Source organism: Motacilla alba, chromosome 10 (assembly GCF_015832195.1).
Source record: "Motacilla alba alba isolate MOTALB_02 chromosome 10, Motacilla_alba_V1.0_pri, whole genome shotgun sequence".
Taxonomy (NCBI): domain Eukaryota; kingdom Metazoa; phylum Chordata; class Aves; order Passeriformes; family Motacillidae; genus Motacilla; species Motacilla alba.
This window is the reverse complement of record NC_052025.1, coordinates 11,301,886-11,843,960: the sequence shown is the minus strand read 5'-3', so window position 1 is coordinate 11,843,960 and position 542,075 is coordinate 11,301,886. Positions and strand designations below refer to the sequence as shown.

General features: G+C 40.0%; 7 protein-coding genes and 1 long non-coding RNA gene across 25 annotated transcripts; 4 read left to right on the top strand and 4 right to left on the bottom strand.

Moving 5' to 3' along the window:
- Positions 1–28,928: 28,928 nt before the first annotated feature.
- On the top strand, positions 28,929–33,060 carry LOC119705059. 2 transcript variants are annotated; one of them, XR_005258122.1, is made up of 3 exons: positions 28,929–29,067; positions 29,281–29,373; positions 30,831–33,060. It is a non-coding gene; the product is annotated as an uncharacterized LOC119705059 (long non-coding RNA). The 2 variants fall into 2 exon arrangements; XR_005258123.1 differs by lacking the exon at positions 28,929–29,067 and adding an exon at positions 29,102–29,163.
- Positions 33,061–142,776: 109,716 nt separating this feature from the next.
- On the bottom strand, positions 142,777–146,899 carry MEX3B (mex-3 RNA binding family member B). The gene is given in 3 exon segments (XM_038147463.1): positions 142,777–144,013; positions 144,015–144,657; positions 145,644–146,899. Coding segments are annotated over 3 exon segments (1,674 nt in total). The 5' UTR covers positions 145,903–146,899; the 3' UTR covers positions 142,777–143,241.
- A 38,181-nt stretch (positions 146,900–185,080) lies between these two features.
- Positions 185,081–248,348, bottom strand: EFL1 (elongation factor like GTPase 1). Its single transcript, XM_038147070.1, has 20 exons — positions 248,286–248,348; positions 247,834–247,936; positions 247,145–247,212; positions 246,867–246,951; positions 246,230–246,363; positions 245,522–245,659; positions 244,599–244,813; positions 242,647–242,770; positions 241,739–241,815; positions 241,467–241,603; positions 240,565–240,687; positions 239,064–239,163; positions 230,194–230,345; positions 229,328–229,506; positions 228,529–228,664; positions 205,759–205,890; positions 203,137–203,284; positions 198,496–199,499; positions 195,771–195,955; positions 185,081–185,636 (listed from the first exon to the last, which is right to left on the bottom strand). The coding sequence occupies exons 2-20, from the start codon at positions 247,922–247,924 to the stop codon at positions 185,448–185,450; spliced, it is 3,417 nt and encodes a 1,138-aa protein (XP_038002998.1). The 5' UTR covers positions 247,925–247,936; positions 248,286–248,348; the 3' UTR covers positions 185,081–185,447.
- Positions 248,349–248,367: 19 nt separating this feature from the next.
- Positions 248,368–256,465, top strand: SAXO2 (stabilizer of axonemal microtubules 2). The gene is made up of 4 exons (XM_038147077.1): positions 248,368–248,485; positions 253,064–253,243; positions 254,498–254,700; positions 255,458–256,465. The coding sequence occupies exons 1-4, from the start codon at positions 248,445–248,447 to the stop codon at positions 256,429–256,431; spliced, it is 1,398 nt and encodes a 465-aa protein (XP_038003005.1). The 5' UTR covers positions 248,368–248,444; the 3' UTR covers positions 256,432–256,465.
- ADAMTSL3 (ADAMTS like 3) lies at positions 249,658–430,702 on the bottom strand. 8 transcript variants are annotated; one of them, XM_038147068.1, is made up of 31 exons: positions 430,479–430,702; positions 428,444–428,535; positions 400,293–400,412; positions 354,971–355,098; positions 352,525–352,570; positions 345,385–345,621; positions 332,328–332,454; positions 323,763–323,837; positions 318,375–318,532; positions 317,306–317,417; positions 314,552–314,690; positions 312,943–312,993; positions 308,679–308,883; positions 307,697–307,844; positions 306,949–307,033; positions 300,034–300,320; positions 293,155–293,284; positions 291,901–292,093; positions 291,211–291,390; positions 290,300–290,453; positions 284,969–286,049; positions 282,829–282,956; positions 282,353–282,481; positions 271,604–271,786; positions 269,469–269,588; positions 268,610–268,822; positions 266,381–266,564; positions 263,753–263,945; positions 262,723–262,832; positions 261,953–262,167; positions 249,658–252,453 (listed from the first exon to the last, which is right to left on the bottom strand). In XM_038147068.1, exons 2-31 carry the CDS (start codon positions 428,522–428,524, stop codon positions 252,422–252,424), a joined length of 5,244 nt encoding a protein of 1,747 aa, XP_038002996.1. In that variant the 5' UTR covers positions 428,525–428,535; positions 430,479–430,702; the 3' UTR covers positions 249,658–252,421. The 8 variants fall into 8 exon arrangements, 7 of the variants coding, with proteins under 7 accessions (XP_038002996.1, XP_038002993.1, XP_038002991.1 ...); XM_038147065.1 differs by lacking the exon at positions 249,658–252,453 and adding an exon at positions 257,908–257,960 and having other exon boundaries at positions 428,444–428,538; XM_038147063.1 differs by lacking the exon at positions 249,658–252,453 and adding an exon at positions 257,908–257,960.
- Positions 430,703–437,712: 7,010 nt separating this feature from the next.
- On the top strand, positions 437,713–453,281 carry LOC119705090 (lamin-L(III)-like). Of its 6 annotated transcripts, XR_005258136.1 has the most exons (13): positions 438,078–438,683; positions 442,701–442,857; positions 443,582–443,707; positions 444,607–444,777; positions 445,690–445,815; positions 445,939–446,159; positions 446,855–447,080; positions 447,878–447,985; positions 448,840–448,956; positions 449,050–449,154; positions 449,288–449,358; positions 450,628–450,659; positions 451,201–451,241. XR_005258136.1 is itself a non-coding variant. In XM_038147075.1 (12 exons), exons 1-11 carry the CDS (start codon positions 437,925–437,927, stop codon positions 449,327–449,329), a joined length of 1,494 nt encoding a protein of 497 aa, XP_038003003.1. In that variant the 5' UTR covers positions 437,713–437,924; the 3' UTR covers positions 449,330–449,358; positions 451,201–453,281. The 6 variants fall into 6 exon arrangements, 5 of the variants coding, with proteins under 5 accessions (XP_038003003.1, XP_038002999.1, XP_038003000.1 ...); XM_038147075.1 differs by lacking the exons at positions 438,078–438,683; positions 450,628–450,659 and adding an exon at positions 437,713–438,019 and having other exon boundaries at positions 451,201–453,281; XM_038147071.1 differs by lacking the exon at positions 450,628–450,659 and having other exon boundaries at positions 451,201–453,274.
- A 42-nt stretch (positions 453,282–453,323) lies between these two features.
- On the bottom strand, positions 453,324–509,023 carry SH3GL3 (SH3 domain containing GRB2 like 3, endophilin A3). 5 transcript variants are annotated; one of them, XM_038147081.1, is made up of 13 exons: positions 508,943–509,005; positions 501,003–501,092; positions 500,633–500,746; positions 499,504–499,589; positions 496,939–497,011; positions 467,924–467,992; positions 467,221–467,293; positions 466,584–466,727; positions 465,781–465,914; positions 464,237–464,395; positions 461,367–461,470; positions 460,029–460,156; positions 453,572–454,370 (listed from the first exon to the last, which is right to left on the bottom strand). In XM_038147081.1, exons 6-13 carry the CDS (start codon positions 467,930–467,932, stop codon positions 454,165–454,167), a joined length of 957 nt encoding a protein of 318 aa, XP_038003009.1. In that variant the 5' UTR covers positions 467,933–467,992; positions 496,939–497,011; positions 499,504–499,589; positions 500,633–500,746; positions 501,003–501,092; positions 508,943–509,005; the 3' UTR covers positions 453,572–454,164. The 5 variants fall into 5 exon arrangements, with proteins under 5 accessions (XP_038003007.1, XP_038003008.1, XP_038003009.1 ...); XM_038147079.1 differs by lacking the exons at positions 496,939–497,011; positions 499,504–499,589; positions 500,633–500,746; positions 501,003–501,092; positions 508,943–509,005 and adding exons at positions 453,324–453,412; positions 495,974–496,127 and having other exon boundaries at positions 454,244–454,370; XM_038147080.1 differs by lacking the exons at positions 496,939–497,011; positions 499,504–499,589; positions 500,633–500,746; positions 501,003–501,092; positions 508,943–509,005 and adding exons at positions 453,391–453,409; positions 495,974–496,127 and having other exon boundaries at positions 454,244–454,370.
- LOC119705158 (collagen alpha-1(I) chain-like) lies at positions 496,017–541,638 on the top strand. Its single transcript, XM_038147256.1, has 2 exons — positions 496,017–496,697; positions 540,889–541,638. Exons 1-2 carry the CDS (start codon positions 496,017–496,019, stop codon positions 541,636–541,638), a joined length of 1,431 nt encoding a protein of 476 aa, XP_038003184.1.
- The last annotated feature ends 437 nt before the right edge of the window (positions 541,639–542,075 follow it).

The window sequence follows — 542,075 nt, the reverse complement described above, 5'->3', positions numbered from 1 at the left end:
ACTAGTGAGGAAGAGTGAGCATTAAAAGATCAGTGTGAAAAATCTTAGTTTATGGAAAACACAAGCACACAAAATGGAACCCTGTTTGTAAGTTCAACACCAAAACATTAGTTAGATGTTATTTACAAGGCAATATGACACTTAGTCGAGCTGGAGAATTCAACTTCAGATAAACTTATATCATTATCCTACCTTCCTGTATGTGCTCAGCATACTGGAGAACATGTAACAAAAGGCAGCTGATTACAAACAAAGGTCTATCACACTCATATTTACCAGGATTCCATGAGAATAAACAGAGCTGTTGGCAGCAGCAGGGAACTATTATCCTAGGCTGAAAACAAAAAAAGAAAGACAAAAACCTAAGTAAGCACTGGGAGGCAAGGTGACTGAACTCAGCTCCTTGAGACAGCAAAGAACATCTGGTTTGTCTCCATGGGTACAAGAACCAAGTGGGTCTGCCAGAGTGACTGCCTCAATGAGCTCAGACTTTGGGAGCCACAGGTATTACTTTTCAGATGGTGGCTACAGAGTATTATTAACAATCAAAAGCTCCAGAATCAGGGCTATAGGGCACACAAGCTCTGAAATCATTTCTCCCAGAGTGATCTGTGAGGAGTCAGGAGGCAGGTCTGTGATACATCCATCCCTGTTATTGGCCCTGTGAAGTCCCCTAGGCATTCAATCCCTGAGCAGCCAGCTCTGACACTCTGGCAGTGTCACAGTTTCTGGCTTTTACTGCTGAAGATACAGTTAGGTCTCATGACAACATTTTTATTGTATAAAAAGAAGCAACAGAAAGGAAGTTGAGATTATCACCATCACACATCTGAGATTGAACAGAATTTAAGGCAAAAAAGAAATACCATTGTCACAGCCTTAGGGCTTTCCTCCGCTGACTTCCAAAGGCTGGAGATACACACAGCTGAGATGCTGAGCTTCTCCAGATATTGCAAAAATCCCTCCTAATGGAAGAAGTCTATTCAGAGAGGTCACTGTCCCTTGAGCCTCTGGCCTTGTCCCCATCTCCTAAGTTTTAAAATCCTATCTGGCCCCCTAAGAGGTAAAGAGTCTTACTCTTGCTTTGCTACACAGTATTTCTGGAAATTTCCACCATCCATCTCCCCAAAAAAAGTCACTGACTGGCACAGCAAGAGCTGGATCTAGCAGTGATTCCCAAAAGCACTCTTCTCACTGCTTTTTCCAGGGGAGCCAAGAAATGCATTACAAGTCACTTCCAGTTCCAGTCACTTCCAGTTCCCACTGTACCCTTTAGACAGTCTGTAATTTAGGGTGCATCATTAAACAAAACCCTGGAGATGACAAGATCGAAGTGAGATTCTGAACTTTAAAACATGGGTTTGTCTGGGTTTGCACTCACTTCTTCTTCTTCTTTGCATTGTTAAAGCACAGGGTGATGTGGGAGGGAAAGTTGTGAAAACGTTAAGGGGAACGCAGAGGAAAAGGCACAGCTGACAGTAAAATGACAGAGCTTAATTCTGCCAGATTGTCTGTAGGTGCAAGAGATTTTGTTCAGCTCTGGGGGAGCCTGGGTTTTGAATTGTTTTTATTAACTCCTTCCTCAGCCTATCAGGGCAGAAAAGCATTTGGAGGCCAAATGATTAATTTATGTTTTTGTTTTTTTTTTTACCAAAGCAAACGAATCAGACTTCCAAAAGTATAGGATGATGGATCCTGCAGACACAAAAAATCAATTTTTCTTCCCATTATTGGTCATCTCTGCCAAGTTACGATTCATTACAGATTTTATACATCTGCATTTTAAATCCTCAGACAGAAGTGCTCACATTGCAAAGCAGCAGACCTCAGAGCTGCAGAGTGGGACAAAGAGCTACAGCCAATTTGTTGTGAGCAACAAGGCGCAGATCTTTGTTAGCAGCACAATCTCCTGTGCAATCTCCCCGTTTCACTCTGCAGCAGGGCAGGCGCCGGTCTCCCAGCCAGGAGCTGAGTTCTTCCCTTCACCTGTATTTTCTCAACTCCTCGCTAAAGCAGCGAACCAGATGAAGCCGGTTTGCGCTGCCTATGACAGGATATCAGCTATTGAGAGGCTGCATACATTAACTGCCAGAACAGATGAGTGCTTTAACACTTACAAATCACGGGAGGGGAAGAATAGAGCAAGAAGAGATCATTCACGTGCTCCTAGCTTAGATACGCTGATATCTTATCAGTTCAACGCCAGATGTGGAGGTGAAGGGAATTCAAGTACAAAAAAAACCTCAACCTGTCTGCAAGCATGTACAGCAGGGGTGCAAACCAGAGCACTCTCAGAGGTGTTTAGATCCAGCTCTACAGAAATTCGAGCTGTCAAAAACCTCAATCATGTATGGAAATTGAAATTCACCCCCCCGGTGAAAAAACATTGGAGGGTCAGGGCAGGCACAACTTCCTTGATTCAGGGCAGGCAGAGAGCTTGCCCTGTTACTCACATTCCTTAATGGCAATCTATTACTGGGGAAATTACATGAATTCTGTTTAATCCCCATATTGCTATTTGCTCACACGGGAATTTCCATTTGTTTCAGCTCTTCACAAGGTTATTCAAGGGACAGCACAAAATCTTAAAGGAAGGCTAAGAGATCATTCTTCCAGAAGCTCCTCTATAGTAGGAGAAAATAAAATATCTGTTGCCTTTATGGACTAGATAAAGGCTGAGGTTTCCCATATACACATAATGTTTGTTTAAATGAGTACAGTAACTTTACATTTGAGGAAACACATTTATTTCTGTATATAAACAGAATGATGAAAGATTAAGGACAGCTGTGCATCTGTTTATCCCTAACATATACACTATTATCTGACTCGAGGCTAACAGACATTTTAACCTCCCCTTCAGCACCTGATCCATCATTTCTTTCATACTTAAATGCCTTCCTGTGGCTGCTCACAGACTGTAGAGCTGCTTGGGGGGATGGTGGGGAATGGCACTGCTCACATCACACGCAGGCATCTGGGGGAAGGAAGGGGGGAAGCTCTTTACTCCATCTCACTCCATACCAGTTTGTTTCTTTCACTTCATGGAGTCCCTGCTTCAAGTGCTGAAGCACTTGTGCATAGTGCAAAAAAAAACCCAAAAAAATTAAGAATGGACTCAAATTTCTTTAAAGCAAATGGAAAGACTCAGAATTTTAACTGCAAATCCCACAGTGATTCAATTCATTCATTACAAAAACACAGCTCTCAGAGCCACCATGGCTTTTTGGAAGCAGTCAGAACCTGGCAGTTTTCACCTGACTTCTCTAGTCCTGTTCTGGTGTCCTTGGGGTATCTGAAGAGTGGGGAGCTGTCAGACTCAGCTGAGGGCACCTGGATCTGTTTCTCCAGGGCTGGAACACGTCTGCCAGCAGCCAGTGGCAGTGGGAGCAGGCAGGTACAGGGAGCAGGACAGAGCCAGCCAAGCACTCCAAAAGCTCATTCATTCCATGAGGACAGCAGAGGCTCAGAAAGGTGACCATGGAGCACAATTAAACACACAGAAACTTCAGAGGTGCCAGCAGCTGGGGCTGCCCTGATATCACCTCCCTCAAGGGCTCATCCACGAGATGTTTGGGCATTTTACAGCATAAGCACCAGAATAATTCACAACTTTCTGAATCACTGCAGTCAAGAGGAATATTCAGTGCCAGGGGAAGGATGAATTGCTCCACTTCAATTCTTTCTCATATAAGATTTCAGGCTTCACCAAAAGAAAAGGGTTACTTTTAAGTATTAAAAGGACTAATGAAAACTGGAACAAACCATTTGCCTTCAGATAAGGGTTGTTTAAAGTTTAATGGTTTCGGATTTCTTTAAGTTTTAGCTCAATCAAAAGTAAGATGACTTTTTTTGCAGTCAAATATTAGCACATTCTAATAGCTGAGTTGATGCAAAAATGGGGCCTAAATCAGCCCTTACAGGGTAAAGAATGACAGTATGTCCCTCTCACAAGGATGTGGAAAAAGTAGTCCTAGAAATCTCTAAATAGGGAGAAGGAAGGCAATTAATTTCACATTTTCCAAAACATTTTTTGAGAGTGTTGGTTGGGCTATTAAAAACACAGTTATTTATAGAAACCTCTATGACTTGTGTGAAAGGAGACCTTGTTAGGAGAAGTGGTAGTCATTTTGGACTGGCCAAGTATAATGTGTGCAGTGCTTTTATACCTGCAGGGCATTTCCTCAGGGCAGAACCAACATTAGAATGCAGATTTTTGCAGTATACCATCTCCCTCTCCCATATTTCTACAGGTTAGTCTTCCCTAGGGAGGAAAGAAATAACAAAGATGCCTCCAAAGAACCAAAACATGGAGGCACTGACTGGCTATTTCCCTTTCAAAAGGGGAGATAAATACATACACACACCTGATTACATGTATTATAAGCAATAACATTCCTTCTCTGCTTGAAGAGACAGATCACACACATGTGGGACCCTTGAGTTTTTGTCTCACTGGGTTTTCTCCCATTTGTTCCATTTGTTTTGGTACCTGGCATTGTTTCTTTTGGCTATTTAAACTTCAACGTCATTTTTCCCCCTAAAGAAATTTAAAGACAGAAAAAAACATACCAGGCTACATTTCTACAAAATATGTGCATGCTCCCAAGAGCTGTTACCTGAATTTGCAGGTCTAAACTTGTGAAATGTGTGTGCTTGCAGTTTTGGTAGCTGACACCCTGTAAAGCCCAACTCAACAGAGAAGGACCAAGCTCAAAATTCTGTCTTTATTTTGTCAGCAAGACAAACCTTTCCACCAAGCATCAGAGAGAAAGAGCAGCTTGTCTTTGTTCACTTGTCTTTACAGTGCTGCCAACAAGAACAGATGCAGATAAAGCCCAAGGATGCTGGGGGACACCTCTGGGAGCAGGAAAACCTGCTCCAAGCAGAGAGGGCAGGGATGGCTGTCCCAGCCAACAAGGAACCTGCACCTGCCTTGCTTTCACCCAAGAGAGGATTTCTTGTTTCTCAAGGCACTGAAACCTCTACACCTCTGAAAAGTCCATGCAGTTAGCTAGCTGATATCAGCTTGGAGATTTATGTAAATTTTCTATTTGGATTACTTCCAGTACTTCCGTTATCTAACTACTCTGTTTGGGCCTACAGAAAAGCTGAGCAGCTTCCTGTATCCAAGACATTCTTAAAAACTCAGGATAAAAAGCTGATTCTTATTTGGAACAGGAAATGTGCTAAACAGTGTCAACATGACATTAGTGGAGTGGACTAATGCAACAAGGACTCCTGTCCTAGTCAAAAACCATTTTTAAGTCTGGATGTCAGTCACTGCAGTGTAGAGCCTTTTCTTTTTTCTGGTTGTTGATGCCTGATCTCACAATTTTATGCTCAATACTCCTTCCTCTTCCACCATTTTTCTCTCCTACTCTTTGCTAAGAGAATAAAGATACAGGCTGCTCTAATTTCTTCCTTACTTGGCCACCACATTACACAAAGCTCATGGAAGCCCATCGTCATGATGTCCTTTACACATCTGTTCAGTCTGATTAAAATTAGCCAGTAAGTGAGGTAGGATGTGGGACAAGGAACTAGCAGTTGGAAGAAAAAAATCCCAAGTTATTTCCATAAAAAAACCAAACAAAAATACCCCACAACATTTGTAATAAAATCAGGAAAACAGGAAGCAGAGTCTGGGCCTGTCGTAGTTCTCACAGACCACTTGGCTGCTTTTACTTGAACTGCTTAATTGATTCTCAGTCAGGTGTGTACCCGTTAGAAATGGGAACTTTTCAGGAAGGGATAAAGAACTAAAAATAACACGGTCACAATCCTGAACAGATTGAATCCTTAACAGCAGATGCAAATCAGAATAAGTGCTTTACTGCACATAGCATTCCTAAAAATCCCAACTATCAGCCAAGGAAGCCATACCCCAGGTGTTAGCAGGCGCCCTCAACAAGGTCTTCTCATGCAGCCCTGCATAATTATTGATGCCCAGAACCTTCAGGCTCAGGAAGAAAATCGTCACTGAACAATTGGCACACAGAGTCTCCAAATACATTTACACTGTTACAGCCACGTGGTGTGTTACACCATTACTTTTAGCCACTTGATCTCCTGCATAACTTTTTTCCTCTTAGCAATTAATAATGCCAATAATTACTATACGAAGTTATAGTTCTTTAAAATCATAATTGCAATTTCCACTCCCAGCTAACACAAGGTAACAATCATTTGTGTCATGAACCTTGGCATTCAATGGTGACATTAATGAACTTGGAGCAGAAATAAAGAGAGCAAATGACATATAGTGCAAGGAAACACTTGCACTATGGACTTAAACACCAAATCACAAAGTTATTTTCTTCTTCTGTCTGAGAACATACAATTATTTAGTATTCATATTACAGTGCAGTCCCATCTCAAGCTGATTTAAAGCCTACATTATAATTGCTAATGATTACTCATGAAAAAGAGACTATTATATGTAAAAACTGCAATCAACGCTAATCTATTCACCTATCCATTTTATACTGATACATTTTCTAAACAAAGCTCTGCCTGAATTGCTCATAATTAGCTTCTATTCTTACATTTTTAATTGCTCCTCTCCCCCTCCCATTTTCAAACTGAACATTTTACATATCTTCAGACTTTTTTTTTGAAGATTTGGACTGAATTTTTATGAGTGAAAACCTGACACTGTAGAATTTGGAGTTTTAAAATAACCCCTCTGTTGTCAAATAATAAATGCCTAAGCAGTGTTTCAGGAAATAAATATTTTAAAACAAGATCAAAATTTCAGGCACAGCATCCATGCAGTCTGAGAGCATCTAAGACAGAAGAGGTGCCTTAGCTACCATTTGATTTATTTTTTTTTCAAAAGCCAAGTGCATTCTGCCCCTCATCTGCAGGCTGTCAAGAGCCTGGTAATCAAGAGACATTTGGCACTCCAGCTGGGAAAAACACTGCATTTAAGGGTTTCTGTCTGCTGAGACTCTAGTGCTGCTCCCCAGCTTTCATATACACAGTATTGAAGTTGCTCCTTTTAGTCCACTGTCTTTCAGACACCCAAGCATCATTTCACAGAAAGATGTGCTGGTTTTGGCTGGGACAGAGTTAATTTTCTTTGCAGTAGCTGGGATGGAGCTGTGGTTTTGGATTTGTGCTGATAGCAGTATTGATGGCACAGGGATGTTTCTGATACTGCTGGGCAGAGCTTGCACAGGGCCTGTTCTGCTCCTCAGCCCACCCCAGCTGTGAGGAGACTGGGGCTGCACCAGCACTGGGGAGGGGACACAGCCGACCCCAGCTGAGCCCAGGGCACAAAACGCTCACCTCATGAAGCTGGGGGAAGAAGGAAGGAGAGGGAGGGATTCAGAGTGATTGTGTTTGCCTTCCCAAGTAACCATTAGGTGTGAAGGAGCCCAGCTCCCACCCTGGAGGTGGTGAACACCTGCCTGCCCACAGGATGTGGTGAATGAATTCCTTGCTTTGCTTTGATTGCATGCACAGCTTTTGCTTTACCCATTAAACTGTCTTTATCTCAGCCCACGAGTTCTCACTTTTACACTCATGATTTTTCTCCCCCATCCCAGCGCAGGGGGAGGGAGAGAATGGCTGTGTAGTGCTTAGTCACTGGTGGGGGTAAGCCACAACAAAAGACAACTGGAACAGCGCACATGTGAGAGCCAACAAAGCATCTTCTGCACTGCACAGCTTAAGTTCTCCTAGTTATTAGGTAGTACTCCTACATATGAGATGATGTGTCTTTCTTAAGAGCAGCCCCCTGTCAAAGTAACACTTGGAGAAAATGGAATTCAAATCGTAACTCCCATTCAGGTATTTTCTTCTTCTCATTCTGTGAAAATCAATCCCAGCTTATATTCAGAATAATATCTCTGGTCCTCAGAGGGCAAGGAGGAATACATCTGGCTTCAGCTACAGACAGAAGAGAGCGGCTTGTTGCTGAGTGTTCTCTGCCCAATCTCTTCCCCACACAAAGTTATGTAAAAGCAGACAAAATTATCCTGTTTCAGTGCATTCAACTTGTGGAAAAAAACCCTCTGATTTTAATGAACTGTTCCTCTGCTAAAGCACTTAAAAGTGGCATTTGCTAAAGCTCATCTTTACATCAAATTCAGTGGTTGTTGGATCAGACTCTCAATCTGCAAGAGTCCTCCACAACCAGTTTCATGCAATTTCCAAAGTGTTGCACTAATCAGTAGATGCTTTAATCTTCATAAATGCAGGAGAGCTCTTAGGGACTAGTGTTACAGTGACTGTAGAAACTCATTCCAAAACATTTTAATCCGTTCAGAAGCCTTGCATTTTCAAGCTCAACAAAAAATCAGAGTGCATAACCTGCGTGAGTTCGCATAAGGAAATATTCAGAGCTAAAAATGACCAAATTCACTAAGTGAATAATAAGTCTACTTGCCAGCAAAATTTGTGAATGAAATTCATGGATGAATTTCTAGTAAAGCCAGACAGCACCTTGAACCAGTTTAATTTGCATCTGTATTTCCAAACTTTCAACACCAGAGCTGTGGCTGTTGCTGAGCAGCTCACACGGCAGCAGGGCTTTCCCTCCAACCTCAGCTCCTCTTCCCAAAGACCAGAAAGCAGTTCCAGTCCCAGAGGATGGAAAGGCAGGCACAGCTTGGGCAGCTGACCCAGACTGAGCAGAGATGTGATATTCAGCAATAAAAATCTGAGGGGTGGGAGCATGGGGAAATTTGTGTTTAAGGCACATGTCTTCCAAAGCAGCCATTACACATACTGGGGCCCTGCTTCCCAGGAAGTGACTGGACATCTGCCTGGTGATGGGAAGTAGAGAATAAATAACCTCCTTTTTGCTTTGGTTTTCTATGCAGCCTTCACTTTTCCCATTAGACTGCTTTTATTTCAACCCTTCAACTTTGTCCATCTTTTATCTTCCTGACCCACGGAGGAAGTGAATCAAGAGAACAACTGGGTCTGGCAGCCAGCTGAGGTCACCACACCATCATATCTATTTTTGAGCAAAAATTGCCATTGCCTGTTTCAAAGCAATGTTGAGTTCTGGTGTTGCTATGAACTTGCACATTAGATTGCCTTGAGGCTCACAGTCATGCTGGCACAACAGCAGCCCCAGAACATCAACATCACACTCACATTCATGATTTAATAAAACATAAAAACTCCACCAATTTTAAAACTTCTCATCTTTCTCTGGAAGCCAAATAAGTCATATTTAACAGTCAGTATGTAAAGCTACTATGCTGTTTTGTGGCAGTAGCTTCTCTAAAAGGATGTAAGTTTCCCCCAAGATGAAAACCTTAGGGGGAAAAAAAAAAAAAAGAAGAAAAAACCCAAACCCTGTACAGCCCATCTATGCTTTTAGCCACCTGAGCAATAAGATTCTCTCTAGCTGGACCTGTATCACCTTGTTTTTGTTGCTCTCTCCAAGGAAAAGAAGATTGCAAGTGTCTCATGTGCCCAGAGATATCACAAGCAAAATAATTACTCATTCTATTGTTTTATCCTTGTGTCAAGAACATGACCATCTTTTATGAGGCTTGATTTGAATCAAAACTGCTGTGTTTTGAACAGAGCTGTCAATGGTACTTAGGACTTACACAAGCCTTTCCCAAGACTTACAAAATAAAATCAAAATCATTTAATTATCTGCCATTCATATGTGCTTGACAAGTTGAAGACAGCTAACTTTCAATCCTTTACAAAGAAATAAAAGCATTCTTTTACAAATTCTGACTCTAGCTAAAGACACAATGTCAGCTTGGAACAGTGGAGATATAGAGTTCCTCTGCCCACTTCATACAGCAGACCCCTACAAGTAAAGACCTCCATTTTGAAAGCACTGCCAAAAAGTGCCTGAAATTTTAACCCCAACTGAACAGGCATTGATTACATTGACACAACAGAACCCTCAACATTGCTGGGTCCTGGGAGCAGCTATTAGTGTTCAGCTTCCACAGAGCCACACTGCAAGAAGGAAGAGTTTGGAAACCAGCTTTAAGGCAGAGCTCCTCAGTGTTGTGTGATCCCAGCTGGCACAGAATCCTGAGGTACAGACCAGGGAAACAAGCTGAAGCTGCAGTTTCTTACTTGGGAGATGAAGTGACTAAATTGCTCTAGATTTGCAAGAAATGCAGATCTTTTCCTCTTAAAAAAGTCATCCTCCTTGCTGAGGCACTGCCCGTGAAGCCATGTCTCCTCCAAAGTATCCTTACTTTCCCTCATGCTGCACACCAGTCACACCTTTACCAACTCTGGCTGAACTCTGCTTTGGCCCCAGCTGTACACACTTTGATTTTCTGCATTATTTCTTTCTACTCCCAATGTTTTTCAGCTCAGACTTCAAAACCCTCTCTTCTTTCTGTGTCTTTATTTGGCTCATGATATGTCACAGCAGGCTTTGCAGTATGTGCTAGGTCAGCTGTTGTCTACCTCTCATGTTCCAGGCCATCCTTGGCTTTAGCTGCACGTAAGTCCTAACACATAAGAAAGATCTGAAGACGGCAACTGGTGAGAAAAGAATCTGCTACATCTAAGAGCTTGTGAAAGGTTTTTTCCCAATTTTTGTATCCCAGGTACTTCCTAGTTTGGGAAGTTCACAATCATTTCTACTTCAGGGAAAGCACACTTGGCGCACCTACATGAATATAAATTGTATGGACTCCTTTACTCAATTAGTTAGTAATATTTTGGTTCACTTTAAAAAAAAATCTAACAAGGGCTAATCTAAGTTAAAATAAATTGCCTTTCCCTCTGACATTTTCCCCAAGCTGTTAACCATTATCATTAAGGGAAACAAACTTGTACAACACCCTTATGTTGTGGAGGCAAGCTGCTGATGTCAGCATTGGCTGGCATGATGTTAGATCTATAGGCAAAATTCATAAGCATACTTTACATTTTCCCACCTGCTGTTTAATTTTCATTTCAAAAATGAGGGGTTCACTAGTCTTTTTGCTGTAGTTCAGAATCAGAGCAGTCTTAAGGTAGGCGAGAAAAAAAAAAAATAGAAAACAACTCCTGGCTGGCATATGACAGATCAGTCATAAACCTACAGATTTTCATCACTGCAATCAAAACTAACCAAGAGGGGCTCTCAGAGTGCCTTACCTCATTTTTGTATGACACAGCATTGTCTGGTTGTCCATTGAGGGGATGCCCCCTCCCCTGGAAGCATTCTTGATCAGGAGCTTTGAGCAACCTGCTCTAGTGAAAGGTGGCCCTGCCCATGGCAAGGAGGTTGAATTAAATGCTCTTTTAGGGCCCATCCAATCCAAAGCCTTCAATGAGTGACAGCTGCACTGCCTCAGTACCTTTTGAAGAGCACTGATGATACAATTACTTTTATTGGCTATCAGTAAAGCAGCATATATTTTTTTCTCCTGCAGAAATTTTACACGCATTTGCTGCAGTAAATGAGGATGTTATGGCCATGTGAAAGACCTAAAAGAAAACTCTATGGAGCCTGCAGGAATTAAAACAATAGTGCATCTCCTAAACACTGATTATGACATGATAGTGCACTGACACTTATGAGGGGAAAAACTACTTGGCAAAATACACATACTTCTCTGCAGTTGGTGCTTTTCTATGCCAAAACCTGCTTACAAATGAAGCAGTGATTTGGGTATCTGAAATAAATAAGTGACAGATTCCAAGGCTCCAAGTTGCTTCATACCACATGGGGCAGCTGCTGAGACATCTCAGCAACAAAAAAGCTCTTGCAAAGCCAAGTGTGGCGTTAGACAGCCACAGAACATCCCAACAGCTCAACTGCTGGCAGACTTCTGGTTTGATACTGAAATGAATTTGTTAACCCAACAATCATCTATGGACAAGAAAGCAGCTCTGGGCTGCATATTTTTACAAGCATTCTGTAGTTTCCCCTGTGTTGCTGCAGCATAATGACTTTTCATACTGACAGCAGAATAAACCAGTGTTTTAATTTTGGATGTGTCATTACTCATGTGTCCAATCCTCATGAATTAGTTTAAGTAGAAGACATAAATGAATGCTGAAGCTGTGCATTTTCCTTCAGATTTATTCTTCTTTCATACGATGACTACAAAATGTAAAATGTATTTCTGTTCTGCCTGTAACAAGTTTAACTGAATGGCACCCAAAATTTACAGATGCAAATTCTGAACTAAGCGTGTCTAACTACATATTTTTATATTTTCAGCTTTCATCAAATTACAAACTTAACTAGAAATGACATAAAGTAATTCATCACATGAATAGTTAACACTTCCTGGTGTGTCACAATCAGTCCTGAAATTCAGAAACAATTTCAGATTGCAAACAATTAACTTGATTTTTAGAAATCTTACTGAAGTTCTTTTTAGGAGTCCATAGCATGAACTAAGTAGTAGTTCATACACTAAAAACAATTTCCGTCTCAGGTCGGGCAACATTCACATACAAAACAGCTGAAACTCAAGTACCCAGCAGGACAAAATAATAGAAACTTGAAAATTATTAAAAACAAGACAGGAGTCCATGTTTAAAAGAGCATGATCCAGCTCACTATTTCCAAAGGAATTGTTTTCACTATACTTATACTCAGATAAACAAAGATGTACTAGAGAGACAGATAAAGATGATTAAATGTTATAAAGAAAATGTTTCACAAATGTTTCATGGTTCCTTAAGCAGAAATCATGAACAAGACCAAGTAGTGCAATTTTAAAGCAGGATTTGCTAACATAACACACAACATAGTAAGTGGGAAGCAACATTTAGCTACATTACTGTGCCACAAGTTCTACTTTTGAAGAATAAATATAAGCTTCTGTAAGGAAAAAATAAGATTTTATTCCTATTTCTGTCTGTGAATTTACATAAAAACTTTTAAAAGCAAAATACCCCAAAGACCTACTAAAAATTCTTGTAATGTTATCCAAACTGACTTATTTACCTCCTTTTTGTTTTCCAGTCCTTGTTCAAGCTGATGGTGAATGCTGTATATCTAATCATAATCCTGCTGTTATCACAGCTGTTATGTGCTTTATTTTTGATGACTTAAAGACAGATGTTCCAAAATTGCCCTAGATTCCTGCCAGCCTTTTCAATTGCATTATACAAACAATTAAACTTTCCTGACCCTATTCCTGTCTCTAGATAAAATTCAGACGTTGCCACTTCAAGAAGGAAATCATGTATGTAAATTGGTTCTAATGACAGCTATTGATGTGTATTCATATGCAAATAGAGTATTATCAAACATTAAAATGTCCAGGAGCAGTAGCTAGATGGATGTAGTCAAGAAAAATTAACTAGAAGACACATATTCCAGATACTTCCCACAGTATGTAATGCAATTAAAGAGAAGCAAAGGGAAATTCACACCAGAAACGGCCTCTCTCCTGCCATGCCTATTTATTCCCCATCATCTGTTATTATTGTTGAGAATCTTCACATTGTGTCCCAATTAAGCAAATCTCTCAGAATTAATAAGGGTTCACCTTCTCTATCACCACATCTTTAATGTTTGGAACTGAAAACATTGGCACCTCATGCTGTATGTGAGTGTGAGCAGTTAGAATAATAACAATTTTAAGATGTGCTTGCCAAAAAATGATTACAAGTCAAGCTTTATTGCAAGGGTGTCTTGTTTAGGAGGATTTAGCACAATTGGATGGGGTAACAGCAGTTGTCAGGCATTGATACTAAGCATAATAACTATTAAAAAGACAACTCACTTATTGAATATTCAGGGTGCTACACCATTGTTTGGGCATGGTTGGAATACAGATTATTTTGCTATGGTTTGTTAGTTTTATAATGAAGATTTTAAAAACATTACAGCAAACAAGTTCTTTTTGCTTGATATTCTACCCAGTGGGTTTCCTCGAACCCAATGATAAAAAGATGACAGCATGCAACATTTCCTGGGAGTGTGACTAAATTGACTTATCCAAAGCATTTCTTGATTCTAATTTGTAAGTCACTTGTGAGATTTCAAGGATTCTGATGCATTTTTCTGTATGTTTCAGTAGCATCAATCTTAGCATTGTATCTTTTACTTTGTGTTTTCAAGCCACTTCTCCTGCCTTTATGCCATTTCCTTTCAGAAAAATATTGGGAAAGGATATTAAAAAAATGTTCCTTATCAAAGAACTCTAAGGTTTATTTCTACCTCCCAATCTAGGGCAAGCTGATAAGTTTAAGAACTATGAAAGACCCTCCAGTGTTTTCCCTGCAATCTGAGTCCCCCCCCTTTAAGTATAGAATCCTCCCAACAAACATCAACAACCATTTCAAAAATATTTTGTCTTTTATAGTCATCCCTGGTTAAAATATCTTGAATATGATTTCGTTTTGGAATTTCTAGTCTAATATGCTGGTTCAGCACAGCTCTGCTTTACTCTTTTTGCCTCTTCTTTCGTTCTCTCACTTTCTGCACCCACCTTCATTCTGCTGGAGGAGACCGCATGATATTCAGAGAGAGTTAATGCTGGGGATATTTGTGTGACACCCCGCAGACACAGTGGTGATCCACAGCCACTCGAGGTAGCTGCCACCTCCACATTCAGGCTGCTAATGTTGCACGCAGCACACTAATATTTATCACAGCCAAAGTTAAAGGAAAGCAAGGATCCACTTTTCCTCTACACATTATTTCACAGAGTGGAAAATGGCAGATATGGCATTTGTGAAAAAAAAAAAAAAAGTGCAGTGAAAGAAGCACTCTGCAACCAGAGGGAAAAAACTCTCCCAGGAAAAAGAAAAAAAAATCACAGGACAGACTCAAACTCAGCCCAATTTGCCTCCTCTTTTTCCACTCTAGTCTGGTATTGTACATAAATTCAGGCCAATATCCTACTTTATGTTCACCTTTGTAAGGCAGAAGCAGACAGGAAAATTCAATACTATTATTTAGCATTTTAAAGCTAAACCACTCCAATTCTAACCTGACTTTTTCACAGGATAATTTGTACCTTCATGAAGAGTGAAGCACAGGAAGGGAACTTGGCCTTGATTAAACACCAGCTCAGTAAACTGGATTTTCCTGTTTCTCTTTCATGAATGCACTGGAAGCACATGAAGATGTAAAGCTACATTTATCCACATTCTCCATTTTCTTCTTCCCCTGCATTGCTCTCCTTTCCCAAGGAATAGCACAAGTAGAGATTGATTTTTAGTGCCAGGCAAGTTACCAGTTCCTTGTGTCCAGAGAAGGAGAAAGAGCTCCCAGACACGTTACACAGCTTCCCCAGGAGCCCTGGCAAATGCTTGAAGTTTAATGGGGATTTATTAATCAGGAGAAAAAGTCTTCAGTCACATGGAAAGAACTAAAACTGGGAGACTGTGACAGTCACAAAGTACCCTAGTACAGAATCACTGAATATGATTTGCTCTTCAGTTAGTCATACTTCATCATTTTTCCTGGTCTGAGGGGTGACAGGGATGCATAAACATTGCTTATTTGCCAACAAATACAGCATCTTTTCTGGCTCACTGAAATCAAAATAGATGCCCATCTCATCCATAGACAGCACAACACTAAAATCACCTCTTCAGCTCTCATGGCACAAAACAGAACCAAAGGGAACAGAACCAAAGGGAAAATAAATTCACAAGGAAATCTTTCATAGTGTACCTGCTATAAATACACATAAGGAGGACAACACAGACATGGCTTGTTTTTGTTTCAGAACAAATGTGTTCCAGTCAAATTCCTTTGCTTAAGACATTAGGTGGTATTCTCGTGGGAGATTTTTGACTGGTTTTTACATACATTAAATATAGTTTTTTTTCATGAAGTACTTCTTCAAGGGTCACCCTTTCCAACTGGGAAGCTACATTAGAAAGTAACATTAGATCCAAGGCCAGCTGCTGCATTTAGGAACCTTGCAAGGATGAAACAACCACTGATGAGGACACAGGACATTTTCCACTGCCAGTCTTCCCCCTCCCCTCAAGTGTTGTAACCACTTGAGAAATTTTAGCCACAGCCCTAGAGCCATGCAAGCCAGACTCTTTTGGGAACACAATTTCCTTGTTCTGTCTTAGGCTGAGGCCCACTGGGCCCAGATTTCACTCCAGTCTCTCCTCCTTACCTCATCATAGGAAATACGAGAGAGAGGATAGGGATTTTGGTGAAATTGAGGTGAATAAAGTGGGCCATAAAACACAACTCAGCAGATTTCCAAGCTAGAACTTAGATCTGAATTTAAGTTGATACTTAATTGCTGGAAAAAGACAATTCTCCTATTAGGTCTATCATAAAGGTATGCACAATTATCTAAGAGACTGGAAAAGGTTTTACATTTAATCTAACAAGCACTTTTAGCCAAACAAATTTAAATCTTACTTCTAACAAAGCACATCACTTTTCTAACACAGCCTTTATGAGTTCAACTTTGTTTCTTCTTTCTCTGCCCTACTAAAGGCAGAGAAAAGGATCCAAACTAAGCCAAAAAATTCCCCCAAAATCCATGTCTTCTGTGTCTGTTGTGGTCAGAGACAGCTGTGCACATGACACAGTCAGACACATCTATCCTGTGTCAGCAAACAGGCTGGATCAATCCTCAGCTTCAGCATTTGGGACCACAAATCTGGCCTGCAGTCATATTTGCTTCCTTCACCTTTCCTCAGTATCCACCATCTGTTACACATTTTAATTATCAGGAACCTTTTAACTGAATTAGCAGACTTCAGGTCAGGCCTTTGCTGAATGCTTTTTTCTGCTGAGATTCAGGGAGCTCAGACTTGCAGCTCTTGCTCCTCCCACTGTTCTTTCAGGTGGACCTGCATGAAGAGCTCTCTTCTTTCTCTACAGATTACTACATAGTTTATTTTGAACTACCACAATATTGAATTATCACAAAAGATCTTTCATCCACAGAACCATTCATTTTTTAACTCCTGCCACATTTTTGGAAGAACCCTTCTTACTCTCAAACTTATTAAACATTTGCCACAAAGACAAGATCACTAAAATATCTATATTGTTAAAAAGCTTGAAGTCCTCGCATCTTAGTGAAATAATGTGCAAAAAAGACATTGGAAGGACATAAACAAGACACTTCAATGAGTAATGACAATGTACATAAGTGTTTTCACATTCTAAACCACATCTTTGATGTTGTGTATAGCAGTTGTAAAAGAAAGCTATTCTTAAGATTAAAATAATTACTTCAAAATAGTAAGGAATGCCAGCTCTATGATCCATTAGGCCTCCTGAATAGCCAGGTACAACAAAAGCACACATCAGAAGTACACTCAGGAAAAGCAGTGTGGGTGTATCTTCAACCCAGAGCAAATCAGATCTCAGGCATACACAAACCACATAGCAAGTAATTCCAATCATGTTTTGTTTTTTAAAGACTCTCCATACAGTTTTACATAGGCATAAACTGGTTGAATGAGACCTTCCTTAAGAAAACGAGGTAACTATTCATCTGTGTTTATGATGAGTTGATATTTGACATCAACATGTTTATTGCACCATTCCTTAGGTATATTACCCTTAATAAGGGCCTCCTACCTAAATTACAAAGGCTTTGCAAAGACTTAATGCATATTAAGATAATTCTAGAGCTCTTCCAAGGAGCAGCCTACTCTGATCTACATGTGCTGTTCTTCAGGACAGACCCCATCTGAGTCCTGTTTGATCAGAACTCTTTCATGGAATCTGAAAGTAGGGAATGTCTTCCCAAGGGTCAGAAAAATTCTCATTAAAATGTGGACTTTGGGCACAATTCTCTCACAGGGCTTTAATTTCTCACTGCATGACCACTGTTCCACATGTCATCTCATTTCAGTTTGAAACACTTCCTAATTATCTTTTTATCTTGTTAAAGGGTGAAAATTTTCCAAGTAGTACTTTCCTCTGGAGATTTGTTTCCACCAGAGAGGCTCTCTTAATATGTACAGTCTGCTATGCCATGCTCTTGAATTGATCTTGGTCTAAGGCTATTCCTTTGCCACAATCAAACAGGTAGGCTAGCTATAAAATAGCATAATTCCAATATCTTCCTTTCTTCTTTTCAAATCTGTAGCATTTAAAGTTTATTCCCCCTTGCATACCTCTTCCTTCTTTACAATTGCAGTATCTCACTGAAGCTTTACACACACACTTGTACATGCTACTACTTTCATACCAGAGTTTTCGCTATCAGACAAGGAAGTTTTCAGGTTGAAAAAAAATGAAGGAAACATCTAATATGTGTTTTATGAGCACTAACAGTCATCTGGTAGACTTCATAGGGTCTCTGCCAGAATGCTCAAGATACACAGTTCTTCAAACTGAGAAACAGCAAAAGATGTAATTTGCCTTCAAGATATGAACTATATCTTGATTTTCAAAACACAAGTTTAAATCAGTACCTACAGTTCAACCCCTGGTAAGTCTGTGTATCACAAGTCTCAATACTGAGAGAAATGTATTTTTTTAAAGATATACCAGATTGAGTAACATGAAGGAATTATTCAAACCCTTGCTGAGATCTCAATACAAAGTACTGAACAAATAAGCACTACAGCCTTAAGTCTCAAGATAACCCCTCCATTCTGTGGAAGAACCTACCCACCAATTTGTCATCAAGCACTTTGGAAACTTTTTCTTAGTACTACACTTGCATGAAACATCTACATTGCCAAAACAAGCCTTACACCATGGTAGAGCTTTTTGCCTAGCAACTGGCAGACCTCCTGCCAATGCTGTGGACTCTGTGGCTTCCAGAGACCAATTTGTGTGTGATCTATTGAGATTCATCCTTCGTTCTGAAACTCCAGTGTACAGTTCAATTTTATATTTATGAGCACTACTCAAAACAAGCAAAAGGCCTCCTGCTGCTTTCTGCAGAATGAAAGCATGTGTCTGACAGGAAGCAAAGAAAGCTATTTCAGGATTATCCATGTGGCTCAAAGTTAAACGGGATTTCAAGATGAACACGTAGCAGATCTGTAAAATAACATAACACCTTTATGTTTTTTCAGGAACATTTAATACACAAAACCATAAATCCATATAATTTGTTAGCTAAAAAACAGAAAGGCAAAAATACATCAGTTTGAGATCTTTGGTAACAGAGGCCTCATTTCTTTAAAAGAAAGGACTTTCTGTAGAAGACAAGGATCCAGGTTAACAAAAGGTTAATATCTGTCACCTGACAGAGATCAGTATCTCCCCATTCCAGGGGCTAACGTTTCAGAGGCTACAACAATTAAACTATAAGAAAGCCATGACCAGTGCAATGTAATCGTTGTATTAGTCAGGCAGATCATTTTACATCGCTGGCGATTCTGAAAGATCCCATGAGGATTCCAGATGTAAATTCTTGACGAGAAAGGAAATGATAGCAGTGTCTCAAAGATTTATTTTTACTTTCTGTACAGCACAGTGAGCACATGGTAGAATAACGAGTCCATTCATTCATAATTGCAGATGTTTTACACATCTTGCTGAAACATGTGCATTAATGTGTTATATGGAGCTCTCTCTTCTGTTTCCAAAGTGTTAGGGTAATTATTCTTTGATTTGCATGTTTGAAGTGTATACATATATGCATAAACACTTCTGAGCTCCTGTTCCAGCTATCGCTGTTACAGCTTGTGTCAATCACAAATCAAATCATTCCCTCACTGGAAGGTGGGGATGCTGCACAGTTATTGATTCACAACTACACAGTTCACACCCCAGAAGGTTCTGGCAAGGCAAGGCACCAGTTCCTGTGGGCTGCACAGCATGAACCTCCTCACCCGTGTTAGCTGATAAGGCACCTCATATAACATGGATATTTATGCCACCACTGGAAGATTACTTCCAGTCCTCCTGGGAATCCCATGAGCTAGCTGGTTACTGCAAACAAACCTTTCATGGTATTCAAAGATACTATCACAGAGACTATTTCAAACAAAGCAGAAAACTGCTAAGCAGTGAGAGAAAAGGGGTTTTGTTTTGTTTTTTTTTAATCAATACTTAAACTCTTCAGAATAATTTCTTTCAGTTCCACAGATTTTTGGTTTTTTCCTTTTGCATCTCACTTCCTCTCCTGTTCTTTCTCCTTCCTTGTCCTCCACACCAAGAAGGTGGTTTCCCTATAAAATGCTGTGTTCTCTCCAGGTTTATTATCAATGCTTTGTTATCCTGATATGTTTTACAGGCATTTCACCTCTAACCACATTGTGCAAAAGACTAATTTTTGCATCTATTTCAGTGCTGCCAACTTTCTCTACCCAAAGGTTCTTTGCTAATGTATTTGTTTATTAGTAACAATAATATCTCCATTCATGGGATGACTGCATCCCATTTCCCTAACTTCTTGAGATCTTTTCACACAGAGATAACTTGTTTAAAAAAGTTCAACCAACACTTTTTAAACTCAAGCACATCTGACAAGTCACTAAAGTAGAGATGTAAAAAGAACAGGAGCTGCCTAATTTTCAGAAGTCCCAAGCCCATCAGCCTCTCTTGACTGCAATGTACATTCTGCCCCTTCAGCTGCTGAAACCAGATTCTACTCCAGACTCAAGTGCTCAACCAAAATGCAAGCTGGATCACATCAGTCATCTGGGACTACAAAAATATTTTATCAACCAAAGATCACCAGTATATAGAGTTTCATGGTAGAAGAGATTAACAAAAGTAGCAGCAACCCCAGGACCATTTGCAAGGCCAAGACCAAAATACATACACTGAACAGGGTGAAAATAAGTTACTGAACTAGTGATGACCAGAAAGTGAAATGACAGAAATCATAGAATATGCTGAGCTTGAAAGGACCCCTCAGGATCACCCAGTCCAACTCCTGGCCCTGCACAGAACCCACCAGCAGTCATACAATGTGCCTGAAAGTGTCATCCAAACCCTTCTGGATCTCAGGCAGGCTCCTGACTAGTTTTTGGGTTATTTTAAAGGAATAACACTTCATACCTACAAACCATTTCCAACTTCATTGTTTCAAAAACAGTATTTTGCCTTTGATTTTTTTTTATGTTACCACTCTCATCATAGCATAAAGCCTGACACATTAGGAATGACTGGAACTATGTGTTATTTGAAGAACTTTGCATAACTTGCTCCAGGAATAAGAGCCTGATACGCAGCATGACAGCCCCCATAGTTACATTATCACAAAAGCACAAGGAGAAGGACTTAAAAAGCTACAAAAGGGCTGGGACTTTTTCTCCTAAGACATGTGTTTATCAGGATGGGAGGGGGGAATAGATCACTGAGATAGCAATACAGAGAAACTCTTGAACATTATGTGGAACATTGTCAACCTGATCTTCTTCATGAGAACATCCTGGTTGTGTTTGGCAACACCACAGCAGAGACACAAAGGTCACTTGCTGTACAACAGCCTCTTTCCTCTCATGCTGGTTAAGCTACTTGTTGGATTAAAAACTTATCATTATGAAAAATGCAGTTCAAAATTTTCATTATTTAGCCCAAAAACTACCTCAGAGGAGCTGAGCTGGCAGTCTCAGTCCACAGAACCTGCTTGGACAAAGCTACCACATGACAACAGCAGTGGACACCAACCTGAAAGCAGACAAAACCTTTCTTGCCATGTTCTGTTTCACACAAAACCATTTTAAACTCTTGAAGTACTTAAAATGTTTGCTCTCCACTTTCTTAAAGAAACAATGAAAATAAAACCCCACATGGTTTCTTTCAGCACAAGAGAGGTGCTGCCTGATACTCAGGGTGCATCTCAGCCCCCACGCACATCCTCAGCCAGAGGGGAAGGGAGCATGAACAGAAGGAGCAGTGTCCTCAGTTTCCCACCCATGGCCACAGCTCTGATGATTAATTCCTGCAGCACAAATGGATGTGACAGTGTTTGGGGAAGGCAGGTGAAGCTGTACACTGATGGGTAACAGAGCTCTTAAGAACAGTGTAGCAGTCTATAACAAGAGTATTCTGGTGTGTTTTGACTACACTGACAAGAACTTCGCTGTGTGGACTGCACTTGAGGTCTTTCCTTTTCAGGGAATATTAAACATATTTCTTGGTACTTTCTGAGTATTCCTTTTCCTTTAAAGACCCCCAAAACAAACAAACATACAAACCCAAAAAACCCCACCACCCTCACCTGTAGATATCTCCCTTATCTTTCAAATAGATATCTGCCTTTGGCACACCTCATGGACCACTTTAAGATTCCAATTTACTTGAATGCATGATTCCTCTTAGTTTAACCAGTCAGAGCAAACATAACTGGGTTTTTGCACAGACACAGAATTCTTTTCCCCATGCCACGGAGTTTACCTGCAGCCAGCCTCAAAGATGACTTATAGCAGGGATGACTTATGTTTGGGGTTATTTGACTAGAAAGGAACATACTTAGATACTGACATCCCAACTTCCCCAGGAAAGGAGTAATAATTTTATTTTGAAGTGTTCACACCAAACAAGTTGGCCCAGTCTGTACCAAAACACTGCACAAAGCAATTTTGAACTTGAAGTATTTTCTAGCACATTCTACCTCAACTGTGGAGCTCACATGTATTTTTGGTATAGTTTACAGCTATGCACAAGTCATCACTGGAGAAAATTCCTATTAGTAATGGGTGCATGCTGACATTCTCATTCATAAATGCTGCATTATTATTCCTGCTGGAACACAGGTAAAGTTTATTTGTACCCTGTAATTTCTACCTAGTCAGAATGAGTTAAGAGGCTTGCACTTATAAAGTATACAGGATACAATATGAATTATAAGCATGTCAAAGTATGAAAGGGAATTAGTGATGATGGCTGAATCTCAGAAGAGCTTCAAGTTAAATTCACAAAGGACCTTATTTGAGCTTTATACGAAACCACATGAATCTGAAATTGGGGTGAATTGGTCAGTCTCAACCCTACTCTTAGCATTCCATCCAGGTGAGAAATACTAGGAATCTCATTTAGATTTTTTGATATTTCTTCTTCTAATCACTGCTGAAGCTGGAAACTGCAGTGTAAGACCCAGGGGAGAAAAAGAATAAAGAAAGTCACAGAAAGATTTTGGATTGGAATAGAGAAGCCATGTGCTAATTTCACGCTCAACATCCCAGGGTTTATTTACCTAAAACACATAACTGTAGTAAGCAATGGTCCCTGCAAAGAATGAGAACCCAGCCATAGACTGGGGGACTCAAAGGGCTGGAGGGTTGACATGGAGAGTAAATCATGAGGCAAAAATATCCCACAAATCCACATTTTTGGATAATTAAGCTATTGTAGATTTTCATATGGATGAATACTCTTGGACACCTGATATGAGCTATTAGTTGGAGCAGTGCAAAATTTAATTTACACAAAGAGTAAAGATCTTTTTCTAACAATTTTTTTTGTGACTAAAGAGGGTGGAGTACAAGAAGCACATTTGCCATGAAAAGTCATTTTTCACCCATGTGAAAGAGCCAAATTTTCCCAAGATGGCGATTAAGCAAAAATGAATGATTTTGCCTGGAGGATGCATTATTTTCACTGTCATTAAAAAAAATCAGCTATTGAGCTTACAGCAGGTTTTGTGTGGACAGATAATTTTTTTCTGGATTAGAAATTATAAAAAACCCCACTATCAAACCCTTGAATACATACTTTTTTATACAAATGGTGATAACATGAAACATGAAAACTGAAAGGGTTTAGTATTTCAGGGTTTGAGAGGAGTTGAGTTCTATATGCTTTGTATATCACATTTATATTTAAAAAATAAACATTATTACACAAAACCTAAGTTATTCTGCACAAGACATTGCACTAGGCAGGCTTTGATTTTTTTTTTTTTTCTTGAATACTAAAATCTTGTGTGTTGCAGACACTAAAGCAATGAAACAGCATCTACAGAAGAAAATGGAATTATATAGCCTTAAGCATTATGGAGTCTGCATGCTGTTCTTTGTTAAACAAGCACCATACTCCCTTGTCTGTCAGGGCTTCCATTTTCAGCAGTGCTTCAGCACTGCCTCTCTAAATGACACGTAGCAAGGACAATAAGGTTTTCAATGAAGCCTCACACAATCAAAATGTTAAATATTTCACATACTATTCTGATGTCTGCAGGAGGTAAAGCTTCACAGGGAGCTAACTTATCCTCCACAGCCAAAGGAAATGAAGCCGTTTCAGCCATCAGATAGCTTTACCTCAGCACATGTTCCAAAGAGATTCACAGGCTTTGCTCTCATATGAAAAATTATTTAGAAAAAGAGGCTGATGGAGGCCATACGACAAAGAGAACAGTTCAGTCTCATTTGACAGGCAGTAACCATGGGTCAGACTGTACAATTGATTTTTCAGAACACTACTTTGATTTCTATAGGGAGTTTAGCTTAAAAATTTGATGAGACAATATGTCCTTATTAAAGCAACCATTTTAGGAAAAAAACCCCTCACCTGTTTAAATTAAACTCTTGTTCCCACTGAAGACTGACAAAAGCATCTGTTACAGTAGAACAACATCCCTTCAAGCCCAAATTTTTTAGGAATTCTTAGCTACAAAATTTAGTTTGCAGAATAGGATAAATACAACTGTCTACAAATGAAGTTGGGCAAGTTCCTAAGAGCTTGTAGGATTGGAACCCAAATTGTTGGTTGGGTTTTTAGTGTCACTTTTCTCTACCTGCCTCCTTAAAGCTACAAGGAGTAGGTTAAGTGTAACAGAAGCAAAGCATACACAGAGATGCAGAATTGGTGAGGACACTAACTTCCTATCAGGGAAATGATACAAATTGTGCAGCACCTTTATAACTTGGTGCTGTGGGGTGTGATGTGAGCAGGATGCCTGCCCAGGACAGCGGGCAGTGGCCCCCATTCCCGGGAAGGTGCCACCCCCAAGGAGCCACAGGAGGGCTGCACCAGCGCTGCCAGCCCGGCACCAAACGGGGCTGGTTCCGGCTGGAAATGACACAGCAACCTGAGCAAGGGGGTTCAAACAGCACACAAAAGCTCCGTTGAGAAAGGGTTTTAAAGTTTTCACTGCAGTGAATCACAGAAGCAACTTATTGAAGTATTTCACATGTGACACTAACTGGTTCCTCAGTTTTTAAACACGGCAAAGATCAGTGTCCTTGCCTGCCTTTACCTACAACTGCCCACAAAAGCAAGGTGACATTTCCCCTTTAGATGTCATCCAGGAGATTTTCTGAGCACAGCACCAAGGCTGATGTCAAAGAGCAATTCTGCTTTGCAATTATTACACATTGTTTATAACCGAACAGCATTTAAGTCTGCACTCAGTCCAAGTCCACCCTCTGCCCTCAGCTGCACACAAACATTACACACTTTTCTCCCATGAAGTCCAACAACAGAGATAAGGCAAGATATGAAACATACTGAATTCACGAGGGTCAGAGAGTTGGAAAGTTAATAACATGACAGCCCCACATGCAGCAAAATGTTCCAGATGCATAATGCCTTCTCTGGAGGAAAAGAAAATAAACCAAACAAACCAAGCACATGTCTTTGACTTTTCAAACCAATTTGCAAATTTACACAGTCATTTTCATACATAAAAAGAAATAGGGTTCAGGGATAAGATGGTGGGGAGACACACACACATTTTGGAAACACCTGGTATGACAACCACAGTTTACAGTCCAGGTGTTTAGGCTCCTTCCCCAAAAAGCTGAATAATCTTGGTTTACAATTACCATCAGCTTAATCCAGGCCCTTGCTACAAAGAACAACAGGGATTCAAGGGATATTCCACTGAAATCCTCAAGGTTTCACTCAGACAACAGCACTCAAGTTTCCCCACTTACTTTTCCAGCCCTGGTTTTCTACACCTTTTTTAAACATGCTCAAAGCCAAGCATTTAATTTTATTCCAGATAAGAGGTGTTTTTCAGGGTTTCTGCCAGAATGGCAGAGTCAGCAGGATTTTGACAAAGTGCAGCAGGAATTTAAAGAGTAAAGGCAAAGTAGCCCATCACCTGGGAAGTGCTGATAATGACAGCAACCAAGCTGGAGAACCACTTGGAATATTTAATCAGGCTGTGGTACAGATTAATTTTATACTGTCTTTAAAGTGCTTTGAAGATGAAAAGCATAACTTAATTGTTTTATCTTCAGCCTCATCACCACCACTGTGCCTCATCCCACCTAACGGTGCAAGGCAGCTGGTGAACTTCTGCTGTCCCACTGGGCTGTGACAAGGGAGAGCTGGCTCCAGCAGCACCCCAACCCCTTTATCTGCTCTCAAGCAAGTAACAATTGATTGCTGGGTAGATATTTGTAAAAACGTTCTACTCTTCATTCACATCAGCCCAGCTGTGCAACCCCTAATGTATTCTGGCTAAAAGTTATATCAGTATCTAATGAAAATAAATTTTAAAAACCATTAACAGTAATAGTGATTTTCCCTTTCAAAGCATCCCTGACAGCACCCAAGCAATTAACAGGTTTCTTTGGCTTTATGAGGTTTCATATACAAACACTGTAACTCCTACAGCAGTTTAGGTAGATTAGAGGACACTGTGATCCAAAGGCTGTTTAACACTTCCCTTTGAAAATTATTTCTACCAAAAGAGTGTGAGAACAACACAGAGAAACTATTTTACTTATCTATCACTGTTAGACCAAATTTGGGCAACAGTACAAATACATAGCAAGTGGTATCTTCAGTCTTCAATGAATTCTTAAAAAAGCAGAGTTCACTTAAAGGGATGACAGGAGAGAAAGATTCGAACATTCTGTGTCTGACTGCACATTCATTGATCAGGAAACGTGGTACAATTATACTGCATTTTAAAAAAATGCATGATTTTTCTTCATTCAGATGCTATCACCTCTGGCTTCTAACTACATACGCTAAGACAAAAGGATAGGAAAATTCAACTCAGTTCTGCAGTGCATCAAAATGCCCCGATACTCAAGACAAGTCCAGCACACAGAACTGCCAGGGCTGTGCACCTTTCTGCACTTTCTGACGAAGTGAGCATTTTGCACTGGTGACCATAACACTTATCTTATATACACCAAAAAATGGGCCTGCTGTTTTTTTATGCTGGTTAAAAATACATCCCTCAAGCTTTGGGGATTTTTTGTGCCTCTCTCTTTGGTGGGTGGGCATGGGAAGGTGTTGGTGATGATTTGGGGGAGAAGGACACCTTGCCATAAGCATGCAATACAGAGAACTGCACAAAGAAAAGTAGGATTCTGTCAGCAACAGAAAAACTTGCGGATAAAAGCAAATGTAGGGAAAGAGACTGGAACTGCCAGGGTACCCCCACAGCAGACATCCTGTGCAAATACAACACCTGGCAAACGTTTGAACCACCACCTGTGGTAACAGGGAGAACACACCTGAGGAACCTCACAGTCTGGAACAACTCCTAAGCACACATTTAAACAACTAAGGTATCAATCAAAAAGTGTATTTGTAAAAATTTGACATATTAAGAATGAGTCAGAGCTGACTTACTTTCTTGCTTTTCTCAGACAAAAGAATCACGTCACCTTCTCAATCCTTTTTATTTTCCATTTTTTAATTTGGCTTTTCCTCATAAAAACCAACTCTTAAATAAAAAATAATAATAAAAAAACCACCAACAAAAAAAATAAAACCACACAGCTACCATGGAAGATTTTAAAGGGAATAGCACACTTTCCTTGGAGAAACAAGGTGCAGCAGTAGGAGCACACTAGCTAGCACACTGGAGCCAGAGTAAAGAATTACAAAGTTCTTCAGTACTCTTGTCATAAATGCTTTCAGGCATCCTCTTATTTTATCCTTCACATAGGGATAACATAGGCCTTTATTAATTCATCCTCCTGTTGAAAGGACAGCATCCTACAGCAAAGCTCTGTGACATAAGACACAGAGAATGCACAGTAACTCAGAAATTCATTTGATTTCTATCCAAACAAATTGAATCAAGCAGATCACAGATTAATTACAATTCTCTTAGTCAAAGAAAAATTCTGCAGCCTTTTCCCAGAATCTGCTTTGTGACTATCTTAAGAAAATGCTAGAGGATTTGCCACTGCAGTTTACGTGCTTTTTTTAAAGTGGCTTATTTCATCAGCTGTCTTAGAGCTGAGGGACCACATGAGTGTGTACTTCATCCCCTCTGGGCAACAGCCCCTCCAAAATTATTGATTTCACAAGGTTGGTAATTCAGCTGGAGTGTCAACCTCAAAATCCATGAGAGAGGCCTAAACATAAAAGACGTGCCAAAGATAATTCTGCCTGGCAAAAGCTGCAAGGTTTTCCATGCCTGGGAAGTCCTTCCATTTCAAAACACAGGAACTTCTCAGTGGAATATCAGCAAGGGCGTTATGGCACTGGTGAAGCAATAGAACCCTTGAACCCTCACCACCAGCTTTTACATAGAGTGTTCTATACATCAACTGAGAGAGACTTCCATGGAAATGTTTGCATCTCAACACAAGTCTCCTTGGTGAGTGATCTAGCTTGTCTCTAAGATCAAAGAGATGTGCATTAACATCTTCTGGCTTGCAGAGGAAAACACACAGAACCCACCCATAACTCAAAGTGTAGTGAGCTACAGAAAAGCAGCCAGGGAAAACAAGAGGAAACAGAATGGATAAACCAGATTATCCTCCAGAAGCAAGACTAAATACAGATGCAGATTAGCCTGGCAAACAAAACGTTTCTAGGAAGTGCTGATATGTCACTGTATTGCCAAAATTAGAAAAACTGTGTAGGAAGCAATTAGCTACTGTAGCTTTTCCCTACTTAAAATGATTGTTCAAGGCTATATTGTAATATGTGGTTGGTCATACCAATTCAGCATGTAAATGCTGGCATGAAAAATGCCATTTATTCAATCTCAACTTCAAAAAAAATCAAATTGAGTTGAGAGAAATAACAGTTCTTTTGTTGACCATTCTGCATTTACACTTCAATTCTATTCCCAACACGCAGCTTCGCTGTGCACATTGTATGTGTGTCCTCCATAATTAAAGCTTTATTTGAACCTCCCCCTTCTTTCCACAACTCTCTTGGTTAGATCAAAACAGTAGAGACAAAAACTGAAACATGCCTGGGGTGCAGGAGAGAACAAGAAAGACTATTTAGTGAAGTAGGCTAATGGTGTTGCAGAGGAAAGGGGCTGATTTTCACATCTCAGAACTGTTAAGCCTGCAAATATTACTGAAATCACATCTGGGAACAAAGCTCTGCTTTAAGTAAGTTCACCCATGAGTGTTGCTAAGCAATGGAGAAAAGATGAGGGAAAGGGAGGGTGCCTGACTTTAGGATTAGGAGGATGGATAGAAGATAAAGTAAGGCTTCTTCATAGCTTTATTTGTAAAAACTTTCAAGCCCTTTGTTTTTATTGCCTGTCTTCCAAACTACTTGTACCATGATTAATCAGGTCTCATTCATTATCTACCCCAAAGCACACCCAGCACAAAGAGAGGTGCTGCATCCTGGAGCACGGGCACAAGCATTTGAGCACCAGAACTGCCAACATCTGTCTCTGGATTTAACAGGTAAGAACAGCAGAAGCTTTCCTGATGCAAATGCTACAGAATCCAATGTCTGTGTTTTAGAGAAATACTGCAGGTATTTGTTTTTATGTAACTTTAACTATGCAGTGTATGGGAAATAAAATGCTTGTGATGGCTAGAGCTTGCTCTAACTCTATTCTTATGCTGATATTACAGAAAAGTGAAGTATTTTATCTTATAAGACCAATAAATGTCATATATTCATCTTGCTTAAATGGAGTTTTTCTGTCCACTTTCTACTGGCATCTTGATATTGTAAAAGTTTCTTGTTCTGCTTTAGCAAGATTGCTTCCAATCCTTAGGAAAGCAACTACACATTTTCAGCTGTAGACAAATACATTGCCTCATATTATTTCCCAGAAAACATTTGTTGCCTTGTTCAGCTAAATGCCTTCATAAACTATAGCATGTACATTTGTAAAGCATGCATTGTTGGAACAGTAAATTGAATTCTTTGATTCATTTTTACATGGCAGCAGTATTATTCTTTTTTTTTTTTAATCATCATAAATACTCCGGAATGCTCATCTCTTTATTACTCAGCATTATATTCCATATGCTAAGGCATTTGCAGCCTCACAGGTCATTTCATAGGCATTAAACTTTTACTGTATACCTGTCTTTTTAACATTTGCTAATAACTCATCTGGAAAGAGAGTGACATTTGTTGCTGAGTAACAGATGTCTGCACACACAGCATGAACTAGGAGCACTTCTCAGCCTGAGATCCTAGATTATGATTAACTACCTAGTCAGTATTCTAGTTAGAGATATTATGAAGGCCTTTCCCAAAACTCAAGATATTCAAAACCTATCACTTGTGCAGCACTCCAGCAGTGCTCCCTGCACATGGGATGCATTTCCCTGACAGGCAAATGGCATTTAACAGACTAAACAATAGAAACTAATTAAGAAGATTGAGTGTTGTAATCACATTTTTATTTTATGCACCTTTAATGTTTTCAGAAGCAGAGACTCTGAACCAAACATTTTAAGCTCAGAGAAGCGTGGACACTGCACAAAGGCAAATTAAGCCATATGCTGAAAAACAACCTACAAGTTTTCCTCTGAAGGGTGATAAATTAATTACTGAGACTGGGAAGTTTCCCATGCCTAACACATAAAATAGGTCACCTCTTGTGCTATATTTTATTTACATACACAGTCAGAAGCAAATCTCTGGGCAGTTGCTTTAGAGCTGAACAGACACACTCATATCATTTGTCATCCTACAAGAACTCATCCAGGCAGTCCAAAACAAAGTCATCAAGTGGAAATATAGACCAGGATGGAAGAAAGATGCTTTGGATTGCCCAGCAGCTACAAGTTTGATATAGCAAACCTCTTGAAATGGATGACATGTAGAAAATGCACTGAGATCCATCATGTTGCATTGCCTAATTGACTTTTTTCCCCTTTTGCTTTTTCTTAATGAAAAGCAAGGAATGAGAGAAGAAGAAATCTTCCCTATCAGCAGCAGCAGGGGTTGCTGCAGCAAGATGATAATTCCCTCCTGCTACTCTGCTGACAAGCACCAAGCTGCACAGGAAGAGCAAAGCATTTTAATCACTGGATTGAAAAATGCAGCAGTTCCTAAAGCTTCACCTTACCTGGGCTGATTTACATTCATTTAGGATCAACTGGCTTTCAGAGGAATAATGCTATCTATGCAAGATAACAGAGGAGGGAAAATTTGGTGGAACTTTTAGTTTCCCTGTGCATAACATGCAAAGATCTATGTATATAAACAGTTTTGGAGCATCTTAGATAAGCAAGGACTATTGAATTCCTTAAAAGCACAGTGCAAACTTGAGGGCTCCCTAATTCCATACGAAATGTTTTTTAAGTGCCACACTTTCAAATACACACCATTAAAAGGATAAAAAATACATTAGCAACTGGCAAGTCGGGGTCCAATCCAGCGTCCATTGGACCCATCAGAAATCCTGTAACCGAGGCCTCAAGGTTTTGGCTCTGGCTCTTTCATCAGATTATCATTTATAACAAAGGCACTCCATAAGGAGCTGCTAAGACAAATGCAAATCTTGTGTCAAAGACAGACAGACACCCCCCAAAATTAAAAATTTGAGCACACAGCAGCTTACAGGCAGCAGCTTTGGGCATGTGGCACAACATCTGCTACAAAAACACTAGAAAGCAGACCTGCAGCAAACTGGAGCAGTGCCAGCTCTCAGATTATCCCCCCTCCAAGGCTGCCAAGGCAATGGACAGATGGCAGCCAATGCACTCACAGGATAGTTAGCTCAGTTAACAATCAAGTATGCTAAATGATTTCAGATTCACTCTGCACCAAGCATTGTACTTTCCAGTGAACCATTAACACTGTGTCCTAATAGAAATATGGTTTGGTATGAAGGAACTGGCAGATCCTGTATTTTACAAGACAGTTTCTCTGGAACAATTTGTCAGGGAACATTAGATCTGCCTTCATGAATAAAGTGAGAATCTGCCAAGTTTGCCAGGCGGGTTTGTTCATAATTTTAATTCTGCAGTGTTTGAAGAGTGAGGGTGGAAACAAACAGGAAGATGCAGGTCAGTTATCCCCACAAGCTGCTCCCAGGGATGCACTCAGTGGAAAGGAGGAGGGGTGTTAGGAGCACACAGTATCTCACATCACAGCAGCTGTGCCCCTGCAGTGCTGCCTGCCTGCTGTAGGGCATCACACAGCTCTCCTGGACTGGGCAGCTATCACAAGCAGCCTGCTGGGTGACACACTTGTGACCTGAGTGCACAGATGTGACAACTCATCCCAGAAAAGCTAATGGTTCTTGGGTTTACATGGGTAAAATCTGTAGAGAAAATCTGGCCCTCATTCATCAAAGGGGGCAAATAACTCAGTACTGAGCTCTAGCACATATAGATGGGCTTTTGGCCTCAGCATTACAAGATACATCTTTAAATTCTTCCTCCTAATCCTCCTTAGATATGATTGCCTTAAAGGACATTTTTAGATCTAGAGACAAATTTATTCTATTGACTTACTTTTCCATAAATCAGCAGGGCAAGAATAGTATTTGAAAAAAACTGTTGGTTTCTTCTCCCACCTCCACCCTCTGCTCCTGTTGTGTATCCCTTTTATCTGTCCACCCAAAATCCCAGGTAGCTAAATAGCTGGTCAAAAGTGCAATAGAATTTATTTATTACATATTTGGCCCCCATGACCATTTTATTCATCATTGTTGCACCTAATAAATACCCTGAGAAAATACACACCCCCAGGTCTTTTCTGCCTGCATTGGAAAAAATCCTTCAGCAGAAAGCAGGGGAGAAATCCAAGAAAAACAAGTGGAAAAATAGAAGGACAAGGAAGAGAGAGAACTTAGTTAGCTCTGTTGAAGGAGGTAGGAGTTGTGCCATGGATACCAGAAAAGCAGCACCTCACACTTCTTATCTGTTCTCTCAGTTCCAAAGAGTAGGACTGAAGCAAACCCTACAGCATTTCTAGTGGGCAATCAACAGATGAGTTCCCTACACAATCAGGTAAGTTCAGCTGGAAAGCAGCAGCCAGCTGGAAAGCAGCAGCTTCTGACCAGTGCAGTGGAGTCTTGTGCTTTGGACTCGCACTCAGAGATGTCCCAGAGCTCATTCTGTGGCAGGTGCTGAGTCCAGAGCAGCTGCATTGCATGGTGCAGGAACCCCCAACAATGCTGTGCCTGCCTTGCTCAGTGACAGAGTCACACAGGAGCTCATCTCTGCCCAGAGCAGCTGCATTGCATGGTGCAGGAACCCCCAACAATGCTGTGCCTGCCTTGCTCAGTGACAGAGTCACACAGGTGCCCATCACTGCCCAGAGCAGCTGCATTGCATGGTGCAGGGCTGCAGGAACCCCCCCAACAATGCTGTGCCTGCCTTGCTCAGTGAGAGGGCATCACACAGCTCTGCTCACTCTCCCTTTCTGCTCTGACACCAGTTTTCTTCAGAAATGTTCCCAGGGCATTGCCATAGTTATACCAGGAAAATCAGCAACAGCAGACAAGAACTTCTATTCCCTGCTCTTCCCATTCCAACTTGGAAAGGTGCCACAAAAATATCAGAGCAGGAGCAAGATCTCTGCCACAGCATCGAGCTCCTCAGCCGTCCTCCCTGCAGCTTTGCTCTCTTGAGGAGGCAATGTTGTGACCCCAGTGTGTGATCACCAGAGCAGGGAGTCAGAGATGCAATTTTAAAAAATAAAGAGCAAACTGGTCAAAAATGGAGACACAAGCAACCTCATTTTCTGGCTCAACTTTATGAAGATCTGATTAGACCTCAGTGAAATTTAATCTTTGCCTTCCAGACCTTCTGAGACAACAATAAAGATCTCCTGAGCTCATAAAGTACCCAGAGAGGAGAGATACCACCCAACTGTAGGAAAATAGCTGAGAAAAATTATTTTTCTTGGCACTTATCACCAGGTAAATCTGAAAAAAAAAGTCATTAAAAAGTAAATTATAAAAAGCTACATGTGACTATTTTCAAATACAATAATACCTTTTATCTGACAAAGTAATAAAATAATATGAAAAAGACATGACAAATTAGCTACAGCAATAATTAGGAATGCCAGACATTCAGAGAAGAGTATTTGTTCAAATTGCTAAGATAGTCAAGAGACAGAAAATTTGACTCCCAGCGGTCCCACAGTGCTGAAATTTCTTTTTCTTTTTTTTCCTACTAGAAATTTACAGCAAAAACAAACCAACCTACCAGACATATTTTTATATTATCAGCCCTTCCCCAGAACAATTCTGCTTCAAAACCACTCATTAAGCTGGAACTGGCAAAACCCAAAGTTCCAGTCTTTTATTCTCAGCCAGAGGATCCACATTTCTCCATGTCCTTGTAGCAGCTGTTCCTACATTGCCCCATGAGACAAAGAAATATGGGATTTTTTTGACTTTCCTTGAAACATTTGTACTTTCATGGACAGATAATACACGGGGTCATTAGCCCACAAGAGGCCACACTAAATACTGCTTCCTGGATGTGCTCAGCACACATCTACAGAAAGCTCTCACTGCAGGAAGTGAGAGCTGATTGTTGGGTGACATTCCCCTCTGCCAGCTCAGCGGTGGCAATGGCACCAAAAGAAGCCTTTTTGAGCATCTGTGGAGGAATATTTGCCAAGGGTTTGATCTTAGCCCCTTGGTTTGTGCCTACAGTGCCCAGGATTCCCAGGGGGTCTCACAGCCAAACCTTTCCTACTTGGGGGTTGCTGAGCCCACCACAAGCCATGTTTTGCTGTCACAGTGTAAAACCAGAAAATCCTACAACACTGATGTTTCTTGGATTCTTCCAATGCTCTGCTCATAGTCCAACAAGATCACCTTTTGCAGCTTGCAGGAAAGAGAGCAAGCAATGCTTACCAAAATACAATCTGAGAAATTAAAAACGAAAAGGAAAAACCAGATACGAATGGGTGGTAAAATCGTATTTCCAATCTTCTCCTCTAATAACATAGTACAGCAGCCATCTCCAACCAACTCATCATACCAGACAAAGTGATATGTGCAGGAAATGTTAAATATTAAAGAAACAAACAGATGCTAAAAAAATCCTAAACTATGGGTGTACAGAGCCAAAGTAATTGAGAACAATGTGCATGTACTAAGTAGAGTTAAAAACTAGAGGATGGTAGATATATATATGTGTGCATATACATATATAGATCTATCAGTCATCTAGGAACTCAATTTAATTTTTGCATGCACTGATTCCCCCATGTCCTTATTGTTGCTTATAGAATCCTTCACTTACTAATTCCATGTCTCATACAGCCATGCAACAACAACATGGTTATGTTGTATACAGTTACCCAGCAGAATGACTGTGGAATAAAGTTTGCTGATTAAAATCCTATTTTAATCATGCAATTAAAAAGTCTACAGTAATATTGCAATTACATTACTTTTAAAAGGCATCTGTGCAGAAAGCTAGAAGACTGGAATGAATATAGTATTCTGATCTCTCACTGTACAAATGTACAATAATTCTCAATCTGTTCTTGCCTGGGCAAGTCAGAGTGTGTGCAACATTCAAGATTAATTAGAAGGAACACGTGTTCCTCATGAACGATGCCATGTCTAGTAGTATATGTAAATTAATTCATGTCAGCATGGGCCATGTTTTGTCATGATTTTTCCTTTTTTTTTGGAAAAGGATGTACAATTTTTTTACTGCAACTACTATAGATTGTTGATTTTACAATAGCTGTAGAGAGATCTTATAAAAATAAAACTTTGGGCAATATGAAAGCTGGTTTTCTGCTAGGTTTTTTGTTGTTTTTTGTTTGATCTTTGCCAGCTAACTGGGATAAGAGAATTCATAAGGTATGAATACATTATATTCTGTTTGGGCATCTCTAACATGAACAGAGTGGTTATCACAAAGACTCCACAGCAGCCACCTCTTCCCAGCTTATCGCCTTGAGGAAACGGCGCTGCCTCCAACACCAAACACAAAATAACATCACATTACACATGCAGAATCCAAGGTCTCAGCCTTAACTGTCCTTTGATCTCCCATAACTGAAGGAAGTGTAAACCAAGATCAGGTTTATTAACTACACATCAAAGTGCAGCCTAGTTCTTCCCTTTCCAACAGCAATTAAAGACTGGAGGTAAATTTCTAGAGAAAATTATTTTGAGATATATAGGTTATTTTTGCAATCACTGAATGTGCCATTCCAATTTAAAAACATAACTTCAGGGCACTATGACCCATATTTCTCCCAACTCTTACCTGTTCCTCCTCTGGCATTAGGGTGTTTGTTAATTGGGAGAGTGGACACATAGCACCATGTTAAGAGCTAACAGAACTACTGCAGTAATACAGTAAAAACTTAGAGGTGCAATCATTTTAAAATGCATTTTCTCCTCAAAATACATTCTTCCAACTGATTCAGCTGTACTGAGAGATTGGCGGTACAGGTTATTTGAAAACTCATTGAGTATAAAAAACCAAATATATTTCTCCAGCCTTGGAAATTGCCTTCTGTTCCCAGTATCATGTGAATTCATCACTTAAGTGCACTGCAAAACAAAAAGCTATACTGCTCTTGGATTTCACTTTTAGGAGCAGTTTAGTCACCTTTTATAACCCAAGAATTGCAATTCTTTACCATAGCAGCAGCTTCAAAAACATTATAGTGTCTAATCTTTTTGAAACGTAATTGTAGAATGCTCTTAATATGGCCTTTAAAATAAAACATAATCTAAGCACCATAAAAGCCTTGCAGCTTCTTACACAATTAAATTCTTTGAATGAAATGACTTGCAGCTTTGCAAGTCAAAGCAGCAGATGTATATGCTAAAGCAAACTCAGAGTAAGCAGATGCCATTAATGATTGAGACTTATGACTGAACATTTTTTGCAAATATAAAGCAATATGAAACCAAGATGTCTGTGAATTACACGCTTTTTGAGGGCATTCATACAGACATATCAGTCTTGAAACGGGAGAAATGTTTTCATTACAAGTTTGATCATTCCCATAGCAGTCAGCAGGAGGTTTGGGGTACAGTTTGGGGTACAGGTGTCAGAAGCATAAGACTGGTTCTTGTAAAGCATCACCACCCTCGGCTTCCACCATGCTAAGTCAGCCCACCTAAAACAACATGTCCTAAAGTAGATTTTATCTCTTAAAATACCAGTTGAGAGACAAGTGATAACAGCTAAAACTGAGACTACCTTCTTTATTAAAAATAACACAGCCCTGTCTCTTCAAATTAATACTTTCACCCCCTCTTCTCCAGCTCATCTCCTGTACCCTCTGTTACATTCCAGTGCCACCAGACCCTCACATCAGTGGCTGGATTGCATCCAGGGTTCATCATCTTTCAGCTGCTTTCAAAACCACAAGGTAAAATAGCATTTACCCTTACAGATGCCCAGCAACCATCACCATACTATATTCAGCTCTCCTTATATTGGCAAGTACTGCTCAGTATAAAGAGTTGGGTTTTTAAAAAAAAAAAAGCCATTCTAAAACTACAGCCAATACTGACACGTTTCCTTATATTCCCAAATTAGTTGCATAATGCTGCTGCCCTTTTGTAAAGATAGATCACACTGGCACTTCAGAAATGGCTGCAGTTTCCAAGTGATGACAGAATTTCACATCCCCGCCCTATTCCCACCGAGTGCCAGGATCCTTTCCAACGCCTGCAGCAATGCTTTGATGTAGGTGCAAATGCAGCAAATGCAAAAGATTAAAGGATTCTGGAGTTCATGGAAAGAGGTGCAGAGCTCAGTATCACCAGAAAGATTCAGCTAAACATTTTAAATTTTTATTTAAAGAACTTCATCATGAGAGGAGTTACACCATAGTACCTTTCCTCAGGATATATTTTACATAACTGTCTATGCTGCCTGTGACTAAATCCTTAGATGCATAGAAATGGACACATGTTCAGCCTTCCACCATCCCAGCAGATCTCACACACAGATAACAGCATACCAAGAGCTGAAAGGTTAAAAAACGTTCAAAATAGACAGCAATATTACCTCAACATTTTCTTTTTTAAGCAGCTTTCACACAGAATGTTTAAAGGAGAAGTTTCACATTTAAAACATCCTCCTACAGGGGGAAGCTGCAATATTTCTGACAGACATTTTCATTTTTGTTCGGCATTACACTTACTCAGTATCCTGTCAGTTTAGGAACTGGGAATCAGGGCTTTCAAAAATCAGCTGATGACATGAGTCCCAGTCACTGTCTGTCCCTCCAAAGGTGGCTTACCAAGCATTATTCCTTTTAAGGCAGGGGAAAAGGAAAAGTGGGGTTCATGGTGATTTTTTTTTTTATTATTATTAATCCTTCAAATCACAACTGTTATCCAAGTCCAAGTTGAATATTCAAGTAAAAAATGTTTCCACCTCAGTCACTGCTACTGAATGTCCTGGGGTGGGCCAGTAGCAAAACCTGCATACCCACAGAGTATCACAAAATCTGTTCACTAAGACATTCTGACATCAGCTTCCATAAGAAGCAGTATAACAGAGAGTGCTGCAAATTTAGGTATCTTTTAAAGGAATAACAGCTCATAAAAGACTCCCTAAAACTTTCTGATGAGTATACAAACAGTGGGAAATTAGGTCCACCAGCTACAGTGGTATTTTATTTTTGTTTTGTCTAGAGATAAGTATGACAGACCTGGAAACAGAACTGGTCTTAGATTAAAGGCCATAAATTGAGCAGAGAAGCAGAAGTGCCCTGTGTTCCTATTCAACTCCAGGGCTATCTGCCCAAACCTCGTCCTCAAATTTTGAGCTCCAGCCTCTTCCTTTCCCAGATGACATATCTCACTTTCCCCAATCAGGGCCTCAACACCACATCCCTTTTCCTCTGTTCCTAACACCACAGGCCTATTCTCCCAGCCCACCACAGTCTTTCACTTGCTGCCCATCCATGCTCTTTCCTTGCTCTCTGCCCTGACTGCAGACCCCAGCACTGCCGCGGTGATGCAGAGCAAGCAGCAGCAGTGTGTGCAACAGCAGCATGGTGGAAATATCCTGCAAGAGCTGAGCCACAGTAACCACAGCAAGAGGCTTTTATATTTACTGAGCCCTTGGATCCACAGTTCCCAGGAGCCTCCATGGAAGGCACTTGAGTTGTGCTGGCACTCTCCATCTTAGAGCTGACCCAAATAAGCACTAGTTAGACTTCTGTTACTGATGCTCTTTCATTTTAGAATCAACACAAATTGTGTAAATACATTTAACAGAGGTTGAGTTTTTATCCCTCCCCCCTCGTGGACTGAACTGAAGAAATAATTTACACATGGGCATTACCAACCTCACTATCCTTGTGTAAGACCTCTTCCTTTTCCATCTGTTTCCCATTGCTTTATTAAAATTTAAGAAAGAGAGGAAGACTGGGAAAAAGGAGGAAATGAGGGAGTGTTAGTTACATAGTTTGAACACTTAGAACTGCTGCAAGGCGGAGAACACAGTAGAACTAGTAGAAATGTTTGTAAAGATAAGTTTAAAGGCCTAGCACATAAACAGTGCTCTGAGTTGCAGTGCTTTATGCTTAACAGAGTCAGCATGAGAGCCCTAAGGCTACAGTAAACTTAATAAGCATGAACAACAGAATTGCCAACACCAGGACACAGTTTATACGTATCCTGTGCACATGCTTTGTCAAATGTAACTAATTTTTACTGAAGATAAATAGGAATACTAATGACTATCTTAGCCTGTGGCACAGGGTTGGCAAGGTACCATACACAATGAGAAAGCACAACAAATTTAAGATCTTCTAAAAATATATTAGCAGTAATAGCAATTTTTAGCTTCTTGCTGGTTTGTCTTATATTTTCAGTGAGACCTAGTGAAGTCATCAGACTTATGCAATGATTTTATTTTCTTCACTTGTGTAGAGCAAGTCTGGCTTTTCTAAGAGGGTCAGTGCCAAGATACTGATATTTGACCTATCCTCTTTCCCAGCTGGAAGACCATTTGCTCTCCCCTAAGCCCTGTATCACACGAGGGTGGAACACTACCCTAAACTACAACATCCTCAAACCTCCTCTGGGCTTCGGAGCTAAAGTTATCATTTTTCACCAATACAGTCACACCTAGAGGCCCTGAGGAGTGAACAGCTAACACTGTTTAATCTAGTCTGCCCCCCACTCCTTCTCAACAAGTCCTTTAATAACCCAAAGGTGTGAAGAGATGAAAGCAATACAGCAAAAGCCAACAACTCAAAATACTAAATAACTCTATTCCCTGACTTGTGACTTCTAAGTTTCCTTGGCCAGTCCTCAAAGGTTCTTCCTGGAGACCAGGAGGCCTTATCTGATGGAATTCAACATCAGTAACTTCAAAGTCATGCTCTGCAGGCATGGTGGGGAAATCAATCCAACTGTGATACACAGTTATTAGATCAGCTATTGCCACTCAGAAAAGAAACCTGTGAACCCACCCGTGGAAGTGCCAGCTCAGTGTTCATCAACAAAGGAAAAAACGAGTCAGAGGAACAATCCTCCAAGGAAAAGAGAGTGAAATCTAACACACCTTCATGTGTCTGTCGCTGCAAACTTGGATGGTGGAATTCAAGTTTTGTTTCACTTTTCTAAACTGTATTCAGCTTTGCTTCTTATCCCAAAAGAACACAGGGGACAAGAACATTCTAGAAAAAAATTACAATTATGGATAGAAAATGTCATCAACACTGAAAGAGACTAGAAATATGATACTCTTTCAGACTGGAAAATAAAGGATTTAGATGGGAATAAACCATCACAACACAGTTTTGGATTTTAAAACATTTGTCAGTGCTAGAACATTTCTTCAAAGCACAACTCTGAAGACCCAATTCAGATCCAGATTGCTATGGGCAAATCCCTCAGAGCCCCCAGCCAAAAGGTCATTTGAAGTGGCACACAGCAGTAGAGAATTATACAGTATTTTCACCACCACCTCAGCCAGAGGACAGGACCAGCCCAGGCTGATTCAGAGCTCCTACCAGATGGTGTGTGCCAAGAGGCTACCACAGAGCACTGGCTAGAAGCTAAAGCTGCCCCCAAGATAACCTGCAATCTGAATTGGGAGATTGTGCTAAGACGCCACCTGCTCCCCCCTGCAATGTAAGCAAGCCTCTGGATGGCAGCCAGTCCCAGGGGTATAGAATTCTGCTGCTTGTTCACACATACATGCACAAGAGATTGAATGTGTTTTTTCCCAGTGCAGAATTCTTATTCCAGAAAACATAGGGCTGTTGGGTATTTTCTCACTCCCCTCCTCTGTAGATGCCATGTAGTCTGAAGAGAGGAGAATGAGAAAAATCTAACCTCTTTTTGAATTAATTTAACTCCTTCCACTGCCTTAGGCAGAAGATTCAACCTGAGATGAGCACGTGTTTTCATACTTTGAAGCAAGTCTCATCAAGACCAGGCTTACAAATGCAGCCCAGAAGTAACACAATCAATATTTCCCAATAATATGGCCTAACCCATTGTAGAAGGCTTTCATATAAGAAAGTTGATGGAAAGAGCCTCCTCATTCTTTGAAATTTAAAACCAAGAATTTCTGCCAGAAACTGTCCAATATTTTCCACCAAAAATGAGATTTGGCTTCCCAACCACACCAGCTCCTGATACAAGCAGCTGTGCTCACCCCTCCACAGCTCTAGTACAACACCAAACCTTTTGTTTTAATCCAGCGCTTTTCTGTGTGACTGTGTTTGGGCATGGTGATCACAGCCTTTCTCCAGGCCTTTGTATCACAAAGTTATTGCAGACAGAGACCAAAGCCTGTGTGCACCGGTGTAAGAGCTCTGACCATGAAGGAGGCACACAGCCCATCAGAACTAAACTGATACTGAATTGAATGCTCTGCTCTCTTACAAAGAAAAGAAGCAGAGCATGTTGTTGCCTTTCCCCCAGCCTGGAAATGAAACTTGAGATAATTTCAGTAAGGAGGTTATATAAGAGGGGATCTTTATTTGAAGGCCTTCAAGAGGCAACCATGGAAAGATGTCTACAAAAGCCTACACACACACCCCCCCCCCCCGCCCTCCCCATGGTGAGTACATTTTTATAGGCTTCAGGAAATTAGCATAATTGATAAAAAGCACCAATTAGGGGGACAACTGGTGATGCAATTCCCTCCCAGGGCAAGCCCCTTCTCTGGAGTCCTCCCCTTGACACTGGCTGTACTTTGTTCATGAGAATGTTCTGGAAGAGTTGTTCTCAGCCTTGGTTCCCAGGGAGAACCAAGACAGCACAGAGCTTGTACCTCCTGGGGCTTGGAGCTCTGGAATTTGTTTTGTCTTTCTGCTTAAGGAAAGGCCATGGAAAAGTACTGGGTAAACTAGTCACTAATACAATAGACTGCAGAGAATATATGTGTGAAGAATACAGAGAACGTAAAAAAAAAAAAAGGCAAAAGCTAAATGACATCAGCGTGAGCATGGCAATTGTTATCTGAGATCCAGTTCAGGGGAGAATCAGCTCTAAGACTCTGTATTGTAATATACCAGTCCAAAGAAAATGGAAAGGAAATACTTCAAATCCTGGTAGACCATTTATTTTCTAATTCAGGCACTAAGGAAGATAGCCCAAAGGTTGTTTGACATTACCAGCCCATTGCTCCAGGACTGGTCCTGCAGATCAAACCTCAGCATAAGCTGAGTTGTCCCTAAGGCGACCTATGCTGTATACCTCGGTTTTGTATGTCTGACCTCTTCCAGGAGTCACCAGCTGCCCTGCCTTGGATAACAATGGGCTATCAAAGGTTTCCACTAGTGACGACATTTAATAAATTTGGGGTTTGCATTGTGGGGGGGAGACGGAATTGCTGGGATGAAGATGAGGGGAACAGTGGGAAGAGGCTCGTAGGTGACTGAAGCAGTGGGTCAGCTTTGCTCTCCTGGCTGGCAGCCTCCCAAGCCACGGACCTCCCAAAGAGTCAGTGAGGTGTCTGTCACAGGGTTTTCCCTCTGCAGTTTCACACCCCATTAACATGCCCGGCAAAGTCTACTGTCTGCACAGGAGGAAGCATCACCTCTTGAATCTTTACACCACTCACTACTGTTTTGACAGTGCTTGATTATAACCTATGGTGTAAAAAAATCAAATGCATTTGCCTGCCTGCATTGCAGAGTGGAGATATTTAGCAGATACATGGTATAACCTTTCAAAGTTATATCCAGATATTAAATTGCAAACAGATATTCTGTTGACTGCTTCTAGCAGAAACACCGAGAGAATTATTTTAACAGTCTCAAAACTATTCATTGCTGTGGTAGAAACCAAAAACAGGCATATCTGGAAGAGAGCAAGATCCAACAATACAGAAATACAAACTCATGACATGGAGGACAGCTGTGGAAAACAAAATTAGCAATGCTTTCACTGGTCAGAGCACATACTGAAATGATAACCAGAAACCCAGAGTGATATTATTATGCTTTTGTTATATGACCTTGTCAGAACTTCACTTGGCTGGAGAAAGTCTTGTAGTTTTGTTCTTTCATTTCACCCCTAGAGCCAAGTATCACTTAGATACATTTATTTTCTCAGCATGCCATTGTAGGAAGTTGTAATTTTACTCAATATACACAAAGTCATTTCTCTATTCACACACACACAAAAAAACAAAAAAAAAAAAAAAAAAAGAAGCACCTCTATCCAAACTTGTGCATTGTGCATCTAAACAGTAAGGAAAATCATTGCATTAAGAAAGCACTTCATTACCAACCATTCAGACCACATCTTTGTTGAAAAATTGAAAATTGTAATGAATGAATAGCACATTTATACTACAGGCTTCCTTATGTTCTAAACTATGCTTTGACCACTATACCCACACTCAGAAACCTTCCTGTCCGCTCTTGCATATCCCACAATTGTTAGAGTCAAATTCCTATTTTGCTTTCAACTAAAATTTCTAAACATACACATTTGCAGTGTAAGTCCTGCTAAAGTGCTGGTAGACAGAGCCTATACATTAGCTTTTACTGCATCCATGTGGTCTATGCTGCTTTCTACTCCCCTGGTTAACAGCCCCCTCATTCCTGCTACGAAAGCAGCTGTGTTAAGCTGACCAATGCCTGGCATTTCCCCAATATCCTTCAGTTGCCCAGTTGCCAAAGGAAAAACCTAAAACTGTGGATAAAACTGATCATGCCCCTGTGTTCATTAGATGTCCTGAGCCATGCTCAAAAGGCACTGGAACAGTAACACCTACAAGAGGTCAATAGAATAAGGGTCAATTATAAATAAGAGAGCAAAAAGGCTTGAGCCAGATGACCTCTGAAGGTACCTGAACCATTCCTGTTTCCAGGCCATTATTAGCAAATTCAGTAACAGCAACATAGCTGATACAGGATCAGACTTCCTTTATCATCACTTTGGTCTTGCAACTATGTGCACTACCTGTCTAACAACTAATTAAACCTTCTCCTGCTAAACACCATATTGTCAGGCCACATCATGAGCCATTGCATGACAATGTAAGTCCTCAGAAGGAACAAAGAAGAAGATCATGTCCAATAGATCAGCTCCTATTTGCTGCCTTTCTCAGCAGGGGCTCATTGCTCATTGATTTTAGTCAGCAAACACCCATAGAATGGTGACCAGCTTTTATAGACTTCAGATACGCACACACACCTTGTAGCAAATGAATTTTGGGAATCAAAGTACCGCTGCAAGCTTGAGTAGGGCTTGGGCAGCCTGTCCTTTCCAAGGCAAGTATCCAGTTACCCTGAGCACATTCACCAGCCATTAAAATATATATAAACCAACTTCAACTGTCCATGACACTCCTGGGCTGACATCTCCCAGGTAACGCCAAGTTTTTATCACAGGCTTCCTGACCCTTATCAGAAAAAGCCAACCACACACAGAATTTCACATCCCCTGCACTGACTTTAGTCTGTCATGCCAGCCATATGTCACCGACTCCACACACCTGCTTCAAGGGCAACAAGCTAGACTGTGACTTTTACCAAATGCCTTCATCCTGCCAGGAATTAATTTCTCCCTAAAGCCCTCCTGACATTTCTGTGCATCAGAAACTGTTAATTAAACACTTGCAGTCATGTCCTTTCTCCTGGTTTGCATCCTGAATGCAACCCCAGTGCAGCTGCAAGCAAGAACCGTTCATCTGCCTCGCTTCCAGCTGGATTTAACTACAGCAAGGAGCAGAGCTGAACTCATCCATTTGTCCCCACAACCCTTCTCTGGAGCCGTAATGGACAAGGGAACCCTAGCATTAACCTAGTGCAGTAATCATGAAGTAATTAAATCCTTGAGGAGCACACAGAGAACCCAGTACCCTCCAACTGCAGCTGTATTGCCATGGGTACACAGCCATCAGCCATGCAGCTCTCCCCTTGGAACTGTGCAGCTGTGCTTTGTGTTCAACTGGCACACAGGGAGCCTGAGAGCTGCTGCAGATGCCTTGAACCAACACATGGAAAAAGTTTCCAGCTTAATTTCAAGATGATATTTTTTCTGACAGATTTTTATCTTACATATACCAAAAAATTTGCACTCCTGGAGGTTTTTTCCAAAACCTGTTTCCGTGGAATTTTGCCTACATGCACTGGAGAAATACTTTAAACAAACCTGCTCCTTTAACTGTTTGCTTTAGTGGATGCTATTGCAATGAATTATCTTTCTTTAGCCACAGCTGCCTCCCAATGGATTTCCTCTGTTTCTTACAGGGAATTTAACAGCAGTCTCTCCAACCCAGCAGAACTGACAAACTGCTTTAGTTTAGTGAGGCTCCATGCTGGGCGAGTCCCAGAACCTCCTATTCTTTACAAACAGCATTTCTTTTAAAAAGGTGCAGAGAGTTTGTTTCCATATGCTCAGGATTTCTCAATACTGCTGTTCTTCCAAACTAGTAAATGAATGCCTCCAGCTAGCAGTAACATTTCTATCAATGTAACAGCCCAGCCCACAGGGATCTAATTTACTGAAACTGGTTAAGTGCTACACAAACATCATCTAGAGAGATTAATTGGCTGTTAAAGTTTGATTGCTTTGCAATCCCTTGGTGATGGTTGGAAAATGAAAAAGTGATCTTTTGTCATTACGTAAATACCTTAAGGTACAGTATATATGCAGGGCTTTGTGTACATTTTATAAACACAGCAAGTCTTCAGTGGGTAGGAGAGCCATGACCCATTTATTTATACTGAAGTTTATTTAGTATATTCATTATGGATGACATTTTCCTGAAGTTTATTTAGGAGCAAAGTCTTCCCAGGCTGTAATTAATCCAAATTAAAACACATTTATGCTGATCATTAAAGCAATTTGTTGCAGACAAGTTTCCATTTGATCATTTCCCAAAGTCTGTGTTACTGTATTTTGAATCTTCCATTTCCTAAGTGCAACTTTTCATTTCTTCTTCTAAAAAAAATTAAAAAATAGCATAAACCAGATACCCCTGGCTTCTGGAATTTTTCCACTCAGAGATTCCCTGAAGTTATAGGGCAATTTGGTGTCAGTCTTCTATTACTCAGTTTTCTCCATTTCTGGTTTTTAAAACTCTTGCTTAACCAAGAGTTTTATAACCCTGGTTTTCTCAGGGGGAGAACCCTAATCAGATGTGAGGAAGGGTGCACAGAGCAGCTCAAAGCTCTGCTCACTGACCACGCTACAAGATCCTGTGAGGAGTCAGGACTAGAGACCAGCCAAGTGAGCTGTCAGTGTGATCATTCCAAGCAACTTCAGCAATTAAAATTGCTGATTTACACAGTGCAGTCCCATGGATATAAGAAACTACTTTTTCCTGAGAAATTGTCATAATTTTTTCACAAGCTACTTCATTAACAGCACTTATCTCCAATACCTACAGGCATGCTCAGAGGGATAGATCCCCCTCATTATTATTTGTATCAACGTTTAGGATGGTGCAGCAAGGATCAGAAATCTATAGACAACAGAGTAAGAACAAGTGCTGTTAAGATCAGAGTGGAATTACTGAAATCACTGCTAGCACGTGAATGAGAAAATAAATGTTTTTCAGATTCAGGGGAATTTGAATCTCTTGCATAGTAGGAAAAATCCTTTTTATTCTTAGGCTCAGGAAAATCTGATGAAGAATCAGCAATACAAAATCCTCAGCATCCCACATTCAATTGCTCTTCCACTGATATATGACTAAATACCCATAATAGTTCAGCATCTGGGTTGCATGTAAAGCTGTAATACAGAGGGTGGGGGAAAATGAAGAACCATAGCACAGACTTCATATTAAACAGTCTTAAAATAGAATTTCCAAAGGCAGGGCATGAAGAATTTAAACAATTTGCAGATAGTGATACGTTTGTAGTCTGGATATAGGAACAAAAAACCACTTTGTTGTGTGCTGTACGAGTGTGACAGCCCATTTATTAAGGAATTTGCACAGTTCTGAAAGAGAGAAAACTGAATAAACCATCTCCTCCAGCTGGGGTGTAGGGCAGGGGGTGGGAGTTAAATCTTTAGTGAAGTCCACAGCTGGTACAGGAAAATAGGTAATGGCCTTTTGGGAAAAGTAGTGGAAAAATCCATGATAGGAGTGTCTGTTAATGCAGACAAAGTTACCATTGCAGAACAAAGTTCTCACACACCATGGTGATGAGCATGTTACAAAACAGAGTACCAGTTTGCACAGGAAAGGGTTCTAGCAGACCTCTCCATTAAATGGGCCTGGACCTAGCTTGTTTAAAGAAACAAAAAGAACCAAAAAACACCAAAACACACCAACACAGCCCCAGGGAAGGCACAGAAGGTGCCTAGCTCAGTCCTTCAGAGCACCTTATCTGCCTTGTTAATTAGAGCTTTCAACTTGCCTTTGGCCATTTCATCAGATCTTGGGCCAGCAGAGGGGAGGGAGGAGTCTGAAGCTTGGACACCAATTTCTTCCAGGCTAAATGCAGATGTGAGCTCTGCCAGTCTTTTCAAAAGCTGGTGTACACGTCCTGTCCTTCCCCTTCCCACCCACCTTCTCTTCCACCGCCTTTCTGTGAAGCCAGGAGAGCCATGCACTACCCAGGAGCACTTAATCCAAGAGATGCCACTTGCATCCAAAAGATTATCACTGGATTTGGCAAGTGAGGTATGCTGGAGGCCAAGATTTGCAGGGAAAGAGGGGAGGCACTGTTTGGAGCTGTTAATTATCGTCTACCAAGAAAATCTTTTGCCACTGAAGCCTGAATTTACACTCTGCACCAGGGGTGAACACACCAAACTTTACTTTAACTTATTAAATACTATCATGCAGCTGGCTTGGATCGTGTTTATGTAAAATAGCTGACTCAAAACCTCAGATTGCTTATCCTGTTCAGATTACATTCCCTCACTCATTCTTGTATTTAAATGAAACGGTTTCAAAACAGGCACCTATATCACTTAGGAAAGAAATACACTTTAAAAGAAGTAATAAAACTGTCTCCTTTCTGCAGTGAAAAGGATCCTAATTGCCTTACCCTTACTAACACCTCCCAGATTTATGGTGCCAGTTGGATTCATCTCCCTCATATCCCATTAAGAGCGGCCATTTCCTGTCAAAGATACACTGAGCAGACCCTGTGCTTGTGCTCTAATCTGCAGATAACGAGGGTGGCAGCTCCCTTATTTACACTGCAGTCCTGGGGCAGGAGCACTGTTTGCCTTTCTAATGCAGCTGTGCATGTTGGGATCAGCACTTCAAGGATTTTTATGTTCACTTGAAAGTGTCTTTCCTGAGCAGCACACTCTGGAATCTCACCATTATATACAACACTTTAAACTGGCTCCCACCTTTTATAGCTTCCTAACTGACTGTTCTGCAATTTATGGGCAGAAACTCAAATGATCTGAATCTCCTGTATCTAATTGCAGCAAGGGAGGCTGCAGCATTTGTTGTGCCTGTTCATTGATTTCCAGCCTCGAAGTCCTTGCTTTGTACAGCATTGTCAGAGGCAGTTATGATACACGTGTAAAGCCTGGATTCCACCATAGATCCTAAAATCTCACACTAGAGAGACCCTTCAGAACCTGTAAGGCTTACTGATGGTTCCAATTTCCTTTCTGAAGTTGGCCCCAACTCCTTTTCCTCCTCCTCTTCCCACCAGGTATGTTGAGTTCTTCAGTTTGGGGAGTTTGTTTTGTTGTTTGTTTGTTTTGGGTTTTGTTTGTTTTTTTAATGAAACCAATATTCCATTTTCTTAATATCTTTAAAGACTCTGGGCATGTTCAATATAGAATTTTCGTCATCTGGCATCTATTGAGAGCAGCAAGACACTGATAACAGAAGAGCTGCCAGCACTTTGTAATGCCCAGCATCACCTCTACACAACTGTCCTCAGAGATTTCAGGATTCTGGAAGGATCTCCTTGGCTTTTCATACTGGTTTGCATCCTGCCAACGGGACTGGTTTGGAATTCAGGTGGTAAAGAGTTAATCATATGACATCTTTTCCAAGTGTTTTCTCATTTGGGCCATTAAAATTCATTTAAACTTTAAAACAGCTTCTAAGACTTTCCACTTGAATGACATCAAACAGTGCAGTCTAAAGTTTTCCAGTATGTTACTTGACCCCTCAAATGCAGGCTTTACATGTTAGTCACATTCTAGACCTCAGGAATCTCTTAAACTTCAAGGCTTTATTTATTTGTTTTAAAGTCTGCTTAAAGCTTTTAATCTCCATTTCCCCATCCAATACTGGTAGATATAAGGTATGTTTGCCACATACTAGTTACCATTTCCATTACCTTAAAACAATTCCTGTGTTGCTTTTCTGGTAGAAACGTATCTGAATGATGACTAAAAAGACATCTTTGCACTTCTAGCATACAATTACTGCACCTGAAAATCTTTCATCATAAGTCTGAATGATTTTCCCATATTTTTCAAACAGTGCTTTCTCACTGAAGGAGTTATTAGAGTGCCTTTTAGTATTAGTTAGGATTTTTAAATCTAAAGTAACCAGAATGTTTTTTTGACTTCCATAGATAGCCCAGTGAAGGACTCCCTTAGTGCCACAATCTAATAGCATTCACAGCTTATATTAGATTGTTTTAGCAGTGATTAGATTGAAACCATATACTGAATGCTTTTTTCAGCTCTGTTATAGGAAAAATTTTCCCTAAGTTTTGTTTATTTTATAAAGTTGAAAAAATAAAATATTTAAAGTCAGACATCACAAGAGCTTGTGGATATTTACTTTTACAGATCCTAACTTGGTATACTACTTTTCTTCTATCAGCCTAATGCTTCCATTCATGCTATCACAGACATAAACTTGAAATATCATCAAACCTCTGCTCACCCAACAATTTGGCCTTTAATTCATAAGATATCACATCCAAATGTGAAAGAGCTTAATAGTGTTCCAGTATTTTACTGAAAAGTACAAAAAAGTAACACTACACTTGCCATTTTCCACTGAGCTGCGCTTTTAGATCTCTTTGGCAAAGGGAGCATTGCCCACTTTTTAAAGCAACAGAGGGTTTGAATTATGAGAGGCTGATTTTTAAGTTCTCTGCTCAAGTGAGAGAATACCACAGATAAATAATTATTGGAGGAGATGGATAAAAGAATAGGTAAAGCCAAGCACTGCACAGATTCTCCATTTTCAGTTTTATTAAAAGCAGCATACAGAGGGGTAATTTACACCAATTTAGCCTGGGGATAAAGGTGTGGGACCGAAGGGCTGAACTACTGACCACATTTTCTCTATTAATTCCTGTGTTTTTCAACACAACACAGACCCACAGATACCGGTTGGGTTGTGCCACAGTACCCTAGAAAGGAATAATGCTCTGTACACTTGCAAACAGAGAACTAGATCAGAGCACTCATGTCAGTGTCAGTAAAGGGACAAATCAGTTCTGTTTCTATTAGACATAAAATAATGACAACACTTATCCCCAGTTCTTTCCCACCCAATTCTCCTTATGACTTTTCAAGCAAGAGCAGTAACCTCATTCGCCAGAATAAGCACAAAGAGTGTTGTTACAGCCTATTTTGTTCATTTATTCTTATTAAGTTCTGACACATAAAGGCCAAACCCAAACAAAATATGCACGTTCTACAGTGTCAGTCATTGAAGACCTGCCTTACCCTAGCCAGCATCTGTGTCTAAATATCATTAAATGTTACACAACCAGTCAATATCAACATATTGACTGCCTGCAAAAAGGAGCTTCCTCCACTTTCAGGTCAACCCCCACCCAAAAAACCCCCCACATTTAGAGTAAGGCCATTCTCAGGTTGATCCTTTGCAGAATAAAACTTTCAAGATAGTTCAAATTAATGAATTCTGTGTATTCCTATTAACATTTAGAAACAAGTTTTCTAAACATAGCCCTGACAGCAATGCTGGGATTATAATTCCATGAGTTTACATAGACACTAATCAGCCCCTAAAACCAACAGCCCTGGCATTTTTGTTAAAATACAATAGCTTTCCCTGCAAGAATTCATCTCTTAGCACTGCCTCAGAATTACAGCATTTCTTGTCATTCCTGAAGGAATTGCTCTAATATCCTTGACACTGTGTTTGTGAGGCAGATACAGGAGCACAGAGCACAAATACAGACTTCCAGGAAATTTCACCTGTGCCTTTATTGTCTTGTTTTCACTAGACAATTGCAGATATCTGGCTCTGGAATTATAATGTCTAATTTATTCTTATTAACCTTACTGAAAACTACTACTCTACTGATGTGTCCCCCTGGAGAATCCATGGCTCCAGTTGCCCAAGGTACTTTTCAGCTGTCTGTTTACTGAAGCAATACTTAAAACAGGAAAAAACAACCAGAAGACAGGAAAAAAAAAAAAAAGAAAACCAAAACACAGACAAATGCACGAGTTCTCAGGAGACTGAATTTAACAGCATTTGTAGACCATAATGTGAAGACCCACCCCCCTCAAGTGATTGCTGTAATTTCTTCAAGAGAATTACAAATAGCATTTAAATTTATTTAAAATAAGGTTAATTAAACTGGAATGCCTAACTACAATTTCTTTCCCTTGCCTTCGGAATAAAAAAAAAAAAAATACCCCAAACTTTGAAAAGCATCAAAAATTTTGAAGATTAGTTTGTTCAAAACATTTGTTCACAGCTCAGGTTACAAGGGAAATCTTTGCATCATTTTCCCTCATATGGGAATATTATGAGGGCATATTAATATTCTCTTTAAGTTTCTCAATACTTGAAGCTGAATATCACAGCCCTTTCAAATTACATAAAGAACAACTTGGCATGAAATTAATGTGGATGTGGGGCTTTGGTTATTTTTAACAAGTATTTCAAGCACTTTTTTCACTCTTGCCATGCAGCAAGAACTAAGAACATTTCAGTCAAAGTTTAAAAAGGCATTTGACTAAAAATTGGAAGTGGTTAACATCCTGATGCAATTTTAACTGCCACGTGAATATCTAATTGGGCAATCTCTTGCCTTAATGGACTGTTTCAAAGTGCTCTGTCCTCACAGCTAATGACTGATTCACTTTTTACAGCAGAACTAACTCAGATTACACTTCTTATCAATTTTAATTCATATGATCCTATGAGTTCCTTCAGAAAGTGTAGCCATCTGCCAGACTCCTGTAAGTAGATATTCCTCACACATTACCAGGGGGAGGGCTTGGGGGAAGGGGTGTGTGATGTGGTGTGTGATAGAAGACCTCCTTAAAGCATTAGGTGTTAGGAAATTTAAATAACATTTAGGTAGAGCAACTTCTCCCCGACACCCCAATTTTATGTTTTTTAAAATACTCAGCCAAGCAACTGCTAGTTAAATACCACTAAATGGCCATGATACTACACAAACTGTAGCATACCCCATAAATCTCACTGCATATGCACTCATCACTCATATTCAATAGTGATGGGTATATTTTAAATTTCACATAATCCCATTATCTAGCAACACCAAATGCAGACAACTGCATAATTTCCAAAGACAGCTTCTTGGCATATAAACAAAAGTTATCTCCTTACTAATAAATTAAACAACTTTCATTGTGAACCAAAGAAAAAAAATACTGCTCTATGCCAAGATTATGCATAAATTTATGGGCTTCAAGAAATTAAGGAACTGTTATCTTTTCAGAAAGAAGTCTCTGCACAAAGAATAACTCCATTCATTTTCATGATCAGCCTTTTGTTCCAGTCTCCTCATGAACATCTACAGCTTCTTCCACCTTTGGTTCCTAAATGTAACTTTTTTTTATAAATAAGGAATAAATACAGACCCAATGTCAGTGAGTTCACCTAGCTTTGGCTCTGACCATTGATATTTCTGAAGAATTCCAAGCAGATGGACATGTACAGCAGCTCTATGTCCCCTGCACTGGGGGCAGGCAGTCAGGAGATGAGTGAGGACCTTTAAATGAAGGTTATGGGGAAGAGAGACCCAGTGCCAGACTGGGCTGGCCAGAGAACCTTCTCAGGAACCAACCCTGATCACTCAACTCAGCACAAGATCATTCTCTTCACTGCTTTGCTGAACAAGATCTGGAGCCTGGCACATGAGTGAAGAGGCCTGTAAATGTACACAGATCAAACTGTGTATTTGCTACAGATTCAAACTTATGTTCTACCAGGAGTGTTGCAGCCCAAAATAAATGACAAAATAAGTCACTTGTTTCTAATGGCTTTGATGTGACTGTAGAAAAAGCTTCTTCTCTCAGCAAGATGTTTCATATTCTATGAAGTGACCTGACCTATCTTTTAAAAATTCATTAAAAGCTACCAGCAGTTATGAAGTAGAAGGACAAAGGAAAGGCCAACAATTAACTAAGGTCTGACCAAACTGAAGGCACTACAGGGATTACCTTGTGCTGATGTTTAGGAGGAAATTCAAATCTTTAGGTTTTTAGTAGGGTTTTTATTGGTCATTTTTCTCTAGGTTTAGGAATCAGGGTCAAAGTGGAATTATCTGTTTGTTCTGAGCCATGACAGTGTATTCTTGCTTTAACTCCTCCTGTGGAATGCTAGATAAAGCCCATTGAAAAATAATATTTTGGGGTTTTTATATTCAATCAGATACTCATACCTGCACCAACACAAGTTTCACATTTCTTATGCAACTGCCACCTTCGTGTGAGCTGAGGCTGCCACTGCTGGTCCCAACACCCCAAACCAGGGAAATGGCAGCAGAGCCCATGAGGAGCTGCAGTCATGAACAATTTAAGTAGGCACAGACTAAGCATCTGCAGGACCATTACACTCCAAGCTTCAGTGGTTTGCTTTTTCTTTGCACTGGTGCTTGCATTTTTACTATGTGGTAAAAATATCTAGAGGCGTAGGCTGAAGGGTTTTTAATCTATGACTTGTTTAACTTCAAAACAATAAATAAAAAATAAAAATCAATTAGAACAGCCAGGAAAAGAGAGCTGCTTTTGTTGGCTTCAAATGAAGGAGTCTAATATATCCTTTCATAAACAAACCTCCTCTCTACTAAGGTTTCTTGTAAGAACAAGGCAGGCTTCAAAAGAGGTTCAGAGATTCAGTGAGGATAGGAACCCAAAAGTTCAGAAAACTCATTTGTCTGCAAAGCAGAGCTGGAAGTCCCAAGGGAACAGCTTGAGTGAGACTTTCTAGTACTTACCAGGTCTGCTCAAGCACAAAGGGCACTGTAAAAACAACCTCTCAGGGTGCTTTTCAGGAAACTAGACATTTTCTGCTGAACCAGCCAGAACCCATTAATTTCAATGTATAAAATGATGAACAGCGAAGCTGGCTGCCCTCAAAGGTAAACAGAGGTCAAGGTGGAGCTTGGCAAGCAGCTAGTTTTTGGTTAAAATACCACCCCCAAAAAAAATTGTTTCATGCAAAACCGCTCAAATTAAAGGAAGTAATCTACATAAAGATTTTATAAACTATTTTGTTCATCTTCCAGGAATAATGCAGTTGATGAGTTTAATGGCAGAAACATTATCAGATCAGAACACTTCTAGGGAAAAACAAAAAAAGCCATGATTTTTATGTCTTATAAAGTGAAACCATAATATTCCATTGAATATTATGGTTTCAATGACCAACTAACTGTGTATATACCTGTCCAAACAAGAGAAGCCTACAAGTCTCTATAGATTTTATTTAGCATCAAAAAAATTGCAAGTTATTCTGCAGTCATCAACAAGAAAAGGTTAAAACTCCATAAATAATTTCCTGCTTATTCTTCTTTGGATGTTGATAATTTTATCAAAATTGGCTGTTACTTCTTGAACCACAGTGCTAGATCTCTGCAGTTGTCACAGCCTGCCAGACACCCAGGAGAGGGCCCAGGTTGCAAAGGAAAACTGACCAACAATATATTCTTTTAAAATATCTTTATGCTCTTCCAAGTAGACAGGAGCCTTGACTGACAAGCCTTCACAGTCCTCAATTAGTTACCCACTGAACAGCACAGGTGCTCAAAAGTAGGATCTGCAAGGTTCCTGCCTTTTGAGTGTAGAGAGGGAGTTAATAAAAACACCAAAACTGAGGTCAAGAGAACAGTTTTGCTCTTTCTTTTCCACTTTCCAGATAATCCCACTTTAATTTCTGCCTAACCCCACATACAACTTCACTCCTCTTCTGGTGTTTAGTTTTGTCTTCTCCAGACCCCTTTTAGCCCTACGGCAAGACAGAGAAGGTGAGGACTGTCAGAGAAAGGAAAGGAAGAGTGGGAGGGAATGCCCTTCCCTTGCAGCCTGGGACTCAGCAAAACAGGTTTTCAGAAATTCCCCACTTTCTCATCTCAGGCAGTGCCAGAGAAAATAACTGTGGAAAGCAGTCACCTGAACCCATGGCCAGACTCTCACTTACACACCCCACTGGCCTCTGCTTGCCAGCAGATGTGATCAAACATGTCCATAGCTCCAGGGATCCCAAACTGACAAATTTAATACATCAGCCTTCCACAAAAATAGAAGGAAATCAATCACAAGGGTTACTCATCACACAGTCTTAAGAATCAGCTGCTCGTGATGCCACTGGCTTGCGGGTAGATACAGGAAGGAGACTGGAGGTGCATTTTAATTTCATCACCCAAGAGATAACTATCTGCCATCTTTATGGAGTAGAATCTGTTTAGCGGAGTCTACCTTCACCCATGGCCAAAAAAAGCTTTGCAACAATGCAAATCAAAATGTCCTTGCCTTAGGAAAACATTACAAACTGATGTTTTGCTTGCACTTAGAAATAAGACTCATGTTCTGACCCAAGCAAGTCCAGGCTAGGTTGCCCCTGACCTTGACTAATCTTTTCTTGGCATGTTTTCCATGTGTATCATCTCCCTAGAGCACAGCACACAGAGATCTTCCAGTTACTAAAGCAGCTCCTCTTTCCTGAGTATGCCCAGATGATGAGATGGAATCTAAATTTTCCATGAAACTTATTGTCATAGGACCTTTAAGGGCAAGGGAAGACTAAAGGATTGAAATGAAGACATTTAGAACAAAACAAAGGATAAAAGAGAAGAGGGGAAAATTGAGATTTGGGTTCCAAAGGAGAATGGATAAATTCTTAGAGGGGGACTAAAACAAGGAAGAGTGGCAATGCTAGGGAGAATAGGATAGAAAATAAGAAAGCATTATTATTATTTCACCCCCAGGAGAAACCCTGCATCCTAGGATTAAGTGAAAGAGGGTTTCCACAGGAAAAAAGGGGCTATGGCACCATCATTCAGCAATATTTGCTTCTGGCTCTGCACCATCCTGCAAGGGCACTTGGAATCAGGGGTTTGGAACGGCTTTGAGTATTATACCCCATTTTATATAACATTTAGTCTTTTTTAGTCAAGACCACAATACTCATTCTCACAAAAAATCTAAATTAGCTGTCACTGAAAGGGCATCCCTTAAGCTATCACAATGACATGTGCCCAAGGAAGTGCCTGTCACACAGCAGGACAAAGCACATAGATCACCCAGGTCAGTTAATCAGCAAGGATATACAGTGCTCTAGTGCCTACAGAAGGGGTGTAATAAGCTGCCTTAGCCAAAAACCCTCATCCCTGCCCTAGAGCTATGGCTTATCAGATAACTTCATTCACATTCATACAGCAACGTTTATCCTATGATCCCAAAACCACTTTATAGGCCATGCATCCAGCATAATTTACCTATTCAAACATACTCTCCTGCAGATGTAGCCACACCAAAGTCAGAAGTAATATTTCATTTTCACCAAGAGGTGAGGATGAAGCGTTTTCCTAAACCAGATTCCTCCTGCTAACCAGAGAAACACTCATGCTAAGTAATAGAATTTTCCTAATACTGGAATAAGACTCTAATTATTCCCTAATTTTGCCAGCTCCTATGAATCATGAGGAAGAGATTAAGGCAAAAGTAAATATTGGTTTCTAGTCCTATTTACAGTAATCATCTCAAACAATGAAGCTACTTGAGTCACTTACATTATTAGAAGGTGTATGTGGTTATATTTTCATCATTAAATTTGCAGATGACTCCCTTCAAACCAAGTGTTACTCTGGAGAATTACTGAAGTCTAAGCAGCAGCTGTGCCCATCCTACCAATACAATGCAAATTTTCTGAAAATTTAAATGTAATCTGCTCCCAGGCATGAGCAGAGTAGCAGCGGAGAGCTGAGTATTGCAAAGCAGCAGCAGACTCTAAACCTTACAGAGATCAACAGCCTTACATTTATCAGCAGCTAAAGATTTTCAAGGGGTGGTGAATAAAAAAACTTCCACCACTGCTCAGCCCCCCTTTAAAACACACCTCTCCTCAAAACTGGCTACTAAATTAATTTTCCAGGAGAGCCTTAAGTATCTCGAGCAAATAACACTGTACTACATCCTTCTGGCATTCCTCTCATCCCAGAGAACACTGCACACATCACTTAAATCAAATACTTGTGTTTTCACTCCTGTTTAGTCAATGACCAGATGTTTGAGCAGTACCATCAGTGGTTAGAGGAGTCAGAGAAGCATGATGAATAGCACGAGGATGAGTGGGCACCACTTCAAAAAGTCTGCGCTTTAAATCTGTTAGAATTTAAGAGGTTTAAGTGCCACGATGCTCAATTCATTTTATCACGACGATTTAAATAGCCTGTTCTGCAACTGTAAGTCAGATAATCAAGGCATGAACATTTTAGTCATAAAAGCTTGAACAGCTACAACACTGGTTGATAATTATAGGTGCACAATTTTATGGCAATAATGATCTCTTTAAACTGAAAGCCCAGATTTTTCTTCCTATAGTCTGGCAATTTTATTTACAGAAAATGAAAGTAAGACATGCTGTTTCCTAAAAATAAAATTTCAGTTACAATAATGCTTCACCAAAAGACACCCAAGTCCTACTTGTGCTGGCCTTTGAAACAAAAGCCTCCATTCAAGAGAAAGAAAAGCAAAACTGTTCACACACAAATACACTTGACAGTACAAGTCTTTCAAGAAACATTGGAATAACAAATACACAAAAGTATTTTGGTGTAATCTCTCTGTCCTTCTGATCTGAATGTCATAAAGAAAAAGCAAAAAGTTAAAGTTCAAATCTGGCTTACTTAAAGTGTAAGTAAAAACATATCTTTGACACACTTCATTATACACACTTCAAAGCTCTTTACTGGTTTTCTGTATAAATTCCATTTCAGCCTTTGCCTAGAAGAAACCAACTCTCCAATGGAATACGCAGCCTTTTAAGGGCAAGTACTTTACTCTGTTGGGGAATGAATATTGGAGGAATATGTCTGAATGCCATGTTCAACCAGACCAATGAAGGAAAATTATCACCGTCTTGGAGTTCAGGTACATTGAGGGCTTGCTCAACTCTCCTCTTAAAGGGAAAAAAAAGCCAAATCAAGTCTCTTGAGTTCAGAATAAAGGACAAAGGATGATTTTTCATCTGTGAAATGCCAGCAAGAGACAGCCCTGCCATAAGTGCAATGCAGGGACACTGCCTTGCTCTCCAGTGTGGGGAAAACATCACAGGCTGGAGACAGCCATAGAGCACACTTTGTGTCTGTGGCAATCTGTTTTGCACCCAGGGGGCTCCTGAGCAAAAGAAAAAAGTAGAAAGAAGTCAAAACACACACACAAAAAGAAATGAGTCAAAGCACAAAAATAATTGTAGACTGAGCATGAAAATGGAGAGGAACATGCTTCAGTTCTGTCAGATCCCAAGGGTTTTAAGCCAGAAGTATTACCAGTATGATCCACCATCCAGTCCAAAATTCCCTGACAACATGACAAGCTGGCTTGACAACACTGCTTGCAAAAGATAACACTCACAGAAAAAAACATGGACACATTTTCACAAAGGGTCACACAAAGAAAGAACAAGCAATGCAACATTTTTCCATGTCATCAGCACGAAACTCCACCAAAAAGCAAGACTGCATTTTAAAGTGACAATATTAAAAAAAAGTTTTCTGGCTGTTTCCTACATTTCAAAGCAAGCAACAGAATCTGAGTTGCACTAAGTTCTCCCCACCACATTCTAATCCTTCAAAAGCCATTCCTCTTATGCCTGAGGCTTGGCTGAGGGATCCCTGCTCTATGCACAAGCTCCTCACTCTTAAGTGCCCTCTTCTGCCACTCCTTACCCACCATGTACCACATCCAAAAACCTCTCCTGTGACTGCACTCAGAAGATTATTTTTCCCCCTCCTTCCAGATTATCTGTCCTTTCATTCCTTAGAGAAAGCATCCCAAGCCAAAGTCAAGCAGCTGTCCATCACAGCTAGAAAAGGCACCTTGAAATCAGAACAGCTACTTTGACCTCCTGCCTTCTGTGGTCTCAGAGAGGCCACTGGAGAAAAGACAGCCTTCCTCTTACCCAAGGGGTTGCTATTTTTTTAATTTACTTGAAGTTCAGCACTGGCATTCAAATTCTTTACCTATAATGCAAGGGAGACCATACAGCAAAGAGTCTTACCACAGATGTTGTTTCTGCATTACCTTATTTTCCAGAAAATGTGGTTATCTTGCATGGCACATACTAATGTCATATAGTTCCCATTTCCTGAGTAAGACTTATAAATCAAGACAGATTTTCATCTCCATTCTAAATCTCAGATTTCTTTTGAATTAATTATTTGCTCCCAAAGTTTAATGTTTCAAAGCAGCCTTTTCAACCATCAACAATAAATAGTAGTAATAATACGACCCCAATCATGACCACTTTTGTACCAAAAATCTCTAGTTACCTAGTTTTATCATATTCAAGTAATTAAAAGGAATGTTTCTCTAAACAATTTCCTTGGATAAGTCACATTCTTAAATGCCTGTACAATGGTTTTTAAATGACTACCAAGTTAAAGAGAAAATGGTGTTCTGAGAATCACTGGGAATGGTTATCCTTAATTCCTTCTCAATTTTTTAAAAAGTAATTTATAACATTACTAAAAAAACCTACTGGCAGAAACAACACACAGTTGCCAAAGATCTTTGATCTTTGTCAGTAACTGCCACACCATGTTTAGTGAAGTGATTTATGATCAGACAAAATTCACAACTCTACATATTCCAGTCACAGGCTCTCTCTAAGGCAATTGGCACGACCATGCGTGGCATGCGATAGAAAATATTTTCTAAGAAACCTTGAAAAATAAGACAAAGCCCCTCAGTGAGCAATAATGAACCTCAGACATCTCAACTTGCTAGACAGTTTTTTCAACCCTATCTTTGCTCCTGAATACTTTGCAGCCTTAAGTAGCTTGTTGTCTGCACATACTCAGCGCCTCTCAGCACCATCCTCTTTCCATATTCCGACACCATGAAAGCTGAATTACATCAACTTCCTGCTCCCAACAGAGGTCTAGACCCTGTGACCAGTTCATCCTGTCTTCTAATTAACTTCTCAGGTGCAAGGGGTTGCTGCTGTCATAATCAGCCCTTTCAAGCTTTCATGATGAGACTTTAAATCTCTTCAGCGCACAACAGCTTAGACTGGTTAAGAGTCAATTGAATCTTTTTAATAAAAACAACTACCTTCCACTGATCTGTGCAAATTTTATTTGCTTAATGGAACTGATCAAACTCTAGAATCAATTGTTAGCAAGTGCTTTCAATGATACAAGCATGGCTTGTGCTCTTTGTTACTAATTGGTAAGGTGGTGATGGGGTATTTGAAGGATTTCCTCACCAGAACAGTTCTACAGATATCAGTATGCCACAAAATGCAGGATTTATTTAAAGTTAACTTCAAATGGCTTGAAAAAAAGTTAACTTTAAATGGTTTAAAAAGTCATACGCTGCGAGCCAAGTGAAAAGGCATCCGCCACAAAAGGTGGATAGCAGAAGAGAACATTTAGCAAGTAGTTAATGATGAAAATAAACAAAACATGCTTGTGACTAAAGCAGTGAGCAGCAGCTATGAGAGTGGCAAATTTATTTGCGATTGAAAAATAAAAGGACAGTATTTTCCAGCTCTGCTCCCAAGCAGTATCATCTTTGATTGAAACTTGTTCAAAATGTCACCTAAGCTTATTTTGAATTTAAGTGTGTTACTACATCATCCATAATAAAACATCTAAATAGTATCAGTGCTCCATTCGCAGCCAACTATAATATAAAATAATAGTAATTCCCACTATTTTTTTTCTGCTGAGCATACAGTTTTACAAGAAGGGTTCACACACATCCTTAATCTGTCTATTCCAGGCTACTAGTCCAGTGCTACTCCTAATTAGGCAAAGACAAAAGTTTGTGATAACTCAGTCCTTAACTGGATTTAGGCTACTTTCTGCTTTTCCATCCGAGCCTGGGCATGCCTGTGTTTTAATGTAGCAGCATCCTACTCGCAGACCCACTAATGAATCTGCAGGAGCCCATCAATCCAAGTAAAACTCGGTAAAACTCATTTGACATCGATTTAAACCTTTCCCTCTTAGCCCTCCAAGCCCCTTTTTCTCCAAGACGTTGTTTGAGTTGTTTCTTTCCAGCATCACTTGATTGGGTCCAGACACTGCATTGCATTTCAAAGTGAGATGTGGAGTGTCTGCCCGGGGCAGACAGGGTGCTGATCACTGGCATAAACATTAGGAGATAAAATATCCAGTGACACCTCCTCAGCAGATCAACTCCCAGATGTGCTCAGAAAAGAACAGGAAAGAACCAGGCCATTGCTCAGAAGGTGAGCACTGAGCACACGAATTGCACACTGCAAATTGACAAAGGAGAATCTGACAATTCAAAATACTTTAAAATACTTGTTTCCTCAACAATAAATGCCAAAGGAAAAAATAAGCCAAAACACACTTTTCTTTTTTGTTGCAGGCAAGGACCAAGCCACAGGCTTCATAGAGTTAACACACCCAGCAGACAACTGCAGTGAAATAAAGGAGCACAGACTGACTCTCTTATGCAAGGAATATTATCAATATTTGCACTGAGGTAAAACCAGATAACAGGATGAGGAATGCCAGCCAAACATTAAAGTCATAAAGATGGGGAAAATTACATCTTGAATTCATCAGTCTGTTATTACATCAGTCTTTGGCCACTAACGACCAATTTATCTGGAAATGGCAGATTTTCACTGTTGGTGTATGCATGCCTGGACAGAGAGGCAGAATGTGATATAGTTTTGTTTTAGAGAGTGTTTTGTTGAGGATTTTTTTAAAGCACAAGTATTCTCTACTGTAATCCTAAGGAATGAAGCCTGTTGTGAAGAAAAAACTGCTCTGCACTTCTTAAAATACAGCCCACCAGATACTTATCCTAAAAATAAGTTTTGACAGAACAAAGGTGAAAAGATTAATTAACTCTTTATCTTGTCCAGAGATTGTTGTATTTCAGTCAGTAACTTGTGTCAGTTATATTCTCTGCTCCAGTCTGTTCTTATAGACTGGAGCAGCATGAACAAAATAATGATTAATGGTCACCACTGCTCTGCTCTTCCTTTACCTGCCTGGAAATATAATTCTTTAAAAATAAGTAAATAAGCTCCTGAGGTATGTTTCTCAATTTCAGTAACCCATTGGCTGCTTTACAAGATGCCTTACATGGCCCCACGAGGGACAAGGACCACACTGTCCTAAGTACTGTGCAAGCACACCAGAAAAGACAATTCCTGCCCCAAAGTACCTTCCTGTAAGCAAAAAAGAATCTGACTGACAAAATCAAGTTGGAACAGACTCCTGCCTATAGGCCAAACAAAAGGAAGATTTCACTGGGTCAAAAGGTCTTCAGCAAACTCTCTGCTCTAGGATAAGTTTCTCTCTAACATAGCTAATCTGAGGTAAATACTGAATAATGGATGCTGTTGTGGATAAAATATGCTCATAAAATTATTAGAAAAAGCAGCCTCTCATTTCATGTAATGAAAGCCACTACACAAAGTTAAAAATACAAATTTAAACACACAGCTTTAATGCTGTAGTAGCCCATTTTTCCATTGCAGACACCACCTATGTTGCACAAGAAAATCAGAGAGAGTTGGTACTAATGATCTCCCATCTGCAGCATAACAGAGGGTTTCCAGTGCTGCCAGCAGCATTGATTAGGACAAAGAGATGTCCCTGGACATCATGTTCAGCTCTTTAAGGTGTTCTGTGACATCTCAGGATGTGCATTAAAAACCATGCCCTCCTCTGGGCCCTGGGTGCTCCAAGGTGCCCTCCTACCTGAAGATCTATTCAAGACCTTCAGAATGTCCCCAGCTGAGCAAGGGACACTGGTCCAGAGTCCTGTGTCCACATCAGAGCTGGTTTGGAGGCCTCAAGTCAGCAGCTATGGCAGATGTCCTGGAAATAACTGCATTCTTTGGAAAGAATGGAGTAACACATTTACTGGGAGCACTCCTCTCACTGTTAGATTCAAAAATCTATTATTGCATTGAACTTGACACTTCTGTAGATGACAGAAACTGTCATTTAATCCTTCAATGGACCTCCCCTGAGGTCATCTTGTGTTGGTGAGAGATGACCAGCCAAGGGAGTCAGCACTGGCAAAGATGATAGATGGGCAAGTGATTCCTCCTTCCACATTTCATGTCTTCAGCCCATGAGGGGGAGATTGTTTGTTTTTTTTGAATTTAGAATAACCTGCCTTTAGATTAACATAGCATCAACATGCTTTAACCTTCAGTATCTCCAGTGCAACCAGAACCCCAGATGGAGGCACACAGTTGCCTATAACTACTCACGCAATTTCCTCAAAACTAAAATATTAAAAAGTTGTAAGCTGGCTGTTTTTTAAAAAGAAAATAACATAGTCCACAAGTCAAGTAAAGGGCACTTTAATCTTTTTTCTGCCTTTTTATTAAAAGATTCATTGCCACCACTACAGAGACCAGAAGAAAAATTATCTTCAAAAATCACAGATCTGACTGCAGAAATAAGCAGGGAAACAGGTTTCTCTCATTTGTGAAGTGCCAAAATCTTGATAGAGAGGTGGAAAACTCAGTGAGAATGAAACATGAGGTCAAGTATTCAGAATGCAAATAATCCACCCAGACCTAGGAGTTTATATCCAGAGTAACCACATTGAGCTGTCTGCCAAAGTTCTCTAGAAGCTCAAATTTCAAGAGGGGTGGGGGGGGGGGGACCAAAAAAATAAAAAGCACAACAGAAGACATCCATTTAGACTTGAACAGGGCAGTTCTAAAGCATGCAAGAACAACAAAACTTTAGTACTAAACCCCAAATTTTCTTTAGTAATGCACATCTTCCCATGAATAACAGAAGAGTATACCCAATGTTTTATGAGGTATAGCTTAGTCTTGAAGGCTGTCTGCAGGACTTGCTTATACTGATACTTTAGCATTAAAGAGATCAGTAATATTCAGCTAACTAATAAAGGGCAACTACAAGCTACAATGACAGCCTCGAAAAGCAAAAATCAACAGGGTCATTCTAAAAAGTGGATTTGGAGCAACAAAATACTTCTTTATTTCTTCACATCACTGCAGTATCCAGGAACCCAGACCCCACCTTGGTAGATGCTACTGTACAGCCAATTTATGAACCAGACATGCTTCTCAATGAGTAAAAGAATGTACATGCTAATAATGTTATAACGGCATCAGTGCAGCATTATCTTAGACAATGAAAAGTGTGGAAGTTTTATATGCTATCTTTATTGTTATTAAAAGTAGCACTGTTACCTTGGCAACTGCTGAATCACTTGGGAATTTGTTAAAGAAACCCAAATGTTACTTATACTTGCACATTTGCAATCAATTTAGGGAAAACAATTGGGGTTTTGTTTGGTGTACTTTTTTTAAACAAATCACACATTTTTTCCTTATGACTATGACCCTGCAAATTTCAGCATTTTTGGGGTTTCTTTTAAATAAATCAGTTCTTGGGATTTAATTAAGGCAGTTCATGTCTCATTTGCACACAAAGTAATCTGCACTTTCTTACACAACAAATTCTAATAATTCATCTTGGATGTCAGTCAGAAATAGAAGCACAGACACTCTGCAGTGCACACAAAAATTCCCATCAGCTTCCCACCTCCTGTGCAGGTACTGGGAATGGGGACAGGCATTTTCCTTGGGGGACTTTGGAGAGGGGACAGGAATCCCAAACCCCACTTTTGCAAGGGCTCAGACCACACTCCCAGGTATAGGAGCACAGAAATGAGAAAAGGTAGTTGCACAGTTTCCTAAAACACCAGGCTGCCAAACCTGAACTTGCCTGTCTTAGCTTCCAGGTGTTGGCATCCTCGTGGTTTCCAGGGTTTTTTTTCACCCTTCCTCAGCAATATCTGTCTGCTTTTAATGTAAGAACTGGGTGCATGAAGATAATGGGAAACTGCAGGAGGATCAGTTTGTGAGATGTGATGATTGTGTGGGATGCCTCTTTTCTTTCTAGTTTTCATGAACATATTATTCCCCAAGTACAGGCCAACAGCATTGAAAAGCAGAATACTGGCAACTCTCAGTTTTTCTGTCAAGGAACCTCATGCAACTCAATTAGGCTGTAAAAGAGAGGCTGATTTTGCATAATCTCAATCTTTTAAACTGAAATTGCCACACAGAATCAGTGTGTGAGTGTAGCCCAAGTAAAATGTACATAGTCCTTCAAATAAACACAGCCAAATGCACATCAGACTCCTTCAGACTGTCACCTCTAAGGTGTGTAGAGCCAACCAGATTAAAAGTCAAGGATTACATACAAATTCTCCTAACCCACAGTGGCAGGATAAAAGGAGTCTCAGGGATAGCCTTACCTCTCCCTATACCTGAAAGGAGGTTGTGGGGTTTTGTCTTCTCCATTAATTCTTTATCATATTGCTCTTGGAGGCTCAACTTACACCACAGCCAGAGGAACTGCTGTGCTAAATACTTATTTAACATCTTTGGTGAGAGAATGTAACTGAAACCCACCCTCCAGAAAACATGAACACTCGTGAGACTAAGACCAGAATTCAGCTATAATTAAACAGAACTTATTTCAATAGGAATATTGAACAGTTAGAGTTCCTGTGATACTCATTGCATTAGAAACTACATTGGCAAGAGGATAAATACAGGGCTATTGGCACCTGCACCACAGGGCTATGTTACAATAATAAATATTGGCCCTAGAGGTGTTTTTGCCTTTAAGAACTGAATGGTTAAATTGCTCAGAGCATTCGAACCTTAAACACACTGTATTCCACACCTACTTGCATGTATATAGGCCTGAGACAATGACTCAGCCAGATACAACCTTAACTCTCAATTTCCTTTCATTTAAGCCTCTAATGAGATGATAACAGAAGGGCCTTAGGGCTTTCTTTTACAAGGTTGTGATAGGACTTTATAGCAACTAAAGACTTTTTGCACCTGAGTTTGTTCCGGGGATAAAGGAGGGCAGGACATGGAAACTTTTTCTTCAAAAGGTACAGCAGAGAGCACCTCTGTAAGAGTGTGTTTGTCTCCCAGATCACTCTTTAAGAAGTGGCTCACATTAAAAAGAACCAGCACAGATCAGAGTGTTTATTCACACACACATTCCAATCCCCAGACTCCCCAGACGTGTTTCAGCAGGAAAACACCGAGTTCAGGCTCTGTGCAGAGACGTGCATGCTCCAGCCATGTTTAAAGCTCCATGTTTCTCCCCTACCAACCTCTCAGATCTGTCAGTCCTCACTCTGGGTGAGCCTCCTGCCTGTGCTATTCCATGTGCTGGGGCTGTAAAGACCACAGGGCCTGGACCTGAGTTTGCAGGCTGTTGGTGTCACCTACATGCAACACCAGCCAAATCCAACCCCTCTCCCAACCAGAACTGCAGTGTGTAGTAGGAAGATTAGCTTTGAAAGTGTGACCTCATGGGGGATGTGCCTTTTAAAAGTGCCCTGTTTCAGAGAGAGCCAGCAAAAGCTGGAGAGAAAGAAAAGATATCACTGGGACAGCTGTGCTGGGGTACAGAGCAGTGAGACACACACACACACACCAAACTGGCACAGACTTGAATTACTTTCAGATTCATTTTCAGACCCAAGTGACATGAATCCTAGCGAAAAGAAATACTGTGTAACACAAAGCCGCCAAAGATTTAAAAAATAAAAATACAGACAGCAAGACCTGTTTTGACAATTCAAAATGTTTCAAATTTGGTACTGATACCATGTCCCAGAGAGGATATAGGTAAGAAGCTGTAGTGAAGGAGGGAGGAACAAAGCAAAGCCTCACTGCTGTCTGTGGATTCAAACTTGTCACTTTGGTCTTGGTGGAATGTTTAGGGTCAAGTTCTGATGCAGTCTCCTGCAAGCTGCAGTCCCAAGCCAGCTGCTCAGTGGCCCCAAGGGCTGTCACAGTCCCCCTGCCTCACATTGCTGCAAATAAACCTGAAAACAGCAGGAAGTTTGTGTACTGTTCCCTAGGTATGGAAAAGAGCCATGGCTTGCCACCTGTACAAGTCTGCTCTCAGAACCACCTCCTGAGAGAATTGTCAGCACTCACCTCCAGCACATTTTGGGAGCCCCAAGAGGAAGAGCAGCTGCCATTTCCTCCTGACCCCTCAAGGAAATGGGAAGGCAAACAGGACAAGGGGGCTACCAGGGACACCCTCCTCAGAGCACTGAGCAACAAGGCAGAGGTGAAAAGACAGAGTGGAAGAATTAGAAAGTTGCCATGAATGCATTCTTCTTGTGTTTTAATTATTCATACTAACTTCAGTCCTATTAGGCTAGTTTGTGTTTACCCAGTTTCACATGGTCCTACTACAGCACCCAAGGCAATTACCTGTGATTACAGGACCTAATGACTGAATAGCATCAGCACACAATGCCTGGTCTCAGAGCTGCCATACATTCCAAGATCACCTCCAAAAAATGGCCAAGCTGGGCATTTAATTCTGTTTCCCTGAGGGGAGAAGCTACCTTTAAAAATACACCACCATCACGGGGAAGGAAATAATTACAGACTTCCATACCAGAGAGAATAGCTCTTTCTTTCTGCCCCTTCCCCACTGTCCCTTTCTGTACCCCTCCAAAGAAATGGCAGGGAGAAGGTCACAGGCAAAAGCACTCACGCAGCAAGATTCTGCAGAAAGGTGTTGTACTTGTCCACTCTCCCCTGTGTCACCACATTTCCTACACAGCAGGATGCACAACAGCAGCTCCATTTCTTCTCCAGCTTTCCTGACCCTCCTGCTTAAATTGCTTGTCATTTGACATTGCTACCTGCTACTCTACTTTTTCCTACTCCACAGCCTCACAAGAGAGGCCATGAATCCACACATCAGCCAAGACTGCCTAGCAGAAAAGGAGCCCCTTGATTAAGGACCCCCCTGATTAAGGAACAGGACAAAATTCTTTCTCACATTTAAAAATAAATGAAAACAGGACAAAGAATAGAAGCAAAAGTGTTTTGCTGCATCTTCTTACAAAAATATCCTTTAAGCTGTAGCTGCTTATGTGCAAAGCAATTCACAGCAGTAAAAAGACAGGAGAGAGCTCTTGCTAAGCAGTGAATAGAAGCAATTAGCCAGAGAGAAGAGCATAAGCAACTTGCACTATGCCTTCATACAGCTTATCAGGTTTATTCTGCCCTGTTACATCTGTGTAATTTATATTAAAAAGCCAGCAGCTATTTGGCAAGATTTACATCTAGAAACAGCAATTTAATCACATATGAAAGATCAGTAGAAGTGGATGCCTCAGGACATTGCAAACTTCTCACCTCCTACTAACCTGCCTGAAACTTGCCCTTGTCATATTAAATGTTCACTAAAAATAACTTTTAAATCTGTTTCATTATTAGGCTCATCTCTCTAAACAGAAACGAAATTTATTAAGTTATCATGCAAAATATTGAATGCTTGCACAGCAGAAACAAGTAGCTTGCAAGTTCAGCAATCTTCCCTCGGCAGTGATGTAACTACTCTAACATAGCAGAATTCCTAGCAAGTTCTTGGCCAGGCAGAAACAAGTTGAATGGCAGATGTTAGAGATTCATCATGAAAAGAACCCTCCAGAAGCAAAACTGTCAAACAGGATGTTACTCCCTAAAAGAATAAAAGGAAGGGATTCACATGTAGCCTATATGAAGTAGGTAATCCCATCAAGTCCAGGGTACCCTGTCCTGTTGTTTCATTATTACATTTCTGACATTTCAACACTGAACAGCAGTTATATTTACAAAATGCTTCACCTTTAAAGTCTGACCTCAAAGTGTCCTAAAGTTTCAAACGCCAGCACCATGACTAGTTAAGAGACTAATTTTAGGCAGTCCTGTATTTATTGCTGTTATACAAAGAACAGAGCTCTTAATCAACCAAGGCTTCTCAGAAGCCTCATTTCTTTCTTCTTTATAAACCTCTTTATGGGCAACAATCAGACAAGACCAGAAGTTGTTTACTTGCTGATTGGTGCTCAGAATTTTTTCTAAATGTGTGTGTGCCTGCACTGCAAACACAGTTGTTGCAACAGGTACCTTCCATGAACTCTTAAGAATTGGGGTCAAGAACAGAAGGGGTTTTAAATTAGCATTGGTTTGCCAGACATGGCACTAATCACTCCCAAAGCAAAGCTTATGGAAAGCATGGACAGCCTGCTGAGATGTACTTGATCTGTGAGTAACCCCTCTCACTTTATCAATATTCCACTTCAGAGGATGGAATTTCATTGTTGAAAAAAGGAAAATAACTTAAGTGTCCAACATATAAGCAAAGCTCTGCCCCGTAGGCAAAAAAATGACAATTCTGCCACTTAATTGGAACCCTAATTAGAAAGCAAAAATACATTTCATGCACAAAGTGCTACCCTTCATTAAACCCCCTCTTCAGAAAAGAAGAATCTCTTCAGGAGCTGTAGCCTGGGGGATTTTTTTGTTTGTTTGGGGGTTTTTGTTTATTTTTTTTCAACAGTCATTTATCTGCTTCTTGTAAAATACAAACAAGACCGGCACAGAGGAGAACGTCTATTGAGTCCATGAAAAAATATCAAGTGCAGAAGTTAATGTACATGTTGATGCTCAGAATGGTGGGGCTTTATACAATTTCATCATCTGATATCTGTGCCAAGGCCAAGCCTCACTTCCTGCTGTGTTCAGCTGTTTGCCAAACGTGACATTATCTCACCAGCACCAAACCCATGGGACTCCAAAACCCCCAGTTCCCAATGCCTGCCTAGGCCTTTGAACGTGCTCCTTAGCCCACATTTGTAATCAGACTTTTCTTGAAGAAAAGTAATTGATACAATAGGTTTCAGTCCCATCTAGGAGAGAGTAAGAAGTAGATATTCAGACTAAATTGGGAGCTCAATAATCAGTGTCCTGATTAAGGTAAGCTGGAAGTAATTGAGCAAGCAAAAGACTTTTACACCATGAGTATGCTATATTCCACACCTAACAAACAACTCAGTCCATCTATTTTTCCAGCAGCTCAGGCAATAAGTACTACTGGGATTTTAACTGATAATTCTACAAAAAGTAATCATGGAAACAATCTTTTTTCCACAAGCATCACTGAAATCTTAGAGCAGAGATTCTATATGGCAATCTTCTGTTATTATTTTTTTTAAATCATGCCTCAACTGACTCTTCACTTATTTTCTTTCATCTCTGAAACACAAAAGGATTCTTGCACTCATCCTATTTAAAAACAAATCTGATTTAAAACAACAGTTGTAAACATTAATAGGTTTAAACAATAATGATGATGGCTTGCCTGCCGTTCCATCTGTAGCCAAATCTGTGTTAATTCACAGTAGATTTTCTAACTAATTTGTGTGATGCCACAAGAAACAGAGCTGTGCTCAATTAGCCTGACCAGTGAACTATCAAGATAAGGGAAAAATACATTTCTATATAAACATAGCCTTTTATTATAGCAAAAAATACATGCCTAAAATTAATTTACCCACTAAAAGGCTGTCATTTTTTGTAATTTAGGATATTTGGACTCAGATGCATTCCAAGATAAGGATGCTAAAGAAAAATCCTTTCTTACTACAAGGCTGCTGTTTCACATGGAGTGAAACAGTGACAGAGTCCCTTCTCAGCCTGAAAGGCTGCCAGTCCAAGCTTTAAGGGACACTCCCAAAAAAAAAAAAAAAAAATAAAGCCGATATTCCTTGCCATCTTAGACATGTTTATCAATTTCTGGATTTATGTTTTGGTTTGGTTTTTTTTTTCCAAATCCTTATGTGCAAAAACATTTTAAATTCTTAATCATTATCTGCAGGAACATTCAGAAAATCTAAGTCCCAAAGGCAAAGTACACACAACAGGACAAAGCTGTTCCACACTGACCTACTGGGACAAGTGTACATGTAATGTACACATTATATGTAAATGTAGCAGCTAACATCACCCTTCTGCAGCCAGCTAAAAACTGTAACATGATAAATCAGATTTTTTTTTTTTGTGAAAATGGAAAATATAAGGATTTTATAACCTAGGAGACTAACGTGCATCTTATAAATCTATGAGAAATTGTATAATATGTAAAATTCTCCTATCCTTCTGGATAATTCTCAAATTACTTTCCATACACATGGGTTTTTTTGCAATTTCCAAAAGATGTCAGTAATAACAGCAATATTTAATTCAGTAATGAATTAAAAAAAAACAAGTGTTTTTTAAAGATACACTTCAGTTCTGCAAACTTTGTTGTGCAGGTTTTCTGTCAAAAGAGTTTTCAGGTTCACAGGCAAATCTGAAAAGGTTATTAATGGAAAATAAAGAAAAGCTGGACCATGCTTTTCTGCATGTGTAACTAACAGCAGTTTGGGGAGGAAAACAATAAATATGATCTTTCCAAAGGATGCAGACATGCAGTGTACACTTGTTCTGAAAGACACCACATTTACACTCAAGATTATGATATAATCATCCATGTGATCTAAATAGGGAATTAACAGCTCTTCCCTCTTCCACAGAGGGACCAGCTGATGAATGAGAAGGTAAAAATTATAGGTTTCAGAGACCTGTGAACAAAAGTCATTTAATCCACAGGAAATTAAGATCATATCTGAACAGAGTCCTGTATTTGAACTGGGAATAAAACTCTTCATAAGATTTTTCCGTTGTTTCTCTGAGTTATTCATCCTTTCTACTGGTTAGGAAAAAATAAAAAATATCCAACCAAAAATGCAGCCCTACAATGCACGTGCCTGTAACAAGTTAGGAACAAGCATAAACAGAGAAAATTTTGCAAACCAAGTATATTTTAGAATTACTTTTTAACATTCCTTCTGCATTGAGGGAGAAGTAATGCCTTCTCCCTCCACCCCCATTTATTTCATATGTAGATCATCCAAAACGCTTGCATAGTCTACCAAAGATCATTTTCTGCAATAAATGCATTAAAATACAAAGAATGCAAAACTACAGTTCTCTCCTAAGAAAGCTATTTCAATGTGAAATATGCAGCAGTCTAATAATTTCCTTACATTTTTTCTGCCTAATAAGTTTCAGTCTTATAGGAATTATACCACACATTATATGAAATGTTGAAAGACACCAAGCAATTATAGGTCTGATTATTTTTTAAAGTACTAATTTAGAACTCAAATCTGTGTTTTCTGGGTTTATTTTCAAATTCATCTTGGTAATTTACCACAGTTCTTTCTAAACCTGGCCTCTAGTTAATAAGGCTTCTACACATATGGTCTGACTTTCTAAAGGGCCTATTAGGAAAGAAAGAAGAAAAAAGAAAAGAAATTCCATTACTGTTTTCATGCTTTTTCATTGAACCATCACCACATTCACTTGCAATAACTCTAAAGCAGGATTATAAAAGTGCTTTCCCAGAATGTGTACTAAAAGGAAAGGAGCTCCAAAACTGGTGAGTGTCTGAAAGGGGCCTCTTGTGAAGTGAATTCTCCCATGCAGTCCTTTGAAACCCTTTGCCTGGTGGAGCTGCTGGGCCTCTAAATGCAATTAGCTATTACTGCAGTTGATCCCAAATACTTTCACCAGCCCATCACAGCAGTGATTAGGGAAACCCTTATTGCACGTGTGTAATGGATCCATTAGCAGCATCCTACTTCACCTGAGAACAAGCTGAAACAATTTTCACTTCCTTAACACATCTTCACTGCATGGGGGCTTTTGAAGAGCCACATGTTAGTTACTTCTCTGCTCTTCACCTTAAAGATTCTCTCCAGATATCCAGGTTTTAGTGATCAGAGTTTTATTTGCAGTCCTGCTTTGACAAATATTAAATGTTTTCAGCTTGTTAACAGCGTGCATGTAAAGAAAAGCTCTGTTAAAAATCATTAATTTTATACACTAGGAGAAGTAAAAATAAAGCAAACAACCATCTGTACTCTTCACTGGTAGGCAACATTTGTTATCCTCTTATTGATGTGATCTCAAACTGACTGGGTAAAACCAATATTTTGGATAGACATACAGGGCAGATGGAATTAGCTGCACTGTGGGGTAGAAGTCTTTCTGCTCCCAAGACAGCAATTCAGCAAGTCTCTCTTTCTCTACATATGATCCCAAGTACATCATCCCCTTTGATAGTATTTATCTTTATGAGCATGTCCCAGCCACCCCATTACTGGTGTTTTCCTTGAACACAATAGCTGCATATCACCATCTACCCATGCTATGGAAAATCCCAAATCTTTTTATCCACTTATTCATACAAGGGAATAAAGTGAAAAAAGACAGGAAACACTGTCAAATATCCAAGTAGTCCTATGAATTAAATTTTAAAGAGAAGGGAACAAGGGAGCAAGGTCCCTGCACTTCTTCCGTTTTTGAACCAAAACCTTAAGGAATGCCACAATACACCTTAAACCATATTACTTCAGGGAAGAAAAAAAAATAAAGCTGCACACTTTGACAATTGTACTGCATCTAAAAAGCAGAACTGGAAAATCCACAGAGGCTGAAGAAGTGCCAAGGGAAACAGTGGAATTTGCTAGAAGCTTTGAATTGCAAATGCAAGGGGAAATCCTCTTCTGGAAAATATATTCAAACTCTATATACAGAGCAGATGAATGCCAAGAGAAATCTGATACCTTTCTCTCCCTTTTCACCTTTTGTATTTCAACCTTTTTTTTCCGTGTCTCAATACTTCACCTTTCCTTATCTCTTTTTGTTCCCCGTATTAGCTGTGCTTTGTCACTGCTGTTACTTTCTTACAGAGACAAGAAATCTCAATGTTTATTCTGCGGATCATCTCAAAAAAAGGGCTCCGTTTTTTCCTGGGGTACACGAGAAGTCCCTCAAGATCACCCATATCAGCAGTTCTTCCCTCATATTCATCTCTGGTGTTTATTTGTCCAGTGCATGAGGTTCCATTTTCCCCCAGGTCATCCACCTCACCCCTGCAGTGGAAGGAGCATTCACAGAACAGCACCACAGCACAGAGCAGCGCTGCTGGGACACACCACCACCCTCTGCTTTGCTCCCCAGCCCTAAGTGCCAGATGCAGATGGTTGGAAAACTCCTGGAATGAGAGAGAATCTGCAGTACAAGCCCCAGAAACCCAGATTCAAGCTATGAACATAGATATAAATAAATGATGAATGAACCACTTATTTAGGTTAACATCAAGAGCTAATCTTACTGTCCAGCAGAACTTAAAATCAAGCAGCAGACAAGGTTCTTTCCTCAGCAATGGAAGCAAGTGCCATGCTAAGCTCACTGGTTTTGTAATTAGGGTCTGATACTGTACTAGAGAAGTCACTGATAGCATTCAAATGAACAAAACTAATGCAAAAGCCATGGGTTCACAACTAGACATTCCAAAATTGCCATCCAACACAACTGCGTGTGCTTCCCATTTATGTCACCTTTTCACTGTGAAAACAGATTTGCAAGTTCTGGCCATGCTTAGGAGAGGAGGAGCAGCAGAGCTTTTATTGCTGCATGGACAGGACAAGCAGTTCAGTTCACCAAGCATTTTGGGAGCTATATTGCTCTTGTAGATACACAATTCATTAAATCCTGTTGTGGTGTCATTTCCCCTTGGAATGGGAAATGCTACACAAAACTTCAGTTATGTAAGTTTAAAGCAAGTAACTAGTACAGAATTTGGCACGTGCCTTCTCATTAAATCAGAGTACAAATGCCAGACATTCCAATATCAGTAACCAGCAGGCTGCTTCTGGGAGATAGTAAAGGTTTTCCTAATTACAATTTATAACCAGAAAGGCACCCAAAAATCTGTTCTTCATTTGCCCAAGCACATTAAGAAATTAAAAAAAAAAAACAAGCCAACAATGAAAAACAAAACAGAATTTCAATTTTGCCTTAGCAATTGGATCTAAATATCAAAAAAATATCCAAGACTTATATCACATACAAAGCTGGTGGACAACTCATAGGTTGTAGCAGTCAAACCTGGATTAATTAGACAGGAACAGACACTGAGAGGTTACACATCATGCAACACACATGTAGCAAAGCAAAAAGCAGGTCATAGTGTATTGGGGGTGCAATACTAATTAAAAATAATAAGGCAGCACCATGCTTTCACTTTCTCTGTTCGGCTGCTGAGAAGTGTGAAAATCAGACTTCGTGTTTCTGTGAACCACTCTCTTCCTGGTTTCCTCACCTCTAAGATTTCCCTTTTTTGAAACACTGGATTTCTGAGCTAAACATGTATCTGTGTGCAAAACTCTTGTAAGCAAAGTATGCACCCACCTGGGATGGCCTGAATGGCATCTTTCAAGAAAGCATGAGCGCTGTACAACACAGCAGCAGAAGACTTTAGGATGAGCATAACACAGCCAAGTGAAACTGCTAGGGTAGGGCACCTTAAGATGGGGATACAGATGACACCTGGGCTGATCTAACAAGGCACTGCTACCAAAAGGGTTAACCCTTTCCCTCTCTGCCCAGCAGCGTGGTCCAGCCCCCTTCCTGCACTCAGCCCTGGTGTCTCAGCCCAGAGCCAGTTCAGCTGCCTCAGCCTGCGGCCAGCCCTTGTCCCACCTTGCTGTGCCAGTTCTAGCAGCAGTGCCCTGCTCAGGGCCTGGGCCATTCAATGAAACAGCCTCAAACTCCTCAGGCTTTCTGAGATATACTTGTTAGGTAGCACCAGATGATTACCAGTTGTCAAGCTAATTGTCATTGTGTCCTCTAGAAAAGTTCTATCTTTTCAGTCTTTGCCATTTCCCTGCACACACCCAGGTGTAACTCACATGTAATGTGTCTTTTTGCTTTGCCACCACATGGGGCAGGATGCAGGTGTGGAACGGGATTTCAAACCAGCCTTTCTACTGCTGTGGTGCACCCCAGTTTTTTATTTTGTGTGTGTCTCTGTCAGCAGGCTGACTACACTGAGTGGCAAGTGCAACCCATACACTGTGCTGCTGTGCTATAGAAACTTCATTTCACTTTGGTTGTTCTTGTGCACCGCTGTAAATGATGGGAGATGCAGAGTCCAACCAGCCCCAATGCTCAGACTGCAGAGTTCTGTGTTTTCTTCAGATTTCCCCTTTCAGAAGGTGGTTTACTTGGACAAAGAGGTGTCTTTGTCTCACCCTCGATTATGAAATTCAAATGACAGCCCTTTGCCTTAGGTGCTGCTTCTGCTTTTCCTCTCTGCTTCTTTCATTTCTCCTCCCTGCTGCTACACTGGAGTGAATAATGCATTTTTTAGCTAATTTCCGTGGATTAGGCTTCCAATTAATTCAAGCCAGTTTTACAGACTGCCAATTCAGGTTGCTAAAATTCAGTTGGAGTTATTGGGGTAGGGTGAGGGGGTTTCCCATAAATTTTTCCCAGATTAACTACAAGAATTCAGTGGAAACAAATTAGTCATTTTTACACGTGAGTATATACCATCAGTGTCTGCAGGATTTGTTTCAGCCCTAACTGAAAGCACAAATTACACTCTTCCTTTCTAAAAGGCCCAAACATGGTTTCACACCAACTGACAGTGGTAGTAATTAATGTGAAGGATCCCTGGGGTCTTTTAACCTCCTTTCTTAGCTTTTGATGGCTGAGACAGCACAACCTGTGTGCCATTTCACCATCTATAAAACTGAGGGGGGAAAAGCATTTAAACACGACATTGAGTTTTCTTTAAACTCTCTAATGAGCTCTAGATAAAGCAGAGAGGTTTTTACTGTGGATTTTAAGAAACACTTTTTCCCCCTCAATTGTTCTCCCTAGGGCAGAGCATTTGTGTCTCCTCGTAGGCAGATGAAATCCAGGAACAGCTCCCACAAAATCCAAGAGCACTGATTGTGTGGAACAGGATCGCACACAGTAAAAATCTGTTGTAGGACCATTTTACCCATTTCATCAGCTTGGTGCAGTTTGCCCTGTCTCTTTTGAGATGTAAAATTGTGACAACTGTATTTCCTTTGTTTCTTTCTTTGCTGCAGATTTGCCAGCTACTCCAGGGTGGTTCAGAATTATTAGCTCATTCAAATAATGCAGCTTTATGACACTTTACTTAAATCAACTAATCCCTGAGAGAGATAGCAAGGACTATCAGTTGAACCTGGGCTTGGAAGCTAAATTTTGCCACCAAACTGTGATATTGGACAAATCAGTCAACCTTCTCAAACCTAAATCTGTGTAATACCTCAGAAAGGCAGCATCCCCCTGGCAAAGTACTTCAATATCCTCTAACAATGGAGCTTGTTCTAAGTGTAGAAGATATTAAAGGACCAGGGAGAATTAGCTTTTAGATTGATTTCCAGTTCAGGGATTGCAAGTTAACAGCACAGGAGCTGCTCCTTGCTAAATATTCCAATACTTTGTACAGTAAATTACGAAATAACCTTTCCAAAATACATACCAAAAGAGAGACTGCAGATGCAAAAGGAAGCACTCACATGCTTGAATTAGGGCTGCCAATATCCAAGCTCTGCCGGACAGAGTCCTGAGAAGGCCACCAGCAGCTGAGCCCTGCCCTGCCCACCTCGAGGCACACAGCAGGAGCAGATCAGCTTTTCCAGAGCTGACATTTCAGCAGGAGCTGCCAAAGCAAACGGGATGCCCTGGGACTGAGGCTGAGCCCCAGGCAGCAGGGGAGTCCCTCCCTGCAGGGCCAAGGAGCCCCAGGGAGGGCAGAAGGGGCAGCAGGAAGCAAACAGCTAAGGATGCTGCTGCTGCTGCCACCCAAGTTTGTTCAGCAGAGCCCTGAGCTCCCCACCTGGGGCTCTGCTCTGCAGGACCAGACCCAGATCAGATCCCCATTCCCAGGAACTGGGGAACTGCTTCGGATGGAGCACTTCCACTTCACTTCTCTCCACGTTTGTCAAGCGTCTGAAATTCTTGGTTTGGGCTGGAAGTACAAGCAGAGCACAGGAATCCTTTTAAAATATAGCAGAATCTGCTGGTAATGAGAACAGTGAAGCAGTTATGGTCTGAGCTTTATTCCTTTTATTTATGTAATGCTTTGACTTACCAAAACTGCTTTACAGAAAATTTTGACACAGCCTTACCCTGTTGAAAATTAGAATTTAGGATCTGACATCTGAAATTAATTAAACATATGAGAAACAGCAAGTGAATAAACCAATTTTCCTATTTTGGGTTTAGAAAAAAAAAAGAAATCGGGGAAAAATTGATCCTGCTGGCTGTTTGGAAGAAATAGGAAGGACACAGCAGAAAGTTTGTGAAATCACTGAACTTACATTCCTTCACAATAGCTTCCTGGTCAAGGCAGGAATTGATATCTCTTGTGTTAATACACAGACATCCCAGTCTCTTTTAGGTGATATTAGATAATATTAATAATATAATCCACCAATGGTGGATTGCAAGTAAACCACTGTTATCAGGGTTATAGTAAACCCTTGCAGCAAACATATCAACAAGAGTTTTACTTGGTAGAGAGATTGCAAAACCAAATACTGTAGCTGAGACAAAGAAAATGCCAGCACTCCAATGGGAAATTGTTCTTTTCCTATAAACGTTCTTTTAAGAGTTAACATAGTAACTATGAATTCAGCTTAGGATTTTTAATATGACCTCATACAGTGGTGTCTTGGCCTGGAACAAACTGTGATGTCATACACAAACTATTCATTACAAATCCACTAATTGAAAACTTAACAAAATCCTTTGGAGCCATATGCTAATAATGTCAACATTTCTGCAAGCAAAGAGTAAAGACGAAAAGAAGTTGTCATTCATCTCCCAGCCCAAACATTTCTGTCCCAGCCCAGTCTAGCACAGAAGGAAGATGATTTTTTAAGACATTAGAGAAGTTTGCAGAAGTCTGCAAAATTACCAGCTGAAATCCTGATGTAAATCTGAGATCCAATGGGTGAGACATCACAGACATTTTAGCTGCATCCAAAATTTCCAGTCTAGACCTAAAGGGACACTCCATGGTGGGTATTGCTGTAACACAGCCCTGATGTTCAGGTGGTGCCCTGGGAACCCCCAGATCAGTGGGGAGCAGAGTGCAGCAGTCAGGCTGCAGAGGAAACAACCTCTGACAGTTCAGCAATCCAAGGAGTTTGATTATGGCTCAGCATGCAAACCATGAAAGCCTCATGCTGCTGAATACCTAAACTCCATCTTCTACGATGTGTAAAAACTGATCACAGAGGCCCAGACTGGTCTGAAAGGACCACAGCGGGTCATCTGCTCCAACCTTCCTGCTCAGAAGAGAAAAAAATGCCACTTGAGGGCACATCTCTTTTTTATTTCACAGCCTGTGGGACTGTGGAACAAAAGGGATGGAAGCCATGTAAATGCTGAAAATCCACAACAGTTCTTTTATTTTGGTAGATCTCACCTCTTGTCATCGGTAAATGGAGGAGTCAAAACCCAACCTGAAAGACAGAATTAGAGAGTGTTTAAAATATAGTCAGAATTTAACAGATTTTCTCATTAAAACTTCATTTTTTTCCTCCTTTGGAAACTTCTAAGGAGTGCTCCACAGGTAGAAAAAAGGCTGTCTGAATAATTTTTTTTTCTTTATTCAGGGTAGGTTAAGCATCTGGTCCTTCACGATGACCCATCTCCTTGCAAAGAAGCCAGCACCAGGCCTAGATATCACTTAAGTATTATTGTAAGAAATTCAGTACTGAACAAGCTCAGAAAAATCTCGAACACTGATTTCCCTCAGAGTTTTACTGTTTCAGAAGATAAATTCTCAGGCATTAAAAAAGACATTTTGTGACATTTAAAAGAAACAACACCCAGAAAAATTGAAGGAAGCAAAAATCTCCCTGTGTCAAGATTTGATCTGACTTCAAGTCTTAAGTCTGGCTTTGTCAAACAGCTGCCATTACTTCAACCATTTGCAAGAGAGTAGCCTTCCATAAAATTTGGGCAAATCAAAATTAAATATAAGCTATCCTTCATTCCCTGGGGAGCAGATAGGTCTGTGCTGTGAGGTGACACACTAATTTTTTATAATAATTTAAATTGTGCTCAATACCAGGCAATCATACAATTTGTATAGTGATTTCTGTAATTAGTTTGTGCCATTTCAAGTAGAAGCCAAGCTTTTCTTCTGTCGTGCTGGATAAAACATGAAAATACAACCGTTTAAGGCCAATGGCCATCTCTTTCCAAAGACATCTCTGGGGCAGAGGGTGGAGGGAGAAAAGAGGGAAGTGGAAAAGGTACCTCCAGAAGGATTATGAATGAATTTAAAGAGTTTTGCAGTTCTGTGTGCCAGGACCAGAAGACTTCATGGCTTCCTGTGGAGTGTCATGTCACCTTCCAGAGCCACGTATTTCTCCAAGTGTGTGCTGGAGGCAACTCCAGTTTGGGGTGGCCGGAAGGAATATTTCAGCTAAGGCTTTAATATCAGCCATGAGAAACTTGGGTTCTTTCCTAAGTGTTTGTGAAAACATGAGCAAGTGGTCTTGAGAGTATTCCAAGTTCAAGTTTATTTACTTTACTGATTAGAATTAGATGTGCAGAGAATGGTTCTCGCATGACAGGGGTGGGGCCATGGTGTAATGAAACAGAGCAGCTTTTTAGAATTTACAGATCAAACATGAGGGCTGAACCCATAACAAGCCTCTCTAAATTCCTAAAACCAACCTTTGGTCAGCCTGTAGTATTCCAAATTTCCAGCTTGTGCTCTCAGCTTAAGTAATTGATCAATACTAACTATGAAGTCTCCAATTATTCCAAATACACTTTTTTTCTTGACAAGAAATCCATCATGTGATGATTACAGGTTCTCATGTTAGAAAACTGTACATTTCTGAGATTTCAACACTTATAATTCTAACTGGGCCTAGAGATAGACCAGAGTTGGGGGCTGGGCAACAGTGGTCTGAAAAACCTGTGTAGTCAGTGATGACTGGGGTGGGTGCTTGTCCCTGGAGAAAATTTAATGCAGTGTTTTGGGCAGACTGTTTAAACAATGAAAAGCAGAGGAGAAAAGGGGCTTTTTAAGAAGTTGCTAGCAGGAGACTCTACTTAGGACTGCATCTCATGACCTAGTTCACAGCTGAAGAGATGCAGATGTTGATGAAACCTTCATAAACACGAAAAATTTAAAATACTGGAGTAAGATGTATTGTCTGAATGACTGGGATCATGGTTTTCATGAGCTTTCCAAGGTTTTAGGGAAACAATTGTGTCAATCTCCTTCCTGTGTGGAAGGAAGCATCAATTCATTTCCCTCTGTCTGACAGATAATCAGTAAGATGAGAAGATCTATATGTTACCACTGAGAGGTGGCAAATGACAGAATGTGCCTATATGCTAGACCAGTACACAAAGTGCAGCATTAATAATTGTTAAAAGTAAAGGTGATGGTATTAACCAGGAGACAAGGGCACGGAAGCTCTGACAGAAAGGACTGCATTGTTGAAAATGTGAGTTCAGTGTGAGAGATGCAGGTGAAGCATCTGCAGAAAATCTCACTTCTTTCTGAAGAGGGAGGGTTCTGATTAAAAATTAATGTCTCGCTGATGCAAATCCTAAGAGATACTAATTCTGGCCTTGTTTTAAAACCAGAAGGTCAAAACCAGAGAATTTTCCAGAAGATGTGGACCTGAAAAAGTAAAGCAAATTAAAATTTTCACTTATTTATACATTTTACTTATTTCTCGTGGTATTTTTGTACATTTCCCTTGCCTTACAAACTTGAGGGAAAGGTGCAATTTTATGGTAATTATATGACTGACTTACTTACTAATTTGGAAATTCATGCACTGCACACAACACATCAGCCAGTCACCTTAGGAAGGTGGATGTGTTCCAGAGGTAGTATGAATAAATTGTTACCTGCAGTTGCCCTGGTAACTCCTAATTTGTCACTGCATAACAGATTTGTGTTTAAATAGCTAGAAAACTTTCCTTGAGGCTGCTGCAAAAACACACAAATGTCATTTGCTTTTACTTTTCAAATTGCATACACGTCCATGCATGTACATATGGACATATTTAATAGGAAAAATTCTTTCCCAGCTTAATTTTACCTTTCCTACAGCTATGTAGCTTCAGGCTGTCATCATGGAAAGAAAGCATCTTCTCAAGGCAAAGGAAAGAAGTCCTTGTTGCTCTGGAAGAAAAGTCCTTCAGAACTAGCTGTTCTCCTCTTCAAACACCAGCTTTGTAACGACAGTCTTTAAGATTCCACTTTACTGGTCTCCTTTAAATGTTAGGAAAAAGATATAAAGCAAACGTAAGATTTTTTAAAAATCTTATTTATCCCAGTTCTGATAGAAAATCAGAATGATTCAACGCAGCTATTGAATGAAGTCAATGGTTTGATACTTATCACTCACTGACAGTGAATAAGACTTTTTTAAACGTTTGTTTCATGGTTTAAAATAAACAAGAACAGATAAGACTCATTTAAAATACATATACACCTCCTTATTAAAAAAAAAATCCACCACCTTTAAAGTTGCCTATTTCAATGCTTCTTAACAGAAGAAACCCAAAACTGAGAAAATGTTTTCATCAAATTTAACAAATAAAAAAGAACCTAATTTTAATCCAGTGACAATCTCAAAGTCTAACAATGAGGTAAAGCATCCATAATTCTATTTAACTCTGCTTGATGTGAAGGTTTTATTTTGTGATCATTTTAGCGCATAAACCCTGATGAATAATGGAATTTTAGAAAAAGAACCCCTATTGAGCCAAGCTTCATTGACATCTGACTGGTAGTCTAAGGGCCTGCAGAGAGGGTCCAAAGCAATGCATCACAGCCTCCCAGCAGGTCATTAAGGCATTACCCAATTAGAAAGCAAGGCTACAGAGCGACATTGTTCACAGCAGAGCAAACATAATTGATTTTTATTTCAACAGGGGGGAGAACCTCCTTACTAAAGAGCTTTAGCATAATTTCTTATTTAGGAGAGGTTTAAAGAGATTTGTGCTGGAGTATTTAATTCCAAACCCTGGGACAGTCTCTAGCAATGTGTATAAATTAAGGGGCAGTTGACTTCACTCATTCATATTCAAAGTAGAGACTTGCTTGTTGCTCAAAAGTAGCATGAAGATTTCTGAGCACTGGCATCCAACACCAGCTGTGCAGGGGCACAGTGCTTGGACCTTCCAAACCTTTATCCAGTTCATGTAACTATCAGCAAGCCAGTTTCCTGCTTTAAGGCTCCTCTCCAGGGCACTTTAACATGCTAATACACTGTATGGAGTCCACAGCTCTTTAAGAGCACCGTGCAGATGGAATTTGCTCCCAAGACATCTTCATCATCCTCCATCTCCTTCTCATCCTATTGTTTCCCCACTGGTTATTTTTAATCCCAATGTTCACAGGCACCACTGGATGGGAATGTTCAGTGACAGCCTGTAGCAAGAAAGGCTCCTAATGAACAACAGCTCGGATTTTCCCAGTTTACACCATTACAGAAACACAGGGGAAAACGTTAGCCCTGTTATCTCCCATCTCCTTTTATAAGTGAGTAACTTGATGCCTCTTTTCATTGCAAGCCATGCAAGTTAAAAAAAATTAAAAGGTCCTATTGCAAGCACCACACTCCATCTTTAAAAGCAATCAAATAATAAATTCTACAAAGAATGTTTGTTTTAATTTATTAACACTCAGTGCTTCAATGGCAACAAATAACTTTTGAAGAGAGATGGTTTTTCCCAGTCTTTGCATTTCAGGTCCACTGGAGAGCAGATAGCTGGAAAATGTGATAAAATCCTCACTTTTTATGAGGCCCAAAGCAACACAACTGAAGTTCTTATTGGAAATATTCGTAGATCACTATCTCCAAACTATGTATACAGTAGACTTGAAAAAAATTGTTTTCCTCTATTAGTTTTACTTCAGTGTGCCAAATGAAACACTTAAAAAAACTCAAAGGACTTCTTAGCTGCAGTGGCAGAACTCCATTCCCAACTTCATACTCTGGGTCTGTACCTAAGAATCATGTGACTCATCAGTCTCTAACTTTCTATTCTCCAGCATGTTTCTGACAAAAACAATAATTTTCTACTTGACTTATACCTTAGACATACTTTAAAAAAAAATTATTTAAAGAAAAACAGGGGAAAAAATTTACACGGCATTCAGCTGCAAAGCCTGCCAGCAACACAGTGACAATTTTATTCCACTTGGCTGCTCACAAGCCCACTTCTCTGTCTCGTGGAAGTACTCTCCTGAAATACAAGGGAAGCAAAGATATGGAGTAAATAATTTTTATAAACACTTACATACTCAGATATATCACAAACCTAGCAGCAGCAAGGGCAATTTAGCAGTTGTTTGTCTTACCGTGGCACTTAGGAGCCCCAGGCACAGATTGCCACCCCTTAGTGTTCCTCACAACACACATCAAAGCAGCAATCCCTGTCCTGAAAAATCCTCCTCTAAAAATTTATATCCAAGACCAGCTGTTTATGAGTTCATCCATATATTTGCAATTCTGCGTCCCTTTTTTAATGTTAGGATGAAAATCAATTTTTTCCTGTTGTGCAGATCAACACAGGTATAAAATTTCAGTAGCAGCATCCCTATATTTACTGTGCACTGCTGCTCAGTCAGGTACCAGCAGAGTTAGGAAGTTTTTCTGGGGCTGCCAAGGCACACCCAGTGCCCACTTCACAAAACACCAGCATTCTCTCTTCCTCTTGAATCAGGAGGACTATGACTAGAATCTTCTTCCATGGACATTTTACCAGAGATAAATTTACTGTCAGTTGGCATTCAGTTATTCAAATCTACCCACACAAAACTGACTAAAAGATCATTGCTTCCACGACATCAATGCTTGAAAAAAACTTTTAAATTCATTGTGAAAAAAAAATAAGCGCACACAGCAGTGTGGTTGTTTTTGTTAGTTACTACTACAGACAAATCTCCTACATCCCAAGCTCTTTTAGCTGGAGCTAAAATTCCTGGGAAATTATCTTAACTCACTAAGACATTCCCACAACAGACCTGGTAAAAACGTGCAAAAAGCCATCATTAAATACAGAAATTAGCTAGATCCACAAACACACAAAAGGATTAAGCTGGTCCTCACTTGGAAAACAAATCATTTGAGCCAGGGGTTCTCTACCCTTCTCCATTTGTGAACATCTAAATGTTTTCTAGCTGTAACACAGACCCAGTACCATACAGCAATAATAACCTCTCTTTTTCTTAGGCTTGTTACAACTGTCATGAATGTCTTGAAAACAGTCAGCGACAAAGAGGGGATTTTAGCCCCAGGGTGGGCTATCACCACTCAGAGAGTATATTTGAAGTAGGGAGAGATATTAACAAAATATCTTGAAAGCATGTTGGAGTGAGGTAAAAGCTTTGAGCTGTCTGAGCTCCTCACACACAGCCGCGCCTTTCCTCTGCACAGGCTGCGCAAGTGAAGCCTCAAAGCTTCAGGGCTGCACTGTGCAGCCAGGAAATGGGGAAGAATGGGATCACAAGCTGAAAGCCAGACACGGGCAGAGGAAAATGCCCTTTCCAGCTTTAAGAAGGATAAGTGGAATGGCTTACATCTGGAATTAATAGGTCTCTTGACTTAATGAAAATAGGCAATGCCTGTTTTGCATGCTAGGTTAGAGTGTTTTGATTTGTAATGAGGAAAGAAAGTGTAGAATATACTGCACACATTCTCCCACAGGTGTGTGATGTGTGGGCTGGAAAAAATGGGCTAATTTTAGAACTTTCACCTTGTTAAATGTTTCTGGAGTTTAACTTTGTAATAGGAGACATGCTGATATTACGGTCCTTGAGCATTCCTCACCAGTGAGAAAACAGAGGGAAATAGTCTGAAAATTCAGTACTTAAAATGATAACTATAAATTATACTGTAACTTCAGTCCTTTGAAAATGTTTATTTTACTGGGGGATGTTGACCAAGGCTGTGTTTTTCTCTAAGGAAGAAATGCTGCAGTTCACCACAGTAAACCTGCATGCTGGCACTTAAGTACATGAACAACCATTACTTAGTCTATAAAATTCTTCTGTAGCATTCAGTAAATTGTGTGCTGTTGAGATCTTAAAAATAAATCTTGGAAAACTATTCAAATTATTTGATTTTATATAGCATCCTTTAGTTCACCTCCTGTAACCTTCATTTACATGCTCACTGGCTAACTGCATGTTCAATGCTGAACATGAATGTACACTGCATGTACTGTGTTTGTATCTATACTAATTGAGAGACTAATTTTCAGAGAGAAAAGAGCATGAGCAGTCACTTGAACATAAATAAGCTGTAAGGACATCAATAATGGGGCAACACAGAAAATATCTGCCAAACAGAAGCTTAGTTCTTCTTTAGTGTCCTTCAAAATATAAAACCAAAATATCAAATGAACCAGCAAGGTAATTGACACAAAAAAATTAAGTCACAAGGTTTCAGGTCATGGGCCTTATCAATGTTACATACACCAACTCAATGTTTTGGGTTCAAGCATTTATCCAGCCCTGTGACAGCTGCATTCACAAATACTTGTGAAAAGATACCCAGAGGTTCATTCACCCTTTCAGTATTTTGTGGCTAAAATCTTGGTGCTGAACTGCTCAAACTCCACAAATTTACAAGATGCAAAGTGTCCAGTAGTTTTATACAGGGCAAGAAACACAAAGCAACATTGACTATTTAACTCCACGTTAAGAAAGGGGGCAGATAACGAGGTGCAGTCACACAACGTGAGCAGTAATGAAGTGGAAAAGGATACTATGTAAAATGGAATATCTTTTCTTTAGCTCAGTACAGTAGAATCAAAGAGGAGATCTATGTCACAAGCATCACTTCTGATCATGCAGTCGAGTCCCTTTAAATGGTGCAATAAGGTCTGTCCTGCAGCCCCATGGAAAGCAGATGGCACAGTAATGACCCAGGGCCCACGAGCGTTTGAACCTGCAGTGCCATGTCCAGAGTTCACTGATGTCACATCTGTCATGTGCCCCGGCACTAAACCAGGCCCATAAAAAACATCAAGCATGAAAGTGGTCCGCAGTCAGATGGGGCCTTTCCTGTGAATGAGGATAGTCAAGAATAGATTTGCCTAAAATTGTTTCAAGCCTAAAGAGTTCGTGGGAAAAGGCCAGACTTTACCAGAGCATTTTTCAGGAAATGGTGCACCACTCTGAGCATCTAACTCATAACTAATATATTTCTCTAATATATTACATATTACAGAAAATTTTATCTAAAAGACGAAGACAGAGAAAGTAAGGCAGAAAACATAATTTTTCCAAATTTCTGACTCTTGCTAATTTTTACATTACAGTTTTGCAACTTTTTCTTTCAAATGGTTGCATTAACTATATAAATTATGTAAACATTTTAATCATTTACCACTGTAAAGAGGTGGTCATAAACAATCATTTTGATTTGCACAACATTTTTATTTTATGCTTTCCATAAGCCCCCAGGAGTTTCAGGAGTACACATGGGACAATATTTGAGGGGAATAAATTTTAACCAACTAAGAGCTGTGAAGAATATTACACACTTTTTGACTTTTAGGACCAGGAAGCGAGTTATGCCCATCTGCTGAGAAATCCACCATATCCCAGAGAAGTTTCTCATTTACACCCCAAGAAGTGTTGAAAAAATATCTTTAATCTAAAAATACCTACAAAGACATTCAGAAAACTTGCTACTGTGTCTGGGCAATTTACTGCTCATATATTTCAATAAATTATTCATCAGGATTTATTTTCCATAGCTAAGTATCACACATAAATTACTGATAAATGCTAGTGAAATCTGACAGCTGAAAACATCTGTCCTCCCATGCTTGTACATCTTAATTTTCTTTCAGCTTGCCTTTATTTCTCAAAACTAACTATGCCAAACGGCTTAAGGATAGAGTATATTTGATTGATGTCATGCAAACCAGAGCTGCATGGCACACTGCACACTTAGAAAGGATACAGAACATCGTTCCCAAGGCTGGAATCATCTCACTAAGAACACCAGCTCTTTATGCCTATGGCTAACAAATTTATCTTCTGAAATAAATGTATCTTTTGGACTTGGATCAATGCATGCCTTAATTAAAACCATGTTTCTGTATAAGCATCTAGCAAGAACACATGAAGGCCCTATTTAAATTGGAAGAGAACAGTATAAACCAGTATGGCTTTTAAAACTAACTGCTTCCAGGTGCAGAGAGAGTGGAAGTTTAGTGCTGTTTCCAACTTGATGCTTGGATGCCTTTGTTCTTGAAAGTGTAAGGTTTCTCTCATTCTCAGTTTTATGACTGCAGGTTTCTATGTTGCATAACACCCAATAATAGAGCACCAAAGGGCTTAGTTTTATTGTTTTGTTTCACTTTATTGACTGCATGTTTTATTCAGCTAATATGTGCCATGGAGGCAGGCAGTAACATCTCAATTACCACGCCAGGGCTCTTCCTTCTCTGTAAATGACCAGCTTCAATCTGCACTTTATTATATTCACATGCAGGTGTTAAAACGAGAGGGAGGAGGGGTGAGGGAAGATGGAGTTGAAACAGACCCTTTAAAGCATTGCAACTGGAAAGACTTTTTTTCCCAGGTAATCCTCTAAAGCTAAACACATTTCAATATATGATATTCAGGCTGTGGCAAGCCACCAAGCACCAGCCACTATTGCACAGCAATGGGTGTGAGAAAGTTCAAATCTAAATAAAAACTCCTCCAGAGTTTGATCAGAGCTGGATCTGGCATTTCACTTTACTCATTTCTACTATTGTGCATCCCTGCTGGAGAGCCAAAGAGACTTTGGCAATGCAACAAGTATACAAGCAAGAATTTGGCACTTCCTACAGCTTATTCAATGTCCTGAATATTAAAGCTTGTTTTACTAAGAAGGGGAATGCTGAACAGGATGACATTAGGAGTCTTCATGGTTCCTTTTTTAATGCCACTGGATTTTTTCATTCCCACAAGATTCCCACAAGGGCAAAGAGACAGACTAGCTTAACATTAGAGACAGATAAAATCTTTTCCTGTTAATCAAAACGATGCTGAGCTGGCAGGGCAGTGGGTGGGAGGCTGAGGGAACAGAGGGGAGAAAATGAGAAAAAAGTAATCTGGAACTTCATTAATAATAGAGAAACAGGGCTGTTCTTTGCAGGTGGAGATGTAACTGAAGTTAATAAAAAAAATCTCCCTTATTTTACCTGAAGTACACCAATTCTAATAGTGCAGCAGCCTCAATCAGTTCAGCACATGAGCCCAAGTCCTGCTAATGGACTTGAAAGTTTAATGTCTGTTTTTCTGGCCATTGATAAATAAGATACCAAAAGATACCAACAACTATCACAAATCACCATCCCTAGAAGCAGCAGACACTGAATACTGAATGCTGTGAGGAACAGCCCTTTGCCTTCCCATAGGAAGTGCCTGAGCCAGGAATGGATTGCTCCTGTGAAGGCAGATACTGTGGCATTTTGTAGCTTCAGACAAGGAAAAATCTTTACAGTGTTTCAGAGATTATTAATAAATACTTTACTTCAGTTGAATTGTTTATACTGCATTGTGAGCCTTCTGGAAAATCATGATAATTTCATCTTGTGTTTATAAAGAACTCAAATATTCAATATCTAACTCAGTTAAAGGCAACTGGAAACAGCTAGATGTATTCACAGGGATACTTTGGCCAATTTGACAACAATGAGAAAGAATGATTTCTTTTTAGCCTGGTATAAAGGGTAGCTTATTGCACAGACCTTTCCCTGTCTTCAAAGGGCAAAACCCTGGCTCAGCTTTTTCACATTTCTCCCACATCCTGATTTTAGTATTAAAAGCAAAGCCATACAGCTCAGACCAATGCCAACATTAATTCTCTACATAAGGCACTTGAACACGGTTGCTCCACTCACTGACTACATCCAGAGAATTTACTGGGTGGGGAAACACTTTGCAGACCAATCCTGCAAGATGTGTGTGTTTCCTGCAAGGTGCTACCATCCTATGGTGACACCAGGTATCAACGTTTGGGCTGACACCTCACAGGAGCAGAGTATCCCCTGGTGCTTTTACCCTGGCTCACCAAACAGCCCAGGGCTGATCCTTAAGTCTGTGTGGAAACTAGGTGGGAAGCTTTCCTGACTCCTAACAGCTCCAGCTTGTTGTGTCATACTGAGCTCACCTTCCAATTCCTCATTTCTTTAGTTCATATCAAGTATTTGGACAAGTACCTGTGGTGGCAGCTCCGTGATCAAAAACCATCCAGCTTCAGGTGCAGAATAAGCTGCCTGACCCCAGAAAGGATGATTAAAAATTGCTTTCAGCAGCAGGCCAAAAGCCACTCCTTCTTTCCTTTAGGATGCAGATTCTAAATCTGTCAGAGAAAAGAAAAAGGGAGCAGGCTGCAGAGTTGTGATAGGACCAGGCACGGGCCAGCAGCTGCTCTGGTGGTCCATGGGCAGAATGTGCAGGCTAAGCAGCCAGGAGAGGTGCAGCAGCACTGGGACCCAGCACGGGGTGGGTCTCATCCCCCAAGCCCTGTCCAAGACAGCTGCACAGCTCCTGTTAGACTTTATTGCTATTTATGATTATCTATTGAGCATCATCAGCAAGCCTGGGACTGTACAAGGGACAAACAGAGAGAATCCCTTCCCAAAAATGGAAACAATCAGGCTCTGTGTGGGAACCTTGAAATCCACCCAAATTAAAAGGCTTCAGTCTCCAGGCTGTTAATTTAGCACGTATCAGGAGCAGTAAATTCACTCCGAAAAAGTTCCAGAAATCAGTGACATTTTGGTCTCTGACAGTTTGCTCTGAACTAGAAGTTAGAAGTCAAAGATTAAAAAGTAAATACATTTTACCTGCAATCCTCCAGTTTCCATTTTTGCCAAAATATATTAAAATACAGTCAATACCTTTGATGTGCTGATATGATTTCTTCCATTACTTTTATGGCCACATAAAGATAGTGTCTTTGACAGCTGGGCTCAATGCTTTCCTGACATAAATCAGTGTCACAACACTAAAGCCAATGTAACTGCATAGAGTGAAACCACAGAATGATATGAAACTCTATGTGTAATTATTGTCTAAATGGGGAACAGGATAGGAGAACAGGGCTTAATGATCCAACACGATTATTTCCTGTTGAAAGAAAAAAAACTATCATTCTGATTGCACACAGTACATATTAAATTATTGTTATTGAACTTCCATGTTAAATCCCCAGTAATCTGAGTTCTGCTCTGTAGTGAAAACTGTATTGCAGCTCTGCTACTGATAACATCATAAATACAGCATTATAATAACTAATGCTGCCCTCCAATGACACACTGCAAATTAAGAACATTATTAACAAAACCTGAAGTGGATGCATATTTCAAGTCTTGCTAGATGAAAATATATTTTCTCCCTGGTTCACTCCCTTGACTACATCACAAAAACACCATTTTTCTGCTCTGTACTACCGTACTTTTAATGGTAGTACAGACCAGAATGGTATACTTTTAATATTATACTAAGTGAAAACCTGTTGTCTGTGGTGGTTGACTCTGGACCCTGGGTGCCCACTAAAGCCACGCTGTCACTCCTCTCCTCAGTAGCGCAGGAGAGACAAAATACAACTAAAGGCTCCTGGGCTGACACAAGAACAAGGAGATCACTCAGCAATTACCATCATGACCAAGATGGACTCAACTTGAGGAAAAAATTAGTTAATTTATTACCAATCAAATCAGAGTAGTTATGAGAAATAAAACAAAATCATAAAGTCACCTTCCCCCACCCCTCCTTTCTGGCTGAGGCCACTCCTGTAGCCCTCCCACCAGACTCAAAACATTCCACCCCTCATCTCTGTAAAATATTGAGAATTACCACTCAAATCTACATTCATCCACAATCTTCTCTCAAATCAACAAAAAACAATTTCCTACACCACAATCAAAATGATATAGCACAGAATGAAAGTGGGCAAGTGACACACAACTCATCCCTCCACCACAATTAGAACCCCAACAACTCCCCATAACCTTTCTGCTCTTTAACACTGTGTGCTGCAGGTTTTGCCTCTCATCTCTCCCAGTTATTGCCCTTATCTTGGTCCATGAGCTTTCTGCTCTATTTTCTCTCCCCTGTCCAGCTGAGGAGGGGAGTGATAGAGCAGCTCTGGTGGGTACCTGCCATCCAGCCAGGGCCAACTCACCACATGCATCCTTTGTTGCTGCTAAACATTTCTTTTTCTCTTTACTGGCTAATTCTACTTCCATAATGAGCAACAACTCTGTGAGTAACCAGCCAAGAGATCCCCAGAGCTCCCAGGTTCTAGCAGCAGAGGTTGTTCTGCTCCCGCTCAACTGTGCTTTATTTTCTTCTAGTGAATTCTTTTGTTTTCCTTCCCTCCTCATGAGACCTTGATGGCTGAAAAGCCCCCCTGGCAGCCCCTGCAGCAGGCAGGCAAGCATGGTGGAGTTCTATGAAGCTCTTTGCTATCAGAGTAGAGTTTGAATCAAAATAATAAACTTCCTCAGGTACTCTCCTCCTCCCTCTCATTCCAAAAATTACATTTTTTTTATGTTTCCATACATTTTTTACTTTACTAATGAGGTCAGTTCTTTTCTGAATGAAGCCCCAGCAAGCAAGAAGTGATGGGGCTGGGGAGTTGCTTTTTTAAGTGACTATCAGAGAAATTTAAACTTGTCTAGCTGGGAGGTAACTATCTTTGGGGGGGAGAGGTACCAGTCTGGGCCCATAGACTCCCTGCCCCTCCTGGTTAAGGTGGTCCCAGGGTCAGTTAATCCTTGTGACTAATGCTGGAGCAGAAACCTGATGGAGCCGATTCTAAGCCTTCCGTTGGCCCAACAAAAAGAGATACAGGCTGAGAGGAGGTTTTCCTCTCTTACCAGAGGGATATTACACCAGACACAGGCTGGTACCAGGAGTACCTGTTGCCTGAAAGAAATATGCACACGGAGCCATCAACTCCCCCTTTACTATGAGTTGCACGTGCCCTTGAGTAGTTGGGAAAACAGCAGTGCAGCGAAGAGCATGCAAATGCATCATGTGAATATCTGGAGCTGTGAGCTTAAGAAAAGTTCTTTACTAGCACAAAGCATAGCTTATAACATTGTGTTCAAAGTATTTCTCCATGAACTCTTTGGGTGAATTCCTGGTCCCACCAAAGCCAGTGGGAGTTTCACCCTTCGCTTCAGTGGGATGTATTTCATCTTTTGTGTTTAATTGCCAGTTGTTAGGGAAAGGAATAAATTACACTCTGCTAAATCCAGGCACAGTAATAATCAACAAGTCCCTTTTTAAAAAAATAAATGCTACCAGGAGAGCCCTTTATATCTAGCTGAAGTCTTAGAGAGTCCTTTTTAAGTGTTCTGAAAGTTATTTTCTGATACTTTTTTGTATTCCTGGATGGTTTCACTGCATTTGCATCAAACCAACTGGATCAACAAGAAAAAACAAACAGGAAAAAGTCATTAATGGACAATAGACAAGATTTAAAAACCTTTCACAACCATCCACTTAAAAGACTGCACTGTTTAGCTAGCTTGTCCAAATTTACAGTGTAGCAAGAGCAATAATCTCTGTCAGTGCTGCTTACAGCCCCTGCCAAGCTGAAAGCAATGTTCCTATTGACTTCTGTATGCAGCTCAGATCCTGGAAAAGAGGAGCTCTGTGCCAGAGTAGGAACAATTAGACAAATGAATGTACACGAGATGGAGATATCCCTTCTCAGAGTTAAATTATTTTGCCATGAACAGGACATTTCAAGTTTGTATTGAGATGACCCATCTGTGTTTTAAAGCAGATTAGAGTGCGTTGGGAAGCAAATGACAGGCTGCATTATTCAAGCCAAATGTTCAAAATTCCATTTGCTATTGGTGCAAGCTACACACACTGAATCCTCAGTCATGTGTCTGAACACAGTCCTGGTGAGCTTGAGCAGAGTAAAGTTAATTGAATTAGCCTATGGAATCTCTACCACACCACTGCAACCAGACATTGTGATTTCTATTTTAGCAGCATTTCAGTAATTTTCATCAAGATTCAAGATCCTCTGATTTCTCATCTTCTTCTCTGCGCTGCCTGTAAGGATTCCACTGTACTGGTTCACCACAGTGTCTTTACCTTCATTTAGACATCTTCATTTTATCATTGACCTTTACAGCATTAAAAAATATTTCTGTTCTACTATCACAGTGTTATGAAACCTGTCTGTGCTGGCGCAGCATTCACCAATTTAATACACAAAAATACAAGTACAAAATATTGATCTCATCCATTCTTCCCAGTTGCCTCTCCACTACCTCTTTTCAAGAGTCTCACCATCCAGGAAGCAATTATGAAGAGCTGCCAGAGGTTTCCTTGCCATCCAGCCCTTGAACATTCCTGCTGCTGCTTATGGCTTTCTCCAGGCAACTTGAGAGCCAGTTTTCTAGAGTCTACAGATTTTATTGGTGAAAGCAACATATGCCATCAGCTAGAGAGAGGCTGGGAACGTGGCACTACCTCATCAGTCAGTACTGCTGCTTAGGATAATCATTCAACGTGTTATTCATGTTTAACACATCAGTTCATTGAGCTGGCACTCTCATCCCACTTACAAAGGTAAATGAAGGCTAGAAGGGGCCTGTGAAACTGTAGCTAATGAAAACGATACAGCTGGCTCCAAACTGTAATTCTGGCTCTGAGGTGCAAGATCTTGGCACCATCTGCTCCTTCCAGAGCTAATATTAATGAAGAACTCATCACACCCCTGCTGAGCGAGGGAACACCAGCGTGCAGACCCCATGGATGCACACAGCTCTCAGCCATATTTTAGCACTGCTGATGCACAGTCCTGCCAGCTTTCTGTGATATGGAAATCTGAGCCATAGCATCTGTGTGAGTTCAGGCTGGAAGGCATGGGCTGCAGACCCTCTAACCAAGACGTCCTGGGGAGGAGCAGGTCCAGGTGCCCTGGGCAGAGCAGGCTCAGCCAGATGGATCTCCAGGCCATGTAGGGCTGCCTGGGCAGACAGTCCATGCAAGGATCTCCAGGATTCCCAGATGCTTAAAACCTTCAAAAATCACCCAAGTCTTCAAATTCCAGACTAAATTTTCAGGTAAAAAAAGAAGGGCCAGCAGCTCAGGTGGATGGTAGTCCTTTGTGGACTATGAAAGAATAAATCAATTTTAATCCAGGCTTCTCACTCAAAAAAACCCCAAATGTGTGTGATCCTTTTTCTGCCCCACACCCCTCTTGGTTCTATCCAAATGATGTCTTGTGGCCCCATTAGCCTACACATACCCATCAGCCTGCCCTTTTTTAAGAAACACAACACCCAGAAAGACTCGAGAGCCTGCTAAACACAAAATAATCCTTCTGTGCATTCCAAACACCCAATTACCCTGCACTAGCATTAACACATGGACAGGCAACATGGTTTGTAGCAACATCCAAAAATATAGAGGCAAAAAATTCCCACAATCCAGGGTTTCCCACCAATGCTTTTTCCCACTTAAAAAATTTTACGGTGTGTATTGTATTCTGCATGCCACTGAAACCAACAGCATTTTACTATTTTACTCAAAAAAAAAAAAAAGTTTGCATGCTTGGTGTATTTTGAAACTCTGTGTAACCAGACTGCCCAGCTATTTGCTTAGTTGCATAAGAGATCTCATGCTGCTAAACCCTCCAGAGTTATCTTGCCCCCACCCTACTGCTCAGAAGAGACTTCCAAAATAAAATAAATCATTGATCCACTGTCAGGAAAACTGCCTTCCCAGTGTTATCCAGTCCCAGAGTATTCTCTGTAGGACTGTTTCCTACAGATAGTAGGGATAACCCTGAGGCATTTTATGGATCCATGCACTTTAAATTTTACACACAGCCTTTGGCACTGACATCCTTCTTATTGAAGATATAGGATCCCATGCCCATTGGCATTCCCAACAGACTGACAGTAACAAAATCGTGTGGAAAAAAATTTCTGCAGTATGAGAATCTAATTTAAGATATGTGCAGTTGATGCTTAAATTGCCCAATTTAAAAATATATACTTTGCACAAGAAAACTACCCAGTAAGAACATTAAGGTTGCAAAGTAAAGTACTCACAATTTCAGAGATGTTAGAATTAGGATTTCTTGGCACATAGTTTATCCACTTTCTGCATATCCCTTCAATAAGGTATAACCCCTGGAGGGCTGACTTCAGCTCAGTCCAGAGTGTGGCTGAAATTGGTTCTGGTTTTAGCTGCTAAGTACACCAAAGCTGTCCCTATGCAACACGTGCAAATTATAAGTTAAGGAAATGCCTACAACTTAACCAAATGTTCATAGATTAGAAATGGCAAGAAAAATATCCCTGAGTCAAGAGACAGACAATTTCAGATCCTTGCTTCAAAGCACTGAGATATTTTACCTTTTCAAAGTTCACCCCATTGGTTTTTTTTGCCAGTGTATTGTTCTCTTCATCTATTGTCAGGCATAAGTTTGGATTAAATCTTCCTAAAGAGTTTAGGGAGTTACTTAGCACAGAAAATTCCCTTAGAATTTTGTTCAAAAGGGTTCAAGCCTAGGAAAGCAAATGCCAATCAAACCAGGGGCTTGTTACACAATCTTCACAGTAAGAGACACCAGCAGCTCCGCCTGTAATATTTTTGCCACTTACAATTAATAGTCTGGAAAAAGACATCTTGAGAAAGTAAAATAAGTGGCACAAAGAGGAGGAGGGTTTCCAAGCAACTGCTTCATTTTCATTTTAAGCCCATGCTGCAGGAGTGTTAGCAGCAACTTAAGGGGATAGTCTCATCCCCAGCCTGCAGGAGAGTGAGGAAACTAGGTTAGAAACAGTAATTTCTTGCATATAACCTCAGATTAACATACAACAGGAGGGATCAAAAGGAACAGGATTTTAAATTATTGTGCCCACAGTTAATTTCTAGATGCAATACACCCTGCAGTCAGCAAATGTATTTGTACGGCCAAGTTGCATTCCCACTGTTTTTTTGCAAATCCTCTGCTCCCCAGATCTTAAAATAATAGGGAAGAGAATTATAAAGAAAAAGCAAGCATAAGTGTTGCCTTTTCTTAGCAAGCACCTCCTGAAGAGCTCCCTTCCCAGCCCTGTTCCCACTGGTGCTGGCTCAGCATGCCAACCTCACGCTGCCCAAGCTGCCCTCGCTCAGTCACCACTTACTGTTTCTTGGCCTTTTTGCTAAACTGCACCTTGGAATTATCACAAGCCCAGTCCCATATTTCAAAATCAGGCACCTAAAGAAGTCCTCTGATTTTCCAGGAGCTGCTGTGCATTGTCAGCAAAGCGGGAGGACTTGCAGGCACCCTGAATGCCCTGGAAATCAGGACACTTTAGGCTGAGCTCCTGCTCTCAGCTTTTTCAGTTTTTCCTCCACCCAGTGGCCACTAACAGAAACAAATCACCTAATAAAATACACTGTACCACCACTCTGTTCACTGGAATACTCTATTAGCATGGCAGTAGTCTATTGTTCTCTGGACTGCTACTTACAGAACATCACTGTGTTCCTCTGTTACAGCATCAGTAGAGGATTACATTAAGGAAAATGTTGGTATGACATGCAGGTGACAGAAAGAGAGAAAACCACACTGGTTTTGGGGATGGACACAGGACCAGAAGAAAATACCATATCCCTACAAGGTCTAGTGATATAGATACAGTCAAAAACAGTAGTTGCTAACATTGACAGAAGCAGAAAAAAAGTCAAAATGGATTCAAAACTATTGCCATGATCTAAGGCACAGAAATCTGCATTCATTCATATAAATCAAGCAGCTGATGAAATCTCCTGACCAGTTTCCTGCTGGTACTGCAAAAACACAGATTTCTTGACAGCTGTCTGCCCCACCTGAGCAGATGTGATGAGCTGCAGATCTGGGCTCCAGAACAGAGCTCCTGCAGGACACACAGTGGGGAGGAGCTCTCTTTGGTCTGGCTACAGACTGCCATCAAACCCTTTGGTAATTATAGTCTAATTTTGGATTTTAATATTCAGCCAGAGAATTGAAAAATGCTGTGCTTCTGTAGATGATGAGAGTATGTTACCTGAGCCAGCTGGCAAAAATGTGAAGTTGCATTTATGTTTCATTACTAATAGCTACTGAATTGACTCTGTAATTGAACTTTAAGGGTATTTGCAAGACATATTCCATACAGTATGCTAAAAAGCAGTTTTGCTAGCCATTAGCAGGGCTGCACAGAAATGCAAACACATATATGCAGATTTACCTGCATGTTTACAAACATTGACACCCCTATACTTATATGCTGGATAAACATCTCCAGGAGGATTCAGGACTAGAGAAGGAGCAACCAGCTCACATAATTTACAGCTTAAGACAAAAAATGCCAGGCAGACTGGTACAAAAGTACAGTATGTTACCACTTACTGATTGAAAAGTACAAATTTAATGATTTTTAAATTGATTCAAGGTTTGGTCTGCACCCATTTGACCATATCACTGGTGCAGGGCCACTGATGCCGGTGAGCTGCTCCCCTTTGCACACCAGGTGCTTGCTCTTCGGAGTCAGCCCCTTATTTCACTTTTTGACCAAAGAGAATGTTTCAGCTGGGCACTCGAGCACAACACACAAGAGCCCACTTTGCTCAGCACCATGAGGCAGTCCACTTCCACAGCTTGCAGCACTGCTCACTGCTGCCAGGACCTTTGAAGGCTCCATTTGCTCAAGGCTCTCTTGTTGGAAACCCCACTGCTACAGAGCACGAAGAGCAAATAAGGGTTGGAAATACAATACCACAGATTAAACCTCTCTCTGTTTGAAAGAATGATTGAGACTTGCCAGAGTATTTGCCCTGCTCTGCCCATAAAGATTTAACCTTGTTTGCTATTTCTCCCTCACCTTGAGTCTGTAGTTTATGGCAAGCAGGCATGGTAGGAAGGGTGGGGGTAGCATAGTATCTCCATGGTCCTCAGAGTGCTTTAAGGCAACATCATAAAAGGGATCAGGGACAGAGCTCTTAGCCATGACCCCTCTCTGCAAACAAAGCAGGAATTACTGAGCAATAGTGTCATTCACAGTATTTTCCCCTTGAAAGTACCTCTGCAAGAGCCACCCCACTTGGGCAGCAGCAGGCAGCTGTGTCCTCCAAGCAAGGGAGCAGAGCCACGGGCTCACAGGGCTCCATGGCTGACCTGGCACTCCCTCCTGCCCCACGGGGCTGCAGACCTGCCACAAAGCTCCATGAATTATGTTGATTGAGCAATTTTCAGTATTTCTCTGGCTGACAGCAGCAGTGGTGCTCTGTCTGCCAGCTCTTGGCTAGACAAAGCAGATTTAGTGTCCCCCATCTGGTAGTTGAACTCTGTGTGCAATCTGCATGCAGCCACAGCCAGCACTCAAACTGGGACCTCGTGGGGCCCTGGCAGGGCTGGTACCAGGTAAGCCAACACAAGGGATGCTGAGGCAAACCCATCTCTCTGGGAAGCAACTCTGCACCTGTGAGGAGCAGCAGTGGTGACAGAAATATAACCCTAAAATGTAGCTAGCCAGCATTGCAGAAAAGGAGTTTTAACAGCCATGCAGATTAGAAAAAAAACCACAGATCTGGCAGTGCTTCTGGGACTTGTTTACACTTAATAGTAAATGCTGGTTACTAGTAATATCTTGTTTAAAATACAAGGCTATTTAAGAGGCAGCTATTGATAGTTTCCTGTGCTAAAATGAAGGCATTATTGCCAGAATTTTGCATTTAAATAAGCCATCATGCCCTATAAAAATCCCGGCTATTGCCTCTAGGCTGTACCTTTGAATCTGGCTCAAATCAGTAATGACCAAAAGCAGTCGCTGTGTGAGGATGCCCAGTGACATGAACACCCTGAGGTCACAGGTACAGCCTCTCTGGGGCTTGAACACCTTACCACAGGGCTGATGTCCATCTCTGCAGCTGTCCCCACAGAATCTGTGTCTTTCCACCACCTCAGCACCCAGGACACACACCTGTTATCCTGTTGTCACCCTCACCCCCCCGCTATGCTTGAGTCTGAAATTACTTGAAGCTAGTTTCTTCAAAGAAGTCCCACTTCTCCCCCCAGCTTCCCCCAGGGGTCAGTTTGTTCTGTTCATCCTCCTCTGCTGTACTTTGTGCATGGCATGTCCCAGCTGGGCACTGCTGGAGATGCACACCAACATCAACAAGTGTCACCTGCCCATGCCCTGCCAGCAGGGTCTCTCCAGGACCCATCTTCACTTATTCCTTACACTAGATGCTATCCTGACATGGAAGTAAACCTAAATTTGGACGCTTTCTCCAACAAAACCATTGCAAAATACTGAATCTGAAGTACACCTCAGAAAACTGCCTCCCTATTCCCACATTGGCCAAGTAAAACCACTGTAGCAGGGTTCTTCCCCAGTCATCCGAAGGCAGTCTGAACCCCCACGGGTGTTTCTGCCCCTGCACTGCACCTCTGGGCTCCTGAGGCTCAGTGCATGCTGCATCTTTCCCTGTTCATGTTCTCAGGGCAGTGAGATGTGCAGCTTCCCTGCACAAGGGAGCTACCTGCCAGCTGCTCATCCTTTATCACTGCTCCATTCAGGCCTTCTCAGGGAGCACAGGTAACCTGCAGGTACTCACAAAGAACACCTGATCTCATTTCACCTCAATTTCAGATTTTCTAATTAATTTCAATTAATTCATTATTTTTCTTAAACTCATCACATGTTCTACTTGGACACCCTATCAGATCAACACAGGGTAGGTATAGTAATAGAGCAATGTGCTGTTCTCCCTGATCAGAACAGGGATGAGCACAGCCAAGGCCAGGCTTACAGGAAGCCAAGGCTGAGAGCTTACGCACAGCAGCAGCAGCCTCTGGAATCCTCTGACCTGACTGTACAGTGAAATCCTCCTGCATCTTCAGGGGTTCCTTCAGAGTCAATGACAGCCTGAAGTTTAAACACATCCATAAAAGCAAACCATTAGCACCTTGGGCCTCCCAGTGACTGGATCGGGCCTCCCAGTGACTGGATCCTCACCATCCAGGAGTTCAGTTGCATGTCCAAACCCTTGCTGTCACCTGCTTAACTCTTCCCCATGCTAAGTTTAAAGCAGCGGGAGATTCTTACGAGGTTTGCATGTACGGGCACATGAATTGCAGAACACACCACTGAATTTGCTGCTCTTCCAGCTGAGAGCAGCTCTTCCTTTACCTACAAGAAGGTGTTTTTCAGAGGCCAAGGCCTGCACGAGCTGGGAAGGGGCCCCTGCTGCCAGGCAGCTGGGCTGTGCTGTGGCTGTGCCAGCGCGCTGGGACCAGGCTGTCATCAGCGCAGCCAGAGCGCCAGGCACTGCAAATCCATCATGCCAGTTAATTCTCTGTGAGGGACCAGCAGCTCAGCCTGCACTGGAGCAAGCCCACCAGACAGGCAGGCAGAGAAGGAGGCAGCACTAGATCTTCTACCCCGTCTTATCCCTAATTAGCTGGTGGATGATGGCTGCTCTGTCTCTGCTGGTGCTCTTCAGGATTTAAATAGATGCTGTCTGCCTGCCATGCCTGCATGATTTTAGGCCAGCAATAATTGCAGGTATGAAAAATATCCCAAGGAAAATCTGTGTGAGATTCATAATAATAGCAAAAAATTAAAACCAAAATGGCAAGTATTCTACAGTAAGCACTTGTTCCTTAATGTGAAACAATCAAACATTTAAAATATGCAGGGACACACACACAATTTGTATGTATAAACATACATTATTTAGATCAGCTGAATTCTCAAGAGCTGCAAATAGTCCATGAATTATTCTGTAATTTATCCTTCCCCCATCTGAGAATATGCTTCCACCAAAAGATTTTTTTTTTTCAATTAAAATTCATTATGTTAGCATCCCAACCAGGCAGCCAAAAGAACACAGAGGGACTGCCACGTATGACCCACGGGCTTTGTGTGTCAGTCTGCTCCCAGACATCATTTTCTCCATCAGTCCCTCAAGGCATAAGCAGAAAGCAGGCTCGGAGCCAGCTGAGCATTTCTGTTCACACGCACCTCCCAGGCAGCACCTTTTCAGCAGGCACCTCAACCCCTGCTGCAGACTGGGACCAGCAAGAGCCTCCTGTGCAAAGAGTAACTCCTCCAAACCAAGGAGTAACTGGGATCAGCTGCTCCTCACTGCTGTGAGACTTGGAGACAACAAATGGCTTTCACTTCTCCAAATTTGCATGTTGAGCCACCACTTAGAGCTGATTTTAAATGTAAAGTTCCTGCTGCACATAAACATCCAAGTTACCTTTGCTCTGTCATCACACAGTGATGGTTTCCTCCTGTGGCATGGCTAGCCAGGACTGGATCCTTCACAACACCAGGGTCGTAGCTTGGGAAGACATAAATATCTGTATTTACTCTGGAGGTTGTGGATTTTCTGCTCGTTTCACTTTTGCTCTTAACCTAGAGCTTCTGGAGGCTTCTCTTAATAATCACATTTTTTAAAAAAATAATTTGTTTTTTCTCTTATCTGTGATGCATAAAAAAAACTTGTGAGGGAAAAAAATAAATTATAGAGGAGGGAAAATATTTTTATATTAAGTTAATAATTTGTCTATCTTAAAAAAAAAACAAACCCAAACCTATGAAAACTCATGCAATTATAGCTGCAAAAGAAGATGAAAGAAGAAATGTCAAGCCAGGCTGGTCCAGGTCCAATATCCTGCTTTTTGCACTAACACCTGTTGAATCCAAATGCTTAGAAAAAAAAAATCTTCTAAAAATTAAATGCCTCTGAATCGCTGAGCCATGTTTCACTTTTCTGTCCTTGAAATCCCCAAGGAGTTGTCTAGGGAAAAAGGGGGAGGGGAAGAGCAACAGCAGACCTAGTGTTATTTTTAAATATAACCCAAAAATCTCCAAGTAGAAATCTGGGAATATTCAAAGCTTCCCAGACCTTTGTACAACATTTTAAAACCCAAAGGGAAAAGCAAAACAAAAAGGAGTGGTAGAAGCTAATTTTAAAGTTTCCTTAACAGGTCGCCTTTGAGATGAAGTCACAGATTTCCTCGACATAATATGGTTTGAAAAAATACATTATTATGATATTGATGGTTTCCTTTCAAACCAGCAGTGCCAGAAATTAAATTAGGGCCGAAGCACCCATCCAAAGTCTTGCTTTCTTGTAAAAAATTATGAACAAAATAAAAAGTCCTGTCCCAAATACAAGGGGTTCTACCTCTTGGAATAAAATACAGCTATTGCTCTTCATCCTGCAGAGACCCTTCCTATCAGCACACATCCAGTGGTACCACAGTCCTCTGCATGGCATTTTTGGCTACTACTTCTTGTAAGTAGCCTGATGCATTTTGTGTAGCAGGAGCCCCACAAAGATACATTTAAAAAGCAATTTGAAGGATTCACTCAGAAATATTGTTCTTAACTTCGTATTTAAAGCCTCAGTTGAGGATTTGTTTAGAGTTTCAGGTTCATTTAAAGAAAAAAAATTCAGTAACTCACATGGAGCAGCACAGTTACGCTGAAAGTAGCTTCAAAATCTTGCTGAATGGTTTGCAGTATGACAATCTTTTTGCTTTTGCACTCTTACAAACTTACAGCCTGTGTTGGCCCTCAAACTGACAAGTCCACTTGGCCCCACTTCCACACTGGAACAAAATCCAAACTATTCAGACCCCACACAGCTCAACTCCTGTCCCTGTGCCCCTTACAAAGCCAAAGACACCTTTCAGGTGTCCCAGTGCACCTGCCCACCCATGAGCTGATTTTCCAGCCCTGCATCAGATAATTGCTTGGCTGCACCTCCTGTGCATCATGACAAGCATTTCTAAACCAAATCAACCACTGTATTTGAAAATTATGTGGAAGGGTTTTGGTGTTGTTTTTGTTTTAGCTCGGGCAATCAAAGTCGGTTAGTGTACAACTTGCATCATCAGGCTGTTGGGTGAGAACTTGAATGAGATAACTGAAAGCAATGCTTTACATTGTTCAAAACCATGATCTCCCATAATTTATAGGAGAAATAGTCAGCCAGACTATGAAGGGGGTCTGTATGCAAACCCTAAATTTTCCAGTTCTTCCCTTTGTTCCACATTCCTATGCTGCCTTCTGAGCAAAGCAGCCTGACAGGCTAAAGGCAGTTTAGATTCCCAGCAAGGACTAGGACCCGAAGTGGGAATAGAAAACACATCAATCATAGGCACCCCTAGAAATTATTTATCTATTTATATCTTTACTCTTTATGAGATTAGACATGGAATCATCTTCAAAAGAGAGGTAGTGCAGAATCCTCCCCTCCCAAAAAATAAAGAAAGGACTTCAGCTCACAGCCTGAACATCTCCCTTTTATTGTGTTCTGCTGCTCCCTGAGATGGCCAGCAATGCCCAGCTGATCACATCTGATCTGAATAAAGCACCATCTTTACCTGACACTGTTTTGTCTGAGGGGAGCTCTCTAAATTTATTCCACAGGCTCTGAGCTTTGACAGTTCTTTTTTGATCTTCTCTGCTGCTTCTCCACGCTTTCAGGGATGCTTAAACCCAGTCAGAACAGTTCAGAATGAATGGCAACTCTTCTGATAATACTGTCCCTATTGCTGTGGGCACTGAGTTCCCCTTACACAACAGCCACAGGTAAATCAGGGCATCACACTGCCAAAATTAGGAGCACTGCAAGTTTGGGGGTTTTTTTTCCCCCACTTCTTTTCTATGCCAGTCTGGAAGACATTGTGAGGCTGTGTGCCACTAAGCCAGCTCTCTGCAGCCTTTCCTTAAGCAGGAGGGCAGACCTGCAGGGCAAGCACCACAGGGGCGTGAGACAGAGCTCTGGTTGCCAGAACCACCCAGCACCCACCGCCCCTCTGGGGCAGGAGAGGTGGCAGCACAAAGCCCATGGTGACAGAGCCCTTCTCGTGCCTGGGTGGCTTTGCTGTTCACAGCACTGATCTAGAAAGCATGCATTCAAAAAACAAAAATATAACTTTGCCATTGTTGCGTCCACATATTTTCTCTCCCTACCCCGAAAAAAACTTTTATATTTTCAAGAAAACATCTCATTCACAGAAATTAGCATATAGCCATATTTCAGATATTCAAAATAAAAATAGCTGTTTCATCCAGGTAATCCTGGCCACACCACCAAATATTTCTCCGTGAATTAGACCTATCTCCTGTGGGAAAGGCGTGAAATAGATTTTCCTGATTTTCCTGTTCTCTCTTGGTTCAGGATTGGGTTTTGTCTCATTTCAGACCCCCTTGAGGATTCATTAGGTTGTGGGTGGGAAGCACACAGTGCTTAAAAGGAAAGCATTTTCCTGCTAAGGCTAATAGCCAGCATTTCTAAACTTGGGCCAGCCAGATCACAGCAGGTGATTACAGAAAATCCATGACATGCTAGAGCAGGAGCTGAAGAAGTTCAGTTTAGCTGAATTTCACACCATGTCAGAGTCCTATTTGCAGCTTAGAAAATGAATTTAATAAAGCTTTTCTGCTGTAACATGGAGTGTCAGCTAGCAGATTCTCTGACACCTGCTGCTCTTTGAGTCTGATACCATATTGCAGCATAATGTGGTCTAAAATTAGACTTCACACAACACACCAGGTTTCAATCTTTCAGAAAATAATTCTGTTCAGCACCTTTCATTCCCTAACAGGGCTTTGGGACACACGTCCTTTCTTTCGTGCCCCCTCCTGGATTAGCACTTGGAATTTTTTAAACAAAGGTTTGAACCATTCGTAAAAAAGAAAAATAAAAACAAACCAAAACTGAAATAGTTTCATTTTCACTTGATTGCAAACTATACCATGAAGAAATCTACTTGCCAACTTATACAGTTGCTTCCTACCTGCACCCCCACAGACCAGAGATAGCATAAAGCTGGAAGGCTTTCAACTTTGGGTGCAGAGAATTATTGTCTGAGAAGGAAAAATATTCCAAGCTGAAATGACAGACGGGTGTTTAAATATCTATTTCAAGACTGAGAAGCAGCTACAGGAAGAAGCCAATGACAGCTCCACAGGATAATGCAATTTTTTCTGTATAAATTTCTCTCATTACCAAAGAAAAGAATTAACCTGAACTATTTCTTTTCTAATCAAGAAACATTTTTGTATCTTCTTGTATAATTGTATTTAAATGCAATTAAGTGGTAGTTCATTCCTTTTATAGAGAACTCACTGCAATTAATGCTACCGTTTATTCTAAATACTAATTAGATTTTTTTAAAGTGTGCCTAGCCTTTAAATGCTAAGTTGGCTCCAAAACCTAGAGCTCAGCTAAAATCACATAGGAAGCTTCTTTCACAAGACAAATGCCTGTCTTGTCTTTCCCAGCTACCTGCAAAATCTTTAAGACAACGTGGAGCTTATGTACACAGCATGGATAGCATTTCACTGCCAAGAAATCTAGCACTGATTGGTGTGCTCCAACAGAGACATCAGTATTTTTCAAAGAATTTTTAAGAGGCAGAAATAAATTTAAAAAACCTGAGCATAAGGCGTAGACCTTAAAATATATGGAATTTACTGTGGCAAAAAGGTACAGCTTTTCACTACCAAGAAATGGCTCTGAGATATCCAATAGAATTAGTGACCTTGTTCTCATCCTGGGAATTACAATCGATCTACTTTTTGTATCAAAATTAAATTGCTTCCCAAGTTAGAATGCAGCGTCCTGTGTCAGCTTGCAAATGAGCTGGAGTGAGAAAGTAAACAGATCACAAACACTTAACTTTACCAATATAAATAGCATGCAGATTGAAGCAAATAAGATGTCCAGTGGGGGAAAAAAAAAATCTAACTTCCCCCGTTTCAACTGAATGTCCAGAATATTGTTTTGTACAGGACACCACCCATAGGAGTAAAACTGAATCTGATTGACTGCCTTGGCCAATTCATAAAGCCTTCCTTCACCAAATGTGCTGGAGAAGTGAACCTCCCTCCGTGGCAGCAGCAGGAGGGAGGGCAGGGAAGAGCTGCACTCAGACCCTGTGTGGCACCTGGAGCAGCACAGGGAGCTCTGGCCTTCCACCTGTGCCCCAGAGCAGTGCCACTGGCTGACAAACAAAGCCAAACCAAAGGTTCCAAATCAAAATACACCCTTCAAACTATCATCTCCTCACACCTCTCACTAAATATATTTTTGTCAGATATTGCTGTTTCCATTCAAAACGTGGGTGAAGACTGAAATTTTCTTCAGCAGCAATGTGCTGTAATGCCTGCAAACTACGAACCCCTTCCTGAAAAATTATGTGGGGCTGAGCAGAAGCTGGCAAGAAAGGAGAGCATAAAGCATCTCTACATCTCATTTTGTTTAAACTAGCTGGACATCTTCTTCAAAATGCAATCTACTGAATTAGAATACTGCAGAATACTGAAACAAAGGAACCATCCTAATGGGCACATTACAATAACTGCTCCTCCCATCAATCTCCATTCACACCCATCCATATGGAGAAAATACTTGATAATCTCAACAGAGAGAAGCTTCTCCAAACATTCTTGGAGTATTCTCAGGCTATTCAGATGATGAAATTTACACTTATGAACATACCCATACCATTTTAGAGATAATATTCATTAGGCTCATCAAAACTATTCAGTCTCGTTTTGTGTTGGAGGTACAGATGCTTATTTACAGCTCAATTAAACTTTAAAAAAAAATCCAACAATTTTAAATGGCTATGACCTGCCTGTCTCAGAGGTATTCTCCAAGTACTGAAAATGCTGGTCCCAAAGCCTTTCAGAAATACCAATAATCCAAAATCTGTGTGTTTGGTAACCTGGGCTGTAGCCAAGCCAGAGTCAGTCCTCCTCCCTGTTTTGCATGACCTTTTGTTCCCCTGATGTATCTCTCTATAAACCAAGGGTATGACTAACCAGGCATGTAGGTGGCTTGTGAGAATTGTTCATTAATAAAAACTTACATTTGCAAAATAATGAACACTTTCAGTACCCTGTAAATCTTCAGATTCATATAAATGAAGCTATTTTAAACTTTGAAACTTCACACATAAAAATTCTAAGATAAGATGGTCTAAGAAAGGCATATGAAACATCCTGTCATTTGGGACAGGTTTGGGGCCTGGAGAGGAGAACCTGTCTGCACTAATTCCTGAAGTTTGGGCAGTAGCTCATTAGTGTTGGTTTATGGCCATCCAAAGCTGATGAGAGACTTACTCATAAATTATTTATCTTTTATTTTAATGTTATTTCATGAAAACCATCTATTACATTCTGCTTACTTATGGCGCTAGTTTGCATTTTAATCTGTTTTAACAATTTCAAACACTGTGATAAAGAGAGAAGTAAATTAAGAGGGTAGACCAGGACAGGCACAGCCCTGTCATACAAACCCTTAACTGATCCCAGGCTGAAATCATCCTCATGGACCAAATAACCCCAGAGCAGTGAGAAAGATCTCACTGTCCTGAGGCACCAAATATTTCCACTCACCCCTCCCTCTGCCAGCCTGCAGCTCAGGCTGTGCTGGGTGATTCCCTGGGACACACAGTGGTGTGAAGGAGTGGCTGGTGCTGGAGGACACGGCCAACGCAAAAGGCTGCTCAGCATCCCTGCAGAAAGGCACAGGAGACACGGAGTACGAGGGGGTGGTGAGGAGAGGAAATTGTGAAAGCTATTCAGAGGCATTGCCAGTGCAGAATATTTTTGTATCTCTCTCAGCTTTGAAACAAGTGATATATTGCTTCATGTATGTTCAATGTTGCCAGACCCAGAAGGACCTGAGAGCCAGCCCTGAAAGAGAGAAACCTGCCTGGAGCTTAAGGCAGCAGTAGTGAAATCTTGCCCAAAAAATGCAGCAGAATGCCTTCAAAGCAAGCCCACAGCAGTGGCCTCCAGGACAGGCTTCATCCACACAAACTCTTTCAGCTGTGGTGAAGGGGAAACCAGAGGCACTGCCCCAGAGGGACTTGTGGGGTTAAATTGGCCCCTTTCCTGTATTTGATCTTGACAAATCATGACATGCACATGGCTGCAGAGAACTTGGTCCAGCACAAAAACCAAGACCTCACCTACCTGAAAGCAATCACAGGCAAACTCCTACAGTTTAGCTCTGTATGACCCTTTTCCTGCTTCAATATTCTGGCTGGATTCACAAGCAATGGGCAAACTCCAGTCTAACTCCCATGCAGACAGTTTGGATGAACACTGCTCTGCTACCTGAGTAGTAGATGAGAAGGGCTGCTGGTAATTCCAGGTGATAAAACCACACAGGTTGGAGAAGCTGGGCACAGAAAATAGCTTTAACTGCAGACTCTGTGGTGTACACACAAACAATAAATGGGCCATCAGGGGCTTACAACATCATAAGAAAGCTTTTTAGTTTTCAGTTTTGATGGACATACAGTTCTATACCCATTGTTGATCCAGACTAACTTAAATGAAATCTTTCTTCAGAAACTGGATGAAGTTATGGTTATTGAAAGAAACAGAGATTGTGTCACAAAGGCTCTGTACCAGTACAGCAGTGTAGGATAAAGCTGCAATTGGTTTTCTAAAAAAATGCTTTAACAGTTACCATTGCTACTGACACAGCAACCAGTTCCCATGGCATAAGGACAACTTAAGCCAATAATAACTTTCTTCTCTGCTTGGGAATATACCAGGTCACAGTCAGGTCCCATGGTAGAGTGAGAAAACATTGGCATTACTAAGCACCTCAGAGCAGAACTGAGCATTTCAGACTCTGCATTCCAAGCCAGAATGAGCTACTAGTTCCACAGGGGCAGCTGAAGGACTGCAGTAAAGCTGAGCAAAACCTTGCTGGTTTGCAGTGACGACTCCCATCAGAGGTCCCTGTGGGTTGCCCAGCCTGAGGGATGCTCTAGGAATGCAACACACAGAAGGGTTCTGACCCCATGCCAAGGCTCCCTTCAGGAGAGAGAACGGTGTGTCCAGCATTAGAACAAGTGGGAAAACCTGAACAAGCCACACACTGCTTTTCCAAGAAAGACTCCTGTCTAACTGTGGCATATGCAGTCTAAGATTTGCCTATTCCATCAAATGTGAGCAGGAGCAATGGGAGTTCAAAGCTTCCATCCACCCAGAGGTATGATGTATGACAGGCAATAGATCTGTGACATACCGAAGAGCTTCTTACTGGATCCACAGCAAGTTTCCCCTCACTCGCTGTTGCTAGGAAGTTAATCAAGATGTAGACTAAAAAAAGTTAAATTATTTGTTAGTTCATAGTTATTGGCTAAAATGTGTTTTCAGTAACCTGGCTATTTGCCTGGTCCATGATTTTTTTCCCCGAGATTCAGTCTATCAGGCAGTAATGAAGCCAAGATTCAGAAGAGACGTCCTCCTGTTTTAGCAGGGGAGGAGGAACTCACTTCCCTGCTCCCCCTCACCGTAACTCCCAATTACCTCAACTTGCAGAAGGTTGATCCAGATGGTGAACACAAGACTGCAGGCAAGCATGCCTCGGATGAATTCTCAGTGTGGAAGGGTGGAATAAGCCATATGTTTTCACAAATTAGGGGTGACTCTCCAACGCCTGAATGATGAAGCAGATCCAAGAGTAAGTTATGCATGATCCTCCCCGATGAGTGAAGAGAAATGTTTTATTCAGTGCCTCATGCTGTGAGCTATATTTATACCAAATGTATCTTTGTACATTTTAAAATATTATCTATTAGGGGATACTGCAACTGCAACACAGGATTATGTACAGCACCACTTAAAACCCAACAGCTACGGGAGGGCTGTAAGTGGCCTTGACACCATCCAGCTGTGAAGTTACTTGTCCAGGTAACTCAGGCTAAAGACCTTAAAATCCAGCCAGCAAACTGCCTTGAAGAAAGCCTTTTCCCTCAGTGCACAAGCTACAAAGCCTATGAAATCATCTGACCAGACAAATACACAACCAGCACCTTGATTCCTTTGTTATGGTAACTAGCCAATAGCACAACACTTGAGACTTTTATTTTTTTTTAAATCCCCGCCTTTTGGATTCCTTGGACTATGTTACCTCTTTTCTTTTGCTTAAAACCTCTTTAAGAGAGAAAATTATACATCAAAAATAAATTAACATTCTTCTAATCTCAGAGTCTTTGCAGGGACTTTGCAAGCCTCCAGCAGCAGGGAAGGCTGCTCAGGCAGAGCAATAGAAGGGAGGCAGCCCTTTGCTTGCCCCGCTGCCCCTGGAAGCAGCATCCAGAGGGAGCACAACTACACGGGGGAACCCACCCACCTCCTCGGGGACTGCCCTGCTGCCTCCAGAGGCCACTTGCAGCAGAGGGGAGATGCAGCCCAACAGTGCTTTTGCAGCAAGACTGTATTTCAGCTGGAAAGAGAATAATACTAAAAATAAAAGCAAAGATTATTCTGACTGAAAATCCATAGCTTCACTTAAACATAATAATGACAATAGCATTTGTTGACCAAGTAAACAGAGTTAAGGCCCACAGGCAAGGTCATCAGCTAAGATGAATCGCCACGGCACCATTAACTTCACTCTTCCATGCTTGATCTCGCCCACTGTGCCCCCAAAATGGCCATGATCTTTTTTCTACTTTTATTGTACAAAAACACCAACCATTTTTAAAAGTACATTTGCTGCACAGCTTACATTTCACTTATTTTACACCTCACTCTAATTCATTCCTCAGCCTAATGTGTATCTAAACACATGCAGCAATGCAGTCTACCAGCATCCCATTTATGAAATTCATGAAGCTAAGAGGCCATAGGAATATTTTTGAACCCATCTCCTGACCTTTTAATCAGTTTGTACCTTCTATAAACTGAATTTCTCAAAGCTCGGCTGCTCTGAATCCTTGCCCGTCTCATGTAATGAGCAGATGTGGCAAAGTAAGGATTTGAAACATGATGAAAGTTATGATGACAGGTCTTTCTCTGCCAGATTTTTATGTTTTTACAGCCTAACACTGAACTGCAGCACTTTTTTTTTACATTCAGCTTCTGACAAGAACATATAAAAAGCATATCAAAGGCAACAATAAATTCACTAAAATAGTTCTCTCGATTCAAACAGATCTGCACTTTACAGGACCGTGCAGATCATGCTCTGTTTGAATTTACTCATAAATACCGACCCCAGCATCTCACGGTGCCCTGCACGTCCCTTCTCCCACCTAAAAATAACCCTGTGTGCTGCTTGGTGAGGGAAATCAGGATGGTGATAAGGAGCAATGTTTAAGTGACAGAAGAAGGCACCACCCTAGCGCAGCGCCGAGGACAATGATGAGAGGGAAGCAGCGCTGTGCCTCCCCTGGGCACGAGGCAATTACGGCGCCGAGCCTGTTATTGCTGCTGAAGTGCTAGCTCTCTCCATGATTATCACAAATGCCTCCACTGGGAGGAGGCAAGTGGGAGGATTTACCAAGCAGCAAATCCTCGATTTCCCTCCCCCCATTCCCAGTGATTCCTGCTGAAGTGGGCTCTGACAGCAGAGAGGTGCAGCCTCAGGCAGCTCCAGCAGGTTTGCACCCCTGTCCCAGCAGAGCCAGACCAGGGCAGGGTGGCTGTGGTGACATCAGCATCAACCATCAGCTTACCAGCCTCATCCTGAGCTAGTGAGGAACTTCTAGTGTCCTACAAGGCCTCTGGCTCAAAGCTGGGTCATCTTTAATGCCTTGAGAGGCTACCTAGAACAGAGCCTACACAGAGTAAAGAAATGAAGAAGGTATTATTAAAAAGGCCTTCAAAGGATACACCTTGGGCAGCGCAAGAGCCTGGCCAAGGATACACCCAAGATCACATGTAAGGTCACATGTTTTCACATTTTTATAAGTTTTGGTCCATTTACGTACTGGGGTTAATTGTCCAATTACAGCTTCAGGTAATGAAGTCCCATTCTCCCAGTTTGCTCCCCACAATTTGCTGTTGTTTGTACTTTCTTGGGTCTGAAGCTGCTGTGAGGACCTTGGTTCTCAGGCTGGAAAAGGATTGTTTTGTCTAACTAAACTGTGAAGAGAACTTGCTAACACTCTTTCATAATGCAGTAGAGAATCTGAAAAATATGGAAGCTAAAACTGAAGGCACCATCTTGGTATCCTTTCCAATACCTTTAAGCATGACCTTTTTAAACATGAACTTGTATCCCTTTTGCATTTAACTCAGGACAATTCAAAAAACATTTATGAAATTAAAATTTCAAATTTTTTCTTCCCAAAAAAATAAACAACTAAATGCTTCATCTTGGTGTCAATATCTCTAAGTGTCTTTACACGCCTAAAACTTTGCTCAAAATTTTTTGATGATAATAAGACAGAACTGGTTAGAGTGAAATAAAACATGGTGAGAACATCTCTCTGGATCTAAAAGAAAAAAACCATTTAAAGATCAGAGTTTCCATCTAGCTGCAAAACCAAGCAATTCTGCTGACACCTGGCAGATCCCTCTAAATCAGGCTGATCGCTGCAAGGCTGCTCCCTCCATGAAGTGGGCTGATCACTCTGTGGAGCTGCTGGGAATGCTGCTGAAGAGCTCTGCAGCTCTTCACAGACTGACAAAAACTTGCTCAGCCAGTGAACCAAAACAATGTAATCCAAAATGCAATAAAGCTTGGCAGGATGCTGAGCCCAAGTCAAGATATTTCACCACTTTGGCCAGGTTTGAGAGCAGGGCTATCCCCACACCACAACTGCTGCCCCATGAGGGGTATGACAGATAACTCCTGAGTGCCTGCTCTGAAAAATACTCCAGAGGCATTCTTCTAAATATATTGTAGACATTTAGAGACTAACAATGAGACTCACAAAGCTTGAAACACGTCACTATCCCTAGGACTACTTCCTGTAGAAGTTAAATGTAGTATTAGTGGGCTAGGAGGGGAAATGGTCTGCATTGTCTCAGCAATACCTGGTTCATTAAGGGAAAAATCTGCCTACTGCCTGAGCATTTTCCTGGCTAACCCAACATATGGTTCATTATTATTGTGCGTTGGGATAGCCCCCAAGGAGCCCAGCTCTACCAGGGCCTCAGCCTGTTAAGCACTTGTACAAACACAGGAAAGGAGCCCCTCCTCTGAAGAGCTTGCTGTCTAAACAGAGGAGACAGACAAAGGGCTGCGACGCTGCGCGGAGGCTCGCAAAACTCATCTGGCATTCAGAGGGTTCTTTCCTCCAGTTGGTTTTGCTTTTTGATGAAAAGAGGATTTTAGTTTTCAAGAGACAAAGGAAAATGAAAGGAGGGGCATAAAAAAGGCTGAGAACAGGGAGGTTAATGAGAAGAAACTGATATGAATAAGTACATACAATTTTTACGTTTCCAAAAGGAAGGGGAGCATCTTGCCACCACATGTGCAGCAGATAAAACAAAGAGTAATGGGCTCATACTGTAGAAAAACGTTAGATATTATAGAAATAAGCTTTATGGACATAAGGATGGGAAGCTCAGGAACAGGATGCTGGGAAAGCTGGAGTAAAACCAACATTGGATGGCTTTAAAAACACATTGAACCTTCATTAGGCCTTAGACAGAAGTGACTCTGGTTGGAGCTGGGGGCTGAGCTCCTTGCCCTTGAAACTGCTCTCCCATTCTTCTGATTCTGGGAGTGTCACCTCTATCTCAGTTTTGGGTGGGATCACTGCTCTTCCACAACGCCTGGAGGTACAAAATGAGCATGTTTAAACTCACTGAGAAATACAGTCAGAAATGAAACCACCTCTTTCCCCATGTCCTCACTCATTTTTATAATGATACCTCTCTAAGGTCCTCAGTGAAGAGGGATCACAGACACAATGAAATGTGCCCCAAAGAGGGGACAAAATCAATTTTTCCAGCTTCATGTAAAGAGCCAAGCAGTTGCAGAAGTCCAAATTGAATTTCCTGGGAAATTCCAAAGATGCCACAAGTCCACATCAGATCACGCAGCCCACAAGCAGAGACAGCAGAAGAGACAGCTCTCCAAAGGGATGGCAGGCAGAAGGGACACGGGATGACAGCAGCATCAGTGGGAGGAAAAGCTAAGCCCTGGAACAGACCTGTGACACATTAGGCAGGGCTGATGTCCCTCACAATCCCCTTCTTGGTGAAGGGACCCTTTACTTCCCTGAGGACAAAGTGAGCACATGAGATAACCAGAGCTAGAAACACTGCGAGTTTATGGTGTGGGGAGAGAAAAAAAGAAATATTGCTGACCCTCCAAGTGTCTCCCTTGCCTGGTGAAGCAGCAGTGATATCTAATAGCAGGAGAGAGCCCATCTGATACCTCCTGTTCTCTGCTTCCACTGCACGAGATAATTTTTCCTTTCCTCCAGGAAGAAGTGGGATGCCTTCTCCCTGATTCACATTCTAGATGATGCAAAAAAACCCTGCCAACTCCCTCTGCTCTCTCTTGTTGAAGGGGACAGACCAAGTGACTCAGACAAAAATGTGAAGCAGTATCCACTTATCCACCACTCCCCACAATCACGAACAAAAGCAAATTTAAGTAAGGTCCTAAAGGGTGTGGAGGATGATGCACTGCTTGCATTTTGGGCTTGCAAAGGATAATGCCATGTTTCTGTACTTCTATTGACTTTCCCACAGGAGAGTCACATCCTTCAGATGTGCTTATCTGAAATACCTTTTTTCTCCTGCAATGGTCTATTTTGACAGCGTGTTCTCCCCTCCTTTCAAAACCTGTTGAGAAAAACACCATTATCCTGAATGGGGAAAAGGGTCACGTGAAACCTCTTCTAGTCTTTAGTGGGAGTCTTCCCACAGTCAAGACCAGCCTCCTGCAGAAATAGCAGAAGAGCCCTCTGTATCTGCCTTCAGCATCACAGATGCTATTGTTCACAAAGCAGCACTTGGAAGGAGTGAAGTGCTCCAGAAACACTTATCTTTATGACCTGCCTCCAGCAGAGAAACCAGCTCATTAATATAATAATATTTTAGGGAAACAATAAAGTGTAATAATACTGTTTCATTGTTTCTATTGCAAGACCTTCGGTCTCAGAAATTTCTTGTTGGATCAACCACACACGTAGAAAAAGGCAGTCTACATTTTACTGGGTATAGGGTAATTTCCGAGTTGCAGAGCTCTAGTGGTTCAGTTCTGCAGACTGAAGGATGTGGCCACAAAGACCATCCTCTGACAAACCCAACTCTCCCCTCTCCATCACCTCCCCACCCCCACCAGCCTCAGCATTTAAGGAGAAATGGAAAAAACCCAAAACAAAACAAACATCCCAAATCAACAGACTGAAGCTTGTAACCTGAAATCCTTATTCTGTGCATTTTTCCTTCACTGGTTCATCTGCCTGTAGGGAATTCAGTCAGTTACATTTCTAGCTTAAAAACCCTGAAGCTGTCCTTGAAATGAATGGCTCCATTCATTTAAGTGGGAGTGTGTTCTGGTTTTATTACCTGATCCCATATTTCTACCACAGAATCACAAGGCAAGTAAGTAAAACAACCTGCTCTCAACTGTGGCTGCCTGGTTACGTCCTCCTGTTACATTCTTTTCTGTTATTTTTCCAGGATTAGTTCAGTGCACTAGGAAAGGATAGTATCTCCCACCTCTCCCTGAAAACAGTGTTTAAATATCTTCTGAATGATTTAGTGCCACTCAGCCCATCGGATTTCTGTCTCACCAATTAAAAAGAAGACCAAGAGAATTAATTTATAAACCAAGAGAAAAGTCTTCTAAACTAACCATTAGCAAAGCTCACTTGATGCAACATTAGCCATCCCTTCATCTTCAGTGGACTTTACATCAGATCCAAACTGCTGGCATTTCTTTCAAATAAAATAGAGCTGTTAAACAGCAACCCAGAAAAACCCCAGCAGCATTCACACAGCTGAGTGCTGCTTTCCCCAACCTTTTCATCATTCTTTTGCAAGCTTTTCAGGAGTGCATCTCCAGGAATGCCCCTTCCCAAAAGCACTCCACGAGGCATTACCTCTCAGGTGTGTCAGCGACTGCACCCAGCCTTCAGCCCTGCTGCTCAAGCACCCCTGAACCCCCAGCTCAGGGCACCTCAGGGCAGGGCTCACCTGGGATGGGCAGAGCTGGGCATGGGCACCCCCAGTGCCCCCACTCAGCACCCCCAGGGCAGCACCCCTGGGTGCTCCAGTCCCTCCAACACACAGAAATAATCACATTCACAGTGGTGACCTGATAGGCAAATAGATCTTTGACCATTACCCAGCTCTGAAACAGATAAATACACCTTTTGGACTAAATCATTATCTAACTGCCTTTTTCTAAAGGGAGCTGGGCAATTATTTTTAAACCCTGCTATGAGGAATAATAGTCTGCTTCACAGGGCTGGCTGGGAATAGGCCATAACACTTGGGGAAAGTCCAGGCTGAAATGCTCTGTAGTTTAATGACATGTTACATAGGGAGAAAAATGCATTTGGAAGGAAATACCATTAAAAGAGGTAAGAAATGAAATGCTGTACTGTGAAATGCTTATAAGAGAGGGAAAATATTATCTGACTATTCAATTTTCAAAAGATTTCAGAGCTTGTCTGCCTGGACTGTGATGAGTAAACTACAGAAAAATGCCCTGGTTATGGATTGAGTCAAAGGTGACCTTACAGGACCTTTTTTGTTCTCAGAGACAAACTAAGGAAGGTGAAACAGGTGCCATTGTTAAGAAAGGGATATTCAGCCCTGGGATGATTATGATTCTTCAAGCTGTAGAAATGCAGTCAGAAAAATCTGCAGCAGCTTTAACATCTATTAATAATACAGAAGCATGTTCTGGCATTAAAATAATGAGGAATGCTAATTCCAGATCCCTTTTGATCCCATCTCTCTCTCTCTCTTTTTAATGACATATCTATTCTTTTCAGTTTAATGTTTCTGATTATTCAGGAGATAATTATTCATAATTTGTTTCCAGTAAAACCTGTTTAATAACCTATTTTCATTTAGCATCCCCAAGCAACACCAAATTACTAATTGCTTACATCAGTGATCACCTCTCAAAGATCACTGAGACCTCCCAGAGAAGAAACCTTATTGCAAATGTCCTTCCCAGGCTTGAAAGTCAAAACCAGCCTATTCCACACATGTGATTCCTACAGAACCCATTTGGTGGCCATAAGCCATAGAATGCTGGCATTTCCCAAGAACTCTGATTAGATACCCATTTCCTATCCTTAAAGGAGAATTTTGCAGCTGAAAAATTAAAATTCTTTTAAAAATCCTAACTGAGTAATTGATGCTTTTTTAAAAGGAGATAACAGACATTTTGCCTGCAAGTAGAAAGGTCACATGAATAGATAACAGAGCACTAAGAGCTCTTTCAAACAGTTTGAAAAGTCTTAATCAGCAATTCATGCATCAAGAGACCCATGAAACAATACAGAGCTGTGATGTATATTCAGTAGCTCCTGTAAAACACAGGCTCGAGATCCCACTGCAGCCAGCACCCTATACATGAACAGAAGAAAGAAGCTCCAGCCCCAGAAAGCTCATTTCAGATGAGCAAGATGTAGCAAATACCATTTTATCTTGTAAACCCTTCCAAACTGCACTATTGCTGTCTTTACAGCACAGAGGAAAACTGATCCATGTGTGGGGTGTATAGGCAGTACCAAAAAAGAGGGAAAATTTAAAAATAAATAAATATATGATTTTTCTTTTCTTAAAAAATTATTGTAAGTACATATCAAACAAAGAAAAAGCAGTATAAAAAGAAAAATGGACCAGTAAATCTAATTTGTTTGGAGAGGCAGTCTTGGTGATCTGGCTACTAACCACTCACCAAATGTGATTTAAACAAGAAACAACAACAACAAAAAAATTAAAAAAAAAAATTTAAAAAATTCTTAATGGGAGTTCCTCTCCAGGGATTTTTTTCCAGGCATTTCCGAAGAGGAAAGCGGAGGATGACAGCCCAACAGCTGGTGCAGGGAGGGAGCTGCACTCACTGGCGTGGCTGCTCCCTCCTCCCGCTGCCTCAGCAGAGCGGAGCGCGGAGCTCAGCTCCCTCCTCGGGCACTCAGCAGTGCCAATCTCTGTCTCCCTGATGGTGACCTCATGGAATCCATGCTAATGGAAGAGCATGTGTCACTGAGCGGAGTGTGGCATGTCCCCTTTTGTGACCCAGGCTAGCAGAAGGATTTACAGCGCACGTGTGAACATCAGCTCGCAGCAGACAGGTAAATCAGGACAAAAAATCTCCTCTGCTGCAAGGAGCTCACAGCACAAAGGTACTCAGTACAATGGAAGAGGATGGCAGTGCTTGAAACCAGTGTTTGGAGCTGGAGGGGAGCCCTTGTGCAAGCAGCAAGGTGGGAAGTTCAGTACAGCATCAGGCAAAATATTCTTAACCATTTCTCTGTGGGGAAATGGGCTGAAGGAGACCAGAGAATAAAAAAAAAAAAAAAAAAATTTAAAATGCAGCTTGAACAGAAGAAAGTGATCACTGATGGGGTGACAAGATGAGGGAAAACATTGCTGACTAGATGCAGTCATGAAGGAAGTTGAAGGGCAAAGATAAAGAACTGGCTACACTGATTATCCTCTACTCACCACATACGCACCACCATCCCTTGGGCAGACATGGACAACCTCTTATTGACCAAAAACACACACAGAATACCCAGCTGTGGTAAAGACACCTCCAGGTAGAGATTCTGCTGTTTCCTGGTGGCTGCTTCCCTAGAAAGATAAAAGGCATCTCTTCTTTGGCTCAGCAAAGGTCTGCCAAGTTCCACCTGGAAACAAGGTGTGTTCCTATCCACCTGGCTCAGGGACAGCCTGATGGAACTGGTCTCCAAGGCCTCTCAGGTTTACTGGAAGACACCCTGGGACAGGGCATGCATCAGAGGGAATTTCAAAAGCTTAATGTGGAAGAGACCATAGCAACAGTGGGAATAACCAAAAGATGTAGATCACTGGTACCTGTCAACCAAAGTCCCAAATTTTAGCCTGGTTCACCAGCCAAAGACCTGCCAGAGACCAAAGCTGTTCTCAGCAAGGACCAGCCCTAAACAGAGCCCAGCAGCCTCTAACAGAGAGCATTCAGCTGAGTGTGACCCCGTAGAACACCCTCTGCCCCAGTGCAGTGTGGCACTTTATTAGTCATTGCAATTCTTTGTTAGCAGGTACTGTAAGGAAAAGTGTGTTTCCAGTTTAGTGAAGCAAGTGCATAATGCTTTTAACTTACCCTCTAAAGTGCTGTCTCCTGTCAAAATCTCCTCCCCAAGCCACGATAGCTCACATCAGAAGCACTGCAGATGCAGACTCACTGCCTCATGGCAAAGGGCTGACATTTCTGGTGAGGACCCACAGCCCTCTGCTGCTGCAACAGCAACATCCTGCCAGAAAAATCACTACAGCCTCTCTTTGAGGAAAAAAATTCCTGGAGATAAGAATAAAGAGCAACTAAAAAGCACATCCTCAGAGGAATACTGCAGCCTGGATAAAGGCAGAAAGAACATGGCAAATTGCTTTTAAACCCAGCTGAACCATACAGCCCGGCAAGGAAGGAAGAAGAAAATGAAAGGAGGTGGGGGAGGAAAGAAGAAGGGAAAATAACCCCACCCCACACCTCTACCCCTCACCCAGCAAGCACTCAGGCTTCTAGGGGTCCCTGTACAGGCTCATCCCGCAGCTGAAGCACATCAAACCATGATCTAGAGATCACCTTCAGCTGCCCCTTGATATCCAGCTGCATAGAAATGTAATTAGAGTCAAACCTGAGCACTCTGTGATATCGAACTAATTCTGAAAAATAGCATAAATAGTTTTTTTATTCATTACCACCAGGCTAAAGTTGTCTGCAAGCCTACAAGTCTTTTTTAACTAGGTAATTGAGCTATTTAACTAGGTAATTGAAGCTATTTGACTGACTGCTGGCTAGAGAAGCCAAAACACAACGTGGCCAACACCTCCTTCCTCCAGCTCTGCTCTCACAGCTCAGGTGACAGCAGAAAAAATACATGCCTTAGTCATGGTGTGGGCATTCAGGCACAGCTGGTAACAGCTTAGCAAGGTGCAAGAACTGCACACCCAGCTGCCCCTGATGTCATCCCAGCCAGCCCTGAGCCCAATGGTGGCAGCTCCACAACAGGCAAGTTTTCAGCCAGCTCCTTGAGGAGGTTTTACAGTTACAGTGAACTCACCAAAATATCTAATCAAGCTCATGAATTTGTGTCTGAGGCACAGGCCCACCCCTTGGTCACACTGAAATCACTCACCAGGAGCTGGTCTCTGCTATTCACCTCCACAGAAAATTCATGAAGGTCTCTCAATCCATCACAACTCATTAGCAACCCAGGACACTGACAGCTCTATTATTTTATTTTTACCAAAACTGGCAGGGACAGTGTCTCTTTGTTCCAGTGTTTGATGTGTCTGTATCTTTCCTCTCCTTTCCATATGCCAGCTGTTCTTCCAGGATGGATTGTGATTGAGCCCATGTGGCACAGGGAACCAGCATGCTCTGAGCCCAGGCCCACCAACTGCTGAGGACAGTCTGGGTATTTTGCCACTGAAATAAAAGTACTATACTTTATCAACTGATTCTTCTTGGGGCTCAAGCAGCAGCCCTGAAGAAGGGCTTGTGTACCTACATCTGTGACCATGGCCAGTCCAAGAGAAGATCATCACCTTTTGTGCAAAATGTGTCTTTCTGAAAGAATATTCACTCAACCTCTGTTAACCACTGGTACAGGGTGCTCAAAAAGGAGCCTTTCAGGGTCAAATTCTCACGTGTGTGGTACAATCATTGTCACCTGCATTACTATTCATCCCATTGGTTTCTGCCTCTAGTATATCACTGCCTGAAGAGCTATTTTAGGAGGTAGCGTGTTTGTGGCTAACACTTTTCAAGTGTTATTGTAGGTCTACTTCAGAACTGAGTGCTATTTAGGGTGAACAACAATATCAGATTGGGTCAGATGCTGATATTTGTGATATGTGACACCATTCCCAGAGATATTAAAGGAGATTCTCTGAAAAATAACATGAGAAATGGATCCTCCATTTTCTTCCTCTTCTGGTTTTTGATCCACTGCACAGCACCGGTGTGTTAGAAATCACTTGTGGAAACAGGATAATCAGGAAATTTGTTCTTTGCCCGACAAAGATATAAGGGTTTGAGAAGTAAAAAAAGCTTATGGAACCACAGAAACCTTTTGAATTAAAAAAAAATAATGATTTTGTGCTTTTAGTAATAGGACCTGTTCTTTCTGCTGCTTTTTGGTTTTTTTTCTGGTATTCTTCATGTGCAGGACACTCCAAAAACCAGTGAATACCCATATGCACAAGGGACAACTGACCTGCACATACCTCAGCCTCTCTGTTTTTGAAAACCTGTCACACTTACCTCTTTTCCAGCAATCCTTCCCTCGCATGGAGGACACTCCACTGAGCTTTTGCACCTGAGCCTAGAAGAACTGGAATCTGAAAAGCTAAAATAAATTCCTCTGAGCATTACTGCTGACTACAGATCTCCTTAGCATTTTTACTCGTATTGCTATAGAATATATATTAATGGTGTTATCTGGATGCTTTGCAAAATTTCAGTAAGGATGAGGTTGTTACAGAAGGCAGCAGTGACTTGGGGACAGGAAGACAGCAGAGAGCAGGATGCCATTTGCTAGCTGTGATGTAGAATAATGTGAATTTGCAGGAATGTCCTGATCAGCCTTCCAGGCTTAGGCATTGCCTCCCTCTGTGCAACTGCTGGCAAATTCTCCTTGCACATTAGCATATCAAAGCATCTACCGACAATAAAATTAACAAAACACAAGACTGAAGGAGACACGCTGAAGCTGAATTGAAAAGGCAGCAAATAAGCACACCTGCCAGCATTTCCACTCGGGTGCACTTCCAGCTGAACAGAAGCTGCCCTGCAGAAGCAAAATTGGGCCCGATTCTGCCTTGTGGAGCTTTTGCAATTCCACAGGTGACAGAGCAAGTGTGTAAGAGAACATCCACCTGCACAAAGATTTATTGCTGTCGCAATTTTCAAGACTGTCTTCCACTCCCAGCATGAGTGAGTTTTGGTCATCCTGCAGAGCTTGGGAGGCAGGCTGGGAGCAGTTTACATATATTAATCAATTTAATTCTGTAAGTGTGCTCAATATCTTGGCTAAATAACAATCTAATTACTACTTACAGTGGGATTATCCAAACAGTGATGGGTATCAAAATTCTAGGAATGTCAAAATGATGTTTATAAAGTTTTTTCAGATTTCTCGTATCTTGATTTACTGAACCTGCTTTCTATCAAAGCCCAATTTTATGTGATAAAATTTATCTCTGTGATATCAAAGCAAGAACTAGTGCTCTATTAGAGAATCCTCTATCATCTTACATCTTTCTAACCCTATAGGCAAATAAATATGCTAGTAATGAAGGCATTTTTTAGTTTGAAATAGAATTGTACCCTGTACATTTCTCTTCATTTAATCCAAATGAAATCCCTGAAAGGCCTATTCACCCCTCACAAAGGTTAACAAAAGGATGGAAAAAAAATCTGCTGTATGAAAATAATTATATAAAACATTAGTCTCAGAAGAAAAGGCTGGGATCACAAAACCCATTCAGCTTTCAGATGTAATCTTTTTAATATGTGGCTAGATTAAACAATGTGAAGTGAAAGGGGTTAAGTATAAATCCATATAGATGCCCAAAGTATTTACAGTGTGCATTAAATAAATCATTTCATGTGAAAGGACAGTTATTGTTACTGGAAAGGTTTCCTAATTCACTTTCAGATAAAAATAAAGAGGGCTGCATCAGGAAGCTTTGTACACTTTTTCCCTCCTGACAGCTTTCAAGTGGCAGCATATTATTTGGTCGCTGCTACATACAGAGTGTCTTAATTAAAGGTTGTCTAAAAATACAGAACATTTTCACAACCACATCTGCCATTAACTCTTCTGACACGCTGGTGGCACGAAGCACCAGAACGTTCTCCTCTCCCAGGGCTCTGCCCCACTCCACAGCCCTTCTCCAGCACAGGCAAAGGGCTCTTCTGCCCCAGCCCAGGCTCTGCTCCCAGCAGAGAGACACCACTCCCTGCTGGGCCTGAGACCTGGGACACGGAGCCTGCCTGGCAGCTCTGCACCATGGCCTGACAAGGAGCAGCTTGGCACTGTCTGGGTTTGTCACTGCCTTTGCTCAGCACGCAGAGCCTGTGGCCGGATCCCAAAGCCAGCCCAGCGTGGCTGGAGTTTCCCTGCTGGGCTGTACCCTGCCCACAGCAGGGACGGTGACCCTGAGCTGCCCCCAGGCAGCCCTGCCACCAACCCATCCCTCAGCCACACTCCAGGAGAAGAGCTGTGCCCACATCCCAGCCTGGCTGCCTCGGGGAGTGGGATGCACAGGGAGACTTCTCCACCTCATACTGAAGATAAAATCGATGCCAAAGAGCCCGAAGCTGAGGCAATCCAGGAATTCTGAGAGGGGGCTGCTGATGATACAGCCAGGCTATTTATCCCAAGGGGACATAATGAGAAATAAAATCACCGAGGTTAGACCGTAAGAGAAAAATCAAACCACGGCCCTTTTATGCAAGGGGTTCATTCCACAGGCACCACTTCAGAAATCTGCTTTTTGTTCAGTTGTGCCACGTGTGTGCATTGGATCCTCAGGTGTCTAATAATCAACTGAGCAATCTCTGCACTGTGTTCCCTAAAGGAAGCACTGATTTGTTTTCCCTCTGCTGGACTGCTTCTCCTTATGAAATCTGGAGGACTGCAATATCCTTCAGCCCTTCATCTCACAGTCAAATTTGATTCAAATCAATGTTTCTCCACCAAGTTATATCACAGAGGAGAAGCCCCAGCATTGACCAGGGAAGTGGGAGCATATACTTCATTTCCTCAAGAAGTTTGGCTAAAGCAGGACTAGTTTAACTCGTTTAACATCAGGTACATTTAAACTCGAGGGAAATACACACTGCCCACAGAATTCCTCTCTCATTCTGACTACTTAGTCAAGCACTGTGGATTGCTACACATAAGCCATATTTGCAATTATCTGCAGTAAATACAGTTCATGGTTTAAGGAAAAGACCAACTCCCCTATGAAATTAGGGAGTACACTTCCAAGTGCCTTGTCTGTCCCCCATTGCAATGCTGAGAAAAGGATCCAAAGATTTTTCTAACTCGGAAGACATTTTACTCCCTTCAGACTCAGCTCTGTCTGATGCCCAAGCACAGTGACTTTTTACACAAGAACTATGCTGCTCTCTAGCAAATGCTACACCCCTAAGACACATCCACTGGAAGAGAGATTAATTTATTAAACATCATGCAGGCAGTTTGTTGTTATTCAGTCTTCTATTTTGTCGGTTTGTTTTGCCTTTTCTTTTTCCTTAAAACCTAGAATGCTTAAGCCACTTGTATTGATTTTTTCAAAGGTTAAAATACCTCTAGTGGATGTGCCCTAATGGAGCATTCGAGCTCAAAGAACAAGCTGAGTGACTCACCAGCTGTTAAGCAACCTTTAATGCACATGATTCTGAGAACTGCAAGGAATATAACACTACAAAGTAGCCCAGGCTCCCTGGGAAGAGCCTGATAATAAAAACTACATTCTCACATTATTCCACTAGACAGAGATGTTGATTGGTGGGATATCAGGCATCTTTGGGGAAAAGGTGTTCCATGCAAGTGGAACATCAAACTGCATGATTCTTTTATCATTCTGAAGGGGTTTTGAGGTAATTTATTCTAGTGTGAAAAGTCACTGGAAAATTATTGTAAAGCTTACTTATGTTACAGACCTTCAGAGGCAGCACTTGGCTCCTCTCTGTCATTGTACAGCACCTGAAACGAGACCCACCCAGCTCTCATTAGGAGTTTTCAAGTAGGTGTGCTAAAACTGACCTCTCATCCCCTTACCATTCAATTTATTCATTCACTGTCTCCTCCTGGGAAACAGCACCAAGCAGGAAAACAGAAATCTGCTTTGATTTTTATTGACAATGATTCAGAGCTCCAAGATGTTGAACAATTCTGAACAGCCTGATTGGCAGAGAATTAGCAACCCAGTGTGGAATTACAGCAGATAAGATGCAATTCATACAGAGGGCATGTGAAAGGCACAGTGGCATGATTTGCCATGTTATGTGCTTACAGGCAGGCATGGCAGAGGGAGAATTTTCAATGGGAAGAAGGAGACTGGGATCAAAGCCTCAAGGTGGGAAAGTTCAGGCTGAGGAGTTCCAGTTTGCTGTGCCTGTGCTGCAAATGCCTCCTGAAGATGTTCAGGGTAAAAACTGCTCCAAGAAATCGTTGTTTGACCCACCCTTGTTGTTTGGAAAAGGATGCTTGGTGAAGGAAGGTTCCCTCATGTCCTTCAGCCCTTCCAAAGGAATGTTCCTGTTATGGTTTCAGGGGGCTGGCACCCTGCTCCTAATGCTCTGCAGACTGGCAGAGCAGCAGAAGCAGGGGCATGTTCCATGTGAGTTCATTATTTTAAAAAGCAGGGAAGGGAGGGAGGAACGCCTATACCTCTGCATCTCCTTGCTCTGTTATTAATGCTTTTCAGCTGTTTTAAATTAAGATAAATGTCTGAAATACAATGGCATTATGTTTGAACTCTATTCAGTTCAATATAAGTAGATTTTAAACAGGAAACTGATGGTCCTTTTGAATGTGAAACTCTGTATTAGAACCAAATGTAGCTCTTTAATCTCATTTGGTACATATACTAAAATCATTATTACTTTATGAAACCTTTTTAAAGATTTATACATTCCATTGACTTGGGCTTATATGGCAACAGCTTTTTCTTTTAGGTTTAAAATTAAAACAGGAAAAAATCTTCAACATTCTCAGAACTGTTTTATTTCTTTCTTGGCACAGAAAGCTGTTAAATGAAGTCATTTTCTCCATTGTGCAGCAAAGCTACAGCTACTTGTCTGTCAGTCAAAATACACTTTACCCAGAAAGCTCATAGCTGCTTTGTTACAGTAAAACTGAGGTTAGTCTCATTGTTCCAGTCACACAGTAACCAGATATAACCTCTGAAAGGGAAAAATAAAGTGCATACAATTGCTGTTAACCAGGTTCTCTTACTCATGCTGGAAGTCTGGCAATCACAGTGGCACTGAGTGTGGAATAACGTGGCTGTCACAGCCTGAGCAGAGGGTCCAAATCCAGCCAGCAGGAGAAGGCATTTCATCCTGAGAGAGGGAAGACTACTGCAAGAATTTTAATACATTCAGTGCCTGAAGTAGGTATTTGTAAAGGCTAAAATTATTACAGGAGAAACAACATGAATAAAGGCATTATACATCTGACTACTCAGAACCATGCCCTGATTTCTAAGAAAACCATAATGTCATAAATAAGCTAAATAAATGTTCCTAGAGGTAAAGAGTGAATCAAACAAAGAACACATCATAATCAAATCCAATGAAGAGAGAAAGCTCACAGGCATATTGTCTGAGTACTTGTTTCTGAGTCAGTTAACTGATTGTCTGTGTTACTATTACTAGCGACTGCACAGACCTCAAGCAAGATCAGATCCCTGTCAGGCTGGGCAGCCCTTACACAAAGAGCAGCCCTGCCCCAAAGGATGGGCGGCAGAAAGCTGTGGGACCAAGCAGGAGCACTGCTCCCTCTGCTTGGCCAGACCAGGAAGGCAGACACGGAGGCATTAAGTGACCCTCCTAAAATTACAGACCATGGCTGCAGCAGATCTGGGACCTGAAATCAGCTCTGCCACAGCCCAATTAATGCCTGGCCCAGAAACCACACTGTTACTGGCTTTTCACTTCTACTTTCCTCGTGTGATTTTGTACAGCTTCAGTTGTGCCAGGGCCCAGTGGACTCCCAGGTCAGTCAGCTTATCTGGGAGGAAGAGGAAAAATGGCAAAAGCTGAACCATATGGAGAGCTCCTCTGCCAGCAACCAGGTCTGGCACAGAGAAAGGATAGCAGGGTCAGCCTCTTTCCTGGCACCATTCACAGTTAATTGAGGGATTTTGAAAGAAAGGTGATTTCTAGAGAGCCAGTGTGGGCAGCAAGGGTGAAAAACTCCCAGTGGGGAAACCCGAGCAAGGAGGTTTGCACAGATGCCAGTGCTGCCTCACTCCAATGGGAGGAGGGACAGGCATTCTCCAGAGAGGGAAAGTTACATTTATCACAAAGAAAATGAAAACACAACTGAATCAATTCAAATCTCTTATTTGGATGATTTCTTTTCACTTCAAAGAGAGCAGAAAATGAGGTTTAAACATCAGCTTATCTATAGATTAATAGGTGAGCCTACTTTGTACTTACAGAATCCATTTTCATCCAGCATGGCTAAAAACTTCACTGATGCCATGTAGAGTCCCAAGAACAGGCAGAACAGCTCCACTGGAACAAGATACTCCTCAGCAGACAGCTGGAAGGAGCTGTCTTCCCACAGCTCAGTTATTGTCACCAAAGATCACTGTATGTTCTGGGCAAAAAAACCAATTTGGAAGCCAATACCACCCTGAACAACATATGGCTGAGATCTGCTCTAACAATGTCTGCAGTTGTTTCTTGTGACATGGAGATGAGGAAAGCAAGAGAAAGGAGTCACCAGGAGTCCTCCCCAGCTCTCAGCTAACAAAAGAAAAGACTGGCAGCTCCAAGCAGGTGGGTCCATGGCCACGATTTCCCCTTTTCCTCTGCAGGTTTGTACAAGAGCAGCCATGTGACAAAAACACACCTGGGTAAGCTCTCCTAGGAGAAACTGTAGGGAGAGATTTCTCTTGCAGTTGTTTTGGGGAGGACTGCTCCAACCCTGTGTTAAACATCTTTTAACCCAATGATATACAGAATTATTTGACCAAAGATGCACAACAGAAGACTGTGAGGCCTCTTCAGCTACTCCTATTGGTAATGAGCATGAACCCCATGGGAAGTACCTTGGGTGCAATTCCAGAGCAGCCCCTTTCTCTGAGGAGCCCACCAGGCCCTGGTGCAGCAGGCGGTGATCACAGCAGCTCACGCTCCTGTCAGATCCTGACTGAGGGGAGAAACCACAGGCAAAGCTGGCACCAGGGACACCCTCAGGGAGGTTAAAATGCTGTACCAATATTTCCAGGTTCTCTATTTGTTTCAATTTGTCTTTCACACACAAAGGAGATGTACCCCTCCTCACACAAATACTAAAATTGGGGAAAACCACTGAAAAATAGTGGTCTGCTTTTATAGCAGTGATATTTCCTTATCCCACAAAACATGGATTACCCTTTCCAGTGATCAAATTAAAGTGGACCCATTTATAACAAGGAAATTAGCCTCTCCAATCCTTTGCCACTTCACAATTGAACCCACTTAAAGACAGCTCTTGATTAAACACCACTTATCCATCATCTTTACTTTTAATGTCTTTCAGTCTTTGAGGGAATAAAGACTAACATGCTGGGCTCAGTGATCCCACATGGGATATCCAATCCCTCAACTCTGGGCCCCTTTTGGAGCCAGAGCTTTCTTGGAGGAGACACAGAGGGAAGAAGGAGCTGGGTAGAGCAATCTTTTAACACCCATTTGGAAATCAGCAGAGACTTTAACAGCTGGCTCCAGGGAATGCAACCAGCATTGATAAATACTCAGATATTAACCTGCCATTGCAGGGGAGCTCATTCTTCTCCAGCTTGCTGTACCTGCAGGAAACATCTGCAGGTAGCTTTTCAGAATTCCAGCTTGCATAAAGTTCTCTAAAAAAGCATCACTATTAAGATGCAATCTGAGGCTCTGCACACACACACAGAGCACCTGCCAGGCTGCCCCTCAATGTGCTGAGCTCAGCCTGGTGTCACCCAAGCCCCTGCTTAGGTCTAGAAAATTGAACCTCAGGGAGCTGTGCTGGTGACCTAAAGAGAAGCTAAATCTGCTTTTATAGTATTACACAAGATTGTGACCACTGGATGGAGAGCACTGAGCCAATGCAAATGCACTTGGCCTTTGCAAACTTCTTTTAAAAATTTTTATTGGGGTGACTGTACTGGAAGACTTTACACCAGATCAGCTGCTAACCTTGCCTGGCTCACTGTCAGCTGTCCTCCCACAGCAGGCATAAAACTGATCTGAAAACATAAAGTTGCATAAACTTTGCATCATTCATCCAGGCTAATTTGACAGAAGTGTGATTGTGCTGCCTCTTGATTCAGATCACATTTATCTCACCAGGTGATAACCTGTATCATGAGCAGCCCCTCATTAGTGAGCAGAACACCTGTGAAAATGCATCTTGGCTGTGCCCCAGCAGTGCATCACATCCCTTCTCTTGAAATTCTAAGGAATTTCCTGGAGTCTAATCAAATTTTATGCTAAGAAAAAAAAAAGGCAAATTAAATTTACAGCACGGAAACTGCCTCGTTTTGTGCCATCTAATGCACCAACTGATCTGATAGAGAATTTCCCATTCATTTCCAATAATGAAGCAGCTTTTAGAGGGCAGTGCTGGTGGTCCTCAGTGCAGTCACCACAATGATGTGAATTCTCCAAGGAAGACTTTTTACCCAACACTTATCTTTTCCAGTCTTACTTCCCTTTCCCCCCTTTTCCTCTGTCTGTTACATTTGTACTTCTAAACAAGGCTTTCCTTCTCCCATTTGCATGCAGAAGAGTGGCTCCAGACTGGTTTGTACCAGTGGGTTTTCCCTCAAAATTAAACTCTTTGAATTGAGGAGGTTTAGCAACACCTGTTTAGATAGGTAGCAGCAAATTATTCAGGTGATTGCAAATGCTCATTTCTCTGAAACAAAACACATCTCACTGTGTGACTGGAAGGTCTGGATTCTAAAGTTTTATTCCAGTTCTCTTCCCTGACTTTCACTTCCCACTTTGTGCCTGCAAGTGCTCAACACACTCAGGTAGCTGCTTGCCAGGTCTGGGAAAGTTTTGCTATATCTTTGTGAGTCAGGAAGGAAAAAAGGAAAGGCTGTGGAATCTTCAAAGTTTTCATCAGAAAAGCAGAAAAGATAATCCAGAAAGACAACTCATGCAGATAAATGGGTTGGAAACAGTGGTTTCCAGTACCAACACCATGGTTTTCCATGCTGATATAAGAGAATAGAAAGAGCAAGGCAACATGAGAAAAACATGACTGACCATTTCCAAGTCCAGGTGTATACCTAAAGATAGTATAGAGGAAATGAATAAATAACCAAGCTTTTAATAAGTGCATCAGTGCACCTGGCGGTGTCTGATGCAAAGAGGAGCCATTGTGAGACAGGCTGGCTTCTGCTCCAGAGCCAAAAAATCCAGTAACACATTGAAATTAAAATCTGCAACCCCCAGCAAGCCCAAAGCCAGACTCTAACTGCCTGAATGATTGCAGCAAGAGGAGGGTGGGGGAAAGAGATGAATAAAAAAAATGTAAATAGTGGTGTATCACATTGAAGAGAGACAGAAGAGAAACTGGAGGAGTTTCTTCAAAGGGCACAAACCCCCTTTTCTCTTCCAGCTCATGATATTATACACAGATAACCTATATAGCCCTCAGAGCAGGAAAAGCATGTTTCTGACAGAGGCAACACGTGTTGCCTGCATTCTCAGCCACACACAACATACCTGCTCCATGTATCCCCATGTGTCCTTGCTGTCCAGGCAGCAAATGTAAATGGCAGGAAAACCCTGGATCCACTGAGATCAGGGAGAAAGCATGTCTTGGCTCAGGTAGCTTGGGGTGACTTTTGATACTCCAAGAGTTTCAACGCAGCAGGGCAAACCCTCGCTGTGTCTCTGCACAGCCCACCTGCTGCAGCTCATGTGTACACAACCCTGAGCTGAGAGGAGAAGGGCAAGAGAGAGGCTGGATAAAACACCATGCAGGAGCTGAACAAGTGTTACCTGTGAAAACACACACACACAAATAAAAACTGTATTATCTGATAGAAATGGTCATCCCACATGACAGTAGGTCTGAGAGTCAGCATAGAGAGTCCACTGGTAAATATTACTGAAAATGACACCAGTCAAGTTACACAACTTTGCAACAACTCAGCATGCAAGACATGTTTATTTGGCACAAAGTGTTGTGCATTTTTCCAGACATACAGAAGAACATCCCTGGGTGCTGTTGGTATTCAGCACAGGCTGTTGACACCAGGAAAGCAATCCTGGAGTGATGGGTATGTCTCCTAATACAAAGCCATGTAGCTATTCAGCTCCTGGAATTCAGCTTTATGTGATTCAATCAGGTCTAACAAGAAGAAATAGTAACACATTAAGCAAAGTTCTGAGAACACAACAAATCAAAATGCTGTTTCACTGCAGCCTCCATCAGCCCAGCTGTGTCACATTTCTTACTGGATCTGTTTTTCTGCCCCAGCACAGAGAAATTATTGCTGAATTCTAGGATAAACGATGGTGCTAATTCCACAGCATCTAACATAACAAGATGCTTCACATTTCTATTGAGATCTCCAATCCAGAATTTTAAACATGTTTTAATGGCAGTTAACTTATCTTCACAGGAACCTAATACATCAAACCAAGACTGTCTAAGAGCTAAATCAAACTCCCCAAGGATCATTTTTAGACTCCGTTGCCCCATCAGTGCATTAAAATGGTTTGAGCTGCTCCAGGAATGGTTGAAGTGGACATTGGAGTGCTGAAGGAACACCACACATCTTATTATTTCAGTCTGTTTTACACTATTGAAACAAAAGAAGCTCTTTTTTTCTGTAAGAGCTGGTGCATACCTCATTAAAAATCCTATTTAGGTTGCAGTGCTAAGCTGGTCAGATTCAGCTCTCATTTACAGCAGCATCAGGATAGGGATAGCTCCTATCATTTTTATGAATTTACTCTGCTTTCAGAGATTCTCTCTCCAAAGAATCTGACCAAACTGGTCTGATTTTCTCTCAAATACACTGACTCCTGATATTTGCAATTACAGCAATGTCACCGGTGTTAACTGTGATTTACACTTGCCTAACATAATCAAAATTAGAAGCAGTGCACTTTTAAGGAGACAAGAGAGATTTAACAATAAAATACAAGGGGTCAACTCTTCTCTTGCAAATCACAGGTTTCACAAATTTCCATTCACTGGTGAAAACATAATCACCATGCTTTTGCAGGTGTTAACTAGAAGATTCACCGGTTTTCCTGATTTGCAATTATTTTACTGCCACTACATCCATTACTATCCTAGCCTCAGATGTCAAGTCTTTCTGAGCTTACTGCCTAGTTTTCTGCAAGAGATAATGAATTTTTATTTATTGCTCATGAAATTTTAGCAACTACACTGCCATTTCCATCTCTAATGAAACTACCTTCCAAAACCAACACAGGGCTCTGATGATTACTAGGCTTTGATGTTTACAGAAAAATAGAGCAGAATTTGTAGAATTATACAGAAAACAGTAAACTGATATTAGCTACATATTCCTGCACAGCAACACAGCAATCATCTCTCAGATAATTCCCTCTATTTCTGGAGTACTTAAGACTCTGAACCATACAAAAAACATCCAGTTGTCAAGAGGAGAGGTGATGGAGAAGCAAAGGAGGGTATCTTTTGTGGAAGAGGGTAACTTCTCTCTGAGTTAATTCCATAGCTACAGGAATCTCAGCATGTGTAAGGAAAGAGCTGCTCATGACCAGCAAGACACAGATTTCCTGCACACCCACTGGGACAAGAACCAACCCTTCTGGTGAGAGCAGAGAGAAGGTTTTGGGGAGTGAGTTTAACTCATGTCCCAGGAAATCAACAGAACCAAGCCCTGATACGTGAAACCCTAAGTTTAACTAAGTTTTTTCATGTGAACAGCAGTTAGTTGGTTTTTAATCCCTCTAAGTGAAAGGATACTCTCAGATGCTGCTGTTGATTTATCAGGGAAGGACTAAATCAGCACAGCTCCCTCGTCTGAAGAGATGGTTCTACTATTTACTGTAATTAGCAGCTGCCTTGTGGAGGAACTGATAACAGCCAGCCAACATAAACCACCAGCTGCTGAGAACTGGTCTTGGCACTTTGGGCTGCAACTGGAACCTCTTATTTCTGGGAGAAAAGAGAACAAAGTGCTTTTTGGTGGTGTCATATTTTTTTTTCCTCTCCACACAAAAAGTCACACCAAGCATCTTAAAACCAGGTTTTACCAGCTTAGTCTTTAATGTATGCTAGTGTTAACTGATACTTTAAAAGAAGGAAAACTTTCTAAAGGGCAATAATGCATGAAGGGAGATGTGTGCAAAGAAAGACAATCTTATACTAAATACTAAAAATAAATGTAGCTTTAAAAGAGCCTTTAAAAACAGCTGTTGACGTTAGAGATTCAATTAAAATGTAATTAGTTATACATTCTCCTTTGAAATGAACAAGCATATTACAGCCTTCATCTACAATGAATTGTGTTTTACATTCATACCTTGCTTTCGCCTGTAAAAAAGGCAGGCTTTTAGAGGAAGCATAAAGATAGGGTAGTTCTACCTAAAATTTTTGCAGTCAAAGAAAACATAAAATGATTTTTTTTTAACCTATGGGTACAAAGCCATCTTCATTTTGCTTGCAGTGTTCATAAGATACTTCACAAGTGTTCTTAAATGCACAAAATAGAAGAAAAGATAGAGATAAATGGTTGAGGAATGGTGCTTACCATAAATTAGGAGTCTGAATTAGATCACTAAATCAATCTGACTCCTTAATTGTCATTTACCTGAAAGAGAAATGCACCATAAACTGCCCACCCTGCACAGATTCATACAGGCAACAAGAAACCAAGAGCTTTCCCTGGGGCTAATGCTATATGGAAGCACCATTGACCTGGTTTTCTATGGAAACTACACGGATGTTTTCAATTCCAGTGTGGAGCTGCAGCCTCGGTCATAGCCATCAAACTCCACATTAGACATTCATGCAGCATTAGGCATCCCCTAGCTGCCAAGGGCCACACAATGAGGCATTGTCTGACCCAAAAGTCATGTAATTAGGCTGATGGGAACAACACCAGTGGATGGTGCATTGAGCATATCCTAATTTTGGATAGGCCATTCTTTGGCTGCCTGACTACCAGTTAGCTGGGGAAGAAGTGAAGCCTGCTATTATCAACAGACAACTTTGCTGCTAAGCCAGAGCAATGATGAAAGGGGTGTTTGGCTTGAGAATCACCACTGGGGAGAGGAAGGGCAGCCACAGAGCTGAGACGCTCTCAGAAACAAACAGGAGACCCCACTTTTAAGTACTACTTGTTTTTGCAGAGTGGGTGACCCTACCTTCTGGAAGCCATGTCCCCGTGCTACAGCTCCAGCATGTGGCTGCACTGGCTCAGTGATGGCCCAGCACTCATTATAACATCTAATTCCAAAGGTTTCGGAGGCAGCAGCCAGCAGGATGAGCACAGAGCTTGAGGCAGAGGGGAGAAGTGTGAAATTCCTCTCATTAGCAGCACTGCACATTTGTGCACAGACTCTCTCCTTAAAAGTCTGACCTCCTGCACAGCCAAGGAAGAGCTTTCCAAGAACCATGTGACTCCAAAGATTGAGGACATGTTCTGCCAGAGTGGGGTTTTAATTTAAATTAGTCATAGAAAATTTCATTTTTGTGGCCTGAAAACATCTTCAACTGTGTCAAACATGAAGCAGTTTCATAATTGCACGTGATAGACTCTTCTCTTTAAAGAAGTGACATAAGTAGAAAGAAATACAAATGTTTGTGAAACTTTAAACCTCCCTGCCTGTACTTGTGTAACAGTTACAAATAACTAAAAAAAAAAAAATCTTGTGACTTCAATTTCCAGCAAGAAGTGTATCAAGACACTTAGGAATGTGACTGATCTCTGGAAATTGATACAGGCAGCAACTGCATTCACCTCTTTTGTCAACTATGTACTCAAAATTGTGAGAATTTAGGTACATGTTTCATACTGCTTAATTAGACCAATCCTCAGACAAATTCAATTGTTTCCAGCTCTTTTTAAAAATTATTTTTCCATTTTTAAACATGTAGTGTAAGACCTGCGCAGATATAGCCCTATCTTTATGGAAACAGCAGCCCAGCCATGAGAAGTAAGAATGGACTTTGTTATCCACATAAATTGTGAACAATTTCACAACATCAATTCCCTTCTGACATTTCCTAGCGTACAACATCACTCCTCCAACCCACCTTCACCTGCAGGGAACATCCAGCCCCCGCTGGGACTCTGGGCCCCCTTGGATGATCCTGGTAACACTAACATTTTCATCCCCATTTTAAAGGGCAGCGTGTTTAAAGTGTTACTAATGTTACACCAGAGGAGGCAAGAAAATCCCAGGCTGAAGTTGCCTTTCTGTATCCGCAGTAAAGCCTGCCAGGGTGATACATGTATCACTGGGATCACCTGTTTCTTCTGAATCTCACTTCCAAGTGCCCCGGGAGGATGGGAGGTTCTTACAATCACCAAAAGAAGGTGGATCAAATAACATTTAAAATCAGAAATCTGGGGGGAAAAAAACCACCCACAGATTGTAAATATAATCCAGGGTTTGTTTGCTCTAGACCAATGTGATTCCACATGCTGGATTGTGGACTGATTAATTAGGAAGCATCAGTAATAGTACTTTGTACTTACATCAGTACTTCCACCTCAGGATACTTCAATAATGTCAATTCATTAATCTTCACAATACTGCCTGTAAGTAGGTGTCATTAGTTCATTCACAGATGGAAATCCTGAAGCATAGAAAAGGTGAAATTAATTAGCCGAGATGATACAATGAGTCAGTTAACAGAACTAAAGATCCTGAAAAACACTCCTTTTTCTAACTCTTAGAGGGAGGTGATTTACTTGCCCTTTGCAGTTAAATCATGGAAATAATTTCCAAATGTGTAACAGAAACTTTTGTGACTCTTACAAAACCACTGTTTACAGGTCATGCTCTCATTGAAATTTTCTTTTGATTAAAATGGCTTCTACTGTTTTGTACACCCATCAAAATATAAAGAACATCAAAATGAAATAAAACTGCCACTAGATCTATAATGAACTGGAGCACTGCTCCTGTTGTCTGAGGTCTAAATTAAAGCTCTTTTGTAGAGGGTAAAAGTGAATAAAACATAAAGACAAAGGACAAAATAAGAGATGACAGACTATTCACCCATTAATGGCCATCACATTTACAAGGCAATTGCCATTCATACTAATACAAAGTGGACCACACAATTCTACCAGGTATGAAAGGCAGAAGAGCCCTTGTACATAAGAGGAAAAAGCACTTTACTGTATTTTATCTCCATCACAAGTGGAAAACCAGTAATGAGGAACATCAAAAATCTCTTTCCATTCTGTATTGAAAACTAACAAAGCAGTTTTCTTGGTGCAATCTTATCAAAGGTTATAAATTTCTCAAGACAGCTAATCAATCACATTTGCCATGGCAGAGGTGTAAGATGCACTTAATATGAAAGTATTTAACTGACTGATTTTCTTAAACAATAATCATCTAAACAGTGGGGAGCTATAAGTTGTTACAAAAGACAGGGCAAAAAAAATCCCCAACAAAAAGAACCACAAAACCCACATTAGGGAGAAATGCTACCTGTGTGCCCTGGATAAGTGTATATATGCAAACAAACCCTTACTTGCCAGTTTACTTTGTGAGGGGAATTAAATCCTACTATTTCACAGAGCCCTAAACTCAGAAAGATGCAACCCAGGGTGGATACTCATGGCTTCTGTAGCCACACCCCCACCTGATATTCCTTAAGGCCACAAATTCAATTTCTCATGAGAGATGCTATTTCCCAAGACTGCACAAATCTTGAAAGATCAGGGCTCTGTGGTGCTCCCAGTATTGTACATGTATGCATGTATACACCTGGGGCACAGTCAGAGCTGCACGAGCTCTATGTGCACAGATAACATTAAAGAATAATCCATACACCAAGTGCCTGGATAGTTTTGATACAGCTTCATCACAGGAGAAGCACATCATGATAGAACCTATCTCACTAATACCAAATAAGCTTTTTACTTTTTAATCAAAGTTAAAACTTAGATGAGATATAATTATTTCATATATCCAACTGCGAAAGCTTCATTAAAAACCTTACTATTAAGTAATAAAACTGCAATATGAGTTTTTCCATAATTAAAGCAAGTTTCTGTTAACACCAATGCACTAAAAAGGGAAAGATTTTCTAACTGATGATTTCTCTGGATGATTCTATGCAATCAGTTGTGTACACAAGTACATATTGGATATATAATCACATTTATATATAACTCTCTATGTTTCCTGAGTGTGAAGCAAGAGAGCACAGGAGTTGGGAGTGCCTTCCCACATCACTCACTGTTCAGCAGAGTGCATATTCACCGGCAAACTCGGGCCCTTTGGCACTTGCAGGTAGACTGTCATAAACAGGTAAACCCGAAATGCAAATGATTATACAGACTGAAGCCTCCCTTGCCTACCTTAGATTTAAAATAGTCTTTGTTCTCTCATTAAATCATCTCTACTTGAGAGACAACTCGAGTTACAGGAAACACAAATAAGCAGAGGCAGGGTGAAAAATTCCTTTTTGCTATTTCTAGATCAATTAAATGCAATACTCACCTGCATGCTCTTCCAGCAGCAGAACCCACACTCACTTCAGTGACAGCAAAGCACCATTTCAACTTCCAAAATGGCAAGACAAGGGGAATGGAGGAAAAAAAGATGGGTGAGGGGGTAGGCAGAGAGGAGTGAGAAATATCAAACAAAAAGCAATTTAAATACCTTACTGTGTTAGATTATTATTGCTAAATTTAAAGTTTGCTTTTAACTCTCATTTCAATGCATTCGCAGGGAAAAAAAATCTAAAGAGTAAATTTAGGTTTAATTGATCATTATAATTTATTTTATTTAAATAATATAGCGGAAAGACCTTTCTTCCAGTAAAGGGTTCTGGCTTTGATGTCTGATTGTTATGCAAATTCTGTGAAGTACAAGATACGGACAGAGGAATAATTAAACTTAGGACTTGGTCTATAATAATTCTTACATACGTAAATGTACTCTGGTTTGAGATAATGATGTGTACATGCACTGGGAACCATACAAATTGCTGGGAAAGCCAGGAAACTCCCACAAACGTGCAGGTCCTCACCAGTGGCTCCAAGCAGGGGCTGGGCCAGCAGGGCCAGGCTGCTGGCACGTGCCAGGGGCACCCACACCCCCAGCAGCCCCAAAACACCGAGGGGCTCTGAGCTGGACACCCCCAGCAACAGCTCCCAGCACCGACACACAAACACTGGGCAAACAGAGTGAGCTTTGTTCTGGAAGATAAACATTGACCATATACATCTATATATTTCAAAGCACTCAATTAGAAACTGAACTTTGCCCCTTTCTCAGGCTTTGAAATATTCTGGCCCCGAACACAGGCCTTTATTCTCCTTCAGTGTGGGCATCCCTCTTCCTCTCCACCATATGGCTCCCGACCCTGGGACAAATTCTGCACTGATTTATGGCCTCTGCACTCTGAGGGACTGACCCACAGCATAAATCCGGGGGCAGAGCACATGGGCAGCCTGCACGTTCCTCCCCACACCGTCCCTGCTCCCGTGAGCTCGTCTCTGCCAGCCGAGGATGGGGGATTTACACCCCACACTGGCAGCAGATCTGGACTCAGGGCACACCAGGGCAACCCAGCAAGCAAAGAGACCCTTCTGGTTTGTGCCAGCACACCCTGAAACACCCTCCAACAGAGAGAGGGGGATGCACCAGCCCTGCCAGAAGTGGAGGGTCCAGACAGTGGAAGTGCTTCGGGTGGGTGAATGCTGCTGTGCCCCCTGGCTCCGCCACCATCACAGGGCATCACGTTTGGAAGGCTGAGAAAAAGGCAATCATTGGATGACAAAGCAAGAGTAATCCAGACTGGTCCCTCTGCAGGCAAAATAATTCCCAAAGAAGAGTGAACACAACCAGTTTTTAAGGCACTACAGCCCACCTTTCCATCTCGAGACAACATGCACATTGAGCATGTAAAGAGGCTGGAACGGCCTGCAGAGGCTGAAAAGGCAGCCAGAGCTGTGGACCAAGAGGGGATTGCCTTTGTTTCTGCCACAGTCTGGTAAAGAAACAGCAAGTCCTGCAAGATGACCATAGACAATGAGGCCAGTTGGACCTACTGACAGGCTGGGCAGCCCAGGGCAGGGCATTCCCGAGCTGCTGGCTAGGCTCTCCAGAGGCTGCTCACAGCCATCCATAACACCATTGCCAACACTGGGGACACAGTAGGATTGTACATCGCGGGGAAGAAAAGGAGGAGACCTTTTTTCACATTTTGTTCATCTTATTTACCTTTTGGTTTCACGAAGCTGGAAAACCAAACTAAGTGATCAAATTCACTTTTTTATTTATAGTCATTTTCACAACTTCTCCCTGAAAACTGCATAGGATGTTTACACAGACATGAGAAATTGACTGACGCATCTTGAGAGCATTTCCTAAACACCCCTCATCACATAAATATACACATGGACTTAAACTTTCTGATCGCTAAAATTACTGATTTTGCCAAGGGTTTTTTCAGTGTCTGTACCACTTTTGTATTTAAACACATCTTCTCTGCCACTAACCAGATTCTTTTCCACAGCCTTGGGGTGGGGGGTTTCTGCCCCCCAATCCAAACCTCCAAGATTCCTGAGATAGATGCAACACTCAGTGAGGGATTTTAGCTCTATAAATCAGATGATACCACAACCACAGTTCAATGAAAGAAGCAAAAATCAAATCAAACAAAGAGATCCCATCATCCCCTGCCGCATCCTCCCTCCTCCCCCTTCCCACCCAACCAGCAGCTCTGGAGTCCATAAAGGAGATCGGAGCAGAGCAGCTCTGCCCATACACTGCTAAGCACAAAGTAAAGTATGCTACGCACTCTGCATTGCCTTTGTTGTTTTCCCTCACCCACTGAAAAGGGCAGTGGAAGCTCTAAGAGAAACATTTAGGGATGGCAGCACCTTGTGCAATCTGCTCTTACACGCATCAACCCTGTTCCCATGGGCTCCCCCGAGCAGCACAAGGCAAGCCCCGGTGCGTCCGTGGGCTCGGCTGAGTGTCCCTCGCCCCATCGCCACTGTGGGCACCAGCAACGCCAAACCAACCTAACGGGGCAATAAACGTTTTATTCAAATAAGCTTGTCAACACCAATTACCCCGGCCACAACTGCCAAGTACCACTGTCAAGGGCTCAGGAAGGCTACCGCAGCCCTCGCTCCACTCCAGAAGCACCAAGTCTGGGATGTGGTCCTGAGGTGCCCGGCAGAGCCGGAGCCTCCATCAGCACAGTGCAACAAAGGAGCCTCCCCTGCTCCCTCCTTCAGCTCCTTTTCAGTTCCCTACTTCCTATGCTTCGTCTGGCAAAAGTAACAATTCACACAAACCCAAGTACTTTTCATGACTAGAGATTATTAAAAAAACATAGTACTTTGTGCTGTGGAAAATCCCAGCAATATAACACATATTTTAAAAACTCAAATTTTTTTCATTAAAAACATGTTATAAGGTATGATAGCTGGCAGGATTATTCTGGAAGCCTGCACAAGTTCCAGCAACATTAGCATGACACAGTTTAAACTCCCAACATGTTTCACTGGTACAAGCAGGAAACAAAAATTCCAGAAAAAACTCTCAGCACATGAAATCAAATCACCACACAGAGTACCTTTTTTTTTCTGTAATATTTTATTTTATTTATATAGAAATACTTAAAAAAACATGAAGTAGCACCATTACTTAAGTTTTACTTTTATTATGTAGAACTTTAAATGTCAGAAAAATAAAACTCTTGATACAATTTCAAATCTTGTCTCAGCAAATATAATATTAGTATTTGACCATGAGGTTAAAGGCCCTTTATCATAAAATAAAATATACTTTGTTTTTAAACTTTGCTCAGTAAAGTACATTTAAGCTCAAGTAACGTCACCTACATATACATAAACAAGTGGTAAACAAATGTATTAAAATAGAAATACTAAAACTATAGTGGTGCAACAGAATTTTTGTAATTTCCACTGAATTCTATTTATACAAATGTTAGAAAGCTTCAACAGTTCCTTTTGACATATGTTTATACATTTCCATTTTTGTAATAATATAGAATAAAATATGCTTTATATCACTGAATAGAAAATATGCTGGGTGAAGCAGATTTAAAAGATTTTTTTCTGAACCTATAAAATCTCCATCCCAACAGAATACTGTTCAAAGCATTACACATTTTATGGTTTGTAATTCCGTTCACAATTGTGTGATATTAAAATAATACAGTGTTCTTTGCCATAAGGCCATACTAAAATAAAAAAGATTTAACCCAGCTACAAAAAGTTCACTGAACTTAAATTAAAATACTTGTAAACATCTTTGCAATATGAAATATAATTTTTCAAGTCAAAAAAGAATAAAATACTTCAATCTGTATTAATGCAATTTATCTTTAAAACCTTTAAACGTTTTTAATATATATAAGAGATATGTTACAGTTTTGTTGGTTTTTTTTTTCTTTTTTTCTTTTTAAAAGTCTGATAAAGCTGCAGTATCATGGTTTTTTCACAGGAACTTCTTGCCCTTTCAAGAACATTCAGAAAAGTATCCACCCATAGATTTAATTATTTTGTAATAAGCATCCTAGAACTACCAGCACGTTTTACTAACAGTCCACACACCATTGTCATCATCATAAGCATCTTCTACTTTCAAATTTTTTTTCTGTTTTTTTTTTTTTTTTTCTGTTCGTTTGTTTGTTTATAAAAAAGGGGAGTTTTGGAAGCTTCGTATTAAAGTACAGTGTAAAAACTAGCCTAGCACTAGAATGGAGTCGCCCGTTATTATTTATAGCATGCACCCGCTGTCACACCACCCCCCAGCCCTCCCTCGGCCGCAGCCCGCACCCCTCGGCGGGCGGCGGCCCCGGCCCCGCCGGCCCCCCCGGTTCGTGTCCCCCCGGCCCGCGGCGCTCAGGAGAAGATGCGGATGGCCTGGGTGACGGCGCTGTGGCACACGGGGCACTGCGGCTCCGTCTTCTCGCAGATGCGGTTGGCGCACTCCATGCAGAAGAGGTTGTGGCCGCAGGGCACCAGCGCCGCGATCACCTCGCTCTCGAAGCACACCGAGCAGTCGCGGCTGCCCTTCCGCCGCACGCCAGAGGAGGAGCAGGAGGAGCTGGACGAGGAGCTGGACGAGGAGGAGGAGGAGGCGGAGGAGTCGGAGGGCAGCCCGGGCAGGTGGGCGCCCAGCCCGTTGGCGTACAGCGGGTAGGAGGCGGCCAGCAGCCGCCCGCCGGGGTCGCTGCGCACCCGCCGCGCCAGCGGGTGCTCGGTGCCGGCCGCGCTGCCGTGCAGGGGCGGGGAGAGCCGCGCCGGGGGCGGGGCGGCGCCGCGCCGGGGGCCGCTCACCAGCAGCGCCAGGTTGGCATTGGCGGGCGCGGCGCCCGGGAAGGCGGCGGCGGCGGCGGGCGAGGGCGCGGGCGAGGGCGGCGCGGCGGGGCCGCGCTCGAACTGCGGCCAGAGGAGGGCGGCCCCGGGCGGCGGGGCGGGCGCCAGGTCGAAGCCGGGCGGCGAGTCGAAGGGCAGCTCGGAGCAGCAGTCCGGGGAGGAGAGGACGTCGCCGCCGCCCCCGCCGTACACGTAGCCGTTGGCGCTGTTGTTGTTGTTGTTGCCGTTGTGCGAGAAGCTCAGCGCCGGGCTCGGGGGGCTGTAGTCGGCCAGGCGGGCGCTGCCGCCCCCCCCCGGTGCCGCCCCCGAAGTAGGAGTCGGTGGAGGCGCTGCCCAGCGAGCTGGAGCTGTCGTTGCGGTAGTTGCAGAAGGGCTTGCGGCCCGGGGTGGGGGTGATGCTGGGCGGCGTGGGCTTGCTCCAGAGGCTGCCCGTGCCGTTCAGCTCGAAGCCCACGTCCGTGCCGTTGGCGTGGAAGTCGTTCTCGTCCGTCAGCTCGATGATGCCGCCCGTGCGCATGGCGATGTGTGCCTCGATCTCCTCCCGGGCCCGGTCCACGTTCTCTGGCATGCCTGTCACCTCAAAGACCGGCTCCTTGTCCCGGCTCGGGGTCACGATGTACGTGTGCGTCTGCTGCTGGATGCGCTTGATGGTCGCCCCCTTGGGCCCCACGACCAAGCCCACCACGCGATAAGGCACCCGCACCTGGATGGTGGTTTGGCCGGGCAGGTTCGGGGGGCCGGGAACGGTGCCGTTCAGGGCTGTGTTCTTGTTCCGCGAGGCTCGGATCATGGAGAAATGCTCGGCCGCAGAGATGATCTCCCTGCGGGCCATGGCCACATCTTCCTTTCTGCCCGTCACAACAAAGAGCGGCTCCTCCCCGCGAACCGGGGTCTTGATGTAGGTGTTGGTCTTTGCCCGCAGAGCTTTGATTTTACAACCTGGGAACGAGATGCGGAGATGGAGGGCGAAGGGGAGGGGGAGGAAGGGGAGGTGGTAGGGGAGAACCGATTACAACCCATTGTTTGGGTGCAGCTAGGGAGGGGAAAAAAAAAATACACACCCACCCGAAACACATTGCCCCCAACCCTAGGTGATCGCTGGCATCTCGTCCGGGAGCCTCGGTCACGGTGTAAAGTAATGTCAGCCCACAGCCCTGGCACACGCCCAAAGGCATCGCAAGTGGCCACCGACACATCTGCCATGCAAACTGCCCCTAAACTACCGACGTGCAGTTCACAGGGTCGGTAACAGAGGGGAGGAAAAAAAAATAAAAAGGGGAGCGACAAAAAAAAAAAAAAAAAAAAAAAAAAAAAAAAAAAAAAAACAAACGTGCAGGAAAACTGCACATCCAGAAAGAAAAAATAAAATAAAATGCAAGCAGCCCTCACAAATCAACACACCCGCCAGTCCACATTCCTGCTCAGCACTTTCCTTTTGGAAAAATAAAATCAGTTCTTAAGGTGAGGAGCAGAGGCTGTACCGAATGAGCCATATTCCCCACTGCGGATGCTTTATTCCAGCCCCATTGTTCCACTTCTCCACTCCATTTCTCTTCCTTAAAAATAATCCACGATTTCTAACTTTGGGGTGGTGGAGGGGGGAAAGCACCGAGGCTCCCATTTTCCTCCCGTTTCCTCTTGCCAATCTTAACTTTTGCAGCCGGAGGAAAGGACAGATTTTTATTATTTTCGTGATTTTTCTCCCCAACCCGGCAGCTGAAAGTGCATCTCGAAACTGATGCATAACACTCCTCGGAAACATCACGTCTGCCGCTGCACTTTCTTTGTCTGGGGGAAGCCGGCACTGGCCACCACCGCACGGCTGCAGCGTTCCTGGGAATGGCCAGTGTCGCATCTGAGCCGCCCGCCCGACAGCGCGGAGGGGAGACCCGCGCCCCCACACCCCCTCGCATGCAGGCACCCACCTTGTCTCCCCACTATCTCAGCGACATGTTCCGAGCTGGGCACCGGGACGCATTCAGTCATGTTCACGCTCTTTTTCCGAGGCTCGTTGTCGTAAATGGAGCCCGTCTCGTCGTTGTCCAGCCCCAGCAGGGAGAGCTGATCCAGGGCGATCTGAAGGGCTCTTTGGTCATCCAGGGTCTCTCCCCCGCCACCACCACCACCACCGCCGCCGCCGCCGCTCCCGTTCCTCTCCATGTCTGCAAAAAGCGAGCTGGGCATAGTCCCTGTGTGTGGTGCACCCTCCGCCTGCGCTCGGCTCAGTAGTAAGAGATCAGACACAAAGGAGAACCCAAGGCAGATGGCCAGCAGGAGAGAAGGGAAGGGAGGGTGGGCGACTGCTGGAGACCGGGGAATTGTTGCCTTTTGCTTGTATATTTTGTATCTTTTTTGCTTTTTTTTTCCTCCTCTCAGTGCAATCCGGTTTATAAGATGTTCTCAGGACCCCCCCCACGACTCCCCCCCGAGGTTTTTTCGGTTGGCTTTTTTTTTTTTTCCTTTTTTTTTTTTTTGTCGGCTGGGGGTGGGGTGGGGGGGGTGGGAAGAGGATAAGCGAGAGGAGCTCCGATGGCTTCCCCCCCTCGAGTTCCTCGCCGGCCACAATGCCAAGCGGCGGCAGCGTTTCTTTAAGGAGCCCCTCCCAGGCTCCACTCCACTCACTCAGCGTTTTTTTTTTCCTCCTCTCCCCTCCTCTGTCTGAGGCTCTGCTGCAGCCAGACGGCTCTGGAGAGGCGGGCGGGCGCGGGGCGGGGAGCGGGGGCCGCGCCGGGCGCCGCAGCGTAAGCGCCGCTCGCTGTCACCGCGCGCCGCCGCCGCGCGCCGCGATTGGCCGGGGCGGCGCGGAGGGGCCGGCGCTGCCCCCCCGGCCCGGCCCGGCCCCGCTCTTTGTTGTCGGCTGCCGAACAATGCCGGGCCCCGGCCCGCCGGCCGCCGCTCCCCCCCCCCACCCCCCCACCGCCCCGCGCCCCCGAGCGCCCGCCGCCAGCCCCACCTGAGCGCCGGCGGAGGGGGCCGCGCTTGGGGTGCGTTTTTGCGGCGGGGGGGTTGGTTCGGGGCGTGGGGGGGTGCCCTTTGTGCGCCGTCGGGTTCGGGAGCGGCAGCGCCGCCGCTCGCCGGCAGCGCCGCAGAGCCCCCGGCACCGCCCCCGCACCGGCCCCGGCCCCGCGCCGGCAGCGCCGCCGCCCCTTCACCGGCCCCGCGGGCGGCGGCCGCGGGCGCGCGGAACCCCCCGCCGGCTCCCGCGCGGCCCCGCCCGGCGCGCGCCCCGCGCCTGCGCGCCCCTCCCTCCCCCCCTCCCTCCCTCTCCCGGCGCGCGCAGTGCGCCCGCGCGGGGCCGCGGCCGGGGCGGGCCGGGCCCTCAGCCCGCTCCCTCAGCCCGCTCAGCCCGCTCCTTCAGCCCTCTCTCTCTGCCCGCTCCCTCAGCCCGCTCCCTCAGCCCGCTCCCTCAGCCCGCTCCTTCAGCCCTCTCTCTCTGCCCGCTCCCTCAGCCCGCTCCGCCCGGGCCGGCCCCGCGGCCGCTGCAGCCCCGGCGGGCGCGGGGTCAGAGCCGGTGGGAGCCGCGGCCCCGCCCAGCCCGGCTCGGCGCGCCCCGGGCGCGGGGTGACGGCCGTGCCCCGAGCGCGGCCGTGTCCCGGTGCCGGCCTGCGGCCCCGGCAGTGCCTGCCGGCCGGAGAGCCGCGACACCTCGGTCCCAGCTCCCCGCGTTTCCGCTCGCAAAGAGCCCGAAGAGTGGGAACGCCTCCCGCACAGCTGCTCCAGCGTAGTGTCACCGGCATCTTACACCGCCTGGCTAAATCCCTGGAAAATAAATCACCTCTGCCTGTTCCTTGGACCTTGTATGACCAAATGACTTTCTTTCACCTCTACCACCACAGGACCCTTCAACCAGCAAAAGTGGTTTCTTTGACAAGTACTCTGTCAAAAAGACCTCCCTTGATGGGAGGATCAGACACGAAAGCTCCCTCACCGTTGTCATAAAAACACCATCATCACATTTGATTTCTCTGGCTCTTTTCCATCTGTAAGCATCTATACCAAGTCCTTGCCAGCTGTCAGGTACAAAACCCTGATTTTTTCAGAGTAATCATATAACCAGCAATTGTTTTCCAGTATCAGGTGTGACAGGGACAGACGTTTACAAGTGCACCCAGATCTGTTTAGCCAGCTGCCTGTACAAACAAGTGTAGCAAGTCACAGGTAATTGTTTACATGCAGTGTTTATTGCAAATTACTGTCACTTCGCCAGGATGTTTGACTGTTGTATAACAAAGCTCCAGTGGATTGTTTTCTAGCAAGGGTACACACTGGTGATGTGCTTTCCTAAGTGCTGAGCTTGTCCCATCAACTAAGGAAACTGAAGTTTAAAAGATTTTAAAAGAAATTTAAAAGATTACTTATTCTACAGATTTACTTGCATAGGCAGCAATGCTGGTTTCCATAGGGTAAACAAGGGGTCACTTATAAGTGCTCAAAGATCCATGAAACTTACAACAACAAAATAATACTCTTTGTTATTAAATATTTTTTAAAGTTTGATTCCTTGCAATCTTTTCAGTTCAATGAATCTAAAATCTGTGAGACAGAACATCACTGTACCCATTTACCAGACAGGGGAGGACAGAGATGAGGGAAAGACACATCAGTGTAGGGAATGAGTGTTGTTGGAGTCCAACAGTGAGAGTCATAAGTAATGAAATGCAAGGATATGAGGAGAGTGGTTGGGTTGTCCTTGGATTTCACCTGTCCTTTGTTTTGTTTCTTCACCTGATTTGTCCATTTTTTTCTTCCTTCCCCTTCCTACCCCATCTGCTTAAACAGGTCACTGTACCGTACTGAACAAGGAGAAAAAGGGAAGCAAGTTATCCTCAGGTTTATGTTCCTCTGTAGAAAAATTTCACAAAGCAAGATTCCAGGCAGAGGTGGCTTTATTTCTAATGTTAAGCTAGAAGCTCCAATTAAAAATGCTTCAAATGCACTTCAGAATGAGCACGATACTTCCAGGGAGCAGGGGGAGAAGAAGATGCATTTCTGGGAGACTAAGCCTGCACTGGTGTTCCAAGAGCCCCATGAATCCTGTGGAATGCTCCAACATCTCAAACACTATTACTTTTTTACTATTTTGGAAGACATTTAAGAGCAAACTAGAGGGAATAATAACAATTAAAAAGTTATACTGGTGTACCTTAAAACCCCCATGCACCAAGAGCGCAGCCCTGGGGAGCACAGCAGCTATGCAGCAGTATGTTCATATAGCAACAAGCAACGTGCACCAGATTCATACAAATCCACTCCCTCCACAAAAGTATTGCTTCGGAATAACTTAATCAGGTCTAAATTAAAGTGTTATCTATCTCCAGAACGCCTTTCGTTCCATAAAACCTTGAAACATGCACAGAATTAAACTCTATCTCTGGGGGAGAGACCAACCATCTACCTAGTAATTTACAGCAACTTAACAAAAGCAGGAAGGGAGGATATATTACAGGCAAATACAGGACTCGGTGCAGGAGGAGTGTAATTCTCAGTCCTTTAGTTTCTCTCTGTTATCATTTCCCATTTGTGACAGAAGTAATAAAACTTCCTTCCTCCAACCTTTATTTAATTAAAGTGTAAGGTCTTTGGGGCAGTGAGCTTACTGTGTGTATACATACAGCACCTAGCATGAAGAGGTCATGAATTCATCTCAGCCCTTTAAATAATCCTCTAAATACAAAGCATTAACAATAATAAGAATAGGATATAATTTTCATTTAGAATAGATGAGTCTTCTGTTTTCAATTATCACAAAGAATAAATTACATGCATCTCAGGGAATAATTAAATTAAGGGTTAAGGGAAAGTATTTCATACCAGAGACTTGTAACTCTGCTTTTTTTGCACTTAAAGACACTGCTGCCCAGTCTTACAGCATTTACTCAAAATTCTTATTTGCCATAATATTACACAATAATGTCCCAAATCCCACAGGCCAGCTCATCAGTTAGTGTAGGGGTATGGTTTAATCTGAGGCAGTGCATGTGATTACTGTGATAACATACCCAAATTAACCTTTTGCATGTGCAATAAACTGCAATTAGCAATCTGCAGACAAATGACAAGTTCCTTCATTTCCTGTAATATGCAGCAATACACAAGCCAGATTTCCTATTGAATCCCATATTAACCTACATTCGGTGGCAGTGAAATCTCAGAGCACTGTGTCAGAATTTATCATCTTTCAATGATGTCAGCTCCACCTCTTGACAGTTCTAGACGAGATGTTTATAAACAACTCATCCGTAATCTGACCAATTTCAGCTGAAAATGTTTATCATGTTTTCACCAGTTGTTCCAGCCACTTTGAAGGCTTTTACTAAGGGATGGGCCGAGCTCTCACAACAGCATGGTTGTGTTAATAAACGACAAGAAATGAAATGGAGATTGAGTAGTGAGTGGCTTTGTGATGCCTCTGTGAGCTGGTAGGAGGCTCAGGGGTAGGGAAGCTGCAGAAGTGCCTCTTTCCCTCATGATAAGGAATGTCACATCAAAAACTACAAAACGGGAAGATGATGTTTCCACAAGCACTTTCATTCCCATAATTCCACACCTCTCCCTGCTACAGAATTCATTTGCAAAATATTTTTTTAAAAACAAAGATCTTCTGGAACAGGTTGTGAAAAGCAATTTTGCTGCAAATCAGAAAAGGTCTTGCACCTTTAACAGTTACCATCAGTCTCTGAAAATGTTGATAGAGTACCATAAACCAGAACCAGTTCCTAGCAGCTTTACTGAAGGGCTTGTTTCCAATATAACAAAACAAAAAAGATTTTTATAATAGGCATCACATAACTGTACTTCCTTCATCTGCCTTTGTTGGTAGTGTGACATGAGCGATGAGCGTGCGCATGCATGGAGGGGATGAAGTGCCTTATAAGAATGCAGTTTTGTTTAACATGAGTGATGGAAGGGAATTCAAAAAGCATAAAGATGCCTTTGTAATAAATCAGAACTAACCAGCCAGATCACCTGCCCACTTTAAGGCTCTCCACCAGGGTTGCGAGCGGCCTCTTTCAGTTATTGTTCCGCCCTGCCTCTCGCTCGTGAAGCAGGGTTACCGCACCGTGTATCTGAATGGAGTGGTGTTTAACAACCGTGCCAAACGGAGTTCGAAATGAAAGTCCCTTCTGCCTCTCCTTTGCTGTCACACGACGTGTTTGGAGCCCGTCCTTCCCGCCCGCTCCCGCAGCAGCTCTCGCTCTCCCTGTCTCCCAGTGGAGCGCTCTCCGCTGCGCGGCTGCGGGATTGGAGCTCTTTGTTACCAGGGCCCGTGGGCCAGCTCTGCGGCTGCGATGCAGCGCCGGCGTCTCCGGGCTGCGAGGCACCCGCCGCACTCGTGGGCACTGCCTGTGCAGCTGGGCTGGGTTAAAAAGGGAAAAAAAAATCAAAAAGAAAGATTTATATCTGTGTGTTTAGACTGAGCTAGATAACTCATAGATCTGTGAGGTACCTCATAACCTTGAGTCTTTTTTAATCACTTTGAATCTCTGAAATAGTAAATTATAATTAAAATTTAATATAATTTTAATCTCTCAAATAGTTAATTATAATTATGGTCATAAAACATGTACAACCTTTGCTTCCTTTCTCCTCCATCCCTCACCTCCTACTCAGAGCTACTACATGAAGAAAGAGAAAATAATTGTCCCTTTAATAGAAATTGTTTATAAACTCCTTTTCACAGAGACTATGTTTATATACAATGCCTAGGCAAAAACGAGGCACAAACACAATACTCATAATAAATGAGTGAATAATACATCCCTGACCATAATTCCAGTGCCCTCCGACAAAAGAATGTCTAATTCCTGTCACAGAATTGCCTTGTAGGTTGAAGTTCAGCATATAAATACACATGGGAAACAGATTAGATTTTAATTGATAAGTATTAATCATCATTCACTCCTGTCTCTGCAGGAAGCCCTGTGTTAAAACATCTAGTTAATATACAGTATAATGGATAACCTTGAGGCAGAAGCTCTTGCATCTGTCTCTATCCAAGAAAAAATGTCAACATCAGCCTTTGTTGTAGCAAAATACCCTGACATCTGAATGGAGTTGCTGCTGCTGGAAAATTCTCTGTCCCCAGTGCAATCCTTCCTAACATGGGTCCAGTGCTTAACCTAGAGATGAGGCCAAATTAAAAATCATTATCTGTGCACACCTGTCCTTAGGAATATTTGAAATCTGGTCTGGGTCAGAACGCTGTGTTTGTGGTGCATCTCCTCCTCTCTGAACAAACACATTTCTCATGTGATGCTCTCACTGCAACCACAAAGCATTAGCACTCACAAGAGCATCATTGAAGATACTCAGGCTGTTCATTGAGAACAAAGCCATTAATGATTAATACCATGGTAGGAGAAAATGTAGCAGTATTTCTTGGCAGCTGAAATGTGGCAATGTCTGTCCTACGTGCAAAAGACTCACAAATACCTTCAGCTCTTCTTACATAAAATCAGTCTTATTAACTCTGTGGGAAAGGGAATCAAACAAATCCCCTGAACTGAAGAGAAGGAGATTTTCACATGTAGAACTGGATATATACAATACATCTCTCTCTGACTGACCCAGCAGATGCAGAGATGCATTTACGTATCACAGGCATTACTGTCCCAGCAGATGCTATAAAGTTGTCACTGACACAGACGCTTACTGTCCCCACAGATCTGTATTTTGGGAGGGAATTTTCGTACCACAGACACTACTGTCCCTACAGAACCACATCTGCTGGCCGAGTTATTGTCTGACATACTCTTTTGCCTCCAGCAGATGTGAGAGACTGCCAGGACAGCAGGCATTTCTGTCACAGCAAATCTCCATCTACAGGGAATTAAACTGCAGCTTAAACTACTGCACTCCCTGAGCCCTTTCTGTGAACAACACTGACAGGGAGGAGGCAGCATAAACACATGAAAATGTAATGTCGGGCACCTAGAACATCACCATTAACTCTGCCTAAATATGGCTGTGTTTGGGGATATGTCAGGAGAAGAGAGAGAATTACCTGCATCCTTCTCCCACCCCTCCTTTAACAAATATTCCTTCAGAGAAACATTCAAAGGAAAAAGTGTCTGACACCAGTTTCATATAATAGATCCAAAAAGGCAGAAGTCACACATGACTACAAAGTTGACAACCTTAATGCCCTGTAACAGTGACCAAGTGCTAGCTCACTTCCTTCTTGCTTTTGAACTGAAAATTTTCTGAGTTTCTGACTTATTAACACCAGAAGATTTGATCCCCAATTCTAGAGGTGCAGAAATAAAGGGAAGGGCTTTGCTTTCAATCCCTTTAATTTGGGCCTTCATCTTTTGAGATTCTGCATGACCTCCTCTCAGACTCAGGGTCCAATGGCAGCAGCAGCCATGGGATGCTTTGCTCCTGTGCAGCTGTGCTGCCAAGCAGAAACTCTCCAGACATGAGGAAGAAAATCCTGGGCCTGTGCTAAGACATGACTATGGCTAGACTCTCCCTCTGGAGTGAACTCAGCCTAAGGCCCATACCAACACAAGTACCTACATATAAATAATATGTATGGTATGTGAGCCTGCACTTGGGAGCTGTCTTGGGCCTTTTTTTGCCTGAGTAGATCTGGTACCAGAGAGAAAAACCCTCCCCTGGTAATCTGCAGTAATGTAAACCCTACTTGAAGACACACCATCCAACTTTGGAATTCCCCTGTGGGGAGTCCGGGCATTTATCTTTATCTGAAGCATCAAGAGCTGTCCATTGGCAAAGGCAGGACACACAAATTCCCAGGGTAATAATCTGATACAGCACAGCAAAACCTATATCCTTGGAGCAGATTGTGGGAAAGCATCAAGATTTCGGCTGCCCTGCCAAAGCAAACAAGATGTTTCAAGCCCCATCATCTGCTCTGCAGTTCACACCCTTCCAGTGCTATCTTTTTCAGATGCCACGCCACACTGGTTAGTGGCAATGCTGTTGTCATGTGTGACTCATTCCATTTTACTGGAAATTAGAAAACCACATGCTGCACTGAAGAACTGCTTATTTATGTAGTCATATAATCCCAGAGAGAACTCATCCTGCCATTATTTGTATGCAGATTATTTTAGAATTTTGGAAATGGAGGTTTTTAGCAGGGTTCATCCAGAGGACAGATAAATCAATAGCACATTGCTCTTTCCAGGGTCTGTTGTGCCCTTCATACTTTCCAGTATGCCCCCCTGGAAAAGCAAATGGTATTTTAGAACAGAGCACCTTCGTCATTCCAGGATGTGTGGGAAGCAAAACAGAACACAGGGAGCAGTGGAATTGGAGGTGCCTTAGCACAAGAGTCTGTCACGTATTTATTTCAGCTTTAGGCAGGTGAATTTCACCCACGAGGAACAACACAATCTACTTGGTCTTGTTTGTTTCTTTTTTAATGGTGTGCCTTTCTAAAGCCTCCTCAAATATTTCCTGAACACATCACAATGCTACATTTAGTGATTAATGCTCAGTATCAGTGAGATGAACTGGCATATTCAGGACAACAAAAAATGGCAGGGAGGTCAACAGTGCATTCTTTCTGTGGATTAAGAATTACTGGATAAAAACATTAATGCTTTTAACCAACATTTTATGGTGACAACAAATCAAACTGGATAATTCTGAGTTCTGAAGCACAGGTCTGGAATTACACGTGATTCAAAGAACAATTTCCTATATAATGAGTTTTTCTAGTCTATATAAAATTGGTGCTGCTAAAGCAGCTGCGCTAGGATCAAAAGTTAGATTTGATTGTGTGTTGACAGGCAAAGGTTCTAGAAATTCCTAAACTAAGAGATTGCATTACCTTTTACAGGTGGAGATAAACCCAGTCTTATCTTTAGATGAAGAAACTGTTAAGAAGTTTCAGGCACCGGACATTTATGAAGAAAGAAAATAGAAATGTGAGCCATTCTTTTTTAAAGGTTAGCATAGCTTAAACATTCCTGAAAATATTTATTATCATAACAGACTAGACCTGCTGAAATGTTCTCACTTAGGATTTGGTCTTTGACATTCTCAGAAATTCTGTTCACTTCATCAAATGGTTGCCATGAAAAGCAGAATTTAGCAACAAAAAGGAAGACACAAAGTAGTTAAAGGCCATTTGGAAAAAGACATTTGCTTTTAATGTTACTGACTACCCCTCAGGACCCAGATTAGAGTTCTGTTATGTTTTAAAGCATAGCTTTCAAGCTTGCTGGTAGTGTCAGACAATTTAAATAGATCTCCATTTTAATTTCCAATCTAGCAATATGGAACAGCTGCCATAACTTTATGCAATGTGGCAAATTGGACATTCTCATCCCTCAAATGACAATCATCAAGAAGGGACTCTGAAAAAAAGCATAATATGCTTCCATTTTTACTGTCTTTTAGTAATTCCTAGTCAAAATTGTACTTTAGATAAAGGACCCAAACCCTCAATTGTACCTTTAACTTGCACTGTCTACACCAGGAAGCAAAGGTCCTAGGTGAAAGTTGATGGGATTTCTAGATCTATTTTTTTTTTCCAGCCAGTGAGCTGGAGGTTTGTTCACATCCTTCTGCCTTGCACATCACCACCAGTGTTGAAGGCTCCCCAGTCAGGATTTTCCCCACAGCTGTAGAGGGAAGTTGTAATGGAACAAGTCCCAGTTCAGCCTCACCACATCTGCCTTGTCAAAGCCCCCAGCTTCTACAGCTCTTGCAGCTGGAGTGAGAGTGCGACCTGAAGTGTGTCATCCTCATGCTTTTCCTGCTTCCTAGCAGAAAGAAAACGTTGAAAAGAAGATGGAAATAACAATTCTCAAGGTCTTTGTTTCTGTTTTTTTCAGACCACATTAACTCAAGAGGGAAAACTGAATCCAAAGAGAAAGCACTTTGAGAGTTAGATGAAATTCCTTTGCACGGGGCCCAGACTGGGACTGTCTAGAGCAGGACAAAGTTCAGCCACAGTCAAGGGAATTTGTGTGTTTGGGATATGGTACATCTCTAAGCACAAGCCCATGTTACATGTACTTTGAGAAGGATTATCTCTTTAGAGTACTGAAGCATGGATGTGTTGGTCTTATTACAGGAACAACATCCCATCTAGCCCTCATTCTGTATTCATTCACAGATTATATACTGTGTGCACTTAGGTAAAGCTGCCTCCCACTGCTCTCCTTCATTCCAAATAGAAAACTCAAAGGAGTTTTGGGACTTACCAGCACACACGGTGCTGTCACCAGTGCACCCAGTAAGAAGACACAGAAATATTCAGGGTCCAGAGACCCTGTTGCTCCAGGATGGACTGTTTCCATAAAAATAAAACACAATTCAAAAGTCTCTGGCATGTCTGATTTCAGTTACTAAATTAACATCTCTATTCTTGTTTCTGCAACACTTCTCTACTACCGAGTTTGTGGTTTCTTGCCTTCCACCCGATACAACCAGCTTCCGACCCTGAGATTTCCTCCCTTCAATCTACATTTCTCATGAAACTCAATCTCCAAGCATGAAACCAACTCTCACTAATCTGTTTTCTGTTATCACTTTACTCACAGGTATATTTATAAAAGGACATACATGTGGGTAGTATGCATGTCTCTCACTCGAGTTTGCCTCTGGCAATTGCCATTTAAACCACAGAAAGCAGAACAGAAATATTAAGCTCAGCATTTTCCAAATGGGCTCCAGCTTTGGATGGCTTACTTGCTATCATTCACTTCCAGTCAATAAAAATTATTTCTTCACAAAACCAGATTTTATCCCACCTTTTACACAATCAACTTAAATCTCAAGGGAGCAGGTTAAGAACAGTTAACACAGAAAGGCAAACGGGGCAGGTTAACTACATTTCACCTGTGTCCTAGAGTGGTTGTGCATGGCTGCTTGGGACTGGAAGCAGGCTGCAAGTTTGTGTGACCACCTCCAACACCTATTCTATCACTTTCATTACTGGAGATAAGCATTACTTTGAGACAAAAAAAAATTACATAAAGAAGTAAATATAAAACAAGCCATAGTAAAGTGGAACCAGGACTCATTTAGAGGTGGAAGCTTTCTGATTTGGAGGTTTGACCACGAGTATGCCCAAGCCTTCTTCTACATGCAGGACAGCCATAGCTCCCTAAGCTCAGTGGGGATCTGTTTCACCTCAGACAGAGATCTCGTCTGCACAGCTGCTCTGGGATCACCAGTCCTGCTCCTGGGAAGGGCCAAGTACTGATCCATTCCTTACATTCACTGCAATTCCTGCCAGTGCAGCTCATGGACACTGGTGGCACAAACACAGTAACTTCACCTGGCAGTGAGCAGTTCTCTCTCAGCCTGAGTGCATGCCAAGAACAGCCTAATCTGCTCAAGAAATTATAAGCCATGCAGCTATTTGCACTGAAACCCCTGCAGAAACAGCCCTCCCCCACTTCCTTCTCTGCTAGCTTGTTCTAACAGCAGGCAGACATAAGTGAAAGGAAAAACAATGAGAAAGGAAACTTGGGAGGGACAGGTTAGAAGCAGAAGGAAGAAGCAAAAGGTCTGACTCTGCAGACCGTATTCATGATGAAAAGCATTTGCACAAATAACCTAATTGCATTCTGTGGGACTGCCGGGCTGAGTAAAAGGGCTGCAAGTGCAAGCAACAATTGCAGAGGCAGGAAACAAGTAGGAAAAGAAAGAAAAAGGAAGCCTCACATGAATCAGACACCTGCATAGAGGAGAGCAGTCTCACACACCCCAGGAAAAACAAATCAACCAAAACACTCACTGCCTTTGAGTTACTGCAGAAATATTTATAGCGCCTTTCCCGACCTCTGCCTTGCTTCCTGGCAGGCAACACCACAGAAAGAATCTTTACCACTGGCATCCCCTTCTTCTGCCAAACAAGAAAGCAGTCCCTTCCCAGAGCTCTGCAAAGGCAGGAAAAGAGAGCAGGCAGGCTGCAGGAGTGGCCTGGTCTTCACCTGGGGAAGGACCAGCGTCAGCCCAGGCACAACTCACAGGAGGGAGCGTGAGCATCTCTTCCTGTGTGATGAAATGGGGCAACAGCAATGATTTTGTATTGATTACTCTATCAAGGAATAACACAGGAGCCAAGGAAATGATGGGTTCCAACAAAACCCCTCATCTTTTCTAAATGGTCACTTCTTTCCTTTCCCTACAAAGCATGATGAGGCACTGAAAAGAATCTGATGTCCAGTAACTGAATTGCTCCTTTTCCAGCGAGCTCTTCCAGGAATTCTCAAGACACCTTCTATGACAGAGCAATTCTAAGATTATAAATCACTGAAATAATGCATTTATTTATCAAAACCTTTTCTCCTAAAATGAAACACTAGAGAGCAATCCAGTCATTCCAATGAAGACATGCATTTGAATTCTCCGGGCTCACACTAATTGGCAGTTTTCAAAATGTTTCCAGTTAGGTTTGTCCATAAGTGTAAAAAGGAAAATCAAAATATGTCTCTCTGAGATGGGCTGATGTTTGTGAAACAGAGCTATCAAATCAGGGAAACCAGGGACTAAATTCAAAGCAATGATGGTTTGAGATCATACATTAAAGATGACAGGATCTTTCTAAGTCACCTCAAACATGAAACACTTGCAGTACTAAGTCACAAACTTATCTGAAAAACACACACTACCACCTACTGGCAATTATTCATATATGTTATTTACATACTGATAAGTGGCAATAATGCATGCACATTTAATTTGCATGAACTTTGCTAGAACAAAGATCATTCTTCATCTTTACAATTACTAGACTTGAACAAAAATATATTCCTGTGGATGTAGTTCCCACAGCATGTGACTAGTTATTGTTTGCTTTTCAATAAGAACTTAAACCAGAATAGTTGTTTAGTGAAACACTTCCCATTTAAGGTGGTTGTTTTTGCCAGTAATGTAAGATGGGGGTTTTTTTGGCTCATCCATAAGTTGGTAACATGGTCCCACCAGGCTTACAGATTTCACACCCACTGTCCTGGAAATGGGGCATAAATTATTACAGTGGTGGCATGGGACCAGGGAAGAAACCTGGGGCAAGTGCTGCTCCTGGATACAACCACTCTTCTGCCCCAGTCACACAGCAGCCTGGGAAAAGGAGGACCATGGCTGATTGAGGAGCTAACACAAAGGAAAAATGACACTCTGAAACATCTTTTCCTCAGGTGATTCCCTGTCTTTTGCTGCTGTTCTCACCTTCTTGCCCTAAGGTTCACAGTAATGCCAAAGAAACATCCTGGAGGTACAAGTGCTGTGATTTATATGCCAGATTTATATGTTAGTTAAAGGCCCTTGTGTGCACACCACACACATCACCCTGGCTGAGCTGAGGTGACATTTTTCACCTCCATGCTCTCAGTGGAGATCTCTGCATGATTGCTGAGGTGGTGCTGCTGTGGATGATGCCTAATTTTGGACATCATTCAGAATATAAAGCTGATGCTGAGACTATGTCAATGTGCAGCCTGACTGAGCCCTCATCTCACCAAAAAGAAAATGTGCCAGGAAAGCCAGGCCTGCCTCCACTGAGTCACGCTCTGACCTGCTGTGCACTTGATCTCAGTCCTGCTGCTGTCATTTCTTGCATGAGATCAGCTTCCAGGGAGGATTTTGGTACGTGGGTGGCAATGTCAGAAAGACTGGCTGGCCCTGATGGCTCCCTGAAGGCCAAAGATGGAGATTGAGAAGAATTGTCCCTGCAGTTCTAAGGGCACCTGCCCACACGACACGGGGTTAAACCCCAGACAATGCCTACTCAGAAGTTAAACCAGCAACAGGAGAAGCTCATCACCAGCTGTTGCAGCTCTGCAGGAAAACCACCTTTTCAGCATCTTAAAAATAAACCATTCCATGCAAGAATGGCATTTCAAAATTAATAAACTTTTATACATTTATGATTAATACAATTTATAGTTTAATTAGATTTTTTTTTTTAACCTGAGTTGATTTTCAAATCATTTTTTTCTGTTAGCTGAATCCTAATTATACACCAGGTTTCCTGCTGGCAAGTATCAGACTAGCTCAAGACAGGCCTTCAGATATGCTGTGCTAATGCCTGACACTCAGAACAGACACTTTTCGTTCTCTTCAATATATGCATTGCAAGTAGTATTTTAATTGGGCTCCCAATTCAGAAGGCTGGAATGAGCTCGTGAGTCATTTTTACAAGTTGACTCACATGCTAGAGAATTGAAGAATTTGGCGCAGGGGAAAAGAAAAAGCAGAGGCAGGGTTGGTGGATTTCTACACATCCCTGTGGTGGGGAAAAGGGTGAGTTTGTCCCCAGCACCCAGCTGCAGCAGCACAGGGGTTCAGCAAGTGCATTGCTCAGATGAGGCTTTTTCACCTGTTAACTGTTGAAGGAAGGATGTTCTTGGGAGGCTTTTGTTTCATGAAAGCTGTGATCAAGAGATTATATAAAGTATTATAATTTTGAGATCATTTTCCTCTTGGAGAAGGCACCAGTCCCAGCATCACAGGATGCCTGGTTTCAGGGTGTTTCAGTGATTGCATTTCAGCAGTTCCATTTCAAGACTGGGCAACATAGAGACAACAGGGAGAGAGCCCCTCCTCCCCCTTAGATGCCAACCCTGCAGCTTCAATCTCAAATTGGAGACAGAGTTGGATTAAGTTCTTTTCTCCCTGCACATGTGAAAACCCTGATGTCTTCCCACTGCACTGCCTGCATTGCTTGTGTAACCTCAGAGCCTCAAACCATCTGCATGGGTGCAAGGGGTGGGAACTCAGTCAGAACAAGACAAGTGGAATCAAACCTATCCTTTTTGCTGTTACCTCAAAAAGGGGTAAATCCCGCATTTATTCACTGAAGCAAGAAAGTGTGAATTGCAATACACAGAAACTGCAAGCAAATCCTTTTCCTTATACTGAGGAAAGGCTTTCTTGACCTGTCACTTTGCCTGTCATAACCACATTTCAACATTTTTCTTTCCTTATCCTTAGAGGAATCTATACAATACACAAATGAAAGGCAAATTCAGAGAAGGCAGAAAATGCCAGGGTGTTTTTCATTGTCATGAGGACAAATGCCAGAGCCCTTCTGGGACATTCAGAACATCTACTCACTGTATCTTATTCAAGGGAAAAGCCATCTGTCAACAAACTAATCACTGGACAGATTCAGAGACAAGTGAAAATAAAAAGCCAACACAAACATGCAGATGAGGTTCCAGTCAGCAACTAGCCACAGAAAACAAACAAATCCCATCCACAAAGCCTGGCATTTGGGTCCAGCCATTTTTCACTGAAGTCAAAACTGGGGAGGGAATAATGCAAAGTGATCTCCAAACAGGAACTTTCAAATTAATCAATATGACTGTGGAAAGATGGGCATGAACCGAACCTGGATCCACACCCTACCTACATAAGCCAGTAACAGCAGCAGAACAGAGTATGAACATAACAACTGAGCTCCTACCACATTATTAACAGCATTAAAAGCCCTAATACTTAATATTCAAACATTCAATGGTACTGAACAATTAGAGTCTAAGCTCGTGGCTGACTGCAGCCTTCATTTTTGATCAGAAACACACTACCCCAAGGGAAGGGCTCCAAGTGACTAATGTTCCTAGTGGCCAGGATTCTATCACCAGTGCAAAGTGAAGCATCTGCCCCACTGTGGGTCCAACTCTCATATTTTTTTCATGAGTGTCTTCTATGACAAGGGACTTCATGATATGTGGACTGAGATCTTTGCTAGTCTTCCTCTTGAAAAATGAAAGCCCTCTCCTGGGTCCCCACAAGTACCCTTTCCTCAAGCACAAAGGCACAAAGAGCACTCTGCAAAGGAGTTCCTTGATGTTAAGGCCCTGTTGTTTTTTTATTTTCTAAGCCTCATTTCAGGGTTTGCAAATGGCAAAAGGACATAATTGTTTTAATTCTGCAGCAAGTCTGCTCTTATATTGGTGAAAAAGATTGAACACCACAGGAAAACTGGGATATTTCAGATCATTAGTGTGTGCCACGTTAAATAAACAACTGAGTTTGACTTCAGCTTCAGCAACATGAAACATGAAAGAAGTTCAGCTTAGCACTAGCTGAAATCAACCTGAAGGAGTCCGAACTTCTGAGAGCTAAAATCATAATTGCTTCCTTAAAGGCATCACTTGAATAAAATTAAATGCATTTCTCCAAAAGCTTCACTAGCATAGCAACTGATTGGCCCTTGAGGATTCCTATAGATACTTGTCATTCAGCATGAAATCAGGTCAGCAGCTAAAATTAAACACCCACCTCTCCCCTGCACCGCATGTGGAGTCATCGCTTTTAGTATTGCTCAGCTCTGCCTCCCCAAATGGGCTCATTCTTACCACAAGCTTAAAGGCTGTCTTATCAAGGAGCACTGATGGATACAGTCATTCCTGCTCCCAGATGAAACTGTTGGGAATCAGGCTGGCAGTCCCTTTGACTCCATCTGCATTGATTAGCTCTCGGGCAGCCTGCCAAGGCACTGTGCTGCCTCTCACCCTCGCCACTGTTAATCTGCCTCAGCGAGGCCTGCAAGCCCTACATAAACTGCAATTTCTCTTCATTAGTGTGATTCTGCCTGCATGAATCTGATAACATATGGGATATTATCATAAAACAGCCTATTTCACCAATTCATTTTCTCCTTTATGAAGATTATGAATGTACTGCAAGTGCATAGGCAGGATAGAACAGAGGAGTCTACTGTACAGTATAGCTTTGATTCAGTTTCTAAAATGCAGATAGCCTTCCTTTTAAATTCACATTTCCCAATAATCCCGTGCTAATATACTACAAAAACTGCTGACTCTCTCTCCCTGACTCTCTCTAGTTCATTATGGCTGATCCACACTCCGTGTCACTTGCCTGGATTGAGACTTTAACGATGAACAGAGCTAGCAGATGCCACACAATGGAAAAAATGGGAGCTACAGTAACTGTTTAGTCAACCCTAATCACTGCCACAGTCTGACTAAGCATGAACATGAAACATGATCACAGTTTGACTACGGATTATGTAATTTCAAACATATGCTTTATGCCCCCTCACTTCCTGCCTGTTTCAGATAACACCAGTCTGTTGGAACGGGCAGTTTCTGCACAGCTGAATGAGCACTTTGTCTGGGAACGACACAGATGCAGGTAGATTCCTACCTGCTTCTGAGATTTATTAATTAGCACGTGTCTCCATTTAATGAAGTCTGCGTGCCCTCTGCTGGTACATGCATGCACTCCTAGGAACACCAGCACTCAGACATAGAGAGCTGCTGTTGCCCCTTGGACAGTGTGTGCCTGTCCTGGTGTGCTTACACATGCAATGTGGAGTAAAATGAAATTAAGATGCCCTTTTCTTCTAAACAACACAGCTGTTTTTCCCTTCAAACAGTTAAGTTGCTTTGTGCCTCTGTTTTGAGGGCATTTTCTGCTCAAAGGTACCATTCCAACTGCACAGTGCATGGCTCCTGCAGAGATTTTGTATGCACTGATCCCTCAGGGAGTGGGTCTAAGGGGATGTTGCAGAGGACAGAGAACATAGAAGCCTGCAGCAACCACAGACTTGTTCTGAGCTGCCCCCAAGAAAAAAAAAATAATTCAGCTTTCCAGGATTAATCCATTATAAAATGCTACACTAACTCCTGGCTAATCTGTATCAATTACTGAGTACAGACACATGCAGTAAAGGTCATTGTAATAAGCAGTTCACTCCCTAAATTGCTTCCTCTGCCAAACCGAGTCAAGATTGCTAGGGATCATTACTGGGGGATCATTAGCTTAACTCCTCTGACAACCTCTTCTGCAGACCCTTCTGACTCTTTCTACTGCCAAGCAACAGCAACAGCAGAACCCCCAAGACTCTGGAATGGCTTTTCTTCTCAAGGAAACAAACAAAAACCACAGGATGGGCAGGGCGCAAGTGGCATCAAATGAAGATAAATACGTCCATAAACTACCAGCTGGCACCAGTGCCCAGAGAGGTACTGACAGTTCCCTTCTGTTGGATGGTTCCAGGAGAAATGGGACATACCCATGCACCATTCATACGTGTCTGTAGAGCAGAGGGGAAAAAAACCATCTGCCTGCACCCTAAACCATGATAAATCCCATGAAAGAAAACCTTGAGAAAAAGTATTTTTGTGCCTCACTAATGGCAATTAAAACAGTACCAACAAGGAAAAAGTAAACAGCTGAGTGCATGGCTGACTTCTTGCCCTGGGAAGTGCCAGCAGATCTGCTCCTGGCAGTGCCCAGCAGCACTGGCACAGGGGGCACTGTGAGACTCTGTCACAAGGGTTAACCACTGCATATCAAAGAGAAGGGGCAGGCATGAATATCATTGGAAATTGGCTGGCTCAGGGCAGAGGAAAAGCTGTGTAAATTTTAAATGCTGCTCATGTTCAAGACCCAACACTGAGTGTGGACTAGTGACCTGTGCCAGGGAGGTTTGCCAGCTATTGCTTAGATGCATATCAAGGACTCCTATCTATTCTTTCCTTTCCTTTTAAACTGAGCAGTAGCTATTGCACAAATGTGTGAGTACAGACCAGCCTAACTGCTGCAGGAGACAGAAATGTCAAACAGGCTGTCAGGAATAGGAATCAGAGTTATATTCAGTCCTGCCCAGATGAAAGCCTAGCACAAAAATTACCTACAGTGGCATCTTCTCTATCTTCCTGTAATTTCACTTCATTATTAAATTCCATTCTCACTGCGGTCTCATCCAGACTAGAAGAGGTCACAACCAAACATGGAAGCAAACACAGCATTAAACCCAATTTTATGCCCAGTGTACTGCTATTTCAGCTGTGTTAAAAGTACTGTGATCTGCCTGAGAAAGGAGGGGAGCCAAGAGACAGGTGTAGGCAGAGATTTTTCAAAAGTGCTAAAAAGCATGAGTTTCAAAGCAGAACACAGCTGGAAAGGAGAGAGGAGGCTCATTAACCCACAGGTACCAATACATTTTGAAACATGACCCATTTTACAGAGTCAGAGTACAGAAAATGTCCACACTGTGGCTCTAATAAAGCCTGTGACAGTAATAAGGGACACTGAACAGGTACTGAACAAGAATCTGTATGTGTAGGTGAGCAGGAGATGGAGCCAGGCCAAACTTCCTGCCATAAACACACACACATGTTATTTTTCTAAATCCAGACACAAGCTTATTTATTCCTATTTCATGCATGTACACACTGTACTAGAGATATATTCTCAGTAAAAAATATCTGTCCCAATATGGTCAAACTAACTCCCTACAGCTACTTCTGCTGGCTGGTGATGTCTCTGTTAAAGCTGTGTCACCACCAGTGCTGGCAGCTCCCCACAGCAACAACCCAAACTTCATAAAAAACTCATCCATGGCTAAAAACCTCCTTCTGGTTGTATATCCTCATTTAGTACTTGGTTGGACTGGAAGGTGAGAAGGAAGACCTTGCCCTTTCCTTCTCCTAAGAAGATACAAAAGAGACACAAGAGCTAGGAAACTGACTCTCTTTTTATATTTTTTTAAATATCTTTTAATATATATTTATATGTATAGAAATAATGGGCAGATGGGAAAATTCTGCCTGACTCCAGGAACTGTTCATATACATATATATAAATATGTAGTATGTATATAAGTGGTTGTCCTCCATCAGAAACAAGATGCTGGTCCAGGCAGACCTGTGGCAGTCCCAGTACAGCTGGGCTGGTGGAGCAGAGGGCTGTGAGCAGCCTGAGTCTCTGGCTCTCCTCCCACACTGCCTGCAGGCACAGCTGCTTGCCCTGCTGGAAGGTGCCTTTCCCACTGGGTGTTCGCAGCACAAGTGTCACACCAGGTTTCTGAACCAAACAGGTCAGCTGCCAGAGCCAGGGCATTCATTTTCCCATCTGGCCAGAGTTTAAAACATGTTCGCTGGGTTTCCTGATTTCCTCCTTCCACACTTGAAGCTGAGTGCAAAGGAAGAGGAAGGGAAGCAAACAGCATCTTTAGAGTGAGGTTAGATAATAAATACAGAAACACGATTACAACTTTCAGCCTGTGAGGACATAAGCAAAGATCTTCAAAGAATAAGATGCTGAGGTGCATTTGTGCAGGAGACTGAGCAGGATGGTAGTGGGAGCCCAAGAGGCCTTTCTAGTTTGTGGCTACCTTAGCTCCTCACTACTAATGCCATACTCTGCCTAGTAATGGGTGAACAGCAAGACCTTGGTGAATAGAAATAACCACACTTCAGTTTTAAAGCAGGAAGATACTTATCAGTTTCCTGGATCCAGTTCACATCTGGGCATTCAACTCTTAAGATTAATGTTCATAAGGCTGCCTGCCAGGTCTATCTTCATTTCTCCTACATGTCTTCATCAAGGAACAAAGAGTTCTGTAGGACTGGATTTTATTCTCTTAGTCAAAACATGTATAGAGAAAAGTTCTTCATTTCCTGTGAACAGATCTGGCTCATTTACTGTCTTCTCATGTCTTAATCCCTAAGATTACAGTGGCCTTAAAGTTTGGCAGTTGTTTTTGCATGTATCCTTACTACCAACAACCAGCAGCAACCACAGCATCCACTGCAGAATCAAAGCAAGGAAAAGGCTTCTCTCATTGGTATTTTAAAAAAAGGAAATAGACTGTTTTGAGATTTTAAGAGCAATTTCTGTAGTCAGAGAGATCTTAAAGTTGAAGTGAACTGGCAGTACTCACTAACAGAGACCCATTGACAAGCCCAGAGAATGAAGTCCTGTTCCCATCCAAAGAGCAGATACCCTGCACAGTACAAGTTCTCCCACTTCCACCTCAATCTTGTTCTGACGTCATGTCTAGAACTGAGAAAGTTGCTCAGTCTCCACAGCCATTCAATCATACTATTCTTGGAATTACATTTGTGCCTTCAGGCCTCAACCTATTCAAGATTCAGTTGTATGAAGCATTCAGAACACGAGACAGTCCCTGCCCCAAAGAGCTTTCCATATAAATAGCACTTTCTGCAAGCAAGGAGCTCAGGGTGAAGCTTTGCATTTCTGCACCAGCCCGTCTGTAAGGATGCTAATTACTGCCAGGATAACTCTGGGTTTGTGACGCGAAAATCTCATCCACTGGGAATCAAGGCTCATATCCAGCAAAGCAGCCATCAGATGATAGTAACTATTTTTAGGCTACTTCTGACCTTTCACAAAGTAAGGACTCTTCAAAAGATGATTAAAATACTATGTGAATTATGCAGAGAGTTGAATAGTCTGAAGAAAATGAAACTTCATTTAGTCTTGCATAATGCCTTTGGTAACACGGTTAGATTCTTCTGGCCCACAAGAGTCTGATTTTCCACTGAAGTGTCAGGAAGTCAGTTGGGCTGGTTATTGAGTAATAGAGAGGGCCCTCTTATTTGTGCAAACTTCCTAACCTTCAAGAGAACAAAGATTAATCAACAACATTGAAGAGGATGTTGTCATGAGACCCAGTCATAAGATTTGTAGGGACTCCTGTAGGGGTTGCAATCCCTAAAACTGTTTTGGAATAAAGTCTGAGAGATGGGAGCACATACAGAAAACATTTTTGAAATAAAATCCAATACAGTTATTAATGATGGAATCAAGGAAGTTCTACCATTGCAGTAAAGACCTGAAGAGCAGAGTTCCAGCACATGAAGAAGATATTGTGAGGCCAAAATAATTGCAGAGGCAGCCACCAGGTTCTGAGTTTGGTATCTAAAGGACCCACTGGCTTTCAAAAATAAGTACTCCTCCTTTTGAAAATTACTTCTGAAATCATTGCCAGTGCACCTTTACACTGGCTTCTTGTGCTTCAGCCTATTTTTGTGCTAACATGGAAGTGACATAAAGGGAAATCTCTGCACCTTAAAGCAAGGTACCTCAGGGATTCACAGCTGCGTGGCCAAAACAAGCATCCAGAAGTACCTGCAGCTGGTGTGATTCCAAGAAATCAGGGGCAAGATTTCCAAAACTTCGAGATTGCTGACTTAACATACTCAACACATGCTGAGCAAGCTCTTGAGAATGGCCTCCCAGGGTATTTGGGAGGATTTGAAGAGAGATGGGCTCTGTGGTTCACATGCTGTCTTTGCCTGAGGCCGCATGGAGCTGCTCGTGACAACTGCAGCTGAAGAGAACTTAGCAAAACTCCCTAATTAAAGATGAGTTTCTGAAATTCCTTAATAAGGAAAGAAGCCCCCTCTCCTGGCTTGTCACACAAGGCAGCCTGAGATAGGGCAGGGGTAACTTTTCAGATCACCTTCTTCAGAGCTGCAAGATGCCTTTAAATGCGGTTTACAGCAAAATGCTCAACACTACCTAGGGGTGGTGCAAGCTGAGGAACTGGGCAAGTACCAAGCCATGCCCATGTTAGAAGATGCCCCCTCACCTCCCTACAAAATCATTACCTACCTACCAGGTAAAATCCTCAGTCATCTGAGTGTTGAAATATCTGAGGCTTTGCTGCCAGACCTCTCAAAACAAGGGACAAAAGGAACAAATAGCCAGAGGGAATCATAAAAACAAAGCAGCTGAACTTAAAGAGAGGGATTAGCTGTCTAGATAACCTGGGGTGAAAATGAGAACCAGGGAAAGCTGGAAACAGTTGGACCAGTCTTGTACAGCTGATTGAAGAGCAAGTTCCTGGTGAGGAACCAGTGGAAGCAGTCACAAGACTAAAAGGCTGGGCTAGATACAGCAGAAATGCTGTTCCAGCTGGCCTCTGCTGCAGCAAGAGCAGGTAGGTCTAGACCTACATGTTGTCTGAAAGCAGATCAGCCAAAGCCTGAAAGTCCTGGTTTCTCAACTATCCCCAGTAAAAATGAGCATGGCACAGGGAAGGATGGTAAAGGCAAGCAAGTGGTCTGTGTGGAATGTTTGCTGCGTTTTCCATGGGCTGTCAGCAGCTCTTTGAGCACTTCAGAGCAGCCATAAAAACAAAAACCAGCAAAAAAGGGAGGAAACCAAAAACCACGGGCCAAGCTGAAGGCAAAGCAGTGAGGGCTGAGCACAACAGCCTGCAAAGGGTGCCCCTGAATAGCTGCAAATCAGAAAAAATGAAGTGTGAAGAATCAAGGCTTGCCTTTGCAGGATCCAGTGGCTGGGGACACAAGGTGTGCAGGGAGGAAGGGAAGCAGAACCCAGGCTCTGTGCCAACACAGATAACCAAGGGGACCAGAGGAAGGAAACCACAAAGCTCTGCAGTAAACACAGGGATTAGGAGAGGGGGTAGATGAGCTAGTCAGACAAAATAACTGACCCAAAACTCTCTTCTCAAAACTCAGATGAGATTTGTGTTTTAAAAATATACAGTGCTTTCCTCTCCTCCCACTTCCTATATATATATATGTATTTTATTTTTTTAAACACTTTCTGGTTTTGGCCAGGAATGGGTAAGAAAGTGCCAGGATACTGCTAGAAAATCTGTCTGTTCTCACAGTGTTTCTGGACCAATCAGGAGTAGGAGGGAGCTGGACTCCCAAGAGAGAGTCTGTTTCCATTTAATTTCCAGGCCAGTTTTGCAGACTTACAAGGTTAGAGTAAGGTGCCAGACTTCTGGGTGCTGCTGAAAAAAAACCTTGAGCCCTTGGAAACTTTTCTTCTCAGCAGTCAGGAGAAATATTGTTAACACAGAGGGAAGAGATTTGAGGAAACAATGATGTCATAATAGGAAACATGGAAGTTTAGAGCCTCCCATGCCACCATAACCACCTCTTTTATTCTTTCCAAGGCTAGGTATTTTTTTAAGAAAAGCTATATAAGCCTATTTAAAGCATTAAGTTAAAGACAACATGAGTTGCACAGTACAAAGCGGAGTTTAAATACAAATTATTTCATTAATTGTTTAGTGTTTCTTCCACTTCTGTATTTTACACTTAAAAAAGAAAACAAATGGAGGAACACTTATTGTGAGTAGGGAGATGTAGGTAACATCTGGTTTAAATGCCAGAGGGTTTGCCTGGCAAGGGGCCCTTGCAGGCTGCTCTCTTACTTGCTAGAATCCCCTGGGGTAGCTGGGGGTGTTTTGGAGAGGCCAGAGAGGAAGAATGTTCAGAGCCTGACGACTGAAAGGCAGGAAAAGGCTCCCTGAGAGCAAGCAGAAGCACAAGCAAAGCCTTGTGGGAGCTGCTGGCATAGATGTAACTTGTCAGAGGCTTGGCTTTTCCCCTCCTCCTGTGGCAGCAGAGCCTGAATCAGGGTGTTCTGACTCCAGCTCAGGCAGGCTCTGCTCTGGCTGCTCCTCAGAACAGCCCTGGAAAAAGCCCAAAGAGCCTTGTGATGGCTCTGGTGTCACTGAGCAAACGGTGCTGAACCTGCCACTCCAAGGGCTGTGGAGTCAGCACAGGAATCTGTCTGGCTTTTCTTTAGCACTTCCCTGGGGTTAAAGTCTCAGCCCTTTTGAATGTATTTGTTTTCTTTCAGCATACCAAAGAAACCACGCATTTAAAAATATTTGCTTTAAAAAAAACCTTGACCCATCCATTTTTCAAAGACAAATCATATTTTCTTGAATTCTGGGGAGGGAAGGAAGGAGGAAGGATCCATACTTTGGAGTTTAAAAGAAAGTTACCTTACCTCTAGATGCAGTTCAGTCTTTTATTTTCAGATTTTTATTCTAATGAAAAGAAGTTACTTCAGCCCAACTCTTTCGCTGCTGCCAGCACCACTTTCAATCCAGAGGAAGCTACACCTATCCCCACTGTCTGTTTACACAACTGGCACATCCAAAGCAGAAGGACTGCAGCAAGATGGCCCATACCAAGCACAGAGCTAGCAAGAGACAGAAAAACAGGATATAAAAGCAGCTGCTTGACTTAAGGTAAGTGATGGCCACACATGACACATAAAACCCAAATGCTGAGAACTCCAAAATACTTCTCAGCAAAAGCAAATTCAGAATAAGCTCACACTGACCTTATCAAAAGACATTGGATAGGAATAGTTGTCATTTCTCCTAATATTATTTCTAGAGCACAATTAAGAAGCAAATATCACACTTCCCACCTCTGACTCCAGCAGATACAGAAATTTCTGAATTCAACTGCATGTTTCAGAGACTGTCCAAGGTCCGAGAATTCTTGTTAACAGGAAAAACTTCTTTGAAGGTACAACCAGACCTAAGATATGTTCACACTAGCACCTGCTTTCCTCACTTTCCTCCCTACATGCATTTTTTTCTCATGTTTATTTAGGAATTCTGCCCCCTTCCAACCGTCAGTTAGGACAAGCATCCAGGACTCTCTGTGGTCCAGCAGGTCTTACAAAGCCTCTCTGGAGAAATCTCCCTTCTGAAGGATTTTGGCCTGTCTGGCAAGGGCATAAATGCAAGTGCACTGGAGAGATCCTCGCAGGGATTCCAAACCCAGCTGTGGATGGTCCTGCCGTGGGCAGCCTGAGCAGGGGTTGGACAAGGTCACATCCAGAGCTCCCTTCCAGCCACAACCACTCTCTGATCCTCTGGGTATGAGCCCAGGACTGTGGGTGACAGAGGACAGCAGACATGGAAACAATGCATTTTACCCACACTGACACTTTTTCACACTCTCCTGTCCTCATTTGCTTCTGCACAATCCTGTACCTCCTTTCCCCAGTGTTCCCTGCTCTGGTGTTTACCATGTAGGTGAACCCTGAAGCCAACTTTGCAACAATTCATCAGGAAAGCAAAGAAAAATCAGTTGGAGCTTTGTCACTCAAGACATTTTGAAGATATCCATGGGGAGGCTGACAGGAAGGAAACACTGAAAAGCCAGCAAGAGACATGCTGCTTAAAATCCGTGTACCTCTCCCAAACCTGGACTTGCTTTCTTAGAAGACATCCCATATTTATTTTTTAAGAATCTAGGAAAGTTGTGAAAAAGAAGCTCATCAAGGCAAGAGACAAGGTGCAACCTTGCCTGTGAAACAGCTACAAGATTTCCAGTTGCCAGCTATGCTACAGCATCTCCCCAGTCTTTTTTTGAATCACACAAAAAACCCTTATATTAAAAATTAACAAATATTATACATATGCCTGATGTATGTACATAACTATTCTAATCAGAAACAAAGAAAAAGGAAAGGCTAAACATTCATAAATGTTACAGGTAATGGGAATGTGGGCTGTTAATCTGCAACACTGCACAGATGGTAGGAAAAAAGGGCTCCAATGGATATCCAAAAAACAGCATAAATGACATTTAAGCTTAATAAACGTATTATAATGTTAAAGTAGTCATAATATGCATGAATGCTAAAAGGTGGCCCAGAGCTAGGGGAAGAACCAAGGATGAAACATCTGATGGTATTCATTATATAAGGTGTCATCTACTATCTCAAAACAAAGGATTTTAAAAACCTCCAAAGATACAGAGTATGTTCTAAAAACAACTTTTCAACATCAGCATCTTGGTTTTAAGACTATTCAAACAGCAATAGCATCTTTCACCCACTTACTTCTGGCAAGAAGGGCAACTACACATTATGATAGATAAAAGTACATGATCTCTTTTATGTTATATGCTACCAAATAATTATCAGAATCACAAAGCTAGCTTAATGCTAAAATTATTTGGTTGTGTTCAAGCATTGTGGGTTTTAACATTGGCAGAAATGCTCAAGGCCTCCAACCACCAAAAACCTGTAAATGAACACTGTGAATGTTATTTGGTTACCCCATAAATTCTTTAGCACTGTAATACTTTCTTTAGTACACTGAGCCTTGACCTAATGACTACCCTTAGTGACTCAAGAGCGGGGTTTATGTTTGTAAGTGCTGAACTTTAGGGATTCTTTGAGCAAAAACCGTAAGATAGATAGATAATGCATCTAACATTATCCCCATAACTGGGAAGCTCAACAGAAACACTACTTCTTTAGCCAGTCATGCAGCTGTAGGCTCCAGCAGATGTAAGGAAATACCCTAATTATTAAACTGCCTATTCTTCCCAATAATTTTAAATCACAGAGTGAATAACCACTTGGGCTGGTTCAGTAATGACATTTACCTGTCTAGGAAGAGAAGAGTTAATGGACACAGCAGATGATGGACTTTCCCTGGCCCTCCTGGAACCCCAGGGCTGGCAGGCCCCTGCCAGCAGCAGCTGCAGCCTTGCTCAGCTGCCACATTTCATGTCAGGACACATGTCCCAGCACAGGAACCTCTCCTGCCCAGCAGCTGTCTCTTGTCCTGGACTGCCCAGTGCACTGTTCCAGACAGCAGCAATTTCCTTCTCCCTGCTCAAACTCTCCCTGCACACACTGGTGCTGTTTATGGTGCCAGTGTGCCCTGGGCATGGAGGGATAGTCCTGTTCCAGACCAGGTGAGAAACCAGAGTAATTTTGTTCTGGCATTCAGGCTGGAGACCAGGTAATACTGTGAGTGAGCTGAACTGGTCACAATGAGGAGCTTTCAGAGAGATCATTTATAATTTCATAACAAACCTCAAAATCGATATGGTAAGCACGTGCCCAAGTCAAAGACTGCTCTCAGAAGGATTGCACAGATAGCCATCTTCCTAAGTAGATTTTTACTTCCTTTAGTGGAAGCAAAATAGGGTGGATAAGTGCTGGGACATGTTTCTGAGCGAATTCACATTCAGAAGGGAGGCTCTTATCTCTGCCATCTCCTCGCTGCGATAGGAACAGGGTAAGCAAAGCCAAGGTTAGATCCTGTTCAGCTCACAATAGCAGCATGTGGTGCCTTTCAGAGCATGAATGCCAGTTTTTTACTGCAGGTGCTCTTGTGGTGTGGCCACGGGAGGAAAGCGATAACTGACATCCTTTTCCATTCAATTTACAGTCAAAAGAGTGTTTGTAATTTAGCAGTTGACTGGCTGAAGCTCAGCCCATATGGTAGCTGTTGTTCAGCAAAGGGGAAAAAAAAATGTACAGTACTTAAACCGGAAAGAACAGGCAGTCTGTGCATCAACTCCAGGCTTCAAGGGGGTTCTGGCCCACTTTCATTCATATTTAAATGTGCACCTTCACACTGGGGACAGGGACACCGAGCCTCATTTCCCAATACTGCAAATCACTGCTTTACTTTAGGGTCTTGTGCTGTTATACACAAAGAGGGGAAAAACGTGAATGCAGATTTGCATCAGTGTCCCATGAGGAATACTGAACGTTAGAAGCAAAACCAGCTGGAAAGTACATAAAGAGCACAACAGACTCCAGTCTGGTTCCTTTTTCAGGATATTTCTCTCCCATTTGCCTTCTGATTGCAGCTCAAAGAGGCCCTGAAGTCACTGTCTACATCTACAGCACTTAATTCTGAACACAAAGAAAACAAACTTCCCAGATCATTTTAAATATATCTATGAGGCAAAATGTAATTCTGAACAGAAATGTTGACTTATGAGGAAGAAAAAAAAAATAAGTTTCTTTCAGTCTTTTTAGACAAAGATAGGCTGTTATCAGTATTTCCTTAAAAAACATTAAAAGAAGTGCAAAGTGGCAAATATGTCCCACAGAACAAACAGAAAGAATGACATTAAAAATAAGAATGGTAGAATGATGATTTCAGGTTAGTTTTAGCTTGGGGAGAGTACTGAACAGAAATCAATACAGTGTACCCTGGCACATGCAATCTTGCTGGTCTTTTGACTTATATTCTACAGCTGTGGAGCTTCCCAAGAAAACAAGGAACAAAGGAGGATGGGCAAAGAGGCAAAGAGGAAAAGAGGAAGGGAAGGGGAAAAGGAAGAGACAAAACCTCATCTCTTTCACTTGGATTTCACTACTCCAGTCAAGTTTTTTAAAACATTTATGATACCACTGGGGACCTGGAGATGACACATGACTCAAAGGGGAGATGCAGTTATTAAAATTGTGATTAGCAATTACAAGTGCAGGGCTTGTGAAATTATGCTTTTCCTGTGCAAACACATCCCAGAGATAGGAGCTTCACAGAAATTCTATTTGCACATCACGGTACACATTGACAGCTACTGCCAAGCAGCATCAACTTCTGTCCATTAGTCCTTTAGTTTAGGATAGGACACTGACCACATTAACAAGCCAAAAAGGACATGTGCCAGCCTAAAATAAAATAAACACCGGTAAAAAGTAATTTCTGCATCCTTCCAACTAGCTCCTTAACTATCTAGTGTGTGTACTTTGCAATCCTATCTTCTTAGGAACTTTTCTTCTTGCCTGGGAAAAGCCACACAAACATAACAGGAAACTGTCCCAACATGCAGGAGAAATAGTGAAAGTCACCGTACACAAATTGATCTCAGACACACGAATCAGGTGAAAACCTGATTTTTAATGCCATTATATGAGGCATTAAAAATTAATACCAGTAACACAGAAGACCTGGATTGCTCCAAAGGTAAAATGCACAAAAATCAACACATGGAAGAGCTGACAAAGGAAAGAGGCTTTCTCTGCTTCAATCCAGCCATAAACCACAGCAAGAATATTCAATTCTTCAGCCTCTTTGCAGCTCCCACAATCTTGCACCCCCTGCAGCACCCTGGATGCCAACATGAAGGTATTTACTGGAGAAACTGATATGCATCATTCTGAGGTATTCTGAAAGCAATTTTGCATTCACTAAAACCCTGCTGTGTTAAATGAGAAAATTGTCTTTGTTGGTTCATGTGAAATTGGCCTTTTCTATGAATTAAGGTCATTTTGCTGTGGCTAAAGTGGTATGTCTATTTTTTACAGTGTTTCTGCAATTTAAAAGTTGGTCACTGTGGAAAAGTGTTTCCCTTTGCTGTTGTGTTTCAAGCGAATTAATAAAGGTATTTAGATCTCAGAATTAAAAGAAAACACTGAAGTTACATCTGAGGTAGATGCACATGTGCATACTACATGGGTTGGCATACCTCAGACATGTTAGGAACAAAAAATGATTACTCAAGGTTATATATTCAAGTTTATCTCTAATTATCCAAGTTTACTACCTTTAAAAAGTAGTTTTGAGCAGCTAAAAGCTAGCTACACATCCCACAATATCAATATAAGCATTCTGTTATTCCATACTGTATTTCTGCAGGTTTCATTAGCAAGGTCAGGAGTCAACATTACTGATTTACAGTCTGCAGAAAGGATGATGTCACTGAAATATGAAGAAGGTCAGAATCCCCAAAGAGAAATTATCGTAACAACAGAGTGAGATCATTGCTTGCACTTATCTGCTCCAAGGGGCAATAATCAAACAGACCTACATGTAAAGCCTAAGCTGAGCATTAGATAAAAGCTACAGAGGCAGTACTTTCCCAAGGTAATACAGCAGAGTGCTGTAGATTTTGTTCTGAGCTTCACTCATGAAAAAGCTTACTCTGCAAGGGTCTCAATCCCTGTTTCCTTCCCTAAAACATTACATAGAAAATTTTATACACACATGTGAATAAAAAACCTGGTTCCATTTCAAATACAAGCACAGAACTAAATAAAGGGGCTCATTAAAAAAGGAGTTTGTCTTTGACCTTTCATGTAAGGTTTAATACACAGCTCTTCTCTGCACTGAAATTCTACAGGCTGCCCAAGATCCCAATCTGCACCAAGAATAAAATCCCCCTAAGATCCTCAACCAGAATAAACAGTTAAACTTCCCTGATCTGTAAGAGCTGCAACACTGGCTAACTAATGTTAGCTCCCAAGACAAGAAAATTACACAAGTTTATACTATCTGAAAAAACATCCACATTTTTATTGTTTTACCTTCTGCAACACTTTCCTGTGGATATGCTGGGTATAACTTACTGTGCTGTGGTAAAAAGAAAATCTGTCTTTACAGAACAGAGAGTGCTGCTAATCATCTGCAATAGGAAAGAGCAATTCATCAAAAATTAAGTAAGCTTAAAATGAATTTGTAACCAAGGTCTCCTCTTATTTAGAAGTGGTGTCAAGCTGTTAGCTCACCTCTTTCATCTCAAATAAATATAAATTGCCAAAGTTCAGTGCTTCTGAAGAGAAGATGTCCTATCAGTACATTTAAGGAAGAATTGCAATTGTGCTCCCACATGAGAGAAGCAGCTTCCTGGACGTGGGTGTTTCATTTAAACTTTTAAGAGGACATCAAAACACATTTACATGAATATAGATCAGTGCTTCCGCTGGGTGATTTAAATGAATCTTACAGCTGTGGAGAAGGAGTTTCTCAGTATTCAAAACATCCTTCTAGAAAAGAGGAATTATTAACTTATTTCTTTCTTTTTATACACATCAATAAAATCAGCCCCACCTCTGAAACCCCATGTTTTCTTAGCAGCAACCCTCATGCTCCTTCTGTTTGCCCTGTCCCAGAACTCCAACACTTCTGCCTGGCAAACATTCCACGGCACACTGAGCTCAGTGGGAACGCTCACTGCCAGACACACTTCACACCCAAGCCCACCTGAAGCCATCACACATCCCAGCACAGAAATCCTGAGTTTGTAAAACTAAGTCTTTCCACTACTAATATGGGTGTGCTGGAAAAACAACCATCATGAGGCAACCATCATCTACAAAACCTGCTGATTCCTGGTGTGTCTTCTAGAACACCAGGATAAGTGGCCACATTTCTCTTCACAGAGAAAAGCAAGGCACAACTTCCCAAGGTTATCTTCTGGGATTCACATTTTCTGAACCTCAGAGAAAGAAAAAACAATTCTTACCTCAATTGCTGCTCCTCTTGTTGTTCACAAGTGGCATGCATTGTGGAAGATTGTTTACCTGAAAGGAACTGGCAATTGGGTTCTGGTATGAATGTTTTGATTCACTGACCAACTGAATCCATGTGTGTGTCGGGACTGTGGGCTGACAGTCAGGAGATTCTGTGCAGTGGAGTTGGGTGCTTGTGCAGATTCAGTGTAATACAGTATAGAATAATGTATTATAATAAAGTAATTAATTAGCCTTTTGATATCAATGGAGTCAGATGCATCATTTCTCCCCTTCATTGGGGTTGCCCTGCTTTTCTGATACAGATAATTTATTTTTATTTTCTTTTAAACAAACAAAAAAACCCGAAGGTTGTTTTTTTAGCTGAAATGTGAGTGTAGAAAATCAGTTTGGGACTTCTTCCCTGGGTAGTTCAATGTGAGCTCACGCTGCAGCTCATCTGTGTGGGTGAGGGCAGTGCTGCAGCCCTATCAGCTGATCTCGGGAATGTGATCCATTAGAGAACCATCCTGCCCTGAGGGACCAAACAGAGAGAATGTATGGAAGGCTGCATGAATTAATGCTGCACAGACCGGTAATGACTTCTGATTAGATAATGTAATACATCCCTGAGCAATCAGCACACAGAAAACACCCCAGATTCTGCCACCAGCTCCTCCACTGCTACACCAGTCACAAATCATGCACTTCCCCCAAGTACACTTTTCGTTTTTTAAACATTGTACAGCAAAATATGTAGTGTTCACAAAGATATTCATCAGGGCAGAATGAGAAAATACACTTTTTACTGACTCGGTGAGTTGCTGGGATGTTCTCCCTTGTTTTTATATCTCCAGAGAAAGCAGCATGCTCTTTTGAAGTGTCACTGGAAGTCAGTGATGACTATCATCACCAAGAAGTTTGACACAGCACCATCAGAAAAGGAAACTGCACAACAGAGGAAGCCCCCATCTTTGCCTTGAAAATATATCTATAATTAATAAGATTTGGTTAAATCCATGGAGTAAAAGAGATAGAAAATAAACCAGCTCCCCTTACTCTGCTGTAATGCCAACAAGAATCTTTCCAGAGTATAACAACGTAAAACCAACATAGCTCAAAGTCATGGAAAATATCTTTTGATTTCAAAATTAACAAATGTTGCAAAATTTCAATCTCTTAAGTATCACATAATCATTATTTCTGCTAACCTCCTCTGCAACAACTCCATTAACCTTTCCAAAATAATGTTGCTTGTAGCAAAAAGGCCTTTGAACTTACCAAATTCTTATTTTCTCTTCTATAATCTTACCTCTGGTTGCACAACTCTCAAAAGTGAAGTTTGCCCATTTTTCCAGTAATCATGTTTCTCTCTTCAGCCCTGATAACTGCTTCATCTGCAACAGCATTTATTTGTCAACAAAAGCAGAGTGAAAAGCTTATTCAATGACTTTTTTTGCCCTTTCATTACTTATTCAGGATGATTAAATCTGATCTGGAGTAATTTCGAATTGATTTTTACATCTGAAATATCAAACACAACAACTTGCCATTTTTCTCCCTTTTGTTGGAGCGCTGAATAATTATGTTGTGCAAGACTTAAACATTTTATCTTTCTCTCTGTGAGAAGAAGAATGGTCAATTCACAGGACTGGGTGAGAGGAGGAGAGCTCCAGTTCAGTGTGCAGTGCCCAGACCCACAGAGATTCAGCCCGAGCACTTGAAGGAAGTGATGACTTGAGACTTCTCCAGTAAAGCACAGCAGACACACACACTGGTTTGCTGAGTCAGACTGGGGGCTAAGGGAGAAGGCTGTATCATGAGAAAATCTTCAAAAAGTGAAATCCAAGGTCTAAAAATGAAAATAGAACAAATTTGTTCTTAAACATTTACCCTGATGAAAAGCAGGGGTAACTCAGCACACATTGAGCAAAGAGGGAAGAATCAAGGCTGGCACTTCCCTCCACAACAGCTCGATATTTTAGCAGATTTACTGTCAGCCTCCAGCCCTTCTGCTTTCGATCATGCAGACTCAGACCAAGAATCAGATCTAGGGAAAAAGGCATCTGTTCAGGGACTATTAGCAGCTCTTTGTTTTATGAAGTGACCAGTGTTTCCAAAGGATGCAACATCTTTTCTTTTTCAGTAAGGATTTTGCAAGAAGCTTATCTGCAATGAAAAAAACACCACCACTTTATAAAAAGTATTACAAAAGTCATTTTTACAGTTACAGTAAAAGACCACAACACAGACATTAAGAGTCTGTCCCTCAAAACCACAGGTCTTTCATTTACTTGATGGTTTGGGATTTTTGTTTATTGTTTTTAAAGTAAAATACTATATTTGGGGTTCTTGTATGCATTTGTTTTTTCTGCCATCATTGTGAAGCTACAAACATTTTCATGTTTTTCTCTAATTTGGTGCCAACATCAAACTGGAAACTTTTTTTTTAAAATGAAAACCAAGATTCTGATGAAATACAAGACCTGTGGTTTTTAGGAAAAACAAAGTATCACAAGATTTGTCATAAAAACACAGGGCTGGCAACAGTAACAATCTTATGTACAGTAGCCTGCTATTTATAGGTGCACTCACAAGTCTGCAGACATATTTCTGCTCTCCAGTAACAAACTCAGGAGGAAAAAGGGCTCAGCAACAATTATCACAGACACCTGTCACCTTTTAAGTCAAGAAAATGAAAGCGACACAAAACCCAGATTATCATCTGGCAGAAATCAAACAGGATTCAACTGCAGACACATAAACACATTACTCAAAATGAGATTCTGGTCCTAAAACTCTGTAATAGTCCTAAAACATCCTAAAGTTGGAAGAACCAAAGGCTCTGCTGTATTACAAAGGGCACTTCCATGGAATGGGCAGCAAAGGGAGGGATATACATTCCTTTGTGTATCCATCTGCCACACCAGCCCTGCCTCACTGAGGGGTGTCTCTGACACTGTACATGTGACTTTCATACTCTGCACTGACTCTGTCAACTGCTCAGTGGCTTCCTCCACTGAACATCTCCTTTGTTCCTTACAAGCTGAGGCTGAAGTTAATATCCACCTCCAGCTCTTCTGGCCCCTGTGTTCCTGTGGCTGCCTGCCCACAGGACACCCTCTGGGGGTTAGCACAACCCCACAGCATGGACTGGGCAACGTGGCTCTTTTTTGATTGTCTCAGAGTCATTCACACCTAATATGACAACAACATTGCACAAGTCCTAACTCCTAATACTAAAACTGTTTATACACAAAAGCAAGGAAACCTTTCAGACATATTTAGAAGATGCAGCTGTTTGACTTTTTTTTAGTTACCTATGAAGAAATGCAAAGCTTAATTCTTTCTGACCAGAGAAATGTGTTGCCTGCAAGCTCCAGAGGAAAAGTAGAGCTCAGCCTGTCAGCCACCAACTCTTTGTCTGCACAGTCAAGTAACTGACACAGTGATGCTCATCAGAGTTTTAGTATTTTCTCTTAGGAAGAAATAATGCTGATAAGCTCAAATACAAGTGACAGCTATCAGAGAGCAGGATGGTTACTGTATTTCCATTTTCTACAGCCCAAACTCTGTCAGCCCATGTTAACAGAGGCTTCTTCATGTGCTCTGGGGTGCTCAACCAAGAATCACAAGACCAAAAGAATAATTAAAGAATTTCCCTCACAATATTCCTTTACTTGAGAAAGAGTAAGCTCTGTAATTTCATGATGTTGGGCCTCCCACCTTCAGGCAGTCTCAGAACTGCACCCTCAGTGGATTTCAGAACACCAGCCCTGCAAAATATCCTTCCATTCAGTTCTTCAATCTCCACCTGTCCCAGCAACAAGATTCAACAGAAGCCATGATTCAGAGGGAGGTCCTGGCAGAAATGGGATTAAAAAGGTTATTTAGAGCTGCTTTCTGTATTCAGTGTACTGGTAGCTGGGGAATTGCTGCTGCTGGGAATGCACAGCTCCTTTCCAACAAGCTCCCAAAACGATGAGCCTGCCACAGTCTTTTTATTGAAATTACAGGACAGCAAAGGAGACAGAGGCTTGTTTCTTCACACAGTCCTTTGCAGAAGCAAGGCTGCACAGAAGGGCTGCTCTGACTGGTAATACACTCCGCCTGCCAAGGCAGCCTATCTTCCATGGAGCACATTTGCACATTATCTATTATTGACCACTTCTAGAGCACAAAGCAATCCCATTATGCAATGAAAACAGTTCCTATAAAGGCATCTATGCAAGTGTGATGGGTTTTTTTCCACAACATTTTTACATTACTCTTCCAGCCTTCCCCTTTCACACCAGCTGCAGTCGAACTACTCGCTGGCCTTGATGCTCACAATGTTGGATGTGATAGGAACAGACTAGACATTGTTTTAACACAGGAAGGTTAATTTAAAATAACCTTCCTAAGCTGTTCATACTGCAAGACAGCAACATTACAAGGAGAAGACATGGATTCATAAATAGGATCAGCTTTCAATGCTCAGAGCAGCGGCAGCAGCACTTGTCATGAACACTGTGTGCCGAGTCTCCGGGGAAGCGCTGCCTCAGCTGCTGCTTACACAGCTCCTGCTGTCACTCACTCACAGCACCAGTGCCAGCCTCTCCTACTCAGGAGCCTTGCTCTTGATCTCCTAAAGGTAAATGCTACCACAAGAACAAGAGATGAAAGGCAGAAAATGCTCCATAGCATGCCTGCTACTGTATTTCAGCACCAGTTGGCTTTTGATCTATCTGCATCCCCCAGCAAATGAACCAGCCTTTGAAATTAGGCTGATTGTTATAAAATCATCATTTAAAGGAGCCTTAGAAAGATTTAAGAAAAAACTCCAGGACTTACAGTCACACACATGTATTAGAGGCAACCAAAAACCACTACTAAAAACTACTACTACAAGTCCTGCCATAAAAATTTCCTGAGGGATTTTTGTCATCTTAGTCTCTACTCCCACATGACTGACCTTGACTTTGCATCCTCCACTTGGAACAAAGCAGGAATAATATCTCAGAGTGCTCAGGAGATAAGTCTAGCCAAAAAGATACACTGCCTTCAGATGCAGCAAAGGATTAGAATTCCTGAAGCTGTCATGGACTTTTCAAGGCCTTTTTAAGCATAATTACATCTGCCTCTTCCTCATGATCAACCTTCTTACAGGTCCACAAAGACAGCATTTAGGCAGCCTTGCATGATGGCCACTCCAAACTATTTCCTTGAATCCCACAATGAAAAGACCATTGGATGTTGTTTTCCAAATGCCATAAAAATATCACACTGAGTTAAAAAGGCCAGGGATTATTTTGCATTACTCCTCTGAAAAGCCTGTTGGTTACTCCACAGGCACCTTTTCAGATAAACAGTGTGGGCTTTTTCTTCTATTTTAAGGAAGTTATAATCCAGAATTACTGTTTTCATGAAAATATGGCAGAGGGGACAATGAACCATATAACTGGCATGGAATCATCACTAAAGCCCAGAAATTTCTTAAGGATTGTCTCTGAGGCCTCTGCTATAACAAAAAAAAAAGGGACAAAATACTCCAGGGTAGAAGTTCACACTGGCATAAATCATGCTGAAAGCAGTGATATAACAGTGATTTATTCATTACCTTACTTATTACAGTGTAAAAGAACCATATGAAAAAATCTGGAAAGAGCTCTCCACAGATGGGAAAAAGCCAGCACCGAACTGGTGATGATGAACAATCTGCCTTCCATTTGTAATTCCACCTGAGAAGATGCAGATTTTAGCTGTGCTCAGTGGCCACTTCACAAAACAAATCTTGTAACAGTACTGAATTCCCCTCCTCCTCAGGGGGTAGCAAACCTGTGTGAGCATGTAGGAAATGCAGGGCTTCTGACTAAAGTTTTATTTATGCTGCCTGGGAAAATTATTATTTATTGTTACCCTTTTACAGCAGCAGCTTTTCTGGGAGAAAAAATGCATCCAGATGTCTCACTGGAGATCAGTGAGACATGTCACTTTCTAAGGGTGAAGGACAAGGCTTTTACAAGGCCATGAAAATGCTAACAGGAAAACACTACTGAATTTTACTTCTTTTTTTTTTTGGTTCAAATTCCAGAATCAGCAAGTCTTTACAAAGACAAGCAGTTTCAGTAAAAAGAAGTTAAGATGATAATAAAATATTCCTCTAAAGAACCAGTGGGGTGTTATACAGTTGGATCTTTGCTAAAAGATGAAATTAAGGATGAGGGATGAGGGGAAGAAAGGATAAATTAACAAACAAACAAATAGATAAATAAATAATAAAGCTCCTGTAGGAAAACAGCATCTGTTGAAATAGAAATATCTGTCAAACAGCCCAAACCACACTATTTCATGGTATCTATTTTTTCCTCCTGTTAGTCATGGTTTGCAGGAGTTTTATGACCATGGAATGATGCAGCTGTAAAAAAACAAAACCTCTTCCATTTATTAATAGACGGTATAAAAATAAATACTAATTTTTATCTTATCTACTTTTGAGTAGATCCAAAGCAGCACAAAACAAATCAAAAAAGCACACACTCGCAACAGAGGATATGACTAAGCTACATCAAGTAGACAGGAGCTCAAACTTCAGACACACTGCTAAATCAAATTGGTATTTACATGTAAATATTTTATCTTGCATGTAAACTATTTGTCTCAACACCAGTAAGATCAGTAAAGCCTACACAGACAACTCATGTTAGCGCTGGAAGTGTTTTCCTTCTCAGGGCTGAAGCAGCACATCACAGATACTGCAGATTTGAGAAGTAAAACTGGTGAAGAATAACACAATATGAAAAGTATACACTTTCTATCACTATCCCAACAGATCTATGTATGGTTTAAAATAAGAGGTTCTACTCCAAGGACCAATTTCAAAACATTTTATGAATACCAAAGGACAACGTGCCAATGTTACAACAGGTACTAAAAAGCCCTTATGCCTGTTTTCATGACTGTCCCTCTCCTATATATGATGCAACAAAGAAAACTACACTCTCTTGCCTAGTTTCAACTCTTGGGTTTTCACAGGCAGTCTGGTATGAACAAGAACCAAAATGAATCAGAAGCCATGTGAGAACTCAAATTATGCATTAAAAAAAATGGTGCTGACAAAATAGTCCAGCTCATTCACATCCCCTCCTCCACGTGCTCTTCTGTTTCTGCTTCCAAAGGAAACTAGAGAAGCATAGAAAAATTCACACAGCATTCTGAACCAAACTGAAGTTCCAAAGGAGAAAGCCTAATAGAAGAAGCAAAACTATCAGATACCTTCCCTGAAGAATTTAGGTTGATATGATCAGGGCCAGGAGAAAAGTCACTTGAGCTCCCCATTTGAGTTCTGCTGCCAAGTCACACTGTGGGAGGTTTTAAGCAGACCTGCAAGCTTCTAGTTCCATCTGTAAATGGCACTTGTCTGGCACTAGGTTAAAATATGAAAAAACATTTCAGACAGATATATTTGAGGAAGCCCTCTCTAATCAAGAGTGCTGTTTTACCTCCAGAGTTTTCAAGTACAATGTATTTTACTTCCTGCATAAAGTATGGGAAGAAAATTCATGTCCAGTTTCTCATTTATATTGGAGATGCTCAGTCCCCTCACCTAGTCTGTGGAAACTGAAGTTTTGAATAAGGTGTGCTCTAAGGAGGGAAGACAAGACAAATCTTGCTCAGCTTTTTGCAGTGCTGTCTTCCACATATGCTATTTTTGCCCTCTGATTTAAAGAAGATATATTACTGCTTACATGAGGAATGGAGTAAAACAAATAGTTTAGAAAGTCCTAACAGGCTTACCTCTATTTACATACAGGTAACTATGAAAGGTATGGGTAAGAAACAAATACATTACAGAAATTAATTTAAAAAACAGTCAAAACCATTAAAGAGCTAAATTCAGTGCATGGTTTATTTGCAAGAAGCTAGCTAACCAGCTCTTTCTGTAACTACATGAGACAAATCAGAAGGAAACAAATTGAATTGGGAGTTCCTAATTCTTGTGACAGGACGTTCAATAGGGTATTAAATTTTAAAAATTGAGACCAATTGCAGTGAATATGCTTCTGTTTTATTTCAATAAATAAACTATTTTCTCTGTACAAAAGTTGGAAAGGCTTAAGTTTATTAAAACATAAGCCACAAAGCATGTAAGAAAAATGGTATCAAAGAACAAAGTCCAGATGAAATTTTGCATCTGCTGCATATAAAACACTCCACCCACACTTAGCTGTGTCAGGAGAGGAAGGGGGCAGACACAGCTACTTATTTCTGCTCAGAGTTCTTTGCTTCTCAGCGTGCTCCACGATTTTTTCTTCCACATAGAGCCCCTTTCTCTTTCTCACTGCATTCATGTACTTGCGGGCCTGGTTCTCCGAGTCTGCCTTCTCCCCAAAGTGCAAATATTCCTCCTCAGTCGTTGGGACCCAGAACGGGTCACTTGAAATGATCTACAAAAGGAAACAAACAAAAAAAAGGTGAAGTAGTAGAAAAGTTTATTAGCATATTTCAAGTCATCAGCTGCTGAAGTAGACAAACCAAAGCAGAGCAGATCAAGCTGTCTGGAACGCCTGCAATCAGCTATGGAAGCAGAAAACAGGAGTTAAGACACACTTGCAGCTCTTGCCCTAAGAAGCCCACAATAACTTTTCAAATTCAGCTGCAATTATCTGCACAAGTTTTTCTGCCCATCAGCAAACAGTGCTAAATAATGTTCAGAAAATTCTCAACTTTCAAGAGAGAACTCCTTATTTAGAATATTATCACACAACAATTGTATTAGAATTTATCAGAACTGAAGATTTCTGCTCATTTCTGTGCCCTACGTTTTCCAATTCCAAGCCTGAGTTGGACAGATGGTTTAAAAATCTCTGTTTCTGGTTCTAACATATTTAGCAGAGCTTGTTCTTGCAGCTTTGCAGCCCTCCTCTAGAAGAGATTTTAGATCTAACATGATCAGAGAATAACTGGACATGCCTTTACTTCCAGTTCATCCTATATACCCCACACTTGTGAACTACCATAGAGGGTATTACAGAGAACCCTAAATATGAACACTGGGAAGGGATGGGATTGACCATATAGTGTTACACAGGTTCTACTGCAGATTTCAAAAATACTAATTTTTCTTGATTGTAGATTTCCTCACAAGAGGCAGTTACAGGTAATATATTTTTTCTAAAAAAATCCAAAGGTAATAACGTACTCATTTCTTAAACAAAATCCTCATGGAAAAAGCAGTCCAGACAAGTATCAGCTACTGCAAGAACCACAGTGGTTGTAACCATTGTAACCTCTATAATAATTTTTGAAATATTAGCACTAACACTAATAACTGACAAGGAGAGAACAAATTTTCCTAAATTACCAATTTTAGCTTAATGCTATAAGCCTTTTTCTACTATTGCAAACTTTTTCTTCTGACAAATCCATTCAATTGCTATATGGCACTTCAACCTAAGCAAAATAACCCTAAGCTCAGGTTACACAAACAAGCAAGAAGAGGAATTAAAAAATGATGACTGAAGATGGATGATTTTCCCCAGAAACATCAACAATTGTGGAGTCCTAATTTAATACCTCATGTTAAATAACTCCCAATACAACCACACAAATTACACTTTATGGGGAGCTAGGAGAATGACTATGGCAGCCTAATTTGTACTAAGCAATACTGTAGGTTCAATCTTGCAAAAATGGGATGTAAAGCTAAACCAACAGACACAGTTCTAGCTTGCTACAGTTAAGCACATGCATAGACTAAATTAAGTGGGTATTACTCGTGCTGAAAGTGACAGCCAATCTCAATTATTTACATGGGAAATGACTATGCACGGGGTGTCTGGCTGAAAACCAAAAGCAAGCAGAGCTCAGAAATAAACAGTCTGAAATTCAGCTTTCTAAATTTTTCTGTGTTTATTTTTCACCATAAACGTAAGGACTGTCTAACCACAGAAGAATCTGTTTGAGTCATACCCACTCTGATGTCTTGCACAGGGCCTTCTAACCAATGCACAGAAACTTAGAAGTAATTCCTTGACAGCTTACATCCATAAAAAAAGAATGGTCCCCCCTCTATGAGAGTTTGAAAGTTTCACCATTACTTTATGCACTAGAAATACAGAGAAAGAGCAGTGAAGATTGCATGCTGACTTGAAGCTGCTGTGATGCTCATCCTGAACATCTTAATGATGTAAAGCTACAAGGGACTTCCCCCTTTCATGATCTGCCTAAAGAGCTGAACAAACAACAATTTCCAAGGTTAAGAACACATGAAGAAGAAAAGGTGATTGATGCTCAATGGATTTGCTTCAGACTGTACTACTGAGGGAGGTTCTACAGCTACAAACTGGTAAGTTACAGACTGTTGCTATGCCCTTTGATGCCTTTTTTTAATTGGCAAGAAATGTAACATGCCGAAATTATGCCCAGAGAGAAGCAGTGAGAGCAAGTTCTTGAAGAATGAATATAACAGAGGAGTCCAAAAGTATACAAAATTGAACTTACAGATCTAATCTACCAGTAAATATTTAGATACTGTAGTGATGGATGTTTAAGAAAATCCCCAGGTTTGACAGACTGGCTCATTCAATAATTGATGAAAGACTTGCTCTACTGAATTCTGCACTGGATATTTCTTCCACTGACAAGAATTCTTTATGCTTCAACAGGTCTAAGGGAAGTCAGCATACCAGCAGGTTTAAATGTACTATTCAGTATTTATTAGCCAGCAAGGGTAAAGCTATTTCAGCCCAGGGTTACAGAATCCTGAGTGAACCTTGTACTGCTACATGATGCAGAGCAGTGCAGTAAAGAGGTTAATTACGTTTCAAAGAACTACCTCAGGAGTGGCTTGGCTTATCAACCTTTCTAAATAATTCAACCACTACACACGGCTTCTAGAGCAAGATCTGGTGGCATCAGAAAATTTCTGTTAGAGGACTACACCTACCTAAATGGTGCAGATACACTATAAATGATGAAATAATCAGCAGATGTGTTACCATGCCGTGGTAAGCAATGCAAAAGAGGAACCTAAGCCATCATCTTAAAGAAGTCACTGTAACCCTATTATGATACAAAGGGGTGTTATTGACACAGTGACCCAACCAAAAAAGTAAGAAGTTTTTCTTTTTTAAAAGTTCTGATTCTGTGAGTGAAGGCAAAGGCACAAACCAGACTGTTCCTCTTTATTCATATCACATTAATGCATCAAGGCAAATGTTCAGAGCAGGTGGAATCCATCATTTCCCTGCTCTGTTAATACAGTGCAAGCATGCAAAAGGAGAATGGTCCCAAAGCATTGTCATCAATTTCCTTACAATGGGAACTGTCAGAATGGTAGGTCTGGGTTTCCTGGAATCAGAGCTAAGAAGCTTTTTAGGTCCTGAGCTATTGTTTGTATTCATGGGAACCACACAGGGATGGTTCTGGAATTTGTAACAGGAATTGAGTTTTTGTCTGGATGGAGCCCTCAGTGATGAATTAGATTCCAAATGGACCATTCCTTCTGGAATATGGTATAGTAATTTCACAGAGGGCATTTACTTTGAATCCTGAAAAATTCACAGGCTCAAAGCAGAACAGACGCCCAGAAACATTATTTATTTTATGTTGCATGCCACTTTTAATTTAAAATCATTTAAATGTTTCCATATACTCATTTTTTCAGTACAAAACTGAAACATAAAGCCTAAGACTCCCCTTAAAATCAGAAACGTGATAGCATCTTGACAACACTTTTACAAGAAGTTACATTCCTCAACAAAACCTTCAATCAAAAGAGAACTGGACATTGAAAATAATATGCCTTGCACAGATGAAAAATCTTCTAAGGGACTGAAGCAATTCAGTCAACCTTCTATTAAAGGTCTGCCTCTCTCTCTCTGCCAGTGTATTGTGTGTCTGGGAACCACTGAGCAGGGAGGAAAAGAAAATTATCACAGCCAAACCTTATGTCCCAAGTTTAACAGACAGAAGACGTCAAGAGGCACTAACATTAGCAATAAGAATCTGTAAAACCAATGACATAATGGTATTGTTAGCATCATGATAAAGTTCATTTTCAAATACCACCATACTGTGCATGACTTGGTAACTGGAAAATTCAGCACACCTTTTCTCCAGGAATTTTTCTAGGACTTGGGAATTTTTTTTTTTAACAGCATGAACTAGCCAGTGGCCTGTGCTTATTTATTACTCAACATCAGAATTCTCTGACAGGGACAACATCAGCCTTAACTGCAAACAGCCCAGCACATACATGATTACTCCTCCAAGTGTACACAACAAAGTGCTTCCTCCTTAACAAAACTGAGTATTTCTATACAACTGCAAGGCTCTTCTCAAAGAGTTTTGTTTTAAAAAGTGAACTATAAATTGAGATCCATGCAGTGGATCACTGGAGCAGCATTTATTCCATTAGAAAACAAGCATTTTCTGTAAATGAGCCCACATAAAATACAACACAGGAAAATGAATCAGTGTGCAGCAGCTGATACAGTTCTTACATCTGTTATTGCAAACACAATGTTTAAGTGATGGAAATCTTCCTATTAAAGGAGCATTGAAATTAAGAAACATTTTAAATTAATCTCCACTGATTTATTTTCTAGAAGTCTTGAGTGATAAAATTTGTTTAAAGTATGACTATAAGCACACCTGCAGAATTCCATTATGTTTTACTGAAAAATAAAAACTCCCAGTCAAATACATGAAGAGTGCCCCATCACTCACTGCAGAACCCACTCTAGGTATAAATAAAACTGTTTATAATGTAGTCAGCTGGGATTAGGTATTTCAAAAGAAGTGAATAGATTACTTCAAATATTGTAAGCAAAGAGTATTCTTTAGAAGAAGAAACCGTTCTAAAGCAAGATGTTCCATTAAATGTAACAACTATTCAAACCAACACACCCAAACAATGAAGTCTCCTAAGACTTGTTTAGTGGGAGCATGCAGAGTAGCACAGGCAAAACAGATGTCACTCTCTTTTAGCTTAACAACACCACATTAATTATTCAAGATATAAATGCTTGTATCTCTGTGAGAGACATAATCTGAATACCTGTAATAATAATCAATAAAAATAGAAATACTATGAGCACACTATGTCAATACTGATAAATGACAGAGTGTGTACTAATCCTGCAAATGATTATGTAAGCTAATCAAGCTTTTCAGTAAGACGTGAGTTAGAGCAGACCACTTGCAATTCAAGAGGACTTGGAATTTTAAGGCTTAATTTGAGGATGATTTATTATTTGCATTTCAGTGTCACCCAGATGGCTCCAATAGTGATCCTGGTCCCATTGTCTAGTGTATTTCACAAAATGATGGCAAGAAACAGTTTCTGCCTAAGGCAGCCTAATTATGCAAAACAAGGTTGAGAGAAGCACCAGAAGCAAACAGAAGGGATCTGCCCTAGTTCATCCAAAAGGTCAGGCAGATTTGGGAACACAGCCATGCTCCTGGTAGCATTTCTCCTACTGGTCCTTACTGTCTGATGAAGATAGAAAATTTCTTTTGAGCCAAATATCATCAATGTGGAAAATGCCCTAGCTGGGCCATGAATAGAAAGAGCAATCTTGCACTGCCTGATGGAGATTTTAATTCCAGCAAGCAACATTAAGGCCTTTGTGAACTGCTCAGTAAGAAATCCCAAGAAACACTAAATTCAGTGTGACTGGGCACAGCAGCCATCAGCAAGCCAGGACAAACATTATGCCAGAAGTTCTTTCTTTTGTTTAAAAAAAAAAAGTCAAAATATTATTATGCAAAATTTCAAAGATGATATGGGTTCCAGTGGATCAGAATCCTTTCTACCTTTGAAAATTTGATGGCAGAAAGGTATTTCAAGAGCATTTACAGTTCCAGTGGTGTCCACCACCTAGTAATAGACACAGGCTATGCAACTGAGAAAGGTACAGCTGATAGGCGTGTCTGACATGTCTGAAGTAGCCCTGAGAAACAAAGAATACAGAGGTGTGTGTGAACAGTTACCTACTGTTTTTCAAGAAAACCCCATGTAATATGCTGGGTAATGCTGCACAAGTGGTTCTGCACTGAGCACAAGCAAATTCAAGCCACTTGGGTACTGGCAGTGTGCTTCCAGAACAGAGAATACTCTACATGAGTGTACTGGGTGTGTGGATACCCTGCAAATAAAAGAAGCATCCAAAACTATCCCATAATTCAGAGCTTCAACTCACAATATAATGGGGACTACCAAGGTCTGGAAATGCCTGGTTAGATACAAGAACTTCTCTTCCAAGAAATATTGTCATAATGAACATTTACACAGTAAGCTATAAAATAAACTCATACAAGTTTATTTTGGCTCAAGAGCATCATCCTTGTTTGTGTCTCAAACAGTGACAGCTAAGATTTACCCTTGACTTCAGCCAGGAGCTGTTAATGGGAATTTGGTAACTGGAAATAAAAAAAGGAGATGTGTGGCTCTACTGCTGCCTTTTTTCCTATTACTTAAGAAACATGTATTGAGAAAGAGAATTAAAGCCACACCCCTACCACTCTTATTTACTGTTTCAATTGGCTTCAGATGTTCCTGCCAAAACAATGAGCTTTTTATATTTGAAAGGTTCCAGGTTACTCCTCGAATTCATTTCTGTGCCCAAACTGTCACTGGTGCAATAATGTATGTAAAATTACAGTTCAAACCTAGAATAGATTCTCTCTCATTACCTCAGCCTGCTTCCTGTTTAATGCAAGCCTAACAATCTCATCCAGCAACTTCTATATTAAGCCTCATCTTCTGAGCTGTAAAATGACTTATAATTCGAAAGGCCTGAATTAAAATTCAGAATATAAAACTTCCACATTCAGAAGTCTCCTATTCCTAGCAATTATTACACACAGCCCATCATCTCTTACCTTTCTCCAGAGCCCTGAGGCACGTTCTAGGCACTATTCTACTTAGAAGGGACAATGACAAAGAATTCTGATTAAATGTGTTTACAGTTCACTCAAGGCCCCTCAAGAAGAAAAGTACGTTTAATAGTTAATCTTCATGCAATTGAAAAGATGTGATTTAACAGGAACACTATACATTTCACAACTTTACGACTAGTAGATGTCTGACAATTCTTGCTGAAAATTCAATCAGCATCTGAATAGAGCCACATGCATTATTTTTTTACTTTTAACACAGATTTCCCAAATGGGATGAGAGTTCCATTATTCTAAGGATTGTGCAATCACAAATACCTTCTTGTTCAAAACCCTATGATTAAGATAAAATAACATGACTGAGTAAAAGACTTAACTGCAAAGAACTGAGAACAAAAGAAACAGGCTCAAACAAAAACATACATTAACTGAAGGTGTATTATTAATTCAAAGTTTAAAAAAATACAACTAGTTCATAATTATCCCAAAGTTAAGTACTTTAAACTAACAATTAAATATGAGAGTTTATACTGAAATCAAAGACAGTACTGCCAAGTAAACCCAACACCACCTAACATTTGCCTAACTTTTAAAATTAAGTTTTTTTAAGCTGGGACTAAACTGAAAGCTCCCATTAATGGTTCCTTGGTGTTGTCCTTTACAGGCAGGAATAAATTGTATAAGCATGCCAGAAGACATTAATAAAAAAGGAGTACCTGACAAGACAGACCTCAATATATGGACTGCTCCATCCCTTGGGGCTGGAGCAATCCCAACTACACAAAATCCATTCATTAACTGAATTTAAAAAAAAATGGCAATATCATTTCCACAAAGACCAAAATAGCTTCATTTAAATGTAGGCTCTATAACTGACTTACCTGTGTTTAGAGTCTACAAATCATGGCAAGGAAATATAATAAAAGAGTGAACTCAATTTAAACATACTCTATGCATGTGATTTCCATGAGACAAAGCATTTGAAAGTTTAAAAATCCCTCAAACTGTCTATTCCCCTTTGTGTAAAATGGGGTTAACAACACATTAGAAGGAATTTGTGTAGACAAATACATGTTCCAGGTACTCAGCTAATGAGCTGAGCACACTGAGAAAACAGCAGCAGAGAGTTCATTCAGAATGCCATGGAAGGGTTTGGAGAGTGTGCAATTAAAGCAGCAGCCACACTCTCAGTAACACAGTTTTAACAGTAAGGAAAAAACAGTTTAAGATTACACAAAGTTCACATCATATTGTCTTACACAATGATGCATTAAATAGTAGGGATTCAAATAAAATGCTGGAGTGATAATGTCAAAGTCACGCCCAACACCTGAAGCAACTTTGTGCAGAATTCAAAGAGAGGAAGAAACAGGAGCTCAGATACAAAGATTTTCTCATGGCTTCTCTGTCATGCTAACACTAGAGATTCTGAAAATTGTATTTATTTAGAAATTGTCTTGATGGTGTGAGTGTAACATGCACTCCTTCTGCCATCACTGCAGAGAGATACCATTACTAGTAGTACAGTAAAAGGCTTATTTGATCACAAAATATGTGAGCATGGCTTTCATGGAGACAAAAAACCCAACCCTCCCCCTCTGACAGATTCCCAGGAGAAAAGGTGACTGCTTACACAGTAATTTTTCCTACCAGCAATTCATTTAACATACTAGCTGCAATTACAATCCCTCTCAGAGGTCAGTTTTAGAATATGCTGCCAGTTGTTCAACTCCCTCTGTCCTATGAATATCTATAGTCATGTGTGAATATTTTCTTATGTGAAATTCATAACATCTGAGATTGAATGCACACACCAAGGCTTGGGGATAGAAGGGGAGACCTGAGAGCCACAGGGTTCATGTTTTTGCTTAGTGCAGGAGCACAGGAGCTACAAATCCTAAAGAAAGTGGCAGAGAACAATGGTTAGCTGGAATTGACGTCCTACTGGCTGATATCCCTTCAGGGCACTGATGTCAGAGGTTCAGACAAAAGACCACTAAAGCCACAAAACCTCACCAGCTGCACTTCAGAGGAGACCATTCAGAACTGCCAAGATTACTGTATGCAGTACAGCCAACACTCACTGGTTTGAGGTACCTGATCTGTAACTGGCTGTGACCAAAACCTCTATACTTAAAAGATGGAGCTTATCTATTTTTTGTGTGTGTAGATCATGTGTGAAGGGTCTTTTTTTTTCCTTTCTGCATTTTGTGCAGCTGTTTTTCCTTTCGTGGTTCTATGTGAAGGTGGACTTAGTTACAGGAAGATTAAATTAATCAACATAAAGGAGGAGAGCCAAGTCCTTGGTGCCTGCATTTACTAACACCAGTAAGGCACCACTGCCAAGCAAGACATAATGTGCTTTTCCAAGTGAACTGTTTCAAGTACTCTTCCAAACACTCTTCCCAACTCTTTTGCTAGCATGTGGCCAGTTTGCAGAGGTCCTCCTTTTCCATTATTATCCACATCAAACTCCTGACACGGTTACCACAGTTACTAACAAGGAAATGCAGTTAGTGGAGTATTTTACAGATAGGGGGACAACTTAGCTGTGGATGAAGAATCCACACCATGTGAAAAATCAGCACATACTTCAGAGAAACGTTGGGAAGCAGCCCATAGCTGGTAACTGCAGGGAGTGTCACTGACCTCAAAATCTACAATTGGTTGTACTCAGAGACTTGACATTTAAGGTGACAAAATAAATCAAGGATCAAACAAACAAAGAAAGATTTTTTTTCATCCATTTACAAAAGATTCTCTTGTTTTCTAACACCAAATAAAGGAAGGCTTGACCAAAACCAACAAACACCTCCAACCAAACCCCGAAAAACCTAGCTTTGAAGTTATTTTAAAAATCTAAGGTGAAAAGTTTATACCCACTGACTTTTGCCCTTGAAGCCATTTTTAGCTTCTTCAGGGGAGTCTTCTGAGGAGCCTGACAATGCAGGTGTGTTTCTCTTGAACAAGGAGCTCTGATTTACAGCCTTTTCTTTTTCCCCTTGAATATCTACTCTTCACATCACAGGAACAAACTACACTGCACTTTCAGCTGATGACACTCCTGACTGGTTTTCCCATTTGATTTACACCTTCAACTCTTCATTTCTTTAAGTGACAAGGATGACCAAAAGGAATCATTTTGAGAGCACCACTACTTACTATCAATAGATTTAATTTTGAAAGAATGAAATCTATTTGATTTGCCTTTTAAGCATGAAAATTTATGTTGGCTTGGAATATGGAAGGTGCCTGCTAGACCTTAAGAGGTTAACTTCCATATGCATTAGATTTGCTGATACATTTATTTTCTGTTAGTGGTAAGTTGGGGCTGTTTTGTGGTTTTGGTTTTTTTCCCATTCCCCAAACAAGTTTACCAGAGAACTCATGAAAAAGGGCACATAAATACAGGAAAACACATCTATAAAGAAGCAGTTTCATTTATGAAAGTCTTACTTGCTATTGAAATAAAAAACCATCCCATCTAAACAAAATATAAATACATTTCTGAACAGCAGATATACAAAAAGAAATAATAGAAGGCTTTTTTCCTCATTTCAAAAAGGAATTAATCAAATGTCTTGACCAAAACTTAACCTTTTCTGCTTATTATTCCAGTCTGCCACATCTACAGGAAATAGATCACCAAAACAGATGGAATGAATAGATATTTTTACCTCCCAGTGGCTGAACACCAGCTGTGGACTGGCCAGGCCACTGGTTCTCTTCCTGATTTCATCAGCAAAGCCAAAGCTTTCTGCTACTGGCAGGACTGCCTTAATAATAAACACATCCGTCCCCTCTTTCATCTCCTCCTGCAGGACTCTGCCTTCCCTTTTGGACAGCACAGCATACACACGACCTGCAGAGACAAAATTCTCATCAGCTCACCAACATATTCACATCCTGAATACACCACGAAGAGAAATGCAGCAATATTTGTTCAGGAAGGCTCAGCTTTAAGCAAAATGCATAATTTTTTTTGGCTAAAACTCTTTTTTATAAGTCAATCAATTAAATGGACACACTAAATCCAAACAACATATTCTGCCATACTATGTGCAGAGCCATCTGAGTAACATCTAATACATTATTACTACTGAATGAATCCATCCATGTCCATTTCATACAATAACATGACTGTTTTAGAAAGGCACTTTGCCAGATTATGTGCCTAACTTGCTTTTTTTCTTATAACCAAATATTTGAGAATCATTACTAAGAAATATTATTGTGTTTCAGGAATTGTATTTAAGCTACTGGTAGAAATTTGCTTGGTTCACCACACCCCTACATGGTACTTGCCCCAGATAGTGCAGAGATATTCTAATCCCAAAAAACTAGTTTATCTGAAATATTACATATTTATTATATTTAATGAGTTCAACTGGTTTGTTAATAAATTCAGTCTTAAGTTAGTCATGGACAAATTCAATTTTCTTTCCCAAGTTAGTATTCAATCTATTGAAATACTGTGTATATGTCACAGAAGTAGCTGTGAAAATGCCCATATTTGACTTCATAGTAGGTATCATGTTTTTGGAAGTATTTTACAGACAAAAACTAACAAATATATTTGTGTTGATCAAAGTAGTAAGCACTCAAGGAAAACACTTAAAAACACTGTGTCCCCCTTTCCCTGCTCCTCTCCTCAGGTTCAATTTGAATTATTGTCAGAAAAGTTCGATGGAAAAAGTTTTATATTCTGAGAACACAGAAGACTTCACTTTTGCAGAAGCTACCATGTTAGAAAGAAGCAAGTCAATATTAAACTTCCCAGGTTATCAATGTATGGAATGCCAAAGGGAAGAATAAAGATACAAAAGTCAGTGGTTTGACATGTGTCAACTGCCAAGCCTGACTGCACTGAAGGCCTGCTTTTCACTCCTCCTAATGAGGATGCAATTTATTAGCTGAAGTTTCCACAATAAATACTAAACCCATGAATTTGTAATGAACTAAGTGCATGTCCATGGCTATTACAACACAATTCACATTCATTAGACTGTACTAATTTGTTTGCATGTCTGAGTCCTAAATTACTCTCATTAAATATATATATATATGCATTAAAAAGCCATGTTTCCATTTGGGTTTATGGCACAATAGATGAGCCAACGCATGTTTATTACTTCAGAGTAAACAATCATGCCTTTTGGGTACTGAGTAGCTTGGAAAATAGCAATTTATACAGTGTTCTTGAGGTTTAAAAATTGGTACCTTGCTTATAGCTTGATATAGAGACTCAGAAGTAACATGCCCAAGTGCTTCTGGAACAGCAACATGGAACAATACACAGTCCAGTTCTGACAGCTATTAGTAATCTCACAGATTAGAAAAGAGTTTGAAATGCCAAAGTTCCCTGCCATAGTAGGGGATGTTTAGGGTAATGTGCCCTTAAGCCCATGGCAGCACAGCCTTTACCAGTCCTACTACAGGGTACTCCCAGCAAAGAGCAGGATCATGCATCTGCACAAAACAGTTCCTCACTCAAAGGCATTTATTTTCATTACAACAACTGTAATTTTTGGTCTTTGGACTGCTATCAATATGACTGTGTGCACAACAGCTGAGATTGTTTTACAAGTAATTAAGTATTTAATTATTGTATGTGGGATATGCTGCAATTTGTGCCATGGTTAGTACAGTCAAAGTAAAATCGCTGATAGCTTAAATTCATTGGAAGTTAATTTTAAAGAAAATCTCAGTGCTTCGGATCAGATTCGGCGTACAAGCAACTCCCATGGAAAACTCCAAGAACAAATACAGTTAAGTGGTGTCATAAGTAGGTCATAAAAACAAGTTTAAGTAGGTGCAAATGGTAAGGTAATATCAGTGACACCATTTGGCATACACTGCGTTGAGAAACTTGCATACCAGAAGGATACAGATGCTACTTAAAAATACAAATTTACCAACTGGACTGCAACAATATTTTAATATTCCTCTCCCTGCATTTATTTTTGTATTATTATATTAAAATATCTTGATATGGTATTTGCTAAGATCTTGCACTCTCTTAATAAACAGGAGAGGCTTCCCTTCTCTTCACGGAGCTTATGCTTAATTACGAGGCACGGTGTTAATATTCACGGTTACTGAAGCTGGTCTTACAAAAACCTCAGAGAAAGGCAACATTTTGTGTCTTGCATTTCACAAAGGTGTAGCATTGTTCTTTATGCCTATGGTTCAGATAAGCAACAAGAATGCTGAACTCTCATTCAGAATAGTGTAAATATTACAGGCATTAGAAAGTCATTGAAGAATCTACTGGAGAACTATAAAGGACTCCTGACAAAACCTTTGATGAAGTTATACCTTCTGATTCAGTCTCATTTATAAAACCTCACCTTAGAAATCAGAAGGCAAATTCTTGGCAAAGGTTTATTTTCCCAGCCTTACCTAAAACTTCCGCAGTAGCCATGATTTCACACGTGTACATTGCTGCCATGAGTCTCTGTGGCTTTGCCTGCAAAGCGTAACGACAGGCTTCCTTCATGGTGGCAATCAGCTGTCCAGAGAAAGGGCCATAACAATCTGCAAGCAGTAATTCTCCCTTGTGTTTACTCATTTTCTCAGGTGAGTCTGTGCCACTTTGGTTCCTGTCCTGGTGTTCATTTGCACTGGGACCTTCATCAGTGCAACTGCTTGCTGGAGTATTATCTTCATTTTGCTGATGTTCTGTGGCATCAAGTTCCCCTGAATCCTGCCTGCTATTTGACAGAGTATCTCCAGCTTTACTTATTTCCCATTTTTCCACTGAAAAACAAACACCCATGAGAGGTTCTTCACACATGGGACCTGAAAGTGTAGCCAGCTGAAATCCACTCACTATGCTGTTGTCGAAGTCTCTGTATTTACCTAGCTCTTTCACAGAGTTCCCAAGGCACTGCCACACAGATCTTTTATAGCCCCCAAAATTATGTAACAAAATATTAGGCCCACACTTCCGTGGTCCAAATGACCAGATCTGATCAACAGCATTTCTCCACTTTCTTCCCTGAAGACTTTTCTCCAACTTTTGTTTGAATTCTTTGATTCTATCAAGAGTCTTCTGATTTATCTCATGTGTTTTTTTATCTTCATTCAGAGATGTGTTGAGTTGCTCCATAGTTCGAATTAAGTCACTGTTTTCTTCAAGAAGTCGAGTTACCTCCTCAGGGAGTGGCATTGCTCTCACACTGAGAGTAGCTTGTTTATTTGGAGTATTAATTGTAACAAGCCCATCTGAATCAACCTGAATTCCTTCGGGAATTTTATTTTGGTCCTCTTTTGTTTGGTGTATGACAGCAACTTTCTGCTGTTTTCCTATTTCTTCGTTCACCATATCGACTTTGGGAGGTCTTGTTATGGTCTCTCGGAAGGGTATAATAGGAGCAGAAACGCTGATCTGCACCTTTGCAAACCTGCAAAACAAAGTTTAAGAATTAGTTTAAAATCTTGAAAATAGTTTTAAACTTGGGGGTGGGAGGTAGGGCAATGGCCTTAACACGGAACAGATGTTCATGAAGAAATCTGATTGCAACATAGATTACTAGGTAATGCATTTCAAACTCAAATTTTATGTACTTCAGAAAAGAAGCACGGCCTTTTATGTCTTCAGAAATATTTGGAAAGGAACTCAAGAAAATAAAAGCAAAAGCATTGCTATGCCTCTGCATAAATCACTGGTTCACCCACATCTTGGAAACTATGTGCTGTTCTCTGCCCTCAAACGAAACAGAACTAGGAAAAATCTGAGAATAAAGATGATCAAAGGAACTCAAGGACAAGAAGCCTTCAGATGTTCCAAGGGTGCAACAGAGACCTACAAAACCACATGGGGTATGGGAAAGGCTGACGAGGATTAACTGACAACCAAACCACAAAGGGCCCTGGACTGAAAATGACAGAGGCCTGGGAAAGCATCACAGTTACTCCAATTTTACTGCTCCTATCCCTGCTGTTGGCCACACTGCTCAGACATGGTACAGAGATGGACACTTGGTGTGAGCCAGCACAACTGCTCACACAGGGAGATGCCCAGAGAAGATGAAGCACTGGGAAAGCTTAACAGAGCTTTGTCTGATAATCACAATTATAAAAGCTTAATGCTATAAAGTGATGCTTTAAAGTCAGGTGCAACATTTTAGTTATGTCAAATGTTGTGAATGACATCAAGAAAAAAGGAGGAATTATTTATTATCTGACAGACTCAAAGATGAGAGCTGTGTACCATCCATGAGTTCTGAGCAGGTTCATTAAATGACAACAGAAGAATTAACCAAAATTTCCTATATTCCAGTAAATTTTGGCAGTGATGAAGAAAAGCAAATACAACTGTAGGATTTATTTCCGTGGGAGTCAGAACCAGGAGATTTATGCCTTTTGCAGTTCTTTCAAGAATTTGCATTATACCAAAAAACCAAACACAAACCTGCCCATATGTCACCATTACCTTAATTCTCTTTGCTTCTCATTCTGAAAAGGGTAACTTAATCCCCTCATGCTTAGTATTTGCAATGCTCCTGGGAAAGAAATTTCTAAAAATTTCTATTGTACAATGCAGAAAATAAAACGTTGAAAGTTACAAGCTCAAATTTCTTACTCCATTCAAAAAGAACTAATTTGGAACAAAAAAAATATAAATTTGGTGAAATCAAGCAGAACATCCGTATTTAATCATTTAGATGAACACAGATGACTAATCTTTTAGTTGTTTCCATGTCTCTCCACATCTCTGACAATAAGTGTCACTTGAACATAATTTTCTAAATACACAGTGGGAAAGCTAAAATTAAATATGCGCCTTCAAAAACGTCTGAATAAAATCTTGACAATGCAATGTAGTTTGAATTCAGCAGAACCTTCCCAACTGCTGGAATGAGTCCAAAAGCATCAAATCTGCAAAACCCAGTTGATGCAATTGTAGTAGATGCCAATATCAGGATCCTGCCCTCTTACTTCAAATGTGACTCAAGCATTTTGAATAACCTTTGCCAATATTTTGGAGGAAAAACTTGTGGGTCACATTTTAAGGTTATTATATGTTGTCTTGATCCCCAGTTCACCATTTGCTTATGTGCACTTAGAAGAAGTTAAACATTTATACAGAAACAAAGAACAGATTTCAGAGCATAACTTCTCTTCACACTTTAATAGTTAAGTAGTGCCAGTTTACCACTGTCAGAATTAACACAGAATCCATGGGGAATGGAGCAAGACAAGAATCCCATTCTGGAGTTTTTCTTCTACAAATTAGGGAGAGAAGGAAGGGTCAATTATTGTCCCACTGATGCCTTACATTTTAGCTTTCATATTTTCCAGATTCTGTACTGCATTAGTATATAACTCTGAACTTCATATGAAGTGTCAGTAAGTTCTCTTCGCAGTTTAGTCAGACAAAACAATCCTTTTCCAGCCTGAGAACCAAGGACACCACTACAGCTTCAGGCCCAAAAAGTGCAAACAACAGTGAATTGAGGAGAGCAATCTGGGAGGATGGGACGTCATAACCTGAAGCTGCAATTGGATAATTAACCCCAATATGGAAATGGACCAAAACTTGCGAAAGTGTGAAAACTCATGACTCAGAGTCCATCTTGGGTGTAGCCCTGGCCAGGCTCTTGTACTGCCCAAGGTGTATCCTTTGAAGACCTTTTTAATAAATACCTGCTTTATTTCTTTACTTTGTCTAGCCTCAGTTCTAGGTAGCCTCTCAAGGTATCACCACGAGCTGGTGTGTGAGGGATTGCAACTAAAATATGCCAAATTCTGAGAGATTCAGAAGGAGCACAAGCTCTATAGTGAACACACCTGCCCCCAACTCCTTTTGGGAGCCAGTACCCAACTGAGAAATCATGGACCACAGTCAGGCAGGACAATGGTGGGAGCCCAGCTCGTCTGTGCCTCCAGGTGTTTCTTGTTTCTGCTCACAATGCCATAAGCACAGGGGTACAAAATGGTCACTTTTGACAGGCTATCATTCTCTTAACAAAAGACAAATTAGATGACAACTCATAAAAACCTCCAAAATCATGTACATGAAACAGAAGTTTAGGGATGAAAAAAATACATAAATGTCTGTAAGTAAGTCCTACTAGCTGCTCACTATAATCCTATTACCCTGTCATGGAGTATTATTTTAACTTTCTTTTTTTCCAATTTGGACCATTACCAATAATACAATCCTGCTATGCAAACTGCAGCTAAAGACAGGCACAACCAGTTTTGCTTAAACACATTACATTTGAGCAAAATGTATCAATAAATAATACTACATTTTTAGAAGCAGTAAAAAATTGTTGCACTAAATTGTCATGAGAATAACCATTAAAACATACATGCAGTTTTACAAGTGATCCAGTCTAATCTTCATAAGAAACTACAGTTCTCTGATATTCAGTAAAATGAGTATGGGTACAGTAAGACAACATTCAACCACTCATCAGGTTTGCTCTTTGGTTTAGGAAGAAAATGCCAGTAAATGTATGTGGCAGAAGTATCAGAAATGTTTTAGTAAATAAAGTTACAGGAAGGGATTGTTACGGACATCTGTTCTTCTGCCATTTGAAGAAACATTAGAGGATACTAAATATATGCATGTGTGCTTGCAAAAAGTACTACTTATGAATGAGAACAGATTAACCTTTGAAAAAAATATCAGTGAGAAAAGGCACAGGATAGAGTGTGCACATACAATTCTGGTCTTGGTGCTTTATGATTTTTTAGGGTTCATTTATTGCACATGAGTCTCCTCAGTTTTTATTTTGTACAAATGCCACATTACATTCTTAATTAGACTCTTGAAAGTACTACAATTTGTAATTTCTATAAAGTGCCCCAAGTCTGTGTTAGATGTACAGAACTAATGAACTAGTGGCTTCTGCCAAACTGCAGATAATTTTATAGCTCCAAAAAGCTATATTTATGACTCAATGGTAAAAACTGTTCGTGGATCAAGCTCTATTTTACCAGAATATAAATCAAAGATATCCATCTGACAGAGAAATACAACAGACACCTACTGAACTAAAAATATTTCTTCCTCCTTGCCCCTCTAACCTTTCTTTCAGGTCATCCAAGCAGCGCTGAAGATGAACTTCTCCTGCTGTCACCAGCACATGTTCTCCTGTCTCCTGGATTAAAACTTGCACACATGGATCAGCTTGGTTTAAAAGTTTCATCCCTCTGACCAGCTGAGGCATATCACCTGGCAAAACAGGGTATTATTAACAAAGGAATACTGGGAAAGAAATACTCAAAATAGGATAGACTTAAACTGAGAAATAGTAACACTCATTTTTATGGAAGCCTGAACACAAATAGGTATTTTAGGAATACACAGAAACTTTCAGTGGGCAATTTTCTGCTTATGAGTCACACAGAGCAGTGTGGTTTAAGAGCAGCAACTGAAAACATAAGCTGCACTCAGAATTTGTCACCAACAATTTATGTACTGATGACAAAATTCACATCATACAAATATAACCATTTAACACCACACTTCAATGGACTGCACATTTCTTGTTTACACAGCTTTACAGCAGGTTCAGCAGAACAAGTCACCTATTAACTATGACTGTGCTATGTTGCTTCCTATACACAGTTAACTTCAGATACAGCTTATGAACAGCTCACACCCAATAAAACCCCTAAATTTTATTGAAATTAAGTGATTAAAAAATTCAGGACTTCACTCCTCATTTTCACAAATTATCGAATTATAACCTTTCTTATCTATTACAACTTTTTGCAGAAAGTCATCTTTCTGCAAATAATTTCATTTCCTTGCAATCTTTTATAACTAAGTCTAGCAACTTCTAAATTGCTAATGCTTAAAATGCTCCAAATAAATAAATAACAATATTAACTTTACTAAAATAAAAGTAAAAGTAACAGTATGGATTACTTAGAAGGTGTAACTTCAAATAAAGCACAGGAAAGATTCTGAAGTAGCTGTAAGCCACTAGAAAGCTTTAAAGTAATTAAAATCTGAAAAGAGGAAAAATCAGGAATGTGAGAGAGCTTTTCAGTGAAACAAATCACAGCTGTCCCTAAAATGAAGGTGTTTAAAATGAGCTGTCTTAAAGTTAATGGAGAATGAACAAGCACAGCTGAGTCAAATTTGGCTAGATTACATCAAAGCTATGCATAAACACCCCATGTCAGCAGCCTTTCATAATGAACACAACTTAAAGAAATTAATTATGAATTCTTTTTTTATTTTACACAGGCAGTAGAGAATACCCCAGGGGTTTCCAGGAATGTATGTTCATATTCAGAAGGAAGAGTGACATTAAAGTTGTCATTCACTTGGAGACTATTAAAAGAGATATGGTATTGTTTATTTACTGCTGAGCTTGTAAGGGTGTAATAGAAAAATAACCTTGAAAAACAAAAAATAAATGAAAAGTGGAAAAAACTGCAGTGTTATTTCACATGGCAAACAGAGTTGAACACAGATTTTCAACTTTGTCTCTGCATTTAAGCTCACAGAGTGATGAGTACTTTTTTTTTTTCTGTTGGAGCTTATGGCAATCATACAGGAAGATTTTGACATGAGTGTGAAGACATGCAGTAATTCTGTAAAATGTACATAGGGAAATAATTTATGTGAGTCATTTTTCAACATGAGCAGATGTAGTTTTGAAGCAGGTCTCATGTGGCAGTGCAATGCACACGTGTGACAATGTGTGAGGGCCATCTCAAGACTACACACAGCTCTCTGGGCAACTGCAATGGCCTCATTTTGCTTGTCTTCCTGTTATTGCAAGCAACAGTGAATTTTCAGGAAACTTCTGCACATAAAACTACTTTCAGGATTTTGTCCCCCTAAAAAATTTAGTTCAGATCATAAACTCAGAGGCTACTGAGAAGGAGAAACTAAGTAATGGTTCAAGAATTATCCAGCTTCATTTCTTAAGGAACAAAAATTACCCCCAGACTGGTCAGTAGTTCTAGAATTACCTTCCTTTAATATTTTGAACTTAATACTACAGTCAGCAGAACTAGTAATTTCCAATACTTTCAAAACTGCTTTAACAAATGTAGGATGTACAATATATGATTATCTGTTACTCAAACACACGAAACAAAGAGCTGCCAAGCTGTCCAATGGCTCTCTAAAAAAACATGTAATCTCAGTGTCAGAGTATTTTGCAACTGAACATAAAGCCAGTTATTTTGGCTCTACCAATGCTGCAACAACAAATGGAAATTGGGCTGAAATTCAAATAAAGCCAGAGGTTCCCACTCTGTTTTGCAGGAAGTGGGGTGGGGGCATCAAGAAGAAGCAGTACTGCAAATCTGCAGTAGCACAAGCTTACTGACACCCATAAAAGAATGGCAGCAGACAGAACCCACAGATCTGCTCACCTTCACAGTAAAGGAACACTGGACTGTCAGCCCATGCAGTGTCTGACTTGTGAACAGCTGTCACAAAAGGACACAAAAGCACAAAAGCTGGCACAACAACTTCTCCTGTGTCTCCTCACCTACCAAGACAGGAGCAAGGAAGCTGGAACAACCCACACTGCCCTCCAGGCAACCTGAAGGTGTATTTTATATTGGGCAAGTGTCTGATTCAGTGGCTAGCTCATAAACTAGGCAAATCACTGAGGGCTGGAAGCTGCACTCCAGCCACGCTGAGCTGGTGTTACCATCCCCATTCCTCTTGAAGCTTACTTGGATGCTTGGGTTCAACTGCTACTCGCACGATCGGCGTGGCTTCGAAGTTGAGAGGTGTAAATGGTGGACAAGCAGGTGATGTTGACAGTGTTGCAGACTTCAGTACAAAATCTTGCAGGCCTCCTATTCCTAACAGAAATTGGGGGAAAAAAAGGCAAAACAACAACAACAACAAAAGATCACCAACTGTCATATTAAATGAGACTAACAACATGACCATCAAGTTAAGAAAAGGTGAAATCATTCTAATTACAAAAGGAGGATTCAAGAATTCCTCACTGTTCATATAAAGTTAAGATACTTGTCCATAAACTGGGTTCTTAAGTCTCTGGTGTGACATTTGATATTTAGTCTCACAGTTCCCATTGCATTCCCTCAGTATTTTAAAAGGCATGTTTATAGCTATGAAGAACAGAAAGGACATGAGGAATTTTTTCCCTTCTAATATGTCCAAGCCTTTGTACAGCTCAGATTTAATTCTGGTGGTTTAAATTTAGAAAAATTCGATTGCATGAGGCCTACAATGGTCATCCAGTCCAACATCCAGGCCAAAGCAGGGTGAACTTCACAATTAGATCAAGTTGCTCAGGACCTTCTTCTGAAGGTTTAAAAACTTTTCACAGTAGAGACTGCACAGCCTCTGCTGGCAACCTCCTCCAGTGCTTCATTATTATTATTGTGAAGAATGCCTTTTTTTTTTTCTTCCCACCCCCTCATGCCCATTTGGGATTCACTTTTTGTCCAACTTGATTCTTGTAAAAATGAATTCATCCCATTGTAAGCTATTAATTCTCATTCTATTCTATATTTTAAAGCTGACAAGTTGAAGAAAAGTCAGATTAAATTGTAGTGATAAGAGAAAATACAGAAAAAAATATTAGCTATAAATCTGCAAAATAGCTGCTGTAAATGCATACTGAGTTTTGGCTGGCTGGCACATTTAAGAGAATGTGAAATTATTGCCTTCAAATTCCCAACCAACTGCACATCATTCATAATTTAGCAAAGCTATTAAAACACAACTAGAAGTGTGTGAATAATAAAGACAACAAATAAAGCTGATATCCATTTATACAATCACTTTTCCTGATGCTCCTTCAATCATAAGCAATGAGCTTTGCAGTTCTAATGGAGCATAAATTAAATGAGCATGTAACTTGTAATGCTATGAGAAAACGGAAACCTTCACCTCATAATCTGTATCTGCTTAAAAATTAAATTCACATTGTAGACTGCAGTATATTTGTGCTCCTTCCTCCTTATTCTCTCCTACATGCCCAAGGAGTTCTTCACCCCAACTTCCCATTATCACCCTAATACTTTTCCAGGTTTTTTTTTATTTTTTTGGCTTAGCTTTCTTCATTTGAGGCCAGAAACAAAGAGGGTCAGCTTCCACCCTATGAGATCATGCAAGAGTTTGAGTTCTGGAGTTTGAGTTCTGCTGCAGATTCAGCCTGTTCCTCCAGCTCTGCAGGCTGGATGCCTGGCTAGCAGGGTAATCCAAAACCCAAAATGTCATTATATAAGAAAACCTGCCCCAAAATAACTGGAAGCAGAACAACATTCAATGGCTTTAAATGCAGGATTGCAGATGCAACAAAGAAAATAAATCTGTATAAACTCTGTGTTGCACCTGACCTATGACCAGCATGTATTTCCTCTTTTTCACTTATTCAACATGTGGTTTGAATGAAAAACAAATGCTGGATCATCATCACCATCAGGGACTGAGAAAAGGGATGGGTCCATTTTATTCTGATCTTCTCCAGCTGCTAAAATGAAAATGATTTAGAATGGGAGGTGAACAGCTTCTTTGCACAGTGTAATGTGAACCAGAGAAATAAAGTTACCAAATCTTACTTCAGATAGACTCACTCTTTTCTTAACACGTTCCTGTACTTTTACTGTCATAAAGAAAAATTGAAGCTTTTTGCTCTTCTGTTTCACATTTGAAGGCAAAAATACATGAAATATAAGTGTCTGGCACCAGTAACACACTAAAAATAAAAACCTGTCAGTTTTCATCAAAATCTGTTAGGCTTACAACCTGAGTGTTTTAATTGCTAAAGTGTGTGAGCTAGCAGAGAGCTGTGCCTAGCCATGTTGAATCTATTCAATTTAAAAATTCTTATTAACAAATGTTGGAAAAAAATCCATAAAGATTCTTGGATACTCTTTTTGCCTAATGTGATTACTAAGTAACTGCTAATGTGTTTTCTGAATAATTTTAGAGGAAGAGGTAACTTAACTAATTCTAAAGTACCACACATGTCATCAATGCAAGAACTCCACTAATTATGACCATACATAAATCTTAAAGTTATTGCCCAGACCACTGAAATTTGCACATACTACTTGAGATCACAGATCCCAAATGTGTATCAATATGCTACTTGAAAGATCTTAGAAAAATCACTCAAAAATTAAGCCTTAAAAAAAGCCTGTGAGATAATGGTAAGCAAGACCTTCAGAGGTTGGTGGTTTGTGCTTTTAAAAGTAGACCAAATGATTGTTCAGGGAGAATTATTACAGAGGTGGTGAAATATGAGATTTACAAAAGTTCTTCTTTTATTGAGTCCCTTCTCTGACTTGCCCTAGAAGATAAGACTACTAAATCAAGTATATACCTGTATCACCAGATATTAGCATAAGATAGAAGCTAAATGATAAAAAGAGATAAGAACATCATGACTGAAATTTTCAAAATGAGTAGGAGTTTTGAGACAAGTCTCAATTTACTTTTCACTTCTGTGTCTTGCTGGTAACCACTACACCTTACACAATAATTTTGCTGCCTTTAAAGTATGCTTTTCCAGCTCAATTCAGCTATAGAGATCTGAACACATAAAAGATCAACTTCAAGGTATCTGTAATTAGTTTCTCTTGATGTAGAAAGATTTAGGCATTTAACGTTCTTTCAAGCTGCAAAAAAAAATGAAGCAGACACCAACACCACGCTACTAAAGTTTTTCAATCAGATAAGGGAATAATTTAGTTTGCAGTGTGAAAAATCAAACAAAGAAGAATGAAAGCTGTTTAAATTTTAACTTCTGCCACATTGTTACTAGCCTCAGCACATTAGTTCGGTCGATCTTTATCTTCTCTCACTGATGATATCACCACTTAAGAATCCCGAGCTGCTTTGGAATGGAGACTTGTCAGGCTTTGGACTAACACCGTAAGGAACTAAGCAAAGCAGAGAGCTGATGTTAATCTTCCCAGCAAGGCTCTGTCTCCACTGAAATCTGTCATTTCTTATCAATGATACCTCCTTAGAAAGATTAGGGCCTTACAATATGTAAAGCCTCCTAGTTTAAATGCTCCATGCACTACACTATGGATCAGCGAAGACCATGCAAGCTCCTCCATAATTCATGTGAATTATGTAGGTGTGAGGCAAACTTTTGTAAATCTACACAATCTGGAATCAGTTAATATAAAATCATCATCACAAAAGTGAGCATGGGCCTGTTGTTGCAACGGAATTGTACAAGCACAATGATACCTCTCTAATTTTCTTTGAGCAGTAATACAAATAATTTTATTGTGCCCTGTGAGAGTCATTTTAAAAGAAACATCTTTAAAAGGTGATGTAAAAAATATGCATGAGAAAACAAATTCAAAAAACCACCTTAAAAGTATGATTGGCTCTAGATGTTTCCAGTTCATTCTTAAGGTAAATAGGCTAAAGGCCAAACAAAACAAACAGCAGAACAAACTATATTTGCCAAATAATATTAAAATAATAAAAAAATAAGGAATATGCTTCCATATCAATCATCACTCTTCCTCAAATCTATGCAAATCAGTTTCCTTCTCCCAGTATCTAGATGAAGACTACAAAACATCATACCATTAGCACACTGTCACCGACTGGGTGACTAACATTGGTTCACCGTAGCCAGATAAACTTTAAGCATCGGCCTCCAGCCTTTCTGTCTCTGACTGAAAAAAAAAAAATGAAAGGAGGGATTTTGAAAGGAAAAAGTGGCTTTTGGTAGGATTAAACTCAGTTACAATAGTATGCCTTTTATATTTGAGGACTCTTAAAAGGTTTTACTAATCACTGAGATTATACGATTAACTGCAGGGACAGGGACAAGTAGCTACTATGGCTTAAGAATAACTTGTATTATACATTTATCACCTCAGATTTTAAGCATGTTTCTCTTGTGTCTCATGAGCACTGCAGAGAGACATCTGAGGGCAGAATTTGACCTTTCTATATTAGAAACTGTTTCTAGAAGAGAAGGGAATGTAAGTCAAGACACAGACCACATTCTAGTTGAGACTTCATCAACTTTTTCCATAATACACACCACATGTTAGCACAGATTGCTGGTGAGCCTCCTCTTCTCATCTCTAATTGTGCACTTCCCCCTCAATTCTTATTTGTTTCTAGGCAAGTGAAATTGTTTGTATGGAAAAAATAATATTGTAAGGTAGATGCATGGTTTTGGCTGCTCTCAGTTCCAATTGTTTCCCAGAAAAGTTAATTAAACATTTTCTTTTCCTGCTTTCCCAATTTTTTTTCTTGAGCTGAATCTCTAAAAATCACCAGTATCCTACAGACTGTGGAACCATTTGCCCCAGTTTCTTCCTGAGTTCCAAAAACACAAGTTCTACCTGAGTATGCACTGGAGATTAACATGAACTCAGTTTCTCAATATCAATGTGTTCAGGTGTAATTTTATTATAAAATTTTCCTTTTCGGTTCGCAGCAAGTGAGGGGAAATTGAGCCTAACTTTCTGATCAGATGAGAGAAAACTCAGTCATATTACAAATAATGCTACAACGAAACTCCCTCTCCCCAAGGGGCACACTTGTGCTAAGACACTGAATGCAATAAGCAGCTTTTGACACAAGAAGCAACTGAGTACTTTACTACCGAATCCTCAGGAAGTGAAAGATGAAACAGTGCTGGAGCACCCCACTGAGTTCTTTCAGGAAAAAACCAGCAGTTCAAAGAACAAAGCTGTCTGCTTTCAGAGCTGCAAGGAGAGCAAGAATACAGTCTAACAGCACGTTCCACTAAAATGCCCTGTTACTAGATTATAGCTTCTAGAAGGATTGCAAACACACGTAATGAGTAAACAAGAATCATTTATCTTCTGCTGAGTATCTCTGGGAAAAAATACCATATATTTCATTAGGTCCTTAGACTGCACGATAGCCCACGTTTCCCTATGTGTTGATTGAGCTGACAATTCTAATTATGAACATTCCTATACTTCTACAGATGAGCCTATGAGCAATTTCAAGGAAACTCTAAAAAAATCCTTTACAATAAACAGTAACATCTTTAAAATGTTACAGTGAATGGCTTGAGATCTACCTGCAATCAGTCTGTGTGACAAAGCTGACATCAAAGCTGAGTGAGAAATTTGCTTGCTAAAATACAAAATAAACAGAATTAAACAAAAATCTGTTAACATTCCAAATCTGGCTTCTGGATTTACAAATTGTTGTAGTCAAGATGAAATATTGGTTTGCTTAAGCTGCTTAATGAGACCAATAACTACAGAAAATGAAAGTATTTCAAATAATCATGTTTTTTTTTATGGTACACAATTATTTCATTTATCATGCCATACTAATTTTTGAAGCTTAGACTGAAGAAAATTATTCCAATTTTTCAACATTTATGTTTAAGTGTCATTTTAGCACAGAAACCTAGGAATTTTGTACTTAGAACTGTAAGGCCTGCATTCATCTTTACGTATTATGAAATCAATGCACTTGTAGCTCCAAAGAAAAAAAAAGAAAAAAAGGAAAAAAATCTTTATTCCAATTAAAACTACTTTAACCTTTTAACTGTAAAGCATTCTTGACAAAGGCACTGAACAGCACCTTTTGTGGTTTTATAAAATGGTCACTAGCTGTCCTCAGCAGTGTATATGTAATATATTTTGCCTTAGCCCACACATTAAAATTCCTTTCCACACACCAGCTCAATTTGACATCACTTGAAAGCAGCAATCCTGAACAACTGTAAATATGTGGCCAGATCTCTGTGCAATGTGACCACATAGGCACTGGAGCTCACTTCAGTTACAGCCTGTATGTCAAATTAATGCTTCCATCACTGCATGTGGGAAGCATTTAGTGCCATACAAAACTCTGCAAGGGTTTCTGAAACACAAACCAAATTTTAGATTTATAACTACTTGAAATAGATTATTTTAATTTGACCTGACAGCAACACATCTGAATTTACTTAATTTTTAAAAAAATTATTACCAGAACTTCATCACTAGTTGAGAATGGTTTCTGTCCCAAACACATGGAATTTAGGAATAGTTGTTCAACATATTTACTTTGATAATCTACGAGTCTTTTGAAATGCTGATTTGTTGTTGAGGCTTTTTATTTAGTAATATTAAATGTGCTTTTATAAATAAACAAATGAAATTGCATGTTGTACTGGAAAACAGATCAGCTGAATTCCTATGAAGCATCCTATGCACGGGAAAAAGTTGCCCAGCAATCCTCTAAGGAAAAAGAAAGTCTTCTAGTCAACATAGCTTTAACTTCACCCTCTGAAGTCTCTATGTATCTTTCTGTGAAGATGAGAAATGTTTCAGGTGTAGCTCTGGAGGCCTCCCTGCATTGTTCACACAATCCACTGCTAGTTCCTACTGGTAAAATGAGAAAACTATTAAACAAAAAAATCCCCAAAACACCAAAACCCCCAACAACAACACCCTCATCCATCAACAAAACTCGAGAAAACATTGAAGTGTTTGGTAAAATACTTCAGGACTTAGGCTTGATATGAATATCTAAGTTTGTAAAAGGAACATATACCAAAAGATCCAAATTTCTTCCCTAAAGCTAGCAGAAGAAAAAGACAAATCTCCAGCAATCATCTAGCAAAGACACATTTGATTGACTATTTGGACTTTATAATGGAGAGAAAGTTATTTAAAACCAACTTCTCTGGCTAGTTACATTAGAAAAAAGTACAACAATCTTTTGCAGGACACCATCAAAACGTTAGCTGTGCACACATACTTGGTTCCAGAAATCTATTAAAAGAGGATCACGTGTTATAGGATCATGAAGAGAATAGATATCAGAAGTATTAATCAAAACAATCACTTCTCAATTTATTTCAATTTTTTTTTCAAATATTTCACCTGCACTGGAAGGTATGGCTGTTGAGAAGGCAGAGGAGAGGGAGGCAGCAGCCTGAGGCTGGGAAGGGAAGCATGGAATCACTTGTGCTCTATCTGGCTGAGCATGAAAACAGTTTAACATTAAAAGAAAGGAGATGGAGGCAAAGCCTTTCCACTTGAACATGCAGCAAAGTTCAATATTTATTTCTAAGTAGACAATGGCAAGACATAAACCCCCACACAGTATTTTACTATTTTTATGAGACCACTAGAGGCAAGATGCAAATGAACAAAGATCTAAAATTCATTAGGGGTTTCAGCACAATAGAAAACTTAATTCTTTCTAATTTCTTGATCAAATGCTTCCCGTAACAGAGCAAAATAACTAATCTCTGCTAATAGATCAATAATATCAAATGATTTCTTCATAAATCAGACTAGTTATAGCATAGTCTGCAAACCACCCAAAGAGCAAATGCCGTTTTAGGCTTTATTCAGTTCTAGTAATGCCTCCTGAAAATGGGCAGACTTCATGTATATACTGTTTTCTTAAACAGAAGATTTAAGAAGATGGGAAAATATAACTAACATCTGTTACTTCCCAGAATCAATTATAAGATGTTAAAATTAATTAAGCCTTCAGGCACTGATCTTGCAAAGAATTAATTTTAATCTGTAGAAGTCTTGGAAGTTTTGTCATGTTTGCCTAGGAAAAGCTACATGAACATATTCCTACAAATTCTGCATTACATATCCCAGGAACACGGGGAATTCAGAATCTACTACTGGAAGTGTCCATTACAAAGGACAATGGCAGTTAGTTCAAAAGCTCATTAACTTTTGTCCATCCATGTGCTGATTTATGTTTAACTGTAGAATCCCAATATACGTGATTTATATTTCATTACTTACAGAAAGAACATAAGGCCTTTATCATCCAATACATCAGATAAATGCAAATACAGACTAACCAGTTGTGAGGATATTCCAGATAGCACAGGCAGGAGCAGCACACTGACTACCAAATGTGTACAATATCCTGTGGGAAATGCCTGACACATTGACCACTTATCCTGTTAACTTGTAAGACATGCAAGTAACTAATTAAAATTCAATTTTCCAAGACCTGACCCAATGCCTAATGTTCTCTTTTAAAGGCAGCCTCCCCACCCCCAACACATCTGTCTATAAGTGATTTATGCTGCCTGATTTTGCTGCCTTGGGAAATATGGCTTAGAGTCTCCCAAAGCACCATGAATAATGGACTGCTTCAGCCTGCATTATATAGAAATTGATGTTTACTTTAAATACAGTAATTTTCAAGATGGATAAAGAAGAATTTAAAATTTCACTTCAAGCTAAAAGAAACCTGTAAGTAGCTCATTTGTAGTTACACAAGCAATAATATTTTGGGAAATAATTAATCAGAAGGATTCTAACCAAATAAAGCAACTTTCAAATGTCTCAGATTTGGACTATTTGACATAACGAGTGCAAAACAGATGGCATTACAGGGAACAGGGATGTCTTAAATACACTTGTTATATCAGCAGCCTAGGAAGTTATTGATAATGAGTTATTTATCACAGGCTCCAGTTTAATAGCTAAACCAATTAAAAAATAAACAGAAAATGCAATCAAATTGTAAAAAAAAGAATGAAAAAAGTTGCTGCCACATGAAAACCTGTTATGGGGTTATTAATACTGACCTCAGAGTGAAGATAATTCTTATTTTTTCACAAAATTATATTTAAATTATAGATCTTAAAAGCCAGCTTCACCTTAAGTAGTACTGCCAGTCTGCCTCTGAGTAAACTAAGCATACCAAAATCAAGTATATTTAAAATGTAAAAAAGGCCTAAAAGTTAGGAATGCTATTTATCCTCCTTATCCCTCCAAACCTTTTTCCCCCAAAGGAAAGAAGACTGTAATTTTTGCCCTAATTTCTGATTACTTCAGTTACTGCATCATTGAGAGTTATTACTGTAATTTGCAGTCTGCATAATTTTGACTTCCTAAGATATTGCAACATATTAACTTCCATTAGCTCTAGGACAAGAAAAAAATGGGAAAGAAACAGAGATCATTCCTAAGGTATGAGAATTCTTAGGGCTAGTGCAGAGGACCACATTATTAAACTGAGCTTCAAAACACTACTTTAAAATGAAGATATTAAATAGAACTAATCTTGATTTTTAATGCCTTGTTGTTAAAAAAAAACCCAAACCCCAAAAAAACAACAAATAAGATTTAATTTTATTTACATCACATGAGCCTACATGCATTGAGAACATCCCCAACACTGCTGTCTTCATTTGCTACAAACAGGCATGAGCCTCACAGTGACAAAAGATACCAGGGAGGGAGCTTGGAGCTTTAACACCACAACATCTGGAAAATCCTGTGTTTTAATTCCCTGTCTTACAGGAGTATCACCAGTCCCTGATCAATTCATTTGCATTCAAGGATAAAAGGAAAAGAGACCCCGACCCAAAAGGCACCATCTGAGAACACCATCCCAAATACTGCTGGGATGACCCACAGCCAGCTGTCCCCTAAAACACCAAGCCTGTCCCCACTTCTGGCTCCTCAGCACCAGCATTTGTCACACTCTGGGTGAGACAATTCAGGATACTAAATAAACAGAGTAAAACTAATCTAATAAAAAGCAATTTTCCCTCTCACCCAATTTGCACTCCCTCAACTATCAATGCATTAAGAGGCTGCTTCTGACATTTTGTCCAAGAACAGGCAACTCAGCATAGTAATCCTAGTGAAACCCCAATGGCACGATGACACCAACCACAACACCAGGTTAAACAACCAGCATCTCCAAAAACTAGCTGGGAGACCTTTTCCCATCTACACAGAGGGAGCAGCTAACACCTCTAGGTTGTGAAAAAAGTTCATTTGTGTCCATGCCCCACCTCTGTGCCCTCCCAAAGGAGGCCAGGCTGGCTGACATTGTGCTGCCTAAGCAGCAGAGCCCACAGATGAGGTATTCATTGTCACCCACAGGCAACAGCAGTGGCTCGGCTGCTGCTTCAAGACAAAGCAAAACCTTAAAACACACAGGAAAAAAAAAGTCAGCTGCTTTTCTGAACAGAAGAAACATGGCCATTTGCCACTGCTCTTTATCAGCTTTAAACACTTTGGAAGAGTTCCAGATAGATAAACCTTTTTTACTAAAAATGAGAGGCATTTCTGCTAAAAATGCCTGAGCACTGAAATGACTCTTTTTGGTTGAGAGGCAAGGCTTTCAACAGAGTATGTCATGCTTCCTGATGGCACTGTGGACACAAAAGAATCTGTTAAAAATTCAGTATGTTTTTAGTCCCATTTCCAAAGTAAACTCAACTCCTGTAATCACACAGGCTCCCCTCAACAACTTTTAAACATGTTGTCAACTTCCACTAAGTTCACCAGTGAGAGAGAGCAGAGGGTTCAGGTGTAATTAAGTTTCCACAAGTTATGTAAAATCATTGGCTAAGTACTAAAGGGAGACCAAAATTGGTGATCTCACTGAAGAAAGGGCAGGCAAAACACGATCATTATATGTCCCGCCTGGAGCAGCTGCCTGGCGACCAGCACGCGCATCCCGGCGGCCAACTGGGACACAACTGCAGCAGAGAGGGGAGCTGAGGATTTTAAGGACATCAGTCCACAGGAATCCAGGCTTTGTTAGTAACACTGCGCAGAGAACTTTCTTTTTGAACATCACAAAACAATTATTCTTTTGTGCAAAAGCTCTGAAAAATGTAACCATCAGGATTCCAGACATTTTACATCCCATTCTGAGAGCTTCTCCATCATGTGTGCTTTCAACTGCCTGGTCCTCATCAGCTCCAGCAGGCTAAAAACTGGGGAATGGGCATTAATGTCTTTGTGTCAGTGCAAAAACTGATGGAACAAGAACTACCAGCAGATTGCATTTTCATTTACAGTAACGGGTTCACAGCCATGCAGCTCACACCAGTTGGTGACCCAATACTTCAATATTCTACAAATCTTAACATATGACACTTGGAAAACATCAAGCCTTTGGATGAGTATTAGTTGCTCAATATTATGTTTCAGAAATGCAGTTAGTCACTGAAACAGACTTGTATCAAAGCTGGCATTTCATTGAAGCTTCAAATGTCAGTAACAGATAGACTGACTAATGTCCCATACATTAACTTAACTGTAAAACTTCACACTCAGAGTGGAGTTTTTCCATTTTCCCACCAGTACATTGTCTCAGCACAGGTCTGGCTACATTCAAGTCAATAATAAGTGTACTTAAACCAACATCAGGAGTCTTAGAAAAACTTCCCAACTTCAAATTTATTGGGATGACAGAAATTACCTCTATTCTGTCGGAAAAACTTTGACTCATATCACAGCTGGGGTCCTTATACTCCCTGCAGTTTTCCTACTGCAATCTCACTGTTTTCACACAGATAGGACCAGAAGCAAAGACTGCAATATTAAATTCTCTCCACCAAATTAGGTGAATTATCTACCAAAACATGCATGCAAAAGGAAGGTTATCAAATGTAAAACCCCACGAAAAACCATTAGCTACAGTCCATGACAATCACAATAGAGGAGCAGCCTTGGAAAATGGAAATTCCAATTTTTAAAAATCACTCTTAAATACTGCCCCTATACATAACAGACCTTACTAGAGGGAATTAGGTAGCAAAAAGTAAGAAAGTTTAGAAAAGAACCCAACTTCTTGTAGTCTTAATTAGATGCAAAAAGTATCTAAATTTGGTCCCAGGCATTAATGACAGAATTTTAAATACAATTAAGTAAGGTGAGCAGGTGTTCTGCATCTTAAGACATAAACTCAATGTTACCAGCCCTTCAAACATTACTTCTTGTCTATGACTGGAATTTACCAATTCTTTATACATCATGTTCTTACCCATTCAGATTCTGAAACATGTAAAACTAGAAGTACTATCTAGGCTTGCTCTTTTTAAATCATACCATTTTGACCATGAAATTACAATAGTTTTTACTAGCTAAATATAAATAGAGTTGCAACTTATACTGCTTGGTTTGCAGAATACTTCTGCTAAATATCAGCTTTTCCAATTATTTACTAAATCAAAAAGCACTACAAAAACAATCCAAACTTTGAGCCTAAACTATCCAGTGCTGCCCCTTTAACAGTGTTGTTTAGCAGTGCTCCACAGTTTGACATCAGTTGATAATCCTAAATATAGCTGTGCCTTAAGTCCCCCCCACAGTTCACAGCCCAGACAAAGCCAGCTCCATGACTCACAGCCTGACACAGGCCAAACAACCCTCACAACACTTCTGCAATTTCATCTGAGACACCAACAACATCCAAATCTGGGATAATATTTAGAAAATAAGTCATTGAAACACAGCCTTTGTTAACAGTCTCTTGACTTTTTAACCTCGCTGTTTGTTACACAGGATTGTGATTCTCTGGGAATCATGTCCCTTCAGTGGGGTTATGTGCTAAAGTGACTCCAAACTGGTCTTCCCCACTCTGACTCCATGCCCTCAGTGCAACCCCCCACTCCTTTTTCTGAACTCCTTGAAGAAGCTTTGCTAAGAACAGACAATGCAAGCAGAGCAGAAACATGCAAAGGAATAAATGAAGGCTTCTGTGGCTAGTCCCAATGTAGAAGTAGAGGCATTTCACAGCCACAGATGGAATTTATTTATTGTAAGGATGCTGTGTATTACAGGCACCAGGGCTACTGCATAGTAAGATGAACACTTCTCCACACCAGGGGGGAAAGCAGGAATCCTGGTCCTCTCCCCCTTACACTTCACAGGTTAGGAAGTGCTCCAGCAGGAATTTAGAACACATTCAAGTAAATTTCCCTCACAGATTAGTGGTTTTGCATAAACAGTGCCATTAAAAGGAGAGCTTTTCCGTTTGCTTAGGCTGTGGTTAACTACAATATTCTCACATAGTGTTACTTTATTGACATGGGATAACTAAGGTACTACAAATTAGAGGTAGAATAACAAACAGAAATACAGAGAGAAAGGTGGAATAGAAAGGGAAAACAAGAGGTTAAAAGTAAGATTTGGGCTGGGGAGCTTAGGGGAAAAGGGTCAATTTCAGAGCCACATTAACACTCCAAAAACAGCTGAGGGAGGTCCAGCCTAATTTCCACAGTCCCACTATTACTCTGAGCAGAAAGCAATTAGTGTAGCCATGAAAGTTAAAGAAACATTCAGAGAGGAGCTCCTTTTCTATAAAACTGTAGCTTTTCTCAGGACAAAGAAAGTGTCAAAAAAAAAAGAAGCTGAACAAGACAGTTTTCATGGCACTGGCTTTACTTAACACTACACTGCCTCTGAAACCTGTACATTTCCAAGTTGAGCTAAGAAGTAGGAACCATGCTGATTGTAGATTTTTGGCTCTCAGACTACTCGGTGAGATTAATTTAATTTAGAGTCAAAACATTTGCAGATTTTCTGCATGAAGGACTGTACATTAAAAACTATAATCCAAAGTTTCCACTACACTGACAGTACTGTGAATCCATATGAGACCTTCATCCAAAGTTGAAATAGCAGAACTTTTCATATTGTACGAAAAACAGTGCCCTCTGGCTTCACATTAAACGGGAGTAAGAAAACAGTTTAAGAATAAAACAAGTTAACTGGTTCCTATAGCCAGTTCTTTAAAAAACATGGGAAATTACAAGACAATCCTCTAATTACCCTATTTTGTCAAGGAATCATAGTAACTCAGATGCCCTGAATATTGAGATATTTAATATACAAATTAAAATATAATCCTTATCAGACAGTTGTACATATGTTTCAAGAAACTGATACTGAGTGAAAAACAGGACAACACTAAATTTGTTATCTAGGACTGCTTTGTGCACAGGATACTTGTTTAAAGTATAAAGATGGGGAAAAGCCTTATTCAATCAAATCCACATAAAGGAGTTTCAAATTTGCAGAACTTTAGAAAAGATTTTATACAGAAACAGAGAAGATTAGATATTCAAGAGAACTGTAAATCTTTTATTGCAAAACACATATACAGAGAGCAACTTCCTGGTGTACTAAAGGTGAAAATGGAAACATTTAAAAGAAAGTACTCAGACGTGAACAACTATACAAAAGTAGTGACAAACTAGATGCAACTAACAAAGCCTACACTGCCCAGAGAAACCATGCTTATTTATCCATCACTTCAGGGCACAGAGAGGATAACATTTTGAGACAACTAAACTAACTTCTAGATCCAAGTTTCTCCTCCCCTGCCTGAAGTGTTACACATGGTAAATTTCAGCAGTATAAACACCAGGAATGAGACTATTTTCTATCATTAATACAATTACTTGAGTTATTTAGGTTGTGTTGGGAAAAGCACAGTGCTTGAGACTGCAAAGAATAAAGAAGCAGGACTGTATTTGAGGCCTAGCAAGAGAGAAGTTGTGTTAGCAACAGAGGTGCACACACATCTGAAATACATCTCTATGATACAGAAAGCAATGATTATCCACATGGATAACTTTATGATTTAATGTCATTTTTTACAGCCTTCTGTATTTTTGCAACTGCACACTTGAATAAAAGTCCAGCCTAAATGACACCTACAAGGCAGTATTCCAGTTATAATTTTATTTAGTTACCTGCCCCCAAGTACACCATGACTTGATCCTGACAGACATCTGCATTTCACAACTACCTTTTAGTACATGAACTGACTACCTGTGCAATGAAGCTGCAACTTAATTCATCTGATAGAAATTAAACTTTATCTGCCAAAAACAGAGACAGGAATAGCCAGATGATAAAAGTACACGCATCTTTTCAAAGATGTCAGGATTTGATTCATGTACACCATCACAGTAGCAAGAGAGATGTATTTTCCATAAATAACACTGCAAAACCCCAAATCCTTTTAGTGTAGAACTTCTTTTCTGCATTGGTAATTGGACACATTCCTAAAGAGATTTGATTTATGGTGTCTTTTTCATGTCTGAATGACTATACATGAATTTACATGCAGAAAGGCATGTATTTTCAAACCCATTTGTGCTTAAAGCAATTATTTTGCACCTATTTCTGAAATGACACTGAATACTCTGTTTGAATTTTAGAAAACCCATGGTCACATTAAGTAAAATTAAAAACAGGTTTCTGAAAGTTTGAGTTCTACAGTAACAACCTCTAAAAAGGCAATTCTCTAGCATATTTAATTCAGAAGGAAGAAAACCCTAATGCCATTTTGTACAGGGGGATAAATTTTCAATTATATAGTCTAAATACAGAGCCTTGTTAGATCAGATAATTTACACCTCTGTTTAAAAACTGAGCCTCAAACACTAACTCCTCAAGTGAGGTCTGTTTGCTGAATCTCTCAGGCATTGACTCTGATGCCCTGATGTCCCAAACTGATGTTTCCCACTCTTGATCCAGCATTTCATAGCTGCACTAACAGGCAGAAAAATGGAATGCTTAGAAATGGAATGCTATTAACTTTGAGAACAAAACTGAAGCCACTGTGGTTCCTCTATGATAGATCCTCATTTAGTAATGGATACTAAAGTCTCTTTAGAGATTTTCCACCAATCAAGGCAAGTTAGATGGTTTCCCTTAGAGCCACATCAGAGGAAAGGAGGGAGCAAACAGCTACACTACAGACACCTACTAAAAATGCTGACATTCTAGTTTTAAAGAGGATACTGGCTTTAAAAAAATACACCAAAGAAAAAAAAGCATGTTCCAAGCAATTTTTATAAGCAGACTAAGGGGCATAGCATTCAGGCTCTTCAAATGAAAACATGAGGTCATTTCCCCAAGTGATCACTGACGCATCTCAGTGTGCTGTAAAAAATCCCAAATGCAACATTGCAGACGTGAGCTGAGCAAATAATCTCAAAACTTCACCTCTTACCATTTTACACTGATCATAATTTGCATTAACTACTGTAACTTCTTCTCTTCATACAGTGTTGGAAATAGGTTCATTAGCCAAGTAATAAATATGGATATTTCTGTAGGTAACTGTTCTCCCTCTACTTTTACATGCACTTTCACAGAGGAAGAGACTGAAAATAGTACACTGATGCTGACTTAAAGACAGTAAGGTGTGAAATACTGGGGGAAATCCCTGTCTTTTCATTTTAAAGAGACTTGCAAAATTACACCCATCCAACCACTAAGAGAAGATTTGGAGATAAGCCAGGTAGTACCTGTGACCTAAAGCAACAGCTAGCTACTGAAAGGCTGAGTAACACCTGCCCAGGGCACTGACTACAGAGGTCCACTCTGACACAGGAGGAGTAAGGCCCCTCTACCACTGGCCCTGAATTCTGAACAATGAATAGCAGTGTGGTAACAGGCGCTGGACAAATTTGAAGTCTCGTGATCAAGAATCATTTATTTTTTGCAGTAAACTCTGGGGTGATAACCAGACAACTGCATGCACCTCAGAGCCTGTGCCCACTCTATTTCTAGATGTTTATACTAAGGAGCTGCAGAACATGTGCCTGCTGCTGTGCTCTGAGCTCCTTCAAGCAGCAGTGCTAGGAAATTGTCTCAATTCTTGTCAGCCTCACTGCTGCCCACAGGCACACAAGCAGCAACAACCAACACCGACAAGTCCAGGCAGTTTTCCTTCTGGTATTATTTGGGAAACCTCAAGCAGCAGCAAGTAGCTGTGTGCATACAAACCCCAAAGAATCAGGAGTGCTTGCCTCACATTTGAGAAATTATATAGAAATCTAATTTCCATTCACACAAAAGCTCAGTTTTTACAGATTATAAAAATTAAAAGTTGCTATAAAACTGACAGAATGTTTCACTGCATTCTCCCCTTCCTCAAAAATGTAATCATTTGCATTTTTTGACATTATAATCCAGCAGGGGTCAAGAGCAAATTTACAGGCATTGTTATAGATGAATGTATTATGACTTTAGCTTAGTCTTACACAGTTCAAATTTTAAACTATGATTTAAAAACCCCTTGTATTTTAGTGGCAAGACTAAAAACATTTGTAAGATCTCATAATCAACTCCTGAAAATTAGAGCAGAGAACATTCCAGAAGCACTAGAGAATTTAGAAGTGTTTCTCCTCAGAAAGGATTACTACACTTATGATTTCCTTTTATAGTCTTAACAAGCTTCAGTCAGAAAAACAGAAAAAATACAGATACTCAAAAAGCAATTTAAATTCTCAAAAAATACCCAACCAAAAAGACCCACCAAAAAACACTAAACAAAAAGGGCTTTATAAGGAAACTATTAACCATTCAAAGTATGCTTCCAAAAAAAATTTAGCTGAGTTAATAAAGACATATGTCAGTGCTATAACTCTGACCTAAGACATGGCACATTTTTTTCCTCTCAAGTGATATCCTGATATTGATTTGAAAAAAAAAAAAAAAAAAGTTTGTCAAGTCAAAGCCCTCAAAATAAACCACATGAAATGATAAGGCAAACAGGGCAAAGGAATCTCAGCAAATGATCAGCAAAATACACTTCTAATTTCATTTGGTGCTAGTTCATTAGCTGTGCACTATGTCATGCTATGTTGTTCTCTAAGCAATACAAATTTCTCAGCCTGCCTTGTTAGAAGCACACACAGCAAAGAGCAGGAACTGCAAAGGGACTGAATCCACTACAGCAAAAATAGTTAAAGAAAATGGTTTCAGTTTCCAGCTCTGAAAGAGGCCAAGCAACAGATTAACTACTATGTCTTTAGCTCAAAGAAACAACTTGAACATATTCAATTTTTTCAACAATTTAACTATTAATAAACACATTAACTGAGTAGGAAATTAATATAAACACTATGGTGTCAGGTAAACGCAACAGCCCATGGAGATCAAATGTCATTCAGCAACAAAATCTATTCAATTATATACCTTTTCCTTAACAGGGCTGGATTACTAAAAGCAAGTTAAAAATGCTATTTTTAGCCTTAGAAGGCTATTTTATAGATATTAGAAGATGGCAGTTAGAGATAAAAACTGTAAGCATTCCAAAACGGAAGACAAAGATTTGAGTTTTCTTTGTTTCATTCAGTAGTTTGGGCTAAGTTCAGTAATATTCTGGAGGAAGACTGCCCTCCTGTGTTCACCCAGCACAGCAGGCTGGGCTGAGACAGCCCCTGCAGCTGGAATCACTTCAAGCTGGCGATTTTATTTATTTAATTTTTTTTTTTTTAAATAATCACATTACTGATTCAGAGAGTGAAATTAGCCCACCAAATGTTTGCACAGAAATACAAGGCTGGTGAACAGCAGGCCTGTTCCTAGTGCTCTCACAGAAGGTGGCAATGCCTGCTAGCTGGCATCAGGCCTAGAAAGCCATTCTGGGCCTTTAAAATGGCATTGCTGCGTGCAGCTGCTCTTTGCTCTTTACAGAGGCTGCTTATTAAAAGCTTCTAAATTGTTCAATGAAGTCCTACAGGAATAAAATGCTTGTTAGACACCTTGTAATGAGGTTAGCTGTACTCCTTCACACCAGCTCCGCATGCTACTGCAGTTCTATGGCACCTATCTTCAGAAAGGTACCAAAAAATCCAGAGGAATGAATCCATCATCACCCACATTTCCTGCACCACATTGTTCCCATGTCAAGAATCCTGTGAGTGCTTTATAAATAATTAAAACATGAAAGAACACTGTATGGGGAAACTAGCATTTTCGAAATGGAAACACCAAGGTACACAACAGTGTGTCATGTAGGAAGTCTGACAGTGAGCTGGCAAGAGGAGGGACTTCCAGATTGCTGCTTTTAACAATGTCATTTGGTAAGTTAAAAAACAAAATGCTCCTAATTTGGCAGAACTCTTGATATTCACATAGCTAACTGCATTTGAGAACATTCAGGAAATCATCTAGCCTCTTATGAGCCCTAAACTAAAGCACTACAAATCTAGTGGCAAGGGAAAAACTTTGCTTTTAACAGTATTCAACAAGACACAAAAAGCACTACAATAGTCATATAGGCAGCTTGGAGAAAAATCTAGGTTTTGTACACTGGCAAACACAAGACCATTGTTAGGGTACTTGTGGATAAAAGGCAGCACACAGATCAATAATTTCAGATGCATGTAATTCTGAACTCGTGTGTGTGCATGCAAAACATGCCTTGAGATAAACTGTACTCCAGTTAACAAAAATGTATCACTGAATGATCCTTCAGTATTCACTTACACAAATATCTACACCAGTGTTTTCAAATATGTGTTGTTTTTATATCAGCACTTGTTTACATTTCTTAGAAATGGTAATCAATATCCAGTATGAGAATCCTAAGCCCTTGATGTGTGCATGATATGATCACAAAAAAAACTCCACTGCCTCTTTTCCCTATTTTTCAAATACTTCTTTACACTACCTCCAACAACCCTTTTTTTGCAGAGAACAGAAAAGGTATTTTGTTTCCTATTATAGGACAGAAACAACAAAAATTTGAAAAAAGGGAGGGAGAAAAAAAGAAGCTATTATTCTGTGCATCTGAAGGGCATGCACTTGTTAAATCTTTACTTAGGAGCCCAAATTACTTTTTCCTCACATAGTGCCTCATGATTATTCACTTTGGGGATCACTCAGTTCTTTTTACAGTCTTCAACCACAAGAATTTCACAACAATTGTTGCAAAGTGATGCTTTTCCTGTAATTGTACTTTTTCTTTGACTGGTTCAAGCAAATAAATAAAGTAAATAAATAATGTATTTATGTACATAAAGGGAAGAGATTCTTACATGGGAACAAGCAAATCAACCATCCCATCTTCTTGCATTCCCCGTAATTCAGACTATTAATAGTTCAAGACACTTACTGGTGTGAGACAGAGTTTTAATTTAGACTAATATTCTTAACATAGAAATATAATAGAAATTATTTAAAACTTGCATATAATAATCTCCTTTGTGGAGTTTTCAATACTGTTTCAATTTAAGTTATTGTTTTGCCTCCTGGTAAAGAAGCAACGGTTTTTCCTTCATGAAAAGACCTAATAAGTGCTGCTTCTCCACAACCTTCATTAATATAAAAAATGAAAAAGAAAAATTGTTTATGGTAGTGTTAATTCTTCTATTTGTGTAACTGCATTATCAGTCTGTACAGCTTGTTAAACAATACCTAACACTACTTAGCAAACAGCAGTTCTCACATACAACATCCAAACTAAATCAATTAATGCATTCTAACTAACCATTTCTAATTTTCCTTTTCAGAAGAGAAACCAAGCACTAGCAAGGACAGCTATGGTAATCAAATTAGAGAGCAGTGGATTTCAGGCTACAGCCAGGGCTCACCTCCTGTCAAACACCCCCTGTGGAGATGTCTGCATGGCAGCAGGAACCTCCAGTGCCACTGATATTCCCAAGGGAAGTGTCCCATCAGCTACTGTAACCCTCACTAAACTAAAGAAGCTAAACCCTCTGGATAGCCAGATGATTGTCTACATCAAGCTCCTTTCTCTGTTATATTTTTGCTGCAGAAAAGAAGGACAAGCCTTTAAGGAGCATGGGACAGTTCGAATGGCTTGCTATTTGCACAGATGATATGATGGAAGCAAAGGCCAGTGTTAGTGTCTGTAAGACAAACACACTATGCTTCATTGCCCTTTCTGCTTGGGGTGTTTTGCAACCTCAGATTTTTATCAATTAAAAGGAGAGTAGTATTTTAAGCAAATATTAGTATTACTCTCCTTTCAACTGAGCAGAAGGAATAAGGGATTCCATCTTCCCATCTTCAGTAAAATGACCTCTGTATCAAGCTTTGTCTTTGATCACTAAACCTTTCCATAAGCCAGTATAAAGGATGAAAAGGCCACTTCCTAGAATCAAGCAGATCCTTCCTTGTAAGAAACAACAAATAAATAATAGCAAAAACCCCCAAACCCTGATGAAAAAAACCTATATCATGAGCCCTAAAGTGGAAATAGGCAGTCATGATTAACTGTGTATTCCTTATGGCAATAACTTAATTATACAGAGTGAAACCACAGAGCTTTCAGAAAAGCTTCCTTAATTTACTGGATAATCCACAAGCAATTTCCTTATATGGCTGGAGAGAAATCACTGCTGTGTGCACTAAAGCTGCAAGACAAATGGCCTTACAAATAGAAATCACTGTTGCTAACTGGAATAATAAAAGTCTTGCATCACCATTGTTGCACATTCCTTTCATATAAATGCATGGCATATTCTTCTGAGTGTGATAAATCATCATCAAATCATTAAACAGCTTACTGAATTTATGTAAATTAACAGTGCAGCCTTACAGGGAAATGGGAGAAATAAAGGAAAGGCATTTAGGATTTTTAGTCTAAAAAAAAAAAATCTTTAAAATTACATTAGGTTTAAAAACTCAACATACAGATTCGAGCTAATCTGCACCAGGTAAAAATGAAAACTTGCTTTGTGTGATCACTTGATGATGTGATGGTAAAAGATGAAATACCAAACATAGTCTGGCTAAGATTGACTGTGAATGCTGATCTTAAAATTCCAATGAATTCTTCTAAATATGACCATTTAGAACTCTTACTACTCAAGCAAACTGCTTTTCTTTATGGAAAAGTTAAACCTCACTGAAGAGCAGCCTTCAGCACTGGACTACCAACAAATTCTAGTGGAATCTGATGGTTACAGAAACCTTTCTTAAAATTTGGTCCAACTCTCAACACCAAAGACATAAAAAAAATCCTCATAATATATTTTCTCTCTGCTGGAGGCAGCTCCAAGGGTATTTACTGTTTGCTATGCACAAAGACCACATCCTTTTATCTTTACCACAAAGTGTTTTGGGATGGGTTTCTCTATATTTTTCCAAACTCTTAATAATTTTTGAAGTAAACAAACCATGCACTTAATATATTTTCTCACATTCGCACTCAGACACACTCACTCACTGTTTTCATACTGCAAATGGTCAACTAGAATCACACTACAGTCAGGCATAATTCAGAATTTTAAAATATTAAGCTTCCAAATAAAACTAATTCACGTGCTGCTTATGTTCTGAATGCTAGACCCATGATAAAAGAGACAAAGCATGGTTAGCCGCCTAAATTAAAATATTTCAACCCTTACAGAGTACACCTATTTTTCATTTTCTGTATATATACACCATAAATTTCTAAAAATTAGGCAGTACTCATTCTAGAGCAAAGCAGCTCAGAATCTGGCACAAAAGAGCATAACTCAATGATTAGGTTGACTTTTACAACTTTGTCCGTAGAGAAAGTGAAAAAATTGCCACAGCCATAAAAGAAGTAATTTTTAGCACCAGGGTTCAAATAGACCCATAAATAAAACTATCCGCCATCCACATCAATAGTAAAGTCACATTAAAGAATTTCCACTGTTGAGAAAATATTATAAATAATCCTTGCAATCTATGAAATATGGAAATTTACTACTGCCTTTGGCAATTCCTGGCAGCAATGCTTACCTGGCAATCATCCAACCTGAAGATAACAGGCTAAAGTAATCTGTACTTTTCTCCTATTCAAAGTGTACAGAAATCCCAATTTAATTAGATTGCCTTCCCTTTTTGCACATACAACATGCTTAGAAATATTCATGGATTTAAGGTTTCTTATTTATTAATCATATTAAACCAACTTCAGTGCATCTTGGATGACATAAGGATTCAGGCTCTAGGAAATTAAATCCTAGTTCTTACCCAGAACATTTCCTGCAGGCACTTCCTCGAGATCTTCAAGCTCTCTTCCCATAAGTAAGTAGAGGTTCTCCAAAGTGCAGCACGTCATGTGAGGGACTGCTGGCAGATCATCAGTGGCAGAGCACTGGGATGAAATCTACACAGAGCACAAAACCAGCATTTGGACATTCATCACTTAGCTCTGATAAAAACTTCTTCCACAAAACCTCCTCGCATTCCAAAGCTTAAAAATACAATCCAAAGCATTTTCATCTCAAACCTCAAATGTTGGAAACCAACATACAGTCCCAAAAGTCCAGACTTGAGGCAAACACGTGAATGGTACCAAGATGATAAAAAATAATGCTTTCTTTGGCAAATTTTAGGTGTGTACTGCTTCTACCTCACTTATATTATCACTGAAAAAACAAATGTTTTGAAGTAAATTCAAAGGTAATGAACTTCTTTGATCAGAATCTTAAAACACTAACCACCATATTTTTTCAATACTATTGTGGACCTTCTCTTAAAAAATTCCTTTTTCTTTCACATTTTTTTTCAAAAACAAAATAAACACATACTGGATTCATCATTAGCTAATACAACACTGTACTTAAAACTATTTCGGAAACATTACAGTTTATAATGAGTTCACAGACACAATCAGCTATTAGCACAACTACCTAAATTACTTTGATACTTTTTGGAATTATTAATTTCAACTTTTTTTCTGTCTTTTGAGTGAGACGCGTAAGAAGTTAAGTCATCTGTTTTTCAAAAGAATCCCAAGTTACTGCAACAGTTCACAGTCAGCTCTTACCTTATGCAAAGACTCAGCAGGATCATATTTTGGTCCTAAAACAAAGATTTTTTGCCCTCTTTTCACCACACCACTGAACACTCTGGCAAAAGCAATGAAATACTCCTTGGTGTCTGCTTCCTGTTTCACTGCCTTTGAGGTCACATTGTCTCCTTCACCAGGGAGCTGCTGCTCTTCACCTAACCAGTCAGAAAAAATATATTAAGTATAAAAACACTGTCTGCCTCATCATCTGAAGGAAAAAAAAAAACAACAAACCCATATATATTATATTGTCACACGTGGCAGATCCCAGAATTGTTCCCATTAAAACAGACCTTTAAGATCCTGAAGTCCAACCCAGCACTGCCAAGTCCACAACAAACCCATATTCTTAGTGTGACATGTTTTAAATATCTTCAGGGACAGTGACTCAGCGACTTCCCTGGGCAGCCCCTTCTAATGTTTTATACTTCTGGCCAAGAAATTTCTCCTCTAAACCTTCTATGGCACAACCCGAGTACATTTCCTCAACCCCCACAGCTGTTACCCATAATGCAGTCCTGCTGTTCACACCCTGCTTTTGTACCAATTTTGGCGTTGAAAATAACTCAGTTTTAGGCAGAGCATCTCCTTGAAGCATCATCTCCCTCCAATGACTCAAAGTACTGAGATCAAGCACATTCTCAGGCTAAGGAACATCAAGCTATGGCACTATTTCACCGTTTATGACTTGTCAGCTTTCTTACAAATCCCTCCCCACTCTTGGTTCAGCTCCAAGTATTGCACTTTAGACTGGATGATTCACAATGTGGATTTGCAAGATGCCCCTTGGCAACACTATTAAACATTTTCCTAGAAGATCAGGTATTCAGGGTACCACACACCTTTTGTATCACCAGTGCTCCCAGTTACTTCAGGTGAATTTTCAGTTGGGGTTTTTTCTGACAGCTCCTTCCCTTGACTTGCGGCCAATTTTTCTGCATGCCTTCGTTTGGCAAGTTCCCGCCGATGCGCAATTTCTTCTTGAGTTAATGGCCTACATTGTATTTTAAAACATTAGTATTTGGTAATGTCATTTATTTTAAAATAAATTCAATAACACTAATTAGAATACTATATTTGACATAAGTAAAAACTCATGCAGAATGCCTTTTGTCCCCCAGTACAATAATTTTAAGTCAGCTAAAATTAGCAAACTCTTCCTCTACCATATTTAGACTTTCATTTTTCTTCCAAATACAGAGATCAAATACTGTCATTTTTAATTACTCGTGTTACCTTTATTACTTTAAGGTAATCTTTACAGAAAGTGCTCAAATGCAGGGAAGAGTCTTTGCTTGTTGAAGCTCCCTTTCATAAAGTGAATAAGCCCATTAAGGCAAAAGATTTAAAACAGACAACAACAACAAAAAATAATTTTAATAGGCTGATGCATCCATCTACTCACTGGTACATCCTGCCTTAAAGCAAAGTGCTTCAAAGTATGATTTAGAGCAATAAATAATAAAAGATAAAGAATATTATCAACACTCTTACGTAAGGCAATATAAAGAGACTTGTTTGTCAGTGCAAGCATTTTAAACAGCAAAGTGATATTCATTACACACATATGAAATCTAACAGCATTGCCCAAAACTGTCCATTTGATTTTTAAATCTGGTCCTAAATAAAAATGTTATATAATATTACCTTCTATTTGATGATTTTAAAGACTGAAAATAAACTCAGACACTAGTCATCTTCTCTTTTCCGTTATTACTCTGTTTCCATTAATTTCCCATGTAAATGAGGGGAACTTAATCATTACAGATACTTCTATGAATAACCTGTTCTGTTTACTAACTTCAGTATCAACAAATTCTCAAGTAATGTGTTGTTATGTGCCTACGTTAAAAAATAATCTTTAGTGCTGTAACTTAAAAGCAGAAGAAATAATGAAGCTATGTCTAGACAATTCTTTAATGGAACCAGAATGCTGTCAATGTTGATTTTGTCTAGTTTTTTTCCCCTACTGGGAGCAATGAACATATATATTGCTTTCCAGCATTAATAAATTTCCAAAATAAAAACCAATTTATTTTTTATATTATATGAGTATTCTTACTGAAACGCTAACTCCAGAGAAGGAACAGAAGTCTTTCTACCATAAAAGATGCATTTCTACAACCCTCCTGGACAAACCAATCCCAAGTCTTGCACCATGACTTCAGCTGAAGAAGGTGAACACAATCCCACAGCAAAACCTCACCTACACAATTTGTCCTGGATTTGCTCACATGATGGAAACAAAACCAACAGTCTTTAGTATTTATATGGTTTAGGATTTTTTCAGTCAACTGCATCAAGCACACAGCATTAAAACAAGAAGGGCCCCATTAGTAGTTTTAGCTTGTTGAGCAGCCTTGGACAAGTTACTTCCCCTCTTCAGCCTCCACACTTACAAACACAGGTCAAGATTTCCTGAAGAACAACAGCAGCAATGAATGATAAGGGGAAGAAAACCACAGGAAGCACTACAGCAGTAATTTTTGTTTACATAAAAACCATATAAATATGATCTCAACTGAAAAAAAAAGCACAAAAAAATGGACTCACTTTGCTGTATCAACTATTGCACACTTTGAAAAAGGGAAAAACCCTATTAAGCACAGGTCAAAGGTTTTATGTGCAGTCAGTAGCAAGAGTTACTAGACACCTACTCTGCTCTTAACTGGATTAATTAGGGGCAGGAAGTCTTGAACAGATTACATGGCTGAGACTAACTCACTGTCAGTAAGGTTTTTATTTATATCGTAATCAGGATGGTTTTCTGCATGTAACACCTTCTGCAAGAGACTCAATTTAAAAAATGAGACACTTCATTAATCAAAATTCTTCATAGAACTTGAAGAAATCACTTCGAACAGTTATCATGCTTATCTTGAACCCAAATGATCAATTTGAAAGAGTAAGGAAACCATACAGAAGTTTAAAATCTCTCTAAAAATTACCTAAGAGAGGCCCCAGGATAAAATGTCAGAATTTGAAGCACAGACTTTCAGAACTCAGAATCTGGGACAGACATATTGAATATTATGGAAAAGGAGAATGCAGGAAAATCATCACCACTGCAAACTTCTTAGCAACTTAGTTTTTTCTTTATTAAAAAAAAAAAAAAAAAAAAAAAACAAAAAACTGTCTCTTAAACAGTCATGACAGAATTAAGAATATGTATCTCTAAAATTTCAAATACTGTGGTATTTCTGCTAGGCTTGTTTATTTTACTGCTGAAGAGAGCAAGGCTTAACAATACAAAATCCAAAGCAGATGGTGGAGAAGAAAACTTTTTTATGATTTTTTTTTTCCCTGAAGGCAGCCGTTCAAAGTTATTTAAAGGTTTGGAATGTCAGAAAAATTTCTAGAGGAGATAGATTGATAGGGAAAGTACAGATCAGACCGCCAACGGTGACATAAACATATTTTATATAGGATGGCATAGTATACATACAGGGACTATGTATGCATTCCAAGATATCTGATTGTCCAAAAATACATTTTATTTTTGTAAATAATCCTGAGAGTAAATGAAAAAAGTTTCTTTGCTTTTTTCCACTTTATATGTTATTTTTCAATATCAGTATATTTAGGTGTTAAGTAGCCCTAACTACAAATATCAAAGGTTCCTTAAGATTCTGAATGCACTTGTCGAAGTTGCAATATATATAAATACACAGTAATACTCTCATTTTGATAAAAAAGCAGATTGAGCGTGGGTGGGACTTTTACTGCAGGTACAACCTAGACTTCTATCCTGGCTTCTGTCACCATCAATTTCTATAAAATTAGTCACTCCCAGTAGTATCATTAGAAATAACAAAAAGATAATGTTGTCAAATAAATCCTTATATAGAGTTGTAACACAATCAAGCAGAACATAGAACAAGATTAATGCACATAAAGCCCTGGATCTGCAACAAAACCAGTTTCAAATTATACCCTGAATTATTCAACTTCTCCAGTTGGCAAAACCAATCAGAAGTCATATCAGAAGTAAATTTTGAACAAAAGCTGCCCACACCAAAAGAAAGCTTGGTTCTTCTTCCCCCCTTCCCCTTTTTTGTTCCATTAGAAAGGAACAACAGCCTCATAATACTGGAAGAAAGAAAAATGGCAAGATGCAGTCACACAAAAACCAGAAAATAAAAATTCTGTAGAAGAGAAAGAGAGATTCCCTGACTCCAGAGAAATGCTACAGCACCCAGACATGGGAGCCTGGAACAAGTAATGAAATGGAGCTGGCACAGAAGGGTGACCACACCACTACCAACTCATCCTAAACTCAAACATGTGGTAAACAAATGCTATGGAAATAATAATACCGGAAAGGGTATCATATACATGCTACTGACATTTAATAGATTGCTGATTAAAGGCATTAGATTTCAGGGAATGTAAGCAAGTTCCTGCTGACTTCTCTGATTCCCACATTCCCCCAGGATAACACATTTAGTTCAAACTGAATGACAACTAAACTTCCTTATGCAATCAATCCTCTGAACATGACAGCTTTTCTACTCTTTCACATTATTAAAGACAGACTCCAAAAATTCACTCAAAAATAGTGAATAATCAGAACAAAACTGCCCAAGATAAATTTGTCTTTGATTATTGAAGTGTTATGTTTATGTTTTTAACCTCCAGACCATTTTAAAAAGGAAACACCACAGTCAAAACATCAACTGCTTTCTAAAAGACTAATAGTACTGCCAACAAATGTCTGTGATACATCTCTCATGCCATGAACAATGGTTTCCAAGTTCTGAGAATGCCTTCTCTCCATACAGCTTTTTCCAGTTCAGACTGCAGGAGCTCATGGACAGATGTATGACTTCACAAGGTGTGGATGGAGTAATTTCTGATAACATCTTTAAATCCATGTAATTACTAGAGAATCCTATTCATGACTCTGCTCTTCAGAATTAAGCTCTAGTGAAATCATTGGCTGCTGCTCTGCTCACCTGGCACTCAAAGAACGCTGTCAGCAACATCCCTAAGGACAGCTGGGTCAAGGGCAGTTTGCTATATTTCAGTACAGTGTATGTCCAGTGGTCTCCCATATCCTTTAGAAGCTCATTAATTTCTGGATTAAACTACTTAATGTCTACGGAACAATTTCCATTCACAAACTAATGTACATCTACTCAGGCCATTTACTGTCAGTTCTACTGCAATGAGACTGGTACACAATTCACAGGAGAAATAAATGTGTTAACACAAAAGGAACAACTGAAAATTATCCAAATCACAACTTACACAAAATTTCATACAACAGTCTTACAGGACTCTTTCAACAGGGACTACTCAACTGTTTGTATTAAATTATACAGCAGTTATCATTCATTCTGAGACAAGCAATGAAATAAGGTATCAATCCCAAGCTGTCACACTGCCTGGAAAAACACTCCAGACTGATAGAGCGACCTCTGATTTATCTCACATGCTGAGTGTGCAAAAAAGAAAAAAGAAACTTGAAGCAAAACTCTTCCACAATGCTACAAGCTTTACTCACTTAAGCTCACCATTACACAAACTACAGTATGTCCAGAGATTCAAATTTCAACCATTACTCAATATTTCTTTCTTGGATCAGCTGCCAAGGTCTTAGCCAGATTCAAATGTATACTATTACTGAAGTCTATTTCATGACAACCACAATAGGGGTTTTAATTTTTGAAAAGCATTTATTAGTTATGCAACTGGATGCAAAATTCAGATGCTAACCTGTAAATCTGACAGCCCATTCAGATGATACATGTTCTATTCATTTCTAGTGCACAAATTACAAGTTAGAACAAACTACTAACAAAAACAGAAGATGATGGGTTCTGATCACACTGAAGCTGCTGCAAGTCATATTGCCTTAAACACAGAAATTAATTTACTTGCAAGAAGATAGTAATTTCTTACAGAGCTTGGAGCTTTATACAGGTTCTCATTTTGATCAATGTCATTTCAGCTGAAGATCTGGCAAAAACCACAGGATTTTTTTCTCTATAGACTTTTGTAAAACCTTAGAAAGAATACAAATGAAGCACACTACAATCTGTTTGTTTAAGAGATGCTAACAAGCTGCACCACAAAACAAAGAAACAACTATCACTGTAGAATTGTATGGAGAAGTGTCTTTCAGGGTGACCTCTAAGAAAAAAAAACAGTTCTGATTTCAAGCTGACTGACGAGAAAGAACCACCTTTCAAATTATCTGGAGGAAAATAATAGAGGTATTATAGGTTTTATACCTCCCAGGCAGTAATGAAATATAATTTTAGTGCACTAGCTTATCTGTTCAATAGATTTTTCTTTATTACCACTGGAAAGTAGAAATCGAATTTCTTCAGTACACTTTATTTATTTACATTATTCAGGATTATAAGATGGATTTGAGGTAACATAAAAGGTTTGCTTCCTATTGCTCACATGGCATTATATCACTGCAGATTTACACATAAAGCTTTACTAAGTAAGTAGATGATTTCATCACAACAAACATACGATATTCAGTTCATATTTTCTTAACATTTTACATTAAATATCCCTAGTAATTAGTCGAAAGTAATTCAATTAACTACAAAATATTTATATTTTACACTGAGTTATATGAAGACAGAACTCTGAATCTCAAGAAAAGCAAACTCTTACATTTATATACCCTGTACCTAAATGCCAAGCTTGGCTTTTATTCCTACACCTACACTCGAGCATTCTGTCTTAGACTGGGGTTCAAAGTCACACACCAGTAGAAAACAGAGAGAGGAACAGCATATGCTAAATGAACACCTCATGTTGCACAAAGCAGTAGTTCAGAATAAATAACCACAGGCACCATTAAATAACCATTACAACATAAGCAACCATAAAGCAACTGGAGGAGGGGCCCTAATCTGTTCATCTTCCCTGCCCAACCAACAATTTACATTTTTGCCTGACTTGGTGGGAATTAGCAAATAATTTCAGAAGATCAGAAAGAAGAAACTGAAAGACAAAACACTTGCAATTCTCATTTCTTTACAAAACCTGGTAAAAACTAATGACATAGTGGTACCATACAAAAGTCAATTTACAAATCTTTCCAAGGAAAAATAAATAGAAGCTGACAACCTGCTTCAACTTGACAACTAACAATTTTACCATGTATTCTGGTATTTAAACAGTAAAAGCAAAATCATACCAGCTTTAGCATAGAATCTATTAATTTTAAAGTGACCTTCAAGGAGATATTAGTTGCCAACAGCAGCCTCAAAGGAGGTTGTTTTAATTAAAAATCCATCCTTTGTTATCATTTACTGTACACCCTGGACTTAGAAGAGCTTTTTGCTTTTCCCAACTTATGCTTAATAAGTATTACAAGCAGATGGCAGAAATAAGGCAAACTATCAAAAAGGACAAAGTCAGTTTGAATGTTCCAACAAAGTTACGAAAGGTAACCTTATCCAATACTGCCTCACAAAAGCAAAAAAGAGACACCAGCATAGATCTACATTTCTTCACTCTGGAAGTAGAAGACAAATCTTGAAAAAAAAAAATCTGAAGAACACTGAGATTTTTTACATGCTTAAAATCAGTCCTTCCCACTCCCAAGGGATGCAAATAATCTTAGGTCAGTCTAGCAGTCAAACATCAAGATACACAAGAGCACAGCTATGGTTCTTCAAAATGAACATGTAAGTGGAACGCACAACATGGATTAACGTTCTTCAATAGGAAAATGTGAAACAATTGGTAACAGACATAGTGTAGATATTCTGTTTCTCCCCATGTTCAGACATTCTTATGCAGCACCCTCATGGAATGCCAGTTTAAATACTGGATCTCACATGCTGCACTCAATCATCACGCAATTCCTATTAAGCACGATCTTCACTGAGTAAATGTAAATAGCACACAATGACCAATACAATTAAAAATATGCTCAAGAACCACTGGTACATAATGCTGTGTTTTTAAAACATTTGAATTCTTGAGAGTGCTTTCCTTCATTAGAACTAACCTCCTTTTCCAATTTCTTCAAGAACTGCTTACCTGTAGAATCTTAACAAATCAAGTATTGAGTAATACACGTTTAGCTCGATTTCTGTTTTTCAATTAATGGAAGCCAACTGTCACTTCAAAACACATCTTAGACATTACCTAATCAGGAAAAATCACACAGTACTAATAATGACTGAATCTCTCCAAGAAAAACACACATGTGATTTCATTTTAATGTTAGCTAATTAGTAAGTAATTGAATTATTTAATACAAAGGCCAGCAAGAGATACTTTTCACACCAACTACAGAGCAAGATACTCAAATTTTCAATGCACTGAATAAACAGGGAGAAAGGAGAGTAACTACAATACTGAAAATTTCTGTCAGGCGTATGTAAAAGCCACCTTTGCCCCTACTTCACATACTCATCACCTCAAAGACTCCTGATTCTCACAACAAATAAAAAACCAGGTCATTATCAGTGACAGAACAGCCAAAAAGGGATGGCCTCAGTGCAGTAGCCTCTGATAACTGGAGCCCATCCCCAGGAAAGGAGACAAAGCAGGAATGGCGCTGCTGTGCCACACCTGAGCGAGAGCTCCTGTGCCAGAGACACTTCAGGCAGCACTCGCAGCAAAACTGCACCATCTAGTGTCTGCTCAGCCCCTGCACACGGAGCATCTCCGAGGGCTAACAGGGCAAGGAAGATTCTCTGGCTGGAAAACTCATGGTAGATAACCTCGGTGAGAAAAAAACTGAAATAAATCTAGCAAGTGCAAGAAAAAGCTAAGGTAGTAGCAAATATTTCAAATATTACTACAGTAGCAGAACTGCTTTTTACACGAAGATGTAACACTGCTTTTAACACAGTCTAATTTAGCAGGGAAACTATCATTTTCTGTATTACTTTGCTTTACAGTGACAATCCCCCCAAAAACACAGAATGGCCAGTTAACATAGAAGTGCCTACTGAAAATACTCCAGAGGCTTGGAGGGAGGAAAGGTTAAGATGAACCTTATTCTTGTAAAGTCATTAGAAAAGTAAATTTCATTCTAGTAAAGTCATCAACATTTCTTCTGCACGAAAAGCTGGTGATTAAAGTAGTACACTTAAGTGTGCCAAGAAAATGAGATCTAGAAGGACCTACTCCTCAAAGATAATAGGATGGCTATTAAAAAACAAAAGGCTGTAACAAAAAAAATCTTCCAAACCTCCCAGAAAAAAAATCTTTGGAAGAGCATTAATGCCCTTCAGATCACTGTAAAAAGTTAGTCAAGATTTGGACTACTTGAATCAACCCATTTTATTTTTGCTGTTGCAATGGACAGGATGATCACTGAGCTGTTATCCCCAGTTTGATGGGAGTATTCCTTGGTACAAACACAAGCTGCTGTAAGCATGCCAATACAACCTTGCTGAAAAACCAAGAAAGTTTTACAACTCCATCATTTCTACCAGACATCCTGAAACTGCTTTACACTGCATGCATTAGGATGATATCTTTGGACAACAGCACTCTTCTCCAGCAGACCTGCTGTATCTTGTAAAACTACTGTGATTAAACAAATCACCTCCTGAACTCATTCAGAAAATCTTTACTAGCAGAAAAGACTTGACTGCATTTCAAGAATTCATCAATTATTTTCTCAGGTCTAAACCAACTTATCCATGCCTTCAACATAGTTATTTCTGTGAGGAAAAAAAAAATAACACGGATCAGAAAGCAAAATGTTACATTTTCCTACCTTGGTTTATTCTGTGGCAATGCTTTTGCATCAACAGGAAACATTTTGGAAACAAAGACAATAACTGGGGCTGTTCCTTCACTACTGCATTTCATAAAAGCTGAAACAAAACATAAACACAAGTTATTTTCATTTTTTTCCCTAAAAGTATGGACAAAGCTATGACTTTACATTAATTTTGTAGGTATTACTGTTTATTTCCAGTTTAAATAGATATTATGCTAAGGACAAACCAACAGGAAAAAGTAGAAAATTCCTCTGGTCTACTAATTTGATAACACTGTCTGCATCTTCAAGTGTTTCGCAATAAAATGAGCAAGACTTCAAAAATAGAACTCTTGATAAAAAACTACATATACCCCAATTAAACAAAGTTTACAGGCTAATTTAGATCACAATGGATACCAGAGAGCAGCACAGGACTAAGACTGAACACTATTTATTCAGTGCCTCAAAGTATTCTCCTTCCTTTCAAACTAAAAGAGGAAGTCCTGCAAATGTCCAGATGCTCAGAAAATCCTAACACCTTCACTGCAAGAACAGATACTCCTCAAAAGGTGAAAGATTCACACAACGCTCAGTCAATACATAGGAAATTCCCATTAACCATTTTTCCATCCAACTCAAAACATAAAATTCAAACCAGACAGTACTATCCAAAACTTCTAACATAGAAACTGAATCATCTTCTCCTACACGTCTCCCTTTTATCTGAAATATGAAAAGATCACAGAGCTAAGGCAAACAAAAGCACAAGACTACTACTATAAATTAGCAAAATACTCTGTGTGGAAGTCCACTACTTGCTCATAACCAAGAGCAGTAAGATCTAAGTTTACAGAGGCAAATTTCTTCCAATTAACTCACACTAACACAGTGTTGAATACTGTCTGGAGAATACCATGTTTTTAAATGTTCAATAAAGGATGAAAACCCAGTTTTGTTACCCCTGGGAAACAATTCCTAACAGCCTGTCAATTGGATGTTCATATCTCATTTTTAATTGACATTTGATATCTCATCCTCTTACATTTCTTGAAGCTCTCCTCAAAACACTGTGCTATGATTAATAATTAATTACTAAAATCTAATCAATACACTTGCAAAAATTAAATCCAAATTCAAACCACTGCTGGCTAAAAATTAATGATTTTAATACACAAGTTAGCAAAATATTCAATTCTCAATTACATAATGACTTCTACAGCTCAGAACTAAAAGCAAGTATTAACCTTGTATTCTTGTATTACTCCCAGTTTCAGAGTCCTGGACTTTACATCATCTGCAGCTTAAGTTGTCTAAAACCCAGGAATATATGGGATGGAAGAAAAATGCATGGCCATAAAACTGTGACACACCAATGACAAACATCAACAAAGTTACTGGAAGTGGAATATTTATAAATTTGCATATAGATTACTATACATCTTACAATCCAAAGACAAACAAAACCACCAGGACAGAAAAAAACCTTCATGTTAATGGGAGAACACCTACTCACCACTTTTCAGTTCCTGAGTTTCTGGTGGCAAAGAATCAAATGTTCTTGCTCCAACACACATCAGCTTTTCCACTCTCTCTGCCGTGATGTCCAGAGGACTGGGAATCTTATTGCACACCATAGCTAAAACACATCATGTAAAGGATACATATTTGTATTTTCTTACTGAACGCAACCAACAACACAAATGCTTTCAATGCTTCTTTAATTGAGCCCCATGTACTAACTGCCAGCAGCAGATCCAAAATCCAGCTCTGTTGTCACAGTGCATTCAGGTCCCTCTCAGGTCAGCCACAATTTTTTGTCATTTATCAAGGGCAAAGCTAAGGAGGGGTGGCTCACCCTAAGTGCAGCTGGGAAGCTGAAAACAGCACAACTGGGGCAAGATTTACAGAAGCAGCTAGTATTCATACATCAAAATTTGTGCACATCTACCATAATATAAGATAGATCTTATTATAAACAATGGGCACAGCTGACAAACAGCAAAGGCTGATTTTATATTAATATATTTTATGCCTGAAACATAACACCAGACATCATCATGGATGGAAGACCTGTATCACTGCTATAAACAGGAGATCAGCTTCTACCTCAGGAAAACAACTAAAACTTGAATTTAAAACTACATAAAGGTGTACTGCTGAATTACCTCCAGTTTCATAACTTTTTCTCCTAAAAATAAGATGTGCAAAAGCAAAAAGTTGGCAGAAATGCAAAAATAATGATAGATATGTAATTTGTCATGTTATAAGCAAGAAGATAGGTCCAGCTAGCTTAGGCACAGACATTAAAAAAAAACAAAACTAAATTATATCAAATCACACAGTGAAATATGTGAGCACACTCGGAAGTCTGAGAACTGCCAATAGAAAAAAAAATTGTATTTTTTTTAAGGATACAGAGGACTGCATCAGATATTGGTAGCCACTGACTACAAATGGCATTTAGATGAACTTTTGGGTCTGCATGCCGTGACTCCCGGGCACCAATTCTCAGTCCCAAAGAGGTAACTATCTTCTCTATTTTTTCTTTGTCTCTGTAAGGAAAATAATAAATAGATTAAAAATCCAGCGAAGCACTAGATAACCAGCACCTGTTATTTTTGAGTATTTTAAAAAATCACCAAAGCACATGGAAAGAGATGCCATAAAAACTTTACAGATGTTCTCACCTTTTCATAACAGCCTCATACAGACTCCAAATGTTGTCCAGCACCAGCTGCACAAACAAAGGTTTCTTTCCTTTTGACTGGTAGAAGACAAAAACAGCTCATTACCAGCAATTCCTCACTTTTTCAGTAGGCTTATGACTGCACTTTTCATTAGGAACATGTAAAACCTTCATTCAAAACCAAAAATCTCTTATAAGAGGAGGTATAAGGCACAAAATAAACATCAAATTTAAAAGTGGAGGACAAGGGTTTCAGTTTCAGAAAAAGAACCTGATAAATATGGCACGTGGCTACCCTGAGCCTGCTTATCACCCCTTTTATAACTATTAATCATCACCTATGTAAACAGCAAAAAAAATCATGATTACATGAAAACAGGGAAACTACTCTCTTCTCCCTTAACTTTTAATGGTGGAAATGTTTCATGCTAGAGAAGTGCAGTTTTCAGACCAGGGCTTCAGTACAGCATTCAATGGAAACTCCCTATGGTAAAAAAGCTTTTTCCAATCCTAAATGCCAAGATAAATGTGAATATCCTAAACCATTAGCTGTGGAAGAGCTCTTCAGAGACGACAGAGACCCAGTCACTACTCTTGCTTCTACACTGTTAATCTTCCTTTCATCTTGTGTGCTTCACTCGATGCTGAAACCTTGAATCTGCCCTGTCCCTTATTTAGTTAGCACTGGTACATGAGATTTCCTCCAAGCAGCATTTGAGTGGTCAAGTTTGGAATGTTCTGTGCTCCAAGAGGTGTTGCAAGGCTGTCCTGGTGACTTTACACCTCCAGTAACACTGAGTCAACAGGCACTGAGGTCAAGTTTCAGAATACACTATGAGGAACAGAATTAGGGGAAAAAAGGTGAACTCCAAAATAAAAAACAGGTTGTATTTTTGACACCCTCCATACCTGATCACCTTTCATTATCTTCTTTGCTTTAGTATTTAGATAATAATCTCCCCATAAAGTCTTCAGAAGTACTGCAGGCTTGATTCCAATTTTTTGGCTATATAGTTTGGCAAAATGTTCAATTCTGAAAGCAAAGAGAACATATTTTGATGGAAGTGTAATGTTTTTTACAGCAACAGCTTATGTGAAAATCAGACAAATTCTCAAATCCTTGATTTACTCCCACTTTTCCAATTGTCTTTACTTCAGTTCACATTGTTTAACATTTACACCTGCAAAAATATTTAGTCATAACAGATCAAAAACATCAACACTATTGGAACTGCTTTGTTTTGTTTCAAGTCAGCTTCAAGGCTTTACTTGAAATAAACATTTGTGTACCATCCCCTCAGCAAAAACTAAAAAGTATAACACAAACCTTATAAATACATTAGTGATGACTCTAGAACTTTGAAAGACTTCCTATGACACATTTAACTATGATCTGGGACCAGAATAGAAGATGTTAAAGAAGATGTTTTGAGTCACACTTCAGCCATAAGATGGTGCTAATTATTTTTAATTAACCACTTATGAAAATTCTTGTGGTTTGAATCATTACTTTAATAATGAGTAAACCCAAGAAAATTATACAGAACTGTAATGCCATAACTATGTTGTAAAGCCAATTGTGTTGTTCAGCAGTCCCCCTGAGTTAACAAAAGCAGCCCACTCAGCCCAGAGAGGGAGTCCTGAACATGCTATGGTTTCCTCGCTGAAAATGTTCTATGAGCAGTAATAAAAAATATTTCCACATATTTGCTCCCTGTGCATGCAGAAAAAAAATACATGTAACAATCCTGTTTACATAACAGTGCTATTTGATAAACTTTTCTTTGAAATTCAGAATTACTAAGTTTTTACACAGCTAAGAAAAGGACCTGTCCATGTCAGCAATACATAAGCTGTGAGTTCTGAACTAAGCCCAGAGATTTCTTTTTCAGAAACTACCTAAGCTCTCAATTCAGAGAGAACTGTCAAGATTCTTGTGCCAGCAGCTCCTGCATATACATTAATGGCATTTTTCAACACTTGAGAATTATGAGAAAAGCATATGTACTTACCACATTGGATAAGGTGGCACTGCCTAATAAGTTAATTTTTTTCTGCTAATACCTTCAGGAAAAGAACCCACAACCAAAAAACAGCAGTCAAAACTTTCCATAATTAAGAAAAAGCTCCACTGATCCATATTTCAGTACACAGTACTGTAGCTAGCAGTCCAAAAGAACCTCTTTATAGTAATTAAGAAAAATATTCTTTTTTACCCTCTCCATTATATGATTTATCAGAGCCAGAGCCTGACAGTTCATCAGAAGAAACAGAACAGTCCTGAAATATAATTAACCTAAAATAGCCCATTTTATTTTCCCTTCCCTCTGAAGGGAAAAGAGCTGTTTGTGTTGGACAACAAACTATGCGTGGCACCTTATTTACAGCCTGACTTGCATTTAAAAATCCTGGAGATCATTTTCTGTAGATGATTTTCTGCAAGGGCTCTGCAGTACAAGACATTCCCTATGTCACACCGAGCTATCCCTGTAATTTCAATTTCGGGATGAAGACAACGCCTCCACCTCGTGGCCAGCGACCAGAACAGGGGCAGTGCTCACACGCCTGCTGCCCTCCCCACCAAAGAGAGCACCCTGAACCAGCTCCTGGCCTTGTCTGCTGGTCTGTGCAGTAGCAGCAAGTAAGAAAATAATGTTCACCAGGCTGGACCCCACTGTGGGCTCAGAAGCTCTTGTGTGAGTAAAACAGGGATCCCTGTCACTCAGATAATTTATACACAGCTGCATATCACGGAAAAATCTAACAAACATCTTTAGAAACATGATGCACCTGAAATACTTTAAGATTAACAGCAGTAATCAATTTCACAAAAAAGGTCAGTAATTAAATCTCAAACTTACCCAAAACCCCAGCCATCAATTGCACTGGCAAAAACCACATTTCCATGTTCTGGTGAAAAATAGAGATGTGAATCATCAGTGTCTTCCAATCCAGTACTCCAGTCATAAATTTGATCTCCTGGTGATGTGTCTGAAAGGGTTTCACTTTCTGTTTCTTTTTCAGCTCTTTCTTCTAACACTTTGGAGGTAAAAAGTGTTCCAGTGACTGCATTGATCTAGAGAAAGATATGTAAAAACACCCTCAGATTCATTCACTCTTTCACAACCCTTGCAATTAAAATGTAATTTTCCCACCCTCGAAAACATAAAAAGAGAAGCTGTGTGAACAAGCGACCCTGCCTGTGATTCATTTGGTAATTAGAACACACCTAATTCTACACATTTGAAGACCACAGGAGTTTATGTTTTGACATAAACACCCTGAAGTTTCCAAGTCATCCACACCAGGACAGAATCAAAGTATCACATGCAAGACACTTTGTCTCTCAGAACAAAGAATGGTGAAATAGGAACTTGTTTCTGCCAACAAAGTAAACAACAGAGGGCAAAGGGAAACCAGGCAGATAAATGCTCCCAAGTGAGCCTGGGTGGGAAAGAAGTTTTGAGGGCAACTTAAAATACAATTCTACAGATGAAACAACATTATTCCTATATAAATCCATCAATATCAGGATCAGCCTACCTCCACTAGGTTTAAGCAATTTAAGAAAAGAACAAAACATTCAGAATATTACCTCTAAAAATGAACACTTTTTCCTGATCAGCTGTCAAAAGTAATTTACTACCCTTTTCTCCATCACAGGCATTCTGAATAAACCTCCAAACCAACCAGGAACAAGAACATCTCAACATTAAAAATCAGACTGGATGCTACACAGTGCCACAAAATCTGCAGTGTGAAATGACACCTCAGCACCATATACCTGTTCTAAGATATTCTTAAGGTGCAAATATGCTTCCTGAGGGGTGAGCTTCAGCTCCACAATCAAGCGGTCGATTTTGTTGATCACCAGGACGGGACGGATATTTTCCAGCCATGCCTGCCGCAGGACTGCCTGAGTCTGAGAAGGAAAGAGTTTTAAAAACACCCATTACAGAAAGCCTGACAGCACCAAAAAAGACAGAACATTAAAAAAAAATCAAATATAATTCTAAAATTTAATAAACATAGTAAAGGACAGGTTGACACTCAAACTAGAACTTGGTTCCCACGGTGTTAGTTATTGAAGAATTCTGCAAAATGGTGGGGATTTCATGGCAAAAACACCCAAAATAACAAACTACTTAGAAAAGTAAGCCATGAAAAAAAGCAGCCTTATTATGTTGTGTATTCTCTTCTAAACGCTGAAAGCCCACATAAATATATCCAATTATTTCTCTATCACAGTATTTCATTACACCTGAGAAATGGCATACCCACTGTTTCAACCCTGCTTCTCTACACCCATTCACCAGCACTGTTCAGTTTTTTTAGCACAACTATGATTTTTACTACTCACTTTCACAGCTCAACTGTATTGTCATTTATTAAAAAATTTGTAAAGCTTAGACAGCTCATCTTATATTTCTACATAACCCACTTCATACTTTGCTTACTCCCCTCTTTCTCTACTTAATACACTTTATTTCACCTGTGGACAGACTCCTTCAACAGCATCCACCACTATGATGCAACCATCACAGAGTCGGACAGCAGTAGATACTTCTGAAGAAAAATCCACGTGCCCTGGGGAGTCTATTAAATTAATCAGATACTCCTGATCACCTAGGATCAAACAATAAATTAATATTTCAGAACAGTTTTCAAAGGTATTTCTTCCAGCCACCCAGTTATGTTGCTTCAGCTATTATTTTTTAATGCCCTGACACTAACTACACTATAAAAACCCTTACAGCACACTGTAACAGGTATCTCAACAAAGAAGTAAGACTGCACTAAAACTTGAGCCTTTTTGAAAAGTCTTGCCTTTAAGTGATTCAAAACTTAAGATCAAAATGTACGTGATTATATCTAAAATAAAAGATGAGGCAACTACTCTCAAGGCATCCACTCGGAGAGATGATTGAAGATGTTCTTCCTGACCCCGAGATGGAACTCAATTATCTTGGCTGACTTACTTGCCTAAGTCTCTGCAGAATTACAGCCTAACACTGAGAAACACAAAAGTCAAAGTTGCACACAAACATCACAACAGCAACAACGAAGAGACGGGGGAAATTAACAGAAATGTATATTAAAATTTATACAAGCTAGCATCAACAACTTACCTTTCACGAAGTGCAGTGAAATTGCACTAGATTTCATTGTTATTCCTCGGATCTGCTCATCTTCCCTACTGTCGAGGTACCTCAGCTGAGTACAGAAACAAAATAAAAAATAATAAGTTTGTAGAAACATCTTCACAATTTACTTATCAACTGTCAGAGTATGATGGTGAGAAAACGAGGTTTAGCAAGACTATAGATGGAATTTCCTTAATGATCAGAATTTACAATCCCAGCACGTACAGACCAGAATTCTGTTAAAAATGACAGTGTAACTCTACCTTTCCTGCCAAGCGGCTGGAGATTATTCCATTGCTAGATATAAGGCAATCAGCTAGAGTGGTTTTGCCTGAAAAGAAAAATAAATTACTTAAACTAAATGAATACAAAAGATGGCAAACTAGGATATCAACATTAATAAAGACTATAAAATGTCATGAAAAGTACAAATTAACTTTCAAAAAACAAATCAAATTACTCCTGTTGCATGCACACAAATTTATTTCTGAAGAGTGGATGCAAATTTACCTGTCATGACCAGAAGAGCAGTTGAAATAACAAATAGTACATCAGGACCTCATTATAACATGCGTGTTGTAATGTTTGTGTGCTAAAAGAAATGCTTACTATTTCTACCTACATAACAAACTTCTTCTATCAAAAAAACATAGAAAAATATTATCCTGCCTCTCAAACATATATTAATTTCACGTCAATATCACCATCAAAGCAAACATTCAATTTCAACTATTCATTCAATTTCAAATTGTTATAGTGTGATGCTCTTTTACGTAAGACAAGCTCAATCAGGCCAAGAAAAAGGTGCATAAAGCACATTTACTTTCCTGAATCATATTCGAGACAGTTTAAAGCTAAATGCACAAAATCCTACTACTTTAGAACAGTGAACAAAGTATCTCAGCACCATTCAGACACACACAAGAGGAGCAGACACCGACCCCTGCCTTACCGTGATCCACGTGGGCCAATATACAGATATTCCTGATGCCGGACGCCTTCTTCTGGAGGCCAACCATCTTCCCCACGCTCGTGAGCACCATGGCTGGCTAATTCTGCGAACGGAGCAAAGTGTTTTACCGGGCTGTCAGCTTGAGGGAAGGCTTTGGTTTTTAACGACGCAAACTGCGACCAGAGCTGCGGGAAGCCCCGCGACACGCGGAGCGCGTCCCGAACCCTCCCCGCCGCGGGGACACCTGAAAGAAACCACGGGCCGCGTCCGCCCTTTGAACGCGCCTCAGCAGCGCGGCCGGGCTCACGGTTCCCCCGGCCCCGGTTCGCCTTCCCCTCCCGCCGCTCCGAGCGGGCACGGCCGCGCTGCCCCGGGGCCACCCCAGGCGGGCACAGCGCTGCCCTCCGGCTCGGCCCCGCTGCCCGGGCCCTGCCGGCGCGGGGCACACGCACCTGCGCCCGCTGCGCCGCCGCTCCCGGAAAGCCGCGCCCGCCGCGCTCGGCCGCTGCCGAGCCCGCCCCGTGACGCCGGACGGAAGCCGGGCCGGGCGCCGCCGGTGCCCCGCGCGGCGGCGTCCCTGGTTACCGGCCGAGCGGCCGAGCGGGCCGGGCATGGGGCCGCCGCGCTGCATCTGCGAGATCTGCTCCTGCGGGTGAGTGAGGCGGGCACCGAGCGAGCCAGCGCCGCCCTCCCTCGGCAAAACTCGGCCGCCACACCGAGCTGGTTGGTGGCAGCATCGGTCTGCGGCAGGGTAGGAAGGCTCTGCTGAGGGACCTGGACAGGCTGGACCCATGGAATGATGCCGGTGGTAAAAGGCTCAACAAGGCCAAGGGCCGGGTGCTGCCCTTGGGTCACAAGAACCCCACACAGCTTTACCGGCTGGGGAACAGGGGCCGGACAGTGCCCAGCAGAGAAGGAACCGGGTGCTGGGGAGCAGCAGCTGAACGTGAGGCAGCGTGTGCCAGGAGTGCCAATGGCACCGCCTGTGGCAGGAGCAGGGGGGCAGGGCCGGGGCTGCGGCCAAACCCCTGCACTCAGCACGGGGGAGGCCACGGCTCGAGGGCTGTGCCCAGTTCTGGGCTTCTCAGCTCAGGATGGTCAGTGAGGTGCTGGAGCTTGTCCAGAGAAGGTAAAACGGTCAGTCAGGGTCTAGGGAAGGGTCTGGAGCACAAGTGTGACAAGGAGCAGCTGACAGAGCCAGGGCTGGGAGGCTCCTTCACTCTCCAGGTCATAGCCGGGAGGGGATCAGCCTCTTCTCCCAGACAACCAGTGACAGGATGAGAGCACACAGTCTCAAGCTGCACCAGAAGAGCTTTAGGTTCGACATTAGAAAGAATGTCTTCACAGAAAGGGTGGTTGGGCATTGGAATGGGCTGCCCATGTCCCTTGGGGTGTTTTAGGAGAGACTGGATGTGGCACTCAGTGCCGTGATCTGGTTGTCATGGTGGTGTTTGGTCACAGGTTGGACTTGATAATCTCAGAGGCCTTTTCCAACCTCAGTGATAACATGAGCAGCACCCCAGGCCACTGGGGAGTAAGACCCAAGCATGAGCATGTTCTCAGTAGAAGTGAAGTAGTGTATTTACATTTAAATCAGGTAAGGGTAAAAGAAGGTCTTAAATAGACTAAAATAGACCAGAATTGAGACAGTCTTTAAAAGCCACCCAGACTAAATCAGAATCAGGCTTTTCCAGAAACCAGAGCCACCTCCCATTGAAGGACTGCACCAAAGAACCTTTGGAAGAGTTCTGGCAACCTTGTCAGAAACCTGTGCAAGCACTGCAGCCCTTGAAAGAGATTTAATCTATCTGCCCTTCTGCCATCACATCCAGTAGCACTCACCACTTTGCTTTATGTTCCATGATCCCATAGAGAGACAAACAGCTCATCATTGTCCTGTAGCCTCTTTGACCCAAGGAGGCTGGCACAAGAGGGTACAGCAGGAAATTTTTTATGGAAAATTACTATTATAGGTCTATAAGCAATATTATCAATACCATAGGTGAAAGAAAAGTGCACAAATCAGGTGTCCCAAAATAATAAGGGACTTGGACTTTTCAAAATTCATATATCAATTTAAAGGTTGGAGTCACAACTGTTAATATTTTCAATTTCTTCTCTGTCTACTTTTTAAAAAATTCACAAAAATAATCACCCTAGGATTCAAAAATTCACTTCATACTAAAAAAAAAAAATCTAACAACTACATACAAGAACATTGATCATAAGATCACAGAGGTGTGCTCAGTGTTTTATGGAAGTAAAGAGCAAACCCTATGGTTGCAGTTTCATATCAAGGTCTGCAGAGCCGGCCCCCTCTATGTGTTCCTGTGTGGGGAGTCTGTCTGTCTGTTCATCAGCCACTTTTTTTGTCTTCTGTAGACAGAGGTGTGAGGCAGGCACTGAGTAAAGCTCCTCGTGTTCTTTTTGGCCAAGCTTGTGGTGAATTTTACCCCATAAATTTGCTTCTTAAGTCCTAGATTAATGAAGAGTTGGAACACATTGTTTTCATAACGAGATAACAAAACTGTCTCGGGCTCAAGTACAAAGATGGTGAGATAACACAATGAGACAGCACAAAATGAGCTTCAACTCAACCAAAAATTCTCAGTCCAAAAACTGAATTCAATAATATGAATAATTGAATTAAATATGCATAAAGCTTGTGGTTTAAAATAAACCTCCCTGAAGTTTTTACAGTCAATAAAATCTGAAGCCATTATTGGTTTAGGCAGCACATTGTGTTTGCTTCAGTGTACAGAGTTTCTGTTTTCAGGGAAAGGCTGCTTGGTCACTTGGCAGTGTTACCTGGACATTGGAATGCATGCACAACTTAGCAGAGACTTCAAAGCAACTATAAATATCTAATGTTTTGGAGACATTATCATTTAGCTATCTGCAGGAAATTTTATAGAGGTATAATTAGTGCTTAATTCTAAATAATAAAATAGAAGGAAATAATCTCCCCTATCAACAGAATTTTAAAAACACTGAAAAAACTTACAGGAGAGCAAAGCCAGTAAGACAGAACTTCATTTTGCTTTCTCAAATACAGGATGTTAAATCTGGCTTCCAAAGAAGAATACAGCCTATGTGGTAGATGAACTTTTTGCACTCGAGAATAGTATTAGTCTGCTACAAAAGATAATCACAGCCTACAAAGCATAAAAGTTGTTTTGAGACACAAAACTAAACTACTGCTTTATTATCTTCTCAGTCTGTCAGCCTTCCCCCATTTCTTGCCCTTTTGTTATCATTATCATAAAAAAATCTTTATTCCTGAATAAATGTAGATTCAAAGGAAAGGTTTCTCTAAAATATGGGCTACTTAAGCCATCACACTGACCACATATAAATACAAACCCAGTAAAAACTACCAGTTCTCCTGTCAAGAAGGGGAAAGTAGATGACTCTCAAAAACAGTGTCTGTCCATCATTTCTGTCTTCCAGACCATAGTGTGTGCACTGGCAAAATTAAAAAGAAATTAAAAATAAAAGCTTTGAGCTGTCTTTGTGAGGCAGTAAGTTTGCAGATGAGTAGTGTTTGTTTCCAACTCCTTTGAATTGTGTGCCAAAAAATCCACGAAGAACATTATAAACTGATAAGCTGTATTTCAACCAGCTTTCAAACCATCCATTCAATGTCTTTTGTTTCTGCTTAGCTGTTACTTTTAGATGGTACATGACACAGCATGTGCTCTTTGTACTTGCTGAAAAAAGCATTACTAAGGTGAAAGTGAATTTCATGACAAATGTAATGACAGGCAAACACTGTAGTGAGAAATAGCACACACTTACCTCCTTGTTTTCCTACCTTTCCTGTTCTTTCCCTCTTCTTCTTTTTTTCTTTCCTGCTATGTTTTGAAAAGGTCTCTCAATTGTTAATTTACTTGATTGAAAAGGAGTAAACACCTGAGACTTTGAAAGGATCTGAGTTCTTAGACAGGAATACTTTATTCCTCATTTTTTAACTACTGAGCTGGCAAAATCAGGGAGCACAAACTAATACCAGCTTTAGGATCTCCAGTCTCCAAGAACTTCTTTCAGTGTTTTTTTAATTTTCATTTTTTTTTCATTTTCCCAGCAGGAGTCCTTCATGTCTGTTTCTGTATTCTATTTTACCTTGCTTTAATTTATTATTTTCCTTTATGGTATTCAATGCTAGCTAAAATTCTCTGCAGACCTTTGAAATTTTCTTTGGATATCCAGCTTTCTGAAACTTAAATTTGTTTGTATTTACTAAGAGCTGTACAATTTTCCCCTTCTTGGGGTTTGGATAATTAGCTTTTCATCACAGAATTTTACAATACTTGTTCATTTGAAAAAAATATTTATTGCTTTTTCCCTTTGCATTGCAAGTTCTCAGCCGTTACTAGGAGGAAAACCTGTCATTATATATATTTCCTTGAGGTCAGGCAGAGATATGCACTGTGCAAATTAGAACTAATACAAGATTTTCAAAACAGTAACATTTAAATTTTAATTTTATGGCTCATTAATTGAAAACAACAAAGCATAAATAAGGAATTGTCATTATATACCTCCCATTATACCTCCCTTTTTGCACAATGGTGTATTGATAGAAGCATCAACGAGAAGCAGGAGGAATTGAAATAAAACCTATTAAGAAAAAGAGATATCATTACTTTCAAATAAACATGTGTTTTGGATAGAGAATTTAGTCAGTTGTGGAGGAAAAAAAGAGTTGAAAAGTCATAAATGGCCTGCAGAGCACTGGAAGGGCACATGAGATTTCACACCATAAAATTTTAATCAAAAAATGTTAATCAGTAGTGATGAAAATAGGTGAGAAGTACAGAAATAAAAAGACAAGTGATAAAGTAATAACAGTAAAAAAGAGACGCTGTGAGACAGGAAATGAAGCATAGTTAGTTACTTTTCCAAACAAAAGGAGTAATATCATGAAACATTACAGATAAAAAGAAAGTGCATCTTGGTGGTAGCACCGTTTAGAGAACTGAGATCAACTCTGTCCATGCTTTGTATTCTGCACCAAGGACTAAGTCCCAGCTGATAGTGCTTTTGTTACTGTATTAGTGTGATGTGCTCTGGGACCTGTGCCATCAGCACAATATTTTGTGATTTTAAACAAAAACTACTGACATTGTTCAACCTTCCCCATTTGTTATTCACTCCCAGTAGACAGAGTATGGGTTTTCCTCTTCTATGAAACGATTCATAATTCTCTGCTCTGATGTGTTTGACGCAGACGCCACCGCTGCTGCCACAAGCCCACAAAGATCTATGATGATGGAGTGAAGCCGAGCCACAAAACTGAGTATGTGGAGAACTACCCTGGCTATGGCACCATCTGCCCTCCCGAGAGCTGTAAGCCAAAACCAGAGCTCCAAGAGGATCGGGCGAGAATGGATGGCACCACTACGTTCAAGTAAATATTTTCAAACATTGTTTTATATTAGTCTGTCAAGTTTTTCATTCCTTGTTTCTTAAGTGGGGGCTTGACATTGTATTGCAATCTTCTCAAAATGCAGTCATTGCATCCTTTGTACTTTTTGCATATTTAAACTATAACTGTTGAGTATAGAAATACAGTTACCACGAAAAAGGTTGAAAAAAATAGCAAAGCATGCATCCAGAAAGATCTGCATTCTCTGCAGCAGCCTTTAACCTGTAAAGAGAATCAAAAATTTTGGTTGTCTTGTTTTCAAATTGTCTTGTTTTCAGCCTGTTAGGAAATTTAGGTCACCAGGAAGACCTGGTGAGCTGGGGAATTTTCTGTAATACATATGTAGAATCCAAGATAGTGGGAAAATGAAATCTTAAGAAAAAAGAAAAGGAATTTTAAATTGATTTTTTAAATTCAGATTATTAATTTTAAGAAAATTATTAGCTTTAAGAAAGCAAACTTTAAAGGGGTTCAGTATATCTGTCCTGTCTGTGCATTGACTCTGATTTTAAGCTTACAGGATTAAAGAGCATCTCTCAAGAATTAGAAAAAAATACCACCCATTCATTGTTCGTGATGTGACAGCAGCATCAAGTTTTAATTTTTCCATTATTGTTGTTTTTCTTTTAAGCTGTGAGAAATTTCTTTGTTTATTAAAAAAAAAAAGAAAAGAAAAAGAGAGACATAAATAGAAAGACCAGATGCTATTCTGCCAGACTGGTCACGTGCTTGTACAGTCTATTTAAACACCCACATATGTAATATACATCCTTTTAATGTAATGTGCCCATACAAAAACAGTGAAATGCTGTTTCTGATTATATTCCATTCTCCTCATGCAATCAGTAAGTGCTACCACTTGTAGTAATCTGAGCTTTGCTCTGCTTCTGCTTTCTGATAATTTCTTAGCAAAATTATAGCAACTTTGTAAGTCTCCTTTCAGACACTTTAAATAATATTGTTAAAGCACGAATGGGACTCGGAGTATTAAAAAACCATCTACCTTTGAGTAAAGACTGTATAATTCATCAGAGACCCTAGATTTATGTACTTTTTTTTTTTATACTCTTATATATGTGGTTTTCTCTCCTTTGTGCTATCCCTCCAACATACGGTGTCTGATAGATTTTTCAGAGTAAACATTTTGTTATTTTTCCAAATCGTGGAAAAAATACAGAAGTGGCTTCAGAAGGAGGAAAATATTTTTTGACCAGTGTTTTTTTTTCCCCAATCCAGATCTGATTATTTACCGTATGAAATTGTTACAAGACCTTTTCGGGTACAAGCAGAATACAGACCAAAGTCGGGGAAGATTGACCTGGGAACCATTTACCAGAGAGATTACAATCCTCATAAAGTAGGACCAGTGATGTTAGCAAGGCCTCGAGAGAGGAAACACACTTCAGATGCCAAAGTGGATACCGTCCCAACCTACCGAGGTAATAAAAGGTGCCCCCTACAGAAAGAGAAATAACCAAGATGAAGGTAGCATTGGAATTACCTATGTTAGGAACTGGATTTATTGGTTTGGGACAGGGAATGAAACATACTAGGAAGCAGGTGATGATGCCCTAAAACATTCAGCACTCCCATTGTTGAGGGGAGATCTTTTAGCTTCTAAGCTAAAAGCCCTCTCCGAGATTTGCTTGTCTTCAAGGAAATGCACTTGGTTGGGCTATCCAGGCAAAACTGGATGGAAATTAAGGTGCAGTGTATTTTTCGGGTAATTTTAGTTCATGTCACTCATTTTTCCACAGAGTAGGTCAAAAGTGGAGTTTAGGCTTCTGCTTGTGTATGGTATAGCTTACATATACATCATCCCAGTAATGATCAGTCTTGACGCAAATTATTCTATTACCATGGTCAGTGCAAAGGTGCTAAATCTTTTAAATAAAATGGAAGATGTTGTATTTAAAGCATGTATAGGGCTATTTTCTGTATAGTTTCTGTTGAGCAAAGAGTCAAAATAGGGCATCAGGTACAATTTTGGGGGTCTGTTTTTGTCACTATAAATCACACCATAAGAGAAGACAGTTTTGTCAGATCACAAACCTGCAGATAAAATTACCATTTTCACTTACATCCATTTTCTTTGTTTTTCAAGATTTAATACCAGAAGACTTTGTCTTCATTTTAAAGGACTGGCTTTAAGTAATAATAACACCTGTGTGGTGGAATTTTGGTTTTGCCTTACAGATCACTATAGGTTATGGAAAAGTCAAAGAACAGAATCCTGTAAGGTGGAGCGTGACTACGAGCCACCTTCGGAGAGGTTTGGAAATCCTTCCACGTTTCAAGATGACTACCTCCCTAAGCAGCCCAATCCCCCCCCAAGCTGCAAACCTTGTGACAGCAAGCTGCCAGAGGGGCCTTTCGATGGCAACACCATCCATCGCACAGCGTACGTTGTCCATGAGATGGGGCCCTTGTTCGTAAGGCCAAGGGAAGAGTACAAGCCGAGCGACCAGCCCTTTGAAGATCTCACAACTCACCAGAGAGATTTTAAAGGGATGCCTGGGGAACAAGCAAAAAGCTGCAAGCCTGAAAGTAGAAAACATGGATCTGACGATCCTTTTAAAGGAACCACTGAATTCCAGGATCGCTATCAGCCTTATTTGGTCACCATGCCCGAGTTCCACAAACCAAGAGAGTACGTTCCACCCACAGACAAAATGGACCTCAAGTCCTCAAACAGCCTTGATTACATTAAACACAAGGTTGCTCCTAGAGCCCCCATAAAACCAGCTCCTGGAAGAAAAAGCACTGGCCCTTTTCAAGGGAAGACTACTACAAAAGAAGACTATCAACCCTGGAGAGTTTGTCCACAAGGGCCTATTAAGAAAGAAGAGGAAATTCAAAAGCCCACAGGAAAATTTGCTAGTTTAACTACATTCAGGTCCCATTACATACCGCATCAGGCCAATCCACCTCAAAGTTTCAAACCTGTACAAGCTGTACCTACTGGAGTTCCTTTTAAAGATGAAACGTTGTATCGCACTGAATATACACCAAAGAAGCCAGAGGTCTGCCCAGGACTTAATCCAGATGCTGTGGGTTATGTCTATGTAAGCACAGATTCTCAGGGTCACAGATTCTACCGCCAGCTGTCCCCAGAACGTTCTGGGTCCGACTGCAGTCCTGTTCCAGAGGAAGTACCTGCTGTGTCATAATACTTACATGCAATATTTCAAGCACCTTAGTTAAATAATTGGAAACCACCTTGTTCCTTTTCCCTTTAACACTGAAAGCAAGTTAAATACTGCAAATTTTGCTTTTAGAAATTTGAAGAAAACCAAAGCCAAACCAAAGTTTACGAGACTAATAAAGATTTGCCAAATGCTGAAGGAGCATTACTCCCTACATGGCATCTGTGCTTTTTCTGATTGTGCATTCTAGTTTCCTTGACTCCCCAGATTTCATCACGCTCCATCTCAAGCATCTTTATAACATATTTAGTTCTTTGATATTTCCTGCAATCAAATTATTGTATTTGCAAAATAAGTGCCTTTTGCTGATAAAAGATTTTACACAGTAAGCAAATAATGCTATTTACATTAATATAAGAAATCAGTTATAATCTCAGTAATCTGTAAGATTTTTTTTCTTTGTATTTTGCTGCCCAGATCACAAGATAGCATGCCATGACACCTAGGCATTTCTAAAAACCTGGTTTTAGCTTTAGTCATCACTACTTTAACTTCATTCAGATCTGAAGTGAGTATAAAGGTCCCACTGTAATTTCTAGCAAATTAACAGGTGGTAACCTCACTCTTTTTCTGTTCATGTAGTTGAAACCACTCAACCACCAAAAGCCTGTCATTAGACTGTTTCCTAATTTCCCTGATCATGTTTTTTCAGCCTTACTTCCAAAGGAAACAAAACTGATGCACCTTGGACACACTGACACACTTAGTGCATATGTCCTCCCTATCTGAATCATCTTTAGACCCAATTGCCAATTCAGTCAAATCTCATGATGAGACTGCATAGATTTACAGAAAAGAGAGTAAACTCAGGTAAAAAAAGAAATACCAGCTGAGATGCAAAAATCTGTGGGCAGCCTGGCTTCAGTCTGTCTGCTCTTCAAAGAATTGCTTGTTCCAAATGCACAGACACCTTTTTTTTACAGAAACTTTGTATGAAATTGCTTCTGTATGAAATATTTTGTATTTTACCTATTCATCTTTAGCTGATTTTGAAAAATGCAAATGAATAAATTTTAATTTTATTACACTCATGATTTAAGCAAGTCCCAATTAATAGCTCTGTAATTAACTGTATTGTCATGCTCTACCACACTACTCCAGTATGATTTTTTTCTTAGTATTGCATATCTTGTACCCATTGGTGTAGAGCAGTATTTGGGTTCTGCAGAATCATGTGGCTATACTTTATAAACCAAGTCTCTTACTAAAAGGCTAAGATTATTGATGGGAATATTTTTAAAGCAGGAACTTGGTTATATGAAAGCAAGAAGGCTGAACTGAGCAAATCAGCTGTGCACAAAAGCATTGCATGAGATGCATCCAGATATTATTAGAGCATTAGTCACTTTTACAGAACTTTTGTCTTTGTACTGTGATTTTGAAATATCACTTACTCTGTTAATGACATGGCAAATCAGTTTTACTTTTCTGTCTGAAAATTATTCACCTCCCTCAGATTGTGAATGAACAAGGATGATGTAAATCTGTGAGTCCTAAAAGCAGGACAGGAAAAAGTTCAATTGTTGTCATCTTTCTATGCCACAAAAGAAAAAATACACTCTATTGACTCATTCTCTGTCATGCCACAACTGAGGAAACAAAGCCAAAACTTTGCACAGTCACACCTACCCAGGTCCACATGCTATACACAGTCTGGTACCTCTGGAGCCATTTACAGAAGCTCCCAATGCCCTCCAGCTCTCCTCTCTAGGGAGGGAGAAATGCAGTCTGAATCCATGAAGTTAATGTGCCTGCATATTCTGTTCAAAATGGCTCTTCTGCTGGGTCCGTGAGGAAGCACAGATACATTTTAAAATTTTCACAGCTGCTTTTTCAGTTCTGAAGTCACTTCCCTCCCTTAACTTATGGAAAGTCATTTGCTGCCACCTACCAGCATGGTACAAACATTTTGAGAGGAAGGGAAGTGGAAAGCATATTCAGATACATTTAACAGTTCCTCTGCAGATGTGTTTGAAGGCTTTTTTAGGGTGGAGGGGCATATTTCCTTTCATTTTGTCCATATTTTCCCCCCCTAAGTTTAATAGTGAAAGAGAGAAGCCTTTATTACTTCACAATTGAAAAAGCCCCAACGCACTGATTGTGCTTCCAGGAAAAGCATCAAATGATATTATAAACCTTCAGACACTATTCAATACCTGACATCAACCTTTTCATAAGCAACAAATTACTGAAATGCAGACCAAGTGAAGAGACGGCTGGAAAACTAATATTTTTCCAAAATAACAGCTTTTAAAAAAGCATTTTATGATGTCATGCTAAACCAAGATGTAAAAGCAGAAAAGTTATTCATGGATTCAGCTGCTATTCTGAGAGTACTTTCTGTGCACTCTGCCATCCAGCAGCAGGCTCCACAGCACTGCTGTACAGAGCCTTTGCTTTTTTTAAAGACTGCACAAATGGAATTCCAAAGAAAAATTAAGTCTTTGCCAATATTGTTATATAGGATACCTCTGAAACACCACCATTAAATTGTTATACATTTATTTTCTATTTAATAAAAAAAATTAAGGCTTTTACTGTTCATATGATTTCTTAGACTATTCTTTCTAAAGACTATTTACACATAGTGGATATATACAATTTCTTTTTCATGGAGGTATTCCCGTCACTCACTAAATACAAAACATGGAGCTGTTCTGTCAAATCTAAATGAACTCTGCTTGGTGAAAGCCCAGAAAAGGAATCCGATTTTATTTCATCTTTTAAAGAATGCTGATTCCAGATTTCAGTGAATCAGAGCTGACATTGGATCTTGGCAAATTATCTTCCCACTTTTTCAGTCAGGTTACATCTATGTTGTCTCTTAATAGCAGTGCAAAGCAGACTGCAGTGAAGTTGACAATATAGATAGACTGTTAAAAATAAGAACTAATCTGAGGCTTTGAAAAAACCTCAGAATTATGGACAAAGTAATTTGAAAAAATAACGAAGAACGAAAGCACGGTTACCATGCAAATCATGGTAATAAACAATCTCAGGGTAATCCCAGTGGTGAATAATCAAACTATACTTTATTTCAGAAAAACCAAAACTACGTTCAAGAAGCTAAAACCTTCAGGTACCGGAGAAGCAATAAAATAATCCACAGAGGAATGCCATGCCAGTTGCAATCACAAACATTTACAGCACTGCTTCGGTATAGCATGCATACTTAACCAAAGTTAATGCAACAAAAAATGCTATGTGTTAACATTTGAAAACTTTAAATATAAAGGGAAAACATGAATAAGAAATTTTGGTAATAAGAAAAAATATATGTCCAAAAATCTTTATTAAACACTGTACAAAAAAAATATTGCACTTTTAAATCAAACAATAAATATCTACAAAAGTATCTTACAAATGTTTAATTTAAAAAACTGCTTAAACAATCAAGACCCATTGCTGATGAAAAAGGTAATGATCAGGAATATCCTCTCCTTGCAGTCAGCCTTGGACATGATAGTCCACCCTAAACATTTTCTATACAGTAGTGCTACCCTAATTCTCAGTGATGCAAACCCTCTGTGCAGGATGCTGTGTCTGAGCTGCCCCCACAGCCCTCCCAGCCCTCTGCCCGTCACACAGGTCAGAGATGGAACCCCAGAGCCAAGTCAAAGTGAGCATTCAGGCCTCCAATATGAGCAGTAGTTTGGAAACTACAAAAGGAAAAAAAAATCTATTTTCTGTCTCCTGTGGGGTCCTGTCTGCTTAAAGCCCATGTCAGAAAATCTGCAATATGGAAGATAATTTACCCAGGAATACTCTGGTAAGAATTTATCAACTTGCAAACGACTCAGATGGTTAATGGTCATGATGGAAAAATCATCTTGATGAAAATCTGCTCAAAATAGATTTCTTGCACTTGTCTATCTTCACAATTAATAATTCTTCCTTGGACATCTTCCCCATTAATGAAGAAAAATAGAATCATTATTCAAGACAAGGAATCTGACAGCTATTTTGGCCAGTTACTGGCTCTTCATTTGACTTGATGTGCAAGGGAACAGTGCTCACAAGTGTTTGTTCTTCACAACTCTGACAAGGAAGCTTCTGTCTCATTTAATATCAGTACAAAAGTATAACCATGCCAGAACTTTGATTGTACTTCAGAGACTGGAATTAGAATAGAAACAATAAAAAATAACACCTCATTTATTCAGAAGAGATCTATTGCTGCTTTGAAAATTGTATTAGGATCTATAGTGTCTTACTGCATACACAGAAATATAAGCAGGAAAAATTCAATGTACTTCTGTGTATCCATCTGAGAGCTAGTATCCATAAAGCGTATCCTGTGAGATCACCCCTTAAGCTCAAGCTGTTTATGAAAATGAAGCTGCTGCCAAAATTTTACAGCTACAAGCCACAGCTTCTGTAAATTTAAAAATGGTGTTAAATATGATGAAAAAAAAACCCCAAACCAAAATCCTGGGAATCAATAGTTGCTGCATTTCCAATTTTTTTTTGAAGTATTTTTGTGACTCTTCCTCATAAATTAAGGACAGTAACCGCTATTTGTTGCTTTTACGTAATGGTTTTTTCACAGATAAAATTATAAATGATAGCCTGCAAAATTTTACAGATGATATGCCATAATATTATCTTGCTAATCCATATGTGTTTAAAACATAAGAAGTTCCATTGCAAAGAATGAAAAAATGAAAGCTCCCAGGAACAATACCTTATCAGCACATCAATCCACAATACTGTGTTTTCATTAGCCCCGTTGCCATTTCACTGTTACAACTAATGTCTCATTTATAAGAATATCCTTCAGGCAGGTTAGTTTAATGAACTGCTCTTCTTGTCTCTTCACTGCAGCATCATGAACTTGCCATAGAGGACTTACATTTCTTGGCATGATTGACAACATCTTTGTTTGTAGGTGTCTATCAAGCATAAATTTAGTTGCTTTACAAATGTACAGTAGTGAGTTGTATCCTTGCATTCACCTTCTGGAAAATATGCTTAAACATTACAAGGCTTTATAATGAGCAAAAGAGAAATAGCAGAGCTTGCCAGAGTAATTGTAAACAACTGATGGGTTCCTGTTAGCTTTGTAATTATTTTAGTGTGCATTTCTGGCAGCCGTGGATTCAAAGCTAAACAAGGTCACAAGGAAGAGGTGTGATCTCACTGCATTCATTTACTCATTGTCTGTTTCAGAAATCAACCCCGTCTCGGAGGCATTAACAGCTCGCTCGGAGACTTCTGAGTCACAACTGGCACAGTCATGTAGGGAAGTTTGCAAAAAACTTCCTAAATATCCTGTTTCTAAAAGTGCTTTTGAGGCTTTAATATCAAACTGGCCTACTTAGAGAAAAGAAACCCCAGATCACGAAGTGCTCCTTGGAGAGGATAGTTTTACCTTTGATGTACAATCAAATGCTTGTAGAATCAATAGTGTACAACTGTGAGTCATTTTCTAATATAACTGCTACAAACTATTACTATGCTCATATTTAAATAAACATTTACATACTGCCACAGGATGTGACATTGCAGTGCTGCCAGGTCACTGGTCTCTTCCTCCCTCTGCAGAAGTGCTCAGCCACGGGTTTGTTGCTCTGCCTGTGCACGCAGGACACTCGTCTGGACTGGAACCCATTCCCACAGCCCACACTGCAGGGCCTCCAGGGGCCTGGCCGCCAGTACACATCACAGCCCTCTGAAGAACAGTTCCTTCTGGCAGGAGGGCTGTGCAGGGAAATAAATGGCAGTGAAATGTTTGCTTTTGTCTAAACCCTTATTCACGCAACAGTAGAACTGATCAGCCCCCACCCCCCTGCTCACAGCACAGCCAACTAGACCAGAATCTCAAGATTGTCTCTGTGTTTTGAATATCTCCAAAGATGGAGACACCACAACTTTCTGGGTAACCTGTTCCATTTTTTTATACATTTAAGTTGAATTCCCTTTATTTAATTTTGTGCTCACTCATCATGCCTTCTCACTCATGAGAAAACATGAGTTTCTTTAAATCAGTTTCTTAACTCTGGAATAGAAAAGGTATTTTATCTTTAAGAAAACTTAACTGACTCTGAAACATTCTATACTGGATGCTGTGTGTTCTTCAGGCATAACCTCTCCTGGGTTCCTGAATTCATCCAGTGTCCACAAAGGGATGACTGCCTCTGCCTCCTTTTCTTTGCTTGACACAAAAGAATTTGCCTACTTTTACTGCAGTGACAATCCTGTACCTTCAATTTGATCATCTAAAGAATCTAACTTGTAACTTCTTCCACTGTTTACCTCTTGCTTTCATCACAAGAAGAGTTTGGCACTGAGGATCCATTCTGGAGCTGACATATAGACTCACGGTGCTGTGAACCTGCAGGGCGGCCAGTGCAGCGGCCAGAGCACTGGCAATCGAGAGAAAAGGGTGAGGGGAGAGAAAAAGAACCAGCCAAGTTAGTAACAAGAGAATTATCCTCCTGGAGTTACCCAGCTACACAGCCCAGCCATGATTTTTTGCATCTTGCCTTCTTCAGCCCTGTCACACCTCAGTTTGGATAAAGCCTACATATTTTGGTTCTCTCTGTGCAATTTTGCCAAGACACTGACTTCCCTGCCTGTTCCTAAAGCTAAATCTATCATCTTCTCTCAACGCACCGCATCCCTCCTGCTACAGACTTTCTGTAGCTCTGCCCATTACAAACTTGCCTTGCTAAAACCTGTATTGGGAATGCAGCAATAGCAATTCTAATTAATTACTTTGCACATTGAGCAGTAAATACAAACCTTACCAAGATGAACACAAGTCTGCTGCATGAAGGAAGGAACAGAAAATGTAGGAAAACAGATTTCTGTGCATTCTGTGAATTGAACAACTTCTTCAATGTGCTGTTGAAGTACATTCATATATCTTTTTTGGGGACTTCACAAGTACAGCTAGGCAAACTGTGTACTAACATGACTGCAATAAAAGCAATAAACTAGCTTGAGAAATGGAATGCATCTTAATGGCTTAGCTTGTAAAATACACTGCAGCTAATACTCTGGTGTCAGGTCATGTCTTCAACACAAAAAAAAAAAAAAGTTGATCAGAGAGCATAAAATGAAAAAACAAGATTTCTAATTGGCTGGTCTGAAAGCTAATTCCAGCCACAGAGCTCCTGCCTTGTGCAAGAGGACAGATGTTGAGGCACAAGAGGACAGATGTTGAGGCACAAGAGGACAGATGCTCAGGCACAAGAGGAGAGATGCTCAGGCAGTTCATCAGACAATGGCACTGTCCCACTTCCATAAAACAAGGAGGTTGCAGACAAAGGCTGTCACTCACCTGTGCTGGCCCCAGGGGACAGGGGAGCCCCAGGCAGGGCGTCCTTGCTGCAGGTCGCTCCCTGGCTGGGCAGGCCCCTGGCAGCAGGGCCAGGGTGCTGCCATTGGCTGTGGCCTGGTGACAGGACAGCTGTCGGTGCCGAAATCCACTGCCACAGGATGCAGAGCACTCGGACCACGGCCCAGCTACCCACCTGCAGGATGCACAGACACATTTACAGCAATTATTGCTGTCCTGATGGTAGCTGGCAGCAACTGTTTGCAAAGAAAATGCTAAAGTACCTGTCCTTGCAAATTTTAGATGTGAGAATAGTTAGAATCAGCTTCTTCTTTGCTTGAGCAAGGTCTTCTTAACTTGGTTAACTGATGACAGTCTATTTGCTAACAGTTACAATGTTTGTTACCAGAATGTGTTACTAGGTGAACCCTACAGACCCTGCTGGATGTGACATTCCAGGAGGAAGGAGAGTGTACTTTTCCATTACTTATAAAATGGATGGTAACAATTTAGTTGGTACAAAAGTGACAGCGGCCATAACTCATCGAAATTTATTGCATTGAGATCTCACCAGACAACGACTCAAGCAGAACATGTTATTTATTGATTAGAAGTTGCAAATATTTAGTCAATCTTGGCAGCTAGGAACAATACTGGGGAGGCAGCAGGTGGTAATACAATCAAGTTGACTTGCTCTTTGCATAAATCCAGGCTAGAAATATAAAATGGTCTTTATGTGTACCACAACAGTGATAACAGGAAAAAATTATATTTTCTTCAGCAATTATTTCATTCTTTTACACTCAAACAGCTTATATCCATTCAAGGAAGATTAATCTTTTACAGTCTGCACCCTTGTCATCTTCTCCCTTTTAAAGCTGAAGTACTTTTGCAAACATTTGGTGCAGTGCATGCACAGCAAAGCACAAGGTAAGCAGATACTCAAGGCCTTATATTTGCTTAACTGTAGCTCTCCACTGTGACAGAGAGAAGTGACTAAACACTTGCAAAACTCTTTGAATAATTCAGGTCCTGTGCCACTGACCATCCATCTAAAGCCTTTATAATTCTATGGATGCTTTCTAAACAGCTGCCTTGAGATGAGAAGGTTATGCAGAAATCATTAAGTGGGAAAATGGAATGGACATTTTGCACTTCCCTCCCAGGTCAGCAATCACAGGGAAGGAGAGAGGCTGAAGGCACCAAGAGACATACACAGGGCTGTTTTCCAGGCATCTGGGATGCTCTTTCTGTATAGAAAGCATGGAATATTCCGTAAAAGAAAACCAATTAATATTTTAGCATACAAGTATGGCTGGAGGCAGAGTTAATTATGTTAGTATACACACAATTGCCTTCCATTGGTGATTACATGAAGGCAAATTAAAAGCAGAACAAATCTAAGCATATAAAAAGACAATTCAGTTCCCATTCTCTTTAGCTATATGAAAGAACCAGGTTGTTTATGTTGTGAATACTCCAAGGCCAGTGATAATCAGATTATTTTGTCATGCCCTGCAATCCACTGAAAGGCATGACCTTGCTCAGAGGAGCCCCAGGACCTCTTGCACCCTTCCTGTCATCTGCTCCAAATGCTGGAGCTTAAGAGGGAAATCTGCGGCTGAAGCTGTGTTTCAAACTAATAGTTTGATTTCAGTATTTTTCTACTGGAAAAATGTTAGCTTTCTCTGGGCTGGCTGGAGTTCAGTATCACAATTTAAGATAATCTGTTTTTTGGCTGCTAATAATGAAATATAAACAACTTCTCCTGATACATATCTGTGGCTAGGTTTTCTGCATTTAGAACAGAATTTAGAACATACTGGCAAGATGCACTCTCACAATGTCAGCTAAGGTCTTAACACTTCCCTGCCAGCATTTTCCAGTGAGGACAACTCTAAAGTGTGTGTATCCCTCACAGCGTTTTGCTGTTGGTGATGGCCAATTCTTTAAAGCAACAAAAAGCACTTATTTTGAGGATCCTGTGTGGTTTCCTGTTGAAAACCTGGAGAAACACCCTGTTGAGCTGGAGTGCTCAGTGCAACTCAAATAGTCTAGAGGTACAGTTTTGGCCCTTGGAATCAGATGTTGGGATACACTTGTCTGTGATATGAATATTTTCAGCCCCATGATCCCCAGTTGATCCAGTGAGAAAACTGGCAGGGAAGGACATTCAAGGAGCACTGTGGTGACAGGTATTAGAGAGAAAAGAGGCATTCCTCAGAAAACATCTTACTGAGAGCTCTGCTGGCACAAAGGAGAGCGGGTGAACACAGAGTTACCCTGGCCACTCTAAACACAAGTTTTCCCTCTCGGGTGGCACAGATTCCACAAAACTGCACATCCCAGTGTCTCAGGGAGCTCTCCAGCTTAGCTTTTGAGGTGTGGTGTGGTAGCAGCAAGACTTGCTGCAGCAGCATGGAGACACACTCAGCTCTTATTTATGCAGCTGAATCAAGCATTTCCCTACTTGCTTGTGATCCATTTCCACATCTCTCATACTTTAAGGTTCCTGATGAAATAAACCCCACATTCCACACTCAGAGCACGAACACAGAAACAATTTCAGGAGGTAGTGAGTGCATTTTGATACACAAAAAGCTCATAGAAACAGAGCAGAAGGGAGTTTACCTGGGAGGGCAGTCCTCTCTGTTGCAGGGCTGGTAAGCAACCCCTGGTTTTTGCAGCTCTCTGCACTGAGACTCATTTACTTTCTGTTTCTGTGTGTTCATGCACTGCAGGCTCCTGGAGCGGGTTCCTGAATGCCCACAGGTGGCAGAGCAAGGACTCCACTCAGCATATTCCCAGGTGTAACCTAAGAAATACAATTGGAAGCCATGTGAGAGAGGCACTGTACATTGGAACTGTGTCACACTTTGATTGATTTGGCAGCACGCTCTGTAGGCTGGATAGACACCACATCCTCTGAAGAAAAGCAAATATTTCAGCACTGTGAAAAGGGACCATGGGCCAAAGTAGAATTTAGTTCTGCTCAGCTTCCCCTCAAGTTCAGCCCTTACCTACGAGCATGAAGCCCTCTAGAAGGCAAATGAGATCAACACATGAAGGGCAAAACCTGGCTCACAGTAGGAACTGATGAGCTTCCTTTAAAACTTTCATAACATTTTTATACAATGAGCATTAAAAAGAGGAAATTGTAAATCAGGCTCTCTAGGTTTCCTGCTGTTCTACAGCGAGTTTGTCCTGAACAAAACTCATCTTACTCCAGGCACCTCACATAATTTTAGGATTTAAGAAAATCCTGTACTAAACTACAGAGAAGTATTTAATGTAAAAATAATTTGCCACTGAGGCATCTGGCAAGATGAAAAAGGAATTTGTTCTAAAGAGCGTTTTATATTAAAAACCGATCACCTCTAACAATTACTACCTTTATATTTAGTCAAAATTCCACACTTACCCCTTCCTCCACAATTTTTTTTGACACTTGGTAAAAGATGAAGTACTATGCAATGTTGACAGATTTTTATGTGATCACAGAAGGAGTCAGGTTTTTCTATAATAACCAAGAATAATTGATAGCTACCAGCTGTGTCCACAGACTCACTCTTGCAGCACATAATGAATTCTTTAACTTATTGTTTTTCAATGTTTCCTTATTACTTCTGGATTTCTTAAAATAATACAAAAGGGCCTTTTTCAAAGTAGAAATAGTTAAATTTACTGACTGCAGCTATGATGGAGTGACTGTATTGTTTGTTTAACTAGGATGACACTGCTCAGAAGTGCCCTCAAAATGCCTACTGTGCAAAAACCACCAAGGGGGTTTTACAGCCCCACAAATGCATGGGTATGGCAGTGATGAAACATTTACTAAAGTGTCAATCACAGTTAAAGCTCAGAACTAGAAAAAGGAATCACCCCAAAATACTGCCCCACATGACTGGAAAGGGGATTGGGCAACCAAAAGGCAGACCAGCTGAAGACTGCAGGTGGACAGTTCAATAATTGGCAGAAAATCTAACTGTAATGACATCTAGATTAGGATCTAGGGCTGGACCTAGTTTTTGAAAAATTCTATTAGGGTTTTTTTTGATTTACATTTGATTTTTAAAAGTGTTTTGATCGTAGATGTGCCTCAGTAAGATTGCTTTGCAAATGCAACTTCCTTCATAACCTCAGGCATTCCAGAGCCCTCCTCACCCATGAACAGTCACTGAGAACATCCTCATAGAGCCCAGGGGATCTGATCCTACTGCTTGAGTGCCTTGCAGATCAGTCATAAGCCAAATCAAACTCATATGTGAAGAGATAAAACATATAGAAAAGCTTACAGCAGATTATGCTGGGGAACCTTACAAGACATTCTTGAGAATTTCTCATGGAAATCTATGAGTGTGCAGTGTGCTCTAGTATGCTGATATGATTAAGGGTGTCTGCAGTAAGATCACTACCATATTAATTGTGATGGTCCTGGAATATGACAATTGCATCAAAATTATTTTTTATTATAATGAAGATATTTCCAAAGATGACCTCAAAGTCAGTTTTGTTTCAGTTTGGTGGGCTACCCTGGAGAACTTTGTTGATGGGGAAGTTGATAAAACCTGTCTGATTTAGAAATGTTTAAGCAAAGAGTCATTCTCTCAGCTTCTCAGATACACAGGCAAGCAGAAAGAGCCCCCACAGGAGATTTGGATACACATTTACTACCACATCCAACTGTGAGTATGAGCATTGTCTACTGACTTAAATAAAACCATTCCCATATATTCCCATATATTCCCGTATTGCTGAATTACTTTCAACAGAAAAGAAGGTTAGTTATAAGGAAAGTCTTTACAGAGCAAAAGAAGATATTTTAAAATTCAAGAATTTGTCATATAATTTTCAACAAACCTTCCTTCTTGACATTTACCCAAACTGACATTAGTTTTGCACCAGCTGAAGTCCGACATTGGAAGTGTCCAGCAAATTGACCAGAGTTGGTGTTCACCTCTAGGATACGACCCCCAACCAGGGTTCTGTATTCCAAGGTCTGAACTTCCTCAACTGGGCTGTCTCCAAAGAGCCACTGGACTGTATTCCTGTGACTGGGCAGCACTGGGCAACCTAGAAATCAACAGCATTTTAGCAGGTTTTTCTCAGCACATTGAAACGTTTGTGAACAAGTATGTACAAGTGTGTGATTCTGCATAAAGGACATTACCATCCTAAATAAAAACTAGAATATGCATAAATCCACTGCAGTCCAAGCTATAGCCTAAAATCCTGACTGGACCTTGAGGGGTATGAGCTCTGTAAGCTGATGTGTACTTACCACACTTCTTCATAATTTCCCTTTCAGTAAGTTGTTATAAACTTAACTTCTACAGGAACAAAGTGGAAGGGGAGAGCAATGATTTAAATGGAAGATTTCATCCCAGACACTACAATATGCAAATAAGTCTGCAATTAAAGACCTTCTATCTGTTTGGGAAAGGAGTCATAAATGCATTCAATGAAATTGCTGCGTTTTCACTCCACAGGGCACAGGCAGGGGTGGACACAAAGGCATTCATTTAGACAAAAAAACCCACAAACATAGAGCCCAGCTGAATCCCTTCCATTTTTTCAAGTGAAGCTCAAAGAGCAATTGCACAGCTTTAGGGTCAGGGTGATTCACCTCACAACTGCACTCACTGTTTTCCATGGGGCCCTCTCTATTTTAATAAAATAAATAAATAATATTAATGAAAAAGCAGAAAAGACAACGCACCTATCCTTAGTGGATCACCAGGTGCCACACTGACATTTGTACCAATCGCAGATGCCATCAGGACACGCTTCCTTCTGCTTCCCTTCAATAACTGAGTGTTATTCTCTGTAAGTCTTTGTTCTGTAACACAGTGCATAAGATCTCTTCTGAGCAAGAATTAAATCATGATGCCAAAAAACATTTCCTATCAAAATATCCAGCATGCTAGTTATAAAGCTGAAAGATAATAGCAGTTTGGAGCCCTTTAGGATCAACTTCATTTATGCAGTTAAATTATTGGTCTAAGAAATAAACTACATGAGTACAGGGAAACAGAAATTATGTATGTTTGTACAAGTTTCTGAATAATTCAATAAATCAATGCATTTATTGAATTTGTTAGAAAAACCAGCCTGTAACAGTGTAAAAACAAGGCTTACAGGATGCATTTCCTGGTTTTCACAACAACATTATTTATTATTTCATTGCATGCAGAAATTGTAAGAAAAATATTTCTCTCAGTGGAATCTGGCCAATTCCTCCGTTCCATTCGGTAGAATTATGGCAAAATGTTATAATAGAAAAAAGAACATCTTTTAAAATCTCATTATACATAGAGATAGCATAATGAATGCAGAGTCAAATGCCCATCACTATAGCAACTCCTCCTTTTTCTCATATGCTGGCAGAATAACTGCCAAAAATGTGGGCAATCTGTCAGTAACACACAGTTCTTACCACTTAGTCAACATTTCTGCTTTAATGAATGTACATAACATCTATGTCTCTCCCTCCAGAAGGGTTTAAATCTTTTGCTATATTCTAACTTCTCTGGGTCATTTTACATTGGCTCAACATTTTTCCTCAGTGTGTGATTTCTGTACAAAGCCTCCTGCCTGTCTGTAAACACCAGGACAAAAAAAAGTCTCCACAAAACCACAGTGAGGCCAGTCCCACAGGCAAAGGACTGGTTGCCTTGTCAGCCCCTAGGGAATTTTATTGGAAAGGCTGCACAGACTTTGTGCTACTGCTGGACTTCCCCTGATCAGGCAAACAAGTCCTGTAGCCAAGCCAAAAATCTGATGGCATGTTTCAGACAGCACTGAGCCACTGCAATCTGTAAGTCCTGACAGCAGAAGTCCTCCCATTTCACTGCAGTCTTGCACAGCCAAAAACATGCAGAATTTGGACCTCTCCTATCCACCCCAGATTTATTTAAACTAATGTCACATGACCAGGAATTGAAACAAAATTTAGACTCTTGTGAGCAATATTCCAGTCACGTCATTATAATAATATTCCTCTCTGGAACATCCGAAGTTTTGATGTACTCCAGGAAAACTGAAAGCAGGAAGGCAGCTTCAGTCTACACTCATCCTCACACAGAGGCTCCTATTCTGTCTCTAGAACATCCTCTCCTGCCAACAGACCCAAACATCCACAGCCTGCCCTAGGTGTGTGCCCAAGAAAGGGATCTTTGTAGCAGGACTGGTCACAGGGAGCTGTGCTGCCCTTTGCACAGCAAAGGGGTGGGACAGTTCATCTCTAGAGCCAAATGATCCAGTGACTGCAGGGACTTGCAAGGCATGATTGCATTATACAGAATTGCATTATTAATCTACTTACAATAGAGGTATTTACATGCAATTTTTTCTTTACATTTTCTGTTCTGGGAGTTCAGGGCTCATAATCAGTTATTTTTCTTTTCCACTCCTCTACATTATATTAGCCTCTATAATTTAAAAAAATGAACACCAAACCCCTAAAACCAGCCGTTGCTTTCATTTCCCTGTGTTTCCCTGAAGATTTTCTGAATACTCAAGCCTGCCCTGTGTCTCTAGTTAGAAGCACTGGGCTCACTGTAACGTGGAGTGGATTTAGTTCCTAATGTGTCAGGTGGCTTTAAGGGAAGGTCTGATTATTTGTCACCTGGAAGCAAGAAGATGGAACAACCTTGAAGTCACAAGTCAAACCATCTGTACCTAGATCCACCTTACAGGAAACACAAAATACAGAACAGATCCAAGGGAATCAGATGCAATCAAAAAGTTCAAATTTCCAATAAAGTGTTAAATATGCCCCCAACTATTTTATGGTTTTTGATTATAAATTGGCTGACTTTTGTTATCAGTAAGGAATTTTCATTTAGCACTCACCAGTTATGTGGAGAACAGATGCAGCCTCAGCTTTTCCGAGAGCATTAGCTGCTCTGCAAGTGTATGTTCCTGCATCTTGGTAGGAAACATTGCTCAGAAATAGCGAGCCATTCAAAACCAAGGAAGGATTGGTTTGTAAAACATCCTTCTTCTTCAGCCATGTTACATTTGGTTTGGGAACACCTTTAAAATGAAAATAATTAAAATATTTATTGTGAGAGATAAGCCATAAAGTTTGTGTTGCTAACTGCTACCATAGCATTCAAGAATCCTGAATTCAAGATTTCCTCTGGGATTTCACAGAGTGTGAAAACCTAGGTAACAACATTGCAGTAAAACAAGCAGTTTTCACACTCACAAGAAAACGTCTCCATTGTGAGCCCTATTAATAATTCAGCATGCCACTAAAAATAAAGCTGAAAGGTTAAATACTGCAAGCTCAGCTCAAAGACAGCTTTACAGACTGCTACCAGTTCTACAAAAGCAATGTGCTCACATACCTCACTCAAAGGTGTGATACCAGTAAACCCAGTCAGGACCAGCTGATGGAAAGATCTGAACAGTACCTACTCATTCAGCCTGCCTCCCCCAAGGAAGGAAGGACAGAAGGAAGGAAGGAAGGTTGAATTTTTTATCAAAAATTAGGAAAAAAATTGGAGTAACAATATTTGTCTTGAAGGAAAAAAATAGATTAGAAAATACATGTGGCCAATTTATGCCAAAAAACTTGAGACAACTTCTCCAAGTTGCAGATGTGATCTGAACAGCTTGTAATGACAGAGGGTGGAGGGAAGGGAACAGAAAGAGCTGTTAGTAATGAAAAGAGGGGTTCTCTTGTTAAGCAATCTCAGTTACTGTGGTACAGAAGCTGAAAGAGCTGTTAATAATGAAAAGAGGAGTTCTCTTGTTAAGCAATCTCAGTTACTGTGGTACAGAAGCTGAAGGTCTATCATCATTGCTGCTATAGTGCTTGAACTCTGAGAGTCTTAGTTTTGCAGATAACTTGTCATTTTCAATTTTAATCAATAAATTACCTTGAACAATTATTTTTAATAAAACTATTTTTCCACTGGCACACTACCTGTGGGAAGACTTCAACTGTTTTATTTTCCTCAAACACTTGCCTTTAAAAAGAGATTTTGCAAGTTGGCAAATCAGACACCTCATTGATGTGCTCTGGTTGAGCTGCTGCAACAGAAATGCTCTTTCCAAGCTCCAAAATCCTGGGGAGGTCACTGGGTAAGCTGGCACATGTGGCACACTGAGCAGCCACAGATGGGCACAAAAGTGTGGGGATGGGACAAGTCACAGATGGAAAACATCTCTCACCTGAACACTTTTTTTCACTAAATAAATGGGTCAGTGCTCACAGAAGACTCCTCAGCTAGGTTCTGCTGCAGGAGCTGACCCGAATGTGGGACATTTGGAAGCTCCAGCCATCCTGAATGCTAATTCAGTCTCCTCTCCTCACAGATCATTGTGCAGTATTACTTTACAGATGATGTCTTCATGATGTGGAATGGCCTTTAGGAACAACTTTAACATTTCAATCACTGGCTTAGCACTTCCAATGCACACCTCAAGTTTTTCCTTTGCTGTAATAGGAACCAGACATATTTTTTGGAACCTGCTATTTCACTGAAGGAAAAAGCTCCCCCCGCCATTTTGTCTAGAAAGGCAGTGAAGAGAAACACTCTCAGGGTAATCACAGATTTTATTCTAGACAATTTAGCAGCTGTTCCATGCTTTTAAACTCATGTAGAATTGTGTTTTACTGAATAAAGCTGATTAAAACAAGATCTGCAGAGTGCACAGCGGTCCGAAAACCAGGTTGTTTTTCAAGTTTCTAGAAGAAGCTTTATGCCACTTTGAAAAATCCATCTGGAATTAGGATGAGGTCTTGGTTTAAGGGTCTTTTTTCCATTTTACCCAGATTTCTGGCTAAAGTGTATAATTCTCAGACATTTTTCCTTTACAGTGTACTTTCCACATCCATTCAGGCATATGTACTCACTCTGCAGATGGGCTGAGGAGGTGGTGTGAGGATCTGAGCTGTTTTACTCTAAGACCTAGAGGTTTGCAGCCAGACTACCCTCACTGGCACCAAAACCCAGCAGGCCAATCAGAGCCAAAAAGAAGCCAGAAGCAGCACAGCTGAGACAGGACTGAAGTAAAAAGGTTTAAAGTCAAATTCCACAAAACACAAAAACGTTTGGAATGATTCAAATTTAAACTTTTAACCTGAGCCTCTATCAAACATCAGTGCACTATCACCTCATGATAGTCCTCCCTCTGCTCTCATGACAGCATTCAGATGTGTAGCTCATTCCCAGGATTTTACTAAAGTCAAACATTTTTCTTCCAAACGGTTTATATCCTTGAGCTGTCCCAGAAAAATTGCCATGTCTCTATTCTTCTACATGTGCCTCATTCAGAGACATGTAGAGCCCTTTAAGATGTGAACTGGAGTTCAGTTTGCAGAAGACATCTGCAGAATAGCTTTGCCACTCATTTTAAGTTCAAAACTGGGTATCTGTCACACACCTTAAACTCAAGTTATAGCAAATGATTCCTCTTTCTTTCTCCAAAGAGCTGTATTTGTTTCTCTTTAGGGAAAACAAGTGAGTAATACCACACACACAAGTAAATCAGGCCATTACTCAAGTGAATAATGTGAGCACACAAACATAAATTGTAGGTCTGAGGAGAAGTGCAGACAGAGCCCTGCACCCCAGGCCAGCAGCCAGTCCAGCTGTCATGCACCAGGAATCCACCCAAGCCATCCTAGGGGCGCTGGCAGTAAGAGATAGAGAGTGTGTGAGGGGGAATCCATGGAAAACAAGCAGTTAATTGGATCACATTGAAAGCACCACCTTTGCACACTGCTGTTTTCCAGCAGCTGATGTGACATGGACACCCTCGGGCTGCACCCATTAAGGAGCTGTTTGAGCTCAAAACAGCAATGGCAATAACCACAACACCCCTGCACTGTGTGTTACCCCAAACTATCAAGGAGTAAGATTTTCATCTAGGAGTTAATTACTGTTGAGTTAATATGTGAACTGTGTGCTGAGTGCCTCTGAGGCCTCTTCACTACCATTTTGAGGACCCTTCAAGATTTTGCATTTCATGGTTCCATTTCTTTTCCCATCTCTGTATTACATGGAAACCAATTCACTGTCTGAGAGTGAGACTGGAAAATATCGGACTAAGTGCTTAAGAACAACTGGTATTTGTAATCAAGCTCCTTCTCTGACCTCCTCACTGGCTTTTGGTTAGGTTGCCATTAACAGAATTAAGGCATATGCTCAGACTGAGTCCTGAACTAAGGCAAAAAAAAGATTACTTTAGAGAATTCAAGGACTATTACAGACTGCAGTAGAGCAAGAGAGGAGAAGAGAGGAGGACAGGACACAGCTCTGTGCCAGAAATCAGGGGCCTCTAACCCTGCCTTTCAGGGGAACCCAAAACTGTGATAAAATGCTTTCAGAGTTGGGCATCCAGGGAGACACAGTAGAGAAACCACTCAGAAAAAAAGGCTGATATCTCCTAATAGATACCCTAGGAAGAGATTAAAGAAACAAAGCTGGAGAAAAAGACATCCCTATAGTCCAGCTCCTTCACATTCTTGGGCAAAGCAGCACATGCATTTCAAGCTCTTCTGGACAGCTTCACTTTATCTGTATGTTCCTTTGGCCAGTGAAAAATCCTTTTCTGCTATATGTCTCATGAGAGACAGAGTTCTTGTTTATATTTTCATTTCTGAAATTCCTATCAGGAGAAACTCCTACTGTTAGAGGACACTTAGAAAAACTAGTTTTAGGTGTGCATTTAGTTTTTTTGCTTAGGAGTACCTTGCATGAAACTCCATCACAACCCCAGCATGCAGCCAGCCTTAGCGCATTTCAGGTGCAAAGCCCTCCATTGTGCAGATTTTCAGTGCTTCTCCTTTAGAAATCAGATTCCATATTTACTGCTCCTGAGATAAGATTTCCCTTCCCTACTGGTATGCAGCTCTGCACACTGAGCTGAGTCTCAGCTAGGAGCTCTTGGGAAAGAGCAGGCAAAGTACACAGTTCCTACATTCCTCTTGTGACAAGGCTCTTCCAGTTGCACTGTGAAAAGCACCAATTTTCCTACAGAGGAACTTCAGAGCTCAAGCATGCCATCAAAACCAAGAAAAAGTTCAATTTTTTTTCCTAGGCAAGCAGGTAAGGCCTAAAACCTCTGGGTAAAAGATTCTTTAGAACTCATGTAAATAAAAAACTAAGAGTTTTAAACAGTTTTCTCATCCAAGTAGAAACGAAACTAGCAAAAATATGCCAAAACCAAATTGCTTTTTTTCCCCCCCCTTCCCCTAAAGGGGCTGAAATTACTCTTCAGCTTTGGGACATATTTGTGGGGCTTCACGGAGGATTTTATCCTGTGCACAAGGTTGAATTTTACTGCAGATGCTTGACTCTCGCTTACTTAAAGATTGATTTACACAGGGACTTTAAATAAACAAAAATAACTTCCACACTGTCTTCAGGAGCCTTTTTTCATTACAGAATTGTAGCAAGAACCGTTACAAGCTGAATAATTCCTGGTTTGATCCCCAGAGAGCATGAAAAGGGAAGGAGGAAGAGGGAAGAGATGGCCTGTAGCCACCTTTGTTTCCTTCCTACCCCATCTCCATGCAGATGCAGCTGAGGATGAGCCCAAAGACTCAACTCCTCCAGACTGCCAAAGGCCCAGAATCCCTGAGTGCACTGAAGATCCCGGGGATGCAAATGGGAGATCCATCACTGGATCCAGAGTGTAGCAGAATCCAACAATTATATCCTACAGCTCCAAGTCAGGAAATCACTTAAGCATGAGACTAAATCCATCCCTATCAGGGAATACAATTAAACACATACTTAAAATTCAGGATGGCTGCAATTGTCCTTCATGAACAAAGATGCATTCCTGAATTCAGGCCTTCTCAGTCTTAGAAAAACCTTGAAAATGCAAATCTTACTCTTGCAAGGGATCTAAATCCTCTTAAAAAGTTCTTCTATAGACCTAAGTGGCTATAAAACTTTAAAATTAGTTTAATCTATTTTTCTGACCTCAAACACAGGTTATTTTCCACTAGCACTGGAGCAGTTCTACAATGCTCAATGTTCCATGAAAAAAGTCATTTTCCACCATGAGTGGCCCTGGGACAGCAAATGTTATGGAAAAAAACTCTAGCTCCGGATGGGACTGCAAAACACGTGTTTAAAAAAAGAGAAAAAAAAGGAATCTGCACTATAGGGTGCCCTTAAAATATTCAGTGTTCAAAAACAAATTTCCTCCAACCTTGAAAGCCCTGTGAAATATTACACACCATAAAAACCTTGGCCTACTAACTACCTGCTCTAAAACACTGGATACGTCTTCAGAAATTTCTCCCCCAGCTACGTAAAATCCCATAAAGTTTTCTGAGTTTCCCATTCAAGAGCAAGGCAGAACTGTGCTGGCACAAAGCACATTTTGCTGCACTTCACTAGAAGTTTACCTTATTTCAGAGGCTAAATTTGCATGTCTGCCTTTCAGAGGAATCAGTTCTGGGTCAGCTATACCCACACAACGAATGTCACCTGATTATTATTTACCCTACACCCACTAACACCTCCAGTGCACTGAGCATAACCTGCACAGCAATTGCTTCCACTGCTACACCTTCCTGTTTTCTCCAGCAGAATTCTCAAACTGCCTTTACATTCATCTGAGTTATGCCTGGGCAATCAACTTCCAGTGAACCCTAAAAAGCCTAAACCTGCTGCTACTGAAATTACCTGTATGAATCTTGCCAGCTTCACTGGGAATAAACCAGCATGGGACATTTTGGCACCCAGTGTTATCCCCAGCCTGCCCTCTGACACTGCCCCTTCTCTGGCAATCTTTCAAAGCCTTGTCCCTCCTGCTTCCTACCAGCCTTGCAGCAGCCCCTCTTCCTAGGTGGTAGCAGCATCTGGCAGGATTTAGGTGTTCTTACCAACATCTGGAGACCTCCTTAGATGGGTTCCCAAAGCAAGACCCCTTCCCACCCCACTCTTCCATGGCTCAGTCAGGTTCTGTTTAGCTCTCTGGCTGTCAAAGAGAACTTAATCTTTTTTCCAGCTGTAGAAGTTTAAGGCTAATATTTTTCAAAATCAGGCATTTAAAATAAGGCAACTATATTTAGCAACTAATGACTGCTAGAGTGAATTCTGCAGTGAACCCCCAACAAAGACTCAGTTGGTGTGCATTAGGGCACCTCCACAATTCAGCACTGTGAGCAGAGACTGCTTTACCCAGCTGGTGTAATTATATAATTATGCTTTCACTCCACTGAATAACAGTGCTGCATCAGCACTAAAGTGGGATCACACTTTATCATCAGATGTTTATCACTATAAAGCAGATACATACACATGAACTTCAAAAATATTATTTTATCAGAAATCAAAGCACTATACAAGAATTGCTATCCTTAGACATGAAGTCGACTTAACTCTGCATTTTCTGTCCAACAATGGGCACCTGGGGATGTGTAGGCAGAGTCTCCACAACCATGGCACTTAGTGAATAACCCTTCCTCAACATACCTTCCTACCTTCTAAGGGACCAGAAGCAGCCCTTAGATCATGCCTGTTTCCTCTACTGCTCTCCTCTCTACCTCTTCCTGCTCTACTTTATAATTTTTGAGATGAGGTCAGCGAGTTGCAAACAGGATTCAGCACAGCTTTAAAGAATGGCACATTTATATTTTCTATTATTTCATCCATTCCTCTACCATTAGTTTTGGTTTGGACAGCACCCAGCAAGCATGCTGGTGTTCCGTGGAGCTGAGAACCATCACTGCACAGACCTTTCTCTGACTGCCAGTCCTTCAGGGACAGCCACATGCACTTGTCTGCCTTCAAGGTTATTTGTTCTATATGTGAATTTATTCTGCAAATATCAGCTTTGAACACCCTTTGAGCTCATCTAGCTTTTAAATGTTACTTGTGTGATCATCCTGCTGCAACTCTTTGCAGGGAGTTTTAGAGAAATTAGCCTTTATAAATCTTTATTCTTCACAGTTTTAGTCAACAAACTGATCACATTCCTCCTGAGAACTTTTATAAAAATGTTGAACATCACAGACCCCAAAACAGAGTTTAGGGCACCCCACTCTCTCTTCACTGTAAATTTAACCACTTGTTCCTCTCAGTCATTTAAGCAGGTGCTAAGCACTGAGGCAACCTCTTTCTTTTTGTGATTAGAATTTGTTAAATTTGGCCTTGGCAACTTCTCAACAGCTTTTTGCAGACTGAAGTAGGAAGTATTTGAAATTTTACTTTCCTCTAACACAATTCATCTTAACCCTTCTTGAACTAGAAATTTAAAGGAAATTTCTTTTCAAATTAGCAAAGCTGTGAGAGGAAAAAAAAAAAATCAGTGCTGTAAACAATTTCAATTTATGGATTTCCCCCACCTCCCCGAGGCTCTATCTGCCTCAGAAAGTAGTGGAAGGCCTCGGGAATGTGTTCTTATAGAGACCTGGTAGGTACCAATATCCCAAAAGACACCCAGTGTGTGTTTGCATGAGGGTTTCTTTGGACTATGCATAAATACTGTCATTCCTTCCTCATAAAATAAATCTGTACACACTCATTTAAACTTTTGAAATCTAGTAATAATATCCTTCAGAACATACAAAAAAAAAAACCTAAAATAAATGAGGAGCCCAAATCCTATGTATTAAACTCCTATATTTCCTCTGATGTCTTCTAGAAGGGTTAAGCATAGAAGACAAAGAACAGCATCACAGTTACATTTGGAATAGTGTGGGTAAATGAAGCAACAGATGGAAAAATCAAAATCTTGATTTTTCTGGACCTGTTTCAAGTTCCAACACTGACACCAAATACTTGGTCCACCTTTGTGAAAATTCTGTGCAAAAAGATACAACAGGCTTTGTGTATTTCTCACAATTTTTTATCAGTATGTTATTATGAGAGAGCCAAAATGTATTCATAGGAATGCAGAATTTGGATGAAGGTGCAGATTCTACTTTTCAAGGCCTGTGTGCCAAGATCTTTCAGAGCTGCAAAGAGAAGTGTAAACAACCTCAGCTCAGTGTGTGTCACTTCCCTGCTCTCACCAGCAAGCGGCAGACAACGCACATTTTATTCATATTTCCACTCTTCCTTCTATTCTACTTCAACTTAGAACTTTCAAAGCTTTCACAATAAATGGAGTCTGACAGTTTCAGTTTATTTTAGCAATAATCACAAGAAGGTTTTTTCTGCAAATACAATAAATGTTATCCAAGAGCAATTTGGAGCAATCAGTATTGATATTCATACCATGTGTGTTGATTGAAAAGCTCTTGGCTGTAAGAATGGAATATGAATCTACCCAGAATGTATGAATATCTTCTAATGTATGCTCGTGTGGGAGCTATAAAAGGGAGTTTATTATAATTAGTGGAAAAATAGCCTCGTTATAAACTAAAAAGAGAAAAGAGAAACCATCAGTTTGTACAGTTCAGCTAACTTTTCTTATTCTACTCTTTGATGTTCTTCTGTTCACTAGGACACACTGGTCTTCTGCAATTCAAAGAGCTTTTTTCAATCTCAGTATGATTTTTGGAGTGTGAGAGAAAGGCTTTCAAAAGGATAAAATAACCAAATTTGAAAAAAAAAAACTTGTACCCAAAAGGCAAACACTGCACAAAATATCAAAGTTTGTATCTTCAATAGGTCAATTTCTTTGCAGAAGAAACTATGGATTGAACAACTCTAAAAGCGTCCTTTGGGTTATTAATTCTACAGAAAAAAAACCCTCAGAGGTCACTGCAGCCAAGAAATTTAAAAGTAATAATTCTACTACTGACATGGCACTAATACTCTTCACGCACACAGACACTTTATTCATTAGATGGCTCTTCTTGTGGAGAACTATTCTGGGGGCTAGCAGGAGTCCCAAAGACCAGATGGGACACCAGTGAGAAATCTGCATGAGTAATGTCTGCGTAGAAGGATCCTGAATAAACCCCTGGCAGAACATGGAGAACACAAAGGCTCATCCCGTGATGTTTCACTCAGTGAAACTCCCAGGGCAAGCCCATCCTCTGCAGAGCAGTCAGGAGGAAGGGCAGCAAGGAAGAGGTGCTGCAGATCCAGCCAAGTTCTCCCTGACTCCACAAGATGGGCTCTCTTATCATTACTTTTGCAGGTCTGATCATTCACATCGTGTTTTATCAGCATTCACAATGAAGTTCTCATCCTTCTACACTGCAAATGGACACGTTTTTGGGTCCCACCCATCAGACAAACGTATCAGCATAAGGTGCTATTAAATTCAATCTTCTGAAGTCAGTGGTTTATTACTTTCCATTAAGGAAAGAAGAAGAGGAAAACTGCTTACATCATTGCAAAAGTTTTTCTGCTTCCAGACTTAGTGACATTTTAAGACATTCAAGCTCTATTTTATTCACAAACAGTAATACTTACTTCCTTGGCAGTGACAGGAAATAAAGCAATTAGATAAATCATTTTCTAAGTCAACACTGGTGTCTCAGCATAACTGAAGTTTGGCTCACCAATATATACAATCCTAAAGCATTTGGAAATCTACAGTCCCATGTGAAAATATTAATTTATATTTAAATTGCTAACTGCTTACCCATCCTAACAATATTAATATTAACAGTGTGACATGAACTCTCTGCTGAATTTGAGATGTAGGTCAGTTATACACCGAGTTGCCAAACTATAGTTGGAAAATATTACTTCATCAAAGAATTAGCCTTGGTACAACGGTGAATAGCAGAGCCACATGTCCTAATATATGTCAGCCTGGCGCCACTATTGTATGCAGAGCTATTTGCATATATATATTTCTATCACTACCCTGGTTCAGTATCAACACCCCCTGATATGCATTTCCCAGCACATAAATGTGAGCAGCACACTGGCTGCTCTGAGGTCGTTCTTTGCGCTCACTCGCAATGTTCGTGGTTATTTGCACTTTCACACATCATCTTCACAAAAGGCTGAGCTCAGCTTATTAAATGTTTGACACAATATTGCTGCTGTGACTGACATATTACACTTTAAACCTCACAGACAGCAGTGGTAAGATTAAAAAGAAAATAGGTACCTTTCCAGCAAAAGGGTTAGAAAGTAAAATGCAGCAGTGAACTGCTTAATGCATGTTAATTCTGATTGATTTTATTCTTCCTCCACAGATGTTGAGCTAGAAAATATCTGTATTCTCTCACAGCTCGGCACTTTCCTTTGTTTCCTCACTGCAGCTGCAGACTGATGGATCTAAAAGGTGAGTTTACTTCACCAGCAGGTTTAAAGTTCTATTAGGCTACGGCTGGAGATTTCATTTTCAGTTTAACAATAGTCTAGACAGATGTGCATCTCCAACAGGGGTAAGGAAAGTTTGTTGATGAGCAAGTCATCTGGCCATGCTCACCACTGCAGCAAGAGAACCCCTCACCCTGGTGGGCTTTAAGCTCTGTAGTGGACCCCTAGACCACTTCTTGGAAAAAAAGCCCATTTTAGGGAAACCTTGAACCTATAGATGTGTATGTAAATTGAAGTGACAGGCAGAAAATAAATAGGACTGGTGTCATGACATGCCTAATAAAAAAACACTAATGATCAATGATTTTCAGGCTTCAATGGTAATTTATTTCAAGATATAAGGTAAATTTCTGATTTCAACATTACAAGCAATATCAGTGCAGTTCTTACTTACCTTTCACTGGACATTCAATCAAAATATTTGCTCCGATTCTTGCCACGATTGTACCTCCAACAACTGTTGAGAAACTGCTGGCTTCCAGATTTGTCATATTTAACACAGAGGACAAGATGACAGGCACCTCTTTGAAATGAAAGGGATAGTAAAGCTTTATTTAACTTCTAAACATAGATTGTATTTAAAGTCGTCATGTTTGCAACAGAATTCAGTCTGCAAAGCAGCAGCCAGAAAAGACAGGTGGGACAGATGCAGGCAGACTGAGTTCACACCTGTTGTGGTTTTAGGGCAACCATCTTACTGCTGCATATTAAATCAGGCAGAGTTTCAATAAAAGAAACTATTTCACATTGCAGTGGGCATGGGTGTTTACATGCATTTATTTATACACATATATATGTGTATGTGTATACATGACTGTGTGTGTGTGTCTGTCTGTAAAAGCCTGGTTTTGTGGAATGCCACTGTTTTACCTGCACGCAACAGCAGTGATGTTTCCATGTCAAAACCAGAGTCATTAACAACCAGGCATCCATAGGTACCGAGGTCCTTTTGAGTAGGATTCCGAATCTGCACTTTTCCAGTGGTGTCCAGGATCACCCTGCACAATAACCAAGGAAACACAAGGGTTACTACCCTGGGACAAACAAACCCAGCTGAATCCCCTTGCAAGAGTTACAGATAGAGCAGCAAAGCTCCTTTTTAGGAGTTTGCAGATCCAGAGCAGCTCAGGCGGTCGTAGCTCTGCCTCCTCTCTGTTGGCAGGAGGGGAGCCCTCAGGGATGCACACAGGGAGGATTCCTACTTGCAGCCCTTTGAAGGGCAGTGCATTTGCTACCACAAACCAGGATCCCCTGGGCACAAAAGTGTGAATAAATCAGAATACCACAATTAAAAGTATTAGGCTTGGCAAGAAATCGATCTCTCTGGAGCAAGCTTGGTTTTCAGCAGGATTGGGGAATTCACAAATCTATGGCCTGATCTGACTTCCAAATTACTATGGGGTTGGGGTTGTTGGGGCTTTTAAAAAATGTCATAATTGCAGCTAAAAGCTTCTACCAAAACCTCACAGGTGTCTTGAGTACCTTGCCTGTTCTCTGAGGAGGATCCCAGCCCGGGGAAGAGGCTGAACACAACAACTTTTCTCCTCTGTTACGTTTCTCAGCACTAAGTTACATGACTTGCCTTACACTCAGCACATCCCAAAAACCTGCAGCTGGTGTTTTCCCACACTGAGTACATTTACATAATAGATTAACAAAAAAATAATATTAAAAATACTTGTGTCTTGATGAAACAAGCCAACTCATGCATGGCTCAAGTATATCCTTTTTTACAAACCTGACAGATAAAGACCATTTACCTCCTCACCCTCTTTCACATGCAATGCTGTTAACATCACTTTTGGGTCCACACACATATATGTAGATTTGTATAAGAAATCTTACTGTGAAAAAAATTAGGAAATAAACCTACTTTGCTAATATATGCCTTAAGTGCAAGAATATCAGTCTGGGCTAAAATTAGGAAGCAAACATACTCGTGAATAAACAAAACAACACCATGTCCACAAAAACTGAAGTATCACTCGCTACAAATTAATGGAAAATTATGCACATTTCACAAAATAAACATAACTGGTGGGAGCTACATGATTCCAAAAACATTTTCACTTTTTAAAATGGCTTCGTTTGGGTGTCTTTGCTTTAATTGATAGCCCTGCAGAAGTATATTTTTCTTGGCAGTGCATTTAATCAGGTAAATATGTTGAGAAATATCCAAAAGCGTCTTTATCATTTCAGAACCAGTTTTTTCATTACTCAAGAGCTCGCTATAAATCCAAGAGGCTCACACACAAAGTTAATGTTAATATTACCAGGTGAGCTTCTAATTTATCAGCACTGAAGCAGAAGTATTTGCCCAGTCTTGAGCAAATATCTGATTGTAACAGCTTGCTGTACTCATTTGTCACCTCTCAAATGTGATGGTAATACAGGTTCTTTGTTATTCTGAATTTCACTGTCCTCAACAGAAATATTTCAAAGTATTGAAAAACATCCATAAAAGCTCATATTTTTCTTTTTCAATTGAAGTTATGCAGCTCCAGTAATACCTAAATAGTGTGTTGAAGAATGGTGTGGGTATCACTGATATTTTCCCTTCTTAAAACGAGTAAGAGCTAAGGCTTCTTTTCATCTATACCATGGCAGATGTTTTTAATGTGTTCCCACTGTATTTAGTATCTGAATGAATCCAACAGCCTCTCTAATTTGAAGGTAAACCTGCTCTTTTTCTGACACAACTGAAATGATTAAAGCAGATCAAAAAATACAGCTAGAACATCCAAAACACTTCACCTTATAAAAATAGTAAATCATCCTATATAGTATCCTCGAAATGGCCAAACACTTGGATGTCAGTAAAGCCAAATGACGTGACAGACACTTGAAAGGAAAAAAAAACATGACTTAACTAGAAAGATGGAAGGCCCAGTGGCCATGCTTATCTCATTTTTACAACAGTATGCTCTAATATTGCACAGCAGGGTGGATTTTTTCCGTCGACAGCGACATAGTAAGTCATTCAAAAGTAAAAGAGAAGCTGTTTACTTACTTTGCAGAGGCTTTTAATGTCTCGCCATCTTTTGTCCAAGTATATTTCACTTCACTCATACCAGCTGTTTCACACAGTAGATTGACAGCATGAGTATTTTTGGTCAGAAAAACTGTATTTCCAATTCGTACAGTTACTGTTTTGTTGAAGGAAACTTGAGGAATTTCCTTTTGCCTCATAATAACTGGAACCTTCTGGTCAAACATTAACTTATCGACCGTTTTTGTGCTGAAACGTTCAGATTCGTTTGGCAATTTGCTTGGGAGTTTCGAGGAAACTTTCTCATCCTGGGCCCCCTTCCATTTTTCAGCAGTTGGTTGTGGATGCCTGGATAATTCAGCAATCAACTGGTAGATGAGCTGGGACGCCAGGTCATCGCTGACTTCTCCAGTTTCAATGAGCTGGCTCATGTTCCTGATGAGCTCCTCGAACTGAGCAGTGTCCATGCTGTAGGCACCCTGGAGAACTGCAGCCTCCAGGCGCTTGTTCCTGAACTCTCGAGAGCTGAAGTCTTCTGCTGAATTGCTCCCGAAGCTCCCAAGGTTCCGCAGGGACGGCTGATCATTGACTTGCCGGTCACCCAGGTAGAGCTCGTTCTTCTTGCTCCACATTTGCCACATTTTGCTCATCTTGTGCCATTTGGCCCCAAGGCTGTTGGCCTCGTTGTGATCGGGCTGGCTGGTCTGGCTGGGCTGCTTTTGGGGGGGCGGGGGCTCGATGAGCCTGTTGTCAGTCCCGATGAGCTTGAGCACAAAGGTTTCGTGCACAGAGCCTGCAACACACCGGTACACACCGATATCCGTAGCTTCCAGGGAGTGGATTTTCAGCGAGCCTGACTTAGTGATGCCAAGCCTTTTGGAGTTTTCTAAGTGCTGTCCATCTTTCTCCCAGCGGATAAGGGACTTCTGGAACCTTCGCACGGGGCACTTAATTACCACAGATGTTTTTGGGAGTAAGTAGGCTCGGCTTCCTATGGTAAAATTAATGCGCTTCTCTGGCCGTGTCTGAATATAAACTCGGCGAATGCTGACAATCTGAGGTCCATGGGCAGAAAACTTCGCTGGAAGCTTGGGCTTGATCTCTGCAAGAAAACAAAGTGTTGAAAAGCATCTAGTCATTGGCAGTCATGCTTACAAAATCTGCTTTTCACAGAATGCTTGAAAGAGCTTTTCCTGACTTTGTTCAAGTCAGACTGCAACACACAGAGCTTTTGTGTGAGTCACAAAAATGCAAAAATATGAACAACATGAAACCATAACATTCCCTTGCTTTGGCCAAAAATTCTATTGCTTCTTCCCCAAATCTCCTAACAATAAAAGGATCCAAGCAACATATACCTATGTGAAGGACGTAGATAGTGCACACATATATGAAAGGATATGTACAAGTATTATATATTACTCCAAATCTATGTTCCTATTACAGTTATATTTCCTACTGCTGCCTCAGAAAGGCTAGGCGTGATGGAAATGAAAAAACTGAATTAAAAAAATGTGAACACATTATCACTTTCCCCACATTTGAGCACTGTTGAGTGCAGAATGACCTAAATAAAACAAAATCTATCCAAAATGTAAGGCTCCCCTTGACTCTTATTTAAAATGTTGGCTGGCTGTGCTGGTTGCCTGAGTCAAGCCAAACTGATAGCAGTGCAGGAGGTGAAAGAAACAGTCAGTGAAGACACAGCACATGCAACAGGCAAAGCCACTCTGTAATCATAGGGTGAGGGTAATTCATTAGGGTTGAAAGATGAGTTGCTGACAGTGTTGTGCCAAGAAAGTAGGGAGGGAAAGGAGGAAAGAGAGAAATAAGGCAGAATTTTGAGAGGCTGAATATAGTGATCAGATGAATTACAAAAGCAGGCAAGAACAGCATAAAGCTTCATGCAGGCTGGGTATAGAGACACTGGGTATTATGAAGCTCCTCCTGCACTGAACTGCAGGCACCTGGATGCTGGAAGGTTTCTAGGGATCTGCCTAGATGAAGATGCTGGAAGGTTTCAAGGGATCTGCCTAGATGAAGATGCTGGAAGTTTTCTAGGGAGCTGCCTGGATGAACAGCACCATGGGCAGGCTTTCCCAGCAGAGCTGGGAGGCACAGGGCACTGCAGAGTTCTGGATGCCGCCGTGCTGATTCACTGCTGGCAGCAGCGTGCCCGCTTGGCTCAGCAGAGCGAGTCTGGCTGAGAGCACCGGGCAGGGAGAGACAAAGCCCTGCAGGAGCAGGGGCAGGCACCCCCAGCCCTTCCAGGCAGGGTCAAATCGGCCACATGGGAAGAGTCGGGAAACAAATATGCTGGTGCTAGAAAGCAGCCCCGTTGTGTTCGGTGACCCAGCACTATGGTATGTGATGGAGAGAAAGCTCAGAGCCCGCAGAAGGAGCTGATGGGCCAGGAAATGGACACAGGGATCAAAACACTTCTCAGCTCGTCTGAATCTGAAATCAGCACTGCTTTTCCACTTGGGAGGTACCTAAATAAAAAGACAACTACACTGATGGCACAGAAATGATACCCGAAAAGCTGCGTATGCATGTGCTCCAAATATGCTGTGAAGAAATAGGTGAAAAGCTAAATGCTTCGAGCATTCAATAAGTGTGTACACTACAGGAACTACACCCTGGAGTGCGTTCTTATGCTTATAAAACAAAATGGTTATTTTCAATGTTTTGGGTAATGAGTTCAGACCTGTGGGGATATCATGGTTTCATAATTACACAGCTTTTAAATCGGCATTTGTTATCCAGACGCAAGGCTCCCTCAACCGTTTCACATGGTACAACAATTAAATTGTTTTAGGCACTCAGTTTACTAAAATTATTAAAGTAGCGTCCTGTTTTTAATAAGTTATTGGGCCCCAAATATTTATTTTCAGGGAAGCGGTCCAGTATTAAATATTCTATTTCCAAACTCCAACTTACAGACACAGTAAGTGTAACTTTAAACACACAAATTAAAATACTTCAGGCTGTGGTCTGTTTACACTAGTTATTCCAGCTTAGAATTAAACCCAGTGCATACTTATAAATATGTTAACAAGTCTCATCCATTTCATTTCTTTAAAAAAGACAGACCACTAACTCTCATTAGCAGCTCAACACTAAAGGGTGTGTGTATTTTTACTGGTGACTGGTGAGCAAGGCTGAGAGTGAAACAAAGTTCAGAGCTGTGGATGGCAGGCCATATAAATATATAAGGTCATATGAATGTATGAGGCCACATAACTTATCATTCTCTAGGTCCTTTCTGTCATTCAATCTTGCAGCTGCTGAGGTAATGGACTGTTTGGGAGGGTAAAGGTAAATCTTGAGGAATATGTGCTGGAGCCTTTGGACCTCATTATCACCTGATACAAATCCATCTGCATCTGTGACCTGTAATGATCCTGAACAGCTTCAGCTGGGTTTCAGATCCTGGTGACCTCAGGGCTAGACTGGTGTTATTTCCTATTTCTCAGAACCCAGAGTCACGAATGTTTCTACTTAATAAGCACTACTAAGTCAGAAAACAGCTACAATTACCAGTCTCAGGGTAAAAGATTAAGTCTAAAATGACTCAGCATTGTCATGAGACAGTAAAAAAAGGCACTCATGTGAGCCACAGAAGCATCATCTCGAGGAGGGAGATTTAGAAACTGCTCTCCAAGGCAAGAAACCCCAACAGCACTCACACCACACTGCTCCTCACCCACCCACATCATTCCTTGTCCTACAGAGGAGATGCAGATGCAGAGGAGATGTCTCCTGCATGTTCCTGGGACTCCAAAGCCTGCTGCTGTCCCAGCCCTGGCTCCTTCTTCAAGACCCAAGCAGGAACTACAGGTGTGGAGCAGCCTCCCACCTTCCCCCACCTTCCTGCTGCACTGAGCGAGAATCACCCGGCAGATCTGAGCTGCAGAGGCTCCCTTGCTCCACAGGGTGGTGGAAATGGAGGAAGAGGACAGTGATTCTCTTTATGGCTTTGATTTGCACCCATTCTGGCCGATGTTGCTCCCTCTGCAGCCCCGTGTGCTGCTCTCTAGGCACTGTGCTGGAAGCTGACATGGTAACATTAATATCAGTCTGAACTAAGCAATTTGCAAACCAGCTCCACTGTCATTCAACTATCCACAATTAATTAAATTCAGATAGATATGCAACTCAAAATATTTTATTAAACCTTATGCCAAGGACATTCCTGAAAGTCCACAGGGCTTTATTTAAGTGGAGTTTTGAACCTCAGGATTTTGGCATGTTAATCTGAAATGCAGGCCAGGAAAAGAAGTTTCATATTATGTATGAATCAGTAATTATTCTATTTCTTATGTTGTTTTGTGAATAATTTTTAAAGCAAAGCTTCAAAATGTATAAAGTAGCTATTTCTTCACAACACTGTGAGTTGAGTCAAAACATGGCTATGTCTGACCTGTGATCAGAACCAGGCCACTGATAAAGGCTTTTTGTTTTCCCTCAGATCAAAACCAAAAGCTCTTTTTTTATTTCCCCTGTCTTCTCAGCACCCTGCTCCCCAAATCTGCAAACCAATACTCTCCATTATAAAGGAGAGGGAGCACAGGTTCAGACATAAGGAGCCTGCATTTAGAACTGCCTATTCTAAATTAGCAGATGTAATTGAACACACTCTGTATCACAGAGGGTTTTCCATCCCTGTTAAACTCACAATTAGTGCAACTACTATCAGTATCAAAACCCAATTGTGCCCAAAATGTACAATTTCCATAGACAACCCTTCTGAAAAGATTCTTATACAGACAGTAATAAAACATCAGATTTTCAAAGAATGTCTGTACTGTCACCACTCCCTGTGCACCTAATGAGGCCAGGATTGTAATTTTTACAAGGAAAGATAGAAATTACACCTAAAATTATCACTGGCACGGAGTTTCAGGTTTTGAATTCCAACATGTTAAGCAAAATGTCCAGTGTAATACAAATGTACAGAGAAAAGACAAGGCAGAACAGGATTCTTATCTTTTCTAAGGTCCTTTATAATTTATGTTAAATTTATTAATTTTTCTTTTTTTTTCCAGTTGGAATGGTATAAATGATAAAGGAAAAATCAGATAAAATTGTGCATAAGAGTGAGAGTGAGAGGTATGTACCATAATATATACTTAAAAACTACTTCTTGAGGTAATAACCTTTGTTTTTGAGTGGTAGAAATAAAAATAAAAGCAATCCTGTTATTACTGGTACAGTAATCATGACACTCAGTTTGTGCCAAGTTATGTTGTGATAGTATAGGGAGATGAGTGAATTAATGTGCATACAGATTTCTCTTTATAAATAGATCATTCCAAATCAGCAAGGAACCAGATAAATTCACATACTTACTGTTGCAGGCATTCATCTGACAAGACCTTACAAGCAGTGAAGGAGACAGAGCACTACACATTGATCCATTTAATGTGACATATTGGCCCTTTGCTGTTAGGTTTTGGCAGGCAAGTTTCCTTCTCTGGATTCCAACACCACAGCTTACTGAGCACTGTGAAAGGAAGGATGCAGTCAAGCTAAACTTGGTGTTCCACACCACACATGCTAATTTTAAACTTGTTTGTTTGGTGGTTTTCTTTTAATATTTTTAATTTTTTTTTTTTTAGTTCTGAAAGAGTACACACACTTTACTTCATAGGAATCCTTGTGTTATCTAGTTATTAGACTCTAATATTAGTTATTAAACTCTCACCACTTTTCTAGGCAATAAGAATATAAAAGAGACAGTTTTTCCAGCAAGCAAGTAATGAATTAAAGTAACATGAGAGTATTTATGGCAAGCCATGGGCAAAACAGAGCAATGAGATCTGGTACCTGAGAGAAACAACTCAGCAGGTTCTAAACAGTCTCTGGCAAGTCTCTCAACCCTCTCTGAAACTGTAATTGCAGCTTCTAAATTCAATTTTCTAAATTGTTTTTAATGGGGAGTGGTAGCAAGTTTGCATTAAACAGAAAAAGAGGAGGATGTATTCCAGAATAATGCAAAGATTTGCTTTCTGGAAGCTGTACCATGAAATTATTGATAGCTAAACATGTCTGGTAGAAAGCATGCCATGTCCTCCCTCCTCCATGAAGGGGGCTGTGATCAGTCTGGCTGCAGGCAGGCATGCACAGTTTCCTTCAGGACAGGCCTTGTGGCAGCTTCAGCTGCCCTGGCAGCTCCAAACAGCTCGTTCACCCAGGCAGAAACCTTCAGAGCTTTTGTTGCAATGGAGGGTTTTGGTTCACCATTACTGAGGTTTGCTCACCTTGGACCATTCTCCAAAGACCAGCTGAGGAGGACAATCAACTTTTGCACATGCTTTACTAGTTGGCAATTTGGGTTCCTGGCAGGTGTCATCAGGGTGTTTCAGGAAACTTCCATCTGTCAGCAGCTGCTTACAGGACACTCTGCGGGTCTGAATCCCTCCCCCACAGGTACGTGAACACTAAGGAACAGAAGAATCAAATATAGCATTTACACTTGCATGGACATCTGTGCTCTTGAAAAATGACATCTACTTTCAATGAGAAACCAAGCAGCACGGAAAATTCAATGTTAAAATATTTAATATATTGGAGACGAGAACTGGAGTTCAAATGTCAAATGTACTACCTGAATGCATGGAACTAGTAGAAATCTTAGAGAAAAACATGCATCTTATGCATAAATCTATGTCACTGACATGTTAATGCATAAAAAAAGAAGAGTTATTGTGTTCAGAGAGCACAGGGAGAGAGATGATGTATGGAATAACAAGTATCCAGCCTTCTGAAATCCTAACAAGGAGTTCCACCTCATCCAGTGACTACCCATCAGCACAGGAGTCTAAAGCAGTGCTTTTGGGTCAGTTTGTTCTAATGATGGAAGTTGAAACACACACAGACGGTCAGGAGCTGCCTTCCATGCTGAAGAGTTCCAAGTCCCCTTTTAGACTCTTTCTGTCACCCAGCCATACCTGTTGCCATTCCTCAGCGTGCCAAGCAGGGGGACAGTCAATCTGGTTGCAGGCTTGCAGAGAATGAGGCTTTGGGTCCTTGCACTGGTGGGCAGCAGGAGCAGAAGCCCCGGGCTGCTGGCAGGACACGGCGCGGCTCTGGATCCCCACCCCACAGCTCGCCGAGCAGCGGCTCCAGGGGCCGCTCTGCCACCTGTCCCAAAACACAGCCAAAACTCTCCTTTAGCAACCCACCTCGCACTGGGGAAGGAACAGCAGGGCCCAGACAGAGCCCAGCAAAAAGCACAGCTGCAGGCACAGTTATTGATCAGTGGCTAAAATGCCCCTTTGGTTTGGCTGGAGCACAAAAGTATAAATTGGATTTATAAACCTTGCAGGTAACAAGCAAATGCAGAATTTATTAACAATAAAGTAATAAGGGGTCATTTTCAGACACATTTTATTCCAGTATTTACCTTTAGAGTGCTTTTCTTAAAAACAGCCTGTTGGCAACCTGCTGATGTTTACATTGATAAATGTAAATATGTAAATAGATCTTTCTTATATTTAGAAAATTTCCTTTAAATGCATATATGTTTTCTATAAAACATCCTGTTCCTGTTAACTTCTTCCCCACATTTCGCAAGGGCAGCTCTCTGCAAGCACATAGAAACAATTTGCAAAAGATCTGGGATGTCATTTCAGAGATCAGAAATGGGTAAACAAGTCAGCACACATAAAAAATTTCACTTATGGCCCTTTCAAGTGATCAAATGACCTAGAGGTATTCTAGGATTTAGACTGGGTTTGTTCTTTACCCAGAATCTCCAAATAAACATACATGGGGCTACTAAAGAAGCATTAAATTGAGGTGCATTTAAATAATAATTTCATTCTTTTTTCAGTAAAGATAAAAAGTGAATTTTTATCTTTATCACTCAGCTTTTCTTCTGTGAAATATCCTCAAAATTTTCCTTCTACTACTAGGAGAGTTAAGGCTCTTTTTCCAACTCTGGCAGATATTCAACATAGAAGAGATTTATTGCAGAAAATGTCCCCTATTTCATCAGTGAGATATGAAGAGTGGAAAAGGAGTGAACAAGACCAAAAAAACACCCCAATCCCAAAACCTTGCTGAAAACGGAAGTAGTGAAATTCCATCCCAAAAGCATGACCACAGTCCTGCAATCTGAACCCTTTCTGAGAAAGCCAATGTTTATTTAAGTACCATTAACCCTTCCTTTGCCACCACATAATTCCATTATTTCAGGGTACCTCGGGGGGCAGAGCTTCGTGTTGCAGGTCCGAGTCATCGGGGGTGGCCTCTTGGAATTGTCACACAGGGTTTCACTGACACCTTGTTTTGTGTCCACGTGCAGACACATGGCAATGGCTTCCTGTGTGCCTGCATTTGAAAGGACAACAGTCATGAAACACTGAAGATGGAGGAGATTTCTGTAAAGCTTGCTCTTGAATAATAATCAGTAAAAAAGCATTGGATTAGATAGCAGGCTTAAAAGTGACATCTCAAGCAAAAAGGAATGCAGAGTCTGTTTATATACTTAATACTCAGAAGATATTTCCAATTATATCTTAACTTTACTTCTGTGATATTTAAAAGTCTTGATTTGACATTCTGAAAACCAATAAAAACCCAGGTTTTCCTGTCAAGCTTCTCGCAGAGGCAGCATCCGCTGGTTCTGTAGTGATCCTAAACCAGCTGCTACCTCCATTGCCAAAATTGAGGTGAAAGTGATTCCTTCTCACTTACCTTGCCTTTAATAAAAAGCTAAAGGTCTGCAAAAATTGTTATAAAAATGCAGAAAACTTGCAAAGCTATAGTCAGGAGAAACGTTCTGTGTTTAGTCAGCCATTCTCAGTGGCCAAGAGATGCAATGGTTTTGCTGAAGGCAGCAAATCTGACCCAGCCTAGAGCTTTCCTGACTAGTTACCATTCTTGGCACCTTCTGATCTGCAGCTCTTGCTACCTGGATCTTATTACTAAAGCATGGAAGATTACTAATGCTCAAGTTTCTGTGAGCAAAATGGAACGTAATATAAGTTTCCTTTAGAACAAGACAGCTTAGTGAATACACATTCAGTGAACTACTTCTATTTTAAACTTGTGCAATTTTCCAATTTTATGTATCATATTTTTTTAGTATGAAAGCCTTGCTCAATTTCAAAGCTCAGTCACATGCACATAAAATACAAGATGGCTGTGATGTGCCTGGGGGATTCTGTGTCTCTGGGTTGTTCTGTACAAGCAATGCTAATGATCCAGACCCTACAGAACAAAGGAGCTGAAAACATAAAATACCTTTATTGTTTCCAGGTAAAAATGGCTCTTGAAGAGCCAGTTTCATAGAATTTAAATTTCTTTCCTTCTTATCTTTCATTTATCTTCAGTGATTTTGTAAGGACACTGCTGACCACCAGCCATTTTGATTCCAGAGGGCTGGAATACCTGACACAGGAAGTTCCACCCTCAGGCTAATATTTCTCTCCTGTACACAAGCACTGTCATTTTTTCATAAACCAAAGATGTTCCCTCCATCTAGAAACAATTTTGATTCAGTCCAGTGTATCAGCCAGCCCAGGCCACAGTCCCACTTGAGCCAGCCCAACTACTCCAGACACCTCAGCAGGGGTAAAGCAGTAGCAATTTTCAGAATAACACAAATTCCAATTTCTTCCAGGCTCTCTGGTACACCTCGAGATCCCCTCTGGGACTCATCTGCAGTTCAGAAAGACCTTGTTATATAAATGTTTTGACTACATCTACAAAGCAATGGATTTTATAGAACAAAAGACCTGACCTTAAATATGATTGACAACCTATTCAGTTCTTTTGTATCAAAGTATTGACAATTCTGTTAACAAGAACACACGCATTGTGGGAAAACTGCTTTACTAGTCAGGCTGAGAATAAATATTTAACAACAAATACCATGACTGCAATACAGGCATGAAAATGCCCAAAGATGACAAAGCAATAAACATAATTTTTCTTATAGAAGTAGGGGGATCAAAAGCTTTCTTTCCAGTCAATCCTCAAGTGTTTGTTTAACAGGAGCTTCCCTTTCCCCTTACATAGGAAATGCACATTTGACTGCCTGCAGGAGAAAAGGAAGCATTTACCGTTGGTTTCCGACAGAAACAGATTTGCCTTACCAGACAAGTAATAAAATCCATGCCAAGCATCCATATAATCTATATTTTAGGTCATAATCTACCCTATACTACCAAGCTTTAGCTTTGCTGACCTCCCTGTGTTGCTGTGAGAAAACCTCGCCCCAAGGTGATGCTTCTGCTCTGGAACAGGTTGCACGGCATAGAACTGCCTTAACATTTCACACAACAGAGGGGAATGAAATGAAATTCCCCTCAGACCATCTAAATGGGCAATAATGTCATGGGAACTTTTTATCTTGGTGTTATATAAGCTAAACTGGCCAGCCAAATGAATGAAAGGCATGTCATACCAGGTGATGGGGTCTGTCTACAAATTGCCACCTGGAGTTCATTAAGGCGTTCCTGCCTGGCAGCAGGACCTGTGGAGCTTTAATCACATTAAGAGAAGAAAATGTCGATATGTGGAGTGTTTTTCATTTGACTGGAGTACAGAGCACAAACTGCATTAGCAATTCTTCCCCACAGGGGCCTCAATGAAAGAAAACTTGCACTCTGTTTTGATGCTGTAAGTACGAAATGAATACTAAAGAGTTGATAAAAACCCACCACGAAGTCCCTTCCTGTTCCTTCATTCTCAGTTCAAGAGCTCTATTCAATAGACAACTGCACTTAATTGATGTTAAATTTGCTTGAACCTAACTGTCAAAATGTCTTCACAATTAATCAGATTTCTCACCCCAAACTATAATTTTCCATTAGCTGGGAACTTCAATTGCTGATGAACTTATTCTATGTCGATTGGAAAATGGAAAAATCTATTATTCAAACAAGCAAAGTTTTATATGTATGACTTTCTTGGCTTATAATATAAACATAGTAGATAATTTAACTAAAACATTATGTATGCAGCAGGGAGCATTAAGTATTTTTATAGTAATCTGATGCACTATTGTAGTAATTACCCTACCATTCAGTGAAATAGAATATTTTCTATTTTAACCCAGCATTCAAACCACATTCATTTACATTCTTCTACAATCTTTTCAATGCGATGAAATATACAGTGCTTGAAGCTGTTTTAAAAGATCAAAATGCTTGAATTGACCCAGAATCTCTCTTCCTGCATTTTTAAAGTACAAAGCAAATGGGAGTGGAGAGCTGCTGTGCAAACATCAAAAAGGTGGATCTATTCTCTATACCTGGAAGAGGAAGGACATTTATTTACAAAAGATAGTCTCAGTTTGGTGGCTTCTTAAAAATATGTGCTATAAGCTGAAAATAACTCAGAAGAAATGCCAAATTCTACATGTTCTTGAGCCTCTCTGTGCATTTTTTATACTTCTGTAAGAGAGTAAACAACATCTGCAGCTAATGAAACAAATGACAGGAGTGACCAGGTATCAAGGTGACTCCAACACTCAGCTTTATAGGTGAGTCTCTGAACGGTCATTGTTTTTCTTAGAGCCCTTAAATTTGGCTAGAATTCATTAATATTCTAAGAATCTCAGGTTTCTCATAAATAAAATGGTAAACTTTTTGCCCTTATGGTCCAGACAAAAGCCTGAAAACACAACTTGACTGCACTCTGAAGTTACCAAAGCCACAGAGGCTGTAGAGGAAATAACAGGAAGTTCAAATGTTGTTTATTGCTTAATCTCATTGTTTTTAGGCCAATGTAATGACTTTAGGTCGCCAAATAATAGTTTTTGAAGCATATGGAGTATAAATAATAATAATAATTACATTTAACCACCAAAATCTGCCTCTAAATCTGCCTCTAATCTGCAACTAAAGGTATATTCAAACAAGAAAATGTTCAGAGATTTTTAAAGTGAAAAACATCCCTTTAAAATATTGTTGAGTAGTAAATGATTGACAGCACTAAAGAAATGCTATAGATTACAACAAAAACATTTCTCTTTAGGCATATTCTTTATTCTCATAATGATTATTGATTCCCTACTGATGATATTATGTAAATTAAACTTACACCTGGGACTCTCACATCATGGCCAAAGATCTTCAGATTTAAAAGAACACAAAAAAAGCCCCAAAGAAACCCAAAAAAATATTCAGGGAAAATGAAGGCAAATTTTGAGATCCCCAAGCACTCAGCTGGCTTATTTTCAGTTTGGGATTTCTTCAGGCACTGAATAAAATACCAGATCTTTAGATTTCAGACTGGTTACAGAGCTTCCTATGGTTATTAAAGGTGATGTCTGCCTATGACTAACAGGCCTCAGCAACTTTTATTTACACTCATGGAAAGACTGATGAAGGAAGCATTAATTATGCTAAGAGGCATAAAACAACTGGGCTGCTCTCAAAACCTCAACTTGTTTGGCTCTTCACATGCTGTGTGAGAAGCCACAGAGGTTTGGTGCAGAAGGCACACAAGTGACCCGAGACTGGGGTGACTATTGCTCTAGAACTGGAAAGATGATGTTTGATAACGCCTTGCAAATCACTCTCTGTGAGTCTAATACATGAAAAACCCAATGTTCCCATCTGCATTTTTTCATCTGCTCTGAAGAGAGACCAGAGGAGACTGAATTACAAGTCTAGTCTGCGTGGGGATTAAAAAAAAGGTGCAAGTGACAAGCTCTGAAAGAGAGATTCGGACCTTGCTCAAATATTGGCTATAAAAGCTTCCAGCCTGCTTAGAGCCTGCAGAATTTTCCCTCATTCAGAAAGAGTTAAGCACCAAGAAACAGGGGTAGGGAGTTCTGAGGATACAGAAATCCACAGGAATTTGTTTTAATAGCCACTGCTAGATGCATACATACTAGAGAAAAAGTACCTAATATAATTTACATTACACTGGGTTATTCCAAACTCAGACAACATTTATTTCTTATAACGAAAGAGTTCATCTAATTGAAATGAGATTTGAACATAAAACTTAGCAGAAATGGATCAGCTCCTTTGAACTACACAATGGAAAAATAGTAGACAGTGAGATCATTAGCTAGTACATTGCAGTGAGCTGGAAACAGAAGAGATGTCTGGTTCCCTTAAAACTATTTATCGGCAGGTAATTTTTGGTCTGTTTGAAAGCCTTTGCCAAGGCAGCCAGAAGACCAGAGCTGATAGAAAGGAAAAATCACCTAACTAGCACAGCAACATGGGGGCTTCTGAAGCTGTTCATTGATAAAACACCCTGACAACTTCCCACATTTCCCAGGAGCATCACATAAGGAAAATGTCTAGACACAGTACCAGTGATACCACAGAAGTCTTAAAAACACAAACAGATATTGTCTTTCAAACTTCTTCAAGTGAGTCATTTCTACTGCATAGCAAACAAATTGTTAGACTACTATGAACACCTACAGGACAATTTTGGGTCGGGGAATCTCACAAATTCATGAAAGGGTCAGAAGTCAACAACAGAGTTCATGTTCAGCTCCCTCAGGAACAAAATTTAAGCCGAACACAAGATTCTGCTCATCAGTCATCTTGAAGTTCCTTCCAATGAAACTGCTGTGTTCAGTGCAGACTCCTTAAATTACCATCAGTCTGCACACCAAGTGCAAGTTTTTATGGGGATGCTTTTGCAAGGGCAAACTCACCCTTGAAGATGCAGAATGCAATTACAACATGTGCAATAGCAGGCAAAGACTAGAGTTTATTTCAGCCTAAATATCTGATTATATCCTCAAAATTCAAAAACCTTGGAGTTTTAGAACACCTCTGGCAAAGACATTGGCTAAAAAGCAGTAAAGTGGATTTAAGATGGCAAGAAAATTGTTGTACGTTACAAAAATCAGTTGAGATATCAGAACTACAAATTTAGAATTAATAAATGGTTTGCTTCTGTTTTACAGTACAATTTCCTTATTTCTAAAAGCATTTCTCTTATTAAAATGTGAAACAGAGTCACTCAGCCACAATAGCTGTCACTACCATCTCATGCTGCTACAAACACACTTGGACTACAGTCTCTCCTCCCTAGCCATGATGCCCACTGCAGGTAGTGCAGGGAATGGGATGCTCCAGCTTTTGTGATCCCAGGTGCTGTTAATCCTATGGATCAACCCCCTCAGTAAGCAGCAGTGTTAAATGATAAAGGAGGCACTATCAGTCACTTACCATGCAGCTGATCCCTTTCTGGGGCATCCTTTCCAGGTCCTGTCTTCCAGCTTTGAGCTGGTGAAGAGCACAAAGGAGGCTGCTGTCTGTGAGCTCTATCTCGCTCCCCACTTCCAATTGTTTCTGTTTCCCTTTTTTCTACATTTTTTATTTCTTCTATGGGTACAACTGTCTTCACTTCCCACTGATGTCAGCAGTCCTGTCATATATAGGTGTGTTCACAATTCCACTGCCTCCACTTAACACTTCATAACTCACTGTGCTCAGTCCCAAAGTACAGTAAGTAGCAGCAACACCAGCAGCCTTGTCTGGTAACATGTACTTACGACGACAGGGAGATTCGATTACATCCAAGCAGGAATGTGCCTAACTACTTGCAGACAGATGTATGGCACAGAGCTCCCAGGCAGTGATACAGTGCACCCAGACCCAAACCAGCTCCCGTTTGATCTCCACGCTGGCCAGGCTGGAAGCAAGTCTCCCTAATTACAGCTCTGTATTCCTACTGTTCTGCAGAAAATGGCAGCTTTTTGGAAGAAAAGGAATAAACATGGGAAATTTTACTCTGAAACCATACACTTTTGTTTCCTAGGAAAAGGTAGATCATCTAAACATTTCCACCACTGATGTATCAAACATACTGGTACCACAGAGGGCCTGGCAGCTGACACTCCTGCAGCAGCAAGACTAAAGCAAGTTGCTGTATCAACTTCCCGCACCTTACTTTACCCAATAAGTGTTTGCTGAAGGAAAGAAAGTAGTTTGAAATACTCTATTGATAACCAAAAATATTTTCAAGCTTGTAGCTGCAGGTTTTCCTACAGATCAACATAGTTACTTTAAGGTAACACTAACAGGAGATGCAACAACACCAAACAATGCCAAATTCTTACAACTAAGGATAAATCATGAAAAAATAAAATGTACCTCCAAGACATGTGGCTGAACATGGAGTGAACCCAATATATTCCCAGTCATAAAGCACAGTGCCATCTTCAGCACGAGGAAGTGCTGGCGTGTAGGGGACAGGATCACTGTCACAGGAGGCCTGGTGACAGACTCGTTCTGTGGGTGGCCTCTCATCCTCACATTCCTCCTCAGGCAGCTCCACCTCGGTCTGAGTAAACGCGAGAAGGATCCGGCACTTCACGTCTCGCACCTGGATGCCACTGCCACACGTGGCACTGCACGGAGACCAGGGCTCAGGAATAAACCTGCAGATCATCACAGCACTGTCATTTATTCCATGTAATTGCGCCTGTGTGTGCACAGCTAAAACACAGCCAACACACATAAATGGGTGTTTATACACAGAGCAGAAAATACATAATACTGATGTTGAAATAGAATGCACTATCAAGTATTTTAAGTCTCACACTTGATTTAAGTCTCACACTTGACTCTCACATCTCAGATGATTTACCAAAATTCACACAAGAAGATGTAGGAAAACAGGAGAAAGAATCATGAGGAACAGGGAAAGCTGTATTCTTTGCTGAGGAAAAAGGAAAACACCTAAATCTTTTCTCAGTCTCCTTCAGTGGAGAAAAAAGGAGAAACTCCAGGAAGATGCATCTGTACAATATAAAATAGCTCCCCAGATACACAGACTTGGGCATATGCCAAAAGTATATTTGCAATCTGCTTAAATCTGAGAGGTCCTCACCTTATGTCATAGTAATAATCAGCAACCAGAGAAGAGAAGCACTTTTCAAATGGAGCCATATCCAGTGCACCACTGCAGGCTCTTTATATTCAATCTTGCAAGCAGCCTCTCATCTTCAATAAAGAGGTCTAACCAGTCTAGAGTCCATCATTTTTATTAGAAAGCATTTATGCCCCTGATGAACTACAATAAAATCTCATTTTACAGGTCATGAATTTGTTATAATATTCTCTGACTTTGAGGGTCCCATTAATATCTGACAGTAATTTTCAAAATGGCACTAGAGACAAGAGGTTGGATTTCATTAATAAAGTTATCCTGGGTGGCTCTGGGGTATACTTTATAAGAAGTCAAATACAGAATTTCCTAGAAGTTTTTTTCCCCATGGAAAGGCTGCAGTTTGTCTTTATTATGAGTCCAAATGCAGCTGATGATCAAAATACCAGCGGGAGATATGGGAGGATAATTTGACCAATGCTAAAAATGCATTTGGAAAGAAAGATCCAAATTAGGATTCAAAGATTTGGCCCTTATCTTGGATAAAGAATTATCTTTCCCTTACTGCAGGAAAGCTGCCCTTACAAACATAAGAACAGTTGTGTAAGACAAAAATCAGTATTTACACTCTGCATACACAGTAAGCACAGAAAAATGTCAACAGTGTGGTTTGATTCTGTGCACAGTTTATCATCTTGCCAATAATTTCTTGCCAGTATACACAGAGGAAGAATCAAATAGAAGAAAGGAGAACAGATGGCTGGATAACCTGTAAGGATACTCTAAGTCAATCCTTGGGATAGTCACCAAGGCTGTGATTGGGACAGACCCCAAAAGCGGCTTTTCCCTGTGGAAAAGACTATTCCCATTTCCAACAGAGGTTAAAAGATTAACTGGTTATTCTTTAAGGAGATGTTAATGAAATAGCTTTACAGCTCTGCTACGAGGATAAATATATTTAAGCCCAACAAAATTTCCTTGAGCTCTCTCAGAATATTTGTTAGAGCTCACTGGTCCTCACCAGACTTCAGGAAAAGGCACATTATCCCAGCTCCTCTTAACACCACGAACTCCCAGTGCTCATCCTTTCACAAACCTGAGCACCTTCCAAGATGATGAGATTGATGTTTATTGGAAGGATGCTATCAAAACAGTGCATGGCAGTGTTCTACAGTGATAAAATCTGAGCAAATGCCAGGTTAGGAGCAGCCCAACAGCCAGTGAGTCCAGTGGCGCAGCTGGTGGGGTCAGAGTCCAGATGCCTCTGATATAAATTCTAATGACTATTCTGTGGGAAAAGCTGCAAAGGAAGGCTTTCTCCTACCCCAACAGATAAAATCAGGTTAATCCTGGAACAACAGATCTCAGAGTCTTTCCGAAGACAGCCATGCAAACTACCTAGGGTGGCAAAATCACCGTCATCCTATGAAATGCTTGAGCACGAGCCTAACTTAAGCATATTAGCTGTGCTTTGAAGACAACAGGATGACAGTGTGTTCAGAGGGAAATTTGTGCTTAAGTGCTTTATTGGATCAAGGCCAGTGCTTATAGGCTTAACAGAATGATTACTTTCTTCTCCTTCTGTGTAAGAAAAAAAAATTAGGTCCATTTATACTTATGTACCTAATTGGAAAAATAAAATTGATGGACTTTCATAGTTGAAAATAGTTGGTCTCCTAACCATACCTAATTTTATAGTCTGAAAGTAATAACTACTTTTGGTAAAAGCATGACAGCAGCATACCAGAAATTAGTGTTAGTTTTGTGTACTGTTAGTTGAGTGCATTTAAACATTCCAAAAATAATGTATCTCAAAAACATTCTTTTGGAATCCGGTATAAATTTAAGGAAATTTTTGAACCACAGCAACCATTTCACTCAGCAACCCACTGATCTATAAAGAAAATCAGAAAATTCTAAGCATTTTTTTTCCTTGACTAATAGCAAGCCTATATTAGAATTGAGCTTTTCGTGTTGAATATTAGTGTCTGGTATTTTTTCAGTGAAGTGCAATATAAAAAATGAACACAAAAAATACTTTTTATTGTACCTTGGCATTTGTTAAATTAGTCATGTGACTATTTACTGATTGAAATCCTAAACTATAAAACTTCTCCAAGGGTGATCATGTTCAAGTCACATTAAGTACCTCCAACAGATGCCAATGGAAACTGCTAATAGGAAAGCAGAGCAAGGAACTGACTGAACACTGAGAGAGCTGATTTTTGTCTAAATTTTGAGTTCAGGCAGATGGGGCTTTTTTTATTTTTCCTGTATCTTGAACATGCAAAACCAAAGCCTGTGACGGGTCATTAAAGCAAACTCCACCAGCCTCAGATGTGAGGTGTTTTGGCATTCACAGCATACACATGGTGATGTTCTGGACACTATACTTCCCTGAAGTAAACTCAGTCTGCCATCAATGGGCACACACTCAGAGTCATCTTAGGTCAGGATTAAGGAGCATCAAAGTACTTGTGCTACAAGGCTTTGTACATCATCAGCATTTATAATGGACAGGATAGTGGTAATTGGAAATTTTCTGAGATCTTTATGTTCATAGATGACACTCCTCTTTTTATGAAAAAAAAAAGGAAAATAGAAAAATGCAAATTTGAGCAGGTACAACTTTTTATAATCAGCTTTTTAACCCAGACATTCTTTCTAATGCGACATTGAACTAAATTTCTCCTATACCCATCTGAGCAGGTATAAATAATGAAGACACTACAGATGCAGTGGAGGGCACATCCATGCTGCAGTGTCATCAGTCTAGCTCTAATGGAAATGTGCATTCACCTGGCACATGCTGTAAAAGCAAGTGTAGGATGACCTGAGAAATGAAGCAGTGACCTAAACTAATGATGATTGTACTGGGACAGAGCAGCCCAACTCAACCAAATCAATTCTGAACTGAAAACTGAACTCAGTGCAGTCCTTTGCAGCTTACTGAAGATTTGGAAAACATGGTGTCTCTTAATTTTTTATTTTCCTCATGACCATGGTTCTTGCTTTCAGTTAAGACAGGAAATGCCTAATTAATGAGAAAAAAGGCAGCTCTAGCATTATTTCCAGTCCAGTCCTAATGCACCAAGAGTCCTGGATAAAAGTCTGAGGAAGCATCTACAATGTGGGCTCTTACTGAGCAGAACTTCCATGATGGGAGTTCCAGGGAGGCATCCTACCCCTCCCTGCAGCACCACCCTTGCCAGCTCTGAACAGTCACACTGCTGGTTTTATCAGCCTCAGGGATAACGTGTTGGACAAAACCACCAGCTCATTTTCAGAGAAGAAGCTGTGGAAATGAGTAATTCTCTATCACCAAAGGCACAGTGGGGACATGTCTGTGAAAATGACTCCAATGCAGAAAGTGGGAACCTTTATGAGAAACACTTCATTTCACATCACTTTTTAGCTCATATTGCTGAAAAAATATATCAGTTTTTGAAAGCATTTTAGTTTTTCCCTAAGCAATGACAGAGAAAGGCAGCTGAGGTGTCTATTTCTTTAACTTACAAGTAACAAAAAGGATGCAAGAACTTGCTGGAGCTTCTCTGCGAATCCCACTGTAACTAAGAAGGCTCGAGGGAAGAACATTTAAAATAATGATTGGTATCAACTGTCATCACATTCCACAACTGAGAACTAAAAAGGTCAGACCTACATTTTTCTTGGCCTCACTTTAAGGACAGTCATTTTTTATTTTGTTAATAATAAAAAAAAAAGAAGCTTTTGAACATTCCCCCTCTATGTAAATTCAGGACACCAGCCGTGGTAGACCACAGCGGCAGAAGTATTTATCTTCCACAAGCTACTTTTGGCATATCCATCACTTGTGGGTTCTAAAACACAGCTGCATTTATTCTCTTATTCATTATCAACTAAAACATCACCCAAAAGCATAGAGAGAAAGTTGTCATAAAAGGATGGACTAGAAGTTGAGACTTCATATTGTGGTTTAAATTTGGATGACAAGAGAACAACTAAAATTAAAAGTGATTGCATTTTACCAAGGAAATCATAAGTCTCCTGCTAGGCAGAGGTGGGCTGTGAGTTATCACTGTGCCATGTCTAAATTACAGAAAACAAAGTTAAACAGATCTGAACCAGAGGGAAATCTTGTTATAATTTATTCTGGGAGAAGGAACAATTTATTGTCACAGTTTCTTTTTAAATCTTAATCCCTGCCCCAAAAATCTGACTCTGGCTGGAAAGGACCAGAGCAGTTTGGGCATGAGGTTTAAAGCACTGATGGAGAAATTCTCTGGTTGCAAACCATTATTGTCCACAAGACCCACAGACAATCTGCAAAAAGGAATGAAGTCAGGCATCAGCTATTTCTCATCTCTCCTTACCTGCCAGCTTTCTCAGAAGACTAAAGAGCAGAAGACAGTAAAATGAAACTCATGGGGAATCTGGCTACAGTGTTAGGGCTGGGTCCCAGGAGAGCCCAGAGTGGGGTGCACAGCCCCTCAGAGCATCTCAGCACAGAGGGGGTGGTGAGAGAAGTCAGCAAGAGGTGGCTGGAGAAACCTTTCAGACTTAGGTGAAGATGCTTCTGGAAATTGTGAAGGAAAGTCTAAGGATAGGATGAGGCTCATGAATGAAAGATGGAGCACCTCTAAGTCTCCAGCGTAAGTGGGGAAGGAAAAGGCCACAGTGGAATATATGGAAGGAAAAATAACTGCTGTCATTGTCAGGACAAGGCACACGGCAGCCCATGACAAAGTTTGCAGCTCAGCTCTGTTGCATTCTACATCTCCTCTGAACCAGCAATGCTGTGTCCCTGCCAGTCCTCCCTGACTGCCCTGTCAGACTGATGCTGAAGGATCCTAAAAACCCAGAAACTGCATTAGCTCATGGTTGCCACAGCAGGACTTTGTAATGCTAGAGATAATTTTCTTTATAGCTTCATGCTGAATCCTCTCTAGAAGTGACCTCATATACCTTCATTCTGCTATCCTGACACTTAAAATGCACATATGATTGCATCATCCCCCTTTGACAATCACACTTTGTTTTTATATCTTTGCTACTACTCTGCCTGAATTGAGGGCCACTGATTTGGAGAGTGAAATAACCACTCACAGTAGGTTGACACTTGACTTGAGAGGCTAGAGCAGTGAAAAGTTTAAACTACAGTCACCATAACTATATAAACACCTGTTTGGCAAGAGGTTTCTTCTGTGAGTCATTGCAGGTGTAAAGATTTTATTACTCATGCTCACACCTGTTGCTGCATGTGTGCCAAAAATCAGGAATAGCTTGATGGAAGAAGAAAAATAAGCATAAGGTACACTCTGCTATCAGAGCAATATATATCCAAAGCAACTTTATAAGGCTCATCGAAATTTTTTCAAACTGAAAATAGCACAAAAGAGTACAGAATTTGACACAGCACAATAAAATACTGTTCAAAATCTCACCACATATAAAGTTAATATTTTTTAGAAATTTAAATACATTAATGCCTATATATTGAATATATTACACATATAAATAAATGCGTGTGTGTGTGTGTATGAAATGTACACAGGGGATATAAGGAATTGTGTGGATGCCCTAACATACAAGGGTCAGGAGCAAGTGTAGCTGGAGTTAAGTTATGCTTTCATCCTCAGGACTTGCAAGGCTTAACCTCATCCGTTTTTAAGAGGACTCACAAAATCCAGATGTTATTTCACACATATACACATGTAAAATAGCACAACTTACCCCCACAGATGCAGCTAAGCACAGAGATCAGCAGGTTTTTCTCACTTTATGCATTGGTCTCACCCCCCAAGGAAATCCTGGCACCCCTACAAAGTACCTCTTAAGTTTTAATACCACCACTACATTCTTGAAGTAACAGCCATGACCAGGATAAAACTTAAGTTATTTTATTTATTTCTGCTGAAGCATCTCCACATGCATTAATTAGGGCTTAATTAGGCTAAATCAAGATCCCTTTGAATTCCTGAACGATATTGGGGCACTATAATAGTGTAGCTCTGTAGCATCCAGAACAGGAGCTCCAGAAGCAAAGTTACTGAGATGTAAAATTAGGAACAGCTCACCACAGGACTCATCTCCCATGGAGGGCCAACTGTCAAAGCAAAGTGCATAGCAACAATCATTGCAGAGATCTGCAAAACACTCTGGAAATGTTTCTTCACTCTAAAAGGCCGTGTACTTACGTTGGCTCTTCTGAGACTGTGATGGTCTCTTCCATTTCATGGGCCTGTTTAAACCATGGCAATTTTGCTTCCACAGGACTTTTTTCTGGTACAGGACAAAAACTCAAAACATTCAGTAATTTGTCCAAAAATCAAAGCAATATGAAGATGTCTGCATTAATCACCTCAGGATTTCACAGCTGACACTGCTTATTGATAGAATGCTTTTGTAGATATACAGGATAATAACACAAAATTTACTAGAAAACTGCATCATGCTGTTTGAGCTCCATTCTTTGTTTTAAATATGCAGAAATGGAGAAGGAAAAAGGAAAATAGTTTGACTATAACTTAATGAGCTGCTAAGTCACACTGAGAATGTTGACACTGGGACAACACATTTAATTTAAAACAAACAAGAACATCCCAGGTGATACATATGGAGTTCTATTCCCATTTAAAATATTACTGAACAACTCCTCCTCCCTGTGTTAAGCTCATTAATTCTGGTTTTCCCAGTTTGACCAGACTATATAGATTTAGTTGGCCCATTCACTTCATGACAGTCTGGCCACATTATCAGCAAAAAATATCAGCCGGGCACTTTTACTAGCACCAATAATTAAAGTGCTTGTTTCTGCCAAAACTGAAAAAAAAAAAATCCTAGTAAATTCCAGCTTCTGGCATCTCTAAAAAAGGTTACCAGGGACTTTTAATTCTCTGGACAAAAATGTAAAACAATAACAGACCCAGACAAAATTCCAGTTACCTTTTGGCTTGTAGCAGGGTACTGGCACGATGCACTCCTCCTTGATGTGCAGTTTGAGCTGCGGGTTGCAGCCCCCGACGTGCTGCCCGCGGTGGTCGATGCACAGCACGACGCGGTAGCGCAGCCCCCGGCCGCAGGTCACCGTGCACTGGGGAGACAGCAGAGCAGCTCAGCCTGCTGCTCCCCCTGCAAACACTGCTCAGGAGGATGCCACAAGCAGCACTGAGGGGGTCCCTAAAGTGTTCCCACAGAGATGTAAGAATTTGTCCCTGTTGCTAGGTGAGTAAGGAAAAGGTGATGCTGGGGGAAAAAAAGTCGATGTTTTGGGAATGCAAGTGGTTTCTTGGGGTTCTGTGAAGCTTATCTGGCTGGCAGCAGGCTGAAATAGAAGTGTCTATGCATTGAGAATGCACTGTCTCACAGTGGTGATATTCAGTCAAGGCTGGGTCAGGGGAGCTGCATTTTCTACTCTCTGGTGTCACTGATGCCATCTGGATGAACTAAGGAATTACAGGAGGGCTGGCCTATCTGACTGTATCAGATAACCACGGCCAGGACAAGCTGGCTTAGGCTATTGTTACTGTAATGAAAGGTAAGAATGCTGGAAAATCACCCTTGCAGACTTGCCAGCCCCTGAGACAGACATGCCTTTAACTATTACAGCCAGTGAAATACTACATTTATCAAGAACTGAGACATAAACGACCTGACTGCAAAGGGGCCTGACCTCTGTCTCTAACTTCTCCTGCATGCAAAGCAGGAATGCAACAGGCACAAGGAATTCCACATGCATTTTGCTCCATACAGACACATCAAAGTTCTGATTATCAGGCAGAACTGCTTAGAGCAAACTTTTCCCAGTATTATTGATTATCTTTCAGGGCTATACTTTTTTTAATAGTCCTGTGCTAATAAACACATGGTTTCTTGTTTTCTTTCTTTAGAAAATAAGACTGAAAGTCCAAATTACTTCTCTACTTACTTGAGACCACTCCATTGCCACCCATTTTGGGCAATCAAACAGATTGCAGGTCTGAATGACTTTGGGCTTTGGGGCATACATGCATTTCCATTCCTCCACTTGCAGTATCTCTCCATGGATGGTCTCCTCTACACACACAAAACTCCTCCTCTGAATACCACCTCCACAGGAAACTGAACATGCTGTCCATGGGTTATGTTCCCACCTGGAAAAAAAAACCTCATCAGGCTCTTTCTTATTTCACTAACCTCTATTAAAAATGCAGAATATTGAGTCCAACCTTAGTGTTAATTAAAGCTTACTGCATACTGGATTCTTACCACATACAAATACATTGACTTGCAGACATACCTTGCGTTATTGAAGGCTTAAGTTCATGTGCAAAATCAGAAGTAGAACTGCAAATGTAATTATATTTCAAAACATAACTGAAACTCTTATTCTCATATATAAGTTAGAAAGTGTGAATATACTGAGTTTGATTACTGGAATGAATTTACTTTCAAATAGTCTAAATCACCTAAACTGAATACTTTTGACAATTAATTGGCATGATCACATAGACACCTATTACCATGGTCAGAGACCAAAAAGCCCCTGTATTGGAGATTCTGTGAAGTCTGAAAGACAAAGACGAATCTGGATGCCCTGAATGAGAGTGTTATTATTTACAGGCTCATTGCTGCTCGCATCATTCAGACTACCCTTAAAAACCTGTTCCCGAAGGAATTTTTATGGGATTTCTAATACTTTGGGTCAAGCCAGCCGTTCCACACCAAACTGCCTTCATCCATAAGGATTGGGATGAAATTAAATTGTGGCAGGTACCATTTGGCTGGCCATGACTGCAGTTCTGCAAGAGTTTCCCACCCTCATTAAAATGCCATTTAATGACATTCTATTCACACTTTCCAGCTTGCTTCAAGCAAAAGGCAGCTGCTCATCCATCTCAGCTGCTTTGGCTAACTCAGCTGATTGCTCCTGCAGCAGGGCAATGCACAGATTAAGGAAAATTTAGGAGCTAAAATTTTAGCTACTACCCAGAGCTCTGTGTATCAGCAGAGCTCTGGGTAGTAGCCTCCAACAGAGAGATGATAAACAATCTGCTGGGAAGAAATATCTTCAAAATGGACATCTATTCACAATCTTAGACCTAACTACAATAGAAATAGAAAATGTTGCACCATCTGAAGTGAGAATGACATGGAAGTTTTTTAGGCTACAGTTTCATTCACCTCTTAGCATGAACATTTAAGCAATTACCTCTCAAAAAACCCTCACTTCAATAATGTCCTGCTCCTGTCACATTTAGACATAACAAGCTTCTATTGAAGTATTTGTCTGTAGGTTCCAATGACCCACACACAGTATCTTCTCACCCTTTACCTTCCGTCTCTTGCTTTCTTTCCATCACCCTCCTGAATCAAAGCCAAGCCCTTGGAAATGATTGAGTCCTGCAGTACATCTTAAGGTTCATCACTGTCTTGTTATAGTTAAACCTTATCTCTGTTACTGCAGAGGCTCAGAAAGGATCATGAAAATAATGACATCTGTTCTGAACTATGGACTCAGCAAGGACCATGATATCCCACCAAAATCAATTAATCAAGAGCAATCATAAAGGCTATCATAAAGGAAGCCATAATATCAGACTCAATGAAGCAAAGGCCGATAAATCAAAGGCAAATTTAGGCAATGTAGTTTTTATGATGCAGCAGGTAAATCAAGGACACTTCTTATTTTAAGCAATTCATTAAGCTGCCTACAAAAACATATTAATCATGCTTAAGCTCAACAGAAGAATGAGTATGAAAGAGCAAGCCATGCGACATCAACCATGGAGTATTCACTCAAAAGCATTCTGAATAAAGCTATGTGCTGGGATACTGATGTCATATCATAATAACAAAGTGCATTTGAAGATCAAGAGTTGTACTTTTCTCTGACTTAAAGGAATGGCAAGTGTTAACTAATTTTCTTTTTAAAAATCAGGAACTAAAGAGCAATTAACTATTTAATGAATTAGCAGCTCATGGATTTATATATGTAAGGCTTGCTGTGCTGTATGTAATATAAGGCTTGCAAGTGTTTATAGCATGAAGTTTTATGGTTGTTTTTCTTTATCTCATCAGTTTCAAACACACTCCAGATCCCATACTCCCACAAGAATTTTCGAGGTGGAGTGAGGTCCATGGCTACTGGGAAAAAGGGGGGTCTTGGGCAAGCAGTCAATGAGATACTTTCCAGAACCCACAGCTGTCAAGGGATCCTCAACAGTCCAACAAGTCTGAAATAAATGGAGGCATTCCAAAAGCTTTAAAAGAAAATTTTCATCTTGGGAAATTTTTCTATTTATTTCAAAAGAATTCTCCATCTGTAAAAATATTTCAGTGGGGCATTTACAACTCTAGCCACAGGAGAACTCTTTCAAGATCTTGTGGTGTGCACCACGACTTTCCCACAACTTCCTCGTGTGAATGGGAAAGCAGTGGTACACTCCACAGGACTGCCAGGCAGCCTCCACATGGCCCTGGTGTTATGGAGGAGGTGTGATGAAGGACTGCTGGTGGAGGTGAAGCAGTCTGCACAGCTTTGCTCCAGTCTGTATCCAGGACTTTGGGTTTTCTGCCCGCTTTGCAAGAACAATCCTGGGTCAGCATGCAAGAAACAGGTAAGAGAAGAGAAGAGAAGAAGGCAGAGCCAGCACAGGGTAATGCATTCCAGCTCCTTGCCAGGCAACAGCATGGACAAAGCCTGCTGCACTGAAGCAAGACTTGCATCCACACTGGACCAGAGTCATCTCCTCATGCAGATAAACAAACTTTCAGCTGCTGTTTTCTTTCAGCAATTCCTGCAAGAAAAGGTGTTTCTGTGTTTTTGTGGTGTTTCCTTACAAGCCCTCCCAGTACAATACAGCCCATTTCCTCTCTCCTTCCTGCTGGCACCAGCTCTGAGCCCTGCTTGGCTGCCTGCTATTTAACAGTCCTTCCTCTGAAGCATCACCCAGGAAGACCATGATGCTTTCTGACAGAGCACACCGAGGTGCTGAAATGAGGTGGGCCTCTGTCTGTAGTTCTTAGTGTTTGAAATAAGAGATCCTGCCCACAGCTTTATCACAGACATAATCTATTTCACCACAGTGTCATGCAAACGTGCTGAGCACAGTAAAGCACAGAAAAGGGGATTAAATTTCTCTTCCAAGTGGTCTCCAAGCCCTAAGTGGTTCAGAAGATGAAATACTCCTGTAAATACATTAAGCTGAGTTCCAGGAGAGATCTGAAGTGCAAAGGCATTGGCAGAAGAAATGGAGAGACACAGAATATAATTAGAGGACTCTACAGGATAAAGGTATAGAGGAAAAAAATCCCCATATATGCATGAAAGCCAAAGTACATCACAGAACAACAGATCCACAGAGACAAATTGCTACAGAAATAAACTATGACATTTATATCAGCCGTAATCAGTAGCTCCACTAAGCTGTGCAAGTCTATGATTTCATTCTTATTACTTCATATCTTTACTTCTTTAGAAAAATACACATTATTCATTACATGACATAATAAAGCAGAGGTTCAACTCACATAAATATGCAACTAACTCATCGACTATAATTCTTTACATTAAAAGCAAATGTGACTCAATACTGTTTAATCCTAACGTTCTTTATAAAACATCTAAGGGTTCTTGAGAAGTTTTAAATCCTTGTAATTGATTCAGGTGTTAAAAAGAAAAAAAGTAACAAACTTCTCTGATGCCCTAATTTAAGGAAACAGATATTTCAACAATTTTGTATCTTGAAAGTGACGTGTCATCTTTGATGTCAATAAATAGTCTGTAGATCTAAAGAGAAGGACCAGACCTCTCAAGAGCAAAAGAATTTCCAGAATACTGTACATAGCAAGGTCTGTTTTATAAAATCACATACGCTGTCAAAAGAAAAAACTTTCAAGACAAGAATTCATACATGCAGTTTAAAGATGATGCTCTTCTCAGCACTACAGCCAGAGAAGACTGTTTATTTTAAAGACTTCACACTGGTACTTTCAAGAAGAGCACATTAACCCCTGACTTAAGCTAATCATCCAGAGCACACCAAAATAAATCACAAGATTGAGAGATGCTTACAGGACTCTTGTAAACTTACCCTCCTGTATAGAAAAAAAAAAAAGCAAAATATGTTCCATTATCTAAGTGCTAAAGTAGTATATTTGCAGTGAAATTGTGCTGAAGCTGACACATATGCTATCCTGGTTATACATACCGAGGAAGTGGCTGGAAGTGATCATAGGGCATGATTTCTTTAAATCCATCACTGTCAAAAAAAAATTGCATTATTATTTCTCATACCCAAGACTGTACATCAAGTACATACTTTTATGTGATCATGCTTGAAGTAAGCAATTCCCAATATGAAATGCAGGAATCTTACTTCATTACACACGAGCCTTATGGTGAACCTTATGACTTGTGTAATCTTACCTTTTCTGCATGGATAAAGAACTATTCACCATACAGCTTCTCTATTTCATATCACCATAAAACATTAAATGAGCAAGCCTCCAGCAGAGAAATTTATTATCAGTGACCCTTTAGGTCCGTGTTACTTCATTAACAAAAAATATTCACATAGTTCTATTTGTAACAAAGACTGCTGAGGGATGTGAGTGTCAGTGAAATAAATACATCACAAGATTAATCCTAGATAGGTTCTGAATGCTGCTTAGGACCCTTCTAGAGCTGTTTATTTGAACTGCACAGCATAGAGCGGGCACAAAGCCTTACTACCAATGTTAGGAACTATGGTATTATATCCAGTAGTACTTTCCTTTTCCTGGCTGTATAAGCTAAATTTGCAAGGTAAAATATAATTACACCATTTATTTCCCCTAATTTTCCCATTCCAGCTTTGGAACATTTGGCACCCATTGCCATCAAGCATTACTGAAGTCCTTCTGCTTCGTACAGTGATCAACTCTCCAGGAAAAACTCTTGAAAGTCTGCACATCTATAACTGTTAGAGGTCACTATCAACGATTATGTTCAACAGGAATGAAAGGAAATGGACAGTTTAGCTATAGGAAATGAAATCCATTGAGAGTGTTTCCTTTTCTTGCATATAACTCTAGCTCAGCCAGCTGGCATATTAATGTGAGGTTCTGGGACTTGATACTGTGATGTTATTTTAAGATTCTTTAGCACAGCCAGGAAACCTCACCAGACAATCCAAAAGTTAGTTTGAAATACTGTAGTGCAATTCAATACAATTTATGTGTACTGTAGCCTTTACAATTTGGCACTAATATCCTGTGGCGTTTGTACCAAAGGTTAGTTACTTGGAATGATTTTTTTTAATGCCTAGTTTTAAAAAACCCAAACAAACAGACCCAAGCTTCAATTATTAAATTGTCAACACAACAGTACCAATGAAGAACCAAACTTTTATGGTAGGCAAATGAATAAACCAAGTTAAACCATAGGTAAAACTTGCACTGACTGGAGCTTCTGTCTGGCTGTTGAGATGTTCTGAATGGCAGCACCAATAAATCCAAAATTAGGCAAACCCTCTGTCCTCCCTCACACAGCCTCACAAGATCCTCACACTAGTGCTGTACTACTCAGCAACAGACAAAGCAGAATTAGCCCTTTAGCAAACTGATATTTACAATATATCTGTGTAAGAAAAATCTTCTATTCTGCAACACTGAAGAAGGGCCACACATCTACTGGCAGAGGTATCAGCCTTTAACACACACAATAGCCAACCAAGATTAAATAGCCTTAAAGATAAAAATAATTGAAATTAATTAAATGCAATTCCCGCTTCCTTAGGTACTGCCTGTGTCACACACAAATTTATTTGCCATACAGACCTGGAAGGGCAGGGATCCATGTTGCATTCTTTCAGCTTGGGCTTTGGTTTCTTGTTTTCTGGATGATAATGGCAGTAGTGGTCAGGAACAACACGCTTCAGACGAATGTCCACACACTCAGCTGAATTGAGCTGATAACCTAGGGCAGAAGCAAAGTTAAACAGCCTTTTCTCCCCATAGAATTAATTTTCTGTCTTACTCTCTTTTGGTTGCTTTTAAACAAGGAAACAGGAAATGCACAACCAGACCTTCATCTAGGGCAATTCAGCACAGCAATTACATTAACCTGTCTTAACACTAGATGAGCTTCCAGCTCTTTATTCCACTAATATTCTAAGAGTAGAGGCACACATATTTCCTTCTGATGCAGGAATACTTGTACTGCACCAGCTCACCTGTCAGAAAGCAAAACTATGAAGCCATATGGTTCTAGTACATGTTCCACAATGTATAACTGCCCTCCTCCAAGGAGGAGTTACCAGTATGTTGAAGAGCTATATTAAACAGTCATTCATGCTAAAAGAAATAAATATTTGAGACAGAAAGCCAGAGGAATTGAAAATGGGATCCAAAAACATTGCTAAGGAACTGTAGAAAACCAAGAAATAGATTCAAGAACATTCCGAGTTGAAGAGCCAACAAAAGAAGACTTGAACTACTTCAACTACTAACTACTCAGTGAAAAACAAATAATAAAATATGTGTGGAGACTGGTTGCAAGAAGGGATCTGAGTTTTATAAACCACTAGGTTATTTTTTGGCTAAGAAAAAAAGACTCATTCAAAAAAGCTTACTTGGACTTAAACTGAAGAGAGGAGGATGTTCTGGTATGTGCAAAGAAAAAAAGTTTTAGACCACAAGAATTAAAATCAAACCGAGTCAACAAACTAACAGCACAAGTCCCTGTGCCTACTGAAAATGCTAAGTATCATGTATCAGTGGCTTCAGATGTGTGTCTCTTGGCTGATCCAAAGTGTCATCATGCATGAGAGTGATAACCATAAAGAACTAAGCAGTTCCAGTGCTCACAGCATCTATGTTTCAGTTCTTGTAAGTACTGAAAGGACCCACAAAAAAAGTGTTTCACTTGCAAACAAGAGAAACAAATTTCAAACACTCTTGCTCATTCAAGCTTGACTGTGCTTTCTGAGATGCCCCTTCCAACACATGGAGATTACAGAATTAAAGACAGAAGCAGCACCCAAGTGAGGAATGGCAACGCACTAATTCCAAATCTCTGTTGTGAGGAACTTTTTCTTTTACCGCCAGTACCAGATGCCAAACAGACAATCTGGACACTAAATCCAGATAAATCTAAGACAGCAGGTTAAAGCCAGGCAGCTGCAATACAACTTCCCTGCATGCCATTCTTAAAACTACTACTGTCACGACTGAGCAGCTCAGTTTTTGTGCTTCTTCAGCTCCTGCCCTCCCTGAGGACTGCCAAGTCCCTCTGATAAAGGTACCAGTTTTATATTATAGGCAAGCAGGGACAAAGCAGGGCTTTCAACACCCTGGATGGTTTCAAAGAGATTGACATGTAGCTATAATTTGCAAGCCATAACAGCAGTCTGAATAAGGCTGGATTTGAGCCAATACCTTTGAAGGTAAATATGTCCCTTGAGCTATCCAGTGTTTACATACAGTCCTAAAAAGTAACTGTGATGCTTTATACTTCTTCCCTTGTCAGACAAGTTAAGGAAAAAAAATTATAAATACAGTGTGATGGAATCATCAGAGGATAAGCATTGCCACTCACAGCTCCAGCAAGGATCACACTTCATGAGGCCAAGTATCTCATAAGATACAGTAGTTTCCTGTGGGACTGCATATCAGACACATATATTGTCTGCATTTCAGATCACAGGGAGGTGCAAATGCCAAAATGGATGGTCCTTCAAAAGATCCCCAGACTCTGCTTGTACTTTAAACATCTCTCACTCTCTTTATTCATGCCCCAAGTAACTATTTAAACCACATTTGCAGTCTCCAGAAAATCCCTGTATCGGTATCACCAGCATCCTGGTCTGTTTTCCAGGTGACCTGGGAAATGCTAGCTGAAGGGAAACTGCTATCTGCAGTGTCAAACACTCCTCCTACCTTGAGCTCACACTTCTTTTTGCAGAACCAGACTTGACAGGCTGGGCTGGATGAGCAGAACCAAGCTACACATCATCTAAGCTGCAATGCTTAAACCAGGAGTAGATGCTACAATACCACATGTGCTGCTCTAGCCAGCATCAGGACTAAATGTCTAAAATCAGACAGCCAAAGGTACTGATAGCAGATGTTCTTTAAATTCTATTTATTTATTCTGCTTTCTGTATAACTAATTCCTCAACTAAATGTTCTAAAACTCTCCCTCATGTATACTATTGAGGCCAGAAATAATTCTTCACCTCTTAATTATTCTTATTTTAGAATCTCATCATGTTTCTTTGCTTACTTTCCTCAAATATCCACTATGAGTTGCAATTTTCCATTTTGAATTTTTATTTCTTAGTCAATGTTCTTAGTCAAATGAACATCAGCTATGGAAAAACATGACTTCCAGTGAAAACATGTAAAAACCCCTGTGCTGATATCGGCTTAACCAACCTGTTTAGCTGCTGCTCTGTCATTTATTTTGCTGAGGAATTACCAGTGTGCAGAGAAACACAAACATCTAATCACTAAAAATGCAGAACAAAGGTTGTAAATCAGCTCCTTTTAATCTTGAGCTGTTATCACTGCTGAAGAATTGACATTACTTACCTCCTCCACACGTCACTGTGCAGGGGAAGAACTCTGTTTGCCTCCACTGGTGACTGATGGGTTGATAGAAGAAGAACTGAACCACACTCTCTTTTGAGCCAGAGTACCTGGTCTGAAGAAATTTCCATTACAACACACATGTACACTGCTCATGCCATTTCAAAACAGAGTCCATGCATAATAGCAGTGCAGAGTAAGATGATGACAGACATAAAACCTCTAGAAAGTCTAGAGCAGCCATTACATTTAGGGTCCCAACAGGCAAAAATTTGAATGTGCTTTGTTTTTCAAATTATTCAAGGCATTAATGTTACCATTTGATTATCTATCCTCAAATAGCAAAGTTCTTAACTGTATTCTTTTGGTTTATGTCTTTGTTAGCAAAAATTTGAAAATTTACTGCAGAAAGAAGTCTAAAAGTGATCCAAGCACACTTTCAGACAAGTCTAGCTGCACATGGATATGCAAAGGAAAACAACTGAAATTCTATTTTTACAATGTGACGGGTAAAGACAGGCAGTCTGATAATACAGAAACTTCTGTCACTTCCAATGCCAAACTGTATGAGTGCCTTCCTTTGGCAGTCAAATACTGATATGCTCCTACTTACAAATATCTTGATGCGTGATGCAAGCCACTGGTATGTGTTCTGGATAGAAAAGCAATGTAAAAGGATTGGAAATGGTCACTGGCTGGATTAGCAATGTCTGAGGGAGATTGTAGGGTGCTGCTGGAAGCAGAGCTCAGGTTCAGTAGGTGGCAGTCTGCAATTGGATTAGCACTGCACAGGGTCACACTGTTACTCTTACAAGCAGTATTAAAAACAAAAATTCTGGTCATTTTTACCATTAAAGATCCTGTGGTACTTCCCACCACAGGAAAGACATTAATCACATAATACTTTAATTTGTTTGGATTTTCTTGGCATAAATGATCTCTGGACTGTAATTAGGATTTCTTACTTGCTAGCTAAAATATTTTGTTGTATTGCTACAAGCTGATGGACAGCCACCACCGTGTTGCATGTACTTGCAATAACTTTGTAGATTTGTTCATTCACACGCCCCACCTTGATAATGAAATCTGCTCCAAGAGGCCCCTGGATCTTTATGATTTCCCTGTCTGTGCTCTTCTGAAATTCAACTGTTGTATTTTCAATGACAAATGTTCCAGGAGCATTGAAACTGTGCTCTCCCTTTTCTCCTTGTAGTGTTTTTGACTCTATAACTAAAGAAGAAACGTGTAATTAGTAAACTTAAAACAAGTTTTTGTTTTCAAGAAAGTCAGAAAGTGATGTTTACAACTTGCCTTGCAAGTACCAGCTGCATATGTGCAGTAAAAACACACCCAGAGAATCTGTGAGAATATTAACTGCTTCAGATTATAGGCTGATAGATAATTGCAAGACAAGTCAACACAGGAATATCTGTCTGAACACACTATTCTTTCATACCAGATGCACTTCTGAGACAGTTTTTCCTACACCAAGCGCTCTGTAACACTTGATATAAGCAATAGCTTGAGCAGGAAAAGCTGAAAGAAACTCAAAATTGATAGAATCAATATAGAGAAAAATACCTCATACTTCCATGCAACTCATAAGCCAAGCAATCTGAGCAATCAGTCTCCAGAGAAGCCTGAGTGGTGCCAAACCCACCTGACACTCACCTTAATACCTGAATCACTGCACCAAGATCCTTAACTCAGCTTTGAGTATTTCCCATGTGAGGAAAAAGCAGGGCCAGGAGGTGGGCAGCTGCAGGGGACGGCCCTTTCCCAGAACAGCTGGTGATGAAAACCCTTTCTGAATTGTTCTCTACTCCTTGGAAACAGATTAAACTAACAGCCCACAACCTCCAGAAGACAGATGAAGCATTTTAAGATTAAATCACTTCCAGAAAACCAACTGAACTTTAAGTGGACAATGCTAAAGGAAGATATTCATAACAAAGGTAGAATTTTGGGCTCTGTGTAGTACAGCATAGAGGCACAGCAAAATGCATAGCTTGAAATACACTGGTCTGGTTACAATCTACCAGAGCACTGCATGAGAAAAGCATGAATCTCAGATGAGCTCAGGGCAAGCTAAAAGGAATCTTTTGATGAACTATAAATACCCTCTTTCTCCCACTACCTTGCCTTTTTTGGTACTTTAAACAAAGTTACCTAAGTCAGGCTAGACCATTTAGGTCAAAAGCATCTGGTTTTACCTGCACTGAAAACACACTCTGAATGCTGCAATCCATCATTAACTTTAATCATTAAGCTTTCTTCCTTCATATTTTTTAAAGAATTCTGTATTCTGGAGCACTCCAACAAAGAGAATAAAGAAATTACAGAATTAATTAAGTTCCTTGAAAAAACATAGCACCATTATCCCAAGCTTCTAAGCATTAGGTTCCACTGTGCTCATAGGTATAACAAAGATCACATACATGGCTGGAATGAAGTTTCAGGAAGGATTTGTTTCTAGGAAATGACTTTATGTTAATCACAGTGTATGAATCTAGTGCTGAATAAAATGTACTTTGTCAAAGAGAAAACATAAATCTCTGGGAATCAGTGTTCCCCACTGTCCAACACATTCTCATTAGGAACAAATAGATATAAACTAATCCCAGGAAAAACAAGTATTTTAATGATTACTACATATTTCTGTTTGTCACTTTTATGGAAGCGTCCTTTCCTGATTGCATTACAAAATAGCCCTTTAAAATATATGGAATTCAGAATTCTTGGATTAAGCTTCTGCAAGTATTGATCCCAAACTTCATGCTTAAATCACAAACTTACTGCTTGATCACAAATACTGCTTAAAAGTAAGCAATAATGCATGGTGCCTGTTATTGTCTCATTTTTTAAAATAAGTGTAAAATCAAATCTTAAGTACTTCCAACTCAAATTCAGCAAGATCCTCAGGAGTACAGGACCCTTTTGAAACTAGCATTTAAGATTACAAGGCATTATAATCCAGCTGGTGCAAAAAGATGATGAAAATGTATATTTGGTGACCTCAGCTGCACTTCTGAACAGTCTTATTATTATTTTTTTAAATAAAAAACATTTTTTATGTTTTTCTAAGCAGAAACCAAGAATATTGTTCGGCAAATAACAAGACAGTAACTCCCAGAGAGCTGACATGTTTACATCAGAGCTACACGAGATGTGGATGCAAATCATGTGTTTGTTTGCAAGGTGCAGCTATGGAGCCATGGCCTGTGTCTCTGGAGGTCACAGCACTGAAGCTCAGAGCAGCTGCTGAGATTTTTCCTGTGTCACACAGGGAGATGAGGAGCTATTCCACAGCACAATGGATAGCCTCTGATGCAATGCATTCCTGCTCAGTAGTACCTAGTGCTTGTCATCACAGGCTTCCAAAACAGAGGGACACCAAGCATTTGTTGTATTTAACACATACATGACATAATGATGCTTACTGGGGAGCAATTCCTCCCTCAAAAGCTGTTCATTTATTGATTTCAGAGAAGTAACTGAGAACACAGGTTTGATCAGCTGGTTTCATGACAAGAAAAGAATTCACCAAATGTTTCTTTTTTCTGCAGAGTCCTGGGAAGACTAAAGACCTGTGAAGTTTGACTTCAGGAGTAAGCTTCCCCATCCTCAATCAATTCCTTGAGACTCCAGATGTGAAGAGTCACATGGACAGGGAATTGTCTTGAGTGCTCACCTGTTTCTGTGCCTAGCAGGACAATCACCAGTGCCAAAGACCTATAAAACTATCTGTGTTCAGTTATTTTCCCTCCCTTGACAAAAGCGGTAAATGCCCTGCCCAGCTGTGGGCAGAAGCCCCGTGGCTGAAGCCCCCCCATTCTCTTGGTGGCAGGAAGGTGGCACAGGAAACCCACTGCAGGAACCTCCCTGTGCAGAGAAAGGCATGGAAGAGTTCCCAGGGAAACAGCTCCTGCTCCCAGTGCAATAAAGAGCAATATGGTGCTGCCCAAAAGCTGCTTCTTTTCTGTGATTCATTTGTAGGTAGCTCAATACAAAATATTCTTCTCAAAATGCAAGCAAAAGCAACACCGTGCCCCTCTGAGCATCTGTCAAAGAGCAGTGCACAAACCCACAGCTAAAGGCTGTCACATGATGCAAATCACTGTGAGCAGAAAAAAACTGACAAAAAGAAAAACATTTCAGTTCCTTTCAGTAACGTTTAACCTCCCTAAGTTCACGAACTCAGTTATCTAGCATTAGCCACTTGTAAAAATATTAGCTTCTGGTTTTCCTGTTTCTTCTGCTGGAGGATTAATTTCAGGGAACTTTCAGTCTTACTTTTGATTCTAATGCTCTTAAAACAACTACTAGAAAAGCCATGATACAGTCCAAATCAAAAACAAAGCCAACACAATGAAACATTTTATTCAGACCCATTTTTGTGCTAATTACTTGGTTATTTTCCACCAAATCTTTCACCAAACCCGAGCACGCAGAAGTACAGGGGCCATATTTGTTAAAAACCCAAAGTAACATCTTGATGAATCTGCTGCCTGTCTTTAAGTGCCCAGAGACACAAACAAAGCACTTATTCCAACCAGCTACAAAGAAATGCAGTCCTTGCTCAAACACTAACTGCAGGTTGCAAAACAATGCTCAGAGCATTTGTTTCAAATCTGTTGTGTGCTACATCTCCAACCACATTTCCATTTTTGATTAGTCCAGCAGCTGTGCTTTCCTGGAATGAAACCAGATCATAAACCCAGGATGAAGCCCCACTGAACACAAGATAAAGGGAAAAGTGCCAGACACTCCATAGTGCTCTTCAAGCTTTTGCTATTGATGCTGACTCTACTTGAAGGACAAATATATGCTGGCAACAGGAGGCAGTATAAAATTTTAACAATAAGTAGTCTCTGCTTCACCTGTTAAATTCAACTCCTTGCAAGCCAGGAAAAACATCTTTGACAAATGCAACCTGTAATAATAGGTGCTTTTTTCTTTTAATTCTGGATTTAATTATACCAGCACACCCACACTAAAGTGAATGAAGTTGCAGCAAAGGATGATTTGGTATCTTCTGTTAAGTGACAAACAGCCAGGAACACCTACAGTGGGAAGGTGGAGAAGCACCTCTGGAGCATCAGCTCTTGGAGACCGGGCTCTGAAGCCAGAAGCAATTCTCACCTCCCTCCCCACAACAGCTCTCAGTTGCTTTTTACCTCTGCAATTTTAATTTTAGGTAAAAAAAGTCTAAATCCTTGCAGATTTGCAAACAGATGTGCTGGTGGAAGTGGTTAAAGGAACATTTCACAATTCCTGTCCAGCTAGAGAGTGAACTAACAAAGGTGATGCCAAGCCACAGCTTCTTTACAGAACCACCCTGGGTAGGAAGCCAGGAGCACTCTGTACTCAGTTACTGAGTTGCTGCTGCATTCCTCAGGAGCTTTCCAGAAATCCCCCAAGAGCCACTCAATCTAGTACTTTTTCCTCATACAAAGCTGAAACAACAACTTCCTTCTGCAGAACTACTTAAGAAAGTCCAAGAGTCCTGACCTGAACTGGTCAGGATCACTCCTTCACACATCCCCTCAAAAGTTTTAAAGGAATATTATTTATTTCAATATAAATTCAGCTTTGTACTTTTTAATATAAGTAGTATATCTAGAAGTTATTGTCACTCTGGAGCTGTTCTGAAGAGGGAGTTTTATTTAAGTTTTTTGTTTTTTCTTTGAAAGGGTGTGACAATATAATTTTGAAAGCAAACAAACTGATGAACAATTTTCAAATAAAATGCATTTTTTTTTTTACTTCTGTTTACTTATCTCAGAGCTTAAGTTCTTTTTATTTCTATGATCCAGACTACACCTACCACCTCTACAAATAAAAAAAATGTTCAAAGTTAAATGAATAGTTTATCTCATTGCTTGGTCTGGCAGCACCACTTACCATTGAACCATCAATTCTCTAGGCAAACTAGGCCTATGGACAAGGAAATTGCCATAAATACTGCCATCAGACTTATAAGAAAATATTGGAAGACAATTGTCTTTCACAATAACAAACTGTTTCTCATTGGTGGTATGCAATGACTAAAAGAATTACATGGAAAAAGGACTTCTGTAGTTGTTCACCCTACTTCATTCGGACCTAGATCACTTGTCAGAGGCTTCAACAGAAATCTGGTGCTGAGTTATGCAAGGATTGTTGGTTCCACACATAATCCTCTGGAAGATTTTTGTGTGTGTTGTTTAAGAGTGTACTGCATTTGAGATGCCTTATATTGGTTTAAATGGAAGGAATAGAAACCACCACTATTTCTTTTTACCAAGTAAACTTTCCAGTGTTCTCTAGGACTATCTCCAGGCTGGATATTAAAGATGGGAAGAGGAATCAAGGTATCGAGGTCAAGATCTTACCCATATTCCCCAAAGTTTGGATGAGTTCAGATACAAGGTTTTTATCTTCTGCCTATGTATAAATACATAAAACAGCTCAGTCATACCAAGGTGTGCTGGTCCTTTCAGGGTAATTCTCACACTGCGACTCCCATGTGGTACAGCAATCACAGTTTCTTCCCCTAGAAACATTAAAGAACTGGTTTAGAAATTATCTTTCATCAGGGAATTTGTACATCACATAATTAGACTGAAAACTGTCAAATGTGTCTAAGAAAATATTTCACAGCTTTCACAATTTTTCTATTAAAAATAATATGTTCTTTTATTAAGTACAGTGTACTGAGTCTGTTTGCTATGTCATGCAACTATTAAGATCTACAAATGGACTTGTAAATCTTGCTTTCTCTTGAAAAATAATTTGCTATTAACAATAACAACTGAAATGTCAGTAGTGTATTAGGAGCATATTTACACTCTGTTGTCCTAGTTTTATTTTCTAATCACTGAATTGACATAAGGAATCTGCTAAGTAGACCTTCCCCCTTACAAAAATCTGCAGCTGTTCAGTCTCATTTTGCCCACACCTCATTTCCTGCTGCAGGTCACAACTTTAATAAGTGGCAGGACTTACAGGAAATAAATCATCTACTTAACACTAACCCTTAACCAATTACAGACCAGTTAAGAGCAAATATATAATAGCTATAAGGTACATGTTATAACAGTGTCTGCATCTAACTTACCATATAAGATCATTTCTTCCAGTAAGAGGCTCATTTTAAAATGAACTATAAACCAAACCAGCCCCCAACAGGACATATCAATACAAAACAGCTTTTGGCTGCCTGAAAGGCCTCTTCATATATAAACGTGCAACACACTTACTTCAGTGCATTTTACAAAGGCAGAAAGTTATTACTTCTCCTTTCAAATGTAGGAAATCTGTGATTTGCCCAAGCAAACTGAGTTACCAGTCAAATCAACAGGCTAGAGACCCTCATGCCAACAAAAGCAGTGCTCTCAGAAAAGGATATCCACAGGATAGCCACAAAAGGAAGAGAGAAGCATCCAAGGAGCTGTCACCCATTTCCATCATGGCCCAACTGCATATCTTCTGCAAGGCAGGCCCTGCCACATGTGCGCTCTGCAGCTGCACCCTGCACAAGATGCTCTGTTTGGTGATGAAACTAATGCACATTCAGTGGTTGGTGCAGAGGAAGTTCTTTTTTGCAGATTCAAAAAAGTAATGTGTGTTGAAAGTCAGTGATACACTGGCTCCAGAATTGCCCATAAAATATTTAGAGGAAGAAGAGTTGAGTTTAGTTTAAACTAAAAAAATAGTTTAAAAAGGTTTCTTTCCACTTTAAACCGGACCCCTTTATAGTAGATGCTAAATTATCAGCTTCTGGTTTACATCTCCTTAGCATAAGTATGATTTCCTGCCAAATGTTCAGAATACTTCAAGAAAATACTGCAATTATTTTTTCTGAAATAAACACCTTCTTATGTTACAGTTTTTATATCGTCAATTTCTAGGAAGGACATTTAAATATAACAATTTATTTTGGATGTAATAAAATATGAGCTTTATTAATTTCATTCTTGTGTATTCCACCAGAGTGAAAAATACTACAGTAAAACAATAACACAACTAAGGAGTTCTGGAAAAAACATTAACTACCGAACCACTTAATATCTTTTTGCATCTTGGTTTTTCATCAGAGGAATTGCTAAAGATAGCCAGGAGGTAGTGGGTGTGTATAACTTTAAAGTAAGGAAATAACTACTGAATTCACATGTGCTTGACAGTATTTGAGAGAAAGCAGGTTTGAGGGGCCCATCTGTCCTTCCTTGGTCAGGAATTGAATCCCATCCTGATAACAATGGTCAGTCACAGCACCAAACCTCCAATGAAAGTCAGAGGATGACCAGTTCAGAATATGTGACCTGCTGCTCTGAAGTGGAACCGAGGGCAGCCCGCGCTGCACAGACACAGCCTGGGTTTGCAGATGTGCACACATGTGCAGCACTGCTCCTCTGGAGAACAACCAGGGTCGATCTGCTGAGCTTCCTGCACCTCCCCACAGGCAGCTCCGCTGGCCCCGGCAGACCCTGCAGATCCCTTTTCAGGATGCCTCACATTCCTTTAGCAGTACTACAGACATTCCACCCTCACCCAAGCACTCTCTGATATGGTCCAAAAGTCTCATGGGGGTGCTAAATTTGGTGTTTCTCTGCAGCAGAGACAATATTACCAGAAAGTGTTTTATTTGCATTAGGGATGACTAAGCTCACCGCCGCAGCAGCAGGCAACCTCTGCAGCCCACAGACCTGTCAAGAAGTCTGACAGCAGGAGATTTTTGTAACCTGACTGAGATAATTATGACCTAGGGCAGTCTTGCCCTCAGATGAAGTAAATTCCAAGAAAAAATAAATGCGAGATTTTTGGACTTCTGAACAGAGATGAGGGTTTGGAAGAAATAGGACAGAACTGACCATAAGGGTCAGTTCCTTCTCTTAGGGACAGCTTTGAAGCAATAGTTAAGGTTGTCCAGGTCTGGCTCCAAAACTATATATTCCAAAGGTCTCTGGTTCTCAGTTGAATGTAATTCATATTCTTAAAGAAACACAAGGCTCTGTAAACCCCTTTAAAATGGTTATGCTGTACATTTCCCATTAAATCAGTAGGGTCCACACTGCTAAAAGCAGTGAACTCTTACAAAAACATAAGGGGAAATTGCTACCCTGAAATCCATACCAAGAATTTTCGATTAAAGTTTTTTCCTCCCTTACAGTATTTCTTTGAAAGTTAATTGCTGGCCTTTGTCTAAAGATGAAAACTAATTAGTCCAAATTCATCTGGAACATACAGAAACACTAGACTCTAACATATGAGGTCAGGTTAAGGCTCACCTTAAAAACTGAGAAGCAGGTGAGACATTGTCTCTCTATTTTGGCACTGCTTTCAAGACAGGGATTCCCAGCAGCACGTGGAGTCATCTCCCTCCACTCTCACCCAGACACTCTCTCAGGAAATGTGTGCACACAACACAGTGCTTGCTGATTAAGCTCCCAGATTACTTTTACTTTAGATGTCAAGGTTTGATCCTGTTTCTATGGTGTTAATGTGGATTTAGATTTTGGATCTCAATGAGAGCAAGATCAGACTCCCTGCTATGGTAAGACTGGGAGCTAATCCCCAGGATCAAAATAAAGGAGCCACATTCCTAAACTCAATCCAATTCAGCAGGTTTTATTTATTTTTCCATGTGGGCCATGGTGGACCCATTTACTGTTTCACATATGGGCCAGTTGGGATTTTTCCCTCTCTCCTCTTATAGCAGGCCAGAGGTTTATTTCAGGTCTATAAAAAGTGTTTCTCTCTATGTATTTGCTCAGAACTTATTTGCTGGTTCCCTGGTTCTGATTGAAGACCTTTATGCTCTCAAAATACAAACAGTAATCCAGGAACAACTACAGCACACAGGAACTAAAAATCTGAAAATATTTGGAACCTTATTGCAGTGGCTTCCCTCATCCACTCTGGCATCAGGCATAATTCCAGAATGCACTGCTGCTGGGCTTTGTGCTGCCCTGCTTAACGAAAGCAAACCCAAATACATGTACTGGAGAAAACATGCAGCAAACAGCCCCTCAAGAGAAGGGATCTTAAGGAAATGCAGTACAAAGTAAGTCATGAAATAGTCAATGTTCTTACGAAGAAATTTCTTCAAGACAAAAAGGACCATGAAAGCATAGAAGAAGATTTCATACTATCTGTAACAGCCTCAAGTAAACCAATCAAAATAAAGGGATGTCTAGACTGAAACTGTTGCTGCTGAAGACACAGCATCCACACTACAAAATTGCAGGTGCCTCGTTGGGACTAATTCTAGTCTGATTCCATGGACTGGGTGTCCTATAGCTGCTGGAGAACATCAGGTGCTTTTCTGGGACACATCTTCTGGTTTAGCTTCATCCAAAAAATTCCAATTTATGCTCTGCAAGACCACTCTGTGATGTGAACTGATGAACAGTATGTTAGGGCCATGATGAAATTTGCTTCAAAAACATGCTCCTTATCCATACTGGAACACTAATGCATTGGCATTCTAACCCTCCCCACACACAGTTTTCCTGCCAAACCAGTCCCAATTCCCTCTTCTGGCTCTACAGATAGTTGATTTTTCCCTTTCCTCTCCAAGTGTTTTTGACTCCATCTCCCATCCAGATTCCTTATCTAATCTCAGTCTTCTCTTCCTCTTTCCTTGACTCAGTGTGTCTGTACAGCCAGTCCCACAACCTCCACCCACCTTCTCACATCTGCCTTTCCTTCACTGCATGAACTAATGGCAAATTTTTCTGTGCAGCTCATCTCATCTTTCCCTCTCCTCATGTGATCTCATCACTCCCTGTCACAAGTCCGAAGCTCAGGAGATTGGAAAATCTCTTCTGAATGCCTGAATGTAAGGTAGGAGGCATCACAGAGCACATCCCATGGCACCTGGTCCACGCCGCCGTAAAGCAGAAAGCAAGAGCAACCTCAAGGAAAAGTTTTAATAGCTCATTTCTGGAAGAGCAATATGTTAATGTATTATAAGGAGGCTACACACATGTGATCTGTTTGCAGTCAGGACTTGTAACAAGCTAGAGAACACTTAAAAGGATAAGTTTTCAGAAATTTCAGCCATTACCATCCAAGAAGATTCCACTGAAACTGAAGGAAAAGGTTGGGGATTTTTGTAAAGGTTGTAGTAAAATATGTGTTGATGTTCACAGACATTGCAAAAGACTTATCCATGACCAGAAGATCATTGCCTGCCAAATTTCAAATCCCTGATCTGTGATCAAGTCCAACAATGGAGGGATTTTAAGACATATTAAATAAAAGGTTTCAAGAATGTTTTGACAGTGGGAAACAACATGTTTTTCTCCTCTGTGTCCTTGGAATATGCTGAGCTGTTTTGGCTGAATTTTCTCCAAAACACATAGCACCTGGCATGAGAAGTTACCGACACAACTGTCTAATTTTGGCAAATAATCCTTCATATAAAATGAAGTATCAGGCAACCTTGACAATTGGGGTTGCTAGCTCCATGTATATTTATTTCAAAGAGGGAAAAAAGTGAGGCAAGAAGTTGTCACAAAGTTGAGCTGACTGATGACACAGAAGAGGGAGCTGTGCCAAAGCCCTCTGTTTAGATAAATGACCAAAGTGAAATTAGGTTTTTGGTTAAGCATGCTTGGGGATGATGGCATACATCATGTGAGAAGAGGTGACCAATGGCATATTACACAAGTGCCAACGGAAATAAAGCACACGGCAGAAGGAAATTCAAACAGTTACGAAGCCATCACCAGTGAAGGCTTTTATAAGAAGCTGTTTAGCAAAACATTAAGAAAGGCAAAACTTACAAGTATCTTGCAGTTTGGGAATCAAAGCCAGACTGGGACAAGTCCATGCCTTCAACTTCACCCCACAGTGAACTAGCATCTTGTCTTCTTTGTTGGTATCAGAACCAGAACATTTTTCTACCATTTCTGGCCAACAATGGTGCAGAAAGGAGAGATGAGGGCCCAATCCCACAATTTTTCCGTGTGTACAAAGTGCAGTAGAGTTAATGGGAGTTCCATGCATTTAGTACTAGAAACTTCAGGCCCATGATATCTCATTTCCCAGCGGGATGGTACATTTTACAACCTATTACACTTTTTGTTTGAATATCGTTAGTCAAACCTTTAATCATTTTACCAGAATGTTGGAATCTGGCTTGCTGACAGAAGTTTAACTTACTTTGTCTTTCAAAGGCAATTAAGTGTTAGTGGAAAAAATAAACTTTTGAAATAATTGTTCCTTTCATATTTGCAAAACAGTAAGCTCTCTTTCACTGCTGTTTAACTTTCTGATCAAAGACATTAATTTAATGTAAAAACATATAAAAACCATAATAAAACAAAATTAGTCCTTCATGAGAAATCATTTGCTATCAATGCCTAAATTTCTTTGTTTTAAAATAAGGGGTAAGATAAGCAAGCACTTTATTTTCCCCTATGCTTCTTTTTTATACTAAAATCTTTGCCTCTTGCTTTCCTTCCAGTTTTTTAATTTGCTTCATTGAACAGTAAAATTTACATCCTGCTCACAGCCTTAAGCTCCCTCTTAAATACATTTCTGTCATGTGTTGCTATTTTCTCAACACTAGTTCTGAAAGCTTCCAAATGACTCTTTGGAAGATAATGTGCCTCCCTTCACTGATATTTTACCACAAAGAAAGGATGGCTTTATTTCCACATTTCATTCACACACAGGATGATTATATGGAACTCATTGCATAGTACTGAACAACTTGACCCAAAATATATTTTGGCACCATCACAATAACCAAGAAAAACACAAAGTTCTGAATTTAGTAGCATGTGGACTGTTTTGCTTATGCCAGTGGTAATTCATTCATATCATCCAGCCTACTGCAGTGCAAGATAAACCCAAAACTTGGCAAAACTGACATCTTCCCTCAGAACAGTCTTTCTTGGTCTTTAATTTTAGAGGACTCTTACGGAGACACTGAGTTATGACAGAAGAAACAATGAACCATGGGCATTCTTCAGAACCTTCGAGGCAATGGGAGACCTTTTACCAAGTGATGTCAGCTCTAGTCAGCTCTTACCTGAGCCAGAATACCACACAATGGCAGTTTCAAAACCAGATCCCTTTTACCACTTTGTCTTTACTGTACTTCCATCCTAAGCAGCAATTAAATATGAAACTTTATTTCACTTATCACGAACTATCCAATCAGAGTCACCAATCCAAAAGTGTATTTTGGCTGCCTTAGAACTAGCTATGGAGTCCCCAGGAATCATCCTTCTCCAGGAGAATCTCTGGTGCTGTAAAGCTGGAATAGACAACACAAATCCCTTCAATTCCAGCTGACCTTCACATCAGAAAGGGAAAGAGCCATTTTGTGCATATATATCCCTATATATCTGTATCTATCTGTAGACACAAAAAAAATGCAACTTGGAGACACTACAAAAATATTTGCTTTGCAAGTGCTTGATCTATGCTGACCAGAAGCTCTGAGTCTTTGACATGGCAAATGAATAAAAAGTGACCTCCCTTGAAAATTCTTTTTCAGCTCGTTGTAAGCATTCAAGACATCTTCTCACTCTTTCATGATGAAAAATTTTATTAATTACTGAACTACGCTCTCCCATCAACAAAAAGACCTTTAGTCAAAGCAAGGCAAAGGCTAACACTGATAGACCATCTAATATGTAAAAAGGCTCTTTGACTTGTGGAAAACTATCCCATGACTTTACAAGTCACTGCCACACAACCAGTCACTTTTAAATTTAGATTGTCTTTACTATACACGTGTACTGAATTACAGAAATTATGCACCTGCACAGTGATACCCAACACCCTTGCAGGGCAGTATAAAACACCACACTGCAAAACAATGAGCATCAAGATAACAAATAAACTATTCCAAGTTACATCCAAACTGAGGCATCCTGCAAACAGGGGCATTAAAAAACCCATGGAAATAGTTATACATACTGCATTTTAGCCCGATTCAATAGACAAAACTCCTTCAAAATCAGGGCACAAGTGAAATCTTTGCAGGCTGAAATACAACAGTATTAAAATACAGGCAGCTGCCAGAGGCAAGTGCTTCATCCATTAAAAAGAAAACCTGGTTGCATTTGAACTTTGAGCACTGACTTTTAGAGCACCCTTCTATCTGGTGACTTTGCAGGAAGGTAATTAACCCCAAAGGCCCCATCTCCATGTGACAAATACACAGTGTGAGTTCAGAAAAAGAAAAAATTATGTGAGGCAACTATTCATATGATAAACACATGGGACATGTGCTGTGAGATTCCAGGGAGCATCATCTGTGAGGGTGGAGAGCACCAGTGTCAGAGGGGAGTCTTTGTTTGGAAAACTTTGCCTGCATATCAAAATAGCCAGACTCTTCAGACTCCAGTGAAGGGTCTAATTCCAATACCCTTCCTCTTCTATATTTTATATTTTCGATACTAGTGAGACCTACAGAGTTACTCCCAGTAAGATGTTCATTATTTTGAGAAAGAATGGTGGAATTTGAGCCAAACACACAAAAAAAGAGAAGGAAGTATTAGTGCCTTTCACTTTGTGCTTTTTGTACCATAGAAGTAGTAGCGTGCCCCTGAAGTTCAACTGTCATTGGACACCACAAAAAAAAAAAAAAAAAACAAAACCAAAAAAAAAGAAAAAAAAGAAATCAAAGTTAATTTGAAAACCAGGTACTTACAAGCACAGGGCACTATTTCCATAAAACCATCTATAAGATGTTTCCCTGGATTAAAAGCATTGCTTAAGCATCACAACATGAGGATACCCTCTAAAATAAGATGTGCATCTTGATGGTTATTCCTGATAGAATGAATTGAGTAGCTCTATTTAAAAAAATGCATATCTCAAATTCTTTCCTAGCTATACCCTAATGTGTGGTATCCCTCACGGAATTTCACTAGACTAATCTAGCACAGACTTTAGAATAAGTAGCTTTGTAAAGCTGCAAACAAGTATATGGCTAAAAGATCACTGCAATATGCATGCTAATACAGAAGCAGAAAACACAGTCAAGGATAAATCACCATAGGATCAATTTGCAACCTACTTTTTTCTGGTGAGACATGTGCCTTAGCTTGTCCCCTCACAAGCCTGCATGTTGAGCCATCTCCTGCACAGATTCCACAGTTGTCTTCCTTGGCATTGCTCCCAAGTTGTCGATCACAGCCTACTGCCTGCCAACATCAACACCACAGTCAGAAGGAGGGCAAAGCTGTAGTAGACATGCTCAGGTTTCTGGAATTTTATTTATTATGTTATCCTTTTGATTTTATGAGTTGGCCTCATTCTATCAAAGCATATCTTGCCATTTAGGATTTTAAAAGCATGCTGTCATTTCCATGATTTTAATGATGAACCACAACAACTGATATATTAAGCTATTCAAGCATAGGAAATACATGAATCCCTTTCCCACTACTCATGTGAATGAATACCATTGAGCATTATTCTTTCCAAAACAAGGCATAACTATGTTATTAACAATTTGGTTTTCATCACCTGTTTAATTATGTCTGAGAAAGGATAAATGCAATTAAATAATTCAAGTTAAAAACTTAAAGGGCACTCAGCCTTCAGCTTCATAGACAGGGAGTTGAGGGCAGTGCTAACATTCTAGTGTCTTGGCCATTCAGAATTTAACTGGCATTTTTGTGTAGATCTATTTGCCATTTACATCAATGTCAATTACATACACATTTGCTGACCAGCTTTTAAAAACTTGGATGATTCACTTCTCACCTTTGGATTTTTTCTGGTTTATGAATATAAGACCCATTCTATAAAACTTTCCAAAGATTATTATAAAAACACCCAAACTTAAACAGTGCCAAAAATTCAAAAAGCAATTTAAAAAAAACCCTGTCAACTGAAAACCCTCCAAATTATAATGAAAACATTTTTCCAGGTTTTTCTTTTTCTGCATATCAGTCAGCTCCACAAGAAAGATGGGAGTGAGAATGGAAAGACAAAGAATAGACAAAAATTGACTAAAAGCAGCTTCCTGATGAATGGAAGATAAATATTTGGCCTCACCTATCTTACTCTTTGCCATTTCATAGAAGAATCTTTCGGGGAATACCAAGTGCTCAACAAAGTGGTAAAAAGCTGATCTCCAGCTTCAAGTTTTCTCAAGTCAGCCTACCTGGCTCTTACATTCACATGAGAAGGGCAGCTAATTTGTCATGGGTGTATATATTTAACAAAAATCCAAACTGACAAATGGATAGAAAACCCTCTGGAAACTCAGAGTTAAAAGCAGTGCTAGAATTCTGAAACTGGCCAGCACACGCCTCTTCCTATATAAAAATGCTTGGAAGGGGCAGTCTCAGCTGCCAAGATCCTGCATCTGTGCTGTGCCAGAACTGACACACGATCCCCTTGGAGAGGTGAGGATCCAGTCCACACGTAAGAGGCAGGGCTGGGTCTTCCAGTCTGAGTCAACACACACACACAGACACACAAATCACACACATCCACTGCCAAACATGGAGAAATGCAATCTCAAAGTTTCACATGTCTGTGGAAAAGAAAACAAAGCAGCCCCACCTCCCCCTTCAGCCCCTTTCCCTTATTTTTCCAATTCCTCACAGCCTCAATTCCCTTTAGAGGAGGGCATTAATGGGGACAGTTCACAGTCCTTCACTTGAGAGACCTGCAGGGTAGGTATCTCCTCCCTAAGGGCTTCAGATTCACCAGAGAAACCTACCTTAGCAGCAGGAAATTATTTTATTCCTGCAATTGAAGGGGACCTTAACTCTAGCCCAGCAAGGAATTAATTTTAAAAATAAATAAGCCACTTAACACTAACACTAAATCATTTTGATTTTAACAAAAAACAAAGTTGTAAAAATAAAATAAATGTACACACATGTGAACTCAGACCATCTCAGAACAGGTGCCTATCTACCACACAGAAGGCATGTGGGAACACTGTACTGTAATTTAGGCATGGATTACAGATTAAAGTATTTGCACTTGAAGTTGTCTTTAGCATTATCTCTGGGCTCATTATTGACACCCAGAAAAATATTAAAAGGTTGCAAACAAATGACTCTAAACAAGTCTATCTTCACTTTATAAACAATTAACATTGAGAAATGAATGAAAACACCATTTAAGAAACAGAAACTGACTGGGCCACTCTTTAACTCAGAAAGCAGATGAAACTTCATGGGATATAATAATACAGTGCCTCATATAAAAACACATTTGCCTCAGCATTGACAGCTCTTTCAGTTCCCACCTCCACAACAGAATTTCTTTTCTGACCTTTCAAAACTCCTGTGCTTTCCCACTCCAATCCATGGAAGGGGTCTAACTGCAGATCCCCAGCTGACAGAGCTGTTGCATGAATTAATCCTCTAAAGTTTGTGAAGTATGCCGCTGGTGCAGTGATGGAGACCATACCAATGGTTGAGAGAGTCTATATTTCTATTTGGCAGACTTATAAAGTAGTTACTGCTCTCCACTGGTTCTCCTGCCCTTATTCACATAAAGATACTGCTAGAACATGGAGGTAAGTTATATCACTGCAAGTGTAATCTCTCCACAGATGCCTCAAACACATCTCCATTTCATACTGCAATCTCATTTTCTAAATATTGAAAAACTGTTTATTTACTCATCAGTTAATTTCAAAGGAAAAAATAACCTGCACATTGTGATCTCCTGTGTGGAAAAATGCTCTTTTCCTTAGTTTAAGCTCTTGCATATTTACAGGCTGCAGATGCTGCAAGTCTTTAGTGGGAGGAGGGCACTGAGCAAGCAGAGCAGGAGCAGCCCATTAGGGCCCAACATGACAAAAACAAACATCCAGGCTGGGCTCTTCCACACAGCCCCTGTGAAAACAAACTCCCACTGGGTGTAACAAAAATCACACAACTGTGCAAACACAAGGCATTACTGTGTCCTACACAGATATTTTGTACAAAATGATAATCAGCACAGCAGCCTGCTTTAGAGGACTGCTTCATATAGTATTATTGCTTATTTTTTAATAATACAGAAATGCCACAGAAATAAAACAGGAGTGCTAGCTGCAAGGGACTTGGATGTGGGAAAAGGTTTACAGCTCCCCTGACAGCCAAGGTGGTGTGTTCAGCTAGATGCACTCACCCTCTGTGAGTGCATCTAGCTGAACATTTCCTTCCCAGATTATGTTTACATCACCTGCTACAAATATGAATATCAAGCAATGGTATCTGGCAACACAATTTACAAAACAACTCAAATTATAATCACAATTTTGACTTGAAGTCATAGACTTGAGCATAGAATCCCAGATTTTGTTTAACGTGAAGGACCCAAAAATTTCACAGGTTTTTAAGTGACAAGCCACAAATTTAGAGCTAATTGAACAAGGAATCTTAGTGAGTGAACACTGGGATAGGACATATTTCAAACCTCAGTCTAGAGCCAGCCTTTTTTATCTGTTTGCAAACCCTTGATCAGCTATGACTCAGGTGAGCTGAACAGCCACAGATCTCACTAGAAGAGGAATCTGTAAGGTATAGCCTTGGAAACAGGGTCTCAAAAGCATATGGCATTGTGACACAAAATATTATGAATTTAAGATATTCATATTTTAGCCAACAACTACTGGAGAGGAAAAAAAAGTGTTTGATGAAACGTTTTGAAAGCAGTAAATTTGGTTATTTGCAAATAAAGCTGCAACAAGGACAAGAAAATGATAAATGGCAGCAGCCTTCCTCCACCTCAGCCAGCCAAAGAGGCTGATGATTTTCACAATTAAGGCATTTTGTGGGATTAATTTACCCCACATTGCTTGCTGTTTACAGAGCAATGGGATCAGCTGTAAATATTACAGGCAGCCTGGGAAAACATCTGCAGGCTTTTAGGGGATTGTCAGAAATAATATTAGGTGATTTTAACATAGGCTGAATAAATGAAACAAGTGATAACACAAACTGTGTAATGGAAGGGTTGGGACCCAGTGAATTTAAGAAATTTGTAATCATAAATATCATCATCCCAAACAATGAGGTATTTTAATGACCAGGTTGTAATTGAGCTCCTCAGACAGTGGGCAGAATATTCAGCAATATGTAACAAAACAAACAGCAAGCAGAAATTTAATATAGGAAGAGTATTGAGAAAATGAGCAGTTTGTGAATTTATACAATTGTCCATGAAGGGGTATAAATGAATTTGGATATGGCAGGATTATTTTCAGAAACAGGTCTCCAATCCATTACTATTTTTGGACAGAACCTGAATAAGTTACTTGTCTGTTCTCACAAAAGGGAAAAAACATAAATATGAAAAAGAATTATATAGTTTAGAGAATTGTATATACTTCTCTCACAAGCAGCTCAGATAGAAAGCATCTGGTTAAGCAGTGAACAAAACCACTCATCTGGTTCAAGAAACCTTAGCATGGCAGTCCTGTTGTGAAAGACAATCCTGAAGGGTGTTAAATACTTTGGAGCATGCTTAGGATAGTTCGTGTAGGTTCAGAAAGGCAAAGGAAGAGCAAAAGGTCAGGGTATAAAATGCAGTAAAACAGATGAAAGAGAAGAATGAAATCACTGCTGATATGTTAAACGTGACTATGGAACATTAAAAATATTTTTGCAAATATGAATCCAAAAATCACTCAGAAGCTCATGTAAAGCTGTTTCTTTAGTTCATATTCAATTAGTAGTGTTTCAGCTGAAGAATTGGACTTAAACAAAGGAATTAATGTAGCATGTTAATTTTGATTTGTGAAGGTCCAAGAATAATCGGTTAAATTCAAAAGGCTTCCTTTGTAAAGATGTTTATAATTAAATATGATAAGAAAATTGACAGGACTGCAAAGTGATGGAATTTTAACTGAAATTCCAATATAGTAAAAAAGCACCATGGTGAAAAACAAGGCAAATCCCATCCACACCCTCTCTCCTCCTTTCAGAGACTTCTCTTAGTAAGTATAAATACAAACATGGACTAGAATTGCCAGTGCAGAGTCCAATTGAGAATCAAGTTTTAAAATGTCAACATTTGCTTGTGACACCATTGCTTTAGCCCCCCTGAACTGTGGCATTACCTCAGCAGGACTCACCTCCAGCTGCAGGCACTCCCAAAACAGGCACAGCATCACTTTTTTGTGGAACTCATTCTACAGCAGTGAGTTGTCAGTTATAAAAATATTACATTTCAATTATTCAAAAAGGTTTCTGGAATGTCAATAACTCAAGATTATATACTTCAAATAAATAAGCTGAAGATAAACCTACACTTTATAATGTTAAAAATATTTTTTTCAGAGATGAGTAAAACCAGACATTTCTGGTTTTACAAGCATCATGTGAGTGTTAAGTGTCAACATTACTATCAAAAACATGAAATCATATCCAGCAGTATAGATAATTATAAATAATATTTCTCTTTCATAGTGAGCTTTCACCCTTATAGGGTCCTCTGGAGCCAAAGATCCAGGTACAGCCAGAAAAAACAAATATTCTGGGTTCTCCTAATAGAAGCAGCCACAAAAGAATAAATCACTGCTATTTTTATTTGTGACAGATACATAAATTCTAGGAAACATTAAAACTGAAACTGCACTAGGGCCATTATTGTTCTATCTACCATGTCTTAGACTAAGCTCTTTAGCAGACATGCCATTTAAACATTCAGCAATGTATTTGTTAAATACTAAATAATTTCCTACATTGACTAAGAAATTTATTATTGATACAGACTCTCATTTATCAGTGATTCCATTAAAATTATTAGGTAAGCCTCTGTTTTGCATCTTCTATGTTTGCTTGAGGGACTGGCAGCTCGGTGTCAGGGAGTAATGCCCTTTATTAACGTGATTTGGTTTAACAAAATGAAAACAGAAAATCAATTCAACAATATATCAACATGACATAATTACCATCCTGCTACAGCTGCTGAGCAAAACCCCCAGCTGTCAGGAAAACCCAGCTGAAGGCTACTCAGGTACATTTCTATTCATGTGCTTCCAGTGGCCTGGCTGTTTCAAAGTATGCACAAAATGTGTACTCCAGGAACAACCCGCACGTGGAATTTCACCTCAAACAAACAGATGGCATTTAGTGAAATTCAGCTGAAGCAGAAAACCCAGCAAATCATTTATAGGGAAGTGCCCAATGTGCTTACAATGTCAAAGAGGTGCTGTACTTCTGCTGAGCGAGGAACTGCACTGCAGAATGCACAACTGGAGATGATAATTGTACTTCTCACAAGAATGTGATAAGAGTTACTGCACAAGAGATCCTTCCTCTCAAGGGCTGAACAGTCTGTAATTATCTCAGTACATGTTGTCCAGTTGTTCTTATTTTAAAACTGGCCAGCAGCAGATCTGAAAGGTGGCAAAGGCTTTGTGTCCCAGGTGCAAGTGCCTTCCACTGCCTTTAAAATTTGTCAGGATTTGCAAAATATAGTGTGAAAGTAAACTACTAAACCAAGCATATCCAACCTAGTGATCTCACTGGCCAGCCACCAGGACAGCAGTATTTGGACTTCTATAAACCAAATTATTTATTTCAGGCTTACAAGAGATGAGAACTAAGATAAAAATGGAATAAGAACATCTACATACTTCTAAAGGTTGTCAGCATTGCCCAAAATACAAGATAACCTCCAAATTACTTCTGACAAAAATGCCTTTTCTAAGTTTTTGACTGATTAGGAAAGGACATGTTTTATTTCAGCATTTACTAGTAAAGAAAGAAAACAGTGAAAAACCCTTACATGCTCAAAAAGATAAATCTCTATTGCAGTTTATTAGAATCACTCAGCAGGGAAAATTAAAATCCTCTGGGTCTTGCTCAGAGAAAAGGGATTTCTATTTCCAAAAACATAGCCACTCACAAAATCCAAAACGCAGAGAAGTTAAGGTTGTGTTTCATGGCACAATTGCATGTGCTATGACAGTACAGAGACCTCACTGCATCAATGTCAGCTATTTGCTGCATTTTTCCTGCTCTACTTGTCTGAGCACAGAATCCAGCACAGGCAGATGTCAAGAGTGCTGTATCCACACAACAAATAACTAATTTTAAATATGGCTATGGGAATTCATTGTAATAAAAATGAATGAAAAATCTGTCATGTGAAAATCCTGCTCTGCCTTGGTCAATATTTTCCACGTCTCTTTGCCCTGCTGTAAAACCTTGCTGTCATTCAAAGCCCATCTATTCATGGACTTTGCAATCTCTGCTCACATCCTTCACTTTGTGAGAGCTTCAGCTTGCACTTTATTCCTACACAGATAAAATACGTCCCCAGAGAGAACATAAAGAAAAAAGCTCCCACTGTCTCTTTCCCATGCTCATCATCCACAAGTAATTGATTCTGACAAGCAGAGGGAGGGATACCAGAATATCCCTCCAATTAAGCAACTTACTACTTTTTTTTTCTTTTTAATTTACTTTAATAGTAGTGTGGAATCTTAGCTTTCAAGCAGTGCTTTCAAACCCTAGTTTATCCTCACTGAGGATTTATCTTGGTCTAAAGTCTGGTGACTTTATCTGAGTCATGATGTTCTCCTCACATGGTCCTGTCTCACAACTCTTCAGTTATGTCTGAGCTAACAAAGGCCTGATTGTGGCACAGGTTCTCACATCTCTGGAATCAAACCAGCCCAGGACTGTAGCAGCCCAGACAAGCTGACACAGGCTTCAGCATGTGCTAATTAACAGAATAAAGCCCCTCCAGGCTCAGGACAACAGGGAACTCCCCAGCCCATCTCCTCCCAGCCCACGAAGCTGCAGTCCCAGCTGCCAAGGCTGATGTGCAGTAGCCATGCTGGGAGGAGGAAAACTTCCTCAGTTTGAGGATTTTCAGTTCCTCACAGGTAAGAAATCAGGCAGCAAAAGCAAAGTGTGTCAAAATGCAAACCTCAGAATGGAGGTGCAAAATAAGTCAAAATGATGGGCACAAGGAGACGCTCCATGATGCTCAAATTCCTGAGCCATCCATACATAGGAAAAGAATGTAAAGCAATAAAAAAACCCCAGAAAAATAAAAAAAATACAGTGCATAAAATTCACTGCATACTAAAGGGCTCCTAAAAAGACTTTCCACATTTTTCTGCTGACATTTTATATCTGAAGGCAAGAGGCTAAAGAGTGTTCCACAACTCTGTAAATCCACTTCCATCAAATAAAACAAAGTGCTTCCAAAACCTTTAACTCTTACTACAGGATCTGTCACATGCTAGAGGAGCTGAGAGATTATAGGACCACCCAGCAGGAGCAAGTACCCTTTCCCACATGGTCTCCATATAAAAAAACACACATACACACAGCCAGAGGATAGGACACAAACTCCCAGTGAGCTTCTTGTTTGTGAGAACACTTTCAAAAAAGAAATCAGTATATGAAATCAAATTACTTTCCTCCTTTTCTGGCTCGGTTGTGCCAAATCTGCCTTGCTTGGCAAAGTTAGCCCTGGGGGATCTGAAGGTTACTAAGGCTCTACTTCAAGATGACACCCAAATCATGAGTTTTTCTGCTATCACTGCTCAGATGATTTTGGTCTTTGCTAGGCTGGGAAGTAAAGTCACATTTGCACTCAGCTCACTAAAACAAAACAAAACTTGGCAGTGAATCACTTATGACCAAAGAAGTATAGATAAGACACTGGAGATCAGAAAAAACCCACTACTCATCTGACAAGAAAGGATAAACTTCCACAGTAAGAAATTACTATGGAGAGCATTCTCCATAAGAAACAGTAGGAGAGAAAATAAGATAAGACCTGAAAAGAAACACCAGTTTCTGGCAGAAGAGGGAAACTGCAAAATAAAAACAAGTGATCCCAAAAACCTCTTCAGTTTCTGAGAATATTCCATTACTGCCTGCAGCGTCTGAGAGCATCCTGTTATTATTATTATTATTAATTTGTAAAAGCCCACCACTGAGTTGCCAACAGCGTCATCACAATGGAGCAGCGACACTCAAAGGGGGCAAGGGCAGCCCTTGAAGGGCTGGCCATGATCTGCTGGCCTGGGCAGTGCCAAGAGCTTCCACAGAAGAGAAACCAAACCCCTGAGGCCAGGGAGGGTGACGCTGACAGGTCACTAGGATGTGGCAGCCTCTGCTTAGCTCAGCCCCATCCTCCAGGGGGACTTCTGGAGAGCCACCGCCATCTCCCAGCTGAGCTGCAGCTGGAGCTCCCCACTCCCAGTTTTATGACCCCTGTCACACATGTGCAGTCACGTGAAGTTTTTCATTTGTAGCTCTGAGAGACAGAAAGTTTTGTTGGCTCTCCCTGAGTAGCTGCCAGTCTTTCCGGGCAGGGTCCAGCCTGCCAGCTCTGGTGCAGTAACACACAGACAGAGTACAGGCATCTACACAGGGCTTCCTTCATGCTCTGAAATGCACTTTACTCTATGCCTTTGCTAACTAGTGGTACCCAGGAGAGAATGCCAGATTTAGTATAACAGCTGGCCTGACACAGAGCTATCTCAAAATCAATTCTTCCTATGAATCACTCAAAGGCTAAAAAGAAGAAAAAAGGCAACACTGACCTTTTTTTTTGGTAATTTTTAAATATTAAAAAAATATCAAGAGCAAGTATTAATTTTGGAGGAAAAAAAGGTGATTTTTAAATAGCTATTCAAGAATTAACTACTCAGACTAACATGTTTTAGAAACATGTCTGCAGTAACACAGGATGGAAAGGAAACCTTCCTTTCTGAGTCTCTGCACACCGAACCTCCTGTGCATCTTGAGCAGTCCTTAAACATACTTACAGGCAAAAAAATGAATCTGCAGGAGCCAAAAGAGAAAGTACACAAAACAAACAGTTTGAGAAAGCAACTCTCAGGATAAAAGGAGTCAAGATTCAGAAGAAATTAATAACCTGCTATAATTTTAAGTTTAAAACACAAACAAAGCTTATTAAAAAAAAAAAAAAAAAAAAAAAAAAAAAAAAAAAAAAAAAAAGAAAAAGTGCAAGAGCCTTCCAAGAGCTTACAGAAACTGTTTTCAATGAAAACTCTGACAGATATTTACATCCAGCATAGAAGTGCTTTGGTGGTGAGTGATACCTACTGGCCATATGATGACATGTGACAGAAGAGAGCTAGCATGGCAGAAGTGAATGGCGCTCCCCTTGACATGTGGGATGTGTTCTGATGTCAGCTAAATTTATGCCATATGCTACAAGGCACAGTGTAGTGTCTGCCTTTTTTGGAACACAAACAACTTGCTGACACTAAATGGAAAGTTCACTGCAGGATTTACATCATCCTTGACCTAATTGTGACAGCCTAGGACAGAACTACTCAGGCTGCTCCTCAGGACTCCAGATTTTTTGGTTGATGCGTGTATTTGTTGTCCAAACATATTACTCCATATTAGGAAAATTATCACTGTAACCATTTCAGGTGCTGGCACAACTAACACCCCATTCTGCATTCTGGTAGAAAAAAAGCAGGTCTGCACAAATTAAAAACAAAACCCAAGAAGAGGCAGGGCCCCAAAGCAGGCAGAGTAACTGGGTAAATGTTGTCCACATATGTGTCTGACATGCAGATGTTTTTAAATGTCTCCACCCACAGCCAGATGGGCACAGCAGGAACACATTATATGAAAAAATGTTTAGGGAGTTATGCAGAGACTAGAAAAAATATCAGAAGTGTGAAAATCCTGGCAGTGAAGTTTTGACCTGTCCCCATTTAACACAACAGGCCCAGATATTTGGGTTGATAACAGAAGCAGGGCAGTAGCAAACTAAAACATGATCAAATGGTTTGACTGAGTTAAGCCTCAAGCAACCCCAAAATATCTTAATAATTTTCCCAATAAACCTTTCCCTGCTCCACCACCTTTAGATTTCACCTCCTGTAAAGCCTCACACCTATTCAGAGTGCAGCTTTGCCATCTCACAATTTTCTTTGATAGAGCTTATTTAGCTTGATTTGTTTGATAAGGGAAGTACAAAGGATCAGAACTGAAGCTGGAGAACAAAAACTCACCATCTTTGTAAATTCATATGTTGCCAAGGTGAGAGCTTGAACAAGAGGCAGAATTAGTGATGCAGCCCAGCTTAGCAGGAACCAGAACACAGACAAAAGTGATATTCACGTTGGGGAGGAGGGGAAGTTGAGTCAACTTCAAGACAATAAATGAGCAAAACCAGCACCAGTCTCCTTTAGAGAAAGTCTTTGGTCCTCCCAGTCACAGAAGTGAAGATCCCCACATCAGCAGTGTGATGTGCTCATTTAGATGAGTTAGCTATAAAAACACTTGCCAAGCAATTTGCTGGTGGTGCCAATTATATGTCAGAACCCACCAGACAGATCTTACAGCAACAATTGTGGAGAATCACGACTGTGCTGTCTCTCTTAAGAGCAGTTAACTAAATAACCATGTTTTTCTGGGAAAGATTAGGTGTCAATTCGTTTTCTTTTCCTGCTCAAACAGGAGCAGCACAAAGCTCTGCGTTGTTTTCTGAGGAAGACCCCACCTCCCACAGCCCCTTTCACAAGTAAGAAACCTTAAAATATTTTTTTGAAATTGAAAGAAATAATGAAGAATATAAAATTAGGAGACAGAGAAAAGAAATTGATTTTCCTCAACAGTGTAAGAGTTCCAGTTCCTGCTTCTGGAATGATTAATTTCTTCTCCACCACTTCATTTATTCTAAAAATTGATTATTTACATTTCCAAGCCTTTTACATGTTATATACACATAAATACTACAAAATTCTAAGAAGAAACATTGAAAGCAGCCCTTTTAAATATACCTCCCAACTGCTCTTCACAAAATTGGATCCACTCTGGTCAAAGAGAATTTTATGCCGTGTATGAGAGATGGAAGGTGTTTGAAGTCACTGTGGGAGACACTGGTACCCCCACAGCACCCTGAGCACAAGCCCTTGAAGAGCCCAGAGCTGCCTTAGATCCAGCCTGCCACTCGGGCTGCACTGGGCACAGACAGCAAAGGCATCTGTAAATGCACCTCCTAAAACAGGCTGGGCAACCCTCCTGGGTAGAAGCCTTTTTATTGGGACACGAAGCATCACTAAGAACATGGCACAAGAAATACATTATTCGGCAAGTGCTCCCTGAGTGTCTGGAGGTATATTCTATTTCCTACAGAGAGTAACAAACCCTGCTGGATCCCACTGAAGCACCATTGACAAATGAAGTCTCCCCGTGAGGAATTCTTCTGTTCCAGAGGCAGCAGATGCACCGTGTGTTGACACGACTGGCATCGGAACTGCAGCGTACACAGAAGTCACATAAAACCCACAGCAAGGTCCAGATCATATATTAATGCTGCTATAATCCATGCACCAGTCTTCTGCCAAATGTGTCAAATTTTCCTCTATAATAGAGCTATTTTTCTCACTGGGCCATATCCTGCATTTTTGAGTCACACACATTTTAGACATTTAACAGAGCAACAACCACTTGCAGAGAAAGAACACTAATTGCAATAACATGTCCATTCTCTATAAACTGCTCTGTTCATAAAACAGGTTTGCAATATTGCTTTGGTAATGAGACATGGGTAAGGCTAGCAAGCCTCAAATATTGTAACTCTCTGCTTTTACACTAACTGTATAAAGTCAATAGCATAACTAATAAATAATAAATATATCTAGAAATTTATATTGCCATTTAAAGACTCAAACAATCAGTTCATGCAACCACAACATATAGTCCCTCATCCATACAACAAGGCAGACCTATACACTCACATCTGCCATTATGGGCTGGATCCTATAAAATGTCCCATTTTCTCCTTAGCAGAGATTATATGAGACTCAAAAAACAAATAAAATGAAATGGAAGGCTCTGCAATTTCATCATGTCCTCACAGATATACTAAATTTTGGAAAGCTATAGCTACAATAACTAGGTTCATTAATTTTTACATGCATAAATAGAAGAGTGAATGAATTTTATAGATCTTTTATCTATATAGATAAATATCCATGGCTAAGGCAGTCAGGAAGTTCTGTGTCTTCTTGAAGGGCTGTTATCTACAATCCATTAATCAGGACTTCCAGATACATCTAAACTGATTAATAGAATGAAAAACAATCCCAAAACACCAACTGAAGGGCAAAGTGCCTCTCAGCAAAGACCCCATTTAGATTCACACCATGAACATACCTGGCAAATGCCACTGATGCACATATCCAAGGATTCAGTGTTGCAACGAGTACCATCTAGCACTTTTGGGGCAAGCTCCACAACCAAGTTCTTTCCCAGAGCTTGACATTTCAGGGCACAAGGTGCAGTAGGATCATTATACACAGGGATCCACTCGTAGAAGTGTCCCTGGTATTTGACATCATTGTAGGCAGAACACTGCTGTGCCCTAAAGTCACCAACATCTGAAGGGCAGTCCTGAAAACAAACAAACAAAAGGTTTTTTAAGCTAGGGAATACTTTGCATTTGCAGTAAAGTTATCTGATGAATAACACAGAAGATCTTCAGGCAGGCTTGGTTGAAGAACTGATCTGCTTTGACAAATACACCACACTACAAAGTTTTACTGTGTGTATTAAAAGAATTTATGTTGCTTAATCCATTGCTTTGAGTACCAGTACAGAATATCATGCATATTCCAGCAATAACAACATAACCGATATGAGAGGATAATTAAAAATTCTAATTTTTACACCAAGTAGTACAGTTAAATTCTGGTTCTATAGTAAGAATTGGCTTCTAAATGAATCTATATATTTCAAGTAACTACAAGGTGATATCTGATATTTAGTATTTCTCTTTTCAGTAGCTTTTCACACTATAGGATTTCTGAGGCCTCTATACTCATTCATCAGTTCATATGTCAGAGTAATGAAAAAGGTATTATGGCTACATATAAATAAAAAAATAAAATTTGTCTAATTAATTGTTTGATACTGCTGAAAAAAGCACAAGATTTAGGAGAAAACACCAGAACTTTCCATGCTTAGTCCTTTAGTCTAATTACAAAGCACCTTCACCTCATGGAAGCAGCAAGGCTTATTTTGTTGGAATAAAAGAAACTTCAAATTAGTAACAACTGATCCTGTATTTCCAGTTCTAATGAGACAGTTCCCTACCTTCTCCCACTCAGTGCCTCAGCAAGCACAGCAGAAAGACCAAATACAAGAAATGCTTGAAATATAACATTCTAAAATATTTTTTTCTACATAAAGCATTGCACCCAAACAATGATGTTAGCATTAAACTATAGTGACAGGAATGGAGATGAATAGTGATTGATTTGAAAATAACTTTGGTAAAGTACTGGCAAAGGAGTTACTGTGTCAAACAATTCCTCACTGCAGACTTCATTTGAAAGTATGTCCAGTGTCAAAGAGTCCATACGCCAGACTGAAAGAATATTCTTCCAAGAATTCCAACTGCACATATAAGCCAGATGTGGGGCTGATTTCAGTAAAGTTTTGTTTTCATTGGATGGAAGACTGAAAGATTGTGATGTGTCAGGCAAACTCATGGAACTCATTAGTAAGTATTAGTTAACAATACTGATCCCAAGCACAGTTTCAACCTTATCAGTGAGCTGAACCTTCCCTGAATAAAGCTGACAAAATAGCAAGTGCATGATAGAGGACTGGAGACTAAAATATACAGGAGAAAGTTTTGAATTTCTGTCCAATGCCCCCAGCAATATTGCACTCAGTCTGGGGTTTTTTTTTCACCGTGGCAAACAGTAGCCTAGAACTGTCTCTGAATTGGTTGTAATCTACATAAAATACCTTCTAAAAATCAGTATTCAATCTACTGGCCAACACATGGAGTTTTTGCAGCTGGGCACTGAACAATTTACTGAACTTTCCCAGCAAAACTTTACAGCTCTGTCTAATGCTACACCTTACAGTGACATTAATTTAGAATGATACTAACACATTTTGTATTATTTTTAATCTGGAATAATGCTAGTTTGAGACGTATTTTTTTGAAACTGTGCAATGGTGGAATAAGACACGGGGAGTATTTTACCTCTACAAAATCCCTCCAGTGAGAGCTTCTAGGAACATTGAGTAAATACTGTGAGAAGCCACACATATTTACTGCAGTGTCACTCCCCAGAAATTCACCAAGTTTGCACTGGTGTAAAGAGAGCAGAATTTTGGCTCTGACTTATCTGTCACCTCTCATTTTCCACAATAGCAAGTCTAAAAAGCAGAGAGGACCTTCAGAGATCATATGGATCCCATATGGTTCCCTCCCACCAATGCAAACAGAGGAGCAACTAAGGATCAAAAAATAAAAAGTGGACGTTCGATTCAGGTAAAGTTAAAAGCAGCATTTGGGGGCAGTGTCACTCAGCCATGCACATTACATTTTCATCACAAAGAATTAAAGAGCAATCTGTAGAACAGGCAGAGTGATGGCCTTCAGCTGAGCTCTGACAGGCTGCTGTTACAGTCCATTATCTCTGGGTGTTGATGCGATGCCAAGACACAAACACCACAAAGTCAGGATGTCAAGCTCATGGTTACTTGTATGTTTCTCATTGATTCAACACAATGCAGCTCCTTCCTTCCACTCGCCTCCTGGCTGCTTCAGAGCAAGTGAATTCTCATCTCCCTTATTCTCTTTTGGCATTTTCAAAGAACCCAAAGTGATTCTGGCAGCTCGATTCACATGCCAGCTCCACCTGCTTTATGTTTGAGCTCTGTGCAAAAGCAGGAGCATAAAAGGAGCATCACAGAGGGGTATCAAAGAGCTGAAATTATTATCATTTGCATTATATCAGAGTTTGGATGGCAACCAAGTCCAAATCCCAGTCTTCCAGGGAACGATAAATATTTGTGTAAAGAAAGGAGTTTAAAGAGAAAGACAACTAAGCACAGAATGAATGCAATCAAGACAACAAGAGGACTTGTAAACATCAGTTTAATTCCATTAGAGTGGTTTGGAAAAGTGAAAGGAGGTTTAAAAGATAGAAAGGAAAAGGCAGGGCAAGGATGTGACTAGTAGGCAAGGGTGAACCATGTTCAGGAAGCGAGCAGGGTCATAATATCAGACAATGATATGGGGGACCCAGCCCTCATCCTGTTTGTGTGTCTCTGGTTTTAATCTATTTCAGACATCACTTCATTCCACCATTCTCTCTTCCCTCTCAATATATCACATTTTTTCTTACTTGTTAATTTTTTTTGCTACTAATTTCAGGATTTCTCCAATTTCTTAATTTCAGCAATAGTTTTTCTATCCCATTCAATCCACTGAACCATGGCCAGGCCATTTGTAGGATCATACACTGCATAAGGAGCTGAAGACATATCTGTGAGGTCTAATACATGAAAATGTTGGCAAGAACAATCACACCCAGACTTTGCAGTGGAATGAAATGTATTTATGACATGACTTACGAACACATTAGACAGATCTGAAAAAGATGCTTTAGATATGACTACCATGAAGATTAAAAACACACACACGTACACACATATATATATTCCCTTTTTCTTTTTCTTTTTTTTTTTTGGTGACACACAATTAAAAACTACTGCATCCAAGGGCTAGCTTCTTATGAAGTGTATCTTTGAGCTTTGGCAATAAGCACCCTCAGCCTTTGAAAACAAAGCTGACCTGGGAAATCTGTATCTTTGTAGGCAATGTTCATGTACAAAATATGAAGGTTGCATCAGACCCTTTGACTCTTGCCAACAATTACTCCACTGAAAAAAGCACAAAAGAGAAGGCAAGAAAATTCCCAGTAAAAATGATGACACCAAAGCAAGTCTAGCCCTTTGTCTAGTTTTATTCTTTGAATCTCATTTTCTTGAAACCCAGCCAAAACTGATGAAGTCATTGTTTTGTTTTCTTTTTGAAATTAGCTTCAGGTTCCATGTTTTTCCTACACAATTTTCAGGCCACTTCTAAGCAGAATCAAGATACCTGAGCTGGAAACTACCCCAGCCGAGGGAGCCTTATGGTGCATCAGCATTGTAAATATAAACTAAATAAATGAACAGATTAGAAACTATGTAACTCAAAGTGAAATGTTATAGGCTAAAGAAGAGCCAGTACAGCCAAGATTTTCTGAACGAGGTAAATTACCTGCTTAAGTGGATGCTGGGACAGTTAAAGATAAATGTGTTGAACAAGTGTGAGCATTATCTGCATATAATAAAAGTTTACAGTGGAATTAAACATGGGGCTATCTTTTAAAAAATAGTGGGTTTTTTCTGACTGTAGAAGAATCACTCTGGCAAAAATATAAGTGCCTTTTTGGCACACAAGAATGTGAAATTTATGGGGAAATGGCCCAAATAACTTGTTCTGTGAATAGGACCCTAAAGGATTAACTTAAACACTTCCACACAGTGCACATCATAGCATTAGAATGTAACACTATATACAAAAATTGAAATTTAAAAAAAGGGGTGCAAGAAAGACTGAAAATCTCATTGAACAACATACAATGGATAGTTTATTTCTCAAAAATCTCTGTATGGAAGGCTGAAAGCATACATGCAGTTTTAGGAAATCATGCATCTGGCATCTCAGTTATGATAGAAAGATAAGCAGGCTATACATGCACCTTAATCTTAGCAATTATTTTGTTGTTAAGACCTTGAATTAATTTTTTGATTGAAATATCACTAATATTATTCTGGAACTATGCTTGAGTTCAATGAACTTACTACTATTCTGTTACAAATCCACATGAAACCAATTTTCTGGTAAAATGATTCTTGTTCTTTTCATTAAAATGACACACATATTAAGTTGTGCTTCATTTGTACTCCCCAGTATAGATGTTAGGGGTGTAATGTATCACGTAGCAAAATTACATTTGCAGACAGCTTTACACTGTGTATTTATACCAAATGTCTCATGTGGTTACCAGTAATACCTATTAATACGGAAAGAAGCTAGTATAAACTCTTAATTTTCAAACTAAAATTTCACTCCTAAAGTGAGAAGCCTTGATTAGAAATAATGCTTTTGGGAAAATTATATAATTTGAAACTAAACTGGCCTAGTAGTCTCGGGTTTACATTAAGTGTAAGGTCCTGTTTCAAGGTTAACTCAGATCTAACATGGGGTTTGAATTCAGGGATGCCAATTTCAGAGATCAACTCTATTAACAGTGGAAATCTCATTAAATATATTTTTCTCAGGAGTTCTTCATTATCTAACCCATAATCTAGGAAAAACCATTCCTGAGAAATTCTGACTGTATCTGAACTGAAATGGGAACCTGATCCCTTTCAGACATGCCCCAAAAGCAGAACTGTAAAGGCAGTTTCCTGTCTGGAAATTAACATTTGAATCATCATAAATTCAAACAGATTCACATACAAGGCGCCTGCCACTTATCGCTTTAAAATAAGTCCTAAAGTTAAAAAACAGGCTCCAGTGACTTCAGATAAATTCTCTGGGAGTTCAGAGAGGATATGAGAATCATCTTAATTTTCTCTATGATGAAGCATAAAGCGCCATCATTTCCATTAGATTTCTACTGCATAAATCTTGAAATGAACAGCGTCCACAGCTTTTCTAAAATACAATAGATATCCTAAAAGCATATAGACCTGCGCATGACAGCAAGAAACATGCCCAGATTGACCTCACCACCCTCCCTTCTCCATGCCCTGGGCAGTTCCCCTGGCCTGGTGCTGGAGGAGCAAGGGGCACTGGGGTGACCTCTCTGTATTCCTGCAGGAAGCTGCAGTGCAGGGGATCCAGCACTCAGAGGTGTGTTACTGTGCACCATGCAAATGTCTGTCTGTGCATACAAAGAGACATTTGGATGGGCAGTGGAGCGCTCAGGGACAGTTTGTTCATTGCTTACATCCTGACTGGCTGCAAGTTACCAAGTTATCACACAGATTTTAAACATCAGGGTATTTTTGCAGGTAGCATTTTTATTTATGAGCTCATGCACCAAGCCGCTGGGCCTTTTCTTCTGAAAGGGCAAGGGACAGGGTTTGTCTCCAGAATCTGATTTCTGCATGCACTGGGACCGATTCATTTATCACTTCCCCTTGTTCTGCCAGCAGGAACTGCGGCTGCTGGGGTGGGAAATCCATCCAGCACTGAGCAGTGGAGTGTAGAGCTACTCAAGGTGTGAGCAAGCCTTGTTCTCGAGGAGGGCAGGAGCCAACTGGCACAGCAGACTCTGTAGGTGTGGCAAACTGAGAAGCAGGAATGGGCAGTTCTCCTAGGAGATGCACTGATTCAATATTTACTGGGCAACTTCCAGCGTCAGGCCTCTTACAGAGAACATGTCACACTCCACAGCTGCCTGCTCCTGGCAAAAATTATGGGATTGGTAATGGCTGAGTATCACTTGAGCTTACACACCTTCGGGCACAACTCAACCCACAGGAAAATCAGGCCTCACCTTTTAGTATTATTATTAATTATTATATTTAGTATATTATTAATTACTTATCTGCCTGCTGGCTTTCCTGGAATAGGAGATGTGACTGTCCCACTGTACTGTGGGGTAAGCCAGGCAAGGGGTGAGTGCAGACCAAAACCACCCTGCATGACTTTGCTTGCACATATCTTATGGCAGGCCTGTGGTACCACGAAGTCCTGCCTGAGCTGCTCACCTTGGGCAGCCTAGACCCAGGCTGAAGGGCAGCAGCTGTTTAAACAGCACAAAGCACAACTACAAATCAGTGGCACACGAGTCAGGAGGTTTGCTGTACGTGAATGGTTTTCATAAAACGTGTCTATAAAATGAAATGGGATTGCATCACAGCAACAGCAAGTGTACAGTGAAAAGTCCAGCTTCACAGTCACGTGGACATTGTCTGTGCCAGCACACCTAAATGTGCATGTTTTTGCACACAGACATATAAAGATCTGGGTTTAGGCAAACAGAGGGAATATAAGGAGTAATTATCCTATTTAAGATCTGAAAGGGACCAGGTACTCTTTGTTCACGTGAAGAGAGTCACCATATCACTAATGATCACAAATGGTCCAGAGCTCAGTTTAATGCTTCATCTACAAGACAGCAGCCCCAGGAAAACCACTTGCTAGTTTAAGATGAGAATTGATCTGTTAATCCTCCAAAATGTGTAACTCTCCTAATAAATGATATAAAACATTCTGAATCACAATTGGCACTATAATTTCAAAAGAAAATGTCCATTTGGGAAGTCTAAATTTGAGACCTCATGGTGTCATGCAGACTGAAATGTTTAAAAACTATAATAATGATGGAAAGAAAATTATGCACCATAAGGTTTTAAATAAGAAACAGCATTTTTTAAACTTTAACACATTTTTTGAATGAGTAAAACAGGATTAAAGGCCAGACTCACATTACTACTGCAGGTTTTGTATCGAATATTCCGACCTTCACAGTTCCTAAAAAAAAAAAAAAAAAAAAAAAGAGTAAAAATAGTTACACTGTATAATAGCAAAACACAACCTTGCCTGTTTTACAGCTAGTTATTCTCTCAAAAATTAGACTTTTATTGCTACTGCCCTACCATAATCTGGACTCAAAATACAAGGTTTAAATACAAAGGGGATCTGGGTACTCAGCTTTACACTGCTGTCTCTCCTCAGCAAAGAACGTGTGACTTTCCCTGTAAGCCCAATTTACTGCAAACCTTATGAAAAACACATTTATTTTGTGAAAAAGAAATCTCTAAGCCTGCTCTATGCTGATTGCAACCAAGTTATTTCTAATAAACAGGATGTGACCTAGAGGAGGAGAAGAACATTAGAATATCTGATTCATAATTTTAAATTAAACTGAATTCTCGTGGACTGCATGCAAATGTGCCCAATGCTTGTGAATCCTGGCATCCAGGCAATTCAGATCCTCAGTCTGTTGTTAGTAGCTGAAATAAAAGGCATGTAATAGAGTCATGGTTATTTACTGTGGTCTCATAAATCTGGGGAGGCTGGGTTTCACACTTTTTTTAAAGATACACTCTGCCAAACTTCTCAATAACAAACCAGCACTTTTGCACAGTGTAAGATATTCTTCTATGTTAAAAATGGCAATATCAAGACTTTGAAAGAACTTAAAACATATTTCAAATGACTGGACAAGAAATTATAATTAGAGATTTCTCTAAAATCAGGAACAGTGTTTTGGAATAATTCCTTCATACCAAAAAGATATGCCTTCTGTTAAAGAATGTGTGAACATATAACTGATAATTTACATCTCTTTGATTAAATTTTCTTCTTCTTGCATGAAAATAACAATTTTTTTAAATAATGTCTGAGAGAGACTGAAAAATGGCATTTGAAAAGGAAAAAAAATGGATGTCTGAAGCAAGAGCTCAACTCAGCTGAAGGTACAACTGTTAAAGTTCAAGGTCTTTCAAGTTTCAAATTTCCAATCTTTTGCAAGACTTACTGCATCACAACATGCAAATTAAAAATGTTTATGATACACACAAATGTGAAAACTTTGTTTCACAATTGTGTGTTTCCCGGACATCACCACAAAAAATTCAAACACAGAAAAAACCTTTTAAACTATGCATTTGTCAAGGTATGGAAAACACATGTTTTTCACGGGGGAACACATTAAAAATATTAATAAAACCACAGTGGAATTTATACTGCAACAATTTATTGAGCTTGTTTCACAGTCCCTAACACATTGGGAGAATATCAAGGCTTCTTGCTGGAACTATTACTTTTCTCCAAGATCTTTGTGCAATTATTCACTAAAAGAAACAGGCAGTGCTTTAATCAATCACCTTTAGCTCTGTATTTCATACAGTTTGCCCTTAAGTAGCACATCACACTCCAAGATTTCTTTAAGAAAAAGTGACTTCCTGGCTGATACTGCATTCAACCAAATAAAAAAGTAAACGCAATCATCAGTTTTAAAAACGTTTAAGAATAATTCAAGTGAAACAGGCAATTATGGATGCCAGCACAGATGCCTCAAAGCTGGCTGGGATCTTTTCTTGTCTGACTACAGGCCTAGTGCATCACTCCCACTCTAAGGATTGTACCAACAAGTCCTACATTAGTCCAGTTTTACCACCGAGATAAAAGGCTTTCAGTGCATATATTCTTCTCTTCAAGTCACACCAAGACTTACACATGAAAACATGAAGCTACCAGGACCATTGCATGGGAAGAAGGGACAGGGAGGAATCAGAGAATTGATTTGGTTGGAAAAGATCTCTAAGATCATCGAGCCCAGCCTGTGACTCAACACCACCATGTCACTTTAGGCCGTGGCACTGAATGCCACTCCTTCCTTAAACACTGCCAGGAACAGCAACTGCACTGCCTTCCTGGAGGACCCATTCCAGTGCCTAATCATCTTTCTGAGAGGAAATTCATCCTAACATCTAACCTGAATCTCCCTTGGTGCAATTTGAGACTATGGCCTCAGCCTCCTGTCCTTCCTTCCCTAACAGAAAGCAGCATTTGATAGAGCCATGTGAGCAGCAGGCACTTGAGCATTATGTCAAGTCATGTCCAAGTGCAGGCTAATTTGTACACAGGTAACTCACCATTTGATCTGTATTACAGTGAAAGGGACTCCCCTCTCTATTTGACCATACCAAATAAATAATTCCTGCCATTCCACAGTTGTATTTCATAACACATTAAAGGTCAGAGTCCAAGCCTAAGTTGTCTATTACAAACATGTATTAAAAGCAGTATTTATAACACTTGCTCTATCTTACACAGCACTTAGTCTCAGAAACAGAAGGAATCAGAAGAGGATTGGAAATGTGCCAGAGCTGTAGTAGAACCCCCACACACCAGCATGTGGCTTACCTGCCATTTAGGCATCTCCTCAGAGAGTAGGAGGCTCCCCCTCCACAGGTCCGTGAGCAATCACTCCAGGCCCCCCAGGCATCCCAGGAATCATCCTTATCTTCATCTGAGCGGGTAGTTCTGGAGTTCTAAAGGAAAAGAAAAGAAGATGGAAAGGAGAAAAAAAAAATAATTGTTTGGAGTATGTTTTATTGCTTGGCATTGATAGTACCAATTATACTTTGCTGCTTATTTACCATATTTCAAATTTAGTGTTTTAATGCACAATAATTATATGGGGGAAAAGCAGAGCCTTTGAAGATCCAGTGTATATGATGTGTTGCCTCCTGCCAAAGCAGTGCTGTGCCCAAACATGCTGCTGTTCCCAACTCCTCTATGCCCAACTTGCTGTGTAGGAACTAAACAGTCTCAAGCACAAAGCCAAGGCGTCATGTTCAAACACATGATGGGCCTGTTACAGTAGAACTAAGATTTTTAGAATCCTATATTACACTCAGCTTAAGATTAAAACACCAATTTCTCAAACCACCACGGTGCTAGTTTGCACATAAAAATACCACTAACATAAAGTAATGGCTTTTGGCATCATTATGAAAGTCAGATTGTGCATAAGAGTGAGGCAGTGAGTAATTTTTCTCAGGTGGCAGAGAATATTGACCAATATTTACTCTGCCCCAAAAGAATCACCACTCAGAGAACATGACAATTTAATTCAAACTTTAAGAAAACAACTATTTCCAGCCAATTTTTTATTCTCATTGACTTCAGTGCTCAGCTTGTCAAAAAAAAAAACAACAAAAAAACGAATTGTTTATTAGAGGGTAAGCATCTCTATTTGAACACTGAATTGCAGAAGTTGGTCTAAAAACATCAGTGGCTTTTTAACTTTCTTGCTCTTATAAATTTACAAATTTTACAACTGCTTACCGAAAGCACTTTTTAAAGCATTAAAAGCAGTCTTAGGCCAATCTACCATTCCAAAAACGATAGACCCCAGCTCTGCCAAGATCCCTGAGGAATTTTCACACTGATGTTGGGTTTACTTTATATCAGAAGCCAAGTCTGAAATGTCTGACACTGAAAATGGAACCAACTGCCTTCAGTCTTGACAGAAAAAAAGCTCAGCACTTCCCAACAAGTCACTTGGCACATGAAAATAAATCAAGATGAACAAGAAGGTCACTTCTTTCAAATTTATAGGTGCTAAATTAGTTTGTTCTCTGAAAGTCCAAAGCAGATGATTGGGTTTTAGCATGTTGAGGAATGGCTAAACTTGTGATATTAAAAAAGCAACACATGCCACTCTTTTTTACAATAGCTAGTTTCTTTTGACAAAGCAGTGACAATGCCTAAAATAATCCTAACTTCATCATTGTATTAAAACCAGCCACATGATATTAACAGACAGAGTGTCATCCAAAGCTCTAAACAAAGTCCAGTTGTTCACTTCCCAAACTGCTTTGATAAAAGCCATTGTTCTGAACTGTATCTAATTAAAAAGCTGTAAATACTATGGCGATCAAAGCAGAACTTTATGCCAACAAAGCCTTCTTTAGAATCATTGACTAATTCAGTGCCCACAGTGTTGATTTAAGCTCCAGCTAGTTCAAGCTATTTGTCCCATGGGAAAGAGTTAAAAGCAGCTTGCACTGACTTAGTAATTTACTACCAAAATAATATTGATTTACTAGCTGTCTGGTTTCATAAACTCTACACATTACATTTGTCTTCACCATGGTACTAAATTGAAGTAAAATAAAGAAAAGATCACCAACATCATGATTTACACCAACAAAGCATTGGAAACTCATTTAGGAATTAAATAGAGAGCTAATTGCAATTGGACACAGAAGAATATTATTGTACGTCAGGACTGCATTCCCAGCTTGCTTGACTTCAGTTTTTCATGTCTTTGTTGTCTTCAGTCATAATTCTAACACGGTTCAGCAGTGAAAAAACTGAACCATATTAGATAGTTTTTCCTTTAGTGCCTTAATTTTGCAACAGATGAAGTACAATGCATATATTTTGCACGTTCATTGTGGAAGTATTTATGTACCAGCACAAACGTAAATGTGTGCATGGACATGCACATGTGCACCCATGATGCTACATGATGAAGACACAAGTGCTGTAGTGAATCCAGATAAAATACCTTAAACCAGCTATAAACACAACCTAGATTGTTTGCTGCTCTTTACCTAGAGCTGGATGGGAAAACACCTCACTGGGAGAGCTGTACCACATGTGAACACAGGGTTAAATGCAAACATTGCAGTCAGAGCAACAGCTAAGAACCTATACAAAGTTTCTGCAGAAATCCAGTGTATATCATAAAGGTAGACTCAAAATATTTCATCCCAATCTAAGTCATTTTGAAAGAAAAAAACATCACAACACTGAACATGGACCTGGACAATGATTATTTGAATCAGGAGGTCAGAGAAAATAAACTCTTGAGTTTTGAAGCACTTAGTGACATAGACAGAGCCTCAAAGACCAAGATGACAGCTTGCCAAGGCTTCCTCGAGGTCTGAGGGCCAGTGATGTGCAATCTGAGGTCTGTGCTGACAACCCTTAAGTGACAGAGACAGTGCTGTCCACAGAGAATTTTACTGGAGTGTGGCACTGGTAGATTTGAACAGAGGAGAAAGTGTTAGTGCCAGTTTCCCTTCTTCTGTCCAGGGCTCTGTTTTTGCTTCTGTCACATATGAGCACATACTGTACCACCATGTTCTGCAAATTATTAGTGTGCATGAGTTCTCAGGCCATATTCCCCTTGCAACCTACTACCCAAAGTAACCCAGTACAGCAGAGGTGGGCACTGAGGTAAAATAAATGAAATCCAGATGCTAACAGGGCTGATCACTGCTCCAGAACAAGGGGATTTTTACTGTCACTTGTAGCACCCAGTAAATAACAATAGCTACATTGACACACATTACAAAAATCAAACACTGTGCTTTCAGATGAAGAAAAAAAGATTATTTGGCCAAACTTTTGTTTGGCTGTTATGAAGGATGACATAATTGTCTTGAATTTGGTCATGCAGACTTCAAAGGAGAAGTGGTGCCAGAGAACGAAGGTCAGTTTGTGCAGTTTTATTATTATTCAGACAACTATTACATAAGGCTTGGATATGTAAATGTTTAGCATTCAGTGTAACAAAGATTCGGCTTCTCAACAGAAATGCCCTGATACCTTAAATGTTTGTTTTTTCAGAGTTTTTAGCATACAATTTTTCCTTAAACACAAACACAAGGCAAGCCCATAGTATTTGACACAAGAGTTACAGCAGCAGTGTGTGCAGTGAGAGAAATGCAGAGACCTGGCACACAGATTCTTCTGCCAGAGTCCCCAGGTGACAGTCCTTGCGCCATGCACACACCAACACAAATCCTGCCCTGTGACAGCCCCTAAGCACCTCCCTGGGGCAAGGTGCCCAGCTCTGTCAGCCTCTAGAAGAGATTTAGTGCAAGCTCTGGGCAGCAGATGCAGCAGTGGTACACAGACCCCCCCTGGGGCTGGATGGATACACAGAAATTCAAACAGGTTAAAGTGACGTGACCCAGAAAATAAGTCTCTGTCAATTCAAGCAAGGACTTGAATATGGAGGAATATTTACCAATACACCTGCTATTATGCCAATGTCACTGCAGCTCTCTGGGTGGCTGTGCTTTTGTTTTTCTCACAGCTGCTTACTAAACTGGTTTGTATTAATTCACTATGGTTTGCCAAATTCTAAAAGAAAATCACCAAAAGGAGTGGCACAGTTATAGCATATTGCTATTTAATAATGCATTTCTTATAATTAAATATGGAATTTAGGTTTTTCAGATTAAACTCATCCAAGGGAAGGAATCTGTTGAAGGGTATAAACACCTCTTCTGTACCACTGAAGGCCTAAATTAAGCAACACCCAAAGTTCAGTGCTGGCCCTTCTCCCAGGAGTGAATTTCATCCTTGATGGTGTTTTGAAAAGAGATGAAGCATTTCCTTTGCTTCTTCCCACTCTCACAATCCATAAATACTATTAACACTGTCCTGACTTTCAGCCTCCTCCAATGCACAAGGCGATTCTGCTCTTCACTAATCTTCCTGTGCAGCACTGCTCTGTGCCATTTGCTTCCCCTTATACCTGCAACAGCTCCAAAGAGAGGTAGCACAAGGAATTATGGCACTGAAGGGAACATATCCTGCCTGAGTAGCTCGGTGATGCATTTCCCAGATCCCTGTTTCCAGACACTGCACTTGGTGGAAGAGGTATCAAATTGCAGTGATGACTGTATCCATGAGCAGGAAAGAACAAGTATTTACCTGCAATAATCACTGGATGTGCTATTCAGCCTCAGAACTGTATCCTTCCCTTTTAACTCTGGCTGTTATGTCTAGAGCTTTGAAACAAGCTACACTAGAAATCTCTTTCACTGCTAAGGTCACATACAAAAATGATTTACACCTCTATTTTGTATTCTAAGTGAGGTGCAGAATGCAGATTACAGATCTAGGAAAAGCTATTTCACTTGTGGCAGCGACTAAATAGAACAGTCAAAACATATTTCCAGACAAACAAGAATTATTAATAAAAGATCTTGCATTAAATGGTTTTAGCCTAAAAACTCCTCTTGTTTCCTTAAAACAGGTTTCAAGACATTTCCTGGTATAATTCTACTATTGTTGAGTGCATTATATATTACCTAATTGTGCACTGTATATGTCATTGAATTTAATAAATCTTTTACTTCTATATACCAAAGTAAATTATGTATTACTCTGTATGTTAAAAAGAACGGATCTGGAATTTTTAAAACCCGAAAAAAAAACAATGCATCATTATTTTAGATTGATAAAAAACACCTGGGAGTAAATACAGCTATTTTAAGCAGATGTTTAGAATTATTTAGTTTTTAAATTGTTAACATTGTTAACATTTAAATTGTTACATTACCTGTTCCTTGCACTTGGCCTCAGCACTGCAAACTCACTGTGAAATGGAACCTGTGCCCCATAATAACAAGAGCATTTCAGAAACACAAGCTGGTAAAGCTCAGTAACAAGGTGAATCACCAGCAAGGAATCGGCCAAAAGGCAAATGATGGACTTATTGAGCTACATGAAAACACACATCTGGGCGCTCAGATGGACTTTAGACCTCTCAGTGTTGAATTCTGCAAGTTATTTTCCTTCTACAGAAGTTTTGAATAAATTCAAATTTTGGAGAATAAAGCATGCACAAGTGTCACACACAGGAAATATTTACAGCATAATTCATTTTCATACTAAACTGAAGGCGAATCTCAGCGTGTTTTTCAGGGTTATACTGCATCCAGATTTTTTCCGTTGTCAGAGTGTTGCAAAACTTCATATTGACAGCACAGGCCTGCTCTGCAGGAGTTGTCAGGACAGAGCTGGAGGTTTTGGCAGGTGGAACAGGGATACTTGAGGCTTTTGGCATCCAGGAAGGGATGAAATGTTGCTTGGCTGTTTGGCACCTATGAGCTAGTTGAGGCTTTTGGCACCGAAAAGAGTCTGTATCCCCTCCTTCCTTCTTTGTGAGCAGTAACAGAGGGAACATGGAATTTGTGGGCATGGAGAAGAAATCGTGGACCCCTCCATAACCAGCCCAAGCAGAAAGCAACTGCACAACAATACCTGTCACCTACAGCTCTTTCTGCATCTAACTGCTAAGGACAGCACCTACATGTTCCTGCTAAAAGGAATCGGTATTGAAGTTCTTAAAGCATAATTAAGTTGCTATTTTTCAATTTCTGAGTTAATTACATTGTTCAGATGGGTTTACAAAAACTCCGCACAAATTCTATTTTAGTCTATTTTATTGACAGATTTGGTGACCTCCATCAGAGTCCCAGGGTACCTTTTCATTCCATTGCTGACTTTGACAAGAGAAGCACTTGCCTCTGGCCTTTCTGAACAACAGCAAACTGGTTTACTTTCTTGGATGATATTCCATAAATTATTATTTTGACAGAAAAACCCTAGAAAAGAGAGGTTAAAAACCCTGATAAGCACATCCTGCAGGTACTGGTGCATCACATCACTGGCAATGCAGCTGAAAAATTAGACTCAGTTGCCCAGGTTTACATTCATGCTTGCCCAACCAGAGCCACATAAGCCCTGCATCTGCTTATCTGCAGTGGTGAATATTGTCCCATATTCACCAGCACTAGAACGTAGAGAAGATGCTCTCCGGAAAACAGGGAGGAAGGCTATTCACTACCCTTGGTGATAGTCAGGGAGGCAGACCAAGTCTCTAATCAGCTTTTAGGTCCAACCACCCAGGACAGCTGCCCAGGATGAAAAATATGAAAACCTTGTCCCTGAGTTTCCAGCATTTAATTGCCTTCTAAGATTAAACGGTTCATGTGACTACGTAGATGGAAATGCTTAATTCTGAACTCTCAATACAGATTCATTCCTCTGAATCTGCCCCATCTGAAAGGGAAACTACACTGAGAAATGTTCAGCATCACTCCAATTCCCTCCATTTCTAAGTGGTCTGAAGAATCAGAACTTGAAGATTTGCACATGTGGCTGGCAAACAGCTCCAAAGTCACAGACAAACAGAGGTTCTGAAAGGAAACATAACCAATAAACCATATAAATTGTAGCACACTCTGCCCATTTGCTCAGTAGCCAGCCTGAGGCAAACACTTGGCAGAGCTTGGAAGAGAGATAAAGGCAGAATTTTAAAATGGGCAAAAAAAAGAAGGAATTGAGTGCTTTAAAAAGTTTGTGAGAAACATTATATTCTTTTTTGAAAAACCATTGATTATATTAACTTTCCCAATGAAGAACTTAGAATTTATATCTTAGAATGTTAAAAAACTTCTAAATTATCACCAATTAGAAAGCATTCTCCTCAATATAATATTAAAATACTCAGCCCTTGCATGTAGTTGTGCGAAGAAAACTTGGCACAGACACAACAAGAGCTTTTAAAGGTTATGCATTATGTCCATTTCACAGATGAAAATCTAACCTCAGGAAGAAGGATGAAGTGCTTTGTGAGTGTAGCACAGCTGAGAATTTTATCTCAGTGCCCAAAGGCAGATTTTCATGTACCTTGTAGAGCTCTTCCATCTCCTGTTTTGCAACTCTAAACATTGCCCTCTCCAATGTGGGTATGCACAGTAGGTACAAAGTGTGAGGGGGAAGACAATCTCCAAGACATTTGGATATGTTAATTATCTCTGGGCCTACTTAAAAATTTGCATTAACACCAGTCCATATATTTCCTGGAGTTCATAAAACAGTAATAATACATGAAAGATTTACTGAATGCATACTCAAAATTTGCACCTGGATACAGTGGGTTTTTCCACCTTCACACAGCACACCACATGTTCCCCATCCAGCACAAACAGTGTGACAGGTCAGCCAGAGTCCAACATGCAGAATGCCTCAGGTGAATAATAGAAAAAGAGATTCCAATTTCTGGGAAGTATATCTGGCATTATTTTTTTTGAATTAACTTATTAAATATATTTGCAAACATCCAAATGAAGGTTCTTTTAAATGCTTTACCATGCAATTTTTAAAACTGGTCTCACTTCAGCACATGCAGTGGAAAAATAAGAGTAACATGGATGAAAATGTGGGCATTATGTCTGTGAGAGGAGAGGACCATCAGCTTTTAAACATCACACAGGGGCACATTGGGGCCACTGTCAAATATGCAAAATCTTTCCTGCTGATGCTTATTTTTCTGGGTTTTTTTTTCCATATTCTGATGCCATATGAAATTGCAATCCTACTTCTGTTATTATGTATTTCCAGTGCTGTTAAACAATGCTTTCCAGTAAAAAAAAACAAAAAAACAGTACAAACAAAAAGAATTCCTGTGCATTTCTCCTGAGGGTCAGGCAGCTATCATAGACCCATCTCCTTTTGATAAAATTCCTGCACTGGTTCTTGATGTGCTCATTTGGTGGGGACCCACTTGGCAGTATTTGAGGAAGTCATTCCAGGCTAAGGAGAGCTATGGCAGGAATGCTGTCAGTGACTGAACCTCTAGACTAAAATCAGCCAGGCAGAAAACTTACAGTCCACTGTAAGAGAAAAGTGACAGGGGAGAGATTGGGGGACTTGTTTCTCAGCCTACAGGAGAGCCGTAAGAGCCACAACCACCATCAAAATCTCTCCTGCTGATTTGTGTGGTCCAGGTGGCCTTTGCCCAGATTACCACAGCAAACTGAAGTATGGGAAAGGCTGTTCTGCTCCCATGAATGCTCACACTACCCGAGTGTACTCCCCCCCTACAACAGACTGGCATAATGGCACCACTTGCTCACACAACCCTTTTAATTATTGTATTATGCTGAACTTGTTGAAGGGATGATTTTCCAAGACTCTTGTGTACAAAACTTACAGGCAGGTTATGGAAAAGTAAGTCAAGAGGGAGTGTGGGCATTTAAAATTACATATTGTGCATGCTATTTCCTTAACAGTTTATAACATTATAAACAAGCTTTATTCCATCACAGTGACACATGAGGCATTTGACTTAAAGCAATACCTTAAAAACCATCACTTAAAAATACACAAGTCATTGACATTTACGTACAGAACCTTCATACACATGATTTTGAAAGAAAAGTTATGTTTTCACTATTTGGTTACAACTTTTTTTTTTTTTAATTGTTTTTTAGGAAAATATTTAGAGCATTTACAATGAAAAAACCCACTGCAACCAATCCTTTTTCTCAGAAAAAAATTACTGCACCTCTAACTTTTAAAAGAGCCCCAGTACATACATTTTAAAAATTTGTTTAAAATAATTTTCCTAACTTGAGACACTGTCTGCCAAGTCCCTGCTAGAAGCAAAATTTAATGGCTAACTGCCAAGCCTATGCATAAAAGGAGTTTATAGGGGAAATACTGACAGAAGAATAAACTGTAGCAAGAGCAGCCAGTGTAGGAAAGTCTTTCTTGTGCATTTTGTCTATCCATAATCTGCAATATTCATAACCCTGGATATTGGGATATTGCACTCCTGCCTGCCTCAATTTCATACCAGGATTATCCATAGGGCCAGACCAATAATTTGATTATAGGTATTTATACCCTGTCACCGAGACAAGGCATCCAAACTCCTCATTTGTGAACAAGTGATTCTTCTCAAGTCTTCTGCCTCTCCCTGCTATTTAATACTACATGTAGCACTTTTAATGGTAATATTTCTATAAACATAATGCAAAACAGATCACAGACCATAAGCAGATACAGCAGGCAACAGAAAAAATGTCAAAAGGAAAAATATTAAATCCATCTTGTTAGATGACAGCAATTATATGAATCCTAATTTCTATTTCTGTAAATGGAGACAAAATCACTTCTGAATTTCAAAGGAATTTTTTAGGTTAATGTATTTTTTAAGGTAGGTATCACTTTTTCAAAAGCCATTTTAAATTAATATATTGAAGGGGAAGATTTACTAATCCTATAACTGAAAAGCAGTCTGACTAAAATTCTGCCCAAAGTAACTCTAAAACTTGCCAGCCTGATCATGGTGCCTCTCTACTGTGGCATAAATCAAATTTAGCCAGATGAGTTTTCTTCTCAGAGAAAGCAGTTCTTGCCCCTCTAGCCATGAGCTGATCTTTGGGTGATATTAGGCAAGGCATAACTGATCCAAAATCAAAATGTCAGTGTTTCTCTGCTCCACTGGCTCCAGCTGATTTCCTGCCTTTGAAGAACAGTTTCATTCATTGTTTGGAAGGGATTCCTTTACACAGCGCAGCCTGTCTTGAAAATGTTGGGAACCTTCCTTGGTGGGCACCTGCACCAGTCAAACAGATCCTTAGGCTGCTTCTGCTCTACCAGAGGTGTAACTTCTGTTTGATCTCTGCTTATTCACAGTCAAAAGCTTTACCAATTCTGAAATCTCAAGCTTCCTCCAGCTATGTTGCCTCACAAGCAGCAAAACACGTTTAAATTTGTCAGGAAGGGTTTGTGGGATTTTTTTGAGCTAATTTAAAAAAAACCAACACAAAACCAAAAATAAAATTCTCCTGGCTAAATCTTATCTACAGAAGACCTCAATATTCAGAAGTTCTGAGGGCAGCTTTCGGATATAACTTATGTACAGGTTTAAAAAAGACTGTTGCGGAGAGAAAGAAAAAAAAAAAGGTCCATGTGCAGAGAACAGTTTCCCAGAAATGTATTTTATGTGGGATTAAAAATGTAATATTCTCTTGTCATTCTTTTCCACTTTAAGTCAAATAAAATATAATCCACTGAAACTCATTTGATATCTGGTGAATAGTTTTCCTTTTATTGATTTTCTAGCTTCCAGCTTGGGGAGAAAAAAAACCTGTCTAGGGAACAGTTACAATGGCAGCACAGGTCTAGGTCCAATTCCCAAAGAAGCAAAAGAAAAAGCCACTGACTTCAAAAAAAGGAAGATGAGGGCTTAATTACACATGTGGGGTAAAGGCATATTTCCTCATTTGGAAAAATGTTAGCACAACTTGCTTTCTCTTCTGTGTCCAAGTTCCTGGCTTTTAATTCTCCAAAGACAGAATTATCCAATGAATAGCATTCATGGGAGAAAAAGACAATTTCATCTATCTTGAGTTGACTCTGATTCCGTTCCAGATCTCTACTACTGTGTGTGTTTCACCACAGTATCTTTAGCACTCGGCACAGGGCAGCAGGCCTGGATGTGGAATATTAGCATGACTCTTTCCATATCTGTTCAGTGCCAGTGTTTCCTATTATCAGTCCAATATTTTATGGTTATTGTATTAGCTTCCCAGCAGTACCTTCTCAAGTTCTGTAGCCTGAAACCTCCATTAACAGATGCTAAATACAATAGTTGTTTTTCACTTTTAGATCTTGTGAAAGCCCATAAAAATGAGTGGTCAGTTTGTCCAATTTTCTGAAGAAATTTTCCAAGATTTGAATGGGCAACATATAAAACCACTAAAAATACTCTTGGCAGCTCATTCATTTGGATTGTGTTCCTTCTGCCAAGCCAACTAATGAATAGCTTATTCCAAGATAGGACTTCCGCATGAATTTTTTGTAGCAAAGGTAAGAATATCTATTTATAAAATTCCCTGGTTGCTTGTATTTGAAGGGTTGGAAGAAGGGAGGAGTTTGGGGGGGATTTTGGGGGTTCTGGATTTTCTTATTAGCATTTGTACTTAAGGAAAATTTCTGTAAATAAATTAACCAATAAATTCCCTTTTTATTTTTAATTCTGCTATGTACTCCAGTAAATGAAAGATAACCAAACTATCAATGTCAGACACTTAGAGAATAAAGCTTTATATAAAAGCCATTGAATCTGATGGAAAGTATCTCACTACTTGGTTGAGTTTTGTACAGGACCTACAAGAACCCCTGAATTCCATGTCAGATACAGCCAAACTACAGATGGGGATGTGATTTCTTGTACATATGGGCAGATAAAGATCAAAGAAGAGGGAAAAAATCTCCTACATACTTTTCTCAGCTTTATTTCTTTTACCAGTCTCGCCTAGCTATAAAGTATTTGTTTAGACTCTGGAATTATGCTTCTTTAAATACCCTTAAAAAAGATCCACTTAAGAATACATTTTTATGCACACACACACAGAGATTTTAAATGGTGTTTTTTCCAACATCTTTAGCATAGCAAAGTTCCTCTTTTTTGGCATGAAACAGGGAGATATCTTTTATGTCTTTTCCCATATTCCATATACAAATTGATTTTGAAAGCCTGAAACAACTTCCTGCTTGGTTGCACACATTTTTTCCACTGAAATATATAAAGCTGAATTAATTAAGTGAAGCTTTCCAGAGAGCTAGGAGATCAATGAGCTGTGCAGTCCACAACACACAGTTAACAGATTTTATGCGAGTTTATCCACTGTCAAATTTCAAACACTTTTAAATGTTCCACATTTTATGGCATTACTTATTTCTCTTCTTAAAATAGATCCTCAAAAGAGGCCTTTTTTTCCTTAAGAAAAGGTCTTTTCACCATTTATCAGTCAACCCAACGACCACAACATAATTAGTTTATCATATTTATCTCTCTGAGCCCAAAGGCAGATAAGCACCTGTATTTTTCCTCACTGATGCACTACATCTCTAAATTCCATAGTTCTTCCATGCATATCATTCAACGCTATTAAAAATTATCTGAGTAGCAACTTGTGGGTTGAAAAATAAAGAACAAGCTTCTTAGCCTTTGTAGAGATGACAACTAGCTAATGGTAGAAGTATAAATTTGGCCTGTGATCTCATTCTCCTTTCCCCTTTGTATGTTCAAAGCCACAGCAGCAGCTAGATAAGAATAACAAACAGTAAGGGAAGCTAGCTACAACAATAGGGAAATGCTGGGTTTGGAAGGCTTTGCAATCCTGGTCAACAAATAGATTTATAAACAAGCTGAACAAATATCCACCAGGAACAGCTCACTTGGATTTGATCCTGCCTGGAAGCCAAGTATAGACCAGAGTGTCTTCCAGAGCTGTTCTCCCCTTGATCTGTACCAGATACTGTGGTGGAGGAGAAGGGCCAAGGCACAGCTACTCTGAAGAAGCAATCAGGATTCAGAACACCAAAGTAACAAAAGGCCTCCTCTGTTTTAATCCATAGGCCTTGCAATGTCTCACATTTGGCTCAGAGACAAGGTCCATCACTCAGCTGTCTGTTCTTTCCAAGATGCATGTCCTGGTTTGGGCCTGCCAGAGGGAGGCCTCTTCCAAAACACGTTATCTCACACTATATTTCCACTTTAAGCAGCATCCTTCAAATCATCTAACTACTGTTTTGCTTTACTCTTTTATCACAAAACAGCTTTGTGTTTCTTATTTAATATAAAAGCAGCCTGGATGAATCAATTCTCTTGTCTTCTGGAGGCTGGCTATACATACCTATTCCCAGATGGTCTGTCTGGAAACAGATATATTGCACACCCAAAAGCTACTTCTCTTTTGGGGCTTTTAAGCTTGCTGATGAACAGTTCTTGCCCAATTTAGATCATTAACTGAACTCCCAAATCCTCATTTGCACTATAAATACCACCTATTGTACCAATATATTTTCTCATTCTCTTGGCGACCATGGATTAACAGGTTTCTTTAGAAACTACTCATGAAACACCAGGAAACATCATAAACACAGACAACAGCTGCTACATTCACATTCATCTTCACTCTGCTTCACCTCAGCTCTCAGCATTTGCACATGGCCATGTGGAAAATATTGGGCTGTATTCTGTGTGATACTGGAGAGCTGCAAAGTCCCAGGGGAAGCAAAGAGAGTGAAGAGGGATAACCACCCACCACTCATCTATGTTGTGAATCTGAACTGTTGTAGGAGCCAATCCCTCCCCTGCCCTTCTGACACTACCTTTTACAGCAGGTCACTGACCTTTCTGCAGGCTGCCTTACAGAGGATCTGACCTTAAGTTAGGCTTTACATTTGTGGTGTACACAAACACAAATCTATAGCACTACCAAAGATATTTTCCTCAGCCTCAGCTCTGCTTTTCTGTGCATTCTGGGGCACCAGGTAAATCCAGATTAAACCTACTGCTTTTATTTTACCTCACTCAAATTGTTTATTGCTTTTGACAACTAAGTCTCCTGCCTTTTAGGCATCCATACTGCTAGAGGGACAGTTTAATACCATTTATACATTGTTTGTCTGGGTCTTACAGTTACACAATCAGAATTCATATTAGATGCCAACAGAGGGTTTTAAAACATAACTATGAAAACATGAGAAGGATTTTAAATCTACTTTGTGTAATTTGGCTGAAGTTATCATGTTGCAAGGGGATCTATTCATAGGCAATCCTATGGGGGTTTTTTCGCCTAGTTCTCACTAGGGAATGTTTTGGAAGAAAAGTATAAAAAGACATTGTTTCCTTATTATATAATACTCCTGACTTATGCCAAGAATATTCTCATCATAACCATGTTCATAATCTCAAAGACTGAGCTATTGCATTACTTGTGTCTATACAAATAATAGGCTTCTAAAAATACGATTCCTTGACAGTTTTTGAAAGGTGACTTACATATGATTAAAAAGCTGTGTGCTTGTGTTTGCATTTCTGATTTGTAAATCCTATCCAGTAATTAAAAGCAGATCTCAAGTGTGTCTGCACACATACAAAGTGAATACAAATCTAAGTTAGAGATGCATTGAGGGAAAAGACAAAAATCCAATTTTGCTGGCATGTAACTGTTTAGACACTACCAACAATTTTTCCAAGTAAGAGAAAGATCCTCAGTTAACAGTAAAACTGATCATGTTTTTAAAGGAAATCTCTTCTAAAATTGTAACTTTAAAATGCTCATAAAAGGATTGACAAATCAAAGAGCACTGAAATGTACCATCACACCAATTTTGATACAATGCATGAACATAACACCTAAAGCAGCTAATAAATTCTCTATTGGAAAACAGGAATAAAGCACACATTTGCTGCTTGAGAAGAAAGATGGGCTGGTCATGTACTTTGACCTCTTATAACACCAGCAATAGAATTTACTCTTCCTGCTTTACTGAGCAACACAACTCAAATATGTCCTTTCCTTCCAATTTTTCAAACAGAGAGAAAGAAGCACATCCTGAGCTGGACTTAAGGGATACTTTCCAATTGCATGGCTAACAATTTTTATTATATCCCCAAATCCTAATTCAGAACCCAAGCGAATCCTTAGTTCTAAAGCTCATAAAATCAAATCTCCCAGTACAGACAATTTGCATGTGTCTCTTATATGACACATTTTTTGCATTTATGAACTCATTCAAATCTGCTCCTTCCAAACAAGTTTGCTATAAGGAAGTGTTTTACTGAACTGACACAGATGTCAGAAAAAGATCACACTCTGTCAGTACAAACCCTTTATACAAAGTGAGTGAGCTGAAAATTTACCCATCAACAGAGAAGTACTAAGGGGAAAAAAAAAAAAAGGCAGAAAGAAAAAAAATACTTTCCTGATTTGACCATACTTAATTAAAATGTTGTCCTTGTCCACTATGCAGAATAGGAGGCTCCTATAGTTTGATGGAGCCTGGCAAAGGACAGATTCCTTAACAAGATTCATGATTAAGGAAAGCTGGATAGGATGTGGAGACAGTTAATAATACTTCTGGAGGAATGTGTGGCAGCTTTAGAGGACAATATTGTGTGCATTATTTTGCCTCTTTAAAGGAATAGTCTTTAACTGGAAGAAAATCTGCACAGTTTGAAGGTCAGTAACCTCACTGCCAGTCATGGTTGGGTACCCAAGGGACAGAGTTTACAAAACATTTATGCTCTACCTATTCTCCTGTTTTAGCAAGACCCTGGAGTAGGGCACTTTGTAACAGAGTAAACCCCTGCCTCCATCATGCTCTTGGCTGAGTTCGACAAATAAGTAAAAGATAGTAAAAGTTAGACTGCTTCTCCAAAACCATTTTTCCATCCCTAGCAGTGCAAAAACCTGTGCATGAAGAGAGTGTTTCAGATTTCACTCTTGCTGCAATAACTGCTCCCTCATTCAGCTTCTGGGTCTAGCTGAGAAACTGGGAAGCATCTTCAGGAACAGAGCAGAGAGCTCTGTGCTGTGATCATACCACACAGTGCTCTAGTAGTCCATCTGAGTCAGACAGAGCCAAAATCCCCACTCAGCACTGACTGTAAACCCAGCTTGTCATAATGTTAACCTCCCAAGTGAGAAAAAGAATTGTATTTAAAAAAAACATGGTCCTCTCTGCCAAGCAATCCCTTGAACTGGCCCAGTTACTTTGCATAAATCCCAGCAATGCTAGGGGAAAAACTCTGAAGACGGACTACGCCCTTCAGTAACTCAAAACCACAGAGCAAAGATATCCTGTTGTAACATACATGGTATTCCAGGATTATAATTTTTGCTTTGAACCACCTTTCAACGTAGACCAAATGGAAGCAAACCTCATTCCTGAGTGCTACGAAGCCAGTTTTGTGTCTCTCACAATTATGTTTGAAACCATAATGACAGATTACAGGAAATGAACATATGGACAGGGTGATTTATAAACACTTTTAAACAATGTAACTTTTATCAGTTCTGCTACATCAATCACCAATCTAGAAACAATTATTTTTTTGTATAAGATACTCTCAAGAGTGGTCAGGACAGGATTTGCTGACAGCCTATCTTAAAAACAGGATTATAAATTGCCTTCACTTTCTGTGCCAAGGTAATGGCTCCATACAGATAAGGGAAATCATGAGCTTCTCACAAACACAAGAGCATAAGCAGAGAACCAAGAAAACCTTTCTGTGCACACCAACAGAGAAGCAATCCTGTCAAATAAACCTGATGCCACACTCTGATATCAGGTGTGGCTGGGAGGCTTAGTGGTAACTATAAAACTGTTTAACTTTTGGAGACCATTTGATCCAGTAGGATGGCTTTAAAACTAAGATTTACATAATCAATAGTTCATATGAATGTAAATGAGTGGCAGATTTCAAGTAACTCTCACTAAGGAATCAACAAAGGGAATTAGGAACTAGGTACCATTATTAATTAATAAAAAAAAACAGCTAAGGTGAGCAGTCAGTAGTCAGTAAGAATAAGAAAATCATTAGAACTGCACTTACACATGCTGATTTTTAAAAACTGATTTTTAAAAGCCCTCGACAATTTTGGTAGTTATATTTTTATAAATTTTTGAAAAGCTGAACGTCCAAAAAGTAATAATAAAAATGGCCTAAGGGCCAAGACAATGTCTTACCTATAGACCTTCATGAACAGAGAGAACACAGGATTTACAGTATTGCAAACATTTTCCCATGAGCAGGTCACAGGTACTAGGAGTTTATTTATATCTATCAATTGTAGGACAGTATAACAAATCAGACATTGGTAGCTGAGATTGGACAAATTCAAATGAGACACTGAGCACACAATTCTCACACAAGCACAACTGTTTGTCTTGAGCCAAAACTGGATTAATTGAATATACATAAGGTCACAAATATCACCCAATAGTACTTTTCCTTTCAACTTCTGTGACTATCTTAATAATATGGAAAACCAAGTCTAATGTAGCATTTTATTATGGGTGTTCCTGACAGCTAGAAAGAACCACTGAAGAAACTGAAACTGCAGGAAGGAATCTCAACCCACAGATTTTTAACACAAGGATCACTGCAGCTAGAACCATACAGCAACAACAGGCCCCCAACACTGCAAAATGTGTAGGTTAATGTATTACAGCCTTAAAGCTTCATTCTAGAGAACAGGAGTAACCAGAGGATGGATCTACCAAACTAGATTTTTGTGCTATAAAATAAAATTTTTTAGAGGAAAGGAGGGAAGTATCAAAAATATCAAAACCAAAACCAACAAAACCACAAGAAAAGAATAAGCATCTACAGTGCAATTCATAGATGACTTTGAGCTCCCCAAGTCAAAATTTATAGCTCCTGATTTCAGGAATCTGAAATCTCTCTACTTTTGACTTACAGATCCTATACATTGTGTAGGCAGAAACTTAAGAAAATAGCAATAAAAACTACTTGTATGTACACATATATAAGATCCACCTTGGCCATAAAGCAAGAAAACCCCATTACCTTGGTCTGAACCACGTCAAAACTTCAGAAGTGAAAAAATGTCTTCAAATAAAATAATTTTCAGTACAGTCTATGTCCCTTTCTCTAATCCTTGTTACTAGCAACTTCTCACCAGGGGAGCTACCAGGCCAATTAATTTATAGGGGAAAAAAAAGTGTAGAACAAAATTGTTCATGTTCCAGACAGCAAGGAGACAGCAGTATTTTAACAGAGCAGCAGAGGGCATCGAAGCATAGTAAAGCTCAAGCATCCCGGTGAAGGGAAGCTTCCTTTAGGTGACAGCACGCATGCAGCATGGACAGGGGTTTAGGACAGAAGATCTGGGGTCCAGACACCTCCTCTGATGCCTGATGGGTAGCAGCTACAAGTGTTTGGATAAATAATCTCCTGACGCAGTTTCCCAAACAATAAATGAGATTATGTGCAACTAATCCTGACCCCACACAAGGCAGGTTTGTGTTTCAAAAAAGTTGATGTGGATGTAACACCTAAGTAAAGATACAGCTGGAGATAGCCCAGTTAATAACCTTAGAGAGAAAATGCTAATTAGACACTAAATAATATCACTGCAATACACCCTTTACAGCTAACACAGACAGTCCAATGCTGCCCCATGCAAAACCAACTGTACTTCAAATCATACTTGGAGTTTTACCACTTCAAGTAGTCAAATCACAAGGTCTCACGTATCAGGACATGAAAGCCAAGTGTGTAATACTTCCTTTGGAGAGTTGCCTAGGGTAGAATGGCCTCATTGCTCTTCTCTTGTGCCTTCAGACATGCTCCAGCAACATCCTCTGTCTGTTCCAACATGACCATTAGCTAAAGGGAAATATTTAACTGCAACTGAAATGGTCAATAAGAATATAGCTGGAGAAGAAATCTGAAGAAACCTGCCATAAGTAACCTAGTTGGAGATCCAGAGTTTGGTTATAAACTTTAAAGAGTAAGCTTCTTGTCTTCATTTTTTCTCTCCAAATGTTATCACACACAAAAATCAAAATGCAATAACAGCTTGCAGTTGGCCAGTGCTTTTCCATATTAAACCCCCACACACACACAAAAAAGAGTAAAACATGACAATCTGTTTTAGCAAGGAAGTGGCTAATAACCTACACAAAAAAGGGTGAGGAGAAATACAGATGTTTCTTATTTTCTTTAAACTGTTTTCAACCTTCTTTTTTATGTGCTTTTTTGAAAAAAACCCAACATTTCTATTTCTATAATGTACAGCAACCTCCCACAGAGACGGGAATCCCACAGGAAATTTCTATCAGTTTTCTGCTACCTAGACTTCTGAACTTGATTTACTTTGGATTAATTTGCATTTTCTGAAAATGAATTTTTCTGACATTCATTTTTCAGCACCCCAATCATGGATGGCTACTCTGCAGCCACCACGAGCAAGCTCACACAGCCCCAGAGCAGAGCAGTTGGGCTGTGAAGACTCTTCTAGGACTTTACACAGTGATACAACACCAGCTTTCCCATAAATGAGGGTTGGCACACAAGCAGCTGTCACTAACTTTGTTGTGAGGCCTCACCACAATGGTAGGAAAACAAGCAGACAGTAGAAACACTTTTACAAGTCCTGTCTGTTCTTTTCAGTCTAACTCATGCTGCTGTGTCAGGAGAAGACCCTATCCTAGGCCAAAAAAGGAGATTTCTCAAACAATACACTCAAAGGTTAGCTATGTCTGCTCTCCATCATCCACATCTTCCCTGCAGTAGTAATGAGGTGAGAGAGATTTGCAGCCTCTCAGACCATGGTGGTTTACCCTCCTGGAGGCCTTCAGCAAGCAGCACATCTTGGGGCAAACTGGTGAAGAATAAAGCACCACGACTGCCTGGCAAGATGGTGAAAACAACAAGTGTTCTCTCCATGTGTGAGGTGGGGGCTGTAATACCCTAGTGACACTTATCCTGGGAAAGGCTCAGTGAGGAAAGCCTCTAATAATCCTTCCTGTGCTTGTGCTGTGAGCCACACATCAGGGACTGCACTGTTGAGTTATTTGCTGCATATTGTTTTCATCTGACAAGGGTAAATAAACTACTCCAAAAAGCCATTTCCTTTCTTGCTCTGCATACCCAGAATGTATAAGCTTAGTCTTCCCAAACTTCAGCTGAACTTCTGAGTCACTTGCCAAGGTTGCTACTAATCTCCATTCAGAGGATAAATTGTACAAGAATGGTATTCAGTTTTCCATGAAAAATCAGTTGTACAATTGCCTACAATGTTTCTCCCTAGTCAAAGTAAGCAAGAGCAACATCTTTTTTTTTTTTTTTTTCCTTTTTACTAAGACCATCATTGCTCTTCAAAGCATACTTTGGGATTGAATATTTTTAAAATATACAAAATATATAAAACTAGTTAATTTCAAATTCCCACCTACAAGAGTTCATCTAAATTTTTAAAAAGTATTCTTATTCAAGAAGTGCCTTTTTCAAGGAACAGTGACTCCTATCTTTCATGGAGGAAAAAAGCCCATGGACCTCTAAAAAGCCAACTGTTTTATTTCAGGAACAATGACTCCAAGTTTAATCAGGTGAAAAGAGGTATTTCAGAAAGTTGCCTGGCTTTATTCTAATTACACACAAAAAATTGCTGTATGTAAGTGGAACAATCTGTTTTTGAGCCATTTATGGTAAGCCATCAGCCAAAGCCTCAGCTGAATGCAAATCATCCACAAGACAGAACACCAGAAGTGGAGATACGAGATTAAAATAACAAACTGGGTTATTTCACTTTTGTACTGTCAAATAATGCTTCTTCCAGAAGCTTGTTTAAAAGCTGTGCCCTTAAAAATTGCTCTGGGTTATGTTCCTGATGATTTTTGGCACCAAACCCAATGTTTCTCCACATTAACTTATTAACAATGAATAGAAGTAAATCACCAAAAGTTAAGGGGAAAAGTACTTACTATCTATTTTGAAAGTTTATAAACCATGTTGGTTCCTTCCCTTGGCTTCTCTCCAGAAAATTTTACTGGGGTAGCTGAACTGATTTACTACCTGCAGGAGATTTTAAGGTAGGTTTGTCTCTTTAAGTAGAGACAAACATGAAAGGGATCTTGGTCTCATCCTAAGAACTCTGCTTGCAGGGGAATGTACAAAGGTGCTCTTGGCACAGGGAAGAAAGGGCTGAAGAAACTCCAGGAGAGGGAAGAATATCAGCCCTGGCACAAGGACAAAGCAACTCTTCTGGCCTAATGCTGCTTTCAGAGCAGAAAGAGCATCTTCTACAGCATCAGGCTCCTCCTGCTCATTCAGCACTACACCATGCCTGTCTGCTGGAAAATGGGTATCAGCAGTGACACCTCCAGTGCCATCCTCATCATTAACTGTGGCTGATATTGGGGAACAGAGAAAGAAATTGGGGTATTATATAAAAAGCTGAACTGTCTTCCATTGTGAGAGGTGAGAAGATGGAAAAGAATACATTTGTTTAAAACAGTAAACAAGAACAGCTCTTTACTCTGTGCAGAAGAGATGGAGGAGTGTCTAGGTCAGAGTATGGCACAGCAGGGCAGTGAGTGTTACAGCTTGCAGGAACAATGAAGGGCCCAGGAAAATGATAGCATTGCCAGCTTGAGACTCCCAAAAGCCTAAACCTATACCAGAAAGTTCCTACAAGTTTCACAACTGACTCCAATGACAACATTTGTTTCTTAAATGGAGAAAAATGAGAAACAGCTGTCCCTGGGCATCAGAAGCAGGTGTGATGCATCACTTCAGACAGAAAAGAATGAAAAACCTGATGGGGAAATTTATATAACTGGAAGAAAACAAACCAAAAAAAAAAAACAAAAACAAAAACAAAAAACCCAAAACTACATCAACCAAAAAACTATGAAGAGAGTACAGAATATTTCATTGCAACTCTATTAAGCATGTCATACTTTTTCCCTTCACCATGCACATCTGATTCTTAACTTTTAATTAAATAGCAAAAGAAATAAACTTTCCATTCTTCTTTTAATGCACTTTTTAGTGAAAATTTATGTTACCATATCTCAGTTACAGTTTCCATAACTTCTTTATTACTTGAGTTAATTAAAACTAACTTTTATAAGGAGGGTAACTTCATAAAAAAAAGAGCCAGTGAGATAAAAATGTAATTGAAATAAGAACCCTGAGATGGCCAACAGCACAAATTACAAAAACACAAGAATGCCGAGCTAAATTTGGTAAGCTGAACTTCAAGGTGACAGAGCAAACAAAGAACCTACAGTGTCCACAATTTGGCTATGAAAAGCAGTACAAGAGGCATTACAAATCTTTCCCTCTAACCTATTGAATTACATGTTTGTCATTCCTAATTAGTTTTGTCATTGAATATACACATGGAGAAAAGATTTATTAAAGAAAAATAACCTTACGTACACACTGGATCATTTATTCTAATTAAACAGCATTCCAGACAGAAATACAGTTTCAGCTATAGCCCATTTCATCAATAGAAGATGAAAACAGTTCAGATGAAAGGAAAAACAGAAATATAGGCTCAATTCTACAATAAGAGCAATATGGGGGTCACTAGAAGGAACAAGGGTTTCCTGAGCACAGCAGTGATGCAGTTTCTACTCCAGCTGTTTCAGCAGCTACCAATGGGTTACAGGAGGTGTTTGCAGGAAAGATGTGGTGCACAGCTATTCCACTCAAACACAGCGTGTGCCCCAGCCTGGGGACAGAGCTAGAGGCAGCTAGCAGGAAGAGGCACTTAACTGGGAATAAATTTTATGTGAACTAGGGCTCCCCCCTCCAGTATCCTCAGTATTTTGTGGTCTTCTGAAAATACCATCATTTACTAAGATGAAAGCAACTACAACAACATGCTTCAGGCACATTCATTTCAGAAGAGAAACCTGAAATCTGATCTCTGGTATCAAAAGCAAAAATTAAGGTTTCCTGCATTTCACTTTCAAGAATTTCCTGACCTTATTCAAACCTTAAACATCCCTGAGTGGGGCGAAGTATTGTTCCACCACGTCAGGGAGTGATAAGACAGCAGTGTTGAACAGGATCTCCTCTGGCACCAGGCAGGCAATGTGATTTCTGCTCAGACTATTAAAGAGCGGCTGCTCCAATGGGCAGAGTGACAGCACCAGAAACAGTCCAAGTGCTGGAAGGCAGTTGGAGAGTTAAAATAATAAGTGCGCATTAACAACACTGATTCTTCTGTCATTTCCACTCAGTTATAAAAAAGTGCTTCTCACATGTCCACCAGCAGATACAGCTCCTGCACAACCTAACAGCAGGTCATTCCAGGAGAGGAACTACTGTAAAGCAAACCAAAGCCAAATTATTACTTCACACTACTTCATTCCACCTTAAATTAGCAGGATCCCTTCTTTAATGAAAGCTTTCTTGGCTTCTCTTCCACTTGGGAGAAAATGGAAACAATAAGCTGGTTAATACACAGCATGGTTTAAACACTGTGCATTTACAACTTCCAGGCTATAGTAACAGCTCAGTCCACAGAGCATCTACCACAAGTATCCACCCAAATAACTTTAAAGGGCTATGTTTTCATTGTGCAGTAATTGCAGCTTTGGAATTATTATGGCTCAATACAATCATCCCTGTGCAAAGAGCCTAAACAGTTCTGGATGCAGCAAACGCTACAGATCCTCCCCAGCCAGAGTGTGGTTGCCTAAACACACTGCAATATACCATTAGTTCAACCACTTTTGCTCTGTAATATCAATCAGGCTATTCCAAATATAAAATAATATCTAGTGTTATTAACTTCGAAAACAATTAATAGTATTTAATCCTTCAATTTTGAAAGGGTTTTGCTTGCTTAGCATTAATTGTATCTGTGGTAAACATTCACTACAAAAACCGTACCAGTTTCAAAAAATGACACAATATATTGACACAAGACTCATTAAAATTAAGTTGACAGAAAGACTTAAGTTAACACCTAAGACTGGTGAAAAGATATTTTTAGATATAGCAGAAGTCAGACAGCAAGAGAAAAAAATGCAATCAACCTCATTGGTAACCCAGGGCCGATGCAGAGCACTGTTATCAGGGCAAACAAAAATTCAGAAAGGGAAAAGTGGCTATGTATTTGGAGAATCTGATAAGTTAGTGAGAACAACTAAAAGGCCATCTTTACCATATTAAGAGCTCTTTAAAAGTTTCAAAAGCTGGACTGAAGTTGATGATCACAAAAACAGAAGAGGAGGGGATTTTTTTCTCCTGGTAAATCATTAGGTGTGCACAGGTTTTGCCTCTCAGATGAAGTTGGACAGTTCCACACACGTTCGAGCAGGAGATATCAAGGCACGGGAGTCAAAGTGCACAATAACAAAATGACAAGAAAAAAGACATTATGAAAGCTGGCTATACAGATAGTTTTGTGCCTCTACTAGCCTCTTGACTTCATTTTTTGTTTTCCAATTCTGCACAAAATTTTCAAGCTTTCCCTCAGAAAATACTGTGTGAATGCTGCTCTCCAAGCCACGTGCAGTATTCCCAAATTTCCTCTCTACAACTTACAGGTAAGCCCTCCATACTTCCAGCACAGAAATAAATAGCATTTTTCTCTGTGCTTTAAGTATTACTACACATAATTATTCACACCATGCTTTGCACAGATGTGACAGCCAGATGTGTCTTGTAATCACACACAGACAGTTCAAGGATATAAAGGGTATAGCACAAGTTTGCAAAGCCATGCCCACTTGAGGGAGCAGCACTGACGTTCTGAGATGGTCAAATAGGAACGCTGAACTTCTCTTTAAATCCTTCAGCAACTATCTCCATTTTCAAGTCAACGTGGTTGCCAAAACTGATGGACCCTCCAACTCCCAAAGGTCTCTGCCTAAGGGGAACCATAAATATACTACAAAGGAAGGCACTACGGTATTAATGATCTGGCCTGTCTCCTCCTATTTCCTTGCTTGGGCTCTTACTATGTTCCCCAAGAAACACTCACAGAGGTTCAAGTCATTTCAGCCACAGATGAATACTGCAAGGATGCTCAGTTTGGTTCAGCCTCAACTTCTGCAGAATAATGTCCAAGCACAGTATAAGCACTATTTGGCAAAACCCAGTCACACAGATTTGGAAGTTGGAACATGAGAAAGGGTTCATAATATTAAATTCAGAAAGAAAGCCCAAGGAGCAATGAAAAAGTAAATTGGGATGGTGCATATTTTCATGTTATATGTGAAACTATTTGCTTTTGCCATAAAAGGGACTTTGCATTTAGCTCATAAGGAACTTGCATACAGCCATACTCCCCAGCATGCTGCAGCCAATAGCAGCTTCCCTGCAATCAGAGATGAGTCAAAGGAAAAACGCTGTCCAGAACCACGCGCCAACAGACGACTGATTATACATGGGTCCCACAGGCTGCTTTGCAGCCAATTTAAAAACCAGCAGCATCAGAGCCAGCCAAAGCAGCAAACCAGTGCCAAGTCAGTACTATAATTGTTTGTGCCATTAAGCATAAAGAATGCCATTGCTTCCTAATCTTATAGAGAAAAATGAAGTATGGGAATGATGACAATTACTGCATGATAAATTATTCTTAAAACCCTATGCGCTCGTTACATCACTGCTCACACATGAGGAAAGGAATTTTGAGGGTAGTCTTATTTTTAAATTCCCCCTCCCCTAGAAGTAAATTATGATGTCATGGATGAAGCTTATTAAAAAAAAAAAAAGGTTTTCAGGGATGGTCCCTGCTTTGTTTTCTCCTATGAAGCCGCATAACATCATATATAAAAATAAAGCAGGAGTGAAACATGAGTGCATTTCATCTCTGAATTTGGAGAAGGCATTCAGCCCTGCCTAGTGCCAGGCCTCCTAACAGAGATACTCCAGTAAGCCAGGGCAGAATAGCAGTAAAGGACCCTTACCCCATGCAGTAAAAATACTCAAGAATTTTCCACACTATACACAGAATCACCTGATGTGAGAAGCTCTTTTGCACTCTTTCTGCTGTGTTGTTACATGCACCCAGTGTGGGTACCCTGATGCCTAGTGGCAATCAGCAGCCAGAGTGGGAATCTGACATAGATATCTATCAGAGTAAGGGCGTGCCTATTAGTGCATGTGCTCTGTGAACCAAAAGCATTACTACATTTTTACATGTCTGTGAGTCTAGGACACAAACTGTAAACTCTTCTCCAAAGGGAAAGATAAGATGAGAAAATTTTGATGCCATAAACTGAAGTCAATTATGTTACCTCACCCTTCACCATAAACAAGGAAAACATAAAAAGAGAAATGAGTTCTAAAGAATCTTGGCAAATTCAAGTTTCAAACAAAATACTTATTTAAATATATTTCTTTTAACTTAGAAGTCTACAAACTCTAAAGTAGCATTAAAAAATCAGTATTGATTCTTCTTTTTAGCATCGAAGGGGATAGAAATCACTATCTCATTCTCTTCCAATTCTTTCAGGGAAGTACAGCATCTTTACTCCCTTTGAACAAATAATTCTGGAATAAACTACTTGAATCCCTATCACTATGAGTCATCCCATCCAACATTTTTTCACCAGTTAGGTGCAATACATGGTTTGGATTTTTTCCCTGTCAGTCTGTTCCACCATCCCTTTGAAAGGTACCACAAAACCTACTCATTTTTTAAAGATTACATCTTGATTCATTTCCCTGCAATGTATTTTTATAGGTGTACTAGAGTCATAGTTCTCCAAGCTCCATAGTCAATGGACTTCGGAAGAGAAACAGTTTTGTCTTTCTTCTTATATTACAGGAAACCCTATCACTCTTCTGAATCAAAAAATATAGATCCGTATCCTACAATCTTTAACATGAGCTCCCACTAACTTCACTGGCTATTTTTGTTCTCTCAGGAGCAGCAGCACCCAGCCTTTAGGCTGATAACACTGGTATCAGTCTCTAATCCTGCTGCTGGAGCACTGTTCCTGTCCTACAGGAAGAGGTGCCACATACAGTACATTTCCATCCTGCTTGTATTAATCTTTATTTCAGCACCTACTTAAGCAGAAATGTAGATAAAAGCATTTTGTTTGCAAGGAGCAAGGACTCAACCTCTTCTTGGACCAAGGCGGGGTAAATGCATACAGTTTTAATTATTCCAAAAGCAGAATCCCCAGTGGTCAAAGATCCATGCCTTCTTTTCTCTCCAAAGTCTTTGGTAACATCCTGTGCTATACAGAGGAATTAGGACTGAATTAGAAATTTGCAGAAATACTTTGCTGTCTCTGGAAATACCAGGACCAGTTTGACAACACTTGCTGTTATTATTGTGTCAACGTTGCAATTTAAAGTACTTTCATCATCAATCAAAGGCAATTTTCCAAAGGCTACTACCAAGGACTTCATTGATCAGTTGTTCCTTATGAAGGCAGAAAAAAACCAACTATCTTAAATGTTATTTGTGGGTGTTTGATACCCATATATGCCATGCAAATTTTATGCATCTACTCAAGCTGATAGGATCATTGAGTGAAACCTACTCAAGCCAGTTAATAAAGAGATTATTCCTAAGCTCCAAGCCACTTTTCAAAGAGCTCTCCACTGTAACCCCCAGGTCCTTAACACACCAAATTCAGCACAGCCCTCAGCAGCACTGCAGCTGATCTCAGATGGATCAGAGCTGATGCCCACGGCAATCTCCCTTAAAAACCTTTGACCATGGACTTTAGAACTCAACAAACTGTCAGCCTGGAGCCTTCCATGCACTCCATAGCCATGCACAGTACAGCCATGCACAGGGACATGTGCACCTGAAAACCACTGCAAGTGAAAACCAAGCAGGAAAATAACATCCAGAAATGCACAAGGTCCCAAAGGCTGCAAAATTCTTGAACTATGGAATTCCTTAGCCTGTACATACTGCTTCCCCAGTCATTTAAAACTACCACATTGGGGTTCTACAGCTCTTTCACACAAACTTTGTATGTTCTTATTCCCATATTCAAACCAATTACTCGGAATCCTTTGGTCTAAAAAGAAAATTATTTTCTTTTAAATTCTGAAAGCATTACATCATATTGCTTATCTAAATTCCTTTATAAATTCAAACATTAGCCCTGCCACAATCACAACATTTATATTTAAGGCTCTTTTCAGTCATAGCTTGTTCATTTTGTTATTTCAGTAGTGTTGTCTCAGTGAAAACTGACTTCACTCACTCAGTTCTCTATGAACAAAAGCTAACTATTAAAGTTTGTACGATAAGAGAGAGCTGGTTTATAAATCAAACTGAAGCCCATTAGTGAGTGGCTTTGAACAAATATATGAACAACTATTGCCTTGAAGTAAATTCTTATTTCCCAGTGAAGCCAGACTATCTTCAGGTGATAGTTTTAAAAATAAATTACAGAGATAACAGAAATGTGTTGTTTAAAAAGGAATCATGAACAATTATATACTCTCCTCTTCAAAAAAAAGGCATTAAAAAAGCCCAAAAGCTTACCCAATAATCCCACGTATGCAATAAAGGCCTGCTACTTGTGAAAACATAGTAGCAACCAAAAATACTTCCATTTAATTTTGCAATGAACTGATAAGAAAGGAACAAACTTGCCAGGAATTGGCAAGAAAGGAAGGTAGCTGTAAAAAGCTACCTACAGGATCAGTCAACGGGTAACATTTCTAGATGTGCCTTAAGAAAAGGTCATTTCAAAAAGCAGCACAAAAGTATTTGTCATTGGAACTGCCACAAACCCCTGAAAACACACATGCACATATACACTGCCTCTGGTCTTCCATCAAGGATGCCAAACACAAACCTGAAATCAACTTAGCACCCAAGTAGATTGACACAAATTCTTTTCTGCTTTACCTGAACTCTGGTTATCAGACCATACGTTGGCAGGAGGGGGTATGTTTAATGCCTCATCTGTTTCTAACTGACATCTAGTACCAATCTGATATATTTCATTAAAATTTCCAACAAATACATTTGAAGCTTTTAAAATATTGGTTTCAGAAAAGTTAAAGACCTCCCAAGTCCATTACCCTGCCATTTAGAAACCACAGCACTTCCAGATTTATAATAAGCAATATACACTGATGTTTTTACTCTCATGATATAACCCACTAAAAATCTTAAAATAATGCCAAAATAACAAATATACAGAAACCAGTTCCATTGTCTTTATTTTTGTTTAATGGGGCGTACACCTCTGGAAGTCTTCAAAGGGCAGTGTTCAGAGAATGGTTTACATATTCTGTGATAAAAGAGATCTATTAACTTTGTGATACTCCACCCAGCCCAGGATCCCACAGCACTTTATAAAGCACTATCTAATTACACAGAAGAGATAGGGATTAACAAATCCCCCCTACCCTGAAGTCCTGCAGGGCAAAAGCATGCAGAGTACAGTTTACAATAGTCTGGGTCTAAATTTGGAAAGCTTGGAACTATAAAAAGCATTTATCACATAGCATAGGATGCAAGCCTCAAAGCTCTGCATCAATGCATGAGATTGGTCATGCTGAATACATGAGGGAAACTTCAGCCTTGGTGAGAGTCCAGACTCAAAAAGGATCTCAGCAATGAGACACTGAGAGCCAGAGAAGTCACCCAGACCCCAACAGCAAGGGGGCACCATCTAATTTGCTCATTCAGAGCCACCACCTATGAAAGTCCTGGGCATTTATGTGAAAACACACAGAGGATGTGTCAAACCTACTCCTTCCTCAGGCCACAGATAAAAACCAGTCATAATAGTTGGCCAATTTTTAAGCCATCCATTTTATGGCTGGCAAACTCTTATCTCAATTCAGCCTTAATAGTGATTTCTGCTCAAACGTGAGCAACCACAGAGTATCCTCAAATGACCTTATCTAGAAAGAGAAGATTTCTAAGCAGAGGAGTTCTGCTACTTGTGCCAAGTGGATCATCCCTTTTTCTTCTGAAGGTGAATGTTACACATCAGTAAGTTTCTGAGTTAGTTAATAAATTATACAAAAAATATAAGTATTTCCAGTTTAAAAAAATACAAGTGCTAACAACTATAAAGTTATATTAAAGCATTAAGAATAGTAAAAATTGTTTATTTTCATATGATTCTCTGCTTGGCAGAAATGTAGAATACCAAAATCATTCCTATAACTAGTCAGAATTATATGAGAGCAACTCACTGGCAATACATCTAAGAGAAAAAAAACTCTTTTGTTTCCATGCTACCTTTTATCTTAGTGATGACTTTAAGCCAAAATACTGCCAGGTAAAGTAGAGGGAACAACTCAGGCACAGGACATACCTGTCTGGAATTCTGAATGAATGCCTAATGCTGTCTCCCTGCAGTGTTATCAAGGACCTCCTCCACCTGAGAAAAGCTGTTCAAAATTTGTCTCCAAAGTAAGAACAAAAAGGCTTTTTCTAGGAGAAAAAGCTATTGCCCATGCTCCAGCAAGTTCAACTCAGCAAAAATATTTGAGCACTTTTAATCACTCTTCACAGCAAGTCAGATTCAGCTGACACACAGCTAAGCTTTCATGTCTCATGGCTATGAACTGTCACCCTCCTGCCTGAAACCTGGTGCTAACTGCACCTCAGAAAGACAAAAACAAGCCTGGACATCCTCTGGATAAAAACTCTAGGCCCAAGGGAGACATGAAATTCAAACATGCTGTACATGGGGGCAGAAGATTTAATGTATGCAGCTTATACCTGATATAAACCTTTCATGGCACCAAGCAGATCCTTCAAAAAAGTTTCATGTGTAAAACAGAATCTAATTGAACTGGAAATCAGCAGTGCCCCACTCTTCAGCATCCAGTCTCAGAGGCAGAATTGGGTCAACCCTCTGCTTTTCCTAAGGGCACAATCCTGTAATCACTGCACAATCAAAGTTGCAGTGCAACAGCCTTCAGCTTGTGAGCTATAAAACACCACACCTTTATGTAAAGAAAGGGAAAAATGCTTCATGGTTTAAAGGAGACTCACTGAAGTCAGCAGAACAATTTCCACAATGACATCCCAATGCTTTTGCTTTCAGTATTTTGACAGCAAACACATGGCCAAAAATCCAGAGATGGACAAAAGGAGGGAGTGGGTAGATCTGCAAAACACCATGCTTAATGAAAACTGGAATTAAATTTTAATAAATTATATGTATTCTCAGTACCTTCTCCTTTTTACTGCTCACCCATTGTCCTGTGTGTAACCTTTAAAGAGTGAAATGAGCATTTTCTTGATCCACAACGATCTTTCAACATGGCTGTCAATAATTTACCAATCAGGAGGTTCAGAAGTTGAGTTTTATTAACATTTCCTATTCTGTACAAGGAATAAAAGAAAGTAATTGATATCTTCACTCTTCATACAAAAAATGAATGGCTTCAAGCAATTTTCATTTAAGAAATTATATCCTCTGGACAATACTTAAAACAGCAGGAACCATCCTAGTGTAAGCATATAAACCTATAAAGTTACAGAGCTATTGCCAAACCAACTTGAACAGTATATGGATGCATTTGCATTCCAGCTCACTGGCAAAAAATGGCTGGAAATTTTCTTCATCTATGCATGTCATCCATGAAATGCTGTGCTAATGGAAGGAATTTTATTTCAAACAAATAGGTTAACAACTGTAAGAATTGCTAGAAAAAATGATTGTAACAAGATTTTAAAAAAAGCCAAATGAGCAATGCACAAATACGTCAGCAAGTAATACAGGTCAGGGATGTCCCTGAATCCACTATAATTTCATATATTTCTTTAATAAATATTTATTAAAGCATACAAATTAACACAAAAAAAAACTAGTTAAACATTGGTGATACGATTTCTGAGTGCCAAAGTGCTAAACAACTCAAATATGTGTGCTTGACCAGCAAGGCATGTATTTTCCCACAACTGGTACTCCAAAAAGTGAAATTCAAGAATGGAGCTCCTGAGGCTCCAAATACAGACTTGTGACAGCATCACATTTCTCTTTTTTTTTTTTTAATAACCAACTCCCAAAGAAAACAGTACACATGAAAAAGTAAATACTCCATATGGTTTAACTGAATTCACAGTCTCCAACTGTACAGATAACAGGGACAGAGCAATTTTGGTCTGCAGTACAAGCACAGGATCAGACCCCAAATAAGCAATAGTTTATGCAGACACCTAGCAGACTTAGACATATAGATCTTTAAGTTAGACCCCTCCTCTCCCTTTTTAAATTCCATTATAATTTTGCTTGTTTCCATCCTATTCCAGATTTAAATTCACAGCATGTGGCAACATTACTCGAGACTGTGGTGCTAACACCATGTTTCACCTTAACATAATGTTTGCTTCAGGTGGACACTTTGTTGCATTACTTATAGTCTGGAAAAAGTTGAAATTATTCCAGTAGGAACTCAGCTGTCTGTGCCAGAGGAGACCCATCAGGCTACTGGAGTGCTTGGGGACTTGCCTGCGAAACACACGGCACAGGCTGGGCAGAAGAGTCAGGGAAGAGCAAAGATCAAACCAGACAATGACAGCAACTCCAAAGGCAAAGCAGTATTCAAGAAATTCAGTCTAAAGGACTTTGAGTTAACTGTTAATATCCTATAACCAATAACACCTATTAGTGACACCACCCTGCAGACCAGTCAGCTTCCTCCTTGTCAGCTGCAGCCATTTCAGATCTCGCCTTTCCACCCCCAAATCCAAACTGCTACCAAAGTGCAGCTGCAAAAGTCATCTCTCCTCCCTCTCTAGGTCCATCTTCTCCTGGATTCTGTTGGCCTCCTGCCAGGTCATAGTCAAGTTGCTTGTCTTCACCTACAAGATCTAGCATAGCAATAAATAATATAGAAATGACCACAATGTGCTGAGGAATTACCAAGTCCTTTCTAAAAACAAATGGAGGAATAAGGCCTTTGATTACACCCCTCTCCATCAATTACAGCCCAGTCACACATCCTCCTCCACTGCACACTCCCTTGCCCACGCTGTCATTCCCAATGAGAAGTGCAGCTTCTCACACTCCCCCTGCTCCAGCATCCCACAGAAAGAGGCAGATCAGAGAGAGAAGCCCAGAGTGTCTCAGAGAAGAAAGGGAACATGTGCAGAACAGCAGAGCCCCACACAGAGAGGTTTCAGCAAGCTGTCTCCTGGCTGCAGCCTCCCACCACAGCCTGTCCCAGCCACCACAGCTGCAGGACAGGGCACACAGCCTCTGGCCTCTCCTGAGCTGGGCTGCCCTGCAAAGCACACAAGGTTTGACCTTACTTTGGGACAGACAAAGGCAACCCAAAGGCAGAGGGACTGGTGCAGCCACAGGGCTGCAAACAGAACTCTCCTCCTCTCATTTTCAGACCTTTTACCCTGCTCAGGGCTGCTCTCGGCAGGTGGCTCTGTCCTGATCCCTGCCTGCAACTTTGTTGGGCCTGTCTAGCAACACATTCAATTACAGTTTGGAGATTAGATGACCAAAGATTAACTAAACACTAAATAGAAAAAAATCCCAAGCCTTCTGAGACATAAATCTTGCAAATATGGTTCCATAGAGCACAAGTCCAGATTCCTGAATAGTTTATTATTCTGTAAAATCTTCACTGTAAAAGACTGCATATACTTGAAAATTGCAAAGGTAGCAGCTTAAGTTATTTCTAGTCAGCTCATAAAAATCTGTCTTTAGCACTTTTTTCCTAAGAAGAAAGAAAGAAACCCAGACATACTCTAAGCTTAGTGAAAAGATAAGACTCTGGATATAATACCAATATGACTTCACCTTTTATTTTTTAAGGGTTCGAAACAATACCGGATGAAAGTTTATATGTAAGCGTAAGGGATCTGCCAAAAAGAAAGTGAAAACCCAGCAAATTATATTTCAGACACCTTAACATATTATGCACCATACATGCTGTCAGCCTCACTGTCCTTTCCTTTGCTGTAGGCCGAATGCTTGAATACCAATCTTATTAAACTACAACTCTGAATTTATCCACTATATATAACATTCCAGATGTCGTACCAGCTGGGAACAGGCCCTTAGGCCATCTTTGGTTGATCTCTTAGTCGCTTTCCAGCTTTTGCCAGGCATTCATCCAAAAATATGAAGGAAAGTGCTAAAAACAGATGTCAGAGTTAATGTTTTTTTCTTTTTTTTTCTTCATGGTAGGAAACACAGAAAACTTGCACCCTACACCTATTCTATGAAATATGAATGGTGTCAAAAGAACCAAAAGTTAATTTTAATTTAAATCACAATGTAGAAGAGTTAATTTTTACACTATTTTTCTGACAACAGGCCAGCCTCCATCAGTCTGTTCTTTGAAAATATTACGTGGTCCTTTGGATTTTTTCATTAAGTTGGAAAATCTTCTGATGTCGTCAATCTGCAAAAATGGTTTTGAGTCTCTCATTTAAGGAAAATAATGGTTAAAATGTAAACTAGATTGATTGCAATTCATGGTAAGCTTTATGACACGGCTGGAGTAATGGGAGTTATTAAATCAGTACACATCTGAGCTATAAAAGGGGAAGACCTGTTGGCCCCATCATATTACAACAAATTATTTCAACTTCCACTCACTGCAATATGAGCAGGAGATGTTCAGGTCTTCCCAAGAGATGCTGTCTCTCTTTGGGGTCCTCACAGGAGTTTAGGCATGGAATTTCAAAGATCAGGGCTGGAAGGGAGGTCCTGATCCTGCTGACACTTTGGAACGTGTGCCCCTTCACTTACGGGGTAGCTCTGACGTACATGGGAGTCCTCACAAGAATTGAGTTATGCACGTGCAGAAGTGCCTGGGCTGTAGACTCCAAGGCCTGTGCAAGAGGTAATCTATTTTATCTGCTCTAGACATGATTCCAAATCTTCTCTTCACACACACCAGAATATTAACAAACATGTGCAGAACCAATTCTCAAAGCCCTCGTGGAGCTGCCCACAGAGCCTCCCCTCAGTATGCAAGACTTTGGTCTCTGGTACAGCAAAGTACAGAAGATCATTTCCATTATAATTACATCTTAAAAGGATGATCATCTCTTTTTTCCCTAAAGACACCCCTTTTAAAATTAATTTTGGGGCAATAATCTTCATTAAAAGCCACTTAAGAGAAGTCCTTTTTCAAAGCAGTTAAGAAATATTTTCACTCTCCTTTTTCTTGCCTAGCATTCATTAGAATGCAGAGCTGAAAGTATGAGAAAAACAGACTATCCTATAGCCTCAGTATTGAAGAAGCAGGAGAAGAATGAACATTAACTGGCAAGTTCACTGTAAAGTATAAAAATACCTGAAAAAAAAAAAAAAGGAACAAAATCTTTTTCAAATGGAATAAAAAGGGCAGGACAAGTTTAAAACTTAGCCTAGTATTTTAATAGTAGACTTAGGATATAATTCTGATTTGTACATTAGAATGCAATATTGCCCTGAATAGTTACCACTGGAGCCAGCTCTCCAAGGTGGTAAAATTTCATGGTTTATAGTCTGATATTTGGACATATTTTATGTCATCTATTAATAATATCAAAAAACATTCAAGGCCAATGCACTATATTTCTTTTAAGTAAAGGTGATGCATTCCAAGGCTTTTTTAATAAACAGTAAAAAAAGGTGTTTTGCCATATGTTGTCTTGATGTTATGAGACATTATGTGAGCTGCCTGAAAAACCACAGCTTGTTTCTGCAGATTTATACCTTACACAACAATATTACTTAGACAAAGGAAGGTCACTGACCTGTACCCTCCACATATCAGCAAATGTGTGTATTTTTAGCAAAGATGTTGCATAAGAATGGAGTTGTAAACTACATTTTGTTAGCATTTTAGGTGATTTAAGTAAAACATAATTACTGAGAGATCAAATATTTTGAACACAGGATTCATTTCAACATTCATGGTGTGTAAATAGGTTTGCTTGTATAAATCACAGAAAATTCTGTGATCCTCAACAAACCCAGAAGCTGGAGAAAATAAAGTTCACTGTACAAATCTTCACACATCATTTGGACACAGGATTTGACAGAAGCAAACAAACAAACAGCAGTGAATGTGTCTGTTTGCAGAGAGCTGGGGCTGCAATGCTGCTGGTGCTTTGCAGCAGCTACCCCATTTTCCAGGAGTTCCCTGATCAAACAGTCTACAGTACTGCTTTTGGGGTGCCTGAATGCAATCTGCCTGAAATCAATGGCAAATCTCTTTTTGCAGTAAAAAATGAAGGGCTGATCCAAAGGCTATTGAAATTACTATGATTTTTGGACCAAAGCCTAAATAATCAGGTAAAGGAGAATATATCTTGTATTTACAATTGCAACCATCTCCCAAGGGCTATTTAAAAATTACAAAAACATCCCACATCATACAGCAGCCTATTACTACTAATTTTTCTCACCCATGTGCAAGTACCCTAGTCTGCTTCATGAACCTGTAAATCAGTTAAAGGGTTTGGTGCCATTTTAAAAGTCCTTTTTCTCTTATGCAATGTAAAAATGTTAAACAAATAAAAACTTAGATCATCAAAGCACAAAAATACCTTATAGCATTATAACACAAACAAACAAAAAATTTACCAGCAATGAGATAATTTTATAAACCTAGATTACATAGGCTCTACTGGAAAGAGGTCAGGTTTTATAGTCTTAAGAGTATTAAAAAAAGTCCAGATTGTTTCCAGTTCTCAGAGGTCTGACTGCCTTTCCTTCAAGACCAAGAATCAGCATAACAGTTGCCTGTCTATGGGAAAGTGGGGGAAAAACAAAGAGAATAAAATGGAATGTTTGATTTGCCAATCATTTCACAAAATGCGGGACCCATAATTTGTGTCAAACTCATTACAGTACTTAAGGCTCGTGCTCAAGTCCAGCATTACTCTTTACCAAAGACCATGCTAAACACTCAACCAAGCTCTGAGCACCTTCAACTATTGCCTCAAATCCCATGCAAGCATTTATTTCTGTAAACAGCTTCAGACATGCAAAAAAATCCATTGACATTCACAGGACATCCTGCATGCTGGAAGTAGCACCCAAAGTTTCAGTGTTTTCTTGGAGGAAATGGTTTAAAGGGATTAGTAAATAGCAATGGGTCATGGTCCAAACAATAAAGCAAGCAACTGCTTTATATAAAACAGGAGGAGAATGAAGAAATAAAATCAGAGCTTCCATAACATGAAAAAATTAGTAACAAATTCCATATTCTTTGTTAATACAAACTCTCCCAGTTTCTGAAAGTCATGGACACACTGTACCCCTAAGCCTCCAAACCAAGGCTCAGCAGAAGTGCTGGTGGGAACACACAGCATCAGGGTGTTGCACATTAGGAGAATTAAAATGCCTCCGATTCTACAGTACCACAGCCTGCAACACATTCCAAGCTCTGAAAATGAAAAATACAGATGCCAGGGTGAGCCTCTCAATGAACCTACACTTACCATTTTTCCTGTTATCGCCAAAATTGATAATTAATGTAGGTCATTTTCTTCTGTATAAGAAAATAGCTCCTGAAGTCTAATAGTAGAAATTACTTGGGTTTAACAGGCAATGCTGACAGTTATTTTGTAACAGTAAAGAGCAAAATTACCATTGTAATTGGTAAAGAGATTGTTCTTTAGTTGTCCCAAGGCTGGTTCGTTATCCAAATGTTAATGACATCAAGCAGCATTTTAACTATTTCTAGAAACAAAGCCAAAAGATGCAGATTTTTAAAATAAGATTTTTCACTTCATCTTCTACATTACTGGCATACAAATTGGAAGAAATTTGGGTTCAAGTACGTCTCTACTAAAAGGGTCATTGTGACATTCAGTCTCTCTTATAAATAATTTTCCCATGCTGGACAGGCCTGAAAGTATATGAGGGATATTATCCACATGCTCAACAATATAAATCCTGTTTAAATTACCCACTGCCTTGCAAAACAATGTCATTCTATCAGAAGCACCTTAACATGGGATGAATCATTTTATCAGGCAAGCATTTTCCTAATAATTATTCTAAGGACACTGAAATTTCTTGCATCTTTTTACTAAGGCTTTCCATGTCAAAAGGAAGAAGCTGCTATAAACTCTCACAAGGCTTTAAATGTTATCTCTGGCAGAAATGACACAGAAAGAAAATAAAATCCATATTGATCACATTCATCCTTCATGAAAAATTCAGCAAAAGAATTTTATCTTCTCATTTGTGCAAAATTTAACAGGAGCCTTAACAGCTCAAGAAGTTCAATAATTTAGCTGAATTATCAAAAAACTAAATACAATATACTGTTTTCTTGTTTAAGACCAGAGAAAAAACATGGTTTCAAAATGTTTGTGCTGTATAAGCAAAGTGATTAATGCACCATCAGGCTTTATCAGCCTAAAACATCCTCTCACCATGTATATCTGAAGAATAACTTTCCAGTTCCAAGCACTGCATTTCCCACAGTACTTGAAATATATCTTTTTGATTTAGAAGCACTTCTCCACTGTATCTCAATGAACTCTTATTGATAGATGATAGCAGCACTACTGTGTAAGCACGGGATTATTTCTGTTACCTCCAGACCTTTCAGTCTTAATTTAGAAGGCTGAACCTAAGACTTTATCAATGTCAAAATTCTTGGATAAGAATATGTACCAACTTCTGGAGGTTCACTAGGGGCATGAGGAGGTCAGTGGGAAATTCTCATTGCATTGTATCAATCTCTCATGATTTAATCATTGGACTCCTCTAAAGAATGTCAAATGAGCACCTCTTTGTATAATGTTTATTCATCGGGTGTCCTGTTACCAGCCCAGTGTAGCAGAATTGAGTTGAAGACTTTACAGTAGAACATTTGCCCAAGCACACATCCTTCTGTCTGCTCCTTGGAGGATGAAACATTAAAAAAATTAATTAAAAAAAACCAACTTTTAATCTAGTGTTAGAAAATTAAAAGCATATTTGGGGAAACTTAGAATTGTAAACATTAGAACATGAAACAATGAATGTGAATTTAAAAATTTCAGTCTTTTATGAAAACTGCATGGTAGAGATGCTAGAAAAGCAAGGTACCTAGTATTAAAGTGGGTTTTTCTACATAGCTCAACCTCAAACTGAATAAACATCAATCTGTGGCCCCAAAAGTATGTCTAAGAAAAAAGGAAGAAAATCAGTACCCCCTGCACAGCCTTTTATCATCCACCAGAGCAGCCCCTATATCTGTCCAGCACCCAAGGGAGCAAGAATAAGAGAAACACCTAAAAGTTTTGGCCCGTTCTCCTTTCTTCCTTAAGAAATCATTCTGGGGGATGACCTTGCAAATGAGGGGTCACGTCTGCTACCTGGGAATGCTCTGCCAGCTGCCGAGGTCGGTATCATCACAGCCACAGGAGGACTACGGACCCAGGCCAGTAAGTTTCACCACAGAATTTGGTGGAATAGTATTACAGCCTCTTGGAATGTATTTGGTCCAAATTGAAATGATATAAAATGTGTTTTCTGCAGAAACCGTACTGTTACAGATTCCCTGTGAAGGCTGTTTTACTGCACAAGGTGAAGACCTACTGGCTTCTGTAAGTATGATTTACACACAGAGACCTTTGGCAGGGCTGGGACTGAGGCTGTAATAGAAAACAAGGAAGTCTGTAATTCTTAGTGCACAAAGAAACATGGACTGCAAACAGCAGTTCCACTATTTTCTCTGAACAACAAAACCCTGACCTAAAAATGGTAGTAGGTGCTTTTAAGAAGTGCCAGTTCCCCATTCGGTTTGCCAATAAACAAAAGTATTTAAAAACACTTTTCAGTTCACTAAGCAACCTATCACACACAAGTAATGATATAATTACTCGTGCATATGCTGCTCACACACTTCCAGCCAGCAATTAGCCTAAACAAAAGTTCTGTTTGAATAGGATCATGCCTGACTTATGCAGTACCAGTCTCTCTCAGAGTAGTTTTGCCTGAAATTGTAAGTGGTTTTCATTTTCTCTTAATCCTTGCCTCCTTTCCACTCCAAATCAGAAACACATTTCACTTGATTATGGAGCTAACTTCCTTACCCAAAAAAACCAAAACAAAACCAACCAAAAAACATACCCTTAAAAATAGAGACCAAAATTAAACCTATGAATAAAAAATAAAGGAATATCTAAGAAAAGGAATAGAATTAAAAATATTTGCGAACACCTAACATCACCTTCAGTTAAATTTTCAGAGAAACACCAAATGATGCCTTTTATCTTCACACAGCCTTACAAACACATGGCTGTAAACTCCTTAAATATGATTATAGGCTCATTACAGACATCTGTAGGATTAGTATGGAGTATCACAAATCTGACCTAGTAATTTGTTACTTACACAAGATGTCCTAGCTAAGAGAATGGAAAGACTTGCAGGACTCAAGTCAGTGAAATCAGTGTTATTCTAATATCAGCAGACTGGCTGAGTGAGAACTGCAAGGTCAGTCCTCTACACAGCAGAAAAGCAGTATTTCTAACACAGTGCTGAAATTCCCACAGCCACATATTAGTGGTTGTAATTCTGGTGCTTGGATAAAATTAAGTTTATCAGTTCATTCTCCAAATACACAAATGAAACCACCAAGTGTTCCATAGTGGAATGTTTTCATTATAGAAGAATTCCTAAAATAGTTTGTGGCCACTTGAAAACAGTTTGTTTATTAAAAAAAATCTCTAAATGAAGAGCTAGACATTGAGATTCAAGATGTTAAGTCTTTTTAATAGCTCTGAATGCTTTTTTAGGGTATCAACAAAAGTGGCTTGTCAGAGAAACACACAGGTTTCAAGGCTCCTCCTCAAATCCAGAGTACTGAAGCTTTATGTGCATGGGTAGCAAGCCAGCCACTAACTACAAATCTTCCTCCCTTCCCGGGATTAGAGCTTGTCTTCACTGATGTGTTAATTTGCAGTAATGTCCCTTACATGACTCATCCCCAAGCCTGAAAACTCGTGGCTCTCTTTCTCTGGTGATTTAGATGCAAACTACCCGGGAAGGGAATAAAAAGGCTCAGACTGGGAGCAGAAGCCAGCAAGCAGCTGACACTCAAAGCCAGGCTGTGACTCGGGTACCCTTCCAGAAGCAGAGCAGGGAGGATGGCAATCAGCAGCAGGTGGAATGGGGAAAGAGATGAAGGAAATTGTGGAAAAATGGCCGTCAACCCGGTGGGACCCATAAGAAAACTTCTGTCCACACAAGGGTTTCCTTGATGTAATATGAAAAACTTACAGAACAAACAAAAACAGGTATTGCTGGACTACAAATAAAAAAGTGGAGTAATAGATTCCATCAGTTTACTTCAATATTAATTTTTGAAGTAATTCAGATCCTGGGTTCCACTGCATATTTTCAAATTAATACTTCAAATGTCATGCTCCTTTTCCCCACGAAAAAGCAGAAGCCAAGACAGATTATTTCTATTTGTGGAAGGCAAGGCTTTAATAAGAATATTTTCCTGATTTTGACATTCACTTTATAACAAGGCACTTTTCTAGCAAACCCAAAGAAAGACTAATTATTAAATGAACTGAAAGACTAGTTATTAAATGAACAGTAGCAGCTGCAGCCTGGGTATTACAACTTGCACACCTAGTTGAAAACAGACTGACCAGTTTCTACCTTACCTCGCATAGCTAAACACTCACAAGCCTGCTAGTGCAGATTTTCATTAATATTTGTTTAGAAACATTGGAGTTCTTTGCCAAGATTGGACTACTTAGAGCCATATATCTAATTCCAGAGTCAGGCTGTCCTTGTTGTGAGTTCAAACTGGTAAACATCATAAAATTTAGAAGAAGCCAGGTCAACTAGAAAGCTAACTGGTCAAGCAAACATTTTCTCTCTTTAAAGATAAACTTATTTTCTTTTTTCCTTCCCTTCTTTTACCCACACCCCCAGGAGAACTCTTAGCCAGCCAGCCAATCAAAGTGGAAATATACTTCAAACACATTCAGCCCAACCAAGTTTTCACTGCTGTCCTTCTTGGTGGTCCGTCATATGGAATGGTTTTAATACTTGGAAGCAATACCTTAAGTGTCAGAAAACAAGAACATTTTATTTCTGCAAGAAAGCTTTCCAGTACTACTAGTATTTTGGAAAAGAAAAAAATTCCTTGTAGTAGATTAAAAGGTGAAAAGCCAAAAGAAATCAGAAAGAATACTAGGAAACTATTCCTTATGGCAAGGTTCAGCTTGTATCTCAAAGTTGGAGAGAGGGCTATTACTTGTATATTTATTTATTAATTTAATTTATTTTCAGACATTTATTCAGTTATTTAATCATTTTCATGAATGTTAAGGGGGGCCATTTTTTTAATCTCAAATTTCTAACAGTAGTTGAAGTCTTTGGCTATGCATCAAAATCTATTTGGTACCAAGCTAGGTTTAAATTGCATTGACTCAGTAGAATCTCAGAAATCAAGGATACAATGCACTGATACGAGACATCCCATGGTGAACTATACAGAAGCCTGAAGAAAACATTTCTACATTTCTGTCCTTTGGGATCCCTGAGAAGTATTTGTTGTGAAACACTGTTTTTCCCTGAAGAAACAGCAATAAATGTGTCAAAACTGTCATGTCCCACTCTATGCAGATGTCACCCCAGTGAACCAGAGTATCAGTATTTAATCAGAATCTTTAAAGGTATTTTCCTCTATAGTCATAGAAGTGGTAAAAAAGATATTGACTGAATTTTGAAAATATCTAGCCAAAGAATTTCATCTGCATGTAATTCTTAAATACACATAGAGCAACAAAATATGCAAAGAGGTTAGTGCAGTCCTGTACAAAAATGAGAGCAAAGTCCTGCCAGATTAAACCCGAACAAAATGTACTATCTTGCATGTACAACATGAATCCATGTGTAATTCTGCTGGGCTAGAGCAGAGTACAGTGTGTTCCTATTAATATTTACTCATCTTTCATTTCAAACTGTAAGCTTGTCATTTCAGATAGCAAATACTTTTGAGTATTTAAGTAACAGCTAGTTCTATTTTACTGAGATTACTTACTAACAAAGGAATGAATGATTCTGATTAAACTGGCTCCCTGCTTGAAAAATATCACACACAACAGCCAAAGAAAACCCCTTTGAAACATTCTTGTGTTTGGAGGATGTAAGGAAACTAATCTTGGATCATGACGATGATGATGCTGCTATGTAAAAATATTATCCATCTCTCACTGGAAATTCTACTGGCCTGGAGAAAAGGAACTGCACAAGGGGGGAAAGGGCACACTTGGGAAGACAGGGATAGGTGGCTTTCCTACAAGTGTCCCAAGAGGGGCTAGCCAAAAGAACAGAGGTTGAACCACCCTCTTCTCCACCTCCATACCACAGTCTCAGGAACCTCTTTCCTCTTTTATCCGCTTTGTTCCCTTCCATGGACACAGGAGGAGGGATCACCTCCACAGCAGACCAGATCAGATGGATCTCATGTTTTACTGGAGTCAGGTGCACAAGGTTATTTCAGTTTCCCATTTTCAGGTGTAACTTGGGATGTGCAGGAACACCAGGACTCTGTGGGGATGCCCAGAGGACAATTCTGGACATCAGGGAAAAGGCAGGAATGTATTTCCCAAAGGCCAGCAGCCCTTCACTGTAGGACAAGATAGAAAATGAATTGCTAAAACTAAATTAAGGAATTAAGGTGTGTGAGAATATGCTGCTGTATTCTTTATTTATGTGGTAGCCTTCCAGTACTGATTCCATTTCTGTGTTGGATTGGTTAAAATGGGCTTTCAATGTATATATATTTCTCTCTTTTTATTCACCTGTGTATTCTTATCACATTTATCATGTATCAAACATATCCATTCCAGTTTATAAAAATTCAAGATTGCCCAATGAAGACTTCCATCCATTCATACTAGTAAATGTCATAAGAAAGAGTTGAATGAAGCACAGAAAACAAAAAGATCTAGTTTTCTTACCAAGTTTGACCATGATACAATTGAGTTTTTATTAAAATTTCAGCAAAAGTAATAATTATAACTGTGTATTATTACACACCTGTGATTAATTTCCTAGAAAAAAATCAAGGAAAATCTTTTTATTCACCAAAGAAATCCTTGTTTACTTGCAGGAAGGTAAAGCTAGAGATACAGATCAGTTCCCATCTGTATTCAATGTATTTGTAACTTTTAATAAATAATGCTTAGGGACTGAATTTTCTTTCAAAAGAAACTACTGCTAACACAGTTGCTTTTACTTTTAACATTTTGATGCTTCAGCACCACTTTCAGTTCCAGGAATTCAAACTACATTTCATACTGCTAAGTGTCTGGGAAGAGCAGGATTCAAAACTAAATCACATTTATGAAAGAACAGAAGCTGGCCATATCCAAGATCCAATTCAGATCTCAATGGAATTAATGGAAAACTTTCCAGCAAATGGAATTCTTTCCATCAAATGGAATTGGGCTTTGAACTGGCTTCTATATAGAGCTATGCTGGTATTTGAGGCTCTTTCAAGAGGATTCATTTTGTTTGTTTTTTAATCAGCTATATTATTCACATAGTCCAAACAGTCTAGTCAAATACTCAGACTAAGCCTCTGTTATATTTGATTTATCATCTTCTCAAAAACGTGCTCCATTAAATGGAAACTATTCTGATCAAAGTGTATAACCTTTATAGTGTTTTTCAACTACTGTCATTAAATGCAGCCTGAGTTGCAGCTGCATTTTACTGTCCTACAAGTTATTGCTTTCCCAGGTGTTTAGTCCAAGGAAGGTCTTATCCAAGAACCTTTTCTGTTGATAATCAAGACCCTCTAGGGAAGCAAAAGTATGAATTATTGTAAACATTTAAACTAAAATCAAATAGTTCACAGTGGCTCCGCATGCTTTCTACGGTAGCTTTTCTGCTTCCTTTTGTCTATCTAAAAACATTGTCAGTCTAAAGCTTAAATAAACTCACCTCTGTTCTCTCTTTTAGGATAGTGATGAGCAAACTGTTTTCTTCAAGTAGCTCCTGCAAGGAGCCCATCATTCAAAATGAATCTTCCCATCACTGACAGAACCACACCTTGGGATGCAGGCAAAGTCTGGCTCTTCTCTCACTTCTACAGGGAATGTTTCCTAACAAATTCCCTCCTCTTACATTAAGAAATGTACTGTGTCTATGAATGTAATTCAGACAGTTTCGATGTGAAATTCAACTCACTCCTGGAACACATTGTGTTATGAGTAAATTTCCACAGCACACCACACATTTCCTAGGTTTACTTCAGATCTTTTGCCAAGATTAACAGCATTTCTTTCATGTTGCTTTCTTTACATTTATATCTATATTCCATGTTTAACATAATGTTTCTATGGGTCTGGAGAAAGCATTAAAAATTTTTAACTTTAAAAAAAATAATTTGTTTCTTTCTAAACACTGTTCCATCCATTATTCCCATTTGTTTCTTTATAATTCGACCCACCTTCCCTTACAAAAACTTCATGAACTAATACAATATTCTGACTTTTCACAAGCTGGAAAATGCAAAATCTGCCTAACACTTATTTTTCCATTAAATAAAACAAATTGAGTCAAACAATTCACAGAAAGGGCAATCACTTCCAATTCTACACATTCTGCAGATGTAACTATAAACATCTACCAACACATCACTAAAATATTGGTGCTTTTATCTCCACTACATCCTATTAATATTTTCCAAAAGTGGTTTCACTTGTTATTTATGAAACTAAGTGCCTTAATTTGGATTTTGTATAGTGTGGTATCATTCAACTTGCTATAAATTTGATGTGCCTTCACATCAAAAAGATAAGACACACTCTCCACCTTAATCTGTTCCATAGTAATCTTTGTCTCAGAGTTACATGAATCAATCAACCTCTATAATTTTCCCACATGGCTCACTGACCTGGTCATCATAACGGTAAGTGAGGAACTGCTCCCCCGTGGTATCCTCAAGAAAACTCCCCTGTGGAGAAAGTGCAAACTCAGGCAAGAAGTATGCACCTTGGGACTGCTCTGCTCTTGTCTGTAAGAAAATCAGAAAGGGTCACATTACACCTACTACAAACACAAGTAGCTTTTTTTAAAAACTCTACATATAATTACAAAATCTAGACATGAACTTCTGGAGGGGAAAAAAAAAAGTGTTGTGTTTTAAGGCATGGTATTTCTGGGTGGATATTTTGCTGTGATGGAGACGTGCTAAATACCTACAGAGGTTCAGACCAAAACAAGATGCCTCAATTGCAGAATAACCTACTAAACCAAAGGAGACCATCTCTGGCTTATCAAACATCACTGCTCAAAGACATTCAAAAAGCAATGTTACACTTTCTTTTTCTACATACACTTCACTACAGAAGTAGCTGCTGCAGGTAACAGGCTTTTGGTTAAATGCAAAATATTTATTTTTACAGGAAGAAACAAAGACAGAATCATAGACTAACTCAGCTTAGAAAATCTTGAGGGCTTATCTTAGAGAATATCTTGAGGGCTCATCTAATCCAAAAGGAAGCCATTACACTGAATTATTTTCCTATTTTGCAGGAAGATATTACTGCAAAGAAGAAATAGGAATGACTGGAGTGAACACAGGCAGTGCTCCATATTAGTTCAGGATGCTATTCACAACTGGGGAAGAGCATTTGAGAACTGGCTGGGAAAGAAAACAAGGGCTCATTTCAAGCTACAGAGGAATTAATTCTGTCAGAATCATAGCTGGTACCTCCAGCTGGGCTGTCTGACACCTGGGCCCTGATTAGAGAAACAGCTTTTGCTTGGAGGAGCTGTGCCTGGTCAGCCATCACAGCACACCTGAGGCATGCTCAACACACCCAGCCCGTGCTGGGCCAACAGCATCTCCCTGCACTGGAGGTCTCAAGCAACCCAGATTTGCAGCAAATTTTATTCACAGACTCTTCTGCCCTTATTCTTCCTGCATTTAACACTGCCCTGAAAAGCCAACTGGTTTGTATACTAGAGAAAATAAGCAATCATCTTTTGAATGCAGAATATTGAGTCCAGCTGTGTAGCGAGGAGAGGGCAAGGAGATGAGCATTCCCATCCAAAAGGTTGAAACCTTTCAGGGAAGAAAAAAAGGCCTGAAATGTGCAAGTTACTGCTGGACATTTACCAATGAATAAACTTAATAAATAGGGGTGTAATTAAACTGTATATTTTGACATTTACACAGCAATTTCACCTGAAAGCTGGCAGTTGCCATCATCCAGTTTCTAGACTCTTGGCTAGAACTGTACCAAATATAGGTGCCAGCTAACTAGATATTTCTAAAGCAATCAACATAATTTAAAGCAGTTTGTGGTGGAAAAGGAAGGTAAGACCTACTGCACTTTCTCTCTTGCAGTAAGTTCACATTCTGAAGCTCACAAGTTATCTCATAAAAAGCAGATGGCATGTCATTTGCAGGATGGTCTGGAGAAGCTTACAGGGCCTTTGCTTACTCTGTTGAGAGCTGTCAGCATCTCAGACTGCAAGCCCCATCAGTCATGACAGCATCAGATTAACATACTTGGTTTAAATCAAGCAGTCTTCATATAAACTAGAAATAGCTTGCAAAGGACATGTCTAGACTAGGGTAAAGGTCATATTTCAGCATGCAAGACTGAACGAGATTGTAAGGAGGATTTTTTCATCAAGCCTACATAAGAGTAATTCATATTCACACTGCATTATCCTTACATTTTTATAAAGCTTATTGCAGCAGAGATCTCCCTTCTACACTTTAGCCAACTGCCCCTATTTATGCATAATTAAGTAATAAAATATGGAGAACAAATCTACATTTGGTAAAACCAGTTTCCCCATAAGGCCACCAAAAGAGGTCTGCAGTGCTGCTTCCTGCTGAATCCGAGCTGGCTGCAGCTGATGCAGGCCTTGACATGAGAAGCACAACCCAGACATGAAAGGGGCTGACATAATCTGGCATCCTTCCCCACTGGTTTCACTGGGCTATCGATAGATCCGATGTGAGGGAATATGGCAGTGATGTAATCCTATGATTTCAGCACAAGGCTAATGGATGAGAGATATGCATTCTAAACCTCAAGTGGCCTGGGTTAAAGTACTTGTCGTTTCTACCTCAGTTTTGCCAGGTGGAAAACAATTACAACACCTGCTGACCTATCTTAATGGTGCATTGTTAAGTTTAGTTTATATTTGTAGAATACTTTGGAAAAGAATCCTGTTAAGTGCTAGTGATTATTAACAATATTTTTTGGAAGATTTTTCTAATTTACAGGCAGAAGAGAATCAAAATTACCCCACCATACTTCTTAGCTAATTGCATATATCACACTGTTGCCTAATCTCTCATAAACAAATTTGTCAGTAGGATACATAGCAATAAACTTGTTTGCATTTCTCGTCTTTGTAGTTCAAACATTTAAAATATTAAGTCTTTGGACATTAATCAGTATTATGCTTTGAATATAAAACATGCCAATATTTGAAGCTGAAATAGCAATTTGAAAAACATAACAAGGAAAAACTAGGGGTTTCTAACACACATTCCATTTTCTTGTGAAAAGCTCATGAACAGCTAGGCACTTGAGGAGCAGAGGAATGCTTGCAAGATTCAGGCAAGCAAAATCTGGCTTCCAAGCATGGAAAAATTCAGTGTAAAATGTGTATATTTTATAAGGTTACACAGGAGGTTACAGTGGAAACTGATTGTCAGCTGCAGCAATAGGTACTGCTACCTGTCTGGTATAAGTCAAGTAAGAAAGAATATAGCCAAGGAATTAATTAAAAACAAAACAAAAAAAAAAATCACTAAGAGCACACTATCAGCTGTCATGGCAAACTGATGTTGAAACCAATTACCTGCATCGGATAAACAACCCAAACTGAAAAATTAATTTTTAAAACAACAAATCTTCAAATGTTCAAAGAACTCTTTTGTACCCACTCACCAAAGCAACAGAAAAACATTTTTACCACCTAGATGCAGGCACCTCCACATAAGCTGCATGTTCCCAGTGTAACTTCATTCTATTTTGTGCTCAGTACAATATAAGAATGTTTCCACTTAGTCCATTTTATTCCCCACTGAGGAATCCACCAATGCTCCTTATGAGGCTTTTATACTTCTATGGGCACTTTGGCTTAAACATAATTCAAATTTCAACAGTCTGTGGGTTTATAATATATTTGAGATCATCTCTGAATGACTTAGCTAATCTGATATAAATTCATGTTTTAAAGTAAAGACTATAAGTGCAAGTTTCAGAAAACAATTACATTTCATGCTAGTGTTTTAGATCTGTTTAATGGCCAGTTTAATCTCAATAGCTTTAAATTAAACGTGTCAAGCTGCAAGTACACTTAAGATTTAAAGCAGGCATTTTAAACCAGCTTTTATGATCTTAAGCATATGAAGACAGTAGAAGGTGATAATGTAGCCAAAGCAGATAATACTAATCACTACATAAAATTCACTGACATTAATATATCATGTAGCAGGAAAGTATATATTACCTACTGACAAAAAAATAAATATAAAAATTGCAAACAGATCAGGGTTTGAAAATCTTCCCTAGTCAATTAGGACATGTAACTTATTAGTCAGAAATTGAAGAAACAAGGCCTTCCATGCTACATCTTTCTAGCTATGTGATCAAGGAGAACTATCCTGATCAGCAGAAGGGGCAAGTGTGAAAGGCACTGGGTTTATTCAAGCCTTTATTATGCTGGAGCCCAGCTTTGATGTCAGGCTGTGATTGCTTCCTCACTCACCACTCCCCACCTGAGTGCTGAAAGACCAAATTACTCTTCCACTTTCAATTGCACAAGACACAAAGAATTGCCTGTATCCAAGCTCTGGTTTTTAGATCTCCTTCCACCAAGAGCTGCATGTTGTCTCTCCTGCTGCCCTGTTTCCTTGCTCTGTAGAACACGGATTAGAATCTGCTGGAGTTGAGGATGTGATTTTATTTTATGATTGAGAGTCAGAGGAATGGTCACTGAGTGCTTCCCAGCCAGTGCTGCCATTAGCAAGGAGCAAGGCTGGGAAGGACTGAGCTCCCACACACAGCTGAGCTTCTCCCAGTCACTGAGCAGGAGGAGCTGCTGGGGCACAACTTCTGGTTTGTTTGACCCAAAAAGAATCCCTCTGGCACATTCTGAAACCACCACACAATGCAAAGTGCTTTAACTGCTCTTTATTTCCCTAATACCCAGGATTCATGTTAGCTATTTTCATCCAGCTTACTTCAAATTATCAAATCACTAAACTGTAGAGTTTTCCATTACTGAAAAATATAAATATTAATCATTGGTCATTCCTTTCAAGTTAGAGAGTAACGATTTCATCCAAGGATTTAAACTGCTATTGTAATTTCAGATAAATTAAAAAATCTGGTTTAGTCTACAGTTCTTGGAGATAATTTGATACTAAGGCCAAGACAAAGCTCAACCAAACCTCATAATAGCATGCTACTATTCTACTTAATTACAGCCACGAGGAGACTTGAAAGTGATTGTTCCATATTTACATGTAGACAGCAGCAGCTTTAGAAAGAGAGCTTTCTAATAAATCTGAGCTGTGGAGGAAAATGAGAAAACAGGTGTAATATCTCAAAGAAGTTACTTGAACATAATTAGAAATGAAACAATATTTCAGATACAGAGGAATTTTTAATTTTTGACTTTCTTGGCACCAAGAACCACATAGAGAGAAAAGTAAGAACTCTTCCTATTGTGTACACTTAAATACATATAAACATTACCTAGACTTAAATCAGTCATTCCCTAATTAGGCCTGTGTCCTTGCTAAAGTTGGGAGCATAATGAGAGCAAACTGATGTAATGCAGAGGAAAGCTTAAAAATTATCTATTTCAAATGCTGAAAATGACAAATACCATGTTCTTCCTGAAATTGCCTCAATATCTTACTTTTTAAAAGAAACACAGACAAATGATAAAAGGTCCAATCAACACAAGCTTTACAGTTGTGCACAATTGCCCTACCCTGTCCAAAGTAAATTCTGTAAAGAAAAGAGAAATACAGTAAAGGCAGTTTGCTTTCCACAGTTTTGTGGCTCTTTTATTAGTTCTTGTTGGAAGCGGAAAATGGGCAGCATTCATTTCCAAAATCATTGTTTTAGGGGGAAAAAAAAGATGAGAAAAGCAAAATGAAAGAAACTATCTGCATTCTTAATGACTTGTAAATACATGTTTGTCAGATTAATATGCACAGCAAGTCCAATCATATACCAAAATGTGTGTATTCCCATTTAATTCAAGTTAAATATGTGTCTCCTGAGCTGCTGCAGCATTTGATTTACGCCCTAGGGAAGTAATATACCAGCTAAGTAGCAGTTTAGTTTAATGGATTTTCAAGGACTCCAATACAAAAATGTTAGATAGAGAATAGCAGTCCAGCTTCATCACAACATGAAAAAGTGTATTTCCAGATAAACAATGTCACACTAACAGCTCAGAATTTCAGCTATCTCCAGAGCAAGCAATCCTGATGAATAAATATCTAGTAAGAGTCAGATTAGCTTTTGTCATGGCCAAGATCTACAGAAACAGCTTCCTAATGCTAGGCACTCTGAAACATTTAAAGACCCTGCAAGGGAACCGAGTTTCCACAGAAGCTGCCAGCGGCTCAGCATTTCTGCAGACCAGGCCAATTATTTAATTATTAATATTAAACTAAGAGGCCAGCATTTCAAATCAGAATTAAAGTATAAATGTCATTTCTCCTAGAAAAAATCAAAGAGGACTTGGCTGAACTGAAGTCAAGCACTTCTTCATAGAAGAATCCTGAAAGAAAACTTGGCTGTCAGATTTCATCAGGGCAGTCACAACTGAGACAATCTGAAACACTGAGTCAAAAGCTCTGCTGGGGACTGAACTAGAGTGGGAGATTCAGGAATTGTTCTTCCATGTTTATTCTGTATTAGTTAAAAGCAGACTTAAGACGCATCTGCTTTAAGCCCAGATCTAATGATTTTTCCTCTCATCTTTCATTCTAGGCCTGCTTGATCACAAAGAAATAAAACAAGCTTGGAAAAATGTGCCCCTGAGTTAAAGATAAGCAAAAGACAATTCTTAAATATTTTGGATAAGCCACCATTTTTCCAACACAGTAAAATACTGCCAGCAAACAACTTAGAAACTGATAGTTCAGCTATCGTTTGAAGTGTCTATCACTGAAAACTGAACCTAAGTTGTAACTATAATCATTTTCACAGCTGCAAGAAAGCAACTGCCTACATCATCTCTGCTGCTCAAACCATCCCGCACCCATTCAAGCCCTCAGAGCCATTCCAGTGACTGGAATGTGTTTAAGATCACGTCACCAGAGCAAAAGTGCTCAGCCTAAACCTCTCTTTAGGCCCTCAGTTTGTATGACTTTAGGCCAACACTGAAACAGGAAGAACAATGGAGAGCATTTAGTTTTTTAATTAAAATCCCGTCTTTCAGCCTTTTCAAAAGGACATTTCTACCACCATTTTTCTTGATTAAATGTAAATACATTTTCTTTGGCATAGCTTGGGCTGCAGACTGAGATCAACACATTCTGAAATCTTTTTCTGCACCCTCTAAAATTTATACTAGTGATTAAGCTTTTGGATATTTATCAACAATTACTTATGTTTTCTCTTGCTATTGTCTGGCTAAAAGATTAAACATTTCACTGAAAGGCTGCAGCAGTATTTAGCCAAAACTTCATTTACTTTCAAAACCCAGCTTAAATATCGACTTCTCTTCATATTTCTAAAAGAAATATTTCTAAAAGAAATATGAACCCTGAAATTTTCCTACTTCCAGTGAAGCTTCTTCTAAACCTCTGTGTTAGGCAGACTCTGCCTGCTTTCCAAAGAATTGATCGGATGTGCCTAAAATTTGCTCTAAAAAGAGCAGCACCAGCAGACTGAAGCTGCTCCCAGTGATATCAGTGGCAAAGTTCCCAGGGAGCCTCTCACAGAACCAGGGCCCAAATCCAGCTGCAGCAGGACAGCATCCCTTGCAACATAACATCTGTAGGTCTGTGAGCAGCACTGCTGGCTCAATTGTCTCTAGTTTTGTATAAATAAGAGCCAAGGGGTGAAATTCAGCACCCAGAGAAGATAACCCCCGAGCAATTCACTTCCAATTCTTGTCAGAAAGTTAGTGACTGTGGATCAGATCCTGCTTTCAAAACATGCAATACCCAATTATTTCCCCAAGTCTTTAGCTTAGCCTTGGGGAGTGGGGAAGGGGCACAGCTATGCTTAGATCCAAGAGAAAAGCAATTTTATAGCAACTAGATAAAACAATCTACACTGGTGAGTGAAGATTCTACCTGCGTGTTCCCCAAAGCTTGTGCTTTGAGGGCATGGAAGTGGTTGGGGGATATTTTCAGCCTCTTTTGTCTAAGACTGAATCCCCTTTATCAACTCTGCTCTGTGATGAAACAGTGCAAGAAGGAATACCTGCAAATGAGACAGAAAATAGTATTTCACTTAAACCCCTTTTAAAAATCTTGCAAGACAGACATAAGTGACTGAAGCCTAAAAAGATATTTTTATCACCTCTTTCACCATATGTTCCATTATTCCAGACAAAAACTTTTTATTCCTTATTTAGTAACCTAGTAATCAGTAAAATTCTTGTCATAAAGTCCATTCAGTATTATTGGAGCATATTCTCATGAAACTCTACCTTTTATTCACTGACAGTTTCTAAAGGTTCTCATGATCCTCACAGAAAAAATACATTACAAAAGTACTATGAGCATTCTAGCAAAGAAGGTGGGATAATCTGTAATATTATTTTAAAGTTTCATGTTGCAGTTTAACCTCACAGGCAGCTAAACACCACACACTGACCCCTCACAGCAGGATGGGGGAAAGAATCAGGAAAAAGGTAAAACACTTGGCCTGAGATAAAGACAGTTTAACAGGACAAAACAAACAAAAATAAAAACCCCAACCAATAATAATGATGATTAAAAAATGTACAAAGCAAGGGATGCCCAGTGCAACTGCTCTGTATTTGCTGACTGATGCCCAGTCAGTGCCTGAGCATCAGCCACCCACCCCTGGCCCATTTTCCTCAGTTTTATTTTCAGCATGGGATATCCCAGTGGCCACTTGGACTCACCTGTCCTGGCTGTGCCCCCTCCCAATTTCTTGTGCAGCCTCCTGGCTGGTAGGACAGTGCAAGAAGATGGAAAGTCCTCAACTTAGTGAAAGCACTGCTCAGCAGCAACCAAAACACCATTCTTCTCATCCTAAATCCATAGTACAGCAGTACACCATCTACCAGGTGGAAAATTACCTCCATGCAGCCAAATCCAGGACATTTTGTTAGTGTCCTTTATCACAAGCACCATATGTGAGGGATTTTTATTGTTAAACTGACCAGCTGCTGACAACTGCACCCTTTTGCAGGAAACTGACAGCCCTGCTTGTCTGAGATCCCAGTTACAAGCTGGAGGAGACTGGGAGCATAATCTTTGAGGAACTGCAGATTTCTTCACAAAAGGCAAGGAAAAAGAATAGTTTAAGGCTATGTAGGATTGCTGTCAGAAGCAGCTGGATTATAAAGCTCAACAAATCAACACATGCACTGAATGAAGATTCACACTGCTTAAGGAGCAAAGGAAAAAACAAAACTAAATGAGAAAGGATACTAAAACTAAATGAGAGAGGGTCATTTCTTTATGGGTGGAAGAAGCCACCTTCACGGTGGGCCATGCAGGGCCAAGACACACTATGCATTAACAGAGACCTCAGGATTATTCCATTACACAAAATATTGATGAATAAAGGCCTCATGAGAAGAAGCAGCTGTAGAAGCCTAATCCTTTCCCAGTGAGATAAACAGCACCCAATTGGCTTGCAAGACCAAGATTACCCTTTTCTAATAAATTCCTTCCTCCTCATTGCCTTTCCCAGTATCCAGACTGGATAACTACTCTAATAATGCTGAAGAGATGTTAAAAGAAAGGTGTGAATGCTCCCAGGCAACCAAAAGTTGCAGTTTAACAAAAATCCTCCTAAAAACTAACATAAAGCAAAAATTCTGGGCAGGCGAAACTTCATGGCACCATTTTGTTAACAATTCTGCACAGACCTTGTGAAATGCCTCTTTGTTTTCACCTGGCCACAGTGACATGCCCACACTGGTATGGCAGCAGGATTCAGGATTTAAGGAAAAATACCTTCCACTACATATGACCGACTTCATCCGGGTCTCAACATCCCAAGGAAGCCAATACAGGTGGTAGCAATTTGTATATTTATATGTGAGCAAAATGGCACCTAGGACACTGTGAGGTAGAGCAAAAGAGTGTTTGCTACCACCAGAAAAACAGGATAAGGGTGAGGGAAGCAAGACTTCCCACAATACTTAGCTCCCACACAGTATATTATACAGAACTAAAAAATACATTTAATTCTTACCTACTCCAGTATTATTGTACTATTCATGAAGACATACTGTGTGACTCAAAGTTGTCAATATCCTCATTTACAATGGCTGCTCTCAGGAGAGTCTGGGACTTCTGACTCAGATTTTCCCAATTCTTTTTAATTTAAATTATAACCTTAATGTTATTAATGTTATGTTATGTTAGTATGATTATTTATATTTAATTTCCTTTTGAGTTTTTTCTTTAATAGTGATATAATTTGAACTGACACAGTAACACGCTTTTCATATACTTCAGTTGAAATTGTGCCTAAGGGCAGTGAAATTCTCATCCATAAGCTGTGTGAAGAAAAAAACTCTGGCACTCAGAAGCCAAACACCTGCTAGAAGTAGTGGCCGATCCAGATTTTTAAGAGAATTCCTGTTGCATAATGAAAACACAAAGAAGGGAAATGTGTGGGGTGATGGAATGGTATTAAAACCACAGTACTTAGGGGGGAAAAAAAAGAATCCTAAGCCACTATACACTTCAGAGCTAAATGCTGAAGATTTTGGCATTAAAGCTGTTCATGGGTGCAATTAAAACCAGAGACTTTTGTCATGAGAGGAAACCTGAGCAGTGACTGTCATATGTTGCAGGGCACTGCCATGCCTTTCACTGCTCATGGCAGAGTTTTCTCCCTGCCCTCAATCTCTGTACGTCTGCTTCTGATTCAGGTGGCAGGGACAAATTGGCAAGTATTCAGCCCCCAGAAAAGGCTGCTCTAGCATTAGTATTTTTTTTACTGCATGCTGTTTATACAATGTTGTCATCAGCAACAGTGTGGTGTTTATCATGAACTAAACAGGTAGATGAAATGATGGAATTGCTCTGCTACTTTAAATTGCTACAAATTCTCATAATAGAAATTGACCTGGAAACAGGCAAACTCTCAGCCACCAAAAACTGGAATAATTTCTCAGCATGAAAATACACCTTTTGCACTTCTCTAAGATCAAATAGCCCAAAAAACAAGTAGGAGAAGCCAAAGGGCTTGCAACTAATCAACTTGGACAGATCAGGAAGAGAGAAAGCTTCTGATAATCAATATCTACCATCAAAAAGCTTCTAAATGACTGAAGAGTCCTGTGGGTGCCACAGGAGAGCTTGGGCTAACACTGCTCTTCATCCAGCTCTCTCAGCAGAGCACCAGGAGCACCTGCTACCATCTTATCAACATTTCTTTAAAGAGGGGCTGCAGAGGGGGTGTATCCCCAAAATTCTACTTACAAAGACAGACCACCCTGAATAAGAGTGTGAATATTCAAAGTGGTTCTCCTCCCTGTTAGCTCTAGCTGAGGAATCCTCTCTCACCTGGAAGAAACCAGACTGCAGAGAAATACCCCAGCCAGATGTTCACTCCCAGGCTCACTTAGGATTTCCAACAGCTCAGCACACAAATGCATTTAACATATGGTGAGGAAAATGTGATTTTTCCACTGTTAGTTTTCCACTACTTCTGATAATTTTAGAGATATTAACCCAGTTCTTTGTCTACTCTTCTTTCTCCATTGCAATGAGTCCCTTTGCAGGGTTTATGGACTGAGCAGCCTTGCACATTGAGTTGGTCAGGCACATTTTCACAATAAGGAAGCAGTTAAATGGTCATGGTTCTGCTGCAGGAATGTTGGTTTAAGGCTATTAATAAGGCACATGAGGTGAATGCCTTTCAGCCAAGCACCCTCCACGTGTGCACACCTGTTTCAGCACGATTTTAAAAAGAAATTCCCAATAGAAACTGTTCATAGCACACAGTTTCTAAGTCTTGAATACATTTCTGCAAATACTCTAAAGGTTTTAAGCTTTTTGTGCTTTACTGGTGTCAGGAATTCTGCTACACCAACCATGAGGCAAAGCACGCTACTTCATAGTAAACTGTTTTTCCCTAAGAAATTACTTTTGTCTTACCATTTGTCTGCCACTTTGACATTATTGACAGCGACTTCCAGCATCATCACTCCCACCTGATGTGCTACTGCTGAAATGGCTTCCCAGACTGAGGCCCACTGTTCAAACACTGCAACTCACTTCTCCAGGAGCTCTAATTTAGCTACATTTAAATCTCAGCTTAACTATTCCTTCAGTCCAGTGATGCCAGTCTTGATGTTTATGATCCATCCATTTTTCAGCTTCCTCTCGCTTTTTGCAAGGGAGAAGGGGTGGTTGTTCAAGTTGTTCAAGTATATTTCATCTTCCTCTCTTGCCAGTGAAAGCATCTCAAGCAGAGCAAAGTTTTAACTGTGTGTTGTACTGAGCCTAACACACTGAGCAGCATTAGAAGTTAAATGCTAACTAGAAAAAGGTTCAATAGCAGAACAAAAAACAAATAATGCAACTGTGTAAGAGGACAAACCATTAGTCTGAAGACTATTCTCTTCCTGGTCACAACTCATTTAACAGCACTGACTGACAGCATTTCACATGTAGGCTCACTAATAAGCCACTACTAAGATTACTCTGCTTTAGCAGCAAACCCCAGAGCAATTAAAAGCTCACATGACAGGCACTGCAGGCATCTGTTCACTGACAACTGTTAAGACTAATGGTCATTAGTTTAATGACTCATTTTTATTCTTCTCTACAATGTGTACAGTAACGCTGGAGGACTGATACAGTGAAGGGGAAAGGGCTCTGACAGAGGTGAGAAAAGATAAACACAGGCCCTGCTGCTGGAAAGAATGAAATAAATCCTCTGAATGAAGCAGAATAGCTGAAATGTTAAAAGACACAGCTGAGCAAGTCAGACATAAAATGAAAATAGAAACTGCTAATTCAGAACAGGGTGCCTGCTCTAATCAGGATAGTTTCAACACTACAACTTTATCACCCGTCTTCCATGTCCAGCAAAGAAATTGTGTTAAGCAATTTTAAAATGATCCAGGTGATTACAGAAAGGCAGTCAATGAACAAATGAAAGATGAAAAATGGACAGCACTTTAGAACATCTGTAATTCAAAGGCAAGCCATTGTCGAGAATTTTGGAATTTAAAAATGTATGATACCCTATTAAATGCTCTGCATTTTCTTTAAGTATTTTAAGCACCAAGTGTCTTCCTTGTGACTGATCCCACTATACAGTAATTTTAGCCTTCTAATGGTCAATATTTCAAACTCAACAAGTAGCAAGTAGAAGTGAGTGGAAGAGTTATCACAGAAGGAACACAGAAAGATGGGCCCTGTGATTGTATTCCTGCTCACTCATCTTGTATTCTCATTCGAGCAGCTGAGTGAATTCCTTCTCTCTGTGTGCACTGCTCTGGGAACTTGGCCCCCAGGTCCACAACACAGGATTTGCCAATACATACCACCTGCACTCGGAGGGAACGGAAGACCTTCCTGTGGAGGAATATCTTCCCATCCTGTGTGGGTGTACAGAAGCAGATGTGGATGTACAATGGATAGTTCCCAGGACAGATGAACTGAGACATGTCATAAGTCATGCACTGCTTTCCAATTATGATTGTCTTTCTACAGGAAATTTAACAGAATAATTTTACTCCGGAATGTCACTCTGGAGTTTATGATGGCATAGCAGATACATAGTAGGATAAATGGTCATTTCCTTCTCTTTACCAGTAGTTTGAAGAAGGTAACTGGAGGAAGTGATAACTTTTCAGCAGGTACCAAGTTACTGGCATTTCACTGAACCTATCAGCAGCTGAAACTTAGAGATCCACAACTGGATGCAAAGCACAGACTGTAGTTAAGCTACTGAAAAACCTCCTGATTGAACAGTGAAGGCTGTGGAGGGACTGACTCTTACTGTTGCTGTTGGTACAATCAAATCTCTTAACACATTTACCTTACATGTAAAATGAGTAATCGGCTCTAAGTGCCATGGACATCCTTTAAAGACCACTCACTCAGCCTCTCCTGCTCCAGCCAAGTGGAAAACATCACTGTTTTGCTCAGAAGTAGGATGACTACTAAGGAAAAACTTTTCAAAAGCAGCTTTTACATACTGAATTCTAAAAGAGTACATGTCATCTTGGGTTTTCCCCTTGACCTTGTCTTTTGAAAAACTGTCATGCCTCTTGTAGAACATGGGATACTCTGCTCACTACTTTTAAAACCAGCAAGGGCCAGGGGAGATGTGGAGTCCACAGTACTTGCCTCATGTCTAACCAGTGGTACAAGATCATCTACTCTTGTATATCTAGCAGCTGCTCTTTTACCACTACCATTTGCACTTAAGGTTAGACAGATTTCTTGACAGAATAGTTTAATTTTAAAGATTTACAGAGGGGCACTATTCCTACAGAATATTTTTCAGCTACTCCTGAGCACTTTTGGAAGGATCTGTGGCAATAACCTCCCCTGAATTTTCTTATCCACAGTCAGCTCTTAGTTTGCCAGTACAAGCTAATGTGAGCTCGGAGGCCAACCCTAACAGCTCAGTATCTAAAGCTTTAGCATGGTTCCAGATTCTCATATGTTTGTCTTTAGCATTCTAAGACTTTTCAAAATACAGACAGAATCCAAGAACAATGGACTGTGCAAAGGGAGGGAAATAAATTCATCTGCCCTTTTATTTAATTTCAGAAGACTCCTTTTGCCCTATACATCTATAACTTCTCAGACTAAAGACAACCACGGCACTAGAAGCTACTGAAGCTGGAACCTTCACAATCTGGTGAACTTGCAGTGGTGTGAAATACTGTAACCTTACTGATTCAGTTGATCTATTCTTATCCTGCATCATTATACATTTCTTCACATTCCTTCCTTCACTGCTTTGCAAATTGAAAACAATAAGTCTCACTCTTATTAAGCCATGCTGGAGTTGTCTGTGGCAGTATTCCTATTTTCATTTGCACATTTTACAGTCCTGGTTTCCTCTGCACCCTACACACAGTAAAATGCTTTTACAGGAAGCCTAAACAGCAACCATTTTAAATAACAAGATCCAAATATAAATCTTAACCTGTGCATTTCTCTGCAAGATTGGCTGTACTTGGACTTATCAGTCCAGAACATCTCTATTTCAGAGCCCTGTTCTTTTGGCCAAGATAGATGCTCTTTTATCATGATTATAGTGAAAAAAGCCAAATTGCTGGCCTGACTCAGGCTGTAATTATTCTGTGTCTTTATACAACCTTTTTATAGTTTCTGGTGGAAAGGCTGAAGGAAATCCTACACATGGCAGAAGGTCTAAAATTTTTCACTCTCTTGCAGAAAACCCTTCAAAAAACAACTGAATGAGACTTATCCCTTTCCTATATGATTTTTCATTCTTTGAGTTAAGGTAGTGCTAGCAGTGATTTCCCACATTTTTTGTTGCTCCAGCTTTAATAACAAAGGTACTGACTGCAAATTGTTTTACTAAAAAATACAACCAATTTTTTTAAAAAAAACCCAACCTGATTACCTACTTACATAAAACCCTCAAAGAAGCAGCTACACACTTTAAAAGTGTGGGACAATGATTACATCTCCAGTTCAAAAAGTTTTAGGCCAAGAAGATTTAATATGATCTCTAAAACTCAAAATAGCCCAGAACTCTTCATTTCTCCCATTTACAAACACCGAGTCATTCCAAATTACCTAAAAGTCATAAGAATCCAAACCAATACCTATTCTAAATCAATGTGTCCTCTACTGCTACTTCCTGGGAGGCTGGGGGCCAAAGACATGTAGGAAAGGGAGGGTCTCCCTGACAGTTCTTTACATCTTAAAAAATCTAGTAACATTATAGGAAACCTTGTGCTTAAATCCTCAAGTCTACTGTGAGTGGACAAATAGAAAATCAGGGCACCCCACTTAAATAATCCACCTATTGCTACTAATTATATTTTTCTCTCATGTAGATGAAAAACAGCCAATTTGTACTATTTTCAGAATAATATTCAGGGAACAGAGGAAGTTATGTACAGCACATTTTAAACAAAGTCAAAATACAGAAATCAAATTCAACTTCAGTTGAGGAAAGTTTTAAAGAAATTAAAGTTAATAGAATAAACCCTCCTCTGTAAATCTCTCCTTATAATTTCCTTCAGTTAAAGATAACAGCATATTGGATTTAAGTCCATACATAACATATCACACATGCTTTTTTTTTTTTTTACAGAGGATCTATTCATAGCAGCTTGTATTTGCAACATGTGCAGCAAATTATACTATTAAATACTTAATCCCAATAAAGTTTAAATTTCACCCCTAACAATAAAGCTCGTACAGTTCTTGCTCTACTTGAAATCAGATTCTAGAAATAAACAATAATAGTCATAGGTAGGTATCATGGCAATTAATAATTGAACATTTGAGATATATTTGAAATACAGTTGGTTACGTGGAAATGTTCTGCCAAATATTAAGACTAATATTAAGACTAATCTTGAATTTTTTGCAGTTGACAAATAAAAAATGTAGAGCAAACTTTACCCAGATATAGGAAAATATCAGCTGGGTGAGAGCCCTGCAACTCAGCTTACATGCCTCTGAAAACCAGGAGCTCTCAGCGCCTTTCTGAGCAGCCAGGACTGAGCCCGCTGAGACCCTCTGCACCTCCAGAGCCTTGGGGAAGAGCTGAGTACCTCACCAACCCTCACAAACCCCAAAGGGAACAAGCCCTTCTGTACAGAGGTACTGGCAGCTCACAGAAACTGCACTGCTAGGGCAGCTGTCCAAAAAGAGCAATAGCCACAGGTGAGCTACACCAGCATCTTAAAAGCTGAACAGATCAAGCATCGGTGAAGAGAACTGGACAAATTTCAACACAAATACCTGCACAGAGTAATGAGTTGCTAAAAGCAAGACCCACTAGAATCAAGAATGTCCCCAGAAATCCAAGTTTTATTTCTACTCAGGTGCTCCATACATTATTTCTGACCTATCTGGTGTTAATTATGCAGCTCTGAACAGGATTTGTTTTTCCATAAGCTACTTTATTAAAAGAGTCAATTCCAACACAAAATCATGCAAGCAGGCCTCTATTTTACAATACCTATCATGCCACTGCAAGTATTCAGGTATTCAGCCTAGCAAAATACATCACCCTTCAACACAAAGCACCATTCCCCATTTTTCTCACCCCATATTCTTATTCAGCTGTGCAAAAAGCTCTGATTGTGTCTAATTTCTCAACTAAAAATAATGCTGGGGTAAATCATTGTTTTATGCAGCAGCGCTGTAACTTACATGTAGGGAAGAGTCCATCAGGAACCTGCAGCTTTCTAACACTTAATTCAGACTAAAATTCAGCTAACGACAAATCTCAGTTTGCCTGAGTCTTTGATAGTGCAATCACATGGGCTACACATGCATGTATTTCCATATAGCATATACATAGGAACAAAACTTAAAATTTCAGCAGTGAATTGAGATATTGCACACCTGAAGCAGAGAGTTGTATTTTTCTAGGGTTGTTACATGCTCCTCATGAAAAAAACATGCTAGGTTTTCTCTGCAGGCAAAGGAGCAGGCTCTTTGACAGGTACTCAGTGCTTTTGATTTCACCTAAAGATGCAGATGTAACTTCTCAGAATATAGATGTCTAACTCTTTCAAATCCATCTATCCCAGACACTGAAAAAAGAATTGTGTCCTTCATTACAAGAACAGGTTAATGAAACTGGATCTGTCTCCTATCAGCTGGGAGAATCCCATTATTGAAGTCAGTAAACTGCTTTGGTAACATGGAATAAATTCATGAAGGTGTTCAGAGCAGTCTGACTTTGGGAAGAGCTGGGGAAGAACTAGCAGGTGCAAGGATGTTGCACTTAAAAAAACTCTTTCTCAGGAGACTGGATAGAGTTGATGACATGGGAAACTTGGGTTGCCAACTTTCTACACAGCACATAACTCTGGGAAAATTAATTGGATTATTAAGGTCAAAGAGAGAGGCCAGCCCATTGTTGAAAGATAATCTAATTGAATTTTGCCAATTTTATCTGAATGATTACTCTCCAGATGAAGAGCTAGTGTCACTTTTTCATTGCTGCTAGTCCTTCTTCTTCACTTCTAGGCTCACTTCTTTCACCCATCTGGAACTAAGAAACCACATTAGTGGAAATTTCCCACAACCAAAGGGTTGGTTTTGTGCAGCTAGCTAGGCTTCCTCCACACTTAGTGCAGCTCTCCTTGAGACAAGATCATCCAAACTCAGCATCTTTACTCTCAGATTAAGGCATTCTTGAACAGAATAAGACAATACTGAGTGGTAACAGTAGAACCTAAAGGCTGGCTTTCACTATTCTGACCCAGACATGCACATTACTAGTTAATGTTTGCATTATTCATTCACATTTTGTGCCAGAGGAATCTTACTCCATGAGTTAAATTTTATTCATAGCTCAAGTCTACATTCAAAATAAGACTGGGCTAATATGGAAGCAAAGACTTATAAAAATTGAAAACTCCCTTTGAAACACATGCTTTCCAGTAAGTGCAGCTAGCAAAATGCAAAACACTGTCAACATTCCTACACCATGATGTCAATTTTCATCTGCACAGACAAAATGCTGCTACATGTAGAAATCAGCTCTGTCCTCCTTATTGGTGGTGTACTCGTGTCTCCTTCTTTTCACTCTCAGAACTGCACCATGCAGTGGAGACTGCAACCCCTTAAAAGGTTCAGAGACACCTCCCAAAGACAATAATTTTGGCAAAAAGCCTCATTGATTTTTAAAAAATGAGTTTCCACATTCAGCTTCAGTTCTTCTGAAAAACAATGCACATGCTCTAAGGACCAGTTTTGATGTTTGCCTCTACAGCAGTTCAGAGGAAGTCCTGCCAACAGGGAAGGACCATAACATCTGATAAAATGATCTTCAGTGACACAAAATAAAAAGTGACTTGTAAAAAAATAGAAATCACTTCAACTCTTGCAAAGTTTATAAGCAACAGGAAAATTGTCTTTGTTATTTCTGCCTTTTTTTTTTTTTCCAGAGAGACAAATGCAGCCATTTTTTAAGAAAACAGCTGCAGGCAACATTTGAAATGCCATCTGTCCTTAGCAGTTATATGATGAAGAGATGGACTGATTCACACCACTCAACAGGAAATAGGATAGCCAGGTACTTAGCCCTACTAAAATTCAGCCTCAGTTTGCTTGCTATGGGCAGGTCTTCCTCCAGAAAGCCTCCCACTGATGTCTCAGGCAAAGTGCCTGCAACTTCACTTGTTACTCAAGTGCAGAATGCTGTACAGTTGAAGTAGAAAGCCTGAATTTTGCAAAACAAGATCTCACTTGTGGCACAGCAACTTAATGATCTTGTTAAGAACTGAAATCTTGTAGAGCTTGGAGTACAAGAGCCCTCATACTATCACTGATTTAAAGTGAGCTTTCGGCAGACAAGGAATGATGAGACACTAAGTACAGGGCAAGAGGATTAGGTCTTTTCCTCAGTGTTCTCAAAGATTGGCCTTAACATTTGAAATAGTAAAAAGAAAATTCATAATTCCTACATTTCCCCCATTTCTAAATAGTGGCATCTATGTGACACATTACAGATGGCTCACTGAGGTCTAAATTCAGCAAGAAAAATAAGCAATTATAAACAAATGCATCACTGATGTCTGCTAAGGACGTAATTCAAGCAAGTTCAAAAGATGAGACCAAAACCCACATGTTTTGTTATCCCAGCTAAGGCCCTTCTCAAGATGGTTATCTACAGGAAGACATTTTCTCCAAGAAAAGCTTAGTGTTCTGAGAACATCTCTGGTTTCCTTGGAGAAACCATGCAAGTTGGGGGTTTTTTAATTAAAATTAAATTATTAATTTTTATTTATGAGTTAAACAAAAACTTCCCTTTTATTGCCACACTGCATAAGGGAAAAATTTTAAAAGGTTGGGTGTTAAGAACAGGTGATGCTAACAGGATATTGGAAAGGCCCATGAGACTTACAACATTAAGTAAAATCTATTTGCCCACTGATCTAATTGCTTACTGATTTTCAAATCTATTCCCACCAGATAACTAATGGCATTTTGAGCCCAGCTCCTGGCATTAAAAATACATTTATAGTTCCCTCCTAGCAGAAGATAAACAGCTGCATGGTAAAACCCCATATGTTAAGACAGCATTCTGGAGGTTTTCCTTATAGTTTTAACCAACCTATTGTGTTCCAAATTTAACTGGAAGAGGGAGGAAAAGGAAACAGGAAAAGCATTTGGGTGTGCAGTTTCACACTGAGGGGTAGGCAAGTGCTCTCCCATGCAGAGAAAATGTCTGGAATATTTGTGTTTTACAGAAGGACTGATCACATAATGGAAGTGGAACTTAAGCTAAGCCATCAGAAGCTGTTTCTCTATCTTCCTCAAGAAAATACTAGTGTTTGTTTAAAAACAAGAAGCTATTCAGCAATTAAGCCTGAATTTCCTCAAATACTTGAAAAATCATTCTAAAATTCTAACATTTGAAAATATATCAGAAACGTACTAAAAATGTTTGCATTAAAACAATTAATAACAATATAAAAAATATTCCCAGCAGATGCAAAGAAGCTCAGAATTTAGGCACCCATTTAGGTCTGGAGCAAGTTCTCAGGTCAGGACAATTGTCCAGATAGTCCTGGAGTTTGGAGCATGTATTTCTTTGTTAATTTTAAAATGATGATTCATAAGGGACAGTACATCTAGAACTGTTTCTAGTTCAATGATACTCAAGTGTTGCCCTGAGGAATATCAAAATGACCTAAGCACAGCTGAACTGATTCAGACCAAGGAACCATCCAGTCTAGCAGCTTCCAAAAACACCCAAAAAAGCACAGCCAGAGCAAGAATGCTGCAATACTTTCCTGGACTCACCTTCCCAGCCTGCTGGGGTTCATCTCTCTAGTACTGTGAAGTGGATCTTCCCAGCACTCATCCTGTCTCCCCTGACATCCATGTAACCTTCTACTCAAAAAGTACAGGAAGGAGTGCCAAATACCATTATCATGACATGGAAGAAACCCACACTTCATTGTTTTCAGTCTCCCACCTAATAGTTTTATTTAAAGGCCCTCAGTTCTTACACTGAAAGAAGGAAGTTACCAGCTGATTCCTGCCTAACCTTTCCACCCCATTCATAAAGGATTTGAGCTGTATACAGTGCACCAGCACAGGCAAACCAGGAATTCCTACAGTGAAAGGATGATACTCTGTCTTACACCTCCCTTTCACATCATTTCCTAACATTCAATTAGCACTGTTAACTGCTGTTCTGTGAAAAGACTTATGTGAGAATCACCACTCTAGAGGAAACATGTAATTTGTTAGTCACATAAAGCACCTTATATTCATATAAATAAAGTTATAAAATCAGGGGACAAAACCAGAGCCTGTTCAAGCAGTCTTATTAGTTAGTGGCTTTAGCAAAATCCCCTACATAGCATAGAGCACACACAGCCCATCTCTACAGGAATAGATGTATTTTCTATCCTGCTTTCAACAGAAGTGCTGATGAGGTCAGCTGAAAGAATCCATAATACGCCACATGTACCTGGCAGCTCACAGCTAGGATATTGCCTAGCAAGCAGGCAATACTCAAGACACTGTGCTTTTGGGTTTTTCAGCCAACATCCCATGTTACTCAACCAGGGAACAGTTTAAAAGTATTTGAAGACTCAAGAAAACAAATCACCAAATGAGTAATGAGACCTTGAAAACATCTAATAAAAGAAGACTCTCAGGAGAGGAAGACAAATTATATATTAGCATATTTCTTTTGTTATACATCCACAGAGAGCACTGAACTTGTTCAGCCTTCTGCTTCCACACCACTGCTACACCACAAGAAGCTGCAGTAGTCAGCAAGTAAAGAAAATGTCCATCAGAAGAGGCAAATCTGCATTTATCAGAACCAGTACCTGTCCCTTCACATTTCTCCACCCCAATAGATAGCCTGGAACAGCCATGTACATAAGCAGGGAAATTGCAACAAAAACAGGGGTTTTGGAGTTAAGTTAATTTCTTGCTGAATCAGCCAGCTGGGAATAAAGCCAGTTCCTGCAATCTTCTCAGAGCTTCGGCAAGGTGCATGCCAGGAAGCACTTATTGCCAGAGACTGAGGAAACACAATCCCTAACTCTTCACATTCTGCAGCAGTGCAGGTGTGTCCATGTCACCTTACTTCATTGGCTCTAAAAGGCAGGAGACCAGGCAACTAAAACTCTCCTCTACACCTTGATTTACCATGCACTGAGCCCCCATAGGTCCTTTCACAAATATACACTGTAAATGTTGCCCTGTTTTGCTTGCATGCACTAACAGGAGACTGCTTCCTATAAATTTTAAGCCACTTCATTTTTTCGGTAACACACCTGCTGACAGAAAAAAACACCTTTACATAAACACAGAAATACATGTTTCTACACATAAACAAACATTCCACTTATTTAATGCTACAAATCAGTCTCATTAAGCAATTGGGACCTCCCACCAGGACACCAATGACAGCCATTAGCATACAGCAACAATCTAGTAACTGCAATCATAAATGCAATTTTAATATTGCTTCACAATTTTGTTGAGCTAACTTGCATTCACTGTGTTTCTAGTGCATCCAGAAGCATGACAAACTGACAATTCTTGGAAACCACATTTCTCAAAACAGTCTGAAAATATTGTTCTTATTTTCCCTCCATAATGATGTTAAATCTAATAAATACAAAATTAGAAACAGAAATAACATTGTTGCTAAACACTTTATGTAATATGCTCTCTGGAAGGGATTTAGTAGGCCAAGTTCTCAAAAACTGCCCTCTCTTTATAAACACATGACACTTGTGCTTGCACTTCTCACATATTATCAAATATGCACGAGTACCAGAATTCATACACCAGAAATCTATTATTCCAAAAGAATTTGAAGGTGAAAATTTTGGTTTAATCAGCTAACTATGATGAAAAATACTAAGCCAGACTTTTTAGAAGTGCCTAAGGCACCTAATGCCTGGCTCCCATTAGGTTAATTGAAATTTACCTTGTTTTGAAAAATCCAGCTAAGCATTTACCAATGCAATTGAGTACTTAACAGTGTTTGTGTTTAATGTCTCAGGTCTTCCTGAAAGTCATCAAAACAAAGACTCCACAAACTCTTCTGAAAATACCACTCTACCTGCATTAATTTAGCACTCTTGTATGGCTGTCATCATCCAAAAAAAGTTCACAGAACTGTGCTTCCTCCTACAAGTGAAGTGAGGGAATTTTGAAAATCTGACCCTTAAATGCAAGGGCACTTGACAGTCTACAGTCTTCAGCTAATATAAAGTTCTCCCCTTGCAGGAAAGGAAGTTATGTGCCAGACGTCAAAACCTAAAGGAGGTATTGTCTATCACTGACAATGAAGTGAGTGCATGGAGCACATCAGAACTGCAGTGCAGTACAGTTCCTACATGGGTCTCAGTATTCTCCCTGGAGCTGCCATGGTTGTATCCAATGTCCTTTCTGGAATGTTGTGCTCACTATCAAACTGTACTTCAAAAACAAACCCATTCTTTCACCATGCCCAAACAATCCCTATTTTGTAGATTTTGCCTAATAAGAATTACACTGGAATTTTTCAAGTGTGACTGTGCTGGACTGTGCACAGCCACAGAATTATCATCAGTATTGTTAACTGTATAAAACTGTACTGACACATGGATTTGACTGAAGTACAACATTTGCACAATATGATATAAGTTGTACCTGAGATTTCTTGCATAGACTTACAATCCCAACAGCTATAGATGCATGATTATGAATCTGCCTCCACTATCACTGAATTCACTTTATTACTTGATTGCAAGCCATATTGGAGCTCCTGGGGATTCAGGCAAGCATGGAGAAATGTTTAAAGAAAAGCTTCAAAAACAAAAACTGAACATAAGGACAAATATGTTAACCTACAGGTTATAGAAGTAACAGCAAATAAAAATTACTCCAATTTTAAAATGTTCTTACAAAGCAAAATGCATTATATTGGACAGGTGAATCTTGAATTCTGGATGAAGAGTAAGAGCTTTAATATCAGTACAATCAATCATGTACGTTTTCTGTGATGCAAAGGCAGGAATGGAATTAGGTGCACTGTGCAAAACTGCCACCTCAGTGCTGTTTATGCCCCAATTTGGTAAGGAATATGAGGCATGCAGCTGCACCAAGCAGACTGAGTAATTACCAGTGATAATGAGTAATTATCAGTGACTAAGCATTCAAGTGTCTTCTAAACCAAAGATCATCCTAGAGCCATTCCTTCCTTTCTTGACTACTTTTCCAAAAGAAATTAGAAGCCACTGGCAGATGTTAGAAATTATTCCTGTCCTTGAGGCTTCTCTAAGTATACCAGACTCTCAGATATCTGGTTTTGGAAACAAAAACATGCAGCTCTACACACAACTGATCTGAGAATTTCTGTCCAATTTCAGTGTAACTTCATGAGAAATTATCATCATAACAAATAACTTAGATAGTAAAGGGGTGCTTTCATTGATGACATCTGTACTCTTGGTCCTCTCCCACAGGTGACTTTAATTTCCTATGACACATTTTAAAAAGTAAGTATTCATACATAGATTGTGCCTCAAGTCACAAGAAACATCAGCTTTTTAGGCAACTCCACTATTGGATTGTAAACCAGGGGTAACAGCAGTTCAGATTCTATGAGCACTGGCTGAGCAACCATTATCAGTCATAAATTTAAAGCATGTTCAGAAACTTCAGCATAAGTTTTCTGGTAATGCAGTCACTGAGTTGCAACCTTGTCAATAGCAATGAATATTTTAAGTCAGAATACTTGCACAGAGTCTCAGATATGTTATTTGTCTTTAGAAGCAGCAACTCAATCTTCACACTAAGAATAAAACCACAGGCCTTTTGAGGCTAATGGCAAAACTCCAGATAGGTGCAGAATTGCCACCTGCCTACAGAAACAGAAAACTGCTTCAAGTTTCATTCAGGACTCGCCAATCTCTCCTGATATTTCTAATCAAGGTTACTAGAGACTTAAGAATGTTGTATGGCATGTAGCTCATTATCTATTTTCTGGACATCAGTGTGCAATACATTCAGTGATTGTAAAACAATAATCCAAAGGTTTTCCACGAAGATGGTCTCCAAGTCCACTATGTCATGTAATGGACATCAGATTTTTGGCCTTGCAAAGCTCAGCCTTAAAGACATTTACTATGCTGGTAGTTTTTGGCAGATTGGTTATGGCAGAATCATTTTGAAGACAATAATGTTTTCAGTATGTATATCCTTCACTTCCAAAATATCACAGATAGTTAGAAAAGACCATAATGCAGGCAGGGATTGCAGGAACATAAATCATAGAGGCAACCAACAGTTTATTGAATGAATTTATGACCTATGAAACTTTCCCTTCCATAGAAACCAAGACTTAAGGCTTCTTAAATACCCAGACATGGTGTCTTTGCTGTTACTCCCTCTGCACACATTACCAACCCCATGGTCTTTGGAGGCAAAATGCACTGACTAGCAGAGGGTTTAATTTAGACTGTAGGAACCTTCTAAAATATCAGCTTATTCCTGATTTGAAAACAACATACCAGAGAATAAATCTAAAATGAATCCATGTGTAAAATTCTTGATATATATTTGCCCACACATATCTGATAGCCATCGTTTCTTCCTGCCAGTAATCCATTAGAGGGACTATAAAGATATACAGTCCTACATACATTTCATAACAAATATAACAGCATCTAGTTGAATGGTGTAATAAAATATCATCACAAGGTTAAGAAAGAGTTGGTTACCAGGCTGAACATCCTGCCTTTTCAATTACCAATATGAAGCAATATGTACTCAAGAGATCACTTCAAAACAGCAGAACTGGGCTTGGACACTTCTACTTTGTTAGCTTAACCTTCAATTAAAATCTATAGAATTAATAGCTCTCCTGCTACAATGTGAGGGAAAATGAGGAGCCTTTTAAACAATATTTAGCAATAAATTCAATGTTTGGGATGTAGTTAACATTCCCAAATACACATAACCAGTAGAACAGAGTAACTTCTTTGGATAGAGCCATCATTTAAATCTTTGGAAACAATGAGTTATTCCATGTTGCTGCTACCATCTGATAGACAAGTATCTTGTTTGTTTTCAAGAAAAACATACATACGTAATCTGCTTGTATTACCACTGGCTTTAGACTAATGCAGTTCCATTAATTTCATTTATATTGGCACATACAAGAAAAGGTCAGCTCTGTACTTGCAAAAGAACAGGGCCAAGCCTTACCCACAAGGGATCTCTTCCTGAGTGATTTATGTCACTGCTCTTGGTCACAGAGCAGATTTAACAATCAGGCAGCTCAACAATGCTCAGGGGTAAAATATTCCCTGGGTTATCCTAGGAAACCTAATTTACCTACTAGTGTAGCAACTAATTTGCCATTGACAAAATAATTCTGTCAAATTTGAGACACAGTGCATCTGCAAGAGCAGCGATAATTTTGGAGCCCAGCTAAACACCACACTGCTTATTACCATGCTGTGAAGAATCAGAAAGGACTCCTATAACCAAAGTTAAGTTCCATTGCTTCTCAGGAACAGCTACCTCTTTTTCACAACTTCTCATGTTAAAGTTTTCTTTGCATTACATTCATACCACATTTCCACCACATTCTTCTTAAATGGTCATTTTTTTTATCCTGTACCTGCCTCAAGCAGGATGAAATTAATCAATTGCACATAAGTGATATGACATAGACTTGTGACCTTGCCTAGCATCCAATTGTTTCTAATTGATTAGCTCTAGACATAAGCACTTTAATAGCCAAAAACAACAGAAGTGGAAGTTATGGTACAATATTAGGGTAAAATGACTGTGTGTGGTCCATTTAGAATGGCCCCAAGCAACCAATTAAAGAATTAATGGTTATTGGATACCAAAAATGTTATGTTAAATAATATAAAATATCTTTAATGTGCCTAAAATTGTGATAAAACACCTAGAACTTAGGAGCAAAAGGGCCTCCTACAAGATTGGGGTTAAGTGCTAATAACTCAAATATGCCAAACAGATTACAGTATTTTAAAGGACAATCATGACCATAAAATTTGACCTGGATTGAAGTGTTCATAAAGCTACTCACAATAGCAAATTGATTACTACAATGTGTTTGGGTTGTTTTTTATTATAAAGAGACAAGCGAAGCTATGCCAAACCATTTGTGGAGAAGAGGAAACTATGCCACTACTGGTTCCAGCTCTGCAATAAGAAAAATATGAAAGAAAAAAATACAAGAAAAATACTTTAAAAGTAAAAAATGGTCCCTTCATAACCAAAAGGCATGAAACCAAAATTAACATGTCCCTTCTCTGAGCTTCTATTCTTATCTTGAACAGAACTATTAAGGGAACTCCATGAACTATTTCCTGAGTGTTTTATAGGGCTGGTTATTACAGCATCACTCAACTGCTTGCACACAAGAACACAAGCTGAACAGGCACAGCAAATCTGTAACATTTTTCTCCTTGCATAAGAAATATGCAGGCAAAAAGCAGATCCCACTGTGGCCCTATCTGCTCAGACATGTATTGAATACACTGTGTTTTACTGCACAATCAATACAGATGTAAATTTTCACTTAATTGGCAAGTTCTTTACTCAAGTAACCAGTGCACTGGTTAGCTGCAACCATACCCACAGAGAGATGTTCATTATCTGCCAAATCACTCACAGCACTCAGCAGTGCTACTGAGGATGCAGGGGGGCCCCATTCCCACTACCTTGAACCTCAACATCCACCATAAAATGATCACAGCTTACTCAGCTGTCTAGTGCAGTCTCCTCAGTTTCTTCATACTCCTTTTGCCTGGTGTATTGTTCTTCAATTCAAAATTCTTCAGTATGTATATTTATACACGGCCCGGCACATCAGGCTCCACTTCTCAGCATTGCAATAGTACAAATAGTGCACAACAACACTGATCTTATTTAAAGAATTTACTTTTGTGTTGAAAACTACTACAATGCTTAAAGAAAGGTTCCTATTTATTTAAAAAAAATTCAGTTTATTTAGTCATCTTTTTCTAAGAATTTATTTGATTTATATGTACTTAAGACTGAAGAATCCTTGAAACATGTTGTGCTGTGGGAACTATCAGAATAGAGAATGACATACTGTAAAAACATCTCTGGAACACACCAGCACTCCGTATTTCTTGAAATACTCACCTCTTGGAACAGATTAGGCTCACGTGTCAGGCAACAGATCAGATGGCAGCTATGGTTTTTCCTCCATGGTTCCTGTACTCATTGAGCACTTGGAGCAAAGACCTTTTTGGGTCACCTTCCCTGCCTTCCCACTTCCAAATGCTTTAGATGTTTCTACCAAGGTATTTCTATTACCCTTGTTGCTTACAGCACCTTAACATTTATCAGGTGCTTAAACTCCCGGGGGCAAAGAACAGCTGTGCTGCCTAGAAAGACCCATGGCATTACACATCTGGAAAGATCTCCCTTTGGTCACCCTTTGGTAAAGTCAGCTACAGTATATGTAAGCAGGAGAGAGAATATTCATTTCCCACATGAATGTCTTTAAAGGATTGGTGAAAGGAAAATGTTCTCATTGGGAGACTTTAATTACAGAGCAGCTCCTTCAGCAGTTTTCTGGTTTAAAACAGTAATGCAAAGTGTGCAGCAAGATCACCTGATACAGGACCAGAAACGACAACAGCAACAAGTTCATTACCTACCTGTAGGTGAGCATAGAGAGCAAAAGCAAGCCAAGTGATCTCCCAGGACAGCCCAGGGGATTTAGGGCTGGCCATCCTCATGCCTTGGGGCTCTGCTGAGAGAAATTGTTTCAAGTTACAAACAAAATCAAGTGGGCTCCGCCAGAATTTCAATGACTAAAGCAAACTGGGCCGGCCGCTGGAAGCAGCGCAATGCAAACACCGCAGTGCTGCGCTGGCCAGAGCGGCAGGCGCAGCGCATGCCATGAGCACAGCCTGCAGGGTGAGGCAGCTCCAATTAGGGCACTAAAAAGGACCACAATGAGAGGGTCGGGGAAGGAAGCGGACAGGCTTAACTATCTCCTGAATGTAGGAGAATTCATTAAACTGGGAATCCCTCTCACCTTGATCTCTCAAATGTAAAATCCAAGGAGCATAGAACTCCTGATGTACTTTCCAGCACTTTCACCATTCAAAGATGAAAGCCCAGCCCTGGGATTTCAGCAGTCGTTTGCACTGCCTTTGAAAGCTCAGAGACTAAACAATCAGGGCCTAATAAGCGTTCAGAATAAAAAAATCCATCAATTTAGTGATCATCAAAATTACAAGGCCAGCATGGACTTGTCAATTTAAATTGCCAAAAAACCCATCATGTAATAATATTACACATTCTGTTAATTTCTTGTGTCAATGCGCCTTATTGCCTTAGACTATACTCTGCCAGAGTGATCTCAAAACAGTGCAAGTTTTATACACCCCCAGTACACACACACAAATAGCCCTCCTCCCCCTCAGCCACCACCCCACAAGTTCACCAAGCTGCACAGTGAATGCAAACTTCTCCTTCAAATAAAATACTCCTTTCTAAAAAAGCAGGCAACCCAAAGGAAAACCATCTACCCAAACAGCTCTTGCACCTGTTCAACCGAACATAATTAAGATTCCTAACAGAAAGAAGCGTTTTATTCCCTCCCTCCAAAAACATCGTAAAGCTCCCCTTCCTCCCAAAATCATCAGCACCCCTAGATGCTTTTGTCGCTCAAACTTATCAACTATGACAATAAAAGAAGGAAGACTTATTATTTTTCCCCCTTGTCCGGGCATTGCCGAGAGCCCCAGGCGGCCGAGCGCACCAGGCTCCGGTGTTTCCCAGGTACCGGCGCTGGGCTCCCGGAGCACCCCGCTCCGCCGTGCCCTCACGGAGACTCCTCCGGAGCGACCCTCGCCCGGCACCGCGGCCGCCCCCTCCCCTCGCCGAGGGAGCCCTCTGTTCGGGGCAGAGGGTCGGGGCTGCCCTGCGCTGCTCACCCACCTGGTGCGGCGCGCCGGGGAGCGCGCAGCGGGGCCGGAGGGCGGCGGGGAGCGGGCCGGGCACGGCCGGCGCACGGGAGAGCCTCGCCTGTCACGGCACCGGGGATGCAGCATCCTGCCCCGCGAGCGGCAGCCCCTCCCTCACGCCAGGCTCCAGCCCACCGCCGCGCCTCAGCCAAGGTCCTACAGGCTGCTGGCAGCGGGCCGCCCCCGCCCGCCCGCCGCAGCCCGGCCCCGGCCGGAGGCGCCCGGGCGCCTCCACCTGCGGCGCGGAGCCCGGCCCGGCTCTCGCTCCGCGGCTCGCTCGGCACCCCCCGCGCAGCCTCTGCCGCCCCGGCCAGCGAGAGCGGGCGGGCGGCCAAGCGAGCCCGTTCCCCCCCCGTTCCCCCCCGCACCCCCCCGGAGGCACTGGCGACGCTCCCGTGTCGGGGGCCGAGACCCCGGCAGCCCGGGACCAAGTGGTTCGTCTTCCCCCGAGGGGCAAAAGCTACCGTGAAGTCAGCCTCCGAATCTGATGCAAAGCAGCTTCCAAAACCGCAACCATCCTGTGTCTCATCTGCAAGTAACTCTCGCTATTACAGCTACAAATCTGCTCGCACACCGAGTAGGTCTTTAATCATGCTGCCCTCTACGATAATTTTAGGTTTCCTACTGTAAATCTGGCGAATATGTCTCGTAGGACAGCTTTGCTCTCGTTCTCCCTCTGAGCTTCGAGCTGCTAAACAGGAACGCCAAAATCCTCTACCTTTGCGCTACGGCTTCCTCTGATGTTCCCAGCTTTCGTCGAGTCCGCTAAGAGCAGCACGTAGAGAAAGGGCTCTGATCCCTGCCACTGAAGTTAAAAATATGCTCCAGTGAACTAAACATAACCGATGAAGAGTTTGTTCAAATATGTTGCACTGGAAACTTTTCCAATCTGTTTAGGTTTCTCACCAGCACGGGAATGCGCCTCCTCTATCGTTAGGAACAGAGTGCCCTCTGCTGAAACCAGCCTGCAGAGCCCGGGAGCGGCGGGAGAGCCGCACGCCCGGCCCGGAGCAGCGCGAAGCATCGCGGGGACCCCGCAGAGACACCAGCGCTGCCCCAGCTGCCTCCTCCGTGCCACTGGACCTCGCAGGCTGCTGTTTCAGGTCTGGTTCAGCCCGGACACCTGAAGCTGTTCTGCCCAGTCTGTACATGATGATAATAGGCTGTGTAACAGGCAAGAGTGCTGCTAAGGACCCGATCTCCTACTTTTCTCTAATACCACTCAGCTGAAAGTGCATCAGCTTCCCGGAAAGCTCAGCTTTCCATTAATTTCAGTTGCCACAGTTACTTAAACAGTCCTTTCACTATGACATCAGTCATAACCATAAAATTATTATCTTCCAAAATCATATAGCCATGCAGGTAGCATAAGTTTCAGACTTGATCACGGGTGATTTTAAAGGCAGAATTTAGTCATTAGATCATCTAATGTAGAAAATTATTTTCCTTTGCCAAAACCACGGAGATGAAGCTGACCCTCAAAACTTGCCATCTTCTTACGAATGTACCCAGCTGGCACCATCCTTACTTAGAATACCTATTCTCTTACAATTAATATATGGAATTGTTATAAACATCTGTTCATCTGCAATATATTTAAGTGTAGAAAAATTGTGTAGTACAAAGCAGCCTAGATTAGCTCACATCAGATTCAGCAACTCAAGCCAGGTAGCTGTTTACACACATGCCTAATTCCTCATATGATCCTGGTCCCAGGTTAGAGATTCTAGGTCTGAATTTTTACAGCACATAAGAAAACAGAGGTAAGCACCCACACGCATTCTCCCCCAGGGAGATTCCAGAAAGCAGCATTACAGTAAACAACACAAGCACCCTGTGATACCTACCTTGGAAAGTAAAGATCAGGAAGGTCCTACCCCAGCTGCTGAAATGACTTAAGTGTTGTTAATTCCATTCTCCCCCATAATCCATAGGTCTGGTTACATTACATTGAAATCATCCTTTTTGCAAGGAAGATGAGCACCCAGAAAATAACAGTATTTGGAACATAAAAATAGCCTTAGCCTACTACTAGAAACTAGAAACAGGGCATTTTCCTAAGTGAATGTCATTCACATTGAATACTGATATGTGTTCATGTTTATCCAATTTAAGTTCTTCATCTCAGCCCCACTACACACTCCTCCTTTCTCTCTAAACTTCCAGTGAATCTGGAAGCTTTAAAATTTTGACTCCTGTTGGAGGTCTTCATAACCTCTTCTGTTGAGCCAAGCAAAAACTGAATGAAACTCAGGTGTCCAGGCAAGATGTGATTGAAAACAAGCGCTTCAAAATTCACAGCACCTGCAGCTCCATAGCAGACTCCTTAACACACACCCTAAAGTGAAAAAGGCCACAAAGTGAAAGGTTCTGGTTGCCTTATTTTCATACCTGGAGAAGTTTGTCAGCAATTCTGCAAAAACTAATTAACCACTTGAGTTTAAAATGAAACATCATTCTCTGAGAAAAACTTGACTTCCCTTTTGCTTACCCTGTCTTGCACAGATTACAAACTCCTCAAGGCAGAACTTCTGTTCTTTGCCTATTAGATTATGTTTGCACATCCCTGGTCCGGTGTCAAGAGCTTTAGGTATTACCTTCATTACAGTTTTTACCACAAAGTCTTAATTCCCACTCATGCCACATTAGCCTAGCAGAGTTAATATAAGATTTTTGAGTAACAAACTATAGCAATGCTTTTAATACTCAGTTCAGATGTATTTGGCTCTTGCTTTTAGCATTTTTTTTATTCCACACGCACTTTGTTTTTGCTGGTCTCTAAAATATATATAATTTAAATTATGTGGAAAATGACAACTCTAAAGCCTTTAGTGTTCATAAAATTGTGAAATATGAATGTTTGCACTTATTATTCCATTGAACACACAACAGCAATGTCATCCATCTGCACAGCTGGCATGAGCTCTAATCAGGAAATGGGTTGGAAATATGACGGTCTTATCCTTCATTTTACACAGACTTAAGACCATGTGTCTTCACTGTCAAACATAACTATGAAATATTTTGTAATTTCTTGATTTATGTTCAATTGCAACAGAAAATTTCAACTTAACAGTGCAGGGAGAAGTGGCAGAGAAAAAAGATTCTCCAAGATATAGCTGCCAAAGGGCCAAACTGAAAAAAAAAATTAAATCTCTGGTCTGGCAAACAGCAAACCTCTGTTAAATCACATGATAACCACCAAATTGCACTCTTTGAACATTAATAGAAAACATTCATATTTTAAAGAGAAACTCAACACTTCTCTATTCGTCTTTGTCTTGAAATGCAGGTAGACATACCTCTTCAACAGATTCCACTTATGTGTAATTATTTCCCCAAACCAAGTTCACCTACACAAATCTGATGATTGTGGAGGCCATTCTTTCATCACAACAGAAGTTTTTACTACCCAAGAGAAAATATGTTTGGCTAAACTACAAATTTAAAATCCATTGAAACAGTGCAGAACAACATTTGGCTCATAAATCAGCATTCTGAATAATGTATAGCAAAATTGGAAATATCCTGCAGAGGCCCCATGCAAAAATTGCATTTTGGTTCAACATCTCAAAGTTATCAGTAACAGAGCTGCACCTGATTGAATAATGAAAGCAAAATGTTAAATTTCCTGTAGCTAGAGTAATGAGAACCCTGACACAGTCCAATCAGTTCTTTGGCCCTGCATTGTATGTGCACAGGGTTCTTGTTTACACTGAAATAACAAGCCCTCCAGGGCAGAGAACAGTCACACACTGTCACCCTTCACAAGCATGTTATACCCTGTCAAGAGTAAAGCCTCTATTAGTAAAAAAGGTACAAAGTTCAGCCACAGCATCCTGTCTTTCATTTCTTGGTGTTATGGAACCTCTTGCCTTTCATGTAGATCCTTGCCCTGGGCTTTGGAAACAGCTCCATCACAACAGTAAGTAGAAAAAAAAACCTGAGGCTTTCAGAAAGAAAAACTGCTTATGTATAGATCTAAACATTGTAGAAGAAAACTATGGTCTTCTTCTCAGTTTGTGTTCAAATGACTCTAGAATTACCTAAACAATATACTCAAATGTGTTCTATCTGGTCACTCTTTCAAGTATTTTAATAAATATTGTCCATTCTTGTCTTTCGAATTCCTTTTGGTGCTTAAGCAAAACAACTTGTGGTTCATTTTCATATTTATGTTCCCATACAGTAAGAGCAAAACAAACACACCTTCAAATGGCACAAACTTTTTATCCTAGCTCACAGTTCACAGCCTTAACTAAAATGTTAGAACAAGCATTTTGAGATAAACTTATAATACACTTCTATGATCATTTTGTGGGTTTGCAAAGTATATATTAGAAAGGATTTAAGTAATTATGTTGGACATAATTAGAAAATATAAATTTGTATTGATAAAGGTTGAATGCAGATAAAGCAAAATGAAAAATTCATTGCAGAGGTAAAATAGTTTCAGTTCATCTACACACAGCTATGTGTTAACAGATACTCTTTCTAACTTGCAAAATAACATATCCCCACTGGACTATGGATATGTCATATTGAATTCCTGGACTTGTTTACCATTCTCTTCTCATGCAACAGTGACAGTGACCTGTTTTCCTCATTCTGTGATGGCCCTCACTTCTGTGATTGTGCAAAACAAGCTGTTACTGAGAGCTATGTGGAAGAGGCAATATTTGGTGAATAAACAGAGGGGCTCTGGGGAAATCAATTATATTGCAAGTCATGAGCAACAGACAAAGGTCAGCAGGACCTGCCCTCGATATAACAGCTCACTAGGGAAGAGAAGAGCAAAGCAGGTGGCCTGTGTGCCACAAGATGATTTGTGCATGTCACTACATGAGCATCCACCAATATAGAAATGGAAGAGACCATAAGGAGCAAAGAGGGAGAAGGAATAAAAAAATTAAAGGTTGGAAGAAACGCATCATTGAGATGAATACCAGTGACACACAGAGTGAGGCTATGCAAAGTGAAGATGAACGCACACTTCACCGTGCACCTTCACACAGCGAGCCAGCACTGGGCACAGCAGTACCAATACACACCACACACAGCAACAGCTTCTGTGTGTGCTGCTGAGAGCAGAGTTGGGTCACTGGCAGCTGGAAACCAGGACAGCCTAAGCAAGGAATTTGCCCAGTGTCACCTACAAAAGGCTATTTTTCCAGAGTATTTTCTACATTTCATATTCTACCAAACAAACCCTCTTGTTTACTTCTGTATCTGGTAAGGCTATAAAAAAATTAATTTTTTCCCCTGTTACCATCTTATAGAAGGCTGCTTGTTCCACAGCAGACAAAAGCCACTATAAACCAATTAACTTGTACTGCTTAGTTTAACCAGGCAAATAGAGGCATAGGCTGGAGTCCTGCAGAGGAGGATCACTTACACAGTGACATGCTCTTCAAAGGCCTTTCCCATCTCTGTGTGTTACCACCAATGACACAGAAACTGCCCTTTGACCTTTCCAGTGGGTGATCTCTAATTCTCTCAGGGAAAAGTACCCACTCTGGTACTGTAGCAACCATTATCAGACCAACAGAACTCAATTTGTCCTCGTTAGCTCTGGTCACATGGGAGTCACTAACAGCTCTCTGTAAACAGACTGCTTAGGAAGGTATTTATTGAAATAGTCCAACACCTCACACAGAGTAATATCATTTGAAACAGTATTACTGCTACACATAGTAGCACCTTAAGGTGTTATACTGTCCAGTGATACCTTGATTTGCTTCCAGTGACTGTTTAGGAAAAGACCCTCATGACTTACAGAGCAGAATAGTATCCAGAGGAAAAATTCTGCATTTATGCCTATATTTGTCAGTACAATATTGCCACAAGAGTCAAGCCTGACTACTTACTATGTACAGCCACAACTACATTTAACCCTTGAAAAGTAGATATGAATTCAAACATTTTGTATTGGGTCACAAAAAAAGAATTCTAAAAAAAAAGATATTACCATCAAGAAACTTCACCTTACCAAAACATGCAGCAGACATGTCTCTAACAAGCTATCATCCAAGGAGTGGCAAAGTTACAATAACCAGGCAGGTACAAACCAAGCCAAAAAAAAATCAGTCCGTGGGCCAGCAGAGCCCACAGCTCAGCAGAACCACAAGGGAGCATAAATGATGGGGTTTAAGGCCAGGCCAGAGTTTAAATGGAGCTCCAGCAGCCCTGGGCACAGTGTGGGCAGAAGCCTCAGCTGAGGCTGGTCAAGGTCATCATGGCTGTTAGTGCATCAGAAGCCCTGACAACATTTTGGGACAAACACACACACATTGCTTACACCTGGCTGGAGTTAGTTAGAAGATGCCTATAGAAAAGCATAACAAAAAGTTTACTTGATTTTTTCCCCCCTGCTTTTCATTGTATTGCTTTATTGTTGTTTTCTTTTTTTCACCTAATTTCACCAAGTCGAGATCAAGGGCTTATTAAGATACTTGAAAAAAACCACAATGTTTCTTATTCCAACTTTGTGGCATCTGCCATCTAAATCTCCCATATCTATATTTTACTGTAAAAGGACTATTTATATAATATTTTTACTGTGATTTAGTCTGGGATGTGTACCTTTTCCCACATTTCCTCCCCCCTCCCCCCCCCCCACCTCCCCTCAATCTCTTAATCCTGGAACATTCCTAATATCTTTAAACTTGAAACAGTAGGAAAGGATGGCACAGGCTTATCTCTGCAGGAATTCCTCAGCTATATTTGTGTTCTAAGCAATACAGACTATCAAAGAAGAAGTCAGAAAAAACTGTCACAAAGAAAAGAGTCAGCAACAGATTTTCATTATGCTTTTTTAAAGTTGCCTCCTTCTGTTCTCACACAGGGAGAGTAGGTAAAGAATACAAAAGATAAAACCAGTTCAGACTATTTTTGAACTATTTCTTTCAGCTGTTTTTGTTTGCATTATTACAAAGCCTTGGCAGAGAAGGAAACATATTCTTAGAATAGCAGATTTCTTGCTTTGTCCTGCATCTGTTCCAAAACCATACAATGTATTTGAACAGCTGGCCAGTAACATGCAATGATCAAGCATGGCAATGACACACAATCACAGTGCTCTTTGTAGAGGACTGAGGTTTCAAAGCTGAAATGAACCCTCAGATGTACACATCTTGGTCTTAGAGGTACACGTTCAGATTTAAACCACGCTTTTTATTTTTCTTGAATTGAGCTTTTTATTGGCAATGAAGGACAAACAAGTACTCGTTATATCAAAATAAAACGCTGGAACAGCTCTGCAGGAAAGAATTTCCTGGTGGTGTTGCTCAGACAAGAACCAGAGGAGCTTAATCTGGCTCTATGTCACTCCCATGCTGTACATAGCTTTAGAATCTTGAAATTATGTTTTGGGTTTTAATGAAAATGTGTAAAGATGTTCGGAAAAAAATCCTTGCTGTGGATTCGTGCCTTCATCTGTATCTTTATTTATGCTGTCATTTTGTATCTAGAGGTATAAGTGACTTAATTCTAAACTCCCCAGGTACACTCTTGGGTCAAACTATGTTGTTCTCCTCTTTTTACCTGCCTGTCCACCTATAAAGAGGAGCTTGAATTTATGCCTACACTTTTCATAAAAATCTATCTTTACACTTAAAAAGCTCTAAGAGCATGCCAAGATTATTTTTCTGTGTTGCAAATAACAGCTTAAGCTACGATCTTAATTGAGGTTTCTTGTAACTGCTACAACAAACACCATAATTTACAGTTGTAGTAATGTTCAGAGATTTTTATGCTCATACTTAATGAGTTCCCTACAGCATCTGCTCTCAAAAACGGAAGTAAAAAAGGGTAAATAAATTAGCTGGTGGAGAAAACTGACAATTATCACTGTTCACATCACTGCTAAAGGAGTGCTGAAACAACCTTCTTATTAAACACCGATTTTTATTAAATGTATTTAGTGTAAGGCTTTACAGACTGCTTCACATATTTGTCTTCACGCAGATTCTCTTTTTAGATCTATTCTTCCTTTTGCTCACGCATCAGCTTTTAAGCAGAACACTATAGAAGTGGGATGGCTGACAGGAAAGCTAAAACACCCACAAAGAGCAGAACGGTTATTTTCATCAGCTGAACAACTTGCAAAAAAAAAAAAAATCCCAGACACAACAGGCAGAGTACTGACGCAGCAGCATGCTGGAGTATGAGCATCACTGCAGCTGTTATGCATCTTCCTAAAGCTGGGATTTTGGTTTCGCCCCGATCCCTCGCACCGGTCTGCGAGAACGCAGGGCTGCGGTAGGTTTTTCCTTCCCCGCCTTCTCCGGGCAGTACCATTGGACTGATAAGATTTAGCAAGGCACATGTGAAAGATAAAGAGGAGAGGGGCTGGGGGATGGAAAAAAAAAAAAAAAAGTGTTTTCTGCAGGGCTCGGCCGGGCCGGGGCGGCCGCAGGGCGCAGCCCGAGCCCTTTAAGCTGCCCACCCTCGGCCGGGCCGGCGGCAGCTGGAGGCTATTTATACCGGGGCGGCGGCGGGCGCTGGGTGTCCTGCGCGGGGCGGTCCCGGCGGCGGCGGGGCCCGGAGCGGAGGCTGCCATGGCCACGGCGCTGCCCCCCGCGCCCGCCGGCGGGAGCCGCTCCGGCAGCCGCGCCGCCGAGTCCCCGATGAGCCCGGCGCGGCTGAGCCGGCTGCAGGAGAAGGAGGAGCTGCGGCAGCTCAATGACCGCCTGGCCGCCTACATCGAGCGGGTGCGGGCGCTGGAGGCCGACAAGTCGGTGCTGCAGCAGCGGCTGAGCGAGCACCAGGCGGGCACCGACCGGGAGATGGGCTGCCTGCGGCTCCGCTACGAGGCGGAGCTGGCCGACGCCCGCCGGGCGCTGGACGACATCGCCATCGAGCGGGCTACGCTGCAGGTGGAGCTGGGCAAGATTGGCGAGGAGCACCGGCAGCTGCACGTCAGGTCGGTGCTCCGGCCCCGAGCAGGCCTCCCTGGCCGGGGACACCCCGGGGAGCCGCCTCTTCGGGGCTCCTGCACGATGAGGGGAAGGGGGTGCTTCTGGCAGGAGCCCGTGGGTTGTGGGAGGAGTGCGCGGTGATGTTTCATGTCCAGGTTGTGCAGGCGTGATAATCCCGAAGGTGTTGCACTCTGGGCTTTGGAGACGTCTGGATGCCTGTTCCGAAGGTGTGCTGGGGCAATGCTGCTGAGTACCTCTGATGCTACGGGGTCACATAAGCAGCTGCCTGAGATGGGCATGGGGCTCCTGCAGAACGTGGGGTGCTGGGTGCCCTTCTGGGCTATGAATGCATACCTGCATGGGTTTGGCACCACACCTGTGTTTACAAACACTGAAGATCATGGCAAGTATATAGAAAATTATGGAGCAGTGGAAGGAGTGTTTGTATGGAGTCAGAGTGCATCTTTTTTGGGCTGTTTAGCTCAGACTTTGCCCAGAGGGGAATACAGACAGAAGGTAGTTCTGGGAGCAGTATGGCTTACCTGGTCCAGGTTGGTTCTGCTCAGAAGTTTTCCTAGTTGCTTTCAAGTCTGAGATGAGCTGCCTGCTGTTTTAGCTTGACTTTCTTGTAAGCTGTGTGTCCTGAGGCTGGAATCATCCTCTTGGCTAAGCTCACCAAGCCTGAACAAAAGCAATGTAAGTGCTGTCCCATCCTCCAGAAGGAGGAAGAGGTGTGTGAGCAAGTGTCCAATCCCAACAAGCTTCCTCTATAGAAATATACAGATTGCTAGTTACTGTAATGCCCTTTTGTACCCCCATATCAGTTACAGACTTGTAATAATTTGGATGTCCACAGTCCCCTTACATCTTATTATAAACCTGCATCAGAGCAAATTTAGGCACCAGCTGCTTCTTTTAATGCCTGGAGGAAGTATTGCCTCCTCATAGACCTAGTAGGACTCAAGTAGCTGTTCTCGTTGGGAATAAAACACGTTTTTTTCTGTAAGCTTCTGTTTGCAGCTGCATAGTTGTTGGGCTTGTCTCTATCACGCTGGGTTTTGGCTCACAGATGAGTTTCATAAATCTAACCAGCCACTTGAGTGGACAGTGAGGAGAGGGGTAATGCCCGTTATAAGACATTTCTGCTGCTCTTTGTGTTTGTATAACTCTGGCTTTGTTTGTAAAGCTTTAGACTTGGCAGAAATGCAGTTCTCTAGACTGTTGGGTTGGGTTTTTTTCCTTTACAGTAACTAGGTCTTAGAAGTGGTTAAATTTACAGCCCATGGGAAATGGTACATGGTACATGTTGGTTTCTGAAGGGACTAGACTGACGTCCTAATATTAATGTGTGTTGTATCTGGGCTGCCTAACTGCAAATGTCTCAGATGACTTGGAACTAACTTTGAGGGTATCGTGTCCTTAGATATATACACCCTTTAAATAACCTGGTGGCTGTTTAACTCTTATAGAATGAAATGTCGCCAGATAATTTCCCAACACCATTACTATTGGCCCTTATTATTCACTGATTGAGACTCAAGGTTTTTGACGACAATAAACTGATTGCATTTGGTTTTTTCTTACTACTTAAACAATGGTGACTGGAAGCAGGCCAAAGATGTTTGGGGAGGAGGAATTGTAGATAAGCATATTGGTTGAATTCAGAGCCTCAGGAAGGTCAAAGCAACTGCAGTAACACAGCAGAGAAAGTCAAGACCAGTTCCTTTCTGCACCAGAGAGTGTCAATGTGCATTTTGCTGCTGAACAAAAACACAGTGTAGCACCTGAGGCTGTAAGAATGAATTCTGTACCTGCTGCTGACATCTTCTGGCCTTGACAAACCGGAGTCTGTCTCAAACACACCTGAAATATTTTAGTAAAATTATTTAAATTCTCCAGACCAAGCCTATGGGACATCCTGGTTTACAAGGAATGTGATTGGCAGTGCCTCAGGGTTTTTGCTTGTAATTGATAGTCTGTAGGCCACACTTAGCTCTGGAATGGTTGGTATATGGAATGTGGCAGAGTACTGTAACTGTCACTGCTTTCTGCATTGGAGTGTAAAGTGGTGTTCTGAACCCCAAACTTGGATTAAATGGGTAGTAAATGCTCTTGTCAAAGTCAGACTTGTTAAATTGTTGCTCTTAAAGATGAAATGTCTCACTCCAGGGTTCTTTGAAAATAATATTTTTCAGGAAAGAATCCAGGAAACCTGAGCCTGGCTGTCAGATGCTTACATTGGAAAGTGAACTGTTAAAACAGATACTAATGGAATTTCAGTTTTGCACGCGCTTTGATTGCAGAATGTAATTTATATTATTGTAGAATGAAACAGTATTACATAGTGATATTGACATACTTAATATCATATGTAATACATTAAGTGGTAGTGGTAGCAGAGACCCCCAAAAGGAAGGTGAATAATTAATACCTAGAAAAGAAAGAAACCTTAAACTGCAGCACGTTATCTTGTTTTTCACTGTTGGTAGAGCTATGTTTCTCCTGGAGTCTGAGTAAAGAGTAAATAACTTCTAGCACAACACAGTCAACAAATGCCTCTGAAGAGCAGGGCTAGAAAAGGCCTTGAGCAAGGACCTGATGTAGCCCCAGGCCTGTGCTGGAACCAGCCATACCTGCATCTCTTCCAGCAGATTTTGTGTAACCCTTATTTTAAATTCCAGATGATGGGGATTCCAGAATATCCCCCCCAGGCAGTGTGCTTCAGTGGTGAACTGCCAGTTTTCTCTCCCTAACATCTAACCCATGTATTCCTCCTTGCAATTTAAACCCGGAGCTTCCTGTATTTTCTGCAATAGACATGGAAATCAGATTCCCTAACTCTTTCCCTAACTCTATGCAGTGGTCCTTCATGTATTTAAAAATTGTTCTGTCTCTTGTCACTATTCCCTTCTCTAGACTAAACAACCCTTAGTATTTTCCAATCTTTCCTTGCAGTTCAAGCTTTCTAAAGCTGATCAATCCTGCAGAATTACTTTGGACTCTTGCCAACTGGTCTCAGTTATCCACTGGAAAACTCATTGTATGAGTTGACACAACTTTGCCACTTGGCAGAACTGGTGTTGCCAAAATAAATTGAGGACTTCCTTTACTCTTTGTAATCTCAAATAGGAGTTTTGAGCAGGGACTCTGACTCTGGATAGTGGGCAGGCAACTGGAAGGATTTTAAAAGTTGGAGCAGTCTGGGGAATTACGGCAGTGTTCTTCCCTGACAGGAGTTTGCTGTTGGCCCTTCTTTCACTTCTCCACTGTGGTGCGATGGCCACTGAAGAGTGTTGGCCATCCAGGTGGTACCTGCCGGGGTATGGGTCTGGAGATGGTCTCTTCTCTGAAAGCAAAGCTCCCCTCACCCTGCACCTGCACCGCGCTGTGAGGGAGGGGCGGGACTCACTCGCGGGGTGCCCGAGGGGCTGCAGGAGGCAGAGCCCGGCGGGGCAGCTCCCCGGGCTGGCCGGGGGCCTCCGGGGGACAAAGCTCCCTGTGTGCTGCGGGGAGGAGGAGCGGCACCGCCGGCAGCCTCAGCCGCGCTCCGCCCCGTCAGGGAGCAGCGCCGCCGGCCCCGAGCTGCCCTCACGGCCGGGCCCGGTCCGGCCCCGAGGGCGAGCTGGGCCCGGGGCCCTGAGGCGCTCCCTGCGGGGCCGGGGCCGCCTTTGCTGCGGGGGTGTCCGTGAAGGATTGTCCGGCCCCGCTCGCTGAGCGTGCCCAGCCCTCCCCCGTGCAGCCGGGGGCCTGTGCCGTCCCTTCCCTCTCCCGTTGGGAATGCCGTGGAAAATAGCTGGCTTCCGCTTGGGCTTCGCACTGAACGAGCTGGAAAATGGGTCAGGAATCTCTCCGGTGTAACAAATGATGCTTGTCAGAGGGCCCTGTCTGGTTTGTTTTTTTGCTCTCACCGTGAGCCTGACAAACCTCTCCTGTCTTTAACCACCGACACCTCTGAAGGGAAACACGTTGAGGACAAATTCTCCCGCTAGCTGCACTTAACAGTGTTAAACTCTCTCCTGTAGGAATTCCAAAAAAGAAAGTGATTTAAACGTGGCCCAGGCTCGTGTGAGAGACCTCGATGCCCAGCTAAATGCGAAGGAAGCTGATTTAGCAACAGCCCTGAATGAGAACCGGACTTTGGAGAACGAGCTCTGTGAATTAAAGGATCAAGTACTCAGTGTAAGGCTTGCTGTTGGAATCTAAACTTTGCTTTTGCTCCCACAGTTTGTTTCATTTTCTCCAATTAGTTATTGATATTTAAAAGCAGAGAAGGCCTGATAACTATGACAGTGACAGGTAGACAAAAACCTTGCTGACAGCAAATGCTACTGATGATGGTTTCCTTAAAACTTCCACTGGTTGTAGGTACCTTTAATTCTATGACCATAGGATGTAATGTTTCTTGTTCCAAAGTCAAAGCAAGATGAAATGTTCTGCTATAGTCCCTGCAGCATTCTCTAACACATGAGGGAAGTGTATAGTACTGAAAGTGTGTATAAATTTGTCAACATAGGCTGTGTTTGGATGATTAAGTGTCAAAAATTGTATTAGTAGGAAGAAGTTTGGAATAATTACAGTTTTAAAGGGGAGGAATATATATGGATAGTACAATTGATTCATCAGAAGTCTACTTTGAGGAGTCAAATTTTTAGCTGGTGGGATTAAGGGCTGTTCTATATTTGCCTTGTGGGAAATCTAGTCTACATAGCAACTAAATAGGATTCTATCTGTTGTTGATATTTGGATCCCACTGACATAAGAACTTACACAGAGTAACCCACTTCACTCAACCAGTGTGTTTTGATTGCTGGGTTAATTAAGTTGAACGACCCATAACAAATTGGCTGCCTAATTTGAAAAAATACCTCTTAATTTTGATAACCCTGTTGTCTGTCTTTTCTAGCTGAATCTGTCACTGGAGGATACTAAAAAGCATCTCCACAGTGAAATGTTGAGGAGAGTGGACCTAGAAAACCATATGAAAACTTTGCAGGAAGAAATGACGTTCCAGAAGCGCCTTCATGAAGATGTATGTTTTAGCTTATTAACAAGGCATCTTTTTAGGTGTCCATGATCCTTGGATGCACTTAAAGCCCATCTTAACATTGCTTTTTACTCTAAAAAGGTAACTAGCAACCTGTGGCAGCCCATCAGCTCGTAACATCCACCTAAATAGGAAGGCTCAAAAAAGTACTTAACCTTGTGTTAACTGAGATAGTACCAATAGGTGTCTGGGATATGAGAAATTTCCTAGGCTGCTCTTCTTAAGAGAACTGAAATCTGGAATATTACTTTGTGTAAGTGATAGTGCATATATTAGTTACTTGTAAATGATTCCAGATATTTACTTGAAGCCTAAAGAGAAGTAGTTAAATCTCCTTTAAACAACTTGTGTTCTCAACTTTCTTAGCACCTCTCAGAGGTGTCTAGTAACCTTTTTGAGAGAAGTCAGTACATACAACGAAATGAATAATTGATATATGAATGTAAACCAGCTTCCTTCTTACTGGTAAGAATCTCAAAGTGTATGGTTTGATAGAGAATTCTAATTTTTCTAACTAACTGCTATTACTTTTTGAATAAAACAAGAATAGGTGAAGTAATAGTGCTTAAAGAAACTGAACTGTATATGCATGTGTTATAAGTTAAAAAACCAAACAGAACTTACCTAGTTCAAAGAATTAGTCTTGCAAATTAAGTATTTACTATATTTTAGTTTAAGCAATGTTGGCAATGAGGTGGTAAAACAATAGTGAGGCAGCAAGGTGGATGTACCAGTCTCAATGGATGAGTAAGATATGCATAAAGATGAATTACTGTGTACCCAATGATAAATCTGCTTCAACAGGGATGGATTTGTGAAGCTGGTACACTAAATCCAGTTTCAAACTGTATTGGCTTGTTTATTCTCTGAGAAATTTCTTCTAGGAGCTCAAGGAGACAAAAAGAGTCCATGAGAGCAGGATAGCAGAAGTAGAATCTGGCCGTCAAAGAGAGTTTGAGAGCAAGCTCTCAGATGCTCTGCAGGGGCTCAGAAAACAGCATGAAGAACAAATTCAAGGCTACAAAGAGGAGATGGAGCGAACATTCAGTGCAAAGGTGAGTTTGGAAAAGATGACAGTAAAACAAAACTGAGTTCTCTGCACCTTGACATAATTAAGGTCACATTGGCAAAGACAGCTGATAGATGGAGCCCCTGCATTCACTGCACAGCTTCTTGGCATAAGCTGTTACGGAATTTCAAAGCAGCGTCAAATTTGACAGTAGGATTTCTGCAAGCATTTGATCCCAAACAAAACTGGTTCAAGCATAAATACAGGGAGGGATTAGAAGTTGATCATATTTCAGACTTCAGACAGATTCAGGACCAAGGTGTGTTATGTTCATATTAAGCAATTCCAGTCTTGAATAAAACCTAACTTTTCCTACACACCAACTTGCATGCCAACTCAGGGAATTCCTCTGGATGCCTGTGTTTCTGTTTCCACTGAAAATTCTGTAAGTGCCTCTTGAAGGAGCACTTTATCCTTTCTTGGGATGTCTCAAGATTGAGGTATTTGTAGAGCAATTCAATGCTGCTTGTAAAGATGCAGGAACTCTTTAATAATAGACCTTTAGGGGAAGAGTGATAATAGCTTGATTTGTGCACCCAATATCCTGCAGCTCTGTGCTTTGACAAGCAGTTTCTAAACACATTCTCCATTGGCCTTCTGGAGAATAAATTTCCTTAATATCCATACAAAGTCCTCATACATTACTAACTGAAATATCATAATTCAGAAATTTTCACTACCTCATTATTGCAGACTTTTTCTGACATAAATGTCAAACTTGTGTAAACCTCTCCGGAAAGCAATACAGAACTTTCTGACCTGGACTTTATTGGTATCTGCACACTTCAGTAAAAGATAACTATTTCCAGGTGTAACAGGTGAAAATTATTTGGTGTTCCTTCCTTATTTATAATACATGATAATGTGCAACTCAGGACTAACAGTGATTTATCCACAGGTGGAGAATGCCCAGATAACTGCAGCAAGGAACAGTGAGTTTGCCAATGCTGCTCGGGAGGAGCTGATGGAAACACAGAAGAGAGTTGATACTCTGATATCTCAAGTCAATCAATATCAAAGCCAGGTTCTGTCTTTTTTTCTATAAGCTTACAATTATTTTAATTTACTCTCATTTCAAAATACTGGCCTCTTCTCTCTGATCTTCACTTAAGGTTTGATTTTTTTCCCCCCTACCCTTTAATTCTAGAATGTTGCTTTGGAGAGCCGAGTAAAGGAGCTCCAGAATTTGCTGGATTACGATCGTGATCTCCATCGAAGGCGTATGGCTGAAAAGGAGGAAGAAATGGCACAAGCTCAGAAACAGGCACAAGCACAGCTGGAAGAGTATGAGCATCTCTTAGATGTGAAACTGGCTCTAGACTTGGAGATAAATGCGTACAGAAAGATGTTGGAAGGAGAGGAACAGAGGTAGGCTATGACAAGATCTTCCTTATGAGAACTTGCTTCATTCAAGACCTCTACAGTAACTCTTTATCCTTCAGAATGTGGAGGGACAAGAAACAAACATTAAGTGTGTCATTAATATAGTAATTCAGTTACTGAAACATCTTCTGTAAATGGCATTTATATCCCACATCTCCCACATGGTATAGTAAGATGAAGTAATGTCATAAATCCAGCTGATAAAATTCAAAGGTCCATTAAACATTCCTCAGCTCTCTAAGTTTTGTGCTACATCTTAGAGATAAAGAACATTCAAGTTCCATGAATGAAGCTGGGAACTTGGATCAACTCCTGTCTATGCAGACATGGTATCTTGCATGCATGGTGAGAACATGAACTCTCAATACATGCTAGGAAGGCTCAAAAACTTAAAATGACTTTCACTCTAAAGGTTGTGTCTGTTGAGACTTTAAAGGAATATTTAGTGCAGTTGTGAATCTTCTCTTATCAATATAAGCCTGCTGTGGACTCTGGAGCTGTCTTCCAAACTAAACAAACCACTTAGCTACTCTTGCCAATAAAGTAACATTTTGTGTTCAAGACTCCATGGAAAGCTTGGATATAGGAAGCTGTTAGGCTTGGATGTAGTGGGAGGGTAAGCATGAGAAGAAATAAAGCATATGAGATACTCAGGGGAATGTTATCTGACTCCCTTCTAGGCTAAAGCTGTCACCCAGTCCATCTTCACACAGCACAGCAACTCAAGCAGCAAGTCAGGGGCGACGATACCTGCATGGGAAGAAAAGGAAAATCAAAGAAACCAAAAAGAGGGAGCATAGTGCTGCACTTAAGACTATTCAGCATGTTTCAGCTACTGGAAATATATCTATTGAAGAGATCGATGCAGATGGGAAATTTGTCAGGCTTAAAAACCACTCTGATGAGGTACTTCCAGTTTCAAGTCTGCATTGCAATGTAGGACTGCTCAGGGATGGCTTTAGCTTGGTGACAGGTTAGACACTGATCTTTCGGTACTGCAGGTGTTCTGTTCCCAGGGCTGTCTGGGAGGTGCTTTTGGGTGGAGGTGCAGGGCCTTCTATTATGCAGAAATTGAACTCCTTCAGCTGTTTGTCATGAGATTCAGGCTAGCACTTCCAGGAGTACTACTCACCTTTAGGAACTAAAAGGGTGCTCTAGTAAACTGGATAAAGATGGCTTCACATTAGTCAAAAATACTTAAAACAGCTAAAAGGTTGAATAGAGTTGGTGATATCTAATCTATGCAGAGGATTTATCTGGCCAATTAGCTAATTCTTCCACTAGTTTAGTTTGAAAATTCATCATTAAGACTTCAAACATATGGCTTGTAGTTTAATCATTTCAGCCTGAAATACAGAATGACCCATGAAGTTTTAAGGTGTTTGTTTATATATATATATACATATAGCTGATAGGTGGCCATGGCAAACTTCATTTATCAGAATCTCCCTGGTAAAGAGTATCATGACTCTCCCATTAATGGAAGGTAAGAATAGGTGTGGCTTAACTTGAAGATTTATCCTAAAGTATAGGGAGAAAACACAAGGAGGCTTTAATGGAAATGTGGCTGCTTCCTCAAAATTGTCACATACTTGTTTGCTACATGAGTGGGATTAAAACTGGCCCATGAGTCTGGAAAGAACCTTGTGTTTGAATTATATGGTGTTTGTCTGTAATGCTGAGAGAAGTTTCTTGTCCCACAGGATCAATCTCTACATGGCTGGGTGTTGAGACGACGTATTGGAAGTGTGGCAGATGTTAACTATAAGTTTCCTTCAAGGTTCACTCTTCAGGCAGGCCAAGAAGTTACAGTAGGTATTGGGTTTGTAAAACTTCCTCAGAGCTCTGTTCTTATGTTAGATGTCAGTAGAGATTCTTTTAATATGGAAAAGTAAATAGATACTATAAGTGTCTAAAGAACTAAAGCTCTTATTTTATGTGTAGATAGATAGGGGGAAAATCCTTGAAGCAACTTGATCTGAAATGCTAATTACATTTCCTTTAAAGGTTGGATGGAACTTGGATCATCCCAGACCTGGGGTGTGCTCTAATTGTAAACAGAATCATTGTATTCTAGGGTTTTTTTAGGTTTTCCCATACTCCTGTGACTTGATAAAAGTCATGCAGAGACTCAGCCTCTTGCTAAAATCTTTAAGCCTACTCCAGGTCAGCAATGCTGAGGTCATGATTTGTAGTACTAACAGAAATACTAGCTCTAAAATCATACTTTAAGTACATGTAGATGGCGATCAAAGAGCTGAACTCTACACTTACTACTCCAAACTGTGGAGGATTTTGTTCAACAGATCAGTGAGTGACTCCAGGTGAGAGGCTCTTGCACACACCAGTTGCTGCCCTGAGCATGTCTGTGACTACGGCTTGGCTCTGTGACTCGAATGTTCTGTGTGGCCAAGCAGGGTTACTTCTACATTGGAGAGAAGCTGTTAACAGCCTTTTCTGCACTGTTTTATAATCTTCAGCTAGAAAAACTTTATCAACCATTCTTGGTAGTCCTGAAAAGAACTAACTTGCCTGGGATTACAGTGGTTCAGTTTTTCCTACTGGATGTCTGTGGTATTAAAATACTTTATTATATATGTTTGACTGAATTGTAATCTAACTATAGAAGAAGATTCTTCCGAAGCTCACTGTAAATCTGTTGCAGATCTGGGGTGCAGCTGCTGGTGTTAGCCCAGGTCCTAGTGATCTGGTCTGGAGGTCTCAGAAATCTTGGGGAACTGGAGATAACATTGGTGTTACACTCATCACAGATGATGGTGAGGTAAGTGAAATAATAAAATGCTTCTACTGTCCTAATGCTAAACTTGTTTGTGCTTAATTCCGGCGGGGTCTTGGCAATTCAATTGTATTCTAGGAACTTGCAGAGAGGAAGATAATGCTTGTACCCAGAGAAGAAGAAAGTGAGCAAGATGATGATTATGAAGAAATAACAGGAAGTGAAGCAGAGTTTGCATCTCAGGTAAGCTGCCTGAAGTTTAAATATCTGCTATCAGTAGAGTCATACAATGGCCATTTCTTTTCCTTACTAAATGAAAATACTTCTCCAAGTACTCTTCATATCCCACAACTCTTAATGTTTTTCTTGATGTCAGACCAAAAGAAGAAGAAAAAAGAAATGTTGTTTGGTTTCATGATAGTGGTTCCTGTGAGCATCCTTAAGCAGGTGAGATGGTGAGAATCATGCTTGTCATCTCATAGAAAACTTGCTTCATCAGTAGTGCTTGCAGTCTCTTGTCCCATCTTGTCCCACGTAGGATGTAGCTTGCATGGCTTTGCATCAGAAATGCAACTGAAGTTTTGCTTATTCTGAGTGTGATCACACAGTAGCATTAATTGTTTGCTGTCTTATTACTGACACACTGAAAATTCAACCTTTAATGTCCGTATCATCTACTTATCTGACTGTGAATTAAAGCTGTTATCACAAGAACAGAATGCAAACACTAACTACTTCTGTGAGATGAAGGGACTTGACACTCTAGTGTCCCTAGATTGCTTTTAAGACTATTTTAGTGTGAACTTTAGGTCAATATACTTACAAACTTTTGGCTACCAACTTGCATGGTGTAATATCCTGTGCAAGACAATCCAGCCCCCTCAAATGCCTTTTCACTGACCATGATACAAGTCTGACCTGATGTATTTTGGATGCTGACTGTACTTTGATATACTTTTAGCTATCTTTAATTGCTGAAGTAGATGAAAACAACTAATATGAGGACTTTAAGTTGGTCCTAGCCAAACAATTATAGACTTGATTCAAGTTGGTTTGTGTCTTGACTTGAAACAGTACTATGGTACAAACTCCAAAGCCTGAGAGCAAGGGGATGCTTAGCTAAAAACTCTCTCCTTCCTGCTGACAAATGTTCAGCTACCACAGCTCTTCATAAAACTGACCCCACACAGTTACAAGGAGGGTCACATCTTACTGCACTAGGTTAAAGCTCCCACTACCATTTCCTAGACATTTTCATAAAGTATCTGTCTGAAAATTAACTTAAAAGTACCTTAGTACTGTCTTTCTGAAAAAATATTTCTAAACAGGTAGTTCTGCCTGCTGGTTTTTTATTTTGTTTTTTTGTCCTTTCAAACAGAAAATCTGGGTAAATATCTGTTACTACAATACCATGTGGCTTAAAGGATGTTTGTCAGTCTTCTGACTTGCATGCACATTCTTGTAATATTTTCAGTCTCACTGAAGGATGGTGAGACCCTGTTAGAGACTATTGAGAAGGTCTATAATGCTGTTCTGCCCTTTGGGCTCTTAGTGATACAAGCTTCTTTTCATACTCAGAGTAGGGCCTCTCCTCAAGGATGGCTTCTTTTTATTTTAAAAGGCATTTTTTTGAATTTACTTATATGACTTGTTTAATAATCAGTGATGGAAAGCAAAAGTAACTTTTTTCCTTACACTTCTAATCTGTTTTATCAGCAACTTTACAATACTGTTGTGTTCCATTTATGGTAAGAATCAATTCTAATACTTCCAATCAAGTTTTAATGTCATTCCTGTTTGCTGAATTCCTGTCAAACTTTTGGCATTAGTACCTATATGCTTCTGCTGCCTTGGTAGTACTAAAATGGCTGCTTAGTAAACAGAAGTTGACTTGTTGCATGCAGAAAAATAATGGGAAGAATGCATGCTGTGCTTTAAAGGAAGGCAGTGTTTCCATGTTTTGCTTCTGCTTTTACCATCCTAACGAGGGCAGCATGTATCTGCATGCCATGTAGGTTCTGATGCTTGGGAAGAGAGGAAGGGATGGGCAGTCTGACAGCCTTTCATTTAGGAAGGCAGAGGCTCATGTATTGCATGCACTTAGACTTGTGTAGTTCAGTTCATGCACTGCCTCTTGAAAATCCACTTTGCTTTATTAATAAGTAATGAAATCTACAAAGTGCTAAAACCCCTTCCTGCCTATATGAGGACTGAGTAGGTAACCAGCAAGAAATATTACGTTTGTACACATGCTAATTAGCCTAATGTTTTCATGCTTTCTCTCTGCAGCAAAATGAAGATCCCAGCTGTTCTGTCATGTAATGTGGAAACACATCTCAGTGTTGACTGAAAACACATCTCAGTCCCAGGTGACACAGACTGTATGTGCATTGATATCTTCTGTCATATCTGGAATTTGGAACTCACATATTCCATCTGATGTCTTTGTGAGAAGCATTGTCTGTAACATGATGAAATTTCCTGCCTTCTCATAATGGACCCTGGCCTTGGGTTCACTGATACAAAGAGCAGTAGAGTACAAGTTCCATGTGAAGTTGTTTTTACTATTACACAAGGATCTGGTTTCTGTGACCTGCTGAAACAGAGAAGGGTATAGAGTTTACAAAGCTTCTAAACATGTGCCCTAGAAGGATGTTAAATACTTGACAATGAACATGAGGCTGCCTCAGCTTTCTCAATATTCTGACATGGAGTTCTCCAAAGGTAATCTCTCTTTCCAGCCTGAGTGGGAAACATGGGACCGATCACACCCTTGCACCTTGAGCAAGTCTGAAGTAAAACACTGTCCTGAAGTGAGTGTCTAAAATGTTTCCTGCTCAGATCCTGATGCAGAGATACATAAGACTGGTCTGGATCACTTCCTCCTAGAGTGAAACACTTTAGAATTAAAAGCAAGTTGTCAAAAATATTCCTGCCTGTTATTAAATGTACTGTTTCTATAGTCTAGTACCTGGAAGTCCCTGTTTCAGTATTGTATATTCCTAGGTACAGTGCATCACAGCAGAGCTGTGCCAGCCTTAACTTAGATAAATGGATCCTGAAAATGTGAAAAAGCATCTCATTCTGACAAAGCAGGTACTGTGACCTGTGCTGCTGGCACTGTTTGATTGGTCCCAACAGCTTTCTAAGGGGCTACAGAGAAACACATGCTAAGTCAAAAATCAAAGCTAGAAAGCCCCAGCTGTAGTGAAAACCACATCAAACTCCCTGCTCTTGGAGCCCTTATGTGTTAAATCTCCATGCAGGCTCCAGCTGTGTGAGTCTAATGGGACAGCTGGGGGAAAACTAGCTATGGGCCACTGTGCAGCTCCCTGTCACTCTGGTAGCTCTGTGCTCTGTGGAATGCTGTCCCGTAACCCTCAGGAGGGGACAATAAGCCCCGGGGGCACTGCTGTCACTCTGTCTCTCCTCCAAACTGCTCCCCTGCTGGCCCCAGGGGAAAGGAAGGGTTTTGAGCCACAAGAAGTAAACTTCCACCTGAGAGCAGGAGGGGAGCAGCTGAGCCTGCAGGTTTCTCTCAATGCTGGAGTAGTGTTTTCACTGTTTTACCTTGCCAAAGTGTTCAGTTCCAAATTCAAGACCTGCTTTGTGTGAGGATGCAGGTGCTAAGGTGAGGGTTTCCTATGCTAGCTTAAACTCTTATATTATTTAAAAATTCTAATTTTGAGACATCAAGAGTAGATGCTGGTTTAAAACTTGGATTTTAGCAGATCCAAATTCTTGTTCCATCTCAAACAATAGAAATAGCTGCTGCTCTAACTTTGCTGTATTTATCTTTATTTCTTAAAACTTTTTTAACTATTAAAGATATTTTTCATGTATATAAGAGCAGTCTTGGATTTAAATATTTGCAGATTAAATAATAAAGGTCTGTCTGTTCAATGATTTCTGTTCAGTGGTTCAAAAGACTACGAAGTAATAAAACTGGTGATTTTAGGGACTGCAGAGAGAATAAACCTTCAGCAATGCACTCTGCTCTCCTGTTTGTCACTTCACCTGGAGCTGAACTGCTATGAGCTTTAGAGGAATCTTTAATAGCTTCCCTGTAAAGAATTCAGCTCTCTTCTCTTAAATTTGTCTTGTATGGAGTGCAACTGGCAAAAGATTACATCTTCCTCAAGGGCTGCTCACTTTGGTCACTACTACATTACTAAGCAAAGCAGGAGCTGGTAAACAAAAACCAAGTGATTCTATCTGCATTTGGATAAGTACTTCTGATGCCAGACTTCTTCCTTAATTTTGAGGCTTTTCTGTTATGTTTTTAGTTATTACATGTCTTTCCATCACTGCCTATTCTTCTTTCTCCTCTTTTCCATCCCTTTCAACTAAATATAAGAAATAGAAATGTATTGACTTCTCATTTGTGTGCAGTAGGCACCAGTGCTACTCACCTCTTTCTCTCACGGGACTTCTCTACAAACCCTATGGAACTAGGAGCAGCTTGTACTTAGTTCCAAGGAACTTCTGTCTTTTCCTTCTGCTAGAAAAAGATGTTAACAGACATAAGTGCTGAAGAATCAATAGAGAAATAGGAAGATTATTCATGCATTGTTTTTGTCACTGAAAGCTGATCTGTTCAGCAAAAGTGGCCTCCTGCTCAAACAAGTGCCAAAACCAAGAGTACAGAAGCAGCAACCACTTTTCTTATCCCACAGAAATATTTATTCAGTTCGGTCAGTAAATTATACCAATTTTCAATGCTGAGAACTTGTACTTAGTACAACATCATCTTAATATTGACAACAACCACTTTGCCTTTTGTCAACATACAATGCAAAAGATGAATTAACTTGTTCACAATAAATTATGGTGTGATAGATGAAAACAGCTCAAGGACATCAGTAACTTAGGAACTGGTTACAGTTAGCCTCACTAACAGTATTTCTTAAAATAGTCTTCAATAGTAAAATCATTGCAGCCAAAGATAAAAAAAACCCACATACAATAATAGCAAGGAAATGCATTTTTGGAGCAACAGTGAGCTACCAGTAAACACTTCATACAGTGATCTTCAAGGCACAAAGCAAAAAAACTGGGTATGGGTTTTTTTGCAGGTTGACAAATCAGGGAAGGTGAAATTTTTTTGAATATAAAATAAATACATTTTAAAAAGACGCATACAAAAGTCAGTAAGTCAGTCAAATAGCAAGGCTTTCACAGAATGCCACACTGACAGAACATTTGTGAATCCATTTCAGTCATGAAATCATGTTCACAGCTCGAATGACACGATCACTGAGGCAAGGGAACTATCACTTCAACATAATTAATGGGGAAGAAGCCAGACTCTCCATTTAACATCCCCTCATACCAATTCTCATCAATCTGATTGGTCAAAGTTATGATGTCCCCTTCCTTAAATCCAAGCTCGCCTTCATTTTCTGGCTCAAAGTCATAGAGAGCTTGGCAGCAAGGCTGATCCATGTGCACTGAAGAACCTGTCCCAGTGACAGAAAAAACAACCGCATTAATTGAGCTTCACAGCATCCCACCAGCCACTAAGCACAAAACAAGAGGTCACAAATGTAGCCCTGCTGTCGTGTCAACAGCAACAGCTTTTCCATTGCTTTTATTCATTAACATCTGGTGCTTCTACATATAAAATACAAGATTAGTGATAATAAGTTTTAACACGTAACTGTTCCTGAAGTTCAGATGCTACTCCTCTTTCATTCCTAGCTGCCTTCCCTCTCAAAAGGATGTTTATCTCCAACTGTGGGTTTGAGTAATCAGTTGTCAAACCCCATGTGCTCTCTGTGGAGCAGCTGCCAGAGGAATCGGAAGGGCAGGAGTTGAGGAAGCAGAAAAGTCAACAGGGGAAATGACAAGGAATCCTTTAAACAAATGGCACTGCAGCACACTGATCCTGCGGGAACACCTACCGGGGCAGGGGCTCCTGGTCTGTCCTACTAACACAGCCCTGCAGCCCGAGGCAGACCCCTGGATTTCCACACCACACATGCCGAGGCAGGAGTGAGGTTCCACCCTCACCTGAGCAGTGACGGTTCTGGGTTACTGCTCCCTGAGCTCCTGTGCTCCACTCCTTTATTTTACACAACCTCCATCTGAACTGAGGCAAAGGCTACGGTAGAAACAAAGGCACCTCACCTGTCAAATTACTTTAGGGATGAAAACAGTTTTCTGATACAGTATCTGGCTCTTCTCATGATTTGCAATGTTTATCCTAAAAAGATCTTAATTTCAAATCGCCCTTAAACATTAAAAAAAAGGTTAACCTTGATAACTTGTTAATGCGGTAAATACCTTTTTTTAAAGATATTCTTACGGAGGAGTATTGATTAGCTTGGATTGGTGGTACCAATATATATGTAACATTCGTATTTATGACTAATTAGAATACATTTTATCAGAATAATTATGTTCAAATTGTAAAGCTCAACTCTGTGGTCAAGGACTAGTCCATGGTTCAACTGTAGTTCAGGCGTAACAGATTTTTTAACAACACATTTAATGTATCCAAGTAAAAGTTTGGTAATTTGAAATACATTTATAAATGAAGAATTGGAGAAAAGACAATGCTGCTGCCTTGTAAAGAGGAGTACCACACCTTATAGCGTGACACCTCTAGAACACTAGTACTTCTATTTAAATTATTCAGGTTGTCTTATTGGGAACATTGCAGCAATACTCAAACATTCCAGTCCTTGAGTCTCCCAGCTATACTTTTTTACTGGGTAAACCTGCACGCATCTGGTAATGCAATACAGATATAACAGCTAAAATGGCAAAAATGCATTTTAACCTGTTAATCATGGTAACACACAGGAAACTATTAAAGAGTAACTGCTCTAGCATTTTCTAGATAAAGGAATTAGGGGAAATCTCTAAAGGAAACCAGCTAAGAACCAGTGGTGATCACTCAATGACAACAGAGAGGTGAAAACATCTTTTTAATTGACAATAATACAATTGGGGGCCATATCTGGTGTTAGAACTGGAAAGTAGGAATTGCTTTTCTCTTTTATGGGTATATTTTACCCTTGATAGCAACAGAAGAGAGCTTTTATTTATAACAATGGAAGAGAAGTGCCAAGAGAGACTAAGCAAACCTTCCCAGAGCAGCATTATCACAGTGCCAGGCTCATCCTGTGGAAGGCTCAGGGTAGTGACAAAGTACTACAAGAACCAGCTAAATTAGAGCTACTCTAATACACTGGTGCAGGTGAAAGCTTGGTTGTCATACATTTGCTGAAGGACTCCATGCAGAAAAAGAGATGATGAGCCAGTTGCCCAGCAAGACAGGACTGATTGTGTTTAAAAATAGCAGAGTTATTTTCAGCCTTTGCCAAGGTAGAAGTGGTACCAGCTCTCCGGAGCTGTCAGCAGCAGGAGGCGGCGATGGCGGTAATTGACAGAGCTGCTCGCCCTCACCGCCTGCTCCGATGGGGCTAGTTTGTTACTGCAGGCCAGTTAACTCCTGACAGTGAGCTACCTGATCAGAGACGGATCACATTTGGTTCATTTTAAGCTCCAAAGAACTGCAAAGAAACGTCTGGCAGCCTGGAAAGGTTTTTAAATAATGGCCACAGCCAGCACAACCAGTTTCACTCCAGGCTGTAGGATCAGTCAAAGTCTTCATTAGAGTCAGGCAGCTGCTGCTACTGTATAATCCAGTGAGACAAAGCTTCCCCGACAAAGGTAAGGGGGCAGCACTGCCTGACACTCTGCAACACACACTGCTTAACATCACAGAACTGCTGGCACCACTCCAGCCTTTTGCTGTCTATTGCACAAATGTTGCAGAGGTTTTAGCTAAATAAATTGCACTCTTCTATTTCTGCCAACAGGGTTTATGTTAATTTGCGACTTCACATGCACCTCCTTTATTTCTCTAGTTTACATCCCTGTCACAGTCAAAAAAGAACTGCCATTAATTTCCAGACCACTCAGATCTGGACAGCACAAAATCAGGGTAAGCAAGAGGCTGTCTGTGATTCCTGGAGTGTTACAGGATGAAACCAAAATGCCATTCAGTGATGGTTTGGGTTTTTTGTTTGTTTTCCCCAAAGGGAGGGTGTTACTGCCTGTACCTGCATCTACTCTGCCTTCTATACCATGCTGTATACATTAGGTAGCAAGACTGTACTTTAATAATCACAAACTGGAAGCTTGCTTAGATAATTAATCCCAGTCTCCCTCATAGCTGAAGTGAGTAAACACTTAGATGCTTATGTTGAATTCCAGCATGTGGCAACCAGATCCATATATTTCATATCATAGTCAAACCTGACAAACAAACTGAGTGAAAGGCATGATGTAATACAGCAATTAAAGAGTTCTAAAACGAGCCAGATGATGCTTACAGCTGCAGCTCATTAATGAGGATAACAATGAATTAGAAATAGATATTTTTTATCTGCATTTATTTAATGCAGCCAAATAATTCGCAACAACATAAAAATTAAGTTTATGTGAATCTAGTCCTGCAAATGTGCACAAGTCATAAGCAGTAAATATTCCTCACATGTTAGAGGCTATACAAAGGAAAATAGTATTTCTGCTCCAAGAAGCTGATAGTTGAAAAAATATTGTGGAACATGGGAAAAGTAATTTCCATGCTCAGAACTGTACCGTGGCAGTTGTGCTGGATGCGTCGCATCTTGCTTTGAACTGTCCTGCAGATCTCCATGGCTTTGCTGAGTACCAAGACACTACTTACCCTGAGGGACAGTACCAGAGAAATCAAAGATCTGCATTTTGATAGGGTCAATATGGAAGTGGGGAAAATGAATCATGGAAGTACTTGTTTGAGTAGGATGGGGAGGTCAGTTTCCTAAACAAAAAGAAGGTGATTACAATGCTATCTCCCCATCTCATGGAGACTTTAAGACATTTAGCAGTTTTGCTTAGAACTGCCTGGTTCTCATTTCCAAATTACAGATCACAAAAATTTTATCTGTTTCATGATTCTGATTTTAAAAAGGGACAGAAAGGTTTTCACATTTATAAGCAGGGCATATTGAGCCCACTGCAGTTCACAGAAATCCACATGGACAATGTTTGAGTAGGAATAGGAAAACAATAGAGAATGAACAGAGATTTCAGTGATGATTTCTACCTGCTGGGGAGGTAAGCACATCATCCACAGCTTCTTCAGGAGGAAAAAACCAGCATACGTGGTCTTTCTAATGTTATTAGCACTTAAGTATGGCAACAATTATCTCATATAGCCTATTTCTCCTTTTCATCTCTTTTATGGTGGTTTTATTTTGTTTCCATTCTGACAGCACTAAGCAAGTGCAGCAGTGACAAACCCTCATTCAGTGATATGCAAACAGTTGGTGCAACAGTCCACGGATGGAGTCAGTGAATGGAAGTGCCTCGCTCCTTCCCTATCTGAGTCATCAGGGGTCATTTATTTTCCAATTTTCACTGAATTTCAGCTCATTAAAACTGAGATTTTTCTTTAACTAACTGGGCTGGAAGCAACCTGGAGAAGTCATCATCTGACTGTCTCCCAAAGGCAGGATTGATTATCCATAAAGGACATCTTGGAACAACTGCTGGATGGCAATAATAAACCACTGTAATGCACTTTGACACACTAGCTTATATACAAATGCTGAATCTGAATCTCCTTTCTCCCCTGCACATGAAAAACAGGCAAAAAAAATCCTATATAACTTGGTAAGTAGTTGATAGGGCCAAAAATTTTTATGGTGATTTTTAATAAAGCTGCTATGTTTTTGCTACTGTCATCCAGATGTGCTGTGAAAATACCAAGGAAGTTACTGATCCCTGCAAACACCTCCAGTGCTCCGGATGAAATGTGTCCTTGTGTCACAGGTCTTAGGAACCTGAGATAATGCACAAAGGGGGCTGTCTCCCTCCATCCCACAATTTAGAGCAACACAAAAATTCAGCATTCAGGCAGCACAAGGAGCTTCAAACAAATTGAGGAATCAGATCTCGCTGGGTGGATTTATGCTGCCAAACTGCTGCAAATCCCCTTCAGTATGCATTGCATAATGGTTTCCTCTTGCAGCACAGTGCAAGAAAATTCAAGAGACATTGGAAGGAGCATGAAGTTACAGCTCCAAGCTTTATTATTTCACTTTTAGTTCTCTCATTTCTCTCCCAACAACCTTTTAAAAGGAACAAGACTGGAGAGAAAAAGAAATTGGAGAATTAAAAAATTAATTAAGGAGAAGTAGAAAAAAACAAACCAACAAACCTTCAGGAAAATATCCTGGATGCCATGCCAAGTACAGAAGGGAACCTTTGTCTTACTACTTCTGCTCTATTTTTTTTCCAAATAATGTTTATAGAAAAATCTCCAGCTCCATTTTCTTTCCTCTGTATATTTTCATTAGGGTTTTGTTTGGGTTTTTTGTTTGTTTGGGGGTTTTATTGGCTTGGTTTTTTAACTGGGCTCATTCATCATACAATATAGTTATTAAGGAGATAGGACAAAATAATTTTATTCATGGGATGAGGTAAAGCTATTTCAATGTGTAACATTACAGACTATTACTATTCACACAACTTTCAAAAGTTGCCTTTTTTTGTAAAATCAGGGCCTTATCAAAGGAAATGGTCCTGAGCCCCCACCAACAGGTAGTAAAAGTACTTCAGTTCATACTTTGGTGCATAATGTAGGGGATAGTAAAGTTATAAGATGTTAAAAACAGTAAGGGTGGGAGTCATCTCTGAATTCTACTTAGATAATATTTGAGATCCTGTACAGATCATTTATGCTCTGAGACTGTGGAGAAAAATTAGTCTGGAGTATCTCCAGGTGCTATGATCAAACACACCCACTGTAGGCATCTATTACTGCAAGAAATGAACTGTTTTCTGCAAGTGCCTCTCCCTCTCTCTCCTCCCACCCTCAGTGGCAATTCAGAGACCTAAAAGACCGAGGAGAATGCCACACCTCAACTTCAAATGGGTGAGAGTCTGTTGAGAGGAACCCTGATTCACAGCTCTGTTTTGAAATCTGGAAAACAATCTGGAGTCAGATGCACAGATACTGATGCCTGATGGATCCACTGTTCTCATGGCACCAGAAATACCTCAAGCAACAATCTGGCAAAACAACTAGAGACACATTAATTCTGTGGTGACAGACTCACCTGATGATTTTATGGAAGAACTATAGGCAATCCCATTGTGCTGCTGATTATCACCAATTTCCAGAGTTGTAGTTATTACAGGCTTTGGCTTAAATTCACGCTTAGGCCGACTAGATGCTACATTTATTCTGTAACACAGAGGAGAACAGCAAGAGATTTACTTAGGAAGAAAGAAGGAAGAAATACTTACAGAACTTAAGCTCAGGTTAAGTGCTTTGCTGTTTGAAAGGTGAGGAAAATCTTCTGCTGGTTCTGGTTTTAGGCTTCTTTTGGTTGGTTTGTGTTTTGGTTTTATGGTGTTGGGTTTGGTTTTTTGGTTGGTTGGTTTGTTTTGGGGGGAGTGTGTATTTTTACTAAAAGCTTCTCAATTCTCATGCAATACTTGAATTTCAACAAGTCTCTAATTTATTTAATACATTGGTCCTGCTGACAAAGGCATAAAGCTTAACAGCCTGAGTTTGAGAAGTGATGAGCACCCACAGCTGCCACTGAGTTCAGCATAAGTTGCAGGAATGAGCTCTCTGGAAAGCTCAACTGCAAATGACATATGGAGAAACACATCTAGGACAGGGGCCCAGGGACTGCATCAACACATGGCCTTTTTTTAGGGAATACAGGAAAAAAACATTTAGCCAGCAAAACTGTCTAGTACCTCTTGCTGTGTGTGTCCCAGCTGAGAGCTCCTTGCCCTCCTGGCCCCTCCAGCTGGGATGGCACAGGGTGTCTGCAGAACAGCTGCCCTCATGCCAATGCTCACAGCCCCCAGAGCCACCCTGAGCTGAAAGCCCCAAGCAGTTCTCCTGACCCTGCCTACACTCAGGTCTCTGGTGACCTGAGTGACACACCAGTGGCAGCAGCATTTCTCCCTTTCCCTAGGCTGACACAAAGTACCTGGGCCCTTCATATGTGTGTTAAGCACAGCTCTGATCCTGGCCAGCTGGCTGGTTCCTTACTGTGCTGTAGGATTTTGTTATAGCCCTTAATCTCAATAAAAACAGGCCAACTTTCAAGCAAATCCTCCAAACACAACTCAAAGTATGCAAGTTGAAATAAACCTCTAAACAAAGGGAGGCTGTCCCCATTAACCACCACAGATGGGAGAGACTGCACACACTCAGAGCTCCCTGGGCAGATCCTGTGTTACATTAAAGTCTCCCAGCACAGCAAGGAGCTGCCAGGTGGCAGAGGTTTAAAGCCATGGAGCTCAGTCTGGCACAAAGCACAGCAAACGTGCATCTGGGAGGTGGTGCTACAAGATCTGTTGCTTCAGTGACTTTCCAACGTTGTGCACCTCAGCTGCAGAAGAGGTTCAGCATTTTCTGAAGGGTTCTGTCTTACCGGTTTTGCAGCTTGCTCTGCAGGTCCTCCAGAATTTCTGTGGATTGTTTATGGTAATCTAGTGCTGCTTCTACAAACACAGCCAACTGGCTCACTTGTTCTACCTGAAAGACAGAGGAAAATAGTTGTAAGGGCTCTGCAGTACATTCAGCAGAAGGATAAACAAACGGATCATTTAAAACAGACCTGGTATCTCAAAAGACTGCAGTACCTTGTAGAGGTTATTGGAAAAGAGCACATGTGATTCTACCAAAGAAACTGCCAGTTGGAAACTGAACAAAACTGAGGTGTAACTTCTAGTTCACTAACTCAGGGCTGGGTCCTTGAGTCATTTCCTTTCACAATGTGCAAATCCCTTCTGCTTTCAACTTCCAAGCCAGCTGTCTGTCAACACCCAAGCCCAAAACATTAAAGAGGACATGACCCCTCAGCAGGTGAAAGTGGAACTTTTCTGATCAATGCTGGAAGAAATTACACTGTGACAGCTCTTATGACTCAGACCCATTAGTGTTTATTATCAATGTTTACAAAGTAGAGTTCTGAAATGATCTGGACTTACCTCACTAGATGGCAGCATTTATAAACTGATAAGTGAAACATGATTTATCTACTTGGATTTAAAACATATTAGCCAATCATTCAAAAATATGAATGATGAGAAAAGGGAGAATGTGAAGGAGAAAGAAAAAACGAAATATTATTATTCATGAAGTAAGAAATAATCTCATTCCCCTAACACAAGCTGAAAAGTTCAAGCTGTATGGGGTATGGAGCAGTAACAGATATTTGTCTTCTTCAAGACAACATTAAGAAGACAGACCCCAAGAAGTCTGACATCTTTCCATTCCATCATGATGTCTTCAGACATTGGATCATAAGAAAATATCTGAGTAAACTTTCTACAAATGTTTTATGGACCCATGGCAGTTTTGTGTTATACTTTGTCTGCTTTTACTCAGTTAAAAAGATCATTAAAAATTCTGCCAGGACTACAAGAGAGCCAAACACTGTCACATAACACAAAGAAATGAAATGCACAGAATCAAACCAACAGCTGAGACAATCCCATCACAGTCAGAGGAGAGCAATATAAACAGATGAGGGCAACACACAAAGTGCCTGGAGTTGGGATGTGTGGTCAGAAAAAACTGTTAACTGACCGTCCAAACAAGACAACTATGAGCTAGGAGAAATATGGAGCTGTGGATTAGGAGAAGAGAGAGAGAAAGAGAGACTGGGAAAGAACCAGAGAAACTTGAAGGACTAAAAGCTACTTAGGAAGATGAACCTGGGACTGGCTGTGTGGGAATGGCAGGAAGATGGATCTGATAAGAAGTGAATGCAACAGTGTCAATGTGGGAGGTCTGGAGCTGGCTTGCAAAAACCTGAGAAAGGTGGGGATCAGGATTGAGCCTGGGAAAGGCACCTGGCACGATGGCTGGGAACCAGAGCTCAGAGAACAGACTTCAGGGCAAGAAGACCAAGAGAGGGAGACACTTGGGGATCTGGAAAGGATTAGAAGGAGGTGATTGCAGTTAAGATCTCCACAAACACAGTGAGACCATTTGGGGTAAGACAACAAGGTAAGACAGACCGGGTCAGCACAAAAATGGAAGAGGAAGAGCACAGAGTTTTCTTTAAACAGAAACAATAGGAAATGGGTACAGAAAAAACTTCAGAGGGATATACAGTTCACCCCCTCCCAAAGGCAGAATTACTTACAATAGAATGTGTAACTCATCTGTTCTCTAGTGGCTGAGCTAAACCAGTTGAATTCCTGCACTCTTTTATCCTTAGTTTGGTGCTCTGACTAATGATAAACAGTACCTGAAACATTTCTCAGCTGCCCATGCAAGACAGAATTGCTAAACACATCCACTGCAACCAGGCAACTGGTAGAGCCTACAGTGGGACAGTGCTGAAACTGTTGATAAGAGCATGTTCCAGCTTTTGCTGCCCTCATTAACTTACACTGGTAAAACAGCAAGAGGCTGCTGTAACAAATGTGTCCCACTTACAAACAGTTCAGGAGCTACAGGCTGGTTTATAACTGGGTGTGCATAGAGAGAGAAGTTGCTTGCAGTTAAATTTTCCCACTTCACAGCTCCTCACTGTTGCAGTTTGCTCACAGAAGACAGCACACTTATTACTTTGTGTGTTTTCTGTGATGCTGCATCTACAGGAGAGGACAAAACTGTGGAATAGGCCCGAATAGGTCCAGCTTTCTTTTCCTACAATTCCATGATTATGCAGGAGAAAGCACATCCCCCTATTCCTCTGTGTGTGGACAGAAGAGAGGATTATCCTGAATGGCCACAGCTGCTCCTTATTTAGACATAATTTCATGATGGACTTGGACTCTGAGCCAAAGTCCACATATCTGAGCCCAAGCCACAAACTCACTCTATGGACTTTGCAGAGCCAAAGTGTAATAGTAATGATTTTCCGAGGTAAAATCTTTTAGAGACTTCACATCAGCAGGGAAGTTTTGACTATAAGTGAGCTAAAACTCAGAAACCTCAGAGAGTACATGCCCTTGTTTAGATTTTCAGCAGCAGGTCTTGACTACACCCATTTCCCAAACTTCACCCTCTTACTGACCAAACTGCATTTTACTCTCAGCTAGTTCTACTTGGCTACTCTGTGGCCATCTTGTCTGAGTCACTGTATCTCCAGAAGAAATTCTTGAGTTCTCCCAGTCTCTGCTGTGCATTATGTTCTTCTCTGACAGGGGATTTAGAATTGGGAAGAGGAAGAGTTTCTGCTTTCAGACCTTACCTCCTGTGAAGGATGGGACTGGCTTTAACCAATCCCACACATTTGCCCCTCCAGGACGTACTGCAGCAAACAAAGATGCAGCACAGACTTACATCATTTTCTAAGAAATTGAACATGCTTCTTTCAGCCAGTTCCTTTGACTCTTCGAATTTTTCTACTGCTTGTTTAACTTCTTCATCTGGTATCTTTCCAAAACGCTTCTTTTTATAATCATAATCCAAGCGGCGCCCTTCCAGTTTCTTCAAGTGATGCTAAAAGAGACACAACATTTATGAGAAGGACCAAATGGGACATGCCCAAACAAACACATTGTGATCTCAGGAAATATCAGCAATGGATGCAAATATATGCAGACTTAAAGAAATACAAGGCTCACAGACTTGTACAGTCCACCCCTATGACCCAAGGCAGCACCTGGTAAGTATAGGGCCACAAAAATGAACAAAATTTTAAATAAAGAGCCCTTTGGTAGCACTTGGGGTACTGGCAGCCTTGATTTACCTATTTTAGACATCCACCTCATGGACTTCACTAAATGTGCCACAGTACAGATTCTCTGAGCTGTGGAGAGAAGCAGGATCCAACTTAAATATTTGTGTGTCACTATATTCTACATGTAATTCAATTTTACATCTTGAATTATCTGCACTATGACAACTAAAAGTTAAAGGTTTATATTCCCCTCATAAAGCAGTGCTCCAAAAAATCCTGTATTCTTCTTGTCCTTGTTATGTATCAACTTGACACTTCTATCTGATAAAACTACACAAGCTTTTTTGTTGCCAAAAATCCTGGGACTGACAGACTCACAGAATGGACTCAAAGTGACAGTACAAAATGCTCATTAAAGCTAACATCAAACAATTTCTTTTCATCAGCTCAGAAGAACACAATTGAAAACAGCTATGCTTCAAAAGAGACAGCTACAGACATTACTGCTATCTTTTTGCTATGCTTTCCACATTCATTTATGTGTAAACAAATAAAATAACTTTCATTTCTGCATTTCATCAGGGTTTTAACTTGCTTATACCCAAATCCATTGGAATCAACAGACTCAGACAAAGACTGCCTGGATTTCTTTGAATTGTCACATTGCAAATAAAAACACTGAAAAACTTAACTCTAAAGGTTAAAAATGTGTTCCTTAGTATCCTGTATTTTTTCCTATAGTGGCATATGGCACTTCAACATTTTATGACACTATTCAGATCATTCTGTGTTTGCCCTGAAAAGCCTTTTTTAACATTTATATTCATTCTCCATTATAAACAGCTTTAGGCTGACAGAGATGGTAAGATAGGATAATCACTAGCAGTAAATCACAGCCCACTCACATGTTCATAAGCATTAATAAAAAATGTTCATTAAAATAAAACAGAAGAAAAATAAAGAATATAATTCTCTTCCCTATGCTTGTACTGACTGTACAAGCAATCAGCAAACTGAGTAAGTTAGGCAAGGGAGAAATAGTCCAGCATTCATCCTAAGCAGATTTTGTCACTATTTTGCTAGACAGAAAATCTATTACTAGAAAATTTATTTACCTTACGGCTTTCAAGAAAAATATCTCAGTGAAGTAGGGTTGATTTGACTCTGATTATTACTAAGTGAAGCTATAACCTGGAAAACTTACCCCAATTTCTTTTAAATCTTTGTCCTGCAATAACTGTAGAGGATCAATAAAATTTTGTTTGACATTAATATCAAGAGAGTCCTTCACTTCTGCCATTTGCTTCATGCTCTCACCAGCATCCAGTAGTGCAAGGCCTGTGGTAAAGAATAGGCTCTTATATCTCAAGATATGTAAAAGCAGAAAATTTGTCTTTTAAAACAGCCATTTCAAATAGGTATCTTTGTATCTGCTGCAGTCCCTTGAAGAGTAAAAAATAAAATAATGCAAGTTATGCTTGTTCTCTATACAAAACTGGAACTAGAAAATTTTTGTTCTGAATTACATTTTGGGTTTTTTTTTTTCCCCAACAGACATCAGGGGAAAAAATTTCTCCCTACTGTACATAGATAATTACTAAAATAAAAAAACATCCAGTGTTACTGTTTATTTCTTTCTCCAAGAATTTTTCCTTTAGTTTACTTCTCAAACTGAGTAGAGCCATTTTTATATAAAGTTAAAAGAAATAAACTGCTTTTAAGAATCACCCTAAATTATTTAGGTTTGGCAACTTAGAAACTAAAATGCTTAATAACAGGGATGGATGATCAGCCAGCATCAGTAACAGTGTTATCAAACCCACCTGCAACAGAGGCAGACAAAGGTGCAGGAGCATTCTGCTTCTGAGCTGCATCAACCATCTCCTGATCCCTGCACTTAACTTTCCCTCTTACCTGCAGTGGCCACCTACACAGGTTATGTCAGTGAGAAACACTTTGCAAAGGAGTTTATGCTGAAATATTGGCAGAGGAGATGCACCAACTCACCAAACATAGAATCATCGCCCAGCTCTCTGCCATACCGTATCATGCAGTCTCCCAGGAGTCCCTCTGTCTGGGGGTAGCCTGTGGTTTTAACTTGTCCTCTGATCTTTGACATAGTGTTCAGCATTCCCAGCTTGGCCCTGTATGCTAAGAGGGGCATGGAAAAAGAAAAACAAATTTAAAAGTGATAAAACCAGTTTTAAAACAAATCTATTTAAAGCAATAAATTATTTCACAAGCAAAGCCACGAAGCTCATCTCAGACTGATGATTTTTTTGTTGTCAGGACCTCATAGTCCAAAGCTGAAAAAAGATTCCATTCAACAATATGGGTCATACAAAACTAGTTTTTATTCCCAACTAAGAAAACATCATTTCTCCAGGCAAATATTCACCAACACTCACATTCCTTTCAATAGTCCTGGCTGTGAGCTCCTTGGTTAGAAATACTGCAGACAGCAAATGCAGGACACAATCACAGCCAAAGCCAACTTCCTCACCCTCCTGCTTAGAAGACCTCTGCAGAACTCCACATAGAAACCTCACAATGATGACCTAATTAGCTTTTATCTACCAAAAATTAATTTGCAAGTAATAAAATAATGTTCACCAAAATCCAGCATCTATTGTTCCTATCCTACCTGGATTTGGCTGAAGGTACTCCGTGGATTTGGACAGAAGCTCTGTTACAGCTTTATTAGTAATATCAATTTTCTGAAAAAGAAAAGTAAGTCTACTATGAACATTAAAAAATACATAGAAAGACAAGGGCAATTTAAAAAAAAAACACATAACAATTGTAAAAGCAGAAACTGGCACTAACATCATTTAATTTGCAACACAACTCATCTGTGGATAGCAAACATGTCAATTTCATGTAAACTTCTGAACATGGATTTAAACTAAAAGATATAATCTTTTACCAGGAGAAAATGTGGCCCAAGTAGTCAAATTTTTATCATTGATTTTATCAGATGCAAAGGCTTTGTGATATTTACAAAGCCTCACTAACACCACAGACTTCTCTGAACTCCCACACGGCCAAGGGAAGGCTCCTCCTGATGCTCTGCCCCCTTCTTGGAGGAATTTCTCTTCACTGTCAGAGGTGTCAGTGGAACCTGATCCTCTGCTCAAACAGCCTTTGTGGATGTCTCATCTCCCTCAGCTGAGCTGAGAAGGCTCAAGGACAAATTTGCATTTATCCTTTTATCTTTCTGTTTGGAAGCACATTATAGGGTTTCCTTCCCCAGGTAAATCTACAATACCATTCAATCACTTGAAACATGAAATATTTTTGATTCTGCAATAGCTTAATATTGAAAAACATAATGTGACTTCTCTTACCCTTTCCATCTCTTGAAATTCCTCATCTAACTTTGTTCCTTCTGCTCCACTTATTTTTTCACTGAATAGCTGTAAAAAGATAAATTTATTACACAAAAAAAGGTATTGCTATTTAATTACAGAATAAATATCTCTGAGAGTTACAAGAATTTACTCCAGATTAGAAAATAGCCAGCATCCATTTGAGGTAACTGTGCAGGACAAAAGCAAACAGTCTTGGAAATAAAGCACTCCCTTCAAGAGAGACAAGGGTACCTGATACCAATTCAGAACAATCAAACAAAAAAAAAATGGTTTCTCATGCTTGAAGAGTTTGCACTCTACAGGCATGACCTACACTGCAGATTTCAGCACAGGGACCAGAGTCTGACTGCAGGTAAATCCACAGTAACCTTTTCAAGTGTGTCTCTGCAGCTTTGTACTTCTGAGTGCCTCCTGTGTGCCAGCAGGTTCAGGGATGTAACTCCCATTGCTGCTGCTGGAGTTGTGTGCAATTCTGTGAAAGGAACGCACTCGTGAAAATGCTTCACTGTGACTCACCTGTGAGACTGAGCACCTTTAGGACCAAAACAAGAATGCCAGGTGCTCTTCAAAAACTCAAAGCACCAGTTTCAGATTGATTTCAGTAAACCTTCTGAAAAGGCCTAAAGTTAACCAACTTTGGAGTGAGAACTCCAGGCTGTCAGACCTACTGTGGTCCTCACTGAGTACATCATGGCCAGGAAGAAGCCACTGAGCAGAACTCAGCCATCTGCTTCTTGCAGTGCATGGTACCTGCACTGTGACAACATGAAAAGAAAGCCAGATCCTCACCCAGTGTGAAACAGCCTTTGAAAGCATCCCTCCACTACTACAGTGATCTAACACATATTCAGCATTCAATTCCTTCCAAAATGCCTAACAGTTCTCTGTTTTAATTGGCTTTTATCACTGAAACTGTAACAGCATAATGTAAAATCCAGGTCTAGCTGCCTGACTGCTGCTGGTCCCCAAACCTGTCCCAAATAAAGTGTTTTCTTTGTCCTCAGCACCTTCTAAAAAGGAATTCATCTTACTGAATTAGAAGGGCCTTGGGGACTTGCATAACCTGAAAATGGGTCAGGGCTCCCAGCAGCGCAATGGTTCCCTGTTCTCGGCCACTGCCTGCACGGCACAGGTGTGGGGGGAGGACACTGCCCTGCCAAAAAGCAGCAAGGAGCTGATGAAGCAGAGCTGGGAGCTCAGCAGTGGCTGACCTTGCATCAATATCACTGCTACCACAGAGAGAACACTCCTGCTTAAGGGAAAATGTGAGTTCAAAGAGAGACGTACAGCTAATTATTTCTATTGGTCTTAGAGCAGCGCTCACAATCTTCATGCTTAATATGCCAAGCAGCACACACACTTGTCAGGATCATTTCTCTTCCAGAGCACTGACAGAACAAGCTCAAAAGCAGATAAAACAGATGGAAAAGCCCAAGTACTAGTGAGCTCCTGTGGGTCATCATCTTGCTGCTGTAAGACATGACAGCAGAGAAGTGACCTGAGGTTACACGTGGAGCAGGACACTGCCCTGGTCCCTGCAGGAATGTCTGAGGAGTCCTTGAGCAGACGGAGAAAGGTACATGACAAGGCTGCATGAAAAGCAGGAATTCCTGCCAGGAGTTCTGCAGCTCCTCCACAATAACAGTTTCTGTCTTCTTTCCGTGCACTGTTAATTCCAAAAATAATCAATGCCATTTTCCACAGCCTCACACATGTCTTCTTTCTCCAGCAGGCAAGGAAGAGATCTGTGGTTTCCCAAAACCCTTTTCAAAGGCTGAGTGCAGTGGGGGAATTACCTTTCTCAGGCTTAAGTTGCAAAACCCACATTCAGTAGCAGCCCATAGCTGTCCCATTATAGAGAATCCATTTACATGATGATGAAAAATAGACCTAATGAAGTAACGTGATTACTTGACTGTGAAAGTGCAATTAACAATAAAATTCTAAATCTATTTTACAGTGACTTGTGGACACAGCTCCTCAGAGCCAGCCAGGGGATCTGCAGACACTGTTTCACACAGACTCTGAAGACAACCTAACACACACCTACACCTGGGGAAAAAACACTGATCATAAGAAAAAAAAATTGTTAGAACACTTTCCCAGTTCTATGCAAACATTAGCAATACTGCAATTTGTAGCCCAAGGACACACTTCTTCAATGGTATTTACCCTGAGCTCTAACAGCCTTTTTAAAACAACGCTCCATAAAAAATGATTCCTTAAAGTCTCTAAGCTATCTGAGCTACCAACAGTAAAAACTGGTATAAAGTTCTAATGGTTATAATTAAATTTTACATCTCTATTATTTCATATTGGCATAATTTGGAATAGCTGTTCTAGTCTCACATTTAGGAACAAAAAAGCTTTTGTTCTGATCATACTGAATTTAGGAGTAGTAAAACCAGCATCACCATTGTCACAATTAAAAGTCACAGGATATCCAATTAATTATTGAAAATGGATGCACAAAGGAGACAGCTGCTGAGTTTTAGTTCCCTGACTATTTGCTGAGCATCATTTACATGCTTTTTATCAAGCTGCAAAATGCTTTGAACACAGAGGAAGGCCAGCTGAGGGGCTGTGCAGTTACGTGGCAATATCTCTCAGGCTTCACGAGCCACCTCACCAAAGACAGCACTGCTGCCATCACACAAGGCATGTACTCTGAGGGAGCTTGGAATTTCTTCTGCAGGAAGAATCCTTCACCTCCAAATTCAGAACCTGGGCAACATGGATTCAGCACCCTTTGACTAGACAGGGCCACAATTCATGTATGTGAAAAAACCAGCTCCCACCAGGGGGGTCAGCAGCCCTTTACTGTTCCACTGCAGGTCAGAAGCCAAAACCTTTCTTTAGTCCTGTTAGGTGAAGCAACTAGCCTTCCTCTGGATCAAAACCCACACTCAGAGAACAGCTCTGCAATAGGAAGATTTCTTCCTCTCAGGTGCCTGTTCAACTCCCTCCACCACACTTGTATTAGTTAGTGAGAGAAAGAAAAAAGTAACAAAGCTTAATTATGAATATGAAAATACTTTCAAATCAGCCATGTGTATTACCACCTCTCATTTAAAGTTACACATGATAGCAAAGTACTTTCAATGGGAAAACGTGCACGTTCTATATAAGACCTTTCTGCCTGAAGAAACATTGCAGTTTGTACACAAATGCTCCTTGCTTGTTACTTCTTGCTAGATCCTACTGTTCTTTTTAAAATTGAAAAATTAAATATGACGTTGTATTATAAACAATCTGAAAGTCTCTGGTGGGCTTATGTAGGATTTTACATGAAAAAAGAAAAGTGCAATAAAACAAACAGGCTTTGAAAGAAACCCCTCCAGATATTATGATTTCTATTTTTGTTCTGTATATCCAGCTACAACTCAAAATGCAATCTCCAATCTTGTTACAGTCTTAAAAGACTAAATATTTATCTGCTAAGGCGTTTACATTCCAAGAAATTCTCTGAGAAAATGATTTTTCTATAAATCTAATATTGAGAATTTTTTTTCTCATGATACTTCTTTGTTATTCTATTTTTTTCAGATAATGTAATTTTCTTTGATGTGTTTTGTTATGATGAAGCATTGCCTCAACCCTGGCAGTGTCCAAAACCTGGAGAAGGCCTTGAGTAATCTGGTCTAGGGGGAGGTATCCCTGTCCATGGCAGGGGGTTTTGGGACTGGATGACCTTTCAGGTCCATTACAGCCCCTTATCACTCTGTGATTTCATGAACACACCACATGAGCTGTCCATACTTTAAAGTAAAATCTACAGGCTCACCAAAACTCTAAACTAAAAACACCTCAAGATTTAAAATAAAAATACTGAAAAATTATGTTAAGAACATTAAGATTTATCCCTATTGCACAGGAATAGTACATTTCCCCATCGTTATATGGATTATAACAAACAAGCTTCAGAAAAATGCTGTATTTTACTAATGTTTTGTACATCATATCCACTGAATTACACTAGTTTTTCATATTTCACTATAGAAGGTTACTAAATATAAGAAGCTGCCAAAGATATCCCAGATCAACAGAGAGCTGATAAAACTCTCAAAACAATTACCCTATTTTTTTTTAATATATCCACTGGGTATTTTATAATACAAGTCAATGGGATTCTCGCCAGCCAGTACTTGCTCACATGCTCTGACCTTCTGTTTCACTTGTTTTGCCCTTCTTTTGCAACACTCTAACCAGGATTGAACCATCACAGTCCTTTTGTTGTTATCCAGCTACTGCTGAAAGAGGTGGCTCCCCAGCAAAGCTCTCTTGTACATACCTGGCCAGGAAATCAGCCCATGCTATTTAAAGGCTGAACAAAAGGTATCAGATTCTATTAAAGGCTTAAGAGCTTTTAGTGACTCTTTACAAAGTTACAGCATTTATTTTGTTCTGAAGGACCAGCTGCTGAAATTATCTGTTGAAACTTTAATGGGATAGAAAATTCCTACATTTGTCATAAATATGCACGCTGTCAAACCCATGAGGCAAAACCTAGATTTTTTTTATTCTGACAAAAAAGCCAAGGCTATGAAAAGATTTAAATTTATTTCCCTCTCTCTCTAAAAAGGAAGCAAGCAATCAACTGGGAAAATGAATAGATTCATCCCAAAGTTAACATAGGGAGAGCCAGGAAATAATGTAACTGTATGGCTACATTTCCCATAAAAACAGAACTGGGCCAAACTGCAAAAATGCATTAAATACATCTTAAATACAGTACTTAGTACAAAATCCTACATTCCAGTATGGTTAACACACAATAGTTACGCTTCTCTTAATAAATCATTAAAAGTTCCAGCAATTTCCCTGCAGCCATGTAAGTGTTTGATTTGGTTTAATGCAATGTGACAATACTAACAGCTTTCTCAAGGATCTTATTTAAGCCTGTAATAAACAAAGGGAAGAATAAGGTGGCTGGCAGGACAAAGTCAAATCTCCTTGCAGTATTCAAATCCTGAGGGGAGGGAGAGATTTTCTTCTTTGTCCTCTTCCAGAATGCTCTATCAGATTAGAAACCAAGATTTCAGCCTCTTTTCTAGATCAAAGTAGTTTAACCTTAAATATCTGTAATTCTCTGTTTTGTGCTTCCAAGTTCTACTGCAATGTTATGCATATTACTTGTTTTTCTTCTTTCCTGATTGTTGTATTTCATACGAATTGCTAATTCCTACACTCAAGAAAAAAAAAAGGTTACCACTAGTTCACGTATTGCAGACCAAGATCTTGACCTACAACACAGCTTAATGTCTTACATCTTAGTAAACATTTAAAGGAATACATACTGGCAGAGCCAGTTGCACAAAGCTTGCCACCATGACAGAAAAATATTCCTTAAAAAAAGAATGGTCTTCTTTACTAAGTAGGTGAATGGGCAGATATTGGGCATCCCTGTGATTGATTCCTAGAGATTTTCTAAAGGTCTGGATGCTCAGAAGAAAAAGCAGTGCCCCACGCTGAGGAGCCAAACTAAGATGCACACTTTCAAATTCAGAGCTAAACAAAAGACTAAATAAACACAATATTTGTCTCTTGGGTACAAAATCATCTGGAAATGAAAATGGTAATATATACCTAAATAGATATTGTCTCCTAAAATACCCCTACAACAACAAAGAAAAAAACCAAACTATGAAAGTGTACTGGTACTTGGACCTCTTCTTTTATATGAACTGACATAGCTCATTCCATCTTAATGCTTTGGAGAAAATACAAATCCCACATTTTAGAGGTTGAGCACTCAACGATGGCAGGAACTCTGGAGTCACCTCAGCATCTTGTGTTTTCAAAGGAAACAAAAATTCTCTTGCTCTGATGCACTTTAAAGAAAAAAGATTTATTCTACCCTCCAAAATAAATAGAGGGTCTACTACAAAGTGCAGATGTTTCAGTCACACAAATACAGAGCACTCTGGCTCACCTCCCGCAAATCATTTTAGTTCATCCTCAGTAGGTGCTGAAGTGCTTTTCTGGATGGAGCCCTGAGTGCTCAGCCCCTCACACTGTCAAGCTCAGAGGGTCATCACCTTCACATGAAGCATTTTGTAACTTTTTCTGCTACTAAACTTTCAGCTAACAGCAGCACAGATTTCCCCAAAGCATTTGGTAAAATGGTAGAAAATATTTCTGACAGCAGCAGCAGGAACTGGGGTTTTTTTTTGAAAAATTAATCAAGCAGCTGAATTGGGTTCTACTGCTATTTAATCAAAATTATGGTGTGCAAGAAGCTGCTTAGACAAGAAATACTTGTTATTGCTCCCATGGCTGCATAAGTGATATAAAATATCTCTGAATTTAACAATGCATGTACACAGGTATTTAAGAAAGTGCAGCTTTCTCTTTTGGTAATGGTTCACACATAATTATAAAACATAATAACATTTTGGAATTTATGTGAGACATGAACACATTAAAAATCATAATCACATTGAGGATACAAAATTCAAGCAACATTCTGTCAGTACCCATGGCAGAGCAGACTTCTACAGAAATTCATGGAAACAAAGAAGTACTGCATAAAATTGGATGATTCACCCATAATTCAGTACCTACAACAAGCAGCTGAACCAGAACTCCAGAAAACTACATCCATGGCCAGAGGAATTCACATCCTATTGTTTCACTGAAGATGTCTATTCTCAGATATTTAAAGCAGAAACAGAAAGAACATGTAGGACATGCTTGTACTCCAAAGACACCTCATGACTATGCTCACACTAGCAACTTCCTCATGGATTTCTGATGAACCCAATAGCAAATCTTGTCCCTGCAGCCAACAAAATTAAAATACCAAAAATATCAATCTCAAGAGCCTTTTTCCCAAGAAGGAAAACAAACTTTCTCTAACAAGAGATCTCTGAATCATACAAACAAAGTTAAAAAAATGCATGAGAACACTGCCACAGTGTTTATCTTCACAAAGAACATTCCTGCCTCACTAATATTTATGAACCCACTACTTTATTACTTGAAACTTCTCAGGCAAACAGGGACAACAAGATCACAGATGACAATTTTTAGGAAGACAAATGAACTGACTTACACAAGGATATGCCCCCTAGAGAGGAGCAGAAGAGAAAGGTGTTTGCAATGTGGCTTGTCTGGGAAGGGGGATCCAAGGGTGCCCCCAAACACCTCCTTCCAACATGGAGATGTTCTGGGAGCTGCCAGGGGAACAAACACAAGCTCAGCATTGAGCACATCACTGTTGAAGGGTCCCGTGCAGATCTATGCCAAGCATTATTCAATTTACTTCCTAACGTGGAGCAAACCCTTTAGAGCTGAGTATGACCCAAAGTGCAGAGAAGCCCAGCCAGGCAATCAGCTGAGACCTCTACAGTTTACCCCTCTAGCCGCTAGCATCAGCAGGAATGAACCCAGTCCATCAAAACTCCCCACGTGCTCCTGCAGAGAGAAGTGCCCATTGACACACGGAGCGGCTGCCTGCAGCTCCCAGGAGGAATCCATGAACAGCCCAGCTGTCGAGCGGCAGCAGCACAGCTCTGGCCAAGGCTCAGTTCTGCAGCTCAGCTCTGCTCAGAAAGAAGCTCCAATAGTGCAATCCATGTGTTCTGGGATCAAAAAAGCCCTGCCAAGCACTGGTGTATACATCTAGGGAGACTGAGCAATGACAGCACTCCACACTGATGGAGGAGTTTCAGCAGGCAATCCAGATAAACCTCACAATCCAAGATGTCTTTCAGCAAAATCCCCCCACCAACCCACTTTGCCACTGATTGTGTGAGATACTCACACCTATGCAGACAAGAACTTCTGCTGCTTTCAACTCCTTTATAAACAGTTGTGCTGTACCATTTAGTGTGGTCTCTCCTAACTTAGACCAACTTCTATGAATAAGGACTGCAGAAGACACCTGGGTACATGTCAATGTATTTAATCCAGTTAACAGCCTTTGCTTAGGAAACCCAATGAAAGAAAAAGGAAAAGGGCACGGAGCCCAAGAACATGACAAACAGGGTTACTGGTTGAGGAATGTGTCTTTTCTTGAGGAAGGACTTAAACAATCCAAAAAAAAGATGGAAGAAAAGAGTTTAGAGTGTTATCAGTCAAACAGCGTGATTTCCTCTAGTCTAAACAAGATTCTGCCATGTAGGAGGATTATCACAACAGAAATTTTTCAAAACAGAAGGGCAGCCATTTTAACCAAGCTCATGAGGGCTTCACACAAAGATCTGCACACAATGTCTGTGATGCGGGTGTTTGACCAGAGTTCCCAGTTCCCAGTATCTCTGCAATTCTTTCTGCTGACAGGAACTCCAGGATGCATTAAATAGTTTTAGATTCCTGCTTTTTCAAGACAAAGAAAGAAAACAAAAAGGAAACAAGGTGTGACTATATTAAAGGTCTTGACAGATTGAAAAATTCTGTGCATGTGCTTTAGAAACTCATCATCTCTCAAGAAAGCAGCAAAAGATATAGTAACACCTCTTGGTCTCAGAAAAGGTCTACAATTGATTAGGTAAGATGAAGTACCTGGCATTAAACAACTAAGTCATCTGTAAAAACAGGCCAATATGCCAGACATGGTCCTGCATTTTATGAAAATCAATAACACCTACTGAAAGATTTATTAATCAGTTTGATATTTGCTATATCTGTTATAAAAAAAATCTCATTTCTTTGACAGTGATACCAAGAATTTACCACATATTACTCCTGTGCTCTTCCTAGTGTATTTCTTGTATGTAATTTTTTGCAAGAATTAGGCATAAAATTACATATGGCTTGGTTTGGGTAGGTTTTTTTTAAATTATTTTAGTAACAGAAACATCAGACATTGAATTCTAGCTCTGATACCACCTAAAGTTGTTCTACAAATAAGTCTATGCCAGAAAGAGAATTTTAAGTAGGGTCAGGAATGCTAGGCACTTGATGTTCCTTAGTCAACACTCAAAATCCTGTTCCCAGCTGATCTAGTTTGCACACAATCATGCAGTCTTTTAAATTAACCTTATTAACCAAATCCAGCCAAAGTATGTGTAAATATAGACTGTGTAATCTAGACTTACAAAGAAGTCTGCACATTGAGAAGGGTGCTGTCTCTTGCTCTAAGCAATCACGTCCTTTGAAAGGTCTTAGCATATTTCAGAATATTTTATCCTCACGATGTAATGGACAGCTTCACCCTTTCTGTGACACTCCAAAGGTCTCGAGTGTCTCATTAAAAGCAAGCCCCTGCTACTTGTGCTGCTTTTCCACATGTCTGGATTCCAGACTTTGCTCTCAGCAAGAGTTACTCTTTAAGCCCTTTGGATGCTTCAGGAAACATGGGGAACAAATTCATACAGGCTGAAACCACACATCCAGGCTGAAACCACACATCCAGGCTCCTAATACAACATTAATGTAGGGGAGGAACTACAAGACTAAATACTTGAATTTGGATTAAACTGACTTGTCCTTGGCCACACAGTAAACAACTGCTAACTCTGAAATGAGAATGCCAGAGTCCCAGTTCTTCACTATCTGCCCTGAGGAATGCAGTACTAAATAAAATATTCTATCTGTATTTCTGAGCAGGCAAAACAAGGGGAAGTTATGTTTATGGGACACAAATTGTGAGCTGCACAATTTATTTATTATGGGAATGCAATTTATTAATTGTGAGAATGCAATTCCAGATTTTGTTGCAAAAATTAAGAGATGAATGCACAATATATGCAAGAGAGATTTTACTGTACAGAGTCTGTAGAAAAGAGTTTATCTCTATTTTCCATGTCAAAATAGATATGATAAATGGTTTCAGGTTTTCAAATTTTGAGTGATATCACTTAAATTCTGCAAAATGATGTGTCAAATGACATTCTTTTCCATGCAGGTCAGAAGGTCCGAGGATTAACAACTTTTTCTTTTGCTTCAACAAATACAGGCAAGTAATGAAAAACAAGACTAAAACAAAAAAAATCACAGGAAAAGAAGATACAAGCATAGCAGTATTTGTGAAATAACTTAGTGGCTGGAATGCTATTTCCTGTTGAATTTTATAGGATTTTTCTTCAAAATAATAGAATTAATCAACAGCTTTTACACACATGCACATGTGCACATACACACTCCTACATTCCCTTAAGTAAGCCAAGAGGTATTAGAGACCTGGATGCTTTTGAACACCCCACCAAGTGCTTATCTAAATCTCTAGGCATGTAAATACTTCTTAAGAGTCTAACCCAAGAGACTCATCAGAGAAGCACAGGACTCAACACTGCCAAGATATGAGCTCTGTTTCATTTCAGATTCTAGTCACAAACAGCTGAGAGCAGCTAAACTACTACTACTGCATTACTATAACTTAATGTCTTCTTTTGAAGAAATATTTTGTCCTTGAGTTTCATCTGGCACAGCAGAGCAAAGGCTTCTGTTATTTGCATTTAAAAATAATTGCTGGATAGGTTGTGGGTATTTTCTTAATCAATCTATACATGCAAATCATAGAGCCATCAGTATGCCATAGGGCACATACAGTTTGGGGCAGCCTCTGTGTATGGTCTACAGTTATCACAAAGAGGACTCTACAGAAATTGCTAATATTTAAACTATTGCTTGGCTATGGAGTTACCTGTCCATGTTTGGACCCATCACTTCCTTGCAAACTACAATGTGTATGGCAAGATGCACAGCACTATGGCCCAAGACATTTCAAACAGGAATCCTGACATTGTCAGGACTAAGAATTCTGACAATCAGCAAATAATTTTTTCACAAAGATAATCTAGATGCTTAAAAAGTACACAAGAAGTCGAATACTCTAGAAGGAAGGCAGACTTGCACAACAAAGCTCAGACTGATGGCTCCTGGCTTGGCAGCACTCTGCCGGTGCAAATGAAAAGATAACTCTTCCAAGAAACACTGCATGATTATTTGCAAAGCAACGGCAATCCTACCTACCAAAAGGCACATGTAATAATATTAAATTATACACAGAAATCCCATTTTTACAGCATTCTTTTTTTTTTTCACTAATTTCTTCCAGGAGTCCACTATATGCCTCCTTTTCTTACTTCTCCAATCCCAGTTTTCTGCACCTGTAAAATTAGCTCTTAGAGAAGTTGGCACTTCTCTCACCAGTATGACCAGTGCCAGAGTTTGCAAAAATGAAGTTTTAAAGAAAACCATGGCAGATACTACTGTTTTTGGAAGGGTAGCATATTTAATGCTCCATAATAATTTAATTCCAAGTCCTATTCAAAACATCAGCACTTTAAATTCCTATAAAGAGGTTTTCTACAATTTCTTCTTTGAGCCTGAGGATCCCAGTTTCAGAGCCTCTGGTGAGAAGTGGGTCAAAGCTGTACCAACCATCACAGTCCACACACTGGAAAAGAGCTGCAGGAATGGAACATGCCCCTGGCAAGAAGGGATGTAGCAATTCAGAGCATTCCCTAAGCAGCCACTACCAGCTGAGTGACAATTTAGACTGTGACAGAGCCCCAGTGACAATTTAGACTGCTGAAGCTTCTGTGCAAGAGTGAAGTACAAACACTGCTTGCCTCCCTGGGACAGAGACAGCAAAAGTGATGCTCCTCTGTCCTATCAAGGTTAAATCAATGCCACAGGTTCAAATACCAGGACAAAGCCTGCTCTGTTAGGGTAGCATCTCTGAGATTGAGAAAGAGAAGAGTTTGGCTCAGTGCTCACAAACTGAAACAAGAAGGAGGGAAGGGTAGAGCAAGGAAATCACTTTGCCACTGACACTGACTGTACTAGCCCCAGCTCAGTGCCAGGGCAGTCAGCTCTGTTCAGGCACTCACCTCCTGCCCCAGGTTCTCCTGGCAGTGCTCTGGGCGTGCTCACCTCACCTTGCAGCACAGGAGAGCAGAGATGTCACTGTCACCCATGTCTTGAGTATTTCTACTAAGCTTTGTAAGTTTCCTCTCTCACAGAGACATTAAGCTAGCCTTGCACCCTGAGAAATACTGTTTTCTCCTCATTTATTCATCACTGGTACCTTAGCACTTTTCCTTTTAGTCTCTTTTCACTAGCACTGCTTTCACTTGGTTTGTTTTTCTGTGTTGCCTGACCCTTCATTATCACTTGCCTCTCTTTGCCTTAGGTCTCTTTCAGTTTCCATTTGGTTCTAACACTTCTCTCCACCTCTGCTGGATGTATGGCCTGCTCAAAACCAGAGCAAGCCTCATACACACACACACTTTTCCCAGAAGGTCTAATCACGACGTTCATTCCAATTCTCAGCCAAATTCAGAGGTACCAAGATATCTTCAGCTGTGGTTCCATTTTTGTTGCATAAATGTCAGAAACATGTTCCCACAGTTAGGAGCAGTGGCTTGATAAATTGTTCAGAGAAATGATACTTAGGCAGGAAATGAAACATTTTAGTATTACCAGTTACTCTGTATCATCTATAGATGATAAAAATTCATTCAACTTTCCATCCTACATTTTCTCGCTCACAAGCCAGCTCCTCCTTCCCTTTTTCCTGCTAGTGTCTCTCTTCTGTTCCCATCAAGAGATGCATATACTTTTGCTCTCTTCAATGTTCTGTTCAGGAGTCATTTATTGGTACACTCTCATGTTCTTTTATCAAAGTACAAGACTGGTTTATCCTGGTAACTTATAATTTCAACTCAAGGTTAAAAGAATAAGGAGTCCTAGGACAGAAATACCGTAGAGAACAGCCCAGAGAAGATAATGTACTTGCTGTTATTTTGAGAAACAGAAAATAACAAAAGAAGCAGGAAGAAAACAGCCAGAAAGAGATAAAAACTACCTTTGCTTTCAAGGAGGGTTGCAATAAACCTTTCCTTGAAAACCCACCTTTTATCATCTTTGCTTCCTATCACATAGATAGGCACCCTTTATGACTCCACATTTCATTAAATTTGACCTTCTGCCTTTAAGTTGCAAAACCACTTTCCCTCAGATGCCCTGACACCTGAACTTAAGAACACAACAGATAAGCACCACCACTTGCACCGCCTGGGAACACTTGCCAAATGGCTTATAAAGTACTGAGTGCCAGGCTCAAAAAATTCAATACACCTTCGTTCTAAATCACCTGCAACAGTAAAGGCTTTTGATTAGGAATCTGTCACTTAGACAAAATATCATCAGCATGTGTTAAACCCTTCATTTTGTAAATGGGACTTGAGTCTCCTCCTGCCTTCAGACCTGCCAGCAGCAAAACACTTTTTGATTTAAGCCTCAGGTGAGACCTACAGCTCTACCAGGTAATGTTAAATACATGAGCTAGAAGCATACAGAATGTTTAATGTAATTGTAGCAGAATAAGTTTAAAGGACTATATTCTACCACTTAATAAACCTAAAAGGCTAAGTCCCTTCTCTTATAATGCATACAGTATTTGTTTTGACATAATTTTCTTTACAAAGCTTTTTGACAGAAAAATATTAAGCAATCAGTAACCATATGCAGATAATTATGGCAGGACCCTCAAGTGTAGTTGTAAAAAGTGGTTTTTATTTCTTTCCCATAACATAGAGCAGCTTTCTCCACTTCCTAATTACACACATTCCTTATTCCTTTTAACCACCAGCACAAAGTTGAAACATTAGCCACTGAACAGTGTGAAAGGAAATGTGCTGTACATTTAAAGGAAAGAAGAGCAGCTGTCACAAAGCAGACACTTGATTCCAGCCACAGAGACCTAGAACACCTAGAACACCTCAATGGCAGTGGCCCAGCACTTGCTCCAATAAAGAACAATTCAAACACAACTCTTCCCCCTCTGCTCCCCCACGGTCTCTTCACAAATGAGCTGGACCACCCAGAGATTAATGGAACTTGTTGTGAATTTACCCAGCCAATCTGCTGCAGTAACATCATTATCCTGAAATTAGACTTTTACCTCTGAGTCCTACAGGCTCTTAAACTAGCTGAAATGGGGCACAACCCCTGTTTCTAGGTCTGTAATTCTGAGACACATTGTAATTGTCTAAAGTCTTAAATGCTTTAAACTTCAAATCCCTATCAGACTTGGCATCCTTCCCAGGTAACTACACTGCCTTTCTGAGTGCACCCACTAACTGCAATTTTCACTTTAACTGTCTGACCACAGCAGTGGGATGAAAAAGTAAGGAACACAGGCTTCACAAAGGCACTTCTAAACCACAGTGCTTTTACACTTGATGCCTTTGGTAGCTATTGAACTTTGGAGGCAGCAAAAACACTGAGAACTACCTTCAAGAAACTGTGTCCATATCATGGCAAACTCAGTTTTTCAAGTTACCTACATGCCACCTACTCCTCTTTGCCTATAAATTCAATTTATGGCAAAATCCAGGCACATTTCAACAACAAAAATCATATTCCTAAATAAAGCCTTCATCTCTATGCCATTGCATAAACCATGGAGCTCCAGTAACTCTCTCTCATGCCTCCTCCGGACTTGTTCCAATTCTCAGCACGGAAAGATTTCCCACTGTCCTCTGATGACTTCAAATGTGGTCCTTCCAAGCAGCACTAAATTATCTTTCCTACTTCAACTGCTCAGTCAGAACATAAACAGTTGTTCTGAAGCAAGCCCAAATGAACACAGCTCTGAGGCCAGTATTTCTACACATGACAAAACAGCCACTCCAGTTTGACAACTGTACTTAGTCTTTAATCAAATCTTTAAAAGTATCAAAAAAGAGAGTAAGATACTGAACCCTGAGAAAATGGAGGCAAATGGCACCAATCAAACAGGTCATTAGCATGAGATGGTACATACACCAATGCAATGCTGTCTATGTACTTAAATCAGATGCATACAGATATTGAAGAAATCCATTATCATGGACAAAGGACAGTCTTGTCCATATATGAATAAAGTACAAGACTCTAGACTCTATAATGTGATTTTGCATTTCTATAGAGAGTGACTCATTTCGCACCAGGCGGTGACACGTCACACTATCACTGAGCACTTTGGTCCAACTTGTCTGCTACAGCTATTCTTCAGCACATGCATTGTACAACAAAAACTACTTTGTACTGCAAAACCTTGAACTCTTCCTGACAAACCTCCACTGTTTCCTAAAGAACTCAATAGTGATGCTTACACATGCATTTATACATCTAGGAATTCAAAGTCATCATTATTGTACACATCTCTAAGGGAAAACATCTTTGCAAGAATTCAAATGTAATAAACTAACCAATCTAGGTTTTTGGACACAGACACATTTTTGCTCTGCAAGCCTACTTTAAAAATTTTAAGAGTGTCATACTCAAGACTGCCCACTTTTCAGAAGAAAAGATACAGGTGCTTTTAATGAGAAAACCTGATTACATTGAAGTCTCTGACAGTAATTTAAATTATTGATGTAAGACTTTAAATAGCCAAGAACAATGATGAACCTGAAACCATGTATCTCCATGCTCCACACTTTTACTTCCATATTTCATTACGCAAATCTAAAACACTGTTCCCTAATCTGTTTGAAATCTTGTTTGTGAAAGTGAGCATACCCTAAAAAGAGAACTGTAAAGCCATCAAAGGGCTGTAAAAAGATACCCATAGTGATTATCCTTCCTCACTTTTTAATTTCACTGACTTCTCACTCAGTTCCAAATTCATGCTTAAAAAAACACTCTGAATTTCTTTGAAAAGTAAATTTTGGGGGTTTTTATTCGAAACTATGGTCTTCCATGTTGGCAGTTGCTTGTCCAGCCAATATAATGAGACAGAATGTGCACGAGCACTGCAGACGAGTTAGTGGGTGCATACCACAGAGACAGCCCATCCTCCTCAGGGTGACCAGGACAAGCAGCACCTCAGTGCCTGTCAGAACCATTTTCTGCCTCCCTTTGAGCATCCTGTTTCAGGTACACTGGGCAATATTTCATTCTGTTTCCTCTGCATGGAGAGGAGTTGGAGCTGTGAACGACAAGTTACATACACACTGTGTGCATTCCACTGGCTGTTACCACATTAACACTTCTTCCTCCCTCCACAGGTTCCAACTGCGAAATTTCACTTGGCAGCAATACCATTCTGATTTGGCCTTAAAACAATCCTCCTTTCTGAAGTTGTTCCCTGTGCTTGTAAGAAAGGTGTGGCTTCCTTTTGACCTACTCATATATATCCGCTGAAAAGATGAGAAAGAGTGATTGTACTATACAACAAAATTCTTAAAATCAGAGATTTAAATAACCCCTTCACACACTTCCTTTCCAAGTAATATGAGAACCTTTTATATTATCTTCTTACTCCTCACTCTGTACGATTTAAGATGTCTCTATATTGGATGTCTCTCATGACTGTATTTAAAAATTGCTTTTACAGATGCTAATAAGTAATTGTGAAAGAAGTCCCTTAAAACGTTCTGTTTTGCCCAGAGTACTGAGAGAACAGGAGAAGTTACGCCACATTTTTTGCTGATTATCTTGCCCCTTGCCACCTTTAATAATGTCACCCTAACCTGTGTCTCTGCTGTACATCACTTGTCCCAGTAGTACTTACTCCAGCTGAGCAGAACTTTCCTCCCTAGACTCTCCTCTTAGTTGTAAGAAAAGGCAATCTTTCCTCCACTTAAGAAATGTGTTCCATCTCTCCTTCAACAACATCCTCAGTCTTTTGCTGAGGTCTGGCTGAAGCCTCTCAGATCTCACATAGCTCGAGGTGCTGCTTTCATCAGGAGCATCTCTTTTACCTACATCCAGGCTGATCACTATTTCACTTAAACCACTCGACTGTCCTGTTTGGATTCCAGGCTTGCTGGATTAGGGATAGATCTTTTTGCCCTCACGTGATATATTTTCATAATCACAACATTCACCATTAACCCAGGGTGAGCTGGTTGCAGAGATTCTTTGTGGGCTCATCATTCAGAACCTCAGTGAGATACAAACCCCTTACAAAGCTGAATTTATTCTACTCTCCGAACAAAAGAGTCTAATAATCATTAAGGTACTTTCCCACAGCTGCTTAGCCTTCTCTAAATCCTTTTCATCCCTGTCGAGACATTGCCTCCATTTCCCTTGCACTGGTAGTAGCAACTCTTGTGTGCTGTGAGCTCTTCAGTGGGTTAATCCACCTGAAAGCTGCTCACACACTGGAGCTGGGTTGATTTTGAGATGGATAAGCTGTCTCTAACAGCTTAGTGCGTGTGATTACACAAGCACCCAGAGCTGACTCAAGGAGGTGGACAGGACCTTACTCTGAAGGTAGAGCAAGGCAACCACAGCGTAGATTTAGGGTGATGCAAGTTGCCATGGAATTTTGTGCTGCATTTGACAGCATCCAGCAGTTAAAGCTGACTGCACAAACACTGTTCCTGCACATGCAGTGCAAAGGTATGTGTACAGTGAGGGGTCTGACTTTTTTAATGACCTCCTCTCTGCTCTAAATCAGTACACTTTACATTACCATTCAATACCTCTTCATTTCTGCTCACTTCCTATAACAGCTGCAATTGCCACCAGTCTAGTGAAAATCTATGCTCTGCCTTGTTCTAGGGAATGCTGGCATATTGTCAGTCATAATTCTGGAAGAGAGCACTATTCTGATTCATAGCTCCTAAGAGGAATTGAATATACTTCATGTTCCCAGAACATTATGTGACCAGTTCCAGCACAATGCCCTGGAATTAAACACAAAAACTGAATCCTTCACTCTGTTCTCAGGTTAAACCACCTAGCTTATTCATGAAGATGGCTCCCGCTGGCTCATCCAAAAGTTAATACTAAATACATCACTGATTGTAGCACAGGCCTGAACTCAGGAGGGTCTAGTCAGCTTTCAGCACATCAAGAGTCACAGACCTACCCAGGGATGAAAAGCTGTACAAGTATTTTACACCTTACTGTAACCATAACCCAGTGTGGCACCTTGTAGCTGCATCGTGCATGAAGTCTGACTAGGTTAGAGTGGCTATAGAATAGCCAATTGCACTATTTTTCTGTGAAAGTAACATGCTGTTGTTGGTATTTCTTTTACACCATTTGAAACAAAAAAAAAAAAGTCCTAGTTTGTCAAATAGGAGAGATCAAGCAACACAAAGATCATAGCCTGCATATGCAGAACAAGAAATTAAAATCCTTAAAACATGTAAATATTTTTTCTTCTGAAAACATGTAACTGCACTGCATAATTCATGACTACCCAATTGCCCTCCTGCATTTCCACCACCAGAGACTTCTGCTTATTCAACAGCTTTACTGAAAATCCATTTAAATACAAATCAACTGATCTAAAAGTTCAATTTTTTTTTTTTTTAAGGCCGAATACATTGGGCCACCTTACACATCTTCACTGCCCACATGCACGATTAGAAAGATCCCTTACACACAACTGATGTCAGAGAGCCCTGTCAAAGAGCAGGACAAAGTCATGCATAACCTAATTCAGTTTCTGTAAAGCCAGAATATATTCACATCACCTTTGCTGAAGTCACACCTCTTCATTTACATTGAACACCAAAGCAGTTTTGAGTTTTAGTAATTTCTTGGCAAATAGTTTTAAGCACCAGTGCAAACTAACTACAGGAGAAATAACACAGACAAGATGTGGGCGTTTTTAATAATGACTTACAGCTTTAAGCTCAAAGCTTATGTATTTGGGCCAAATATTTTTAAATTCGTCAAAGTTCAAGAGCTGCTAGCACTAAAAGATATGTTGCAAATACTTAGAGGAGTATTAGCTTTAAAAGTTGCTGTATGACTACATATTTATCTAAAGTAAGAACTTCCTTGGCAGTGCCATAGCTTAAAGTGACAGCTTTAGTGAATCCATTACCAGCAAAAATGTGGTCAAGATCATTCCCTACAGAGCCCCAGGAGAGCTGTGCAGAGGAAGCAGAACAAGACTGTCAACAGAAGCTGTACACAGCCAGATACACCAACAGTCAAAAATGGTAATTTTAAGTTGATCTGCTTCAGAATTAACTTCTCCTCACATTAGCATGCTATTTCTCATCACCACATCTGCATGTTTATCAGCAAGTCTACATTTTACGCATGAAAAGTGACAAATAATCTGTTTATTGCTCTTTCAGAAACTACTTTCCAGACAGTAATTCTTACAGAATCCCATTCCACATAACCAAGTAAGAAATTCATCCTTCAATGTTATTAAACTGCTGCTTACATGTTTTAGCACTTAAGACAAGCTGTGTGGATTTTAAATCACTATAAAATGGACTGAGAACTCCTTCTCATACCCTTACTTTTTACTGCACATTATTTTGATTTAAATGGCATCATTCCTACTTATCTGAGCTGCCAGTCCTGTAGCTTCCTGTGCTTTTGGTACAGAATGAAACACTCACATTCTTCTGCCACACGGTCAGCCCCCATTACATGATACTCAAGGCAATCTACCTGGTTCTGCTCTACAAGGATTGCACACTTTCCCTTTGAATCAGCAAGCATATTGTCTGTGCTGCTTGAGAGCTTTCTTGTTTGTTTGATTCTTTTTGTTTTAAAGGCATTTTAGTTCACAACTTTCCCAAGCCTAAGCTCAAATCCAGCATCAGAGCACTGTGAAGTAATGTACTTCCAGTTCCTGGGTCTGCTACAAATGCAACTGAATTTTTAATGGTCTTAAAAGTCTCATTCCTCAAATATTTTGAAAAATCCATCAGTGTGCTTCTAGCAGCACTGCTGACTTAGCTAGGATCCATGGAGGCCCTTAGAAACACTACCCATGGGAAAACAAGAAAGAATTTAAGATTATCTTACTCTTTGCTAATGCAACCTGCGTTCATCGTGAGCTGGGAAACCTAAATGGAACACACAAGTCTCAAGCACTTTCTTCTATCAGAAAGTTTGCTATAATCCATGCTCCTTTCATTCACTTGATAGAAAACCTCCATGTATCACAGTGAAAAGTGAAGAAAAAACCCCACAATCATTATTTCATCAGTTTGTTCACCATGACTAGTTTGGAAAGGAAGTCACTGTACATTTTTGCCTTATTTTCGTAACTCTATTTCAAAACCTGCCAGTGGTTTTAGGCAGCAAGACATTGGTAAATACAACACCACAAACTCAAATGTCATTGGGGATAACAGGGCTCCTCAGCTCCATTTCTAAGAAAGACACACCCTGTCCTGAATCTCCTCAAGGCACAGTTTTCTAGTAGTAAGAGCAGCACTGCAGAAATGCACCACTGACTTCATCCATGGGACAGAAAAGAACTTCCCTCAGCACTCACACAGAACTGACTTCCACTGTTATCAAATTAAACAAATGACAGAGAAAACTGAAATAATTTCTAAGTGTAATTTACACACAGAATACAGACCCCTGCAGAATTCCCCAATGAGCTATAAAGCACCACTGCAAAGGAGGTCAAAAGGCTCTGTCCTCCTCTGGTGGGGCACAGGGCTTTGCAGCAAGCAATTCCTACAAAAAAGGCAGCACATCCATCAGTAGCAAAACAAGCCAAGTCCCATGAAACAGAAACCTTTAACCACAGCTGAAGAGATCACTGAAGGGAAACTCTTAATCACAATGAAAATGTCATGATTCTTGCATTCTCCATACAAAACAAAGCAGTAGATATAGCCCCTAGGATCCTAGGCAGTTACTACAACGTACAGGGGGGGGGAAAGCAAGTAGGAATTATTCAGAAGCTAAATCCATAAAATGATAAACAGTTAATCTCAAAGGTAAGTAACAGTTGCTATGTTCCAGTGCCTCAGGCAGTCAGTCATCCAAGCAGATCACACCAAACACAGAATTCATCCTAACATCTTTAAAAATATTATTTTCTTTGGAAGAAATTTCAGAAGAGCAGACTGAAGCTGCTAGTTCTGAAATGATGAAAGGTCATTTGATTACCAATTTCCTCATTTAATGGGTCTCCTTCCCCCCTCACCCGGCACACATCTCTTGTGACCCAGATGCCAAGCTGGCAGGTGTTACAGTCTCTGCAGGAAAGAAAGACAAAGCGTTCCCATGTTTGTGTGTTCTCTGACCATACACATGGCACAGGCACCAAATTTCACTTTCTGGCTCTATCAACAGGATTGCAAAAGGCAGAATCATAATTTTGAATCAAAACATTGACTTTGTGACTCCCAATCCAACATTTATTTATCGCACTAAGCACATTTCTCACATACACACACACACTCATTCTCTGCTGAGGAGACACCAATATGCAAAAATTCCAGTTTCTAAAAGACTGCTTGCCCATTCCAGAGGGGTATTAAACACAGTAAAGGTAATTGAAAATACCATGTTCAGCCTTGCCAAACTTTCAGTCAGTGAAATTGTATCACATTTATATGGAAACATTAAGCCAAACCCGTATCTACATTTTTCATTTATCAATGCATATGTAAAATAAATTTTTAAAACAATAATTTTAAAAGAAAAAACTACAATGACTGGACATTGCATCTACAGTCTAGAAGCACATAATCTACTTTTGGTTCTGCCACTGACGAGTTCCTTATCTTTGAACTCATGTCACTTTCTAGCACCATATTTACTGGCATCTGTAAGAAAAATAATGAGAACAGTAAGACCTACCAGCATTTGCAAAACACTCACAAGGGAATAAAGGGGCTGTTACTACCTAGGATCATTACCGCTGGTTTTTTATATTTTATTTCTTTTTTGCTTGGTTAAGAAAAAGATTTAAAAATACCTTCTCTACTTTTTCACCTTAGATCTGTAACCTGACTGCAATCATAGAAAACAGAAATTTAGAACCCCGTGATTTCCTCTGAGTCCTGGATTCTTAAGTCATGTTCTGTTGTTAACCAGACTAATTTCACTGTTGTAGTCATTACAGTTCATTAAACACAAGTACAGTATCAAAAATGCACCTTAATAAGGGTGGTAAGGAAACAGAATTGATTATCCTCAGAGGCTTGGCATTGTCCTTTGAATAGCAAATATGTAAGGACAAGTTATTTTTGTGTTGCACGTGCACAGCTGCTGCTGTCTGAGATGCTGCAGGAAATTAACTGGTATATTCTCCCATCAATGCATAAAACTCTCAGTAACTTTGATAACAGAAACATGTACACAGTGAAAGGACATGAGGGCTCTAGAAAATCGAATAGAAGGTGTAACCTGATATTTGAATAGCTCTTTTCTAAGTGGATTTCTGAAAAGCATTGTTAAAACCTACAGGTTCAACTCTCAACTAGCCAAAAAACTCCAGCAGTGCCTTCCTCTCCATGAACAGAAAAGAGACCAACAATGAGAACTTGGCACAATATAGAATGAGACTATGGCAATAAACTGGGGTGAAAGTGGCACTAACATAAACAGAGGCACTTTGTCCTTAATATGATCATTGTAAGACCAAGTCTGGGCTTTTTTATGCTTTTTACAGAAGCTATGAAGAGTGGGATGCATTTTATATTTTATTTACATGTGTGTTTACAGAAAGTGCAGGTGCACTGCAACTCTAAGTAACTCCAAGTGCTGCTAAAGAAAATCTCAATGCAGTGCTGCTGCTGGCCTTCACTTGGCTGTTTGTTTTTCAGCATTGCAGGATTCTCAGGAGCCTGCACTGCAATGTATTACCCAGCATGTGCCGCAGTGACTCAGGCAGCAGCAGGAGCCTGGCATGGAGTGCCAGCTCTCACTCCAACTTTCAGGATGCCTGTGCAAAACTCTACAGCAAAGCCAAGCTATAAAAGGAGATGAATTCAAGGAGAAAGTTCAGCTCCCCCTCTATTATGCCACTCTCTATTCTTTTGCAATGCCATTCAGACTTTGATATATAAATATTTTATGTGTAAAATATAAATAGCCTCCTTCCAAATAGCAGCTGCATCTCTAGGTTTCTGAGTTACTGCATTATGATCTCCTCTTGCAGGCTGTGGGAGCTGCATTGTTAAAGGCTGCAGAGCACATGACCTCTACCTTCTGCTAACTTGTACTATGCTAACTGAAGCACTCAGGCCCCTTTTGCTACACTTCTGCCTTACTGCCAGGCCACCTTAGCAGCTGATAAATACAACTGTAGAAGTACAGTTATTCATTTAAAAATGTATCAGACAAGAAATTAAATTCTATTGTCCTTTTCACCACTGTCCTTCTTCCACAATTCTGTAAGATTTGAAGAAAAGTAAACCCAACTATGTAATAAAAACAAGGAACAAGACAGAAGCTTTCTCTGCACTACTGTCATGGATTTATCATGCCAAATTCACACTGGCTGTGAAAGGACAGTATCTCTAACAGACTGTACGATAACAGCTTATAGTACCAGGAAATAAATATAACTAGATGTAGGCAATAAAGTTTCCTTTCATGTCTCACTGTCAAGTTCATGTTCTCCTTGTATAAAGTTTACCAAAGTACTTCCTTGGCTGTCAAACCCTTGTGTAATTGAAGTTTTTTGTGTATTAACTCTGTGTCAACATGGACTTTAAAAGAGGCTTAAATATTATGTCTAGGTTAGTATCTACAGCATAACAGAAAAAATAATCAAGAGAACAAAAAAAAAAAATCATCAAAAACCACCACCATCCCCCCTAATAATCTAACAACAAAATCCAATCACACAGCTTGTTCTGTCTGGGGAACAAGGTGGTCTTGATTCTGATCTGGTCTTCACTGCAACAGATTGGATCAAAATGCCACACAAATCAATGGAGAAGAAGCAGAAATCTGGGATATATGAAGCAGCATCCCTGCAACTCTTGGTGATAGCTGAAAGCTTTAAAAAGATTAAAAAACAGGAAAAGGCCATTTAAAAATTGCTAAAAAAATTGCAGCACTTGAAAAGACAAATGCCATTCAAATTGAATCACAGAGCATATTATTTATATATTTATTACACTAGGTTAAATCACTTTCAGAAGACAAAAAAAAGTAGTAACAGATTTTGGTTGTTTTGGTTAGAAAATCTGGTTCCCCTTAGGCTCTGTCCATAGACAACAGAACCAGCTCCTGGCTCACACTCCCTTGGAGCCTCTCTTCCTTCACTGACAATGGGAGAAGGTTTAAGAACCCAGTCTGCAGAGGCTACAGTAGCTGCTGATGACCACATTACAAACAAGACAATAATTGTCAATATTGGCAGATGTGTTTCCTCAGAAAAGCATTACTTCCCACTACCTCTGAGAACATAAGCCTAAGAAATACAACACGAATAAGCTGTTCAAAGTGAAAGTGCTTCTATACACAGCCTTCAGCTACAATTAATTTTAAAAAAATTTAAAAGTGTGAATTCAAAATCAACAGATTTCCTATGGCAGTATCATGACTGAGCTTTCAAAACATCCTAAGGAAGGGAGGTTCTGAGCTCACCAGCCTCCAAGCACTTTGAAAAATCACACATCTTTACACAGGCATCCTAACCTGGCTGTGGTTTTAGAGCACAGCAGAAATTAGAAATGCATCTGACACCTATTAAGGCTTTCTTATTCACTCTTTGTGCTTCCTGCTTTTCCAAGCTCTAAAAATACTCCCAGCACACCCCAGAAGATGCAGTCCTCCCACCACCTGGGTTATCCTACATGCACAACCAGCACGAGAGCCAGCCCTGCAGAAGCAGCAGGCAGATACACACACCTACATCAAAAGCTTTCAAACTGAAAACAGGAAAACAGATCTGATCTGGCAGGGGCTGAAAGCAACAGGACACAAACTCTCACTGCAAACAAAACTCTAAAAATTTATTTTAAAAAAATATTTGAAAATTATATTAAAAAAAAAAAGCTGAATTTCATGGGAGTTGCACATGAATTAATCAGCCCTGAGAAACAGCCTGCCCTTGCTTATCAGCCAGTGAGAGGTGGTAAGACACTTCACAGGTTCTGCTTGGTATTTCATGAGTTAAATGAGTTATACTCAAGGAATCATCACTGATATTTAATGGAGAGAATGGAAGTGATTCTCATTGCAGTACACTTTCAATTAAAGAACTTAAATTTAAACTTACAACCTAAGTAGAAAGCACAGTAAAGAAAATTCTAATAACATGAAGGGTGTTATCACTTCGTAACAGACACAGAAACTTTGAGATACATCCCAGCTTCAGGTCTATCCATGCCATGACACCAGGGGAAACAATCATTAGGGGACAGATAATGGAGTAGCACTGCAGCTTTATAAATTGGAATGTACAGAAAAACAGCTCAAACTCTACTCATCTTGTGTTAGATGTATGACACGAGCTGTCTTCTAGATCTCACTGGCTGACACTCCAGTGAAAACCAAACATGCAATTTTCAGTGGAAAATAAAAACAATTGGGTAAAAATTCTAGGGGAAAACCATCTGAACACTTCCTGTGAATTTCTGGATTACAAACAGACAGACCCATGGTGATCTTTACTACACCAGCCAAGTTTGCAATAGCTTGTCATGCCTGATTTTGGCAAGGGCATTAGTAACCATAAAAAGTTAGCTGCTGACCTTTCATAAAGCAAACACTCATTTACTTAAGTGTAACTTCAGACAAACCAAGCTGACAAGCATCAGACAAACATCCCAGAAACCTCAACTGCATGTATCAAATCGTAAGTAATTTTTGTTTTCCTGGACTCCTGCACTTAGAATATAAGCCTACACACAAAGGTGATCACCACTAGTCAACAAAAGCTGTACATACACAGGCTTTTTACAAGCACAAAACTGAAATGCAGTTTTTTACAAAAAAGTTCAGAGTTGAGAAAAACTCCATTTATTTTGCTTAATATTTTTATAACTATGTATTTATACTACTCTATATTTCATTTAGATTTGTAATTTATTTCCATTGAACAGAAGTCTACTTTAACATGGAAATAGTATATATGTATCTTGTCATTTTTTATATTTATTCACATTTCTGAATGAACTGTTAAATACAGACTGTCTTAATACACTTGCTTCAGCCTTCAGATTTTCTGTCCTTAGGTTCTGTCAGCTTTCAAATATTATTCTTATTCCTTAATCACATGTCCTGACAGTAGTCTCATTCCCTCCAGTACTCCTCAATGTCCTCTGGGACATTTGCCAGTTTTTGTCATCTGCCCCCATTCTCCTTTGGGAACACTAAAGGAATTAATTTCATTCTTTCCCCAAGCAATGCCTGTCTCTGCTGTTAACAGTTACCATGGGCATCTTTCATCCACTCAATACACAAAGGTCTCTGTCTCCTTAAGTGATCCCACAGTACTTGGAAATTTAACAGATCTTCTGTAGAGAAATACTTCTCATGCTCTGCATTTTCTTGCTTTAGCATTTTGTAAAAGAATTCTTCTAAAAGATGGAATCCCAATATTTCCATTTTTCGTGTCCCACCTTATTTTTGTTAGTTCAACAACTTTATACATCCAGGCACGACTGTGCCTCTGTGTGCCAGAGATAAGCAGTTTCATTGTTTAGACACGGCTGTTTTGATCCACTACATATATATACACATATATATGCTATTTCTTCTGTTATTTTCCCACTGCTATTTTGCCCAACATCTTCTCTGAATTCATACAGAATGAGCTTTTAAGAAGTGTCTTCTGTTACCTTATGTACCAAAAAAAACCTAGTATCTTATTCCTGAACTTTAATTTTCTAATAATGACAGACTTTTTCAATCAACTGATTTAAAATTTCTTGCTCAGTTCTGCATTTGAAAATAAGTTGAAATTCTACCTTTGAGCCACACTGAGAAGAAGAATATTCTTACGAGTTATGCATTGCAGTTCCTTACTATACTCAATATTGGAAGTCATACCGCAACTTTCCAATAAATGCAGTAAAATTCAATATATTCTACAGCTCTTTTCTGCCATTACTACTACCTTTATCAGATCCCATCCAAACTTCTGCTTGTTTGTTTACATGACATCTGAGCAGGATTAAGTAACCTGCACTGTTAGCAGTTGCTAGACAAGAGGGCTCTTGCTGTGGTTACCTCTCAAACTTCCTCAGTTAAGTATCATCTGCTTCCTGAGTTACAAACTCACTACAGCAAAGGCTGCATCACTTAACAGCACATCAGATGCAAAACAAACCAAAATCTTTGATAAATTGTCCTTGGATTTGTTTACAGATCCAGCATTTTCTCAAAGGAACAGTGAAAGTTAACTAAAAGATACCAATTCACAACATTTTTCAGGATCAGTACATTCCATGAAAGAGAGCACACTATTGAAACATTAGATACAAATATTTAGCATCTCTGTATCCAAACAAAGTGCAGATTCTGCACTTGGGCTGTTGACAAGCTACATAGCTGAAGGAAGACCTAGAAAGATGACAGCCAAGCACTCAAAGAACCTTTATTTTTTTCACTTTCACCAAGACAAGAGCAGCTGTCAGATTTTACTGAACAGGTTACAGACACTAATTTCGATATTACCATTATCATTAATGACAGCCAGCAGAAATACAGATCTCTTTGACTTGGAATGAGCAAGCAAAGCAGCTGAGACTTCCAAAAACCTTCAGTGGAAGAATCCCACTGCAGCCACATCCTGAAGCCCCCGCAGCAATGCAGGGTTTGGCACTGGCACCATCCTGCCATGGAATTCAACCGGTCTTCAGCCTTGGCAAAAAGGTGCTTCTCTCTTAAAAGAAACCAGCTAAACTATTAAAGCAAAGCACATATAAAAGAGAAAAGAGGTAAAGGTGTCAGAAGAGAATGGTTCAATCTAGAGAAGATAAAGAGTACAGCATCTAGAAAAGGAGGGAAAACTCTAGAAACATCTGATACCCTCTACAGGACAAATACATGGCATTCCAGGTAGGATAACAAACCAGCAATTTGTGGCAGATCAAAACAATGAACTCTTCAGGAGAAAGCTGCTCCCATACAGGCTGTAGCTTTAACTGAGGCCTCAAAACACGAACACGAACCCATCACTAAATAACAAATGGTATTAACTACAGGAAAGACCCGAAGCTCCAAGAAAAAGAATGGAAGGGGCAACCTTCTCCTGTGAGAACAGCTCAGGAAGCTGACAGGCAAAAGCACAAGCGCAGGACGCGGAGGTACCGCCGAAGGAAACACTCCCCGGGGCTGCCAGGGTGATGCTGCCACAGACGGAGGAGGGACCCGCCGCCCGTGCGGGAGCGGGCGCCGGGCGAACCGCCCGTCAACAGCAAAGCCCGCCCGGCCCCGCCGCGGCCCCCCTACCTGGCTGGCTTTGTGGAACTGCTTCTTGAGCCCCGCCACCGACATGGTCCCGCCGCCGCTGCCCCGCGGCCGCCCGGGCCCAGGGCCGCCCGCGCCCGGCAGGTCCCCGCGCCCGGCCCGGCCTCGCGCTGCGCCGCCCGCGCGCCGCCGGGAGCATCGCCCTCCGCGCGCCCGGCCGCCGCCGCCCCATTGGCCGCCGCCCGGCCGCATGCAAATGTCGCGGCAACGCCGCCCGCCCATTGGCCGCTCGCCGGGCTATGCAAATGAAGCGCTGGGAGACGCCCACGCTGCGCTGTCGCATGGAGACAGCGGCGGGAGCCGGGCGGGGGCTGCGCTGGCACGGAGAGGGCACGGCGGCGAGGGGAGCACCCACAGGGCACCCACAGGGCACCCACAGGGCACCCCTCCTGCGGGGAGCACCGCCCGGGCACCCACAGGGCAGCCACAGAGCACCCCTCCTCCGGGGAGCACCGCCCGGGCATCCACAGATCACCCCTCCTGCGGGGAGCACCGCCCGGGCACCCACAGGGCAGCCACAGAGCACCCCTGCTGCGGGGAGCACCGCCCGGGCACCCACAGGGCAGCCACAGAGCACCCCTGCTGCGGGGAGCACCGCCCGGGCACCCACAGGGCACCCACAGGGCACCCCTCCTCCGGGGAGCACCGCCCGGGCACCCACAGGGCACCTGCCCGTGGGGAGCACCGCCCGGGCACCAAAAGGCCAGTCAGCTGCCTGGTTTTGTCTGTCTTATTTCCAATACGGCTGAAAATGTCTCATTATGGGTCTGTCTCATTTTTTGTGGTTCAATGTAGCATCTCTGTCTGAGCTCATTAACCTCAGGTCCATTATTGTAGGTGGTAATTTAATTATAGATCTTAAAACATGAAAGCTCTTGCAGCAGCCCTGAACACACCTGGCTGATGCTGTGCACCAGAAAAATCCACTGGGTAGTGTGACTCCATACCTGCAGTGATGCTGCTCAGGGTTCCAAAGGGCACAGTCTCTCACTCAGAAGAGCAGATGGACTAGAAAGAACTCTGCAGAAAATACGTGTTAGTTGTTTGGTCGGTTGTTATATGAGGGATTTACTGATTATATACTGAAATATGACTGTGTATCAGGAATGTGCTGATAGAAATTAGAGATGTGGTTTTGCCTTCATGGTAGAGCAATTCCAAGCGATGCTTAGATTCTGAGGAAGATAAGCTCTGTGATAATGCTGCTTGTTCCTGGCTCTAAGGATACTTGGGAGTTATGATTCAGCCAGAACTTATGCAGGGACCTGGGGAGCAGTTCAGAGATAAGCTTTGCTGGCTGCAGCAGGGTTCTGTGTTACTCACTGTCATGCTCACTGCATTTTGAGTAGATTGGGAGAGAAAAACATTCAGAGTGTGTTAGAGTTACTTCTTTAGAACAGCAAAGAAGAAAAAATACAAGAACTTTCATACTGGTTGTCACACTGGTTGGGAGAAAGGAATCACTGTTTCCACTTCTTAGGAAAAATTATTATGCCACTAAGAAACAAAGTGCAAAGACAAACACATTAATGAGTTAAGGATGTGGCTGTTACTTGACAAAGGACTCTCTGTAGATGAGAGGCAGAGGAGAAAGCAAAGAGGAGAGCACCAGAGAACATTTGCTCTGGAAGACAAACTGTTAGGTGAAGTCTTTCAGGGATTTGGTAATGTTTGAAAGAAGCCTGCCATGTTATCTGGTGCCACTTGGGTCTAGGGAAAGACCATTTTTAGCCTCCTTACAAGTAAACATGATTACACCACAGACACCTGATTTCAGACAAACTGGAACTGGCAGCAAGATGTTAACTGTCAGAGCCAAATTAGTTATGGCTTAAATTAGTGACACGTTTATAGACACCTCAGGTGAGGAAATAAGGCCTAAACCAGGATATCTGAGCTCCATAAAAGGAATTAAAGCAAGCTCTTACTGTACTATGGAATTAGGGAGACAAGGCAGCTTTGGTTAATCTTCAGCTTTAGGAACGGCTGGACCAGAGCAAAGAAGGAAGGAGTTTGAAATAAATTGCGGTAGAGGGGAATGAATGGATTATGGAGCTGCTGTGGGTGTTAGCTGTAAAATTGGATTAGATAAAGAACTTTAGTAAGGCTGCATGTCTACAACTTTTTTTTTTTTTTTTTTTTAAATCCTGCTTGTAGCCCAAGGGTAGCAGCCATGTTGTCCCTGCTGAGGGGATACAAAAATTTGCAAGTGGGAAAGGCCTTGTGGGAATTTCAATTCATAGCCTAATTGCTCAGTGATACAGACAAGGTGAAAACCTAATTAATGAGCCAACTTGTAGTCCAGGTACTGATGACTTGGTGGAGGCACCCTGAAAGACACTGGTATTCAGTTCAGATACAAGCAAAAGTTATAGCTTGTAGCCAGCAAGACACAGTGGCTAAGGAATGTCTAGAAGGCTTTAAAATCACATAGTCATATCTCATGGAAAAAAGGGGATTGTAATTTGCTGGGTGATAATCCTTATGTTTTATGCAAAGTTAGTGATTTAGTCTATAAAATTAGAGAAATGATAAATACTACCAAAAATTTAGGGAGTGGATCAGATAAATGCTGATATGACTGAAAAAAAGCTTCTATAAAAGTTGTTAGAAGTAGAAGACAGGCTAGGGCATAGCACTACAAGGGCAGACTGAAAAAGGCTTCACAGAGGGGCCTTCAGGGCAAAAGTTCTAGATGTCTGGGTATTCAAACAACAATTACACTTCCACTATTCAGGAAACATTAAAGTGCATGAGAGGAATTCATAATGGCTCCAACATGTTCCTGAATCAGGTGTGCTAAAATGGACAATGGAATTTGCACAAACTGAGAACTCCTAACTGGGCTCAGATCAAGGTAGTGACTAGAAAATATGCACTGCCTGCTCACATGGGAGAACTGTGCTTGAAAATTGGTCCTGTGAAATTCAAACAACATAGAGTCTTGAATAAAAGGTTAAATTTATAATTCACTTGCATTTCAATGTAGTTAATACTATGGGGAAAACACTGTCATCAGAAACTCAATCTAAAGATATGACAAACACTCTTATAGGTGTTTGGTTTTCAATGAACAAATCATCTTACTTGTAACAGCTGAAATTGCAGTAGCAGCCGCACTAAGTATTAGGTTTGCAGCAAAATGAAAACTAGAAGTATTTTTTAAATTATCTAGAGGCATCTTAGTATTTGAATTTACTTGGAATTTGAAGCCAACTACATTCACATTCATTTGAATGTCTCTTAAAAATAATGAAAACTGTAGTTGAAATATAGTCTGTGTCTTTGGTGGTTACTGCCATAAAAGAAAACATCAAAAAAGGGAGAAAAGATGAGTTTGCAATGAAATTCTATTGTATTTGATTTTGGGCCATGCTGACTACATTATTAAAGATTAAAAAAAAAAAACAACAACATTTAGGCCTTAAGGAAAAGATAAATTACTTTGCATCAGCTTATCATGCAATACATTTCAACACAAGGCATTAGAAGGAGACTTTGGATGTACTCACCTGATCCAGGGCAAGAGCAACTACAAATAACAGTGAGCAGGACTCTCAGACATGGTGTGGTATCATTAATGGTCTGTAAGGATTATCTGTATGTAATGACAGTGCAGATTACCTAGTTAGTTTCATGTTAGTCATCAAAATTGTGGCAAAAGGCTGTGGTTTTGGTCACAGGAAGAGGGCATACTTGAAAATTATTGTTTAGAAAACAAGCATCTGGAAAAGATGATCCTCTAGGAAAACCATGCCATTTGAAAGAACAGTTGGCCAATAACCCACTCTACAAGAGCAAACTTGCAGAAAGCCCTCAAAGTAAAGCAGGCTCAGATTCACCTAGTTTGACAATTCTAGAAAAAAGAGGGGATTACTAAACTCAATTGACACTGATTCTTAAGTTTTGACCCAAGCAAATAAAGTAATATGGAAATAGTGGGAAACACTATGTTTTCCAGAGTGAAACCCAAAGGACTAGAAGACTTGGTGAAATGTCATCCATTTCATTATTTTACAGATGTCACACAACAAACTTGGGAGCTGACACTGTGAAAGCAATGTCAACAGCAAATGACCCCAATAACAAGAAAAGAAGAAAATCCTTCTGCAATATATGCCCAGGATGGTAGGGATATCTCATGTGGCTGTTTTAGCAGCCTTTCTATATATTTAAATGAAATAATTATTTATAATTAAACAAAAAGAATTGGTCCCATAAAGATGTGTTCATGTGCAGGAGCAGGCCAACACTACATTTTTGTTTCTAGAACACAACCAAGCCATCCTGCAGATCAGCACATTCTGCACAGATCAACTGGCTCAGGTATTTCTGAAAGGGCTTTACATTGCAGTATACATTTCATAAGAAATCATGAGAAACGGAAAAGAACAGACAGTTTTCCCTCCTCAGCCAGCACTGGCCAGCACTTGGAAAGCTCCTCATTCCAAAGGGATGCTGCTGGCAGTTAGAGCAGGAATACGTGACCCTGGGGCCAGCAGAAACTCTGGCTAACCTACTGCAGTTGTTTAGGATGCTTATGTTTGCTCCCCAGATCTTCTAACTAAATGTAGCTGGTGAATTATTTTTGGCATATGTGACTGTTCTTCTCAAGCTGACTTTCCATATGTGTTGCTTTACCATTATGCAGATCTTTGCTTTTCTTGTCTCCTTCCTGTGTTTGTATTCCACATGCTTCTCCATGATACTGCACATACCTTCTGTCCTCACTTTGCTACATCTCTGGCTTTTGTTCTGCAAATGTTTATAACAAAACAAAAGTTCATTAGGTCTTATGCCATTAATAAAGATAGCTCTAATTATGTGTTTCTTTTAAAAAGACATATAAACAATTCAGGTGAGTTCAAAATCTAGACAGAGAATTTTTTTAAGTTACATATCTGTACAGTCTGTACTATAAATAGATACTCTAATTTTAAACTCACCAATCTTCTTTTTTTGTGTATGCAGCTCTGTCATTCTGAAGTTTCTAAAAATTAGCAATCCTAACCTTGCAAATTATACCATGTGGATGGACTCCTGGACAGCTCCAGCCTGGAGATCTTGTAACTTTTAGGTGCCTATGTTGTTCCTGGTATCACTAAAACAAAAAAGGTTTTGTAATTAACATGTACTTGGGCACTCACTGCTCTCAGACAAGCAGCTAAACTGCTCACCAAAAATTAGTTATACGTGTAAACTTAAGTAAAGATGTGACTGTCCAAAATTACTCCACAGAGGAGACAAACCTGGAAATACTGGAGTATTATTAATCCTGCATTACTAATTTTTATTTCCTCCTCACTTGCAGTTTTCAACTTGACAAACCATTGGAAAAAGCCTGTAAGACGTTTTCTTTTGGATAAGTCTATTGCCCTAAATGGAAACATTTCCATTTTCTGACCAAATCGGAAAAAACATCACTTAAACCTCCAATCTCATTGCAGCCAGTGCAGCAGCATTACTTCCCACGAGCAGCTGCTCTGGCTGCTTGATCCTCTGTGGAAGTGTTGCCTCCAGGGCCTGCAGCCCCAGAGCAGATCCCTGCGTGGGGCAGCCGTGGGAGCTGCGGGCTGAGCAGGGCAGCGGGACCCCAGGGGCAGCAAGGTAACAAATCCACCAGGAAAGGCTGGGTTGGGGAAAAAAAACACCTCTTTTTCTATTGGAACGTACCAAAAATAAATATGTGGCCATTTCTGAGCTGAAATTTCTTCACCTCTTTTCTGGGGAAGAAAAAGCAATCTATTGTAAAAGCTATTTGATTTAAGAGAAAAACAATTGTTGATGGTATCATCAATAAGCACAGAAGGAACATCTCTCTCTGAGGTGGCCTTTTAAAAGTAGCTATGTTTCTTCTTATTGAAGAGCGAGGCAAAATAAACTTTTGATGAGTCATTGTAGTAATGTGGAGAAATGTTGCTTTGATTTAAGCAGGTTACACCTGAGTTCTCTGTGCTGCTGATTCGCAGGTGACAAAATAAAGGTACTGATTTTCTACATACAACTGCCTGTGTTCATCAGAAAATGCTGAGACCCTCATGGCTGAAAATGCCAGCACAAAGTATGAAGCTGAAATGTTGCTAGAAGAGTAGCACTAGCTTCAGAAAGGTGTGAAGGCTATTCATAGTAATGTTAAATTATATCATAAACTACAGTATCATTCTGTTTCAAGGCAGAATCTTGTACCATGCTGGTGTAAGCTGGATCACATCTGCTGTCTGAAATCCCATCTAGAATTTCATGTCACTGTTATTCAGGTACAGAACAAAGGTTTAAGTAACATCTTAGTAAGTCTTGATCTTTGTAATGATGTTTTTCACTGGAAAAAGGCCACACTGAAGAACAGCACAACTGCCTTGCCTTGCTTAGAGAATGCAATGCACAAGCTTTAAAAAAATTATTTATTCAGCTTTATCTGAGAAAAAATATATAATCATCAATAAATTTGAGTAAAAATCTGCAAGGACACAGATTGCCTGTAGTGAGAGGAGACAAATAGTAAAATGAAGTAAAAATCCAGTGGTTTATCTTCTCCATGTGTAAGTAGATGCTTAATTCTATTTTAACTTGCTTTATATTGCAGTACAGAAAATTTTTATCAACTCTGTGACACAGAGTCATTATATAATACACAATGTGGACATTTCAGAGTTGGACTGATTTGTAACAGCAATTTGAATATCAGTAAGTATCTTGTAGCAAGTTTGTGAATATTCAGGCATACCTGAATATAACAAAACTTCTACAACATAGATGTTGTTTTGCTTTCAGTGTAATTTAATAGGTCTTTTGGGATCTGCCGTGTTTGAACATCTGGGAAACATCACATGTTGTCTGTTGATCAATGAGGCAACAGGAAAGGCATGATGTGACACAGATGTTAAATATGGCAATACTCCATAGACCAACTGGATCACAAATGGCAATGATCAGACTTTGAAAAATCTGATTAAGATTCATTGACTGGATAAAATTCAACTAGGTTTTTTTCCCCCTCAGATTTCCTAACTGTTCTTATAACAGTATTTAGTGGGTATTATTGTGGTCAATGAATTATTGCAAACTGGCTTATTTGGAGGAACAAAACGAACTAACTGAAGACAAGGACTTTTACTATCAAATACTTTACAGGAAGATGGATAAAACTTGCCAGATCCCTGCTGTCTCATCATGAAGATTAATGTCTACTACTGGATAACTTTGCCACTTCTCGTAAAGCAAAGAATATATAAAGCAAATTCATTGCATTAGTTTAAGCCTCAGTTAATTGACTAACTGCCACTATAGTAAGAAACCTTTTTCTCTCTCATAAGCAGAAGAAAAATTGTATATACGAATTCCTTTAACTGTTACCCAGGAATGCCACCTCCTGGCTACATATAGAAACGCCCTTTGAGAGGGAGAGGGGAAAAAAAAGCAGCTTTCATTCTGTAGTTTCAATGAAACCATTCCAATTAAATATATGTTAAAAATGTGTGAAATACAGGTATGCCTCCTGTCAGACATCCTATCTCGCTCGTTGAAATGTAAAGGTACTCAGAGGTTTACTTTTCTAAAGAAATTGTGTGGTTTAAAATAATAAACACACCTGACACTGACATTCTGTAGAAACAACCTTAAAGCTGTTATATTTAAAGGTAGCAGCTGAATCAATATCACAAATGAAAATCTGACCTTACTGAAGCTGACAGGACTATTGCCACTGATTTCAGTGGGGCCTAAACTTCCAGCCTGTATTTTTTGAAAGTTGCTCTTCTGAGCTGGGTTCAAATTGTCAGAAGTTTTGAAGGAAACCACACATATCTTCTGCAATTCAGTGGGCACAGGATTATCAAGGGGAAACTGGTTGTGCAAAACAATGATGGTAAAGGTTTTCAGAGTCAGAGATCTCTCCTTCCCTATGATCAGACCAGATTAACTGTTGCTTTTATTCCTTGACCTTGTCCAAAAATAGATTTGTTTGGTGTTGCTAGTACAATAATATGTTTCTTGAAGCAATCATATTATCGTGCTGCAATGGACTCCCAAATCAAAGCAGAATTCTACTCTGGCTGCTAGGATAATCTACAGACAGTAGAACAAACAAGCCAGGGAATTTCTCTCACCGGGAAAGCAAATAAGAAGCATTTCTCCAGTGCATGAATGAGACTGTTAGGGCAGACAGCAAATGAAAGTCCCTGCAATTACAGATTGCTTTAACTCTACTGCATTTAGCTTCTGCCTTTTTTTTTCTTCTTTTTTTTTTTTTACCTAAATATTACAGCTGTGTGATCTCTTGCAGACTTAAATTCCCAAGTTCACAGGTAAAAATAATTTCGATGAGCCAAATCCTACACTTAGATATTTCAGAGGGAAGTAGGTTCTTTTTGGTTCTGCCCATCAGTTTCTTTACTGCATCAAGTGTAACATGGCAGAAATGGAAATGCAAGCTGCCAAATCACTTACCCTTAATGGGGACACTGAACTGCTTTTAATTTGCCAAATCTGGGATTGTAATATTTTTAACATTGTCAGATGGGCAGTAATTTCAATAATTCAGTGAACAGCACCTATTGGAAGAGGTTAAAAATAGTGAATGTCGTGTCTTAATAATGGATATCTGGCATGTTTGATAAACATTTTTGTTACTATTAAAACTTTCTATCTAAATACAGAAGATACAGGATGGAAATTATGAATTTTATTCTTTTTCCTTTTTAAAGTGATATTAATTGTAATGAGTTTTGATAGGCTGCAGATATGTGGTTCTTCTACAATAAATAAAAATAACATGAAGCTTTATCAATTTTCTTAATCTCTCCTTTGGAGGAAGATAGATAAAAGAGATTAAATTGAGATTAAGCTGTATCTCTGCTATTCCTACAGTGCCATACTTGCTTGTCTTTCCTGATGTGTCACCTTGAAACCATGACCCAGGCAGTGGAACATGGAAAGCAGGTACCCACTTACTCAATCCATCTATACAAATGTCCACAGAGTTTGCTATTTCTCTCAGCTGCCTTCTGAGAAAGCTGTAAGAAGCCATTTATAATTTTGACATGCATACTAAATTTTGACAAATATAATAAGTAATGGAAAGCACATTTGTGAATCTTGCTTTTTTTTTTTTTTTCTTTCAACTTTGACTTAAAACATTACAGGGCTTCTAAGATTCTTACAGTACCATGCTTTTTCTTTAATGAGGGTGATTATGACCAGGCTGCCAAAGAAATGATAGCGTGTGTTGGGTGACTTTGTGGGTTTTTTAAGAGGAAGGCAGGGTTGAGGAGACAAGTGCTCAAGGGAAAAAGAGAAAAATGTCCCAGCATGAAACTGTTCCAACAATTTGCTCTAATATTAGTGATACTATCTCCTATCTGTAGATGGCAGTGATCTCCCACTGCCTGCTTCAGGAGGAGAGGGGGAATGGTGGTGATGAAATCCTGAAATTAAAAACCACTGTGCTAAACAGATGTGAGGAAGAGAAGTCATAAGGTATGGGAAAGTACATGCCTTCTTGTATTTATTCATGTGATGAGATGTGTCATGCCATTGAGAATCTATTAATTTCTGTACCAAAGGATTTTGACAACAAATTCCAGAATATTGTGTTTTGAAATTTAACTATGATTAAAACCCTTTGTTGACTTTCTGGACTTCTTGTACGCACCTTAGACCCATTTCATTATTTTAAACATGTTTATTCAAATAATACCTGCTGTTTTCCTTCCAAACCCCTCTGGGTACTTAGCCACCTCCTTCATCAGTTGTTCAGCAGGTCTATTACCCATTTAATTTTTAGCTGTTCTTCTCTTGACACTTGCATTAGTTTTCACTTTCATTCAAATAAAATGCAGTAAATAGTGTGTAAGTCTATCTGGATATACTTCAGTGAAGGGTGTGATGTGAAGCTCACTGAAAGCAAAGAGTTTTTATTAATTTCAGTAGGCTTACGATCTTGCCTCACAAAATCTACCATCCTTGGTGACTGGCAGAGAGAATCTTCAAAATACAACATAAAGTCACTATTTTCAGTTGTGGATTGTTTTTATCTTAACAGTTCTGCCTGAAGAATTTCAAAATATAACACTTTTCATAAAGATCAGACTATAAAAGCTACATTTTTGAAGTTCTATTTCAAGTGTCACATAGACTTCTAGCATCAGATTTTAAATGGAATCTAGACACACAAATGCAGATGAGGAGCCTAATAGGATTTCAAAGACCATCTAAATAGCATTTTAAAATCTGCTTCTGAAGTTTATAAATATCAAGGAGATTTTGGGTATTGTGGGGCTGAAGATGCCTCCAATGCATGTATATGCAAAGTGGCCACAGAGAAGTATCTAAGCCAGTTATTTCTTATGAGCCATTGTTTTAGTAGAAAGTGAATCACTGCAAAGAGGAAAAAAAACAAACGAAAATATTAATCTGTTTCTAAGGCAGCCCAGCCTAGTGTAAATGGAATGAGCATTAGATACCTTGGAGTGACTTCGAGACATTCCTCAGCAAATCATGAGCAGCTATCTGTTTCAGTTCCTTCCATTTAACCCTAAGTCTCATTCCTTGCTGCTGAAAGAGGTTTTGCAATATCAGCCCAGCCCATCTGCAGCCACTGCTGTTTCACTGCAGTCGAGCAGAGGCTTGTCATTGGTATGACCAGTGGCAATTTTGACCTCTAGTGCAGAAAGCCAGCATAAATTACTGTGCATTGCCTAAATCCTTTTTGGAAAGCTCAGCTGGGAGTTTTGTCCTTATGCACAGGAAGATATCACATCCAGTATGCTCTGGAGCAAAAAGGACACACACTCCCCATCCCAATGGCAGGCTTTCCTCACTTTCCAGTAGTAAGACAAAACCATCTACATGGCATCACTGCTTTAAAGCTTTCTATACATGAATCCTACATTTTCTCCTCTGAGTTTTGTCATCTCTTTCTTGCCACGTCAAATGGCTTTTCCTCTTCTTTACTGACCACATTCTTCTGTTCTTTGAAGAGCAGCAGCAGTTTCTCTAACTGATCTGTCATATTGCTAAATCTGCAGTTCTAAAATTGAATTTGTTTTTTTAATGAGTGAATGGTTAATCTTTATATTCCATTGTCAGAAAAACAATCCATTAATCTGTTCCCAGTATGTAGTTTCATAATATGCACTCTCAAAAAAAAAAAAAAAAAAGTAAAAAGGGCAGCTAATTGTGTATGTCTAAAACCAAACTTGCCTTTTCCCTCACACCACTGGCAGGGCGCAGAACAGAAAATTAATTTTCTTAACATGTTTATATTGTTCTCCCTCCAAAAAAGACTTTTTTGTGAGATGGTGAATAAAACCTAGGTTTCATATCTCCACTCATGCTCTAAATGCACACAGTAAGATCCCTTCTTTGGGAGTTACCTTTGGTCACTTCACAAAAATGTCAACATTGGAATTCTGCAAAAAAACCTCATTTACTAAGCTGTTGGCTCAGTTTGCTTTATATACACTTCCAAGAGTATTTGCAGTTTGAGCCCAAAGTGTGCAGGACTCGGTGTAATTCTCCCATAGCTTCCAGTGACACTTGCAGTGTTTCTATCTACCCTTCCTCCCTTCTGCTTCTTCCCATCCTCATTCTTTTTGCTCCCTCTCTTCATCTTTCTAATTCATTCCACATGCCCTTGAATATGTACCATGCAAGCTGCTGTTTTGCATTCAACATTTGTTTATCCTGGGACTTATCACAGTATCTGAGAATCTCATAACTTTCACAGATTTTTATCCTCTTGAAGCCTTTGTGAAACAAGGAAGTGTGTGTCAATTTACAGGTGGGGAGTGGTCACACTGCAGATTAAGTGAGGTGCTCAGAGCCCTGCTTAGCCGTGGGAGCTCTGTTCAAGTATTTCTTGGCTCCTGATCTGCTGTATAGATTGAACATTCCTGTCGAACTACATCTCCTGCAGTGCACCACAGTCTCCTTTCAAAGTGAGGACAGGCCATCACTCCAGCATTTTTGGCTTCTGGGAGATACAAATTGGATGGGGAGGCTCTTCTTACATTAGAACAGGGACGTGAGACGCAAATTCAGAAATTTCAGAACATCCCAGTGCAATTTTTCCAAATCAAAATTAATGGATCGATAGAAAAGAGAATGTGTGTGGGAATGGGTTCAAATGTCTGACCTACATTTCCATTCCCCTAAAGAAACCAAAACATCCCAAAAAAAACCAAAAAAAAAACCATGCAAAGCAGATATTTTAATAAACAGGTAATGATCTAAAAATGCTGGCTTTTGAAGAAAATCCTGTAATGGCCCTAGTTGTATCACAGACTGGAAGAAAAGCACATATCTAAGATTTCATTAGAGTTATCTTGTCTTTCTCATTTCAGAGTATCTGCTGTAGATGTAGCCAGCATGCTTTTTGCAATAAAATTCACCTACCTGTACATCCACACAGTAAGTCTCTTAATCCTGGTTCTAAATTAATTTTTTTTGAGTTGTCAAAACATAGGACTGTGTATCCATGTTTTCCAACTCAAAGGGGAAGCTTCTAAAGCAGTGAAAGGAAGCTCACATAAGGACTGAGGCTGGCAACATGTGAAATTTGGGTGCCAGGTTATTAAGTATTCTGATTTAGCCACGATGTGAAACTGCACAGTGAGCTCTAAAATAGCTTTGCTGATACTGAGGTAGTGACCTCTGAGGCTTTCATGTGACTGTGCTGCCAATGGGTTGTCTGGTCCACCAGGGTGCCACTTTCCTTTGATTTATCTTTGAGTCTCAGGAATTTTTTTTTTTTCTGTAGTAAGAAAATCCTATTTCAAATTCATTATTAGAGCTGGCCCCAGTGGATAAATCCTAGTAACTAGATATTTATTTTCCATGGATATATGTACTGACTTTAAAACAAGCCTCATGCAGATAGATGTCTGGTTTTCCTTATTAATTAAGGGAGTTGGGGAAGGGAAGAAAAAGGGGAATATATAATAGCTCACTTACCTGAGAAAAGCTGTGCAGCTGGGTGTGATCTGTTGTATAATTCAGAAAATATGCATCTAATCAATTGTACTTTCTTGGAACCTAAAAAAAAAATTGGTTTATAGCAAACATTGTCATACAAACTTGGTGATAAAATAAACATTCTGATTACTTCTGCACTTTTCTGCAGACCAAATACAGTCACTATAAATGAAGTTTAAAAAATACAAAGAAAACAAAAGTAACAAATTAAATGTTTGTGTAAAACTACTCTGGTAGTGAGTCTGTTTCTCCTATTCTTGGCATTCAAACTGCTTTGCCTAGTGAAAATGTTATAAAACTGACATGCAGAAAGAGCTTGCATTCTGCTGCAAGCATAACTTCCACTGAACTGTGTAAAAATAAGGCAAGATACAATGTCAACACTAAGAAGAAAAGGTTAAGTTACAGTCCTTGTAAATTTGATGGGTACTGTGTAAGAAAGCCTTTTTTCAGTAAATCAGTTTAGTGCTTTTTTCTGTTCAGTATTAAAAACATTTCAGCAAAATCAAAAGTTTCTAAATCTGCCACAGAACTGTGAAAGCAGCACTTCTTCAGGCTGCAAAAGGTACTTTAAATCTTATCAGAAATCTCATCAGGGGACTTACTCTGCCTGCTGAAATTTTGCAGAAATTGGCTCTATCACTCTATGCCCACCTTCCTAAAGTCACCCACAAAACTAGAGATGCATTTTATGCATCAGTGTTTTTGTTGAGAATTTTATGCTCAATGTTTTATGCAAGAGAGACAGTAAGGAGAGTAGTGTCACCTCCACCCTCACAGCAATTCCAGCTGCTGACTGCACAGTCAGATGCTGTGCAAGGAGCCCAGCCCAGGTAGTTTTAAGAAGTGTGCTTCATGCTAAGCACTAACAAAAAAAAACCAGTATCAGCTGCTCATACCCTGAATATAACACAAAGGCTATTGCACCTTACTGGATTTTTCTCCAAAACTTCCTCAAAAATTACCTTTTGCACAAAAGGAATCGACAAAGCAGTCAGTGTGCAAAGGCTGGCAGTCTCCCACACCAAGTTAGGCTTGAGACAATGCCAGTTACTGCCATGATGGGCTTTTTCCTTGTATTTTTGCTCTCTGAGTAATCCTCTTTCTCAATGTTTTTGTTAATCTATTTTTTTGCTTCATATTTTCAGATGCATAAATACAGGGAAGCATTCTACAGGAGCTCCAAAGCTTCCTGAGAAGTGACTGACCTTTCTAACTCTTGGAGTATGTGCACTTAATTGAAAAGTTCTCCCCTTGATATATTTTCTCTAAACAATGGAAAAAATATCTACGTTAAACAGAACCCCATCCAGGTATGTGTGTAAACTTGAGAGAAGAATGCCAGGGAGTTATTTATAAAAGGATGAAAATATTAAGTATTATTTATTTAGTGCCAACTATATTCTTGGTTCTTATCTGTTCTTACAAGCAGCACTCTGTTCATATATGGAAGATGCAATTTGAAGCCACAGCATCTGAGCTACAGTAATTTTGATATAATGGCAATGAAAAGATGCCAGCAAAGTACCTTTTATGTGTGAGTTAAACTTCGCTTTGGTTGACAGTGTGCCCACTGCAAAACATACACAATACCTATAGGAATGATAAACAGAGCTTTCTCCAAGGAAAGATTTTGTTCCCTTCTGTTGTAACTTAGTTATTAATTTAGTGTATAATTTAATCTATCAATTCCTTATCTATAAAAGAGATGCATCAGGACTTCTCTAAGTCTTGTCCAGGCACATTTCAGTGTCTTCTAGAGGAGCTACCCTGCTACAGGTGTTACTCCACCCCTGCTACTCCACAGCCCTAGTCAAGACTGGGGGCTCAAACTCTAACTGTTATATACAACATAATATGAAACATTAATTTTATTATGGTAGCTGCAGGCATTAAGACTTTAAACAAGGACTAAAAAAATAATACTGTTTGACATGTAAAGAATAGGAAGGAAAGAGTTCTGGAAATGTTTTAAAATACCTTAGTAATATTTTCTGAAGCTCTAGACATATTTACTATGATCCCATCTCTTTAAGTCTTGTAAGCTAACACCACCTTATTAACTTTTAATATATGAAAAATATGCACTATAGGAAATGTAATGTTATTAATGAGGTAAAGATCTCCCCCCTCACTGTTATTTCCTGTCCATCTCCGTGGTAAGTAACCATGTATCTTTGTATATGGACATGTACAAGATAAGTGAAATAGCTACTTACCCATCTCCAGTCCCAGTGGACCTCGATTAGCCAGTGAAAAGGCAGAGGCCACATCAAACCAATGCTCAACAGAACAAACCCTAAGAAGTGCATTAAGATTCTGCCCTTGTAATGCCAGCTAGTGAGATTTTCACACATAGGGAATACTGAATAGGACCTTCTAAAGCTGAAAGATCCTGCAATCACACTTTGTCCCATCAACTAGTAATTCCCGCTAAGATAAATACAGAGAAATCTGCAGCAAGAACATAGAGAAATACTCCCAGAAAATATCTCAGACTTTTAAATCACAGCAATATTCCCCTTGTTAAAAAGCAGATGAAATGTATTTGCTTGTTAAACACTGCATTCATAAAAGAAAACTTTTCTTTGCTGAGGATTGCACACAGATTTCAAGTACTTTTCTGCAAGCCAAATACAGACATCATTTTTTTTCTGATATAAAGCGCAACCCTTCCGCATCCGAATCAAAAGTTAGACTGTCAGATCCCAAATGATACTAAAAAAAAGGTCACATTAAATTTCTAAGGGTCATTATTAAAAACATGTGGAATGTTCCCTCCAGTACCTTTGGAATTTAATTGCACGCTGTCTGGACACTCAGAGTATTCCTCTTAGGCAAGGAACAAAACATGCTGAGGTTAGAGGCCACACTGACAGCACACCCTTGCTTCCCCTGCCCATTCTCTTGTCCCAGACCTCCCTACCCTTCTGGCCAAACCCTAAAGACAATCAGCACAAGAAATAGCATGATCATGGAGGAGTGCTTGAAAAGTTAAAGTTAAAACCAGATTTTCTCAAGAGTAAGAAGAAAAACTCAAGAAAAAGCAGTTTAACTGAGTGGTCCAAATTTGAACAAAACCCACCCAAAACAGCAAACCAGGCAGAGCAAACCAGACTCTGAATCAAAGCCAACTCCTGTGAACTTCAGGTCAACCAATGGCTAACAGGGATTAGGAGCTCTGCCTGCTACTAAACTGAGCAACCCTAAATGTAAACTCACTCAGCCCTTGAAGCCATGTTGAACATCTTCTCGAGCGTAACTCAAATCAATCCATAGAATTCCAGGAGAATTTGATTTAAAGGGGTTATTCAGATCTCCCTAATACCTCCTCCTGTTCCAGCTTTTCTGGAAAAGCTGATTCAATACAAAACTTGCAGCACTTCCATGAGCTTTAGATTTCCTGACCTCCAGCGAGTGGGAGGCTTACTGCAGTTTCCCTGGAAGTCTAAAAACACATCCGTTTTGGAGTGGCACGTTGAGCATTGTGTCACTACGCAAAGTGCAGGGCTGTCTGTGCTGAAATTTAGTTTCCATAAATGAAATAATGTCTGGTAAGTGCCAGGAATATCAGGGGATGTCCATCCATGCAACGTTACAGCATCCCTGCTCTGATTTACTGATACTTAGTTTCCTAAGATTAGCCTGTTGGAACTATCTAGAGGGGTATGGAGTTTATTTATAAACTATAGTGTACCTGCTCATAATTTATTTAAAAACCATTCCAATCATTTATTTTATAAATCAATTAGCTTCTACTGATTTCCTTCCAATTTACAGTGAAATATCTTCTGCCTGTTGTTATTCTGCTTATTTAAGTTGGGTAAATGTCCTTTAAATCTAGTTCTTATGCTGTAGGATGATGCCCTGAAATTGTTTTTCAAAAACAAATTTATTTTAAAATTCCCTTGAAAAGTTTGGTAAGAGGATGATGAGAAATCAATTAGGGCCATGCTGATGAATTAGGAATTATCATTATCTTAGCTTTGCTTTGAAATAAACAGAAAGAATATGTAACCAAACAGATGAAAATACCATCCATAAGGAAAACAATTTAAAAAGGTAGAACTAGTACCAATGTACAGACTGTTCTGTGAAATCAAATTTCTGAGCTTAAGGAAACTCTCTGGGATCTGGGTCACTGGGTTAGAAAGAACTGTGTTGGCAAAAGAAAAATTATTGTTGTTCTAATTTAGTATGCTAGACAACTAGGGGAATTGATTTCAATAAAATGTTTCTGATATTATATAGCATGGAGTCATGCACACTGCAGCTAAAAGCAAGTTAAATTCTTAGCAAATAAACGGGGAGAAATGTAAATCTGTCCTCTATGCCCCACTTCTTCTGCCTATGTACCACACAGTGGGAATTCTGCAAGGAGATAATGTACAAAATGTATATATCTAGGCTCTGCAAGAGCACTACATAGACACAATACATTTAAAAAGTACAAATCAAATTTGCTTTTAATCTCCCTTTATGTTTCTTATTTAAAAAAGAGGAAAATTTGAAGACTTCAAAAATTAATGTAAAGACACCTGAGAGAAAAATCAGCTTACTATAAAAGACTCAGTTAAACTTTAAAATATATAGCTCAAAGTCCTGAAATATTTTATGGTTTACCACCTAACACAAAACAACAACACAGAAAAACAACAGCAAACACACTCTGCTGCCTTAACAACCAAATCTGTTCAAGTAAAATAAACCCATGCAGTGTGTGCTACACTGGATTAATAGACATGAAAATCAACAAGTTCCCTCTTCTAGACAAGAATTCCTTGTAGCTCCATGCTAATATCTAGTGCAAAGAAATTAATACTCCCATAAGAAACTTCAGATGGCAGAACAGTAGCACTGCAAGGATATTTGAAATAGGCTGGAATGGAAATTTATTCCCAATGATAATACTGGGCATTCCTGCTGCATGGAAGGTTTTGACTTGGATTACCTTGTACATTTGGATTATGTTTTACCTTGCAAGACTGTGATCTCACAGTGAATGATTACAAGCATTCACAAGTGTTAAGGATATGTGAAATTTAACTCATTGTGTAGTTGGGGAATATGATCCATATTCCTCACCAGTAAAGGGATTGAGACACAGACTGGTTAAAGGGTTTCACCTAGAAAATTCTTTAGAAATGGGTACTGAGCATCTCACTCAGATTCCACAGCTGTGCCTTGGCCAGATGCTGTGTGCCTGCCTGCTGTTCAGACCACACCTCACTGACTGGGTGTCACAGTACTGTTTTGTCCAGAGTTTCACCCTAAATACATGTGAAATTACAGGTAAAATTGTCACTTTTTGAGTCTGCAGAGACAATTTTGTAAGGCACCTTGCCTCAAAAATTCCTTTCACTGATATTTAAACTTGCTTTATTTTTTCCCTAAAGGGGAAGACAATCCTACTTCAATATAAATTGCTACACAGGAGAAAAGCAATAATTTCTCCTTCTCTCTGTTTGAAATCATCTCTGCTTGGATATTCAGATACAACTACTATATACTTACAGGCCTAAATAAAACTACTGATATATTTCAAACAAACTGGTAAAATTATTTTAATGTTGCTTGTATAGACACGAAAATCAGATGCATGCATGTGTAGTTCTGCTCACTACAGGTGAAAGGCTGCAGATGGGTGTATGTTTTAAAGCACTCTGAGATTATTAAAAAAACAAACTAACAAGGATTTCAGCTCTCACTAGATCCAGTCAGTGAGCAACAGGGTGAAACTGAAGGTATTCAACTTCTGCAAAGCTGCAGGGACACAATCACTAATAGCAATCTGGTCCACCTTGGGCTGGGAATGTCGTAGTAGCTCTCACCAGGGCCAGCACTTTTTATGATTTCTCTTTTCTGTGGTAAGGTCCTCAAAACCTTACATATTTTGATATAAACCCAGTCCCTTCTGCATCATCTGACTTCCGAATCAGCCCCTCAAAGAACACTGCATTGGCAGTAGGTACTGTGCACAGAATAATCTTTGTTCTCTGCCATGTGCCTCATGTGGTATTTTAAAAAATGACTGATTGCTGTATGATTGTTCTGTTTTCCCCTGTAGCTCTTGGGCTATATATCTTCAGGTGTGTTAAGGTACCCATGGTACAATGCCAGACTAAAATTTGCCTTAAACAAACTCCCAATAGCTCTGATATCACTTTTAATTTATATTATAATTTCTAAATTCTAGTTGTTCCCTTGTGACCTTTTCTTTTTCTTTTTTTCTTTTTTTTTTTTTTTTTCCCACAAGCACATCTGGAGCTGAGAAGCAGTTCTGTGCAGGAAGCAACTATGTGTATTAAATGACACCCTTCTGTGGGACTTGTGTCTCAGTGCATTCTGACCTCTTTCACCAGAGTGGCCAGTTGAGTCCCACAGGTTCTGGGCAGTTCTTACTGTTTTACCTAAAGCAAAAAAATTCCTGGGAGTGTCCACAAATCTGAACCGGCATCTGTTCTTTTCCTGTTGTTTCTTCTTTGAAAATATAAACAGAATGTTAATCACCTTGCCGTGATTTTATCCTGCTGCTCAGTTTGTTTCCTTTTAACTTCTGAATCTATTACCAGCTGCCAATTTGTCTAATCCTCTATTCTGGCAGATGTAAGGTTTTAGCTGAGATTACTACAGTGGTCCTGAAGGAAAATGAGCCATATTCCACTAGGTCAACAAGACTCAGAAAGACCAATCTGTTACAAACATTACTTCATCGTTTGCAAGAACTGGAATCTACACACAGAAACTTATGTCATAATTTTGTTCATGGATGTATTCAGAGGAGCTTGATGATCTCTCACATGAAAGAAAGTCACGAGATTTGTGCCTCCAATGCTTTCAGTGTCCTTTTAATTTTTGTCATGTTTTGTGCTTAAATGAATAGTAAAATAAAACTTTAAATAATTGGAGATTCTTCACTAGTTCTCAGCACACACAGAAGAAGAAAGCTGAATCAGCGTTTTCACACGTGCTTCACTCCATAATTATGTGCTGTGCTAAATTAGAGAGCTGTGCTCAGGTTTCATATTACAAGGATTACTTTAATTCTATACAGGAAAAAAAGAATATTTTACACTATATTTTAATAAATAATTAATATTAACCTGCATCTATTAAATAAAGGTTCAAACTTGCACAGTGCCGTAAGCTCCCACTGGATGGTGTTTATCGACTTGCAAAATCAGGACCTGGTACAATGGTATTTGGAGAGAACTTCTGTTTCATACTGTGCCAGTTCAATATTGCTAACTACAGGTGTTTAAAAAGCATAAAGTGGTCCATCAAATATCAAAAGATTAGCTTGTGCTTGCCAAATCTTCAAAAAATAAATAAATAAATTTTGGGCTCTGCTTATTTGCCTTCTGGTTTTTGATACTCCAGGGTTCAGCTGGCTCATGTTTTCATGTTTTATCTCTAACCATAAAGGCGAGAACTCTTTTTTGATGGAAGCTGAAGTTTGCATCTACTTACTAGCCTGCAGGAGCAGACTTTAGGAAAACATCAAATATCATTAACGCTCATGGGAAAATCGTGAAAATGGGCTATGCTGGTTGATAACTTACTAATTTACAAATTTTAGTAATAGGCATTGGTGCTTTGAACTACTGATGTGAATTAGCCAGGTTCTACAACTTACTTAATAGTCTGTGTTCCTTGTGGCATTGAAATTACTGTGGCTTAGAAACCTACTCTACAACTGAACACAGCGCTGCTTGCCATGTGAATCTGGAACAGATTTGCTCATACAGCAGTGGGGGGTTTACATTTTATGCCAGAATAGAAACAGTATTTTAAGGGTAGATGGAGTATCTTTAGACTAGTTACTCCAATTGTTTCGATAATGAAACTGCTCGTTTCCCCTCCTTGTATTGCTCTTTGCCTCCAAAAAGAAGCTCCACAAGGTGCAATTTCATCCCGTGGATTTTCATTGTTCACTATTTGATGGATGAGACGTAGTCAGAAGTGTTTTGTGAGCCATTGTCAGGCTGGAACTCTAAACCCCTCAACATCTACATTTTTTTTGTCTGTCTTAAATACAGGAGCTACTGAAACAAGTGAAATAGTGCAGATTTGTTGGAGGAATTAATAACTGAGTAGACAAGAACTAATATACACTTGGGCTCTGTTGCTGATGTATCACAACATTGTTCCAGTAATCAACTTCTCCAAAGAATTAAGACTGCAATTTGTAGGCTTGTTCCCCTGTCGTTTTTGCACCTGCCTAGATTAATTGCCTCAAGAACTGAAAACAAATACAAAGATCTAAAAATTTTGGATCCATTTTTTACCCTATGTGCTGTGACAAGAGTAACTGAGTTCTTTTCTTTCATAAATTCTTTAATTGGCTGTGGGGTGACATAGAAAATATAAAATCTCATTCTATGCCTCATACCTTACAACCTATGAATCTGTCAGTTCAAATGAGACTGCTGTGGTAATCACAAAACAAAATTAGCTGAGAATGAATGGGAAACCTTTTTCTCATTGTCTTTTAAAAATCTCTTGTGTTGCTCTGTAGGAATAGTGAGTAGAGAAGAACTACACATAAACCCACTTAATTCAAACATGGTGCTCTTATAAATTGAACTAATAATAACAAAAAGCATTTCAAATTATGAGTTAATTAAATGTCTAGATAGTCTCTTTACCGTTGCATTAATTTTTACCCAATTTTAGGATTAACAAACTGCCATGCTTAAAATTATCAAATCACTATTTATGTGCTTCATACTGTGACAGTGCTTTGTGAAGCAGTCCCAGTATATATTCCTCTATTGATAGGTGTAGCATATTTGTTTCTACTGAATAAGCAGAAAACTATTCACTCACCTAATAACATGCAAATATTTAGTATTTTAAATATTAAGCATTCTAAGTAGCAGTGACTGAAAACCTTGGTACCTTCAGATCCTGCAGAATTATTTCACTGAGGAATGAATAACCTTACCTTCATTTCTCCTAACTGCCTCTGCTGGACTCCCTGCCTTTGCAGCCAGACATCTTTAGCAAAATGTGCCATGGTCCATCACTGCAATCACACTGGAACTTCTGTTATATCTGTTATATCTGTTAGATCCAGCATATTTTGTTGCTTATTTCATACTATCCATACTAACACAATTGTTAGTAATTTTATATGAATATTGAATTAGTAAGATTTATGCTTCCTTACACTATTTTAAAATCCACATTTGTTCTTTGTAAGAAAGTAGGACACTTTACAACACTTCTGTTTGCATGAAGTCAGCAGTAGCTTGGAATGGGCAGAATGCAGGTTTGAATTTTTGCTTTAGGAAACATTAATTACACAGGTATTTCCTGCACGAGGAATTACTCTCTCAGAAATACAGAGCAGTGTTTTGAGAGTCAGTATTTTCAAGAACTTGTTTTTTTGCTTTCTCAACCTAAAAGGATTTTTTTTCTCAAAGTTTATTTATTGCTTTGGTTTTTTTACCCCTCAAGTACATTCCCAAGATTTTGATTTTCAATCTGGAGTCCTACTGGGTTTAGAATTTCACAGAATATTTGAGAAGTGTCCTGGCCAAGGAAGGCTTGCAGAACTAGACACTTTTAAGCATAGAAGTATTTTTAGTTGCAAATATTAAAAAAATGCACTCGCAGCTGTTCACACAGCAGTGATTGGAGTGGTTGGAGTACTGGAGAATGCTGATACCTTGATATGTTTTATGAGTGTAATGTAGCTGTGCTTCAGGCAGAAATTCTTCAGAAGAATGAGGAAAAAGAACACAAAGGGAAACTGCTTAAATTTTTTTAAAAAGGAGTTACTTTTTTTTTGTTTTTAAAAGGGACATAAATAATACTGGAGTTCATACACATATATACTGAAATGGAAATATATTTTCATTAGGGTACACTTTGTAATTCTGCTTTTATTAAAATTATCTCAAGTAAATGCTATAACATGAGAATTTCATACAATACTGGCTTAGAACTGATTTCGGGGGGTTTTTTTCATACTGCTCATGATTATCAAGCTGTTAATTGCGCACATTGAAAAAATGAGTGTAAGAACACAGGCAAAACTAGATCTTCCAGGGGGCTTAGAAAATGTAATCTGCATGTCTGTGCAGTGCCCTCTTCCACTTTTCCTTTGACCCATCTGAAAGGAGCACCTGCATTTCAGCATAAATGTGTTCCTACCCAAACCCACCCAACCCCAAGAGCAGCCTTGTTGTGCATCTGATCAGTGTCCCACCAAGCCCAGCAGCCAGAAAAGCCAGTATTGACTACAGGGTTTTGAAGCCAAGCAATTGATTTCAGTCTGCAAAGACCTTCTGAACTGAAGCTGGCAGTTTCCATCAGTCTTAGAAATCTGGTTTCAGAGTTTAGAGATTTAAGAGAGCAGTTGGTTCAGAGAAATTTATTAATGTTTGGGTACTTTACACAAATATAAGTCTCAAGTTTAATTTATTTTACTTTTTTTGTTTGATTTTCTGCAATACCTGCTTGGAAGAAATCATGACTGCCAAGACTGAGCACTGATACTAATTAATAACTTCCAATGCAGTATACATCAAACACTGCATTTAAAGAAAATCTTTTGGTTATGTGCTTTTATTTCAGGAAGAGAACACATAAAATAACCGAAGCCTGTAAATAAAATAAAATTATAAATTAAGATAAAATACTACCCTTTTTCTTTTTCTCTATAGCCTCATGCATTCCTTTCAAACATGAAATAACTTCTGAAGGAAGGATGGCTGTGGTGAAAATCAATATTTTTCCTCTAGCTGAGCCTACTTCAGAGAAAAGTCAGATCCTGCCTATGCCCTCTGCTTGCATCTAAAAATTTTAGGTTTCATTCCCTGTGGTAACTATCATAACTATACAGCTACTTCATACAGTATATATTGACTTTGTAAACTGTGGTTGTTCTCTGGTGCGGGGATCAGTATTCTGGACTGAGCATTCAAGTGTGGAAACAGGAAAATTCTGACATGTTATTAGATGCGTCCTTACTCATGCTCTTTGTAAGACTTCCTACATATCCCTGGATAGAAAATCAATGGTTACGTATGAAGTATCTGTGGTTACCTATTGGAAAGCAGCAATATGCTCCTTGAGCTTGTGAAAGAATTTTGGCTTTCTTATTTAGCAATGAAGGACTGCAAAAGACAAAAACAAAGTTGACTTAAAGAATATCTTAATCCTTAGTTTATTGCAAGAAGCACCAAAAGACACAATGAGCAGGAAGTGAAGACCTACATACCAACAGTCCCCTGCTAACCACAGCATAAAGGCTTGCCTTTGAGCAGAGCAAAATCTACTGCTTCTGCAAAAGAAGAAAAAGTTAATGAGGTAAAATAACTGAAGATGAAAGAAAAGTGACTGTAGATGAGAAGAGAATTAGAGAGAAGAAAGGTATTTATAAACAAGAATTAATAAGCCTCAGAACTTAATATAAGTTATGAACAGTGTTTGCACTCTTCCAAGTTTTAAAAAACCATTAAACAATATAATAAATTTTCAGCAGAACATTAGTTAGGAACAGGGCCTCATATAATTATCAAATAAGAGATGATTTTCTGCTGAAAAGAGCTTTCTATCTAAGTTTCAGTCAAAAAAGTCAGACACAAATATATTGCTAAGTGGTCAGTTGGGTTTGTTTAACATTCTTAAATCATACTGGTCTTAGCATCTGCAGGTTATCATGTACCAGCACTGAGCTCACATAGGATTGTCACAGAGTTGGCAATTATTGCTTTGTAACACAAGGTCCCTCACATTTCAGATGTAAAAACAAAGCAGAGGATGTGCCCTTACGAGGCTGTAGTGTCTAGCTGAGGAATCACATCCTAATAAATTTGATAGGCCAGATTCTGCCCCTGGTTATGTGCCTTTGTCAACTCACTGACAACATTAACTCCAAAATAATATAAAGTGACACAGGGATTAAGCATTTTTACAGCTTAGAAAGCAGTGAGCTCACCTTAGAACATCCAGGTATTCAAGGCTTAATGTACTTACATCTTGCAGCTGCAAAATGTTCTTTCTGTGGAGGATACACATTACACAGCATGCAGGTGGCAGTCAGATCCTATCACTATTGTAAAAGCAGTTTATTAAGCATACATGGTGTGACAGGGAAATGGAAGATAGCCAGGAATTTGATCTTACCTGGTGCTCTGTGCTGCTGCTTCACGGTCTCTTGCCATGCTCAGAAGTCCTCTGCTTTGTATTTGCTTCAGGCCTAGAGCGTCAAAGTGTATCAGTTCTTTTACAAAGCCACACAGCATCAGTATGACATGTGAAACTAGCCAGTTCTGCAGCTCTTTACACTTCAAATGTTTTCATGATATTGAGCCTTACAAGAAGAAATGTCAACCCAGCCTGATCTTTAAGCCTTTCACCATTGAATCAACACACGTATGTCACAGATATTTAACAGTAACTGTAGAGATGGATGAATGAGTTTGTGGAAAATCCTGACCCAGCATGCATTTGCTCCAAAAGCCCTCCCAACCCTCTCTAAAGTTCCTGTCACATCAGTGGAGATCTTATTTCTATGTTGCTCCTTACTAATTTCCTGGTCATCATGCTGCTTGCTGCTGATGTAGTAAAACCACATCCATCATCATAACCAAACCCTTTAGCTGAGTCTACACAGCTTAATTATAAACCTTCATTTTGGTAAGGTAGATAAGCAAATACCTACTGTAAGGAACAACAGGCACCCTGCTGAAACAAGCAGCACATGCTAGAAGTGAAGAATGTGCCTAAATACTCTGCTGTATTTTTAATCTTATATAACAAGCCATTTTTCACAGGAAGTAGATTAACTCTGTAAAGGAGGCAAGAAGAGGAGTCACGTGTTTTGGGAAGCACGGGCCATCAGTGTATCTGCTGTCATTTCTCTACATTCTCTATTTTAATATAACATATCTTCCCTTTTCCACTACTTTTTTCCTCAGGTTTTCTTCCCCTTTATTTTCTGCTTCTCTCCTTTGCTTGCAGACTCCAGATCTATAAGGACTTTTCTTCGTTGTCTCGTACAGAATTAATTCAGTACTCATCCATTATTTTGTGTTATTCTGCTTTAAATGTGTGAGTTCCACTGTCCAAGCAGGAGCAAATGACCTGTGTGAATGCTGGTGAGCACCTTGCTCTCTGTGGCTGACAGGGTATACAGCCTGTCACTCTTAATTGCCACCACAGATGACCTTTCAGCCTGAGTTTTGAAGTTCAATCATGAGCTATATGGTATTTCCCAAGCTATTTGCACATGTTTTAACTGAAGGCTGTGTGTATGTGTATGCAGCCACGGGTCATTACACAAAGTGAAACCACCAGCTTGTGTGTCGCAGGCCACCAAACAGCCACCAGCTGATAACAACTCAGTTATTACTAACCAGGGTCAAATTCATGCCAGTGACCTAGAAGAAAAGGGCTCCATATCTCATTACTAAAATTCTGAGCTCTCCAGTCCCTCTGACCACTGCATTCAGGTCTTTAAAAAAAAAAAAATCACGAAACCAAGCCAGGTATTTCAGTAAAATGCATGTGTGGTATATGACCACATTAAACACCATCCAGAGAGTGAAATTCTTCCACTCACAATCTGATAATGCATTCTCAGCACACAGATACTTTCTTATACAAAACAGCTAAAAACCTATCAACTAGGAATTAGTACGATAGAGAAGCCTCTCCAGTCTGCTGAGTGAATAACAGACATTTAGAGGAATCCCTAAATACTTTTTTACTTGATAGCCCCTAATTTTTCTGAGTGAGTTACTCTGGTGTGCTCAGTTAATAAAAAAGATTCACAGAAGCACCTCAAGTATAACAAAAGAAAAGGCATTCAGTGTTCATTAACTCATACCAAGATAAACTGTAAAGTTTAAAGACATTTCTTTTTCTTAAATCCTAAGACATTAATGAAGTGCATTTGTAAATATCAAAATAGGATCCCATTATTCAAAAATGGAATTTTAAATTATTATCCCCCATTTCAGGTTCTTGTGCAATATTTTTGTTTTCTATTTTGGGATTGTAAGTAACTGTTGTAAAGTCTCTGGATTTTAGACAGAAAGGACTCAAATCTGCAGGATACCTTTATTGTGATAGTGATCCAGCAAAGAAATTGCAAATGCATGCTCCAATTCAGTTAAACTGCTGATTGCCAGAACACATTTTAGGATTTAGTTCTAACAGACCTAGGAATTTGAGGTGTTTAAAGCCTAACTAATTTAAATAAATGTATACACTCGGCTCTTTACTTTCCTTAAGATGATAAATAGTACAAAATCATGAACTCTAAGTTCTTTCCCACGTTATCTGTACTACATGCAAAATATTTCTAATGTAAATGTCCTAAAGTTGACAAGATACTCATTAAAGTAGGAGGACTCATAGCCCCTAGCATAGCAGTTATGCTACCCTTGTATTTTTTGAAATACTAATCCTAAACTCAGTCTCGGTATGTAAGTAGAGAAATTAATTTTTAATATTTTAGTTTACTATAGATTTGCATCATTTGGTTCATGAAGAGCACATTATTCAGTTATTTATTTGGGCTTTTGGATATATTCCTTCTGTAGCAGGCTATTAGCCACCTTCAATGCAAAAAAATGTGTTGAAATATTGTGTCCAAATTAGTTCATTTACCTGAAAGGGAGTGGGAGGGGAATAGTGATAGTAAGAAAACTCTTTGTGAGTGTTGTTCCAGGCATGATAGCAGCCTTGCCAAATCCAGGTGTTCAAAAACCAGAAGACAGTTCCCAAAACACAAAATTGGATCAAACATCACAAGATTAATATCTGTTTGTTTTTCTTTTGATTTACTTTATGGCTTCTGAGATTTAATTTTTAAATGAAAGCGGAGATTCTTACCTAACCACAGAATTTTGGAAGCTGTGAGTTAAAGAAGAAAATTATACTGAGAAGTTCATCTGCTCCTGCTTTTGCCCACCTTCTGTTGCTCAAGATCTGCACTAGAACTGCAAGGAAGGGACTACATGAACCTTCTCACCAGAGCTGTACCACCGGGACTCCCCAGCACACTGTGAAGCTCTGGGCTGGCAGTTAATGTAGCATCAAGCCTCCTTTGTGTTGAGGAAGTGATGCAAATGAAAATTAATGGCCCAGTGAGTTTGGTCCTGCAGGAATCCAGTAGCAGTAGCACATCCTGAATCTAGTGTGATTATTTGGGTTATTCTAATATAATGATAGACAGCATAATTATAATAAGTGTGATTACTTGGATTATTCAGAGATTTCATTTGTATTTCTTCTGTAAAGGACAGTCTGTGAACTCTGAGTCTAAATTTCACACATTTGAATGATTTTGCCTCTACATAAACTAAGCTGAAGGAATAGATGCATGAAATCTCAGAGACTTCCCATGAGTTCAATATAAGCACCTACAAGTTGGTGATCTGCCTAAGAGGATTCCACTGCACATCTCCACAATGTCAAATTTTTTCCCTGGATGCTGGTGTAATTAGCCTTAAAGACTGTTCCAGACTCTAAGTCATTTCCATGATGCAGAATGTGGAAGGAGAGGCAATGTGAATATGCTGACACAAGCAGGTCTCCCTGACCCTTTCCTGGGATAGCATTATTTACAGCGTTTAGGAAACTATCTGATCTCTGAATCTGTTTGTCTCCTTCAGTCTAGTGAGTACACACCTAAACAGTGCACTAGTCTAGTCTGGCACTCAGAGAGCATTACTTGTTCCTAACCTGATCATCCCAAGCTTATGCAACTGTGTTTTCTGTCTTTCCCACTAACTTTTGAATCTATTGGCCAATCTCAAATAAATTCGATAGAAGAGCAGCGATCTCAGAGATATTAAGTTCTACCCAGCTACATGAAAACTGATGACTAGATAGATGACTGGCCTCATTAAGAGAAAAACTGCAACGTGAACTTAAAAGTTCTGTTTTGTCTGGCTCACCAGCTGGACAATCAACACACAAGCAGCCACAGGACATGCTGCCTCTTGCCCTGCAAGTAATTAGGTACAGCAATGAGACCTCAGAATACTGTGAATGGACAGCAAGAGAGGACAAGAAAGCACAGGTGGAATATCTGAGGTCCTGAATAGAAGAATCATAAGGTACATGAGAGGAAGCAGCTGATATTACTATCACGGAGCCTTACAGAGACATAAGATTGAAAGACAAAAGTGTAGGTGTTGACTCATGACAACATTCTTCATCACCAGGAAGGTGGTGCTTATCAATAACATGCAACTCTTCCTTTTTGATTTTTAAGACAAGGATGCATATCTGAAAATAAGATCTGTTAGATACTCAGTCAGAAGTCAATGCATCTATATCCAACTGCAGAAACCAAAGGTGGCACGAGTGAGAACTAAGACAATACCCTCCACAAAACGTTTATAGCCTAAACCAGGGATTTTCCACAGTGCACTTCAAAGGCAAATCCTGCACTGACCATGCTATGCCAACCCTGCTACAAACTGTACCATAGCAAAGAGGTCACCAAGAACAGCATTGGAATTTAGAACATTTTGCAACTGCAAAATAGGGACTTTCCACTGGCATTCACTGTGTTGGACATCATATGCACAGGTGGCATAAGTTACCTTCTAGGTTAAACAGATGCTTGAAGCTACAGTAAACCACCTATCTAGGTATTTTAAGGGAATCAAACAGAGTCTACCTGAAGATCATAGAGCCATAATGTTCTGTGATAATATAGATGTGAACACTATAGAACTTAATAGCTCTTCAGCAATATGTGACTTATTAAGGTATTTGTTTTATAAACTAAATACAGGGGTCACAAAGAGAAAAATAAATTCCCCATCTCAGCTATTAAAGCACTGTGCATTTTCATACTATTATTTACTCTCTGACAACAGTGGATATTCTTATCCTGACCTCTAGTTAGTTTTCAGTGTGCTGAACAGAACTGAGGAAAATGTGCTAAGATCACAAAGGTGAAGTTACATTTTCATTTCTTACCCTTTCTCATCCAAAGCTTCAACAAAATGCTTCCCAATAGAATAAGGAAAAATTTAGAACTGTATTCTTTTCTCTGCCCAAAGATCCCAGGATGCAGATGAGCTGAAATATGAAGAGCAGAGCCATCATAAAGGAAATGGTCATGCATGGGGTTTCTTCTGAAAATAGTTCTACTGATTTTGAGTGGGGCACCCAAGTACAAAACTGGGTACTGTAGTCTCTGAGTGCTCTTGAAAAACATGTTTGAAACACATCATGCTTTGGTAGACCTATTATATTACATGATTAAACAATGGGGATCATTTTCTTATGATGACTTTAAAAAAGTTGTCATCATGCTATTTTCTCCATGTAGAAGGAAAGCAATGACTGTACAAATACTTCAGCATACAGTAAGAGACTAAAGGCAGGAGTTTGATCTACATCTCTGACTCATGTTCATGAATTCATTAACCTCAGTGGACTCATTCACCTCTGTTTTCAGAGTAAAAACTATTCTCAGTGAAAGATTAGTCTGCAAATGGTAACATTTCCCCAAAGTCGTGGCTGACAAAAGCCATTTCATTGTCTGGTATATATTAGAGTGCCGCCAGGGTTGCTGTGAATTCAATCCCTCTACCTATAACCATCAAAGGACTGATGCTCCAGCTGGAGGTCAACAGCCATGCACAGCAGTGACACTGCTGGAAATGCTGTAGAGGAAAAATTCTTATACCAGAGGAATCAACATCTGGAGGTACCTACGAACTCTGTGGTCCTTTGTACCCCTGGAACAGCACATGCTGCTTAGAGCTCCTGAGCAGGAATTAGCCCCTGATTAATTTATCCATCAGAGTATTTCTAGTGGGTTCATCAACAAGATAACTTGTTAAGAAGTGCTTAACTGCTTATTCAATTGAGCATTATTATTGACATCAGCATTTCTCATGGATCTTTCAGTGAATTTACAATTAACCAGTCCTCAGCTTGAATCCACAAAATCTTGGCATGTACCAGTAGCAATGGGGAACAGTTCAAAATCAACAACATTAAACAATATCACTACAGCACACAAAAATCTATATTTTCCCAGAGCAGAACAAAGACCATAACCTACATGTTTCTTTTTATAGTCCATTAAGTTATATTTACTGTACTTCCCTATAATAAAAATATTATCTGGTAACACTTTCCCTAATAAATAGCAGTGCCCTCAATAGTCTTTACTGCAATAAATTCAATCCCTGTAACAAACTTGAGAAAACTAATCATGCTACAGCTTAAACAATAGTGGCATTGGTCACTTCAGACCTGGTTTGTAGCAAAAGCATCTCCACAAAGTATGGAGCACCACAACTCCCACTGAGCTCAGTAAGGTTGGCAGAGTTTTAAAACTTTTGTAAATGCATAGGAGAAAAATAGATCAGTCTAACCCACCCACCGCTTATATATTGTTTTCTTGAGAAAAGTTCGGCTCACAAAAAAAAATGTTTAAATTTGCAGGCTCTTTTCTAAACTGTATTAAAGCAGATCACATTCTGACATATTTGCTCTTGGTGCTTCCTGATCCTTGAGTGTTATTTTTGATACACAGCTGCAGATTTCATTTATGCAATCTCAGTGTTTTGGGTTTGCATTAATGAAAGCTGTCAGAAGTAATCACCTGCCTTTTGCTTTTCTACATCTTGATCTTGTAGATTATCAGCATGAAAGAGAAAATATTGACACAGAACTACTAATGCAAGTGATTTTTGTCATAAAGTGTTTTTTTGTCATCAAGAGCCATGGATCTCTCTCTCTCTGCAATGAATTCCTGTTGCTTTCTAGATTGTGACAATCAGGGCTTGTCAGGACTATCCCATGTATAAAATATTTGTGCCAGCTGGCAGTTCAAACCAACATAGCTCATTGTGAAAAAGTTCTGCCTGGATTTTAAAATCAGGTCTAGGGTTAAACTAAAGATTGTACCAACTGTATGTCTTAAATCCATTCATTCCATCTGACCTGCAAGTACACATCTGCTGCATGTTAGCCTTACCCTGCTGTCTGACAGTGGCACACATTTGAATCCTCATCATTTTGATTAAAGACTTGGTTTTGTTAGGATGTCATGTACAGTATATCAAAGGAGATCAGTAACCAGTCTGAAAGTCAGATGACAAAGAAAACAATCAGCACATGCACAGTTAAGCAGAGTTTCATGAAAAGAAGGCTTAACATAATGAGTCATAATTTGGAAAAGTGTCTGTAAGTGGTCTCAGTACTCCGAGCTCACAGTGGACAGTTTAGGATTTTAGAAACGGTTACTAAGTACAGATAATCACAAGAGGTGTGCTGTCATGGGCTCTGTACTACTCTGAGTACAAATTGGTTACCTCAGATCACCAGATTGTACAACATTCAGATTTAGGACAGGCAAAGCGCAATATATTTCAAAACATTTGGTAATAATCTTTTTTAAGTTTTGGAGATTTGTCCAGCTGTTCAGTAAATTAACATAGAATAGAAAACCACCTTTCCTTTAATCAACGGATAATGAAGAGCAGTTGTCTCTTACTTGTAAGACTATCTAAAATACTAACTCTGTCTTTGTTTAGTGAAAATATGATTTTTTTGCCTATCACATTAAAAAAACCTGCTGGTCAGCCCTCCTGACTGATTTCTGGTTTAAGTATCCTAACCTATTATGTTTCTTATTTGTGTTTATTAGTGTATATATAAGTGTATCTGTGTCTGTGTGTCAAGATCATTATTAATCATAGTAATGGCAGGGGAAAAAAAAGAAAACTTCTAAGCCCACTGGAAGAGCAATAGTGTTCCAGTAAGTTCAAGGACTGCTAGGATTAAGGTCTGGCTGATCTGAGCCACCTGTTCTTCAAGTGAATACAAAAAGATGTGAGTGTAGTTCCTGAAGAAGAGAGAATGGATTAGCTGGTCTTAGGAAAAGACAAATCCAGATATTTGCTGAGCAGAAATGGTCAGTGTTAGCTGCCAATCCTACCAAAACAAAGTTTAGCATCTGCTGTTTGTAACACTTCCTTTGATGGTTACCTCTCTACATGTATTTATGTGGCATTTAAAAGGTAACAATTATTTATGTAAGCTCTTTATATACATATACTTTTTTTTTCTCAAGGTATACAGGATAATTGGTTAGAAATCTTCAAGCTAACCTTAAAACTTTATTATTAAATGAACTAAATTGTTTTTAAAACAGAAATCAGGTTTTTTAATGATTCACCAGTCCTTTTGTTTATATCACTCCAGGATTTCACAAGTGAGTAATTCATAATCACTTGAGCTGTCCACTGAAGGATCAGGCTTCCATCCAGTGTACATATGGCACTTGTGCCTTCAGGCTTAGGGTTTTAAAGCCTGTAAAGAAATGCAGTCAGGCATAACATGGACTACCTGTGACCGAGAAACATGTGCTCATTAAAGAGCACCTCTGCAGGAGAGGAGCAGCACAGAGGCTGGGAAAGCTGCAGCAGGGTGGATTTCCTCGGATCACTGTGCTAAATGTATTTGGAAGGCAAAAAAACACTAGTAGAAAGATATTACAGGAACACTCCTACTAACTGGGAAATGTTGATCTTGAACATATGATCAATGTATTTCCCAGGTTTCCTTTTAAAATCATCTGTGTTCTTTTAATGCACTTAAAGGCATCCTGTGTTGTATCTTCTGCACTGACGCCACCAGAAAATTTTCCATGGTATGCGAGTATTTGTGCATGATCTTCAGCAGGAAGCTCTCCTTTGGTCTCCTAAGCCATGTGCTATTTATTATAGAACTAGGATAGCAGCTGATATTTTCCCAAGTAATTATGTGAATGGGGACCATGAGCTCTTTTGACTTTCAGTAAAACTCACCTGAAACATTTAAATATTTTTAAAATTTCAGCAACTGAGTTTTGAAAAAACTTTTAAAATAACATGAACACCATCCTGTACCTAATATCTATGAAATAAATATTTGACTTATTTTTGATACTCAATTCCTCTGCATTTAGACCAGGCTACAAGCACAGATAACTTTTACTTACCGATTTGGGTTCACAAGGATTTGTAAACATTAATTTACTAAGAAAGTAATACCTTCACTGTGATTTCCTTGTAAGGATTTACTGAAAGTCTTCACACTAATAAGAAAATTGAATTGCTATATTGCTGAGACCACCATATCATAGGTGATTTTGACTTGTCTTGTGCATTTCACTGCCCTAAAAAACACTCAAGTATCTTATCAGACCAGAATCCACTGATTAATAGGATGGCTGGAGTAACTTATTTATCTGTTAGTACTTGTTTAAGCTCTGTTAAATCATTCTCTCTTCAGTCACTGGATTAAACATTGGGAAAAGACAAAGTGCTCTTATTCAGCACAGTTTTCTTTACTGAACATTGCAAAAGAGTTAAGGTGATCTTTATTGCAATGGACAGCATCAAAAATTATAATACAGTTCAGGCTCTTATTCACTGTACATTCATTAGCACTTTTCCCTTCCTCCTCAAGTTTTTGTTTCTTCATAGTGACCACAATCAGATGTCTGGTATACTCCTCCAACATACATCCTCCCCCAACATTGTTTTTTTCAGGATTTTCCTTTCCCAGGCTGTTTGACAGGTTTTGTAGAGAATATATTTTTATATGTAAGATATTTTTAAATATTATTGAAATCTATTAAAGGGATTTTACTGTATTAATAGATAAATCATAGATTTATAGTAACAGTACTTTTTAGGACAATCTGCAGATGCAACATCAAATTTGTGTTCAGTTTCAGTGACGTACAAGAAACATGCTCAATATTCTTTAGCTATCTTGTAAGCTACTTTCTTTATATGCCTGTAGAACAAGTGGCTATACACGTAACATCAAAAGCTTTCCCTCAAAAAGCAGTACAGAGTAGTTCCATTTAAAAAATGAGGGGATAAATCAAGCTTCCCTCATTATTTCTGGGAGATCTGTCACATCTATTTCCATTAAAAGAACACTAGAACATGAAAATGAGCCTACTGAGCCACATCAAGAGTCTCTCCTGCCCTGTATCCTACCTTGTACACAAATGGATGCCTAGGGAAGAGTAACAATGAGACAAACTCCAGAACACAACACAGTCTCAATGCTACTGATGTACTGCATCTGAGGGCAAATCTTTGCTTAGTCCCTTTCTCAGTGAGCATTTCCATTTACATTTAATCTTACATTTTCTTCCAGTTTCTACAGTGTCAAGCTTTTTGCTTTACAGACTCTAAATTGTTTTAGGAAATTAAGTTCCTACAACAACAAAAGTCCATCTTTATCATTAGCAAAGCAGACTGACACTGGCAGAAACAAAGAACTTCGCAAACACGAAATGAACTCCACAGCATTGTGAGAAAATATGCATCTATAAAATGCAGTTTTCCAGTTTTCTCTCTTTTGTCTCACTTAGGAAAAAACCAGAACATTTCAGTAGCAAGTTTATGGAAGCCCTGTTACAACAAGAGGCTTTCAAAGGTACATGCTGGTTCTCGTACCTGGTGCTCAGCCAGCAGATGGGGCTATTAAAGTCACAGGAATGAACCAGAGAAACGCTGTAATTTGCAAAATTAATGAAAGTCTCTGAGTACTAAAGGTCAGAATAAAGTATACTTCACTGCTTAGAAGAGATCCAAATGCAGTCAATGGTACAATAATTTACTGTATTTTTTCCCAATGTGTACATGTGCTGGACAGTGAACCAAAGGTACTGTGCATATTCATTTCTTTTGAATGGGTGGAATTTCATTGTGTGTGATGAGGCCCACTTATATCAATGTGACACTTTTAAGGTAAGATCAAAAAAAAAAACCAAAAAAAAAAAACCAAAAACGTGTCATAAATGCACACCAAGTACTAAATCATCATAATTTCAGTGTTTTGAATTGCCATGGGAATAGCTGAGTTCCCATCAAGTTAAGTCTTGCAGAGGTAGCAGTCATGCTTCTCTTTCCCTAATGGTGCTACCATCACTCCCTTCCCCGTTGACTATTGTTCATGTATAATTATAATGTGCCTGCAGAAATCCCATTAAATATCTAGCTTTTGTTTGTAAATTATATGTATCGTAAGGTTTATGAACTGATTTGTGTGTTAAAAATTCACAGAAGAATTCCAAGTCAAGAGCCTTGGAGTATTATTTTTCAGTAAGTGAAAATAGCATGTCAGTATTTTAAAATGGAGATTTGGGCCCTTTTCTCCAGCTCAACTGAACCTGCCTTTCAAATATTACAAAGGAAAAATGGGCATTGCCCAAAGGCTGTCTGTTTGCAAGAAGCACAGCCAGTGAGCAATTTATTTATTAAGGGCACAGCAAACATGTCATTCAGCTGTACACTTTGCCCAAATCTAAACACAAAGATGCTGCTGCAGATCTTAAATTCTTGAATTGCTCTTCATCCTATGAAAATATATTGCTAGAGTACACTTTTTAATCAAAATTGATCTGAAAAGTGATATAAGCAGAAAGAAGTTTCTTGTTTAAAAATAAAATTTCATCTGCTCAGAGATCTGAACTTACATAGGATGCCGAAGAAAAGCATTAAAAAGAAAGCAGCCAAGAAGAAATGAAGGGATGTATTTCATAAAGTATGAGGTCACCCTGCTGTCTCAGCAATCTTGTCTGTCTCTTTTTATCACTGTACTTAGGTATAACTTTTCCATATATTTTATGTCTGGAAGGTTAGGATTAATATTTGCTGAAGGGTGTAGGGTCTACCAAACATTCAGATGCCCAGCTGCACAGCAGTCTGCAGCTGAGATTTGTACTTTTATAAAATTTAAGCTATCAAAACTGTTACCTGATTTCTTAAACAGCAAGGAATACACATGACAATTTTAAACTCTGCTTCTAATGTCTTTCCCTTACGTGAGTTTCAAAAAATTTGGCTTTTATACATCAATTAGTCTTTGTATATTGAGATGGAGAATTGCATCCAATAAATCTGGAATTAGTACATTATTAGACATAAGACCAAACCCTGGCTTTACTGTAGTGCTCTAAATTTTACCTCACTCTAGAGCTGAGAAACATGGAAATGCTAGCACGGGTACATCAAAGCATTGGAAAAATTTAATCAACGGCACCTTCAAGCTATTATGCATATCAAGTGGCAAGATAAAATCATGAATAACAAAGTTCTGCAAAGTGGTTGCACAAACAGTGTTGAAGCAATCTTATAAAAGCGTATTTCTGCTGGACTGGACATGTCCTTTGCATGGAGGACACCAAGCTCCCAAATGAAAGAACGTGTAGTAAACTTTTAATGTGTGAAAGATCAAGAGACCAACTCAGGCAGAAGTAAAAAGATGCCCCGAAAAAAAAAGAAAAATTACCCTCTCCCATTGTGACACAGGTAGCAACACATGTGGCAAACAAAACATGTTGGCGAGACCCATTAACATCTGCTGCAGAAAGCTTGGAAGAAAGACATGCAAGCCAAGAGGAGAATAGGGTAACTGGCAAGCAGAGAGAGTGTGAGTGTGAGAGTGGGAGCACGTGCAGGGAAACTGCAGAAACAGCCAGGAAAAACGATCCCAACGTACGGAAGCTGATGTCACACAAGCTCATGCTTCTTTCGTCTTCTGAACAACAGGCACCAACCAACGATGACAAACTCACATTTGGACCTTCATGCCAGCCCTTAATCTGTGGTGCAGCAGCTAATGTTATTCTTGGAGCTAGGCAGAGTCTTGCCTAAACAGCAGTAACCTAAAAGAGTGTGCTCACTTCAGCTCCATTAAAAAATGTGGGTGGGGTGAAATACATGGGAAAGAAGCAATCATGAAAGCGGTCCATAAGGAAGTTCATTTCATGCTTCTAAAAGGATTTGGCAATAAGCAATTGGGGATTTTTTGATCAGGGAAAGGTCTTTGTACCAAAAAAAGAGAGAGACCATTTATTACAGTAGATTTGAGAGAGACAGGGTTCCAAGGCATCCATTTTTATAAAAGAAATCATCTAATTTTTGTATTTTCTCCTTTTCCCCTGGCAATGTCTGCTCCAATTCTTTGTTGCTGAGTTTAGGAGACTCTTACTTTCACAGGAGACATGAAAGAAGGACATTAAGTTCACGTCACATCTGTGAACATGTTGCCATGTCAACAGGCAGTACTTTGTGGCTTAATTATTGATTGACTCATGTTCCTTTAGGACATAACACAAGCAATAACAGCACACTGAGCAGCTTTTCTAACTTAGATACCTCTTTATGCCATCTAAGAGGTGTGGCACTTCCAACCTAGGCATGGGTAAAGTCTGTATTGGAGCTTTAGCATAAAAGACCCTACCACAGCCATCCTGCATAAAGAATATGCAAACATACATAATTACATTAATGACATTGATAAGGAACTGGGATTAGAGCCTTCGTTGTTTAGGTAAAAATCCTCAGCACGCAGAACTCCAGCTAAAGAAGAGATTTTACAGGTAATGCATGGATTAGTTCCTACAATCACTCAGTCATTCAACAAGTCAGATACCCCAACCAGAACAAGTTATTTCCAGGCATAAACTGTGAAGTAAGAGAAGATAAAAATTACAGTGCATTATGTAATCCATGGCAGCTATTCATGCACACATTGTTCTCCTGTGGTGGGTACAAGATTGGATTAGCCCACTTTCATTGACCATCAAAATGCCTAAATTTACCTTATGTTTACCAAGATGTAAAAGCACATATGCAAATTATTAAGTATGCAGTATCAAATACTACAAACTACCATCCTAACTTGCCTCACAGGAATTTGTTCCTCCAGCTACATTCCAGTGAAGTGTCTATATGTACAAAGCAAGGGCCTATAAACAGGCAGAGAGGAGCCCAGAGTAGTTCCAAGAACTCTCAGTAAAGTTCGAGGGAGATAAGCAGAATGGGAAGAGAGATGAGATATTTTTAAGATGAAGTTCTTAAAAGTTCAATCTGTTCCATTTCACAGCTGGGTAAATCAGTATTATCTGTGCTGGAGTCTTATGAAGCCACTTTTGCAAGAGTAAATTCAGATCCTGTATTGGAAGTGTAGTCAGGCAGGATTCCTAGGGACTCAAAAACAAAGCAGAAGGGTAGGGTCTTGGTTTTTTGAAAGAGGATATTTAAACTAGGAGAACAACATATCGAAATGCAAGACACATTCCTAATCTAAAAAAGAGTATTATTTTTTTTCACAGTATAGGTAGTTCCTTTGAAAATTTCATCTATCACTTACAATTTTAAGCTTAGCATCCTGGGAATGCACACAGAGGCGGGCAGCATCTTGGAACATCCTTTTGATGTGTGTGGTCATGTTCACATCTCGCTAAGCTTAGTATTTCAAACCCAAGTTGTAGGCACCAAGGTGCTCACACTCCATTTGTCACCGCTGTACCATTATATACATGCCGTGGGCCAAAATAAGTGCTCCTTTCTGCTTAGTTCTTTTTCTGTAACATATAGAAACAATTAAGGTATGGCTGTTATTTATAAAGTTATATTTGAACTAAGTAAATTTTAATTAGGAATTTTACACTATTTTTAATACATCATGGAGAGAGAACTCTTCTAAATATGTTCTTTGAAGTAATTTCTATATAAAATTGTATTTCTTACAGATACAGAAGTTATGCTAAAAGATACATTTTAAAATAAACTTTAAATTTCTTTTCAAATTAGATTGTATATTTATTTCACATTTGTTGACCTGACAGTATTTGCTTTTCAGCACTTCACTGATTATTGGAATTTACTGTTGTTTCCTATGAAGTATCATCTCCCAGTCAGAAATCTCATCTCATGAGTAAGAAAACAAATTCACTCATCACATCTACTGATTTTCCTCTGTGGCTTGGATCAAGTCTGTCCAGGCCTTAGAACCTCCCCTGTGTAATCAGGAAAACAACATTTGCCTTCTGCTTTTGTTCCACAGCGTCTAGAAGGGGGCTGGGACAGTCTCAAAAATACAGCATCCAGCGTACTGGGATTACAAACTCAGAGTTTCTTACTGCAATAAATGAATTATAATGAGCCTGTTTTAGTTTCAGAGGAACACATCCATCCAAGCCATTTATGTAAATAAGTTAACTTGATACACAAAAGTGCTGCAACCTTACAAATTCTACTTCTCCCCATCTGTAAAAATGACACTTCTAGCTCCTCATTGCTCTTGCTTAGAGCTACTTTTCAATTTAATGAGCAAACTTTTCTCTTGCCCCTTAACTCCCCTCTCTTTAAGCATTAATCTCTTGGGTAAAACATTGTCAAATGACTCCTGAAAATCTAAAAATATAATGTCCATGCTACACCCTATCTTGGCAGTGTTATCTTCAAAGAGTTCCAGAAGGCTAGTGAAGCATGACTTTTTTTTCCTAGACCATGTGTATACAACTAATCAGGCTGAAGGATGCTTTTACAAGATACTCCTTCCCCTAATCTGTTAAAACTCTTTCAAATGTCATTCCTACAGATGAAATTAGCCTAACTGGGCTAATGCCACATGGTAAGATCTTTATTAAAGAAAGCTCAAAGTGAAAGAAAGTAATGATAGGAAAGAGCATAAAATTTGTGAGGATTTCACATACAGTGCTTGTGGAGCTGTAATAGTCAGAAAAGTCCTCATTTGCCTCAGAAACTGTTACCTGAGTTCTCATGTCATGATAACTCAAACTTTCTTCTGTCTTTTTAAACACTGGAGTTATGATGACTCCTAGCCACCTTCAAAGGAGCCCTCTGACTGCCTGGGCAGAGAGGAGCCCCCCAGGAACCTCAATTGTTTTATATAATCAGAAGAAATCAATATTCCAGACTACTCCTTTTGCTACATTTGTTACAGAGATAACCATTAGAAAGGAAAAGGGCCGTGGACCTGTCCCCCACAAAACTAATCAGTAGAGTCAGCAGCTTAAATGCAAAATGCCTTCTGCTTCCTCTGGATTGACACACCATTGACATTACCCAAATCAAATTAATGACATTGAAAAGCACATATTGATATGCCTAATGAAAAGTAGCATTCATTCATACTTTCTTGTTATGCCACCTTTCTTCTGCAGTTTATACGGTCTGCTGTATGATGCAGTATTCCATCTGCCAACCACTGAATCACAAACCAAAATTTTGTGTTCCTGCAATTCCAATGTCACCATTGCCACATTAATGGCCCTACAAGAAGAATCTCTCAGCTGGCTCCAGATAGAGACTGTAGCTGGCATGGCCTTCCTAATGAATGATATCATAGCCCGACATGTTCACTCCTTAACAGAAGTACAAGAGGAAACAATTTGAACCAGAAGTGAAACAGAACCACGTAATTTTCAGCAGTATGATTAGATTGCTTATTTCTTTACAGCTGGACATGTATCCTTCTTATCTACGCACTGTGCTGAGCCAAAATGCCAAAAACATAAAACATAGCTGTATGAGGTCACTGTGGCATTAGTCAATTTTTTTACTGAAGAAAAATAAAGACATGCTGTTCATTCTATTGAATTTATATACTGATGCATGATAAAAATCCAACCTCAACCAAAGATTCATGCAGGGAGACTCTTCAGTGACTGAACAAAAACGTGCAGCTGGCTCACATCACATGACTTTTTCCCCTAGTGGCTAGAACTGTGATTACTCTTAAATGCATTTTCCAAAGATTCTAGAACACAAATAATTTACAACTTTGCCAATCAAATGCTATAGCTGAAGATCATAATAAAGTTACAATACAGTAATTATTACATAACAAGGCTAACTGATTCCAAACAGAACTACCCCTGACCTTTTATTCTTCTGATAAGTACAACTTTTTTCTAAAGCAGTTCTAAACAAATTATGGACAAATGTTGCTTCTCCCATATGTAGGAGGCAATAGCATCTGAGTGACTATGATTGAGTGAAATCATCACAGCTGGAGAACAGGAAATAACCTGAGGGTGAAGGGAGTCAGAAAATTATCTGTTCCAGGGTCCAGAAGGTCTCCTTGGCTGCTAGGGTCTGCAGTGGCAGAGTATGAATTAATTAAACACAAGAGTGAGAATAAAAGGCAATGCTCTTGAAGTTGAAAAATACAAACTAATGAAACCTCTGGCCTAGGTTTTATATATCTATGTGTTTGTACTTCAAAGTCGTATTTAGTCACACTTAAGAGTTCAAAGACTCTGAAAATAAAGAATACTTTATCCAGGATTGTATTTAGGATTGTGTAATTTGAATCTCTACATGACTGAGAAAAGTTCCAAGTGATTATCGATGAAACTTTGAGTATAGTTCCTCACATTTCTTCCCCAGCCAAATATAAAAATGAACCGTGAAGTTTGGTTATTTATTTGATATTGAGTGTTATATTAAGCACTCCACTAGGTCCAGCTGTTCTCTCAAATACTTTTACATGAGCTCTCTTTGGCTTATCAATTTACTGATTTAGCAGTCAGTTTGTTTACTTGTGCACGTCTCTAGGTGTATGACCATGTTATATCAACAGCTGTAACTGTTGCCTGTGGATATTTTCTTGGACAAAATGGATGACTCAATGCCTCTTCTCACATGAATTCAAGGTGTGGTCACCTACTGCAGTGTGTTTCTGTCTGGAATAGCAAGCTCTCATGACATGCAGCAGAGAACAACTTGTATTAATACTTTTGTAATGCTCTTTCTGACCACTCTTTCACATTCCAAGTATTTGTGGTATCCTATGCCAGCTACTTCTAACTAAGAACATCGGTTAGGAAGTGACAATTACTAGGGAATATAATGTACTCACAGTTTTGCTTAGGAAAAAGTTCCTCCTTCATCATTGTTCTTCCTGCTCAGTAATCTAGAAAGAAGTCAGCACACCAGAAGTTTTTGGCTTCTTTTTCAGCTGCCCCAGAAAAGGCATGGAGATGTCATCCTCCTCACAATGAATGACAAATCAGAATTATCCCAGTAGGATGACCCAATATACAGATTCTGGTAGTACAATCCAATATACTGAACCAAATACCTTCAGGTGATCAATAATAAAAATGCCTGAGTTTGGTTTGGTTGTTTTTTTTGTTTGGTTGTTTTTGTTTTTTTTTTCTTTTCCAGAACTCCATTCTGAACAGTCAACACTGAGCTACAGGAAAACAAAAGCCAATTTAATAAAACTTTTCTGGAAACCTTTAAAGAAACAGTTTTCAAAACTGGTCTGGAACTCTTGAGTGTCCTCTCCTAATCACTGCTGGCTAATGAAGCTTGTGGAAGTAGATCCATTGCCTTGCCTTCACTCTGTCTCTTTTTATTGACCAGGATCCCTTGAAAAGTAGAAAGAATACAGATTGAGATTACACAGAACACAGTGGAGATTAAAACTGCGGCTGCACCTCAGGCAGAGCTCTCTAGTGAGGGGACTGTGGTTGCTAGCACACACCTCTCCATTTTAATACGTGCATGTTTCAAAATAAACATAAATGCTCATAACATATTTGCATTCCCAAATATTCACATTGATTTTGGCGTACCAGCACCAACAAAACACTGGGAGGAAAAAAATTACAAGTAAACATCTCAAACATCCCATTTTGATTTACTTTCTTGTGGACTAACATCTGTAGGTGGTCCCAGTGCTGAATTGAGACTCTCTGTTGTACAGGCTAGCTCATAACTCCAGGGTTTAACATTACACTGCACCATGAAGGAAACTCCAGTTCACATTCCAGCCCTTTCACTAAATAGCATGGAAACTGTATACACTCCTTCCAGGTATAAAATTAATCTCTTCCTAGTGCTCACTGGCCTATTAGCTTGGCAGCCTTTCAGCACTATGCTTTTAGAGCATCGACACATTTCAAAAAGGAAAGTAATGTGTCTTTAAATTCCTGTTTATAGAATTGAAGATTCTTTGATTCTGTTTCAAAATCATGATGATCATGACATAAAACAGGAGAGCTGTGTGTAAAATGAGTTGTCTGAAGGATCTCTATTATTCACATGCATTTTAAACCTTCTGAATTTGAAAAGATCCATTTACTTGAAGCAGCTTAGTGAACTTCAATATTCTGGTAATTGTATGCTACACATTTACAAAAGATTCATTTAAGAGACTTTTTCTGTTTGTATTTCTACATTTTTATTGCAAGACCAAATAAAAAGTAGCGTAGTAAGTTCACACATGGCATTAAATCAATATGATGGTTTTTTTCCCCCCAAGCTGCTTCCTTTCTGAATAGTTGTAACAACACTTGGCATTAAAGAATTTCAGTATAGAAATTATACATATCAAAAACCTCATATTATGTTCTCAGATTGCCTGCTGTAATATGCTTCATTTATTTAATTATTTTAACATTTTTGTCTGATGAATAAGTTTTAATCTGCAGAGTTTCTTATGTGATTAACTGTGCACAATTGGTTGACATTAGTTATTGTTTCCACTAAGACTCAACGAGATTGCAAAGGGCACAGAGTGATTAAAAGGTTCAAATTCTGTACATCATATAAGCATTAAATTATATTTGCTTGTTGCTATATGAAATCATATATAGTGGCAATAATAGAACTGTAAAGCTGTAACCACACCATTCAAACTGATCCTCCAGAACTGTGTAACAACCTTTTAGCCTGGGTTAAAAGATACTTGTTATTTTGGCAAAAAAGGCACTAAGGTATTTTTCCACTATGTTTTGCATATACAAAATGCACAAATATAGTTTGTGTAGGTCACACAATGAATATACCATAGTCTCTTTTTCATGCAGAGTGATTCACAGGATCTTCACCTTTGAGTCACTATTTTAAAATGAGTTTAATCTTCTTAAGAAGATAAGTCAAATTCAGACAACTATTCAATTTTCTGTTTCTGTCACTAGTAGTTCTTAGCTGTGGAAGATTCTAGAAAAAGAGAAGGAAAAAGTTAATTTTGTTGTCATTTGCCCAAGTTTTACACCGATGTAGTTTTGCACATTGCTGTGGGATCACTTTCCCCTTCCACCGTGTTAGAAGCGCAATTCGGACTTCCCATCGAACTCTTACTCCGTTGGCTGACAGCAAAGGCCACCTCTTGGCTTCTTGGGGCAGCCAAGGACTGCGCTCCTCACGGGGTGGGAGCAGTGGCCTCCTCCAAGGCCGGAGCGCTGCCTCTATGTGCGGCGTGGCTCCCCAAGCCTGGCGGGGCTCCCCGGGCCCGGCTCCTGCCCCTCAGCCGCCACCGCGGGCGGCACCGAGGGACGGCGCGGACCCGGGGGCTGCAAAGCGCGCCCAGGTGCGGCGGGGCGGAGCGGGGTCAGCCGGCAGGTGACAGCCACCTGCGACAGCCCACCTGTGACAGCCCCACGTGTGACCTGCCCCCGGCCCGGGCGGCGAGCGTTAAATAGCGAAGGGGCAGAGCCGCCCGGCCCGCAGCAGAGGGAGCGCCGCTGTCGGTTCGGGTCGCCTCAGGGCTGGCCCCAGCGCCGCGCGCCTTGTGGTGCCGTCAGCCATGGAACCTGTGAGTACCTCCCCGGCGGGGGGCTTCGGGACCGCGGCGTTATGCCGTGTTGGGATGAGGGGCAGCCCCGCTGGAGCCTCAGGGCCGGGCCGGCGGCCGGAACGGCGCCTTGCGGGAGGCCGGCCGCTCCCGAGCTCCTGAGGGGGCCGTGCGGCGGGGCCGGGCCGGGCCGCTCCCCGCCGGCCGCACGTGGCCGCGCCCGACGCCGAGGAGGCTTCGCGGGGCGGCGGGGACCGAGCGGACCCTCACGGGGAGCGGCGGCTGCCCGAGCCCCAGGAAGGACGGGGCGGCTTTTGGCCTTAAGTTTTTGACTTGTTTTTGTGTGTATGTGCTTTTGCTTTTTTTCATGACTGCCAGAGGGCGCGATTTTTTGCCCTTTCTATTAGCAAGCTTGGGCGTTGTGCATTTAGGTGATGGTTAATTGCAGCCTTGTAAAGCTTTTGATAGCAGTCAGGGAAGTGCTTCTGTGGTCATAACTTATTGAAATATACATGTATGTTTACAAGGTCTCTGAGAAATTGACAGAGTATCACAGTATCTATCCTCTGAAGCCTCCTGGAAGTCCCTCTGGTTTCATTTTGCTTATTCTGCTATTTAGGGTAAATTCTCAGATTTTGCTTTAATTCTTGAATTTTAAGTGAGTTACACAAAGTGTGTTTTTGTGTCTTATGAGTTAACACTTTAAGGTTGATTTCCTCCTCCATTCAAACATACCAACTTGGGTTTTGGCAGTGCCTTTGGTTTTTCA

Excerpts from the sequence above, each read along its gene's own strand:
- EFL1 (XM_038147070.1), bottom strand. The coding sequence starts at position 247,924 with ATGGTGCTCACGAGCGTGGGGAAGATGGTTGGCCTCCAGAAGAAGGCG. Across the intron at positions 246,952-247,144 it reads CCAGCCGCTTGGCAGGAAAG|CTGAGGTACCTCGACAGTAG; the intron begins GTAGAGTTACAC and ends TTCTGTACTCAG. Across the intron at positions 241,816-242,646 it reads AGATAATGAAAGGTGATCAG|TCAAAAGGAAAGAAACCTTT; the intron begins GTATGGAGGGTG and ends GTCTTCTACCAG.
- SAXO2 (XM_038147077.1), top strand. The coding sequence starts at position 248,445 with ATGGGGCCGCCGCGCTGCATCTGCGAGATCTGCTCCTGCGG. Across the intron at positions 248,486-253,063 it reads TGCGAGATCTGCTCCTGCGG|ACGCCACCGCTGCTGCCACA; the intron begins GTGAGTGAGGCG and ends TGTTTGACGCAG. Across the intron at positions 254,701-255,457 it reads TACCGTCCCAACCTACCGAG|ATCACTATAGGTTATGGAAA; the intron begins GTAATAAAAGGT and ends TTTGCCTTACAG.
- ADAMTSL3 (XM_038147065.1), bottom strand. The coding sequence starts at position 428,524 with ATGAGGATGGCCAGCCCTAAATCCCCTGGGCTGTCCTGGGAGATCACT. Across the intron at positions 307,845-308,678 it reads TGGCAATGGAGTGGTCTCAA|TGCACGGTGACCTGCGGCCG; the intron begins GTAAGTAGAGAA and ends CTGTCTCCCCAG. Across the intron at positions 269,589-271,603 it reads ATCTGTTCTCCACATAACTG|AACAAAGACTTACAGAGAAT; the intron begins GTGAGTGCTAAA and ends ACTGTGTTACAG.
- LOC119705090 (XM_038147071.1), top strand. The coding sequence starts at position 438,319 with ATGGCCACGGCGCTGCCCCCCGCGCCCGCCGGCGGGAGCCGCTCCGGC. Across the intron at positions 445,816-445,938 it reads TCAATCAATATCAAAGCCAG|AATGTTGCTTTGGAGAGCCG; the intron begins GTTCTGTCTTTT and ends CTTTAATTCTAG. Across the intron at positions 448,957-449,049 it reads TCATCACAGATGATGGTGAG|GAACTTGCAGAGAGGAAGAT; the intron begins GTAAGTGAAATA and ends ATTGTATTCTAG.
- LOC119705158 (XM_038147256.1), top strand. The coding sequence starts at position 496,017 with ATGGTCCCGCCGCCGCTGCCCCGCGGCCGCCCGGGCCCAGGGCCGCCC. Across the intron at positions 496,698-540,888 it reads GCCCGGGCACCAAAAGGCCA|CAAAGGCCACCTCTTGGCTT; the intron begins GTCAGCTGCCTG and ends GTTGGCTGACAG.
- SH3GL3 (XM_038147078.1), bottom strand. The coding sequence starts at position 496,018 with ATGTCGGTGGCGGGGCTCAAGAAGCAGTTCCACAAAGCCAGCCAG. Across the intron at positions 464,396-465,780 it reads AAGATTTAAAAGAAATTGGG|CATCACTTGAAGAAACTGGA; the intron begins GTAAGTTTTCCA and ends TGTCTCTTTTAG. Across the intron at positions 460,157-461,366 it reads CAGAGCAAGCTGCAAAACCG|AATAAATGTAGCATCTAGTC; the intron begins GTAAGACAGAAC and ends TCTGTGTTACAG.